At 36.0% G+C, this 576716-nt stretch overlaps 4 protein-coding genes and 1 pseudogene across 16 annotated transcripts in view; 3 read left to right on the forward strand and 2 right to left on the reverse strand.

The window, feature by feature from the left end:
• Positions 1 to 37582: 37582 nt before the first annotated feature.
• Positions 37583 to 60637, forward strand: LOC142353463 (uncharacterized). Its single transcript, XM_075405716.1, has 5 exons — positions 37583 to 37863; positions 54901 to 55008; positions 56233 to 56386; positions 59546 to 59731; positions 60218 to 60637. Exons 1-5 carry the CDS (start codon positions 37669 to 37671, stop codon positions 60541 to 60543), a joined length of 969 nt encoding a protein of 322 aa, XP_075261831.1. The 5' UTR covers positions 37583 to 37668; the 3' UTR covers positions 60544 to 60637.
• Positions 60638 to 74782: 14145 nt separating this feature from the next.
• Positions 74783 to 105523, forward strand: LOC142353502 (uncharacterized). The gene is made up of 5 exons (XM_075405753.1): positions 74783 to 74990; positions 81623 to 81919; positions 88415 to 88711; positions 102866 to 103180; positions 104300 to 105523. The coding sequence occupies exons 1-5, from the start codon at positions 74820 to 74822 to the stop codon at positions 105443 to 105445; spliced, it is 2226 nt and encodes a 741-aa protein (XP_075261868.1). The 5' UTR covers positions 74783 to 74819; the 3' UTR covers positions 105446 to 105523.
• Positions 105524 to 118399: 12876 nt separating this feature from the next.
• LOC142352943 (short-chain dehydrogenase/reductase family 16C member 6 pseudogene) lies at positions 118400 to 123870 on the reverse strand (annotated as a pseudogene).
• A 22771-nt stretch (positions 123871 to 146641) lies between these two features.
• Positions 146642 to 385404, forward strand: LOC142353434 (twitchin-like). 13 transcript variants are annotated; one of them, XM_075405674.1, is made up of 103 exons: positions 146642 to 146787; positions 148858 to 156812; positions 157691 to 158089; positions 167317 to 167601; positions 170337 to 170362; positions 175136 to 175388; positions 178751 to 179047; positions 179570 to 179902; positions 181780 to 181865; positions 184971 to 184997; positions 185980 to 186283; positions 187256 to 187368; positions 194215 to 194386; positions 194804 to 195091; positions 198262 to 198300; positions 198825 to 199189; positions 204159 to 204235; positions 204582 to 204878; positions 218689 to 218873; positions 219842 to 219869; positions 220445 to 220465; positions 222382 to 222539; positions 226510 to 226658; positions 226880 to 227007; positions 231034 to 231217; positions 235056 to 235067; positions 242015 to 242154; positions 243071 to 243198; positions 247622 to 247749; positions 248359 to 248506; positions 249161 to 249309; positions 249998 to 250142; positions 250815 to 251087; positions 251372 to 251540; positions 252078 to 252181; positions 268095 to 268394; positions 268775 to 268938; positions 276193 to 276355; positions 276739 to 276880; positions 279113 to 279273; positions 279831 to 280148; positions 280412 to 280699; positions 281548 to 281953; positions 282621 to 282808; positions 285013 to 285323; positions 285648 to 285770; positions 286356 to 286687; positions 287189 to 287352; positions 288058 to 288264; positions 288763 to 288888; positions 289763 to 290233; positions 290935 to 291033; positions 291627 to 291768; positions 296772 to 296929; positions 297437 to 297591; positions 298318 to 298447; positions 298989 to 299291; positions 299655 to 299842; positions 301994 to 302108; positions 302530 to 302661; positions 303094 to 303255; positions 303757 to 303887; positions 304834 to 304987; positions 305714 to 306115; positions 306439 to 306639; positions 309036 to 309190; positions 313187 to 313316; positions 313927 to 314529; positions 314940 to 315236; positions 316606 to 316893; positions 317508 to 317726; positions 317910 to 318308; positions 318899 to 319965; positions 320378 to 320527; positions 321058 to 321319; positions 321782 to 321943; positions 322701 to 324200; positions 324543 to 324674; positions 324971 to 325256; positions 327156 to 327269; positions 327662 to 327868; positions 328180 to 328316; positions 328803 to 329517; positions 334751 to 334923; positions 357332 to 357616; positions 358210 to 358426; positions 361167 to 361309; positions 363075 to 363192; positions 363694 to 363873; positions 364722 to 364863; positions 366352 to 366551; positions 367264 to 367375; positions 368666 to 368833; positions 370312 to 370426; positions 370921 to 371038; positions 372615 to 372793; positions 373677 to 373704; positions 374078 to 374094; positions 376600 to 376623; positions 377708 to 377895; positions 383386 to 383550; positions 383851 to 384121; positions 384688 to 385404. In XM_075405674.1, exons 2-103 carry the CDS (start codon positions 148880 to 148882, stop codon positions 384702 to 384704), a joined length of 29562 nt encoding a protein of 9853 aa, XP_075261789.1. In that variant the 5' UTR covers positions 146642 to 146787; positions 148858 to 148879; the 3' UTR covers positions 384705 to 385404. The 13 variants fall into 13 exon arrangements, with proteins under 13 accessions (XP_075261789.1, XP_075261785.1, XP_075261782.1 ...); XM_075405670.1 differs by lacking the exon at positions 235056 to 235067 and adding an exon at positions 237845 to 237886 and having other exon boundaries at positions 383851 to 384128; XM_075405667.1 differs by lacking the exon at positions 235056 to 235067 and adding an exon at positions 237845 to 237886.
• Positions 385405 to 434987: 49583 nt separating this feature from the next.
• The window catches only part of LOC142352828 (Golgi reassembly-stacking protein 2-like), a 152563-nt gene continuing 10834 nt past the window's right edge, over positions 434988 to 576716 (reverse strand). Inside the window, exons 2-10 of the mRNA XM_075404973.1 lie at positions 466741 to 466802; positions 466470 to 466550; positions 466208 to 466411; positions 466028 to 466114; positions 455279 to 455409; positions 453810 to 454036; positions 452863 to 453274; positions 438465 to 438636; positions 434988 to 436201 (exon numbers count right to left, since the gene is read on the reverse strand). Coding sequence (XP_075261088.1) covers positions 436040 to 436201; positions 438465 to 438636; positions 452863 to 453274; positions 453810 to 454036; positions 455279 to 455409; positions 466028 to 466114; positions 466208 to 466411; positions 466470 to 466550; positions 466741 to 466797 — 1533 coding nt within the window. The 5' untranslated portion in view covers positions 466798 to 466802 and the 3' untranslated portion in view covers positions 434988 to 436039. The remainder of the gene's footprint in view (positions 436202 to 438464; positions 438637 to 452862; positions 453275 to 453809; positions 454037 to 455278; positions 455410 to 466027; positions 466115 to 466207; positions 466412 to 466469; positions 466551 to 466740; positions 466803 to 576716) is intronic.

Here is a 576716-nt window from a genome sequence, read left to right on the forward strand (position 1 = left end):
CTAATCTATTACTAGGCAATGTAATATAACCTGCTGAAAAGGCAAAAGTTAGATATGAGCGAAGGACAAACAGCTTGAGATATAAATCAGCGGATTTATTGCCCAAAAGAACCAGCCATAACCATCCAGAATCAGCCAATAATAATATTAAAGTCTTCAAGAGTAAACTCCGAAACTTTCTTTCTCTCTTTAAGTAAAGTTTAATATGAACTAACTTTATTAAAATGGTGATTGAAGGCAAACTTTTTGCTAAATTTCCTAAGTAACATAATTTGGACAAAAAAATTCACAAACGTAAGATATGAAGCTATGAGTGGCTGTTTTGCATTGCAAAACGTTCAACTAAAATTCTATTACTAGTTATTTATATGGTAAAAAACGATAAAAATTTATTGTGATTCAACTATTTTAAAATGATTAATGTGCTTCTTCAATTTCGTTTCTCAGAAGAAAGGAACGACTTGACACAGGGGAACAAAAATGAAAATACCTTACTCGAGACAGTATGATGTAAGATTTATTGTCTTAACTATTTTGAAAAACGCTGACCTTATAGCATGTAATCTTCTATCGACTAAATTACACTAGGTGCGTCTTGTCATATATCTCTAAAATTTATCAATGCAAATTTATTCCTCAGTCTTCTATTATTCAAGCCCTTTTCACCCTAAAATATATTCCATGTTTCCTCTTGTTCTAAGACCTCAAAGATTCTTTAGATTTAATTGAACATTTAGTTTTAATATATCATAAATTTGGCTTTTAATTTAACCTGTCTTAATCTAAATATTAATTTCCTTTAGCTCGTTAAAGTATCTATCGTTCAATTCTTTTTGCTAAACCTATTTTTCTTAAAAACTTTTATGTTAACTTAAGTGCGTGGGCAGTTAGTTGTATAGAAAAATTATTTTGTCAGTATAAAAAAATCTGAAGGTCCATTAGTTCCTCAAATTTTCTATGACAATTTTCATAAGATCCGGTAGCGTCACACTTTTATTTTCTGTCTCATAGTTTCCTGATACTTTGCTATAATATCTTGATTTTTCTTTTTAGACAAGCTCAAAATTATTGGTCACTAAAGTATAAACATTGTACAATAGAGCCTCAGTACTTACCTTCGCAATTTGGGCAAAGATGAAATTTTATAATTGGTAAATACTGTATAAAAAATTTATAGTAACGGTTATGCTGAAAAATAATACCCTATTAAGAAAAATTCAAGGTAATGAAACAACGCCAAAAAAAACTAATAATTGAAACATACCAATTTGAAGATCAATAAATTTGTGCGAAGTACAAAAACAGCTTCAAGTAAAAAAAAACGGAATTACCACCCGCCAAAACCAGCTGGAACAATCCAAAATCAATTAATGAAACTCTTGAAAATTTTTATTGTGAACTCGGAAAACTTTTTTTCTTTTGGTTGAAATTAACTTCAACCAGTTTTATGAATTAGGGGATTGAAATAAATTTTTTGCAAATTTTCCTATGAAAGATAATATGGATAAAATGATATTAATTAAAACTTAACAAAATTAAGAGGCAAAGCAATAATTGGGTGTAATTGCATCCGAAAACACTCAATTATTATTCTATTTCTAGCTAATTACAATGTAGTACAAACTCCTGGAATGGCAAAAGTTAGATATGAGCGAAGGACAAACAGCTTGAGATATAAACCAGCGGATTTATTGCCCAAAAGAACCAGCCATAACCATCCGGAATCAGCCAAAAATAATATTAAAGTCTTCAAGTGTAAACTCCGAAACTTTTTTTCTCTCTTTAAGTAAAGTTTACTTTGAACTAACTTTATTAAGGTGGTGATTGAAGGCAAAATTTTGCTAAATTTCCTATGTAAGGAAATTTGGACGAAATATTATAAGTTCACATATAAAAAAGGGTAAGATATGTAGCTATAACTGGCTGTTTTTGCATTGCAAAACGCTCAACCACAATTCTATTACTAGTTTTTTATATGGTAAAAAAGGATAAAAATGCATTGTGAATCAATTATTTTAAGATCAGTATTGTGCTTCTTCAATTGCGTCTCTCAGAAGAAAGGAACGACTTGACACAGGGGAATAAAAATGAAATAACCTCACTCGAGAAAGAGGTATGATGTCAGATTTATGGTCTGAACTGTTTTGGAAAACGCTGACCTTATAGCATATAATCTTCCATCGACTAAATTACACTAGTTGCGTCGTGTCATATGTCTCTAAAGTTTATCAATGCAAATTTATTCCTCAGTCTTCTATTATTCAAGCCCATTTCACCCTAAAATATATTCCATGTTTCCTCTTGTGCTAAGACCTCAAAGATTCTTTAGATTTAATTGAACATTTAGTTATAATAATTCATAGATTTTGCTTTTAACTTAACCTTTCTTAATCTAAAATTTAATTTTGATTATCTCGTTAAAGTATCTTTCACTCAATTCCTTTTGCTCAACCTATTTCTTTAAAAACCAAAACTATTTTAGGCTCCGACAAAACATTTATGTAAACTGAAAAATGTGGGCAGTTAGTTGTACAGAAAATTTATTTTGTCAGTATAAAAAAATGTGAAGGTTCATTATTTCCTCAAATTTTTATTGACAATTTTACTTAAATCTGGTAGCGTCACACTTCTAATTTCTGTCTCCTAGTTTCAGTCTTTCTGTCTTTTCTGTCCTCCTACTTTGCTATCAAATCTTGATTTTTCTTTTTGGACAAGCTCAAAATTAAAGATCTCTAAAATATAAATTTTGTACAATAGAGCCTCAGTACTTACCTTCGCATTTTCGATAACAATGAAATTGTATAATTGGTGAATACTGTAAAAAAAATTCATAGCCGCTGGAGTTTTTATGCTAATAAATTAGGCCCTATTACAAAATTTTCAATGTAGTGAAACAACGCCAAAAAAAACGAATAACTGAAACATACCAATTTGAAGATCAGTAAATTTGTGCGAAGGACAAAAACAACTTCAAGTAAAAAGCGCGGAACTACCACCCACCAAAACCAGCTAGAACAATCCTAAATCAGTTGACAAAAATCTTAAAAATTTTAATTGTGAACTCGGAAAACTTTTTTCTCTTTTGGCTGAAAGTATTCTATTACTAGATAATTACAATGTAGTACAAACTCCTGGAATGGCAAAAGTTAGATATGAGCGAAGGACAAACAGCTTGAGATATTAACCAGCGGATTTATTGCCCAAAAGAACTAGCCATAACCATCCGGAATCAGCCAATAATAATATTAAGGTCTTCAAGTGTAAACTCCGAAACTTTCTTTCTCTCTTTAAGTAAAGTTTACTTTGAACTAACTTTATTAAGGTGGTGATTGAAGGTAAAATTTTGCTAAATTTCCTATGTAAGGAAATTTGGACGAAATATTATAAATTCACATATAACCAAGGGTAAGATATGTAGCTATAACTGGGTGTTTTTGCATTGCAAAACGCTCAACCCAAATTCTATTACTAGTTTTTTATATGGTAAGAAAGGATAAAAATGCATTGTGAATCAATTATTTTAAGATCAGTATTGTGCTTCTTCAATTGCGTCTCTCAGAAGAAAGGAACGACTTGACACAGGGGAATAAAAATGAAATAACCTCACTCGAGACAGAGGTATGATGTCAGATTTATGGTCTGAACTATTTTGGAAAACGCTGACCTTATAGCATATAATCTTCCATCGACTAAATTACACTAGTTGCGTCGTGTCATATGTCTCTAAAGTTTATCAATGCAAATTTATTCCTCAGTCTTCTATTATTCAAGCCCATTTCACCCTAAAATATATTCCATGTTTCCTCTTGTGCTAAGACCTCAAAGATTCTTTAGATTTAATTGAACATTTAGTTATAATAATTCATAGATTTTGCTTTTAACTTAACCTTTCTTAATCTAAAATTTAATTTTGATTATCTCGTTAAAGTATCTTTCACTCAATTCCTTTTGCTCAACCTATTTCTTTAAAAACCAAAACTATTTTAGGCTCCGACAAAACATTTATGTAAACTGAAAAATGTGGGCAGTTAGTTGTACAGAAAATTTATTTTGTCAGTATAAAAAAATGTGAAGGTTCATTATTTCCTCAAATTTTCATTGACAATTTTACTTAAATCTGGTAGCGTCACACTTCTATTTTCTGTCTCCTAGTTTCAGTCTTTCTGTCTTTTCTGTCCTCCTACTTTGCTATCAAATCTTGATTTTTCTTTTTGGACAAGCTCAAAATTAAAGATCTTTAAAGTATAAATTTTGTACAATAGAGCCTCAGTACTTACCTTCGCAATTTCGGTAACGATGAAATTGTATAAATGGTGAATACTGTAAAAAAAATTCATAGTCGCTGGAGTTTTTATGCAAATAAATTATGCCCTAATACAAAATTTTCAATGTAGTGAAACAACGCCAAAAAAAACGAATAAATGAAACATACCAATTTGAAGATCAGTAAATTTGTGCGAAGGACAAAAACAAGTTCAAGTAAAAAGAGCGGAACTATCACCCACCAAAACCAGCTAGAACAACCCAAAATCAGTTGACAAAACTCTTAAACATTTTAATTGTGAACTGGGAAAACTTTTTTCTCTTTTGGCTGAAATTATTCTATGACTAGATAATTACAATGTAGTACAAACTCCTGGAATGGCAAAAGTTAGATATGAGCGAAGGACAAACAGCTTGAGATATTAACCAGCGGATTTATTGCCCAAAAGAACTAGCCATAACCATCCGGAATCAGCCAATAATAATATTAAAGTCTTCAAGTGTAAACTCCGAAACTTTCTTTCTCTCTTTAAGTAAAGTTTACTTTGAACTAACTTTATTAAGGTGGTGATTGAAGGTAAAATTTTGCTAAATTTCCTATGTAAGGAAATTTGGACGAAATATTATAAATTCACATATAAACAAGGGTAAGATATGTAGCTATAACTGGCTGTTTTTGCATTGCAAAACGCTCAACCAAAATTCTATTACTAGTTTTTTATATGGTAAAAAAGGATAAAAATGCATTGTGAATCAATTATTTTAAGATCAGTATTGTGCTTCTTCAATTGCGTCTCTCAGAAGAAAGGAACGACTTGACACAGGGGAATAAAAATGAAATAACCTCACTCGAGACAGAGGTATGATGTCAGATTTATGGTCTGAACTATTTTGGAAAACGCTGACCTTATAGCATATAATCTTCCATCGACTAAATTACACTAGTTGCGTCGTGTCATATGTCTCTAAAGTTTATCAATGCAAATTTATTCCTCAGTCTTCTATTATTCAAGCCCATTTCACCCTAAAATATATTCCATGTTTCTTCTTGTGCTAAGACCTTAAAGATTCTTTAGATTTAATTGAACATTCTGTTGTAATATTTCATAAATTTTGCTTTTAATTTAACCTGTCTTAATCTAAATTTTAAATTTCTTTAGCTCGTTAAAGTATCTATCGTTCGATTCTTATTGCTAAACCTATTTTTTTTTAAAAAAAATTTTTATGTAAATTTAAATGTGAGTGCTGTTTGTTGTATAGTAAATTTGTTTTGTCAGCATAGAAAAATTTGAAAAAATATAAGTTCTTCAAGTTTTCATGGTCAATTTCCATTAAATCCGCTAGCGTCACACTTCTATTTTCTGTCTCATAGTTTCATGAAACTTTGCTATATAATCTTGAGTTTTCTCTAGACTAGATCAAAATTAAAGATAACTAAAACATAAAGTTTGTACGCAAGAGAATCAGTACTTACCTTGGCAATTTCGATAACGATGACCTATAAGGTATTCAAACGACGCCAAAAAAAACTGAAACCAAATTGAGGACCAATAAATATGTGCAAAGGACCAAAACAGCTTCAATTTCAGAAATAGCAGAATTATCACCCGTCAAAACCAGCTAGAACAATCCAAAATGAGTTGATAATACTCTTAAAAACTTTAATTGCAAACTCGGAAAAATTTATGAATTAGTGGATTAAAAAAATTTTTTTTCAAATTTTCCTAGGAAAGATAATATAGACAAATTAATATTAATTCACAACTTAACATAAATTAAAAAACAAATCAATAAGGGGACGCACTTGCATCCAAAGCGCTCAAACAATAATATTTTACTAGATAATTACAATGTAATAAAACTTGCTAAAATTGCATTATGAATCAGCTATTGTGAGATAAGTTTTGTGCAGATTCTATTATGCCTCTCAAAATATTGGAGCGACTTGACACAGGGGATCAAAAATGAACATACCTCTACACTAGAGGAAAGTATGATTTGCGCTTTATAGTCTGAAATAGGTCGAAAAGTGTTAGTCTTGTAGACTACAATCTTTCCTCCATTAAACTGGAGTAGATGCATTTCCCATATATATCAGAAACACATCAATGCACTATATACCAACGTATTCCTCAGTATCCGTTCTGCTAACCGCATTTAGCCATTTTATATATCCCGTGTCTCCTGTGCTAAAACTTTAAAACTTCATCAAATTTATTTAAATATTTTAGTTGTAAAAAATCATCCATTCTGCTCTTAACTTTACATGTCTCAATCTAAGCTCTAACTTCCGCTCAAAGTATGCCTCAATCAAATTCTTAAACTACTTTTATAATGAACCAAAACTTTATTAGGCTCCAACAAAGCATTTATAAAAATATAAATGAGTGCAGGTTGTCGAGGTTTTATAGAAACCTGCGACAAACTATTAATTCCATAAATTTGCAAGGAAAATTTCCTTTAAATCCGGTAGCGTCTTGCTTTTATTTTGTGCCTCATTGTATCGTGATACTTTTTTATTATATCTTAAATTTATTCAAGTCAACCGCTGAATTACAAATTATTAATTAAAAATCTTTTACCCATGAACCTCAATAATTGCTTTCTCAAGTTTGGTATCAAGGAACCTGTATAATTGATAAACACGGTAACGAGCAGTTATCTAGTTGATGAACTAATTATGCTGACAGAGTTTGCCCCAATACGAAAAATTATATGTAGTTAAACGACGTAAGAAAACAAAAAACTGAAACATACCAATTTGGAGATCATTCAATACGTTCGAAGGACTAAAAAAGCTTCAGGTACAAACCAGCAGAATTATCACCTACAAAAAGTAGCTAAAAAAATCCTGAATCGGCTCGTAATAATCATAAAAGCTTCAACTCTAAACACCAAAAGTTGCTTTTTCTCTCTACGTTAATTTTAGTTTGAACTGTTTTTTTAATTAAGGGATTGAAGTAGAACATTTGTTTAATTGCCGGAGTTAGATGATATATACAGAATCATATCAATTCACAACTATACAAATTTGAAGTATTAAGAGTACTTAACAATAAGTGATTGTCCGCTCAAATAACCAAACTTCTGAATTTTTTTTAAAAAAATTTGTTAAAACTGCTTAATCCACAATTTTAAGATGAAAATTACTCTTGTTAAGTACTCTTAATATTAGTCTCAAAATATTAGCATTTATGATAACCACAATACATCCTTGAAAAGTAATGCGTAACAAATGGTCGAATAATCGTGCCAAAGCAAAGGTCTACTCAAAACAGAAAATAAAAAGAAATTGATTGGGTTTGTTGTTTACATCGGTCGGGGAGCAATTTAAAGTAATCATTCAGAAAAAAATTGGTAGAGGATCCGCAAGACCTCTGCACCTCAAAATCTATGGGCTGGAACAAACAGCCTTTTTTTGAGTCTTCTCGATTTCGTGGCTTTCAGTTTTTCCGTCCTTGCGGAGGCTGAGCCCAGACTTGTCAACGATGCATTCCGAAAGTGAGTTGTAACAACTGCACTATTATCACATCCCAAAATACTGTTTAACCGACTTCCATGGTACGAGTGTAAAACCATCCGGTCTCTTACTGTCTTTTTCAGAGATGACCTTAGCACCGAGATTGTGCAACCTGAGGCCAATGATTGCTTAATCAATTAGTTGACGTCAGCGCGTTGAGAGTCCCTGTTCCACCACTCCTAGGACAAGAAAGCCCTGCAACGCGTCTGATTCATTCTGTAAATCATACACGCATTTGTGGGTTTCACGGAACGCGGCTCCCAAACTTAATCGTTTTGAAAATTCGGATTGTTCCATCCTTTAAATTAAACTAGGTGCGTCCTCCCATATATCTCTAAAATTCATCAAAGAAAATTTATTCCTCAGTCTTCTATTCAATAAGCTTATTTCAGCCTAATACATTTTCCATGTTTCTTCGTGTGCTAGGACCTTAAAATTTCTTTAGATTTAATTGAACATTTATTAGTAATTCATAATTTTTTGTTCTTAACTTAACTTGTCTTAATCGAATTTTTGATTTTCTTTAGCTCGGTAAAGTATCTTTCGTTCAATTCCTTTTGCTAAACCTATTTTTTTAAAGACCAAAAATATTTTAGGCTACGACAGAACATTTATGTAAACCTAAATGTGTTTGCAGATTGTTGTATAGAAAAATTGTTATGTCAGTAGCGTCACACTTCTGTTTTCTGTCTTATAGTTTCATGATACTTTGCTATATAATCTTGAGTTATCTTTTTAGACAATCTCAAAATTAAAGATAACTAAAAATAATTTGAACGCAAGAGCCTCAGAACTTACCTTTGCAATTTCGGTAACGATTAATTTTAAGGTGGTGAAACGACGCCAAAAAAAACAAAAAACTGAAACATACCAATTTGAAGATCATTATATATGTGCTAAGGAACAAACCAGCTTTATGTACAGAAGAAGGGGAATAATCACCCGCCAAAACCAGCTAGAACTATCCAAAATAAGTTGATATTACTCTTTAAACTTTTAATTGCAATTTCGAAAAATTTTATGAAATAAGGGATTTAAATATTTTTTTTTTCAAATTTTCCTAAGAAAAATAATATAGATAAAATAAAATTAATTCTCAATTTAACATAAGATAATATACGAAGCAACAAGGGGATGCACTTGCATTCAAAGCGCTCAAATAAAATTCTATAACTAGATAATTACAATGTAACAAAACTTGCTAAAAAATCAATATAAACCAACTATTGTAAGATAAATTTTATGCATATTCTATTGTGTTTTTCAGAATAATGTAGCAACTTGACACAGGAAATCAAAAAGGAACATACCTCTACACTACGGGAATGTTTGATTTGAGCTTTATTGTCTGACTAGTTTGAAAAGTGTTAATCCTATAGCCTGCAATCTTTCATCCATTAAACTTGTTTAGGTGCATTTTCACATATATATCTGAAACATATCAATGCACTAAATGCCCATACGTATGCCTCAATCTCCTTTCTGTTAACCGCATATAACACTTTCATTTATCCTAAGTTTCCTTCTGTGCTGAAAGCTTAAATTTTCTTTAATTTTATTCAAACAATTTAGTTGTAAAATTTCAACCATTTTGCTTTTAACTTTACCTGTCTTAATCTAAACCTTATTTTCCTCTAGCTGCTTAAAGTATCCTTCAATTGAACTCTTTTGCTCAAACTACTTTTTTAATGAACCAAAAGTTGAGTGCAGGTTGTTGATATTTTATAGAAACCAGCGAAAATCAATTAAGTCCAAAAATTTCGGATGGAAAATTTCCTCTAAACCCGGTAGCGCCTTGCTTTTATTTTGCGCCTGATAGTTTCGTGATATTAGTATACCTTAAATTTATTCAAGTCAACCGCAGAATTACAAATTTATAATAAAAAAAGGTTGTTCCCATGAACCTCAATAATTACCATCTCAAGTTTGGTAACAAGGAACCTGTATAAATGATAAATACGGCAAAGAGCAGTTACCTAGTTGATGAAGTGTTTATGCTGATAGAGTATGCCCCAATACGAAAATTTTTTTATGTATTTAAACGACGCAAAAAAATAAAAACCTAAAACATACGAATTTGAAGATCAGTAAATATTTTCTGATTATTAACAGCTTCAGGTACAAACCAGCGGAATTATCACCTACAAAAACTGGCAAAAAAAACAGATTTTGTTGGTAATAATCCTAAAGCCTTCAATTCTAAACTCCGAAAGCTGTTCTTTCTCTTTACGTGAATTTTAATTTGAACTAGTTTTTTAATTAAGGGATTGAAGTAGAACATTTGCTAATTTGCTTAAGTTAGATGATATATACAGAATAATATCAATTCACAACTATACAAATTTGAAATACAAAACAATAAGTGATTGTCCGCTCAATTAAACAAACTTCTTAATTCTATTGTAAAAAAAATGCTAAAATTGCGTCATTAGTCCACTGAATTAAGATGAACTTTTTTCTTGTTAAGTACTCTGAATATTAACACTTATGACAACCACAAGACATCTTTGAAAAGTAGCGAGTGACAACTGGTCGGCTAATCATGCCACAGCAAAGGTCTACTCTGTACAGAAAATAAAAAGTATTTCCAAAAGCAAATGTTTTCAATTTTTTTGCATTTACTGTTCACAACACATACGGCATGATTTGAACCTGGATTGCCGAGACCAGCTCTGTTTAAAAAAGAGACATTGATTGGGTTTGTTGTTTACATCGGGGAGCAATTTAAAGTGATCATTCAGAAAAGAATTGGAAGTGGACCCGCAAGACCCTTGCACCTCAAAATCTATAGGCTGGAACAAAGAGCCTTTCTTTTTGAGTTCTCTTAATTTCGTGATTTTCAGTTTTTCAGTCCTTGCAAAAGCTGTACCCAGCTTTGTCAACGATGCATTCCGAAGGTGAGTTTTAGCAACTGCTCTATTATAACATCTGACAAAAACTGTTTAAACGACTTTCATGGTACGAGTGTAAGACCATCAGGTCTCCTACTGTCTTTTTTAAAGATGACCTTAGCACCGAGATTGTGCAACCTGAGGCCAATGTTTGCTTAATCAATTGGTTGAAGTTAGCGTAATGAGTGTCCTTGTTCTACCGCTACCAGGACAGGAAAGCGCTGCAACCTGTATGATTCATTCTTTAAACCATATACACATTTGCGGGTTTCACAGAACGCGGCTCCCAAACCTAATCGTTTTGCAAATCCGTATTGTTAGTTCAACCTTTTCAAATTTGTTTTTTACAGGGTATTACGTTTAACTATTGGGAGGCAAACCTATTTTGGTAGCAAACTTGAGAATGAGGTCACCAGTGATATATTCTTTCAAGTCTCATGTGCATGTTTGGACTTTGTTTCTCATACCAACTTCCTGAGCCACGTTTGAAAATCGAGTCAAAAACTTTCCAACAGAGAAGTTCAATAAGGTCCCGTGTGCGCCCACTACAAAAGCTAACAAAATAGGAAAAGCAAGTATTCGTGCGGATGAGACAACAAGTCCAACCCTTGAGGAAGACACGATGGATTGGAGAAGCACGTTCTCATCTAGATAAAAGTTCCTTCCCTACTTAACATGAATTTGCATCTTATGTTTCCACAAATTTTGTTCACAGAAACAGGGTTTTTTAAAGAAAGTAGAGGATTATTTGCACGATAAGTCAATTATTCTCAGAAAAAAGCTATAATGCAAGTCTTGTTTACAAGGCATGTTTTCCGTTTTTATAATTTTGCCGAGAACAAAAAACGACTTCTGTTTCTTCCTAAGATTACAAGATCTTCTTTTGCTTGATTTTAAATCCGGATCAAAATTAAGACTTTATCAAAATTCTTCCTCAGAAGTTGTAAACTGCTTCAACTATAGGGTGTTCACATGACGAATTTGACTACTCGAGTGACTTCATGTTTAAAAATGTTTTGATTTTGTCAGTTATACGTTTCTCTAAATCACAATTCTTTGTACTTGGTAACAATTGACTGCAGTTGACAACTAAAAAACAATGCAAAGACATACAGCATTAGAACACAATCAACAAATTGCGAAAAAAAACATTCGAGTCAAACTAGCATCTTCCATTCTTAAACCACAGACCCCATTGAAGCATCAGCAATTTGGCATCGCCTAAGTGTCCTTGAGCTTCGAACGCCGAGAATGGAACTCCTAAGGTGGGCAAAGCTGACTAGTTTCCTTGGATATGATTTGATGTCTATGTAGTTGTCCTATTTTTTACGCCGAGAGCTTCAATGCCAGTTATTTCAGCACTTTCGAAGTTAATGGGCCAGCTCGACCAGTGCTTGCAAAGTCAAGTGAACAAGATGCTGCTTTCTCAACATCAATTACTCTTTACTCATTTTTTAATAGATTCGTGATACTTATGGGGTTCGCCACTGCTTTCAGTGCAACTGTTTGCTGAAAATTTTTTTAAATCAAACTGTCTTTTATTGTACCTGGATTCCCAAATTCTGTGGGCCTTGATTCGTAATCTTGCAATCTCAACAGTTTTTGTTGTTTCAAAAGCAAAGGAAAAAAGTCCCCTTGCAATGGTTGTGAATGAACTGCAATCTCAACATCATGATTGACATCACCTTGTAAACTTGACAGGGGATCACGAAGCTTGTTATGTCTCATGCGCGTGTTTTATCTTTTTGGATATTGAAGGGCATGTGCCACAGTTGATTTTTTATTACATGCGCAGAAAACGGCATCTTTACTGTTTCTCAAAAATAGCGATGGCTAATGCCCACACGAAACTCGCTTTTCGTTAGATCAAAATGATATTTATTCAGTGGCATCGCATTCAACCAGCTTGATGCTTCTTTTTCACTAACTAAGTATAGGGACCGAATTTTGTTCTTATTCATTTTGATCTTAAGGATCTTTATTGGATTTGATTTCGAGCTCTTTTTTTAATGTATGATTTGTTGATGCTGTATTTCGGCTCCCCAGAGAGACAGGGATAAGCGACCTAAAAGTTGAATTGGTCACTGATAGTTTATAATCTTTAAAAAGATCTTCAGGTTTAAGGATGTTCAGGCCACCTTCCCTTATCGGGAACAAAACGATAATCCGGCATTTTCTTAAAATAGATGGATTTTTCTAATGGATCAGGTAATAGCTCATCGTTGATTGTTTTCTAACATTCTTCTAACAGGTCCGCAAAAACAGATTTTGTACAAGCGAAAAAAAAATATACTGAACGGATGAATTGAACGACTTTTAAATTTTTTGAGATGAAACTATTGTATCCCCTAAATGGAATGTATGGCATGCTTGTAAATAGCAAAACAGAAACACTATTCGAAAACTTCACAATTAATATTAGCAACAAAAACAGATTGTAATCAAGAGTAAACTGGATTTTAACAGTATAGCAAAAGCATCCCAAATTATTATCGGAATCATCACGGATTTCGACCTTGACAGGTAACGTCAAGGAATCTTTGTTCTTTACAAGATGCGTCAAGCAGGTAACCTGTTGTCTGAGAGTTTATCTAACAAGGTCACATGCGGGTAAGAATAATAATGAGAAAATCCCAAGACGACTAGAGAAAATGGAAAAATAAACCAAAATAAATTAACCATTGATATGACCACAACCAACCATATTAATAGAAATCTCAACTCATAAATTCAGTTGACGTTTTCAAGCAAAAAATTTCTTATTATTCACCTCTGTAACTACCAATTCATAATTTAATAATCTTTTAGCTTAGTGGGCTTATATCTTTAACGCCCCCGCCCTCGTTGAACTTGCTAGTTTAATAACATAGTAACGTGCTATGTAACAACGTATAAATTGTAACTGTGGGTCAAACAAAACACTGACGGATGGACAGAATAGATCTTAACAGTTAAACTCAATCACGAAGCTTGCTTTCAGTTAGATCCAAATGATATTTCTTCTGTGGCATCGCATTCAACCAGCTTGATGCTTTTTTTTCACTAACTAAGTCTAGGGACCGAATTTTTTTTCTTATTCAGTTCTATTTTAGTGATCTTTTTTCGATTTGAGATCAAGCTCTCTTCTTTTTCATGTATGATTTGTTGATGAATTATTTTGGCTTCTCAGAGAGATAGGGATAAGCGACCTTAATTTGAATTGGTCACTGATAGTTCATATCTTTTAAAACGATCTTCAGGTTTAGGGATATTCAGGCCACCCTCCCATATCGGCAACGAAACCATAATCCGGCATTTTCCTAAAATAGACGGATTTTTCTAATGGATTAGGTAATAGCTCATTGTTGACTGCTTTCTCACATTCTTCTAACAGTTCTTCGAAATTTTATTTTGTGCGAGCTAAGTAAGTAAAAGTATACTGAACGGATCAAAAGAACGACTTAGAAACATTTTGAGATGAAACTATAGTATCCCCTAAATAGAATGTATGACATGCTTGTAAATAGCAAAATAGAAACACCATTCGAAAATTGCACAATTAAAATTAGAAACAGAAACATATTGTAATCAAGAGTGAACTGGATTTTAACAGAATAGCAAAAGCATCCTAAATTTTAATCGGAATCATCACCGATTTCGACCTTGACGAGATACGTCAAATATGTTTGTTTTTGACAAAATTTTTCAAGCAGGTAACCTGTTATCTGAGAATTTAACAAAAAAGGTTCCATGCGAGTGAGAATTACTATCAGAAAATCCCAAAACGATTAGAGAAAATGGTAAAATAAACCAAGATAAATTAACCATTGATATGACCACAACCAACCATCTTAATAGAAACCTCAACTCATAAATTCAGTTGACGTTCTCAAGCAATAAAAATTCTTCTTATTCACTTCTGTAGCAACTCTCTTATAAATTTCTTTTTCAAAATTTAAAATAACTCTGTACCATTTGCTCAATACTTCTAATTTATAATTTAAATAAAGCCTTTAAGCTTAGCGGGCTTATATCTTTTACGCCCCCACCCCCGGCGCACTTGCTAGTTTATTTACATAGTGAAGTGCTATATAACAACTTATAGTTTGTAACTGGGGGTCAAACAAAACTCTGGCGGCGGGACAGAATAGATCTTAAAAGTTAAAAGCCATCACGAATTTGCTTTTCGTTATATACAATTGATATTGCTTCAGTGGCATCGCATTCAACCAGCTTGATGTTTCTTTTGCACCATTTAAGTCAATCGACCGAGTCTTGTTTTTATTCAATTCGATCTCATTGATTTTTTTTATTGATATCAAACTCTCTCTTTTTTCATGTATGATTTGTTGATGCATTATTTCGGCATCCCAGAGAGATAAGGAAAAGCGAGCTAAAAGTTGAATAGATCACTGATAATTCATTTTCTTTAAAACGACCTTCAGTTTTAAGGATTTTCACGCCACCCTCCCATATCGGCAAAGAAAAGATATTTCGGCTTTTTCTTAAAGTAGGTGGGTTTCTCTAATGGATTAGGTAATAGCTCATTGTAGATTGATTTCTTACATTCCTCTAACAGTTCTTCAAAATTAGGCTTGGTAAGAGCTAAGGGAGTATATGTATACTGAACTAATGAGGTAAACGATTTTTAAACTTATTTGAAGTGAACCTATGACATGCTTATATATAGCAAAACACAGAAACCATTCGAAAACTTCACAATTAACATGAGCAAGAGAAACAGATTGTAATCTAGAGTAAACCGGATTTTCACACCATAAAAAAAGCATCATAAATTATAATCAGAATGATCACAGATTTCGACTTTTGCGGGATACGTTACTGAATATTTGCCCTTGCCAAGATTAGTCAAGCAGGTAACCTGTTATCTGATAATTTAACTAACAACATCCCCTTCGGGTAAAAACAACTATGAGAAAATCCCAAACCGATTAGAGAAAATGGTCAAAATAAACAAAGATAAAGTAACCATTGATATGACCAAAACCAACCACCATAAAAAATCCCATCCCATATATTCACTTGCCTTTCTCATGCAAAAAATTTTCTTTTTTTATTCACTTCTGTAACAACTCTCTTATCAATTTCTTCTTCAAACGTTAATTTAACTCAGTACCATTTGTTTATTGTTTCTATTTTATAATTTTAAAAAAATCTTTGGCTTTAACCATTTTCTTTAGCTTACACCCGAGACGTAAACTGCTTTAGAAATCAAAACCGTATCAATTTAAGGGGCACAGATATTATACTGGCAACAGAGATTCAAAATCAACCCAATATTTCAAAGAAAAATTTTTCTTAGGAAGACAAACAAAAAAAACAGTTTTATTCGACAATAGAAAAAAACCCGGGAATCCAAACAGACTTTGAAAGACAAAAAGAGGGTTAACAAATCAGAGTCCAATTCAGCTCTTCATTGTTCTCGCTGACGTAACTTGTACCATATTTCTAAGAATTTCAGTTTCACATCGGAAACATAAGTGAGTTTTTTTCCTGTGGGAGATATCTATTAATTGTTTGTGAAGAAAAAAACTGCAGTGTTGGGAAAGAGTACAACATATCAGTTTCATAGAAATAACAAATTTACGCAGTTGATGTTGTTGTTGATAAACTATAGTACGCACCGTCTCCTGTAGTTTAGTTAGTTTTGGCCGGTTGATTTGTTAAAAATTTTGCGATCTTTTGTACTTGTGAGTTAATGAGTACGAACACCAAAAAGGAGACAACAAAAATGCAGCAAAATTATGATGTAAACGAAAATTAAAGTTGTTTATATCGAACAGAAATTAAAAAACGGAATAACAATAGATGATTAATACACCTAGTTTTGTTCTTTACGTAATTATAGCAAAAAGATAGAATATAAATTTTTAAGAGAAAGAAAAATAGGAGTTTAGTTGAAAGTGCTTCAATATTTATTACAGCCTAGGCGGGACAATCATCAATAATAAGACGGTATATTAAAAATCTCTAAAACTTGAAAATAACTAATTAATTAAATTTGTAAAACCAAAAACAAATTATTTCAAATAATAATTTTTTTTTTATAAAAATAAAAGGTGAGTACATATTTTAGTGAATTTCAACTCCCTAAATATCTTAGAGAAACTAGTCTTTTAAACACCAAAATGTCTTAAAAAGTTAAAAATTCAAATGGCAACGGGCTCGACTTCAAGAAAGCTATTACCGGAAGCTTTCACCGGTTCAAACGACTTGGAGAGCTACGTGACTCACTTAGAGCTTAGCAGAAAATTAAAAGTGGAAAAGAACAGGAGATCCAGCCCGCGTAATTGATGAACGGCCACATTAATTTGCACTTAGGCTACAACAATCTGCCGTGGATTTCTATCGCACTTTACCGCAAGCTACAAGTGAAAACTATGATGAGTGTGTTTAAATTTTTTGAGAACACTATAGCGAAAAACCGCTCGTTTTCCGTGGGCGACTAGCTCTTCGCGTACAGCAACCAGGATAAAAACTGACCGATTTTCTTGGATATTTAAACCAGTTGGCTTTGATAGCTTATCCAACGGAATTGCATGATATAAGAGATCATCTGGTTTTCGGAGTATTCCTTGAAAAAAATAACCATAGTCAGGTGAGGTTAGATCTCAGGAAGCAAATTGGCGACAAGGGTATGAAATCAAAACAGTTTTTGAACAAGCGTTGCATCTGGATGCTGCTACCAGAATAGAAGAGGAAGAGCAAACACCAAACGTTGCGGATATTAGACGGGATGAAACAAAAAATTTAGCGGAGGTCGTCACCAAGCTGGTAAACCAATTGACAATAGATGACAAACAGCATAAAGACCGTCAGAATCAATCGAGGGAACAAAGCGCTTCTCTGAGAAGGTGGCGTGACAACAAACGTGATGGAGGACGACAACAGGATCGCGGTTTTAGCAAGAGGCGGCGTTTTCTGACGCCAGGACTAGCTACAGGATGGATGTTTCGGAAGGCATGAACCAAACGACAGGCAGCGTTTCAAGTGCATAGCCTGTGGACAAAAATGGCACATATCGTGGAACTGTTGAAATGGTTTCCTATGTGGAAGTTCCCAACACTTGGAACCAAAGTGCCTTTTCAAATTGAAAACCACTGAGAACTGTAATGTCAGTAGAGTTTGTTTGACAAATACAATTAATCTCTAAACGCAGAAATCATACTTCATGGGAACAGATGCGTTGGATTAACATACAGTGGAAGTGTTTACCGCTTTCGAGCTGGTCCACATACGAAAAATTGCGAAAACCGGGAATTGTGCAGACATACACAAAACAAGTGTTAGCAGCCAATATCTCAGCTGTGAAAATAATAGGAAGAGTGACGCTGTTGGTGCAGTTACAGCCAAGACAACCGAAGGTTGAACAACAATTTGTGATAAGAAGTTATAGAATGTCTGCGGGGAATTGACTTCCTGAAAATCAATAAATGTGTTTTGAACTTACATGAAGAGAAGTTATATAGCAGTCAGTTTAAATTTTCAATACAGCTGACCACAGAGACAACGCAAGGCGTTCAGGTTGTTGCAGTAGCTGGAGAAAAATTTCATATACAGTGTTATGGAGGAATTCCAGAAGGAACACCAAGGATTGACTTAGTAACCAAAAACTCATTCCCTAGGGATTGTTAACCAAGCATTTGAACCTATTACTATAAACACTTCTAAACTATATGCTACTATTTGAATCATACGTTGTTGTTGCTCATTTATAGTTCAGTTCTTCGGAACATTATGTACTCTTTAGTTAACAGGTATTGACTGGTAACTATATTAAGTTCAGTCTAAACTTCGCCGCTTCATGAAAAGCGCGCGTGACAAGCAAAAAAGAATCAGTTCAAGTTCAGTTGCAAATAAATCGAGAAACCTCAAAATTGAGTATTTAACCGCCACTGTTTTTCCCCAGGGACCATTATAACATACAGAGTAAAAACGAATGTCTGATGAGAATTAGATTAGCTGACGAAAACGGCGAAAAAATTCCGGGAGCGGAAGGATTATAGGAAGCAACAGGGCGCAGTCTCTAAAATCTCCCGTTGGCGTCCCCTTATATCGGGAATCAGGCGCCAAGAGTGGCCGTCATGGCTGTCCACGTCTAAACTGGCAGTCATGGCGAAAGAAAATCTCCATGTTGATCAATTATTAAGACTAAAGCCCACGGCTGCGGACCTCTTTTACCCTACAATCCCCTCGTATGAAGATTTAATCGAAGGAACAAACGAACAAGAAACTCGCAAACGACAAATTAGAAACGAAAGAAGACGAGTAGACTGGGAGAACGAGTGTCGAGCAATCCGCAATCGAGGACCAATGCTAGACCGTTACACCTGGGACGACGCAGATATCAAGGTCAAGAGCCTTGTATATCTATCGCTCGGAACAGAAGCTAGACGAATCTATCACCAGCGTAACCCCCATACATTAATCGACAGATTTTCCACAAATGAGCTCATCTACGAATTAGGGATAACATTCACAAGACCAAGAAACATAACGTTCGATCATTTTCAGTTGATTACAGTAAAACAAAATTCCAATGAAAACTTGGAAACTTTCTTCAGCAGGTTACGCAAACTCGGGTCGAAAGCAGCCCTAGGGAACGTTGACGAAGATCTAATCAAAGACTTCTTCATAGCGAAAATGAACAACTCCGCCATCCAAATGGAGCTGCTTTCCGAGGTTCGCACACCCGCCCAGGTATTAAACTTCGCCCTCTCACGAGAGAGAGGTCAAGAAAACCAGAAGGAGATCCTTCGAGCAAATCCATCCAACTGGAACCAAGTAAACGCAACATCGCAGCAAACAAACCGCACCCAAACGCGGCCACAAACAAGCACACAACGACAACAACAAACACAAGACATACAACCGTGCTGGAGATGTGGAGCACCATTCACACAAGGACATAACATCAACTTTCCAGCCAAAGGAGCACAATATAACATCCGTAAAAAATGGGACATTTTGCAAAACTATCAAATATGCCAGAACGTCCCAGACAGAAACCACCTCAACGAACACTACAACTTTCATATAATTAATCCCCAGGGAACAACCAAACAAGACGTGTTCGACATGTGACGGAACAAAGTCAGGACGTAATTCAAGCAACGACAAAGGACAAGAGTGAATCAATAGACCCAGAAGCAACACTCTATCTAAAAGAACTCACTGAAGACTGGGCAAACATCAACCTGGTAAAACCAAAATCATACCGACCAGTAAGAAATATCATCGTAAACACAAAACTATGAAATATGGATCCAAACAACATGCAACAACTCAGAAAAAATTGAGTGGCTCGCAGATACTGGATCGCCCCGAAGCTTTATTAAACAATCCACGGCAAAGAAACTTATGTCAAACAACCCGAACATCAAAATAGAAAGATACAACGAAAATAAACGATATAGATGTTTCAACAACAAAGAGATAAAAATCAAAGGCGTAATCCATATGGATATCACATCCGGGAATTGGTTCGCAAAGAAATGCCAGATACTCATAGTGGAACAAAATACTACAAACCTGATGGGACAAGACATGCTGCCAAAACTGGGCATCAGCCTCCAACAAACAAAACAACAAGGTAGGCAAAAACACCATATTTCAGATATCCAAACCAAAAAAAACATTACCAAATGGATATTCAAAAAACATCCACACTTATGTACACGTCTAGGCAGATCAAAAAATTACATAGCAAAGTCATTACTCCGGGAGAACCAAAACCCCAATCAACAAGAAGGAAGATGGGTCCCCTTACACCTACTCGAAAAGGCAGAAAGAGAATTAGACAAACTGATAAACGATAAACAAATAATTCGATTAGAAAAATGCCCTGACGACGTCTACATAAGCCCGGTGGTAATTACAGTAAAAAAGGACAAATCCGTAAAATTAGCACTTGACTCAAAGAAACTAAACAAAGCAATACACAAAAACAAATATCAGATGCAAAGCATAAACCATTTAATCGATGCGGTAGCGCTATATGTCTCCGAAAGAAGGAAGTCCCCAGGGACGTACTGGTTTTCCAAAATCGATCTAAAATACGCCTATAACCAAATCCCTCTTGACCAATCTATAGCAAAACACTGCAACTTCAGCATTCTAGGGGGCCGGGCCACAGGCACATACAGGTTCATAAATGGATTTTATAGACTCACGGATATGCCCACCACGTTTCAAAAAACAATCGACAAAACGCTAGAAGGCATAAACTATAAATTTGCATTCCTTGATGACATTCTAGTGATCACCAAGGGATCCCTAAATGAACACGAAAACGAATTTAAAAAAATCCTAGAAAAGCTGGACAAAGAAAAACCTCGCAATAAATCTCCAAAAATGCAAATTCGGCAAAAATACAATAGAATGGTTAGGCTTTAAAATAACTACCCAGGGAATAACCCGTTAATCACAAAAACCGAAGCCATAATGAAACTCGAACACCCCAAAACACTAAAACAACTACGGTCATTTATGGGGAGTATTCACCATCTCATAAAATTCATTCCAAAACTGGCAGATCTAACAGAACCATTAAGACCACTATTAAAGAAAACAGGTAACAAAAACAATCGCTTAAACTGGAATGAAACACACTCCAAGACATTCACCAACATAAAATAAAAGATAAAACAAATTATCGAAAACAAACATTTCGATACAAAAGAAACACGCATCAAATGCGATGCCAGCCACAAAGGCCTGGGGGCAAGTATCGAACAAAAACGCAGCAACGTATGGCTAACAATACCTTTTGCTAGCAGATTCTTGAATAATTATGAATCACGCTACAGTACAAACGAACTAGAACTGTTGGCTGTCGTATGGGCCGTCGAACATTTCAAACATTACTTACATGGACAAAAGTTTAAACTGCTAACTGACCACCAAGCCCTCCTCTCAGCCCTGAAAGAAAACAAAGGCAATAAAACGTACCAAAGTCGATTAACACGGTGGGTAGATAGACTTCTACCATTCAATTTTACAATCGAGCATGTCCCAGGGAAGAATATGGGGTTCGCAGATTATTTTAGCCGAAACCCCTCACAACCCCCCCCCCCCCACCACCATCCACCGACGATACACAATTCATATTAAACACAATCAATAATTTCAAGTACATTATGCTGAACGACACAATCGAAAAATTGAGCACAGACAAATACCAAACACAAAATGACGTCATAAGTAATAAAGCGCACGCGGCACAGAAAACAAACGCTTTTGCCAATCTCGCTACACTAATCAGTCGCTTGCTCTCGCTACAAATTTTACACATTCTAATTCAATCAATTCAATACATTCTTATTCGCCCGCTAATCCAACCTATAAATCTTCTATCAAATCTCTTTAAAAATCATCTATTTCAAATCACCCTATTATTCAAAATCCATTATTTTCAAATTATAACTTCTCGGATAACACATTACAAGCTGTATACAATCCCCCAATTTCAAAATCCCCAATTCAGCATTCAGCCCCTGTTGCAAAAATTAACTATACAATTCCAAATTCTCAAAAAGTACTCGTCACAACTAGACAAAACCCAACAACTGAAACATACCTCCGTTCTATTATCAAACGCAAGAGAGCACCCAACAAATCCAAAATGGAAGACAACAAAAAAACCTTTACCTCAAGCAGTACCCTAACAGAAGGAACATCAAACAAGGGCATGGGTAGAACCCCACTAAGATCAGACCCAAACATATCTATCTACCCCCTAGGGAACCAAGCGAACATGCCAGAGTACAGAAAGCACCTAAGCCAAGTTTTTGGGGAGGAGTTCTTGGCCGAAGCCACGAAAAAAGATAAACAACTCGCACCCTTGATAAAGTTAATTGAAGACCGAGATTGGAACACAATGAAAACAATTAACCCCTACTTTTACTCCCTTAAACGCGACTTATCTGTAACTCCCTCGGGATGTATTCTTTATGACAACCGCGTAATGGTACCAAAATCCTTAAAACAGCTGGTTATCGATTCAATACACCAAACGCATCCCTGACAACTTGGAATTTTGAGACTCGCGGACTTGATATGGTTTCCTCGTATCCAAAGGGATGTGACCTACAAGGCCCAATCATGTTCAGACTGCATTAGAAACGGTAAAAATTTAAAAGCTATCCAAACAAAATCACAATTAGGAACTCTACCAAAACCAAAAGAACCTAACGAAGACATCCAAATGGATTTCGCTGGTCCGCTATCATTTCGCGAACATAAGGACGACTACTACATACTAGTAACGGTTGACCGCCTAACACGCTACCCCCACGCAAAAGTATATAAAAACTTTGATACTGAAACAGCGCTTAAATATCTCGAGGAACTGTAACTTTCATGGCATACCACGCTCTATAAGATGTGATCAAGCGCAAGCTTTCAAAGCGCGGGAATTTGAAGTATACTGTAAAGACAAAAACATTAAACTCATACTCGCACCGGCCGGTGACCATAGGGTCGCAGGAATGGTAGAGCGCCTAATCCAAACGATAAAACGTCGAATTGCAATCATGCAACCAGACCCACTATGGTCCAACGCTGACCTAGCCCAAATTGTAACAAAAATAATTCAATCCATTAGGCTCATCCCCAATTCCGTCACAAAAATTAAACCATTTGAAGCACACTTCGGTCGCCCACCAAATACGGAACTATCAAATATAGTAACTAAATCAAATCAAACAAAGCTAACGTATAACAAAATACGATCCTTTGTTTCAGACAAACAGAAACTGAAACATCCAGCACTCCCCCGGGAAGCAATGTTGGATTTTGACAAAAATTCAGAACCAGAGCCCGATATTCAGTACAAAGAGGATGAAAACTCATCAGTACAAAACTCCGCCCAACGACCAATAACCCCGGACTCCTCAGATTCAGAGAACGCGCCGCTGATTGGCCACACGCGCGTCCCTGGTACGTTCACTCCCTCTAAACTACAAATCACCTTTGGTGATAAAACATCCACGTCACATATAATAAGAAAAATATGGTCAGAAAAACCATTGCACGTAAATCAAACCCAACAACTCGAGGGTCATTAAAACCACAATGGAATATCATTCCAAATGGAACGATTACTAATTACTCCCCACACACCATAACACTCGACACAGACAATAGAAAAAATACGGTAATAAGAAATAACAACTTAGCAATTGTAACACAAACACTCCCCACTCCCCCGGACACGTATACTAATGACAAACCACAACTTATACATATGGTTGCTTGCAAAACGGTTAACGAATACCACAGTAACCAACGTAAACTAAGACGATTTTATTTAGAAGAGCAAGCTGCACGAGCCGCCACGATCCAACCATGCCGCCCGAACCCAGTAAACACTGAACCCCTGGGACACGCTGATGTTGTCAAACTGGCAAGAGCCAATCAAAGAAAACAAGCTCGACCAACACGAGCTAAGCAAAACCACCACTACTAAGAAAACAACTACAGTAATCATCCACAATGAAGAACTTCAATATTCGCGATACTCCCGGGGACCCACTTTTCGCATCACAGCATTTTCAGATGCGAACAGCTTCATGAACTCACCGTCCACCTCTGCAGCAACCCCCGGCCCCAGCCAAGCCCGATCAACTCCACGCGTTGATAGAATCGTCGACAACATCTGGGAAAGAAATTCTCCGAAGCAACAACCAGAGAATGACAAACCTATCGAAGTCGTGTATCTCGACAGCTCGAATTCTTTTGGCAAACAAACACACGACATAATCCATCTGGAAACCATTCCAGACGACGAAAATGACGCACTCCAAAATACATCAAACGAACTAGTGGAAGGCGATCAGTTGGACAATAACGAAACAGAAGAACATGAAGGAGGCCCACCAAGTGCCATTTTCGATATCCACCCAAGAGACTTCTACGACCCAAGCGAGTTTTGATTAAAAAATTTTTTCCTGCGGGGGGATATGTTATGGAGGAATTCCAGAAGGAACACCAAGGATTGACTTAGTAACCAAAACCTCATTCCCTAGAATAAATCGAGAAACCTCGAAATTGAGTATTTAACCGCCACTGTTTTTTCCCAGGATCCAGTATAACATACAGAGTAAAAACGAATGTCTGATGAGAATTAGATTAGCTGACGAAAACGGCGAAAAAATTCCGGGAGCGGAAGGATTATAGGAAGCAATTGAAGTTTTTGAATTGAAGACTGGCTTGCTTTTAGCCGCCTGTATGATATCAAAATAGGATAGTTCTAGTTTAAACCTAACGGACGCACCAGTGACAATGTATAAAAGCATTAAATTGAAAAGCTATAGCAAAAACAAACAGAACTCAGTTGTGATTGAAATTTTCACAAATCAAAACATACAAAACACATTGAAAACACTTCAAATTGGAAAACACGCAAATTTGAAAGATCTAATCTAAAAAACCAGCAGAAAGAGAAGGTACAGGAATTGTTCATGAGGAATCAACATGTTTTCTCCCGAAACTGGGACGACTTAGGATATTGTGTTTAAAATAAACACCAAATTAAACTCAACGAAGATGCACAGCCAATCAGAAAAATTCGTTTCAGTATGAGCTTTGATTAAAAAAAGCAAGGAAAAAAATTGTCGAAGATTTAGAGGTTGCAAAGCTAAAAGAACCAACCCTTTCGTATTGGGCACCAGCATCAATAATAGTGAAAAAAATGGTAGCTACAGATTAGTTGTAGATTATAGAGCTTTGAACATTCATATCGAGAAAACCAGTTTGCTGATACCAAGAATAAATGACGTTATTGAATCTCTAGACGGAAATTGTTACTTTTCCAATCTCCATTTGACATCGGGATATTTTCAGTTAGCTCTGGATGAAGAGTCGCAGAACGTGACAGCCTTTGTAACTCAAATGGAACTCCGCAAGTGGAAGATACTTCCCATGGGCTTAGCCTCAGCCCCAGGAGCTTTCCAAAATTTAATGGAGCTGATCATGGCGGGACTCTCCTATCAAGTGGCTTTAGTACACCTGGACGACGTAATCATCTTCGTTAGGTCCTTTGAGGAGCATCTCAACCGTCTTGATCTCGTACTTGGACAGTTTAAACATGCTGGTTTGAAAATAGAAGGCTAAAAATTTAACGTTTTCCAGGAAAAAATTCATGTTCTGGGACACATTATATCAAATAAAAGCGTAGAAATGGATCCGGAGAGAGTATCGGCTGTCAGTAAAACGAAAAACCTACGTAAAATGAAGGAACTAAATTAGGACTAGTTGGTTTTTACAGAAGATTCATAACAGATTTTGTAAAAATAGCAGAGACGATTCATAAACTATTGAACAAAAAAGAACGTTTTTCTTGCAACAGAGAGTGTGAATCAGCAGTTGAACAACTAAAACATGCACAACAGAAAACACCAATTTTGGGTTACCTCAATGACGCGGATCCCTATACGTTAACAACAATGCCTCCCTGTTTGGCATTGGCGCATTTTTTCCCAAAGACAACATTGATTTGAAACAGTTATTGTTTACGCAAGCAGAACGCTCAACAAAAGTCATTGAAACTGCTCTTCGAAAAATGAGAACTTGTTGCGATAATTTATTTCACACAACACTTCAGAAATTATCTTCTGAAACGAAAGATTTGAATTTTTACCAACCATAGTGGTTAAGTATTTTTAAGGAACCAGACGGATTATTAGCAAGATGGATAGAAAAACTCAAACAGTTTGATTTTGAAATCAAATACGAAACTTGAAAGAAGATTCCTAACTCAGATGGTCTGTTGAGAGTCCCAGAGACTGAAGAAGAAGCCAAAGAGTGCAATCAAGTGAACCAAGTAAAGACGAATGACAAAAATATCTGGTACATTAGACTAGGGAAATCTGTGGAACAACTAGTTGAACATCATCAAAATGCAGCCGAACTGATTATACAGCTAAACTTGGTTGAGAGTGGGAAACGCGCTCAAAGGAAAAATATGGCTGGAAACTATGGACTGATCTCAGAAACTTACAAATAGAAAATGACTTAGTTAATAGGAAACAAATGTATTGACGAATTAAACCACTTAACCCAAATAGTTATTCAAAGATCACATTAGATGAAATTCTACTTTTCCTTCATGACCATTATGGACTTTTCGGTATGGCTAAGACATTCGATTGGGTTCGAGAACGACTCTACTGGCCCGGGATGAGGAAAGATGTTCAGGAGTGGGTAACTTCTTGCGATGTATAATGTCAAAAGGAGTTGCCACATCAAAAACATATACTTAACTTGACAGCTTGAAAAGCAAGTCACCTCTTTTGGTAAGTTGCCTCGGAAATCATGGGACCTTTACCCAAGAGGAAAGAAATACATTCTGTTAATTTGAGATCAGTTTACAAAAAGGTCTGAAGCAAATCCCATGAGCAACCAAGAAGCTTCAACGGTAGCTAAGGCTTTTATGAAACTATGGGTCTCAAGATTTGGTTTTCCGGCAAATCTCCAAAGTAACAAGGGCAGTAATTTTATGTCGGATCTCTTTAAAAACATGTGTAGAAAAACTGGGAAGTAACAAGACATCAGCAACAGTTTATGATCCCCAAGGAAACGCAATGATAGAGCTTATCAATCTCAAAATCAGAGAGAGTCTTGGAAAGTATGTGGATGAAAATCACAGCACCACTATCTTCCGCTAGTAATGATCGTGTATAGATCATCAATTGACTCTATTACCAAATATAGCCCTTTTTGCCTCCTTTTTGGACAATAATGCGCTCATTTGTACAAACAATGCAAACCAAAGTCTATCAGACTTTTAGCGATTATGTTGGTTTCTTGAAAAACTAACTAAAATCGAGCCATGAGCTGGTACGGAAAAGTATGGACATGGAGCAAGAAAGGGAAAAAAACCTTTTATGACCGTAGCATATTTGGACCACAATGTGAAATAGGTGATTTAGTAATGGCGTTCAACCCCACCAGAAAAAATGGCCAGACAAAGAAACTGAAATCTTTTACAGTGGACTGCTAATAATACGTGAATTAATCAACGATCGTAACTCTGTTATAGAAGATGTGAAAACAAAGAAAACAACAACAGGTCCAGTTGATCCATTCAAACGTTTTAACAGCGGAAGTGCTACGACTGCTAAAAAAGAAACTAAAAAGGCAAAGAGTGATACCAAAATAGCACCAAATGACTGTACGGAGGACAACAAATTTGTGGGAACCGAATTAGTCACTCCAAAATTGGATGACACAGAAAGGAGAGAAGTTATTCCTGAAGAGATAATAGTCAATTTAACCCTAGTACTAGACTCACAATGAGACAATCAAGGAAGAATTGTTTGAGACACCAAGGGGTGGCAGTAAATGAGAATCAATAGCTACTAACACAAACAACAAGAGCAGAAGCAACAAAATACCTGAGCTCAAAGTAGCTACACTGCGGAAGCGGGATAGCCTGATGGATACAACCGAAAGAAGTGAAGGCGAATATTTTCTAAAGAGAAGCACGACTTCTACTTCGCAGAATGTAAGCCAACAACGATATCAAAGAAGTGTGTCGGGAATAACAAGACCACGGAACTTGAGAGAGTTTTTTCTATTCAAGGAAAACGATTCAGAGGAAAAATTTGATAATGACTTATTTTTATAAAAAGGTGATACAAAAAAGCAGAGGGCGTGGAAATCACATTGGAAACTGCAATTGAACTGGAAACTTCTCCAATTGGTTAGCACATTAGGGTTCTCTATCCTCAACAATTGTAGGGTATGACTTTGAGAAAATTCTGCAGACGCAAAAATTAGCCTTGTCTGAACGGACCAAATGCGGAACGTCACGTTTCAAGGAGGAGCAGATAAACTAAGGAGGACTCATCTACTGAGGAATAGCATCTGAGAATAGCATGAGTAAAATAGAATACTGCATGTACAGACCTGCATATAGTGTAACTACGCTAAAAAAAGTTGATGGCAATATACATCAACGAGAAAACACAAATAATTCCAACGTTTTACCCTTTAATGTAGTCAGTCTGCCAAAAATTGTGGCAGGGACACAAAATTTGTTACCGGGACTTGTTGACTTTGAATACAGTGGTCCCAAAGAAATACTTAATGGGATGATTTGTGGCGCAAGCGACTCAGAGTTTGTCCAGAAAATAACAAAAACATTCATGAAAGGCGGAGAGGAGAAAGGAGTAAACTATGTCTACCCCGTTGGCTGGATCAAACCAAAAGGTGAAAAACAAGAAAATAACATCATGATAAATGCTGAAATATTCATAGGGCCTTTGTTCATTCAAACAAAGGAAATTTCGTTGTATTTTAGAGACCCTCTGAAACAAGAGCAAATATTGCTATATAAAGGAGAAAAGGTTGAATCAGATTCCGTACAATATATACTTGACCAAAATACAAAACCAAATATGTTTACAATAGTTATTTTTTTGAACTCGACATCAGCAAAGATAGTCAACGCCGTAAAACAATATGTATTTGGTCAACAAGTTAGACGGAAAAATAATTTTAGTAGTTTAGGTAAAAGCAAAACCAAACAGGTAGACGATTTTCAACTTTTTGAAACAAACGACACGAACTTATATTAGGAGGATCAAGGAACGTAATTTTGCATCAACAAATATATCTGAGACAAATCTCAGCGACACAAAGCTTGATGAACTATTTTGTAGGATTTTCGAGTTATGTTCAAAAATTTGAAAAAGTTAGAGCGCATTAAATTGTCATGAAGAAAAAGTGCAGAGCTATGATTCTAACTACACAAATAAATGGAAACTCACACCAAGTTTTCGTAAATCAACAAAACGCTATGGGATTGCACTCCAAAAGAGAGGGAGGAGTAACTTATGTACATAGTGCGCTTAAGTTGTCGTCCGTGACAAAAGAAATTTCTGTTGTACTAAGGAAGTACCAGTTAGTTTGTTCTCTGACAACGGTTCAAAGGAATAAGATACGTGAACCCCAATTCTAAAGTGTTCTATAAAAGTTTTTATAAAAACGAACTGCGACCCTTTGTACCCAACCGCACTTGAGTTGCAGGACGGGTCATGGATTACACACGACCGGTTACTAGAACTGATTGATAAGCCCGATGAGATGCCCAATCAGATTCTAAGCGCCAATTGGTCAAGTACTGCAGCGATGGAAGGGCTTTTCAATTATGATCACCTTGATTTTAGTAAGACAGCCCAAAGGTTAAGACACTCGAGAAAAAAAACAGGACGAGAAGTTTTCCTGGGAAAAGGGGGCTTCCTGAGATCTTAGAGTATTTCAACATGGACTTCCGAAACAAAAACCAGTGGGACGTACTCTTAATTTTTAGTTACTTTGGTGGTAAAGTGAAACAAATCTGGCATGTGGACAAGGAGGTCACCATAAGCTTGATGACTGTCATAAGCTTGATGACTGCAGCCCATTAAATCAATGGGGAAATTAGGTTAGTTTCATTATCTCAAACAACGTTCTAGAGAACAAAATTTGAAACGAAAAAGGACCACAATTGAGCTGTGTGACCGTGACACAAACATTGTAGTTGTAAAAGCAAAAAATAGCTAAATTTGTCCCAAAATTAATCAAAATTGAAATTGATACACTGGACTAATTGTGTTTTGTAATACGTAGGAATGGCTGAATCAAAAGTGGGAGATTAAGGTTTTTACCTACCCGAGCACTGCGAAGTGAAGTCAAACGTCAGGCATCAGGTTTATAGGATTATTATTATGACGTCCATTAAAAGATATGTAGTACTCATAATTCAGCTTCAGTCCCCCAATATTGTAGACAGAGCTCCAATCAGTGTAAGGGAGCTGAATGAGCTGCAAGGGAAAATTGAAGAACAGCAAAGAAAAATAAACAACAGCGAAAGGCTGGGAACTACTAGGGATTGGCTCAAAAAAGAGCTTCGGCAGTTAAAGCTAGAAAGTCAAAATTTACATGAGCAACTCCTAGAGACAAAATGATTACTTGCAAACGCTGAGAGTTAGCGGGAGGCCTACAGGAGGCAGATTGAAATATTGAACAGAGAGTTGGAAAATGCTAAAAGCCGAGCAGAAAGCAAAACAAAGGAAAATGTCACTCCAGTAGATGAGCTGGAGGGTTTATCTCGTGAGCTGGAGATGTCGAGGAAGATATCAGAAAACTTGAAGTAGGGTGACAACGGAGGAGACATAAAGAAAGCTCATTCAGAGTTGGCTGGAGGCTATAAATGCACAAAGCCCTCTCAGTTGACCACGCAATCTATACGAGCCGCTGTTCCTGCCTCAAAGGGCAACAACCACAACAATTCTGAAACACTACAAAGCGTTATCTTTGGTGTGTCATCCGGACAAGAGTCGTCGGGAGGACCTGTTCAATATTATTTTGCAGGCAAAAAATTTTATGGAGGACCAGAAATCCCTAAATATTTATATAAAATACGGATTAGAAAAAGCAGAAATATAAGTGAACTCAAATAAGGACCAATAGAAAAGCTTCTGAGTGATTTCAACACTGATTTTCATTAGAGATTTTTATTTTCAAAAATTTTAGATATATTTTTAGTAACAAAAACAGATTGTAATCAAGAGCAAACCAGCTTTCAACAGAAAAACAAAATCATCATAAATTATGATGGGAATCATCACGAATTTCTACTTTGACGGGATTCGTCAAGAATGTTTCTTCTTGAAAAGATTCGTCAAGCAGGTAACCCGTTGGTAAAAGTAGTGGTAAAAAAAGACTCAATTCTTTGTTAGGGAAGAACATAAAAGCGTACAATAATGCTAAAACAACTTTTACAGATCAGGAGTGTATTAAACTAAGATTAAATCCTGCAAAAAGAGCAAAAGCATTTCACATAAAAAAACATGAGTTTTCCAGGTCAAAGTATTCAATTCGAGTGCGTAAAAACTGGTCAATTGCATTTGTTAACAGACATATAGACATGTCAAAGTCGATAATCTTCAATCGCATCAGATGACTTGCGGCATGTTGAGATTGATTCAAAAAGTGTTCACGTGTCTTAAATTTCCTGTTTTTTGAAATTTCAAAATGTCCAAACTGATGAGTTCTTGATGTCGAGCAGACAAAAGTTGCATTGAAAATCGAATCAATAAAACAATTTAGTTATTCCCATAGAAGGAGTAGGTCTGTTTTTATTAGCTGAAAAGAAACGGGCAAGATGTCCAAGACTTTCAAACTTTCAAGGTAAGACCATTTACAATTCAGAACTCATTTGAGACAGCGGTGTTGAAACTATTCCAATTTTCGCAATGATGAAATTGAAGAATGCCACAGAGGTAAACCGCACTCCAAAATAGACGACACAATCGATTTATATAAAACTTTTCTTCTAGACACATAAACTCCGATTCGAACACTACGTTTCAGAAAAATTAAAAATTTGTAGCCTTTGCAATGCTGAGGTCAACAAGCTTATCCCAAAACAATGAACTTGTCACAGTGATGCTCAAATCCACAATTGAATCCAAGTGTTTCAAGCGCAACCCATTCATAGATAGGTCAGCATTTATGTAGCGTTGACTAAAAGACAAAATTTTACACTTGTCCGGATGAAAGTCCAACTCGATTAAAATTGACCAGGAGGATAAGCTGTCTATATCATTTTGATTTTCGTCGATTGAAGAAACAGAAAACAATTGAGGCTCATCGCAATAAAGAAAACATTCAGAATGTTCTATTGAGTCTGTAATATCGTTTATAAAAATGATAAAGAGAAGTGGACCCAGCACGCTACCTGATGTCAACCCTACTTCACTTGAAAAACATCAATCAATTTTAATAACTTGCTTTCGACCGATGGGTTATGGTTGAGAGAGCATTAGGGGATTGTGATCAAGACCAAATGAAGATAATTTATGTAATAGTAACCCGTGCGAAACTGAGTCAAAAGCTTTTTTCACATCAAAATATACAGTTAAGCAATTGCGAGTTGTATCTTTAGCGGCATTAACTTTGTCCAAGAACGAAATGAGTTGAGTGACTGTGCTACGTTGTTTCATGAACCCGTGTTGTTCACATTTTTTTGCAACAGACTCGTGAGTAAATGAAGTTAAATATTAAACGCTCAAAAACAATTGACAATTTAGATAGGGTGCTGATAGGTCTGTAGTTTGTCACATCGGATGTTGACCCAGATTTGTGACGCGGAGTAACGGTTGACGTTTTCCACTGAGAAGGCCACTGCTGACTTTTAGTAATACGCAAGAAAATCTCGAAGACCATTGGTGACAATTATTGAGCACATTTTCTGAGTACGAAAGACGGAATTGAGTCCGAGTCCATGTCATTGATGAATCGTCGGGAATTCTGCGTAGCAAATTGTCTACATTGTCAATTCCAAGTGGATGCTACCATCCACTTGGATTTCTGGTAAAATGAATGAAATAGCTTTGAAAACCGAACTGAAAAACGTATTGAAAAGCTGAACATTCTCAAAGCTGCTACCAGCTTTGATGCTGCCAAAAAACATCGAGGAAGGATACATCGAATTTAATTTCAGTGACCGCAGCAATCGATAACCATGCTTCGTATTTTTCAAGTTCAGCTGTTCAACCAAAGAGAATCTGTCCAGTTCAATAGAAGTATCAATGTCTTCATTCAGTTATAGCCTCTGAAACTCTAATTTGGTAGAGAACGATTTTGATAGCTTTCTGGTAATTGTGTCACGTTTGTTCAATAGATGTATTGTATGAGAAGAAAACAAAAATGGCACGTCGAGTCTTTTTTTTTCTTAACTTTCAAAGATTTTGACAAAGCCAAATAAAAGTTATCGTACCAAAAATAATAGTAGTCAAGGTGAAGGGACGGATCAGAAGAAAAAAACAATTAAATTGTGTCATTTCTGTGTTGAAATTGAGTGCATTGGAAGACGATTTAGCACAGAACTTTGCACAAGTGCTGCAACTATGTAACGCCACTTGAGAGCAAACAACTTTGAGGCCAGTAAAAGAGGCATCTAAAACCGCATAGGAAAGAGTATCTACTGTGGACAAAACGAGATATAAATTGTTGCCGCGACTGTGTGTTGGCATGTCAATGAACTGGTTTAGACCGCAGTCATTGACGATATCAAGAATTTGTCATTCGCCTGTGCTTTTAGCAGTTAGGTTTGTCCAATCAATTCCCGGAAAATTGTAGTCACCTAGAAAAAAGTAAGAATAGTTTGCTATACTTCTAAAATAAGAAAAAGAAGAAAAAAGATTGTTGTATTGGCTAAAACAATTCGCAATGGTTGATATTTCAATCGAGTACCGCGAGGACGCTGGAGGTATGTAGACATTAACGAAGAATAATAAATTTTTTCACAGATAACTGCACAGCAACAACAAAAAGAAAAAGTTTCAATCGTTATGTCTAGGGCTTCTAAATTGCCGTTTGAACGTGACGCAATCACAACTCCTCCATGTTCTCTAACCTCCCGATCATTACGTGATATTATTTCATAACAGAAACTCAAAAAAAATTCAGAATTTTTCTTTTCTCCCATGAGCCAGGTTTCTGTAAGGAAGACAAAATTTGCATCCCCGGTCAAAGCTAATTTCAAAATATTGTGACGCATCTCAAGGCTTCTGGCTGATTGGCAATTAAAAAGCAAACAATTTAGGTTTTCCAGTCATGAAGCTACCTCCTTGACAGGAACAATATCGCCCTTACAGTACAATTTATGCTTTTTGATTCTGAATTCGGACGAGGAAAGAAATTTCCTGAGATAAACCGGATGTTTGTAGTCCTGCAATATGAAGCTTCGTGCAAAACATCTAGATAAGAAATGGGGACTCTCACAAGTAATTAAGAAAGGTCTACATTTACGAAGTTCACCAATCTATGACATTGATTTGCCCAGCCGTCTAAAACAGACAACATTACCATCGGCTTTAAGTCCAATATGATTCAAAACACCATCTATTTCTGTGAAGTCAATGTCAATCCGAGCCTTATTTGAATCACCACTTTCGGGTACACCATTAACAATAAGTTTCATACTATCGTCTCTATCTTGATGAATGTAGTCATTGCTCTGGTTAACATTTTGCGGTCGCCGGTGTACAACTACAGAATCTGGTTCCTTTTCAGTAACTTTTTCGATGGCCTTGGGTATTGCATTTTCGAGCACAGTTGAAATTTTGTTTTCAAATGATTCAAGAACAGAGGCCTGTTTAGCATCAGTGGTGAAAATATCGCTGCTTATGTATATATCGCGAAGCCAAACACAATTTCATGATGCACCAAGCCAATTCACTTCATCGATTTTTAGAGCAACACAAACTCTGTGATAGGAGTTGCCACACTTTTCACAATAAATGGCCGCCATATCATCATTTTTCAGTGTCTTCTTGCAGGTAGAAATTTTTGGGTTATTTGTCCTCGTCATAGCACTCATTAATATGAAAGTATTTTATCTGAGATATTATCTAACAAGGTCCCATGCGAGTAAGAATAACAATGAGAAAATCCCGAACCGATTAGAGAAAATGGTAAAAACAAACCAAGATAAACTAAACATTGATATGACCACAACCAACCACCATAATAGTAACCTCAACTCATAAATTCAGTTGACGTCCTCAAGCATCAAATTTTCTTAATATTCACTTCAGTAACAACTCTCTTGTAAATTTCTATTTCAAATTTTAAATTTACTCTGTACCAATTGTTAAATATTTCTAACTCAAAATTTAAACCTTGACTTTATACAGTTTCTTTAGCTTACACCCAATGAATAAATTGCTTTAGAAAGCCCCTGTCCAGTACCTTATCAGCATAAAGTGCACAGATATTTAAAAAATGTCAATGAAGCGGTAGCTCTTTTAACAATGATTTCTTCTGTTTAGAGGTCCTTCCATTTTTCTGTATTATCAGAACCGATTTCATTACCAGATACTCTGCAACTGTCAAATATCTCTACTTCATTGTGAACAAAAATCTGCTGTGCTTTTTCAATAATAAGTACTTTTGTAATCACATGGCACTTGCCGAGATGGTAACCGAAAGCTGTACTTTATTTTTCCAAGGAGTCAAAAAGATTTTACTGGTTATCAAGAGAGCCGACGGCAATACCATCATTGGCATACATTTTTTGAGCTAAGAACCAATCGTCAAGAATTTCAATTAAAGTGACTAAGGTAATTAACAGATAATACGACACATCGACATTGCCAGGGGCACATTTGTTTTCCTTACTGAGAGTTTTTTGTTGGTTAATAAACAAATTTTGTTTTACGATTTGAATTAAATGTGTAATGATATATAGAGGGGCATAATTACTCGGTGTTACTTAAGGCATGATCACGTTTGGGACTATTGAAAGCGTTTTTTGGGTTGATAAGCAAGATCGCTTCGGAATTTGTGTTATTTAAAGCAGCTCTCAATGATTGAATGAAATGTTCAATCCCTTCCTTTTGACATTTACCTAGTTGTTGACCACCACCTAATATCTTAATGTCGGTTTTAACACACTTGACAAAAGTTGTAAAAAAAACCAATAAAGGGCCGTGTACACCATTCGGCATCGATGGATGTAGGTCGAAAAATAGGGCATGATGAGTAGCACTTAGTAGCCGGATGCTGCACTCCAAGCTGTTCCCCTCCAGACAGTGTAAAGACGGCCCAGTCACAAAAATAAATAACAAGTGGAGAGGAAAGCACCTATATATATATATATATGTATATAGCACACGTAGGGAACTAGAATGGAAGGATTAAAATAAAAATGGAACATCAAGGAATAAGCAAATGAATAAAGATAAGCAGCCAGACACTCAGTGCAGCCTTCCCTCCTCCACGACGGCGCTAATCGAAGTCTCACTGAGAACACGAGGCTTGAGGGCACGACATCCCATCAAGCAGAGAACTTGGACGAACTTGACAAAAGTTCGTCCAATAATTCGCTTTAGAACTTACACTTCCTATCAATCGTACACCGGGGCATTTATCAAGAGCTATCAACCGACATGATTTATACGGAAGGAAAGTCAAATGAGAAGTTGCTATGCGTATTGCCTGTGTGCTTGCTAAATCTGCGTTGTAACCTCTAAGTTAGTTCTAACCCCTTACTGAACTGATTTATAGATATAAGGGCTGACCCCCCTCTCCCTACTACCCTAAAAGGGGAGGGGTTTTAGCTTAATTTTCGTTTTTACCTATCAAATTAGTTGAAGATTTGGATCTATTTTGTTTCGGCCGCCTAGCTTAATGGGCATACAGCTCTTAAAGTTGGATCTATTCTGTTTCGACCCCAAGCTTAGCGGGCTTGTATCTTTTACGCCCCCCCCCCCCAAGAGCACGTGCTATTTTATTTACATATAGTAACGTGCTATATAACAATATATAATTTGGGGTCTTCCCATTATAATATATAATTTGGGGTCTTCCCATTATAGCCCCCCCCCCCCCGAGCTTAGTGGTCAGATAACCCATAGCCCCCAAAGTCACGGTAATTATACCATAATGGGGGGGGGGGGGCTATTATGGGAAAGACCCATAATTTGTTACTGGGGGTCATAAAAAACACTGAGGGGACAGAGTAGATCTTAAAAGTTAAAGCCGCAGGCGCACTTACTGATTTTTACATGTAGGTGCTATATAATAACACATAATTTGTAACTGGGGGATCATAAGTATTTCGGGGCAACGTTGTTGTGCCCCCCCCCCTCATGAATTGGCCGTTTACCCCCAAGGAAAGGTGCATTGGACGTGTCTTTCACATTATTTTTACAGTAAGGGGACAGGGTGTTATATAATACTATAACGGTAAAGACTGGCGCCTTCTATAGAATTGAACGTGACTTCATGCTTCGGATTTGTTGTTTTTCTTGAATACATTGTTTAGTTTGATTTCGACCAGATTTGTGAGTTTAAAAAACACTCCGAAAGTAACAATATCTATTGTAATCTATTGGTCTTTCTCTCAAAAATCATAAGTTTGGATTGGATAGTTGGGTTTTTAAATGAAGCAAACAATTTTTCTAGCTGCTTGTTCTCTATTCAACCAGTTATTTTTAGATGTTTTTGAAGCATTGTCTGCGGCATAATTCGCGATTACTTCGTATCTGCAAAGCTGCACAATCATCTACCTCAACAATATTTCCAACGGCAGTTCCTACGATGGAGGAAAATTTTAGTCATTTGCCCATTCAGGGAACGCTTAATTATTACAATAGTATGGAACTTACTATAGATGAGAGGCAGCAGATGAAGGCAAGGTTATTTAACTTTAAAATACCTTTTCCATCCCTGTTTTTCATAATTTGGCTTGATATAGATTTGAAAAAGTTAACCTAAAAAGCTATAACTATTCACGATATACATCAACTTTTTCCTGAAAGTTAGAGTGGCACTGTCATCTGAGTATCTTAAACAATTTCCTGTCGAAGCGATGCTTTTTCCACAAGAATTTAAATTCATGAATTAATTTCAATCGTTTCTTTTCAATCGAAACAGATGGGTTGAATATAATCTGATGTTGAAACATCAGCAATTCAAATTGTGAAGTAATGAAATAAAAATAAATGAACGAATTGAAGTTGATGTCAAAAAATTGTGCGAAGTTGTATTCCTCCATGTGCAATCATTGAAAATGTATTTTTTTCATGGAATACATTCTTCGGTGTCTTGAAATATTTGTTCTCGGTATATTAGAAGATGCTTCAACGGTTATGATTTTCCCCAGCTCCTCTTTTGTAGGAGTATTTGTAGGAAAATGAAAAAGGATCAATTGTAATTATCTGTATATATACAGACTTGATCGAACAGAACTGATGAAATAAGTATCTAAATAGAACACATCAGAGTAATTACGCTTGTTTTATTAGTTGATGATGCAAAATGTTTCTATTGAAAAAATGTGTGAAAATTACAAAATAGGCATATATACATACGTAATATGAAGAAAAACATAAAATATTTAGGCTCAAGTATTTGTCCAGTGCAAAGAAAGAATATAGTTAACTACATAACTATCAAAAACTAGTGGGCGACATATTCAAAACTTGAGCGTAAGCTTGAAGAAAAAAAAACATTAGAAACATTTCAGCCGTCCCTCATGAACTATGGCAGAAGTTTCCGTTGTTTTGTTTTTTTTTCGCAACCACCGACTTCCTCTGAGGCAAAGAAAGCAGCTTTGAAGAAGAGCGAAACTGATCTTTTGCCGAATAACGGAAATGACGTCAGCGTACTGTTCCTCGCGCTTTTCGCTGATTTAAGTTGTGGTCTGTTTGAGAGCTCTTCTAGCTGTAGATCACGCGCTGGCAATTGAGGCAAAAACTAGCGGGTTAAATGTTCTATTGTCTACGGAAAGCACGCGTTGTTCGTATATCGCTTTTTTGTAAATAGTATCATGGTAATTTTAAACATTGCGGACAAGATTTTGCCAGCGGGTTGAAGATCTTAACATCGAAAATGTTCGGACTAAGGAGTGTTCCCCTTGACCTGTGGCTTTGATGTCAAGTCTTGCAATATCAACAACAGTGGTTGTATTACTCGAGAAAGTCTCGCCTTTGAGCGGCTGCAGATGAGGCTCGATTTGAACATCGTGGCGTATTTCGTCTAGGAGACTGGCAATATACGCTGTTTTTATGCAAAATTTTTTCTTGAGTTTGTTTTCTAGAATGTTCTTTCGCTCACTGTAGGGAACCGTATGATCATGTAGAAAACCCTAGTTATTGACTCTTTGCACTCTTTTAGAGCCTCAGTAGACTGAATGTCTACGTTTGAATAATAATGGAAAAGCAACAGTTCATAGGCCATTTTAATTTTTGTCTTTTGCTACCCTCACCCGCTTCCTGCCATCTTACCCAGTATGTCTGGCTGCCTTAATGCTAAGCTAAATAATGGATATAAGCCCCAGGGGAATTATGTATCTGTTAAGCTCTCTTATAGTGTTCCTAGGTTCTAAGTGTAAGGTTCATCGAAGCTACCGACGAAGCAGAACTACATAGCATAGGAGAAGCCCCTCTCCACTTTTCTGCCCCTCTTTTGCAAACTACAATCAAAACCAACCTCTTGCCTGTCTCAAGAAAGCAATTCCTCCATAGTTTGTGGTTTATGTTTCGGAATTATTAAGGTTTTTGTGCGTTCTTGCCATCTACTGATTTTTCAAATTTTAAGGCAATTTTTTGTTCTTTTTGTGCAAGCATTTTCTAGTAATATTGATCTGGTTTTATGTCATTCATCATATGGACAGTAAAAGCAAGTTTTTTTTGAAATAGTTTAGATTGGATTATGAAAGTGAAAATGTTTTGAGGTCATTTTTTTTTCAATTTTAATTAGATGCTGAATACAGAAATCAAAAATGACGGAAAAACGCGAATTGCTTCCACCAAACTAGGTGCTTGCTTGAAAGGTTCTAGGTGTATGTTAGAACATAATTCGTTTCCGCCTTATGGATTTAGTGCCATACATTTTTAGTTTTTCTGTCAATACTTGAGAAAAGTTGAAATTTTTTAACACTTCAGATTTGGTAACACAAGTTAGGTTTGCTAACACTTGCTTTCAAAATACTATTTCAATCTTAACTAACAACAGTTCAAGGATATCATATATCTGAGAGATGCTTGGAACATAAAAGTGTACGCTACAATTTTGGCTGGGGTAAAATTTTTTAACTCATGCGCCAAAGCTGATAATGCACATTTGTGTCACAATACTGTCAGAGACACTGTTGCCGGTCTCCTAAATATGCACGACGTTGAAATCAAGAGCCAAATTCAGGTGATCGAAGGCAAGACCTCAAGTAACGCAACCTCTGTGGATAATGATGCAAGACTTGGCATCAAAGCCTCAAGTCTATCGGAGAAACCTTCGTCAGAACATTTTTCTTCATCTTTATCAAGCTCTTCATACCCCGCAAAGACTTGTTCGAAAAGCTTGCAAGATTCATTCAAGTATCACGAGTCTTAAATAATCTTAATACAAATAACCCGTGATAGAATTGGAGCATAGCACATTCAATCGCTATTGATTGCCTGCACCGGTAGCGCCGGACCTACAGCTACAAAAGCTCCCAAACGGATAGCTCCCTAAGGTAAGCGAAAGGTGCAAAGAGCAGTATGCTCTCGTTGTTTCCGTCATTCGGAAACAGATCCGTTTCTTTCTTCTTCGAAGCTGCTTCTCTGCCTCAGAGGGTGTCGCTCAATCCAAAGAGAAACAATTACAAATTCATCATTTACCATTGTTCAAAAAGGCTGAACGGTCTCTACTTTTTCTTAGCTAGTGATCAGGTTTTGAGCGAGAGCTCCACTATGTTACTGCTATGTATTCAGCAGAGATACTATACGTTATCATAGCACCAACCTAATCTTTCTCTGTACAGGAAAAGTACTCATGCATATGTTTTTTATTCCGTGATGTTACGCAGATAAATTTTTTGTCATTAAAAGGTTATCTTCATGAATGCTAATATTGTAATTTACGTTAAATGAGTTTTTGATAGTGCGAGAGAGCAACTATTTGATGCAAAAAACTTCGAGTGGGAGGAAGCACTTTTTGGTTAAAAAGGGCAGCAGAAATTTTAAACAAATGGGAAGTAAAGGTTATTTTTTTACTTTGTACATGTTTTTCCCCTTGCAGTTAATTCTGATAACTGCGATCAAGTTTTTAGCAATTTTTTGTTCCTGCGGTTTTTATGCGATTTATTGCCTTGACCGATTTTTGTCCGACCTTCTCGTTCACAAAAACGAAATTAACAGGTGACACCCAGAGGGCATTGATTTCTTTTTAGAGCCTTCTGGGCTACTAGACTCTATGCATTTCCCCGAAACTGTTTTGGAGACATAAATTAATGGTGTGGGTGTGGTTCTTTGAGTTTCACCCCTCGCCCTCGCTCCTATTTCAACCCCCCCCCCCCCCCCCCCCACTATCCTCCCTAAACCGAAGCTAGCTACCGTCGAAGCCAAGCGTCCAACCGTCCGCCAGAGCAATTCGCCAGGCGTTAGTAGTTATGTCCTTCTTCACTCGTAACTGTTTTTTGCCCTATATTCTCTAATGAGAACAGTGGTCGTGAGTTAAAACTTTGAGATGAGTTTTCGGATCTACGCTCAAATCGTTGTAGCTGTTAAAAATTTTTACTCTCATTTTAACCCCATTCGGATTTGAGCCAGCAATTGTAGCCTTATTCGACCTTCTACGGCTCTTTCAATATATTACAAGAATGTTGCTCGATTCTGACAAGATCGCCGATTTTATGCAAGACTTTTACAAGTTACGCTTTTTCTCTGGTAAGACGTTTTCTCTGGTATGATATTAAATATATAGCATATATTGTGATATAAATTTTAATTTATTTACAATGCCATTACCGCTGAACCTGCTGAGCAGAAGTAATTATCTCTATTTTGTTTGCTTTGTAAGTACTTATCCCAATAATATCATAAATCAGTCAAGAAAAGTTCATGAAAAAAGTTTTTTTTGTAAAACAGTTGTATCTTTATGATGATTCATGCAAAATTTTACAAGACCACGCTTATATTTTAAGATTTGACAAATATTTTAAGGTCTTACAACAGCTGTTAATAGTTATGACGTAGCTCAATCTTAAATCTAAATAAGTCTAAGGCCATCAAGCCAAGAGACTACACTAAAAATTCTTAATTCCTCGGCAAGTCGAACCACTGCTCAACCAACTCAACTACACTACAAAGCTTAAACATTTGAACTTAGAGCACATAAAATGGCACAACCTAACTTTGCCTTAAAACCGTTCAGCGGTACAGATAAAGAAAGTTTTCGAGAGTTTGAGCATCTTTTGAGGAGCATTATAGGAGTTGCAGCAGTAGTAGGAGCCCAACAGGCTAACTTTTTGCAATTGCATCTGAGATATTTCCAGACTTTACCAGAAGCGACACGCAATGGTTTAGCCCTAAGTTTAACGGCGTTAAGAAACCATTTCTGCAACCCACAGTTGCAAGAGTTGCATGTAATCAAGTTAGAAAACGTTCGTTTCGACCCCAAAACTGATTCACCAGAAAACTTTCTTGTGTCCTTGCAAAATATGACTTTGAAAGCTTATCCTGATCCCATACCCGAGGCGTATCCACCCGGAGCGGATCAGGCGGCTCAAGATGCCGTAGATGCTAGAAATGATGAGAATTTACGTTTTGCACAACAAGAGAGACAAAATCAGACGAAGCGCTTTTTCAAAAAATGTATGCCTAGCTGGCTTAGAGCAAAATTGTTGGAACAACCAGACAACACAACAGTTGAGAATTTATGCTTCTTGGATAGAAAGCAATTGACTATACACGACCTATGCAAAAAAGAGGACTATATTGACGGAGCATTTAACGAAGTGAATCCAACAATTTCAGATAATTTGATAAATGCTTTATCAAAACTTAGCCAAACGCAGGAATCTATGGAAAATAAAATGAGCGCTTTGAGTAAGCAAGTCGAGGAGCAAAATAAACGTTTCGATGCAAAATTTTTTACAAAGTCAGATTTTCGGAAATCGGTTCGGGGAAATGGTTTTAGAGGCTCAAACCGTGGACAAAGAGTTTCATATAACAACTCAAACTACCGAAGTCGAGGAAATTTTCGAGGCTATGGCAGATCGAGACGATACAGAGGTTTCAATAACTTCAACGACCAGTTCTCATTCCCTGCTCAAAATAATTTCCAATATACTCCTAATGCTCCACAGTTTGCGCCGACAACGCCGCAAAACTTTCAACTGATCCAAGAACAACAAACAGCAAGTAATGAGCAACGAGTTGTTCAAGTTTTTCAACCAATTGAGGAGTCACATGTTCCTGTTACTCAATATTCCCAAATCATTTGCCATATCTGCGGCTATCCAAATCATTTGGCAACTAATTGCTCAATGCGATCACGTGGACGCAGAGGTGGAACAAATTTTCCGTTCCAACGGTCTTCAAAAAACTAGATAAGCCACAAGTTCCATTAAATACCAGCTCATCAAATCAATCTTTACATGTAAATACTTCACTAGACCCAGACATGCAGATTGAGGATAATATTTGCGCAGTAATCCTTCTAGAAGGAGAAACTCTCTCCTATGTTAGAATAAAATTTGATGATAGTCTTCGCCGAAGAGCTTTAATTGACTCAGGATCTTGCTCAAACGCTATCCCATTATCCTTATTAAATGAGTTCGAGGAAAAGCAAATTTGTTTTGAGGTAGAAACTTCCACTTATAACACTGTTAAGTTAGCTTCAAGTGCCCCAGTTATAGTAAAACAGCAAGTCAAAGTAAAATTTACAATTGGCAATCATCATTTCAGTGATAGTTTTTTAGTACTTCAAACAATGAATACCGTCATTTTAGGAAACCCTATCTTCAAGAAAAATTTTATCGACATTAGTCCGGCTTATAATTTATTAAAACTACCTGAAATGACAATACAACTTAATGAAATCAAGCCAAAAGATAAAAGGAGGCAAACATCTAAAAAACTGAAGAATATTCCCCTATTACTGAGTAAAAAACACGAACTACAGCCCAATTCACATCAATTGCTTGAATGTTACCTCGATAAGAGCTTTCCTAATTTAGAAAATTGCAGTGGAGTAATAATACCTTGCACTCAGTTTGAAAACGAAAAGGAAATAGCTCTAACATCATCCTTGAGCACATTAGATGAAAAAAGTAGTTTTCATTTCAGCACTTAATATCACTGACCACAAAATAACCCTATGTGTTGATTCACAGGTCGCCTTTTTGAAATTTTGAATGAAAAACAAACAGAAAGGCTAGTTAATGTAGACCCCCAGCTTATTGCTTTGGCAAAAATGAAAAGCCATGAAAACTTGGAATCTGAAATTAATCAACTTGTTCAAACAAAAAACTTTCAGCCTCTGAACCAAACCAGACCAAAACCAGAATATGAAAAACTTTGGTTTCCGACCCCTGAAACCTGTGACAATCCCAACAAATTGTCTCCTTTGCAGCGTGATATTTATGATCAAATTCTGCACTTTCAAAATCTTGAAAAAATTGACCCCAAGAATAACGCAAAAGATCGTGACCTTTTTCTTGAAAAGTTCGATTGGCAAAATTCTGTTTTAACCTTTGAGCAAAAATGTCAGGTAGAAAAGTTACTAGTGGAATTTTCTGATATATTTGCTAAGCACCGTTTCGATGTAGGTTATAACACAGAGTTAAAGATCAAACTCACACCTGAGCATAACCTTCGTGTTTATGTTCAAAGTCCACAAACGCCAATACACCTGAGAGATCAGCTCACAGTAGAACTTGCATTGATGCACTACTATTATTTGATCACGATCTTATCACATTCAAAGTACAGTAGTCCAATATTTGCGCAACGCAAAGATTCTGGCAAACTGAGAATTCTTATTGACTTAAGGCGTATCAATCATCTGTTAAGAAATGACTATATAAATAGTAATTTTCCAATCTCAAACAGCGATGCTTCAAATCACTTTGCAGGAAAATCCTTATTTACAAAACTTGATTGTTCGCAGGCATACCGCTGTGTTCAAATGGCGGATGATCTTTCAGTCCAACTTTTAGCCTTTAATTTTTCCTCTCGCACCTATGCATACAAGTGTTTAGCACAAGGTCTAAGCAAGTCCGTAACAGGATTCAGTTCATTTATCAGGCACTATTTAGATTCTTGTCTTGCAGCAAACATCTGCACTCAGTATATGGATGACATAGGAAGCGCAGTAAAAAATTTTGATGAGTTGATTCCAAGTCTCAGAAAAATATTTGAATGCATAAGAACATCAGGTCTTAAACTTTCACCAAATAAGTGTATATTTGCCACGCAAAAAGTCAAGTTTCTTGGAAAAATTATAACACCAGAAGGTATACAACCAGAATCCAAAAGAATCGAAAAGTTTCTCAAAACAATCAAGTTACCCCGAACACCAAAACAGGTAAAGCGTTTAGTTGGTTTTGTCCAGTTTTGGCGTGATTTTATACCCAACTTGGGAGATAAACTCATGCCCTTCTACAAGCTACTGAGAAAAGATATTGAACCTGTCTTAACAGAGGAACACGAAAAACATCTTGAAATAGTCAAAACCGATCTTGTAAAAGCAACCGATTTAACGTTAAGATTAGCTAAACCAGGATTGCAGTATGTTCTACTCTGCGATGCTAGTTATTTTGGCACTGGTTTTGTACTGATGATTGAGGATTATGTTAAAAACAACAAAAATGAGAACAGAAAAACTTATGCGCCAGTGGCGTTTGGTTCAAAACTGTTTAATAACGCTCAGCTTAAATTCTCAGTCTACTATAAGGAATTTCTTGCCTTTTATTTTGCCCTTGAGCATTTTTCTCATTATCTTTGGGGTACGGAAAAAGCTGTAATAGTCCTTACTGACAACAAAAGTTTAACCCAATTTTTCCAAGCAAAAAGTATTCGACCGTCGCTATGGAATTTTCTTGACCGTGTTTTGTCATACAACCTTGTTATCGCTCACATTCCTGGCAGAGCAAATTACGCTGCCGATTTCCTTTCTAGGTCGCAAACTGACCCATCGCAAACAATGAAACTAAAGTTGACGGATAGAATGCCAATTAGAGAGATAGAAATTGAGTCAACAGCCAAAACGCCTGACGTATCACTCAGTTCATTGGCAAATATCGAGTGTTTACTTGAACAAAAAGCAAACGTCAGCATTGAAATGCTTGATAAGTTGAAGCAATCTGAAATACCAGATGGAATTTTAAGACAAATTGAGGAGCAAAGTTCAAAAACCGACGACTATGAAATACAAACTTTGATTCGTTTGAAACCAAAAATTCCAGAACTCAATGCAGTTTTGATGCATGATCCTGGCGATTTTTTGCACGACTTGACTGAACGCTTGAATCCTATCGACCTTAAACATGAGCAATCATTAGATGAAGTTATAAAGCGTGTTATCTTTTGGAAACAAAATAACACTGTTGAGGATATCAAGTACGCATCATTCGCACTCAAAAAATACGCTAAGCAATTCAATAGACTAACAATTGAAAATGATGTACTGTATCGACAGTTTTTTGATGACACTGGCAAAGTTCTGTACAACCAGTACTGCCTGCCTAAACGCCTTTGGAAAGAGGTAATCTATAGATTGCATAATTCGAAAATTGCTGGACACATAGGAGTAGTTGGAACTGCCTTTGAGTTCAGAAAAAGATTTTATTTTCCTGGATTTACAGAATATCTTCTTAATGCTGTCAAAAATTGCTTAACATGTATACAGACAAAACTCATTTCCAATAAAGCGCTAAAAACATTTTTGCAACCCTTATCATCACTACAGTCCTTTCCCGGGACATACTTCAAATCGACCTAGTCGGTCCACTTCGTGGAACTGTTTATAAGTATGCTTTGACTGGTATTGATGTTTTTTCGAAATACCTTTTTGCTGTACCACTCACTAATGTAAGCGCACAAAGAGTAGCACAAGAGCTCACATCAATATTTTTCCAACACAGTTATATACCACATACAATTTTGTCAGACTTAGGCAGTAGTTTCGTATCCGATCTAATGCACGAGTTAGCACAATTGCTTGAAGTAAAGCTTAAACACGCCACACTTAAGCACGCACAATCTGTAGGTGTTGTTGAGAGAGCACACGGAGCGCTGAAAAGAATTCTTAAACTCAATACGAATGAACAATGGTCCAACTGGTACAAATATGTGCCTCTAGCAACCTACATTCATAATACCTCATATTATTCGTCAATATGTTGCACACCCACATCAATTTTTCACGGTCGTGAACCGATTAAGCCCTTGGATGTGAGGTTCAACAATAAAAATTTGAAAAATCTTGATCCAAAATCTGACTTTGTTATCCAATTGCAAGATGCTATGCAGCAAAAATTCTCCGAGAATAAGTCAAAATTAATACACGCTTATCTCAAGTATCGAACATACTATGACGAAAAAGCACTTTCAAGCCCTCTAGCACTTAATTCGTTTTGCCTGCTACTTAACCCAAAGCTCATGAATCAATCTGACTTTGGATATAAATCAATGACTGTTTGGCTGCCGTTGTATCGAATTGAGAGAGTACTCACAAATTCAAACTACCTGATTCGGAAGGTTGGCACTTTGTTCACACAATGTGTACACCGTATAAGACTTAGACCCTATACACCAAACGTGAAGCCATCAGATCTTGATGACATTGATCCGGACAAATTAGTTCCTGATCCTCTTTTGAGAAAAAACAGACAAGAACCAGAATTGTTCGATGAACAAATTCCAAAACTGCTTGAACACCACTTTATTGACGACGTGCCACAAGAAAATCAAGAAGATCAAACAGAGCAACAACCTGCAACAGTCACACTCTCTTTCCCAATAGCCGCAGCAGGAGCACTGCCTGCACCTGCTGTAGCTCCAATATTTCCCCATGTCCCTGCTCAGCCTTTTCAACCGGCAGAAGACGCGGGCAACCTACAAGGAGAGCAGATGGCCAACATTCCAATAGAAGAAAATGACGAAGTCGTAGACAACTTTGTTGAACTTCCATTTTTCCCAGAACTAAATAATGAAAGTGAAACTGAACAATTTGAACAGTTCAACGGCCAAAACGCAGACAGAGAGCCACAGCAAACCACGACAGAGCCTGCCAATACGCAAGAGGAGTCACAGTCCGATGAGTACGAGCAAACAGAAACACCAATAACAATTAAGTGTGAAGCAGGACGCAATTTATTTGAAGACAAAGAAAGACAATCAAAGACTCAATCACGAAAAGTACAATTCAAAAAAGGAACACGTTCTCCACCACCTGCTTCTAAAGATCACCCGCACATGATTCGTACAATAGACGGGAAGATGTTGATTCCACCTTCGCATTTAAAAAACAAAGTAAAATTAAGCAGTCGTATAGAAAAAACATGGAACGTCTATTCAAAAATCCTGATGCAGCTGAATCAAGAGCGACAAAACTTGACATCAAAAGAAGCAAAGAAGTGGAAAATCAACAATTAGGTGAAACTGAAGCACCTGGACCCAGTACTTCGACTCCTAGAACAACGTCATCAAAGGAAGTTTCACCAATAACAAAACTAGCTGTTGGTTGCAGATCTAGTTTCAGAAAAGCCAAAGAACAAACCAATTCCAGTAATATTAGTAATATACAAGCAAGTCGTCTGAGAGTTTTTTATCACAAATCAAGCATTGAACAATTTGATGACACTGTAGTCCAAACTACATCTATTGATAATTTATTAGACAAGTTAAAGCAAATGAATATTAATTTAAACCACAGCAACCTATATCACCTAACAAGTCAGTGTTCAATAGGATCTGTTATTTCTGTTTTTGACAACATCAAAAACCGGACTGTGTTCAATTTGATAACCAAAAATTCAGCATTCGAACGAACAAGTTACCCATCTCTAGCAGCATGTTTATCTACTTTGAAGCTTAAGATAAAAGACAAAAACATTAAAAAACTTGCTATACAGCAATCTGATTATTCTGCAGGACTGCATTGGCCTTATGTTTGCAAAATTATTTTGCAAAAATTGGCTTCCTTACCAATTGAATTACACATTTTCATTAAAAAAAAGTTTTCCATTAGAAAAACAAAGTGCAAAACAGTGCAACACATTCGTTACTTCGATTGGTGCACTTTTCATAGGGACGTCTTGTTTTCTTACTTCAAGAAACTTCGAAAAAATTAAGGTGACCAAACTTGAAAAAAAAATCAAAAATGTCAATTTTCTATTTCAAAAATTGGTTCCAGACCCCTAAAAGGGGGGGGACAAACATCCTTTCTGGTCATATCTGACTTATTGGCAATGCTCTTTTTGCAAACTTTTGACATTTTTTTTCCAAACCTACCCCAGATGGCGGATTTTGCATGAAAATGACAGATAACAATTTTTTTTAAAAAATGACAATATTTGAAATAATTAATATCAGATTTCATAACTACGATCAAACACTACAGTAACCGCAAATTTCCAATGAGTTTCAAACATTTCTTTACTCAACTGCTTGGAAATAAATGAATGCCAACAATGAAATTTTTGTGAGTTTTTAGTCTTTATCGGTCCGCAGCCTTTTTGCAGCTCGAGGACCTATTTCGCCGTTTACTAGGCGAGAATCGAACTCATTGTCAACGCTAAAAACAAAAAAAGAGATAAAAAAACGTTGATTTTCAAAAAAAGATGGAAAAAGATGAATTTTTTACTAACTCAGCATTTGGCACATCAATTAAAGGTTCGCAGTGATACCCTCTCCCTCGTATGTGCTTGTTCACTAGAAGCAAGGCTGAGTGGTTGTTCTGTGAATCTAGACTATGAGGGTATCTGACCCAGACCGAATTATCGTTGCCATAGTCGAAGTAGACGCAGATGTCTACATCCATCAGATATGCCAACGCCAAATACTAAATGAGACCAAGATAAAAAATTAGACCAAGCATTTTTGTGAAAGTTTGAGTTAAACATTTACCCAGTGGTCTCCCACAGGTCCCGTGCCGTTCATTGAATCGTGAATTTCGAACGGATTGAGCTGATAATCAAGCCAATGAAGGCACAATTCTTCGAAAGCCTTGAAATTTTGCATGACTTTGTGCCCACTTGCTTGGCGCAAGCGAAAGCACTTCGCTTTCTTCATTTCTTTACCGTTCGTTTCTAAGAACAAAAAACAGAAGAGATCGATAGGAAGACACAAAGATGTCAAACAATAGCTGAGAGACTGTTCTTACTTGATATCTCGCCAGTTAGCAAATAGTAAACACTGGCAAACATAAATAGGCCGTACTCATCGGCCAGTTTTGTTGTCTTTACACCTAGATCCGGCGTTCCCAGCACAACTGGATCCGTTGTGTGCCCGCTAAGATTTGCCGTCCATTCTAAATCTAGCGCGGTACAAAGGTCTTGTCGCCGACGTGTACTCAAACTCGTCACAAGGAACTTATCGTATCGATGATTATCCTTGTAACAAGTTGGACAAGATCGTTTATACCTACAAACATCAGACACCGCATTTTAGTAATCGCCTAACCTAGTTGCCACTAAAAAGCAAGGGAGCACAACAAACTTACTCTTTTACTGCTTGCTCAAGGCCTCCGGTGTAAGGTGGAAGAAATAGGCCTGCCGCTGTTAAGGCCGTCACCATTGGTTTTATCTGGTCATGGTGAATGCCGTTCTTAACATGTGCAACATCGAGCACTTCCGCAACGCTCTTAACGGTTGCAACTTCTTTCCCGCCACTCTCTAACGCGCCTTCACTGTTTAAATAAGAGCGCTTGAACCGCTTCGCCCAACAATCGCGGTCCACTTGCGAAGTCAAGGCAGCCTCCTTTCCTAACTTCTTGCCATTTTTGATAAAATTTATACTTCTCAACATAAGGGTTCTATCCATTTCGTCTCTGAAATAGATTTTCACCTTTTTGACACTTTGGAAACACTAACCTTGGCAAAAAACTACGACGCATTGAGGCTGACACATAATTTTGCAACAATTGAGCATAAGAAGCAAGTTATTGTACTATCACCGGATAAAAATACAATAGAAAACAATTACACTATCACAATTACAAGTAACGTCCCTCCACCACTCACAACCGAGCAGCGAGGTGTGAACTGTCAAAATTAAGGAGCAAACTAACAAAACAGTTTTTTACACCTAACGCCACAGTCGGCGATACAGATTTAAACTGAGTTTGTTATACTACAAATATACATGACTCTCACCTAAAAGTTCCTAAACCTAATGCCACAGGCGGTACTGTTTACTGAAAATAATGTTTTACAAACATGCGTATATTTGTTCTCATACTAAAACCTGTAACAGTTGCCATAAAACTCCATTCCTGAAACACAAACTCATAATTATTCACATGTTTAGAAAGATGAAGTTTGCCGCGTTGATGCTTAATTTCATCTTATTCTGCATTCGTACAGCTGAAACAGCAGAAGAGCGCAACTTTGATGATTTACTCGAAAAAGGAATTATTTTCAACGAAGAAACGAAAATTCTTCTGGCCGAAAAGTTCGTACCAGTTCAATTCATGGTTCAATTTTCATCGTACAACTTTTCCTTAAAACCAGAGTTGAATACATTACTCAGACGCCTAAATGACATGTGGAAATTACCATCTATCCACTGCCCACTTGATTTCTAATCTAGTTTTAATGTAAATGCCTCATCTTTCAATGTTAATTGGATCATGTCAAAGATAGAGAAAGAAGTCAAAAAGTCGCGTCTGGATGTTCAACTCATTCGAAACGAAACTTCAACCTTTCTCCAAAACAGTGATGAAATCAGAGGAACAAACAACCGAGTTAAACGAGGAGCACATGTCGCAGTCGCTGCTATGGCTGGAATAGGGCTCTTTGGTTCTGGTGTCCTCATGGGAAATGGAGGCGGATGCGGTCTCTCTGGCATTTTTGGATCATGCCAGGACAGAGCTAAAGAGAATGCAGCTAATATTGATCGACTATACAGTTTCACTTCATCACTGACGGACTACGTAATGCAGATAAAAACTGCAACTGATGGAAAGTTTTTCTTAGTTGGGAATGAAATGAAAGAGATTAGAGAGACACAAAAGCAGATCACAGAGACACAGAACAAAAATAGGGCTATTATAGAGGAACAATTTAACGTTTTCGAGGGCAACTTTCACATTCTACGAGACTGCACCCAAATGCTGTTCTCGAACCAACAGCTCAATTTCAACTTCGACACAGCAGCTTCTCTTCTCTCAATGCTCTATGCGGACCTCAAAAACTATAGAACAGCTCTCTGCACGTATCGGATGAATGTCCTAAATGCCATCCCTACGTTACTACAACAACATTTACCAATGTCCTTGGTACACAAGGTACCAAGGAGTCTCTACTTGCTATACTGAAATCTGTCGCTGCTGACCAGTCTTTAGGTGGTAGCAGATTGTCCTTAGCCATACCCCCAACAGATTTATTATCATATTATGACGCAAAACTTCTTCGAGATGTCGTGACTTTGGATGAAGGACTAGTTCTTACACTTGCCATTCCGTTGGCCTCGCGACAAACTGTTTTTTCTACGTGCCAGGCCCAAATAGTTCCGATGCCACAGCCAGAACCTCGTATGGCAATCCGATGGGTCATCGAAGCGCCCTATCTTGCCATATCAGAGGATCAAATGGAATCGGTAACACTTCAAAATATCAGTTTGAGGCATGTCTAGGATCAGCTAGATACCGAATATGCCATGAGACTATCGCTACCCAAACGAATCATCCTTCTTGCCTGGCAACCCTCTTCGTTAGTTCGACCCTAAAAGCAGCGGAGACTTGCGACACGGAAGTATTTTACCTTCCTACGCAAGCGAATGCTGCCAATTTAGGATGCGGCATTTGGCTAATCACTTCGGCTTCAGATTCTTATGAAATGCGTGAGTACCATCATGATTCTGTACATAAGTCATGGAACAGAATAATTCCGGGATGCAAGATATGCATTATAACAGTCGAATGCAACTATCAAATAATTGTTGGAGAAAATTTGAAGATTGAGAGCTCCGACCGAGTTGAAGCGAAACTTATCGACGTTAAGCTACCAGACCCATTGGAGCATTTGATGAGCGAAATTCCACAAATCGATCAGATGCCCTACTTTGAGTCTCGAACAACAGCGGGAGTAGAGCTTCTGAGAAAAGTGAGAGCAGAGCTGATTCGAAGCCCAATAATAAAGTCAAGTGATGACTTAGTTCAGATTGCGAGACCAATCACTGCTGATATGAGAACGTTAAAGCCTACACTGGTGTCTGAATTCAAAGAATACGTCCCATTAAAGATGTCTTTGTCGCTTACAGTTATTGTTTTCATTGGGAACATCATTTTACACATTTTGTTTCTCTATCTTTATCACAGATTTAAGATCATTCGTAAATTTGTTCCTTCATTCCTCAAATCACAAAATGATGACATTGCTGTCAAACCAGTCATAAGTGTGAAGGACAACATTACTGCTGATGCCATTCCACAAAAATGGAAAGAGAACTATCACATCCTGACTGAAGCCACTAGACCGAGAAGTAAATCTGGCTCACGCACATCATTATCTACGTTGAACAAAACCGTAGAATCAAATTCAGACCCATGTCTCTCATAAACTTGTTCTCAACGCATTGAAACTGATCTCTGAATTAGTGCAGTTGTATTGTAAAGTATAATGTGCACTACCAAACTGAAGAAGAATTGGAGTACCCTTGCAGCAGACCAATAGTTCCTCCTATACTGCGACAGATCACTTTTTCATTAACTATTATTCGGTTGGAGTGGAGCAATTTCTTCTGATCTTATCATATGCTACTATTGTTGGACGATCATTTATTCTTTTCTACTCGCATTTATTCTTTCTAACTGGTATGGAACTGTGGCAAGCTTCTACTCTTTTACGGATTTGAGCTTCGTCGCTGAATGATGGATACCGAAATTTTTCGAGCCCGGAAGTCTCCCTGAGGAGGGGAGTATGACGTAGCTTAAACCCAAGTTCAAACTTGACCTTTTACTGTTATTTAACTAACTCTTATTATGCCATCATTTTGTTCACTTTATTACATAATTGAACTTTACTACTGAATTCCAATCAACTTTGGAAAAATCTGTTTAATATTTGCCTATATTTGAATGTAAATAACAAGATATTAAAATTGTAACAGACAAAATAGTTGCTCTCTAATAAACAGTTGTATTACTGAAATAAAGTTTTTACCAGAGGAGATCTTCAGTTGTCGAAAGTGATTTTCGACTCACCCATTCGAAGATCAAAACCGCTAAAGCTATCCAATAGTGAATAATAAAAAAACAGCAAAATCGTTAAATTGTAATAGGTGCTCAGCACAATTTCGTTCGCTAAAATGTTGAAGCTGTAATGCTGTGAACAACCATCGTTAATTCAGCAACGTATTCGTTCTTGCTAGAAAAGTTGTTATTTGAAAGAGTTTACCCGAGTAAACAAATCAATTTGATCAATTAGAATTGCTTTCAACCAAAATGAACAACCACTAGCGAATACATATTATTTGAGCACATGATAATAGTTAATCCTGGATATATAATACCCAGGGAGTACACCGATCCAGATTTTTTTGTTCATTTTGTTTAAAGCAACTGAAAGCGTTTTCTGCTTTGGAAACGTGCTTTCGTTGTCCCGCCACTCCTTTCTAATACACTATTTTTTTTCTTAAAGATGCGTTAATTCTTTTTCAACAACCCATGATTTTATATAACCTTGAGTGTTCTGATTTCTTAATAATTGTTAATCAACAGTAATCTGATTGTCTGTTTCAGGCGGCTGCTTCGTTGATTGCATCAAAGGACGCTGTTGGTTTAACAGAGGCTCTCAAACACTGTTTACAAGAGTACCCGAAGCATAAAATAGAAGGAGTCTGGCTCAAGGTGAGAGCATCCATCAAAAATTGATTAATCAGGTCTCGTTACTATGTAGGCTCTGTGGAAAGTGATTGTCTATAATCAATTGCAATGTGGTGTAATTTATGCAACTATAATAATAGCAAAGAGTTCATTGAAGACATTACCACACGGTTTTTATTCCCCTTCGCCTCTAGGTTAATAAATTCTCGATGACCATAACAACCGTGTGGTATTGTTCATTAATTGCTCTCAAACGAAGTTTGTAGCAATTATGCGAGGTCCTTTGGCCTTCGTGAAAGTTCAGGCCTAGTCAATTTTTCATCTGACCATCTGATTTTTAGTCCTCAGTTGATGCAGCTCTCTTAGACTCTAAGTGCGCAATTAATCAAAACAACCCAGAAGATACAAAATCATAGTGCAAAATTCAGTTTTGGTGGTTTGAAAGCTCCCCCCGGTCCCGCTTAACTCCGCCCTCACTACCATTGCCCCCCACTCTTATTGCACCCTACTGCTTGCCACAGCTAAACCCAATCTGGCTATTACCAAAGCTAGCCGCTTGCGGGTTGTTTGGGAGCATTTCGCACGACGTTAGTCCGCTGTTTGTTCTTTGAATACATGTGTTATTGAATAAGGGAAGAAGGGGGTTAATTAGATCTTATTATTTCGGAACGGTTTTGATTAATTATGTAATTCAGTTTTGTTTTGTTTCGCTTGATTTTGTTGCTACAGTTTTTTGGAAGTCAGCTACTTCCGTCCAGTTTGATGATTATGATTGTTATAATGCCGGGCTTTGTTAACGAGAAGTCACAGTGTCCTTGAAAACATGTCCTTGAAAAAACCCGATTTCTCCACAAAAAACTTAACATAATCGCAAGACGACATAAACGTCTTTATGTCGTCTTGCGATTATGACGACATAAAGAACCCAGGCGTTTATGGTAAAGATGCGAATTTTCAGCAAGCTGATGAAACGGTTTTTATTGCAATAAGCAAATATTCTTTGCAGAAATATTTTGTAAACGCTGAAAAGGGCCTGTATGCAATATTATTGAAGTCAACAGAGAGAAGACTGAAGTTTGTTCGACCTTTCTGAAAAGTGACCTTTCTCTATATGAACACACTTGAGTTTCTATTAAGTAATGCACTCCTTTATATCTGCCTCATATATTATATTCCTCAAATGCTATTTTATTTCGTAGATTTTAATCATTTCCATGAGATGTTTGCGTCATCAATACTGACTTATAGATTCCGAAAAGCTTCGCGTGGGCAGTGGAGAGCGGAGTTCAGGCGGGTTTCGAGTTCCACCATGCACAGAAGGGCTATGTCATGATGAGCAAGTGGATCAACTCCAAAAGAGAGGACTGCCACCCCGTCTATGCCCATCACATCCTAGGAGTCGGTTAGCTAAGCTTACGAGTACCTCTTGAAGTGTGAAAATGTCAAGTGTCTTCATATTTGTCTTGAAATACGCTGTTGTCAATTTCTCTCTAGAGCTTGAGAATTTTACATTTTACTGCTTTCTCAATTTTACATTTGTAAGTTCTGTCGTGGCCTTGTTATTTAAATTGTTTTAATCATATTTGTATGTTGTCACGGGAGCCCACAAGCTAAGGTCGTGCTGATTGCAAAGACCTTGTTAAAATTTGGTTCCAGATTTTCGAAAGCAACTTCTGTAGACTGTCTGAAGAGGTGTTGTTTGTCTAAGCTCGTCGTCAAATTGAAAGTTAACATGCCAGCGAAATGAAGATGGGATTCTATTAATGAGATCTTCTGTTTGTCCCCCCCCCCCCTCCCAGCGCAGTGGGTGCATATTATTTGCACCCCCCCCCCCTTAGACGCATGTGTCATATTTTTTCAAAGTGATTATTTATGTAATAGTACGTGCTCTTTAACTAGGGGAGCGGGGCACAAACTGAAAAGATCCTATTCATGATCGATTAGTAATCTTGAAGAATCAAAGAGTAGTGTAGTAGAAGTACAGACTTAAGGGATTTATACCCATCATCGGTTTGCACCCAAGAACATAATTACGAATTTAGCAACGTCAGTTTGCCGGTATCATTGCTTTTGCCATAGGGTCAGATGAGTCTCCTCAAACAAATGTCAGTTTCTCAGTAGTTGGCGAAAAAATGGCAAACTAACGGTGTTAAATAGTTTTGTTGGGGTGTATTTAAAACAGGCAATGCCGCACGTGGCAATTTAATGTTTGGGTCAGATTGCTGAATTTGAAGAATAGATAAAGAGTAATATGTCCATGCCGATTTTTTGAGAGAGCAGAAAATTAGCTGTGGAAAATTTTGCTTTTCGAGATTTGTTTGCTATGTTTTAGCTGATTTTTGCAAACCAAAAAGATTTCAATAGCCTGCAAAATAAATTCACATGGTATTTTCTAGACGTTTCGAGCTTTTCAAGTATGGATGTATTCCGTTTGCCCCCCCCCCCCCCGCACCCCAAGGTTATAGCGCACGTGCCATTACATAGCAGCTCATTATGTCAAAACTTCGCACGTGCGTCTGGTGTGTGCAAATAATATGTATCCACTTAGCGGGGGGGGGGGGGGGTCGGCAAACGGAAAAGACCTTCAGGTGTTTTGTAGACATCTTTGATAATTTTGTTTCCCTCCAGTTTTGCTTTTGCCGTTTTTGGTTTTACGCATTTTTAATTCCTCTTAAATGAAGTTTGTAACAGTTATATTAGTCCTATGGTCTTTTTTAATGCATTTTTTCCGATTTTTCACTGATTTTTGTTCGAGGGTTTTAATTTTTCATCCTCAAGAACGGGATATATAGGTAAATGCGGATGGTATTGAGTGGCTGAGCAGCTGTCGTCTAGCCGTGCGCCTTAGTAGTTTCTACGTATGCAGTCCACAAAAATGGTTTTGTGGAGACAGTTTTGTGGTGTGAAGGGTGGTTTAACCTCAGTTACTCACCCCCATTTACGCTCAAAAATTCATTTGTAAGTGTTTAAATGTTTTGTTACAAAGACCTCTCTGATGGTTCTTGGTAACTTCTGTTTTTCTCAGATTTGGAGTTTTTTCTTGAAGATTTTTCAACTTTTTTGTGTTTTTTAGGTTTAAAGTTTTTGATTTAAAGATAGGAAAATCTTTTGATATCTCTTCTTGATTTTAAAAACACGTTTCTTAAGGATTTGTTTTGTTTGCTATTAAGTGTCTTGTTCAGGTCTTCTTTTTGGGAACAATGTTCCTGGATCAGCGTTGGCATCTGCTGGGGGTATTTTGTTGGATATGTTGAAAGGAAGTTCATTTTGATTCTGACTAACTTTTTGAGGGTTTCTAAATAATTCGCATTGGCACCCCGTATCCAGATAGCTGCTGTTGTGCACTTTTGAGATAAAAGCGTCTTTTCCGCACTCCTGAGATAAAAAATTTATTGTTGTCTAATGATTTTTCAGCTATCTTTTCTACAATTGCGCTCAGAAACCCTTTCGGGCAATGAATACAAATTTCTGAGCAATTTGAGTGGAAGAAAGTACAGCACCAAATTGACATTAGAAAATAGAAGATTGTGTCAAAATGTTACAAATATTGTATAATTCTGAACTGACAATTCAAAAATTGATTTGAATAAGGAGTTCTATTTTTTTGGATTTCCTCTTTTCTGTGATAGAAACGACTGTGATAGATTTCATGCTATATGCTGAAGCTTGTTCAAGTTGGTTTTGTCAGTTATTGTGGTCAGTCTCCTGCTCAGGTGGTTTACGGAATTCTTTAGGCTTTGTTTTACATTTCAAATAATTTGAACTGTATTGGGTCCTTGTCTTTTTGTAAGGTCTGTTCACAAAATCAAGTCGAATTGGAGACGTGATTTTGATCACGCCGAAACAGGAAGTGGAGTGTACAAGCAAGTGGTTTCGCCGCTTGAATTTATTTCTAATTTTGAAACTAAGTGAGAAGACGCTGTTTGAACGAAAACTTACTTTTTGGATTGTTGTTCACATGCGGCAATTTGAATTTTTTTAATTTCATTTTTTGATGGGAATTTTTAAGTGTTTTCCCAATGCTTTTTTGTCCATTCTATGTCTAGTTTTTTAATCAGTGATTTTTTTTTTATTGTAGGCCAGGAGTGGTCCTGTCCTTCTTGTGTATCATTTTTATCGCTAGCAGTGGCTCATGAGGGAAATGATTTGAAAGTATGCTGGGTTTCTTTTTAATTCAACGAAGTAATGCTAAGTAAAAATACTTAACATTGAAGTCTTGTTTATTGCATTTCATTTGTCGAAAAAGTTTAGATTAAAAACGTATTTCTGCAAGTCAACATTTGAGACATCTCAAATCTTTAAGCGCATAGCATTTCGTGTGTCAGTATTTGATCGTTTGGTGTGCAGCCTTTCCACGCCTATTAATATCACCCTCTCTCATTTCACCCCGATTTTGATTTTTATTTAGTTAGCGCAGTTAACAATCATAATTAGGAATACATAGGCTTTGGGGTGAAAAGTTTGCGGGGCTGAAATGGCGTTAGACTGTGAGAAGATAAATTAGAATAAGGCAGTTAATTTAATCGGTGTGAAACGAAAAATAACCGTTCGTTTTGCTTAGGTGGCTTGGTGGTTAACGAGAAAGGGGAGATTCTTTGCATCCGTGAGAAATACCTGGGCGATCTGTCTAATGTCTACTCCAAGTACTGGAAACTGCCAGGTGGTCATGTGGATCCGAAAGAAAACATCTCCACAGCTGTAGAGAGGGAGGTTAAAGAGGAAACGGGCATCTCTGCTACTTTCAAAGGTCACCTTGAAGCTTCTCAGTTTTATTCATGAACGAGAATTTTAATAAGTTCTGTATACAAGCTATTGTGGACGATTTTGGTTGAAAACGCTTGTACTAATTTGGAATATATTAAGTTCTAAGAGTTCTAGAAAAATAGATTTGATATGATTGCTTTGATTTGATAGAAGTTATTGTTCTCGTAAGTACCTACATAAGTAATTTAAAAAAACTTATGTAAATTGTCTATTTTTCAACGCTACGACAAGGTTATACAATCACAAGACTGCATTTTGGGAAGACCCCGAGTGCTGTAGTGGCTTGAGAAATGTACTTATTCTAAGTCGATTAATAATTTGAAGTTAGTAATTGACCTTAATTTGAGCTCCCTTGATTTTCGATAGCAGCGTAACCTGCCCGCGCAGCCATAGGTTTTAAGTTAGACACTTCACCATTTTGGCTGAAATATGCACTGGGAATAATTTGAGATGAGATTTTATATTTCAGGTATCTTAGCATTCCGTCACATGCACGAGTTCCGCTGGGGTTGTTCGGACATCTACATCTGTTGTCTCTTAACGGCCACAGACACAGACAACCAGCCAATCACGGCATCCGAATACGAGGTGCACGAGTGCAAATGGGTACCAGAAGCCGATTATGAAAATCTCCAGTTGAGCGAAATGAACAGACTGTTCTTCAAACAGTACTTGTTGTACAAAGAAACGGGAGTGTTTGTCAACTTTAAGTTGAATCAGAATATACGACGCGAGAAGAAAGACTTAGTCTATTTCTGCGAACCAGGGAAGAAAGCTCCTACGAATTGCGATTGAATAATTTTTATGATTCCTGATTTTCACTGTATATATATTTATCCATTTCCTTGTAGTTTAGAAATTCTCAATCAAACAATTGTTTTCATCCGATAATTTAGGGCTTGGATAAAGAAGCTACGAGGTGCAAAAAAGTCGTGCTTTGAACCGTATTTAGGATTTTTAAAGTTATTTTGGTCGTAATTAGCCGCCGTCAGCCTCTCAACGGCTAATATTTAGGCGCTCTCCTTTACAATTCACAGAATTTGAATTGTATTGGGCGCAGTCTTTTTTTCACACAGCGCCCGATCTGTTCACACATTTTCATGATTTTTGAAGTCAAATAGGAGTAGTGATTTTGGTCACGCAGAAGCAGGAAGTGGAGCGGAAAGCGAGTGGTTTTGCGGCGTGAAATTTGATTTTCAGTTTTTTTTTCAAATTTCTTTGATTTTTTTTAAAAATGGTTTTCCCAATTCACTCATAGTCCGTTCTAGGTCTAGTTTTTGTTTAGTCAATGAAAATTCTTTGAATTGTACGTCAGGACTTGTCCTGCTATGTTTTCTAATTCGCTTTACCTTTTGATCACGTTTTTCGTTTTACATAAGGCACGATTTTCATGTTTGACTTCCGACTTACTTCACTCACTGGTTCAACTAAATAAATTTTAAATTCATTCACGCATTCAATAAAGCAATCTAGTGAATACGGTCAAAGTGAAAAGAGCAAAATCAAAAGCGACGGGATAAATCGATAAAGCGCGGTCATTAAGTCATTGAGAATTAAGTTATCAAAGTTCATTAAAGTGTTTGCTAACTGATATCGGTAATAAGTTTATTAGTGATCAGTTTGGAAGCTGAATTAATTTTGGTTTTAGAATCTAACTGAAACTGCACGCCAAATTACAACACCTTTTTACGGTGAGAAAAAACCAAAAATCGGTCAATTTGTCTCGTCCTTTTTTTTGTTTCAGTCTCGATGCGCATCAATCGCGTCAACGGCGGCTCTTTTCGGGCAATCTGCCGGCTATGTTCGGTGGGTAATCTAAGCGGGATTTCATCTGGTTGTTATGAATTGATCCTGTTGTCTAATTTTAAATATAAAAAGCAATAAAGATATCAAATTTTTTTCCTATAAGTGTCTGCAACGAGGCGATCGTTCTGCATAAAGAGTGCGGTAGTAGGTTATTAATATTCCCAAGTTAAGAGGATCAGGGGTGAACTTATCAATATTTGGGGAAAGGGTAGGGAGCGCGGTTATATCGGTGCAGGGAGGTTGTGTTGCGCTGATAGTATTATGTCCAGAGAGTTTCCTATTTCTACTGGTCTCCAGCAGGCCAGTGATGATATGGTATACCTCAGGTGAATCTTCGTAGCATTTCGGACAGCAGCTCTTAATTTTGAAAACACTCGAGTTGGGAAACCTTCAGTTCGTTCTCCGACATCTTTTGTTCTGGCAGTTTTAGTACTTAACTATCCTGCTTCAATTGTTCATGGACTGTATTTTGGCAGGTTTTTGAGCGCTTGTCTTTATTAATTACGATGGTCCCGAAAGTTTTGCTTTGAGTTAGTATTTGAGTGCGGGAATTGCTGCGCCTGTTTTTAAACCCTCATTTGATCTGATGGTGTTCTGCAAAACTTCAGTTCGTTCCAATTTCTTCTGCCGCCCATTTTGAGGCACTGGGTGTCTGATAAGCGACGTCAACCGCAGTCGGCAAGTTTGTTTCGATTTGAAGCTGTTTTTAATTTTTTGTTGTGCTCTCCATTGTTTAACATTCTCCCATGAACGACACCCAGGATAATAACTCTGCGTGATTGCTACCATCAAGCAAAAACGAAGACAATGAAGCCTCATCTTCCGAATTGTGAATCCAGAGATTTACAAGAGATAGCCAGTTCATTGAAGAGTTTATTCAACTTGGACACATGGCAGAAGCTCTCTGAAAGAACCTCCATTTGCATTCACAAACAGCTTCTATTTGCCTCCTCATCGTGATATCAAAAACGCCAGAACCCCAACTATACTCAGAGTCGTATTTAATGCCTCAGCTAAGTTAGCTAATGGAGTCCTGCTAAACGATGGTCTGATGGTTGGACCTCAACTTCAATTGAGCTCTTCAGAATTCTCATTCGATTACGATTTCATCAAGTACAACTGTCAGCCGACACTGTCAAGATGTACCTACAATTTCAACTCGACGGTGAAAATTCAACCTCTCAAAGCCTTAGCTGACAATTTTAGCAACAGCAACCTTCACCTTGCCATCGCTATCGACATGTATGTGGGCGACTTGTTAACAGGAGTGCTGATGTAGTGCACGCCACTCAATTGCCAGACGAAATCTTTGCAACACTGAAAACAACTTTTTTTGGATATACGAAAATCGACATCAAGTGTCTTTTTTGTATGCCCTCCAATTCTCCCGAGAAGTGAGACGAAATGGTCACTAACAGCGATGACTACACAATCAAAACCCTTGGAATACAGTGGAGCCTTGTTCTCGACCATTTCAACGGGGATTGACCCACGGGGATGGTTGTCACCAACAACCATTCATTTGAAAGCATTCATGAAACTTTGCATGGACAAAATGAGCAGGGACGAAACTCTCTTCAAACATTCAGGAACAGTACGCAAGATTTTGTCATCAGCTCAAGCAGCCTAAGATTAAACTTGAAAGACGAATAATTGAGGCGCTTTTTTCCTCATCCCTGCATTTTCGGGTATACTGTGACGTCTTGACTACAGCAAATGCAGCAGATGCTTACGTGCGACAGCAAATGAATGACCGATTGCACACTCAAATGGTAACAGCATAGACGTGTCGCTGAAATCAAAATTTTGTGCGTTCCACGTTTAGAACTCTATGCAGCACTTTTAGGATCACACTAATCTCAAGCAGGAACTGAAGCCTTTAATGACAGCCGATATCGTAAGCGAACTGTCTTTGCATGAACAGATTCACAAGCGACCTTTGCTTAGGTTAAGGGTTGTCCGATATAATGAAAGACTTTCGTTGCCAACCCAGTGGCCAATTTTCAGAAATATGGAAGTTTTTTTACCCAGAGAAGAAAATCATGCTGACTGTTCATCGCGGGGAATTTTAGCCCACAGTTGTTTGAATCACCAATTTTGGTTAAGGGACCCAAATAGTTGTGTCAATTGGTCCTCATGGGAAGCTACATCTCTCTACACGACCTCAACTGAAGTTTTAGCCGAATTAATTTCATCAGCTCAATTATCTTACTGATACAGTATCAACAAGAAAACGGGATACTGGAACTGATCACCGAACACTCATCAATGCATCCACTTGTAAGATTTTTTGCCTGTGTCAATTTATTAATTCAATGAATATGAGACCAATTGAGATAGATTAAACATCAACCACAGTCACCTGCAGCTTAAAGCTGACAACTCAGTTCAATCTCAAAAACTAAAGATAAGAGAGTTTACGGTAACATACAGCCTGGAGCAACAAAACCTCAAGGAACATATCCAAACAGTTTGACTGAGGTGTTTTCACTGACAAATCGGAGGGATAGCCTCTCAAGCCCCAGGTTTTGCCAACGATATTCAGCACCCATCTCAACACTGCAACGAATGTCAGATAAGTTTTTCGGGAAAGACGATTCCGTACGGCCACAGACCCTTCACAGCAGCATGAAGATCGGTCCTTACAGTCAACATTCTATCTCCGCAGCATGAACCAAAGCCTTTCCAACAGCAGTCACTTCTCAATCAAATACAGCCATCGAAAAATCATCTACACAACGTGCCCATCAAAATTAGCAAATCAAGGAAAGCCAGGCAACAGCAACAAATTTGTTTCTGCCATCAAGAAATTATCTTTCAGCACAAGATGAGCACCATCAAATGTAAAGCCATTGTAGGCCAGAGCAATAATATTAATTTGCCAATAAACAAAACCTCGAGGGTATCAATAAACTTAATTTAATGGGAAAGAAGACGAAACAGTTCATTACAAATAACAAACCGGACGTTTTTCTACAGTTTTGTCCGTTAGATTCTGTTCATCTAAATTAGAACTTTATAGCATTATACATTTCTGCCGTGTGCTTTTATGGAGGACTAGAGAGCGTGAAGAAAGTTTCAAGCCTAGCATACTATTCGACGCCCGCTTGAGCCAGCCATTAAGGGGTGATATGCGCATAGTAGTGTAGTTGAATCGTTCGCCTTCCAGTTCAAAGGCATAGATTACTGTGGTCTCTTGTATACCCAGGATCACAGCAGCTACAGAAATAACACGCCGCCATATTCTTGTTTAAACCACAGTGGCATTGCTCTTGGAGCCTGTGCAAAATCTAATTAAATACTGCAAAAGACCAGATATTCCCCAAGCAGTCACATTTACAAAACGACAACTTCCATAGAAGCCCAAGGAGAACTCGATTTCAGATAAATTCTTCGAGATGAGTCCAAGGGCTAAATCATTAAATTTGACAGTCAAAATCACATTGATTGGTTTACGATACCACCTAGGACACCACATTTTGGAGGACTTTGGGAAGCGGCAGTGGAGTCTATAAGGCGCCATCTTTACAGAACAGTTGGATCGACCAAATTATCAAACAGTGCCTTCAAAACTCTCCTTACTCAAAATGAGGCAATCCTCATTTTTCTCCCTCTAACAGGACCATCAATAGACATCAGTGATCCCCTCGCGTTAACCCCTGGACACTTCATCGTAAGACACTTCGTCACAGCAATATCCGAGCCATCATCTCAAAAGACCAACGCTTTTACCCATTTTAAGCAATCGACAAAATGATACGCCAGTTGTTTTGAATATTTGTCATCACTGCAGCAGTGACAAAAATGGACGACAGGAAAGGAAATGAACCAGCATTGGACGACTGTGTGATCATCAAAGTAGACAATACTCCCCTAACGTGTTGGCCACTTGCTTTTATAACACAGACTTTAGATGGTAATGACAATATCATTCGTTTTGTGCAATTGAAAACACAAACTGGAGTGTGTATTAGGCCAGTAAGCCCGCTCATTTTCTGCCCTCTCATAGAAAAACTCAAAAATTCTTGACCAAATTAAATGATGTAACATTGAGAAAGCCTATTAATTCTCCTTCATTGGGTGTGTGAAATCTCGTCTCGAAGTTTGTCTCCCTGTGGGTTCAAAGATGGCAAAGTTTTCCTGCCTGAACAGCATATATTGTGAATGCTTTTGGCGGTGATTTATGTTGTTTTGTTAGATTCTGAAGACTATTGGCGACAGCACACCACCCTCAGGAAAACCGTCATTTTTTTCTTCGGTTTGTTGTTCTTGGCCAGGTTTACCCGCCTTTCAATTATGAGGTTACCCAAGTTCTCAAAGTATTTGGTACGGGGCGTGGACTATGTTACGTAGTAGGTTGCGATGTGGATGCCCTGTGCACTCTATATTGAGCAACTGGTGCTTTATCATTTTCATGAACCAAAAAGTTGACTTTGGAATTGATAATGCCCCATTTGGAATGATTTCACCATAATTTCATCATGATTCACCAGTATTTGTTTTCTACGCTTGTTACGAGCCAAGGTGAATATACGAACCAGAGGATAGCTATGTTGATCTTTTGTTTCGTTAGGACTCGAAGAGGCTTTACGGATGTTGTTATAAGTGAGCGAGCGAAGGACTAAATTAAGTTTACGGAATGAATTTAGTTTTAAATAGTTGTTTCGGTAAACAAGTTCGAAGAGAGAACAAGGGGGGTTAATTGTTCTGCTTTTGAAGCAGCTAGAAATGGTGGCATAAAAACATGATCGCGAAGCGAGTGATTTGTGTTCGCGCTCGGCTTTTTCAAGTTATTTTTGAATCTCAAATTTTTGTCTAAAAGGTGATAGTATTATTTTGTAATTTTTGGGTTTTTTGATAGCGTTTTAAAGCTTTCTGGTAATTAATGGTAGTTTTACTCTAATTTGAAGGATTTAAGCTATTTTGCTGATCTATAGTTTTTTTTCAATTTCTTAACTCAAATAAAGCTGAAGGCTCCTTTGCATTTTATATTTCGAGTTGAATAATGTTTCTGAGTAGTTTTTGCATTGAAGTTATGAAAAAAATGATATATCTAGCAAAAAGAATGATATGAAAAATGAATTTCATATCTTTTCTCAATTTCCTACAGTTTTTGTTTTTCAAACTTTCTTTGGTTATTGCTTTCTTTGTCGCGAATTATGACTCGCTTACTTTTGTGGGACCATTTTTATGGTCTCAATTGTAGATACTTTACTCAAGATTGTTTTTTCTCTGCTTTGACTTGTTCTGTCAGCAGAAAGGAATTTTTCGGGAGCCTAGTTTTTGGTGGAGACCTTTTCGATTAAATAAAATGTAAGTGTCAGTGAAATAGAATGTCTAAGGCAAAACTGCATTTGACAAGAATAGAAGTCAAAAACGAAGCTGCTGAATAGAAGTCAAAAGCAGAAAAGGCGATGAGAAAAAGAGAGGGTTTCGATGTTTTTATGAGCATAATTCGGAGAGCGCGAGAAAAGCATGGTGAAAAAAAATTCTCTGAGCGAACGAGCGATAAACTTTGATAACGCGTGGCTTTTTAAAGCAGTTTTTTAGTGTCTTTTTATTTTTAAAACTTCTAATGAGAATCAAGCTACTTAGCTTCAAATTTCTCTGCTCAAAATCAATAATTTTGTTGATATTTGATATAAGAGCGTCTGATCAATTTACTTTGTCCAAAATGCACATTTTAATCATCAAATGGCGTGCGGTTTTGACAACCTTTGCAACAGTGTCCTTTTCTTACTAAATTCACAGTGTCATATGCTCTAAATACAGATAACGCTGTTCCTAATGAAGCTATAGCTCATCGCAATCAATTGAATCTCAGTTACCAACTAAGGAGCGGGGCGTGATCATCATCTTTCAGCAGAATTTTAAGTATTGTTCTTGGTTCTTTTAGTCGATTAAGTAATCACTTTTTGTGTCGTTTTTATATTTGGCTCAGAATTGCGGATTGAAACTCCTTTTCTATGCACGGTCGGAACTCCGGTAATTTATATTATTACAGCGTCACGCGGGATCGTTATTATTATATGACAGTCAATTTGGTCTAAATTTTTTGGCTAATGAATTTTTGTAAAAGCTGAAGGTCAGTGCATTCTGTGCTTGCTTTTCTTACTCAATGTTTGGTCTCTGATAGTGAAAATTCATGATCTCTTCTCTTTAAAATTTGGTTCAAATTTACCACAGGTAGCTAGTCTTAAAGTTTTTCAATTTAGAAGTGCTGTTTTCGAAATTGGGGTCAAATTGGTAACAGAAAGCTGGTCTTCCTAATTTTGTTCAAATATTTGACAGTGGGCTAAGCTAATTGTCAAATTTTGGTTTAATTTTTTAAACAGCTGACTCGTCTTAATAATTTAGTTGAAATTTATAGCCGAAAGCTAATCTTCAAAGATTGGTTCAATTTTTGACAGAAAGCTAGTCTTCAAAATTTGATATCATAATGATTATTAACATAATGATTATTAACATTATGAGAATTTTATATCATAATGATTATTAACAAAACAAACCTTGATCATTGGCACGCGTTCTCTATTTCTTTAATTTGGTTAAAATTTATTTCCAGGTATCAATAACATACTGATTGTTAAGATAGGCGCAAAATTTAATTAATGTATATGAAGCAGCGCCCCCCACCCCCATCAAATAAAACGGACAATTTGGCCCATTTTACCTCTTTAATTCCACAAAACGTATTTTATTACATGTAATATGTGTGTAATAACGTGTGTAATATGGCGACAAAGGAACAGCTATACTAATTGGTATATACTTTTAAACAGTATATAGTAAATTATGCTAAAATAATAAAAAAATTAGAATTGATATCATACTTAACCAAGTCTTTGTCTAAAAAATTGCACAAAATAGCGCAATAGTAATCAAAATCTTGTTTCTGAGAATAATGAGAATAAGAAGCTGGCGTTTAATATTGAACTGAATATTGTCTCATTTTCAGATTTTGTTTGTTATGGCCGCAGGAAACATTCCTGTTATTTATATCAAGAAAAACAGTAAAGTTAAACAGATCTCTGAACAAGTTACGAAACTGTTGAATGATGAAGAAAAAAGTAAGGTTAAATTAGTGTCCACGGATTGCCAGCTCACCAAAACAGTTGCTTGTACCGAGATCATCAAAAACAAATTTCCAGAAATTTTTCAGCAGAATTTTCTCTCCAACGCCAGTGATGGGAAAGAAACCAGCGGGGGAAAAACTTCAAAAATGCCGTGCCTTACGGTTATTCTTTCAAATAAAAAGTTCAACAAAGCGCCAATTGGTTATCAACGTAATGAACCATTCGCACAGTATTGGGAACGAGAAGTAATGAAAAGAACTAGTAGAGCTATTGAAGACAGCAAAGACCAAAGCTTAATTAAAGTATTTAAACATGATTGAATATTTGTTTTTTTTGACATGTTAATTTAGACTTTCAAAAGTATTCCTTTTTAAAGCTGTCAGGTGAAAAAAATCAAAGAAATTTTCTGCGTGTGAACACCATTCGTGAAATTTTTAAGTCAAGTAACTCCTCTGTAGAGAAGAACTTTGCCAACCTTGACACTCATTAACAAATGCGAAATATCTAATGCTGTTGTACTCGTGCATAATAGAGTATGTGCTTTTGCCTTAATTTTGAACTTGCCTCTCATTTAAAGAGTTACCTGAGTATTAAAACAGAAAGGCTTAACCAGAAGGAACGGAACCTTTATGACGTAACGCTTGCACCTTCCCAATTTTTACAAAAAATTATTTCGTTTGAGATACTGTTAGCTGAATGGAGATCTTCACTGCAGAGCTTTAATTTAAAAAGTTGAGTCAGTTTTGTCTCAATAATGGGTGCTCACCAATGAAGTGTCATTGCTCGAGCTTACCGCCAAGAGTATTTCAGTACTGAATCTGACTATTTCAATGTTAACTTGTAAAACCAGTACTGAAACAGCTTATTTACATTAAAAAAGTTGGTCATTGTGCCCATATAAAAAAACAGAACAACTATTCAAACTGTTCATAGTAATTACATAGTAAAAACAGTGCTGAGACCAGGTGAATTAAAAAGGAAAGGTGTACAAAATGTTTCTACTCGTTTTTATTGAACGGTTTGTTGAAGTAGGTTGTTCTGGTATTGGGACAATTTATGCAACGCCTAAATGCAATGTGCTAAAAAATACTTTGAATTTAACCTGATAATAATAAAGAAAGAAAGAATTAATTTCGTTGTTGAATAATAAACAAGCAACGTGGACAAATAACGAGATCAGAGCGATCTTCTTTTTCAATTTGCCCAATAAATTACTGACAACAATGACTTGATAAACCTTCGTTCAATACATGCAAAATATAGCACAAATTAACAAATTATTCAGATAGCACATCAATTCAACAAACTAGAGTAGCACATGTTCAACATTGTTGTTCGCTTCAGTTAAAAACGAATCTAATTAGCTCGTAGTTTGACACCAGATATGAATTTTTCAATTTATGACAGAAATTTGTCACTTCAGCTTGGCTACCATTCTCTAAATTAGCGGGAATTATCTGCATTATCTTTAATTTGTTATATAGTTTAGCGCCTCTAAAACGTATTGAATTGCGCTCTAACTTCTTTTCACAAAATGGTTCCTTTAGCAAGTTAAGAATCCCACTTCTGGTTTTCCGGTCGTTCGATTTAAATTGAAACAAATTATTGCAGAAATATTGCTGGTGTAGACCATTGATTGATTTCAGAACAAATTTAATTAATTCGTATATGTGTAACTCGTAGATACACATATAAAAATATCGTCGCAGTGATCGCCTTTTTTTCTAAAATATATTACTTTTAAAATTTTTTTTCTGCAATAGGTAGATCGGTAGAAGCGCTGAGTAGGTACAGCAACCATAAACCAAGGCACCATATTGAATTAGTGGTGTCACATTCGAATTGTAGTAAGAAATTAGTTGATTCCGAGGAACATAATGTCTGAGTTTTTCTAGTATACCACATTGTTTACTTAGCTTACTTTGCACATGATCTATATGATCCCGAAAGGAGAACTTATCTATTTTTACCCCAAGATATTTACAGTAATGCTCAACTTTGATGTCAGTTTTGTTCAATTGGAAACTAAGATTTTCCGGGCCTTTTTTCAAGTGAAGTTGAATTGTTTTACTAAGATTAAGGACAAGCTTGGTACTCTCAAGCCAGAAGTTTATGCTATCTAAATCTGACTTTATATTTTCAACAGAGCACCCAACTGCTTCTATGTTAGTGTCGTCAGCAAAAAGTAAAACTTCAACATTTTTACAGACTAAAGGAAGGTCGTTTATATATATTAAAAACAGAAGAGGGCCCAAAATCGATCCTTGAGGAACACCGTTTTTGATTTCGCACCAATCAGAAGAAGTATCATTAATTACAACTTGCTGCATTCTATTACTCAGATAAGAGTTAAACCAGTTCCAGCAGTTGCCTCTAATTCCATATCTCTCTAGTTTTTCCAAAAGAAATGTATGATTGATAGTATCAAACGCCTTTTTTAAATCCAAAACGAAACTAACTATGGTCGAATGTTGTTGTCTCATGCAAACAGTTTCGGTTAGCTCAACTAGTGCATCAATTGTACTATGTTTAGATCTAAAACCCAGCTGCTTCTTATAAAATAAAGAGAATTTCCCTAAATATTGGTACACGCGATTGTACATAGCTCTTTCAAAAATTTTACTGAAAACTACAAGAAGTGAAATTGGCCTATAATTATTTTGGTCAAGTTTAGACCCCTCTTTGTGCAGTGGAAGAACTCTTGCTCGAGCCAGTTCTTTAGGAAAAATACCTTTGTCAAATGAAAAATTTATCAGAAAAACTAGGTAGGGGTTGATGACATCTGAAGATAGTTTGATTAGTATGTTACTTATATCATCAACACCTGAGGATGACTTGTTGTCAAGATTAGTTAAGATATCCCCCACCTCTCTCGCAGTAGTTTTGTAAAGATACATGGAGCATTGGTGTCTAGGAAAAGAAGGTTGGAAACTTTTATTTAGGTGCCTACTGACTTGATGTCCGATTGAAGCAAAAAAATTGTTGAACTCGTTTGCATTATTTTTATCCGAAGGCTCATCAAACTTCTGATAACAGCTGCTTAGGATTGGAAAATTCTGTGATTTATATGATTTGCCTTTAAGCTCATTGAGTAGTTTGAAAGTCTGTCTAGAGTTTCCTAAACATTTTTGGAAAGAATTTAGATAGAATTGTTTCTTGCGCAATTTTAATTGCTTTTCCAGCCTTATTCTACACTCTTTAAATTTCTTCAGCAGGTCATTGTTATTTTTGTTTTCTTTATATTTATAATAAGCATGGTTTCTTTTTTGACGTAAATTTTTTAACCTATTATCAAACCACTTCGGAACTTTTTTTTATTATCGACACTTTTTAAAGGAGCAAAGTCTTCTGTCGCTTTAAGAAACAGTTGGTTAAATGTGGAAAAAGCGTTGCAAGGATCGACACTTTTGTAAATAATGTCACTGTTTTTGTTGAGATGTGCTTCCAATGCCATTTTATAACGGCTCACAGCATCCTGATTTTTTACAAAGCTGGTATCTCGGAACATTAAATCATTTTTATTTATATCTTCACTTGTTCGCCATGTCAGAATAACGGGATTATGATCGGTAAAATTTTGATGTTCTAGGACTTCTACAGAAACATGCTTACCCAAATTTTGATAAATGAAATGGTCTAAGCAAGAACTGTACTCATTAGTTGAACGTGTTGGTTCGGGAGAGGAAATACAGAAACCATTTGCTGTAATGCTGTTCAATTAATTTCTGCTCAGCAAATTATTTTTCATAGTATCCAAATTCATATCGCCACAAATAATGACTGACCTGTTGCTCGAACTTAGATTTTCTAACAACTTATCCATCATATTGACAAATTCAACTTTGTTCGAGCGTGGTTGGTTATATACAACTATAGTTTTAAACGTTTGATTATTTTTGCAAATATCTACACAAAGAGCTTCCTGAAAGTCGATCTTGCTTTCCGTTGTAATATTGCAAAATTTGTTACATTGCAACATGACTCCACCCCCTTTAGAATCCCTATTCATGGCTACAAAACCATTGTATCCAGTAACAAGATAGTTGGAAATTTCATCTGTTTCAGAAAGCCAGGTTTCAGTTTAACAAATTACATCAGGTTGTTCATCCAGACTATAAATAAAAGCTTCTAGGTTTAACAAATTTTTTCTAAGAGATCTAACATTTACATTGAGGATAGTCTTAGTTTTTGTGTTGCTTTTATGTATAGAAGCTTCAGTATTGGGGACGAAAAAAAGATCTTTGTCCGGATTTTTGGTCCCGAAATCTGAAATTTGGACAATTTGAGGGCTTCGCTGAAACATGTTGGGTTTGCTGTTTGTCATGTGACAAATTTGGCTGGCGAAAATTTTGATTATTGATATCTGCGCGTGGTGGTGGAATAAAGGAATTGAAACAATTTAGTACACTTTCAATGCTGTAATTGAGATCAATTCCACCTTCGTACGAACCATGAATTTTGTAGGCTAAATTGTCGTATTTCCACTCATAAAATAAAGTGCCCTCCCTTGACCATACTGAATTAATTCTATCATCTGCCTTCATCAAGTTGATAAAATTAACTCTCGCTTTACTCAAGTCTTCAAATACTTTGACGTTTTTGTAATTTTCCGATTGCGCCAAGTTTCTGTTCTTTTTCATGAAGTCAAATTTTGTTACCCTGCGCACAAATTTAGCTATAATAGGTTTTCTTTCGGAATTGGACGGCAGACGGTGCGCAATTGAGATGTCCTCCTCCTTCAAATTCATACCGATGTCCGCTGCAACATCAACAACTAACTTCGATGTCTGCTGGTAATTTTCTTTACCATCAGTAGAACATGGAGATAACCCAAGCACTTTGATATTATCTCTTCTGTTATAAGTTTCCAAGAGCTCAGATTCAGACAGAGTTTTTAGTTTAGATTTGGTAGCTTCCAAGTTGACTTTGCCATCGAGTTCATTTCTTAGATCACTTATTTTGGCATCGACAATCTCGCTGATAGTATTGCGCAGTTCGGTCCTAATCGTTTCAAGTATACACGGAACTAAGTTATCAATTGATCTTTTAATGCTTGATTCTACTGTCTTCTCTAAATTCACATCTGGATGTGCCTCTTCCACCGGACTAAGAACAGCACAGCTCCTTTTAACACTTTTTGCAACGGGAGTATCAAGGTCTTTACCATTTCTATTTGGTGTTTCTCCATGAAATCTGAGTTCGGGCATTGCTTCAGAAATTTTGCGCAATTTTGCCTTCCAGGACTGTCGCGTTGATTCCGCTCCCATCCATTTGAACTTCATTTCCAACAGAATTTGTAGCTTCTGACATCATTAGAGGAATTCTAGTCGACTACCGAAGTTAAAATTTAAGGACAGATTACATAAATTTACAAATCAAAGAACAAAACAAAAAAAATGTATGCAGAATAAACACGAACAGTAAGCAGAATAGTAGAATTTAGTATTTACACTTCAGTCGAATAGAATGTAAACTTCATTGCCTTTAGCAGCTTTAAGATATCTAAAATTCAAAAACTGCCTGTGTTGATTAAGCAAAATATCAGATTACTAAGGAAGCATTCACTATTGTTGAGCGTTTCACAAAAAAATTTAAGTTTAATAACTTTGAATGCCAAATAATTCCGATGGGTGAAGTGTTCAATGAGAAAAAAATATTGATTTAGTTTGAGTTCTCAAAAATTGATATGTATGGACCTCTGTTTATATGAGTAATCTAGTCGAGTTCGAAACAATCAAGCATTTGAGAATGTCACCTGATAGATTCTAGGAAAATATCCCAATAGTTCTATACCTCAGAAAGGTCATTCATTCAGCAGAAGTATGCGCAATGCTTATCAGATTTGAGCTTATGACCATTTTTTGCAACACAAAGATTTTCAGTTTGTTCAGTATATTGATTGTATATGAAATACATTTTTAAAAAAAAAACGAAGTTCCTATGAAACCCAATGAATTTTCTAGTTCAGAGTTTTGATTTTTATCTCAATCGGTGAATTTTTGATGTCAAATCTTTTGTTTACTTGCCTTTTGTTTACTTTCAAATTATTAGCTGACTCGAATGCCAGCTGACGACCGAAATCAACATTTTTTAAAGAAATTAATTTTTGTTTCTATTTTTTTTTGCTCCGAATCCAGTTTCAAATTCTGAGGTTGCCTTAGTAGACTGAGCTTATTTAAGAGTATTGAAATGGAAGGCAATCAGGCTAATGATGATCGTGATAATGAACAAATGCCGCCTCCTCCTCCTCCTCCTCCGAGTGATCGGGAATCTCAATCGGAAGTGAAAGTTAACGGCAACAGTGCAGAAAAACTGCCGCAGAAAAGGTTCACCGCCTGGTCCATGTTTATGGTGCAGAAGGTTGGTCAATAAAAAACTTGTCGATTGTACTGAGTGCGTGTTGTAACGACAAGGTAAGATGTACAACTCTGATGAGCTCAGTTGCGACGGCTCAGTATCCAAAACTTCAAATCATATCGAACTGGAATTTTTGTGAATGAGGTTATGTTAGTTAAGAAACGTTATTAGGTCATATATAATTTCGTTGCTCCGACCCCACTTCGTTATAATTAAGTGTTGGTAATAATTGCGTGACCAAATAGCGAGGATGTTAGCAGTATCATTGTGATTTTTACAATTGAAAGGATTTGGATTATATTGGGGAGCCATCTTTCGAGATCTTCACTTCTGAGTTCCTTCCAGGCATGAAATTCTTTCAAGCTGGTCTTAAAGTGAAGAGAGATTTCTGAATAACTTGGTGTTAGAGACAATTGTCTAAGTGCAGCTATTTAACTGCTGTTTCTTTTGATTTTCTGCAAATGCTTTCAAAGCTGAAATATACGCTCGGTTAGTGCTTAGATTTTATTACTCGGATTGACCAATAGCGAGTGAATTTCATGGCTTTGACTATGTATCTTCTGAAAAATATATTTGTGAATATTTTAGTTTTATTTTTACCAATTTGTAATTTCTGTGTTGTCACTTAGTTTCATTAACGAAAGGTAGCAAAAAAGGCGGTTCAAAAAGGCATAAATGAACTTTTCCACGGATTAATAGTCCTAATCGTTTTTCTATTCTAATTTTATGGTGTATCTATATACAACTGGGCTCTCTCCGAAGTGATTTTTCTGGTCAATTATTTGTTTTTTTAATAATTTTTAGTATTTGGGTTTTGCCTGTATTAGTTGGATAATATAACTGAGGCATAATTGATTTATATTTTGTTTAAACTTAATGCCGCTGTGGTTTATCAAAGCTATATCACAATATCTCACTAATGACAGAAGTGTTGGGCTTTTTAAGGAAGCATCAATTATTTTTCAGCTGAAAATTTTAGTTTTGTATCACGTTTAAAATTGTTTGCAGTCGAAAATATTGTATGGTTTTAGCAATTTGACTCTTGTTTATCGTTTTTTCCCGATTTGTGTATTAGTCTCATTACTGGCAGCTCCGATTAGCTTTCTGCTGAAACCAAGTAAATCTGATTTAAAATTGTTTTTGTTTTTATTTAATCTACAGATTTTGACTTCGTTAATGCTTTTCTACAACAATGCCTTTTGGCGTTTTGCTAGTTTGTTTTTCTTGTTTTGTCAATAATGTTAGGTTTCATCAGATTTCTTGTGTAGTTTTGGTGGCTTTGTGATTTTAATTTGCTAGCTTAATTTCTGACGAGGACTTTGAAGAGAGATTTCTGAATAACTTGGTGTTAGAGACAATTGTCTAAGTGCAGCTATTTAACTGCTGTTTCTTTTGATTTTCTGCAAATGCTTTCAAAGCTGAAATATACGCTCGGTTAGTGCTTAGATTTTATTACTCGGATTGACCAATAGCGAGTGAATTTCATGGCTTTGACTATGTATCTTCTCAAAAATATATTTGTGAATATTTTAGTTTTATTTTTACCAATTTGTAATTTCTGTGTTGTCACTTAGTTTCATTAACGAAAGGTAGCAAAAAAGGCGGTTCAAAAAGGCATAAATGAACTTTTCCACGGATTAATAGTCCTAATCGTTTTTCTATTCTAATTTTATGGTGTATTTATATACAACTGGGCTCTCTCCGAAGTGATTTTTCTGGTCAATTATTTATTTTTTTAATACTTTTTAGTATTTGGGTTTTGCCTGTATTAGTTGGATAATATAACTGAGGCATAATTGATTTATATTTTGTTTAAACTTAATGACGCTGTGGTTTATCAAAGCTATCTCACAATATCTCACTAATGACAGAAATATTGGGCTTTTTAAGGAAGCATCAATTATTTTTCAGCTGAAAATATTAGTTTTGTATCACGTTTAAAATTGTTTGCAGTCGAAAATATTGTATGGTTTTAGCAATTTGACTCTTGTTTATCGTTTTTTCCCGATTTGTGTATTAGTCTCATTACTGGCAGCTCCGATTAGCTTTCTGCTGAAACCAAGTAAATCTGATTTAAAATTGTTTTTGTTTTTATTTAATCTACAGATTTTGACTTCGTTAATGCTTTTCTACAACAATGCCTTTTGGCGTTTTGCTAGTTTGTTTTTCTTGTTTTGTCAATAATATTAGGTTTCATCAGATTTCTTGTGTAGTTTTGGTGGCTTTGTGATTTTAATTTGCTAGCTTAATTTCTGACGAGGACTTTATTTTAGACAATTTAGTTCATATGACGTCACAACTACATCAAATCTGGTTTTTGTTCACTCGTTCATGCAATTTCAACTTAAGTGCGTGCGTGACGTCATTTTCCGCTCTTAGTTGAGCGAGTCCTTTTTATCCATTCGCGTGATTAAATTTTTGATCACATTTGACTTGCCTCACTCTCAAAAATGACTTCATCACTTTGAAATTGACGTTTATTTACTTTAATTCAATGAGATAAGGTCAAATGGGTGTGTGTGTCACTCTAAATGAAGGTTATTTGAGAGCAGCTATTAAAGGCAGCAAAATCTTATACAGATTTTTAATCAAAATGTAACATATCAGTCTTCAATGAAAAGACCAATTATTTCAGTCTGTCTATTTTTACTGCTTTTTAGACTGCAGATCTACAAAGATTTTGCATCGGTTTTTTGGCAATTTGCCAGCTATGTTTATTTTTCTCATTTTCTCGCTAATTGCAACTGAGAAACTATATTTCCGCTTTTGAATTTATGAATGTTATGAAGTGATTACTGAATTTAAACTGCGGTGTTTTAATATGAGGTCAAGTGCCTTCTTTCAAACTTTGGCTGCACTAATTTTAAAAACTTTCAAAAGTTATAAAAATGTCCAGCTTTATCTTTTTCGTTATTTTTTCTAGATGTTTCCTCAAAATTGGTTTTAGTCATTAATAGTTTCAATTTGTTCAACATACGATTTTTTGGATAATTTTAGCATAAATTTTCAACGAATTTGGAGTTCTCCATTATCTAGATTTTTTTGCTTCTCTTTGCGTTTGTTTTTGGCTCATATGTTTTTTGTTCACTATCAAAGGCTGAGAATACCGTAAAAATGTTGAAAGTTATGTAGTTAGCTTCTTTTTGATGTAGTTAGCTATATCACAATATCTCACTAATGACAGAAGTATTGGGCTTTTTAAGGAAGCATCAATCATTTTTCAGCTGAAAATATTAGTTTTGTATCACGTTTAAAATTGTTTGCAGTCGAAAATATTGTATGGTTTTAGCAATTTGACTCTTGTTTATCGTTTTTTTCCCGATTTGTGTATTAGTCTCATTACTGGCAGCTCCGATTAGCTTTCTGCTGAAACCAAGTAAATCTGATTTAAAATTGTTTTTGTTTTTATTTAATGTACAGATTTTGACTTCGTTAATGCTTTTCTACAACAATGCCTTTTGGCGTTTTGCTAGTTTGTTTTTCTTGTTTTGTCAATAATATTAGGTTTCATCAGATTTCTTGTGTAGTTTTGGTGGCTTTGTGATTTTAATTTGCTAGCTTAATTTCTGACGAGGACTTTATTTTAGACAATTTAGTTCATATGACGTCACAACTACATCAAATCTGCTTTTTGTTCACTCGTTCATGCAATTTCAACTTAAGTGCGTGCGTGACGTCATTTTCCGCTCTTAGTTGAGCGAGTCCTTTTTATCCATTCGCGTGATTAAATTTTTGATCACATTTGACTTGCCTCATTCTCAAAAATGATTTCATCACTTTGAAATTGACGTTTATTTACTTTAATTCAATGAGATAAGGTCAAATGGGTGTGTGTGTCACTCTAAATGAAGGTTATTTGAGAGCAGCTATTAAAGGCAGCAAAATCTTATACAGATTTTTAATCAAAATGTAACATATCAGTCTTCAATGAAAAGACCAATTATTTCAGTCTGTCTATTTTTACTGTTTTTTTAGACTGCAGATCTACAAAGATATTGCATCGGTTTTTTGGCAATTTGCCAGCTATGTTTATTTTTCTCATTTTCTCGCTAATTGCAACTGAGAAACTATATTTCCGCTTTTGAATTTATGAATGTTATGAAGTGATTACTGAATTTAAACTGCGGTGTTTTAATATGAGGTCAAGTGCCTTCTTTCAAACTTTGGCTGCACTAATTTTAAAAACTTTCAAAAGTTAGAAAAATGTCCAGTTTTATCTTTTTCGTTATTTTTTCTAGATGTTTCCTCAAAATTGGTTTTAGTCATTAATAGTTTCAATTTGTTCAACATACGATTTTTTGGATAATTTTAGCATAAATTTTCAACAAATTTGGAGTTCTCCATTATCTAGATTTTTTGCTTCTCTTTGCGTTTGTTTTTGGCTCATATGTTTTTTGTTCACTATCAAAGGCTGAGGTTACCGTAAAAATGTTGAAAGTTATGTGGTTAGCTTCTTTTTGATGTAGTTAGCTATATCACAATATCTCACTAATGACAGAAGTATTGGGCTTTTTAAGGAAGCATCAATTATTTTTCAGCTGAAAATATTAGTTTTGTATCACGTTTAAAATTGTTTGCAGTCGAAAATATTGTATGGTTTTAGCAATTTGACTCTTGTTTATCGTTTTTTCCCGATTTGTGTATTAGTCTCATTACTGGCAGCTCCGATTAGCTTTCTGCTGAAACCAAGTAAATCTGATTTAAAATTGTTTTTGTTTTTATTTAATCTACAGATTTTGACTTCGTTAATGCTTTTCTACAACAATGCCTTTTGGCGTTTTGCTAGTTTGTTTTTCTTGTTTTGTCAATAATATTAGGTTTCATCAGATTTCTTGTGTAGTTTTGGTGGCTTTGTGATTTTAATTTGCTAGCTTAATTTCTGACGAGGACTTTATTTTAGACAATTTAGTTCATATGACGTCACAACTACATCAAATCTGCTTTTTGTTCACTCGTTCATGCAATTTCAACTTAAGTGCGTGCGTGACGTCATTTTCCGCTCTTAGTTGAGCGAGTCCTTTTTATCCATTCGCGTGATTAAATTTTTGATCACATTTGACTTGCCTCACTCTCAAAAATGACTTCATCACTTTGAAATTGACGTTTATTTACTTTAATTCAATGAGATAAGGTCAAATGGGTGTGTGTGTCACTCTAAATGAAGGTTATTTGAGAGCAGCTAATAAAGGCAGCGAAATCTTATACAGATTTTTAATCAAAATGTAACATATCAGTCTTCAATGAAAAGACCAATTATTTCAGTCTGTCTATTTTTACTGTTTTTTTAGACTGCAGATCTACAAAGATATTGCATCGGTTTTTTGGCAATTTGCCAGCTATGTTTATTTTTCTCATTTTCTCGCTAATTGCAACTGAGAAACTATATTTCCGCTTTTGAATTTATGAATGTTATGAAGTGATTACTGAATTTAAACTGCGGTGTTTTAATATGAGGTCAAGTGCCTTCTTTCAAACTTTGGCTGCACTAATTTTAAAAACTTTCAAAAGTTAGAAAAATGTCCAGTTTTATCTTTTTCGTTATTTTTTCTAGATGTTTCCTCAAAATTGGTTTTAGTCATTAATAGTTTCAATTTGTTCAACATACGATTTTTTGGATAAATTTAGCATAAAGTTTCGACGAATTTGGAGTTCTCCATTATCTAGATTTTGTTGCTTCTTTGCGGTTGTTTTTGCCTCATATGTTTTGTTCAATATCAATGACTGAGGTTACCGTAAAATCTTGAAAGTTATGTAGTTAGCTTCTTTTTGGATTTTTATTTTAAAACCTTTAAAAGTTAGCAAAATGTCAATTTTTGTCTTTTTCGTTATTTGTTCTAGATGTTTCCTCAAAATTGGTTTTAGTCATTAATAGTTTCAATTTGTTCAACATGTGATTTTTTGGATAAATTTAGCATAAGTTTCGACGAATTTGGAATTCTGCATTGTCTACATTTTGTTGCTTCTTTTTGTGTTTGTTATTGCCTCATATGTGTTGCTCACTATCAGAGACTGAGGCTACCAGAAAAATGTTGCAAGTGGTGTAGTTAGCTTCTTTTTGGATTTTAATTTGGCGGCTGTGCTCTCATCTTTTTAAACCAATTTTCTTCCTCTATTTTAGTTGTAAGTTTTGTATATTTCGTGTCATCTTTGAAAACGTGCGCAAATTTCAGGAGATTATGCTAATTATGTTCTGAAGCATAATCCAAAAAAGTTTGCTCAGAATTTTGTGATCTTTCTTCCTTAAAACCTCTGATCCTAATGTTTTTTTGAATGAGAGGGTTTCATGGTTTGCTGTAATCAGTTTTCACAAAGCTTAACTTCGATATTTTCTTGAGATTTCTATAGTACGTTAAAATCTCATTTTTTAATATGCAAACTTTGAGTTGTAAAAGTACTCGGCGACTTAAGAGGTGATGAAGGCTATTAACGAAAAAGTAATATAAAAAGCAGTGTTAAATGCCAAAGCGTTTTTGTTGTTCGAGGAGTTAGAATCGGAGATAGAATCTGTTTAGTCGTTCCTTATTTTGTGAACACGTTTGTTGCCGAGCTTTCTTGTACATTTTATATCAAGTACCCATATGAACTCTGAAATTTTCTTTGGCATTGCAGTGGCTTATTTCATTTCACTGTTTCAGCGGAAGGAGGGCATACTGAAAGTTCACGATATGAGAATTCACTACCAGAAGTTGACAGCTGAAGATAAAGCGAGATTATCACAGGAAGCGAAGAATTATGTTGCCAATGAGCTCAACAGTGCTAGTAGCAAAAATGAGCTATCGGCTTGTTCGACTGAAAAAAGATCGATTCAGGATCAAAAAGGACTTGAGATCGGAGACAGTTCTGAAGTTTCTAGAGTTGCACCCGATGCCACTGTTGAGTCGGGAGGAGCTGCTTTAATAAAAGCGATTCGAGTCGCTCCAAATTCAGTCAAGGTATGAAATTATATTCATTCAGACTTCAGTTCTGTTTTTGTTGAGTGAAATGCGGAAATTACGTAAGACGTTCGATTAATTATCTGTAACTGTGCTCCTTTTGTGCTCTCCAGTGTATAATATCAACTTCATGTAATATTCTGGCGTTTGGTGTCGCAACTTGTGGTTAAAATGCGATAACTAAGTTCAAATGCTGCTGTGGGGTGGCTCAAATAGGGCGTTTAGATAATGAGGCAGATATTGAAAGTTGCTATCTATCAGTGATTAAACATTGCAAAGGCAGTTTAATTGTGAGAGTTTTACAAATTCAATAAAAAAGTTAAAGTACTTTTTCGTTTGCTTAGGAGCTTCTTTTTTCATATGATTAAAGATGTCACGCCAGTTTGTCAATAAGATGTTTCTCGCTGCAGTTAACTTTCTTTTTTCATATGATTAAAGATGTCACGCCAGTTTGTCAATAAGATGTTTCTCGCTGCAGTTAACTTTCTTTTTTCATATGATTAAAGATGTCACGCCAGTTTGTCAATAAGATGTTTCTCGCTGCAGTTAACTTTCTTTTTTCATATGATTAAAGATGTCACGCCAGTTTGTCAATAAGATGTTTCTCGCTGCAGTTAACTTGTTGCATTAAAGTACTAAGTGCCAACAGGTTTAGAGTTCTTAGTCACAGAGCTACAGATTGGTGGATCAGAAGTTTTTTAAGCCATATATCTGAATTGTCAACAGTAAGGTTGAATGGAAGGCGATAACACCGCCGTTGAGGTAGGAGCTTGTATATGTTCCATTTGTTCATGCAGACGCGGAAAAGCTTTTGTTGGCTTCAATAATTGCTGTTGTTGGCTTGTATTTTGTTCTGTTTGCAGTTTTTGTGAATTAGTCAACGCCTATTTTGCCGAGAAGAGCATAAATGTAATCCCCGATTACTTTATCGAATGCTTTGGAGATATTACATTGCAATTGCTGTTAATCATTTAATTATGGGCCTTCAATGCTTTTTAATTTATCGGTTTAAGTAGGCGTATTGAAGTTGACTTATTACTTCTTTGATGTTTCAAAACAAACTGCTAGCTGAGTTGGGAGGAGCTGCTTCATTAAAAGCAATTCCTGTTGCCCCAAATTTGATTAAGGTATGAAATTGTATTTACTCAGACTTCAGGTCTTTTGTTAAGTGAAATGCGGAAATTACGTAAAACGTTGGATTAAATATCTGTAACTGTGCTTTTTTTGTGCTTTCCTGTTTTTATAATGTCAACTTTATGTAAAATTCCGACGTTTGGTGTCGCAACTAGAGTGGTAAAAATGCGATAACTAAGTTGATATTCAGAAGCTGCTGTGGGGTGGCTCAAGTACAACGTTTAAATAATGAGGCAGATATTGAAAGTTGCTATCTATCAATAATTAAACATTGCAAAGGCAGTTTATTTGTGAGAGTTTTACAAATGCAATGGAAAAGTTATAGTAGTTTTTCGTTTGCTCAGTAAATTCGTGTCATGTTCCGTTTAAAACGCAGTAAAACCAAGGGTTTCTTTTTCATATGATTAAAGATGTCACGCCAGTTTGTCACTAGTGAGATGTTTCTGGCTTCAGTTAATTTGTTGCCTTAAAATACTAAGTGCTAACAGGTTTCGAGTTCTTAGATGTGTCTGGTTTCCATGCCGTGATATTGCCTGAGCGAAGAGAGGATTCCCTGTTCTTTTTGAATAGAATTAAAACGTTTTCGTTTTGAACAACTATCAGCTTGAATGGCCTAGTTGAATTCTCGCCAGATAAATTATTTTTATCAAAGTATTTAGCAGAAATTTTCGCTGAAATAATGTTTCGTAGAGAGATCCCGCCTATAGGAGCTGATTGGTATAAAACGTTGCCTGTAATTTTCCTATTCGGACCGACTTACAAAAGGCTGTTGACGAGGGAGGCTCTACATTGTTTCCAAACTTTTCTGATCAAGTCTTTGTGTGGTGCGTAGTAAAAGATCTCTGGAAGAATGAAAGTAACTCGATAATTTGTTTATTGGTTTTCAATGTTTTAACGCGAGAATTAAAAATACTATAGATGGTTGTTTTTGTTTTCAAGAGATCATGTAGATTTGCCTGTATTTTGTTGGCGTGAAACTTGACATCAAAAGTTTTTGTTGATCGTACGGTCTGATAAAAGGGAACATTAATCTTTGATATGATTTCGCTCTTTTTCACAGTATCAAAGAGCACTTGTTGATTTATGATCTACGCATGTAATGACTGCGTAGTCAACATTTTCTGTATGCTCGAAAGCTGTAATATGGGAGCAATAGAGGAATGTAATGTTCCAGTAGGAGGCATAAATGACAGAGCTTAAAGAGGACATCCTTGCCTGACTCCAGGTTTGAGTATAATTGTCTGAAAGGTAGGCGTTGAACTCAATAATTGCTTTTGTTTTCTTGTATTTCGTTCTGTTCGCAGTTTTTGTGAAATAGTCAACGCCTATTTTGTTGAAGAGCAAAAATATTATCCTTGATTACTTTATCAAATGCTTTAAAATGCTTTAGAGAATTCACATTGTATTTGCTCTTAATCATTTGATTATGGTCTTTCAATGCTTTTTTAATTGATTTGTTTAAATAGGCGTATTGATGTTGACTTATTACTTCTTCGGTATTTCAAATTAAACTGCTAGCTGAGTTGGGAGGAGCTGCTTTAAAAAAAGCAATTCGAATTGCCCCAAATTTAATTAATGTATGAAATTATATTGACTCAGACTTCAGGTTTGTTTTTGTTGAGCTTCTCGATAATATCTGAGGTAAAGATTTTAGCGATTATATACCTGTAGATTGTCTGGTTTGCAAGCGATTATATTGCCTGAGCGAGGAAAGGATTCTGTTGTTTTTGAATAGAAGTAAAACATTTTCGTTTTGAACAACTTTCAGCTTGAATGTCCTAATTTAAATGAGACAAGTCTCTCTTAAAGGTAATTCAGTTCTCGCCAGATAAATTAATTTCATCAAAGTATTTGGCGGAAATTTTTGCTGAAATAAAATTTGATGAGAGATCCCGCCTATTGTAGCTGATTGGTATAAAACTTGGCTTCTAATTTCATTTTTCGGACCAATTTACAAAGGGCTGTTGATGAGGGAGGCTCTGCATTTTTTCCAAACTTTTATTATCAAATCTGTGTGTGATGCGTACTGAAGGAACTCTGGAGGAATGAAAGTAACTCGATAATTTGTTTATTGGTTTTCAATGTTTTAACGCGAGAATTAAAAATACTATAGATGGTTGTTTTTGTTTTCAAGAGATCATGTAGATTTGCCTGTATTTTGTTGGCGTGAAACTTGACATCAAAAGTTTTTGTTGATCGTACGGTCTGATAAAAGGGAACATTAATCTTTGATATGATTTCGCTCTTTTTCACAGTATCAAAGAGCACTTGTTGATTTATGATCTACGCATGTAATGACTGCGTAGTCAACATTTTCTGTATGCTCGAAAGCTGTAATATGGGAGCAATAGAGGAATGTAATGTTCCAGTAGGAGGCATAAAGTACAGAGCTTAAAGAGGACATCCTTGCCTGACTCCAGGTTTGAGTATAATTGTCTGAAAGGTAGGCGTTGAACTCAATAATTGCTTTTGTTTTCTTGTATTTCGTTCTGTTCACAGTTTTTGTGAAATAGTCAACGCCTATTTTGTTGAAGAGCAAAAATATTATCCTTGATTACTTTATCAAATGCTTTAGAGAATTCACATTGTATTTGCTCTTAATCATTCGATTATGGTCTTTCAATGCTTTTTTAAATGATTTGTTTAAATAGGCGTATTGATGTTGACTTCTTACTTCTTCGGTGTTTCAAATCAAACTGCTAGCTGAGTTGGGAGGAGCTGCTTTAAAAAAAGCAATTCGAATTGCCCCAAATTTGATTAAGGTATGAAATTATATTGACTCAGACTTCAGGTTTGTTTTTGTTGAGCTTCTCGATAATATCTGAGGTAAAGATTTTAGCGATTATATACCTGTAGATTGTCTGGTTTGCAGGCGATTATATTGCCTGAGCGAGGAAAGGATTCTGTTGTTTTTGAATAGGAGTAAAACATTTTCGTTTTGAACAACTTTCAGCTTGAATGTCCTAATTTAAATGAGACCAGTCTCTCTTAAAGGTAATTCAGTTCTCGCCAGATAATTTAATTTCATCAAAGTATTTGGCGGAAATTTTCGCTGAAATAAAATTTGATGAGAGATCCCGCCTATTGTAGCTGATTGGTATAAAACTTGGCTTCTAATTTCATTTTTCGGACCAATTTACAAAGGGCTGTTGATGAGGGAGGCTCTGCATTTTTTCCAAACTTTTATTATCAAATCTGTGTGTGATGCGTACTGAAGGAACTCTGGAGGAATGAAAGGAACTCGATAATTTAATTGTAGTTTTGAATGTTTAACCGCGAGAAATAAAACGACTATAGATGGTTATTTATGTTTTCAGGAAATCTTGTAGATTTGCCTGTAATTTGTTAGCGTGAATTATGACACCAAGAATTTTTGTTGATCGTACGGTCTGATAAAAGGGAATATCAATCTTTGATAGGATTTTGCTCTTTCACAGTATCAAAGAGCACTTCCTTTGTTGAATTATGAACTGCGCAATGTCCGCTTAGTCATTTTTTTGTATGGTCGAAACTTTTAATATGGGAGCAATAGAGGAACGTAATGGTTCAATAGAAAAATTAAATGGCAGAGCTAAAATAATACATCCTTGCCTAACTCCACGTTTGAGTATAATTGTCTGAGAGGTAGGCGTTAATCTCAGTAATTGCTTTTGTTTTCTTGTATATTGTTTTGTTCGCAATTTCTGTGATTTGGTCAACGCCAATTTCGCCGAGAAAAGCAACTGTAATCCCTGATTACTTTATTGATTGCTTTGGAGAATTTACAATTGATTAATTTATCCGTTTAAATAGGCGTATTGATGTTGACCTATTACTTTTTCGAGTTTTCAAAATAAACTTTCAGCTGAAACATGTGACAGAATTTTCTGGTCGGTATTCAGCAGGCTTGTTGGTCTTAATGTATCTTCTGTTTTTGGGTTTTGCTGTTTCAAAGAAGCTTCAAGATTGCGATTTTTTGGTTTTCTGGAAATTTTTGTTCATACAATGTTCATGAAAACAGCTTTAAGTATTTGAGCAGTTTCTCGCCTAAATCGTTTGAAAACTTAGGGGTGATACCATCTGATTCAGGCAAACTATCTGTATTTCGTTTGTATACAGCTTTTTTTCACTTGCGTTAATGTGATGTTTTGTGGTCATTTTGTTTTCTTTTTTCTGCAATTGATCGAGCAAGCTTCGATAAGCTGCTCTCTTATCTTTTTAAGCTTTGAGAAATGGTGTTTGAATTAATGTTTAAATAATCTCGTCTTGATTTACTGTCAAAATTTCACCGACTTTCAATGAAGTAATACTATATTGAAGTAATACTTCCAAGAAGTAATACTATATTAAAGTAATATTTTCAATGAAGTAATACTTGTGCTGTGTTTTTTTTTTATTTGAGCTTGTCTTGAGATCTCTGGCTTTTTCAAGTACATCAATTTTTATTTTGTTTCCAATTCTGTTGTTGTTTGCTGTTCTGGTGCTCATTAGTTTGAGATACTATTTCCTTACGTCGGTGTAAATTTGTTCGATCTGGGTTACTTTGCTAATTTCTCTCTGAGTTCCTTTTCTTCAATCGAGCTGTTCTTTTCTAAGCTTGAAAGTCTCGATTTGTTTGCAGCTAGTGCCTGCAATCATAGCGTATGTGACACACCAACTCTTCATTGTTCTTGTTTACCAAAAGAACAGTATCAAATTAATTTAGTTCTGCCCTAATATTATTTTTTTTCTACCAATACATTGTCAGTCTTTTTTCAAAAGCTTTGACTGCGTTATTTTTCGCTTTTGTTGCTTAGCTTCAAAAAGCACGGTATCTGAGAGGTTGTTTTTGTATTTTAAAATCATTATGATTGAGTTGGTTTGTAAAAAGGAAATATTCTAGGCGTAAAAAAAGATGTTCCCTTATCGTAATGTGTGAAAAATCTTTGACGTCTAATTCAGTTGCTATGCCAAAAAGGGTTGTAGCCTAGCGAATGGCTTCATTCTGTCGTCTTCACTTCTAAGAGTAGTTGAGGTGTTTCTTGAATCATGATGTATGCATTGGAGCTGCGTTCAAAACTATCAATTGCCCAGGTTCGGTTCTGGCGATGATTGAATTTAATTGCCTTAGTTTTCCTGTGTAATCGTTTGGATTTATATCTGCAAAAACAAATATTTTTTCTGGAAATGTTATTGCCGTATTATATGTTGGTTGAAATCGTGATTGTTTGTTGGATTTGTATTCCTTGCTCTAAATTGTAATTGAAACTCGCGCCATGAATTCACAAACACCAATAGTTTGAAAGTTCAAATCGATACGTCACTTCTGTGTACTCAGTTTCGCATTTAGCTCCCATTTAATTCACATACGTGGGTCTTAAGATCACATATTAGGGTGTTTAGTTCACGTGTGCGGGCGGCTCCGCTTGTGGCGAGTTGTTCGACTCCAGGTACCATGCAACTGTCCATTCGCGACACTGTAAACTGAACACAAACAGACAGATGTCCAAGTGTCCAGTTTGCCTTCAGAGCTACTCGAGTGAACTCAACCTCAAGTCTCACATGCGGCAAATACACAAGGCCATTTTCGCATCTAAATCCCCTCTTCATCTGCTGGCAAGGAAACTGGGGGCAAACAGGGAGGGTAAAATTGGAGAACCCAATGATGACGGCAAGACCTCGCAGAAGCCTAGTCTGTTGGTAAACACACCTTTTTATGTTCTGGAGTATTCTGGAATTCAAGCTGCTGGCTTATGAGGGCAACGAGCCATTTGGTTGCGTGATTTGATTTTGAATTGAGATTCGTGGACTTTGCTATCACTTGATTTGAGATCTTCAAAGCTTCTTGCGATGAAAAAAAAACATAGCATGACAAGACCTGAACTACCATCCAAAGAATTGGATGAAAAACTTGAGCAGCTGTACCTGATCAGTTGAACAACGCCAGCCAAAAAGAAGAACAATCTCAAAAGTTGAGAAACAAAAATGAGACAAAAACAATCATTGCTAAAATTCTTGAGGCTTTTACCCTGAAAAAAATTACCCTGGGTAAATTTGATCCAATTAAATATACCTACTAACCCAACCCCAAGCCTTGAAAGAGCTTTATTGGGCTATAAAAATAGCAAACAACGAGAAATATGAAAATTGGAAAAAGAAGTTTCTTAATTTCGCATTATTCAAAAGTTCGAAACCACTTGTTTTCTCATAAATCTGTCCAGTAACCTACCTGCAAAACCTAAAAAACTTTCATTGGACCGTAGCTATTGATAAACTTGAAAATGACTAAAATTACAGAAAATTTGAAAATTTTGGCAAATTTTAATCAAATTTTGCTTAAAATTTTTTGATATTAGCTTCTTCAGAACCATTTCATTGTCTCCAGAGGCTATCCATTAACATAAATTGAAGCCTTAAAAACTGCATTGGCTCATAAAAATCGATAAGCCAGGCATAAAGATATTAAAAATTCGTGATATTAGAACGTTGAATAGCATTCCATTGCCCATAGCATTTATGCAGTAACGTACTAGCAACGCCTACAGGAGGTTTCCTGGCCACTGAGACCGAAAAAAGTGAACAGAAGACAAATATTTTTAAAAAAATTGCAAATTTTATCAAAAAAATTCCTAAAGTTCTTGATTTTAAAATGTTGAAAAGAACTTCACTGCCTCTAAACATGACATGCCAAATTACCACTCTGCATAAACCTATTAAATGGCAAAAAAAACCCAAAAGTCAAAAACGGTCAAAAAACGCAAGGTCAATGAACTCAAAAAATGACAAAAAAATTTTGGAAAAAAGTAAAAAAAAAATTAAATTTTTTTTTAAGTTGCTAAAATTAGTGACATTAAAATGTAGAAGAGCGTTCCATTGCCATTAGAGACTATGCATCAACCTATTTTCAATCCGTTGAGGAGGTTTTATGGCACTTGGGGCTGGAAAAACTCAAAGTCTGAAGAAACTTCAAAAAATGCAAAAATTAGTATCATTTTTTGTGATTGTTTTCATTATCCAAACATATAACTCTTAAAATGGCCATAGGGAGTATTTTTTTGTAAAAGACCTTCATCAACTGTGACAAACGTTAATTCAAGACTAATCAAACAGAAAACTCGAAAAACGATTTTCAGAAAAATGTGAAAAATTGCACCATTTTGGCCTCAGAAACTCATAAAAATGATTATAACCTTGAATTAAGGTTTTCCCAGCAGCTGCATCACTCTAAGCACTTTAAGGACTGCTAACGCTAACTGTACGCCTCTAATGAAACTTAATGCTTTCTTGGTCTTACCTGTTTATCCCGTTTTGAAAAATCAGAGGCATTGAAAAATGTGTTAAAACATCATGAAAACAAAATGTGAAAACGAAATCGTGAAAACAAAATGTGTGTCAAAAAAGACAGAGCACCAATACAATCGAATTCTTGGATTACGGTTTTTTGAGTTTTTAGTATGCAAATGATCATTATTTCTGCGCTGAGAGAAAGAGGCGTGAAATTTTTTCTTTAGACGAGAACAGTCTTGAGCTTTTAAGCTAATATTTAAGCTTTTGATGACAGTTTCCTTGAGCTAATTTGGAGCTTTTTCATTGCTGTGTTTCTTTAAGTGCTTTTTAAAAAACTTTCAGTCTATTTTTTTGTTTTTTTTTCAATCAAATTGGGCCAGCTTTTACTTGGATGTTGTAACCAATCAATATAATTGTTGTTCAGTTGAATTAAGTTTGAAAATTGACAGAAATTGAAAATGTTTCAATATCTAGTTCCCGTTTTTGCTCGTTTTTTTCATCATTTTCACGTTTTTCAATCTGTTTTCTCTAGTTTTTTTTCTGGTTTCTTTCGCACTTTTTCCATGTTTTTCTTTTTAATTTTTTTTCTCCTTTTTTACGTGATTTTGTTCCTTTTATTTTCCTATGCCGTTCGCAATATTCATATACATCAGACAATCATACGTTTTGACAGCTGTTTTTATACGGGAAATAGTCGAATTCTTTTCTAATTTCCTTGTTTTTTGGACGACCAGTTGCTACTTTTACGCATTTACTGCTTCTTTGGATATTTTGAGTTGAATTTTGTCGTTGAGTTTTCAGTTTTTTCTACACCAATAATTCCTTTAATGTGTGAATTTGGACGTAATTCACTACCTGTTTTTCTGAATGTGGGTTGATAGTGCTATCAATAAAAACCACAATGTAATGAAAACTGTTTAAGGAACAAGAGCCAAAATAAAGGAATGCAAATTTATTTCGAAGTGCTTTTATTGTTTATTAGTTCAATTCAGCATAATCGTCTAATTTGATTTAAAAAAATAGTAAACGAGGGTACTTCTTTTATAAAAAACAAAAGCTGTCTTTTTATTTTTATTCAATTTCAATCGCGCAGATTAGGTCAGCCTGCGTCTATTTTCCAGATGCGGGTTTCTGGCTATGATTTTTTATGAATTGGTTTTCTGCTCTGGATGATCATTTATTTGATATTAGAGATGGTCATTTGATGCGTTTTTTTATTTTTTCTTCTTATAGCTGCGAAGCTGTTAGCTGAACGGAGCTATTTTGCCGTGCTCTTGGTTTTTTACAATTCAAAGACTTTGAATTGTATTGGGGCGCTGTCTTTTTTTAAGATCTTTTCACACATTTTCATAATTTTTAAAGTCAAATTGGAGTAGTCATTTTGTTCACGATGAAACAGGAAGTGGAGCGAAAACGCGAGTGGTTTTTCGGCGTGAAACTTTTTCGCTCTAATTTTAAAGTACAGTGAGAAAACGGTGTTTGAGCAAAAATTTGATTTCTTGCTAGTGGTTTTTTGTTCACATGTGGCAATTTCACTTTGATTTTTGCTGTCATTTCAATTTTTTCATCGGAGTTCTTTCTAAATGGTTTTCCCAATCCAGTCATGGGTAATTCTAGGCCTAGTTCTTTGTTAGAATCAATTTTACATTTCTTGCTAGTTGTTTTTTTGTTCTCGCTAGCGGCATTTTGACATAGATTTTCTGATTTTTTTTTGTTTTTTCGATCTGAATTTTGTAGAAATGGTTTACCCAATTCACTCATAGTCCGTTCTACGTCCAGTAACATACCTGCAGGACCTAAAAAAGTTCCATTGGACTATAAATATTGATAAACTTGAAAATGACTCAAATTACAGAAAGTTTGATAATGGCAAATTTTAATAAAATTTTGCTTAAAATCTTTTGATAATGTTTCTTGTGGACCTGTTCATTGTCTCCAGAGGCCATCCATTAACCCAAATTGAATAAAATAACTGCATTGGCTCATAAAAATCGATAAACCAGGCATAATGATATTAAAATTTCGTGATGTTAAAAAGTTGAATAGCATTCCATTGCCCATAGCATTTATGCAGTAATGTACTGGCAAAGCCTAGAGGACGTTTCCTGACCACTGAGACTAAAAGTGTACAGAAGACAAATTTTTTCAAAAAAATTGCAAATTTTATCAAAAAATTCCTAAATTTCGTGGTATTATAATGTTGAGAAGAACTTCACTGCCTCTAAGAATGACATGCCAAATTACCACTCTGCATAAACTTTTTATCAGACCCTAGAGGAGGTTTTCTGGCCCTTGGGGCTGGAAAAACTAAAAGGCTGAAAAAACTTCAAAAAATGCAATATTAGTATCATTTTTTGTGATTATGTTTGCCTTATCATAACATATAACTCTTAAAATGGCCATAGCAAGTAATTATATTTTGCAAAAGACCTTTATCAAGTGTGACAAACGTTAATTAAAGAATAATAAAAAAAACTCTAAAAACGTTTTTAAAAAAACGTAAAAAATTGCACCATTTTGTGCTCAGAAACTCATAAAAATGACTATAACCTTGAATTAAGGCTTTTCAGCAGCTGCATTACTCTAAGCACTTTAAGGACTGCTAAAGCTAACTTTACGCCTCTAATGAAACTTAATGCCTTCTTGGTCTTACCTGTTTATCCCGTTTTGAAAAATCAGAGGCTTTGAAAAATGTGTTAAAACATCCTGAAAACAAAATGTGAAAACGAAATCGTGAAAACAAAATGTGTGTCAAAAAAAAAGACAGAGCACCAATGCAATCGCATTCTTGGATTACGGTTTTTTGAGTTTTTTGTATGCAAATGATCATTATTTCTGCGCTGAGAGAAAGAGGCGTGACATTTTTCTGTTTAGACGAGAACAGTCTTGAGCTTTAAGCTTTTAAGCAAATATTTGAGCTTTTGATGACAGATTCTTTGTGTTAATTTGGAGCTTTATCATTGCTGCGTGCCTTTGAGTGCTTTTTTAAAAAAAAGTTACGCCCATTTTATTGGTTTTTTTCAATCAAATTGGGCCAGCTTTGTGACAAAGCTGTAACCAAATGTAACCAATCAATATAATTGTTGTTCAGTAGAGTTAAGTTTGAAAATTGACAGAAACTCAAAACATTTCAATATCTAGTTACTCTTCCTTTTAATCTTTTTTCTCCTTTTTGACGTGATTTTGTTCCGTTTATTTTCCTCTGCCGTTCGGAATATTCATAAATCAGACAATCATACGTTTCGACAGCTGTAAAAAATCGGGTAAAAAGTCGAATTCTTTTTTTAATTTCCATGTGTTTTGGACGGCCAGTTGCTACTTTAATGGATTTGCTGTTTCTTTGGATATTTTGAGCTCAATTTTCTGTCGTTGAGTTTTCAGTTTTTTCTACACAAATAATTCCTTTAATGTGTGAATTTTGACGTAATTCACTACCTGTTTTTTCTGAATGTGGGTTGATAGTGCTATCAATAAAAACCACAATGTAATGAAGACTGTCTGAAGAACAAGAGCCAAATCAAAGGAATGCAAATTTATTTCGAAGTGCTTTTATTGTTTATTTGTTCAATTCAGCATAATCGTCTAATTTGATAAAAACTAGTAAATGAGGGTACATCTTTTTTAAAAAACAAAAGCTGTCTTTTTATTGTAATTCAATTTCAATAACGATTTAGGTTAGGTCAGCCTGCGTCTATTTTCCAGATGCGGGTTTCTGGCTATGATTTTTTATGAATTGGTTTTCTGCTCTGGATCATCATTTATTTGATGTTAGAGATGGACTTTTGATGCGTTTTTAATTTTTTCTTGTTATAGCTGCGAAGTTGTTAGCTGTGCGAAGCTTTATTGCGGTGCTCTTGGTTTCCTACAATTCAAAGAATTTGAATTGTATTGGGGCGCTGTATTTTTTTAAGATCTGTTCACACATTTTCATGATTTTTGAATTCAAATTGGAGTAGTGATTTTGGTGAAACAGAAAGTGGAGCGAAAAAGCGACTGGTTTTGCGGCGTGAAATTTTTTTGCTCTATTTTTGAAGTAGAGTGAGAAAACGGAGTTCGAACAAAAATTTGATTTCTCGCTAGCGGTTTTTTGTTCACATGCGGCTTTCAATTATTTGGATGTTTTCAATTATCAGGATGTTTTCAATTATTTGGATCGGATTATTTTCTAAATGGTTTTCCCAATCCATTCATAGTTAATTCTAGGCCTAGTTTTTTGTTAGAATCAAATTTACGTTTCTTGCTAGTGGTTTTTTGTTCTCGCTAGCGGCATTTTGACATCGTTTTTTTTGTCTGTTTTTGTTTAGAAATGGTTTTCCCATGTCACTCGTAGTCCGATCTAGGTCTATGTTTTTGTTTAGTCAATGAAAATTCGCGGAATTGTACTTCACGACTTGTCATGCTATGTTTTTTTGTTTCGTCGTCTGACGCTCTTTTTCGTTTTGCTTTTGTTCACACACCGAAGCTGAAAAAGTAAATTTTTCTGAATGACTTCTTCCTCTCACTAATGGCATTTGCGCGCGTGACGTCATTTGTCATTTGCTCTCTAGCAAAGGTTTTAAGACCATTTGCGTGATTAGATTTTGATCATTCGTGACTTAAACTCACTCAATAAAATGACCTTTGCACTTTAAAACTCAAGTTTAATTTGAATTAGTTTAAGGTTAAGGGAACTTATATGTGCAGTTGTGGTCCCTAATAAAAGGTTTATGTGGAATGAATGTTAACAAGCTTTGTTAGTTTATGGCTGAATGTTTTTTTACTTACCTTTTGAGCGGAGCCAATAGCTTTTCCAACTTATATCTATGTCTGTTTCTGTTTATATTATATGGGACGCAAGTCTATTTCGCAGCTATTCCGGTAATCTGACACCTATTTTCTCAAATTAACTGATTTTTTCTGGATTATGCAACGTTTCTTTGTGCCAGTTTATCCAATTATTTTTTAATCTTTTCTGAGAGCCCAATTAATGTCGTAATCTTTGTCTCTGATACTTGTTTTTGACAATTGTTTCAACTGCTTGATGATCAATTATGTAAATGGAAATCAGAGGCAACATTGTTGTTTCTATCTGTGTTGCACTCATTTGGCAAATGTTTGGTTCATATTTCAAATTACTTTTTTCCTGCTGTAAAGATAACCTGTAGCTGCTATTCTTTGCCATGTCTACTGTTATCTCTCAAGGTTTGTGCGAAAAGAAAGCCCCCCCCCCCCCTGCGAATAGATGTGGAGCGGTCTAATGAATTGGTATACAACTTTGTTTAATTATTTTGATTTTGGAGTGTACAAAGTGATTTTGTACAGAGTGATTTTGGTGCTGAACAAAAGTGAAGAGCGGAGCGAAAAGAGAGTGGTTTTTGTTCATACCGCTGTTTTTGAGAGAGCGAGAAATTGATGTGTGAAAAAATTTTCTCTAAGCGAGCGAAATTTTTTGTTCAAGTGCGGCATTTTAAAGCAGTTTTTTTCATTTTTTTGGTTAAGAGGTTTGGTTATGATTTTGTTTTAATTTTAGGCTGGTTTCAGTAGTGGTTTGAAGGTTTCTGGAAATTCATATGAGTTTTATGATAATTCGGAGGTTTTTAATGTATTTTGCTGATTTTCGGGCTAATTTTTGCGTTCTTTTTGACGATTATTTTGTTTTACTGGCTCAAATGGGTATTGAAGAAACCCCATCTACTTGAGAAAATTTCTGATAACAATTGGTTGCAGTTTTGTGGCTAAGAATCATTTTTTTGTTGAGAAATATGACAAAAAAAATGGCGAAAATTGGAACTATTTTTCTTAATTTTTTGCAGTTTTTAGTTTTTTTCCTGTTTTTAGCTAAGTTTCATTGCCTTTTATGACTTGCCTATTGTTTTGCAAGCATCTGGATACCTCATTGGCTGAAGGGAATTTTTCTTTGGATTTATATGTTTTTTGAAATATTAAAAAAAATTAGTAATTTTTTCCAGTTTTTCAGTAAAAGTTGTTCTTAAGAGCTTTTTTTCATAATTTAGCCTAAAGTATTTTTTTTCAAAATTCATAAAGTGGTTTTTAAGTACTAGTTGTTTTGATGAATTATTTTGGCAGAGATCGTTTTTTCGGGATCTCAATTTATAACAAAATTTGATCAGATTTTTTATCATATTTTAACAGATTTGATTTTATTGTTTTTTCTTTTTTGTTTCATGACTTTGTTTCAAGATAATCATAAATTTTTGAAGGCACGTTTTGTTTGATGAGTAGATGGATGGCGTTTAAATGGATTTTCACTTCGAGGTGTTTCCGGAATTCTTCCGGCTGTGTTTTTTTTAAGATCTGTTCACACATTTTCATGATTTTTGAAGTCAAATTGGAGTAGTGATTTTGGTCACGCCGAAACAGGAAGTGGAGCGAAAGCGAGTGGTTTTGCGGCGTGAAATTTTTTTGCTCTAATTTTAAAGTAGAGTGAGAAACGGTGTTTGAACAAAAATTGGGTTTCTCGCTAGTGGCTTTTTGTCCACATGCGGCAGTTTCACTTTAATTCTTTTGTTTTTTCGTTTTTTTGGATCGGATTTTTTTTCGAAATGTTCCAAATCCATTCAAAAATTATTCTATGCCTAGTTCTTTGTTTGAACCAAATTTCTTTTCTCGCTAGTGGCTTTTTTTGTTCACATGCGGCATTTTGACATTAATTTTCAGTTTTTTTAAATTTTTTTATCTGATTTTTTTTAGAAATGGTTTTCCCAATTCAGTGCTAGTCCGTTCTAGGTCTAGTTTATTGTTTAATTGATGAAAATTCTTTGAATTGTACGTCAGGACTTGTCCTGCTGTGTTTTTTCAATTCGCTTCACCTTTTGATCACGTTTTTCGTTTTACATAAAAACAATTTTCACGCTTGACTTCTGACTTACCTCACTCACTGTTTCAGCTATATGGGTTTTAAATTTATTCACGCAATGTAGTGAATACGTTCAAAGTCAAAAGAGTAAAATCAAAAGAAATGGGATAAACCTATAAAACGCTGTCATTAAATCATAATGCGTTAGGTTATCAAAGTTCATCAAAGCGATTGCTAGCTGACATTAGTATTACGCTTAATGCCTTTTAGTTTAGAAGCTGAATAAAGTATAGTTTATGATTATAACTGAAACTGCAATCCAAATTAGAACCTTTTTTGACACTGAAAAAAACAGAAAATTTTTCGGTCAATTTCTATCTCCTTTGTTCTTTTTCTGTTTCAAATCCGACGTGCATCAAGCGCGTCAACGGTGGCTATTTTCCTGCAATTTGCCGGCTATTTTTAATAGCCCCGAAGCGATAGCGGCTATTTTTGAGGGCATCGTGGTTTTTTTTACAATTCAAAGAGTTTGAATTGTATTGGGGCGCTGTCTTTTCTGTTCATACAATTTAATGATTTTAAAGTCAAAGTGGAGTAGTGATTTTGGTCACGCCTAAACAGGTAGTGAAGCGAAAAAGCGAATAGTTTTGAGGTTAGGAATTTTTTCCCTCTAATTTTAAAGTAGAGTGAGAAAACGGTGTTTGAACAAAAATTCGCTTTCTCTCTAGTAGATTTTTGTTCAGATATCTCAATTTCACTTTGATTTTTACTGCTTTTTCAATTTTTTGGATCAATTTTTTTTCTAAATGGTTTTCTTAATCCATTCATAGTTCATTCTAGGCCTAGTTTTTTGTTTCAACCAAATTTCATTTTCTCGCTAATGGTTTTTTTGTTCACATGCGGCATTTTGACATTGATTTTCTGTTTTTTTTTAAAATGTTTTTGATCTGATTTTTTTGGGAATGGTTTTTTTAATTCATTCATTGTCCGTTCTAGTTCTAGTTTTTGTTTTGTCAATGAAAATACTTTTAATTGTACGTCAGGACTTGTCCTGCTATGTTTTTTCAATTCGTCTCCATCGATGATTCATTTTTTTTATGATTATTTACTAGTTAAAGATCCATTGTGTGAATCCAAGCAGTGCCAAACATATATGCTCTAGTTCTTGAGTATTAGAGTCTTGATTTTTTGTTTCAAATTTTAGTTTTGAAAAAGCTCTATTTGGGTTTTTCCTTATAAAGCGTATGTGTCTCATAAAAATGACAGTCTGAATCAAACCCCAATAGTCTATTAGAGGACTGGTGGTCAATCTGTCTATCTTATTTCATTAGTTGTTTTAATTCCATGGAAGGCCACAAGCGCCTAGCGCGGCTGCTTTCCGGCAATCTGTTTGCTGTGTTCTTATGTTTTAAAGCTTCGATTGTGAAGGAGTTGAAGGTGTTTCATGTTATCTTGTCAGATGTAAATTACTTAAGAATTCCAGTTAACATCAATTTTGAGTACAGACAATAATATAGGCACCATGTGCCAACCAGGGACCAGCAACGGACATTTTCTCTTATCGACTGGCCAATCTCAATTAATCGTAGCCTTATGGTAAAAAAATGTTTCTTTAACTACAGAACAAAAAAACGTTCTTTAGATTTTTAACACTGTTGATAGTTATGGCGAAAAACGTCAAAGCTTCGTTAAGTTAGGCAAATTAAGTTGTTGAAGGGAGTTAGTTAGTTATTTAGTTGAGAGTTCAGAGTTCAAATACTGATAACGAGAGAAAAGTGAGTTTTCGGCTTTGTTTTTGAAGTGTCGAAAAAAGAATGGTAGAACAAATATTTTTGACAATCGAAAACCGTAATTCAATTTTGTTCAATATCTAGCAATTTTATCCATTTTTGGAGTTTAATATTAATGGCTTATGATATGATTTTTTTCAAAAAGGCGCTTTTTATGAGGAATTTTTGGTGATTTACATTTATTTTTCCCTAGATAATTTTTGGACCATTGGCAACATTAATTTTTGGACTCTTTTTTGTTTCAAATTTTAGTTTTGAAAAAGCTCTATTTGGGTTTTTTTCCTTATAGAGCGTGTGTCTCATAAAATGACAGTCCGAATCAAACCCCAAAAGTCTATTAGAGGACTGGTGGTCAGTCTGTCTATCTTATTTGATTAGTTGTTTTAATTCATGGAAGGCCACAAGCGCCTAGCGCGGCTGCTTTCCGGCAATCTGTTTGCTGTGTTCTTATGTTTTAAAGCTTCGATTGTGAAGGAGTTGAGGGTGTTTCATGTTATCTTGTCAGATGTAAATTACTTAAGAATTCCAGTTAACATCAATTTTGAGTACAGACAATAATATAGGCACAATGTGCCAACCAGGGACCAGCAACGGACATTTTCTCTTATCGGCTGGCCAATCTCAATTAATCGTAGCCTTATGGTAAAAAAATGTTTCTTTAACTACAGAACAAAAAAACGTTCTTTAGATTTTTAACACTGTTGATAGTTATGGCGAAAAACGTCAAAGCTTCGTTAAGTTAGGCAAATTAAGTTGTTGAAGGGAGTTAGTTAGTTAGTTATTTAGTTGAGAGTTCAGAGTTCAAATACTGATAACGAGAGAAAAGTGAGTTTTCGGCTTTGTTTTTGAAGTGTCGAAAAAAGAATGGTAGAACAAATATTTTTGACAATCGAAAACCGTAATTCAATTTTGTTCAATATCTAGCAATTTTTTCCATTTTTGGAGTTTAATATTAATGGCTTATGATATGATTTTTTTCAAAAAGGCGCTTTTTATGAGGAATTTTTGGTGATTTACATTTATTTTTCCCTAGATAATTTTTGGACCATTGGCAACATTAATTTTTGGACTCTTTTTTGTTTCAAATTTTAGTTTTGAAAAAGCTCTATTTGGGTTTTTTCCTTATAGAGCGTATGTGTCTCATAAAAATGACAATCCGAATCAAACCCCAAAAGTCTATTAGAGGACTGGTGGTCAGTCTGTCTATCTTATTTCATTAGTTGTTTTAATTCCATGGAAGGCCACAAGCGCCTAGCGCGGCTGCTTTCCGGCAATCTGTTTGCTGTGTTCTTATGTTTTAAAGCTTCGATTGTGAAGGAGTTGAAGGTGTTTCATGTTATCTTGTCAGATGTAAATTACTTAAGAATTCCAGTTAACATCAATTTTGAGTACAGACAATAATATAGGCACAATGTGCCAACCAGGGACCAGCAACGGACATTTTCTCTTATCGGCTGGCCAATCTCAATTAATCGTAGCCTTATGGTAAAAAAAATGTTTCTTTAACTACAGAACAAAAAAACGTTCTTTAGATTTTTAACACTGTTGATAGTTATGGCGAAAAACGTCAAAGCTTCGTTAAGTTAGGCAAATTAAGTTGTTGAAGGGAGTTAGTTAGTTAGTTATTTAGTTGAGAGTTCAGAGTTCAAATACTGATAACGAGAGAAAAGTGAGTTTTCGGCTTTGTTTTTGAAGTGTCGAAAAAAGAATGGTAGAACAAATATTTTTGACAATCGAAAACCGTAATTCAATTTTGTTCAATATCTAGCAATTTTTTCCATTTTTGGAGTTTAATATTAATGGCTTATGATATGATTTTTTTCAAAAAGGCGCTTTTTATGAGGAATTTTTGGTGATTTACATTTATTTTTCCCTAGATAATTTTTGGACCATTGGCAACATTAATTTTTGGACTCTTTTTTGTTTCAAATTTTAGTTTTGAAAAAGCTCTATTTGGGTTTTTTTCCTTATAGAGCGTATGTGTCTCATAAAAATGACAATCCGAATCAAACCCCAAAAGTCTATTAGAGGACTGGTGGTCAGTCTGTCTATCTTATTTCATTAGTTGTTTTAATTCCATGGAAGGCCACAAGCGACTAGCGCGGCTGCTTTCCGGCAATCTGTTTGCTGTGTTCTTGTGTTTTAAAGCTTCGATTGTGAAGGAGTTGAAGGTGTTTCATGTTATCTTGTCAGATGTAAATTACTTAAGAATTCCAGTTAACATCAATTTTGAGTACAGACAATAATATAGGCACAATGTGCCAACCAGGGACCAGCAACGGACATTTTCTCTTATCGGCTGGCCAATCTCAATTAATCGTAGCCTTATGGTAAAAAAATGTTTCTTTAACTACAGAACAAAAAAAACGTTCTTTAGATTTTTAACACTTTTGATAGTTATGGCGAAAAACGTCAAAGCTTCGTTAAGTTAGGCAAATTAAGTTGTTGAAGGGAGTTAGTTAGTTAGTTATTTAGTTGAGAGTTCAGAGTTCAAATACTGATAACGAGAGAAAGGTGAGTTTTCGGCTTTGTTTTTGAAGTGTCGAAAAAAGAATGGTAGAACAAATATTTTTGACAATCGAAAACTGTAATTCAATTTTGTTCAATATCTAGCAATTTTTTTTCCATTTTTGGAGTATAATATTAATGGCTTACGATATGATTTTTTTCAAAAGGCGCTATTTATGAGGAATTTTTGGTGATTTACTTTTATTTTTCCCTAGATAATTTTTGGACCATTGGCAACATTAATTTTTGGACTCTTTTTTGTTTCAAATTTTAGTTTTGAAAAAGCTCTATTTGGGTTTTTTCCTTATAGAGCGTATGTGTCTCATAAAAATGACAATCCGAATCAAACCCCAAAAGTCTATTAGAGGACTGGTGGTCAGTCTGTCTATCTTATTTCATTAGTTGTTTTAATTCCATGGAAGGCCACAAGCGCCTAGCGCGGCTGCTTTCCGGCAATCTGTTTGCTGTGTTCTTATGTTTTAAAGCTTCGATTGTGAAGGAGTTGAAGGTGTTTCATGTTATCTTGTCAGATGTAAATTACTTAAGAATTCCAGTTAACATCAATTTTGAGTACAGACAATAATATAGGCACAATGTGCCAACCAGGGACCAGCAACGGACATTTTCTCTTATCGGCTGGCCAATCTCAATTAATCGTAGCCTTATGGTAAAAAATGTTTCTTTAACTACAGAACAAAAAAAAACGTTCTTTAGATTTTTAACACTTTTGATAGTTATGGCGAAAAACGTCAAAGCTTCGTTAAGTTAGGCAAATTAAGTTGTTGAAGGGAGTTAGTTAGTTAGTTATTTAGTTGAGAGTTCAGAGTTCAAATACTGATAACGAGAGAAAGGTGAGTTTTCGGCTTTGTTTTTGAAGTGTCGAAAAAAGAATGGTAGAACAAATATTTTTGACAATCGAAAACCGTAATTCAATTTTGTTCAATATCTAGCAATTTTTTTTCCATTTTTGGAGTATAATATTCATGGCTTACGATATGATTTTTTTCAAAAGGCGCTATTTATGAGGAATTTTTGGTGATTTACTTTTATTTTTCCCTAGATAATTTTTGGACCATTGGCAACATTAATTTTTGGACTCTTAGCGACATTAATTTTTGGACCATTAGCAATTGTACTTTTTGGACCGTTGGCAACACTAATTTGTGAATCATTGGCAACCACGCTCGGCGTTAAATCACACTGTGTTGTGATTTGATGTTGCCATTCTAGTTTTATCTGCAATGGTGAATTAACCGTTATTGTCTCTGAAATGTAACTATTTAAGCCAAGTCCGAGAAAATTTCAAATTGATTCCTTTTGTGACGCCGTTTTTTTTCTGAACAAGTAAATTACTTTTATAACCAGCTGGTTAAAGATTACATGTGGAAAATAATAGTTATATTCTAATTTTTTTGTACAATATTTCAAAATTAAAATCAGTATTTCAATCAAGTTTTGCGATAAAAATTTCAGCAGAGGAAGCGGCCTGCCTACCAGATTATCACAGACGAGGAAACCCTGAACGAGATGTTCCCAGACACCCCTGTGAGGGAAGAGGCAATCACTACCAACGACTCCACTCTCAAATCCAAACAATCGAGCCAGAAAAGTGCTCTGACCAAATTGCAGTGCTTCAAGTGCAAGAGGAACTTTAAGACTGTGATAAATCTGGACAAGCACAAGAACTTCTGTCAAGGAGTGGGGTCTAATTTGTGGGAGTGTGATATTTGTGGGGAAAGTTTTGGGACTGGAAAAGAGAGGAAAGCGCATATTGCTTTACAGCATCAGGTACAAGTGATCGTTAATTGTTTCCAACGTTGTATGTATCGCTTGCCGTTGTCACAGCGAATTGCCACCTGTAATGATATCGGAATTTGGTTATCTAAATAGCTTCCCTTTATCTAATCGGCTTAATCCCGATCCCGCTCGGATTTTCCTTACATAATACATACGAGTAACCCTCCCATTTCAAAATTGTGACGTGTCTCAGAACTATTGGCAGCAATGCGTGTTGTTTTTACGTCTGATTGAGCCCAGAACCCTTAAGATGTCATTAACAATGTGGCGTGATAGCCGAGACATAAGGCGTGGGTGACAAAAAATGCCAATAATTGATGGTTCAATCCCCTTCCTCTGTGAAGAAGTCTAAGTTAGGGTGACATCTCACCTAGCCATATAGGAAGGTTGATTACGTGAAATTTTTAAATTCTAAAAAGTGGCCAAAGTCACTAAAAATTAGTTATCTTGATCGTGAAAAGTTTGAAGTTAGGGTGAGATCTCACCTAGCCATATAGGAAGGTTGATTACGTGAAATTTTTAAATTCTAAAAAGGGGCCAAAGTCACTAAAAATTAGTTATCTTGATCGTGAAACGTTTGAATTCAGCTGTGATTAAGATTCTGCTAATGCAATGCAGATTGAAACGCCTAGTGCTGTTATGCTGCGATTGCCATGAATCAGAAACAATAATATTACTATATATTTGATTGCAATGTTTTCGACTGGCAAAGTTCAACTCTCATGTTAAACTCTTGAAGTTCAGAAAAAAAAATGTGAGAAGTGTGGCTCGAAATTGAACTCGGAAATAAATTAGTAGGAAATAGGCACCGTTTTTGTTCAGTTTTAGTTTTTACACTAAGTCAGAGCCCCAATGAGAGGTACTGACTTCAAGTGCAAAAAATAAAAGTGAACAAAACAGTGCCAAAATTCTGGCCAAATTATTTCCGAGTTCAAATCCAGCCAGCCAAAATTGTTTTGAAAAGATAAGTCCCCAGATGTGGCAAGTTGCCAATGGGGTTTTAAATAGCTTTCATTGGTTGTCTTTTTGCTTTGTTTTATATTGTTTTCAGCTTGAGTGGTGTTTATACTGAATCTACCCAATTTAAAAAACAGCTTTTTTCAATTGCAGGAATCAAATATGGAGGAAACGCCGACGGAATCCAGTGGAAATCTGGAGAATAATCTGGCCGACCAGTCACAACAGATCGATCCTCTAGACGCATACACAGACGGAAGTTTCGGAATATTCAAATGCGAGGACTGCGGGACAGTCGTCAAGTCAATTGGTGCTATTAAGCGACATTACAAAGCTAATCACAACAAGAACCTAGAAGTCGAAGAACTGCTGGAACTGCAAATTGACGATACAAGGAACCAAGTTGAAGATGAAGGTTCTAAGACTGTCAGTGACGTCAGCGATGGCCGAAGTAGAAACCACGGTGAAATTTACTGCCCGATCTGTGGCAAAATATACGTGGCCCGTGGTAACTATGGAATTTTGAGAACCCATATTGAAAAATTCCACAAAGGTGAAATTTCAGAAGATGCCTTGGATAAGTTTCTGGGCATTAAAAGGCGCAAAATTAGGGCATTATACCAAGAAAAGTGTATTTTGTGCACTAAAAAATTCAGAACGAAAGTGGCTCTTTTGAATCATTATCATCATGTTCACCGAATTCATTCCACATCTTTGCATCAAACTGGAAAAGTCTTAGAAGAAATTGAAAGCTTGCATGACAAAGTATCTTCTAATAAACCTCAAAAATCTACGCCCAATTTAAATGGAGACCAAGACACTTTGCAAGATCAGTTCGGATCCTCTGAAGAAAACAGAAACAGCTCTAGCAATGATAAAGGTCAACTTAAAAATCTCGAACCAGTTGTACTAGATAATAATTTCGTCGAAGATGAAATTGAAATCTCGACATCTGTTGAGTCTCCGAAAGGATTTCTCAACAACAGTAACGTTGAAAGGTTCCTGCAAGGCAATTTGACCTCAAATCGGGTGCCAACCCGAAACGTGAACGAGGCATTAGTTTCCAGAAGTGTTCCTGGGTTCACTACCGCAGCTGTTACTGACGTCAATGCTCCTAATTATTCCATAAATGGACTTGATGATCTTTTAACCTTTGACGGTGTTGCAGCTTCAGAGACTCCTAGGAGTTCAGGTCACTCAGTGTGTAAAATTTGTTTTGAATCTTTTACTCAGTGGCCTTTTTTGCAGACCCATTATGCACGTGTTCATAAACTGAATGTACTAAATCACGTCAGCTGATTTATAGAGTAATAATAATTTCATGAGTAATTATTTAAGTTTAAATTGTTGATTTGATAATTGATTTTTTGTTGCTGATTTTTTTTTTCTGGAAAACCTCAGCTGGCTGTTATGGAGCAGAAGTCTACCTTTCTCTTTACCAACTATAGAAAGCTATTGTTTGTTTGAACAATATAAAACTCGAACGAACTTGAAGTAATTAAAAGAGGTGATAGCGATAGAAGTGTGCAGCGATCGAAAATGCGAGGAAAAAGCATTGTATTCAAATATACATTAACCAGCATTAATAGTTTTTTTTTGAGATTTTGTATTGAAGCTTGTTATCCTCTATAAAAGCATGGAATAATGTCCATTTGCTGTGCCCTTGTATTTGGATCATTTATTCCCAATTTAGCACCCGCAACAACGTTGAAATAATTTGCCACTATTGTTAATTGCTCTCAAACAGTTTGTCGCAGTAATATTAGTCCTGTGGTTTTTATGCGATTTTTCATCTGACCCATTTGACTTTTGTTCTCAAAAACGGGATAAACAGGTAGCGCTCAGAGGACATTGAGTGGCCGAGCAGCTCTCTTAGAGCCTCATTGGTCTCCAGGTATGCGATTCACCGAAACTATCGAGGAGACAATTTCAAGGTGTGAAGGGCGGTTCTCAGTTTTAAAGTTCGACCCGCCTCTGCCCCCCCCCACCCTCAGTCAACCCCAGACCATCCTTCCAACCTCCTCCAAGCCGGCAATTTGAACCCCCTAACTCCTTTTCCACCTCATTGCATCCTAGCTCTGCACGTTCGACGCGCCCTCGCACACCGCCGCCACCCCGTTTCATTCCGCCCCTAACCCTTCATGCTTGGCCCTCGCTCCAAGCCCTCTATCTATCAAGCTCCCTCCCTAATGCGTCCGTTTTCCACACCTTCCCTCTCTCTCAGGCTTAAACTAGGCTCTCGGGGCTCCAGCTAATTATCGTCGAAGCCAGCCCCTCGCAAGTTGTTTGAGATCGAATTGCGCGAGATTTTTTAATGAAACTTTTGAAAATTAGAATGAGTTGCAGCGAATACGCAGGAAATGTTTTTTATGCTCATGGTGATTGACGGAGCGATTGGGGTTTTTCGCTGCAGCAATTTTTTGTCCATACAAGCCTTTAGGAATTTAAATGACTTTCCTACATTTTGTTAAACGAGTGCCTTTGTTCTGTGTTGTTTACCTTACGAAATTTTGTAATTTGCGTTATTTCATTTGTTTAATAGCCGCACAGCGATAGCTAGGGCTATTATTGGCCTTCTCTTGGTTTTTTACAATTCAAAGAATTTGAATTGTATTGGTGCGCTGTCTTTACGACTCGAACAGGAGTATTGAGATTCTACAGGTTTTTTTAGCAGAAAGCAAGTTTGTTCGTGACTTGAATTTTGACTTCTTTCTATCCGAGCTTTTACCTCTGCTTTTGATTGTTGACTTCTGTTTTCCAACATTGGACTTTAACAATAGCTTAGTTTGTACTAAATAGCAATTGGTAACAGTCTGTAATTCAAGGTGAAGAGGTCAATTTGAGAAAACTTGATCCCCCGCTTATAAACTACCCCCCCCCGCGTACCTAACCCCCCACGTATCTAACCCCCCCCCCCCAACGTACCTACCCCCCCCCCCCCCCCCCCCCCACGTACCTACCCCCCTAATTTAAGGTTAAAGGGTCATTTTTAGGAGTTTTTGGGCTCAAAATGCTGCAATTTTTCATGTTTTTTGTATTTTTTTCTTAGGTGAAGCTTTTAAAAGTTGATGAAGGCCTTTTGCGACACAAAATTGCTTCTTATGACCATTTTATGACCTATATGTTTTGGTACTACAAACATAAACACGCAAAATGATAATAATTTTTGCTATATTTTTTTTTAGGTTTTTTGACAATTTTTGTCATTTTTTGAGTTTTTTTTAGCCCTAGGTGTCAAGAAAACTCCTCTGGAGTTTGATAAAGGGTTTGATGATAGATTAGTGCATAGTTTCTAGTGGTAATGGAATGGTTTTCAACTTTTTGCCATCATGATTTTTAGCATTTTTTGACAAAACTTGCCTTTTTTTCATATTTTTTTGACATTTTTTGTCAATAATCAAGTTGTTTGAGTCCCGGGGGCCAGAAAACCTCATCAGAGATTGGATAATAAGTTACTGAAAAATTTTGAGTTGCCATGGAATAGGTTTCAACTTTTGAATATCACAAATTTTTTGCAATTTTTTTGACAGAATTCGCATTATTTTCAGGTTTTTGAAAGTTTTCGTCGTTTTTTCAGTTTTTCCAGCTTTAGAGGCCAGGCAACCTTTTTGAGGTTTGCAAATAGGGCACTGCATAGTTTTTAGTAATAATGGAATGGTTTTTAACATTTTAATGTCTCGAATTTTAGCATTTTTTTGATAAAATCTGCAATTTTTTTAAGGCTTCCTAAAGTTTTTTTGAGTTTTTGATATTCTTCCATTCTCAAGTGGGAGAAAACAAATTCCACGTTCTTATGAAAAGTTACTGCATTGTTTTTAGTTTCAATGGATTTGTTTTCAACAATTTAACTTTTCGACTTTCAGAAGTTTTTTGATTAAATTTGCAATTTTTTTCACCTTTTTTCAAAATATTTGTATTTTATTTATTTTTTTCTGTCCTCAGTAGCCAGGTAACTTCATCCAGGGTTTGATATTAAGTTATTAGTTTCTAGGGGGCAATTGAATGGCGTTCGACATTTTAATAGAACGAATTTTATTTTTTGAAGTTTGAAATTTTTTCTAAAAATTTTTGCCTATCGATCCATGAGCCAATGAGTGTTTGTAAAGCTTGGAATTGGGTTACTGGATAGCCTCTATAGACACAGAAAATATTCTGAAGATATTTAAATCACAATTTTTAGTTTTTATTTTTCGCCATTGATTTTTTTTTCTAAATTTTTCGTTCGTTTTCGAGTTAATCGATCTTTAAGGACCAATGAATTTTTTTCAGGTCTTGCAGATATAGTACTGGACCGATTTCAGAAACAAAAATTGGTTTTGAACATATTTTTGAATTAGTTTTTAAAGGGAAAAATATTGCCTTAGGTTTAAAAGCTTCAAGAGTTTTAGCAATGAGTATATTTTTGTTTAGTTTTGATTCTTTTAATTTCTCAATTTTTGGAGATGACTTTGTTTGTGTTCTGGCAGGCATTGTTCAATTGATCTGGTTGTCAGAGGTAGAGTACGTCTGAACTTTTCATTTAATTCTTTGAATTGTATTTCGGGACTTGTCCTGCTATGTTCTATCGTCGTCATGATTTTTGTTCGTCGTCATGATTTTTGTTACGATCATATGACGTCACAGCCACTTTTTGTTCATTCGTTCATGCAATTTGAACTGAATTGCATGTGTGACGTCATTTTTCCTTCTTAGTGGAGCGAGTTTTTTGTTCATGCGCGTGATTAAATTTTGGTCACACTTGATTTACCTCACTCTCAAAAATGAGTTCCTCACTTTGAAATTGACTTTTATTTATTTTAATTCAAAGAGATAAGGTCAAATGGGTGTGTGTCACTCTAAATGAAGGTTATTTGAGATCAGCTAATACAGGCAGCAATAACTTATACAGATTTTTAATCAAAATATAGCAGATCAGCCTTCAATGAAAAGACGAATTTTTTTGGTCTGTCTTTTTTACAGTTTTTTTAGACTTCCCATCTACGAATCTATTGCGGCTATTTTCTGGCAATCTGCCAGCTATGTTTTTAATTGAGTTAGTAGTAATTTAAGGGCTGCTTTCTATTTTTTGTTGCCCTTGTATTAATAATTTTGTGTCATGCTGAATTCATTTGAGTGAAAATTAGTTGCTGAAGATTATTGGCCCAAATTAATTGGTGGTTTGATAGCTTTCTGTCCTAATTGGCTTCAAGTAAACTTAAATTTGCAAGCCGCTTTTCTGATTGAGATTGGTCATCACAATCGTTATTGATAATTCAATTATAAGTTTCGTATTAACACTTTCAAGTTTTAAACGTTTGCAGCATTTAAAAATCTTTTGAACTAATCGTTTTAAAGAGGTTATATTGCGATAACAGAAGTTGCATCATTTATCGATGAAACGAATTGTTTTTTCTGGAGGAATCTTCCGCCCTTAACTGGAGAAATCTCATTAGGTTGCTGAATCTAGTGGCGCATATTATTCAGTCCGAAGAAGATCGAAACAGAAAAATGGTGGAAATGAATTGTTTGGTATAAAATTCTGTTAAGACCTGTTTAATACTTGCATCTTAAAAAATGACTGCTTTTCGATAGATTTGTTTCCAGGTTGTCTTTCATGTGAGCTGATATTTTTTCTTTGTGTCATGATTAAAGTTATATTTTTATGTCAACGTCTAGAGTCAAAATTTCGGAATGGTTAGAAATTGTTGGATCTACTGTTTCGCCCCCCCCAGCTTGGTGGGCATAAATCTTTTATGACCCCCAGGCGCACGTGCCATTTTCTTACATAGTAATTTGCTATATAACAACAAATAAATTGTAACTAGGGGTCATAAAAAACACTGTGGGGCCGAAACAGAATAGATCCAAATTGTTTTATAGCGATAGCAGAGTGGGCCAATTATTGTTGGCCTTCTCTTAGTTTTTTTCGTCGTCGACTCTTTTGCTACAACATGTGAAGCCATGTTTACTTCAATTCAACTTTTCGTTCTCATGCATGCAATTTATTTTAATTTGCGTGCGTGACCTCATTTTTCTCAATTATGGGAGCGAATTTTTGGATCTTTCGCGGGAATAATTTTTCGGTCATTTGTGACTAACCTGACTCTCAAAATGAATTTTCAATGGCTTTTAATTTTGCTTTTACTTATTGTAGTGGGATTATTTGAAGCTAAATAAGTTCCGTTTTCCAATATAAGAATATTTGAGGGCAGCTTTGCATTATAAAGGTCCAAATTAATCAAACATTTCAAATAATTGCCCTTGGTGTGCAAAAATGGAAAAATAGAAACTTTGAAAACGCTGAGACGTTCTTAGTTAGTCGGTATGTTATATGTTTTCGTAGTAAGCCTTACTTTGTTTGGGTTGTATGCAGCACATTTAACGCAAATTGCTCAAAATGAAATCAGCCTTTGCTTTTCTTCGTTTCTATGGCTAATAAGATCGTTGTACCGAGAAATCTCCGTTGTCTTTGCATTTTGTTTCCTAGTTTTTCTTTTTAATTGCTCTTGAACGAAGTTCATAGCAATTATTGTAAACGTATGTGTCTTTCTTTATGCAAATTTTTCGCTTGACAGTTTTGCGCTTTTCTTTTAGAACATTCTTTGATTTCTCAGGTGACTTTTTCACGCTATTGTTCATCATTTTTGAGTGATCTCTAGTGCTCCGAAGTTGCTAATATAAAATCGGTTGCAGCATGGCAAAATCGGTTGCAGCATGGCAAAAATTTTTTCACTTTTTTCAAAATATTTGTATTTTTTTATTTATTTTTTTCTTGCCTCAGTAGCCAGGTAACTTCATCCAGGGTGTGATATTAAGTTATTAGATAGTTTCTAGGGGGCAATTGAATGGCGTTCGAGATTTTAATAGAACGAATTTTATTTTTTGAAGTTTGAAATTTTTTCTAAAATTTATTGCCTATCGATCTATGAGCCAATGAGTGTTTGTAAAGCTTTGAAATGGGTTACTGGATAGCCTCTATAGACACAGAAAATATTCTGAAGATATTTATATCACAAATTTTAGCAAATTTTTTAAATTTTTTGCCATTGTTTTTTCTTCTAAATTTTTCGTTCATTTTCGAGTTAATCGATCTTTAAGGACCAATGAATTTTTTTCAGGTCTTGCAGATATAGTACTGGACCGATTTCAGAAACAAAAATTGGTTTGAACATATTTTTGAATTAGTTTTTTAAAGGGAAAAATATTGCCTTAGGTTTAAACGCTTGAAGAGTTTTAGCAATGAGTATATTTTTGTTTAGTTTTTATTCTTTTAATTTCTCAATTTTTGGAGATGACTTTGTTGTGTTCTGGCTGGCATTTTTCAATTGATCTGGTGATCAGGTAGAGTACGTCTGAACTTTTCTTTTAATTCTGAGTTGTATTTCAGGAGTTTTCCTGCTATGTTCTTTTATTTCGTCGTCATGATTTTTGTTACGACCATATGACGTCACAGCCACTTTTTGTTCATTCGTTCATGCAATTTCAACTGAATTGCATGTGTGACGTCATTTTTAGCATGCTTTTAGCATTGATTTTCTTCGTTTCTATGGCTAATAAGGTCGTTGTACCGAGAAATCTCCGTTTTCTTTGCATTTTGTTTCCTAGTTTTTCTTTTTAATTGCTCTTGAACGAAGTTCATAGCAATTATTGTAAACGTGTGTGTCTTTTTTTATGCAAATTTTTCGCTTGACAATTTTGCGCTTTTCTTTTAGAACATTCTTTGACTTCTCAGGTGACTTTTTCACGCTTTTGTTCATCATTTTTGAGTGATCTCTAGTGCTACGAAGTTGCTAATATAAAATCGGTTGCAGCATGGCAAAATCGGTTGCAGCATGGCAAAATTTTTTTCACTTTTTTCAAAATATTTGTATTTTTTTATTTATTTTTTTCTTGCCTCAGTAGCCAGGTAACTTCATCCAGGGTGTGATATTAAGTTATTAGATAGTTTCTAGGGGGCAATTGAATGGCGTTCGAGATTTTAATAGAACAAATTTTATTTTTTGAAGTTTGAAATTTTTTCTAAAATTTATTGCCTATCGATCTATGAGCCAATGAGTGTTTGTAAAGCTTTGAATTGGGTTACTGGATAGCCTCTATAGAAACAGAAAATATTCTGAAGATATTTATATCACAATTTTTAGCAAATTTTTTAAAATTTTTTGCCATTGCTTTTTTTCTAAATTTTTCGTTCATTTTCGAGTTAATCGATCTTTAAGGACCAATGAATTTTTTTCAGGTCTTGCAGATATAGTACTGGACCGATTTCAGAAACAAAAATTAGTGTGAACATATTTTTGAATTAGTTTTTTAAAGGGAAAAATATTGCCTTAGGTTTAAACGCTTGAAGAGTTTTAGCAATGAGTATATTTTTGTTTAGTTTTGATTCTTTTAATTTCTCAATTTTTGGAGATGACTTTGTTGTTTTCTGGCTGGCATTGTTCAATTGATCTGGTGATCAGTTAGAGTACGTCTGAACTTTTCTTTTAATTCTTTGAGTTGTATTTCAGGACTTGTCCTGCTATGTTCTTTTATTTCGTCGTCATGATTTTTGTTACGACCATATGACGTCTCAGCCACTTTTTGTTCATTCGTTCATGCAATTTCAACTGAATTGCATGTGTGACGTCATTTTTCCTTCTTAGTGGAGCGAATTTTTTGTTCATGCGCGTGATTAAATTTTGGTCACACTTGATTTACCTCACTCTCAAAAATGAGTTCCTCACTTTGAAATTGACTTTTATTTATTTTAATTCAAAGAGATAAGGCCAAATGGGTGTGTGTCACTCTAAATGAAGGTTATTTGAGATCAGCTAATACAGGCAGCAATAACTTATACAGATTTTTAATCAAAATATAGCAGATCAGCCTTCAATGAAAAGACGAATTTTTTTGGTCTCTCTTTTTTACTGTTTTTTTAGACTGCCGATCTACGAATCTATTGCGGCTATTTTCTGGCAATCTGCCAGCTATGTTTTTAATTGAGTTAGTAGTAATTTAAGGGCTGCTTTCTATTTTTTGTTGCCCTTGTATTAATAATTTTGTGTCATGCTGAATTCATTTGAGTGAAAATTAGTTGCTGAAGATTATTGGCCCAAATTAATTGGTGGTTTGATAGCTTTCTGTCCTAATTGGCTTCAAGTAAACTTAAATTTGCAAGCCGCTTTTCTGATTGAGATTGGTCATCACAATCGTTATTGATAATTCAATTATAAGTTTCGTATTAACACTTTCAAGTTTTAAACGTTTGCAGCATTTAAAAATCTTTTGAACTAATCGTTTTAAAGAGGTTATATTGCGATAACAGAAGTTGCATCATTTTTCGATGAAACGAATTGTTTTTTCTGGAGGAATCTTCCGCCCTTAACTGGAGAAATCTCATTAGATTGCTGAATCTAGTGGCGCATATTATTCAGTCCGAAGAAGATCGAAACAGAAAAATGGTGGAAATGAATTGTTTGGTATAAAATTCTGTTAAAACCTGTTTAATACTTGCATCTTAAAAAATGACTGCTTTTCGATAGATTTGTTTCCAGGTTGTCTTTCATGTGAGCTGATATTTTTTCTTTGTGTCATGATTAAAGTTATATTTTTATGTCAACGTCTAGAGTCAAAATTTCGGAATGGTTAGAAATTGTTGGATCTACTGTTTCGCCCCCCCCCCCCCAGCTTGGTGGGCATAAATCTTTTATGACCCCCACGCGCACGTGCCATTTTCTTACATAGTAATTTGCTATATAACAACAAATAAATTGTAACTAGGGGTCATAAAAAACACTGTGGGGCCGAAACAGAATAGATCCAAATTGTTTTATAGCGATAGCAGAGTGGGCCAATTATTGTTGGCCTTCTCTTAGTTTTGTTTCGTCGGCGACTCTTTTTCTACATGTGAAGCCATGCTTACTTCAATTCAGCTTTTCGTTCTCATGCATGCAATTTATTTTAATTTGCGTGCGTGACCTCATTTTTCTCAATTATGGGAGCGAATTTTTGGATCTTTCGCGGGAATAATTTTTCGGTCATTTGTGACTTACCTGACCCTCAAAATGATTTTTCCGTGGCTTTTAATTTTGCTTTTACTTATTATAGTGGGATTATTTGAAGCTAATTAAGTTCCGTTTTCCGATATAAGAATATTTGAGGGCAGCTTTGCATTATAAAGGTCCAAATTAATCAAAGACTTCAAATAATAATTGCCCTTGGTGTGCAAAAAATGGGAAAATAGAAACTGTGAAAAAGTTGAGACGTTCTTAGGTAGTCGGTATGTTATATGTTTTCGTAGTAAGCCTTACTTTGTTTGGGTTGTATGCAGCACATTTAACGCAAATTGCTCAAAATGAAATCAGCCTTTGCTTTTAGCATTGATTTTCTTCGTTTCTATGGCTAATAAGATCGTTGTACCGAGAAATCTCCGTTTTCTTTGCATTTTGTTTCCTAGTTTTTCTTTTTAATTGCTCTTGAACGAAGTTCATAGCAATTATTGTAAACGTGTGTGTCTTTTTTTATGCAAATTTTTCGCTTGACAATTTTGCGCTTTTCTTTTAGAACATTCTTTGACTTCTCAGGTGACTTTTTCACGCTTTTGTTCATCATTTTTGAGTGATCTCTAGTGCTCCGAAGTTGCTAATATAAAGTCGGTTGCAGCATGGCAAAATTAAGTCACTCGTAGTGCAGTGGTTAGTGCGGGTGGAAATGGATCGAGAGGTCAGGGGTTCGAATGCCGGTGGGGTCAAAGTTTTTTGCACCCATAAAGAAAAATTGATCTAGACTTGAGACCATGAATTAAATTGCCTCGCCTATCCTTCAAAGCAATTCTTCTGACATTTGTCAATTTATGTTTTAAAAAATTGGGGTTATCATCTCAATTGTTATAAAACTACGATATATGGGTTTCTGTACTTTCGCTTTTTGTAGACTTTTGTCTTAATTGAGTGAGAGATACTATAACTCAAGCAGTGTTTCGTTATAAGTATTTCTAAAAACAAGCAATGTAAATATTGAAGTTTTCAGAATCCTTCCATTGATTAGAGAAGAAAAAGTCGACAGTTTCAGGTAAACACGTATAGCCAAAGGCATTTGCAGTCACATGTTGAGCTTGCCTCTCGGCGTGCTATCTTCACTATGAAACCAAAGGTAGGTGAATATTAGTTAAATAAAACAGAAGATTTGCAGATCAGTGAAAATCTTGGTGAGTCAGATTTAACTGTTCAGCTACGGTCACAAGTTAGCGCCGGACCTTATTTTATGTAAGAAAAATTAATTAAATGACTCATTCAAAAAGGGACTATTGAACCCAAAAACTAAACAGTATAAAATGGAAAAACAAGAAACATTAGGAAAAACAAAAAGAAATGACGTCGAATAGAAAATTCTGAACTTTCGGAAATTTTAGAAGGGCCTTATCTTAAAAGAACTGAAAATAAGTATGACATGCGTTTGCTATTAGAAGTTAAAATTCGTAGAACGATAATGCTCTGGATTTTTAATGTCAGAAGCTAATAGGCGCCAATAAAAAGGCTTCTAAATTTTTTCGAAAACATTTTGATGCTCAATTTTTTTCAGAGGGAAAACTGATGTATTGAATGATTTTTTGCCTTCTGAAGGAAAGCATTTTGTTAAAAAGTTAGCAAAGTTATTTTCCTCATATAAACATACCCGGCAGATTGCCGGAAAATAGCCGCCGTTGATTCCAATAAGCATGACTGGGATTGAAATAACAGAAGATATTGAAAAAAAAAGATTTTCGTACAAAAACATTTTTTTAAGTCCGATTTATTTTGATGGCATTTCGTAGTTGAACATACTTCTGTTTCTTAGAGAGAGGCTACAGGGGCTACTATCAATAACAATCAGCATTAGAGAGAGGTAACTAATACTTATAGGACCGACGTTCAAATAGCGGGCATCTAAAATTGGGCTTTATGGGTTTATCCCGTTTCTATTTCTGACTTCAATTTTTTATACTGACTGTTCATTTTGAATTGCTTTGCTGAGCAACTGATGTTCAAAATCCCTTTTAGCAGAATGAGAGAAGAGAGAAACTAGCCTAGAGAAGTCAAAAAGATTTCACGCAAAATGTTGAAAAGGCGGCAAAATGAGGTAAAGCGAAACATTTTTTTATTCGACGAAGTAAAAAAAAAAATAGGAGCGCTATAATAGCCGGCTGAGAAGATGAGGGCGGCTATTAAAAAGAACAGTACTTTAAATGTGTTTTAATTCTGTTTTCCAAGCAGATTTAAAAGATCTACCAGCTGTTATAGTCAAAGAATAATTCAACTTTGATTGAAGACAGCCACAGTTCTCTTCAAAATAGCCGAAATTGGCGACGACATTATTTTGAAAAGCTGGAATTCTTAAAATTTTTTGGATGGTCATTCTAAAGTGAGAGAGCTTAAATTTGATGCACACAAACTGAAATTGTGATCGGTGCCCTCAGAAAAGTGAAAGCTATTTAACTAAGATACTTCACCTTATATTTTGAGTTGCCCGCAATTTCTCTGATTGTCGGTTTCTGTTTTTAATGGCGGCCCTCGTCTTCTCAGAGGCTATTATTGAGCTCCTATTTTTATTACTTTGCTAGACAAAATCATGTTTCGCCTTACCTATTTTTTCCGACCTTCTTTGCGGCTTTTCCGACCTTCTGCGTTTCTGCCGCTCTAATCAGATGTTCAAATTATAAGGTTTAGGTGTTAAAAAATTTTTCATATTCAAAACGCATGGTCTGGTCTTGCAATTGTTTAATACCTTTTTGTTTAATTATTGCCCTCATCTTTTAAGCCGGCTATTTTTGCGCTCCTTTTTTTAGTTTTTACTTCGTCGAATAAAAATTTGTTTCGCTTTATCTCAATTTGCCGCCTTTTCGACATCTTGCTTAAAAGTTTGAGAAAAGTTTGAGAGATTGAACTTTGACTGAAAGAAGTGAAAGTCAATTTTTCTGTCCTAATTTTGTGTCCCATAGGACACTAACTCTAGGACAAAGAAGTAGACTTTCACATCTTTAAATCTAAGTTGAATCTTTCAAACTGAGCTTACTGCCTCGAAGTTTAGTGACAGATGAAATCGTAATGCTTATTGCTATTGCTGATTGCTAATGCTTATTGCTATTGATATTTAGAAGTATGCCTAGCTATGAAATCCAGTCAAAATAACACGCAATTAAGAAAAAAGTGTAAATCAATCATTTTTTCTTGCAATCGCGGTTACGTATTTGTAGAATAGATAAAACATACAGAGGTGCCATCAATTTGATGAGAATTGACGTAGAACTCGGCGTGGAGCTCCGAACAAATTTACAAACTTTATCTGAATTTTCTCTGCGCGTATTCGCTCAATTTTTTTTAAAATGGTCTAAGAGTTTTCTAATGATTATTCGATCAATCATTTTAAACAAACTGCCAAAGGTTAGCTGACAGAAATATGCTTAAAACCGGAGTCTTAACCCCGCAAATGTTCATTTTTGGTGTTGAATTTTGTCAAAATGCCAAACCTTAAGTTTTCTTTTTTATGCTGTTAGATTTTGTGAACTAATTTCTAGAGCTAGACTTTAAGTTGTTATTTTTCTTGGAGCTTTAATAAGTCTTCAGTAACTTACATCTAATCTTTTTGGTTCATAAAAAGTTATTTCGACAGATCGAGTTAGTTCTGTAAATATAGATATTTATTTTAATTAGCCTCCGCATCATTTGGATTACATTGTTTCATGTTGATATCTTGCTTGAGTACACTATATCGTTTTTCGGGGAAGTAGATCTTGGTCACTCAATTGTTCACGCTCTCCGTCCTTTGAATAATACGATAAGACTAATTTGTCCAGTAGTAATATACAGATGCCTTAATCAGTGTTCTATAATGATTTACAAAGTTAAAATAGTAATAGTTATATACTTGATGAAAGTGTATATCGTATGTATCTGCAAAATTTCGTATGCACCTGGTCGCTCTTGTTTAGCAACCCTTGACCTCATTTGATTGGAAAGTTGGATCTATTCTGTTTCGGCCCCGCAGTGTTTTTTGTGACCCCCAGTTACAATTTATATGTTGTTATATAGCAGGTTACTATGCAAGAAAATAGGGGTCTTTCCCATTATAGCCCCCCCAGCTTAGCAGCTTAGTGGTCAGATAAACTACAGCCCCCCCATCATGGCAAATATACCATAATGGGGGGCTATATTTTCATGGGGGGCTATAATGGGAAAGACCCGAAAATAGGACGTGCGCCTGGGGGTCATAAAAAATTTATGCTCACTAAGCTGGGGGGGGGGGGGGGGGGGGGGGGAACAGAATAGATCCGGAAAATTCGTTCATTCATATTTGCAGGTTTCTTTCGACTGATGTAAGTTTATTGTTGGTGTTCGTTTTCGTTGATCATTTTTGACTTCTGTTTATCTAAGATTTGAAAATATTCGATGGATTCCGAACACATTGATGCCTCTTGTCCATGTTTGCCAGGGAACCACCATTTTCAAAGCCGACACAAATGAGCCGAATTTGGGCAGAACACACTTGGCATCCTTGTATGTAAACTGTTTACTCCCCGCCCCTGTAGATTATGGTTTTCGTGAGATGATTCTCCCCCCCCCCCCCCCTCCACCCCGACCTCTGCAGATTATGGTTCTTCTGAATTAATACTTTTACCCTCCTCCCCCCCCCCCCGACCTCTGCAGATTATGGTTCTTCTGAATTAATGCTTTTACCCCCCACCCCGACCGCTGTAGATTATGGTTCTCCTGAATTGATATTTTTACCCCCTATCAGCACCCCCGTTTGAGTATAGCCTTCAATGATTAACATTTGCGCATTTATAATGTTATTATCAAATGCAATGGCTAGTCCCACCTCTTATCAGGCTGTACAAACCACTATCAATGACCAAACAGGCATTGCTTCGTTCACACCTGTTATATGATTTGAAAAACTTTTATTCACAGTAGGAGCAAAGGAGGATACAGTTGCCTTGTATGCAATTGCTTCGACTATCTTCTCAACAGCATAATTTATGTCCAGAATTGGCATCGCTAAGTGTACTCTATTCTTAGTAGTTCCAGTGAATAGATCTGTTCTGATGACGTACGGACATACTAAGGTCGTGTGGATTTTGTCTTCAAAACCTCCTCCTCTTAATTGAGAATTTCACGAGGAAACTGTTTTTAAATGCTGCTCTTATTCTACTCATAATTCTTTTAAAATATTTGCTCATACAAAAAACATCAAACATGGGAATGGTACTGTAAAAACTCCTCAAAAACTGATACTTTAACATGTGGAATTGCGATTTACACGTTTAAGTTTGTTAACTAGTGTAGAAAGTTGGAGCAATTAAAACATAAGCGACTAACGTCGGGCGAATTGCTCTCAAACGAGCGGTTGGCGTCAGCCTTGTTAGTAATTAATTCATATAGAAAAAAAACTGAAAAGTGCAAAATTTAAATAACAAATTTCCAGATTTTGCAGTGAAAAAAAATGTCTCTGGAAAAAAAACCATGTCTCTGGAGTTCTGTCGTGTAACCCATCTGCAAGATTTAAAAAGTTTTGTTGGCCAGTAATGATTTTTAAACTCCTAAAAGGAAAAAGTATACACAAAAAACTTGGAAACAATTGCATTTTTAAAATTCCTGATATTAATATCTTCAGAACCATTTCCTTGTCTTCAGAGAGCATTCATTATCTCTATTTCAAGCTTTAAACATGATAATTGGTTTTACAGAAAATTTGAAAATTTTTAGTTTTATCAAAAAATTGCTCAAACTCGAGTCATTAAAATATTGATAACATTTCCATTAACTCTGGCAACTATTATCAGACCTTGAAGGAGGTCTCTGGGCCCCTGGTGCCGGAAAATGAACAAAAATCGAAAATTTTCAGAAAACTTTAAAAAAATTGTCAATTTTTATTAAAAAATTGCTTAAATTCGTAGTACTTAAATCTATTATCAAACCCTAGAGGAGGTTCGTTGGATTTTGAGGCTAGAGAAACCCAAAAATGACGAAACTTCAAACTTGAAAAAAATCGCAAGTTTTTTTTAAAAAATTGCTAAAATTTGTGATAATAAAATTTGAAAACTAATCCTTGGCCGATAAAAAATTTTCCACTGACTTATTATCTGAATAAAAAAACCTAAATAATGACAATAAATGTAAAAAAAATTGGAAAAAAAATTGCAAGTTTTGTCCAAAAACGCTGAAATTCCTGATGTTAAAATGTTGAAAACCATTCCATTACCACCAGAAACTATGCAGTAGCCTATTATCAAACACAAACGGAGGTTCCTGGACACCTAGGGCTGAAAAAACTCAACTAATGACAAACATTTTCAAAAAGCTTGGAAAAAATTGTGAAAATGAGTATAATTTTGGTTGTTTTTGTTTGGATTACCAAAATATATAGCTCTTAAAATGGTCATAAAAAGTACCTATGTCCTGCAAAAGACATTTAACAACTTTAAGCAGCCTCAATTTTAGAACAGTCCAACAAAAAATTCAAAAAAGGTCGAAAAATTGCAACATTTTGGGCTCAAAAACTCCTAAAAATGACCTTTTTACCTTAATCTAGGGCCTTCCCAGTAGCTTCACCTCACTAAGCACTTGAAGGACTACTAAACGTGGCTAATGGCCTCTAATGAAACTTAATGCTCGCTGGGCGCTACCTGTTTATCGCGTTTTTAAGGACGAAAAGTCAAACGGGTCAGACGAAAAATCGGTCAAGCGAAAAATCGCATTGAAAAAGACCAACAGGACTAATATAATTGCTGCAGACTTTGTTTGAGAGCAATTAATTAGAAGCATAGTATGCAAGAATTATGGAATTATTCTAAAAATTTGTCAACAAAAAGAAAAATTTCTGTCAACAATATGCAAAATTAACAAAAAGAAGTTCATTTTCGCAACTACCAATAAAAGATTTGCTCAAATACTCTTGAAACAAGCCAACGAATTCTTTTTCCCTGGGAATGCCTGCCTTCTAATTGAATTGTAGCCGAATTCTGTGTTGAGGTCAAGTTTTTGTGACATTTATTTTAAAATACCACCGAGAAGGCTTCGCAGGCAAAGAATGTTGACCTGTTCACATTCAAACGGATTTATTGGTTTCGAAATAGTTTGCCGTGATAAATGGTCACTTTTTTGAGATGCAACAGGCGTATTTTTTCTCGCGCACGACCTGGAATATCTAGCTAATTACCAATATTAATACATTTCATTACAAATGTAAGAACATAATTAGCTTTGTTTGCATAATTAATTTTAGAACTCCAAAAATGCAAATCTTGCCTCTGTTTACTAAAATAACTGGACCACGTATATGCAAGGTTTGTCAGTACTCTACCAGAGTAGTTCAGAGCTCTAATTACTTTACTGCCCTATGAAAGGAGGAGAAGAGTTTTAAAAAGATAGAAAATTTACATCAAAAATTCAGTTAAGATCAAGATCGCTACTTTAATTATGGTTTAAATTCTTGATTATATGGACTTCAGAATGAAGACTGAAGTTCTCAATTTTGCGCTTCTTCGTTTAATTTTTTGACGGACTTTTCGAGAGAAATCAAATCATCCACTCTATCTGAATAATTCCGCGGTTTTTTTTTTTAAATTCCGCGTTTTTTAAAAAAAAAATTCCGCGACTGCAATTTTTTTTAAATAGCTTGAATCATTGTATATTTCTTGCGGCAGAATTGTTTTTCCTTATCAAGGAGCTAAGAAGTGAATTTTTAATTATCAGCTGGAACGTGGAATCAGTACAATAATCTCGCTTCCTTTGAATCATTATTTTATGCCTTAATAGATAGCAATTTTGAAACATAGCTGGCAGATTGCCAGAAAATAGCCGCAATAGCTTCGTAGATCTGCAGTCTCAAAAAAACAGTAACATAGCTGGCAGATTGCCAGAAAATAGCCGCAATAGATTCGTAGATCGGCAGTCTAAAAAAAAACAGTAAAAAAGACAGACCAAAAAAATTTGTCTTTTCATTGAAGGCTGATCTGTTATATCTTGATTAAAAATCTGTATAAGTTATTGCTGCATCTATTAGCTGATCTCAAATAACCTTCATTTAGAGTGATACACACCCATTTGACCTTATCTCTTTGAATTAAAGTAAATAAAAGTCAAATTCAAAGTGAGGAAGTCATTTTTGAGAGTGAGGTAAGTCAAGTGTGACCAAAAATTTAATCACGCGCATGAACAAAAAAACTCGCTCCACTAAGAGCGAAAAATGACGTCACACATGCAATTCAGTTGAAATTGCGTGAACGAATGAACAAAAAATGGCTGTGACGTCATTGGTCGTAACAAAAATCATGACGACGAAATAAAAAAAAAACCAAGAGAAGGCCAATAATAGCCTCAGCTATCGCTGTGCGGCTATTAAAAAAAAGACAGACCAAAAAAATTCGTCTTTTCATTGAAGGCTGATTTGTTATATATTTTGATTAAAAATCTGTATAAGTTTTTGCTGCCTCTATTAGCTGCTGTCAAATAACCTTCATTTAGAGTGATACACACCCATTTGACCTTATCTCTTTGAATTAAAGTAAATAAAAATTTCAAAGTGAGGAAGTCATTTTTGAGAGTGAGGTAAGTCAAGTGTGACCAAAAATTTTATCACGTGAATTAACGAAAAAAACTCGCTCCACTAAGAGCGAAAAATGACGTCACACATGCACTTCAGTTGAAATTGCATGAACGAATGAACAAAAAGCAGATTTGAAGTGGTTGTGACGTCATATGGTCGTAACAAAAATCGCGACGACGAAATTTAAAAAAAAAACCAAGAGAAGGCCAATAATAGCCCCAGCTATCCTATCGCTGTGCGGCTATTAATAATAAATTTGGAAATAATAGACCTCATGCCACTCTAGTGTGGGCACATTTTAAATCCAACCGACTAACGCCGGATTCATTGCTCTTAATTTACGGGTGTAGCTAAGAATTTTTTTTATGTGTGCAAAAACTCCAACCTCATAGGGTTTCGAACCTGCGACTTTCAGGATAGCCATGTCAAGTTATAACCATTAAATTACAACTGCTTTTATCTTTAACCGCTCTCAATCGCTTTCATATTAGCAACAAATAATGAAGCAATTGAGATCACTCAAAAATAAAGAAGTGAATCGTGAAGAAGTCACTCAAGAAGTCAAAGAATGTTCTAAAGCAAATGCGCAAAAACTTTCCAGCGAAAGTTTGGCATGACCAAAACGTTTACAATAGTTGCTTCAAGCTTCATTCGAGAGCAATTAAAATTAGTTTTATAAAAATCTTTGTTTCTCGCTTTTTTGGTTTTTTGTATGTAAATTTTTCTTCGAATTTAAAGATAATTAAAGTAATCTGAGCTCGAGTAATTTTGTCAAATTTTGAAAAGCGAAATTGTGAAAACAAATGGATGAAAACACCTTCCAAGCAGGTAGTTAACGGTCGATTAATTTTGGTAACTAGTGACAGTCAACTACTTGCTCAGTAAGGGTCCCATGAATGTAATTATATCATGAAAACGAATTTTTTTATATGAATTAAACAGATTCCTTGCCTCAGTTCTAAATCCATTGCTTCATGTAGTCCGATAACTGCAAATTTGCTAGCCGAGTAATCGGCCAGTCCAGGCGTTCCAATCATGCCTGCCACACTTGCCATCGTAACTATGTGTCCTGTCTTCCGTTCAATCATTCGTGGTAGAAACGCCTTCAATGTCCAGAAATTCGAAAAGACATTAACATTGAACGTATTAGTTATCTCCTTGTCGCTTTTTAGGATCTTTTTCATTATTACCCCAAATACATAGCAAGAGTTTTTCCTTATAATTTTTTGTTTGAAAAATGGATCCCATCTTCCGTGGTTGAGGTTTCAACGCAGAATGCTTTTCAAAAATGCGGGGGATTGCGGTGAAAATATTATTTTCAACACAAAAATTTTGCTTTTAAAATGACGAATGCAGTGAATTTTGCGGTCTTTATCTTCTGGTATCATTTAAGACGAAATCGTAAATAGTAAATTTTTGTCTTAAAACTGCTATTTTAGCTGTGAAGCTTTTTTTGTTGGCTCTGAAAACCGCAAGTCAACCGCCATTGTTAATTTTTCAGCGGCTTTACCATTAACACCTCGACCCAGTTTGTGAAAGTTAAGGAATTTAGGTGAAGCCGGATCGTTATCATTTAGCCTCACAAGTTGTCGGAGATGTCATAGAGCTCATAATGCAACCCATATCTTACACGTCTCATACAGGTTACTGTTACTGAAATAAACCACATCCACTCTCTCCTCGGCTAGATTATAACCATCTTACTTAATATTATGGGGTTTTCTCATTAAAGGCCCCAGCTTAGTGAGCAGATAGCGTATAGCGCGCCATCGCCGTAAAATAAAAACTAGAATCCCAGTTTTGCATGATGAACTGCTTGCTTTTGAGCTTTTTGCTTGTTTTGTATAAATCAATCATGTTTTTCAGCCTTTTCGGTGCCGACCCAATTGCTGCTTGTTTTGAATTTTAGACTTGTTAACGAAAACCCAGTTTTCTGTTTAAATCAAAATGATCGAGGCTTGAAATAATGCTGATTACGGAAAACTGGCAATCTTCTATCTGGATTTTTCATAAATCTTTAAGTCATTTTTCTTGAAATTAGAGTTATTAAATTGCTGTTTCTTGCGCCTTGATTCGTTTGACAACTAAGAAAAATTGTTTAAAAAATTGTAAAAAAACGGCTTGAATATAGATAGTTTAGTATGTAAAACAGTGATTTAAACGTTTGTTGTTGTTAACGGATGTATTTGAAAAGACTGTCGTTGGATAAAACTTACACTTCTTTTATTTGTATGAAGATGCCAGTAGTATCTATGAAGAAAATCCAGATTGAAGTTTGTCAATTATCCTTGAGAATTCGATACATCAGTCCTACTTGATATGTGGTCTATTTGATCATGCCTACACTTGTTGACAAAAGTAAATGCACAGAATGCAGATGTACATGTTAAAATGCCATCTTTTGAAGTCAATTTGATTTTTGTATCAATCGAACTTAAATATATATAAATTCAGTTAAACTGAAAAGCTAATTTACGGGAAAATCCATATATACTGAACGCACCGGCAAAAGTAAGTTAGCACCCCCTATCTTCACGAAGTAAAAATGCAATTTTTGAGCAATATTACTCCAACTTAGAAACAAATTTCGAAAACATTTGTTACCCCATGGATCCCCTACACTAGTCCTCTCGTCTACTTATGCAATTCAGATGAAACACGACGTTCACTTACCAGAAATCCCAATGTAAATTTGATGAGCTGCATCCGTGTTTCACAGTAAAAAAAAAGTTATCGCAATATTACAATTTACATCTTTTCTCTCTTGTATTAAACACAAATGCAAACTTAGCTTTATTTGAACAAACCGGAAAACATATCACAACTTGTGACAACTTTCTTCTTCTTACTTTGAAGGCAGGATGCAGCTCGTCAGCTTTACATTGGGGTTTTTGGTAAGTTAACGTTGCGTTTTATCTGAATGCTGTTAAATCAATTTTCGAAATTTGTTTCTAAGTTGGAGTAATACGGCCTCAAAAATTGCATTTTTAATTCGTGATAATAGGCGTGCTAACTTGCTTTTGACGTTCAGTATAGATGGTGGACAGTTTTCGGTACGTAGCACTAAATTGAGTTGCACGTCAGTTCTGTTAACTTGTTAAAAAGTTTGTTAGGTTTACAATGAAAAATATTGCCGAAAAATGCTAGATGCTCTCGGTAAACTTGATTTTCAGTTGAACTGAATTTAAACACATTTAAGTTCTTCTGATTATAGATCAATTGATTTAAAAATCAAAAGAAACCGCCGAATGTAATTTGCCTTAAATTAACTTTGAAGGCAGGCACTTTTTCATGTAAAGTTGCAATTTGTGCGTTAACTTTTGTCAACTAGGAAAACTAATTCAGATGAAACACATCATATCAAGCAAGTTTTTGCGTTGTGCAGTCAAAATTTCTATATAAAATTGGGGATCTGTTCTGTCCCTCTCAGTGTTTTCTATAACCTCCAGTTACAAATTATGTGATATAGCACGTTAGCACGTTACTATGTAAAATATGTAAAATGCACGTGGGCCTGGGGGTCATAAATTATATATTCCCACTAAGCTGGGGGGGGGGGGGGACAGATTTAATCCGAAATTGAAAAGGTATCACATGCAACTCCGCTTACCCCTGCTAGCAGATAACTCAGAGTTTCTCTGTAAGTAGATTTGACAGTTTTTCCTGAATTTAGATCTATTATTATTCTGATGAATATTTTCCGATTTACATAAAAATTAGAAACTCCTAACGTTCTGTTCTGCTGACAAAAGTTTTCCTAGTTATGACTGTGTTCATCAACTTTACATTGAGTTGTCTGGTAAGTTACCGTTGCGTATTACCTATTTCATAAGTAGGCCGTGGTACGTTGTAAAAAATTTTCTCGAAATTTGGCCCCCAAGTTGAAATAAAAGTATTATGGCGTCAAGAAATCAGTTTTTACGTTAGAAAACTAGGGGGCGCAAACTTCCAAAGAACGCGCAACACATGCAATAATTAATACTAATTTGGGAGAGGGGGGCATTTACTAGAAAAAAATCCCTTTTTTCTTGTATTGGTCGTTTGCTTGTTCTAATTCCGGCGTTGTTTATTAAAATATCAACCGGGGTTTTGATTCTATTCACTGTTTCGTAGACAGAACTGCTATCGGAAACATCAACAATATTGTAAGTAAAATTTGTATTAACATCTCCATCGCCTTGTAATGATGCATTGTTTGGAATTTCTCGAATTTTCCGGGCAGTTTCTTCTAAACCATCTTTACTGATGTCCCAACCAATAACTTCAGCTCCCAATTTTACAAAATCAATTGATAATTGTTGCCCTAAACCACTTCCCGCGCCCGTAATGAGAACTGTTTTTCCTCGAAATTGGTAATCCTTTTTTCTCGGGAAGATTAACCTGAACAGAAAGAAAGTATACTCGTATGCCGTATAAAGCGTTAGATATACGAGCTCGAAAAAGAGCAGCATTATACTCTGATAAGTTGAACAAAAATTTTAGTATTAACTGACGTGAAAAATTGATTAAAACGTGAACAGAGTAAAAACGTGGCCAGAATGAGTTGAAGTACATAACAATTATCTGCCAATGTGTGGTACGGCCGTTTAAAAAATTTACAATCATAATTGCTGGGACTGTAAATAGTGGTTTAAGGTATTCAAACTTACAAAACTATAATAGACAAATTGATGGTACAAAAATTCATCCTTCATCGTTTTCTTCAAAAGTATATGTTCTTAGATTACGTTTGAAGGAGCTGACTTAGATAAAGCAGACGGTACAAAGCTCTGACGCATGGCCAAGTTGCACTTATTTTCCGCAAATTTTTAGTTAACTACCGCAAATGGTACTTGGTTGGGATATTTTTTGAATCGCATATTTCATAACAGCCGCTTATGCATGGCGGAGTTGCTCTTTCAGTTTCTTTTTCTTAGTAAATAATGCAATTTTATTGCTCAAATTTTGGTTATGAATGGTGGAAATTTTTGCTGTAATTTTTTTCCGACCCCTCTTGAGGCGGGGGGGGGACTATATACTCAACTGTTTTTTTGTTCAGGCAATTTTGACCGATCGATATATTCATCGTAGAGGGTTGTGAGTGGTATTACTAATAAGCCCGTCCAGCGTAGAATATGGAATTAAAAAGATTTTTTTTGAATTTCGTTTTCTAGAGCGAGTTATCGTGGTTTAAACTTTTGTGAATGTTAGACCGATTTGCGTTATTTTTATTCACATTTTCGGGAGTTTTTGCCTAAAATTCGTCAATTTTGCTAGATTATGTAAAAATTGAAATCAATAGTACTGTTGATTTTATTTTCAAAGACAATAAAGTATTGTTTAATAATTTGATTTAATTTTTTAGGCCAAATTTTTGGCTAAATATTTCAAAATTCATTCTTTATCAAAAATATGCCCCAAATATATCTTTAGTCAACTTTGATTAAATTTGCTGGAAGTACACACCCAAAAACAACTAACACAATCTTTGTAAACTGCAAAGGAGCTAGCCCTACTTCCACTTCCATTGAGAGTATTCTGGAATTAAAACTTGGCCGTTTTTTGCTAACTTTACTCTATGATTATCAAAAACGCAGCCTTTATTTTTGATCTTTCAACTAACGAATTATCAATATCCATAACATTCGAAACAATTGAGTGTTCATATTGGATGAACAGCAAAAAAAGGGTGGTTTTGGTCCAATCTTGGACTGTTACAATCCAGAAACAATTCGGATTCTAAACAGTCGGTCTTTTTTAAAAGAATTTTGGTCTTCTCTATGTTAATTGAAAAAGGAACAACTCAAATCAAAGCTTAGTGTTGATAGATCCAACTGGCCTAATAAGCCGTTCCAAGTTTTTTAATAAAAATTAGAAATAGTTTTTTACTGGAAAAATTTTGGGTCGTTTTGACTTTTAAAATTGTTTGATTTTTAAATAAACAATGGCTTATTGAACTTTGCTACTTTATTTGCCTAATTTGGTCCCTTGTAGCTTAGTGTCAGCGAAGAAAGAACGCCTCGTCTTCCTTTTCTTTCTACCGAATTAAAAGTTTATCTATTTTGCTCGTTAAGTTATGGTTTCTGGCTTTGATACTGCTAGATCTCACAATTTTTAAAAATTTTTAGGCATTGACCCATTTTTGAGTGTTTTTTTCTCGTTTTGCCGCATTATTAAGTTTTTGAATGTTCACATATAACATTATTGGCGTTCAACATAAGGCACATTTGAACGCATGAAAACCTTTTAAAGGCATGTTTTTTTATTTTAGTCGTATGGAATTTACTGAATTTTGACAGGTCTCATTGGCTTTTTATGGAGGATTAGTAGAGTATAAAAACTGGTTTCAGTAGATAGCTGATGGCTTTCATGACTTTGAAAACAATTTTTTTCAAAAATAAAAACATATTTTCACTTTTTTCTTTTTTGTCTTTTTGCTACCTAGTCTTGTTTATTACAGATTAGCAATGACATTATTGTTGCCAAGGGAAGATAAACATGTAGAAATTTTAATTTTTTAAAAGATTTCGTTATGAATATACCGGCTTCGACACAGGTTTTTCGCAAAAAAATAAACTTTTGATTTTAGTATTAAATTGACGCTCTTTTCGTAGTCGTAAGACATTTTCTGAATAATTACAGGTCTCAAGCGCTTCTTTTGGAAGAATAAACAATCTTATTTCTCTTAATTAATTCTCTTTGTAGCTAATGACTTCTTGACTTTGAAAATAATTGTTTTCGAAAAATACGAAAATATTACTTAATTTTACCCTTTTTTCTTTTTTTGTCTATTTATTACCTATTCTCATTAGAGCGAGCTCGTATACCACCCTATTGGCGTTCGAGGAAGGCTCAATTAAACATATTTTGAGGGGCAAAATATGGCTTTATGGCTTCAACAAGTTTTATTTGAATTTTTGGTTGTTTTCTATTTATTGTTCTTTTTGCAACCGCATAAAAAGCTGAATAATGACAGCCCTAATGCTCTCCTTTAGAGGCGTCTGTGATCCTAAACATGTTGGATGTTTTCAATTGCTATCTTATGGTTTTCATTACTTTGAAACTATTTGTTTTTAAATATTAAAGCCAATTTTTGAACTTTTCTGTTTTTTGTTCTTTTTGTCTAATTGTTACCGAGCCTTATTATAGATTGGTTCCTTATCTTTTCGAGTGAACTACAAGTTATTTTGTTAGTTTCATTTTCTCTGAAAATACTTTGACCTTGCTAATAATTTTTTTTTAAAAAAATGAACATGTAATTAATGTTTGTTGTTATTGTTGTTTGATTTTGTTCTTGGTCTTGACTTGGGTTCTTAATAATGACTGATTTCATCAATCTAATGCGGCATTTTTTACTCCACTGTTATCTGCGTGAGAGGCGATCTTTTTTTTCATACACATTTTTTCGAAAAACACTTGAATTTTTGGGGGTTTTCTATCTGTTCCTCATTTGGTAGAAATTGTATCAACATATAAATCTCAACAACGTTTGTAATGACTTTTGATTTATTCTTTAAGGCCGATCTTCATTCAGTTGTGCCAACACACGCATAGTTTCCCGCATGAAAAATCAGTCATTTTGTTAAGCTGCTAATTCCTTTTGATTCAAAAGCCATTCAAATCAGTATTTAATTCACTTCTTTATTCAAAAAGTAAACAGCTATCGCGAGCGTGCATTATTCTGGTCCGCTGACAAAGTGAGCCACGTTCCAATAAGAGGCGTGCCAACTCACGACAGCTCAACAAGATCTTTGGTGAATTGGATAGACTTGGCGAGCCATTTAACGAAGACGATCTCAGATTGACCCTCTCCGAAGCTACTGAATGCGTCAAAATTCAACAGCGACTAGACAAATCCTATTTGGATACAGTTCAGTGTGATCAGTACCCTACAAAATTCGATCTGATTCAAGACAACTACACAGTAGTCCGGAGGAAGCTATTTCAAATGGGAAAAGCCGTAGACGAAGTTGAGCTGGAAAAGGTGGCCGAAAACGTGACTATAAATACGTCTTTCGGAGATGCAACACAGCACCAGCCGCAAGTTGCAAAGCTACCACAGATACAGCTACCCAAATTCGACGGCAATTTCACTGTATGGATAGCCTTTATCGATGATTTCGAAACAGTCGTGCACCTCAACACGAAAGTGTCAAACAGCCAGCGACTTGTCTATTAAAAAAGTTGCCTATCAGGTCCCCCTAAAAAAGTAATAAAAAGCCTATCATCAACTGAAAGCAACTAAGAGAAGACAAGAAATGTTCTCGAGCAGCGATATTAAAACGATCGCCTAACTCTACGCACATTGCAAGCAAGGGCAGATGACTTCAAGCCTGTGAGAGGAGAAAGCAAGAACCAGCTCCGTCTGCTACACAGTTATTTCAATGAAGTATTTCAGTCGATTCACTCACGTGGCCGACAAATTGATAACGACTTGTCGCACTACCTTCTTTTCACAAACTTGGATATTGAATCTCAGAAGGCATGGAAACTGAAACATGAACTAACCGAATATCTTAAAATTGACGAACTGATGACCTTTGTAGACAACAGAGTAAGATCGATGGAAATAATGCTAAACGATCCCATGACCCCCAAACAACTGCAGGTCACTGGAAGGCTTGAGCGATCAAAGCACGGCTTCAAAGATCCCTGTGTCGTGACTCAATTCAAGGAAAGCCATGCTCCGTGGGCTTAATCAAAATTCACAGACCTTTCTGTAAAATATAAGCAGTCTGCCATAGCCGCCAGTGAGTGCTCTAAAAATTGCTTGAGATTCAATCACGAAAGTGATGAAAGTTAGTCACAATCTAGATGCAAAACATATCAGGGTAAGCGTCATACTTTTTTACATGAGGCTTTCAATGCTACATCAGACACACATACCTTAACTGCTCGCGTTCAAGTAATTGTTAGAAACAAACAAATACACAATCTAAGAACTTTGTTAGATACATGAGCTCATATCAAGGCAGTTACAGCAGAAGCCTGCAAAACACTGGGATAAGAACCTAAACCTTCAAATGAGAGATACGTAGGGTTCAATCAGAAAGACTCCATGCCAGTCGACGGTTCACTCAAACTTGAAACTATTCCCAAAACAGGGGAAAATTTTACTCTCTACGCTTGTACTGCGTAGTACTGAAGACAATTACAGCTAGCGAAAAACCAAATTAGCCCGGTTCAGAGACTGAGTACGCAGACTTAGTCATGTGCAATTTGGCTGATGATCAATTCTGGCAAACAGGCGAAATAGACATACTACTCGGTATTTCTGCATACACCGAAATAATTAAAAGACAGATACTGAAACAAGGTTTTTATACCTTACAGAAACTACGCTAGACTGGAAAGTTTGAGTATTAGCTAACCAAGAATCAGCAAATAAACGTAATGCAAATTCGAATGCAATTTGCCTCCTTGTCAACGAAATCAAGACTTGCCAACTTTTGGGAAATCGAAGACGTTTCAGCACTTCCTTCAGCCATGTTCACTCCCAACGAACTGGCGTGCATTAGTCACTCTGATACGACAACAACATATGGTCAAAATGGAAGTCCTCAAATTCTACCAATTGACCAACATGAAGCCATTTATGATCCAGACGGTCAGAAATGGTTGCCCGACATTGGAGAATGATCTCGGAAAGACCTCAGACAATTTTTGGGCAATGAAAACAAGCCTTCCAGATGCCCAAACTCGATACAGAGTACTTTCAAGAGATGATGGGACAGGACATTTAGAATCAGTGCCTGAAAGCGACCATAATCTGCCACCCGAGAAACACTTTGTGCTGCCAACTCACGCAGTATAGAAATCAAGCTCTGCGACTACAAAATACAGAGCAGTTTTCAACGCATGAGCAAAAATAACTAACGGAAAAAGTCGCAACGATTGTCTCCTGGTTGGTACAAAACAACAGCCTGACTTTTTTGCGATGCTAATTTATTTTCGTCTTCATCGCATTGTTTTATCATGTGATATCACAAAGATGTACCGTCAAATCGAGCTAAACGAAACGGACCGTAAATTTTACCAGAAGTTTTGGCGATGTATTCAGAAACAACCAATAAAGAAGTGCCGTATGGCACAAGTTATATGCGGCGTTTCTTCTAAATCATACCACGCCATCAGGACACTACGTGATACAACAAAAGATTCTCCATCAATCCAATGCAAAAATTCATTACTCAACTTGTTTTATGTTGACGACCTTCTTGGTGGCAGTGACACACACGAGCAAGTCATTTGCCTGTTCAAGGACATTATAGCTACTCTAGAACTCATTGAAATGTCTATTTGCAGGTGGGCAAGCAACTCACATGAGGTTATGGAAGCCATTTCCCCGGAACTAAAAGAGAACAAAGATCGTTTCATCGGTGAACATGGCCACTTCATCAAAACCCTTGGTCTCAACTGATTGCTCAAAACAGAAACTTTCTACTTCCATAGACCCCAAAGTCATTGCAACGTAATTACTTTGAGTCTGCCGGAACACGAAGAAACAGTTATTGAGTGTTCATCAGTTGGAATTGACGAGTCAAAAATCGGATTTTCCACAATTAGTGGTCACCCTTGACTGTGAAAAACTGGATGAAATCCAGTTACTGGACTACTATTTTTGTAACCATGCCACTCCCTATGTTTGAGCAATTAAATCAATGCAATTTTGAACAGGGTTTAACCAAGAAAAAAACTGAAAACTCAAAATATCAAAAAATCACGCAAAAAGAGAAAAACCGATCAAAACTGATGTTGAAAAACATATGCAAAAAACGCCCATTGGCGTCATCCGAGGTGTTTTCTCAGTCATTGATAGCTGCCCGAAGCCATCCAAGTTTTCAGAACCTGAAAATAATTACTCAAACATAGAGAACCAAAAATCAGAAAAACAAAAGTTAGCGGTCAAATTTGAGGACAAAATTTTCACAAAAAATGAAAAATTTGGTGTTAAAAAACCACACCATTCGAAAATTGAACCATGCCCTATAATTTTGGGTCAAAACAATTTGAGGTCGATTAAATATATGTTCTACGAAAGTACGCCGAAAACACATCCGAACCCAAAGTCTTTTCAAAATGAAGAAGCTAAAAAACAACTTCTACTTCATCTAACAAAAATTTGTTGATAGATTCACTTAACAGCAACTTCTCCCATCCTGAAAATGTACATATAATCACCAGAAGAGCAATATCTAGCAATGTGGTTAAGGTTTTTGACCCTATCGATCTAACATAAGTAACGCTTCAATGCAAAATTTTTTTCCAAATCACTTGGGAACAATAAATTGGATAGAATGATGATGTTGGGGCAACCATAACCGAACAATTTAAAATCTAGATGAGCGGATTACCACATCTATCTGAGCTACGTATACCATGCTTTGTGGGCAACTTCGCTATTGAGGTAATACGAGCTCACTTATCTTGCGACGCTTCTGAAAAGGCGTACGGAGCTGCTATATATGCCCGATCACTGGGAGCATGTGAGACCAAGTTTACCTTGCCATGCTCCAAGTCCAGATTGGTGCCCAGAAAAACACTTAGCATACCGAAACTAGAAACGTGCTCAATGGTTCTTGGAACGCAGATGACACAAACAGTTCAGATAACGGTAAACCAAAATGGATTTACAACTGAAATATATGCATGGAACGATTCAACAGTTGCACTAGCTTGGATCAATCCTGCCCCTAGTAGATTCGCAACATTAATAGCTAACCGTGTGACCAGAGTCCAACACATAACTCAACCAGAAAAATGGAAAAACGTGCCAACGGAAGAGAATCCAGCCGATCGTACTACCCGCCCGGTGCCAGGAAAACAGCTTTCATCCCTTAAAATGTGGTGGGAAAGCCCACAATGGCTCTCTGATGGAAATTTGAATCTCCCAAAACAACCAGAATCAACAGAAATAAAGAAGGAACTGAGGATGAGCGAAATTTTAACACTAGATTGGAGCACTATTCCCGAACCTTTGGGGGGAGGAAAACGACCCGCTCGATGATGAAAACACTGAGCAGCCTAATCACCAAATTGACCAATTATTCCCTATTGAACGTTATGGATCACCAAAGCGAACAAAGCAATGAGAGTAGCAAAGTGGGTTCCAAAGCTTGCTTACATTTTGCTTAAAAAGCTGATCGAGAGAAAAGATTCAAGCGACAAGCATTAAATATGCTTGTTAGAGATGTGCAGAAGCGAAATTATAATGACAAAATAGATAATTTAAAGAAAAGCCAAAACATAAGTCGAAAATCGAGAATCCTTCAAATTTACCCCTTCATAGATGAAGACAGAGTTTTAAAGGTTGGTAGACGTCTAGTAGTAGCGGATTGCTTGAATGATTATGTCAAAGCTCAATCAGTTTTGCTTTACAAAAATCATCTTTCGATGTTAACAGTACTTGACAGTCATCAGCGAGTGTTACATTCAGGCGTAAACGCACAGTTGTTCGTACGCGTCTTAAGTTCTGGATAATCCGAGTGAAAACGTTGACAAGTTCTATAGTTGGAAACTGCTTCACATGTTTTCGGTTTAACGGCCTTAACCTTTCTCAACTTTTAGGCAACCTAGCACAAGAGCGATTCAACCCTGCTCCACTATTCAGTAACGTGGTCATAGACTTCGCCGGTCCATTGCATTTCGGATGTGACAAGACTGAAGCCAAATGTTATTTGGTAGTTTCAGTTTGCTTCGTTACAAAAGCCATTCATTTGGATGTCACTGAAGCTTTGGATTAACAGGAATGCATGAACCAAGCAGACGATTTATTTCCCGACGAGGATGCCCAGCGCACATATTTTCGGACAAACTTACAAATTTTCCAGGATCATTGAATGACCTCAAAAATCTCAAAAGGATGCTGAAAGAAATACGGAACTGAGTGTTTACCTCAAGCTGTGCTAGACCTAGGCATTAACTGGTCAACAACTCCAACCAGAGCTTCATTTTTTGGTGGACTATGAGAAGCAGGAGTCAAATCGATCATGCTACTGCTGTTCAAAACAATCGGAACAACAGCTAACGTATATTTGGATGAAGTATATACAATCCTATGCCAAGTCGAATCTATACTTAACTCGACACCCCTCAGTTGTCTCAGATTATGCAAAGGACAGTCATCCCTTAAACCCTGCTATCTTTTTAACCGGCTTTCAAAAACATCAATTGCCTTTGGTTGATCCCACAGTCTCAAAAACAAAAGATTAGGAAGATCCAAAAAAGCGCTTCCAATACTTGCAAAATATCTTAACAGAATTTTGGAAGAAATGGGCAACTGATTATTTATCCCAGTTGCATACCAAGTTAAAGAACGTGGCCGAAAAGCAGAACCTGACAAAAGCAGATTTAGAGTACATCACAGATGACAACAGTCCTCCCTTGTCTTGGCCTCTGGGAATTGTGCCTGAAATATATTCAGGAAATGACAATTTGGTCAGAGTAGCCAAAATCAAAACTGGAAATGGCAAATTCTCAAACAGACCAATAGTAAAACTCAGAAAGATACCAATCAACACAAGCTAACCTCAATCCAGAAGCTCTGGAATATGATCCTGCAGAAAGGAGCCAACTCGATCCCGCCTGCTGTCCTTTCCACGAGCACACATTCGATACCTGTGTACCCGGAAACGAGAAGCCTTGGCCACTGGCAGTTGGACTCTCATAAACCGCACTCCGCAAGGACTGAAATTGGTCCAAATTTGATTTTTCTGATGTTACAGGATTGAATATTGCTATCAAAAAATTACATATGATCTGAAGTAATTTTTATTGATATTTTTTGATGCCATACATCAACAGGGGCGGCAATGTATAGACATAATTGCTCAACAACGCACTATCAGTGAAATCGAGTTCAGAGATTGCTTGAAACTGTTTTGTTCTGTTGATTTAAGCTGCTGATATTTTGCCTAGAAATAAGTTGATGTTACTTTTAACAAACAGGAGCATTTGGCAGCGACTTTTTAATTTGTTTTCAGTTTTGGCTTGTGCTAAGAAAACTGTGGCATAAAATTATTCATGCTTCTGAAGCATGGCCTAATGGTTTTACGTCAAACATGTTCAACAAATTGTTCCGACGGCAAAAAATTGGGCATATAAGTAGTTTCAGAAAGAACTTTAATTCGAAGCTGCAGCATATTTTTATGTTACCGTCGTACATATTGAACGGTTTCTGAACGGCGCCTCTAGAAGTAAATTCTTAAAAGTGTCAATAGCGAGATTTGGCTGGTTGCTCTCATCTTCTGTTCGCATTTTAATATTAGGTAATTTTACTGATTTATAATTAATAGATTGCATTCTCATAAGCGTTAGTGGTAGGGTTATTTTTCTTCAGCGGTGGTGGGTGAAAAAATGACTTGCTGGTTGAATAATGAATTTCGGTTGCATTTTTTTCAGGAAATGTTACAAGTTTTTTTTGCATTATCTGCGGGTAGAACTGATGACATTATATCCAGCTAGTTTGTTTTCCGTCTGCTGTTTTTTCTGGAGTTCTTTTTTAAAGTTATATGGTGATTGTTCAATTGAACGTGCGATATCAAATTAATATCAATTTACTCAATCCTAAATACGGCCCCCTGGACATAAAATTGAAAAACACTGCCATGTTTTGTGTTGAAAATCAGTCACCCAGATTTAGTCTCAGGTTATTTCTTTTCTACTCAGAAATTTTATATACAAAACGTTTACCCGTCTGGCTATCACTAGTAGAACTGGGAGGAATAGTCTGTGATAAAATTAATAATAGGAATTGTTTACTTTTTCAGTAAATGTCTCAGGTCACTTTCCATTACTAAAGGAAGTTAAATTGTTTGAAATCTCACGCAACAAGACTGTCCATTATCATGCTATCATCGCACGCTATAAATTGTTTTACCTTGCTACCTAACTTTGACCAGAAACAACGCTTGAATTTATTTTTAAAGACTTCAGAGTTTTTCTGAATTCGACTGTTGTTTTTAAAGTTCTCCATTCAACCGCGGCCTTGTGAAACGCCAAACTGGCTCCACTTGTTTTCAGGGCATAAAGTGACATAACCGTCTGGAGCCTTGGTCAGTTTCAGATCGCTCACTATTTGGAGTAAAAAGGCAGCAAAACGGACAGTGTTTGTTTGATCTTGCTTCTGAAATCCGCTTCACCGAATCTTTGGATTGTTGTTAGATCTAGAAGTTTTTTTTCCACTCGTAACTCTAGTTCTGAAAGGCGTACATCAAGAGTGTACTGCGGGTGAGAGGCGTCAATCAACTGAATAATGCTTGAACTCAAGTTAAATTGGAGTGATCAAACTCAATGGGAATTCTGATCACGTCAAAGTAGTAAAGAGAATCAAAAATTGATAAGTTTAACGCATGAAACTTTCATTCTGATTTTCAATTAGCGATGAAATGCTTTGAACGAGTTTTTTTTTTGCTTTTCAAGGGCCAGTTTCCCAGTTTCCTGTTCACGTGCGGCACTTTGACTTCTCTTTCGCTACTTTTTCTTTTCAGTGTTTCTAGAATCCTACTTACGTTTACATGTTTTTTCAGTGGATAGTTTCAATTACTCGATAAGCAACTAATCGTTTTCATGCCTTCGATACTATTTGTATTGTAGAATGTTGGGTATTTTTAAATTTTGCCTCTCTTTGTTGTCTTTTTGATGTCCTGTCGCCTAATATCACGACTGAAAGCTTTTCCATACGTTTTTGTTGCATCTTTTGTTAACCTGTGTAATTATCTAAAATTATAATATCTGTTCTTATAATTATCTAAATTATTATATCTGTTTTTAAATTATTATATCTGTTTTTAATTATTATATCTTTATATATTATATCTGTTTTTATAATTATCTAAATTATTATATCTGTTTTTAAATTATTATATCTTTTTAATTATATCTTTACATATTATAATATCTGTTTTTATCTTTACCGGCGTTTATTTTTGTTAAATATTGATGATATTTTTAGATTTTCACGTATTTGTTCTTTTTTGTTGACTTCCCGCTTAGTCATTAGCAGCTCGCTTCGGCTTTTAGTGATGAAGCCTTAGTTTAATTTGATAAATGTTTTCATTTGATTGTTTCTAGTTATTATAACTGACACTTTGTATTCTCATGAATTTCACTTGGGTTTTTACCAGTTTTTGTTATTGACTCAGTCTCCTTAATGAAACTTTCCATTGGCGTAAATCTTTTCAGCTAAAATTTACTGTTGATGGCTTAGGGTTCCAGCAACTTTTCCCTTGTTTTCTCATAAAATATTTGTGGGTTTCTTTTACATTTTCGAGATTCCTACTTTTTTATGGCTTGGCATCAGTATTGACAGCTTCTAATGGTTTTCTGCGAAGTTGTAAGGCCAATTTTTGTTTTAATTCAAATTGTTCAAAGGTTTTTTAATTGATTTGTTTTTGAAACGATTTTTCTGATTTTTGTTGTCTTGGCGAATTTCTTACAAATGACAGATTTTATGGACTTTTGATAATCATAGTTGAACTTAGTTCGTGGCATTAGCTGTTAGTTATAGTTTCGTTGACTTCGATCCCATTTGTTTTCAATAATTATCAGTTGATTATTTTTGTGCTCATAAGATTTATTTACAGTATTCTCACCAGAAGGAAAAATTGCAATCAAATTTGACGAAAAGGTCGCTCTATTTTTTGTCGGATGTTTTCACAGTATGCATGGTTTTTCAGTGAAGTTGACCAAAACAAGAGGCAATTAAACAGCAAAATAGCTTTTAATGACTTTATTTGTCTCAATCGAGAGATCAGAAATTTAAAAACAAATTTCCCTGCAGCTAAAATTCCGAAAGTGAATTGGAGACAATTTTAGCGGCCGGCACAACTAGTTATCTTTCTGGACGACGTGAACGTTGAAGTTTGATCGAATGCCTTTTATACTGTAAAAAAATTGAATCGAAAATGAAGTGCGCAAAGTTTTACAGTGAAATTGCAATAATGTCGCTGGAAAATATGTCACTTGTTTCTGTTAAAGGCGTGAAGGTGATTGACCGTGAAGGTGTTTAAAGCATTTCTGGCCTTGTAACTAAAACTGCTCGGACGTGCGTTGACATGCTGACAGGAGTGATTTTTGGCTGATTTGGTGTAATAATTTTTAAAATTTGAATTAAATTAATTTTGCTTTAACTTGGGGAAAGACTCTATTAAAAACCAAAGAATTTTGGCAATGGCTCACGTTCAACCATTTCTAAACCTCACGACATTCTCCGGGGACGAGGAAGATAATTTCATCCAATTTGAACGACAACTACGCAGCTGCATTGAACTCGCAGGTATTGGGGCCGATAATCAACACATGTATCTACACCTTCATCTTACATGAAGCAAATGCCTAACAAATGTAGCAAATGAAGTTGTTTTGATAAATGATCTGCTTACAGCATCTATGCTTTCAGTGAAATTTCAGAAACTAACGGATTCTAATAAACGCTGTAATCTTTGCATGGGAAATTGCAAAACCGGTGGGAGGATTTGGCGACCCTCGACAGCTGGGATTCTTGTTACCCACTATCATATGTGTTGACAACAGAGCAACTGGTTGTCCTAGACTTGAAACTGGACAAAAACGAAAGCAATTTCATTGAAGAAAAATTGCAATCAATTTTGACTAAAAGGTCGCTCTATTTTTTGTTGGATGTTTTCACAGTATGCATTTTTTTTCAGTGAAGTTGACCAAAACTAAAGGAAACTAAACAGCAAAATAGCTTTTAGTGACTTTATTTGCCTCAATCGAGAGATCAGAAATTTAAAAACAAATTTCCCTGCAGCTAAAATTCCGAAAGTGAATTTTAGCGGCCAGCACAACTAGTTATTTTTCTGGACGACGTGAACGTTGAAGTTTGATCGAATGCCTTTTATACTGTAAAAAATTGAATCGAAAATAAAGTGCTCAAAGTTGTTCCCATAGAAAGAGAGTAAGATTATACTATGTACTTTACACGACCTCTTCTCGTTTTACAGTGAAATCGCAATGAAGTCGCTGGAAAAATTACCTCTTGTTTCTGTTAAAGGCGTGAATGTGATTGGCCGTCGGTACGCGGACGATATGGTGTTTATTGCGACGAGCGATGACGGTCTAAAGCAACTTGTCACACAACTAAAATCGGAAAGTAAGCAATAGAGACCGGAGATTAACAGAAAGTATACTAAAATTATAGCATTTTCGTCGATGAACTTGATTTTTTAAATGCAAAAAACTCCACAAAAGTCTATTTCATACTTGAGACGATTAATATCATTAGGTTTTAGAGATGTGGTAGAACTAAAATACCGAATGAGGCACGCCAAAAATAAAGTAGCAAATCTGAGAAACATCCGCCTCATAACAAATACTTGTCTTTCGAGTGCAGTCGTTGAGTCATGAAAGGATACGTTTATCCTATCTCTTTTTACTGCTCGAAAACATGAACCATATGAAATAGCAAGGAAAAGCAGGATAGAAGCCATCGAAATGTGTTTTGGACGCAAGAATGATCTGTCGTGGAAAGTTGGGTGCAAGTTGAATGCACAACTGTATTTTCTTAGTCATGTCCTAAAAATTGAGAAATCTGGAGCGAGAAAATTTTCACTCAAAAGTGTTAAACTGAAACATAGATTCACTTACCTGCTGATTTCATGCCCTCCTGCGAATAGCAAAAAAAAATCGTTTATATTCGTGAAACTTTGAGGGAATTCTCTAAAGTGGCAGTGTAATCTTTTTCGTTTTCAATCGAAATTTCAATCAAAAGAGTTTGGTTTATAAATATTTAGGTACTAACTGCTCGATCGATTTTCCATATCTTGTTTTTTATGTTAATTTTCTTTTGTCGAAACATTTAATTGCTTGTGACCTTTTAAAAATTTGCGATAACTTCGTGAAGCATTGGTTCTTTGCCAAAGCGACTCATCAACTAGATAGCAAAATAGAGTTTCACCTTGACACTGTTGAGTTTGATATTATGAATGACGACTCTGTCCAAATAGTTTCTGAGAGGATAATTTCATCTTTTTAATCAATTTTTCAAGCTGCGGGGAAACTACATGGTTTTATCCATAGTTAAATTGATGATTGAAAAGGTTGAATTTTGAACGAAAATGATGAAAACCAGTTCTTAAACAATGAGCACGCCACCTCACATAGATAAAAAAATCAGACCTGAAAGTTGACTTAAAATTTCATCTCTTTATACATAATTACTTTTTTAAGAATTCTAATGTTTTCATTTCTTTCTTGATAAAAAGTTCCAAGAATCATTTCTTTTTACATTGGAACTTGTTTTGACAAGCTCTGAAAGGTTTTAGTTTTGATTTTTTTAAAACATTTAAGAACGATGGGCAGCATTGAGGTGATTTCTAGAACCCAGTTTTGCTTATCTTTTCTATAACAATACAGCAGGTAGAAGAATTTTTATGATAAATTAGATTCTATTTCTCTTTAGCACAGAGAGACCATCAGTCAGAATCATGTGATTCACCTAAAGCTGTCCAATGAACAGGCAACTGACGATCATTGTGAAACTGATTGTACTACAATTTCAATCGACTTAATTTTAAATAACGATTTACTCCCAATCTCACTCAAAACTGAAGAATAACAATAAAAATCCAAATGCATGGATCTTAAAAAATATCAATACTTCCTTATGGGTTATCTATTCGAGCTACACTTCTGTTGAAAATTCTCAAGCAGTGTTGCTCACACTTTACTCTTCAAGTTCTGACTTAAAGGATCAAAGCCAACTGCTGACAGATTATTGTCAAGATTTGGAAAACCGATTAACTTTGTAACGTTGACAGACTTTCTCCCCCCGCCGACGAACGACCTGCACGCACCACTTCTGTGGCCCAGATTTCTTGGAAGTTCGTTAGGAGGAAGTCTGAGTGATAAATTGATTCCATTATGCAAATTAGTATTCAGTTAAATAGATATTACCTAAAGTATGTAGATCCTTAATTTTATGGAAAACTCCTGGACAATTTGCAGTAGTTATCTCAGCAGAGTTTTCAATAAAACCATTTTCAAGCAGTTAACCGGCAATTTTTTTGTCAAGTCTTGCTTTCTAAAATACCTTGGGGAATTTCGACGACTGCTATGTTGTGTCTTATCAACTCTTATATGCCTTAACCGGAATAGAAAATGTCCTTCTGCACTTGGAGCTGGACAAATATCAATAGGAATATCTTCTAAATCTTCCGATAAATTTATCTCAATTTCGTTTCGCGGCTCTTAAATTTCGTTGATCTTAGATTTCTGACACGTTGTGTCAGCCCTCTCGAAACTTTTTCATCAAAGGAACATAATAATCTGTCATTAATACTTTTCGAACCAATGTAATGGTATACTAGTTGTAATGGGCAGTCCTGTTCTGCTCGTTAACAGGTTTTGTAAACGGTTGTCGAGATAAATGAGAGAGAGAGAGAGAGAGAGTTCATTCCTCAGAGTATAAATGAACATCAACACTATAATTTTACATAACATCAGAAAGCTTCAAATTATCATAGAGCTATACAGAAAATTGCAAAACACTCAGGGAGGGCAATTAACGGATCCAACAGGATCACTGGACAGAGATGTAAAAATGCAAAAAAAAAACAAAAAAATTGCAAAGAATCATAAGTTAAAATCCAAAACGCTTTAGTTTGCGTGGGGCCGCACAGTTTACGAAAAGACAATTTTTGTTCACGGCAGAGCGAGTTGTCTATACTGTAAATCCTTTGACTTACCGTTCTAATCTGAAATGAGTAGAACGTTCTATGCCAGCGAAACCTGTCCGTCCTGTCCTTTAATTTCACAATGTCTATTTTCCTAAACCACTGGTAATAATTCTTCTTTACTTTTTATAGCGCATAAGAGATATTTTCGTGTTTAATGTGATATGTTCGTGTTTAATACTAAGTTTTGTGTTTTTTAGTCATTCTTATATTCTAATTGTGCGCTACGTTGTTCATTTTTTGATCTGTTCATAATTCTTTCATCAAAAAATTAAATGTTTGCGATAATTATTTTTAATTGTCAAACAGTTTCGCGTGAGAACTGAGGCGGTGAAGCTAAAGTTTTGCTGACACTATTCCTATTCTGCGGTCGCGATTAAATTGGAACAGAGCCCTTATTGCGGAAATAAAAGCGATTTTTTCCTCATAGAAATTAATTCAAATTTGTTCATTTTCAACGCCGGGAAACCTTTTTTTGTTGTAATAGTATAGGATAATTGATAAAAATCAAAACAACAGTTGTAAAACACCCCTAACTTTTTAAGCCAATTTGCATTTTCCCGCACAATCGGTTAACAATTGATTTTCTACTAATATCACAAAGGCCTACCGTCGGGGGCCAGTTTTTTTGTTAGCAAAGGTAAAATAACAGAAAAATACGTTTTCCAAGGAAAATAATCTAGGGTGTTCCTATAATTAGCTCGAAGAGGAACACATACCTGACAAATTTTAATCACTTTAGCCCCCAAAGATTAGTTAGATTCACTTTTTTGAAAGGAGAGCCAACTTAACACAGTATATTCTTAAAACTTGTACCTTCAAATGGTTGTTTTTCCCAATTGTTATAACAAACCATTGCAGACCATGACTAACGCAGCTTGCCATGAACAGTCACAGTATTATATCAATTCAATGCTTAAGACTACCGCAGCCTTCCAGGTTTATCTCAGATTCAATTTTGTTAGAAGGTTGCAGGAGAACAACCTTATTTAAATAGTACATACGATAAGCTTGACATTACCGGGTTTTCCCGGTAATCATACAAGGATCATAAACGATGTCATACAAATCATAAAGTATTTCCTAGTACTATCTTTGTACGGAATCTAGGAAATCATACAAAATCCTAGTACGACTTTTAGGATCAGGGAAATCATATATGACTTTGTGTGATTACGGAGATCGTGTATGACCTTGTATGTAATCAAAGAAGAAAGTTGTGTGACGGGCAACGCGTGTTGTTTAATAAGAAGCTCTACTTGTTTAATGTATACTTGGCTAGAGAAACGAAACCTTGAGGAACTAGAGAGAACGGGTTATATGAGATGCTTAAGTTCGAGAACTTTGGACCAATTGGTGTCATGGTTAGCACTCTAGGCTTGCGTGTATGAGGAGCTTGTTTGAATAATACTGGCCCATCTTCACAGTAGTTGCGCGTCTTCACAGGAGACAGACCCCTATCAAATTTCTTTATTTTAAATTTAAATTTTTCATTTTCCCCTTTCTAAGATACTCTGATGAAATTCACGCGTTTTCTCAGGTAGTAAAAAAGCGAGCAGTTTTCCGATTGTGTCTGCATAATTGTGTCTCTTTTATCAAGGCAATGAGTGCAAAAACGGGATTTTGGTTAATTTATCTAAATTCTAATTTTTAAATTGTTTTGTGAGATCAAATATGCATTTCTCGTATTTGTCTCTAGCTTTGGAAACTATTTTATCACTATTCAAAAATTTGGCTATCACAGTTTTTCAATTTTTTAGTCTTTTCAACTCATTTTAGAGAAAATTTAATAACCATCCCCCATTTATGAGTTCCATAAGTGCTGCTGGTTAGGCAATTATCGAGCTATTTAGTATTAAGTTCACATAAGTATAGTCGTTAAAAAACAAGATTTAAAAAGACTTTTCTACACTCCTTTTTTCTTCTAAAAATCAAATACTTCAGGCATATGTTAGCTAAATTTAGATTCGAAATTTGGAGAGTATCAATTTTATTTTTCAGTTTTGTTTTACTCGGGGTCACTATCAGTGTTTTTTTTTAAATCTGATAAAATAATATGACATTTATTTAGTTCGATTTTATCAAAAGGTTTTAGTATACGTAGCTAGTTATGGCTGAGGTAATAAATCATAATAGTATCTCAAGTAGGTTTTTGGGCTCAAATTATTAATAAAATTTTAATGGCATGGAATTATTATACATATTGCATTGATTTCCTGCAACAGTTGCACGTTTTGTGTGGCCTTATCAGTCCCTCGAGTGGGCGAAGATTAAGTGCGAGTGAACACTCGTTGTTTGGGCAAAGTGTGGATTTGTACAGAGTTTGGCTGTTTTCAAGTGGGGGTAAAGCAGAGACATTTGCCGGTTATCCCCCGGGAGAGAGGGCGAACTTAGAGAAGACTTGTTTGTCAGATTTTGTTCTGCGCAGGATAAACTAAATGTGCAACTTATATGGCTTAATGTTTTCCGACATGTCTGTGATTGCGCTATACATGCAAACACAAACCCACGTATAGTCTCGTCCGCTCTTGAAAATGGGCGTTTTGCTGGTTTGGGTAAATTTGGGAACATTTGTACATAAAATTTGTATGTGTGGGTGAAGGAACTATTTTGGGTTTGTAGGTTAGTGCTGTTATCTATGGTAAAAGTGGGTTTTGCAATTCGTAAGCTATGCGTCAATGCGCAGCAGGTTAGTTTGTTCAACTTAAACATAGCGAAAGTTGTTATATCCCAACCCAATTTATTGCCATAATTCCCACACGGTTTAAACAGTAACTCTCTTCCCAATCTGAGCGTTCCAAGTAGGGGTCAACAAACAAGGACAAAGTGGGGGGAATGGCTTCCATTCCCAATTTCAGGAAAGAGTTGAAGGAATTTATGGCGAGTTTTCCTCAATATGACAGCAACGTTGGTTGTTGAACGTAGAAGCTGCTAAATTTAGAAGGTAAATAGCCAAGGCTAAGTTGGGTTTTTGCCCGGGTTTAAGCCCAGAAGTGAAGCTGTCTGGCTGTACTTTAATGGCACCAGAGGGGCTTGGACTGTTTGAAGTGCGGGAACAGATCCAAAATCTCCCGCTGTTTAATCTAGTCAGCCGAAAATTTGTCAAATATAGTTTTATCCATCCAAATCTTAAACGGTTAAGGATAAGGTTCGGTTAGTAGAATTTTATAACTTGTAGTTATAACTACTTTAATCGCATTGCAAACTATAGTACAATTTTGGAGCGGCGGATTCGAGAACGTCAATGTTTAGTTGAAGGGATTGTAGTTGGGTCTGTTTTGTTGGGGCGCCAGTGGTATTTAGAGCAAGTTCTAGTGTGTAGCCACGCTTTACTAATTGTGGATAATTAAAGCTTGGAGTGAGAGAGGATATTTCTTAGCTTGTAGTTCCTGGCCAGTCTAATCTAGTATCAACTTCACTCTCAGCTGGGTAAGTGGTCTATTCCCTTGCTTTTCCTTCAAATTCCCAATCATACCTGGTTGTAACCAACAAAAACACAATAATTGTTGTCCCTAGTTAGCGGAAATGAACTAACTGTGTTGAGGAAAACGTACGACCATAAATGTGACACACTTTTTGAGAAAGGTGTTAAGAATTTTTATGACTACTGGGTCGGAATAAATAAATAACCCCACTCTGCGGTAATTGACCTAAGGTAAGTCGGTTAATCAACTTCCCACTCACTTCACCCACAGTTTCGCCCACGAATTTCGCTGTTTGTTGACAAATTCTTCTAAATTTTGTGTAACAAGGTTAGTATTTTTCTTAAATTTTCAATTCATTCTTTGAAACTCGATGTTTTTGTTCATAAATTTAGTTAGCGTTCAAGTTAAACTGATTCTTGAGTCAATAAATGCTATTTTCTTATAGATATTCGGATAACTTTTGAGGTTTACAATAAAGATATCCTCACTTTGATAAGGAATTTTATGAATGAGCGGATTTTGATCTAAATCTAATTTTTATAACTTTTCTGCTTTTTGTTAAGATGTGATGGTAATAAGTTATCGTATTAGAACATAAAATTTTCTAATCCATGATCAGTTCAAATGTCAACCTGGTATTTAATGGTAATTAGTGGGTCCTAATATTGGCCCGAATATTTTTTAACTTCAAAAACTGCCTCTAAATATACCCTGACCTTAAAATATGACACCTAAAATTAACGTTTTCAGATATTTCAAAAACATTTCCGAGAAACACTCCGAAATAATTTCAGAAATGTTTGTAAACAAATGAGTGAAACCCAAAATTTTGTTCACGATTACGGGTTAAGAGACGGGCGCCCTATTAAACTTCACGTTAAACAGAAAAAATTTAGATCCCAATTGACTGTTTAATTTCAAATCGCCCTCGTTTCTGAAATTATTTTTATCGTTTGTTTTTTCTTCATTGATGCCTAAGGTTAAATTTCATAAACATAAAAGTGCTAAGCTTCACTAATATTACTGTTACAATTTCTCATTACTTCCAGAAATGTTCTCAGATTTGGCGAATTTCTAAGTTCTGAGAAAACAAGACAAACAGTTAACAAACAGTTATAACTCGATCAATAATCTAAATGTGGTTCGGAAATTAAAGTTCGAAGTCTGTTTTAAATCCTGCGCTGTTTGTGGTCGTCTTGTCAAGTCAGTCTTGTTCAGGAAACAATTTGTCAGTGAAAACGAAGTAAGTACTTAATGTTTAGGATTGTGGCACCAGAACTAATCAAGGTTTCTAATATGGCCCAATTCTGGGTCAGCTTCGACGAATTTAACAAAATTATATGAAATATTTCACTAACTTCATTCATATTGTATTGAGCTGATTTGAAAAATATTTGAAGGAATTTTTTTATCGAGAATCGTAATTATTCTCGATGGGTTCGCTTTGTGTAGAAACATTAGAAAACATATATTTAATAACAAGGTTAAGAATTATTGTGCTCGAAGCTTTTGATAAACTTGACTTTTATTTTTCTGAATAAACTTAATGAACTCTTTGACAAAAATTGATGCAGTTTTTTTAATTAAAAAAATTTTTATGTCCAGTTATTAACTTATTAAATTTTATCACAATTTTCAGAACTATTGTGCTCTAATGTTGAACTAGAGTTTCATTTATCTGAATTAATTTACCGAACACTTTGGCAAAATCGAAGCAGTTAATTTTTTAAAAAGTATCAAATTATTAACCGCCTAAAATTATCGTAATATTTTAAGTGACTTTATTTTCGAATGATTGTTCGGTTTGAAATTTTAAGGCGCTCGTATTAAGAAAATATATTTGCAAAATGATTTGCCCAAACTTTATTTTGATTTGGAAGATTTTAGCAAAGCCTGCACTCTGGCAAGATTAAGTCGAAATGCAGTTTGCAATTTTAAATGTATCCGTTCTGAGAAAATTTAAATTTAAAAATGTAACAATTTGAATTTTAAAATGAGACAGTAATTATTCAGTAATTGAACTGCTGGAGTTTAGATTCTTAAAGTGTAACATGTTGTCACATTTTTTGTTCAGGTTTTGACGCCGTTTTGCAAGAATGGCGTTCACAAAACCCGTGTTCGAGAAAACCCTTGCGGGCAAAATCGACGCGGGCACAGCTGTCTTCTCAGCTATTATCAGTGGAAACCCGTGGCCCGATATCAAGTGGTCTGTGAACGACGAATTAATCGACCCGAGCAGCGAACGATTCAAGATACAACAGAATGCAGAAACGGGCGAAATCTCAATGACTGTTGAAAAAGTGGCCGAGATTGGGAGTGCAAGTTATATGTGTGAATTATCGAACAGATTGGGTTCAGTTAGTAAGAAGATCAACATCAACCTGGGCGGAAGTACCCCAAGTGGACCTAAGAAGACGGCAAGTGGGGAGGACATAATTCCGCCGACGTTTGAGATCCCACTGAAACCCAAAATTGAGAAGACGACTGGGACTTTCAGTTGCAAGGTTGCAGGGTACCCACGACCTACAGTTAAGTGGTTCATTGACAACGAGGAGGCTGAGGATGACGAAATTCATCAGATTTCTTACCTGGAAGATGGGACTGCAACGATGATAGTTCCAGACTTGACTGATATCGGAACAGCCAGCTACAGATGCGAAATCTCAAACGAGGGTGGAACTGTTAAAAGCGGAAAATTTGACTTGAAGGTACCCAAAAAAGACGATAACCAGAAGCCGAAATTTCTTCAACAAATCAAGCCACAGGTCTTCGACCAACATGCAATTTTCGAAGCTAAGGTCACTGGAAAACCGATGCCTAAGATTCAGTGGTTTGTAAACGAGGAAGAAATAACAGAAAACACGGACAATTTCACCATGGAAACGGATGAAGCTACAGGAATCACAAAACTTGATATTGCCAATATTTCGAAAGTTGGACCTGCAAAATACGTGTGCAAAATTAGCAACGCCAGCGGTACTGCATCGAGTATCGTCACAATCGGAGGAGAAAGTCAACCGAAAAGCGATGCGAATGAAAATGACAAGCCAAAGTTCATTGAACAGATGAAGCACAGCGTGCAGAAAACAGACTTGTTGCTCACGGCTAAGATAAGCGGCAATCCGTTGCCTTTTGTAGAGTGGTACGTCAACGGACAACTGGCAGTCGACGATGGGGGTGAAAACTTCACTCTAAGTTACAACGAAGATGGAAACATTTCAGTACTTGTGATCAACTTCAGAAAATACGGAAATACAGAATACAAATGCGTCATTTTCAACAAACGGGGCAGTGCCAAGAATCGTTTGGAGATCACTTTGAATCCCAATGATCCACCGGCACCCAAGACAGCGGACCCAGATTTCAGTTCCAAGAGGCCCAAATTTATCGAGCCATTGACACCTTTGATCACGGACCGTTCAGTTCAGGTTCAAGGTCGCGTGACTGGACAGCCGTTGCCCAACCTTTCTTGGACGGTTAACGAAGAAGAGATCACGTATGATGATGACAGATTCAGTTTGGAGTACCAGTCGGATGGTTCCATTGTCTTCCTGTTCCGGAATCCATCTCTATATTCTGGATCGAAGGTTGCGATTGTTTGTGTGGCTTTCAACGACAAAGGCGAGACAACCAGTCGAGTTCAGATTGATCTGACCAATTTCAAAGGAGGTCCTCAAGACCCGAAGTCTGAAGAGAAACCCAACTTACTCAGTAAACCCATATCAAGTGGGTTGAAGAACGGACGCCAGTATTTCGACTTCCAGGTCAAATCCAAGCCAATGACAGTCGAATTCTTCGTGGACGATCAACCGTATTCGACCGAGCATCGAGAATTCTTCAAGCTGGATTTTGTGGTCGAGACTTTGACGGCATACGGCGAATGTATCAAACAGCCCAGAAATTGTACACAAGTTGTAATCAAAGTCGTAGTTACTATCCGAGGAGTATGTCAAGAATGTAGTCACACGTTCAAGTTCACACCTCTTCCTGAAAAAGACGAAGAACCGAAAGTTGAGAAGGCTCGTTTCACGTCACAGTTGACCGTGATCGAACGCAGACCAAAGCGGTGCGTAATGACAGCAACTTTTGTTGCTTCACCCAAACCGGAGGTGTTAATGTACATTGATTCTAAACCGGTAACTGACATCAGGTACGAGGTCACTACCACTCAAATCACAATCTACATTGAGTTGATCAAGTACCGACGCAAGGTCCTCGTAATCGAACTGGTAAATCCGGGGGGCAAAGGTCGAAGCGAATGCCCAATTGAGTTCGAAGAGGAACCGGAAGATGAACCAGTCGAAGATGAGGTCCAGCCTGAAGAAGAGAAGCCACGACTTCAGAAACGGAAGCTGCCTGATGGAGCTGCAAAGGTAGCGGAACCAATGAAACTGGCGCTCCCTGATGATGACGTCATTGAATTTGTGATCGAATTCGAGGGCACTAGGCCGACGTCCAAGTGGACGATAGATGGGAAGAGCCCGAGCTTAAATCGAGACGCGACCGTGACGACAAAAGAAAATACTGCTATTCTCAAACTGAAAAATAAAGACAAATACATCAATTCTGAAATCAATTTCATTGTCGAAAACAATCTAGCGACCGCAAATAATACCTTTGCAATTAAAAACAACAGACCCGTAGTGTCCGAAAGTGTGCTTGATAAAACAATCAAGAAAAAGAGTCCGCTCGATGAGGCGCCCAAAATCGTGTCCAAGTTCACTATTCGAAGAGTTAAAACGGTGTCAATAATTGAGGGCAAAATTGGCGGAAGACCAACGCCAACATTCACATGGTATAACAACAAGCGACCAATTGATCCTAAGGATCCGGACTTCAAACAGACGAGCAAACCCGATGGAACTGTCTCGATTGAGATCCCGGACAAAGAAACTGACAAAGGTTTGGACTTGATACTCGTTGCTGAGAACTATCTTGGAGCAATTGAGGTGTCTTTTGTTCTGCTGTCCGATTCTCCAACGGATCTCAGCTTTCTGGATCCGACACAATTGTTGATGTTGTTCTTGTCTGATCCGAATTTAAGAGAGCTTTTGGAAGAGCTCGTCGCTCCCTATACTCGCAGACCGAAAAAGCCAGTAACTGGCAAACCGCAACCAGAAGATGAGGAAGTTGATGAAGATGAAACGCCAGCCGAAGAGGCAAAGGTACACGAGAGTGCGCGACCAGACGACAAGAAGAAACCAAAAGATGAAAAGAAACCGGAAGAAAAACCAATAACTGATGAAGACCAGAAACCTGAAGAGTCGAAACCTAAATACACCAGGAGACCCAAACCTAAACCTGTGGTACCAAAAGAAGGCGTGGAAATTGCGCGACCAATCGAACCAGTTACGACAGATGACAACACTGTGACTTTTGTGGTTGAGTTTGAAGGGCCGAACCCGAAGACAACTTGGACAATTGATGGCAAGAATCCCAGGTTGAATCGAGATGCCACTGTTGACGTTAAAGACAACAAAGCTACCCTCACTCTTAAAAATAAAGACAAGTATCTCAAGTCCGATATCAAATTTACAGTTGAAAATGACAAATCTCAGGCAAACAACACTTTTACTGTCAAACAAAACAGGCCCATTGTCTCAGATGCTTTTCTTGATAAAACAACCAAAAAGAAAAGCCCTTTAGACGAAGCTCCTAAAATACTGACACCCTTCACTATTAAAAGAGTGCGAACAACTTCGGTCATTGAAGGCAAGATTGGGGGAAGACCAACACCTACTATCACCTGGTTTGTCCATGGACAGCCTTTAGATCCAAAAGATCCAGTATTCAAACAGAATAAGAAACCTGACGGAACTATAACCCTCGAGGTTCCCGACAGTGAAACAGAAAATGGGTTGGAAATCATTGTGATCGCCGAAAACTATCTTGGAACTCTTGACTACTCGTTTGTGCTGATGGCCGACAAACCAAAAAGCCTGGATTTAGAGTCAGTTTTGGAAGCATTGCTTTTACTTGCCGATCCGGAGCTTATCAAGAATTTAGTGTCATCACCGAAACCGGTTGAAGAGTACCCCGTTGATGAGGAGCCCGATGAAGCCAAAGAGAAACCAGAGGATCAAAAAAGTCAACCAAAAGATAAAAAAGAACCCGAGCCATCTAAAAAGCCCATTGAGGAGGAGCCTGAGAAGCCGAAAGACAAAGATGAGGACAAAAAACCTAAACTTGACAGCAAAAAGCCGCAAGAAGAAAAGAAGCCAGAAACTAAAAAGCCATCAGATAGTGGCAAAGACGACAAAGATAAGCCGAAAGAACCAGGGAAGTTAGAGCAGAAACCTGCAGATGAGGATACAGACAAACCAAAACCCAGATTCCCTCTCAAGAAAAAGCCGGTTGAGAAAAAGCCTGACGATAAAGACAAAGAATCAACTCAGCTTTTTGATACGCCAGGGTCAGTTAAGTTGAAACCGGCTAAGAAGAAGGTTGTTGACGAACCTGAGGAACCAGAGGAAACTAATCTAAAGCCATTTCGTCGTGGAAGCAAAGCTCAACCAAGCGATAAGGACAAGGAGCCTGAAGGTCGAAGACCTTCAATACAGAAAAAAGATCCTCTTGACAAAAAACCGGATGACAGTCAGAAACCATTGGGCCGAAAACCGACTGATAGTGACGAAGAAATTGTGGATGATGATCTTGAGAAGAGCGAATTGAAAAAACAGGAGACTGCGCCTTCCTTAAGAAAAGATCTGCCTGTTGATAAGTCAGATAAACCTAAGGGCACTCCTAAGGATGACAAAGAAGCGCCGAAGGAGCCAGGTAAATTGGAAAAGAAGCAACCTGTTGAAGAGGAACCAGACAAATCAAAACCGCGATTTCCGCTTAAGAAAAAGCCTGTCGAGAAGAAACCTGATGAGAAAGAGTCGACACAACTCTATGATACACCAGGGTCAGTGAAGTTGAAACCGGCAAAGAAAAGAGTCGATGAACCCGAGGAACCGGAGGAAACCACTCTTAAGCCTCTCCGTCGTGGAAGTAAAGCTCAACCGAGTGACAAGGAACCCACAGATCGGAAACCTTCGGTACCGAAGAAAGAGCCTATTGGCAAAATGCCGGATGACGGCCGCAAACCCTTGAACCGAAAACCAACGGATAGCGATGACGAGATTGTTGACGATGATGAACTTGAGATGACCGAGGTAAAAACTATAGAAAGCGCCAGAATGTTTGCTGATGAGTTTCCGGAGGAACCCTCTGACAAGCAGAAGGAACCAGGGGTCAAGAAACCTAAAGAGACACAACCACGACAAGCTAAACCATCAGAAAAGAAACCGACGGAGCCTAAATTGAAAAAACCAGACGATCCAGGAAAATCGCGGCCTATTGATAGACAAGAGGTGCCCAAGGGTGGCGCAGTTATCACAAAGCCAATTGAGCCTGTCGTAACCAGTGACGATAAAATCGTTCTCAAAGTAGCATTTGACGGTGATAAACCGAAAACTCTTTGGACGGTTGACGGTAAAAACCCGAAAATGATCAAGGATGCGGTCGAAGATGTGAAAGACAATATTGCCACTTTAACCTTGAAAGGCAAGGACAAATATATTAAAAGTGACATAAAATTTACAGTTGAAAATGACACAGCCCAGTCGAACAACACTTTTACCGTTAAAGAGAAGCGACCTGTTGTCTCTGATACGTTTGTTGACAAAACAGTCAAGAAGAAGAGCCCAACGGACGAAGAACCCAAAATTGTAACCCCGTTCACAATCAAACGTGTCAAAAATACGTCTGTGATTGAAGGAAAGGTTGGGGGTCGTCCCACGCCTACGATAACGTGGAAAGTACGCGACGAGCCAGTTGACCCCAAAAGTCCAGTTTTCAAGCAGACCAAAAAGCCAGATGGTACTGTGGTCTTTGAGGTTCCAGACAAAGAGACAGAAAACGGCCTTGAAATAGTTTTCGTGGCTGAGAATTATGTGGGCTCGGTCGACTTCCATTTTGTTTTGATGGCTGATAAACCTAAAGATTTGCAAGTAGATTCCTCAACTCTGTCTATGCTGCTTGTGGCTGACCCTGAGCTGAAAGATACACTGGATAATTTTGAGCTGGACGAATCTCCGAAAGAACCATTTTATGAAGAAGAAGTAGATGAAGACGAAACTATGCAGCTTGAAGTGAAAGAGATTGAAAGTTCTGTACCATTTTTGGACCCCGACAAAGTTGCGGAAGCCAAGAAACCTGAAGACAAACCAAAGCCTGGAAAGAAGCCAGAGAAAAAGCCCGAAGAGAAGAAACCCGACGACAAAAAGCCGAAGAAAGACGAGCCGGATGATTCTAAACCGTCCAAAGAGAAACCTAAAGAACCGGAGGAACCGACGAAAGGGCGACCGATTGACAGAAAAGATGTTCCAGAGGGAGCCGCGGTCATTACAAAACCATTGGAACCGGAGGTCACAAAAGACGACACTGTTGTTTTCAAAGTCGAATTTGACGGCGATAAACCAAAAACATTGTGGACAGTTGACGGCAAGAACCCAAAATTGAACAGAGATGCTACTGTGGATGTCAAGGACAAGGTCGCAACTTTGACCTTGAAGAACAAAGACAAGTACATTAATAGCGACATTAAGTTCACTGTTGAAAATGATACTGCACAATCTGATAATATTTTCAGCGTTAAGCAGAACAGACCTGTTCTTGCCGATACTTTTGTTGACAAAAGTGTCAAAAAGAAGAGCCCCTTAGATGAATCTCCTAAGATCATAACTCCATTTACAATTAAGCGGATCCGAAATGTATCCGTGATTGAAGGAAAAATTGGGGGGCGCCCCACACCCACAATCACATGGATTGTACGAGGTGAGCCAGTTGACCCCAAAGATCCGGTTTTTAAACAGTCAAAGAAGCCAGATGGAACTGTTGTCTTAGAGGTTCCGGACAATGAAACTGAAAATGGACTGGAAATTATTTTTACAGCCGAGAACTATGTGGGTGCCGTCGACTACACGTTTGTACTCACTGCCGATAAACCTCAAAGTCTTGATCTTGATTCGACCCTTGAAGCCCTGCTGTTGCTCGCTGATCCGGAGCTCCTCAAAACTTTGCTGGTCTCTAAACCAAAAGAAGAGACGGTCGCTTATGATTCTCCTGAGGAAGTCGACGAAGAGTTCAAGCCTGAAGAGGAACCAGAAGCTCAGTCAAAGCCAAAGGACAAAACCAAAAAACCGAAACCGACTGATGATACAAAAGATGAACCCGCTGGCGAAGAACCAGAGGAACCCAAGGACGTTGAAGAAACCCAGGCTCCTCGCAAGCCGAAAAAGCCAGAAACAAGTAAAGCCCCCGATGAGCCAGAGGAAACGGATGAACCAATAGAGGAAGCAAAACAGAAAGATTTGAAAACTCCACAGAAACCCAAAGAACCTGAAAAACCCAAGGATTCTAAGAAACCGACTAAACCCGGCAAAGGGTCCGATGAACCAGAGGAGGAAGATGAGCCCATTGAGGAATCGAAACAAAAAGGCTTGGAAAAACCAAGAGACCAAAGTAAACCCAAAGAACCCGGAAAGACCAAAGAACCTGCGCAACCTGGCAAACCCAAGGAGGTCAGCAAAGGAAAAGCACCCGAAACGGACAAAGACACCACGGAGAAAACGACCGAAGGTAAGAAACCTGAAGATGCAGAAGCAAATAAACCTAAATTCCCTCTGAAAAAGAAACCACCTCCTAAACCGGACGAGAAGGATTCCCAAAAGAAAGAGCTCTTCGACTCACCCGGAGCTGTAAAACTGAAACCACCAAAAAGGAGACCCTCTCAAACAGATGACCCCAATAAAGTTGAGCTGAAGCCTTTCGATAAGAGAAAAGGCAGCATCGCTGAAGATGATTCTACTCGACGTGCATCTATTGACAAAAGACGACCTTCAGATGTCTCCAAAACAGAAGCGCCGAAACGCCCATCGACTGCTGGTGACATACCTGAAGATGAGGATGAAGAAGTCGAGGAGGAAGTTGCTCCAACGAGTGAGAAGGTCGCTCATTCTGCGCCAAAGCAAGAACCTGAGAAAAGTAAGTTTAATTTTATCTCAAGCATGTCAGTTTTCATAGGTTTGCAAGGTCGTGCATTTTAGTTAGTTCAGTCTTGGTCGGCGTGTGTTTTTTTTTCAAAATACTTGAAAACTTATAAATTGGAAGAGTTCAGAAACATTCTCTGGGCATAAAAACTTTTCATTCAAAGACAGGATGAATTGCGAGCATTCCAAATATTTTTTGTCAATTTCGACAATTTTGTGGATCCTCAAAATCATTTGCGTAGATGCTTGTTGTTTTCCAACCCTTAAAATGTTTGCTGATCATTGATTCTGGGGACAAGATCCCAAACTTAAGAACGAATCTTTTCTGCTCAGATGGAATTAGACCACCAATCATTTTTCAATGAGTGCTCGGTCGTCCTTTATAAACATTGCTTTCATTGAACTGACGTCTGACTGCGTGAATAATTTTTCTCTAATTATTCTAAAATTAATCGAGCAGATTTTTTTTGTTTTTGACCCTTATGATTGGTGCACGGTAATTGAATGAGGGAGACACCATCAAGAAATTCTCATAAATGAATACTTCCGCGTTTGATCTAACAATCATTTTTTAATGGGATTTCGACGTTTCATTATAGTTTTTGCTGTGTTATTGGCATGATCTGGCTCCATAAAGCGGAGAAAGTAATCTGGATTTTAAAAACTGTTTCTTTTTCTACCTTAAATGTTTTTCGAGAACACTTAATTAGGGCGATACCATTTTTGAACGGCAACCATCTGTTTCTAGTGGAGTTCGATTTTCCCAATTTTTTGTGGTTGCATTGCAAATAGTACTACAGTATTTGGCGTTTTCTTCTTTTCCGTGCTAAGAAGCTTCAATGGTTTCCCTTTTGTTGTTGCATTATTCTGTAGAGTCTCCTGAAGTTTCCAAAAAGTCAACAGAACCAAAACCGGCTCCCAAAAAGAAACCACAACCGGACGAGAAAGATACCCAAAAGAAAGAGCTCTTCGACTCACCCGGAGCTGTAAAACTGAAACCACCAAAAAGAAGACCCTCTCAAACAGATGACCCATCTAAAGTTGAGCTGAAGCCTTTTGATAAGAAAAGAGGCAGCATTACCGGAGATGACCCGGATCAGCGTCCATCGATTGACAAACGTCGACCTTCAGACGTTTCCAAGAGAGACTTAACACGACGCCCTTCTACAACTCACGAGAGACCTGAAGATGAGGACGAAGAATTCGAAGAGGAGGTTGCTCCAACCAGCGAAAAGGTTGCTCATTCTGCGCCTAAGAAAGAACCGATGAACAGTAAGTCTATCTTTTGTTAAGAGAAGTTAAGTTTCTGGGTTCCTTTGAACCTTTAAATACTGTTAGTTGGGATTCCAAGCGTGTCGAAATTAACTGTCCTCGAAACTAACGTTGTTCTGTAGCTGTAATTATGTCAAATTAAATAAGCGAATGCAGTTTTTTTTCAGCTTGATGGTTTTAAAAAGGGACTGCCTCAAATTAAGATTGAGGTACTGGGATTAAATTGATGCAATCTATGTTTGTTTGTCTTATTTTTAGTTGAGCTTTTAATTAGTGCTTTTTGGATGCAATTCTTGCTCTCAAATTTGATAAATGAAATTTTTTTGGTCACCAATAAATCTGAACTATTAGTATTTCTCTGATTTTAACCCAGTACCATTGTAAAAAGAATGAACGCTTTATACAAGAAAGTGTTCCCAATTCATGCGTTTTTCCGCAACTCTCAAAGAATTTTTTCTAGATTATTTTTAATCTAACAGAACACACTGACAACAAACGAGTAAATGCGATTTTCAGTACTCTCAAAAGGTGCAGGATTTGTGCGCTTTCTGCTTAATTATTTTCGAGAGAACATGGATAATAGAAAATTAGGAATTCCTTTTTTGTTTTGGTTGTACAATATTTCTGAGAAAATCGTTTTTGCGAACTAGGTTTCCTTTAGAAGGGCACTTCTTGATTCTTTTAATACTCTTCATTTTTTAAGGAAGGATATTTTTCTGTTTCCATAAAATATTTTTTACAATTTGAAAAAAGCGTACCTGTCAATTCACTTTTTAATTAAATTTTGGCATTTTTATCGGTTATCAAGAATGTTTCGTCACTTATAATCATAGTTACTTGTGTATCTGTGTGGTGCAGTATTGAAGTGAAAATTGTGCTTGAAAATGGGTTTCTGTTGTTTGTTGTTGCGTTGAAATGTGATATTTTAAAGGGTCTCGACTGAAAATCAGAAAGAAATCTACAACATTGAAAATGTCTTGGATATCACTTTCTTAACTTTTTATGTTGTGCTTTCTTCATTTTTTGTTAATACAATAATCAAACAAACAGAATACAGATTTCAAATAAGTTGCGTTAAAAACTTTGATCAGTTTTGAAGTATAATATTGTTCTGGACTTTAATTTTAATTGCTTATTTGCGAAAATATTTGTTGAATTTGAGTTAATACAATTTTGGGCACAAAACTTTTTTCCCAGGCATTAAATTCCTGGGCATTAAAACTTTTTATTCAATGACATAATGCATTGCAAGTAATTCGAAAATCTTCTATGAATTTCAAAAACAGGTTTGCACATCCTCAAAATGAGTTGCGTTGATGCTTGCTGTTTTTTTCGGACCCTTAAAATGTTTGCTGACAATTGATTCTGCGGAAAAGATTCCAAATTTAAGAACGATTGTTTTTGGCTTAGATGGAACTATACCACCAATCGTTTTTAAATGAGTGTTCTATCGTCCTTTATAAGCCTTGCTTTCATTGAATTGACGTCTGACAGCGTGAATAATTTTTCTCTAATTATTCTAAAATTAATAGAGCAGATTTTGTTTTTGACCATTATGATTGGTGCAAGGTAATTGAATAAGGGAGACACCATCATGAAATTCTCATAAATGAAGACTTCCGCGTTTGATCTAACAATCTATTTTTTAATGAGATTTCGACGTTTCATTACAGTTTTTGCTGTGTTTTTGGCTTGATCTGGCTCCATAAAGCGGAGATAGTAATCTAGGTTCCAAATATTGTTTCTTTTTCTACCTTAAATATGTTTTTACCTTAAATATGTTTTTACCTTAAAATGTGTTTAGAACACTTAATAAAGGTGATATCATTTGTTTGATGAATAGCAATCGTGTATTTCTAATGGAGTTCAATTTTCCCAATTTTTTGTGGTTGCATTGCAAATAGTACTACAGTATTTGGCGTTTTCTTTTTTTCCGTGCTATGAAGCCTCAATTGTTTCTCTTTTGTTGTTGCATTATTCTGTAGTGTCTCTTGAAGGTTCTAAAAATTCAATAGAACCTAAAATAGGTAAATTGTACCGGACATTGTTCCCTAGGTAATTGAAATTCTACCTAGCCTTGTTCATTTTTGCGCACAATTTTTGTCGGGTGCGATATAAGTTGGACGTTTTCCGTATGTAACCCCCCAATTAAATTACTCACCCAAGAGTTGCACACTGAACCCCCATTTCATAGTCAATAATTATGTAAAAATATAGCACGTGCGTCGGTGGGGGGGGGGGGTGGAAATAAGGACCACCGTGCTTGAGGGGGGAACGGAAAAGATCTCTTCAAATTATCTGTTCGTATGCTGTTTGGCACTATGTTCTTAATTTTCATGTAAGTTTTTAGTTTTAAGAAAAGATTCCAAATTTAAGAACGATTGTTTTTGGCTTAGATGGAACTATACCACCAATCGTTTTTAAATGAGTGTTCTATCGTCCTTTATAAGCCTTGCTTTCATTGAATTGACGTCTGACAGCGTGAATAATTTTTCTCTAATTATTCTAAAATTAATAGAGCAGATTTTGTTTTTGACCATTATGATTGGTGCAAGGTAATTGAATAAGGGAGACACCATCATGAAATTCTCATAAATGAAGACTTCCGCGTTTGATCTAACAATCTATTTTTTAATGAGATTTCGACGTTTCATTATAGTTTTTGCTGTGTTTTTGGCTTGATCTGGCTCCATAAAGCGGAGATAGTAATCTAGGTTCCAAATATTGTTTCTTTTTCTACCTTAAATATGTTTTTACCTTAAATATGTTTTTACCTTAAAATGTGTTTAGAACACTTAATAAAGGTGATATCATTTGTTTGATGAATAGCAATCGTGTATTTCTAATGGAGTTCAATTTTCCCAATTTTTTGTGGTTGCATTGCAAATAGTACTACAGTATTTGGCGTTTTCTTTTTTTCCGTGCTATGAAGCCTCAATTGTTTCTCTTTTGTTGTTGCATTATTCTGTAGTGTCTCTTGAAGGTTCTAAAAATTCAATAGAACCTAAAATAGGTAAATTGTACCGGACATTGTTCCCTAGGTAATTGAAATTCTACCTAGCCTTGTTCATTTTTGCGCACAATTTTTGTCGGGTGCGATATAAGTTGGACGTTTTCCGTATGTAACCCCCCAATTAAATTACTCACCCAAGAGTTGCACACTGAACCCCCATTTCATAGTCAATAATTATGTAAAAATATAGCACGTGCGTCGGTGGGGGGGGGGGGGGTGGAAATAAGGACCACCGTGCTTGAGGGGGGAACGGAAAAGATCTCTTCAAATTATCTGTTCGTATGCTGTTTGGCACTATGTTCTTAATTTTCATGTAAGTTTTTAGTTTTAAGAAAAGTTGTAATTTTTTCTGCTTGTGAAGAATTTTACTTCGTCTTTATTTCGACAATTCTCCGGTCATTTGTTATTTTTTTATTTCATTTCTGTAGAAGACATCGTCTTTCGTCGTAGTCATTGCTTACATTGGATGGTCTTTTTTCAATCAACTTGAATGAAACTTTTGTTTGTATTGCCGGCCGCTTTGACACGAACGCCAGTTTTGTTGTAGCTTTAAATGAGGACAATGTTTCCTTCGTATTATGTCGATTTATTTTTTGTCGTACTTGCATATAGAGCTGTGGCGATTACTTGTTTATTCGATTTTTTCGATAAAACTTTTATCAGAATCTTAATTGTTAGCTAGAACAATAAACACAGTGGCTGTGCAAGACAACCTAATGGGGATATTTTTTGCAATAAGCGTTTATTTTCCAAACTAATCAGAAGGCGAAATTATTTGAAAAAAGGGCTCATTAACTTGACTCCAAAAATAAGTTTTATTTTTTTGATCTGACGAATGCTATTGTTCTTTTATATAATTGATTATGAATAGTTCAGGATATTATTTAAAGGACGGAAATTGTTCTTATATTTTCTAGCAAGCTTGATGACTGTTGTGACATCTTAGAAGTGAACAAATTTGCATTGCTTGCGTGATTGTGTTTGTGGCAGGACACTTCTTTTTAAATTCGCCAATAATGGCTTTATAGTTTGCTCGAAAATGTTTTTATCATTTTTCAATGTTTCTGTTTATCATTTTTTGAGTTTCCGTTTCAATTTTTATTGTGAGCAAACTAATACTCGTTTCTGTATTGATAATGGTTAATATAGTTGAATAAGGGGCGAGGCTAGCCCATAAAAAGGACATATAATATTATAAGGATTATAAGGATATAAAAATTAATTAAATATGGTTACATTATATTTTAAGGGAAACGAAAAGTTAACAGTTACTATGCTTTGATATAGGAAAAAAATTTCCGAAGACTTAACTTGAAAAAGTTAATTGAATTTCAACTGTTAAGATTTCAATTGAAATTATTTTGGAATTAGTTCAAATTATAGCTCCTGACCTCTTGATTGTCTTTCTCAGCCTTTATGCATGCTGTAAAGTTGAAGGAAACCGAGCGGGTGGGAGGGAGTAGTTGTTGGGAAAGCGGGGTACAGGGGTAGGGAATAGGGGGAATAGGAGGAGAAGGGGGATGGGAGGTGGAAGGTGGAATGTGGAAGTGGAAGAGGCGGTTTATGAGCCGATACGGGGAGAGGGTATATGGGCATTGAATTAAATTTCTCTGATTATTTCTCCTACTCTGTTTTGAAAAGATAAATATCCTTTTTCAGCCGCTTGAAAGACAGGGTCCGTTAATGTCTTCGGGTTAATAATAATCAAATTAATTGGGTGCTATCAATGGGTGCATTTATTATAGTCCTTGACATAGCACGTTCAATGTATGTTAAAGAATATGAAATACCTCAACGACAGTTCATAACAATATTTAATTTTTATTGTAAGATCTTTCAAGAATCTCGGAAGATTCTTTTCAAGATACTACAAGCAAGATAATTAGGATCTATTCTGTTTCGCCCCCAGTGTTTTTTACGTCCTCAGTTACAAGTTATATGTTGTTATATAGCACGTTACTATGTAAAAAAGCACGTGCGCCTGGGGGCGTAAAAAAATGAGCCCACTAAGCTGGGGGGGGGGGGGGGGGCAAAACAAAATAGATCCGATAATTATTTCGAGAATCCCGTTATATTTTGTGGGGGCTGGTTCTTGGTCTTTACTATGGAATCTTATCGGTCATGTTTTCTAGCATTTAACATCAACGAAATGGTGATTTTTAATTTACATGTTTCAGATTTCAAAAAAATTCATTCATAATTAGCTAATTTTATCTTCAAACTACTGTTTATTCAATGAATATCAATGTCAAAGTATTTGCAATATGAAAATTTATTGCAAATTAAAACTAAATATAATCCAAATTACATTAACATTTCTTCTCTGCGGGACTAAATAGTGGCGCATTTGGTCAAATTTCGCCTATTTTTTCAGAGTACGGCTATATAACTGTGTTTTGTTTACTTTGACGCTTTTCCGTTGTTTTCTTAATCTCTAATAAGGGAATCCTCGTGTTCTGCTATGTTTATTTCTCATGCCAAATATGGGAACTTTCTCTTAAATGGTTGCGTCTGAAATTGCTGTTCAAAAGTTTGATTGGTCAAAATTTATCAGGTCGACATTAGACCATTTATTAGTAATACTGTCTGTATGTTAATATGTATTACCTCTTAGCTGTTCAAATAGATTAGAAGTTTGGAAGGGCGGTTGAACAAATGTCTCCAGGAGCGAAAACAGGTGAGACTTTAAACACGTTGTTCGTCTCTGTATATAATCCGAAAACGTAATAAAAATGAGGCAGTTTTACTTACCATATTTTTTTCCGACTTTTCTGTCGAATAATTTTTGTCCAATGACGTTTTAAGACTCAACTTAATAGCATTCAAACTTATACTGTAATTTTTACGAAATGCGATATCCATTCCTATCACTGAAATGTCTAGTTAATCGTGGGCGTTTTTTCCACTTTGCTTAATTTCTATTGCTGTACATTAACTGTTTGTAATTTATTGAGTTTTTCTTCTCTTTAAGATCAACTCAAAATAGGAAAAATTTACTCAAAATGTGAATCACGAACTCGAAATATGAAATTCAACTCAAAAAATGAACGGTGAATAGTCGATCTTTTGTAACATGACTAACTTGATGACGATTTTGTCACATTTGAAAAGGGGGTATCTTTTGGAAAACACTTCAGTTTTTGAAACCTTTGTTTATTTCCAAAATCGGGACTGTAGATAGTAACGTCGAATCCTTTGTTTGTTGACAATGACATGTTGTTTGTGGTGTTCTTCTTTTTAAAAAACTTTAGAGGTTTGATGGTTTGTTGAGTTAATGCCTATTATCATGCACTGTTGACCTCTAAGAGCGTTTTATGAGTGAAATAGATAAAATAAAATATAGTATTGTAAACACTTTAAACATTTATGCCATTTAAAAGTGGACTGCCTCAAATTAAGGTTAAAGTTCTAATAATAAATTAATGTAATCTATATTTTTTAGCCATAGTTGAGCCATTTAGTTTTTGTTGAGCCAATATATACAGCTTTTGCACACAACTCTGGCTCTCAAATTTGAGCATACAAGTATTTTTGGCCGCCAATAAATCTGAATTAGTAATCTTTCTCTAACTTGAACCTTCGGCCACTGTAAAAAAGAATGAACTTAAATACATGAAAGTGTTCCCAATTCATTCACATTTTTGCACAACTTTTTGAGAAAATTTTATCTCTAGTTAAATTTTAGTCTTTGGAACATGGTCAATAAATGGGTGATTGCGTTTATTTTTTCGGAAGGAATATTGTTTTTTCATTTGTTGCCGACCTTGTTGATGTTCGAACAGAAGACAACCATTTCATAATTATGATAGCTATTATTTTTAGATACGTATCAGCTATTTTATATCCCTAAACGGCGTTACAGTCCTTTCAAAATGTTCTTCCAAGAATATTAGAGGTTTTAACCGTCGGCTAAATTATTTAAATGAAAACATGAACCAAAAAATAAAATTGTTTAGAAAATATTTTGTCATCTTTTAAATTCTGAAAGTATATAATTCTGAGTAATTTTAATTTTGGTTTAGTTAATTTCTCTCAGTTCAATTTTATGATGTTGTTTTTTGGTGTTGTTGTAGGGTTTATCTCTTAGAGTAGGACTTATCTAATATTAACAAATAACATCAATTCTCCAAAAAATCATTGGGCCCCTAATAATTTTAAGGTAATATAAAGAGGGTTTGATTGTTACTCTATATTCACAAGCATTTGTTTCAAATTTTGGACAGATGTTACCGTGGAAGAAAGTTTTGAGCCTCGATTAGTATATTTTGTTATCCTGTTTTACAATGCCATTTGATGATGCTATTTTTATTTTCCTGTTTGTTGATAAAAACTTTCACTGAAACCAAAAGTTTTCCATTTTACTTTTGCATATTCGATCTATGCCATAGATAGATTCTTGAATAGCATAATTAAGAAAATTAATTTAGCTGTTCGACTATCCCTCCAATATGAAATTCAATCAAATTTGAAATTGCGTCATAGGAAATGCTCACTTGCTAGATCGCAATGAAAGCATTTTTAGGAAGCTATACACTGATAATAAAATCGCTCTATACAAAAAGGAACAAGCAAACAAAATCGTCTACCTTTGAATGCAGTTGGGTGCGGGCAGTTGTCTCCTGTTTCGATTGTTTGGAATCTGACAAAATCCAACATTAAAAGACACCATATGTGAACTAAAGATAAGAATAGTAAGTTAGGTAATTTAAGAGAAATGAGAGCGTTGATGCACGGTGATTTCAGATCGAGGTTATATAAAAAGGTAATAAAAGTTATATAATGTGCTAATCAAAAGCATAAACCGACTAGTGCCGGAACAAATGCTCTCGAACGACAGGGGTGGAAAAACATTTCGCCACGCCGGGATTCGAACCACTGACCTCACGATCCATAACCACATTCACTGACCACTCGGCTATCATGCCATTCTTTTTGCTATGCTACAACCTACTTTATATTTGCAACAAGCTTTACTAAGGAGTGAGAGCATTAGAGATCACTCAAAAATGAAGAACGAAAGCGTGAAAAAGTCACTTGAGAAGTCAAAGAAAGTTAAAGAAAAGCGCAAATTGGTTAAGCGCAAACTTTGCTTTAAAAAGACCAACATGTTCACAATAATTACTATGAACTTCGCTCAAGAGCAATTAATGACATTATAGTGCTTAACTTATTTAAATAACTTGGAATATGCGACTGATGCAAATCATGTATGCGGTCACACTTTCGATTGCCTTGAACATTGACGGGTCCAACTTGTAATCAAATCTGATGAAAGCTGCTTGATGTTTTTACTGTTTAATTCGTTGTAATTCAATGCTTTTCAACAAAATGTTGGCGATAGCTCTAAGTATCCTTGTTCGAATTCGAATTATGCACCACAAGTTTTCATTGCAAAATGTTTGACTTCTAATTTTCATGTTCCTGAGATACTGGTCGCCTATATATTTTTGTTAGTGTCTGATCATTTAAATCTTTTGTGTTAATTTATGAAACTATTTTTCCTCCCTTCCGCTTTCATAAATATCAGTGAGCCAGCTTTTAGGCTTTTTCCGCAATTATTTGCAATTATCAACTGATAGTGTAAAAGAATTGATGGCATTCAAAAAAGAAACTGCTTTGTTTGTTTTTTTGACAGATTCTTGATATTATTTGAATTCTTGATATATTTGAACATAAATGAAAGTGGTTTCTTTCTTTTTTTCTTACTTTTCTTTCTTTCTTTCTTTCTTTCTTTCTTTATAACGATGCATTTATGTCATGTATTTTTTTTATCCCACTGATGGGGAAAAAGAAGATGGGATCTTTTCCGTTTGTGCCACCCAGCTTAGTTGGCGCATATTATTTGCCCCCCCCCCCAGACGCACGTCCAATATTTTTACATGATGATTTACTATGTAATGACACGAGCTCTGTAACTGGTGGGCGCATAACGTACTCGGGGGCACAAAGATCTAAAAAATGTAAATTTCCAAACTAGGCTTTGAAATGCAAAAGTTGCCGGAATAAAGACAATTTGTTAATTTAACCCAATGTTCAATTCAAAATCTAATATTATCAATAGTAATTACTGTAAATCAAATAATAGCATATTAGATGCAAAAGTTAAAAGTTGGGGGGGGGGGGGGTGGGGAGGGGTGAGTTCCATCAAAAAATCTGGAAACTGTTCAGTTAGTTGTTCGGGGGTAAAATGTGCATCTGATTTCTTTTTTTTCAGAAGAGAAGCCCAAATTCACACGTGCACCGGTCTCTTCAATTGCGGAGCCAGGCAAGCCAGTGACTCTGAGCGCCCAAATTGAGAATGCAGATGAAGTCAAATGGCTCAAGAACGAGAAAGAGATCCGATCATCCAGAGACGTGAAGATCGAGAAAGACAAAGAAGATAAAACTCTCCACCTGCTCAAGATCCCCAACTTCTCCCCTGATCATGTGGGTTTGTACACCTGTCAGGCTTTGAACGACACTGGGGTGATGAAGGGTTCTGCCTTCTTGGGAGAAAAAGGTTTGCATTTGCTCTTTTCGCTAGTTGAGATAACCTTACAAAAAATGCAACAAAGGTTCTTTGCCGTTGGTTTTAAACAACAGAAACCTTACATTAAAAAGCGAAAAAAATTCTGGACATCTTAGAATTTTTTTAAAAAGTAATACAGCATTTTTAATTGTTAAATAACAAACACAACGGCAATAGCGATAGTGAAAACATAGGCAGTATTTAAAAGTAAAGCACTGAAATTCCAGCTAAGGAAAATAATGATAAGGACAACAATAAATGTCAAAACAAATATTTTAAGAAACTGCAAGCTGAGAAACAGAATATGAGAAAAAAAGGACTAGTTCGTTCTTTGTAATTGTTAAAAAAACATTCAAAACATTCGAATTTTTAGACAAAACCTTCTCTTCGATAAATTTGAGCCTAAAAGTGCTTATGCAAAAATGAAAATTATACAATAATTGCGTTTAAGGAAAAATGTTTGGAGCAAAAATTTGTAGGGAAAAACTCCAATATATTTTGAGTTGCAATCTTTGGATAATCAATCAATTGCTCCAAAGGAAGCGACTGCTGTTTGTTCATATATTTTTTTCTGAAATCAATTTTTTCTGTAAAATCAACAAGCGTGGCCTTGGAGTATTGTTGATTTGTTTTTCATCGTGAAATTTTAAAGCAAAGGTCAACAAAAAACACAAGATGTTATCGATTGCAGCTTTACTGAAACGTTATTTGAAACTGCACGACATTAGAGATAGCTTTGCAAAATAAAGAATCACATGCTGTTTGACTTTATTGATCTTATTGCGGGTACTTATTTGATGCTTGAATTTCCGAAAATGACTGGTATATTTTTTGCAAAAAAAGTTTTTTTTTCTTTTTCTATCTGGTCCGGGATACGCGCGGGAATCAAAACCAAAACGTGGTCACATAAAATTACTAATATTTCTTAACTGTGAAATTCATTAAATTTCCGGATCTTTACCGTTTGTCCCCCCCCCCCCCCCAGCTTAGTGGGTTCATATTATTTGCAACCCCAGACGTATGTGCGATGTTTTTTATATAATGACTTACTATGTAATGTCACGTTCTCTGTAACTGGGGGTGCATAACGTACTGGGGGGCACAAACGGAAAAAACCCAAATTTGGTTTTAATTTTTTGAATCGGTATTGAATAAAAAAATATCGAAGATAGTGTAAACTTTGAAAAAAAATAACTCTAAATGACATTAACTGCAAGTTCCAATTTTTTCTTCTGTCGCAGAGTTTTACTACCTGAAAAGCCTAGCACAATTAATGAAAACTATATATATCTTGTATCTTGACTTAGATTAGTTTTTAATCATTACCAACTCCTTATTATTGGCAAGTGTAAAATTACACAAATTTAGCTGACAGTTATCGGCATTTTTCTAGATTTTTTCTTTCAAATTAATTATGTGACAGAAAATTAAACACCAACAGGCCTACAGAAACATCTTATTTCCTTGTGTTCCTCTCACTGAATTTTTGAGCAAGGGTCTCAATAATCTCAAAAGTTAAAAATATGCTCAATATTCAAAAAATTTAAGGAATATTGGTAACTTTGTAAATGGAGTTTGGTAGCACTAATTTTTCCTACCTTCTTGCAAGTCAATTGTTTCCTAAAATGGTATAAAAAATTAGCGTGATATTTTTAGCTTTTTATAAAAATATGTGAAAAGATTTCGAACGTTAATTTCATGTGGTAAACATAATCAATCGGATAAAAGTGATTGAGTAAAGCGAACCATGTGGTTTATACAGTTCGTCTCTAACTAAATAACTGCTACTTTTCAGTATCAGTCCTTGTTAATTTAATCAATTTCTTACCAACATACAGGTAAAAAAAGTTAGAAGTTACTAAAAGTATGCCGATGGCTGTCTTCCGAATTCTTTGCTTTAAAAATGTCAGCTCAAAACATTTGATTAAATTGTGGCCAGATCTTTTTCATTGTAATTTTTTGAAAAAATTTGATTATTTTGTGAGGCTGAGAACTCTTCTTACCCTTTTAGTATGTTTTCTTGGTTGATATTAAGCAGTACGCCTCTTACAAGTTCTTGGAACTGTTATTAAGATTAAGTAATTGTTGCCAGATTAATATTTCTCAGAACTGTTTTATTGTCGAGTCTGACAGACAACAGATAAACTCTACATTTCAGAAAATGTTACTCTTTATACAGTTTTTTCTCGCTTTTATGTCAAACTTAATTGAAGCTTGTTTACACTCATATGGCTCCATCTACCTTTCAATTTTGTCTTGAAAGACGCCGTCATAATTTGTCACTCAGCAATTCTGGGAATCATGCCCACCCGAAGTTACTGGGAAACATTGGCAAGCCACAGTTATGTTGGGCTGTTCATTGTGTATATCTGGCCGGTGCCATGCGGAATTTAATTGCTCTGTTGTGTGTTAGGGAGAAATAGGTCTATAAATAGCCCCCCTCATAAATATGTTCGTCTAGGATCTGCAGAGGGTCTGGTTTTGACAGGTGGCTAAAACAAAGCGATAATTTACACCTGATCAATTTATAGTCTTGAATCTAATAAACCTACTGCTGTTCAGTCATGCTTTATTAACTAGCTCTCGAAGCTTAACCCGTGAAACCCTAAACTGAACCCTACTATTTTTCTTCTCTTTCTCGCATTTCGAAAGTGGAACGGGTTTTTACATTAGGACATTGTCGAAGGGTTTTGTGTTTGACAAAATAATAATTGACTTGATTTTAGACCCTAAAGACAAACCCTCGCGAAAGGTAAGACGCAAAAAAACTAACGATTTACTAACTAAGTTATTACCAATATTCAACTGATTACGGAAAACAGCAAGGTTCAAAGATAGTGCAATAAGGGCTTTTACTTATAGTAGTGGAAATTTCTTTCTCAAAGCCTTAAATTGAAACGGATTTGAGTTTTATTAGCTGTGGCTATCTTGTATTATTTAATGAAATTTGAGTTCTAAGATCAATTAGAATATTTCTCAAAAGCTTTTCTGGGCTTTAATTTTGTTTTAACTCTTAACTTTAACCACATTTTCGGCTGAAAATGACTAACGTCTAACATAAACAGCTATGACCTGAATATTAATACTAACTTTAAGTTAAACATAAATTGAATGCCTAACTAGATTTCATTATAAATAATAATACAGAATATTGTGTCTTTTTATCTACCTTTGAGTCGGGAGAGAACAGGGTAATTGTTCCAATTTGTAAGTGTGTGAACTAAAATTGCTTCCTTAAGAATCCTGGTCTGCCCGCTTTAAGTTATTCACAAGAGGGCTTGTCTCACATTGTTGACCAATAACCCTAAGGTTCATTAATCCTAATCATAATTAAGATGCTGAATCACGGGAAGATTTTCAATGATTGATCAATTTGGTCGGCTAAGTGGACTATCGGACGTGTGATCAACAACACCCTGTCAAATTGTACCCCATCGGTCACACGGATATTTTGAGAGCTCCTGGGCGCGCTCTCTCTCTCTCTCTCTCGTTTGTTGCTCTAGCTTTTCGATGGCTAAAACAGACAGTTCCAAAATTAGTAACAGAGTATCCAGCGTTTATGGCAGGGGTAGCAGTCCCTTTAACATACATAGGCTAGCCAGTTGTAACTTTCTTGGAAGTTTTTGGGGGCTTGTACCAGTTGTTAGCCTTCAAGTGACCAATACGACATTGTAAATATTACTGCTACTATAATTTTGCCCAAAAGCCACAATTTTGTTTGCTTTGCTTATTGATAAAGGCGCCTCAAAGTTAGCCACGATTGTTAGGCGCCCTCGATTTAACAGTCAATCAGCGTCAGGTATGTAGAAATACATACTTCAGTCTGTCGAGCACAAAAACTTTTCCCTAGGGCGAATTTAATATTTTATGTTCAACTGGTGTTTTTTTTTGTTTTTTTTTTTTGTACATTTGATCATTTTAGAACTTAATTTTTTTAAATCTATGCCACTATATGCCATGTCACCAGACGAAAAACAAATTTTTTAGTTAAATTTAATGGGGGCTTAATTTTTTCACCGGAAGTCCACTGACTCAACCGAAGCATCAAGTTGTATGATTTGTTTTTCTTCGCAGCAAATTTTATTTTATACACAGCGTCGGAAAGGGACTAACTTTTTGTTATATTTTTTGTCTCAAAAGATCTATGATTTTTGCAAGGCTTACAATGTTCCCACATTTGTGTTTGATATCATACAAAGAATCTTATAATAAAGCTAGTACGGAAACGTTTGAATGCGTACAAAATTTTTTCTTTAAGCAGAGCCTTCATGGTAGAGAGCCTTCATGGTAGAGAAAAAAGACTCAGCTGATATCTTTGGCCAAAGTTGGTTTTAAAAAATGGAAAACGATGGGACGATGTGAAAAACTTTATATATATAAGAAAAAATTTTAGATATATCAGAAATATGCATAGATCTGAAAAATTTTCAGATATAAGTAAAGTGAATTCATGCTCAAACAATGGTACTCTTTCATTCGAGTTTGATATCTACTCCTGCTTTATACCGCGAGGATTTAAGGATCGATTTTACTTTTGATATGCAACAATCCGATAATTTTTTTAAAAAACTTATGGATGTTGTTGATCTTGCTACATCATTTTTATACTGTATTTGTTTTTCATTTTGGCAGGCGTTGAAAAATGGGACATGTTGCTTCTCTAACGAAAATTACTTTTTGAGGCATTCTAAAATACCGGAAAGTCCTTATTTTTGTGGCTGATTTTGTCTAAGAATTGTGCAACTAGAAATAACTATGACAACACATTCTGTAGAAAATTGATTCTCAATTGTCAAAATATCAATATTTTTTATCAGTAACTTATCTGAGTTCTGCTCCTTCAAAACCAAATTGTGAATGATAACAAAAGTCAAAATAACAAACAAGATTCACGAGCTTTTAATCTTTGGTGACAAAACACAAGTGACAAAACAACGGGAGCTTTGCAAAACTTTAATTGAGAGCAATTGAAAAAAGGAAATTAGATGAAAAAAGAACGCCTCGTGAAGAATATACTCGTTTCTCAACTTCGAGAGTTACCCGCTCAAAAGCTAAGTTCAATTATCAAGTGTTAACCTAGAATATATGTGCAGCTTTTGTTCATGCAATTGGTGTCGTTTAGTTTTGGTGTTGCCAAAATCAAATCCGCTGGGAAATTTTTCAAAACCTTGTTAGATTTTACGTTAGAATACGTTAGATTTAGTTTTGAGTCAAAAAATGATAACAATTTTAACAAACATTTGTTAGATGAGATTGAAAGACACCTATGAAAATATGTTGTTGCTGTTGTTGTTATTGCAAACAACTGTAGTTTTTGCAAAATTTTGTAAAGCGGAAAAGCGGAAGTATTGAAAAAAAATGTTCAAAAGACGTTGCAACTCATTTGTAGCGATTTTTTATGCTGCCAACCTGGTTTATTTCTGTTTTTGGCAGATCAAGGGAAGAATTCTTTTTTCAGCTTTCAAGTTGAAACCTTATAGAAAAATAAATTCGATAAATTTTTCCGTCATTTTCGCATTAAGAACATCAACTATTCTGAAAGTGAATTTTAGTAGTTTATAAGAAAATCCAAAAAAATCGCTGTATGTGCATGAATCTGAAAAATTAGTTTTTTGCTAGATTGGGTATTATAGGGTTAGGTAGTTTGTCTTGTCAGCCAATTTTAGGCATAGTAGAAGTGCTAAATTCTTCTTGTTTTTCTTGTCAGTGTCATCAGATTTGGTTTAGATGTCGGACTTTATAGGAGGAGGGGGCGTATTATAAAGCGCCCTTCTAATATAAGATAAATATAATCTACTGTAATTAATATAGCATAAATATGATCTAAAATCTAAATTTATATAACTGAATGATTGGAATGATTGTCACACGAATTTCAGTTAGGTCACATAAAAAAGCATATAGTTAAAATGTTGATTATACTTGGAGGGTGGAAAAGTTATACTGTGGAATTCAGTAGATCCCGTAGTACCGGTAGTACCTCGCCAACATCACAAATTAGTTATAACATCTTAGTGTTATAGTGCAAAATTCTCATTGACAGTGCATTGTAACTGAATTTGTGATGTAGCGGGTATACTACCGATGCCGCGGGAACTATTAACTTCCACAGCATAACTTTTCCGCTTTCCAAGCGTTCTGTGGTACAAAAGGACTCACATTTCACTTTTGTTATCTTACGCGTGAGCTAACCACAGGATCAGTTTTGTTTGACAATAATTGCATACCATAGATCACGTTTATTTCATCAAACATAGTTCGCAGATAAAATTTGAATTAAGGAGTTGTTCATCAGCAGCAAAGTTCTCAAAAATTGAACAAGCTAAGTAATTATGAAACTTAATCTGTCGGCAAAAAGTGAAATTTTTAGTAGCCACTGTCAGCCCCTCGACCGCAAAGTAGAGTGGGAAAACGGTGTATGAAAAATTCGGTTTCTCGATTGGTTTTTTTGTTCATATGCGGCAATTTTACTTTGATTTTGGAAATTTTAATTTTTCGATAGGATTTTTCCCATCTATTTATTGTACAATCTAGATATAGTCTTTTGTATAGTCAATCAAAATGCTTTAAATTATGTCAGCGCTTGTCCTGCTGTGTTTTTAAATTCGCTCTACCTTTTGATCACGTTTTTCGTTTTACATTACATAAGTCACGATTTGACTCGTGACTTACGTCACTCACTGTTTTAACTGAATGAATTTTAATTTGTTTCTCTCATTGATTTACGCAATGTAGTGAATAGTGTAATAGTGTCTCTGTCAAAGAGAAAATCAAAAGAAACGGGATAAAGCCTGGTCATAGTGCTTTAGGTTATCAAAGTGCATTGGAGCCATTGCTAGCTGACATAAGTATTAAGCTTAATAGCTTTCAGCTTAGAAGCCGAATTAAGTATAGTTTTCGAATCTAACTGAAACTGCACAGTTTTTTACACTTATGTCGTTTTCTGTCAGGATATTCTGTCATGTTCTCTCTTGTTTTGTTTCTGTTTCAATCCCGATGTGCGTCCATCGAGTCAACGGCGGCTATTTTTTGACAATTTGTCGGCTATGTTTTAGATTTGTTTTTGGTTTTATTTGTTTTATTTGCTTTTTACGCAATGAGTAATTTGTGGTGACGTTAGATTTTTGTCTATTCTTTTTTCCTTCTGACAAAATTTTTTGTAATCGATGCTGAGCAGGTTTCAGATTTTTATTCAATAAACTTTTCATGACACTAGGTTTTCTCCATGAAACGTTCTTTATCTTTTGTTTCGGTAATATACAGTCGTGACAGTAAGTTCTGTTGTTTGCTTCTGATGGAATGTACATGGAACTTACTATAAGCCTAATTTATCCCATATGAGTTTATCAGTTTTTGTGACCGGTAACAAATTTTTGAATTAAAAAGTTGATTTAATACTAAAATTAAATTGTGATCAAGATTCCGAATGCTCAGTCGAAGAAGAAATGGTACTTGGTATTTTAGTCTATTGATGTTTCAATATTTGTGAGTAAATAATGTATAATTTAGCAATTGATGGTTTCAGATTTCACCCTCTGAGAAGGTCTACTGTGCTCACAAGAGTGTAGAACCCAAGTCAGGTGACTACCTCCCAGTGACAGAAGGCCAGCAACTCGTGTTCCTCTCCAAGAAGAGTCCGGATCTGTGGAACTGTGAGAACCTGTCTGGACAGCAAGGCCTGGTTCCCTCGGACTGTCTGACTGAGAAGGATCTGTACACGTTGCAGGTCCAGAAAGAGATTGCAAAGCATATTATGGACTACGATCTACCTGCCGACAGTAAGTGCGCTACTATATTATAATGCGAATTAACTCTACATGGGGGAACTGTTTCCTCTCTCAAGAGGGGAAGGGGGTTCACTTTTCAAGAGGTGAACAAAAAGTAGAATAAATGAAATGCGTAATTCATTTGCTCTGTAGTTTAAATTCTACTTGAAAGAACACAACTAGTTAAAAAACAGTTTCCTATCTGTCGAATTTTTTTAGAATTTTTTTCTAGAATCAAATTTGATTTTAGTGAAGATCAGGAGTTCCAGTTATAAAATGATGTGTTCGGACCACAAAGTTTTTGCCAAGTTTCATTTATCAGTTTATGCAAGAAACCTCGTATTTTAAATACACAACTCGCGTGGCAAGGTTTTGATGCTTAATCAAAATTCCGATCAAACTTACAGTTTGGTTCAATTAACAGTATTTTGTGGCCGTTTTTTGGGTCGGGATAAAAGGATTTTTTCTAATTCTTCTGAACTCACTTAGGAGGTGGGGGGACTATATGATCGTCTGTGCTTTTTTATTCAGTCATTTTTGCCCCGCCGATAAATTTGACGCAAAAAGAATTAACGGTATTATCAGAAAACTTGTGGAGCGTGTAATTTTTATAAGGATTTTTCAAATCGACTTTTTAGAGAAGTTATTGAGGTTTAAAGTTTTGTGAACATTTCGCGGCTTTTCCTTATTATTAGATAAATTATGCTAATGTATGTTATAATTGTTTACGATAATGATATTGATTTTACCTCTTAAGACAGAAACGGGTTGCTGAATTGTGTTTCCCCTTTTTTGCCGAAAATTGCTAGCTGAATAGCCGTTTTTAAATTGAAAATGGTGCCAAAGAGATCAAAAGAAGAATCAAAAGAGCTTCGGACACATAATTCGTCAACCCAAAGTGCCTTTTTTACTCGAGTTTTACAACACGGTCTCCAGGAATTATTATTTAGCCGGTTTTTTTGTTACTTCGTATCGATATTTTTAATTTGTTAATTATTTTTTTTCTGAATTGAGTAATTTATTCGTCTGTTTGGCCCCTGATAATCACTGATAATCAGCTAAGTTGCAGATGAAATCAAGTTTCAAGGTTTTTCATCCGATTTGTTGGATTGTCTTTCAGGACCTGTCCTGTTATATTTTAAAGATCTAATCATATTTTTTTGGACATTTGATCTCAATGATAAGTGAAATTGGTACTAATTTTTCTTTACGCTGAGGTGGAAAGGGGAACAAAAGCAAGCTTCGTAAAAGTTTTTCAGACTGATTTATATGCGAAGTGAGTCATCAGCGTTTAACAGGTTTGCAATTTTTTCACATGCTGAAATTTGACTTCTGTTTTCAATATTTTTTTCCCTCATTTTGTTTCTAGATTTATTATTTGAAGCGAAACGTGTGGTTTGATATGGCACAGTTGCAGTTTTAAAAATAATCAATTTAGAGCAAATTATTTATTTTCATAAAGTTTTTTTAACAATTTGTAGTGAATTCTACCCGTTTTGTAATTCTTTTTGTTGTCCTACCATGAAGACTCATTAATGGCAGATCTCATTGCCTCTCTATGAAGACAAAAAAGAAGCTTTTTGATTATTTGTTTGGAAATCTAAAATTTATAACGTCTTGGACATTACCTGTTTTCAAGAAACGTTTAGGTGATTTTAGTTTGCACTTTCCGGTTCATGTAGTTTTGTTGTCGTATCTTTTAACTTTTTCTGTTAATTCTTATTGTCTTTTTTGTTATCTTATCACTCAGTATCGGAAAAAGCAGTTTGGCCCCTATAGAATGACCGAAATGATCACATCACGTTCTTGTTTCAGTTGAGATCTAATATTATGTATTCAAAATTAATTGCTCTAAAAATTTTTAATGAAAATTTGATTTATGCTCCTTTTTTGTTGTGCTTTTAACGATCGTAAACTTAGTGCCAATAATTAAAATTCCCATCTCATTCCGATTGAAATATAAGTGAATCATTTTCTATCTTCAGTTTTTATCTAATATATTTTTAGGTACTGTTTTTTCTTGGAATTGGGTGGATTTTGATAGTAATTATTAATTTTTTCTGCTTTTTTTGTCTCCTATCCTGAATAAAGTCCAAGTTCATCGAGCTTTCAGTGCAACATTTAGTAGTTGTTTGAGTTATTGCAGTTTACACTTGAAATTAATGACTGAATGGCCATTGTTTTTCAAACAGTTTCCGTGAGTTTTTCCTTCATTTTTGTTATTCATTTGCCCTCTTTTGACGTTTTACTAATTTGCCGTTTAGATACGATAGAAAAACATGTTAATGGTTTCTATCGTTGGTTGCATAAGAATTTTATTATATGTTTTAATGTTTTGTTAACTTGGATGGTACGGATTTTAAATAGTGATATTTGCTTAATGTTTTTTTGCCTTCTCTTTTCTTTTTATTTCGCATTATTTTATGACAAAGTTGACAAATTCATTCAAATACAAATAATAGGAGTTTATTTAACGCTTTGTAATTGGTTGAGATGACTTTAATTCCACTATTTTGTGGAAAAAAACAGAACCTTCCTTTTTTTCAGATTATTCTCTGTGGCTCTTTGTTCTGTCTTGGTGCATGCCGAATATTATTTATTGTTGGCTATTCAAGGCGGTTTTTACGGTACAAAAGGGTATAATCAACTTATAAGGGTTTTAGTTGAGGACTGTCTTGATATAAATTGTTAATTCATCGGCTACCTCGATATGAACATCTGATCGCGCGCCAAGGTCTGAATGACTTTCCCCTCAGAAGCTGAATTTTTGCGCAGGAAGCCTTTGTTACTAATTTTTGTACGAGTTGTAAGGTCAATCGCGTGATACGTTTTTGGGCATACGACTTAATGCTCATACGACTTAGTTCACTCAATAAAATAACCTCTATACTCAAATATTAACTCTGGCATGAAAATGCAAAATCTAATTGAAACTACATATGAAACTACGCAGCTTGAAAGACATTAATGTCTGAAACTTGCGTTGGAATTAGAATGGAATTTGAATTCGGAAAATTAGACGCTTACTGATAAAGTTTTCGTTATCCGATGAAGTTTTCGTTATTCAAAGATTTTTTTTAGACTTGAATTGAGTTTTATGAACAATTCTTTTCTCAGTTCAAACTCTAACGAAAGAAAAACAATTAATTTCGCTGGCATTGGCATCGTTGGCATAAACGATAGTCCTTCTTTAAGAATCCATCAGGTTTTAAATTACAAAGCAGGAACCACTCTTCGTTAATTTGAAAGTTCCCTATCTCTCTGCTTCGTTTGGTCAACAATTACTCCGATTAACGAGGTCGAAAAATTGTGCGCGAACAAACCTTATTAATCTCCTTGTTATCTAATCATATAAACTTTGAAATAATTTTTAGTGAAAAACGACGATAGTGCCGAGAGCCCCAAATTCCTGTCACCCCTGCCTCAAGTGACACTGAAGGAGGGCCAGACGGCCGAGTTCTCAGTCCAGGTGATCGGCAAGCCAGACATCACGTGGTTCCGGGAAAAGACCAGAATCGAGCCTAACGGGGATGATTTCCAGTGCACGTTTGATGGGAATGTGGCAACATTGAAGATCAAAGACACCAATATCCAAGACTCAGGCGTGATCACGTGTGTGGCCAGGAATGCTGCTGGAACTTGCTCTTCTAGTGCTGAGCTGCAAGTCAGGCGTAAGTACCACCAATCTTTGTATTCGACCATTTTTTTAGTTTCAAGCTCTGAGAATTTTCTCCAACGAACAAGGTCATCTGTTGAACATTTTATTTTTAAAACAATATTGTCGATAGAATTTTACAGGAATAAATATATCACTGCAATAAAATGTGCGCATGAAAATGCTATGCTAGTGTAGACTGTACAGCCCACTCGAAAAAAAAACAAAAAAAAATAACGACAAAAGTGATTCTTAACCCACCTTCGGGTACAAGAAGCCTTTATTACTATCACTGCTTAAACTAATCCCCCGGCTTAATGAGCATATAACTTTTATGCCCCCATAGGCACGTGCTACTTTTGACGCTGTAAGTTGCTATCCAACAACACGTGAATTGTAATTGGGGAGCTTAGAAAGCACTGGAGGGGGGGGGGGGTAGATCAAATTTTTACACCATTTTACCATGGTAAGGTAATTTTAGTGTTTTTGCAAATAGTTGTTTATGTTCTTTCATATTGTAGACCTTGTCTTGTTTCAGCTAAACGAGATGCGTCTCCAAAACCAGAACCGAAAGAAGAAGGCATCGTTCCATCACTTCAGAAACCTCTCGAGGACAAATCAGTCACTGAGGGAAGCCCTCTCAAACTAGAGTCCAAAATTATAGCCAAACCTCAGCCTCATTTCACGTGGACAAAGAACGACAAGCTGGTTAAGGAGAGCAATAGAGTGAAAGTGACGTCACAGAGTGATGTTAATATGCACGTGGCCACACTTGAGATTCCTAAGATCACAGTTGAGGACTGGGGAGAGTACAAGTTGGTGGCCAAGAACACTGAGGGAGAGGTCACATCAAAGGCCAAGGTCACTGTAGGTCAGTATGTGAAGAATTTATTTCTCCAAATAAAGCAAAAATATGTAAATCACATGCACTAACAAAGAAAAAAATGTAGAAGAAAAATTTACACTGAGAATGTGGCAATATGGAGAGGGAAAAAAATGGAACCACTGTGTTCCTCAAGCGTTTTCCCTGGCATAAATGAATGAATTATATTTTTGCAAAAATTCGGGAAAAGTGTTTCTGGTATCATGGGCCAAAAAACGTCTATCTCGAATTCTAGAAGGCTTCAGACGCTCTTATTTTGCATGAAAAAAGCCAGCAAAACAAGGTGGTATAGACCCCTAGGGACCGACACCAGAATAACACTATTTTTCAAATATAAAATTCACTAGCTGATGGTTATCCAAAATGTAGAAGTATTTATAACTTGTTGTGATGCGCTGGTTAAGTCATCAGGAATAATGCCTTGACGTTTAAGGATGTGCAGTCGGATTGTTCTATACGACAAAGAGTGTCTTTTGATTTTTGTTTTATAGAAAGGCTCTTTTAGAAGGTGCATATTTACGGATCGCGTTACACGAGATGGTTTTTCAAAACAAAGCAGATCGTTGAGGTAATTTTCAGAGTGTAGATTGTTTATTGTCCTCAGGGCAAATTTCAAGAGATCGTCTATGTGCATTTCATGTACCGCAATTAATTGATTATTGAGGGAAAATTCCGACGACGAATCGTGCCGTTTTCTGAAAAAAGTCAGTTTAATTTTTTTTCTGAAGTGTATGAATTCACTTCAAGGAATAAAAACTGCAGCAGCTGTACACCAGGATACCATACTGTATAATTGAGCTGATGGTGATGCGATAGTAGTTAAGCAGCTGCTTTCGAGGAACTTAATATCTTATTTTTGAAACATTGCCACACTGATTTCTAAGTATAGTTCGTAGAATAATGTTGAAGCGCTAGAGAGCGTTACAAAGGTCAAAGTTCAAATTTAAACACAAAAATATTGTAATATTGATGTTCATATGCATGCCTAAATTTTTTCGAACGTTCAGTTGCGTTTCGACGTGCTGAAACTAAATAAAATTGCAGTAATACCTATGCGTTAATTAAAGAAGGAAGTTTTTACTACTACTTCATTCATTACCGTAAATATACCTTGATGGGGGCTACAATGGGACAGACCCCCAATTCGTTATACATTGAGAAAAGTAAATTGTTGCCGTGACGTGACCAGAATTTGGTGTCCGACGCCATATGTCAATCTGTTCGTTTTAAGTTTATCGTAAGACTTATTGTCTATCCGTATATTGTGCTCAAATAACCTGCAAAATATATGAGCTGGCGCTTTTCCAAAAATATAATGAATTATGTGTTGATCTGATTTGTTTTTATGACCTAATATCAAATAATTGTTCAATAAATTTATGTCTGTCAAAACGCTTGTACAGGTTAAGTAACTCAGCTTGAAGTCACTGAGAACTTCTGTCGTTTAGTGAGAACCGCACTTCTATATTCGAGATGGGATCTTTTCCGTTTGTGCCCGCCCCCCTCCCAGCTTAGTCGGCGCATATTATTTGCACCCCCCAGAGGCACGTCCATACTTTTACATAATGATTTACTATGTAATGGCACGTGCTCTGTAACTGGGGGCGCATATCGTACTGGGGGGGAGCAGAAACGGAAACGATCCTCGAGATGTTAAGCCAGAATTTGGAAACGACTTTGCGGAGTCACTTAAGTTGTTCAAGGCACGCTTGCAAGTTTGAAAATGCTGAAAGATTATCGGAGCCAAAAGCTGAAAGTTTATGCAAGTCAAAAATGTAGATAGAATTATCTGGCACTGGAGACATTTGGGTATTCCGAACGCGCACGTGCGTGTTTTAAGCATTAGATTGTAAATGTCTGTTTAGAACCGAAAGAGCCAGAAGAGAAAGAAATTGACGAAGGTCAAGAGAAACCCAAAGAACAGGAAGTCAAGGAAGAGGCACCCCCACTGGTAACCTTTTCCAATTTTATGCTTTTAAAAAACGGTACTAAGTTTGATTTTGTGGTGATAATATTTTTGGAACTATTCTGTTTTGGCCCCCAGTGTTTTTACGCCCGCAGTTACAAATTATATGTTGTTATAGCACGTTACTATGTAACAAAAAATTACACGTGCGCCTGGGGGGGGGCGTAAACTATAAGCCCACTAAGCTGAGAGGGGGCAAAACAGAATAGATCTTTTTTATTTTTGGGGGGAGGGGGGCTATAATGGGAAAGACCCAATTAATCAATGACTTTGTTGGAGTGAAACAGGAAATTCCAAACGTGATAATTTTGAATTAAGAGGTGATGGCTGCTTTTTTGTTCCGACCCCTCTTGAAGGGGGAGGAACTATATACTCAAATGGGTTTTTTTTGTTCAGTCAATTTTCGCCGATCGATATATTCATCGTAGAGAGTTGAGACTGGTATCATTAGAAAGCTCGTCCATCGCAGAATATGGAATTAAAAAGATTTTTTAAATTCTCGTTTTCTACAGGGAGTTATCGAGGTTTAAACTTCTGAGAAAAGTAGAGTTAATTCACCTTGTTTTTATTCACATTTTCCAAAATGTTTGCCTAAATTTTTGTCAATTTTGCTAAAATTTGTAAAAATTTTAAGAAGTGTCGTTGATTTTATTTTTAAAGACAAACAAGCATTGTTGATTATTTTGATTTAAATTTTTGGTCAAAAATTCTGGCTAAATATTTCAAAATTCAGCCTTTTTCATCAAAAACAGCATGAAATAAGCTACTTTAGCCCACTTTGATAAAATTTGTCGGCAGTAAAGCCCTAAACAACACTAATACAATCTCTGTAGACTCAGTAGGGGGCTAATCTACTTCAACTTCCTCTGAGAGTGCTCTGTAATAAAAATTTTGCCGTTTTTTGCTATTTGTTTGCTATTATTCGTAGGTTATCAAAAATGCAGAATTTATTTTTGAGTTTTCAACTAGAAATTATCTATATCTACAACATTCGAAAAATCAGTTGCTCCTAATGGACAATAAGCATTAGCAGGGCTAGTTTTGGGCCAATCTTGGACTGTAACAATCCAAAAAGAATTCGGATTGTAATCAGTCGGTCTTTTTTTTGAAAAAAAGACCTTTTTATTAATAAAGAACAGAACTTATCAAATCAAAGCTCAGGAGTGATAGATCAATTGGCTTCCTAAGCAGCTCTAAGCTAATGCGTTTAGTTTTTTACTTGAAAGTTCATGGTCGTTTCGACTTTTAAAATTAATTCATTTTAAAATAAATAATGGCTTAATGAAAAATAATGGCATGTTTTCTGGTTTTGATACTACTAGATTTCAGATTTGTTTGTATTTAGATATTTGCCAGTTTTTCACGTTTTCTCGTTTTGTCAGATTATCACATTATTGAGAGTTCTCATATCGCTTTATTAGCGTTCAAAATCAAACAAAACTGAACATGTTTTAATCCTGAAAGATATAGATTATCGTTTACGGCCTCCACACTTCTTTCTTGAAGAAAATAATTAATTTTTTTAAATTTGTTTTTAACTGTCATTTTTACTTTGTCGTTTCGGTCGTATGAACTTTCCTGTATAGTGATTAGTTTCATTGACTTTTCATGGAAAAATAGATGGCCGATATTCTGATATTAGTAGATAGCTGATGGCGTTCATGACTTTGAAAACAATCGTTTTCCAAAACTAAAAAAACTTTTTAACTTCGCAATTTTGTTCTCTTTATTTTTCTTTTTGTTACCTAATCTCGTCAATTAAAAGTGAAATATGACATTATGGGTGTCAAGTGTGTGCCACAATCTATTTTTAAAGAATTCGTTATGACCTTAATGGCTTCGACACCGGTTTTTCACAAAGAAAAGTAAATATTTTTGTTATATTTGACGTTCTTTTGTAGACGCAAGACATATTCTGGATAATTGCAGGTCTCAAGGGCTTCCTCTGGATTAATAAACGACGTTTAAGGTTGTAATTAATGCCTTTCATGACTTTGGATGTAATTTTGTTTCGAAAAAAAAAATCAAATTTATATGCAGGTCTCAAGGGCTTCCTCTGGATTAATAAACGACGTTTAATTTTGTAATTAATGTCTTTCATGACTTTGGATGTAATTTTGTTTCGAAAAAAAATCAAATTAATTTCAAACTTTTGCCCTTTTCTCTTTTTTCTCTACTTTTTACTTAGTCTCACTAATGAATGGCCACGTACTGCATTATTGGTGTTTGGAGAAGGCGCAATCGAATATATTTTGAGGGCCAAAATATGGCTTGACGGTTTTGACAGCGTTTTCTGGCAAGTTTCAATTGAATATTTGTTTGTTGATTTTTTGTTGTTCTTTTTAGCCGGTTAAAAAAATTGAATAAGGACAGGTCCTAATGCCCTTCTATAGAAGCATTAGTAATCGTACCCCTTTGAGATATTTTACTTGATTTCAATGGTTTTCATTGCTTTGAAGTTAATTGTTTAAAAAAAATAAGCAAATTTTTTTAACTTTACTGTTTTTGTTCTTTTTTGCTAATTATTACCAAACCTTTTTATGTACTGGTCCCATATCTTTTTTGGTGATTTATAGGTTATTTTGTTTAGTTTTAGGTTTATTTGACTTTATGTTGACTTTGTTATTAAGTTTTGTTTTTTAAAACGGACATAAAGTTTTTGATGTGATTAATGTTTGTTGTTGTTGTTTGATTTTGCTGTTCGTCTTGTCTTGCTTTCTTAATATTGGCATATCACAGCAGTCTAATGCATCAATTTTTACTCCACTGAGTTCTTTGTTTTGGAGGCTATGTTATCGCTCATACACAATTTTTTTAAAAAATACTTTGGCTTTTTTGGGATTTTTTGGGATTCCCAAAAAATAACTTTTGGGTTTTTCTATCTGTTCCTCATTTGGTTGACAATTATGCCACAATGATGAGCGGGGTCGGAACCTTATGTGCCATCGCACATCACCGAGCCTCCTTGTTTTGTTTAAAGGTACGAAAGATCTATATATACCTTTAAAGTCATTTTTCATAACAGCGTAAAGGTTAAATCCGGATCCCGATCCGATAAGAAATTACGAGCTAGCTGCTTTTTTTTATCAGGTGACAGTTAGCTCTAAAAGAAGCTCGGTGAGTTTACATTTCCTAAAATTTATTTGTTCTCTGTGACAAGTTTATCATATAAGCACTGTGCAACATACCCCAAGCAAAGAATTATTGTGGCGATCTATACAATGACAAGATCTTGCGACAATCATTTCACGCTTTGATCCTCCACTCGCTCTTGCTTCTCAATGAAAATCTTTTTGACCCAAAATTTCATTACCTCCCTACCCTACTGCCCTTTATCCGCCCTGGAAGGGTTTTTGATCAGCTCACTTTTTTCACACAAGTATTTTGCCAGAAAGTTCTCATTTTAGATTTTGTGAAATCATAAAACCTATTTTTGATTTCTGTTGATACAAAATTTTTGATGAAACTGTTTACACAACTTTTCCAACTTATGATTTTTCATTTTCTAAAGTCACAACAGGTTTTAACAGCAAATAATTTGCTGAACATGTAAGATATCATTAATGAGATGTTTCATAGCAACGGCAAAAGATGATATAAATACAACTTCTATGACACGAAACAGAAATTTTAAACAAATTTAAGTAGTTTTTTCATAAACAGAGTTTTCATAAGAATATATTCATTATTTATCCCTGTTAAAATTTAGCCGAAGACACGGTTTGCTGTTCGTTTAAATAGTATGTTTGGTATAATTCATCAAGTATTTCCCGTGGGAAAGAGTTAGGCTTTATCGGAATTAAAATCGGTCTCAATTTATGTGTTCATAATTGTTGCATTGGCCGCATAGGGATTGCTCAGAAAATATTTTTTGTTTATTTGAATTAAAAAGATACAAGCGTTTAAGATAAATAAATCAGTTCTTTGATGTTCAAAAAAAATCGACTGTTTTTTTGATACTTTCGATTTGTCACTTTTTTCTCTTAAACATTGAAGGTCTGTATCGGGCTGATATCCATAATAATAATGCATAGATGTTCTCTAATGAATCGGGCGTCAATTATGTACTGATGACAATAATTTTTCCCTTAACTTTCAGCCCAAGTGTGCTGCGGGTCCTCCAAAATTCCTCAAGAAACTGAAAGACATAGAAGCAGTGCGTGACAGCACAGTTAAGCTGGAAGCGGTGGTCCAGGGAGAACCCCAGCCGACTGTCAAGTGGATGAAAGAGGGCAGACCAGTATTCCCAGGCAGGAATCTCGTGATCGAACATGATCCAAGGACTGGAACTTGTTCGCTCATGATCCCGCAGTCCATGCCCAGAGATGCGGGCAAGTACAAAGTGGAGGCGAAGAACAAAAACGGAGTTGATGAGTGCGAGGCGGAACTCAAAGTGGTCGAAGGCAAGTTGACGAGACGAATTGTTTTTTTTTAATTTGAAATCAAATCATTGCAAAGTTTTTGCCCTATGATTAGAGCAGCCCTTTTTAGAAGGTTGAGAGAAAACAACGTAAAGTAAATTGTTCATACGATAAGCTTCATTTAGCTTGGCAAGAAGCTCTACTTGTTCAACGTTTACTTGGCTAGAGAACTGAAGCCTTGAAGAACAAGAACGGACGTGAGAACGGGTTATAAGAGATGCCCAAGTTCGAGAGCGCAAGAGCATTTGGTGTAATGGATAGCACACTAGGCTTGCAAGTAAGAGATGCTGGTTCGAAACCAGTACTGGTCCATTTTCACAGTAGTCGCACCTGCATAGACCACCTAACATAAGTCGACTAGAAGAAATATTTTTCAAATTTTTATAAAGGGCACAGCATTGTAGGGCAAGAAATTGCCTGTTTTGTGCCCTCTATTTTGAGTTTTTTTTATATCTTTTGTTGTATTTAACATTGGAGAAGAAATAAATTATTACTATTACTATTAAATTAGGTTTGATTTTCAATTTTTCATTGTAGTTTCTCTCAGTACTACACATCAAGCGCTTCCAATTTTGCCAAATTTCTGTAGTCTTTCTAAACTTTCGCTGCAGAATTTTGATAAATTTGCTTTCAAGTTTTTAAAAAGTGCAGCAAAGATTAAAAAAACGGTCTGATTTCTGCTAAGTTGAATTCTAAGTTTTTTGCATTGCAAACCAAGTGAATAGAGTCTCCTCTGAATTAAATTGCCCCGCCTGTCGCTCAAGATTAATTTGCCCGTCGCTAGTCAGTTTATGTTTATTTCTAATTTTTTTTGCTTCCGACGTTTTTCGGCGTTGGTTTAGTTATCTATCCTTATCAAGTCGTATATCAATTAAACTTTCTAATGTACTTGAGTTCATACATCATATTGAAGTTATCAGGAACCCTACTTACTTCGATTTTGCTCATTTACAGCGCCTGCCAAGATTCTGGACTGTCCTGACAACGTAGTGGCCAAGAAGGGAGAGGTGGTCGTGATCAAGTGCAAGATTTCAGGCAACCCTACCCCTACTATCACTTGGGTCCAAGTAAGCACTAAAAAAACAGTCAGCTACTGAAATTTGACCGATTTTATTATTTATTTTGCTTAGGTATTAATAATCAGACAACCTTCTTATGATTAATATTTAAAGATAACAAGGATGAAGGTCAGCAAATTAATTCTTAATACTTAGGAAAGACAAAAGTTTTGAAATTACTTCGAGGAATGCACTTTCATCATATTAACTACACAATTTGCGCACAATAATGTATAATCAATCACGTGTAGCATAATGTCTTGTAGCAGATAACTTTATTCTGATTTCTAATTTTCAATTTGTCATGACCCTTTTCAGGTTGGTAAATTGTTTACATTTTGCTGCACTGGTTGAAAGACCTAATAATTCTTAGTTTTTGAAAACTGTTAAAGATAAAAATGGAAGACGCTTCTAGCCAGCTTATTTTTCGGGCCTTAAGTTTCGACAACATCAAGTGATAACACAGTAATCGTTTCAAACTTTGTCGCAGTTTGAAATATGAAAGAGTAAAAAAGTAAAATTTTCTCATGCTTTTTCATTTTGTTAATTTTTTTCATTCGTTGAAATCGTGACTTGAAATAACACAAATTAGGTCGTTTTTATTTATTGTTTTAATTTAGTCTTTAACCTGGTTCCGCTAAAATTTTATGTTTTTTGACTGACTCCCTTTTTTGTCGTTGAACGCTTTTTGCTTAAATTTGTTTTTCGCTTTTCTTTCTATATTTTTTTATCCCATTTTGTGTTATTGCGTGACTGAAACCTAGTTAACTGTGCTGCAAGCGATGCCAGAATCTCATCAAAGGTCGTGAATTGGATTAGCAATTTTCTCACTGCCAATGACGCGAAATTTTTTGAACTACAACAATTGACCTTTTATCTTGACAAGAGTTCTTTTGCATGTTTAATTGTTTTCGAAGTTTATTTTTTATTAACTTAAAAGTGCTCGATGAAAAATTTGTTAAGTCTTGCTTCAAAATATCCCAGCGTCGCAAGCTTACCGTCGCAAAGATTACCGTCTCAAGCTTAATTTCTTTTTAGTTGATTTGCTCTAAATTGTTTAAGTTTTAGTCTGGTTCTGTTTTAATTTTTGTGAAAAAGATAATATTTGACGTTACGAAGTTCAAGTTTCTCGTTTAATTTTAGATTTGTAAATTTCTGACATTCTGAAACTGTTTGTATTGTGTCAACTGGTGTAACAGGGACAATGGCTGGTGCTACTCACCTTTTTGTTTTTTGGTGTTATCAGTTTCCTAATCTCTACATCATTTTCAACATGCGCTGAGAATTTTTTGTTGTGATAAATTTTTCAAAAGTATTCTAAAATAGTTTGTTTAATTGTCACTAATTATTTTAACTCACTGATTGTAAAATGGTGTATTGGTGTGTGATGATTCCTATGATTATATACTCCACTAAATCAACAATTTTATAAAGAGTCGAAATAAATATCTCTGAAGAAATTAGATGAGTTTTTGCCGTTAATTCATTTTGCACTTCGATCAGTTTTTTTCATTGCGGCATAAATTGGATTTTATTTGTCGCAAGAATAAACGTGTCCTCCGTTTTTGTTCTTTCGCTAAACTTTGCAAAAAAAATTGTACAATGAAAAAATTGGAAATTCTCTAGGAGTTTCACTTTCTCTCCTATAAATAAAACATCCGAAAGCCACAAAATTAATATTATACACTTGATTGAATTTTTGTTATAAGATGCAGATTGACCCGCGCTTATGCTTTTTGGATGCTAATACGGTTTATACTTTTTATAAAATAAAATTTTGTAGTGTAAAATGAGAGCAGATCATTATTTTTCTTGATTTTAAACAAATCGGACGGTCAGTTATGTCCTTTTCCAACTCGCTCAGGTTGGCTGGATGATTCTTGAACGAATGATAAAAATCCATTGGAAGAAACTTACAATCTTTTTTCAAAAAAATTGGTCCATCGTTTTGATTCATTACTGAAGTTTTGTTTTCGCAATTTATCTTTTTTCAGTGTGATTAATAGCCGCCGTCAGCATCTCAAACGGCTACTATTTAGGCGCTCTCCTTTTTTCAAATTCGCTTCACCCTTTGATCACGTTTTTCGTTTTACATAAGTCACAATTTTCACGTTTGACTTCTGACTTAATTCACTCACTGTTTCAACTGAATCGATTTAAAATTCTTTCAAGCATTGATTTGCGTGATTTAGTTAACACGGTCAATGTCAAAAGAGCAAAATTAAAAGAACCGGGATAAACTGATAAAGCCCGATCAATAAATCTTTTTGAATTAGGTTATCAAAGTTCATTAGAGCTATTGCTAGCTTATATTAGTATAAAGCCTAATACCCTTCAGTTTAGAAGCTGAAGTAAGCATAGGTTTAGAATCTAAGTGAAACTGCACACTGAATTAGAACAATGTTTTAAACTTAGGAAAAAATGTTGTGAATTTCTATCTCTTCTTTTTTCTTTATCTGTTTCAATCCCAATGTGCGTCTTGCGCGTCAACGGCGGCTATTTTCTGGCAATCTGCCCGCTATGTCAACATTTTGATTACTTTTTTAAAACAAAAATTGAAGGTGACCGGCTTTATTTCTGCTGAAGTTTTAACTTTTTATTAGTTTTTTGCGTGCAAATGTACTTCGTTTTTTCTCGGAAAAGTTTTTAAATCTTGCGAGTTGATAATCAGAGAATGGGACTAATTGTTTGGGAGCTGTTTTTTTTTCTTACATCTGTATTGATTCGCATTTGAGGGCTTTTTTGGAATAATTCGACATATGCAATAATTAAAAAATTTTAAAAATGTTAATATGATCATAAACAGTGGTTGCGGCTGATGTCAGCAGGATAATAAAAGAATCAACATCATAAATTCCAAAACTTGTACTGTCTCGGATCTATGAGTTTGATTTGTAACTGATAATTTTAGCATATTTTGGTGTGGTTATCATCCATCCAAATATGGAAATGTTTTGCTTGTCTTATGTTACAGGGCTTACACATGGTGAAGTATTTACTGTTACACTGACAATTATCTTCTGTGATATTCTCACATTCTGAACGGATATTTCTGACTGTCACTTTTATATGTGATGTCCTTACGTGTCATAATACGTTCCGCCTTGTTTGACTATCTTTTTCATATTTTGAATAGTTGAAAGTTGTATCGAGTGATAGAAGCAGACTTAGTTAAAGCTTTCGAATTTTTAGATTAATTTTGGGAACTGTCCTTCCAAGTCCCCCCATGCAAAATATTAATGTTCATTTACATTTGCGAACAAACTGATGCTTGTTGTAAAATTGATGATGAGTTATTTTTAAATCTATTACGAGAGGTGAGATTAGCCGTTTAAATATAACTTGCAATTAATACCATTAAAAATGTGCTCAACTTTTAGTTGAATAGGGTTATAACTTTTCGGGGGGGGGAGACAGTTCCTAAAGGTTATAATGTAGTATCCCTGCTTGTAACAACTCCTTTTCTGAGAACGCTAACTGTGAAAGTCGGGTCTTTCCCATTTTAAACCCACCTCAACTTTATTGCCATAGACTCCATGGACTTCATAACCCCTTTTACTACAAATATTCCATAACAGTGGTCTATAATCGGAAAGATCCGAAAAGTCGATTGAGCCCTAGATATCAAAGATGCAAAATTTTTAGCATAGCAAAAGGACTTGAATGTTGTGTCAGTGTGCCTTTGAGGAGTGTCAATCTTATTATTAAACTATTCAACTGCCCAATAAGAATATACTTTGCCGTATACTTTGACATAGAGTCAAGGTAACAGATATAATTGTCATTAATCTTAGCATAAAATGTTCCTTTCCATAAATTTAAATGAAAATTTAACAGACATAAGTAACCTTAAATCTTGTACATTATTTTTCATATTCCTGATCTAGTATTTAATCTAACCCATACCTGCGTCAATTTTTCGAGTGATTATTGTTCAAGCCTTACTTCGGATAAACTTACCATGGTTTTATATTCTAAGAGGGTACATTTTTAAATCAATTTTTCAATCAATTTCTGATCATTATTTTTATACTAGCTTGAATTACTTCAATTCGAGAATTTTGAACTTCCACTCTATAGTGGAGTTAGAGTTTTAATTTTGGTATCTTCACTCCTTTTTGACATCATTTTACACAAACAGCTGCTACAGTTTACCACTAGTAGTTTAGATACGATCAATTTTAGATTGGGTTGCTTCTTTTTGCACACCATAATGCTATTATTCCACTTATTTGCATGTTATCCACTTCATAGAAAAAATCGAGAACTTTGGGATGCTCATCTGTTCTTAGCAGTTACTTCCAATGATGTAAAGTTTGAGCCTATTTGCACTGGAATTTTGCTCAATATTGATGTTGCTTTTAAACTTGTACGAGTGATTTTTCTTCAAATAATGATGTTTAAAGTTTCGTTTTGAGTAAATGTATTAACCGATAATTTAACAGACGGTCATGGAAGAGTACTCTCTAGAGAGAACTAATCAGGGGAGCAAAATCTCAGCAAATGTTTTTATATATATATATATATATATATATATATATATGTATATATATATATATATATATATATATATATATAAATAAAGAAATTGTAACGTTATTTAATGTATCAAAAGATTTTGTTCTAGTAAATTAAGTTTAATGATTTCTGAAACATGCTCTATACTTAGGTTTTTTTGAAGCACTTTGCATTGTAAACAAAAATTATGCTGCTTTTTAAATTATCAGCAGTGAAAACTTTCATCTCTTGTGAGTTGTAAAAATTTTGTTCGTTTGACGATGTTTATTTATTTGTTGCTTAAAGATGTGAATGCGATAATTGTGCAAATTTTTAGGTGCACTTTTCCAGTGGCTTTTTTTTGGAAGAAGTTTTTTTTTGGATTATGAAAAGCCATCCAGGATTCTTTTTGAAGTTTTTTGCAGAGTATGTGATCGAATAGGTGTAGACCTTTTCCTCATAACTTCCTTACGTTTAAATTTCATGGTTTTCAGTATTGATAGTATTCTAAAATTTTTTCTAATGAAATTAGGTGATTTAAGATGTCAGATCTTTATTCGTCTTCGTTTATTACCAATCAAAGAGAAGTACTATTATTCTACAGGTTTCTATTCTAGGTGGAACAATTTTGATCATGACTTGAATTTTGACTTGGTTTTTTGAACACTGTCTTCAGTTTCAGAACGTTGACTTGTTTTTTTTTGAACTTTGCACTTTCACACGAGCTTTTTTCTTAATATAAAAGATATAGGAACTGCTGGTAATGAAAAAGGTCGAAAAGTCATTTTGAGGACTTTTCTTACCAAACAGTCCATCCCCTGTTCAAACTACAGAATCCTTTCCAACATCCACCCTGCCTACCTACCCCCTTCCACCGTCCCCTCGCGTCATTTACCCATAATGTCCCCCCGCCCTACCACATCATACTGCTAAAATCTAAATAATGTGGCCGCAGAATTTATAACACTTTAGTTTTCTTTTATTTTATTAGGAAATTAGTTTATTAGTTGATTCTCCTTTTTCCTTGACATTTGTGATTTAGGTAGGGGTGGTTTAGAGATTATATTGGACTACTCATTCTACCGGCTATATTTTTTCTGATGCCTGGTCTGAAGTATCTTAATTCTCTCGCAATCTCTTCTATGTATCTATTCGTCTTATTTTGTCTTCTTAATGTTGCGATGAGGTGGAAACTTCTTGTTGACTTGTTTTGTTCATAACTTTTTTCCTACCGCATTCATGATTAACAGTTCTGCTGAAAACGACCTTAGCCAAAAATGTAATGAGGCTGTTTTTCAACTTCTAAATCGTACTTGAGCTTAAATGAATTTGTATATTTTGTGCTAAAGTTGTTCGGATCTATTCGTTTCCAGCGTGGTGGGCGTATAATTTTTGCACCAACCAGGCCAACCGTTTTTTTACATGGTAACACGAAATATAAAAACACAACTTGTAAGAGGCGAAACAAAATAGAACCACTCGTTCTTGCTTAAGGGTCACGTTTTTAGTTTCTGTTTTCGTTGATAACAAAAAAGTGGTAAAAAACTCAAATATCTGAGATGTACGGTTCACATATTAAAAGGACTTAACTATTAGACTTATATTTCAGTTCATTGGAATCCTAGATCCGCTTTTAGATTAAATGCTTTTTTTCCACATGCTTTAATTAGCTGTGAGATTGTAGAGTTGCTGTTGTTTAGCTTTGTTTGAATATGATTTAGATGCTTGGGATCCTTGTGCCCAGTTTGTGCCCTCCCCCCAAAGTTTAGTGGGCGCATTTTTTGCACAACCAAGAGCACGTATCATATTTATACATAATGAGGATCTATTCATCTTTGCCCCCCCCCCCCCCGCTTAGCGGGAATATATGTTTTATGACCCAAGCGCACGTGCATTATTTTTACATAGTAACGCGCTATATAATAACGCATAATTTGTTGCACATAATTTGGGGGGGGGGGGGGGTGTGCATAAAGTACTTTGGGGGAGGGGGTACAAACAGAAAGTATCCGCTTCTTGATACAGGCTGTGTTTCCTTTTGCGAATTCGCAATATAGTTTGCTATTAGTTGTTACTAAGATTTTATAAGTAATTTAGTGCCTTTCCTGTTATTGTTGTATCGTCCATAAAAATATAGCCCCTCATTATGGTTTAGCCCCTTCATTTCTATTTTTTTACCCCCCTTCCTTTATCGTATAGCTCCCCTTTATTATATACACCCACCTCTTTATGCTATAGCTCCCCGATATGGTAAAATTACGGTGATTTTTGGGGTTAGCTGGGGATCTAGGGCCGTCAAGCTAATGGGGCTATAAGAAAAAAAACCACATTGTTCATCAAATCATTTATTATTTGTAGGGTGCCAAAGATTTGGCGAAAGCGGGAGGTGAGAAATTCTCAGTGGAGAACACAGACACTACAACTACACTCAAAATACACGCTGTTGAGCCAAAAGATGCTGGACAGTACAAATTAAACGTGAAGAACTCTTCGGGCAGAGACAACAAAATGGTCACTCTGGCTGTCGCAGGTATGAACTTGTCATCTATTTTTATTCTTTCTAGAATTTGACGGACTTCAACTGGGAAACTGCAGTGTTTAATTTTAGCGCAATCTCTCTTTCTCTCTCTCATTCTCTCTCTCTCTCTCTCGCGGGCATTTTTGTACTGATTTTAGCAAACTGATTAATGTTGGCAAATTTTACAAGTCATAGATGGTTGCAAAACTGTTTGGCTTAAATATTTCAACCAAAATTTTTGCTAATTGATATACTAATCTTCTGAAATCTTTGAAATAATTTTCTAAATTAGCTGTGGCTGTTTTTTTTAAGCTGGCTTCAAATCAACCATTTTTTATTCTACATCGACCCCTACACTTAACCCGTTGCTGTCTAATGTCTTGGATATAGTTTTCCCAAATTATCCACTAATTAATTCTGGATGTTCAGATGTTCCGGATATGCCTGGCAAACCACAAGTATCTGCAGTGACGTTCCAGAACTTGAAACTGACCTGGCAGGCGCCCAGGAAAGACGGAGGTAGCCCAGTGACGAAGTATCTTGTCCAGAAGAAATCGGCCAAGGACCCGACATGGGTGACAGTGAACTCTGCCGTCACTACCACATTCTGTGTCGTCGAGGAGCTGGAAAGCGAGACACAGTATACTTTCAGAGTTTATGCTGAGAATGATGTTGGGTACGGACCCACTAGTCAAGAGGTGTCCGCAAAAACTATTGGTTAGATACCATCTCTTTTCCCTTTTTTCTGATTATCTTTGATTCTTCAATAATATTCGGTAATAGAAAATTAGTCTGACGTCAGTTTTTTTATCCTAGAAACTATCAAAATTTTTTTAAGCTCATCGTTAGTATGACTATATACTATTTATTATACCTCTATCATTTTATCTCAGGGTTTTGGGTGTTTCAATTGAATTCGACTGGGCGTTCAATTGTTGTTTTAAATGGAGGTTTAGTTTTGGAAATCACAATTGAAAAACTATATTTCAAATTTCCTTTACTTATCAAATCCTTGAATAATTTTGTAATTCAAATTGTTCAGATATGTTTGTGTTCAGGTTTTCAAGGTGAGAAATATTTTGAATTCATTATCTTTTCATGCTTATCCTGTTCATAGCTGCATAGTCATATAAATTATTGTCATATGCGAAATTACTATAGATAATCCCACATTTTTTGAAAGAAAATAGGAGAAAGTTATGGCATCCACTTTTTTGACATTTTTAGTATCCCAGTTACATCAGTTTAGTCCCAGGTAGCTGAAAAGGGGTTCTACGTCTTTTAACTTTTTCCACATCCAGTGTCTAATAATCAAAACTGTTTTAATTTTAAAATTGTCCCCCTCAATACTAATTGCGGATTAGGAGGACAATTAGCAGTTTTGCATATACCCATATCACATTTCACATGAGCAATTAAGTCTTTCAATTTGGTCTCAAATAATAACTAAAAAATTTCGGGCAATAGAGTTTTAGGCTAATTACATACTCAAAATCTCGGAATTGGGTTAATTTTTGACGCCCAGAATCAATAAAATCATTTTTCCTTGGAAAATTTTTGCTATTGTTTTTTTATTGCGACACTTTCAGCCCAACAGGGGTGCTAAAATCACAAAAATTACACAGACCAATAATTGCAGGTGATTATTGCATAGTTTCTTTTCATATTTGAAGACATAAAATTAAAGGCCTACCGGTTTGTGACGTTTAGAGGTACAATTAATCTGTTAAAGAATTACCTTCAAATATCCAATTACTTCTTTTGTTGTTTTTTCCTCAAAAAACTGTTCGTTAATAGATGCAAATCTTGATTTTATTCTGATTGTAATCTGATGCGCAGGTTTTCTTAAATTCTTTTTACATCACTGTCTTGTCAGATATTGTGTCATTTTGACAAATAATTTTTCACAAAAAACTGAAGGTTAATTTGCTTTGTTTGTTAATTTGCTGTTTGCCACGCTGTTGCGATTGGTAATGTCCGAGTTTGATAGTCAAAAAACAAGACCAACTCAGCTTAAAATTAAGATCTGGTACACAGTTTGCATACAAACTACAGCATAAGTGTAGGCAGTTCGGGGCGTCTATAGCGAAGGAATTGTTCGAGTTGTTTGGAGAAATGGAACGAGTTTTCTTGACAACCTTTTGAGTTTGCACAAGCAGTAAATTATCTCGTGAGGTACAATACATGAGATGAGTGGTCACGGTTTTTTAGATGATAAAAAAGCTAAGGGTTTTAGTTCACTTGGAAAAATTATGAAAAAAAAACTGACTTTCAAAACCTTATTTTTCAACAAAATGATGCTTCTGTGCACAAAGCAAAGTTTGTCAGCAAATTCTTCAAAGAAGAGGAGCTGAATCGAAGTCCCGATCTGAATCGAATTGAAAATTTATGAGGAATTGCGAAGCAAGAATTACGGAAACAGAGAGCACTTTAGGAAAAATTGGAAGAAAATTTGTCGAGAACTTGAGTCAGATTTCCTTAGAAAAATTGTCTGAAAACTTCGCAAACAGTCTGCCATATATTAGAAAAAGTAAAAGCGTAACTTCTCGTTACTAGAGAACTGATTTGAGCTCAACTGATTTGAGCGTTATTATTTGACATTTGTGGCGCTTTTAAAAAATCTCTTTGTGTACGTAGCTTTTTGGAACTATAGTTTCGTTCTAAAATGAAACGATATCATTAAGAAATTTTATTCAAATGTTCGCGTTTCAATTGCAGCTAGAATTTGAATAACGTTCTCATAAAGAATTGTGGAAACTCGGCTCGCTATGTCGTCTGTGCATCCGTCCGGACGCACAAATATTAACTAGACAAATAAGACTTCACGCAGAGCTTAATTATGCTCTCAGAATGCAGAACTTTAAAATAAGTTTTTCTACTATTGGGTTACTTGTATAGGTGTGTGAGGTAACAGAAATTTTTTTCTTCGTTGCTATCGTTATTTCCTCTGTTGTTTCCAATTTTGAATAGAAACGCTACCTGAAACGTTGATGAAAAATGCTGTATTTTTCAAATAGAAACCTTTAACAACCTTCTTCCTGTGGTCAAGTTTCTTTTCTTAACGTTTTGAAGAAAAGCATTTTTTGAAGACCCCACTCCCAACAAAGATCGTATATGAGATTCGAATTCATTGTTTTAAGACGATAACGAGCCTCTAGGGGGTGCTTTTTCTACTTTTTCAATTTTCGTCATGTTGATTTTAGATTTTGAATGAAACACTTTTATCGTTTCATATCTTAAGTTTTGGAAAACGCGAAATGAAAGACGGGCTCAATGATGAAGCACATCAAAAAACATCAGAAGCTAATTATTTTAAATACTTTGTAAGATTGTGGCATCAGATAATAAAACGAACCTTAAACTGTATCTACGAAGAATGAAAGTAAAATTGGGCCTAGACATCGCATTAGATCAAATCTTTTCATTTCGGTGTCATTTTGTCTTATTTGTGCTAATGAGAACTTTGATGCGTTACTCTCCCTGCTTTTTTTCCAATGTATGTAATCAGTGATGTGGGAAAAATATGTGCCTCGCCAGATCCTTCTTGTTGTGATACTTCTTGTTGAATTTAGGCCCAAACTTTTTGAGAACGAGCCATGCAAAAAATTTTGATGTTAAGATCTTTACATTTCTTTGAGGTATAGAACAGATAACTTGCTTTTCGCTTATCCAGCTTTAAGAGACCAAAATAATTTAACCATATTTGAAGTTTTGTAAATTTTTGACGGTTGTAAGTGGTTCGGAATGTCATTTTATGTTGGAAAGCAGCTGAATTTCAAATGAACTTCGCTGGTTGCTTTGAATTTTTGTGAAAAAATTTATATTGTGTATCAAAATGTTTTAAAATGTTATTTCATAGCATTAATATCTGTATTGTTCTGTTTCAGTTGCACCCAAAGTGTCAAAGGTGTCGGTGGTTGGTAACGGTGAGTACTCATTTCAATTGTCAACGATTAATTCTTTAATTTTTCCAAACACCAGCTGGGCATAATGTTTAGAACATAACAACGAATTATTATACAAATAAATCTTGCCAGTGTTCGTTAATAATATCGTCGTTTCTTTCAAATTTGGAAATGTTTTCTCGTGGTCTGATGGAACATTTTGGGGTGATTTTTCAAATAGATGGTGTGAAAACCTTCTCACGCGAGAAAACATTAAACCTCTTCTTCCCGCTGAAAATTTTATTGCGAAAAAAATTACGGTTTCTGTAACTTACGTCTGTGATATAAAGCGTAGAAATTCATGAGCAGTATGTACATTGAAATTACGGAATCAAATAATATGGTTTTAATAAATTGGTTTTTGTAGTTTTGATAAGTTAGAACCTTGCAATAGAAATTTGGGGCTAATATGTGCCTGAATTGTTACCTAAACAATTGAAAGCTGTTTCTAAAAATTTTTTCAAAAAAATGACTTGATTTTTGAAAAATATGAATTCTGTTTTCAGCTCCTGTGATCATCGAGCCTTTCGTTGACGCACAAGCTATCGAACACGGCAGTGCCCAGTTTGTAGCTGTTGTATCTGGACAACCAACACCCAAACTCCACATTCTCCTCGACGGAGTTCCATACGAGCCAGACTGGCGGGTGAAATTTGACGAGAAAATTGACGAAAACGGTTCTGTCAAACTGGTATTCAACAAGATCAACTTTGACGACGAGGGTGAATATACTTTGGTGGCTTCTAACGCGGCGGGCAAAGCTAGATGCAAGGCTATGCTGACAGTCTCACAAGGGGGGACCAAACAGGCGAAACCAGCACACGAGCAGGAGGGAATTCCGCCCGTCATTTCAGAGAAACTTCAAGACACAGTGAGTGTTTTTGAACTAATTGTCGATCTCATTTTCTTGCAGAGAGCGAATTGCAGCCTTGGTGTATGAACTCTAAGCATTGTCTAACCAGAAATCTAAATATACTATGGTACCAAAAAGCTACGTACCCCTGAAGATTTGCGAATGGAAATACGTAAGAAACAAAATAAATGATATTTTGAGATTGAATCAGTTCTCTAGCAATGCGTTACTATGCTTTTAGTATTTTAAACGTCTAATAGATGTTTGTAAATTTTTATACACGTTTTCATTCCAAATTTCCGGCACTTTTTACATTTTCGCCAAAATTGTCTGGTTTTTTTAATCGCTACTTCAGCAGCACCCATAAATTTTAATTGGATTCGAATCAGGACTATATTCTGGCCGCTCCAATCCCTCTCAATCCTTTTTTGAAAGAAATCGCTGACAATTTTGATTAATGCGTAGGAACATTATCTTTTGGGAAAATATGGTCTCAAAAATGCAGACCACATTTTTTCTTCTTCATTTCTCAAAATTTCCGAAAAACTTAAAGATTTCAGCTTGTTTGGACACCTATAGAGCAATTTGCGTCCATCAGATTAATTCACCCCCAAAACATTAGTGATAGCTTTTCCAAGCTCAATTTGATGTGTTATTTTGAATATCTTGTTCCATGTCTACGAAAAACTCCAACGATCCCATCGATGGAGATGCGCTCTCTAGTCTCATTAATGACAAGAACGAAGAAAAAGTTTTTTTTCAGCATTTAAGACACCATTCTGATCGAAAACACTTGATTTTTGTCTTCAGATTAATTTCGGAGGCGTTTTTGTCAGAAAACTTGAAAAAACGTTGAGAGATCATTTGACTTTACTTCTGACATTATATTGTAGCAGGAGAAAGAATTATTAGCCACTTTGATCTGTTTCAATGAGTCTTTCTGATTGTCTTAAACACGGTTTACCAACTTTTTGGATTTTTTCGACAATTTTTAGTGTCTTCCTCCCAATTGTTTGGTCTCGAAAGGTTTTTTAATTAGGTAACATTTGTATGCATGATTTGCTCTTGATTTTTGCTGCTGAAAAATGGATATTTGTTGCTTAACATATTGGCAAACAGTAAAGTAAGAAAGCGGTTTAATCATCTTTTCTGTTTAAGCGCAAAAAAATAGAATTTTATAACTGTTAAATCGTCGAAAATCAACGTCTTTGTCACGCTTTAGCGCATGTCATGCTTGCTGACCACGAATCATGCTTAAAAAGCAAAACTTATGCTGTACGTAGCTTTTTGTTTACATAGTGTAGCAAAACTTTTAACGAGGTTCTTAACAAAACGCCTTTGTTATATCAGAAATAAACGTAGAAATCCAGAAAAACTTTCTTTGAGAGCTCTCCGAGTCAGAACAATCATACGTTTCTGCTGCTCGAATCAGATGTTCAAATTATGAAATTTAGCAGTTGAAAATTTCTCATTGATTAGTTATAAATTAGGTTCTTGCCTATAGTTTAATAGAATTTTTGTATATAGCTTCGTACTAGGGACGAATAATAGACCAAAACATTTCAGGTGTTTCACTTCGAAATTACTTTCAAATTTGGGGTTAATTTTGACCTGATGTGCACCTAACTTACTATTCCTTATTTCAGATGGTAAGCTCTCTGTTACATTAGTGGTGAATGAACAAATACACCCTACAGTAGTTAGTTGACTGTTTGTTGCTACCCTAAGTTTTTGTATTTTCGCTCTTATTCTAGACAAAATGACGCAATCAATTGAGTTATGTTTGGTTACTTGAATGTGTGCTAGAATATACATTTATACATTCTGTGCATTTTGCCGCATTCTAAGACTGTGTTTGTTAACCCAGTTCATAAAATATTTTAGTATTGTTTTTCCAGGTTTTCCCATTTGCTGCTATTAAAATGAAAGCTCATATGCGTTTCTGAGGAATTGCTCTCAAACCTCAATCATATCAGAATTATTTCGTTTTCATGTTTGGGTTCGTTCCCATTATGACCCTACCATTTCTTAGGAGCATATATCGTGTAGCCATGCAGCACCCTCCCCGAATACGATAAATTTGCCATATTGTGTAATATTATGGGAACGAACCAATATTTCAGCAGACTTTTCTCGTAAAAATTTTGCTTTCATGTAAATAAAGAAAACTTTCTTCCTCAAAATTGAAACAAAAGAGAAATAATTGAAGCGTAGTGATATAGATGTTTATTATCAATCGCTTCTATGGAAGTAAAATTGTGGGCTTTTATGCCATATATTGTCTGACCTATTTGTTCATTTGGACGATTTAAGTTCTAATCGAGGGACTTCATTTCAGGTGTGAAATTTAAAGTTTTGCATGACCTGAATGACTCTCATTAGATACTGAATCGCATCGATCATGTATCTCAGTCGAACCTCAATTTTGTTATTAACACTTAATTGTCTGCCGATAACTGATGAACTCTCAAAATTTTGCAAGATTATTATCTTTTATAAGCTTTCTTTCAAATTTTTAAAAAGTTTTTTTGAATTTAATTTGTAGGGATTTCGCACATTCAAAATTAGCAAAGAAAACAATTTTTTGTTTTTTTTTACGTTCAATAACTTCAAATAACATCCTAGGTACGACAATTTTACTCCTCCTCTTATTCAACTTAAGAAGCCATTAATGTTTTCTCCATAAATTTTTACAGATTTCACAATGTTGCGTCTATCGAACCCATCGCAATTTTTTTTATCGTTGTCATATCAGCCGGTGAGAGTCTGGCACAAGAAATGATCATTGATCTTTATTTAAAATTGATAAAGATAATTGATGTTTATTTATGTCAAAAATTGAAAATTCCTCCAACTAAACTGAGAATTTCATCTAATATCTTTCAATAGAGAAAAATAATTTCTTTTGAATAGACATATCCAATTGTAAAAAAATTAAGGGCAGTGCTCAGTGATCCAGTCGGATCCGTAAACTGTCCTTTCTGAGTGTGCAATGGTTTTATTTGTAATGCAAAGGTAACTTGACGCTTTCTGTTCTAAAAAAGTAGAAGTTTTTGTTATGTGTTATATTTTGATGTTTATTTATACTCAGAGGAATTAACTCTCTCTCTCTCTCTCTCTCTCTCTCTCTCTCTCTCTCTTTTTGATGATGATAATTGATGTTTATTTAAATTTGATAATGGTAATTAGATTTTTCAACAGGATTTTCATGTTTGCCCGTTGCTCTATTTGGTTGTCAGAAGAATTGAGTGATAGTAATTCATTAATCATATTTTTTTGATGCCTTAATTTTTGCGTTAATTATTTCCTGGTTTTTGACATTTTCATGATGAGAAAGAACATGTATTGACTGACCTGCGCTTCGCTTCGATTTGAAAATTTCTAGCCCCGTTTGTTCCGTATTTTTTTCCCTTTATTTTTAACTTTTCATTTATTAACTTTTTTGTAGAACAGTTTTTTCTGTTTGAGATTATTTTTAACTGTCAATTGCATAAACATTTTTTTCCATTGTTGCATTCACAACTCAATTATTACACGAGCTTGAGGTTTCACTGTCCTTCACTTTCTTCAATTGTCATCTCCCGTGATTTTTTCATGTGAATTTTACAGGTGTATATTTTGCAGCGCGTTGACCTCGGTTACTGGTTTAATACTTTACGTCAGCACGCGAGGTTGACGCGTCAAAAAATTTACACCTGGGCAGTCCAGAGGAAAAAATTGGAAAATATTTGAATGTTTATGCAAAAGTTAAGATGTGTTGAGATAATAACCTCTAGCAGCCTTTCTAGTGAACTGTCGTGAGATTTTCTATTTTTGTTATTTGCTTGTTGTATTTTGTTTACTGTAGATTGCTAATTGATGTCCGCTGCACCTCAAATTGAAATTGCTGGTTACTTCTTAATGAAATACATTTCACTGAAACCATATCTTATTTTTTTTCATAATTTTTGAAAATCTTTAATTTCAGTCTTACATTCACAATTTTACATTCACAAGCCCTACGCACTAAGCTGGGGTTTGGGCTGCACTGTTTTTCGCGAGTTCGAGCGTCATTTTATTTACTTTTTGTCAGCATTTTATTGTTGTTTTTTGTAACGTATGTATTGTGCCGAATCCGCTGTCTTTCGAACATACGTTGATGGGAATTGTCTGTCATAGACGCTGAAAAGACCTAATTCCTAATTTTGTCACCTTTTTTCTGTTTCTTTTTACGGGATAAAAGGTTAAAATTGTAAATGCGAGCAATACATTTTTCTCTCCTACTACTTTCTTAAATGGTTTTTTGGAATGGCTCATGGGATCGGGTCGGTCACACATTTTAATTATAATAAATTATAATAAAAATATATTTAATTATGTAGTTTGTCCAGGGTAATTGAGTCCCATTTTTAATTTCTTGCAGCCACGTGAAGCGATCACAATTGTTTGAGAGCAATTTCCTTGAAACGAGCCCTGAGGGTTTCGAGATCTTTAAATATGTTTAACAAATAAAATTGTAACTTTTAACCACTCAAGCAATAATTTGTCTTCTTGTTTCATTTTTTGTACATAACTTTCTTTAACTAGAACGGGCTATAGATCTTAATTGATAACCATAACATTAACGTAATAGCACAGAAATAATGCAATAATTCTATTATAATGCACTATTTTTTCAAGCTTTCTGTAATTTTGTGCAGAAATTGTGTATGCTGAGATTGAATAAATTTGATTTTCGAAAGTTCGGTTTATTTTATTTTAGGGATTTTTTTTAACAAGCGTCAGGTGGTGAAATTTGTTCTGTTCGTTAGAAACTGACGTTTTTTTCACTAGTTTTGGTGAACGAACGTGAACAAGCACGATAAATTGACACATTTGTTGAACCTGTTCACAGTTTCTGATTTGATCTAAAGAGTGAATTGACTGCTCTTTTGACTGACTACTTAATGGATTAAGCGATGACGTAACTTTGTTCATATCTCGATTGTTTACTTGTTTGTTTGTTTAGAAAGTGGATTGTGGATTCCCTGCAACTTTGACTGCCAGAGTGATTGGAATGCCAGAACCCGTTATCACCTGGTATAGGTAAGTTTAGCCTCTTTCTTTTTTTTAAATTTTAGCCTTACTGCAGAACACTTTATCATTTTATCATTAAAAACCACATTTTGTTTTTTTTCATGAAACATTTTTGATATCCAGAAGGTTCTTGACGATGCTGTACTTAAGAAATATTGCTAAGCAATAGATGTTATATCTCTAAATTATTTTCCGAAACGTTTCGCAATGAAAATTTTCAAAAAGATTTAAAAAAATACGAAAGAACAAAATAATTTCTCCAAAATTAGTTACATAAAATTAACTATCTCGGACAGAAATACAGAGTCTAATTGACGGCATCTGCCTTTTAACAAATTCTTTACTTTTTTTACAGAGACGATGTGGAAGTGCCTCTTAGCAAGTACTACAGACAAGCTAAAGAGATTGACCTGTTCACCCTGGACATCTTTGAGGCATACATGCCAGATGAGGGAGTGTACAAGGTAACAGCTGTCAATGCCAGTGGAAGGGCGGAGTCCACTTGTAAACTGACCGTGGTGCCACGGAAGACAGTTCCGGAGAAAGAGAGGCCGACGTTTGTTAAGAAACCGAGCAATGTCTATTTCGTGAATGGAGACATGTTTAAGATCGAGGCGCTTGTTCAGGGCACTCAGCCCATTGAAGTTACATGGTTAGTTATTGTTCTGTTTCTCCTTATTTGTTTTTATTAATCTGTTCATACGAATAAAACATTTTACCGGAAATTTCTAAAATGGGAGTATTTGTTTTCTACACATTTTTCTACACTTTCAAAGTTATAATGATTCGTTCCATTTTTAATAGTCGCAAAACAAAGGCTGATTCTAGCTTTGACGTCTTCGTTGTTTTTGCTCAAGTTTTTGTATGTATCATTTTTCTGTTGCGGCCATTTGATCACGCCTCCGGCAGTCAAACAGCATTTTTTTTCAATGATTGGTGACCGCGCATCAGCTGGATGTGTGTGTGACGGCATTTATTACTCCCTGCTTAATTTTGAGGCAAATTCTTAAGCTTTTGTTTATCAAACATTATTGGCATCACCCTAAAAATGACTTTTGGGTTCATTAATTTAAATTTAAATTCAAAATATAAACTCCACCTGAAATTCAGTGAAGTCAACCAAAAAAGAGCATTTTATGAGGTTGTGTTTCTTGAATTGTCCGACAAATTGTCCGACTAACAGCCGGCTATACTATTGCCGTGTCTATGCAAAAATCTTTCAAATGAGATTGTTTTTGGGTATTTTTTTCCTACTATTTTTAGGGAACATTTGGAGTCGGCCTGACTTATGAGAGCTGTTTATGCCACACTTATAATATTTTATTGTTTTCATGTTCTGGCTTTTTTGAAAATAGTTCTGGATTGATATGCTCCCTTGGTTCATCAATGCTTTCCCGTTGGCTAATTATAGGTGAAAACACTCTATCGTAATCTATATTCAAGATATAGCGCGTCTATATGTATACAACGTAACTGTATAAGATCAACGTTCAAAGGCAAAAAAACACTTCAGAATGCCTCGGCAAATCTAGTTAACTTTGTTAGCAGGTCTTAGTCTAGGTCACCAATTCAAACTAATCCGTTCAAAAAACCGAATTTGTTAGGCTAAGCGATCAGTTTTGAGCCATTTTGGAAGTTATTCTTAGTGGGAAATCGGCCTTTGTATTTCTCAGAAATAATACGTATGTTGCATTTAGAACGGAAAATCTAAGCGAAAGTTTTGATATAATACGCACAAAAATTCTCTATCTAGTGATATAATTTATTCAATTCAATTTACTCGGTAACATCCTCCGGCCCGGAAGAAAATGTTGGGAGGATTGGTACAAGCTTAACGAGTGGGCGGACGAGCGATCCGGATGACGTGCGCAAGACGGCGGAGCGGGCGACGCTGTCGGAGCCGTACCGAAGTTCTTCAATCCGAGCAGCTGGATAGTAACCCCTAGGGTTGCTTTCTTCAACGATCCAAACTAAATCACCGACCTTCAGGTGCTGCTCGGCAGGCGTCTGCCACTTAGATCTACAATTCAGCGTAGGTACATACTCCTTGAGCCAACGTGCCCAAATTGCATTGGCGTATGACTGTGCACGGGCGTACCGCTTACGATGATCAAACTCGTCGACGCCAACGATGGACGGAATTCTGTTTGCTTGGTTACCGAGTAGAAAATGGTTAGGTGTTATTGCGCCTAGGTCGGACGGGTCGGCGCTTACGGGCGTTAAGGGACGTGAGTTTAGTGCGTATTCGACCAGACAAAAAGTAGTGTTCAACACCTCATCTGTGAGGCGACGCGTACAAAGGATAGTGTACAGTACTCTTTTAAAACTACGAACTAACCTCTCCCAGATGCCACCTTGGTGTGGCGCACTGGGTGGATTGAACCTCCACTTAATGCCCTTATTGGCAAGTTCGGCAGCGATGTTAAGCGTATTCCATTTTTCCACACATTCACGGAGCTCTTTCTCCGCTCCAATGAAGTTCGTACCATTATCCGACCAAATCATAGCAGGAGTACCCCGACGGGAGACGAACCGCTCCACTCCCATTACACAGGAACTAGTGTCCATGGACGGGACAACTTCAACATGGACAGCACGAGTAGTGAGACAAGTGAAAAGAAATCCCCACCTCTTCTCGGTAGTCCGACGAACTGTGACGTAGAATGGGCCGAAGTAATCAACCCCGGTGTTGGTAAAGGGAGGAGACTGGTATGCGAGTCTCCTTTGGGAGTATCCTTTGGGAGGTCTGCCATGATAGGTTGAATGGTTGCTGCACGGAACTTTCTACACAAGACGCAGTTTGATTTGATGGAACGCAGTGTGGAACGTAGTTTTAGGATGGCATAACGTTCTTGTACCTTTGACCTTAAGTAATCGATTCGATGCCCTGATGATGGTTCTTCAAATGAGTATGCCGCAGAAACAGTTTAACAAAAGTATGACGCGCATCCAGAACGATAGGATGCTTAGTGTCAAAGTCAATTTCCACTAGCCGTCTGAGTCGACCAGAAGAACGGATGAGACCATGAGGCCCAATAAACGGAGTAAACTGAGCAATGCGGCTGCTCTTCTTAACGGATTTGATGTCAAGAAGATCCTTTCTTTCAGTATTAAAGGACTCTCTTTGAACCAAGTACTGGAGATGACGCTCGGCTTCGTCAAGCTCAACAGGGTCGGCTATGCTGCCGTCTACGGTACGGTAACTTTTATGAGATGGTAAAAGACGGAGCAAATATGCGGTGACACGAAGTAATTTTTGATAAGAACTGAACTTATCAAACGGGATCAGATTAATGCTTTGTTCCTTTGGGGAATTGGTTACAGATGCGGCTAAAGATGAGATGGAGTCATCATCTTGTTCCTTGGTTTCAACGCCGAGCTTGATGTTATCAACGACGACAGTATTTGGTACAAAAGGGAATTGCTTCGTTCTCAAGAAGTCAGGACCCCTCACCCAGCTACTTGATTGCAAAACTTCAGCGGACATACCACGCGTGCCAGCATCTGCCGGATTATCACAAGTGGCGACGTGGTTCCATTGGTCAACGCTGTTGTTCTCCAGGATTTCACTAACCCGATTTGCAATGAAGATGGGGTGTTTGTTTGTAGAGTTTATCCACTGCAAGACGATTGTACTATCTGTCCACATAAAGACTTTGTCGACAGTAACCGTTAATGCTCGACAGATTTCCCTTTTTAAACGGGCAGCGAGGAGAGCGGCTTGTAATTCCAACTTAGGAACTGTCATTACCTTCATAGGTGCAACACGGGCCTTGCCCAAGACAAACGCCAGCCCTGTTATAATCTCCCCGGAGGGGCAAGTTACTTGAGCCCTAAGAAAACCTACTGCACTGAATACGTCTTGCGAGCTATCACCAAACATGTGGAGTTCAAGATGTTGGAATGGTCCTGAAAAGTAACTTCTCGGTATAGTGATCTCAGCTAACCGCGGCAGTTCAATACACCAGGCAAGGAATCTGTCAACTGTGTCCTTAGGTAACTCGTCATCCCAACTTTGTCCATTGACACGCCAAATGTCTTTCAAGATTAACCGAGCACCAACAGTGAACGGTGCGACAAGACCAATTGGGTCGTAGACCTTTGACACAAGACTTAGGACCAAGCGCTGTGTTAAACTTTTCGTGATGGTGCTGTTAGTACCCCTGCTCACAACCAGAGTATCGTTGTTGTGATCCCACTTAAGCCCAAGCACGTGCATTGATTCCTCCTTGGATGAAACGATGACCTTCGGTTCAGTGGATTGAGCAGACCCATCAATTCGGTCAGCCAGATCTGGTACATTGCTTACAAACTTAGTAAGCTTGAACCCACCTAGATGGAGAAGATGTACCAATTCCTTCGACCTAATGAGGGCCCTCTCGGGGGATTCCACAGAGTCCAAGTAATCGTCCATGTAGAAGTTCTCAAGGACGGCTTTCGCAGCTTCTGGGTACTCCTTAGCATTATCGCGTGCCGTGCGCTGAAGTGCGTAGTTGGCGCAGGTGGGCGAATCTTTTGCCCCAAAGATGTGGCGCGTATACTGGTGTACCACAACATTTGATGTGGGGTCCTCCCGCCACAAAAAGCGCAATGATGGTTGATCACATGGCAACACACCAACTTGGAGGAACATTCCCTCGATGTCGGCGGATACGGCAAATGGATGTTGTCTGAACCGTAGGAGTACATAGATTAGGTTTTGCAGTAGGTCAGGTCCGGTGAGTAATGACTTATTAAGAGATGCGCCATGGAATTTTGCTGCTCCGTTTAGTACCCTACGAACCTTGCCCGGCTTGTTCGGGTTAACAACCGGATGGTGTGGTAGGTACCACTCTCGTTCCGAGCGACTCTCCACCTTATGAGCATCTTTGACCCTTACTACGTAGCCTTTGTCTAAGTCCTCTTTGATGGTACTCGAGTAATTTTCCCTTAATGTCTGATCTTTCGTGAGCCGCTTTTCCAAAGACTTTAATTGAACAAGCGCTGAGAAATAATTGTTGGGCAGTTCGATGTTATCTTCAGCCCATAGCATTCCTACATCGTACCTTTTTCCATTATGCACGGTGGTGTTTTCAAGAATTTCATGCGCACGCGCATCCGAGGCGGATCGTGGGTCTACTTGATTAAGTGCGCCGTACGACTCCATGTCGTACCAAGATTTTACCTGACTAGCGAGTTCAAAATCCTGCTCCATATTAGCTTTGAAACAAGTCGAGACTAAACCTGAAGACGACGGTAGAGGGCCGCTTAGAACCCAACCTATGGGCAAGCGAACAGCGAAGGGCGAGGACTTCTCGTCAGCAGCGAAGTACTCTAAAGGGCGGATGGCATGATACACATCCTGTCCAAGTATCATCTCGATGTTTCCATAGCAATATGTAACTGGGTCTAGAACTGCCAGGTGCGGGTATGTTTCCTGAAGTGCTTTAATGTTAATGACATCGGCGCCTACATTCAAATTTTCCTTTACGTAAGGGCTGACTTTAAATGGCTCAAATGCTTGGTTGTCGCGTGGTGTTACAATTAGTTCAACTAACTTAGTGTCTACAACCTCCTCGGTATTTATACCCTTGACTGTTAATTTCAATGCTGTACCGTGCAAACCAAGTCTATTTGCAAGATCATTGGACACCCAAGAGTTACTGCAAGCGGTATCACACAAAACTAAAGCCGTGGTATCTTTACCGGAGGAGCTCTTCAACTGTAATTCAGTCACCTGAAGGAGGCCTTTCACATTACTCACAAATGACAAAGTAGTGGTCTTACTCGATGATTGGACACTAGAAAGTTTACTTTGATTTGCGCCGGCATTAGAATTACTATTATTATTGTTTGAAGGGGATTTTGATGGATAAACCCTCTCAGCTCCATGGAGAAGTGTATTATGGGAGCTGTTACATCCATCTTTCCTGCATTTCCTGGGATTTGGGCATTGCCTAAACATATGCTTTTCTCTCAAACATGAGAAACACAGTTTTGCTTCCGCCACTACCTTTGCTCGCTGAGTGGGAGACTTTTCTTTAAATACCCTACACTCCCAGATGCGATGATTGCCTTTACACACGATGCAGCGAGGGGTTGCAGGCGTTGCCGATGTTGAGGCTGGTCTCTGAGTGCCCTTAGTTTGTGTATTAGCAGCAAAAGTTCTTGAGGCAAATTTGGTCTTTACTACTGAGATGGTGTTATCCTCAGTTCTTGCCTTCGATGAAGTTTGTTTCATTAAATCGTGTGCCTCGGCCTTCTCCTTCAACCAATCGTTGAAGTCAAGGAGTGTTGGCTTTACCCAATGTTTCTTCACTGTGAAGAGTGACCAAGACTCTTTTAGATTGGGCGGCAATTTTTGCACAGCCGTGTTGAGAAGTGAGGCGCTCTTAAGGTCTGAGTCGTATGAGAGTGATTTAAAGACCCCTACAAGACTTGAAATTGTTGCAGAATAGTTTATGATGTTATCACTATTGTGCATCTTAAGTGGAGGAAAAGAGCTGAGTTTGTCTAAGTGTGCACTGACTACTGCCTGTGGTTGGCCAAATTTACGTTCGAGTGTCTTAAGTGCGTCCTTATACATTACACCACAGTATGCGAACTCAGCGATGGCGCTTTTAGCTTTTCCAGTAACAAGAGTCTTTAAGTATGTTAACTTGACATCATCAGTCAAGGACTCTGCGTCTATGGCGCTTTTAAATTGTCCGAACCATTCGTGCCACTGCAGTGGATCACCATTGTACTGTGACAACTTCCACTCGGGCAGTGGATCGTTCTTCTTACAAGTAATTGCCTCCGCCAACTGCTTTATCAAATCCGCAGAGTCCAAAGAAGGAGCCGAAGGTGTGGGATGCGGCGGGCCACCCCAACACAACGGGTTCGGAACGGTAGCTCCATATGTTGGCGGAATGATCGGAGTGACAAAGGTGGGGGCGGTACCTGTGGAAGAACTAAATGGATTCGCTTGCATGAAGTCTGATGTTACGTAATTTTGAGCGCCTGCTGCTGCTTGTACATGAGAGGAGCGGTGCGATGTAGATATATGAGGGTTGATTGACGGAGCCGGTTGTACGTTGTATAAGTTTGCGGATGTTCGTACAAGTGGTACTGCATTAGATGGGACTGCTGCTGGAAAACGCCAGACATTTGGATCTGGAGGAGCAGGAGGTGCGTGGGTTATAGGGACAAAAGTTTGGGGCTGAAAGCTCTTTTGTGGGGATGGTGGATGAATTAATTGAGGTACAAAAACGTTTGCGGAGGAAACAAATGGTGCAGGCGGAGAATGGGGTAACAGATTGACATTATTCGCCACGGGGTTAGTGGCTTGTAGTGGTAGTGCTTGTGGCGGCGAAGGAGGAAAGCGGAATGCTGGTGGGATTAACGGGAAAGCCGGTGGTGCGAGGTTTAGAACGGGGGATGGTGGGGCTGGTACATTTATGTGTGCTTGTGGCGGATTAGGTGCTAGAGGAGCATTAACGATTGTATTAAAAGGTGGTGAATGCGGAGGGCTGACTATATTCAACTGTCCCGGCATGCTCGATCTGCGAGGGAATTGATGATCTAACTGCAAACCATCGAAGTGCATTGTTGCTTGAGACAGTTGTCGGGCTGTGTTTGGGGCGTTTAGTTGAGTTGGCATACCAAAGTTTATTGGTGATGGAGGCGTATATTGAGGCTGTTGCTGCTCTTGCATGATGTTATTTGCAACATGTGCATCATTGGTTACATTGGTTCTACTACTTGGTTCTTGGACAGGGAGGTTGATGTTGGCCTCAACTTGACTATGTGTATTGAGATTGAAGTGTGAGTTCGGAAGTTGAGCTGAAGAAGGTCGTTGGACAATTGCTTGGTTGGATTGGGCGATGGAACCAGAAAAGTGCAAACTCGGTTCGTTTGCAACATCTGCAATGTTCCCGGCCGGTGACGAATTAATCCAATCTTGAACAAGTTTCTTGCTCTTGACTGAACTTCTCTCCGTAAAGAGCCCACTCATTTTGCCTGTACCAGACCCGTCTGCTGATGATTTTGTCATCAACTCAATTTCCTCAAGTGCTGCAGCAGCTACTTCCTTGCGATGATCCTCCTCAAGCTGCTCAATTTCCAATTCCCGCAATTTTGTTTGTTTTTCAATTTCGAGACGCTGTCTAGCAATGCGAAGCTTTGCTTCATGTTGTTTCTGAATTTCCTCCCTTTTGAGTCTTGATAGTTCTAAGTCTCGTTGACGCTGACTTGATCTTTTTGAGGAAGTCATATGTGAACTTGATTTTGAATGGTGAGAGGGATACTGCTCTCCTGTCTCTTTGTCATGGACCGAATTGATATACCCTCGAGCAGCAGCAATGAACTCATCAGTTTTCTTTGTTACAGTCTCTAACCATTTTTCAAGGTTCTTACAAGCAGCATCTGGATTTTCAGTCTTTTGTGCCAGATCAAAGAGCTCTTCATTTTTATCAACTACTCTAATAAAAGCGTCTTTGCACTTCACAAGCAGACGTTCGATCTTAACTTTCCTATCTTGCTTATCCACAGCATTGTTCATTTCACCATAGATGTTGTTAAGTTCAGCCTCTAATTTTGCCCTCGCACTATAAAGTTTGTTGAATTTGTCCTGCAAAGTTTTCATGATCTTAAGAAAAACAGGAACCACAAGTTTAATTTGGTACTAATATAAAGTACACACACATGCAACAGCACAACACAAAGGGGTTATAGCGAACCCTAGTGTGACGGTTTGGCTAGCAAACCGCCAAAGAGCAAAGATGTTCGTCGAGTACAATAGTACCCGGCGAAAGAAAGAAAGAACGGTGCGCAGGAAGCGCGAAAAGGGGCAGAACGGGAGACGGGACGGACGTGAAGAGACGCCGAACGAGTAACGCACGACGCAACGGGAAACCGGACGTACAAACGGGAGCGTCGGGCGAAAAGCGCGCGACGAAGCGGGAAAATGGCACGGGCGGGGCGGAAACGTCGGGCGGATGGCGCGCGACGAAACGGGAAAACGGCACGGAAGGGGCGGAAACCACAAGCGAGGAGGCGGGAAGATCGATGCTAACAGACCACAGCAACAAACTCAACCAAACAAGCTAGCCCTAACTCCAGAATAAACTTAAGTCACACCCTAGAAAGAAGGAGAGGAGCTACTGCCAGGTAAACTAGCACAAAACATTATGGGGGCTTTATCAACGGCATCAAAACATCAAACATGAAATAATTTACGGCAACAGTGTAGTATAACCATAAGTCGAAAAGGTCAGGAACTTTACTAGCCGTAACTCCAGAACAAACTTAAGTCACACCCTAGCAAACCACCATACCCAGACAACAAAAATGCATACTACAAAAATTAATAAAGCTATAACACATTGCTAGCAAACAAGTGTGGTGAAAGTCACAAAACAAACCAGCCGTAACTCCAGAATGAACTTAAGTCACACCCTAGCAAGGAACGAGACTAAACAACAAACCAGCATACTAGCAGAAAGAAATTTTACTACAGGAAAACTCAACATACTACATCATACAACAAATAAACGAGGGATAGAAGGAAGCAAAGTGACACGGAAACAAAAGGACGGAAGCGGAAAATGAAACCAGATAACCTGCGGAAAACGGACGGTAGTGGAAAACTTGAAGAATGGGGAGAGCGAAACGTTTAGTATAGCGCTATCGGAGAGAACCAACCAAAAACTAACCCGTAACTCGTGAGTTAACTAAGTCACACCGCCAGTCAGCGGGTAGACTCCCACAACAGCGCAAGACTAAGTGACATTCAGGTTATCAAAGGCTTGTGCGAGTTCCGCTTCCTCGAACGCATGACGGGTGCGAAGCGTTTTACGACGGCGCTTTGAAAGTTTCTTCGGTCGGGAGCGTGTTATCAAGGACCGGAGGTTGTTCTTATGAGCTAAGACTATAGTGAGTGTTTTCAGCTCAAGCGCAGGCCTTTGGTGTAATGCTCTGTACTCTTTAAGTAAACTAAGATCTTTCTGTTTACGTTTAGACACAATGTCTTTCACTAAATGGATGGTAACTAGAGTACTACGCTTGAGCTGATTGTAAATATCAGGAGTTCCGTCTCTGTGGCAATACACTATAGCTTCTATGCGCTCCTGATACTTTTCAAGCACTTCAATAAGCTGCGAAGGTGTTAAAGGCTTATTGTTGTTACTGCGATGACGGGACAATGAATTGTTCACCACATCATGCCAAATAACGAGCCTCTTTTTATCACGGAAGAAGTGACTTAATTGAAATTGCGCGGTTTTTCGGACTTTCAAAGCGTTAGGATTAAAACTCAGACCCGGTAATGCGTAAATTCCTTTTTTATAATGGTCTTGTAACGCTTGAGGCAAGGTTTTTATGGCGTGATGCAGTGAACTTGCAGCTAATATAAAAACCATATAATGTTTTTTACAACATAATTGACTTGAGCTTTGCTCAAACTCCGAACCTTGATGTTAAAGACACGATTTTCACGAGTTACCAAGAATAAGCGCTTATTTGAGAGAAAAAAATCAGTTCCCTGATTCTTTTTTTTTCAAAATTTAAAAATTTTGACCAAACTCTAAATTCTACCCTTTTTTTATACAAGTCTTCTATCTGCCATCTATCAACGCTTTATATAAATTTTTTGCAAAATTTTATCAAGTTTGGTCAATTTTTTGGTCAAAAACACCGCAATTTGATTATCTCTGGATTTTGACAAAAGTTTGTCAAAATTGTATTTTTTTCATTAAAAAAATTCTAATGGGTGGGTTTTTGGTGACCGGTGAACTGAAAAAATTTGCTATATGCGATAGGAAATGGGTTCTGGGAGGCTAGGTTTGCCGGTTAAGTAATATTAATTTACTGCAAAGTTACCACGAGAAATAGAAATGATGGGTGGAAAAATTTAAACCGTATTACTCTTACAGTTTTCTGTTTGTCTGAACTACTCCTCAGTACAAGAAAAGTTTACTCCAAAAGGTTTCAAGCTATATTTCCATCGTAGCACTGGAATTCGTCATTTTTGCAGTGAGTAGTTTCGACATCTGGCACTGCCGGGCACCACGGTCCATCGTCCAAAAATTCTGCACAATCGTACTTGTCATCGTTGCATCCGAGAAAAATCCACACAATTATCACCACCATCACATGTGAGTTCCGTATCTGGATTGCACTTCTCCAGATTTCCTGGTCCAACGGGTGGAGGGGTCACCGTCTCTTGTGTTTTTTAAGGAATGAAAATCGGTACCACACGTTGAAACGATGTTATGGTATGGTAAGCTATGTGGTGTTTAAGTTTACTCTTACAGTAATCAATAATTTTGTTCTATACTAGTTGTAAACCGGGACAAATGACGCTGTGCAAGTTTCCGGACTAAATAACAAATTATGCACCATCCAGTTAAAGCCGTTTGAACATTGTTGACATGTTTCACGTTTCACACTAAGTTTAGCTGAAAGTTAAAGCGCTGATTCATTCAATGCTTTGCTATGTTAGATATTGTGGGGCGCCAAAATAAAGGCGGCACCAAAAATATAGGTGAAAACACTCTATCGTAATCTATATTCAAGATATAGCGCGTCTATATGTATACAACGTAACTGTATAAGATCAACGTTCAAAGGCAAAAAACACTTCAGAATGCCTCGGCAAATCTAGTTAACTTTGTTAGCAGGTCTTAGTCTAGGTCACCAATTCAAACTAATCCGGTCAAAAAACCGAATTTGTTAGGCTAAGCGATCAGTTTTGAGCCATTTTGGAAGTTATTCTTAGTGGAAAATCGGCCTTTGTATTTCTCAGAAATAATACGTATGTTGCATTTAGAACGGAAAATCTAAGCGAAAGTTTTGATATAATACGCACAAAAATTCTCTATCTAGTGATATAATTTATTCAATTCAATTTACTCGGTAACACTAATTATGGTGCATCATATCTGTTTGGAAGAGGTCTCTTCATTATGCAATTTTTCCCCCAAAAAAATTTAGTTTGCTGTTCTTGTGCGTCGAGAGAAACAGTACGTTTTTCTTTATTTTAAAGCGAAATTCCCTATTTTGTAAATTTGGTTTTGCATTGTGCGAATATTTTTAAGTGTTATGCAGATTCTCAATGACGCTAGATAACCATTTGTAAATAATTTTCAACTAATTGACAGTATAGTACTTTTATCACAAATTGTACAAGTTTTGACTGCAGAGTTTGAGAGCAAATTAAAGATGCGAGAAATAAAGATTTCAAAATTATTGGGTTACAAGTGCAAATGGCTAGATAACCATTTGTAAATAATTTTCAACTAATTGACAGTATAGTACTTTTATAACAAATTGTACATGTTTTGACTGCAAAGTTTGAGAGCAAATTAAAGATGCGAGAAATAAAGATTTCAAAATTATTGGTTTTGGACTTAGAAGAAATTTGTACAAATGTTGTTCGAAGATTAGTTAATAGTTGAAATGTTCGCCTTTTTAATAGCCGCGAAGCTATAGTGAGCCTTTTATTGATCTCATCGTAATTTTTTATTGCGTCGTTTCCATCGAAGATTCCTTCGACTATTTCATTACTCAATCACTTCTACCGTTTTGCAACTGAATTTATCTGCATGAAATCGTGTTCGCTCTGTTTTTAAGGCTATAGTGTGATTGTTTTGACTTTCTTTCTCAAAAAATGACGTTTATACGGTTGATATTTAAAAAATTAAGTTAGCAACTGTACTTGATGGTCAATAGCGTACACCAACACAAAGCTTTTTTGTTCAGGAGTTTTCTATAACGTGATCGAAATTTTACAAAATAAGTTGTCAGATGAGAAAATGGCCAAAATTCTCTTCGTTCTTTCTCTTACGTGCTGTAAACTTCGTGCTTTATCATTTTTCTGTTGTTACAGCCGGTCTCAACGACCTATTTCCAGCTTTTGCTGACAATATATTGGCGATGTTATTTTATCAAATGCGGTTCATTATTTTTCATGTAATTTTTATGTGATTTGGAGACTTATTGTTGGGGTTTGGTGCTAAACTCTGTCAAGAACAACAGCTATAAACAAACCATTTTCCAAACGCAACCAAAACCAAAGACTTGAAAATGTTACATCAATAGCTGGTAAAACATGTTCCGACTTTCTTTTGGAGATCTAAGTTCAATCTTTCTATATCAAAATACGATAACAAAAAGTATAACTAGTATAACTCTGTCAATAGTAAGAAACTTAATATGAAATACGATTTGAAAATAGAAAATATTTTTATTTCTCAAAAGCTGTGCTTGCTGAGTGCCCAAACTGCATAGAGATAGTGGGAAAACATTTTCTTTAAATTTGATGTCAGATACCACAATTTGAAGGGATTAATGATTACAATTAGAGTTTCAATGATTACTATTGAGTTTAATTTTATTTGACCAGCTGTTAAAACTGGCTGCTAAAATTAAACTCAATAAAAATCATTAAAACTCTAATTGTAATCATACATCCCTTCAAATTGTGGTAACTGATATCAAAAAAAATATTTTTCCACTATCTCTATGCATTTTGGGCAATCAGCAATCAGCAATATGAAATACGAATCGAAAATATATTTATTTCTCAAACGCCGCAATTGCTGATTGCCCAAAATGCATAGAGATAGTGGAAAAATATTTTTTTTTGATATCAGTTACCACAATTTGAAGGGATGTATGATTACAATTAGAGTTTTAATGATTTTTATTGAGTTTAATTTTAGCAGCCAGTTTTAACAGCTGGTTAAATAAAATTAAACTCAATAGTAATCATTGAAACTCTAATTGTAATCATTAATCCCTTCAAATTGTGGTATCTGACATCAAATTTAAAGAAAATGTTTTCCCACTATCTCTATGCAGTTTGGGCACTCAGCAAGCACAGCTTTTGAGAAATAAAAATATTTTCTATTTTCAACTCGTATTTCATATTAAGTTTCTTACTATTGACAGAGTTATACTAGTTATACTTTTTGTTATCGTATTTTGATATAGAAAGATTGAACTTAGATCTCCAAAAGAAAGTCGGAACATGTTTTACCAGCTATTGATGTAAAATTTTCAAGTCTTTGGTTTTGGTTGCTTCTGGAAAATGGTTTGTTTATAGCTGTTGTTACCAACATCACTTTGAAAATTGAACTGCCGCAACAGCTCAAAAAGTTTATAATCAAAATGAAATTTGTACAGGTCATCGTTGCGCTTCCATTCGATAGCTCTTATCTAAATGTACCTTATAGTTTTTACTCTTTTTTCTCGAACTGACCACTGGGCTTCGGTATTGTCTTTGCTAGTATAGCTGCCATTTGGATTTGATACTTTTCATTAATAGTTTGCTATTAAAATTTTTGCTAGCGATGTCGAAGGATTCTCATCAGAGACGAAAAATTCCCGCGCCTCTTCAAATCTCTACAGCAGTTTGGGGACGTGTGATTGTTTCTTTTCATATCAAAAGAAAACAAAAATTCCAATTTCTCTTAGATTTTTATTTTTTCGTTAAATTTTAGGTCGAAGGACGGTACAATGATTGACATGGAAAAAGACACCAACTTCAGTGCTGTTTATGACGAGGAAGATGGATTCCTGGAATTGACTTGTCTCAGTGGGAATGAATCTCTTGCTGGGAAGTACAAGTGCATGGCTAAGAATTCAACTGGCAAAACGACAGTGGAGACTGACGTCATTATGGGAGGTCAGCCAGATAAGTCACTTTTTCCTCATTAGTTCTTGGGAAAAGATTATAAAAAAAAACAATTTTAATGAAGTTTTTTTGGATAATTTTTTTAAGATTTTGAAGAAAATCTATCTTGGTGTTTCATAATTTTGTCACTTTAACTTTTGCTTGTACACAATATGGTTTTGATTCTGTGTTACCGATCAAAAATATTGCATCATAAATCCTGCGAAAAATTAATAGTCATAACTGAACATATCTAAGGTTTACCGAACACTTCATTTTACTATTTATATTATGTCCTATATATAATGTAAGCATTGCAAAGAACCCGGAAAAAATTTCTATTTGAGATTTTTTGTATTATTGATCTTGTGTTTGCTATAACTATTTTTTTTATTTTAACGATACTCTAAAATATTTTTTCGTAATAATAACATCGTCATATAGTCTGAGCCAAAAGATTATTTTTCTGGAAATCTACTTCAGCCCAGTTTGGTATTACTAAATTTTAAGTGAATAAATGAATTTTTAAGTGAATAATTAAATTTTGCTATCAAATTTTTCAAACCTATTTTGTTCTGCCTAATAAAAATAGTAAATTTCTCCTAGAATTGTTTATTTTAACAGGAGAAGATTAAGCTAACTTGTTTCGACAATCTAGAAAACCAACTGGTCTGTGAATTTATCAGATAGATGGGTTATTTATTACCCAAGCTATCTGGATTTTATATAAGCCCATTTATTGCCATGCTATTAATCATTTCTGGTTGTCAGATATTGTCGTGTTTGCCCATGCTTTCAACTCCCTTCAATAAATTGCTTATTTTTTACTTCTTGCTGTTGTTTATTGGCGGTATAAAATGTTAATTTTGTTTCTCGATGTAAATTCTCGAGACATTATACCCAAAATTATTTGCGCCATAATTTGAAATAAATTGTTGTTATGAAACGGAGTTTTGTATCAAAATTTTATGTTGTTTCAGACAAGCCAACTGCAGCAGAACGTATGAAGTAAGTTATCTTTTTGTTGTGCTTCTAAGTTATTATAAGCCAAATAATGCGAGCTGTTTCTTTTCCATCGGTTGAAAAAATTGATCAGGGATTATTTTACTTCCTTCTTATACATTTGTGGCACTGCTAGCGGTTATAATAAAGTATAATAATTATGAATTGCGCGTTGGTCATCTAATTAATTTTGACTACAATCACAAACAATAAGATTAAAACCTGAATTATTATTTTTTCATATTGGAAAGGAAACAGTAATGATCGAAAATTACGCGACATTGTGAGATATAATTCCTTCGTATAAATCCATGCACCAAACTTTAGTTCGCAGAAATTACTTAAAATGTAATGAAACTGTAAAGAAAAGTTGCAATTTTGAAATCATTCATATCTCGATTGAGTGCTCAATAATTTCATCGATTTAAAGCTTATCAATTTTTTCAATTGACATCTGTAATGCTGATATGAAATAAAGTGAATAATTTGTGGCAACTGATCTGTCAATAATGATAAAAAAGATTTTTGAAACTCTAATAAGTACTGATTGAATAATATTTGATTAAATTTTCTTTTTCTAGCTTGATGGAAGCCAGGCCCAGGTTACTATATACATGTGTATTTGTTGGCAAACTCACTTAGTATAGTAGAATCAGTCTTGTGCTTGTGATAAACTAGATAGATTCGTGTCTCTGTTCAGGCGTATTTGTTTTCTCATTTGTAATTTTTTGGACTAAATATTGGGAAAGATGAGGGAAACAAATTTTGATTGTAGCTCAATTGGTTTCATTTAATTGTGGCTCAATTGTTCAAGCATTACGTGTGATTAATTGCTTTGGGACAAATTTGAACCAATTCTTGTAAACGTGTGTGTATTTTTGATGCAAAAAGTTTGCTTTACCCTTTTCCAGAAGTCAAACGTGCTCCAACAGAATTGATTTTATTATAGCAGGTCATAAGTGAATATTTTCTGCACCCATAAAGAAAAGTTTTTGCTACAGCCGCCTCTGAATTAAAGGCCCCGCTTCTCGTTCGAGAGAATTTCGTCCGACATTAGTTGGTTTATGTTTTTAATCGCTGTTTAGTGACAGACTTAAGCAGACTTAAGGCTGGTTGAATTCGAGTCAGAACGGTTTTATTAGTTGGGCTAAGTAATTTTACTAGCCGAATACGGGTTACTGTAAGAAAAACCTTGCTTTGCTAAAACTTGTAGAGCCCGAAAAAAAAGCATGCCTATTCGATGAATGTGACGATTCCGCTAACCGATGGCATAACGTTAATTAAGGAATGAAATGAGACGTTCAAAATTTTACATTGTAAAAGGCAGCAGAGTACAAATAGCCGAATAACTAAAAAAATTTAAAAAATTTATTTCGTCTACCACGCAAGTATATTGATGAATTCACTTAGTTTTTAAATCTGTTGATAGATTTTCACATAATTTTAAAATAGAAGTAATCATTTCCTGCCACAAAAGGTTAAAACAATCAAAATTCTCAAATTTGCTTGTTTTATAGTTCACTATTCTGTATAGTGAAAATCGTCAAAAAATTGTTTACTCTGATGAGTACCGAAGCTACCAATAGATTAACGATAACTGTTTATTCTGCTTTTGATGACAGCTCATCGTTTTTGCACAAAGACTCCAAATTGTGGACTAGGCGTTTTATTGTTGATTAATCTTCTATTTTTGATAATTACTCTTTTTTAATCCTCTCTGCGAAATTTTTGTTCTGATTGCCCCTTAATTGGAAAAAATATTTTTTTGTATTTCGTATTGAGCGCTATTGGTCAACTACAGTTTGCAATAGAGAACACTGTTCTGCTATTTCTTTTTTCAAATAAATACAAAAGATCTTGCGAAATGTTTCGATCATCCGCATTGATCAGCATTGCGCAAGATTTTTTTATCGACAGTGAAACAGTTAGAAAACAAATACGCCTGAACTTTATTTCAAAGCGTTTTTCTGTTTTGGTTAACTCATCAATTAGTTGCCTCAACGGAATTGTGTTGCAAGTTACCTGTAATTGATCCGTGCTTTGTTCAGTAGAATCATTCACTAGCCCCTAAATGAATGTTTGTGGTAGAATTTTTAGATTTTATAATTGATTTTGTAAGTTATCTAGTTGGTTCTCTTACCATCTAATATAGAAAGATAGATGTATGTGTATATGTGGTTTCCCTTTTTTGTTTGCATGTTTACCTCATTCTCTAGTTATATTTGTTAGTCCTTAGTTATAATAAACAGCATTTTTTTTAAATGTTCCGAGTCCTTCATAAAATTGAAATGATCAAAGTTAGCAAAACGTGAAACACTTCAAATTTCAGCAGTTACATCAATTTTCTTCAACTAAGTGTTGAATATTTTCGGTTATCTATCTATAACTGTAACTTGAAGAGTTTGAGACGTGGTTCTTCCATATTTTTTGATCATTTCAAGTTATGTGACGAATGACATATAAAAATGTTTTTCTGTTTGTATTTGTCAAGTTTTGCTAACATGATTGATATTTTCAGCGCTCAACCCGCAGTCACAATAATGCTAGATGGAGACCAAGCTGCTAAGGTGCCAGGCGAGACTGCCCAGAGACAAAAGAACCCAAGATTGGAAAATCCGGAAGAGCCCACAGCTCCGAAGTTTGTCAAAGTTCCCGCAGACAAAAAAGTCCAAGAAGGTTTGTTCTTGTATCTAAATTTTAAGCAAAAGATACAAACTAAACGGATGCTCAAACTTGACTAGCAAAAAAACCTGTTTAGTTAAATTATTGATAACTTCTCTATTGTTAAGTTCTTTTTGTGCGAAATTTAGGTTTCATTAACATGGTTGTGTCGGTTTCCGCAGGCAATTTTTTTAAATTTATTTTGAAAATATGAGAACTAGCGGATGCTGTTCAAGGCAAGTGCATGAAACAATATTTTTTTCATCAATCCGCGCTTTCGTATCAAATTGATGGTTAAATTGATAAGATGACAGATTTATTATCAAATATTATTGCGATCGCCCATAATATTTGCAGGCAATAAATTGTTATCGCCATTCCCTTCTCAACTATATCAACGATAAACTGAAATAAAAAATCACGTTCATGCTGACCTGTTTTGGGTTATATTTTTTTGGATTTGGAATGCAGCGTAAATCAATTGTAATAATAACCTATAGTCAGAGAACGTTGCGGTAAAGGAGTTCAGCAAATAAGATTATTTTAGAAACAAAATATTGAAGCTAAAACTGCGTTACTAAGTCAACCTAAATGATATTGAAAGCAGACTGCTAGTACGAGACTGTTCTTAGCACAGTTTTTGTTCTGAGAGGAAAAGCTCTTTTGACAGTCAGTTTGGCAAAACTTTAAGAGGAAACACTTTTGGTGCAACCGTGATTGCAACTTTCTTCAACGTGAAAACTGAACAATTTACAATCCATTTTCATATAATTTTAACAGATCTTGAATTACTTGCAATGTCAATTTGTTTTGCATTGTAGAGCAGCGCCTCAGAAAATTGAGGTTTAGCGTGAGTAATCAGAAGCAAACAAAATTTATCTTTAACAGTCACAGGCAACAGTTAGTTAAAAAAGTGAACCGATCAATTTACGAAAAAGGATTGTTTTTTACTCATCAAGTTTTTATTTTGTATAAAATATGCCCCACTGATCAATTTTCTACCAAATAGTTAGACAAAATCCACTTGCAGATTTTTGTGGAAAAATGTCAAAACCGATTATCAGAAATTACATTTGTTTATGTTAGGTTTCGTTTTTTTGGTAAGAACCCTGTATAAAGTTATTTCGATTCATTTTTCTTATGTTTGGAAAATTTCAAAATTTAGATCAAACCAAACAACAAATATTTCTGTTCAATAATTACGTGACAAATCAAGGAATAAGTTAAAAATCAGAGTTTTTCTTACATTTGTGTCCTGAAACACTAAATTTTTTGATTGTTGATTACCTGATTTGAGTTGGTTGTGTATTTCGAAGACTCAATCAATTTTGAGTCAACTGAAGAAACTAGGTTGTAATGTCGAACAAGCGAAAGTTAATAGAACGGTTGCAATGTTGGCAAATAAAATATTCTTTGTTCCTTCCTTAATTGACTACTTTTTTCTGTTCTTCTTGATACATTTCCCATAATTGATAATTTTGGTTAACCATAGTTGTATAAAACTCTTAACTAACTGGTTGATTCAATTGTGGGCAGTATAATACAGCATTTTAGAAGAAAAAACGTTTTCTATCTCAATAAAAAGTTTACTTTTTTTTGATACGCAGTGAGATCATATCAAAAGCCTCTGAAAAATTTTAATCAATCGGACTGCTATTTGAAACAAAACCATAGGAGCAGTGCAGAAGTCAAAATCAATTTCAGACATCAAAGTCATTTTTCACTTATCTTACTTTTCCTGCTATGTTTTGGAATGCCCTTCAAGAACCAAAGCTGATATGTTGTTTTGCTGTCGTATAAAGCAATGGAGGGTTTCAATGTGGAACGTTTACAATTCACACAATCAATCTTCGAAAATGTTAACACGAAAAATATTATTTTCTACTTTTTCAAAAGTTTTCTAATATAGAAATTACAAAGTAAGTTATTTCTTTAAAAAATAAAAACTTTCGATTTTTTTCTCAAGTTTTATAATGTTCCCATACATCTGCCGTTGAATCAAGGAGTCTTTTTAATAATAGGCAAATAGAAGCCCTATTTTCAACGCAAAATAGTTTATTTGGGATGACAAAGAAGCTGCCAAAAAGTTTTTTTTTAATTATTCTGTTTTTTTCTTTTTCTCCTAGAATTTTTTCTCTTTTGGAAGAATTTATCATCTATTTTTGATTCTTGTATCATAAAAAGTTTTCAGTTTGGTTGAATCAAAAATCGTCCGATATACAAAAAAGTGAAAGCGTAAAGTGGGTACCAGGAAGAATAGAGAGAGTGAAGGAGCTTGCGAATAGTTAATAAATTATTTTTTGTTTATTAACTTTTGAATACTTAGTTTTTTCTTCTCTGTGTTTTGTTTTCAAACATAATTGTATAATCGAATATAACTATACGTTATAATTTCATTACAATTTTTCGTCAATTTCGTCAATTATATTGCTATAATTTTATAATTTTATAATATTGCTATACTTTTTATACTACTTATCCTACTAAACGCCCAAACCCCCTCCCAAAAGAACCTTTTCATTTGTTTTTCTCCTTACCTTTTTTATAAACAGCTCCCCTTTTCTAACCTGCAAAAAAGTTTCTAGTTGTTTAATTTAAAAAAAAATAGCCTCTAAGGGCTACAATTTTTTTTCTCTACAACGCGTAAACAAAAAGTGAAAATTTGACTGGAGAAGAAAGGCCGGCCTCTTATATATAATTCACCATTTAAAAAAAATGTTGGAACCTTAAAAGCGCCATCTTCAATATTTTTTGAGTTTTCCTTGGGCTGATTGGAACGTTTTTTAGTTTGTAATTTAATATGAAGTTGACCAAAAAATTGCACTGAGTTGAGTTATGCCTTCGGACTTATTTTGATGACACTATTTTTATGCATTTTATACCTTTATATTATATTGAATGCATCATCCAAAATCAGAATAAGTTCTGTTGATTTGTTTTGTCAGTGTTTGTAAATATATATAATTTTTGCAAATTTATTTTCAAGTTTTTTTTCCGTGAAGATGGCAAGGATTATGTATCTATTAGTAAAAATACTTCCTTTTTAAGCGGTGCTAATGGTAATTTATTTGGAGTTTTTACGCTATCGTCAATGTGATGAAAAGTTGTCTTATTTCAGGGGTGGTGAAAAATGTCGATTATATATTTCGTAGAACCTACGAATATTTTTAACTGGAGTATGTCATATAAAATGGAACCTCCTTTTTATCGTAGTGACAACTTATTCAACTCAATTAGCTTGGTGTGTGTGGACGGTGTCAAAATGGCATTGGGTAAAATAGAATTGGGTAAAATGTCATGTAACCGTGTGAACATACTGTAAGTGAAATCAGCTACCGCAAAAGCATTTGAGAGTGTTTTGAAGTTGCTATATGACTCTGCTTAATATGACAAAAATTTTGAGCTTTTCACATATTTTTGTATTATTTGTTCTTATGTATCAATCAGCATTTTGTTATCTATTCAGGCGCTCCAGGTGAGATTATTGTCAACAATTTTATATGTCAAATCACGCTTTAAATCAAAAGCAGATAATTTTCCTTTTCCCCAGAGGTAGATCCCCCCTCCCCCCAATTTCCGATTCTCCATTTATATAATCATATGTTTAATTTCTAGTGGGTAGTCCTACCTATTAAAGCTCAATGCGAATTATCATCAGTGAAAAACACTAATGAGTTTGTTCACATTTAAAAATTTGTTCACGGGGAAAAGGAAACAGCTCTCAAACTTCTTTGTTTCTCTACCCAAGTCACCCAATTCCCAAAAATTCACTTCCAAGACCAAAATTCGCCCCCTTTCTGGTCGCTGTTACTATGAAGATTATTTCATTTGGTCACTTTTTAGATCACATTTTGGTGAAGATGAAAGTTTAGCCAATTTTTTTATACCCATTTGCTTCACAAAACTTAAATGACAGTGATAACAACTGTTTTAGAGATGTAATATGGCGCATAAGTACTGAATTCAATATTGGTGATGTTTGTAGAGAAGATGTTGGTGGCCGAGGCGATCATAACTGCGAACCCGGATCCGAAGGTCACGTGGTACAAGGGTGCCACTGCCATCAAAGACACTTCAGAAAATGAGTTCAGTTACGACGCAGCCACAAAATCATACAGACTTATTATTTACAAGGTATGCTTTTTTTTACTTTTTTTAATCGGACACAGCAGAAACTGGATTTGTTCTGCATTCTTTTATTTTTTAACATTGATATTAATAATATTAATCTTAATTATTTTTTTGATGTGCTGTCGTAGGCTCACATGTGCTATACTAGACTTTTTAATGTTTGAACGTTTTAATTAATATTTTTAATTATGATTATTATTTAGTTTTTCACTGTGTTGTCGTAGGCTGACATGAAAGACGCCGGCAAGTACAAGTGTAAGGCCGAGAATTCAGAGGGCACAGTGACAAAGACCTTCGAGGTCAAGGTCGAAGAGGCACCCGCACAGCTATCGGTCAACACCAAACTCAAACGGTAATCATGACACTGCACACATACATCCATACATTTTATAGTAGTTTGCGAAAGAGAACTTCTGCAAAAAAATAAACAAATTCGGCAAAAATAATAATTAAAATTGGCAAAATATGATGATTTGACTTTGGCAAAAAATAACTCCTGGAAGAAATCTACAAAAAACGGCCTATCAAGAATAATTTTTCTGATATTTGATGGATTATTTTTTTAAAACAACAACTCGTAGAATTCAGTGAAATGAAGCTTGAGATTTCTTGATAAAAGCTTGCTTAGAATCGTGTTAAGAAACATGATAAGTACGAACATGCAAGATTATTGCATGTGCGTTATGCGTCGACATCTACAAAGATCTTGTTAAGAGTTATCAAGAAAAATTGGCTAGCACGATCTTGATCTTGCTAAGGTATTTATAAGCTTTGTTTAAGAAATCAAGATCTGGCATGTCTTGGAATGATGCATCAAATTTCGCTCCACTGAGAATGGTTCGGCAAAACTTACTTCTGCAAAATATAATTTCTGCAAAAATAGTTCCCCGGATATTTGAGGGAATATTGTTTTCAAGTAATATTGATGTGTTTCCGCATAATAGTGCTCACAAAAATATAACCCCTATAATGGAGAAATTACAGAAATTGGAGGGGGTGTTTAGGCGGTACCCCCCCCCCCCCCCTCTGATACTATTCTAATGGGAAGTAGCCGAAAATTAATGCTTTTAAAGCTTCATGGAATGTTGATGTCACTTGGAAGGATCGAAAACATCCATTTTACAGCTATGTGTTTAAAAGCCAATTCGACAGAGTAACCTCCCCATTGATAATAAGACACCTTAGTTCTAGCTCGAGGTGAGAAGGTTAACCGCAAATATTCTTGTAAATTTTTAGCGTACCCAGGCAAGTTGATCAGTCAAGCAACTTTTCGAAATATCCGCTTTTTCATATCCTCCATCTTCGCTTTTTTCCATTATATCCTTTTCTTTGATGCCGAATAACAGTTCATAGTTAATTAATAATTTTGGTTCCTGCATAATTGCAGCGGAACAGCATTAGGCGACTTCGGCCTGTTCTCAGCTGCACTTTTTCTCATAACTCCCCACATTTCAAACTGTTCTTTTATTGACGCAGACAATTTTATGATGATCCAGATTTTTGCGAGTACCCAAAACTGACGGTGAAAGCTACTTTAATTAAAATTTCGAGCCAATCCTTAGGATTTCCATTAAGCTACTGAATACTTTCATCGTGAGCTATAAGTAAAAAAAATCCTTCATTGTAGAAGGAGTGAATGCTCTAATCGCAAAATTAGATTTTAAACTGCCTCTTTTTGAAGAAGAATTTTTAGAACTACGCACATTTACGCTTTTATTTATATGAATCGACCGAAAATAGCTGATTTTTAGTTGCTTCTAATCCGAGAAGTTCCCTATAGAAATTTGCTCAACATAATCATCTTTCAAGATCGTTTTTGCAATCTTAAATTCAAGTGCTCTTAATTAATTTGAACAGATTTAACGTGGGACTCCATTTTTTGCTGCTTAAGGAATGCTGGCAAAATTATGTCTGGTTTTTATTCGCTTGTGCTCGACGCATTTTTTTTAGAACTTAAAGTTGTCAATTCACGCAAAAATGAATGAAACTGAACTGAGAATGGTATTAAAATGGTCTTTGAAAACAGGCTGTCTATCATAGAATTTTGCCATTTTAATGTTTACCTTTTAATGAGTATGTTATGAATGGATGGCTTGATCGCCAAAGTTCTATTGATTTTTGAAAAATGCGAATAATCATTTAGAACTCTGCAGTATCTAAATAATAGCTATCAGATTATACGAACGTTATTTTTAGCAGTAATTTCACTTCAGTTATTCTATATTTTTCCGAGAATTGATCAGGTTTTTTCAACTGATAAACGATAGTTGATCATTTTTGAAAATTTTGTACAACTTTTTTTATTTCATCTGAAGTGTTTCAAAGTAAAATTTTCATTTCAGAAATATTTGAGATGTAGTTACTTAAAAAAATTGAGCATATATACGTTGGTTGTTCCTCTTTGAATGCCATTTTTTTATCTCATCAAGGTTGTTTTTGTATCTTGTCCAATTTCTTGTGAACTTTGAACACTTATCTCTTGTCAAATTTTTTGACTGGACAAAGTATTTTTTATGCACACGGCTTTTATTTTTCGTTTTCATTTATCTGAAACTTTTGCTTTTAAACGGAAATCGATAGCTGGATAAATATTCCAGTACGATATTATAGGAAGCATAATGGCGTTTTGATAGGGTTTTTGCGCCTTTACTGAGAAACATGCATTCTAAGTTAATCTTCAGTTTTGTTTTTCCAAATAATGTTGACATGGGAAAGTCGAAATTTTCAAGTTTCTTCCGTTTTGTCATAAATTAGTGAATAAATTGCTTGCTTAATCACACGTTATTTACACGACCTTTTTACAATTTGTGATAATGAAACAGATTCTCATAAAAAATTTGTGAAAATTTTTCAGTTTGAAACCAAAAATTGTACATTTTTGGTGTAGTCAATTATAAGTTTGCTTACTAGAAGATTGCGTAAAACACTGGTTGTTGCTACATTCTGCTTTCACACTGATATTCTTAGCGTCTGTCCATTTTTCGTTAAAGCTGTTATATGATTTTAGAGGCAAAAAATCACAAGTAAAACAACCAAATGAAATCGATTCTGTAGTACTTCGGTAAGTCTCAAGAAAAAAAAATTTCATAGCCCAGCTTTCAACATGCTCAAAGTTATCATCACTGTCGCTTTCTGGATCAAAAATTTATTCCAATTTTTATGTGCTGGTATAAATTGAAATTCGTGCTCTATCCCAAGATTAAATTAAGTAGCTTTAGATTAATTTTTTCGGATCTTTTCCGTTTGTGCCCCCCAATACATTATGCACCCCAAGGTACAGAGCAGGTGCGATTCCTTATTTCAATAATATGCACCCACTAAGCTGGGGGGGGGCACAAACGGAAAAGATCCCTTATATCGATCTTAGTTCCTGAATATTATAAAAGAAAGGGAACTGTTTTCCCCTTCCATGTGAGCAAATTGGATCTTCAATTTTGATATGATATCTGAATGAAGAACTGAGGCAAAAATTATGTTCATGATAAGGATGACCAAGTTGCAGAAATAATAAAGATTATCGGAAATTCGGATTTTTTTCGTTATTGACCTCCAATGCGCTGTGCGGCCATTACATAACAAACTTGTATGCATGATTATATTATGTGAGCTTTTCAGGTTTTAAAAATTGTCAACCATTAAGATGGCAAGCTGGGGGCTCGCAAACGGTAAAGATCCGGAAATCAATTTTTGGCACCGGGTAAAATGCGTTATAACAACCTCTATTTAAGTATGGACAATGCGGTTCTTCAGCTAAAAAAAGTGGCTAAAATTAGTGTGCAAGACATACAAGAAACCCAATTTTGTTCTTCGATTATTAGTTGATGTAATAGTTATGACTGTTTGCCTGCAAGTAAGAAATGCTGGTTCTAATCCAGCTGAAGTTTTTTTTTCACAGCAGTTTCACCAGCTTAGGTGTCCCCACATCAAATTACGTCCTCACACGCCCGCACAGTCAGTTAGACCAGTCGAGATTCTGTAAGAGAGCCGTAATCTAGCTAAATTAGATATATTTTGCCATAAATTTTTTAAACCCCGAGAATTCTTTAAATCTTGATACGATTTTAGTAAGATCTTTCTTTAAAACTTCTTTAAAGCAGTCGAAATGTTTTAATTAAGCTTGATAAAATTTCATCTATTAAAATTTTTTGTCAACTCGTGTCATGTTATAAAACGTGAAGACTTTTATACTTTAAAGTACAATTATTTCAATTAATTGCGTCATTTCAATAGTTTCTATGAGCTCAGAAGTTCTTAACACTTAATCATATGTCATATATGTGGACTATCGTATCGTAAGCGGTATTTGGCGAGGATTTAACAGGCAAATTTGCACCAACTAACACTTTGGAAATATATTTGCAGTGTAATGTGATTTTAGACGTCGTTCGTCGCAAGTCCCTCAGGAGAAGCTGTCATTGGAACAGTTGGTGGAAGTGATGAAAAACATGTCGCGTGAGGAGATGGAGGCATTCGCATTCAAACATGGGGTCACTGACCTCAGAGCAATTCTCAAACTCATCAACCAAAAGAAGAAGGAAGAACAACAGGGCAACGTAGAGACGGTCAGTGTTGTTGATGTTGTTGTTGTTGATGATGATGTTGTTGACGATGTTGATGTTGTTGTTGTTGTTGATGATGATGATGTTGATGGTGTTAATGATGATCTGTTCGACCACTCTTTCTGTCTTTAGAAGTGGTTAAAACGCCTGAAAAAATTGATAAAGTATTGAATTTCATTTTGAAGCCTTTTAGATCGAAGCATCATTTACTGTGAGTTGGTAAAAACCTTCGACAAATTACATGAAATGTCCTTGTATACCTGAAATTGTGCCCAGGTGAAAACTTGCCTGAACTTTGATTTATGTGAAATTCAGGTGCAGTTAGTTGCACTGATATCAGTCATCTTTACCTCAACTTTTTAGAGTGTGGAATCAATATCAATAATTCATCATTAAATATTGAAGTCCTCGCTGAAGGCGTCTTCTTAGTGTATTTACTAGTGTCGGTTATGCACAGTCTTGCTGATAGCAAATTTCTAAGAAATTTTGAAAATTTTGGTCAAAGAGGCCATCAAGTTCATACCATCATGGGTGACCTGTCGTGGCGACCAAAAGAATCTTTTATGTTTCCTACAGGCCATATAGAAAGTTCCTGCAATCTTGCCCGGTTGCCGATTTTTCAATAGGCAGCGTTCAATTTTTCACTTGAGCTTCTGGAACCTATTTACTCAATAAGTATTATATATAAATTGAATACCACGTTCGAAATATCAACTCTTTCATCTGTTAGTCTTATTGAGAAGAATTGGGTTATCAGCTTTCACACTTGTATTCAAATGTTCAACAAATATGCTAAATATTTCAGCAGTTATATCCAATTTTTTCGAGAGAAAGTAAGTTTCTTTGGCGAAAGAATTTACTTCCTCGGGTTTACATGTCTTGCATAGCATCATGAATTTGTTCATGAGAGAATTTGATTGTTGAAATTTGCGGTATGAATGTATAAATATAAGTGTCCGGACAAAACAGTCCCAGACAATATAGTCCCAAAATTTTATGGATTGTGACTCAACGCATTATTTATCGAAAGTTTATCTGACAATTAAGCTCAACCGAATCAAATTATCAAAGCATTAAAAGTGGACACAAAACTAGTTGTTAAATTTAATGCCAGGTTTTGTTTTAATTGGCAAGCATTTAAAAGAGTACCTAACGATGTTTGACGGCGTAATTTTGACGCAAATTGTTATATGGAATTTTTCCAGACAAACAAAAAATTGACAAACAAATGGCTATGGCTATATTAGGCACCGACAATTTACTGATGGTGCATCTTGTTGGCGCCGCTGTATTACAAAATGCAACGACAGAGTTAGACTACGCAATTAACAAATCAAAGTTATCACGGTTTATAGCCATTTACTTGATCCAGCAGATATTGGAAAGAAAGAATTCCGATCGGCGTTGAATAAGAGAGCAGCTATGGCTGGCTGACGAGGCTCCTCGCCAAACAATATTTGCTACCCAAAAGAACATAGTGGAGAAACAAGGACCATTGTTCCAGGTTACAACTCAAACCAAAGAACAGCTAACAGAACGCGGCATCAAAATCGTTCACAATTGAGTAAGCCCTTGTGGCTGAAAGGATTTGGATTCCAGAGATCTTACAAACGGCACATCGTGGTTCATGTATTATGATTCAGGGCCCCGAGATGAAAAAAAGTATTATTTTTTTGCTACTATGACAGCCATTGACTCGCTCGTGCAATCAGATCACTGGCTCTGCGATAGGAAATTCTCAACAGCTCCAAACAGCTTCTATCATCTTTTTTGCACAATTCACACTTCGGTTGAAGGTGTTGACGGTTTCTGATCTGATTTACCCTCAATTTCGGATTTTTTTGTGAAAATCAATTTGACCACTCGGGTTCGAACCAACGGTCTCCGAATGTGCTTCCAGGGCACTAACTACTGCGCCACAGTGATTTTGTTTTTTCGACTTTAAAGCGTTCTTTCAAGATACATGTTGCACTTTCTTTTTGATCTGTCTAAAACGAGAGCTTTCACCGTGACTGTTTTGTCTGGGACTGTATTGTCTGGGACTATCTCACAATTTAGGACTGTTTTGTCTGTTCACCATAAACATATCCCAAGATGTATCTTTTTTTTTACACTCAAACTGCACATTTCAACCATTCTGATTTTCTCATGAATAGATTTATGATAGATAATCACATTCAGGAACTATACAATGGGTCTATGCAGATCATGAAGAAAGTCGCTTACATGATTTCTTTGTGGTTGTTGTTGTTGTTTGTATTTTTGATATGGACATCGTAGCGACAGGAAATTTTTGTGGTTGGCTAATCCAGTAAATAGAACGTTTATGTGGCCAGTGCAACATTTTACAACATTCCGTTGCAGAATCTTAAACACAGACCTCAAATAGTAGGTCTTCGTGTATTTTAGCTGTCATTTTCAGAAATTAGTTTGTAGATTAACTCAGTATTAAATACATATTATTTTATGCAACATCTCACCTTAGTCAATAATAATAATAATGATGGTAAATTTTGATTGGAATGCTGTGTTTCAGAATAAAGTCGTATTTGTAGTTTGTAGTTCGTTAATTAACGATAGATGCGCCGTGCTCGGATTAAAAGCGTGAATGAACTCTATAGAAGTTTTGAAAAATTTTGATCCCATTTTGTTACATGACAATCAAGATAGCAACCTGTAGTTTTTAGAAACTAATCGCTTCATTATTAGAAACTAATTACTATTTTTGTAATTAATGTTAATTACAAACTGTGCATAATTTTTCCCAGCTGGCTCATATTGAATGCATTTTTTTGTACATCGCAATACATATATTCAAAAAATGCTAAATATTTTTAGCTCAAAGATAATAATTAGTTTCTAAATAATGTCGGTTACTTAGACTAAAGCATTCACTTAACCTTGTTGAATCGTCTCAGCATGCCTATCCAAGAATTGTACATGTTTACATACAATGTGTTCAGAAATTTAGCTCTATGATTTTGTTGGTATTATTTAAAAAATGTAATCGAATTCCAGTCACAGATATCGGCTAAAATGTCAAAGGCAGTCTAACGTTAGAATCTTTTGTAATAAAATTTAGAAAATCTTACATATAAGTTTCTGAATTCAGTTTATGGAATCATGTATGATTCTCGAATATGGCTTTCTAAACGATTGGCGAGTGATTTTGATGTCCGAGGCACTATCTTTGACCATTACAACTATTTTTTGTAAATTTGACAATTTATTTTACCTTATTTCATTACAGAATAATAAACAAAAATCTCAACGAGTAGGTCTTTGTGTATTTCTGCTCTTATTTTGTAGATTAACTTAGTTTGCAGAATAACTCAATGCCTTAGTCGAGGCCTCGACTTAATTTTTTTTTTTTAAAAAAAGGGGAATTTCGCTCCACTAAGTTTGAAGAAAAGTGATAAATTCCAGCCTTCCAGATTATTTTCATACCAAATTTTGACCGCGGATAGCCTTTTCATAAGTCGAGACCTCAACTAGGATATTAACAACGCGCAATTTTAAGTAACGTTTTCTTTAAAAAGGAAAAATTTTAATTTTGAGGGATAATTTTAATTAATTTATTGCTTGTGTGTTTCAGCATTAATAATCGTAGTTTGTAGTTTGTTGACTAACGACAGAAAATGTCGAATCCGGATTGTATTACAGAATTCATAAACTGAAGGAATCTGTCCATTGAATCATTCATCGTGTTTTAGCATTTAGTGAGTGTATAGCTATCGTATAGCGTATAGCTGATTAGTTTTTGATTTCAGCATTTTCTGTCGTTTTATTGTTTAATTACTTTGATTTTTTTAACCAAAGTTAGTAATGATTTATTTTATAGGGCCCTCTTGTGGTAATGAACAGAAGATATATTAGTATTATATGTGAACAAATCACCCTTGGCTTTAAAAGCTGGCTAGCTTCACTAAACTTTCCTTCATGTTGCCTTCTTTCACATTTCAAATAGGCGTAGTATATGATAGTGTTGTAGAATAGATAATGGGGTGGGGGGGGGGGGGGGGGTCTCAACCAAATCTAAATTGACGGTCACCCACCCCCGTAGATACTGCATAACACTCTTGTATACTACTAATCGACCTGTTGCTTGCTTCCACTAAAGAGCTTTGCCACAATTAATCATGGCCAATTTTTTTTGTAAGGTCGAGATACCTTGAAGATATAAATAAGGGTACACTTAGAGTAAAAGGACCAGATGACGGCCCCATTCAGAGCCACTGTGAGCGACTGAAACCCCCAGAGCGCAGACCTTTGTGGGTTTCATCAGACCTGGCGTGGATCGCGCATTTCAACCTGGATTCTCATTTTTGATATGCTAATAGAATGAACTGAGGCTTTTAGCTCCAGTGAAACCTTTAATATCTAATTTCGAATTGAAAACCTAATAAACCTTATACTGCAAGAATACCTGATTGTTTTAGATATTCATAAAGGGATTGATTACTTAATTATTAGAAAGTATTTACAAAATTTTTTCTCAAAGGATTGCATTAACTATTTGTTTCAACATTTACGTACATCTGTTTTCAGCTCATTTAGTTACATCGCACAAGTCAACAAATCAAGAAAAATATTTTTTTTTTGTAATTGATCAGTCGTAATGGGCTCAGCAGCTTACATGTCTGGTACAGTTTCGAGTTTCAAAACCATGTGTGGCAGGAAGCAAAATCTTGGGCTACACGCCAAAAAAGTAATTTATAAAATTTTGAAATCAAAAGGATTTTTTTTTTCAAATTGTAGTTTTATATATATGATTCATTCATTTCTTCGCAATCATGCAATCAAATTCTACATTTCGCTTAAATTGATTATACCTTTGAGCTTTCTGCTTCAAAATTTTTGTAAAGATCACAATAAAAGTTGTTGGTAATTGATTTCGAAATTAGACTGAAAAGGTATATTCTTTGCTGCATTCTTTTGCATAGTGTTGTCTTTGCCCCCTGATTCAGTTTATTGTCATTTTAGTCTGATTGGAATTTTGGTAGTTATTTGCGGAGCGATAATAGTTTGCCAGAATATGAAATGTCATCCTGTTAGATTTCTTGGTAAAGCTTTCAAAGAAACGTTTTCGTAGAAATTCTGTTTTTGACAAAAGAAGGATTAGGCTAAACGGTATTGTCAAACAAAGACCGTTTTTCTGCAAAATAGTATAGGTAATATATGGTTTAGCATGACATCAATGGCAAAATTAGTTTTAATTTTAAACATGACTTAAGAGAGGTTTTGAAAGTAGTTCAGTATTTTTACGATTTTAACTATGTAAGGTCTTATATTTTTTCGTCAAATGTGGCAGTTTTTGTTTGAGATGTTTGAATTCTTCCTGAAATTGATTTTGTTACCTCAATTTATTGTAATTAAATTTTAAAAACGTTTTCGGAAAATACGTGGAGACAAATTGGTGGAACGGTAAACATCGCAAAACGGGAAAATTAAATAAAAGTGGAAAAACAAAAAACAGAAACATAATGTATGAATCCTGAATGGGCAGCTGCCAATGTGTGTGCTATGGAATCTATACCTATCCTGTTGAACAAGAAGTTAATTTTTTTATAGCTGGCAATCTGTTTTGATAATTGCCCATCATAACTTTACTTTAATTTTTTTTAACTTTAACTTTTTTTTTACTTCGGGACCTGTCATAAGCAAAAACTGAACTTTAAGCATATTAATATTTTTTTTACGTGAACAATTGGAAAACTATTCTCATTTGAGTTTGGAAGACAAATAGAATGAAAACGATAATACTTTTCAGCAAAATCTTTAAAAAGTTTTACCTTTTACATTGTTTTACCTGGAAATGATAATCCATAGATCCTGGACTTTTATTATATTAGATCTCTTAGTTATGCATACTCAATAGGAAAAACTTTTATTTATCAATATGTGAAATGAATTGTGTTCCATAATTTTTTTGAAATTTCTTGATTAAATTGGCTGAAGGTAAAAAGATGTGTGTTTTTAGTATTAAAGCTGTGACAGCTTTTGCAGCTGATTTAGTGAAGAAACAAGTTTGCGTCTAATTTTGCTTGTGGTTTGTACAGGGATGAGACCCATATTTTTGGTCCAAGTGATAAAAGTAACTGCTTTGCCTTTTGGCATTACTATATTTGAAGAAAACTGATCTCCACCAAATTTGGAAGCAACTCAATTATATTGTCTGCGTCTGAATTTTTTTTCCTGAATCAGTTTTCTATTGTGAATATAATGTCAGGTCATTTGGAATTTCTTTGAAAAGCATTTTTTCCAAGCATATATTGTGTTGTAGGAACTTTAAATTTTAGAGCTTTTGGCTGTTAGAACAAAGTCGTCGTATTTAGTGAAATCGACATAAGGCATTTCTCACTGTGTTTGATTTGTGCCGATGGATTGAAACTAACCAAACAAAGATTTATCTTCTCCTATTGTATGGTTTTGATTTATCTATGGCCCTATTGATCACCGATAAACCCAAAACTCTGACTGTTAAATTGAATCTTTTTCAGGTCGTATGCGCCATCTGTCATGTTAAAGAACTCTTGTTTTCTATATCGTGTATACTCATTTTTTTGCTGAAATGATATGTACTTATGTGGTATTACTCACTTTTTATTTATTAACGGAAGCGGTTTTTAGGACGGTGATAAGGGCTCCGATGGATGGGATCGTAAGCCAATGGTAAACAAAAACAAACAAATATCATAAACAGAGCAATCAAATCATTGTACAGCTCGTAAATCATCTCTATGTTATATATTTTTCTCTTTTCATCATGGATATGACGCACATGTTTTGTTTTTGTAACGGCCATGAATTTTTATTTCAAATAGTGGGTCGTTGTTCGTTAGGCTCACATGTTGCTCCGACTGCTTATAGTTATAGCCATTGAGAAATTATTCAACTCCGAGGCTAAGCCGAGTTGTTAAATAACTTCGAAAGGGTGATATCGATAATAACTGCGTGGTATTTTCATAAGCTCAACTATAGTTGTTATAACGGTTCTACTTTTTTTCACCCCGATTCAATTAACCAGGCATATCTTAACACCGTATCATTTCACCCCTCTCTCATTTCACCCAGCAAATTATCAACGGGCATTACAAGCATGTTTTCGTAAAAACACTGATAATTTAACTCTTTTTCGGTGGTGATACTTTTGTGTAAAGTCCCACGGGACGCTGAGGTATGGCAATTGCACGGGAGGCTTTGTAATATCGGGTGAAGTGATAGATTGGTGAAATAATCGGGGTGAAATGATATGGGGTGAATTAATTAGGGGTGAAAAAGAACAGAAGACCGTAATAGCTGTTCAATATCAACAAAGCTTGTTGCAACGCTCTTTTTTGTTTCGAGTACAAAATTCTGCGACGCTTCAAGAAGAAACATCACAACCGGAAAGAAAAAAGTGGCAGAATTTCGTATTCTAATCACAAGCGCAGTTTCAGGCCTGTTTTTTTTGCAATTTCTCTAGTTTTAACAGTTTAGAAAGATTTAAAACGATTCGACCAATTTTAGTGTACTTTTTGGTGTTAATATCGATACAAATGTTATCGGAACGATAAATACGTGATTTTTTTTGCGATAACATACTACCGAATGTATTCTTCATCATCATGTTATATCACTTGCTTGTGGTCGGGGCGACCTTATTGCGCAACATAGAGCTATACCTGCTTATAACTGGCTGTTTTTATGTTTAAATGTATGCATACATACACAACCATTTTACATGTTGATTTTTTTCCGTACTGCACAATAAATCGATTAAGAGTTTGAGAAATACTTATGAATGCGCTTTTTGTTCATTTTACAACGATTTTATGTAAATCTTTTCCTGTAAATCACTTGAATTGACTGCAAAATTAGTTAGAATATATGGGTGTTTTTATGCCCCAACCCCCAGTTATCAATTATGTGTTGTTATATAGCACGTTACTATGCAAAAATTATGGCATGTCCGATTGGGAACGTAAAATTATATTCCCCCTAAGCGCGGGGGGTCGATATACATGGTCGATTCTTGTGTAGACCTCATTTTGGTCGAAACGAGAGATTAGGCTGAACAGAAAACGACATTCAAAGTACTTCTCCATCTTCTCAGACCACGCAAGCATATGCATAGATTCTTACTCAAAATGGACCTTATAAAATTTTACACTGTGGATAAAAATTACTTCAGATTTCTTAACAAATCAAAATAACGATAACAAGGGGTCTTGGTAATGTGCGATTGCACATCATTTTCCGAACCCGCCCATCCAGATTTTTGGCATAATTGTCTACCAAATGAGGAACAGATAGAAAACCCCCCAAAAATTCAAGTGTTTTTTGAAAAGAATTGGTGTATGAACAAAAAGATTGCCTCCAATGCAAACCACTCAGTGGATTAAAAAATACCGAACTGGATTGATGAGATCTGCAACCATTAAGAAAGCGACTCAAGACGAACAGAAATCAAAAAACAACAATAAACATTTATTGCATCCAAAACTGTATGTTCATTTTAAATGGCGTCATATAAAACTGAAAGTAAACAAAATAAATTAAACTTCACTAGAAAAAACATGGGACCAGTCCATAATATAGGTCGGTAACAATTGGAGAAAAAAAGAACAAAAAAAACGCAAATATAAAAATTTCGCTTATAGTTTTAAGAACAATTTGTTTAAAAGTAATGAAAACCGTTACATACCAACTGAGATCATCCAACAGATTTATGATTACCTATGCTTTTATAGGAGGGCATCAAGAAGTTTAGTTTTTCATTTTTTTTATGCGGCCACAAAAAGAACAACAAATAGAGACAACAAACAAAAATTCAATTAAAAATTGCGAGAAAACGCTGTCGAAGCCGTAAGTCCATATTTTGCCCTTTAAAATATGCTCTTTTGCGCCTGCTCTAAACGCCAATAACGTGGTATGTGTTCTTTTTTAAATGAGACTATGTGACAAGTAGATAAAAAAGAAAAAAAGTCAAAATTAAGAAATAATTTTGTATATTTCGAAAAAAAAAAATCCTTTTCAAAGTCATGAAAGCCAACAGCTACCAATTGAAAAAATTAAATAGGTTTGCTTATTTGTCCAAAGGAAGCCCTTGAGTCCTGTAATTATTCTGAATTTGTCTAACGTCGACAAAGAAAACGTCAAATATGACAAAAATCAAAAATATACTTTTTTTTGCGAACCTCGTGTCGAAGCTGGTAAAGTCATAACGAACACTTTTAAAAAATGATTCTGTGCACTTGCGTCTTATCGTGACGCCAATAATGTCATACATGATCTGTAATTAACGAGATTAGGTAACAAATAGACAATAAAAAGAATAAAAATGCGAAGTTTAAAAAAAAACTTTATTTTTGAACTTTTTTTCAAAGTCATGAAAGCCATCAGCTATTTACTAAAATCAGAATATCGGCTCATCTATTCTTCCATAAAGACCAGTGAGACCTGTCAAAATCCAAGAATTTTTATACAGCTAAAAAACAAAGTAACGACAGTGAAAGACAAAAAGAAAAAATAATTCATTTAATTTCTTCGAAAAAGTAGTGTTGAAGCCGTTAGAATTATAATCAATAGCTTCACAGATTTTGATATGTTCAAATGTGTTGTATTTTGAACGCCAATAATGTGATATGTACACTGTAAATAATGTGATAGTGTGACAAAGCGAGAAAAAATAGTGAAAAATTGGCAAATGCCTAAAAGTTAAATAAAAAATTGTGAAATCTAGTTGTATCGAAACCAGAAACCATAACTTAACGCGTGAAGCCGCAATAAAGGTTGAACTTTTATTCAAAAGAACGAAAAGTCAGTGTTTCTAGCTGACACTAAGCTACAAGTTTACTAAATAAATAAAAAATCAGCAAAGTTCAATAAGCCATTGTTTATTTAAAAAATGAAATGTTTTTAAAGTCAAAACGACCAGGGCTTTCGAGTAAAAAACTAGATACACTAATCGATTTTTTTAAAAAAACAATTACCGACTGATTACAATCCGAATTATTTTTGGATTGTAACAGTCCAAGATTTGACCAAAATCAGCCTTGCTATTGCTGTTTGTCAATTAAGAACAGTTTGTTTTTTCAGATATTATAGCTATAGATAATTTTGTTGGTTATAAAATCAAAAATAAATGCTGCGTTTATGATAGTCATCGAGTAAATTTCGCAAAAAAACGGCAAAACTTCAATTACAGAGCACTCTCAATGAAAGTGAAATTAGGACTAGCCCTTTGGAGATAACAAGGATTGTTTTTGTGATTTTTGGGTGTGTACTTTCAGTAAAATTTAGTCAAAGTGGACCAAAGAACTTTACATCGTGCTATTTTTGATAGAAAAAGTTGAATTGAAGTTTTTACCAAAAAATTAAATCAAAATAGTCAACAATACTTTTTGTCTTTAACAAGGAAATGCACAGTACTATTGTTAGCAATTTTTGCATATTTTAGCGAAATTGACGAAATTTTAGGTAAAAAATCCGGAAAATGTGAATAAAAATAACGCGAATCCATCTAATGTTCACAAAAATTTAAACCACGATAACTCGCTCTAGAAAAAGAAATTCAAAAAATATTTTTACTTCCATATTTTACGCTGGACGGGCTTTCTAATGATACCGCTCACAACTCTCCGATGAATATAAACTGTTGAAATGAAACTTTTTAAAATTTATCCAGTTAGAGGCGTTGATACAGCCGAGTAGAGTGATAGGAATCTATGCATACTCAGTGTGGTCTAATTTTAATTAATTAAATAAATATTTCTAAATATTTTTAAAAAATTTTTTAACTATAGTCTGTAATTGCAGGTAAACGTGGATAAGGCTCTGATGGACCATAGAGGGAAGCTGAAGAAACCAGCCAAGTTGAAAGTGACCCTGGCGGGTGGAAGCCCAAAACAAGTGAAATGGTTCAAAAACGGAGAAGAAATCGAAAATAAAGACTTCAGGTATATACAAATATCCCTTTTTATATAATGTTGACTGCGAATGCTTGTCAACATGCGTGCAATGTCGACTGAAAACATTCTTATAATGTTGACTGCTAATTTGCGCGGTGTGATGTGGTGAAAGATGGGTGAAACGATAGAGGGTGCGCACTCGCTTAATTTCATCAAAAAAATTGGTGCCGTTAATTATCTTTAATCTCCAGTTAATCTTTAATCTCCAGTTGAAATATTACCATCTTGTTGTGTTCTGATTCAAATAGTTTGCTCATAAACGTTTATCAAGAAAAAAAATAGTTATCACAGAGAAAAATAAATTTCATAACATTTTAATTTAAAATAAAACCCGTCAGCAGTACAGAATCTACTCGAAGTTCTAACCAGGTTATCATATTCTTTTAATTAAAGTTTTTGTACCCTTGGTTAAAGGTTGACAAAAAACGTTGACAATCAAAAGGTACAACTTGTTAACAGTGAATGTGAATATATTTTTAAGATTTCTCTAATAAAGCGTGTCCCTTAAAGTTGAAATTAGCGAATGTTCCAATGGACAGATTTCAAAGGTCAAAGTTCAAATTTAAAACATAGAAAAAATTTATGAATAGAAACCTAATGGAAAAAAAACGTTGACAATCAAATGGCCAACTTGATGCTCAATTCCCTGTTTTTGACGTTTTCGAACGTTCGCTTATTTCAACTTTATGGGACAGACCATATAATTATATTGGGAAACGGTTTAAACATGATTTTTCTGAAACTAAAACGAGCGTCCTGCGTCGATCGTCAGTTTGAGTGAAAATTGATTTGCAATTGAATAATTATCCAAAATTATTTTTAAAAATGTCTTCAGCTAATTCTAATAAAATCAACCAGTTCTAATAAATGAGTGCTCTAACTTTGTCATATTTTTTTACCACAGGTTCAAATTCTCAAGCCAGATGCCGACGTTCTCATTCGAGATCCCGGAGTTGATCATGGATGATGCAGCAGAATACTCGTGTGAAATGGATGGCGTAGAGGTCGGAAGGGGTCACATTGTAATCGATGGTATGAGCTTATACCTTTTTATCATATTTTTCCATTTATTAGTTGCAACAAAACTGTAGCGAGATTATTATTGATTTCATCTTGGGTCTTAAGAACTCGATTTATTGTTGTTTTTGAAGTATTGTTTTTAAAATATTTTTTCGATCGTTTGGTCTCAAAAGCGAAAGATGTTACATATTTAGTTTATTTTAGTTTAACAGAATAGTTTACATGCGTAGCGCATTATTAGGACCAAATTGGCCATTTATGATTCAACAAAATTTACTAAAATTAGCAAGAGGATTTCGTTTTGCAATCTTCTTACAGGGAAAGAGCATTACGAATTGGGTTTCGCTTACGCTTTTGTTTTTGCCGCCTTAAAGAAATTATGGCGCCGTTTGGAAAAAAGAGAATGTTGCTCGTATGTGTTTTGTGTTGTCAAGACAAAACACCCAAATCCAAAATACCTAGCGTGAAAAAAAAATATCCAAAGTATCCTAGCGTGAAAAAAATATCCAAAAATATCCAAAAGGCCATTTACAAAATTTTAAATGTAAGACTTGTTAATTCGACCATGCCTCGCAGAGCCTGGAATGGTCTCTGCAGCCCATGGGACTTGATATGAATGATTCACATCCAAACATTAGACGAATTTTCCCGCTTTAGTAGGATGAAACATGCATGGTATACCAACTGCTGTTAATCGGAGTACTGAACGAAATATCAGAGGGAATTAAATGGTTATTATGGCATTGGTTGGTTATTTGGGTACATTGGGGGTATTTGGTATTCTCTATTCTGTCATGTGAACGTGTTATGGAAGTGAAATTTGAGCGATATGAGATGTTTCAATTTAAAAGGCAGAAGTTTCTCACAAATTAAGAGAAAAAAGTATTGAGCCTAACGCCAAAAATTATCCAAAAAATTAAATTCTTACAACTTTATCTAGCTCCTACTGTTTTTTTACTCTTTTTGTTCCGACCCACTTTAGTGGGGGAGGAACTATTTACTCAAATGGGTTTTTTTTTGTTCAGACAATTTTGGCCGATCGATATAATCATCGTAGAGAGTTGTGGGTTGTATCATTAAAAAGCCCGTCCAACGAAGAATATGGAATTGAAAAGATTTTTTTCAATTTTCGCTTTTTTAAGGGAGTTATCGAGGTTTAAAGATTTGTGAATATTAGACGTATTTCAGCTGTTTTTATTCACAATTTTTCCGTATATTTGACCTAATTTTCGTTAATTTTGCTAAATTTTGTTCAAATTGAGATTTGTAGTGTTATTGATTTAATCTCTAAAGATAGAGGAGAGTTGCTGAGTTGTTCGATTTGGGTTTTTTGGCTAGAATTTATTCTAAATGTTTTCAAAATTCGACTTTTTTCGGGACCAAATATGGGAGCAAATTTGCATTTTTAGCCGAGTTGCTTTAAATTTGCTGGACGTAGATACCTTAAAACTGCGGCCATATTCTTTTTAAGCTGAAAAACAAGCTAGTTGTACACCCACTGGCTTTGAGAGTCTTCTGGAATTTTGATTTTGCCAGTTTTTTGCAAATTTAAACTCGATAATTATACAAAATGCACTTTTATTTTTGGCAAACTGAAAAATTTTGTTAAAAAATGGATCTATTTCGGAACCATTTGAATAAACGAGTGTTTTGTTAAACGTGCAGCAACATCTGGGCTGATCTTGATCTGGCCATGGATCCTTACGATAAATTTTTTTTTTACATTTTATTGGGAGCGACTTTTTTTCAAAATGTTTCTGCTATGTAAATGCTTTTGAACTTTTTTACCTACAAGAATTTCAAATCAAGGCTCAGTTAATGACAATTTACAAAAAACGAGGCCCGACGAGATTTTATTACGGTTTCAGTGTTAAGCTCTTTGAATATGACTAATTATATTTGTTTTAAGAAATTATCGGTTAATTTTTGAGCTATGCCACTTTTTTTTCTTATTTTTCTCAATTTTGGGTGCAGTCTCAGTAAAAAGCAGACGCCGATTTCCATTGTGTTATAAATAATCACCGTAACGGTTTTTTGTTCAACTAATGGTCTATTTGTTTTGATACTACGCCGTTTCATTTTTTTGAGTTCATTTTTGAGTTCATTTTGTTTCCTTGTAAAATTATCACATTATTGACAAGTCCCATCGAAGGAAGGCATAGTAGGGAAAACGCACAGCGTTGGAAAAAGGCATATCTGAATATGTCAATTGGTTTTGTTTTATAGTTTATGCTTTTTTGGCTGAGGCACAGTTATCTGGCAAAAATTTATGGATTTTTTTTGTTTTTGCCTATGTTTTTTTCGTTTTGTTGTTATACGCCATATTCCTGATAAGGATAGGTCTCAATTGCTTGCCCAGGACTTGAAGATTTCAGTTTATAGCTGTTTGTTTTTATGACTTTAAACTTGAAATAAATAATTTTTTCTACTGTATCCTTTTGCTTTCATTTTCGTACGCATATAACTCAATCGCACTAATTAGAAATCTGAATTACTTTTGTTGATTCAAATTTTTATTTTCGAGCTTGGTTATTCGTTGTGACTGATTGCTTCGACTATTGATTTCATTAAAAGTTTTCGAACTTTATATACTGCTCAATTTCTGGGTTTCTTTTTTGTTGTCATGTCTACGTAGTCTTTTTATAAGGAAAATTCTGTGATGTTAATATGAAGAGAAAGTGCCAATTTACAGTTCTTGCAGGCAACATCTTAAAATTAGATTGCCTTTAACAGTATGATCTCGTAAAATCGTTTGAGGTTTTGGTTTCTTTATATATTTGTTGTTATTTCGTGGGGTCGTGACTTAATCTCCTATTAACAGGTCCAATTGGCTTCCTCAGTTAATTCAACTTAATTCATAGCTGTTTGTTGAAATTTTAAGTCTTTTTAAATAAATTTTCGGTCGATCTGTAGCTAAGTCTCTGTAAACACAGGCCACAACCCGTTTCCAGTGAACTATAATTTTTTCTCTATAAAGGTTTTAGTTTCTCGGCTTTGATGCTACTGTTAGTACGAGATTTCATAAAATATTTCTTTTTTTATATTGTGCATTTTATAGACTTTTTGTTTTCTTTTTAATTTATAACAATAATCGTAGGTCCTATTGGCCTTGAAATTTTGCGTAATTGAACATTGGATAATGACAGGTCTCAGTTGCTTCCTATGGAGATATAAATGAACGTTTTAGGAATTTCAATTAAATTAATTTTTTTTAATAAAACAGGAGCGTATTGTTGAACTTTCCACCTCTTTGCTCTCTTTTGTCGACCTGTTAACCAGTCGCATTGAGGACAGCTCCCATATTTTTTCTAATGAATTATAGGTTAAATTGTTTCGTCTAGGTTTTATCTGATGTGAGTTTGATTTTGTTTTTTTTATTATATAAATCGAGTTTTGGTCGTAAATAATGTTTGTTGTTTGATATTTATCGTTGTCCTTTCTAGTGGTCATATTATCAGCTACGTTCATCGGCCCTCTAGGTTGGCATTATTGTATTCCATTCGTTGTTTATGGAACGATATGTATGTTTTTGAAAGTTTTCTATCGCTTCTTCATATGGCAGCAAGGGAAGAATTTGGATGAGCGGGGTCGGAACCTTATGTGCGTACGCACTTTACCGAGCCTCCTTGTTAGCTGTTAAAAATCAATAACTGTTTTTCTTTGTTAGTAGTCTTTGGAGTTTTCTCTATAGAAATTGTTTGGCTGAACTAGAGACCTAATTTTGTTTCAATTTAATTCGGTTCTTTGTTTTTTGTGTCCGTTTCCATTGTTTTGTCAACTTCATTCATTTTTGTTTGGAGGGACTTTGGAATGCGTTTTTATTGTAAGTTCTTGCGTGTTGCAAAGTTGTTTCAGGACTTGTTAAGATGTGTTTTGGTTATGACGTCACGATTTTGATACGATGTCATGGCCACTGCAAATCATATTTTAGTCATTCAAGCAATTGTTTTTGCTGAGTTCTTCGCATGACCTTAGTTCTTTTTAGTTCTTTTTAAGATCTTATTCATGATTCAGTTTAGTTGTTTTTGGTAAAACTTGGCTTTAATCTTTTTTCCTCTCAGTTTTTAAGCTTTGTAAATAATCGATGCTTGGGACTACATGTTACATGTTTACAAAAAAATCTCAGATTTTTTTTTATCTACCAGCTATATATTAAACAAAAAATATATATTTTTTAATTCATTAACTGCTAGGTACGCTTCATGATTTAACGTACAGCCTCAAACTGCTGTAAATATACCTTATCGGGGGACTCTAATTTTGTGACGAGGGGGCTATAATGGGAAAAACCCTTTCTTAAGATGACCTTCTAGTAAACAGGTTACTTTGTTTCAAATTAAAAAGTGCGCTTGGTTTTTCATTTGGATTGCACCCAGGAAGTTTTGGGCACCAACATAATCAATCTGAAAATAGTTCACATGTTGATATGTTACAGTGCCCAAGATAGTGAAGCCGCTACAGGATATAACAGTGAATGAGAAGCAACCAGCTGTGTTCGAATGTCAACTGGATGATGACCAGGTGTTGGACGTTGAGTGGAGCCGCAACGGAGAACGAATCATTGTTAGCAGTTTGATCACAGAATCATTGTTTTTTTAGTTAATATGCAAACATGCACGAATTTTGTTCAATTTTATGATAGTTTTTTGTTCAATTTTTTAGTTAATATGCAAACATGCACGAATTTTGTTCAATTTTATGATAGAAGTGTCTTTAAGTACGTTTATGGTGAAAACACATGAATGATTAAGATACTAAAAGGACGACCGAAACAAAATTTATGGGACAAAATATTTATTCTGCTCAGTTCAGCCTAGAACTTGATGAATTTACTCTGTCCCCCCCCCCCCCACCAGCTTAGTGGGCAGAATTTTTTTTACGCCCTCATGACCTTTTATTCTGTTCTATGATTTCTGACATTTTTTTAAAAAAAATCTCTAATCCCAAGCAATTGTAGCAATTTATTCATTGTAACAGGACTGCCCTAGAGTGTATTAAATTTTTATGTGACAGTTTACTATAAATTTATTTGGCTAGCTCGACCAAGAACCAACAAGAACAAAATAAAGACATATGAGGCCCTAATTTTGTTTTTTTTTTAATCTAAATTCTTGCCAGCTGATGGCACCATAAGATGACTAGTTACTAGAATTTACAAACTGTTGAATTTAGGACAAAGCGTCAGAAGCTATAACGAAAGTGAGACAGAAGCCTGGCTGTCTGCTCAAACTGGCTATCTCCAAAACAACCCCGGAACACAACGGGGAGATCACTGTCAAGTACCAGGGCGGAGTATCCACAGCAAAACTCACTGTCGTCTGTTAGTGTTTTTAACCAGAAGATTAATATTAACTAGTCAAAAGTAATATTTACGTCACCGAAGTTCGGGGTTCCGCGTTATTTCATATTGACCTATTTAATCTATGTTAAAGTAAAATGACCAACTAAGTTAAAGTTAACTAAGTTAAAGTTTAAACTATGAAAATTTTGTATTAAATTCTTTATAGTTAATCCAGCTTATTGTGATATTTTTGCGAATTAGATTGGAACCTAATACCTTTCCCCAATTTAGCTCAATTATCGCCATCTTGTTTATTGGCACATATATCAGGTGGAGGTCGCCGGAAGAGCAGAAAACGCAAAGCGGAGCACCATAAAATGAGATATAATCGATCTTAAACCCATTACTTTAAGAAAAATTTTTTTGTGAAAATTTCAAAATAGTGTAACGAAGGTCTATACGTGGCCTCATTCGGCTCTGTGCCCGTTTGACTGTGATTCCTAGCTCCTTATAAGGGTATATGAGTACACTGTAATATTTAGTCCTACCTGATCTCGAACTAAAAAAATTACAATCAAAACACGTTTTAGTTTTGTTCACAGAGGGCCATAAAATTGCATATTTTCTTCACGGTTAGGAAAGCAAAACAGAACCGTCTGGTAGTTAGCATTGACCATTATTTATGAATTTCAGCGCCACCCAAATTCGTGGTTGAGTTTGACCCGAACAGCAAAGCGATCAGAGGGAAGGACGGAGTGCTAAAGGCACAGCTGAGCACACCTGACTATGACATTAAGAAGATCAAAGTGTACAAGGACAACAAAGTCCTCAACATCGCAAAGGTCAGTGACCTAAAAGCAACTTTTAACTTTATATGACTTATTGCTGATATCTAGAACCATTCGACCAGCTAGGGAATGATTCTCATTTGTAGAGAATTTTTGTAGAAAAATTTGTAGAGAAATTCGTATTAGAAATTCTCTAAGAGAAAAGCCATAGGAACATTCTGACGAACAGAACGTTTCTACGGTTTTTTTAATCAAAAACAGTAGGGCTGTTTTGATGACCTAGCATGTGTGCTGTGTTCTTTTGTACCTTTGTTAAATACAGTATTACTCATAATCCACTTGAAAACAATTTATATTTTCATGTCAAACTGGTTTTTTTATTATATCTTGCAACTGTGGTATATCTACAACGAATACGTGAAAATCAATAAATGGCCACAGAAGAAGAATTTCGGTATTTATTTTACTGTGAATTTAGAATCAGATCTAAGAACCATTTGTATGTTTTTGTTCCCTTCCTAAGAATGGGATCTTTTCCGTTTGTGCCCCCCCCCCCAGCTTAGTGGGTGCATATTATTTGCACCCCCCCCCCCCCGACGTGCCATATTTTTACATGATGATTTACTATGTAATGGCACGTGTTCTGTAAGGGGGGGCTCATAACGTACTGGGGGGGGGGGCACAAACGGAAAAGATCCTAAGAATGAAAGTATACTCGTGACCTGCTTATAATGTTGCATAGGATCCTGAGAAGTACTCGTTTGTGGCTGATGAAAATGACCCCACATGGGTGTACTTCACCGTGAACAAGACAGTAAACGAGGACAAGGGACGATACAAGCTACTACTGGGCGAACAGAAAACAGAGGGAGGATTAATCATAGTCGGTAAGTACCTCCTCGATTCCTCGTAACTCCATCAAATTTGGGATCAATTCTGTTTCCCCCCGCTTAGTGGGCTTATATTTTTACGTCCCAGGCGCACGTGCTGTTTTTTTACAAAGTAACGTAACGTGCTCTATAACAACATATAATTTGTAAGCGGGGGCGTAAAAAACAATGATGGGGGGAGGTGGGGGTTGCAAACAGAATAGATCCCAAATTTGCGATACGGCTTTTGTTTAACAAATGAGTATTTTTGGGTCTGGTTTACTGAAGAAAATTAAAAACAAAAATGAAAAGAGCGTAACTTAGTTCTTGAAATCTTACAAATTTTACTGTTAAAGTCACCTGCCGGTACGTACTGTTGCCTAACCCCCCCCCCCTCCCCCCACCGTCTCAGTAGATTATGACCGAGCATTATTGATGTTTTTACAACTCACCTTTAAAGTGGTGAATGCAATTTGTAATTGATGGTTCCGCTTCTTATTGGGCTATAATGACATTATCGGTGCGGAAACAGGTGTTCAATTGTTCACTTGTTAACGGAAACAAAAAATTGTGTGCAAATGAGTGGAGTGGGGGGGGGGGGGGGCAGCGGCTCCTGTCAAGTGTGAGGTATCCGGTAAATGCAGACCTATTCGATTCAGTTTCTGGATGTTACGTAAGCATGTTTATTAGAACCCCCCGTTGACATCAACAGCAATTTTGGCGACAAAGAAGGTGTCGAATTTGACACGATCAAACTTGAAGTGGCCATTAGTCGGGATGATAAGAAAACACCTGTTGAGTGGTTTTTCAACGACGAGCCAATCAAGAAGGCAGGAAGGTTCTCAAGCCAGGACACTGGCAAGGTCAGGTCTCTCACCATCAAGGATCTCCACTTGGAGGACGAGGGGGTGTACAAATTTGTCATGGGAATGGCAGAATGCAGTGGCAGCCTCACCATAAAGGGTTCGCTACCATTTTTCTTAACTTTATTTTGTCAATTTTATCACCCCAGACCCTCGTATATTACTATATCACTTATTATGCATAAACCGGTAACCAGTTGATGCCTGCAAAACGAGGATTTATTTTGAAATTTAGTTTTTTTTGTAAAAAAAAATGTGAATTTGTTTTTGTGATATTTATGAGTTAACTGTTAGTTATGATGATCAATTTCCGGGAAAGAACTCTTTCGTATGCATTGTTGAGGCTGTTTTTACTATCTGATCGAAAATGAGTGTGTGCTATAGAAAAACCGATCGGGTTCCCGCAGCCCTTGACAGACATGAAGTCAGCGTGCGGATTCTTCGTCACTTTCGCATGTGAACATGATCACCCCAGAGCTGAGGCCTACTGGACCAGAGATGGGGAAGAGATCGAGAAAAGCGACAAGTTTGAAATGTCCCAGGATGGCAACAAGTAAGATTGATGGATCTAAAATCTCCGGATCGATATTGGCGACGTTCAAGTCCTATTTTCTTAACCCCCTGGCTTAGTGGTTAGTTAACGTATAGTGTAGTGTCACCCTCCCCCTTGATTATCGGACATAATGCCACACTAGGGGGGGGGGGGTCTATGGTGGAGAAAGAACCATAAACGTGATGTCTTCATCGCCAAATATAAGCTTGAACACCAGCTGATTTTTTTTAAAACCAATAACTAACTAATTGTTTTGTTTTCTTAACCTTCGTTACTCTGTTCGACCATGACTAGGAGACCAATTCGAGAATCAACTATATCAATTCTCTGTCTCTTTTATGGTAATTTCTTCGCTATGTCTGATTTTCTATTCAAATTTGTGTTGAAGATAATTTCTCGATTTGGGGTTCTTACCTGACTTGAAAAAAGAGATGATTAATATTAGTCGAATAATCAAGCGCAGTGTTTGGTTTTGTTATAACTCTTCTTTTTACACTTCCGATTCGAAATTATTTCAACTATTTTCTGACATTTCAGGCACAAACTGATAGTGAACGACTGCACCCCAGAGGATATTGCCAAATATTCACTCGTGGTGGGAAAGAGCAAAACTGAGACATCCGGAAAACTGTCTGTCGAAAGTAAGTTTTTATGCCAAATGACCTATCTAATAGAAAGCAAGCAACTCTCCGAATTATTAAACAGAAATTAAGAAAATGGCAGTAACCAATGAAACTTTGAAACTTTGACGACTTGATTTTTGGCCCTTGAAAAATTGGGGTCTTCCCAATTATAGCCCCCCCCCCACACTCACACACACACACACACACACACACACACACGAAAGTATGCTACCCCCATTATGGTATGATATGATTGTGGGGGGTATAGGTTATATGGCCAATAAGTTGGTGTCGGGGGTTGGTAGGTTGCATAAAGCTTAGGTCGGACTTTCAAACCAATCTGTTTCAGTTTTCAAATAAGAGTTCTCGGAGAAAGCGACTGGTCATTTACTTGAACAGTCTGTTTTGGTTTTTAGGGATTTTCAATTGGTCTTTCTGGGTCTGGGAAAATTTTTGAACAGGTCTTAATCAAAAATAGGAATGTGTAACGTCCCTAAACAGTCCGTTATATATTTATATTCATATCTAGTGCTATAATTTTCTTTTAAGTCTATATCTTTCCATATATGAAACTCTTATATTACCATATTTATTACCATATTTGGACCGAGAAGTTTGTCATCATCATATATATATTTGCCTAAACTACCATATTTGGACCAGGAAGTTTGTTACCATCATAAATATTTGTTACTTGCATAAAACCAACAACCAAACCAGAAGAAACCGGATACAAGTTGATGTAGCTTTGATCATGATCTATATAACAACCTCTTTAAACAATGCCTTAGTTGGAATTTCTTGTATATTTGCTAAAATATGTTTATCAAAATGTAAAACCAGATTTAGAGGAACGAATTACTACTCTGAAATTAAGTCAGTTTTTTCTTATGCATTCTTTTCAACCTTTCGAGAGTGAGTTTTAGATTGTCGGCCCTGCTCCGGAGGAAAACCTTGGCCTATAAAATCGTAAATTCATATTCAAGCTTAGTTTAAAAAGCATTTGAAAAACCAACTAGATCAAGGAATTTTAAATATCACCTCACATGGTGACAGGAGTGGAGACAATCACTCACTCAATTCCTACAATTTTCACTTATCTTCAATTTTATTCTTAACTTTATATTTTTCTTCACTATGCCTCTAATTAACTATGACTTCCCCTACGTACAACCCAACTCACTACGATGCAATTTATAACTACTGCCAGGACTCAGTACTCTTCTACACTCTCCCAAATGAGCCGGATATTGTTGTTTTCGGAAATCCAAACCACTACGGGACGTCAATAGGCCCTGAACTTATTTATTTTTGATATTTTATTTACGCTATTTGTTTTTGGTAGATTACACGACAATTCAAGAATTCTAGTAATTGTCCAGTATTCAGGACCAACCGATTATTTTCATGAACAATTCGAAATCGAACACAACGCATATATTAGTCTAACAGGCAACGTTGTTTTTGTACTCCACGGGTAAAATTCTATTTGTCTTTCTTTACTTTATTCACTTTCTTAATTATTTTACTATTTACTTCTTCAGCATGCAGATCTCTTATAAGATTTTTCAGAAACTCCTTAACACAGAGGTATACACTAGATTGCCTATGACCACGAGACTAGTATCATTTTTTGATTCGTCCTGCAAAGAAACGTCCATAGAGGTGAAGAAATTTTTTGTTCATAAAAACGATACCGAAATTTACCTTCAAGGCGTTTTTCTAAATGGTAACGTCGCCATTGTACATGTAAGTTTTGATAATTCATTGATTATTGCCAACAACAGATATGACTTCAATAACTTCGTTAATTTGTGTTACCAACACGCGCCAATTCAAATCGGTAATCAGGCCGACGTAACTATTTACCCGTGCATCTAAATGTTTTTCTCGTAAGCCACTTTAACCTCTTACCTTTAATTACTTTGTTTCTATATTTCCCTTTCTCTAAATCTCTTCAATTTTAAGCATTGACTTACCTTACTGATTTATAATTACTTTATTTATACAAAAATTGAAAATGTCTCTCAATATCTGTCAGAGAATAGACAATTTCCTCGAAAGTCGTGATTTTCTTTATCTGGTCATTATTATCCTTTCCAGCATAATTGCTATTTACCCTCTCGCTCTTTATATCCTCTGCTATAAGTATACAGCAGTTGTACTTCGGTTTTGAGTGGACAGTGCTGAACAAAGTTATTGAATAGCGAAACCTATTAGCCAGTTAGAGTGGTTATTAGGGTCACACTTTAAAAACCACCTTTTTTAAAAAAAACACCGGTCCGATTACTGTGAAAATTGGCACACGGCCAGCTTATTGTCTTACTTAAAGATTGTATAGAATCGAATTGTGAAATTCGATATAGTTATTGAGCAAATTGGATTTAAACGAATCAAACTGACACACTGCCACACTCCCGAGAAGTGACACACCAAGAGGAAACTACAAACAAACTAGTAGGTTGTTCTCTTTAGATTGTTTTAAGCATATTTTAACATGGCTGCCAACGCTCAAATAACGGTCGAGCCGTACAGTGGCTCCGAGAAAGAGAGCTTTCGACAATTCGAACAACTTTTTTGCGGTTTTATCGGAGTTGCCGGAATCGCCGCAGGCCAACAAGCCAACTTCCTTCAGTTACATCTAAGAGATGCCGCTCTTAGATACTTCCAAACGCTTCCGGCCCTAACACGCGCAGACGTAGACCTCAGCCTGACAGCGTTACGAGACCACTTTTGCAACCAAGACCTCCAGGAGGTCCATGTTCTAAAATTAGAACAACTCAGATTCGATCCAAAGAAGGACACGCCTGAGAATTTCTTAGTTAATTTGCAAACGAAAGCGCAGCGGGCATACCCAACACCAGTCTTGCCAGCAGTTGCACCCTTAGCACTCCCAGGAGATGGAGGAGCCAGAGACGCGGCGGAACAAACTAGGTTTGACGGAGAAACCGCAGCCCGCGCCGCTCGCCTCCAAGCAGCCGAGGCTAACAAAAACGAGCAAGTAAAGAGGATCTTTATAAAGGCAATGCCTGGCTGGCTAAGGTCCAAACTAATGGAACAATTACCAGCAACGCCAGTGGAGGATCTTTGCACACTTGCCCGAAGACAAATGACAATAAGGGATATGTGCCGGAAGGAAGATTATCCTGAGGATGGCTTTAATGAAATAAGTGATACAGTACAGGATAACCTTATCAATGCGCTCAGCAAAATTAATCAGAACCAGGACGCTCTTGAGAAGAAGATTGAGCAACTCGACAACAAGATAACTGTAACTGAGGCAGCAAAAGAACCTCAGACATCCAGCTATGGGTACCAAAGAGCCCAAGTCCCAGCAACTCCCGACTACCACCAAATCGCCCAAAACCCAGCGAAATTTGCATCAGCATTCCACAACCCTGCAAATTTCAACGAGTACCGAAAATTTCGAAGCTTTTCGGAAAACACACGAGGCCGATTCTACGCGAACCGAGGAAATCCAAATATGAGACCACGATTTACAAATCCAAACCCTCAACCATTCTACCCAAGAGGAGGATACCAACCTAGAATGCCAAGAGGACCATATATGCCTGTTACCCGAGCTAGTGGAACTTTTTGTTACACTTGTGGATATCCAAACCACAAATCAAGTCAATGCTCCCAACAAAGAGGACGCCCAAATAACAGAGGAGCGCAATTTCCTTTCACCCGCTTTCCAAAAAACTAAATAAGCCACCCTTGAGTACCCAAAGTCGTAAAACACCCTCAGAGCCAAAAACGCAGCAAAAAAATATCTTCCAACTCAATTCGATTTCCAAAGAGCCAAAACAAACCGCTTTGTCTTATGTCAAAGTTAAATTTAACAACAAATTTACACGCCGAGCACTCATCGACACTGGAGCATGCTCAAATGTCATAAATAAAAAATTCTTCGAGGAAATTTGTCAAATCTCCCCAGAGCCAATTGAATACGAAACACCCAACTTCAATTTAGTCAAGATGGCTAGTGGACAGCTAGTTAAAATTGACAAACAAGCCAAAATCACCTTTCAACTTGCCCACAGGAAATTTACAGAAAGTTTTTTAGTCCTAAACTCAACAAACCCAGTTATTTTGGGAAACCCCTTCTTTATCAAACATGACATTTCGATTAGCCCAAAGCGAGGAACGATCCAGTTTCCTGACCTAACAGTCCAAATTAATGAAATAAAGCCAGTAGACGAAAAACGACGAACTTTTCGACATAAGAAAATCTCGATCTACACAAATAAAAAACAGACAATTCAACCCTACGAACAGGTACTTTTGGAGTGCTCGCTTCATAAGGATGCCCCTGACTGTGCCAACCAAAGTGGAGTAGTCATTCCCAACGAAATTTTGGAAAAAGATACCGAAATTGCCCTAACCTCTTCCCTTAGTACAATTGACAAAGACAACATTTTGTACATCTCTGCCCTTAATATCACGGAACCCCCAATCACCGTAAATGGTCAGACAGAGGTTGGAAAATTCTCAACCTTGTCTACCGAGCAGGCAGAAAAACTTACACAAATAGACCCCCAACTTATCCCTTTGGCAAAATCAAGAAACAAGGAAGACTTTTTTGGAGAAATCAATCAGTTAATTCAAACTGAATCGGAGTCAAATTTCGGTCAAAATACCCGTCCAGAGCCGGAATACAAAAATCTGTGGTTCCCAACACCCGAAACTTGCGAGAATCCAAGCAATCTACCACCATTGCAGCAGGAGATTTACGACCAAATCCTGAAATTCCAAAAACTCGAAAAAGCTGATCCGAAGACAAACGAGGAAGATTGAGCTTTTTTCTTGAAAAAATTCACCTGGGAAAATTCACCCCTTTCTTTAGCAGAACGCGACGAATGCGAAAAACTTTTGGTTGAATATAGTGACATATTTGCTAAGCACCGTTTTGACGTCGGATACAACACAGAACTAAAAATTAAATTGACACCAGAACACGAGCTACCAGTATATGTCCAAGGTCCGCCTACACCAATCCATCTGCGTGATGAGCTTCATGTCGAACTAGCCTTGATGCACTACTACGGTCTAATTACCACCTTATCGCAATCTAAGTACAGCAGTCCACTTTTTGCCCATAGAAAAGAATCTGGAAAACTGAGAATTCTGATTGACTTACGACGAGTTAATCATCTTTTGAAGACTGATTATCAAAATGCAAACTTTCCAATCTCTAATATGACAGACGCTACGAGTCATTTTGCAGGAAAAACGCTCTTTACAAAGCTGGATTGTTCGCAAGCGTACCATTGCGTTCAAATGGCAGATGAGACTTCAGTCCAACTTTTAGCTTTCAATTTCGCCTCAAGAACATACGCCTACAAATGTTTGGCTCAGGGACTCAGTAAATCAGTAACCGGCTTCAGTGCGTTTGTCCGCCACTACCTTGATCCATGTCTAGCAGCCGGATTATGTACTCAATTCATGGACGACATTGGTAGTGCAGTAGCAGATTTCTCGGATCTAATTCCATCCTTGAGAAAGATATTTGACTGTGTGAGAAAATCTGGACTCAAGCTCTCACCAGAAAAATGCGAAATTGCAGCCAGTTCAATCAAATTTTTGGGCAACACAATCACAAAAGAAGGAATTTCACCAAAATCGGAAAAATAGAAAAATTTCTGAAGAAAATTTCAATGCCGAGGACAACGAAACAAGTGAAGAGACTGATCGGTTTTGTTCAATTTTTCAGAAACTTCATCCCAAATTTGAACGAAAAATTACTCCCGTTTTACCAATTACTCAGAAAAGGAGTCGAATTTGAAACAACACAAGACCAAATTAAAGCTCTAGATACTTTGAAGAAAGACTTACTCGATGCCACTGAGATGACGCTAAGGTTACCAAAACCAGATCTTCAGTACGTACTTTTATGTGATGCAAGTTATTATGGAGCCGGATTTGTGCTCATGGTTGAAGACTACGTAAAAGGAAACAAGAACAAAGAGAAAATTTACGCGCCAGTTGCATTTGGATCTCAGTTGTTTAACACCGCACAATTGAAATTTTCAACATATTACAAAGAATTCCTCGGACTGTACTATGCATTAGACGAATTTTCGCATTACATTTGGAGTTCAACACAACCAGTTATAGTTCTGACGGATAATATCAGTCTCACATACTTCTTTCAATCAAAAACAATTCCGCCTTCAATTTGGAACTTTTTGGATCGAGTTCTGTCATTTAACATAGTAATTGCACATATACCTGGAAAAGCTAATTATGCAGCCGATTTTTTGTCAAGAGTACAAACGGAAAAGTCAGCAAGTTTAACTCTTAAGCACGTTAATCAAATACCAGTTAAAGAGATTCAAGTTGAAAGCGAAGCAAAATCTCCCGATGTAATGATTACAAACATCAACGCTTTAAGTGAAGATTTACCTTCTGAGACCGACAATACATATATGGTTTCGAAATTAGAAGCCTTGGGTCTCTACGAAACCTATTTGGAACGCAAACAGAGGAATCAGAACGATATAAACGAACTTACCGAGTTCAGAACTTACCGGGTTTTAAAAGTCCAATTACCGAGTTCAGAAGATGTTCTGAGTGATTTGCTCCAGAAACAAGATAGTTTGGATCTTACAAGAGAGCAATCGCGCGACGAAGATATTTCCCAAGTCATTGAATGGAAAAACAGCGGATTACCAAGCGATTTGAAGTATGCCTCAACTCGATTGAAGAAATATGCAAAACAATTCGACAGATTGAAACTAGAAAACAATGTTTTGTATAGACTGTTTTACGATGATACTGGAAAAATCCTCCACCAACAAATTTGCCTTCCAAAGCACCTTTGGAAAGAAGTAATCTACAGGCTACATAATTCACCAACCGCCGGACATCTGGGAATACTTCGCACAATCCAAGAATTTCGAAAACGTTTCTACTACCCAGGATTTACTGAACATTTCATCGATTTTATCAAAAATTGCATGACGTGCCTACAACTAAAACGCTATCCAAATAAGCAACTTAGACCACCACTTCAGCCAGTTTCTTCGCTGCAGTCTTATCCAGGAGAAATGATGCAAATTGATCTTGTGCAACAAAATGGACCCATTTTCAAATATGTTCTAAGTGGAATTGATGTGTTTACAAAGTACCTATTCGCAGCGCCACTTACAAATGGAAGTGCAGATACAGTAGCCAGAGAGCTCGTCAAAATTTTCTTTCAACACAGCTACCTTCCAAAAACACTTCTTAGCGACTTAGGAACAACTTTCACATCGTCACTCATGGCCGAACTTGCGAGACTTTTAGAAGTCAAGTTAAAACATGCAACGTTAAAACACCCACAAACAATCGGTGTAGTAGAACGCTCGCATGATCCACTGAAAAGAAGTCTGAAGCTTAACACCAGTGAACAGTGGAACGATTGGCACAAATATGTTCCTTTAGCAACTTTCATCCACAACACGTCATACCACTCTTCAATTAATTGTTGTCCAACAACTCTGTTTCACGGACGTGAACCCGTAAAACCACTTGACCTCCGATTTTCCCGAAAAGGAATGGAAGCCTGTGAAGTCAACTCTGATTACGTACTAGCACTACAGGACGCTTTGTTACAAAAGTTTGGAGAAAACAAACAAAAACTCCTGGATTCTTATCAACGATATAGGAATTATTACGATCACAAGTCAGCAGCTCAACCACTCAGAAAACACACACATTGTCTACTTCTTAATCCTAGATTGACATCACAAAGGGACTTCACCCAGAAATCAGTTCAAACCTGGCTACCTCTTTACAGAGTAGAACAAGTCCTTACAAATTCAAACTATATCATTCGTAGAGTCGGAACAAATTATACTCAGTGCGTTCACAGAATACGCCTACGTCCACTAAAATTGGAAAACCCACCCGAAGATTTGGAGAACGTTAACCCAGAAAACTTCGAAGCCGATCCATCACGACGAACAACACGAAATGAACCAGAATTGTTCGATGACTACATCCCAAACTTGATTGAAGATAATCAAAGAGCAGCGTTCTTAGCACAAAATCAGAAGCCACCTGCCATGGTAAATCTCTCAGTAGTCCCAGTAGCAGCCCCTGTGCCAATTGCAGCACCCCCAGCTGTCCATGCACCCCCACCAGCACCAATAATCCCTCCAAGACCAGGAATTCTTCCTCCACCGATAATTATCCTTCACCTCAAAACTCGCCCCACAACACTCCGAGTTCTAGTGAACAAAACAGTCCAGTCGATTTAAACGCACCACAACAATTTAATCTCCCACCTAGCCCCCCAGAACCCGCCGAAGCGCACCAATCACAGTCACAAAACGAATTACAGCCTGAAAGCGAACCTGGCCCAAGTGAACGCCGTCAAAAGAAAATAAATTTTTCGCACACCCGAAAAATACGTACCTACGAAACTTGGCATCCACCTGCTCGATTGACCGATATGTTCAAAGACCCACCATTGCCTGAATCACCATCTCAGCCATCAATCTTAACGAGGGCAGAAAAGCGACAAATTTTTACTGAAGCAGCACAGAGATTAAGAAGAGACCGAACATCATCACGAGAAACAAAACTTGACCAAGTACGAGCTAGCATTCAACGCTATCAACAATCAACCCCAGAACCCCCAGCTCGAAACACAAGAAGCCAAACAAAACAGAGAAACAGCGGAAAACCTGGAAGTTTAAATTCTTTGCTACTACGAATCACAGCTCAATTTATCAAACTTCGAGGGAATATTCTTCATTCGTACAACTCGATAGTGAACTGCGTGTCCTCCGATATGCTAATGAGTAAAGGTCTAGCAAAAATGATTGCTCAAATGTACCCCTCTATGCGAGAAATCGGAAAAAACCACCCAAAATTCCCAGTGGGAACAGTTATCCCTTATTTCGATTCCTATACAAATCGTTACATTTTCAATATAGTAACCAAGGAGCAGGAAAACGATCACCCATCGTATTACGCTATCAACAAAGCCCTAACAACTCTGAGAGAGGCAGTCCAAGCATGCGGCATACGAACGATAAGTTTGCCAAAATTAGAGTTCTCCAATAATCAACTCGAAAAATCAAGCATTTTGCGTCAACTTTATGAGATTTTCGGACCACTGAACATGAAAATCCACCTTTACAATTACTGAAAGTTTTGCTCACATTCCCTACAACGACAATTTGACCCCTAGAAAGCCCCAAAATACCTACAAGTCACCGTCGGAGCGGACTAAAGTTTTAGAACGATTCCAGAATTCAGCTCTCGCTTTGCGCAAAAAGCAAGTGTCCCGCACCCATTGACCCGATTTGTCTAAAAATTGGCCAATACAGTCCCCACAAACAGTGCTTCAAAATGAACTAATCTCGTCCCTACTCAAAAATGCATAGTTTCGAAGATAATGACACAAAAGGTCGAAAAATGCTGAAAATTCCGAGTTTTGACGGCACCGATCCGCGCCTCCGTGATTGGAACCTCCAAACCAAAAACTGTCGACGTTTAACTAGGCACACCAAGTCTTTGTACCCAGAACTGAATCTTAGGATGCTCAGAACAAGCCTAGTACGCGAAGTGCCCGAGATCTGACTACCCGAAGTCACGAAAAATCGACCTCGAAAAATAGCCAAATTTTGGCATATTTGCCACCAAAAGTCGAACTTAACGAACCGACTGTCAAAAATTAGCTCCACCATGTTTGATGATGACCTATGGTGATACTTTTGAAGCATTGAAACCAACCCTAGCGAGATGGCAAGACCCAGAAAAATTAACGAGAAGCTCAAAAATTTTTAAGCACCGAAAACACGAAAATCTTTAAAAACCACCTTTTTATGAACGGGGCATCGGAGCGACTCAAAAATTGGTTCAAATCGTCGATATGAATGTTAGTAACAACTTGTATAGAATGGATTTTTCAATATCGGTCTCATTCCGACGATATGACTTTTCAAACAAAAAAGGCGATATTGAACAAAAAAAAGGCCAAAATGAACATGCTTCTTTAACTAAGTCAGGCAACCGATACACTTGCATTTATTGGCCTCTAAACGTTCTACAGCATGCGTACATAAGCCTTACATAAACAATTCATGCTGTTCACAGTATGGTTAATGTCTGTCATTTTTCAATCAAAGAGAACTTTTTTGAATGAAAACACGAAAATATGAGTTCAACTTACTTGTCAACTAAATTCGGCCTTTCGTCTGGCAAACTGATTGAAGAACTCGGTAACTTCCTTGGGCCACACTTGAAGCTCGTCTTCCGACACATCACGTAAAACGGTACTGTACACCTCATCGCTTTTCCCAAGTTTCGCTTGTATCTTCTCCTTCTTCGACAAGGGTCTCTTAGGTGCTTCTAGACTTTTTGCTAAATCGTAACCATATGTTACGAAAGTTTTGACATGTGTTGTTATGTCGGCCTCCTTGACGGTCACTGGGAACACGGACTGACACTCTTTGACTGATCTTCGGTAATCGCGAACGAGGAGAAGTCTTAAAAAATAATCCAATCCATGAAGTCGAATTTCCTTCGCCGCCAATCCTTTGTTGAATCCATAACACAATCTGTTGATCACATGCCTCCCTCGATCTGCATCAAATATCGTTCCAATCGCCTCGTAACCTGACACTATCGACCATACCAGCTCGTTCTTTCTATTACGTTTCGCCTCTGTCAACACCGCATGAACTGCACAACTTGGCTGCACGATTACGTCCTCAGGTTCAGCGAGGTGGTAGAAGTACCGGACTTTGGATTTTCGTTTTGTACCACTCGAACAAGCCGCATCACTAGTGACCCCATCAAGGATGAAGTCACGCAGTTTCGTCAATCTATCTTGTTTAAACAGCTCTACCCCTGCTTCGATCTTGTTACAAATTATCCACATCTGGGACCCTCCAATGACCTTAGCAATTGACTCGCCACCTCCCCACTCGATGTGGCCCACAGTCACCCATTCTCCCAGCTTTGCAATGCTACCACGGCTAGTGATCTTAAGGTTCGGATGCTCAGGAAACACAATGTCTTTCGAATCCTCAGCAAATGAGAATGACAACGTTCGAGATCCTGGAAATCCAAAATCGTCTCCATTGTTCGTCATCAGTCCGTCACATTTCAGCTTCGTTACCAAATCTTCAATCACGCAATCGCCATCGTTGTACAACTCCATGGCTTTTGGGCTCCACCGGTACACAACATTTGCGGCTACTCCGCGCAGAAAGAAGCTTTCCCTTGGAAACTCCTGATTGAACACCCACTCATTTCGTTGGGGTAACGGCGCAAACCCCAATTTTTCCAGCTCCTTTTTACGTGCCATTTCCAGGATGTCAGCAGGTCGATACAAACTATAGTCTTTAGAACTCATTATCGCTCTGAAAAAGTTCATGCTGAAGACATTAATCAAGCGAAAAACACACATGCTGAAATATAACTACACATGCACTAAAAGAACACAAGACAAACAGAAATGAATAACTCCATTTTGAGACATCATGCAGCTTAACGGTCGTCTCAATTGTTCTAAATAAACATGAAGAAAGCAAAACAGAGCAGAAGCACGTGTTAAATTAGCCTCTTAAACGAAACAATAACTTATCATCAACAAGCAACTCTAAAATCTACATCACATTATAAATAACCTTGTCTCTGCTAGACAATTCAATTGTCTCAACTGAATTGACTGACTTGTATACGCGCTTTTGACATCTACGAAAGTCTACGATCTTCTAAAGACTCGAAAAACGGATTCAAAACTGAGACGTGACCTGAACTTCAAAAATTGAATCTCCTAATCTAAACTGAACTGCAAATATAAAATCCTTGATTTCCCTTCGACATTGACAATTATCGATTTTGTCGTACACTTCGATTGTACAAAGCAACCCACATGCACAACAAAACGAACAGGAACAAAATCGGTAACATCATTATGATGCCCCCATCCGAATCTGACACCTCTTCTGAGGTTGAGATATCCAACTCATTCTCAACACCGCAAAGCCGGGAACGTTGTGCTGACCAAACGTTTGTCCCGACAACAGTAGAACCACTTGGGCAACACATTATCACTGCCCTTGCGAAAGCAACGCTGAAACACATTTGGACCTGAAAAACTCGAATAATATCAGACCGAGTTGAGTTTTTCTGCCATTTGGAGTTTGAACTTTCTAAAACGACGAAAAGGACAATTAACATTACACAGCCTCCATATTGGGACACCTACTTCACAAGCTTCAAAACGGTATTCGATATCACAAAATTGATAGTCAACAAGAATCTTATACCAAAATTAGCGAATGACAAATATATATATATTTATATATTTACCAAGTTAACAAAATTCCAAAACAACTTTTAAATCTTCACTTTCGTTATTTCAAACTTGGAGTTCAGGTCATCTTATTAAATCAGTATGATTCTTTTGCCTCGACTAAACAGCTTATTTCTTCTTTACTCGTTTACCTCCCTTTTCGAGACAACAGAATATGATGCTTTGAATAAAGGAATCTTATTTCACAAAGAATCCAAAATTCTGCTTGCCGAAAAATTCGTCAATGTACAATTTCTCGTTCCTTTTCCGAAGTATAACTTTACAATGAAGACTCAAGTAGAGGATATGCTAGCTAAATTGGCCGAAATGTGGAGCCAGCCATCAGCCGAATGCCCGCTAGATTTTTCTCAACCTTTCAATTCTTCACATAAACCGTTCAATCTAAATTGGATGCTGGCCAAAACTCAGAATGAAACAAATGCAGCACAACAAGAAGTCGAACATATGCGAAACATAACAGCAAAATTCCTTTCGAACGATGAAAACGACGAAAAACGGAACCAAAAATCGCAACAACAATCGACCGAAATCAACAACCGCGAGAAACGAGGTGCACCAGTAGTAGCAGCAGCTGCAGTAGCTGGAATAGCATTGTTCGGAGCCAGCGGAATAATTATGGGAGGATCAAGTGAATGCGGTTTCCTTGGAGTTTTTGGAAATTGTCAAAATACAGGACGGAAAAACGCAGAAGATATAGAAAAACTTAGCGAATACGCAAATCAGCTCACTGACTACGTCTTAGAAATTGAACAATCGAGCAATGAAAAATTCTTTTTAATTTCCAACGAAATAGCTGAAATAGCGAAAATTCAAAAGGAAATGCAAGAAAATCAAAACAAAAACTGGAAAATCGTTCAGCAGCAATTTGAAATCTTTCAAAACAACTTTCATGTTTTACGAGATTGTACTCAAATGCTGTTCTCGAACCAACAACTCAATTTTAACTTTGACACAGCCGCTTCTTTGTTGAATATTTTGTATGCAGACGTCAAAAGTTACCGTTCAGCTTTATACGCCTGTAGCATAAATTTACTCAACTCAATTCCAATTTTGTTAGATAAAAGACTCCCAATGTCTCTAGTACCTCGCGAATCATTAATTGCAGTTCTCGATTCAGTACATGACGCGCAAAAATATTCAACTGATAAACTATCGTTAGCGATACCGATGAAAGACCTGATGTCCTATTACGATGCGAGATTACTCATCGAAATCTCAACAGTAAAACAAGGACTTCTCCTAACTTTAGCAATCCCATTAGCGTCACGAACAACAACATTTACAGTCTACAGTGCACATCTAGTCCCAATGCCACAACTGGATCCCTCTGAAGCTTTAGAATGGGTCATCGAAGGCTCATACCTAGCAATTTCACAGGATTCAATGGAAACTACAACACTCACACAGACACAACTAGACAATTGCATTGGATCATCAACGTACCGAATATGCCACGAAACAATGGAAACCCATTTGTCACAGTCCTCGTGTCTCGCAACACTCTACTACCAAGACCCAATAGTTGCATTAGCCGTATGCGAACAAAGAAAAATCCTTCTCCCGATCCCAGAAAAGGCAACCAATCTCGGATTTGGAATTTGGCTAATTACAAGCGCAAGACATTTTAAGTGGAGACAACATATAATCAGTGGAACAGAAAGCACAGCAAAAGAGAATAAAGATGGATGTAAGATATGCCTTATAACTCTCCAATGCGGAGAACAACTTATAAACAAGCATATCAAAATACGTTCCGACTTGTCCAGTTGTTCAACAATACCAGCAGTTCAAATCGATGTGAAACTAGATGATCCACTTCAGAAGTTAATCTCGACTGTGCCAGATTTAGATCAATTACCTTACTATAAATCAAAAGCTGACGCAAATATAGCCCTCTTCCAACAAATGAAGCTCGAGTTAACAATGATGTCTGTCCACAACCTTCGACAAGAAGACTACGACAAAATCGCCGAACCAATTGTCCACAAAATGCAACTGCTAAAACCAACGCTTATTGAGAAACTTGACTCATATGTTCCGATAAAAGTTTCACTATCACTAACCGTCTTTGTCTTTATCGGAAATCTCCTCCTCCACATTCTAGTTATGTACCTCTATCATAAATTTCAATTTATACGGAATCTGACACCGAAATTTCTCAAATCCCCTGAGAGCAAAATTCCTATCAAACAAGTTCTGTCAGTAGCTAAGGATCAATTCCCACTGGTACAATCAATGGACCACAAGCTAAAGAACAAAATGACGTTCATAAATGAATCTACAACGGACGAAGAAACAATTCCCAACATAGACCGGCGATTAACCAAAGTTGAATCTTTGGTTTACTCTCATCAACTCCTACTGATCGAACAAGAGAAGCAAAAAGACACCACAGACCAAAAAGCGATCATCCTATCTCAATCACAGTTTTCCCTCAACACCAATGATAATCCTAACGATAACCAACATTCAATTTATGGCTCTACCCCGAATCTTCAGCAACAACAACCTCCACATACCAATGCGACAACAACACAAATTCCAACCAACACTTCAAAAACAACTTAAGGGTGGCTCCTTACAATAGATAGGAAAACAAGAAAATCCAAGGAAAACTGAAAAAAAAACCTATTAATCTCGTTTAAATTTATATACATAAATTTTATCCAAAGGAGGGTAGTGTAACGTCCCTAAACAGTCCGTTATATATTTATATTCATATCTAGTGCTATAATTTTCTTTTAAGTCTATATCTTTCCATATATGAAACTCTTATATTACCATATTTATTACCATATTTGGACCGAGAAGTTTGTCATCATCATATATATATTTGCCTAAACTACCATATTTGGACCAGGAAGTTTGTTACCATCATAAATATTTGTTACTTGCATAAAACCAACAACCAAACCAGAAGAAACCGGATACAAGTTGATGTAGCTTTGATCATGATCTATATAACAACCTCTTTAAACAATGCCTTAGTTGGAATTTCTTGTATATTTGCTAAAATATGTTTATCAAAATGTAAAACCAGATTTAGAGGAACGAATTACTACTCTGAAATTAAGTCAGTTTTTTCTTATGCATTCTTTTCAACCTTTCGAGAGTGAGTTTTAGATTGTCGGCCCTGCTCCGGAGGAAAACCTTGGCCTATAAAATCGTAAATTCATATTCAAGCTTAGTTTAAAAAGCATTTGAAAAACCAACTAGATCAAGGAATTTTAAATAGCACCTCACAGAATGTCAGCTTTATAAAAAACGGTCCTGATTATACTGCATACAGCAACAGCTTCACTTTTCGTAGCATGTAATTAAGTGTTGGTTTATTAGGCTCGTTTTTTCCAATTTAATAAGAGTTTTATATTGATATGAAGTGTAATATAAAGACCTAGTTTTTTTTAAAAAAAAATAGACATTACCGTTTTTGATTAAGAACTGTTCAAAAATTGTCCTAGATCTAAAAAGAGACTATAAAAATCCCTAAAAACGAAAACAGAACTTGAAAAGATTTTATGTTTCCGATTGATTTTTTCTTGTTTTTATTCTTTCTACTTTCTTTAGTTTTAGTTTTAGCGTGTGTTCACGTTTTTATTTTTATTTCAGACGTGCCGAAAATGATCGGCAAGCTCAAGAACGTCGAAGTGAACGCTGGCGAACCTATCATACTCTTCGCTGAGTTCCTCGGATCCCCATACCCAACTGCCAAGTGGTTCAAAACTGTCATGGTTCCTGCCAGGAAGACAACTGAGTTGGAATCGGAGAAGAGGATCACGATCCAGTCGACCAATAAGAATTCAGAACTGGTGATCGATCCCTCGGTCAGACCCGATAAGGGCAACTACACCATCCAGTTGACGAACTTTTTGAAAACAGTCGAAATTGAGTGCACTGTTGAAGTGTTAGGTTAGCTCATCTCTCTGATAATTGCATTTATGAGGGTGAGGGGGGGGGGTCAAAACAGGAGCAACTTCTGCGAAACTGGGCCAGTACTGGGTTCGAACCAGCATCTCTGACTTGCAACCCTAATTTGCTATTCATTACACCAACTGGTCTTAAGATTTCGAACTTGGGCATCTCATATAACCTACCTACCTACCAATAATCCCAGCCAATTTTGTCGTTATCTGGTTCAAAATTATTTAAAAGCTTTTTACGGTATATCTATGATGGAAATCCAAATGAAATTTTGATTATCTTAAATGTTTTTTTAATATAATGATTCAGAAATGAGGTCCAACTCCAATGGATACTTTGCTAATGAAATTCTCTTGTGTACTGTTTAGACAGACCAGGTGTGTTGGAGAATGTGAAGATAGCCCAAGTGAGGAAAGACAGGATGACAATCAAGTGGGATTCCCCCACCGACACAGGTGGAAGGCCAATCAAGTTCTTCAAAGTGGACATGAAGGACCTCACTGTCAACGGAGATTGGGTCGTTTATGATCAGGTGAGGACAGTCGGGAGGTCACTGGTTCAAATCCCGGCGTGGTCAAATGTTTTTCCACCCACCTGATGTTTGAGAGCAATTCTTCCGGCATTAGTCGGTTTATGTTTTAAACTTTGAATTGGATTCAAGTCGACAAAACAGTGAAAAGATGCAAGTTTTCTGAAGTAGATTTTGTCCAATTTTCTAACATCATTTTTGTTTGCATTTATGAAATACGTGAATGAGGAAAAAAAACTTAATTAGTTGCTCTAGAGCGAAGTATGTAGTAGTTTTTTTGGGTCCTGTTGTTTTTTTATGCCATCATTCTGTTGATCGATTTTTCATCTCATCATTTGATTTTTTGATTGAGTTTTTCACGTTTGAGTTAATTGATTTCTGCGTGATATAAGTTGCTCTGAATCTGAATTTTAAACACGTGATCTGGATCGGCGGCAGTATACTACAAGAAATGAGATGAAATTGAGCCCAAACTGGTTACATATTTTCACTTAAAATCGTAACAGGAATCGCTTTTATAATACCCTCTGCAATCGCTTTTATAATACCTGTAGTTCGCAACCCAGTAACTCGGCTCGGGGATTTTCAGTTAATGTTTTTGTTGTTGCGGCATCAATTGTGAGAGGAAGGATCTATATGCTCAACTGGGCTTTTATGTTCAGTCAATTTTGGACGACCGATATTTTTTTTATCGTAGAGCGATGTCAGTGGAATCGCTAAAAACCCGTCCAGCATAAAGTGCGAAATTCATTTTCTTTTCGAAATTCCGTCTTTTTTGGAGGAGTTATCAGGATTAAAAATTTTTGTGACCATTTCACTTTTCACACTGTTTTGTTCTAATTTTTTGACTTATATTTTTTTTTTTAATTTTTAATCAATTAGTTCAACATTTTCAACATTTTTGGTATTTAGTAACACTAAAGCAATATATAGGTCACTTTCTGTCTCATTGTGGTTTTTTAGATTAAAATAGGTTTGGACTGGGATCTAGATTTTTCTGTTTTTAGAGCAACTTTTGTTTTTACTTGTTCTGGTTATCAAAAACTTTGGATATCAAATGGTTTTGTCATTTAAATTCTTTTTTTGCTCTTAACTTTCGGGTGAAATATAATAAAAGCAAAGCTACTGTTTTAATGGTCAATATATGCTCTTGTCTGAATTGGCCTGCTGCAACTGATGATGTTATTGACTTTGACACTAAAATTTGTCCTGAAAACAAATTTTATTAAATATGTTTTTTTGACTGACAGGTGCCAATGAAGTGCTTCTGAATTCTAAATGAACCTAAATAATGTTTAAAGTTGAATGCGTTCTTTACATTGAAATTATTTGTTTTAGTAAGAGTTTTTGGGTTATGATTATTTATGTTTTTTCTGTAGTTGTCCCTTTTTGAATAATAAAAGGTCTCATTGACTTCCGCAGTAACATAATGCGTACTTATCAATGGGTGTAACTTTCATAGCTTGTAGATTTTGTGACTGGATACCAAAGGTTTTCAAAAATATGAGTGAATTTTGAGTTCCTACCGTATTTGTTTTTTTTGTTTTGCCTTTGAGTTTTATTTATTTCAGTCTTCATAAATAAAAACCTATAAGCTAGATTTCTTTTTTAATTGATACCTGATTATACTTCAAATTGGCGACCTTGCGTTTTGTAAAAAGTTTTGGAGTTTCGTCGATATTTGGTTTTTCATTCATTTTATATTTGGGTCAAACTTTGTTGTTTTCAATTGGACCTATCAAGTATTTTGGCTGCTTACTGACCAATTGTTTTCCAATAGAAACACAATTGAATTTGCAAAATGTGTTCAATAACAGAAAAGGGTTTTAAAATTAGTTAAAATGTTTTTCAAAAACAATAACAGACTACGGGAAAAATGTATTTGTTGACCCCTCATTATTGTTTTGTCGACTAATAAATTCTCTCATTAACAAAAGGTTTTGACTGCTTCAATATCAAACGTGTTTGGTTGTTTCTAGTGAATTAAATTTGTGAGAATTTTTTTGAGTTTGGTTTTGGTTTTCAAATTTTAACACCATTTTTTTTTTACAAATTGGAGTTTCACTATTTGTTTGCTGTTTGAACTTTAGTTTATTTTTGGATCTCATTTTTTGTTGTTTTGATGCTTCTTGTTTTGATGTTTTGGCTTTTTTGTAGCTTTGTTACAGTATGAATAATGAAACATCTCATTCATCTCATTGATTGCAGCAGTTTGCATAAGAAAAGTTTATAAATGGCGGACACCATTGGTTTCTGGTCTTTACTACTTACTGTTTTTTTCAAAGATCAAAGGAAATTTTATTTAATCTGGTTTATTAAAATTTTGTAATTCAAAAATGAGCGTTTTTGAATTTAAATTTCCCCTTCAATTGGCTGTTTATTGATGATAAACAGCCAAATGAATGGTAAATTTAAATTCAAATAGGCTCTGTTTTGACTTACGATTTAAAATCGATTTTGTAAAAATTCGGAGAATTTTTGACTTTTTTCTATATTTAGTGTTTTCATTTTTTTAAAATGCATTTTGGTTCTGCATAGTTAACACTTCTCAATTGTTTTGATTGCTGTCAAGTTTTATTGATTTTTGAGGGGACGTAGTTTAAGTTTTTGATCTTTTGTAACCTTTCTCTTATTTTGATCTGAATTTGCGTTCTCATTTTTGAAATTGTGTTAATTCTTGTGAAATAAAACACTTTTTGTCTCACTGGTATCTAGCCCCTTTTTGAACAGATTTCTGCTTTTAATCTGTGTGTCTGTGTTAAGATAATTTCCAAGTTTAAATATAATTTGAACTACTGCTCTAGACGCGTTCTATCTCTGTTTCAATTGGCAGACAATTGAAACACTATTGTGGATGAGCGGGGTCGGGAAATGATATCCCATCCCACATTAGCGCGCCTCCTTGTTAATCTAAGTGTTTATTTCATATATTTTTTCTTATCTTATTGAATTCTACTAATTATTCCTAGGTGCTATTTGATTCAGTGATAATATCAAATAGTTTTTTGATTGGTTAATTTTTCATTTTGGTAATTGCTTGCTTTTTCTTAAAACAGAAATGGTTTTTCTTGCCCCCTATTTTTGAGTGTCAAAGCGTTCAAATTTTTTGATGCATCCCGAGGTGGTAGTTATAATACAGTTGATCGGCTGACTGATTTAAAGCGGGCTCTCAACGGGGTTCAAATAGCCACTCCATTTCACAGACCTAATTAAATTTTCAGTTTGAAGTTGTACTTTGATTGTCTCTTTTTTGGTTCTGTTTACTTTTGGTTTTGATGTAACAAATAGCTCCTGAACAAAGTTTAGGGCAGTTTTTGTTATTATATGTGTCTTTTTCATGCAAATTGTGTTGCCTGGCTGCTTTGATCTGGAACGTTCTTTCAATTTCACTTCACAAGTCACCTTTTCAAGCTTTACTTCTTGATTTTCGGGTTACCAAAATTGCCATCGTTAAGACATGAAGTCTGTTGTTACAACAAAAACGATTGTAAGATTAGTTATTGCGAGAACCTGGATGTCTTGGGCTCGAACCCATCATTGGTCTAAGATAGCACAAGATTCGATCATTTTCTAACTGGGTTTTAAGAATTTTTTGGAAATTTTATAACTAACAATTGATGGCATAACTCGGACTTGCTTATCAGTTGTCCACCGAAGAACCCGAAGAAATTCATGTACAACCCTTAATGATTAAGTTTATTACAACAGCAGTTTCAAGAGTTTTTGGGTTTGAGTTCGGGACATTATCTCTAAACTGTACACTGTTACTGGGGTACGAAGCCATTTTTAACACGTTGGAGGGTTTTTACTGGCTTTTCTTGATTGCGAATACTTGTCGTTGAGTACTTCTTCTGGCTAGCCGCGTTTGCAGTTGTTATTGGACATTGTTAGGCAGGAAGGTAAGTTTTGTCAGGGAGGGGAAGAAAGAAAGAATAAGTAAGTAAAAGAGAAAGAGAAAAAAAGAAATTGAAAAAGAAAGCTAAAACTAGAAGAAGGGCTGAGCATCAATCAGCTGTGTCTGGTTACTCGAGACAGCTGCGGCGCTTTGGGAGATCGAAATCCCGCTGTGTTTTCCATTTCGTATACTAATTTGTTGCGCCAATATACACACGTTTCTCCTGGAGAATTGCCTTTACGGTACAATTCCTGTTCATTTTTCGTGGCTGATGAATTTGTCTCAAGTTTTGAATTGATTTTGTTCTACATAATTGAGATTCTCTAGAATCATTTATCCGAAAATTGCCGGTTTCGACTTGCCGGAGTTTTTGCGCTTGAGAAGAATGACAAAATGTCTGTACGCATTACTGAGAGACCTCCTTATTCGGGAGTCCTCCTCCAGGGGAGAAGTTTCCTCACGGTATGATTCGGGTGATTCCTCTCAAAAGCTTCGGCGACGGAGCCAGGGATCCCCGGAAGATTGACCGCAAGAAGCTTCCTCTGTTTGAGGGGTTGTTACCGAATGGACTGTCAGGGGCTTATATAGCTTGGAAGCGTCAGAAGCGTGGACTTGCATATCAGTTGTCTAATTTATTTGTTCGACAGGTACTACACCTACAAATGTAATGATCAATTATTTTGAATCAAAAGCGTGCAGTTCTTTGAGAGCTCATTAGTTCTGACAAACCAAACGGATGAAGTTATGAAAAACTTTTAATGACATTTAGCAAATCTTGGAAAGTTTATCTCACAAAAATGTTAATTTTGTTGAAGTTTTTTTTTGGGAAATTGAAGTGCTTATAAATCTGTACAAAGCTTTGACTTGTTTATGAATATTGTTTGCTGCTAGAAAGGCGTGTGCTGGAGACAATGAATTTTACTCTCCTTGCAATAGCTCTTCGGTTTATTTTTCCTATTTAATAGATCCTCACTTTTTTTTCCTTGTTAAAAGCATTTTGTGAACCTCAATTGAAGAAAGGTGAACTTATTTTTTTAAAGAAAAACTTGTAATTTTCTTACCAATAAGATGCTGTTGAAATGCCTATTATGAATTAAAGGAAGAGATGGCTCGGAGACGAAAAAGGAAATATCGTATGTGTTTCCTATTTTGCGGGTCTTTTTTGGTGAGTCAAAATTGTAAAACGTTCAATTATTCAGCGTGCCAAACCAAAGCACCGCAGTCACTTTCTCGACATTTCCTCTTGACAGCTCATTCTGCTTGCAGCACTAATGTCGAAGGTACCCGGCAGAGAAGTGACCTGATTAGCTTGATTCTCTGACGTCCGATCGCAGCACCACCACCATCACAAATATAAATTTTATTGGAATTTTTTTTACTAATGATGAACGGATTCAGAATTTTGCAATGTATGAATCTCGGAGAACAAATGAACGTGATCTCTATCGCTATAAAAGTTATGTTTGGAACGTTCAAAAGACGGTAATAGGTTTCACACTTTTAAATGAAAAAAATGGATGGATTGGGATTGAACATCTTGCAAGTTTCTTATGATTTTCTGAATTCATTACAGATCTATACCAGATGCATAATCGCTCCGAGACCTTCGCTGCCTTTTTAGCTTTTGCATTCATTGTTGCAGTTCCCTTCGTCACGTGATGTTTTTGATTCAAATGCACGTAAAACCAATTTGGTTACCATGACACACTCTCTAAGATTAATTAAAATTTGATTACCGTAAACTTTTTCTACGATCCGATACTCTTGCTGATGAAACGTGAAAACCTTTTCTACGATCCGATACTCTTGATGATGAAACGTGAAAACCTTTTCTACGATCCGATACTCTTGCTGATGAAACGTGAAAACCTTTTCTACGATCCGATACTCTTGCTGATGAAACGTGAAAACTTTTTCTACGATCCGATACTCTTGCTGATGAAACGTGAAAACCTTTTCTACGATCCGATACTCTTGCTGATGAAACGTGAAAACCTTTTCTACGATCCGATACTCTTGATGATGAAACGTGAAAACCTTTTCTACGATCCGATACTCTTGCTGATGAAACGCGAAAACTTTTTCTACGATCCGATACTCTTGATGATGAAACGTGAAAACCTTTTCTACGATCCGATACTCTTGATGATGAAACGTGAAAACCTTTTCTACGATCCGATACTCTTGCGGATGAAACGTGAAAACCTTTTCTACGATCCGATACTCTTGCTGATGAAACGTGAAAACTTTTTCTACGATCCGATACTCTTGCTGATGAAACGTGAAAACCTTTTCTACGATCCGATACTCTTGCTGATGAAACGTGAAAACCTTTTCTACGATTCGATACTCTTGATGATGAAACGTGAAAACTTTTTCTATGATCCGATACTCTTGATGATGAAACGTGAAAACCTTTTCTACGATCCGATACTCTTGATGATGAAACGTGAAAACCTTTTCTACGATCCGATACTCTTGCTGATGAAACGTGAAAACCTTTTCTACGATCCGATACTCTTGCTGATGAAACGTGAAAATTTTTTCTACGATCCGATACTCTTGCTGATGAAACGTGAAAACATTTTCTACGATCCGATACTCTTGCTGATGAAACGTGAAAACCTTTTCTACGATCCTATACTCTTGATGGTGAAACGTGAAAACCTTTTCTACGATCCGATACTCTTGATGATGAAACGTGAAAACCTTTTCTACGATCCGATACTCTTGATGATGAAACGTGAAAACCTTTTCTACGATCCGATACTCTTGCTGATGAAACGTGAAAACCTTTTCTACGATCCGATACTCTTGATGATGAAACGTGAAAACCTTTTCTACGATCCAATACTCTTGCTGATGAAACGTGAAAACCTTTTCTACGATCCGATACTCTTGCTGATGAAACGTGAAAACCTTTTCTACGATCCGATACTCTTGCTGATGAAACGTGAAAACCTTTTCTACGATCCGATGCTCTTGATGATGAAACGTGAAAACCTTTTCTACGATCCGATACTCTTGCTGATGAAACGTGAAAACCTTTTCTACGATCCGATACTCTTGCTGATGAAACGTGAAAACCTTTTCTACGATCCGATACTCTTGATGATGAAACGTGAAAAATTACGTCTTTATTGACGGCGCCTTTTAGGTATAAATTGACATCGCCGGGAAAATGACATTATGTTTCTCAAACAGTTGGTAGAAATTATAAATTCGAACTCTGAAGGTTTTTTTCACTAATGGAATTTTTTGCAATTTTTTGTTTACAATTTGAGCCGTTTTCATTTTCTATATTCCTGACCTGTGAATAAATTAATCAACTGTTTATGTTATATTACTCTGCGTCAACGTAGGAAGTGGGTAAGAACTGGAAGGGTCTGGAGAACGAGAACCTCTGTGAGATAGGGCACGGGATCAGAAGTGAACACCAGTACCAGTTCAGAGTATCTGCTGTCAACGAGATAGGCCAGAGTGACTGGGCTGAGTCTGGGGTGGAGAAGGCCGAGGACAGATTCAGTTAGTCTTAACTCTCAGTTTGAACGATTTCAGAAGGACCCAATGGGTACCGTTGCAAACAATTGTGGCATTGTTTCTTGGAAAACCTTGGTTTTAGTAAAAGTTTTTGATCCGTTTGTGCCCCCCCCCCACAATTTACTAAGTGCATACTATTTGCACCCCCCGCCCCAACCAAACTCAGGTGTCATATTGTCAAAATTGAAAATCTTTTAAGATCTGAAAAGATTTGTCCTCAAGTTTATATCTTCTAAGATCTTCAAAGATCAGATCAAATCTTACAAGATTTTGTAACAAGCAAAAGTACCACCCGAAAATTTATCAATTTTGGATCAATCGTTTGTGATCTGTGGATTGATGTGGTAATGACTGATGGTTTTGTTCAGCTGTTCCGGATGCACCCAAGATGCCAGAGGTGAGAGAGGTGGGAGCGGACTTTGTGGCTCTGCACTGGAAGGCGCCCGAGAATGATGGAGGTGCCCCGATCACGGGTTACATCATCGAGAGATGCGAGAAGGGAAAGGACAGGTAATAAGTTATAATATGTAATAAGTATTAATAATAGTAAGCAGTAATAATATGTAATAATTGAAATTATAATGAGCAGTAATAATATGTTGATTATATGTAATAATATCAACATATTATTAACAATAATATATATCAGCAATAATATGGAATAAGTAATAATAGTAAGCAGGAATATTATGTATTAACTGAACATAATGAGCAGTAATAATATCTTAATAATATGTAATAATACCAACATTTTATTACTAATAATATGTATCAGTAATAATATGTAATAAGTAATGATATTGGTGAGCGTGAGCAGTAATATTATGTAATAACTGAACATATAAGAGCAGTAATAACATGCTGATAATTTGTAATAATATCAAAATATTATTTCAAATAATATGTATCAGTAATGAAAATTAATAAGTTTCAATAATAGTACGCAGTAAAAATATGTTATAATTGAATATATAATGAGCAGTAATAATATGTTGATTATATGTAATAATATCAACATATTATTAACAATAATATGGAATAAGTAATAATAGTAAGCAGTAATATTATGTCATAACTGAACATATAAGGGCAGTGATAGCATGTTGATAATATGTAATAATATCCACATATTATTACTAATAATGTATCATTAATGAAGTGTAATAAGTAATAATAATAGGAGGCAGTAATAATATGTAATAGTTGAACATATAATGAGCAGTAATAATATGTTGATAATATGTAATAATATCAACAAATATTTGCTAATAATATATACCAGTAATAATTTGTAATAAGTAATAATAATAAGCAGTAATAATATGCAATAATTGAACATAAAATGAGCAGCAAAAATATGTTGATAATATGTTAACATCAAATTGTGAGTAATAAATGTATCAGTAATAATATTTAATAAGTAATATTAATAGTAAGCAGTAATAATATGTAATAACGTAACATATAATGAGCTTTCAATAGTAATATGATAATTTTCCAAGCGTACAATTCGGTGAGAACGTTCTGTTTTCTCCACACAGGTTTTTATACAAGTTCTGTAAAAACAACTAAATTGCAGCCTGAGAGGATAAAATAGCCAATATATTATATCAGAGATATACTGTAAGTATTTGGTTACATGACAATATGCCCATTGCCAAAATACCCAATATGCCATTATACCCAATCTATTCCTTTTGATCTTTCCGCTCAATATATCCGTTTCAATTTATCACTATCTTTTGGAAGTATGTTGTATCATACATACGTGGATAATGCAATATCATGATCATTTCTTGTCAGGCCCCACGGGCCGTTGAAGCATGGCCATGGCCGTTGAGACATGGCGAAATACTCTAGCTAAATTTTATGCTAAGTAATCGTTCGTGTACTTTCAAATTTAGGATGGAAGATTATGTATATTTTGAATACTTGTATTTGTCATGTTGGGTATATTGGCATTGGGTATATTGTCCTTACACCAAATAATTTTGCAAGACATTTTTAAGCGATCAACTTTTAGCATTTTTAAAGAAGACTTGATAGCGTGATCGAAATGATCACGCAACTTCCCCCTTGCTACTGGGTCATCTAATCAAAGATTCCGTTTTCAAATCAAGCTAACTATTTCACCGAGATTTTACTGAAAAAAACAACCTAGATTTGCAACTCATTGTGTTCCCTCAGAATTCAAAAACTGTGTGCTGAAAAAGGGAAGTGTGATTGTGACAATGTTGATCCAGGAACAGGCGTATGTTTGTACCCCCCCCCAACCTCCGGCTTACCCCCTAACCTGTGCTGTTGTGATTAATTGCTCTCGAACGAAGTTTTTTCTAATTATTGTAAATGTGTGTGTCTTTTTTTGGTGCAAAATTTTGCTTGACCGTTTTTGCGCGGTTGTTCTCGAACATTCTGTGACTTAACAACTGACTTTGTCACGCTTCACTTCTTCATTTTTGAGTGATATCAATCGCTCTCATTGTTTGTTGCTAATATAAAAGCTATTGTGAGCGGTTGAGGATCAAAGCCGTTGTAGCCTAGTGGTTAATATGGTAGACTGCTATCCTTGAGGTCGCGGTTTCGAACCCTAAGAGGTCGGAATTTTTGCACCCATAAGAATTTCTAAGCTAAATTAAATTGCCCCCCCCCCCTCCCCCGCCTATCGTTCGAGAACAATTTGTCCGACGTTAGTCGGTTTATTTTCTTAATTGCAAAGTATGTTATTGTTGTGATTTTGTTTAGATGGATCCGGGCGAACAAGCGTCCGGTGAGTGGGACAGACTTCACCTGTGACAATCTGGTGGAGATGAAAGAGTACATGTTCAGAGTAAGCGCAGAGAATGAGGCGGGCCCAGGAGACCACAGTCCACCCACCGAACCCATCCTTGTCAGGGAACCCATCTGTTAGTCAACAGTCTGTTTACTTCTATTCCAATCCCCGGAAACCAACCACTTTTGATGAGAAAAGAACAACAACTGTCACTCTTATTCACTTGCGATAAATACTAGTACATTTAACGTTGAACTAATTTAGTTATCATTGTCAAGGTCAATAATAGCAAACAAATAAGTTTAAGCCATCATCTAGAAAAAGGTTATAACAGAGGAAAATGCTAGCAATCTTGCAAACTCATTTTTTCATGTCTTGAGTGCTAGACCTTTTGATTAAAAAAAAGTTTGACAGAGCCTCGTTTACTTACTCAATCTGGCCAATATATAAAAGGATCGGGATCTTTTCCGTTTGTGCCCCCCCCCCCCCAGCTTAGTGGGTGCATATTATTTGCAACCCCAGACGTACGTGCCATATTTTTACATAATAGTTATCATGTAATGGCACGTGCTCTGTAATTGGGGTGCATAACGTAATGCGGGGGGGGGGGGGGGGGCACAAACGGAAAAGATACAAGGATCGAAATGACACCACATTGATACATTTTAATAAGAGGTCTGTTGTTTTCAGACGTTGCTGACGCACCCACTGCCCCTGTGTGCGATGACATAACAGACACTTCTGTCCATCTGGTGTGGAAGCCTCCCGACTTCGATGGAGGTTCCAACATCACCAACTACGTTGTCCAGAAGCGACCCGCAAAGCCAGATGAAGACGAAGAGGTTGACGAGGACTGGGAGGATGTTTTTGAGACTCCCGAATGTCAGTGCTCCTTGTTCGATCTGGAAACTGGAAAGGAGTTCGAGTTCAGGATCCGGGCTGTCAACGAAATGGGTCCCGGAGATCCCAGTGACTCGTCTGGAAAGACTTTGATTGAGCTTCCCAAAAGTAAGTACCAGCATGTTGTGAAGCCTCAAAGCTCTTCACGTGCTGTTGTGAAGCCCTAAAGTTGTTGTGAAGCCCCAAAAGCTCTTTTTTTTGCTGTTGTGAAGCCCCAAAGCTCTTCACGTATTTGACCTATTTCAACATTTTTAGGACTGAATACGCAATGGTGTAAAATATCATTGTTTTTTATTGCAGTTAGTACCTCATAACAATTGGGTCAATTAATTCCCATGCTTTATATGAAAAAAAGAGACATTTGTGTTTAGTTCCTCCGAGCATAAATTTGGAAGACATGAAAGACATTAAAGTGAAGGCAGGTCAGCCGATAGACTTCAAAGTGCCAATCAACGGAAGCCCTCCCCCAACCGCCGAGTGGTTCCTAGACGATGAGCCCCTGGAACCAACAGAGGACGAGGAGCTGATGACTCCTATGACCAACAAGGAAGCACAATTAGCTGTGAAACACGCGGACAAGAAGCATAGAGGGAATTTGAAACTGGTGCTTAAGAACGATCATGGAACCTTCGAAGGAACTTGTAATCTGGTTGTATTTGGTACGTTTTGCCTGGTTCTTGCATCTCAACCATTTTCTGTGTCGCTCTTATGTTATCCTCAGTTAATCCTAAAGACGCTATGTACTGGTAGTAAATTGTAGGATCTTTTCCGTTTGCGCCCCCAGCTTCGTGGGTGCTTTCTACTCCAAGGCCACGTGTTATGCTGTCTCATAATAACTTACAATGTAATGTTACGTGTTGTATAACGGGGCGGGGGGCACGCCGTATTGGGTGAGGGAAATCCAAATTGTAATAAGTTTTAATTCTTGATAGACAAACCATTGTGGGGGGCTAAGATTTCGTTAGCTGTTAAAATTTTGAGGATATATAATCTTTTTTGATCATCTTACTTATTGCTTCATCTTGAAAGTGATTTCTTGATCTCCACGCAACGATAACCGGCTTCATGACAATTTTCTCTGGGCCAAAATATCCAATAAAGAGGAAATTGGTTGCTTGATCTTTTCGCTCAGTAGTCCGATCAGAAATTAGCAGTTAGTATTACAAGCATGTTCGGCACATTGGGTATTTTGTCCTATCGCCATTTTAACCAATTTTGTACTGGTCAAAATAAAAATGCAAACAAACAAGATTTATTCAAAAATTTATTATTCAAAAAAGAATTTTAATATAGATAAATATTAGCATGCTCTCAGATAAATTAATGGTTTTTATATTCAATAAACTTAATTGATATAATACTTAAGAAAAATTGAACCAGAATAGCAAAATCAAGCTTTTTATTATAGAGTTAGATGTTTTCCATTATATCAGATTGCATTTGGCAGAAAATCCATTAATCCAATCAATTGTTCCAATTTCTCCATTGTTTACCTGGTTGATTTTAGACAAACCCGGTCCCATCGACCCTCCGATTGTCTGTCCTGAAACCACCAAAGACTCTATCACACTTCAATGGAGCCCCCCGAAAGACGATGGTCAAAGCGAGATCATCGGGTACAACCTCGAAAGGCGTGACGTCACTCGTCAATCTTGGGTCCGAGTCGGCAAGTTGCACCCGAACAACGAATTCGTCTGCAGCAAGCTATCGGAGGGATCCAAATACGTGTTCAGAATTTCGGCTGAGAACCAGTTCGGAGAAGGTCCGGCAACCGAAAGTGAGCCGATCGAAGCCAAAAACATGTTTGGCGCACCTGGAGCGCCAGGAAAACCAACAGTTGATAAGGTCGATACGAAAGAAATGACTTTGAAATGGGACAAACCCAATCAAGATGGTGGTCGACCAATCGAAGGGTACGTTTTTGGTTCACTAGGAATGTGTACTGTCCTTCATATAAAGACACATGGGAACTGACCCCCATGAACAAATTTTTCTTTTTCATTTTAATATGTGAACAATCTAATGCTTTTCTAATGTTTTTGTATTGATTTGGTTTGTAAAGTCTAATTAGAGGTACAACTTCTCCTTAGAAGGGGGTCCAAACATTTAAAAATTCTGACTGTCGATTATAGTTCCTTCCAAATAGCTTTATACCATACGGCTCTCAGGTGAACGAACAGAACAGCTCCAGGCTGTTGTCTGGCTTGTCTTCTGTATTTCTGGCCTGTTTTGAATGTTCTAATGGGTCTACGAGAGTTTTGTCAGCAACAATTTTTTCTTTTCTCCCTATACGGGTTTGTGCCATAGTTTAGACAATTGAGGTTGAAAATAAAAGAGGAATCATTTTAATGATGAGATAGAATATGATATGGCTTTATATAAAAGCGTCACGTCGCCCCCCCCCCCCCCCCCCCCAGCTTAGTGGGTATATAACTTTTACGCCCCTCAGGTGCACGTGATATTTTACAAAGTAGCGTGGTATATAACAACACATAAATTAAAATTGGAGGGCATGGGGCATAAAAAACACGGAAGGGGGGCAGCTTAGATCCAAAAAAGTTAATGACTCCGTTTTTATAGGTACATTCTTGAAAAGTACGACCCGGAGACTGACAAATGGAGCAAAGCTAGCCCGAAAATGATCAAAGAAGAGCAGTTTACTCTCACTGACATGAGACCATACAAGCCTCTCAAGTTCAGAGTGAGTGCTGTTAATGAGGCTGGAACTGGAATGCCATCTCTGGGAACGGACGAATTCGAACTGAATTGTTAGTTGTATTGATTAGCTTTCTTGTTATTCAAACTATGTTTCTGGTTGTGAAAGTTATGTTTCTGGACCTCGCGCGTCAGTTTTGTCAAAAAATTGTCCATTATTGAATAACTGAAGTGCATTATATAGAGGAATTGCTTGCATTAATATTGTATATAATTTTCAGCTGATTGTTAGAAATGTGAAACATTTTGTAATGAATGTTTATTTTTTAAAAATTTTTTGCACATCAATTAATCCTACACACTTTTCTAGTATTCAATTTTGAAAATTGGTACCTCTTCAGATGACTCGAAGAAAGTCTCAAGAAAACAACCATATAAGCAATGAAAATCGGAGAAAAATAATCCTAACAGAAAAGGAATAAAATGCGGAAAATTTTCTTCGATTGGATTGAATTTTGTAACTTTCAAAAAATATTCTCAATCGATCCGATGCGTGAATTTAAGCTATATCAGAAAACGATATAATTACCAAAAAGCGTTGAAACTGGAAAACGTTTTCAAAAATCAGCCTTATTTGTATAAAAGATAAAAAATTTCGAAGAAGTTCATTTTTGAGCCTTTCGTCGAAAACGTAAGTTATTGCTTTTACACTTTAATAAAAATCACGCTTAACTGGGATATTTTTGTCGAAAACTAGTGGCATAACTGAAACCTTGTTTAAATACTTTGTATAAAGTTTTTAGTAAAGAGAAAGAGGTTGAGAGTTCTTTGTCAAAGATGTTATAAAACACTTTTGACGGGTTTCAAAGCAGAGCAATTATTTCTTTGGACTAGCATCAGGAGATTGTTGTAACAACACGTTGGAACCTCAGATATGGAGGATACATTTGTCTTTTAAAGAATAATTTTCACGGAGGAACAAATGTTCGAGGACATTATCCGTGAAAATGACAGAAAAGGGGAAAAATTTAAAGTGTTAGTGATTGCTTTTTGAGAATTAACATCACATCGGTAATTGATTTATTGATATAACAACTCTCTAGTTTTTTGTGCCTTTTTTAACTATTCAAAGGTGTTTTAAATTTTTCACTGTCACTTGTAAAAAATTTTGCATTTAAAACTTTTAATTTTCTCAATCATAAAAGTTTTTTTTTGATTTTTGGAAATATAAAACGCTAAAATGAAAACCAAATAAAGTTATGACTTTTCTATTAGTCTGCTTATGACTTTTCAAGTAGTCACCGTGTTTTCAAAAGCTTTTCAAGGATATCATTGTTCTATATCCGTAAAAACAGGGATCTGAAGACTCAAGCTCACATAATGTTCCTACCTCACTCGTTACTCACTATCTTTTTTTCATACAACTTTACTTGATATTTGAAAAATACGGCATCTCTTTTTCTATCTGAAACCTAAATTTTTGTCTAAAAATTAGCAATTACTTTCTTGAGTTCTTTTAAAAACTAAAAAGTAAGTTCTTGGCAAATCCTTGTTGAGCTTGGTTAGTAATTTAAATCAATTTTAGGGTTGCCACAGTATTTATGTCTTTCATTGTCTGCAAAAACTTTGCTGAAAAAAAAATTTTCGATCGATAAACAAAGAAGATTATTTCAGTTTTTTGGGCACATTTTTTTCAATTATTTCATATCTTGAATTTACTGGATATGTTTTATATTATTTGAGCCACTTCTAAACGATTTAATGTTTCTAGATTTCTATTAAACATTTGTATTGTATTTGAAATTTAGAAATTTAGGTTTGTATTGTATTTGAAAGGTGCAAAACTCCTCAAAAGCGAAAAAAATTGAAAGAAAATTGAAAATTATGCTACTCTTGTTTCTCTCCGCAAAAGATATCTATTGGCCAAAATTGCTTCGCAAAAAAGTAAGGCTGATATAATTTTCGAAACCCCCAAATAAGTTTGGAGGATTAGAACAAAAGCAACTTTTGTTTGAAACATTGCACCCTATGGGAGGGGACACCCACTTGCAATTTGTTTCTTTGCTGCCCCCCCCCAACGATCGGGGAGCATAAACAGTCCCTTACATGATTGTAATCTTAGGTCTAATTGAAGACGAATTAATAAAGATCAGGAAATGGATTCGTTTATGCTGTAGCTCAAAAATGAGGCTGTTTATGATGTGAACAGACAAAGTGATGATTACGATAAATTATTTAACTTTCTATTTCTTAGAATTTAATTTTCAGAAAAAGAGCAATAATGGACAATGCAACTTACACATGATAATTTTTTCAGCAAAGCCCAAATTCGATCTATCGAGATTCCGAAACATGAACGTCAGAGCCGGTCAGCCAGTCAAACTGGATATCCCCTACTCTGGCCACCCGAAACCGACATTCAAACTCCTCAAAGACGGGGTTCCTCTTGAGAACTCAGATCGAGTCAAGATCGTGGACGAGGATGGTGTTCTCAAACTTGAGATTCCCCAATCTGAGAGGGGAGACAGCGGGGAAATAGATCTGGTTATGGAGAACGAAATTGGACTGCAGGAAGCGAAGATGAATTTGAACGTCCAGGACAAACCGGAGCCTCCGGAGAATCTTAAGGTTTGCATCAAATGCACGAAATGCGTCGTCAAAAATTTACGATTAAAATTTGATTCATAACTTTTTTTGGCTTTCTGTTTCAAGGCGAAGGGCTAAAAATCAAGGGGCGGGAAATCGTTCTAATTTCCATGGGGGATCTGGCTAAGATCGCCACTCTTCAACCAAGTTCACTTCTCTCAAACATCAGACACTATGAAATGGTGGGGGGGGGGGGTGAAAATATGTGCCCACTAAACTGAGAGATAGGGGTGAAACAGAAAAAGTTCAAATATTCATATACATTTAATCATCAAGAATGTTTTGCGATTGTTTTTACTTTTACAGGTGGAAGACATAACAGAAGACGGATGTACTCTGAAATGGGATCCACCAAAAGAGATGGGTGGATCCCCTCTCATGAACTACATTGTGGAAAAGATGGAAGACGGAACTGGGAAGTGGGAAAAGGTATCTGCCACCATTAAAAATCCACTTTCAACTATCGCACACTATAAAATTTCATATAAAATTTGCAAGTTTTTAGTCAAGAAGTTTAGAATTAGATAGGAGTTTACGTTGTTCGTAAACTGATAAGCATCTTAGAGTTTATATCGGTTTTGATTGACAGTTTCTATCATAAGATGATCTATTTCTCTGAAGACTATTTCGAACAGACTAACGGAAGACTATCTTAAATGAATTTCGAAGCACGGCTGAAAAAAACTTGGAAAAATGTGGGAAGTAATCTATCTATGGAAAATGTGGCTATTAGATTTTTCGATAACGATTCTAAAAATTTTCTCGAATTTACTGAAAAGCAACGTTGAAAATTAGATTTTATTGCATTATAAACCCACAAATAAGAGCGTATTAATTTATTCAAAAAAATTTATTCGAAACACATATAGTGATTTAAAATTTAAACCTCAAAATAAATTCCTGCAACAGAAGACACGTCCGAAGAATCTAGATTGATCTACACCCTGCTCATAATACATTACACTCGGATCCTTTTCTATTTCTAGCGTTCCTCAATTTCTTTTCCTTTTCCAGGTCATGTCCTGTCCGCCTGACAAGACAGAACTTGCTCTCGCCAACCTGAAAGAGAAACAGAACTACCACTTCCGAGTGGCTGCCGAGACCATGATCGGAACCAGCGACCCACTCCAGACAGACAAACCAGTCTGCATCCGACTACCGTACGACCCTCCGAGTGCACCAGGGGTTCCGATTCCTACTAAGACGACAGATAACAGCATCACGGTGGCATATGAGAAGCCAGAAAGCGATGGTGGATCGCCAATCGTTGGTTACATCATTGAGAGAAGCGAGGTTACTCAGAGACCTACTGCCAGACGTGCCAGTTCTGCGTCTGGTACTAACAGGTACAGATTTAGTAGCTGTTTCCTCCACCCCCCCCCCCACCCACCTAGATTATAATTGATATTTTGCCCATTGCGAAGGCATCGCAAGATTCCAAGTTTTGTCACGAAAACAGACAGAATTTTTTTTAGAAAATTGGTTGATGTTTATATTTTTGCTTGAATTATCTGAATTATTCTTTGTTTCAAGTATATTTAACCATATGGTTATATTTTTAATTTACTTGCTGGTTTAGTTATAATTAAATGCAAATCCAATGACATATTATCGCACAAACTTTAAAATATTATTTAGATTTGGCAAGCCTTCACTAGACTTGATAAGCCTAGTCAAGCGATGCCTTGTAGCAGTTTTGAAGTTATTAATAAGCTACGTTCAAGCTTTCTGTTTCATTCAGATTTTATTTTAAAAAGCACATACTTCGCGGAGAAGGTGTTGGTGAGGGAGGTGTTTGAAGTTTTGTCATTGATATCAGGAGGTTGCATATGAGAGTATGATTTTAGGGCCTGGATCAAGGCTAACAAGACTCCAGTAGACGAGCTGGAATTCAAATGCACTGGATTAATGCACAAATCGGAGTATGTGTTCCGAGTGTTCGCTGTGAATGCCGCTGGACCAGGAGAGCCCAGTGAGGAGAGTGAACGGGCAGTTGCGAGAGAACCCATTTGTAAGTTTGTTGATGTTCAATAGAAATTATTGTTTTTCACTCAATGTGGACACACGAGTTGGAAATGATAGACTATTTCTTGATGTCACAAGTTTCTTAAGAATATTAACACAATTCTTCTTTTAATAACACGAAAAGGTGCTGGGAAAATTAGCCGACAAGGAAAAATTTCGAAATTTAGCCGACAGTTTTATCATTATTGGTCAAAAAAGTCTCATTGGTCCATAAATCAGTAGTTCGGTGGACCATTATCTTTGGTGTTCAGTCAGGTGGCGCTCCACTCGGCCTCTCCGTGGCCGCTACCCCCTGACGGGGAAGGAGGAGGTTAATGCACGTGCCTTGGAAACTTCGAGAAAATAAAGGATTATAATAATGAAGGATTAGAAACTAATCACCCAAAGCACGCCCACATCTCATGATCAATTTAATTATTTATAGACCCGATAAAGTTGATATTAAGAGTACATTTTAAGTATTTCATCCCTAATGTCAACTCCTTACTTTTTAAGTTCTGTTTCTTCTCAGGTCACGTGCTGTATTTTTAAAAATTACGTCATTTGTCTATGATGCTCATTGTTTCTCGTCTTTTTAATTTTGATCATATTTTCAATGTTTGCCAAACTTTAAAATGATAGTGTCTCGAAACTGCCAGCGAGTCAAATCTGGCAAAAAAGCATTTGTGTGCAAGGTTCCTTGTTTTTTCAGATCTCGCTGGATCTCCTGGGAAACCAGAGGTGGAGGAGGTGACCAATTCCTCCGTGAAACTCAAATGGAATGCACCTGAGAACGACGGAGGGTCCAAGGTGTCCCATTACGTCATTGAGAGGAAACCCAAAAAGAAGCCAGAAGATGATGAAGAAGTGGACGAAGATGAAGAGGAGCCAGAGTATGACGAAGTTATGGAGTGCCAGAGTAAGGAATCAATTTCACAATCTGTCCTCAATTAATTAACTTTTCAAACTTTGTATCAGATTCAATCGTCAATATATCTGATGATATTTTGCATTATTCTCTCGTATGGTTCATATTTTATTGAGGTAAATTTATTGAGGTATAAATTGAGTAAAATGAGCGGGTTGTCTATGTCGATTTTTCAAAAGCGGAGAATGGAAATTTTGATCAACGTTTTCTATTTATGTTAAATTAGTTCACATTATATTAACACTTTCTTTTTGCCCCCCCCCCCCTCCCGTGTTTTTTATGCCCCCACTATTAAATTATGTATTTTTTATAGCATGCTACTATGTAAAAAATAGCCAGTGCTCGCTCGCTCCTTGAGGGCTTAAAAGTTATGTGCCCAGCAAGCTGGAGGGCTGAAACAGACTAGATCCAAAACTACTGTCTGACTTAGTAATACTAAAGAAATGAAGTGTTTGATTAATAATACTACTAATTTGTGATTCATTTCAGCTACTGACTGTCTGTTGAGAGATCAGCCGTTTGATGAGGTGTTCGACTACAGAGTAAGGGCTGTGAACGAGGCAGGCGAGGGACCTCCCAGCAAAGAGACCCAAGTCCGGATACACGAACCAGAAGGTAAAAGAACCTGCGAGATCTTGGCATTCCTGGCAGAATTTGAAATATTAAAACCGCCCCCCCCCCCCCAATGTCACGTAGAACATGGCCCTTGTTGTACTTGCCTTTTTTGTTTGCCCTTATTTTTGAACTTGCGTCTTTAATGATTGCTTAAGCTCACACTCATAAAATTAAATTTAAGCTCAACTTTTGAAACAACTGAAATTTGCTCAACTGAAAAACTGTTCTCTGAACCGAATCCTATTACGTTAAGGCCATACCAGCTGTTAAGATTTAAATTAAATGTATGAACAATGATTTTTAATTGCTCTTGAACGAAGTTTATAGCAATTATTGTAAACGTGTGTGTCTTTTTTATGCAAAATTTTCGCTTGACAATTTTGACTTTTCGAGTGACTTTTACGCCCTTGACTTTTTGCGTTTCTCGTGATCTAAAATTCTCTCGCAATCACAATTTCAAGCAGCTGAATTCAATTGGCGGCAATTTAATATTAAAAGTCAAATGAAAAGTGTGCCGAAACTGGTGTCATTTTTACTTTAAATCTTAATAGTGGTATATGTTAACCTCTAATGTGGTTATTTGAAGCCCACTATTAAACTTATTAGTCCCATTTAGTCCCTCCGACGTTTAGTCGGTTATGTTTTTGTACTTGTTTTCGGAATTTTGGGTTTCAATAATCGTCTCTTCATCTCGTATAGTCAACTTTTAATATATTGCTGCATTATTTTAAGTAGATTTCAATCAAATATTTTTTTTAAAAAATTTAAAATTCAAACAAGAAATTTTCCGTGGTCGATTCAGCACAAACTATCGTGATTAAATCTGATCAGATTATATGACCTCATTCTTGATTCTTCGTTTTTTATGTTTCAGTTGCTCCCGAGCTTCCCGAAGAAGTTGATGACATCGTTGGAGAAGCCCACAAACCTCTCGAGTTCCGAGTTCCTTACGCGGGAGGCAAGCCCAAACCGACTGCCGAACTCAAAAAGGACGACGAACCCTGTGACGACTACGATATTGAGGTGTTAGATGACGAAGTCGTGTTCCGACTCAAAGACCCGAACATGAACCATTCGGGCGATTTCACTGTCAAGTTGAAGAACCCGTTCGGTGAAGCAGAGACCAAAGCTAAAGTCAAAGTTCTCGACAGACCCCTCCCTCCTGAGGAGTTTGAACTCACTGAAGTTTATAAAGAGGCTGCGACCATGCAATGGAAACCTCCCAAAGACAATGGGGGGTCTCCGGTTACAGGGTACAACATTGAAAGGATTGATCACAAGCGAGGCAACTGGGTTCCAATCGAGACCAATCATCCTGCCGAGAAGTACAATGCTAAGAAATTAGGTAAATACCCACTACAATTGTTTTTTTTAAAGATGACTAAATTAGTAACGTGTGTTTACAAACATGTCAGAGACAAAAAGATCCAGTGAGAGTGCGCGAAACAGTCCAAGACAACATAAGCTGTAATAATCGCCAGATTAAAAGCTGACCGTATCAGTTAGTAAACAAAATTTAAGAATTATGCTTCTGATTAAAATTGTGCGTAATTTCGGCTAATTGTCAACAAATCAGCGTATTTTATCCGGGACTGTTTTGACAGGGACTATTTTACGAGAACAGTTTTGTCTGTTCAACCATTAGTACGATAGATATCTGCTTAGATATTGCTTGTAGGTACATCATTATGTAGGCAGGTCAAACTTTGATCAGCCTGCATTAAAAAAGATTTTTTTCATTTTTCTAAGTCCTCATAAGATTTCTATGACTGGAATGAATTCTTTTTGAACCCGTTTGGTAAAGGCCTTCTGTCCACAAGATATCATGGACTGAAGAGTTTTATGACCTCTTCCGACCAGTTTAAGGACCTATGATTAGTTTTTAGGAAATACTTTGTTAGTGTAAGCCATTTAATTTTCTTAAGCAGAAATTAGTAATAACTGGCCTAATTAGTTTGTTGAAGCTTCAAATAAATCTTCATAAAATGAAATTCTAAAACCGCTTCAATTTTTTTCAATTTCCTACCTGATGTGTTGTTGATTTAGTTGAGGGTAACGAGTACACGTTCCGAGTGTTTGCCGTGAACAAGTACGGAGCTAGTGACCCGGCAGAGACGAAGAGATTCACCGCCAAAGATCCATACGGTATGTTTATTTCTAAATGAATAAACCTATTCTGTATAATGTGTCTCATATTTTCTGAGACCTAAAATTTTCGAAAGCTCCACCCTCACATTTGTACATGTAGTTGTGAAAAATTTTTTTGCCATCAATATGAGTCAGAGTAGAGTATGAAATTGACAGTTGTATTTGTTTTCTCGGACACCCTAAACTTGCAGCTGAAAATAATGCTGAAAAAAATATAACTACATGATAAAATGTATATTCATGTACTTATTAATTGCCGCAGTATCACATCCAAACCCAAAAAGTAATTATTTTTTAATCTTTTTGTTTGATTGGAGATAACTCACTTTTTCCAACTGTTAGATATAGGTAGATTTATAAGATGAGTTCCCTGTGAATCGAAACTTGATATATCTTGATTAGAAACATGCTAAAACTTGACAAATCTTGATAAAATCTTACCAAGATCTTGTCAAGATTTACCATGAAATGTTGGAATTTCAAGTTCTTGGCAAAATGATTCAAGTTTTGCGAGAAATTTCAAGATCATGCATGTCTTATCAAATTGTATCAAGTTTCGATATACTGGGTATGTAAGCGTATTGTTGCAGAGGTGAGCGAGGCGCCTGAGAATCTGAAGGTGGCTGAAGTGAGTAAGAACCATGCTAAGCTCAAATGGGATCCACCCGTGGAGGACGGAGGGTCTCCAATTACCGGATACTTCGTGGAACGACAGATTGGAAACACTAACAGGTTAAACACTTTCTGAACTTAAGGGGGGGTTCGTCTAATTTTGGCCGATTCGATAAAATTTAGAAGAGATTTAAGTAATGGTTACGTGACTCTGCTTGAAGTCACTGAGAACTTCTGGCGGCTATCCAGAACCGCGAAGCGAATCGAGATACTAAGTCAGAATTTTGAAGTGACTTCTGCGGAGTCACGTAACCATTGCTTAAAACACGAAACGCGCACGCTTTTAAATGACAAAAGTCTAGGGAAGTCAACTTCTGGCTACGTAAGAACTGGCATTTTAACTTCTGGCATTGCAGACTTTCAGCCTTTTAAAATATACATGTGAGTGTTTTAAGAGATTTTTTTATGTAGAGGCACTGGAAAGTCGTTTCAATCTTACAACTAGTCATTGGGTTGGGTTGTTAGGCTATAGGCTGCCAAAAATGAATCTCCCTGTTGATGGAAATATCGTGCAGTTTAATTCACATTTTTCCGCAATATTGGGATCTTTTCTGCTAGCGCCCCCCCCCGCTTAGTTAGGCACCCCCATTTATAAATGTGTAAACATATTGTTAAAACTACGTAATCTTATACGTGAACATATATGAGCAATATGCATTTACTAAAAGCTAGCACAGCTATGGTTTGAAAGAATTACGTATTCAACCAAAATTTGTTGCATATAACGTAAGCATCAATAAAAATTTCTGTATTTGATCATTTTTGGTGTTTTGGCTACAATAAGGGCTTGATTTTTTAAAACTTCTTAAGGAAACTATTCTAAAAGTGCCTTCAATCTATCTAGACACTCTTGCACTCTTGTTTCAATGAAATGCAAATATCGCTGTCACAATTCGCGAAAACTTAGATTTTGGGGGGTGCAAATTTAACGGCTATATAAGGCTGGGGGGACGCTAGCAGAAAGATCCCAATTTTGTTTAACATTTTTGCGCGTGTTTTGCATGAAAAATTGTTCATTATCTAGATACGAAAGTATTCAAATGTAAATAAGAAAAAGCGTTTTTAATAGCCGCAAAGTGATAGCTGGGACTATTATTGATCTTCTTTTAGTTTTTACGACTTGAAGAGGAATTTTGGTTTTCTTGAGGTTTGCTACCGGAAGTACTATTCGTTTAGACAAGTTCTTGGCCTAAAAGCGGAAGCGAGCAAAATTGACTTGTGAACTAATTTTTTCGGAGCGAGAAAATTTTTTGATTGAGCGCTGCGTTTAGTGAATGACTTTTTGACTTTGAAAAGTGTTTTTGACAGAATGGTGCAAATAGATAACCATTTTAAACAGTTTTTAATTGCTCTCAAACGAAGTTTGTAGCAATTATAGTCCTGTCGGTCTTTTTTATGCAATTTTTCGCTTGACTGATTTTTCGTCTGACACTTCCTTTTCGTCATCAAAAACGTGATAAGAAGGTAGCGCACAGCGGGCTCTAAGTGCTCTTGGAGTTTTTCAGCTCTGTTTTGGAGACTTATACTTATGGTGCAAAGGGCGGTTCTTAGAGGTTGAAGACACCCCCACTATTGCCCCACCCCCACCCACCGCGCGGTTGCCTCCCACCCCACTGTTGCTCACCCCTTCCCTCCCTTCACATTAGCCCACCGGTGCCCTTCCCCCCCCCCCACGTGGCTCCTGATGAGCAACCGATCGCTAAAAACCCGCAATTTTATACTAATTTTCACAATTTTTTTCAAGCTTTTTGAAAATTTTTGTCATTTTTGAGTTCTTCCAGCTCTAGGTTTTAAGAAATCTCCTCTAGGTTTTATAATAGGTTACTGCATGGTTTCTAGTTGTATTGGAATGGTTTCAACAATTTAGCATCACGAATTTTTTAATTTTTTTGACAAAAAATGCAAATTTTTTCAATTTTTTAACATTTATTTTTCATTATTCACGTATTTCGAGATACAGGAGCCAGAAAACATCCTTTTGGGTTTGATTATAAGCTACTGAAAGATTTTTTGCCAGGGAATAGCTTTTAAATTTTTAATATGACAAATTTTAGCAATTTTTGCAAGGGATTTGCTTTTTGCAATTTTTTTCAAATTTTTGTTTTTTATTGTCATCATTGAGGTTTTTCAGCCTAACAGAAAATTTCCGTTGGGTTTTGATAATAAGTTGGTGAAAATTTTTTTTGGCCGTGGATTAGTTTTCAACTTTTATCTCCAATTTTAGAAGTTTTTTTTTGCTATTTTAACTTGCTATTAGTTGCTGCAAGTTTTTTTGAAATTTTTTGTCAGTTTTTAGGTTTCTCCAGGCTCAAGAGCCGCATATCCTCCTTTAGGTTTTGATAATAGGTTGCTGCATAGTTTCTATTTGTAAAGGAATGTTTTGCAAGGTTTTAATATCAGTAGTTTCTTAAAAGATTTACATTTTTTCAAGTTTTTTTTGACTTTTTAAAATTTGTTAATCGTTTTTTCCGGCACCTGGGTCTTAGAGACCTTCTCCAAGGTTTGATGATAAGCTGTCGCATATTTTTTAGAGTTAATGGAGTGATTATAAATATTTTATTGACCCCACCTTAAGCGATTTTTGATAAAATTTAGTTTCTTTTTTAAATTTTCGGAAAATTGTTATTAAGTTCCAAGTTTATGGATCTTTATGAGCCACTGAAACTATTTAGAGCTAGAATTAGGGATACTGGATAGTTCCGTGGGACAATGAAATGGTTTTTAAGATTTTAATATCTTGATTTGTAGCAAGATTTTGTTGAAGTTCGCAATTGTTTTCAAAATTGTTTTCAAATTTTTTTTTGTCCTTTTCGAGTTTATCGACCGTTACACCGTTACTGACCAACCAAGCTTTTCAAGTCTTGCAGAGTGGTTGCTTGACATAATTCCAGAGACGAAAAAAGTTTTGAACATTTTCACTGCGGAATCTGAAAGCTTTTCTTTTCAATTTTGCAATATTTTGCAAATTTTCAAAAAATCAGTTTCTTTTAAATTTACTAACAAGGCTGGAAAACTAAAAGTTCCGGAGTCGAATCAAGTTGAAATTAGCCTCACTTAAACGTGGCTAGCTACTGACAAAGCCAACTGCTTGTCGGTCGTTTGAGAGCCTTTCGCCCAACGTTAGTTGGTTATGTTTTGTCTAATTAACCCAGTTTTTTATTTGCTTTTTGTGGAAATAATTTTTAGTCGGTGCTCTATAGTATGTAGCCCTCTGAAAATGATACCACAGTACTTTTTGAGTGCCTTACAATGCCTTCCAAGTTTAAAATGGGCACGTTCATCTCATTTTTTGTGAATTTGTCGGTAGGTTCCATTTGGTCACTTTTGGATCTTTAGGCCGACTTTGTTTTCGGAAGTTAGCGCAAATGGACAATTCTTTTTGATAATTTATGCGTTGAAAGCTTCTTTTTGACGCGAGATAACTTTGTTTTATAAAATTGTACACATTCTATTCCGGTTTTGGGAGCTTTTGTCCCATTGTTATCAGTTTTTTTGTTCGTTTTCGGTTTTATGTTCTAGAAAAAATCTTCTTATACACTGTCAGTGATCCTAATTTAGTTTCTTTAGGTAATTGAGCTGTTTTCTAAAGATAAGTTTTGGAATTCTAGTGTGCCTCCATTTTGAAAATTTTTTTTGACATTTTTTTTGGAAAATATGGCGATGTTTGGAATCTTTCAATTCTGTTTTTAATATTTTGATCTATAGAGAAGGATTTCTTTAAACTTTAAGAACCTCGAGAATTGAATATTGTCTGTTTTTCTCTGCTTTTTACGATATGTTGACATTTTTTTCGTTGTGGCACGTATTGTTCTACCATGTTCCTAAAATCTATATTTTTATTTGCTTTGCTTTTTGTCATTTGCTAAAAAAAATAAAAAGTTTTTAGAGTTTTTCTAGATTTTTTTTTATTTTTGTCTGCAATTGGTTTCTTTTAAAATGATGCAGCGTTGAGATTTCGAGAAAATTCTCATAAAAGTGTTGACTGAATATTATCTGCGAATAGTCTTTCTGTTTCGGTTTTGGTATTCAACCCATTTTTTGGCCTCTGATTATTCTTCTGTTTCTTCTGTCTTTCTCATGGTTAACTTAATTTTGCGGAAATTTGAACCCAGATGTCTATAATATCTGCAACAGAGGAGAAGTCCTACTCCTATGACTCCAGATTGAAAATATCTTCGTTTTATTGAGTCCTAATGTTTTGAATTCTTGATTTTGAAAAAGTTTAGTTTTGTTTCCTAGAATATTATCTGCCTCATGCTTTAACAAGGAGTATTTTGGGTGGTAGAGTTGATTGTTTAGGTCTAGTTTCCAAGGTAATGGTTAGACTGTAAGTACGGATTTTTGTGGAATTCGGACGCTTCGAGTGGTTTCTGGAATTCTTCCTGCTAAATTTTATGTTCCGTCGTCAAAATTTTTGCTACGACCATATGATGTAATATTTCCTATGACGTCACATTCACTTCAAATCCGCTTTTTGTTCGTGTGTTCAAGCAATTTGAACTGAATTGCGTGCGTGGCGTCTTTTTTCACTCCTAGTTGAGCCACTTTTTTGTTAATTCGCGGGAATAAATTTTTGGTCACACATGACCTAACTCACTCTCAAAAATGACTTCCTCACTCTGAATGTGACCTTTCTTGACTTTTATTCAAATATATTAGGTCAAGTGAATGTGTGTCACTCCAATTGAAGGTTATTTGAGCTCAGCTAATAGAAGCAGCAATAAGTTAAATAGATCCTTAATAAAAATGTAACGTCTCAGCTTTTAATAAAAAAAGAAATATCTTTTTGGCCTGTTTCTTTTATCATGTTTTTGAGACTGCACATCTACGAAGCTATTGCGGCCATTTTCTGGCAATTTGCCAGCTATGTTTTTTATATAGACGAAAACTCGATAGAAGAAGGCAGTTAAAACTTGAAGTATTAATTTTCATCGTTTATCGGCCGTCTGATTTAACGTTTAAACTTATCGGATTGATGTTAGTAGGAGTATGGTAAACGTAAAGTAATAGTTTCTTATGTGTAAAAAGTATTCACAACAGTAAATGCATGTTTGGGGTTGTAGGTGGCAACGTGTGAACAAACAGCCTGTGAAGGACTGTGAGCTTGACATTGATGACTTGGTCGAAGGCCAAGAGTACAAGTTCAGAGTATGTGCAGAGACAGCAGCTGGACCAGGAAAACCAGCCACCACAGATGAAATTGTGGCTAAGGATCCGTTCGGTAAGACCTCATTTGACCTAAAAGGCAATGATCAAAATATAATACCAAATTCATACCCTAAGTGTACTGAAATTTTGAAAAGGAATCCCATATATAACGAAAAAATTGTTTTTACTATTTTTTAGTTAACTGAAATTTGCTCAAATAGCTATAGCTAATACCCACAATCTAATACGGACCTGATACCAACATCTGTGCTTTAGTTTTGAAAAATGCCATATTTGTTTAAAAAAAGATTTATTTTGAACGATGCCGTTGATATAAAATTGCTGTAAAAGTGTGAGGAGAGCTTCGCTCAAGGGAACAAAAATCCACGTCTTAATTTATTTCAATCATTTTAGGTGAACAAATTTTCTGAACAAATAAAATCATAACTGCTGTGATTGAAACATCCTCAATTATGCTAAAATAAGAAAGCTTCCGAAATAAAGTAGTTCTCCTAGTTTTGCATTTCCAAGTTTGAAATGTCAAAGTACTTCAAATTGTGTATTGTTTACTTGTTTACAGTGAAGCCCTCGATCAAGACAGACTTCCTCCGTGACCAGACTGTGAAGGTGGGTCAGACACTCAAGGCCACAATCCCCTTCAATGCCGACCCACCTCCCACTGTCCAGTTCAAACTGCCAGACGGAACCCTTCTAAATGACAAGCCAGATGCAAAGGTATAATAATAATTTTTGAAAAACTTAATTGTTTTTGGTAACCCTAATATTAATTGTTACCCGTTAAAAGCGTTACCATTATTACAAAGTTATTGCAAACCAACGGTTAAAAGTTCCCTGGTTTATTATGTAGAAATTTTGAAAATTTAATCAGAAAAAAAAACTCAGTTTCTGTGGAACAATTCCAAAAATCGGATAATTATTAGAAAGTTGTTTCAAATAATCAAAAAGAATAAGCCATTCTCGATTAATTTTAGATTGAGTTTGAGTACCCAAACGTGACTGTCGATAATCAGGTTTGAAATTTTGTAATCCCAATCATGTTGTACCAAAAACTTAGAAAACTTTAATGACTGTACCGATATTTTCTAGAAGAACAGTTTTGAACAATTAAGATCACAACGCTAGCTTATTCAAATATTTTTTAATCAAACCTTTTTTGATTGTTCTAACTCTAGTCACCTGTCATATCCAGATATTTTAATTTTAGCTCTATTCATCTGTCATATCCTTTTTTTTACTCTAGAAATTTATCAAAAGATATATTTTTTGAAAGCGCAGAAGAACCAGATCCAAACGTTTTTCTAACTAGTAGTTTCGACTTCAAAACGAACAACTATTTAAATATCATTTTGAAGTGCAAAATTGCACTGACAGCTGTTGTTGTTGAAGTCGCGGTTTTGTTATTCATGATAGGTGCCATAATCACGTGACTTTTTTGTACAGGTTGACGTCGCGAATGGTCAAGCTGTGTTGACAGTGCCAAACTGTCTCCGAGACTGGAGCGGGCCAGTGGAAGTAATCGTCAAGAATGACTTCGGAGAGGACAAGGCTCAGTTCAACCTGAACGTCAATGGTGGGTAGTCCAATCGGCGCATTTTGACCTTAAATAGATAATTATGCTGGGGATTGCACATCATAAGTTCTCTTATGACCTAGGTCTTCCAGATTTGGATCTCGAAGATTGGAAACTCCTGTCTGCAGGGTTCGAGGTCTTGTTTGGAAAGTCAAAAAGTGGTCGGATATCAATAGTTTCACCGACTGTCTTCTTTAAGCAACCGAATCGGAGAAATGTTTTAAACAGTTATAATTACAAAATAAGTTTTTCCAATTAGGTATCAAACAGTCAACTTAAAGGTCATAAATAGGTGAATTCATTCACAATTATGCATTTGAGGAGACAATGAAAATAGCTAACAAACCTGTTAAAGTGAGGTCTCCTGTTAGTCAGAAATAGTTAAGGTTCTGATTATTACTTAACTCACCAATTTCATAAAATGCTGGCGCTTGACTTCATACTCTTACAATAACTTTCGACTCAGTATATAAAGTTTCCCGTGAAAATTGAGAATAGATCTATTTCAAAGTCATTCACATCTAAAATCATGATTGCTCAGGTCCTCCGAGCAAACCCGAGGAACCGATTGAAGTCGAGAACGTCTCAAATGAAAAGATCAAAATGAAATGGAATGCTCCCAAGGATAACGGCGGGGCTCCTCTACTGAGTTACGTGGTCGAGAAAATGGACGAGGAACGTGGCACTTGGGTCCGAGTGGGTTCCACGAACGAATACACGACCGAGTTTGTAGTACCCAACTTGAACGAGAAACAGTCGTATAAGTTTAGAGTGACAGCCGAGAATGTACATGGACCGAGCGTACCTGCCGAGTCTAAGTCAATTGTTTGCAAGAATCCTTTCGGTTAGAGTTCGAAACAAATTTCACAACGTGATTAATGATCTTTTCTTTTCATTGATTAATTTTCTGTTTTTTTTTTCATTGACAGAAATTTTAAGGAGCGTCTTCACAAAATTTGACTATTTTGTTTAATGTGTACTTTATCAAGTAAACGCAGTGATAAAATGTGTCTTTTCGATGTTTTTTTCAAGCTGTATTAAACTAAATTGTTTTGGATTACAATTATTTTTTTAATCGTTTTTACAAAAAATTATTTGATTTGTGGAGAGTTTTATAGGTTAAGTCACCATCAAAACAATGAGAAAGTTTTATCCACGAAAATGTTTATCAAACATTAGATCCATCAAGGTTAACATCTAAATGCAGATCCTCCGAGCAAACCGGGCAAGCCAGAACCCACCAACACAACAAAAAGCTCCATCTCGCTCAAGTGGGCAGAACCAGAGTCAGATGGAGGGGCCCCAATCAAGGGGTATATTGTGGAGAAGAGAGAGAAGGGAGACACCCGGTGGTCAAAGGTCAACCGAGAACCAGAACCAGACTGCACTATTAAAGTCAGTGTTGCTAGATTCTATCAAATTTGACTTTTCAAACGTTTTAGAAATTGCACAATGCAAAAGTATATACAGGGCTTTAGTGATATTAAGTTAGATCAGTAACTGTCGAGGGATGTCTCTTCACACGAAAATAGAACAAAATCGGAAAAACCTATGTGAGAAAAAAAATCTATAGTCCGACCAAAACTGATCAGAAAAAAAATCAGTTCTGGTAGGATTAAGAACGACGAGATCACTTTATCTATTTCCATGTGCACTATTGTACCAAGAAGCTAAGTACAGCAAAAATGTTCGCTCTTTAAATATTAATTATTTTCGCTAAAACGTCCGATTTGTGCAAAGTTATAAAATTTCGAAGTTTTACGATTTTTTTGTTTAGTTGTACAATATGAGTTGACTAAAAATAGCTTGATATAACGATTTAGTATACAGCGTGCATACAAACTTTGCCGAAAAATGAAAAATAACAGGATCAAGGCATCTCCATTGAAAGAAATGTGCAAGTTATTCGAAGAAACGGAACAAGATATCTTGATTAAAAAACACTTCGGACATGCGCTGACTTTTTTCCTCTGCTTAAATCCATAATAATGAGCTTTTTGCAAATAATAGGATTCGGAGGTGCTGGAATGGTCACCAAATTGTCCCAATCTCAATCTAATTGGAGAATATTGATCGACATTTTTAATGCAACAATTACGAAAAAAGACAGTTCTGTGGCAAATTTTGGAATAAAAATTTTCAGAATAAAAGTTACTCATGACTCTTTCCGATGTCATTGGAAACTTGTCTGAAAACTATAGAAACCGTCTGCAGATCTTAAAAAGCTAAAGCTGCAATGACTCGTTTCAGGAGAACATATTTGAACTCAGTTTTTGAGTGCTTACACTTAACACTGTTAGACTCTTAAAGCATTTTGTTGCTTGTTTTAAAAAAACTTAAGGTTTACGTGACTTTGTGGTATCATAGGGTATCTTCAAATTTTGTTAGATTTTTTCAGAATTTTTCCTCGAAACATTGACTTGAGCTTTTGGAGTATAACAGTGATTTTGCATACTTATGTTTATGATAGGTTTGTGACATTTGGAAATTCAATGAATTCAAATATTTTTTTTGCAAAGGTTCTTTCAAGTTGTTTTCTATTCCATCACTAGAGTAAAAAAAATGAAATTGAATTTTTGTTGCTCATATTAGGATGAAAATTGAAAACTGAACCGTACCATTTGTTTTTTCTGTATAGTTAACGTGACTAGGTGAAGTCACAGAAATCGGAACATAATTTTGCTTATTTTAAATCCGGCATTAACTAAATAGCAATAACTGGCATTGTAGAATCTGGCACTGCTGAGATCTGGAATTTCGAAAACTTGCGAGTGCAGTTTTTATTTCACTATAGGTAGTAATGAACTACATAAATTCTTTTTTCAAATTTGGGTTGCTACCATTCTGAGGGGTAAATAATAATAAACAATTTCTTGTAGCCTTCTTGGTTTCTTTCTAGGCCGAGGAAATAATGGTATGTATCTTTATCAACTGCTATCACGTTGCTTTTTCAACGCTTTAGATGCAGTAAAATACGCCTTTTCACCCTAATTGATTCATTTTGAGCCTTGCTCAAAACCTTTATTCTGATTTTTAAAAAATGGAAACATGAAAAAGTTAACTTTGGAAATCTCTCCTTTGCTCTGATCTGTTGTAATTTCTGATTCGGGATATTTGATCTTGCTTCCGCACCGCTGCGACATTTTTTTCTTCAACCACTTTGCCGAGGATTCCCTGTATTGTGGACTAAAAAAAGGAATCTTTTTTATCTTTTTTATTAGACCTCGCACAACCCCAGTACGCTAAGCCCCCCCCACAGTTATGGAACAGGTGGCATTACATAGTAAATCAATTTTGGGTAGCATAGAAGGTGTCCTTGGGCGCTTGGTGGGTGCAAATAAAGTGCACCAATAAGCTGGGGACATCACCAGCAAGATCCAAAATAGTCCAAGATGGTTGGAAATAGATTCCAAGTTCGTATTTGTTTCCAAATCCGACTTTGATTCCAAGTCCAACTTTGTTAGATTCCAAGTCCGACTTTGTTTCCAAGTCCGTATTTTGGTTTTGCAGTACCATTACAGTCAACTGAAGTTCCTGTAATTATAGGTGCCTGGATTGAACCACATGACAGAATACGAGTTCAGAGTGCTGGCAGTGAATGCTGCAGGACCAGGAGAGCCCAGTTCCAACAGCAACCCAATCATTGCCAGGGATGCCATAAGTAAGTGGGAAACAACGTACTCAGCATGCATATCGTCTAATCATACTATGGGCGGGTTTTACAGACTAGACTTTCTCTGTACAATTGCATATTTTGAGGACTTTTTAAGCTGAAATGGCCCATCACTATTAACAATTAACGTTCCCATAGATAACCTATAGCCCCCCCCCCATCATATTAATTATACCATAATGGGGCTATAATTTCATGGGGGCTATAATGGGAAAGACCAAACAAGTCTTCAAAACAGCTATTTTTTTATTCCTGAAGTCTAATCATATCACATAACGTTTCTGTTCAGCCCGAGGTTTAATTTTGTTCTTCTGTGTCCTACAATGAAGTGACATGTATAAAATTATGACTAGAAGTATACTTGGACTCACTTTGTAATGATGCAAATATTATATTGTAACTTTTTCAGGCAAATCTGAACCACCGGATGACTTGCAGCTGGACAAGGTGACAAATGACTCAGTGACCCTGTCTTGGAACCCCCCTCTCTTCACTGGCAACTGTCCAGTCAACAAATACATTGTTGAGAAGAAAGGAAAAGGTCAGCTACTGATCACCCTCTCTACTACCATGAACAAATATTTTTTATAGTTCTGGCTAGAATTTTTCAGTTATCGATGTTATCTGAACTGGTAAACCCAACAATGATATTGGAAAGACTAAGATTTGCAAGAATCTGCAACATTTCCATTTAAAATGACAATAAAATTTGGATCTATTTTTCTGTTTCGGCCGACAATTTTTTTTATAGCCCCACATACAAATTCTGTGGTGTGTATATAGCACGTTACTATGTAAAAATTTCAATTGCGCCTAGTGGGCATAAAAGTTATACGCCCAATGAGCTAAAGAGGGGTGCAGAATAGATCCAAAAACTTTACAGTGTGACTTGGCAACTGCGTGATAATGCGAACTTTGGGCAATCTGAAAACTAGAATACTCTTTGATGTATGTATGTGTTTGTGTTTTGTAGGAGACAAGGCATTCAAGCCTTGCAAGGAGACAGACAAGCCCAGTGCCACAATTGATGACCTTGAAGAGGACGAGGAAATTGAGTTCAGAGTGGCAGCTGTCAACGAGGCAGGTCGCAGTATGCCCAGTCCTCCACTCAAGGTCAAGGTCAAAGAACCAGAATGTTAGTATTTTTCGTGCAATTTGGTTTGAGCAAATTTTCAACATCTAATTATGAAAAAAATATTTCAATTTTTTTTATTCAGAGCAAACTTTTTGCATTCAATTTTACCATCATTCGCAGCAGACGAATACCCTCTTGAAAATACCCCCCCCCCCCCCGCGGAAAAAAATGTACTAACATTGATAAAAGATATTCAGACAATATTACTCTTTAATAGTCAGCTGGGGGGTCCTTCCGTTTTTAATATCAGCTGGGGGGTCCTTCCGTTTTTAATATCTAAAATATCTAAAATTGGATTGGTTTTTTTCTGAAATCGCTTGAAAACATAGGCCTGTCATTATGAATTGAAAAGTTCAAAATCTGTGTTGTCGTAATTTTAGAAAGACATATATCTTAAAATCATCTGAACTGTCGGCACCTGTCCTTTTAAACCTGTATTTGAAGTGTGAACTCGAATGGTAACCTTTTCCAACCTGGATTTGAGATGAGAATGATTTTCAGCTCCTCCCAAGATATCGTCCTCAATTGGAATGAGAGACCAGAAACTGCAAGCTGGCCAGATGCTGAAGTTGTTTGTTGAGTTCTCTGGCTGTCCTGCGCCCACTCCCTCGTGGCATTGCAATGGAAAAGAGGTACACATTTTGAAATAAAAAATAAACAAAAAAAACTTCGTTGAAAATTTTGTGTCTATGCGAGGATATTTTGGTTCAACTACTGATTTCGTTTACCAAGTTTACGGTGAGATATTAAGCTTCGCTGTTGTGATAACATTACCAAACGCTGAAACATTTTAGAGTGAAACTGGGGTCTCATTGGGACAATACGGGAGTTGATTACTTAGTTTCCGAAATCTCTCGCTCTCTGAATGGCTATTTAGCTGAGGTTCAACAAGCAGAACTAAGCACGATGGATCGTTTCCATCTCCTGCAAAACAGGAGTGCTCGTCAGCATGGAAGTTTTAAATCTAGCATCACAATGAGACCACAGTTTCACTCTAACTCTAAAATATTTCAGCATTTTGTAATGTTATCACAACAGCGAGGCTTAATATCTCACAGCAAACTAAAAGAAGATAAATCTATAGTTGAGCCAAAAGGTCCTTGAAGTCTGCAACAAACAAATTATGTATCTATTTTTTCCAGAAATCTCAGGAATTAAACGTTAACTGCTTGATTATTGTGAAGCAGTAATGTTGAAATTGAGGTTGAGGGGGAAAACGTTAAAATTCAGATAACCATAATGATGCTCAGTTGAATGTTCTTACGGGTTTCGAACGTTCGCTTGTTTCAACTTTATCGAACAGATTATATAGGATATACTAAAGTGCAACTAGTTTTTGAACCTTCAGATACGGAACGAAAAAATTGACGAAGAAAAAACGACTTGACGAATAAGTTTAAATAAAAAATTGAATGAATGTCTAATTGTTTTTGCGGCTCAGGAGAAAGCACGTTGCCCTTTCTGTATTTTTTCAAACTTATAGTGGGAAAGTCAGTGTCTTTGTAATTGCCGCGTCATCTTCACAACCGGCTAATATTGCTCTCCTTGTTTGATTTTATTATTTGCATGATGTTGCAGGTGAAACCGAGTGACCGAGTTTTGATGGAAACTAAAAACGGAGTGGCTTCCCTAACAGTGCCTTCAGTTAGTAAACTGGAGAGGGGTCCATGGCAGGTCCAACTCAGAAATGAAGGAGGAATGGCTGAGGCCAAATGCAACATCATTGTCCTAGGTAGGCATATCAAAATATTTTTGGCCTAAAATTGAAAGGTTTTTCAAAATATTTTAGGCTTAAAATTGAAAGTTCTTTCAAAATATTTTTGGCCTAAATTTGAAAGGTTGTTCGGAGTATTTTTGGTCTAAATTTGAAAGATTGTTTGGAATATTTTTGGCCTAAATTTGAAAGGTATTTCAAACAATTTGTGGCCTAAAATTGAAAGGTCTTTCAAAATATGGCTGACATAAAATTGAATAAATGGAAATATCTATAGTATTGTGTTCTTAATGATAAAAGTGTTCTTAAACTTCTTTAAAAAATACCCAATGGTGAAGCATAGACGTGAAATATTAACGCTATTTTCACATTATTACTACTACTCTTTGTATTATCATTTAGATCATCAAAATTATACGCTCCTTCAAAAATTGAAATTCTAATGCAACGTTATTATTACTGATTTTGTGTTTATTCAGTTATATGATATCTTGTCATAATTCCGGTTTAATTGCATATTAATTGTTTAATTGCTCTCAAGCATATTGTCCAAAAATATATGTTTGGTCAAACTTTTGTGATTTTAGATGTCTAATTCTGTACTTCCTTTTTCTAGATATTTTAACTGCTGAAATCTTTGGAGCGCCCCATTGGAGCGCCAATAAAAAAACGAAAGACCCCCTCCCCCTAAAGAAAATTCTTATAGTTCTCATTAGATTCCTTGATCGAACTCTTTTTTTGCAGACACTCCAGGCCCTCCCGGACCAATCGAGTACCCAGAATATAGCAATGAGAAGATCACACTCAAGTGGACTCCCCCCACAGACGACGGTGGATCTGTGATCACAAACTACGTCGTAGCCAAACGGGAGACCAGCAAGACTTCATGGAACACTGTGACGTCATCAATATCCAGAACCACATACACCGTCCAGGGTCTCCTAGAAAAGGCAGAGTATGAGTTCAAAGTGTGTGCTGAAAACATTTATGGAACTGGTGAGCCATCAATTGGGGCACCTATTGTGGCCAAGAACCCATTTGACCCCCCAGATGCACCCAAAGCGTGCAAGGTCAAAGAAGTGTCGAAGAGTGGGGTGAAGTTGGAGTGGGAAAAACCCAACAAGGATGGTGGAAAACCTATCAAAGGTACAAATTTTATGCAAATTATTGTTTTCGAGGCAACATTAGACAAAATTTCCAAGAATTGAATTTGTACACGGTTTAAAAAAAGAGTTGTTGAAAGAAATTTTCATACAAGACTCTCTATCAGGCGAAAAGTAAAAAAAAACTGAAAAAACGTCAGTCGTTCTACAATGTTTCTCTTTTTCTTCACTATGTTTCAATGCTTAATATAAAGTAAATCCCGTCACTTGATCAATGATTTTGCTATTACGAACATTTTGCTGTTATCTAATATTTTGTTAATGAGCATTTTGTTTATCTAATCAACTTATTTTGTTATTATTAAGGATATGTCATTGAGAAACGCAACGTGCTGGACAATACCTGGAGCAGAGTGAACAGGGTTCCGATTCCGGATACCTCAGCTGCAGTTGATGACTTGATCGAAGACGAGGTGTTCGAGTTCAGAGTCATGGCCGTCAATGAGGCTGGACTGAGCAAACCTAGTGACTGTACAAGTCCTGCCGTCAAAATCGAAGATCCTCCAAGTAAGATTTGAGCTTAAGCTATCTATGTTTAAGTTATTACTGGTATGACAGAATTTTACAGCAATACTCCATTTAAATTGCGATCAAATATATTGGCCTCATTTTTTTAAATTCTTGTCTATAAAGGTGGTCCGCAATAATTAAACAATGGCAAATTTTGTTGACGTGGGTGAAATCAGCGTAGAATTTTAAAAACATCATTATTTTCCTTCACATTACCGTAACGTGGACTAGAAAACAAGCATAATTTTTACTTTTAAAACTTATTAAATTCCTTTTATAGTTGAAGCCTTCTATTCATCTTCTAAATTTTTGTTCCTGTGACGTTTCTGTTGCTATCATTTGCATAATAACGTCATATATTTCTTCTTACACAGAAAAACCAGGTATGTTTGAGTTTTATTTCTTGGTGCATATATAATTGTTTTAGTATAGTTTATTTGTATCATGTTGTCGTGAGAGATTCCCTTTAAATTCTCTAGCATGCTTTGATTGTATCATCTGTTGTTTGCATTGTTTTTTTATTTTGATCTCCAATTGTTTAGAATTTGCACCCGATGACAGTGAAGTATATTTATTACAATTTTTCTGATATATGCATTAAATCATATTTTGGGAGATAATTAATGGTAATATTTTCTCTCAGAAACCAGTAACTTGAAGCACACAATATTCAATGCTACTGATCTGCTTGTTAGCAAATGTAGGAGTCTTATGTAACGAGGAAATGAAATCTATGCTTGCTTCCAAAATTATTCATGGAAGAAAGAGATCAGTGGCATTTTTTGAAAGACCTTGTTTAGTACAGTTTTTGAGCAAAGTAGTTTTTGAATATGCTTGGGAGATTGGGTTTTACAAATAGAATTTCACTTTTAAGAAAAATAGTAAAAAACATAACATTAGCGGTATAAAATTAGAGTCGTTCAATTTCAATTGAAAACGGCGACAAATGGGCCTTTTCGATCTGATTTTTTAAAAAAAACCAATCAAAGTTAAGATGTTGCAACTTCTCTGCATTCTTGGAAAGAGAATTTTAGATTGTATTGAAGAGTTGCTTCTGAATTTTGAAAAAAATGATTGAAAACTCAAATTATTTCAAAAAGAAAGATGTTTCTGATCACATCCAATTTTCTATATTTTTCTTATAATACGAAAAAGTTGGCTAAGCATTGTTATACTCACCCCTCTCCTTTGGTGCTCATTGTTAAATCAAATCAATCTCAGGCTGAAACTTTTTGAAAAACTTAAAAGCTTTACATATTTGAACCATTACTTCTCTTTTTAATGGTCTTATTATACCAAAATACTTTGTCCGAGAATTTGAAGAAAACAATATCTACTTTGATGAATTTTTTACATGTGATCTCAGATGATATAAGTACTTCTCATTCAATCTGCCTTCGTTATTTCTTCTGGAACTTCTTTTTTCAACTATATGTCGGTAAAATATCTTGAATGTCAAAAACTTTGAATATATAATTTAAGCGCAATTATTGCTATTGGAACTTAACTAGCGGAAAGCAGTTTTCGTGGTTCTGGTTTATCCTGGAAAGAATTGTCTTAAAATTAGAAATTTTGTCTTTCATTGAACTTTTTTGCAACAAATAATTCCATAATCAACATTAGAGTTAACAGTTATATTATTAGTTTCATTAGTATCATGAGCCACGAAGCGGCTCGTAGATTATTAAAAGTTATTAATTGCTCTCAAATGATGTTTAAGGCACTTATTGTAAACGTGTGTCTTTCTTTATGCAAAATTTTGACTGTTTTTGCGATTTTTATGTCACGTTTTCACGCTCCACTTTTTCATTTTTGACTCATCTCAATTTCTCTCATTGTATGTTGGTAATATAGAACCGATTGTGAGCGGGTGCGGATTATTGCCGTTGTAGCCTAGTGGGTAAGAGTGCTATCCTGAAGGTCGAGCGTGCGAAGCACTATGAGTTCGGATTTATTGTACCCATAAAAAATTTTCTGAGCTACATCACAAAATTAAATGTCCCCCGCTGGTCGCTCAAGAGCATTTCATTCGACATTAGTTGGTTTATTTGCGTAAAAGAAAATTGTTCTGGGAATTAACATTTTGCAGTTATAAAATATATTTATTTAGACAACTTTTGATTTCAAGCATTTTAAGTATTGACTCAAGTTTTAGCAGCATTTGAATGTTAAGTTAAGAAACCAATTTTTATTATGAGCAGAAAAATTAATGGTTTTGTTGAGGCGATTTATTCTAAATTTGATTTGAGTGTTAGAATTATTATTTAAATTTTTGTCATTTTAGCGTTTTAACATGATTTGATGTTCCGTTGTGTACTCCCTTTCAACTTATTGCACCAAATAGATTATATCTTCGGAATTACTTATATTACTAATATTTTCCTCTATTTCAGTGATTCCTAGCCCTGACAAGGATGGTCTGAAGGATGTGACAGTGAGGGCTGGCACCTCGTTCCGTCTCACCCTCCGCTACCAAGCGAACCCAGTCCCAAATGTACAGTGGTACGCAAACAGCCGAGAAATCCTGCCATCCACCGATAATTTCAAGGTATCATTTTTGAAGCATGCTTTTTACACTATGTACTCGACTCTCAAGAGAGCACATTATAGCCCCCAGGTTAGTGGTTCTATAGCCAACTATAGTCCCCCATAACTACCTTAACTGTACCTTAAAAAGGGGCAATAATGAGAAAGCCCCCCCCCCCCCCCCCCACACACACACACACACACACACACACACACACACACACACTTTTGAACCCAATTGTACTGGTCTATTAGAACGCTTCGTGAAACCCGATTGTGTGTGTGTGTGTGTGTGTGTGTGTGTGTGTGTGTGTGTGCGTGAGTGTGTGTGTGTGTGTGTGTGTGTGTGTGTGTGTGTGTGTGTGTGTTGTTTATGTATGTGTGTGTGATTGTGTGTGTGTGTTTGTTTGTGTGTGTGTATGTTTGTATGCGTGTTCCCTTACCGAAAGCTGTATTTCAAGCAACTTTGACAGTTAAATGATAATTGACTGAACAAACTTTTATTAAAGTCAACATATTTTTTGTGAACATTTATTGTTGAAATGAAGTTACCTCGGCAAGAACTGTAGTTTCTTTGTGCTTTGCATTTCTGACCCTGACATTGAAAAAATGATCGTCTTGAAATTTTGGCTGTTCGCTTAGCAACCGAATTCGTCCAATGATTTGCCTCAAAATAAGCCAAGTAATCCCAAAAATGACTTTATGGTGTTAGTTATATTCGTTGCATTATGTAATGCAAGGCACTATTTTTTCCTATGTTGCTTTTTGTCTGGTATTGTAGTGTCTGAACGGAATAAATTTTGAAAAAAAAATTTGGATTACAGTTTTTGTAAAATTTTTGAAGTAGAATATTTTTGGCTGTTTTCGTTTAATTTCAAATAAAAGGCAATTTCGTGATATAATAGAAACAAGTATTGGTTGTTTTTTTTTCAAATTTGGACCAATTGCTCTTTTTGCTAAATGAATTGCCGAGCTTTGATTAAATGGTTTATAAGTTCAAGGTTTCCGGTATTTTTTTCCGCTTATCTTGAACACTTATTTATTGTCTTCAAATAAAAGGTGGTTTATATTGGTCTGAAAACTCTGAATGCAAATGTTTTCGTTGAGAACGCAGTTTTAATATTTTTAGCGATTTTTTTATTAGTGTGCTTCGGTACGAATGACCAACAACAATTATGTACGTCTTATACACAACTGGAAACTTAAGGTTAGAATTCGAGCGTTGAAAACGAAGTTCAATTTAGACAAAATACGAAGTGAACATCTAGGAGATCTTAATTTAAGCGCACCTGCATTTTATTACAAAACAAAATTTTTTGATTTTACTGGAATATTGTGCTATTAACAATGTGTGTGAATAAAAATTTTAGTTATTTTCGTTCTTGCGGTATGTTTCGTGGATGATGGCATCCTTATTGGTACCCACCAACAACTTTGCACAGCATTGAATTTGTTGACAAATTTGGGTGAGGGATGCGGTTTAGAGCTCAGAATAGAAAAATGTGAGCTTTGGTCACCTGTTGATCTGAACGCTATAGATAACAGAGTTAAGAGAAATAGCAAAGAAGGACTTGAGATCTTCGGTGCCGCCATCGGCAATCCCAGCTTTTGTTGCTGCATCTTTGAGAAAAAGAGTCAACAAAATATAAAAACGGCTCGACAACCTGGCGTGTCTAGACGACCCACATTGTGCGCTTGGAATTCTTCGAAACTGTCTTGGTGCACCAAAGAAGGTATATTCCCTGCGATGTAAGAATCCATCTGACGAATCCTCTGTTATTCTGCAGGATTTTGACAACCTTCAGAGAACAGCATTTGAGAATATGTTAGGCAGCGTTTTAAGTGATAACGCTTGGAAGCAGGCTTGTCTACCAATAATAAAACTGGCGTTGGTATTAGACAAGCAGTTGACCAATTGAAAGCGGTGTTTGTTGGGTCAGTATCGCAAGCAGACGCTTTAGTAGAACAAATAACCGGTGAGAAAATTACAGACAACCAAATTTTCAAAGACACCGTGGAAGAACTGAAGAATCTAGAAATTAGCCAATATACACAACACAAGATTCAGGAGGCACTTGACGATGCTGCTTTTTCTGACCTCCTTGGTAACCAGATTTCAAATCGGGAGAAAGCTTGTCTGCTCTCACTAACGTTGCCTCAATCTGGTGCCTGGCTTTCCGCACCTCCAATCCCTAGTCTGGGCCTTCAACTTCAGCCAAATGAATTCAGAGCCGCATTGAAGTATCGGATTGGTGTTCCGTTATACATTGAGGAACGAATATGCCCTTACTGTCAAAACGGCAGACTGGACAATCTAGGTGATCACGCTTTAAGCTGTCATGGTCGGGGGATATGATATTGCGGCACGATAGAGTGAGGGATAGAATATTTGCTGCTTGCTCGACCGAAAACTTATCACCCGTCTGCGAACAGAAAAATTTGATTCCAGATAATAACTCAAGGCCAGGAGACATATACTTGCCCAGCTGGTCAGCGGGACAACCATCTGCGTTAGACGTAACCACAACTTCCCCACTGCAGCCCAGTCTAATTTCAGATGCGGCGAGGAGGTGTGGTTTTGCGCTGACAAATGCTGAAGATAGGAAATATGAACAATATGCCCAAAAATGTGCCGAAATAGGTATACAGTTTGTACCACTCGCGTTTGAATCTTTCGGGGGCTTCTCAGATTTGGTTCGAAAAACTTTGAAACGTATAGCCTTGCTTGCCGATAACCGAAACTTTCAACCAGCTGGTTTATCAATTGCCTACAATCGGTTATCTCAAGGAGTCTCAGTGATTTTAAAGAGAGGTTTAGCCACAATGCTGATCGCCAGAGATCCACTGTTATGAGACTCATTCCTGCGACAACGCCCTCAGCCCCACAATGGTTGATTTACAGTCTTTGCTCACCCAATTTTAATTGCCCATTTGTTGCTGTGCGCGAGTTTGTTAGTCACCCAATGAGTGGGGACAATGCTCATTTCTTCTTCCGTTCAACCCGATTGTGTGGGTTGATGATGACGAAATTTTGAAGACGCGATTGTGACGGTTTCTGTGAATAAATAAAAGGCAAATACTCAATTGCGTGGGCACCATGGTGATTTGTGGGGAGAAGGCTGATCGCAAGAAAACTTTTTGAGAATCGACTGAACTTAGAAATGATTTCAACCATGATTTCCCCAACCAAGCATATCTTAAATTAATATTTTCAATTTCTGTAAAAAAAATGGTTCAAGAACACGTCAGTCAAAATTTTTGACTTTTCTTAATATATCAGAGGTTGCTCACTCTTGCAATGACTTTTGCAATGACTTCTTGATAGAATTTGTTTATCATAGCTGCGAAGCAGTTAGATGAGCGCAGCTATGTTACAATACTCAGTTTTTCGTCTGATGCCCATTTTTTGTTTCACATTTTTTCACGCTGCAAGCCTCAAGAAGTTGATTTTGTTCACATGTTCATGCAACTCTTCAGCGGCTTTTGCGTACGTGATGTCATTTTTTGCACCCATTAGCAGTTACGTTTTTCTGAGCTGGATGATATTTTCGTCATAAATAGATTACATCACTGTTTAAATGCCTTTCAGCACCAGTTTCAAAATGACCTCTGGTTACTTCAAAGCTTTTCAAGGTCAATATCACACTCTTCTATAATGAGGGCTGTTGCTAATAAAGCAACGTGACTAAACTTTGTAGTGATAAAAACTGCTTTTTTTCGGATAATTTTGCATCTTTTTTCAAAATTCTCCATTTCTATCTTTTGTCCATTTCAAAATGTCCATTTCTATCTTTTGTCTCGGGTTACATTACATTCCTTTCACGGTTTTTTATGGTTTTTTAAGTCATTGAGATCAGTTTTTCCCATGAATGCTAAAAGAAAAGTTGATTAGATTTTTAGCTGCAAAAATTATTCTGCAATACTTAGACTGAGCGAAAAGAACATTTTCATTAGCCTGGTTTGTATCAATGCAGCCTCTTTTAATTTGGTTTATAATAATTCTGATTGATGTTTACAGATTGAGAAGACACCACGTGACACAGTGTTGATGTGCATGAATGCGACACGTGACAACCTCGGAGTATACATTGTAGATCTGAGCAACATCGCTGGATCCACTCAATCTTCATGCAGAGTCACCGTCCTAGGTATGACGTCACTGATTTTAAAGGTATCAAGTTCCCTTATACTAGCCACCCCCAACTCCCAACCGTCCTAAATCAGTTTAACTATTTTGCCCAGAAGTCTGAAAATCATTGGTTAGGCTCACTTTTTGTTATTTTCTTTGTCTCTTGTTGTTCAAGAACACAGCCGAATTGCATACTTATTCCATGTTGTTTTGTCATCTGAAATTTGTTATCCGTCCACTGAGCAATTGTTCCGAATTTTTTCTGCGTACTATACAAAGTTAAGGTAATTTCAACCTGAAAAGTATTTTTTACATACCTCAACTGTCGAATTAAATCTGTCTTTTCCTTATTTTACCTTAACTTAAGCTAATGTTAATTTTACCTTAACAGTTAAGGCCTCCTTACCTTAACAAAAACCGTAGCTTCACCCCAATTTACCTAAAATTTACCCTAACTTTCCACCTTAAAGCCGCATGTTTGATTAGTTAAAGGCCCATTTCCTTTTCATGATGTTGTGACCAAAAACGTTCACTATTCGAAATTTTTTAATTCAGTTCTGTTTCAAAACTTAGTTCCTCATATTTTGATGACCAGGGTTTCTTTCAATTAATGTATCAATTTTGTTCAGACGTTCCCGGCGCGCCAATTCCACCAGTTGTGGTCAAAGAAGTGTCTCGAAACTCAGTCACACTACAATACTATCCTCCCGAGGATGACGGCGGAAGTCCAGTCACTGGATACGTCATCGAGAAACGTGAAGACAAAAGCAACGTCTGGACCATCGCCGCCAACTCGCCTCATCTCACTTGCGAAGTGCCAGGACTAATTGAGGGTTCGCCTTATAAATTCCGAGTTGCGGCCGAGAACAAGCAAGGAACCGGACCCTTCACTGAGTACGGAGTTTCAGTTGTTCCTAAGAGTCCGTTCAGAGCGCCAGACGCTCCGCCGGCTCCGAAGGTTCTCGCGACGACTCCGTCAAGTGTCACATTTGGCTGGGATCCCCCCATTGACGACGGCGGTGCTCCAGTTTCGGGGTACCTGCTTGAGGTCAGGGACAACATCAGTGGAAGATGGAAACCTTTGAACACGACCCCTATTGATGATACGAGGTTCAAGGCCGACAAATTAGTCGAGAATTCTCAAGTTGAGTTCCGAGTGTCGGCTGTTAACAATGTTGGACAGAGTAAATTCAGCAAACCATCGCCAATGGCTGTGGTCAGAGATCCGATTGGTAATTAATTCTGTTTAATAACTAATTCTGTTTGACATTTGAAGTTAAAATAGAAGCACTGCCTTCGTACAATTATGATTGTTCCCTGTTTTTATTATGGCAGAGAACAAAAAGTGCAAAATTTGTCCGATTTAAGTCAGTCCTCTTTAGAATTATTTCACGCTATCTTGTATCCACTCCAATTTCAAAAAATGCACAAACTGACCAAATTGTTGAAATTTTGCTACGAAATTCAACACAGCTAATGAAAAAGTTATCAAAGAGAAAAATCTCAGTTAATCCTTTTGAGTAAAAAGTGGGAATGTTATCAATTTTAAGCGCTACTTTTTCACCTCTGAGAGATAAGGAACGGGAGACATTTTTTTTGGATGAAAACCCTGTTTTTGTCTTCTACTTTTTAATCCATTTAGATTCGCCTTCAACTCCTGGCAAGCCAGAAGCAGAAAAAATCACAGACGACTCGGTCACCCTCACCTGGGCCGCACCTGTCCAATCAGGGGGAAGTCCAGTGTCTGGATACCAAGTGCAAAAACGCAAAAAGGGCAGTCCGACATGGGAGGACTGCATGTACACACCCAACAACAAAGTCCAGATCAAGGGTCTGGATAAGGATGATGAAATCGAGTTCAGAATTGTGGCTGAGAATGAAGCCGGCCAGAGTGCTCCTAGTCAATCGTCGGGAGTCCTCAAGATCAGGGAACCGCCAAGTATGTTTTCTTTTCTTTCGAAACTTTCAATTTCAAAATATAATAAAAAAGAATAATTACTTTGTTATAAAATGCATACATCTCACTCGAATTAATTTGCATTGTTACTTGTGAATTTGGCTGTTTGTCGCTGTTCGTATAAATAGGACACCAAATAGGATTAAAGTGGTCCCGTGCGTCTATGTTCTCATGCCGATTTAGTTCTGAAAGTTTTTTTGTACTTGGAAATTGTGCAAAAAAAGTCTATTGTACTTGGAAAAAAGTTTATTTTTTGCGCTACAAGTGGTGCTATCCAAACACATGCTTGTATTTTTAGTATGTTATGTTTGAACTCATTCTCTTATTTGTATCTTATATCTAGTGGCTGCATTTATAATCCGCCACCCTAGTTTTTTTGAAAAAAAAACAAATTGAGTGATTTTCAAAACTGAACAAACGCGAGCGACCTTTGTTGGGTATTATCTTGTAATTATGTTTGGTTTTTGGTCTGCTAAAACCATATCTGCTCTTAATTTGCATCAGCATCTGATATTGTTTGTCCAGGTACCCCTGGTAAGATCAAGAACTAAGATCACACCCCATGTCTGCTGTTTTCCATACCCATGCTTCCCTATCACCTGTGCATATGAACTTAAAAGAACATAAATCTCAGAATATAATTAAAAACATTAAATTATTTTTTTTCAGTTTACTTTTTTTACCTTTACTTGAGTCTTTTTTACTTTACTTGAAAATTTGCTGCGTGAAGTATTGAAGTATTGCGTAAATAAATGTCGTTTTTAAACAGATGGTTTGAATACAGCTGAAGACCAAAAAATGAGCACCATTCTCAAAGGCTTGGTGCCACTTAATATAGTGTCGGAATCTTTCGACGGAATCTTTCGACGAACTTAACTCTCGCCCGACGAAAGGCGAGAGTTAAGTTAGTCCACAAGACTTAGAAAAAAATCTGCGTTCTACTTTACGACAAGTAACGTTTTCAGCTCCTTGCCTTTTTATGTTATCACACCCAAAGGGCGGTGATTTTGAAAGTTTGTAATGACAAGTTAAATATTTTCATGCAAAGAAAGGGATAAATTAGTTGAAGTAGATTACTTTTTATTAATCTAATGAATGGCTTTTATTGCTGATGAAGTCAAATTTAACTATAACGAATGCATTTGTAACAAAATATGAAAAAAAACTACGAAATGTTGCCGAAGAAATATAATTTCATAACAACGCGTAGTTTAAAATTCACATTTTTCAAAATTTTTAAATTTGAAAAAAAAAACGAAATTCTTTGGTCTTTAAAATAGGGTGTTGTCAACATCCCTCCGCTTCCATTTGGATTATACTTTTTTGTGATTGTAATTCTCTTTCATTAAAGGTGCTCCTGAAATTGACCTTCAAACATGGCCTAAAGAAGTCACAGTGGTCGCTGGTCGACCATTCGAGATCAAAGCCAACGTAACTGGCAATCCTTCGCCCGACTTCACCTGGCTGGACCAGAAAGGTCAAAGGGTCAGACCAGACGATCGTATGCGAACAGACAAGTTGCCGACTGCTGTCATTTTGAAGTGTGTTGAGTCACAGAGAAGTGATAGTGGTAACTTCACTCTGAAACTGACCAATGAGAATGGATCCACAGATGCTGTATGCAAAGTCAACGTACTTGGTAAGTCTCAAAATTCTAACTTCTGATTGGTTGATAAATTTTTGAAAAAAAAATCAACTAAAATGTTTCATTCATTAAAATTTCATAACTTCTGTTCTGTTATTATTGCCACTACTCAACTATTTAATTTTATAAAGCTAAATTTGTAAGTCCTTTGACTTTAGTCTCTTTCATTGGAATTAAAGTTTTTTTTAACTTTTCATGGTAATCTGCGGTGAACACAAGCAGAAAAATTAGTAGTTCTAACTGCCCGGGTTTGCAAGAAATGGTTATGATGAACTAAAGTACCCCAAAACTGTTGTGCGTACTGGGAAAATCGTGAAATGGAAAAGTTTCCTTTCTGAAATATTTCTAGGAAATCAAGCTACTTCCCAACAAAAATGTTTACATATTTTAACTTCTCTTGGTCTGGACGGGAAGTCCAAGAATTAATATACGGGTTAATCCTCGATGCCTTAATATAGATCGTGTTGATTTTCGAGCCATTGAAACAATAATTAAAAACGAAATTACTGAAAATTCTTGGCTGGAGGATCCGATTATAATTGGTTCAAATATCAATTCTCTTCGTTTTCCGATTTCTTCACATAATCTATTCTTCGTGTTTTCTACAGATCGACCAGGAAAACCCGGAGAACCTCTCGAGGTCACTGACGTCACAAAGACCTCCTGCAGTCTGTCGTGGGAGAAGCCTCGTGACCTTGGAGGTCTGGAGAACACTCCTGATGACGTCACATATGCAGTTGAGAAATGTGAGGCGAAGAAGGGCACGTGGGTACCTGTGGCCTCGAATCTCAAGGGCACACAGTTTGACGTCAGCAAACTTGTCGAAGGTTTGATTTTTGAAAAGTCCTGCGAATTGTCCTAGTTTTTTAGTGGGTGGGAGCCCCTTCTCCTTCGTCCGCACCTATGCTCATCTTTGAAAAGCGTTGAGAACTATCCTAGCTATCTTGCACATTTATTTGTGAAGTTTGACAATCCAACTTATAGTTTTTGAAAGTATTTCAAATTTTCAGGCTGCAATTACAAATTCCGAGTTGTGGCTGAGAACAAATACGGAACCTCAGAACCCCTCGAGTCCAAAATGATCACGCCTAGTGCACAGTTTGGAGTTCCAGACGCCCCTGGCAAAATCGAAGCTCTGGATGCCGACTTCGCTTTCATTGAGATTGGGTGGGAAAAACCGATCCGGGATGGAGGAAACAAAATCCAAGGATACGTCGTGGAGCAGAAGGAGATCCCGGCCGGGAAGTGGGTTAACTTGACGAGAAGTCAGTTGGCGTTTGAGAGACGGTTCAAGAGTAGCAAAGTTGAGCCTAGAAAGAACTACCTGTTCCGAGTGAGAGCCGTGAATGCAGCTGGAGAAGGAGACACTAATGTGTCTGATAAACCCATCACTGCCAAGCCCCTCAGAGGTATGTGGTCTTATTCTTAACTTCATCAAATTTTTAACCTCAAACCCATTCTGACATCATTTATTCTTGTAAATCAACGCATTTCATATACGAAAAGGTTGTTTATTCACGCTTGATAAGTCTGATAGCTCAAAAATTGCGTTTGGTAATCAATTCAGGCCTTTTCTGTCAACAGCATTACTGTTTTTTGGTCATTTTAATGCGTCTGGAATTTTCACGTTATGACTGTCAATTTTTATTTTAGACAAACTATGTCTAAACTACGACAAACATAGTTTGTCTAAAATAAAAATTGATAGCCGTAACGTGAAACTTCCTGATGCATTGAAGTGGCCATAATCACCAAAAAGAGCTTTGCTGCTGACAAAAAGGATGCCTGACTTGATAACCAACCGCAGTTTCTGAACTATCAGACTTGTTATCATGCGTGAATAAATGAACTTTTCGTATTTGAAATGCATTGATATACAAGAATAAACGATTTCAGAATGGATTTGATAAAGCTTAATTGTGGGATTAATACTCTCAGAATTATTCTATTCAATTAATAGAGTTTTTTTTATAAATTACGCGCTTGATTTATTTTTCAGCGCCGCCTACCTACGAGATCGACCCGAAGGCTAAGAACATAGTTGTGAAAGCCGGCCACTCATTCAGGGTTCCACTCTTTATCGACGGATCTCCGCAGCCAGAAGTGAAGTGGTCCAAGAACGGAGAAGAAATTATTCCGGACTTGAACACCAAATTTGAAAACTCTGAATATACCACTGCCATGAGCGTAGCCAGCGCTTATAGAGATATGTCTGGAACTTACAACGTCAAGCTGGAAAATGAATATGGACAATGCGAAGCCGATGCAAAGGTGACAGTCCTGGACGTTCCAGGAGTCCCGCAAGGTCCGATCACTTTTGACAACATTACCAAGGATGGTCTGAAACTTCATTGGAAAGCTCCGGTTGATGACGGTGGAAGTGAAATCATTGGTTATACTGTTGAGAAGTGCAGACATCGACAACATACCTGGAAACCTGTAACAGCCAGCGCTAAGAACCCAGAGCATCAGGTTCAGTACTTGAAAGAGGGAATCCAGTATAACTTCAGGGTTTGCGCCTTGAACTTGTACGGATCCAGCGAACCCTTAGTCACTGAGCGTCCAGTTTTGATTCGCGACCAGTTTGATCCTCCGCAAGCTCCCAGAGGAATCTCTGCGGAATCGCACGATCTGGGATGTCTGAACGTTACATGGAAAGCTCCAGAGCTTGACGGTGGAAGTCCACTGCTTGGTTACGTAGTCGAAAAGAAGGAACAAGGGTCGGCAAAATGGACCAGATGCAACCGACATCCACTCAAGGATCTCAAATACCAATTGACAGATCTGATACCTGAAAACCTGTATCAAGTGCGAGTCTTGGCCGTGAACTCTGCAGGAGAAAGTGAGCCTTGTGTCTTGGAAGACAGCTTGACCGCTCAGCCCGCTTTAGGAGCTGTAAAATCTCCCAAGAACGTCGCGATTACAGATGTTACAGATAGCTCAGTGTCCTTGTCCTGGGACAGGCCTGTAACGAGTGACAGAATGAAAGTGTTGGGTTATATCGTCGAGAAGAAACCGAAGGATTCCGATAACTGGATCGCTGTCTCCAAGATGCCGAGATCTCCGGTAAGAGGTATAATCGGCTCGGAGTTTCAGTTGTCATCAGCTTGAAATAACTGGGCTATTATACAACCCTACACCTGAACTGCATAACCCTCGCAATTATTGAGGTTTTATTGAGATATATATAAAACTTGGCTTATGTTGTTTTGTCACTGTTGTTGTTATTCGTCAGGTTAATCAAATTGAAACCCATTAAAGAAATTGCTAGAAAGTTTTATTGAGCACTAAGGCTTTGATAAGAAAATTCGGAGAATTAACGGACCTATTCTATCCCCCTCAAGCATAGTGAGCATATTAGCCCCCAGGCGGACGTGCTATTTTTTATTCAGTATTGTGCTATATAATAGTATAAGGGGGGACAGAATAGATCCGAACTAACTAGTTATAATAGAGTCATGGTTTATTGTTTGTTCAGAGTGCAAGCAGAAGGCCCAGTGTGATGCCCTCGATGGCAACCACCCCTGTCACTCCGGACGGCTACAGACCCAGTCTCAGCTTCGGATCCAACCAAACCATCAACCTGCTCGGCAGCAACTTGAATTTGTCTGGCTCTGCTCCTAAGAATGTGAGCTTTCACTCTGACTTTTATCCTCACAGTTAAATCATGAATATTCTTTTTAATATCAAAATAATTGTTTCAGAATATCATAACCAATTTTGATTTATCCATCTGTTCATAGCGTCCTCCCTCGACCATTTCAGAAACCATATCCAAAACCATACATGGTTTACAATTTTTCAGTATGATCGTGTTCTAGTACCCAGGGAACTCTAGAAGATCTTAGATATCGTTTCAAAGACTAAATGTTTTCATATGTTTTCATCGTGCATGAGAACATGAGAAATGTTCTCGTCAACAAGCGAACAAGCGGCACACGGCGGTTCTTGTCAGTTTTACATGATAATGTTATGTAGTAAATACAGGGGGCGGGGAGGGGACGCTCCGGTTGGTTAAGGGCGAAATTTCGTTCGCGTTAACTAAGAAATCATTATCAGAAGTTAAGCGACGTAACGATTTAAATTGCGTCAGACATTGAATAAAATCTCGACATTGACTATTCTAATCATCCCCTGGAATTGTTTCTGGTTTTCCAGTTCATAACCGGAACCCGGGCGACAATTGACGACCTGGACGTTGAGGAGGAACTTGAGTTCCGAGTTGCAGCAGTTGTAGAGTCTATGGGTGTCGGGGAGTTCAGTGCCCCCACCGCACCTGTGAAAGTGAGGTACCCACCCTGCATGCCCCAGTTGATAACATACAGCAGGAAGACTATCACTGTGAAGGCAGGCGATGAACTGAAGATCCCGGTGACCTTCAAGGCCAGTCCCACTCCGACTGCCGTATGGACCCACAAGGGTTAGAGTCAAATGAAATTTTACAATACAGAGTTTGTTGAGATTCAAAAAATTTGAAGTGTATTGGGGCGCTATTTTTTTTTGAAAATATCTATTCACACTTTTGTCGACACTCATGTCAATAAGAAGTTAAACTGTAGTAGTAATATTAAAACCAAGATACATCTGTTACCCAATTCGGGTATTTCCCATTACAGCCCCCCACCCCCCAGCTTAGTGGTCAGATGACCTATAGCCCCCCCCCCCCCCCTAAACATGGTAATTATAACATAATGGGGGAATGGGGGGCTATAATGTGAAATACCCCCAACCATTCTTCATGCAATAGTTGGGACACTTGAAAACGGATCGCTTGTGTATCCAAAAGTGTTCTCTCCTTCTAATGTTTTGTGATTTGACATATATAAACAATATGTTGATATAATTTAAAAGGGAAGCAAATTATTATTGTTGTTTATTCCAGGCAAGCAAGTGAAAGAAACTGACGAATTGCTTTTGGATTGTACACACAACAAGGCTGTTCTGTCCATTGCCTTTGCAAACAGAGAACATGCCGGACCCTACATCCTAACTCTGGAAAATGACAAGGGCATGATTGATGTCCAGATCACCACCAATGTTCTGGGTAAGTTAAAAAAAAATTAATCCCTTGGTTGTTTACACGTAGAATATTATTAACAAATACTTATTTAACCAACACCGATACAGGTCATCACTTAAAAGAACTCTGTGTTTCTTTTAATATCTGTAAAATTTCAGTTATAGCAAAAGTTTACAGAGATAGGCAGTGTAGAAAGTTGAATAATTGTAATCAAAGAAAAAAGTAATACACTTGACTAGGACCCCTGGGACCTATTGATGACATGTCGAATACGTTTCATATTATGCTACATGATTCATACCATTTGAGTTGCAAACAATTGTACATTCTAATCGAAAACAATTTGTTTTTATTATTTAAAATAATTAAGTGTAAATAACAAGAGGACAAGGAACGGGATCATATAGATCCTCTCTGTCATCTTGTCTGTTTGATTGTAATTCAGATTCTGATGGTATTTGTTTTATGAATGCTTGAAATTATGTTCTTCTTCCCTTTAGTAGGCGAAACAACAAATTATGACGCTTTAGGCAAAAGTCTTATTACTAACCAAAATCAAGGTTTATAACTAAAGCCTTATTACTAACAAAAAAGTTTCTAGATTTGATCTATACGAAATATTACCAATTTAGTTTTTGTTTGACGCAGAGAAGTTTTAATGCTGCTCGCACATTCTTTGGCCTGGCGTGCTTACGAAGTTGGTCAAATCCAAAATTTGTCAAAATATGTTTTTTTTTTTAAATTCTGACTCCGTCTTTGTGACGCGATGTGATTGTTTCAGATGTTCCCGGGAAACCGCAAGAACCTTTAGTCTACAAGACGATCACTACAAGTGAGATCACAATGGGCTGGGAGGAACCCCTGGACTACGGAGGATACCCGGATGTCAGCTATACCGTTGAAAGACGCCAGACTCGCGGTGGAGATGAAGACTGGATGGAGGTTGCAAGTGCCAGCTACAAACGCAACTACAAGTCCATGCGATTGATGGAAAACAAGGAGTACCAGTACAGAGTTTGGGCAGAAAACGAATGTGGACGATCTAAGGAACCCTTGCTGGGAAAACCAGTTATTGCCAAGAATCAGTTTACGGTTCCAGGCCAGCCAACTAATGTGTGTCCGGATGATATAACAAGGAGCTCAGTTTCTCTAGTCTGGAACGCGCCCAAATCTGATGGCGGTAGACCTATCACTGGCTATGTAGTTGAAAAACAAGCGGCTGATAGTGTAAAGTGGGTGAAGGCTTCAAGGTCAAACATAGTCGCCACCAAATGCGTAGTTGAGAACCTGCTGGAAGGCGATTCCTATCGGTTCCGAGTTTATGCTGTCAACGACGCTGGACCGGGTGAACCCTGCCAGGCGCCCAAGATGTACAGAATCAAACCCATGCGCGCCAAGCCAACCATTGAGCTTGGTGGACGTTTGAATAACGTTCAAATTAAAGTTGGAGAGAGGATTAACTTAGATTTGCATTACGAAGCTTCGCCATTGCCGACTGTTGAGTGGCGAAAGAACGGAGAGAAACTAGTTAAGAGCGTACGAGATGACATCCTAGAACAGGATTACAGAACTCGACTCGCGATTGATGACGCCGTTCGCTCCGATTCTGGAGTTTACGAGTGTCTCTTGACGAATGAGTTCGGTCAAGAAACATACCGCGCATCTGTTACGGTCATGGACACTCCATCGCAACCTCGCGGTCCATTGGAGGTCTCGGAGATCACAAACGAGTCTGTGGTTCTCAACTGGAAGGTTCCAGAAGATGACGGTGGAAACGAGATCTCAAGCTACATCATTGAGCGTCAAGATCTTGAGAAAATGGTCTGGGCTAAAGCTGGAACTGTGTTCTCAAAGCCGACGTTCCAAGCTACAAAACTGATTGAAAATCATAAATACGCTTTCAGAGTTTTCGCTGAAAATACATGTGGGTTGAGCAAACCTCTGGTAGGCGAACCGATTGAAGCCAAGAACCCTTACGATGCACCTACACAACCTCAGAACCTGTCAATCTATAACCTAACGCCGTCAAGTTTGACCCTGAAATGGGACAAACCCCGCAATGATGGAGGCAGCAAGGTCAATGGGTACATCGTAGAATACAAAGAGATCAATTCCACCCGATGGATCCGAGCGTCGAGGTCTCTCGTTGGAGATACTCAGTTTACAGTCAATGAGTTGCTTGAGGGCGAGTCTTATGAATTCAGGGTGTCAGCCGAGAACTTTGCTGGACCCGGAAAACCATGCGAGGCTACAGAGCCAGTCGTTATGCGATCGCCTTACGGTTAGTACCTAAAACACCTTAGTTTCTCGAATCCAAAAACATTGCATTCTAGTGGAACAGGCGAGTTTGTGTATATTTAAACGGACAGAATTGCAAATTCACCAGAAAGATAGGGTATTTGTAGCGCACTGGCTATTTGTAGTGCCTATAAAGCTTTGACTATAGTCTAATATTAATTTGAATAATTATCCTTCTACGATAATAATCGTTTTTGCATACATAGACGTTTCTGTAGCCTCCGAACTAAAATACATCGACCCCACAGTCGTTCGAAAGAAATTCGTCCACCATTAGTCAGTTTATGTTTATTTTTCCGGCTATGCAACTGAATAATGTTTGCAGATCTGCCCGGAGCTCCTGGTTCTGTCCGTGTTGTTGACGTCACTCCAGTAGCTGTCAGTTTGGGCTGGGACGAACCCATGTTCGATGGTGGCACCCCCATCCTCGGATACCACGTGGAGTGCAAACAAGCTGGTTAGTCACGTTCATTACAAAACCTAAATAGGGCTAATCTTTAATAAGGGTCACTGGACGTTTCCGTTTGTTCCCCCAGTACGATTTGCACCCCCCCCCCCCCCGGTTACAGAGCACGTGTAAGTCCATAATAAAGAGAACGTGCGTCTGGTAGTGCAAATAATATGCACACACTAAGCTGCTAAACTGGGATGACACCAAACGGAAAAGATTCACTCGGTTCGGGGTTCATCTAAATGCGAGTTTGACCACCCAAAATAACATTCGAGCTTTAGTCGATTCTTTTGGTTGTACAGGTACTTCTAAGTGGACCCGGCTGACGTCGTCAAGCATGACAACTGTGAATTCTCTCACGACCAGCAACATCCTTGGAGGACATGAGTACTGCTTCAGAGCTTACGCAACTAACAGAGCGGGTAGTGGACCCTACAGTGAACTGATCGACCCCATTTTGATCAAGGAGCAAAATGTCCAGAAAGCACCTGTCATTTCCTCCTTTTTGGGTGACCTCAAGGGTAAATTGGGAGAAGAGGCTTCTTTGGTGGTCGAGTACTCTTCGGCAACCAGAGCTGACGTCAAATGGTTAGTCAGTCATTTTTTGAAACGCTTGTTACTAGCAAAAAAATTTGCATTTTTTTCGTGCCAGTTGATGTGGCCATTCTGCGATAGCAAATTGCTATCTAACCAAGTTTGAAGCAGTAAGTGTTAAATGATCTCAAACGGATATTGTAGCAATTATATTAGTCCTGTTGCTCTTTTTTTTAATGCGATCGTGGCTTGACCAATTTTTCATCTGGCCCAGCTGACTTTTCGTCCTCAAAACCCGGATAAACAGGCAGCGCCCAGAGGGCATTAAGTTCTCTTAGAGCATTTCAGCTCATTATTCGCCAAGTATGCGATTCACAGAAAATGTTTTGGCGACAAAAACTTATTGTGCGAAGGGCGATTCTTAGAAATTCAACCGCTCGCCGTTCGTTTGAGAGCAATTCACCCGAAGTTAGTCGCTTATGTTTGTGTCTTTTATATGCAAAATTTTTAGTTGACAAATTTGACTTTCGATTGACTTGTTTGTTCTTGAATTTTTTATCGACCTAGATTGCTCTACCATTCCCAATTTCGCGCCACTGAGCTTAATCGGTGTCAATTCAATTTTAAAAGTCAAATTATTAGTGCTCTTTGGTTGGCTTCATTTTTGAAATTTAAGTAATAGTTAGCGAACTATTTTCCCTGTACGACTTACTTAGTGTACCCGGAAGAAATAAGACGAGGTGAAATCGAGGCGAAACGAAGCCTAATACAAATCAATGAGGCATTAAAAGTAGCTCTCTAATTGTTTTTGACAAACTAAAGTAATTTTAATCGGAGAGACTTCTCAAAATCCATCTTCTTTGCAACTGCTTTGGAAAATGAGGATTTAACAAAATTGTTATTTTACAAAATTCAACCAAATCGAGATTTAAAAGGATTTTCAAAGGAAAATCAATAAAGGAAACTCAAAACACTTGAGTTGATGCAGAAATTTTTATTCTAACAGAAGGCAGAATCAAATGATACTTAAATTAATTTAAAATGTTTTGAAACACTGAACTTTCTCAGGAGCATTGAAGAATTGCTTTAAAGCCCGCTTTTTCACAATATGATAAAATTCCCAAGTTGCTTTTAACAAATGAAAAAGACCTAAAAATAATGCTGGATTTTTAAAAAAAAAAATTGGATCTAACCTCTCTCCATTCTCAAATTGAGCTTGAGATGCAAGACTAAAATTTAGTTTTTGTCAGTTCTCTACTATGTATAAAATGTGGTATCTTATATGCAATCTCATTGCCTGGTAGGTTGATTTTAGCAGCACAGTAAATGTGAACAATTTAACCTTTCAAAAATTTGAAAATTTTGACCAATTTATGTAAAATTTGTATTTGTCAGAAAATTTATCGAATTTTTCAGTCATCACAGATTTAGAACTCCCACATTGATATTATAATTGATATTATAGAGACAAAGAGTTTTTGAGCGAATGACTTTTAGAAAATGTCATTGAACAGCCCAAATTGATAATTTTTTGGCAAATTTTGGCCAAATTGACGCTGCCAACAATTTTATTCCCTTATTCAAATGATCAAGTTCTTCAATTTTTAATGATGGAAATTGTATGTTGTTGGCCTAAATCATTGCCGTGGCCTTTAATAAGCATATCACAACATATTCGCATAATTTGTAGCTCCTTAAAGAAGGAAGCAAAAATTAGTGCTCATGGACAATCGAAAAAACCATCAGTTGTAATTAAAGAATACAAAATGACGCACGCTTGTAAAAAAACATATTAGACTACTACTGTTATCCATCCCATTGACTTATATTAATGGTTTTTACCTTGCTGCCTACCGACTTGTTTTCATTGCCTCGATTAAGATTTGCTCAAAATTGTAACCATTTTGGGTTAAATTTTCGCAAAAAAAGATTATAAACTTGTGTATTATGTAGGATAAAAGATGGCAAGCAGATCTACTCTGGAAGGAGAGCTGAGATCAAGGACGATGTTGGAAGGACAAGTCTTCATTTCCTATCCCTCGCTGAGATTGACGAGGCAACTTATAGGTAACTTTCTTGGTAGTCTAAAGATATGCGGATATATCTATCCTGTTCAACTTAAAGGCATTGCAACCTTTTACCAACACCCCCCCCCCCTCCTCTCCTTCAAGGCGAAAGTGCTAACTTTTTCAATTTTTCAACATAGTAACGTGCTAAATAACAACACATCATTTGTAGGTGGGGTTAATATAAAACAGTTGAAAAAGAAAGAAATTTTGCGCTCAGATTTTTGTGAGAATGAAATTGTTATGGGGATATTTCGTGGGATATTTTTTCAAGTATTGTTTTTGATTAAGGCGTGTTTTAGTTTTATACTGGTTGTTGGAGTAAATGAGTTATGGAAAAAATAAAGAGCACTACAGTTATCAAATTGTTATGAATTTTTCATTCAATTGAAGGTGTGAGATCTCAAATACAGCTGGCCGAGCGAAGACTGAGGCAACTGTGCGTGTGTTGGTGGAACCAGTGGTGGAAGTGGATTCCAGGAAACAGAGGATGGTGGTGAGAGAGGGAGACAGTTTCAAGATCAGAATGGGATTCTCTGGACTTCCCAAGCCCAAACTCACCTGGCTACTCAACTCACAACCCTGTGTCGATGACGAAATGTAAATAAATGAATTTAATCTTGTTTTTGTTTATAGTTGCTTCAGTTGTTCAAGTTCTGTTCAAAAATTTCAAGATCCGTTCAAAAATTTCGAAACGCTTTCAGCGTTTTTCGTTCGGCAACAGTATATGCTGACTATATGTTTAGTTGTAGACGAAAATTTACCAAGAGACTGTAAAATCAATTTTGTTGTGAATAATTGCAAATGATAAGTCAATTCCAAAACGATATTTTTATTTTTATCAAATGAAAGATAACAATCTTGTTGAAAAAGGTCAATGAAGGTCAATACCATTTGACTGTGTTTGAAAGGTTCTTCGACACAGTGCAAGAGGGCCTGGCCATTCTGACAATCAAGAGTATAAACAAGAAAGCGGAAGGCACTTACCAGTTGAGAGCCAAGAACGAGGCTGGAACTTCAACCGGACAAGTCCAAGTCATTGTGCATTGTAAGTATTACAACTCTTCTCAGCTGTCGTATTACCACTATTACTAACGATGTAAACTATATATGTATTGAAGGAGATCAACCCCACCCCCCCCCCCCCCAGTTAGTAGTTACTGGAATTCTCTCGCCAAATTCAAGATATACGGTTTCCTTAGTTTATAATAACCTAAATTGAAGGAACTGAATTTTTGTTAGTTCTATGACATATTAATATGACTCGGGCCCAAAATTTGCAAATGTATTTCTGCTTATATGTCGCGTGTTCTGTGAATTTTATTCTGAAAAACGTGTTCGGTAAAACTTATGATAGTTTTCTGCTGCAAATAGTTTTTCGATACGATTTGAACGCGATCAGGGCAACCAAACAACCGGTTAGAGCCTCTTTTCTCTCGAAAAATCAACAAGTTATTGATGAATTCGGAAAGATGTAAATAGGATTTTAGATCAAAGTTGAACAATACAAATATTTTGTTTTGTTATGTTTCAGCTAAACCGTTGTCGCCTACCGGACCAGTCATGATTTCGGACATCGAAGCCACATCGTGCAAGATCTCGTGGAAAGCGAGCAAGAACACCTCGGGGGTTCCTCTAATTGGTTACACGATTGAAAAACGAGAACTGGGGCTGTCAAAAATGTGGAGCAGAGTTTGTAGTCAAGTCACAGAGTCCAGTTTCCACATCGAGAATCTGCGAACTGGAATCGAGTACGAGTTCCGAATCTTCGCCGAGAACGAGATTGGACTCGGGGATCCGTTGATTGTGAGCGAGACTGTGGTCGCAAAGCCCCCGTTTGACCCGCCCGGAGCGCCTATGATGCCAGAGGTCGGCAACATTACGACGTCCAGTGTTGATATCTCCTGGAAAGCGCCCTCGGTGGATGGTGGAAGCCCAATTACTGGATACATCGTTGAGAAACGCGAGGGTCCATTTGCGAGATGGACATTGGTTAAGAATCTGGGCCGAAGCACGACTTCATGCGTCGTTAGCAACTTGATCGAGAACCAAGAGTACGAATTCCGAGTGATAGCCGAGAACAAGTCGGGTCCTGGTAAACCCAGTCCGCCCGTTGAGGGTGTTATCCCTAGGGATACTGAAGTATGGGAGATTCCTATTATGGAGGAGGCTGTGAAAACTGTTCAAGCACAGGAAGACCACAATGCTACATTCACCTGTAGCATCAAAAATTGTGCTGAAGTTAAATGGTAAGGAGTGTATTAACTTGGTTTAAGCTCACAGTTAAATTTTACGAAATAGGACTCAAACGAAGGTATAACTACCACTCAACTCGCATTGGAATCTGTCATTGGAATTCAACCCAGGTTGAGGTGCCAGACCGAAAGTTGATATGTCCAGACCGAAATGAACGCACAAGGTGGCGTCGTGCGTTCAAAATTACACGGTCTGGAAAAAAAAATGAACGCACGATAGTCTGGACATATGCAATTTTGAACGCACGATAGTCTGGACATATGCAATTTTGAACGCACGATAGTCTGGACATATGCAATTTTGAACGCACGATAGTCTGGACATATGCAATTTTGAACGCACGATAGTCTGGACATATGCAACTTGGAACGCACGATAGTCTGATCATAGGTAACTTTGAACGCACGATAGTCTGGACATATGCAACTTTGAACGCACGATAGTCTGGACATAGGCCCTTTTGAACGCACGATAGTCTGATCATGAACGCACGAAAACATTTTCGTGCGTTCATGATCAGACTATCGTGCGTTCAAAAAGGCCTATGTCCAGACTTTTGTGCGTTCAAAGTTGCATATGTCCAGACTAAAAAAACTAACCTTTTATGCTTGTAGATGCCCACTGAAGATGAAGACGCCAGGGTTCCACGAGTCCACAAATCCACATATAAAGTCTTTTTTTACGTGAGGTACATGAACATCTTTATACTAATAGTAGACATCCTTTTTTGCTGGCGTGAGCAAAATTCTAGGGATGTCTATCTATCAATATTAAGAATAAAATGAACCTCTAATAAGACTTTTTTTTAATAAGACTTTTTTTTGACACTCATTCAAGAAAGCTGAAACATATATCATACATCATAAACACACATCATAGACTCAAACCAAAAGACCGAAGCGAGAGACGAGCGAGACAACGCGAGAGACGAGCGAGAAAACGCGAGAAAACGCGAGAAAACGCGAGACGATCGAGAAAACGCGAGACGAGCGAGAAAACGCGAGACAAGCGAGAGAACGCGAGAGACGAAAACAGAGGCGAGAGAACGAGGGGAGAGGGGGAGAGAGAGCACCGAAAAATCTTGACGCCCGAAAGGCGTCCCACCCGTTTTTTGATTTTTTTTCAAAAAAAACCGTACGCAAAACTAACTTTTTTCCTACGCAAGCTATCGCAAAAATTCTTTCTGTTTTAGACTCTACCTACAAAGGGGATACTCCATACCAACTTTGGTTTGATTTGAACAACTCCTTGACCTAATGAAATAGACCTAATTTTGAAAATTGTTTAAAATTACTTATTTGAAATAATAGCAAATTTCCGTACGAAAAACTAACTTTTTTCCTGGGCAAGCTTTACCAAAAATTCTTTTTGTTTTACTATCTAGTTACCCATGGGATACTCGATAACAAGTTTGGTTCACTTTGAACAACTCCTTGATCCGATAAAATTTCTATATTTTTAAAAATAAAATAAGCGAATAAGTCGAAATTTCCGTATGAAAAACTAACTTTTTTCCTAGGCAAGCTATACCAAAAATTCTTTTTGTGTTACAATCTAGTTACCCATGGGATACTCGATAACAAATTTGGTTCACTTTGAACAACTCCTTGATCCGATAAAATTTCTATATTTTTAAAAATAAAATAAGCGAATAAGTCGAAATTTCCGTATGAAAAACTAACTTTTTTCTTAGGCAAGCTATACCAAAAACTCTTTTTGTTTTAGACTCTACCTAGCATGGGGATACTCCATACCGATTTTGGTTAGATTTGGACAACTCCTTGACCCGAAGAAATAGACCTATTTTTAAAATTAACTATTTGAAATAATCGCAAATTTCCATACGAAAAACTAACTTTTCTCAGAGGCAAGCTATACCAAAAATTCTTTTTGTCTCAGATTCTACCTACCATGGAGATACTCCATACCGATTTTGGTTAGATTTGGACAACTCCTTGACCCAATGAAATAGACCTATTTTTAAAATTAACTATTTGAAATAATCGCAAATTTCCATACGAAAAACTAACTTTTCTCAGAGACAAGCTATACCAAAATTTCTTTTTGTCTCAGAGTCTACCTACCATGGGGATACTCCATGCCAATTTTCGTTCGAATTGAACAACTCCTTGACCCGATAAAAAAGACCTATTTTTAAAATTCAATAATCTTTACCTATTCGAATTAATCGCAAATTTCCATACGAAAAACTAACTTTTTTGCTAGGCAAGCAATACCAAAAATTCTTTTTGTTTGAGACTCTAGCTACACAGGGGATACTCTATACCAGGTTTGGTTCCATTTCAAGAAGTTTTTGACCATAAGAAAAAGACCTATTTTTAAAATTATCTATTTGAAATAATCGCAAATTTCCGTATGAAAAACTTACTTTTTTGCTAGGCAACCAATACCAAAAATTCTTTTTGTTTTAGACTCTAGCTACACAGGGGATACTCCATACCAAGTTTGGTTCGATTTGAACAACTCCTTGACCTAATGAAAGAGACCTAATTTTGAAAATTGTTTAAAATTACTTATTTGAAATAATAGCAAATTTCCGTACGAAAAACTAACTTTTTTGCTAGGCAACCAATACCAAAAATTCTTTTTGTTTTAGACTCTAGCTACACAGGGGATACTGCATACCCAGTTTGGTTTGATTTGGACAACTCCTTGACCCGATGAAAAAGACCTATTTTTAAAATTATCTATATGAAATAATCGCAAATTTCCGTATAGAAAGCTAACTTTTTTCCTAGGCAAGCTATACCAAAAACTCTTTATGTTTTAGACTCTAGCTACACAGGGGGTACTCTATACCAGGTTTGGTTCCATTTCAAGAAGTTTTTGACCATACGAAAGAGCCATAATTGGGGATAAAATAAAAAAAAATGGACTCAGGGAACCATTTTCGTTAAGTTTTCAATTATTTCCAAAAAAGTATCCGCGCTCGATGAGGCTTAACTTTTTCGATCACCGAATATTGTTTTGGACACCAAATCATCAATTTTAGTACAATAGTGCTCATTTTTGATGGGTATGCTCTACTTTAGCCATAATTGGTGATAAAATTAAAAAAATGGACTGACCAAACCATTTTGAACAAGTTCTTATCTATTTCCAAAAAAAATTATCTTAAATTTTTCGATCACCGATCATTGTTTTGGTGACCAAATCGTCAATTTTAGTCCAATTGTGCTCATTTTTGGTGGGCAGGCTCCACTTTAGCCATAATTGGGGATAAAATAAAAAAAAATGGACTCAGGGAACCATTTTCGTTAAGTTTTCAATTATTTCCAAAAAAGTATCCGCGCTCGATGAGGCTTAACTTTTTCGATCACCGAATATTGTTTTGGACACCAAATCATCAATTTTAGTACAATAGTGCTCATTTTTGATGGGTATGCTCTACTTTAGCCATAATTGGTGATAAAATTAAAAAAATGGACTGACCAAACCATTTTGAACAAGTTCTTATCTATTTCCAAAAAAAATTATCTTAAATTTTTCGATCACCGATCATTGTTTTGGTGACCAAATCGTCAATTTTAGTCCAATTGTGCTCATTTTTGGTGGGCAGGCTCCACTTTAGCCATAATTGGGGATAAAATAAAAAAATGGACTCAGGGAACCGTTTTCGTTAAGTTTTCAATTATTTCCAAAAAAGTATCCGCGCTCGATGAGGCTTAACTTTTTCGATCACCGAACATTGTTTTGGACACCAAATCGTCAATTTTAGTACAATAGTGCTCATTTTTGATGGGTATGCTCTACTTTACCCATAATTGGCGATGAAATTAAAAAATTGGACTGACCGGACCGTTTTGGACAAGTTTTTACCTATTTCCAAAAAAGTACCTGAACTTTTTCGATCACCGAACATTGTTTTGGTAACCAAATTGTCAATTTTAGTGCAATTGTGCTCAATTTAGGTGGGTATGCTCAACTTTAGCCATAATTAGTGATGAGTTTAAAAAATTGGACTGACCGAACCATTTTGGACTAGTTTCTTTTGGACTGATCAAATCGTCAAATTTAGTACACATCGTCAATTTTTGAACATACAAAAAGTCCGGACATAGGCATTTTTGGACGCTCGAAAGTCTGGACATAAGGCCTTCTGAACGCACGATAGTCTGGACATCAACGCACAAATTATTAAATTTGGAGCGCACGAATTTTCTTTTGGAACGCACGAAAGTCAGGACATAGGCATTTTTGAACGCACGAAAGTCTGGACATAGGCATTTTTGAACGCACGAAAGTCTGGACATGAACGCACAAATTATTATTTTTGGAGCGCACGAATTTTCTTTTGGAACGCACGAAAGTCTGGACATAGGCATTTTTGAACGCACGAAAGTCTGGACATGAACGCACAAATTATTATTTTTGGAGCGCACGAATTTTCTTTTGGAACGCACGAAAGTCTGGACATAGGCATTTTTGAACGCACGAAAGTCTGGACATAAGGCCTTTTGAACGCACGATAGTCTGGAAATGAACGCACAAATTATTAAATTTGGAACGCACGAATTTTCTTTTGGAACGCACGAAAGTCTGGACATAGGCAATTTTGAACGCACGAAAGTCTGGACATGAGGACTTTTGAACGCACGATGAACGCACGAAAAATTTTGAACGCACGAAAGTCTGGACATAGGCACTTTCCGTCTGGGAGGGTCTGGACATAGACACTTTCCGTCTGGGACGGTCTGGACATATCGACTTTCGGTCTGGCACCTCAACCTGGGAAGTGTTTGTTTCTTTAAAAGGAACAGGACCATTTTTGTTCAATTCAAACTCTTCACTGGCACTTAGATGCATAATTTAGAATGTCAACGGGACCATTTCATTTCGTGATTTTATGACCTAGATGTGCTAGATGTTTTTTTTTCTGGGAATACATTTTTTTTGCAATTTATGAACTTCACTCAAGAGGGAGTTTTTGGTATATTGAGTTTTTCAGAAATATTTAATTCTGAAACAATTTGGTCAGAAATATTTAACGCTATCACGAGAATTGTTAAATTCGAGAAGTACCAATGCTTTGAAAAGTGTTAAAGGCAAAAATAGCTTTGAATCAGTAGGACGGAATTGCAGATATTTTCATCATAGGAGAAAAAATTCAAAACAATAAGAAACTGAATTTAACATGGCAAAAATTCTTACAAAAAGTCGCCATAAATATTTATGATAGCACCTCGTAGAAATATTTTTTCACAGGTGGAAGGGATCTCGTCCGTTGGTTTCTAATGAGAAGTACCGCATGTCGAGTGATGGCAGCCGACACTCCCTCGTGATCAAAAATGTCTATGGGGAGGACGAAGACGACTACTCCTGCCAGGGAAAGAACAAGTCTGGTTTCGTATCATCAACCGCACGACTCATCATCAAGTGTTAGTGCATAATGAGTCTTGTTACGATGAAGATTATTTGACATATCATGTAAATTGAGTTTATATTTTATTTCATCGAAAACACTTAATGAATTATTAGTTTAATTAGTTTGATTTAAACAATAGCTATAAAATTATGGGCAGAATAAAATACGAAATATGGCTAATCTTGTAATTTTTCCTAGTTTTTTATTGAAGTATTTCACAATAAGGAAACTAAATCTTTATTGTTCCGACTCCTCTTGAGGGGGAAGGAACTATATACTCAACTGGGTTTTTTTTGTTCAGTCAATTTTCACCGATCGATATATTCATCGTAGAGAGTTGTGAGTGGTATCATTAAAAAGCCCGTCCAGCGTAGAATATGGAATTAAAAAGATTTTTTGAATTTCGTTTTCTACAGAGAGTTATCGAGACTTGAAGTTTTGTGGATAGTAGACGGAAATCCGTTGTTTTTATTCACATTTTCCGGATTTTTGACCAAATTCTCATCAATTTTGCTAAAATTTGTTATTTTTTATAAAGACAATGTTGTTGGGTTTACTTTTCAAAATAGCGGAGGCTTGCCGATTGGTTTTATCCGAGTCTTTTGGTTATCGTGGTTTCAATTTTTGTGAATATTAGACCGTTTGCGTTATTTTTACTCAAATTTTCCGGAACTTTTGCCTAAAATTTTGTCAATTTTGCTAAAATATGTAAAAATTGTTAACAATAACACTTTTGAATTTGTTTTTAGAGACAAAAAGTCTTGTTCACTATTTTGATTTGATTTTTTTGGCGAATTTTTGGGTAAATATTTCAAAATTCAGCCTTTTTGATCAAAAATTGCCCGAAATAAGCTTCTTTAGTCCGCTTAGACAAAATATGCCGGAAGTTCACACCCAAAACAACTAACACAATCCTTTCAACCTACAAAATGAAACTAGTCCTACTTTCACTTCTATTTAGAGTAGTCTGGAATTAAAATGTTGCCGTTTTGCTAACTTTTTACTCTAGTATTATCAAAAAACAGCATTTATTTCTGATCTTTTAACTAATAAATTATCTAGATCTAACACATTTGAAACAATTGTGTGTTCTCAATGAAAGAACAGCAATAACAGGGCAGGTTTTGGTCCAATCTTGGACTGTTACAGTCCAAATATAATTCAGATTGTAATAGGTCGGTTTTTTTTTAAATTCGATCTTTTTTATGTTAATTAAAGAACAGAACAATTCAAATCAAAGCTTACCTTTAATAGCCACAGTTGACTTCCTAGTTGGTTCAATTAATGTATTTAGTCTTTTTAATGTATTGACTTCCTAGTTGGCTCAATTAATATATTTAGTCTTTTTAATGGAAAGATTATGGTCGTTTTGACTTTTAAAGATTTTTGATTTTTAAATAAACAATGGCTTCTAGAACAGTCCCACTCTTTCTTTTAATTTGGTCATTTCGTAGCTTGCTGTCTGCAAAGAACGAATGCTTTTGCAGCTTTTTCGCTCTACGGAACTAAGATTTATTATGTTTCGCGGTTTTACGCGTTAAGTTTTGGTTTTCTGGAGCTGATACTACGAGATTTCACAGTTTGTTTTCGATTTTAAGGCATTGGCCCCTTTTTCACGTTTTTATTTCGTTTTGTCACATTATCAAATAATGACAGTTCTCTTATTACAATATTGGCGTTCAAAAAAGCAAACATTTGAACATAGAAAGGTCATTGATTATGGTTTTAATGGCTTCAACACCCCTTTCTCGAAGAATTTAATTGAATTTTTCACATTTGGCTTTAACTGTAGACTTTACTTTGCCTTTTTAGTCGTATGAAATTCCTGCATAATGAGAGGTTTGCTTGACTTTTTACGGTCGAAAAATTGAGCCGATATTCTGATTTGAGTAGATAGCTGATGGTTTTCATGACTTTGAAAACAATTGTTTTCAAAAAATGAAAAAAAACGACTTTTTAACTTCGCGTTTTGGCTCTCTTTTGTCAATTTGTCACTTAGTCTCGTTAATTACACGTAACATATAACATTAATATCCTTGGGGGAAGTTGCAAGTGTACAAAATTTAAAGTTTCTGAAAAAATTGTTATGAATTTATTCGCTTCGACACGGGTTTTCGGAAAAAAAGTAAACTAAATTTTGATTTTTGTCTATATTTGACGTTTTTTTGTAGATGTAAGTTATATGCTAAAAAAATCCAGGTCTCGACGCGCTTCTTTTGGACGAACAAAAAGACCTATTTAAATCTTTCTTTTTGTACCTGATGGCTTTCATGACTTTAAAAATAATTGTTTTCGAATAACAAAAGTATTACTTAGTTTCGTTGTTTCTCTTTTTTTGTTTACTTGTTTCAGATTCTCATTAATGAGTTAATAAGAGGTTGCATACCACGTTATTGGCCTTCGAGGAAGGCTCAATTGAATTAATCTTGTGGCCAAAATCTGACTTTACGGCTTCGACAGCATTTTCTCGCAAAGTTTAATTGAATTTTTGTTTGTTGTCTCCATTAGTTGTTCTTTTTGTAACCGCATAAAAAATTGGTTGATAACAGTTCTTTCTGCCCTCCTATAAAACCGTATGTGATCATAAACATCTTGTATGTATTCAATTGCTATCTAATGGTTTTCATTACTCAGAAATTAATTGTTTTTAAAAATATAAGCCAACTTTTTATTGCTGCTTTTTTTTCTTTTTTGTCTAATTGGTACTGAGCCTTATTATGGAGTGTTGGTCCCATATCTTTTCTAGTGAGTACAAGTTATTTTGGTTAAGTTTCAGTTTTATCTGAAACTATTTTTTTGCTTTGTTATTAAGTTTTTCTTTGTAAAAAAAATGGACACAAAATTTTGGATGTAATTAATGTTGTTACTGTTGTTTGATTTTGTGTTCGTCTTCACTTGTTTTCTTAATAATGGTTGATCTCATCAATCTTATGTAACATTTTTTTACTACACTCAGTTAGTTGCGTTGCAGGCGATTTTTTTGTTCAGACATATTTCTTGAAAAAAACTGTTCCTCATTTGGTAGACATTTATGCCAAAAATGTGGATGAGCGGGGTCGGAACTTTATGTGCGAACGCACATTACCGAGCCTCCTTGATTCTTATAGGCTAATATTAGGTTCTTTCACATTTTGTATATTTTTAAAACTGGATATTTTAATTCCGATGAATATTTAAGCCTTGATACTTTAGTGAGTAGTAATAGGGTGAGCAAGTCACCCCCGGGGGGGGGGGGGGGGGGGGGGTGTAGACCCCATGTATTAAGATAGGGTATAGGAGTAATTTTTGAGAGAGGGTCTACACTAATGTATTAAGATAGGGTATAGGCGGCGTACATGTTTTAAGATTAGTAATAGCGGCCGCCACGTATTAAGATTAGTAATAGCGGCCGCCACGTATTAAGATTAGTAATAGCGGCCGCCACGTATTAAGATTAGTTATAGCGGCCGCCACGTATTAAGATTAGGAATATCCTCCGCAATGTATTAAGATTGGGGATAAATCTAGGGGTGTTCCAGGGGGTGAGTAGTAAGGTGGGAGCAGATCAGGGTGATTTTTCGGAGCCACTTGTCACGTGATTTTAGAGGTCATTTAGGGATTAGCAGGGAATTATACATGCAGCGCGCAGGGAATTGTACAGTCAGCGCGTACGTACAGGCGGGGAATTGTACAGGCAGCGCGCATTAACGGATAATTTCCCTCGCAGTAAACTTCAACATTTTTTGGTTTAACCACAGCAATGTATTAAGATTAGGTATAGCCGCCGCAATGTATTAAGATTAGGTATAGCCGCCGCAATGTATTAAGATTAGGTATAGCCGCCGCAATGTATTAAGATTAGGTATAGCCGCCGCAATGTATTAAGATTAGGTATAGCCGCCGCAACGTATTAAGATTAGGAATAGCCGCCGCAACGTATTAAGATTAGGAATAGCCGCCGCAACGTATTAAGATTAGGTATAGCCGCCGCAATGTATTAAGATTAGGTATAGCCGCCGCAATGTATTAAGATTAGGTATAGCCGCCGCAATGTATTAAGATTAGGTATAGCCGCCGCAATGTATTAAGATTAGGTATAGCCGCCGCAATGTATTAAGATTAGGTATAGCCGCCGCAATGTATTAAGATTAGGTATAGCCGACCCTAAATAGCAAGATGGCGCAGCGGAAGCGTGCTGGGCTCATAACCCAGAGGTCGGTAGATCGAAACTACCTCTTGCTGATCTGGCATTGTCACAGTACTAGTGGACTTTTACGCGCTCATAACATGGAAAAAAGTTAAATAAAAGAAAAAAAATTGAACTAATAAGTACAAAATAACAGACACAGTACAAATTAAGCACATGCAAATACAAATTTAATCAAACGTTTACATGATGATAGTACAAAAGAAAAGAGTATTAAAGTACATTTAGCCGAGTAGTTAATAAAGTCGACAACAAAAATTTGAGTAACTAACGAAGAATTAAGGAATTTAGAAAAAAATTACTGTCGACTTTATTACACTTCGACGTATTTTACATTAAATTTATCTAATTCACATATAATTACTTATAAAGTTTAAAACATGAACGTCATGAACCTTGTTCAGTTTTGTTTTGAAATAATTTAAATAGTTGAAATGCTGCAAATATTGTGTAAAATCCACACAAATTATCAGTTTTCTGAACTGGTTGTTGTATCATTTTCTGATACTTTTTATTCAAAAATTTGTATTTTGTGATTGGACGAGCCAAAGAATCAGCATAGTAATAAGTTCGATTGAGTCGAGCAATCATTATCCAATGCTCTCCAGCTTCACTGCTCGGAGAAGTGTTGATGATAGCAAAACTGAATGTGGGTAGCCTTGGAACACAATCTCCTGGAAACGATCCAATATATAGCGGTATTTGAGTTCTGGGATTCGTTCAATAATCTGTATCAGGGAAGTGTTATCCATGACAAACAATTTTTCTCTGCTTCATTTCGCAAGTACCATTAACACACGGATTTCTAACTGTACAGTCAAGCTGAAAAGACTCATTCTCTTCATAAAAGCAACAATCATTGGACTTTTTTTCTTGCTCTAATAAAAGGTTGCTTGACTTTTTAATTTTGTCAACAGAATTGTTATGGGATTTGGGGTAGAATAAAATAATTATAAAAAGAAGTACCAGAAAAATTAGGAGAGGAACGTAAACAAAATGTTCGAATTAGTTCGCCCCCAGTTAACGTCCATTTTAAGAAATTATTTGGTGAAGAGAATGGCAACTGGGTGACGATAATATATAACCCAAAAATGTTCCAATGCAGAAAGCAATGATGTAAAACCCATAAAAAACTGAAAAAAATATGAAAAAATTTTCGTTAACGCAAAAATCTTCAGACATTTTTAGCAACCGTTCCGAACTGATCAATTTTAACAGTGGACATCCTTTCTCCTAGAACAATTAATTCTGTCACGCTTCTTAGCGGGCGGTCGAAAAACATTTCTAATCGGATACTTTCACCGCTGAGCTCAGGATAATGAATACTTTCTCCAGCATCTTGAAGTGAAGTGAGATCAAATACAAGCACGTAATGGTTCTGAAATAGATTATGTGGTAACGCGGGAATCTCTTCGTTAAAATTCATTGCTTTCATTGTTGTTACATATGCCCTACAGTCATTGGTTGTATCAACAGATACTATAGCTCTTCCTCCTCGAACAATTCTTAGTTCTCGTAAACCAAATTTCTGATAATGGAAAGGATTTTCTTGAAAATGTCCTGTGAATGCTGAATTTGTGTTCATCGCAATAGCTACTCTTCTGATTGGAGCATTGTTAAAAACATTTTCCTGAATAAACTGGTTCTGTCCTGAAGGAATAATAAATGTGCGTGCGATTGTTTCCATAAAGTTGTAACAAGCAGGTTGATGAGTTAATTGATATTTGATAGTCTGGTGATACACTTCGTTAACAACAACACGTCTTGTAAACAGGGAACAGTCAAGAACTTTAAGGGAGACGTGAGGATTGTAGGAGATCATGTAAAAATTGGGTCTTGCACGAATCAATTTCAGTCTAACTTTTGTATTTGGAAGCAGTAACTTTTCACATTGGAACAAATCATTTGCTAATTTACCGTAATAAGTAGTTCCATTTTTCAGCAAAAGTTCTTCCTCTCGATCTATAAAAGGGCTTTTCTCAAAATCGCTGGGTTCTTTTTCAAATTCATATCCATGACAAGCCAAAATACCTTAATTATTTCTTGTGGAAGCGTTAAATTCATTGGAATTTATAGCTTTGTGTCCATAGAGACCATTTGAGTTGTAAACCTGTTGATTGTTCAGATACACCTCACAGTTGGAAAAGAGCGAGTGCAATAAATTGTTGACGTGAGTTAGATAATGTAAATCATCATCTGTGAAAGACATTCCCATATCTGCTTTTCCATGCTCGTCTTTTTTCATAGAGTCATCAAACAATCTTCCCTTTTGTAATCCAACTTTGATTTGAAGGTGGATATCTCTCATATCAAGATATATGCTTCTATCTGTTTCAAACTCGAACTCAATGCTGCTTTCATCCAATGAAGTACTGGGATAAACTTCTTGAACGTGAGAAGATTCAATTGGTTCCAAAATAGGAATTTTGTCAAAAATCTCCAAGCAAGAGTTCGTAAAGTGACCATAACGAAAGTTGCTATCGTTTGTTGATCTAGTATTCATTTTAGCTTAGAAAAAATATCTCTTCTAGTTCGACGACGTCGACTGGTTTTTGGGGTAATTCTTCGAATTATGCGCCGTTTCCTAATTTTTCCACCACCTAGCTGTTTACGTAATGTTTTCTTTCCAACATCTGCAGCCACAGATTTGAATTTTTTCTTTCCAGTTAGAACATTTCCAATTTCTGGTGCAGCTATATCAAGCAAATCAGCACCAACTCTTTTTGCTGCTGGGACAACATATCTCCTCAAGAATGGAATAGCTGTCCTCCCAATTGTTTGTGCTAACGCTCCGAATCCTCTTCCCCTCTGTCTTGAATTACCACGAAAATACGGTAAATCACTATCAGCAACCATTTTCTACAACTTTAAATCTAAAAATGATTGTCAGAAGTTTTTCTAAACATTAGTACCGCTCTTGTCACACCAACAGAGTTGAAAGGAACTTTTTCACCATAAGAGTCCCGGAGCTCGAGTTTTATGCTGTGGAATGAGTTTTTTAGAATTTTTTTAAATTGTAAGTTTGGAAAATTTTGATAATTCATGTATTGTCCCGTTGAGATGATATCTCCATTCTTAACTTTTGATATAAACGGAATGCATCGTAAAAGAGCAGCTTTTGTATCACCCACAATATTGTATTCAACAATATCACTATATATCATTAAGGTGTGTATTCGTACAATGTCATAAGGAAACTTGGGAAAATGTGGACCACCACCACTTATGAAAACACCCATACCATAAACAGCTTCTTCGCATCCAAAGACATGACAAAGATCGGCACTAAAAATGACAAGTAAAGAGTTCTGATTTGGAAGACTCAAAGAAATTCGCTGTGTAATTTTGTTAACGTGTAACTTGATGGGCGTTTTTTCATATTTTTTACGTTCCTGAATTTTTCTATTCATTTCATTGACAATATCAGAGATCGAGGGGTATAGACCTGGATCAAGTGTGTAATAATCCGATGGTTTTGTATCTGGTGTTGCTTCATCTAGATAGAAGAATTTACCCTCTGTTATGTTTTGGTACAAGGAAGGATACGACAGTTCTGTTATCGCTACCTCCCATTCTCCATCAAGATTAATTTGTTCAGGTAGAAAATTCGTGAAAGAACTTAGTGTATTGTTTGGGTAACAATCAAACGACGCATTGGAAACCAACTCAACAGTGAAAGAACTCATCTTTAAATGATACACTTTGAAAGCTCTTGTTCATAAAATTTACCTAGAATTTCATCACCTTGTTCTCCACAAAGGTTATAGGTTGGCGGTTTAAAAGTAGCAACTTTAACAATTTTGAATATTTCATTTGTGAACTGTGATTTATAACCTTTTCTGAATGGAATATCTTTTTTTGATATACGAACATTTTCACCAACTTTAAAACGTGGTCGTTTATATTGGTTAATTGGGTTTCTGTAAAAAATTGACAAAAAGTCTTTGTTTGTTACATTTTTTGGAGCTTTACCTGTTGAGCGATTAACTCTTGTGTTCATAGTTTTGACAAAGGAATCCATTTTTCTCATGTATTTGTCACCATTTTCTTCCATATAGCGATAAATAATGTTTTTCAGGGATTTAATGGCTCGTTCTGCTACAGCAGCTTTCGTTTCACTTCTAGTAGAGTAAATTTTAATTTTCTTGTCCATACAAAACTTTCGAAACTCACCACTAAACTCTGTTCCCTGGTCAACCCACACTTTCGCGGGCATACTTTTTTTACGCAACATTTTTTTGAAAGCTACAACTGCATCGGTAGAGTACTTTGACTTCATTGGTTGCACACGAACAAAGCGAGAAAAGACGTCAACACATACTAATAAATACTTCACTCCATTATTAGTATCCGATAATTTATCCATAAAAGCTAGATCGAGACACCAGATCTCATTGATTCGCTTAGCAAATGCTGGTAATCTTTTGAAATGTCGTGTTGCATGACGATACTTTGTGTAGGAATCTTTACTGTGTAGAAAGTAGGCAACTTTCTTTTTGGATAACCCACTTGCCTTTTGTAGATTTTTAATTGATCCATATGCGGCTTTTCCATCTCTATACAGCCTTTGTAGCTTGGCTTTTTCAGATTTTGAAAGGAATCCAGCTCCCTCTGTCTTTGCTTTTGGCATCTTTGTTTATTACTTTTTGCGGATTTATTCCGGTGGCATCAAGTATTGTGTAATATATGTCGGGAAAATCAACGTTCTTTCTTTTTAATGCAAAAATAAAATCTGCAAAAGCTGCTTCTGTATCTCTTCCATCTAATAAAATTGTGTCGTTGAGAGATAGCTTGACTCGCGGTGAATTCAAAATTTGATCTACAATTGATTCGTTCTTTAAAGATCTGGTTTTGTTGCTGGATTCCTTGTAATTAGAGTTCAAATGTGTTGGGACAGAAACTGGTTTCTGCTCAAAAGTGTCCAACTTTTTAACTTCTAATTTGAATTTTTGTTCGTAAAGGTGTTGAGGAATCAAAACAAACTGTTCCAATTCAAGAAAATCGATTAATGATAGATGGTGTCAAAATTGATATGAGCTCTATTCCTTTTCGTGAACTTAAAATTGCTCTTCTTTTATTTATTCCGGTTCTTTTTAGCACGAGTTGATGAATTTCGTCTCTGTATTTTATTACGTCTTGTTTTTGTATTTCCTGTAGTTGTCCCCCGAGAAGGTTTACTATGCATTCGTTTAGAAACTGAATGAAATCTTTTGGACAATTTCTTAGGAACAATTTCTTGAAGTTCTGGGAATACGTTTGGAACGTTATCAGCGTAGAGAGATGTTGTGTGTTCATCGTTCAAAAAAGTAATCTCTTGTTTCGTTTTAGGGAGAAAAAAAATAGTGGGAATAGAACCACTGTTTCTGCAAAATCTAAGAGAGTCGACTGTTTTCGGAGTTAAATCAATGAGTAAGTGACCATACGGGATTGAAGTAGCTTTTGTATACCAATCTTTTAATTGTGATCCTAACCCGAGCTGTTGACTAAGAGTGTTAATCTGGAGAACATCTCTAGGAGACTTGAATAAAACTATATGAGTATTTTGTAACTCAATATCTCTTCCCAACCTACTCTGATGAAAAAGATTATGCTTTATATATATTGTACTAAGACCTTTGTGTCTTCCAGCTGTCGCGATTTTAACAAATTCTTTCGAGCTTGAGATTTCTTCACAAGAATCATCAAAAATCAGCAAATACTTTGTTCCATTATTGGGTAGACTCTGAATGAACTCAAAGTCAACTCCTTGAATAAATTGAATGTTTTTAATGTTTTTGGACATTAGACCGTAAAGTGATTGATAATGTTGATAAAAATAGTAAATTTTATCAAAATCGGGTTGAAAAGTTCCAATAATTAGCCAATCATGGATAAGATGAGATTTTCCAGACCCGCTTGGTCCCACCAATGAAATAAAAATGCGTTCCTTAGTAGAGATTATTTTGTTCATAGTTTAGAAGGTAAAATATAACCGACTGTACTAGATAAGATAGCAATCCAAACTGTTGTTTCTTCACAGGTTTCGGCAAGAGTTATTCTTACTATACAGCACGCTAATATTAACAGAATAACAAAAAATTGGGACAAAAAAACCACCAGAGATCTATTACAAGTCTGTCCAAAACGTTTCCACGATTGTCGTTCCTGGTTATTATCATCAAAGACAAAATTACCTAAATTTAAACCGTTATCTGTATGCTCGGTCATTTATACCTTATTTTTAAGGGAAAATCAATTTTTTGAACTGGGAATGCAACTTCTCTCTGATTTCAAAAGTAGTAAAATAAAAATAATAAATTACAAAACGATCACAAATACAAATAAAAATTACAAATAGAAATTACAAATATTATACGTTATCAAAAAAATCCAGAGTCCAAGTTCCGTAAGCATAAGCTTTCTTCTCTGCACAGTGAAATGTCTTTTTGTGTCGATACGGATAATTGCGACAATCCCAGTCAGGATCCGAGTTATTGAGAAGTTTGGAAACTTTTGGACAACCAAGATCATCTAGATTCTCCACATCTTTACAGAAGTAATTTGAGAGAAGATTACACTTCTCTAACCCTTTTGCAAAGTATTCTGTTGTAGGTGAACAATGTTGGTGAATGATTGATGACAACTCAGTGTATTCCAGTTTTCCATTGTTCCAATTAATCCCATGTAAATTTTTAGTGTTCCATTTTGCTTGAAAAGTAGGTTTATAGTCTTTGGGTGGGAGGAAACTGTATCCCAATACAATTCCATCCTTGAAAACACCCAACTCCTTGACAATTTTCCCTTCCAAGCACTCAATATCAAACACAACGAGAGACATTCTTTTTTCTAGGTTGAATTATTACAAAAATGATTAGCAGTCTAGCATTTTGAAAATTTGAGGATGATAAAATTTAATAAAGACACAAAAGATTAACCCAGTTAAATGTCCCAAGAAACATGAGCTTGGAAAATTTGGTAACATGTAACAGTATCTTGGTCCCTTGTTTGTAGTTGCTTTAACCGCTCCAGCAGAATCGTGTAGTATAGCATGTAATCGAATAACTTTCAATCTAGCAAAGAAAAAATCTAAAAAGGAATTTCCATAACCAATAAGTCCTCCATGAGGAAATTTTTGGTTAATTTCCTCCAAATTTATATTCTCGTCCCAAATTTTACAGGCCGCTAAAAAACAGTTTTTGCGTTTTTCATTTTCGGGAAACATTGAAAGGATGCTTCCGTAGCAATTGAATATGTTGACAAGAATGACAATATCCATCAACTTTGCGTTCCTTCATCCATGTCAATGCAAGTTTTCTTAAACTTTTCAATATAAGATAAAAGTGTAGGGAGATGCTCTAGTAAGTTCTCGTACTCTTCTTTTTTTAATTCAATATTTGTCAGAAAACTCCACTGATATCCGTTCCAACGATGTTGTGAAATGGTAACTTGTTGTTTATCTGAACGATATATAAGACTTGTTCTGCGTAATCCGTTGTGAATAACCCACTTAAATTCTGAAATTTGGGACTCTATGTCCAAATTTTCTAATTTGGGAAAATTTTGAGCTTCAAGAACAGTATAGGAATATCTTTTAAGTTCGTAATGAAGTCTAACGTGAAAAACCTTTGACTTGTCTCTGAGACTCAAAAAAATGTTTATTGAGCAGCCAATATCCCAACTCATTCTCAGATCAAAGATTTTTAAAATGAAAAATTTATTGTAGAGAAGACAAAGACATATTACAAAATCACACAACAATTATTATTGAAATGTACATTGTTCAATGTTAGAAAAGTCATTCAAATTTTGAATCAGTTCCTTGAACTCGTCCAAAGTGTAGCTGACATAAGTCACCTGCTTGAACTCATTGTTTTCCTTGCGACAAAAGAGCCGAATCTGCACATAAATGGAGGCTGGATTCTCCTGAACGTATTGAATGAAAGTCACATATATTCGTCGATTTCGACCTATGCTGACCTCTCTGACTTTGTGACATCGTTGCAGCACATCCTCCATACATGGGTTCTTATCAAATTGAGTCGGGTGCTCACTCAGTTCCAACTCCCCATCCAGGATATTGTTCTTGAGGAAACAGAATTTCTTGAATTCGTAATCTCCTATTCGAAGTTGTTGGTACTTCTCAAATGTTCCAGAATTATCTTTTTTGAAGACTTGGAAAGTTGGTTCGGAATAATTTTGTCCGTTTTTAAAAATCTGGGACACAGTAAATCTCCCAAATCTTTTTGGGTTAGAACCAAAGTCTATATAAAATGGAACCGAATCAGTTCCAGTTTTAGGTTGAGAATCGGTAAACATAGACGGAGCACTCGAGTAAAACGGAGAGACTTGAGAGAGAGACATTTTATCAACTTAATGTGACAGAGAGAAATTAATTGAATGATTTGACTTGCAATTTTACTTCCTCTATTGTTTCCGATCACCTTTATTTGGTAATGATGTCATTATCTTTCTTTCATTTCCAAATATGGAAAGTTCAATTGCGTCATTTTGCAAAAATTCCTTATAAGGAAACTTAGTCAGAAATTTTAAGTTGAGCAAACATTTGAACTAGAGCAGCATATTTATCTTGATGTTTAGCACGTCTGTGTTGCATTAGCGAGTAATAGTGTTTGAAATATTTAGAACAAGTAAAACAACGGATTTTTCTGAGTTGCTGTCTCTTGAACTGTGTCATTTTTCAAATGAAATTTTCGCTGCGTTTGAACTGAATTGCGTTATTTCCTTATACGGTAGTTTAAAAGAATCACTCCAAAATCACTTTGGTTACAGAATGGCAGCAGTTATGTGTCAAGTTTTACCTGACTTTTATAAAAAATTTTGTGAGAAATCCTTGTTCATTTGCGTATCAGTTAAGGATTATAAACCTTACTTGCTTACTAGTGAATACTCTGTTGCGTCTCACAATTACACTTTTTGTCCTCTGAAAAATTGTTCTTATCACATAATTCTCATTTCATCTTCCATTAATGAATTACTCCAAAAATTGGATGATTTATCTTTTCAATATCAGACAGTGGACTGCTTATACACCTTATATAAACATCAGTTTTTTGGTCGCACAAACGAAGAAGCAGGACTTGTTTTCACCCAAGTGAAGAGAGCGGTACAACATAATTCGGAAAACAAATTTGTTGAAAAACTACCCAGCGTGTCTAAGAAGAGATTGAGTAGAAAAAAGTTCAAGAGACATCTACTGAGAGCTGAGCAAAGAAATGCAAGCACACAAACATTGAGATCATCCTTCTTCGACCGAATTCAGTCTCTTAAGAACTCAAAGTATGAGAGTGAATTAATAAAAATTGTTGATTGTTTACTAGATGGTCATGGAATAATTGATAACCCCATGTTGTACTTTGAAGTTAGAAAGTAATAAAGTGTTTGTACTAAAAAGTTTTATTATTAGTGTATATTCTAAAAGTCGAAATTTGAAGTCGATTTGTTTGTTAAATGTCGAATTTTCACACAACATTTTTTGTTAAAAGTCAAAAATAGAACCTCAGATTTTTCATTAAAAATCAAAAATGTTACCAAACTGTGCGTGCAAAATGTGCACTTTTTTCTCATTTTTCTTAGTTTTACGGTATGATTTTAAGCAAAAAACATAAATTTTAATAATTTTTAAAATGACAAGTTTTGAATCTGTTCTTGCAGCTTAAAAATCGGATTTGTAACAGTAATTTTTTCTTAAAAATCGAATTTTTTCTCGACATTTTTTGTTAAATATCGAAAATAAATTCGACAATTTTCTTAAATATCAAAATTAAATTCGGTATTTTTCTTAATTGTCGAAAAACAAATTTTCAATAATAACCAAGTACCTAAATTATCAAGTAACCTTTCGTGTTAATCTTTTATTCTGGAAAACTATAAAAAAATTATAAAATTGAAAATGTAAATTTAATACGAAACACCCAAAAGGTATTCAGAAACTTTATTATTTTTACGAACAAATACAAAATATTTTACAAAATTGAACATAGAAATCATTCAAAAAGAGTTTCAATAACATATTCTGGTAAGTTCTGAATTTCATTGCCGAAACCTCTTTGTCGCTCAATTCTACCAGGTAGTTGAGTTGGTTGAACAGTGACTGGGGTATTAGGTACATCACTCAAAAAGATAGGGTTGTGAGCTGTTCCTTCCTCAATCGATGGGGTTGTCATCGAGGGTGTAGTTGACATGTCAGTAGATCCATAGTACTGCGCTGGATCAAAGTTTTCCAGATCGTTAAATGACGTGGTGGTACTAGTATCAATACTCAACTCGCTATGTTCTCTTCTATGAGCTCTTGAAGCTATTTGGAGAAGACTATTTTCCACCTCCGGGCCTGATACCGCACCTACATCCGGTGTAGTGAACCAACTGTTCGGAATTTGCCCTTCCTCCCAAGGAAATGTGTACTGAATATTTCCAGCTACGTAGTTGGCAGGAAAATCAGATCCATTAACGTGAGGATAGTGGTGTCCACTGACAACAGCAACTTCGTGTCCCATCGCGTGAGTTCCGAGTTGATTCTCTGTGATTGGGACCTGTCCCTGATGATATGTATCAAACTGTTGTCGCTGGTGCTCAATAATGTGCCACACAGTAATGGGTAAAGTGATCAGAGACTCATACAGTCCGTTTGATAAATCTCGAACTCCTATCCGAGCAATATCCTCAGTAAAAGAAAATGAGTACAGAAGGTTATTATTTTGAACGGTGAACTCCATTTTGGAATAAATGATAGAAGAGGTTTTTGTTAGAAAGTGATGAGAATAGATGAAAAGATTCTTGTCGAGAACGTGATAAAAGCAATCAGTGGAGAGAAAGTTATAAAGCAGCAAATTTCCTTTTTAGGAAGGGAACAGGATATATAAATTAGATTTAAACAAAAGTTAGAACTAAAGTAAGTATTTTTAAACAAAAAGAAAGTGAATGTTGGAGCTCGATAGCAGGATAAAATGTTGAGGAGTAGTTAGTATAATGTGAGAAAGTAGTGATGATGTTTTCAGAGAAGTTGGATCAAATGATAATGTCAAAATCAACAACCTCTATATATAGTGTGCTCTGTCCAATCAGACAACAGTAACCAAAGATGGAAGATTTTATGAGAAAAAGTGACGTTTAGCTTGAAATTTCTGGACGAACTGAAATTCAAATCCAAATTTGGGTAAAATTTTCTAACAAGGTAGGAAGTGAAGGATACATACAGGTTTCCGACTATGCTTTTACCTAAAATGGTCTATTTAAGTTGAAATGAAATGACATAATTTACCAAAAAAGTCAAGCTTTGATAAATTTTTTCCAATTCGTCAAATTTCAGATCAATCTCGGAAAATGTTCCATTTTTGGAATCAAATTTCTGTATATATACGTTAGGTAAACGAATTCCGAACCTGATCAGTACTCCCACTGCATTGTAGTTGTTGTAATAATGGAAGTACAAAGCACTCTGTAGTGAAGAAGTTATTGTTATTGGTTCTGGGAGAGGAACAAAGTTTGTTTGTGAAATATTTCTGTACTGTTTCAATATATCGGGGAGGGAGTTCAAAATGAATAACAATTCGTATTTGCTTACATGCAATTCTGAGGATAAATCGAAAGACTGTTTCGCAATAAACTCCTCATATTCAAATTTTTTAATAGAGAACGTTGCATACTCAAGTCCTTTACTAAATCGGATTATTCTGTTGGATTTTGTGAAAATGTCCAAAAAATTGTAAAAAAAAGTATGAATCTACATCGATTTCGTCAATTTTGTATGAATCAGGTATACCTTCTTTTCTCTTGTAAATCTTCTCCAATATTTGTAAGTGGTTTTTGATCAACATGTTTCACAAATGAGTAAAATTTCACGTATTAATCTATTAAAATAAAAAAATGTTAAAAGAGAGAATGAGATAAGCAAAACGATATCATTAACTTTTACAACAAGTTTCTTAATACTAAAATTTGATTGGTTTGTAGTTTGTAATATAATCACGTTAACGTCAATTGTATATAAGTTATCTTCAATTGAAGTAGGAGTTTTCTTCTCTAATGTTTTAATATTATTGTAAAAACACATTTAGTGTTTTATCGATGAAATTACAAAATTAGTTTGTTTACATTAATATTTGTATTCTCTAAGTGAGCAAGCATCTGACAGATAGATTTTGTTAAGAAGTCTGTTTTGGGATGAATAGTATTGTTTTGTAAAAAAGTAACACAAATCAGCAATATGACAAATAAATATAACTTAAGATTTCCGATTTTCCTCCAAGGAATAAGGTTACACATTTTTGATGTTTTCTGGATTTAAATACAATGTATAATGTAACACTGAGACTGCTTCGTAGGAAGTTCTTGAACTTTCGTATTGCGTAATGTTACTAAAAATAGAAATTACGTCATTTCCTTATATGGAAATAATTAGTCATAAAAGTTATTGTAACTAAAAAATTAAAAAATTGTATTCATTCTCACTTTGTTATCAGATACAGTTGCTCGGCAATTTACTTAAAACTTATTCAATTTATTTTAGATCACAACAATACAATGCCTTCTCTTGATAGAAATCTACCTGTCAAATGCTCAAAGTGCGAGAAAATGGTTGTCAAGCAGCAAATGGCTCGACACAAAAAATCGTGTGATAGTGGGACTTTAAAATGTCCAAAGTGTCCACATTTCTACACAAAGAGGAAAGAGGACTTGAACTACCACCTTGCTAAGCATCACGCTCCTCAAGAAAAGAAGCTTAGTACAGTGTGCACTATATGCTTGGAGGAATTTCCAAGTTTTTATTCTCTTCAACAACATAAGAGACGGAAACACGGAACATCGACCAAAGTTGGAACCAAATCCAGCGAAAACTTGAAAGAAGTACTAGAATCGGAAGAATTGGATAGGAACAACGAACAGTTACAGCAGGAACTTAGTGCCTGTCAACACTTCTTTGACAATACTGAGATGAAGAATGGGAGACATAGAGTATTCAATTTTAAATTGTCGAGACTTGATCCCAGCGAAATTAATGAAAAACTGAAGGAAGTGTTTGAAAAGCTTAACTGTGCTGCAAAAATAAATTTATCCCTGGGATTTATTTTACGAAATGTTGACACAGACGAATACCGATACTTTTATGCTCATGAGAACAACACCTTCTTTGAGAAGTCTCATTTACTTTGTTCTAAAGGAGACTTAGTCTCACTTCAGGATAGAGTAGAGAAATTGGATTTGATTGAGACTTGTGCTCAAGAAAGGGCAAACACAAAATGGCGGTATGCACTAACTACGAATGTAACAGTTTTCTGTGCTCTTCTCAACAATATCCCAATGGGATGTTTAGATGCTGTTATACCTGAACAGTTGTTGAAGAGAAACGATGTAAATTGTCTTGTTACGAATGGATACGGAGAAACCTACAAGGACTACCTTTGCTTGTTTAGAGCTGTGGCTGTTCACTTGTATGGATCAGCTGAGCTGGAAACAAACGCAGCTAAGTTGTTCAGTGACTTTCTCCACGAGTCTGGTCATGACGCAATTAACTTTAGAGGAGTGTCAATGGATCACCTTGTGTTTGTTGAAAATGCTATAAAACACAACATTTTCATTTATGACATTGACATTGAGGACGGGGATTTTGTAGGTGAACTTGCCAGAAGAATTATTGAGATGTACGAGAACAACATTAATCTACTGCGCTACAACAACCACATTTGCTATGTTGATGATATCAACACGTTTTTCAAACGATTCCGCTGTCCTAATTGTGATACCTTTATTAAGCGTGCTGGTAATTTCCACCGTCACGTGAAATCTTGTAAAGATAGGATACAGCACATTTATCCGAAGAGTGTTTACACTTTGAGAGAAACTTTGTTCGATAAACTTGACGGTTTTGGAATTGGATATGAGGAAGAACAAAAACTGTTCAAAAACTTGGCTGTATTTGACTTCGAATCAATCTGCGTTCCATCTAATGAACTAAAAGATACCAATACAACCACTTGGATAGGAAAACATGAACCAATATCTGTGTCAATTTCCTCTAATTTATTACAAGAACCTATTTTCCTTTGCAACAGAGACCCCAAGACACTGATTGTATCTTTTGTTGAAGCATTAGAAGAACTAGCTAGCAGAAGTAAAGCAGAAATGTTGCAAAAATTTTCCTCAATTGAAAATGCAATTAAAAACAGAGTAAGTTCTATTTTCGAGAAGCTAAATGGAAGGAAAGATGAGAGTACTCCAATGTTTGAATTTCAATATATCGAAGAAGAAGAAATTGATATGTCGACTCAATTCCTCCAAATTCAGAAAAATCAACTTCTCGAACTACAACAACATTTTGAACGTTATGTCAGCATTTTACCTGTATTTGGATTCAACAGCGGGAAATATGATCTGAATCTTATCAAGTCTTATTTACTACCCTACCTCATTCACGAGCGCGATATTCAACCAACGGTTATTAAAAAAGCTAATCATTTTGTATCCTTTAAATTTGGCGATGTTCAGTTTCTCGATATTCTAAACTTTCTTGGTGGAGCAACATCACTAGATTCGTTCCTCAAAGCTTACAAGACAAATGAGACCAAAGGGTTTTTCCCTTATGAATGGTTCGACTCACCAAACAAATTGGATGTAACTTTCCTACCCCCTTACGAATGTTTCTTTAGTAAGTTGAGAGATCACAATCCCTTGGAAAAAGAATTTACGGATTTCACAAAATTGTTGAATAGTGGACTTTCCCAGCAGGAAGCTCTGAAAAAACTTAGGTTGAAGGTAGTGCCCCCCTCGGGATTCGACAACTACAATTACCTGGAAAGTGTGTGGGAGCACGAACAAATGACAACTTTTCAAGACTTTGTCAGGTGGTATAATAACAAAGATGTTGTCCCGACACTAGAAGCGATGCAGAAAATGATGGAATTCTATCATAACAAAGGGATTGATATGTTAAAACTGGGTTGCACACTACCTAATTTAGCAAATATTTGTCTACACAAATCAACTAATAGTAAATTCTATCCTTTCGTTGAAGCAGACAAAGATTTACATGATAAAATACGCGAAGATATGACCGGTGGTCCCTCTATTGTGTTTACTAGAAAAGCAATTGTGGATCAAACCTACATTCGAAACACAGAAAACATTTGCAAATCAATTGTGGGTATAGACGCCAGTCAACTTTACCCCTTCTCAATGTGTCAAGAAATGCCCACTGGGCTTTACACTAGATGGGAGTTTGATTCAGACTCTCAGAAGTTTAAAGCTAGACAAAATAAATCGAGGAAATTTGAGAACATGGTTATGTCGTACCTACAATCTCAACGTCCTAACTGCACTATTGAAAGCTACTACACAACTGGAACTCAGAAAAAGATTGATTGTTTTAATGTAGACGGATTTTGTGCTCACTGTAAAACTATTTTTGAAGCAATGGGTTGTTACTTTCACTTTTGTGCATGTCAGGAAGCAAGAGCAAGCATGTCAGAGGAAGAGACTCAGAAAGGATTAAAGAAACGGGAATATGATGAACTAAGACGATACTATTTGCGAAACAAAGGATATAAAGTTGTTGAGATATGGGAATGTAACTGGTGGGAAACTGTCAAAGGTGATGAATCTGTAAAAATTCACGTGAGAAACAATTTCCCATTCAAGCTACCTCTGACTCAAGAATCTCTACTTACAAAGATAAGAGAAGATAAACTATTTGGTTACGTTCAGTGTGATCTCGAAGTTCCAGATGGGTTGAAATACAAATTCTCGAACTTTCCACCAATCTTTAAAAACTATAATGTTAGTCGAGCAGATATTGGTGATTATATGAGGGATTATGCAATTGATAACGATTTACTCAAGCAACCGCAACGCATGTTAATTTCAAGCTTCAAGTTGGAGAATGGAACAGCCATAACACCATTACTCAATTTTTACCTTAGTCTTGGGCTAAAATGCACCGAAATTTATTGCTTCGTTCAGTACACACCCAAAAAATGCTTCAACAATTTTGTCCAATCGGTTGTTGATGCTAGAAGAGTTGGAGATGAAAATCCTGAATCAAGCGTTGTAGCAGAAACAATGAAATTGTTAGGGAATAGTTCCTATGGTTACCAAATCATGGACAGAAGCAGACATACAGAGACAAAATACTTGAACGATGAAAAGACACACAAAGCTATCAACGGGAAATTGTTTAAGAGACTTAACAGTGTGTCAAAAGAACTATACGAAGTTGAACTTGTAAAATCAAAAATTGAGCACCGTGAACCGATAATAGTCGGCTTTTTTATACTTCAGTACGCAAATTTACGTATGTTGGAGCTTTATTACAATTTTTTTTAAAAATTTTGCGATGTCGACACGTTCGAAGAGTTAGAAATGGACACTGACTCCTTATACTTAGCTCTAGCGCACGATAATTTGTACGATTGCATTCGTCCATCTAAAAAAGCAGATTGGGAAACTCTGAGGGAACACGATTGTGATGATTCTTTCAAAGCTGATGCTGTACAAAATTTCTTCCCTAGAACTTGTTGTGATAAAGTTAAAAAGTACGATAAGCGTGAACCAGGTCTGTTCAGGGAAGAATTTAGATGTACTGAAATGATTTGTCTCTGTAGCAAAACATATTGTTGCTACGATGCCAAATCGGATAAGTACAAATTCAGCAGCAAAGGACTGAACAAACGAACATTGGAAGAGACCGGAGATGGACCATTGGAAAAACATCGGCGAGTGATGGAAGAAATCATCAATTTAACATCTACAAATAGAGGATTTCGGACAATCAACCACTGCGTCGCTACCTATGAACAAACAAAGAAAGGACTCTCATATTTTTATCCTAAACGAAAAGTGTTATCTGATGGAATTCATACTGTACCCCTGAACTTGTAATTTATTGAATCAATTTTTGTATTGTGAGCGCTCTCTGTTGTGTTTAAAATTACTTATAATGTACTTGATTAATACTGTGTCTGTCTTTTTGTACCTTCATAATTCATTCTTTTAAAAATTTTCAATTTTCTCATTTTTAGTGGATATAACTGACCTTAATACATTGCGGCGGCTATACCTTATCTTAATACATTGCGGCGGCTATACCTAATCTTAATACATTGCGGCGGCTATACCTTATCTTAATACATTGCGGCGGCTATACCTAATCTTAATACATTGCGGCGGCTATACCTAATCTTAATACATTGCGGCGGCTATACCTAATCTTAATACATTGCGGCGGCTATACCTAATCTTAATACATTGCGGCGGCTATACCTAATCTTAATACATTGCGGCGGCTATACCTAATCTTAATACATTGCGGCGGCTATACCTAATCTTAATACGTTGCGGCGGCTATTCCTAATCTTAATACGTTGCGGCGGCTATTCCTAATCTTAATACGTTGCGGCGGCTATACCTAATCTTAATACATTGCGGCGGCTATACCTAATCTTAATACATTGCGGCGGCTATACCTAATCTTAATACATTGCGGCGGCTATACCTAATCTTAATACATTGCTGTGGTTAAACCAAAAAATGTTGAAGTTTACTGCGAGGGAAATTATCCGTTAATGCGCGCTGCCTGTACAATTCCCCGCCTGTACGTACGCGCTGACTGTACAATTCCCTGCGCGCTGCATGTATAATTCCCCGCCTGTACGTACGCGCTGACTGTACAATTCCCTGCGCGCTGCATGTATAATTCCCTGCTAATCCCTAAATGACCTCTAAAATCACGTGACAAGTGGCTCCGAAAAATCACCCTGATCTGCTCCCACCTTACTGCTCACCCCCTGGAACACCCCTAGATTTATCCCCAATCTTAATACATTGCGGAGGATATTCCTAATCTTAATACGTGGCGGCCGCTATAACTAATCTTAATACGTGGCGGCCGCTATTACTAATCTTAATACGTGGCGGCCGCTATTACTAATCTTAATACGTGGCGGCCGCTATTACTAATCTTAAAACATGTACGCCGCCTATACCCTATCTTAATACATTAGTGTAGACCCTCTCTCAAAAATTACTCCTATACCCTATCTTAATACATGGGGTCTACACCCCCCCCCCCGCCGGGGTGACTTGCTCACCCTATTACTACTTTAGTGTTTATGTTTCTTATTTTTAAGAACTTGTTTATATGAAATAGGCCAATAGACCTGTCTGATTATCGTCCCATGAACAAAAGTTACAGTATATTATTATCTTGAGTCATTATTATGATGACTATCACAACTTTCTGTTCTAGTGGCACCTAAGATCAAACTGCCCAACCGTCTGTTGACCACAAACGTATTTACCCGAAATGACCGTCTCAACCTCAAGATCCCGATTATTGGCAACCCTCGACCCACCGTGACAGTTACAAAGAGCGAATCCTCTGCTCCGGGATCCAACATGTTCCTGGACATTGATTCGCGGTGTGCAATTATTGAGATCAACCACCTGACTAGAAAAGATGCTGGAACATACTACGTGAAGGCTGAGAATGATTTGGGCTCGGACCAGACACAGTTTACAATTGAAGTCAACGGTAGGCCAAGCTTTTTTTGAAGATTTAGAGATTTAGTGGTCTTTTTACAGTCTTGTAATTTTCCATTGGGGGGGGGCAATATTTGACAGCTTGCATTTGGTAGAAAGTTCAATCAACTAATTTTGCAATAACTGTTTCATATACATAATTAATTTTACAATCATCTAATTTTAGTTAATTTGTATGGGAAATTGGTTTTTATAGAAAATTGGTTATTAATAGTTATTATATGGAGAATTGGTTATTTTGACCTTCGTCAAAAATAAATGTAGAGGTTAGGTCACTCTGATGAAGTCACTAAAAATCAGTCACTCATTGAGATCCGCGCAGCGGTTCGAGTTAAATATCAGATTACTCACGTAACCGGAGTAACCAATGTAACGTAACCGTGCTTGAAACGCGCAATTTACAAGTTTTAAAATCTAGCACTGCAGAGATCTGGCATTTCAAAACTTGCGCGTGAGTTTCTAAGCCAATATGAAAAAAAAAACGTTTCCAGCATCGCATATTTCTCACTAATAATATGCAAGACAGTCGGTGAATATTGCTTACAAGGCTTAGCTTTTTTGATCATGCTGAATTTGTTTGCTCAGACCGACCCGACCCAGTGAGTGACGTGAAAGTGAGCAGCGTGTCACCCCAGTCTGTGGACCTGAGCTGGTCTATGCCGAGGAATGACGGAGGAAGTCCCATCTCATCCTACATAGTTGAGAAGAGAGAGGAAACAGGAATGGGCAACTGGATCAGGGTTGCAAATACACATGTCTGTGCAGCAACTATCCCTTATCTCAGTCCCAATGTGCAGTATAGGTAAGTAGAATACTATATTAAAACCTAATTGTAAAATATATTCACATTTTTTATTGTCCTTCCATGCCAAAAATATTTTATTAAAAAGCTAAAGTATCTCAATTATTTAAAAAACCGTCCCAATAAACAATATTGGTAACTAGAAATGTTTTTATCACATTAAAAAATATAGTTAATCCGACCCACTTGTGGTGGGAGGAACTATATACTCGGGGTTTTATTTTTTGCTCAGTCAATTTTGGCCGGTCGATATATTCATCGTAGAGAAATGAAACTGGTATCATTAGAAAGCCCGTGCAGCGTAGAATATGGAATTAAAATATTTCTTAAACTTTGTTTTTTTACTGTGAGTTATCGAAGTATAAAGTTTTGTGAAAACCAGATGGAATTCCGTTGTTTTTCACATTTTCCGTATTTTTGACTAATTTTTCGCCAATTTTACTAAAATTTATTGAAACTGATAACAACAATGTTATTGGTGTTACTCTTAGTGATTTCTATTGTTTTGCTTTCATCTGTCATTCTTTTTGCAACCTCATGATTTCGTCGCATTAATTAGTGATCAAACTGTGTTCTTTAAGAGCTGTAGGTGAAGCTATACAATGCTTTCAGTTGTTATCCAATGCCTCTTATGACTTTAAACAAATTTCAATATATAAAATATCAGCGAAGTTTAGAAACTTGCCAATTTTTTGTATTATTTTTTTCCATGCATATCTTAATCTCAATATATACAGTCCAAAATTTATTCGAAAGAGAATTAAAGAAGACTCCATAGGGTTTTTTTAACTAATGGTTTCTGGGCTTTCTTACGACGACGTTTCATTAAAGTTTTGTAATTTTTGCATTTTCTCCTGATTTGAGGTTTTCATTGGTTCCCTTTTCGAATAATCACATTAAAGATAGATCCGATTTGCATTGAAAGAATGTCCAAAATAACTTTTTTAAAGATTTCCGTGAAGGGCTTATAGTCTTAACGGCTGCGAAGCCGGTCTCTTACAAAACGTAACGTTTTTTTTTTTGTTTTTGCCTCTAATTGTGGTTCTTTTGGTTTTCTTACGGCCTATTTCTGACAATCAAAAGCCTTAATTGATTCTATGTATGTTTAATTGGATCTATTTACTGATTTCAGTTTATAGCTAACGGTTTTAATGACTTTCAAAAAAATTTTTTAATTAAAAAATTTTTGTCAACTTTCTGCTGCTCTAACATTGTTTTGCTGTTGGTTATGCTTTGACTGGCGTCTTTAGAGCTTTGAAATGAGTTTTCATAAGATTTTTGTGAGTTTTCGAGTTTTCATTGCTGTTCAATATTTGTGGTTCTTTTTGTCTTTTTTTACAAAACCTTTACAAAGAAAACCCTTTTGACCTCAATCTAAAATAATAATTTATAGAATTCATTTTGCGTGGAATTGTGAGTCTTTTTGAGAGGTCATTTTAGAACATAGTTTGAGTGGCAAAATTTGGCGTTACGACTTCGACAGCGTTTTCTGGCAAATTTTAATTGAATCTTTGTTTGTTGTCTCTTTTTATTGTCCTTTTTGTAACCGCATAAAAAATAAATAATGACCCGTCCTAATGCTCTACTATAGATAATCATAAATTTGTTGGATGCTTTCAGTTGATATCTAATGAATTTCATTACTTTGAAATAAAATATTTTTTAAAAAATAAGCAACTTTTTTAACTTTGCTGTTTTTGTTCTTTTTTTGTTTAACTGTTACCGAGCCTTACTATGGTCTGGTCCCATATCTTTTCTATTGAGGTACAAGTTATTTTGTTTAGTTTCAGTTTTATCTAACGTTATTTTACGTTATGTTTGTTTGTTGTTGCTGTTTGATTTGTTGGTGTTGACTCGCTTTTTTAATAGTGGCAGATTTCATCAGTCGAATGCGGTTTTTTTTACTCCACTGAGTTGTTTGCTTTGGAGGCGAACTTTTTTGTTCATTCGCCATTTTTTTTTTGAAAATTACTTGACTTTTTGGGGGTTTTATATCTGTTCCTCATTTGGTAGACAATTGTGCCAAAAATGTGGATGAGCGGGGTGGAAACATGTGCGATAGCACATTTCCGAGCCTCCTTGTTGTTCTTTGGTTTCACATGTTTACGAATTCTGAACTTTATTTTTATACTCTTTACTAACGTTTTTTTTTTCATTTGAAGTCATTCGAATTGATTGCGGCTATTTTACTTAACTCAGTAGAGCAAAACCGCTAATGGACTAGATTATTTTTCCGCCAGATTTTACTATATGAAGAGTGGCGGAAATCAACTGTACATTAGCCTAATATATGTAACTGTTGTAATTGCAATGAGACTTGATTAAGAAACATTACCGCAAAGTTGTGAATGCCCATTCAAAGTTACTCCAAGACTCGGCTCTTCCTCGGAGTCTGATGACGTCTTTATGATGCTAACAAGCAATAGGTAGGTAATATTCATTAACTCAATTTGAGTCTATCATTCGATATAACTTTCAGTCATTCAAAGTTTGAAAGTGACAGGGTGCTTTTAAGGCATGTATTGACAGCACAAACAAAAAATAACACTTAGAAATATCTGAACAGAATATAAGAGTATCACAGTAATAAGTTTGTCTCTCGAACATTAATTTTATCTTTTCCACTAAATATATCGAGGGCACGAAATTGGGTAAACGGAAGGGTTATGCATCTGTCCTTTAATTCTATCCTCTTTTCATATGTGAACGATTCACTAAGTTGTGTTCTCATTTGGTGTAGGTTCCGGGTGTCGGCAGAGAACGTGTTCGGGGCGAGTGATGCGTGTGAACTGACTTATATTGTGACTACACACAAGGAGCCAGATAGAGAAAAGGAGATGGAACTGCAGGAAGCTAAGCGTAGGAGGCTCAAACAGTTGGATGGTGCGGATTTTTTTTATTATCGACCGAAAGCGAAGAATTCGTCAAGTGTTTTTTGGATCCCCCTCCGAACAAAATGAACAGCTGAATAGTTTTGTAAAACATGTGATCATGTTAAACCAAACGATTCTTTTCTTGGTTTTGTTTTAGTTTTTATTATCGATAGAAAACCAAGTTAAACACACAAAAAAGGATGAGTTAATTTTACCTGAAAAACTCCTTATCTTAACTGAAGCGTTAGGCTAATTTTGTGTTGCCTGAAGTTCACCCTAAAACTATTTAAAAAGTTCAGGGGTACTGCCATAAGGTTTACACTAAACTTTACCTTTACATGAGTTTATTTCAACTTTGTTGAAGTAAATTTATGTAAACTTTTCATTGTGTGCATGTTCCTAGCCGGGAACCATTGTTAATCTTGCCAGAATTATTTCTAAGGATATAATAATCTCGTAAGATCATGCACATTAACATCTCGGGTCTCGGTTGGGGTTGCATGAAATGTTATCCTTGGTTCTGCTAAAATAGAGAAATTAATTAATGATTAGATTTAAAAACATTGGAATTAAAACTGAATTAACGGAAAATTATAGATCAAGAGTCTAGTGAAGTCAGCAGCAAGTAATTGTAGTTTTTTATTTTAAGAATTTAAAAAAATTTAGATCATCTTTGTTTGGTTTGATTGTGGCGAATGCGCCAGTTTTGATGATGATAATGTAGTTAGCTTTAACGATCTCGCAAATATAATCCAGTACAGTTCATTATTGCCTCACAAACTCATAACCTCTGGTCCAGGTTTTAGGGTTTCTCACCGCAAAAAAATTTGCCAGAAAGGCGATGAATTCTGTAGAAAACAAACAATTTACCTCATTTTAGTGCTGATCTTTTGTAAATTTACTGCTTACTTTTAGCAGTGACCCTGCTTAAAATTCACCACATTCGCCTCGACAATTTTGTAAGATTGTTGAGGTGATGTTGGTATCTTTCACACGGTGCCGTCAATATTAGCCGAAAGGAAAATTAGCCGAATGGAACATTAGCCGAACAGGAGTCATTATCCAATCAGATTTGCGAACTCACAAGTGTAAATGCAAGAATAATATGCTCGTTCGTGATATTTTGTTTGGTTGTGATAGATTCATATCAAGTCCCATAGGCCGCTGAGGCATGGCCAAAAGCGTAAATTTCACGTTGAGCGAGTTAGATAATTGCGCGTTCTACTTATGTTTGCTTACCTTATTATCTCATGCAATTAGTTCTGCTAATTTTCCTACTTTTGACTTTTCCGGCTAATTTTCACGTCGGCTAATATTCCGGACACACTTTCACACAACTAGTTCCTACGGTGGCCGCCGTATTGGGCGACAGGGCGTTTAGCCGACAACCAAAAAATGAGAAATTTAACCGACAATTTAAGTAAAATGAGCAATAACATTTATTCCGAAGCTGTGATTGGCCAATTTAAAACACTATTTTGTAGGCGGACAGATATACCGCAGCTTTTTCAACTCGTGTAACGAAGGTCTATCCGTGGTCGGACCGTATTTTACCACATCTGGCCATGCCTCGCGGGCCATGGCCATGCCTCAGCGGCCCGTGGGACTTGATATGAATCTATCACAACCGAACTACTGATTTATGGACCAACTATGGACTTTTATTACCAATTATGATGAAACTGTCGGCTAAATTTCTCATTTTTTCCTTTTGGGCTAAACGCCCTGTCGGCCAAATTTCCTAGCACCAGTTCCTGCATCAAATATATTTGCAGATTCGTTGAGCAAGAAGTACATCCCGAAGAGCAGTTTGATGCTGAAGCAGAGGAGATTCGCTGACCTCTATGAACTGAAAGAGGAAATCGGAAGAGGCGCATTCGGTGTGGTACACAGGTGGGTCCTGTTCAAATACTGAGCCAGTCTTTTTTTCAAAAAATTCTTTAAAAATTTTCTATAAAATATTCAATAATGTTTTGATGATTATTTTGATATTTTGAGTAATATTTGAATAATGTTTCTACGTTTTGCGTATTTTTGCTCAAATGCTACAAAAATTACAGATACCAACCAAAACTTTTTAGTTTTGGTTGTTCTCTAAACCTGCAAAAAGAGGCTCAGGTGTAAAATAGGATGCACTTAATTTTAAATCAGCGCCAAATTGCAATCAAAGTCGATTCTCTTGTGCTGATAAAAACCTAATTTGTTTTTTTGGCCCTTCCCATCATAGTTCCCCAGCTTAGTGGTCATACAACGTATAGCCCCCCTCCCTCTCGCTTCCTTCTCACAAGCAAACATACCATAAGGGGGCTAAATTTTTGTTGGGGTGAGGGTGGGGGCTATGATAAGAAAGACACTTTTTTTAAGTAGCGTATTGACCTTTGACCCCCTGTTCAGGTGCGTGGAAAAGTCGAGTGGGCGTCAATTTGCAGCCAAGTTTGTTGATGTGGGAAACAACGAGGAAGAGATGAGCGTGATGAAGGAAATTGAGATCATGAAGGAATTGACACATGCGAAGTTACTGCAGCTTCAGGATGCGTTCCAAACAGATACTGAAATCATTATGGTCATGGAATTGTAAGTTATCACAGTCTTATTTTGCCTGTAAATTTATAAATACCCTCGAAGAAGTCTGAAGCAATTATTGTTAACGTGTTGGTCTTTCTTTAGAAGCAAAATTTTCGACTGACTTTTTCGTTAAAAAACAGTTAAATAAAAACTGCAACAAAATCGTTGTATTTTTCACTTAGTGATTATGATTGTATATAATATAAGTTTGGTTCTAATTAAAAAATTAAGCAATCCTGAAACGAGAAAAAAATATTATACAAAAGTCTTATTTTCCTTGTATTTCTTTCAAAGCAAGTATTTTTGTTCTAACCAACCAAAAGGTTAAACATACTTAAAGAAAAATATTACACTAATCATCCAAGCATTAATTACTATTATTTTAAAAATGTTAAATATATATAAAAAAGTAGAAACAGAATCATTCCTTTTACAGAAATGTAGGAACTGTTTTTTGGCTTTTCTGTGAATAGTTTTTTTTCATACGACTGTGTGAACAAACTAGCTTAATAAAAGATGGAATTAGCCATTACATTTAGTGTGTACTAAGCTATCAGGTTGTAAAATGTCAATTATAGATGGCCATACTTCGAGATTTTGTTATATACGAAAAACAGAAAAACCACCAAAATATCTATTGATATCAGAATTCCGTAATAAACCATAATCAGTATGCTTAAAAATTAGCATAAACTTGACAATTTTGATAAAAACTTATAGACTTTTTGACACTTCATGAGTTTTGTCACAGTCACAATTAGACATTCTAGGATTTTTGTCTAGTATCGTGATCAATAGTGCAAAATACAGACGGCCATGAGCGTTTGTTTACTTGTTTGTTTGTCTTTGTTGTGTAGTTTGTCGGGCGGAGAGGTGTTTGAGAAGATCATAGACGACAACTACGAGTTGACAGAGAGGGAGGTTGTGGGCTACATACAACAAGTGTGCCAGGGTCTCAAGTTCATGCACAACAAGTCCATCATACACCTCGACATCAAGGTAATACTAACTTACTCCAATACAGCACTTAAAACACTCACGTGCACATTTAAAAATGCCGAAAGTCTGCAGTGCCAGAAGCCAAAATGCCAGAAGTTGCTACTTAGCCAGAAGTTGAATTTCGTTGACTTTCGTCATTTTAAAACGTGCGCGTTTCGTGTTTTAAGCATGGTTAATTGACTCTGCAGAAGTCAGTTCGAAATTCTGACTTAATATCTTGAACAGCTTCGCTGTTCTCGATAAACGCCAGAGGTTCTCAGTGACTTCAAGCAGAGTCACTTAACCGTTACTTAAAACACGAAACGCGCACGTTTTAAAATGACAAGTCAACGAAGTTCAACTTCTGGCTAAGCAGCAACTTCTAGCATTTTGACTTCTGACACTGCAGACTTTCGTCATTTTAAAACGTGCGCGTTCCGTGTTTTAAGCATGGTTAAGTGACTCTGTAGAAGTCACTTCGTAATTCTGACTGAATATCTCGAGTCGCTTCGCGGTTCTCGATAAACGCCAGAAGTTCTCAGTGACTTCAAGCAGAGTCACTTAACCATTACTTAAAGCACTCACGTGCACATTTAAAAATGCCAAAAGTGTGCAGTGCCAGAAGTCAAAATGCCAGAAGTTTCTTTATACTCAGCCAAAAGTTGACTTCCATGACTCTGCAGAAGTTACTTTGAAATTCTGACTTGATATATGTTGTTGGTGTAGCTGTCACACTGAGCTGCAATTCGCAGGTAATTTTGACGGGATACTGGCGCTTATTTCCGTTTTTAAGTGGTACCCTAGTTGTATTTTTTATCATAATAATAGGTATATTAGTAGTAGTGTGCGACTGCCTATCCACAACTTGCTTGTGATGCGGCGACCTTGCTGCATCTACGCCATGGTGAATAAATATGGTGAATATATGCTGGTGAGTAAATAATGGCGAATAAATGCTGACTTAATATATCGTTTCGCGGCTCTCGATAAACGCCAGAAATTCTCACTGACGACTTCAAGCAGAGTCACGTAACCTTTACTTAAGTTCCACAGGCATGTGTTTTCGCATCGGCTGGAGCAGCACTCCTAAGAGCAGAACTATCGATACTCCAAATAGCCCATCGAGAAAAAAATTTATTTGGATCGAGTGTCGACTAGGATCGTTATTAATGGTTGCATTCGCTGACCTACCTGTCACATTTTATTCCATTCTTACCTCAAAACGTCGAAAAGTGATGGGCTAATATACACTATTTCATATAACAATTTTCAAAAGCTTTTGTTAGATCAACGATCCGATGGAATGGATAATTGAAATGTTCAATTTCTAATAGAGTAAAAAATTTTGAAAATTCACTGGTGAACTGGAATACATTACAAATTGCAACTTCTATGCGCAGTCTCCATTGTAATGGTTAACAATGTATCATTTCTGAAAGATTACAAAACTTTCGGCTTGCTTTCACTTCGGCTTATTTTGCGCTCACTGAAAATATAATGTTGTTTCAGCCGGAGAACATGATGTTTGTGATTCCGGAGGCAACTGACGTGAAGGTGATAGACTTCGGCCTGGCCACCCGTTTGGACCCCAAGGACAAAGTCAAGGTCATGTTCGGCACTCCTGAGTTTGTGAGTCCAGAGGTGGTCCTGGGAGAACCAGTCGGATTCCACTCCGACATGTGGAGTGTGGGAGTGCTCACTTACACACTGTTAGTAGAAGAAAATGGGTCTAGGAAATAAACCCCCCCCCCCCCCGGAAAAAAACCCACGGAAATAAACCCCCATTTTAAAATTGAATTTCGATTGTGATAGTTTCATATCAAGTCCCACGTGCCGCTAAGGCATTTCTATGGCCCTAGAGGCATTGCCTAGCACGCCAAATGCGCAGCTCTTTAATAGTAGAGTGGGGGTTTCTTTCCGTGGGGGTTTATTTCCTATCTAAAATGAAGTGAATTTTTTTCCGCAACCGAAAGAAAATTCTTCTCATGTAAATTTAATTAATTGTAAGGGGGCGTGGTCGTTTTGTATAATTAGCTGACCAGTAATTTCTACTTAATGATTCTAGATAGTCTTAATTCTATTGCATGAGCCCATTTTTGAGATTTAAAATAATGAAATGATTTATTTTGTCTCAATGCAAGATGACATCCGCGACCCAACACAGGTATGGGCTAGACGGACATAGATCGCGGACAGGGGGTCGTTCCGTGTGGCCCATACCTAAGTTGGACCTGTTCGGTCTGCCCCCCCCCCCCCCCCGACAAACTGTTCTGATTAACCCACTCGTTTTAAATTTTCATCGGGTTTCGGTTCTCATAATGACTTTAAAAGCAGGCAAACTTAATCAAGGTAACTCATTGTACAAGTTTAGGCATTACTCATAATTGTGAGTGAGAATGTACCTCACCTGTGTGTTTGTAGGTTGACAGGTCTGTCTCCATTTATGGGAGACAATGACAAGGAGACCCTGCTCAACATCGCCAAGTGCAACTGGGATTTCAACGACCCATCTTTTGATCACATCTCACAAGAGGTCAGCAACTTCCCTATCAATGATTATAAAAAGGACCGTGTACACCATCCGGCAACGATGGATGTAGGTCGGAACATAAGGGATGATGAGTAGCACTTAGCCATATGCTGCACTCCAAGCTGTTCCCCTCCAGGCATTGCCTAGCGCGCCAAATGCGCAGCTCTTTAATAGTAGAGTGGGGGTATATTTCCTATCTAAAATGAAGTGGGGTTTTTTCCGCAACCGGAAGAAAATTCTTATGTAAATTTAATTAGATATAAGGGGGCTTGGTTGTTTTGTATAATTAACTGACTATAGTTAATTCAAAATTGAACTAGAAAAAATCACTATCAATGATATTATGGGTTGTTTTTATTGTATGGGTTTCATTATCCCAATTGAAAACCTGATTGTCTGGGTTTTACTTTTCCAACTGAAAACACGATTGATTTAACAAATTTAATTAATTATGGGTTTTTATTCTTACCTGACCAAAGTGGGGAGAATAGAAACATATATTTCATATCTGGAAAACTAACATGAACTGTTGAAAATGTATTTATTAAACTGGTGATCTGTTGTTTTATAAACTTAGTCATGGTAACCAAGTTAATTGTTAATTCAAAATTGAACTAAAAAAATCAATACACTTCTGTTTTGTGAACCTCTTGTCATACCAACAATGATATGCCACGCTACGTGGACGTTACGAGGGGTGTTTTTCAGTCTTTGTGTTTTTTTTCGTGTTCTGAAAACAATTTATAACCATCATTAAATACAGAACACATGGCCGCTAGCCCTTTAGCACTAACAGATACATATTTATACTTATCACGGGTCTGGGAAATTACCTCCCCCCGCCGCATGGAAATAAACGCTCATATTAACATTGAACATAGTTCGAGATAATTTCGGATGTGATAGTTTGATATCAAACTGTACGGGCCGCTAAGGCATGACAGTGTCCCACGAGGCATGGCCAAATGCTCTAAGTAAGCAGCTCTTTAACAGTCAGTTGGGGTTTTATTTCCGTGGGGGCTTTTTTTCCTTGGGTTTTATTTCCTATCTAAAATTGGGCGGGTGTTATTTGCCTTAATTTTTTTTCCGAAACCGATTATTTATCAGATCTATTCTGTTTCGCCCCCCCCCCCCCTTAGTGAGCTTATATTTTTTGCGCCCCTCAGGAGCACGTACTATATTTTTACATAGTAACGTGCTATGTAACAACATATAATTTGTACCTGGGGGCGTAAAAAACTCTGGGGGGGGGACAGAATAGATCCAATTTATCTTATTTCATTTTTTTTCTAGGCTAAGAACTTCATCACACTGTTGCTGAAGAAGGACGTTTCTCAGAGGATGACAGTAGAAGAGGCCCTGGAACACCCCTGGCTGAACCAGAGCACAGTCAGGATGCCACAGGACTACAGACTGGCAACCGCCAAACACAGAATATTCTGGAACAACCGACCACTCAGGGTAAGAGGAGTGAAATGAAACCAACCCGTGACAGAACTTACTAGTGTACTATATTTTAAGATTCCTCAAAACTCTTTGTTCGCAATTGTATACATTAGAACATACTGAAGCTGGTGATCGCCTAATTGGCCTACGGGGAGTTTAGCCGACAACCAAAAATAAGAATTTACTCCGAAAACCCGATCACAAACCAATTATAATGTTTAGTTTAACTGGTGATATTTTGTCCAATCAGATTTCTCGACCAATCGGAATTGAGCTGATCGGAAAGTTAAAAAATTTCCGACCAATCGGAATCGACCAATCGGAATCGGAAAGTTAAAAATTTAGAATCACAATTAATCGAAAATATTCAAAAGTAGAGTTTTTTCAATTTTGCGAATTGAAAAGACGAGTTATGAATGAATCGGTTATATAGACACTCACACATGTTAGATATGATCTTTTAAAGGAGCGAATTTTAATCTAAGTTTGAATTGAATTTTACCCTGTTCCACTTTCAGGCTTGCAAGGTAATAACAGGCATCAGAACCCTTTGACTGCTAGATAGAGTATTAATACCGCATTGCTATCAATTATTTCCAAACATAATTCCTAGTAGTTTGTAGGTTTGGGCAAATGATAATGACTTGAACACTCCCCTAAATGCCTGAATTAATTTTTCCTCATTTATTCGAGGAAATGAAACATTGTTTTCCCGTTTTCCATCATCCAATTATCGTATAGTTCAACAATTTTTACCTGTTTTTGTACCCCAAAATATTGCCGCACCCTTCAAAACAACCCAGCACATATTAACTTCCCATTTTTATTCAGCAGCATTTTAAATACGTACCCTTGCCCTTTAAATTTGCTCATCAATTTTGTTAGATTATAATGCTTTTTCGTGAACGTCCTGAAACTTAAAGGTTGAATCCATTCATTTTCCCAACCAAGAATAAAGCATTAAAAATCACATGACAGCATTCGCAGAGTAATCTGATTTGAATTATTGACAAATTTGAACAACTCTTCATTTTTTTTACAATTTCATGTGAACGAAATTTTCTGATTATGATGATGGGTTTATTGTTAAACTAAAATGGACTGTCCCGATTTTTTTTGCCGATTCCATTTAAGCGTCACACGAGATAGCCTAATTATGTTTATGATCAAAGACAGTCTTAAATAATTGAATAGTTTCGCGAGCTGAACTGCAATCGAGTGATTCATATACTCATTTAGTGAGCAACAATAACCATAATTTTTGAATTTTTGTAACCAGGTAGTTGAAAAATCTTGGTAAATTTGCAGCAAATCGTTTTAAAAATTTTCCTAAATATTCAAAAGTTTATGGGCTGGAAGTCATGAATTGTTCTGAACGTTACAATTTTGGTGTGCATTTGCACGGTCACGCTAGATCTTGGTGAAGGTTACATTGACGATGATGGCGAGTTAATTATGATTAAATTAATCGTTTGTTGTTGTTGATATTTTAGGAGATTCGGGATATCCTTGTGGCAATGGGCAAACTGTCCTGGTATGGGTCTCTGAGGAAAGTGAGAGGATATGTTGGATATTCCTTCCAAGAAAACGAAAGAGTGTGCGCCATGGGTAAGTATTCATCATTATGCTTCATAAGTTTTATTATTAAGTGCTCTAGAAACAAAGTTTGTATTTTTTTTTTTTTGGGGGGGGGGGGGGGGGGGGGGTTAGTAATATGAGTTACCTAGGCTTCTATGCAAATTTTTGATTTTCTCGCCTATTCATGTAATGCCCGAGGGTTTTTGTCGCTTTTCACCACTTTTAAAGCTTTAATAGTTAAATCGTTCAGCGGATAAAAGAATGAAGTTAAAATCATCTAAATGTACGGTGCCTCCAAATATGTCGAGAATCTACAATTGCATAAGATTAAGATTATTCTTCGAACTCTTGGAGCTTGCTGCGCATTTTCAAAGCAGTTTTCTCATTAAACGTAAGCTGGCAATTTTTCGACTTTAATTTATTAAAGTTGTCTGAAGTTCTATTAAATCTATTTATATCCTTCCATAGTTGATGATGATGATGATGATGATGATGATGATGATGATGTATTTGTTTGTTTGTAGATTTCCGTGATGCAGCCCCTAGATTTGTGAGGAAGCCTAAGCAACAGGAGGTTGTCACTGACCAGGCTGCTAGATTCGAGTGCAAAATTGTAGGCCTGTCTGTCCCTCTTGTCACTTGGTAGGCATTCATTTTATATTCATAAATGGTAGACCGATAGACAGAATTAATGGACCTTTGACGTAGTCTTCATTTTATTGAATAGTCTTTCGGGACCCTTTACTTATTGGACAGCTTTCATATATTAATGAATGCATCTGTTGTTAACTATTGTTATTAATAGCCGCACAGCGATCGCTGGGGCTAATATTGGCTTTGTTTTGGGTTTTTACAATGCAAAGAATTCGAATTGTATTGGGGCGCTGTCTTTTTTTCAAGATCTGTTCACACATTTTCATGATTTTTGAAGTCAAATTGGAGTAGTGATTTTGGTCACGCCGAAAGAGGAAGTGGAGCGAAAAAGCGAGTGGTTTTGCGGCGTGAATTTTTTTTGCTCTAATTTAAAGTAGAGTGAGAAAACGGTGTTTCAACAAAAATTCGCTTTCTCGCTAGTGGTTTTTTGACTGTTTAATTTTAACTGTTTTTTTGATTTTTTTGGATCGGATTTTTTTCAGAGTTCATTCGAGGCCTAGTTTTCTGTTAGAACCAGATTTCTCTTTCTGGCTAGTGATTTTTTGTTCACATGCGGCATTTTGACATAGATTTTCAGTTTTTTTAAATTCTTTTGATCTGATTTTTTTGGAAATGGTTTTCCCAATTCACTCAAAGTGCGTTCTAGGTCTAGTTTTCCTTTAGTCAATGAAAATTCGTCGAAATGTACGTCAGGACTTGTACTGCTATGTTTTTTTTTATTTCGTCGTCTAGATTTTTGTTGCGACCATATGAGGTCATGATCACTTTAAATCTGCTTTTTTGTTCAATCGCTCATGCAATTGCGACTGAATTGCTTGCGTGACGTCATTTTTCAATCTTATCCGAGCGAGTTTTTTTGTTCATTTGCGTGATTAAGTTTTCGGTCACGCATGACTTACCTCACTCTCAAAAATGACTTCCTGGCTCGGAAATTGACTTTCTTTACTTTAATTTGAAGAGATGAGGTCAAGTGAGTGCGTGTCGCTCTAAATGAAGGTTATTGGAGAGCAGCTGGTAGAAGCAGCATTCACTTATACGGATTCGTAATGAAAATATAACATCTCAGAATTTAACAAAAAGAAATTTCTCTTTGGTCTGTTTCTGTTACTATCTTTTTGAGACTGCAGCTCTACGAAGCTATTGCGGCTATTTTCTGGCAATCTGCCAGCTATGTTTTTTTTTTATTTCTACTCTTATTTTGCTGTTCACTACTGGTATGTCAAACCTCCACCCCATTTTCTCCTTCCCCGCCAATTTAAACCACCCCCCCCCCCCCCCTCCACTCACACACAAACACTACCTCATTCTACACCTAAGCTCACCCCATCCACCCTCTCAATTAAGCTAAAACTAGCCTCCTCAAGCCGCAGCTACCTACTGACAAAATCAACCGCTCGCCAGTCCTTGGAGGGCAATTCGCCCGACCCTAGTCAGTTATGTTTTGGTTTGTATCATATATCTGCTGATATATTGTTGATGATTACCACTTGTATATTGTTGTTGTTTACTTCTGGTATATTGTTGTTGTTGTTTACTTTTGGTATATTGTTATTGTTGTCTATAGGCACCACAGGCAGCAGGAACTGAGACAGGGTCTGAAGCACAGGATCATCTACAATGGCAACTACTATGGTCTCGTAATCTCCCACTGTGGTCCACAGGACGAGGGAGAGTACATCTGTCACGCACAGAACTCATACGGAGAGAGAATGGCAGTCGCAACTGTCAAAGTTGCACTAGCCAGTTAGTACTCAATTCGGCTCTACCTGTTTTCACCCCCATTCATTTACCCCCCCCCCCCACCCCCACCCGCTATATTTTATCATCATATCCTTTCACCGTACCCCACAAACTTTTAACTCTCAACCACGCAAACTTCTAACTCAGAATCCTTTTCCCCAAAACATACTTATTCCTAATTTTGAATGAAATTTGTTCCACTTATATAAGGATATAAAATCGTGTTGAAATTGAAATATCGCTCCTCAACTGATCAGCAAAGATACTTATGAAGAAGAAAACTGAATCTTTGTTGGAGAATAAAAACCGCGAGGAACAGCTATTGTCCTTAATCATATTAGTTGCAACTGTTTAGACGTTTCCCAAAGTCATTTATGTGACATCAGATTATCACCCAAAATTTTAAAATAACTTTTGAAATTTTCAATATAATTCATGATATATTTATGAACATTAAAGGGAACGAAAAAAATTGTATACATACTAAATTCTGAAACAAAATTGACTAGGGTTACATTCTGCAGTTACTGCTAGATCAAAAAACTCTCAAGTTACTATGATTCAGTAATGCATCTCATGGCATCTCTATGGTAGTTTCATGAATCAGTACTGATATACCCCATGACAGCCTGCAATGTAATGCCCGGGCTGACGACCCAGAGTATTTCAGAACTGAACCAGTGTAAATGCAGAACTGTATATAGACATTTTTACACATGTTCATGTCAAAATATAAACTGATCAGTCTTTTTTCAGAGTAAAAATTATAACTACTAATTTGAACCTGATTTTGAATGCTCCATTAGTATTATCATACAATTATCAGCCTAGACAACTTTATTGTATAATAACTTTGTTTTTGTTATGACGTATTTTTGTCTTTCAGGTGCTGACGGGTCGGGATTCAAATCAAGGTGAGTCAGAAATTTCTACATTCTTATTTCTTCTGCTTCATGACTTTAGACAATTGCTGCGCAATTAATACAAGGCAGTCAATATATCTCGGTTTTTGTTCATGAAACTATTACGCAAGAGCCATTTTTCAGATATTTTAAAGCTCAAATTTAGTTTCATAAGAATAAACGGTTTCAATAGAACAGAAATCGCTAGAATTGAAAGAAATATTTGATACAAATTGATCTCAGAATAGATGTTAAATAGAATATGTTATTAACTTAATTTCTCAATTTAAAACCACTTGTTTAATTTCTAAGTGTTTTTTTTAATAAAAAACCTTGAATATTGTTATTGTTTGTTACCGATTTTCAATTTCTGTCTTTTCTACAGAGACGCAATTGCTGGTGGTAAGTGGTGTTGCTAACTTATTTCAGCATTTTATCACGCCGTGTTCGTCACTTACTTAACAAAGAACTCATAACTTTTTCTTAACTCAGCTTAACAAGTTTACTGCTAGAAATTCCTGGTGTAAAATTAATAACTATTTTTTGTTAACCCCTATAACTGTTGTTTGCTACAATTTGTGGCAAATATGTTGAGCTATATCATTTTTTACTTCAAATTTCTTTATACTTAATTTACGTATCTAAACAGTAGCGAAGAATGCTTCAGTTATTGAGGAAAAGGTATGGCTTCACCACAAAATCTGGTTAGTAAATTTCATGAAGTAGTTTTCCTAGGGGCTACAAATTATATATGCTTCAGTTTCATAAGTTGCACACTAAATGTCTTTTAAGCTTAAGAAAATTTTTTAATATTTTTTGTAGGAAGGGTTGCTTCAAATTGTTGAAACCCTTCATAATAAGCTTTGATGATAATGGTTTCAATTGATTAAAACGCAAAAATGAGAAAAGGCCTACTATGCGGACTTTGTGATTAATCTAGGGATTTTTTAAACCTTTTTTCAGTTGAAAAAATTGTTTCCATCTTTTCCAATTTAAATTTAGATCTAATCTGCTTTCACCCGCATTCGCAATTCAATGTGATATATTCTTTTACACATACTGGATTTCGATTGAACGCAAAATATGGGGGTCTGGTACCGCCCTAAGTGGGGTACACAACTATAAATGAAACCCTATTTCTACTTTTCCTATTTTTGTTTCCCTGTTTTTAATTTTCAAAAAAACTTGGTTCCTTGTCATAAAAATCAAGGATAACTGCTATGGAAAATTTGTGAAGACCATTTTGGTGCGCGCCGCAATTAAACATGATAGTCAAGCTTCAGAATTTTTTTCGACTTTTGTGAGCAACGCAGTGCCGCGAAACGAACAAGAAAACAAATTTTGCTAAATTTTTTGGGGGTTTTTCACGGTCCATGTTTCAAGATTAGAGTTCTAAGCTAGCGTGGAAAACAGTGACAGTAAGACGAATTTAGTTATAATTTGAGAAACCATTCTCCACGATTTGCGTTTTCGAGCTATCTTTTAACGACAACTGGTAACAAGGTGCCAATTAAGCAGAAATCAAAGAAAATCTAACCAATTTTTATTTAGACAAAATTCTTCATATTAATAATTGCAGATTTAAAAAGGCACATGTCTCAGATCATTCTTAATAAAATTGAGAAATTGAGATATAGGCTAAGTAAATGCAAAACGACCATGGAAAGTAGTGACTTAAATCGTGGACAAATAGCTTTTTGGAAGATGCCAGAGGTATTTTGGTTGTGTTTGACTCCTAATACTACTATAATGGGGCTACTAAATCATACATTTCTTTGAAAATTTATTTCCTCTCAATAAGGGAGTGTTTTTTAACGAAGGTTAAGTTTTTGGATGGTGATACGTTTCTTTTTTCACTTTATTTTGTTGCTACTTAATTTCAAATTTTGTCGAGACTTTATTCAGTTCAAAACTACTATAATTTTGTTTAGTGGCTTTTTTTATTCTCACAATGAAGCAAGAAGTCTCGAAGGGACAATTTTTGTTATCATCATGTAAGCAGATTCATGGTATCTTTCTGTTACAAATAAAAGATCATCTCATCGAATAAAGAAGTTCCGAAGATGGAAATTACTTCAATTTTTTGACAATGATCAATTTGATAAGTTTATCAACAAATTTTGTTTTCTCAATTTTCACAGAGGTTGGGACAGGGGAAAAAGTTGGTTTATTGTTTCTTCAACCTTCCATGGCAGGCAGATACTAGGAGTTCATTATTTTTGCGGATAGAAATTGATTCGGTATAACTGAAAAGCTATGAAAAACTGAATTTTGTTTCCTCAACTCTCCCTTCGCCAATAATATATAAAATTTGCTCACGGTTTTATAAAAGGGAAAATTTTGTAATGACATTGGTTTAAATTTGATTTGTTTCTTTACGGTTTCGAAATATGGATGAAAGAAATGCGAAAAAGTGTATAATCGGTAATTGAATACCTTCAAGCCTAACACTATCTGTATAGATAAGTTGCGTTAGTATATATTTTCTCATTATTTTCAGCTCTTACCAATTTTTTTTACTTCAATTGAAAAATTTACTGAAAACTCAGAATTATTTTAAAGCATTAGTTTAACACTTCTTCATTTCTTCTCAAATGAAAGAAAAAAAATACGTTTTCGACAAATATAAGACTTTGACTATCCCAATTTTTTTGGAGTGAATTTAGAGTGAATGGCGAACTGCTTTTTGGCTGCATTATCATGCAAAAAGCAATATATAATATATTTTACATTATGCACTTTAATCTGAAATTGCTCGATTTACCGTTCTTCGTTTTCATAATCAAAGTTTTTTTAATCAAATGAGTTCAGAGATTTTTTTAAAAAATAGTGCACCATTTTGACATAAAATTTATTTCGTTCACACCATTCAGTATAATCAGTTCCAATTAACTTGTGATTTTTCAGCTTACACAACACAAATCGGCCGTGGTTCGTATCATTTTGCAAAATATTTGTTACGAGCTAATAATTTATTATTGGATGCTGTTGCTTTGAATGTTTATTTAATTTCAGGCAGTTGTTCCAACCTAACATAATATTATTGAACGTATCAACTGTTTAATTTCTAACACAATCTTAGCATAAATAAAATTTTAACTTATTAGAGATATAGATTAGCACCCACTGAAACGAAGCTTGAAACAATTAAATCTTAATTAAATCTGAAATCTTGATGAAATTGACGATAGGAAAAAGTCTTTGAAGATCTTTGAGTGTGTTCGATGAATTTATGTCTTTGCCGATTTTGTATATTATACTTTTTATTAATTATTAAATTTTTTTCTTTACATGTGCATTTGAAAAGTTTCGTTTCAGAGGATTAATGGATAGATATTAATTAGGCTGACATTCTATCGTTTACCAAGAAACCGAAATCAGTTATAGTTTAATGTCTAAGATTACTCAAATAAAAAATTTGTTGTCATCTAGGAAATTTTGATAAATATGGCTTTAGATGGCGAAAAAATTGTTGATATCATAAAAATTCTAAATTTTCATTTATTTCGCCATAGAAGACTTAGGGGCAGTTGATATTTTAATGGTAATTTACTGGTAATATTAGCGTATAGCTTTGACCAAATATGATATTATTTTATTCGATGCATATTGATAGAATATTGCGTGCGTCAATTTTTAACAATCGGGTCATGTCACCGTAATATCTCATAAGAAGGAATCATTATCACGTAATATCTCCTATGGAAACCTTTTTCGTGTAAAATTGACCTTTTAGATACGATAATATGCAGGCCATTAATGGCCAAGAGTCTAAGAATTTCGTCAGAATTTTCTCAGATCTTGCAGAGTAAAAAATTTGTCAAAAATTTTGTAATAATGTTATAAATACGGGTTCCTTTTGGATTAGGGCTTAGTTTAGACAGCTTAATAATATAACTGATGTAACTGAACTAGATTGACTTTAGCACGTGTAGAGGTCATTTGAATGCCATTGATGACAATGATGACGTAATTTACGTTAAAATGTCGGTGACATTATTGCTGTTTTGTTTAGACTTTATGAAGCCGTCGTTTGTGACGCAGCCGAAGGATAAGGACGTTGTGGCTGGATCCACCGCCCTGTTCGAGCTGAAAATCTTTGGGAAGCCTTTCCCGGAGGTGTGCTGGTTCCACAACAATGTACAACTATCGCAAGGAGGCAGAGTGCAGATGACTAGTTCCGAGGGGCCCCAGGGGGGCGAGGTCTGTCAACATTGTCAACACTAGTTTTCCCCGTTTTCAAATTAAGGAACGAATTCCACCATTCTTGAAATCTTTTATAAGCTTTTAGTGTGCTTTGAGATGTAAGTTTTTTCAAAGAAATACATGTTTAATCACATTGAAACCCTATAAGACACTTCAGGAATAATGAATTTCGTTCCTTAAAATGAAAAAAAGGATAATAGCAAAAACTCTCCTTTAATGAAAGGCTTGAAGTATTTGCGACTAACTTTGGTCTAGGTTCAGCAACAGATAACGTAGTTCATCCAATGACGTTATCTATTGCTGACCTTAGCCCAAAGTTAGTTATGAAAGGGGAGTTTTTGTTCCGACCCCCACTTTTAGTGGGGATGGAGGAACTATATACTCAAATGGGTTTCTTTTATTCAGACAATTTTGGCAAATCGATATATTCATCGCAGAGAGTTGTGAGCGGTATCATTAAAAATCACGTACATCCTTGAATTTGGAATTAGAAAGATTTTTTTTTCGAATTTGGTTTTTTACAGGAAGTTATCGAGTTTTAAATTTCTGTGAATATTCGAAAGTTTTTATTCACATTTTCCGTAATTTTTGCTAAAATTTTGCACAAATTTGCTAATATGGTTTAAACAAATCAAAAATGATAACGGTAGAGTGTTATTGTTACAGTTAGAGATAGAAGAGCATTGCTGAATTATTTGATTGGCGTTTCTTTGGCTAAAAATTGTGATAAAAGTTTCAAAATTCAGACTTTTCGTCAAAAATTACACAAAATATGCTTTATTGGCTCACTTTGTTTTTGAGTTTGACGAAAGTGCAGACCTAGACACCGCTGAAACAATCTCTTTAAACTCCAAAAAGGGGCTGGTTGAAAGTCGGCACCCTATAAAAGTCTTCGGGAATTAAAATTTTGCCGTTTATTGAAAATTCAACTCGATAATTATACAAATTCATCATTGTTTTTTAATATGTAAAGTATTTCGCGCAACAATTGGTCGCGCGGCAAAATCAGGCATAGGTTTGATGTTGTTGTGGATTCTTACAATCGGGAACTTTGCTAAAATATTTTGCGTGTTCTTCTAATATTATTACTGACAGAAGTTTTTGTTCACGGCTCCATTAATTACAGTTCCTATTTACGTAAAATTTAGGCAGAAATTAGATATATCTTGTTTTCAGAGAACATTATTTTTTTGTGGCTTTGAAGAAGAGTTTTTGTAAAATATAACTGAATTATTGTGTTTTGCGTTCAGATGTTATTGTTTCTGCAGCCTGAGTAGTAAGTTTACCATTCAAAGTCCCAAATGGATTCTTCGTTAGATATAAGTGAACCTGTACCATGCAATCAGTTTGTTACCAAATGTCTCCTATGTCATTGAATGTATTCGTTTTAAAGAAATTTCAGTGATTTTTTGATTTTCTGTTATAATATTTCTGTCAACTTTTAGCTTCTGCTCAAATTGTACAGGTCAAGCATTCTTTCTTATAGAATCCAAAAAACTAATTTTGTGGTGGATTGTTTGAAAAGAAGATTCTCTCGGTTTTGGTACTACGAGCTTTCATGCAAAACTGAGTGCATAATTGCCCATTTTTGCTGTTGTTTTTGTTTCTTTGGTAAATTGTCCCAATACTTAACAATTTAAATGAGAAAAACTTCGGAACTGAAAATACTTATTGTCTGTATAACATATGGTTTTAAGGGCTGCGACACCGTTCTCTGGCAGAGTACAACTATGGGTACATAAATAAATTTAATAACTGATATCGGTTTGTTGCTTATTGTTTTATTAACTTTCAAGTTCATTTTTTTTTCAAAAAAAAAAGCAAAGTATTCTTCAACTTGTACCTTTTTGTTCTGGTTTGCGTTTTGTATTTCACAATGTTGTATCATTTTTGAAATTTAGCCTCATTATGAGAGATCTCTTTGTTGAACCAAACTATTATTTTTCTGTTCGTTAAACGTTTTTACTGCTGTCTTCAGGGCTTAGACAATTTGTTTCAGGCAATAGTGATTTAATTTTCTTGCGGTTAATATTTTGTAAATTGAATGGCTTCAACACTGTTTTTGTAAAACTGTTTGAAATTTTTTAGTTCAGCTTGTATTTATTGTTATTTTATAGTCTGATGACTTAGTCTCACTAATTACAGGGCAACTGTCTACTCTACAAATTGAAAGCTTATGCTGGCTCTGAATTTTGAAAAAATTTGTTTTTTAAAAAAAAAGACAGCGGATTCCTGAGATCTGTTTATCTTATTTCTGTTATTTTTTCAGCTTAGCGTCTATATTTGCGAGTCACATCCCCTATCTATTGAACTACAATTTGCTCCTAACAATCGCTTTATTTTCCTTAAATAGTCTTTGCCCATGGTACAACCGGTTTTCATAAAATATTCATGATTTTTGCCTAATTGCCCATTTTTGTAGGTTTTAGTTTTCTTTTCACAGTATCACAATTATGGGTGGTCATCCTGCCAATTGAATAAAACCCACTCAAAATTTTTTGATGTTTTTGTGAACAGCTTAATGTTTAATTGGCTGGGACATCGTTTTCCTTCAAATTTTCGTGCAAATTTTCGTGCAATTTTTTTTTCTATTTGCCTATTTTTGTTGTCGTATGACATATCCTGGATAAAGAAAGTTCTAGATTGCTCTCTATGGAGGTATAAAAAAAATCTTTCAATTATTTCATTTGATGCATAATGTTTCTAATCAGTTTGATATTAGTTCTTTTCAAAAAAGCAGTGTTTTTTTAAATTTTGCCTTTTTGCTCATTTCTTGTCGACTTGTTACCAAGGCGCATTGAGAAAACGTCCCAATTTTTTTCTAATGAAGTAGAGGTTAATCTTCTTGAGTATAAATTTTATCTGATGCCATTTTGATTTGGTTAATAATGGTTTTCAAAAAAATGGACAACCAGTTTTGGTCGTAACTAATAATCGTAATCGTTTGATTTTTATTGCCGTCTGTTCTGGTCTTCATATTATGGTAGTCACAGTTCTCATTGGCCCTCTGAAGTAGACTGTTTTATTCATTTATTAGTCTGTTGAACGATATGTTGATATGTTAATTTTTTTCATCTCTTCCTCATTTGGTAGACGATCAAGTGAAAATTGTAGATGAGCGGGGTCGGAACATTATTTGCAAACGCTCATTACCGAGCCTCCTTGTTGGTATTATACTCAATAAACATAAGAAGACCATGACTAGATAACTTGTTGCAGTTTCTGTTCTTTCGAGAAAGAAATCACACGTTTCGTTTCTTCTCTGATGAATGAACCCACAATTTTTCGTGTGAAAATTGCAATCGGTGTTCACACAAAAAACCCCGATGTTACGTACGATAAGATTGTGTAAATTTGCAGGATTTCTAGTTGTAAATGGGCTTTTTATTGTGTCTTGGTATTTACATCAATTTGGTTAATATTACTCAATTTTTTTGTGATTCCCGCCCTCCTAGAAATTTATGCATTCAGCTTTTTTGTGTATCTATCTGTATGATCAATTTTTATGTGTAATAGCCGGGAAGTGATAGCGGCTATTATTGGCGACATCGTGATTTTTTACAATTCAAGGAATTTGAATTGAATCGGTGCGCTGTCGCTGTCTTTTTTAAGATCTGTTCATGCTTTTTTCGGCTTTTCCACGTCATAGAGAAGTCAAATTAGAGTGGTGATTTTGGTCGCACTGACATATTAAAGAGAGCGAAAAATCGAGCAGGTTTGAGGTTGATTTTTTCAATATACTTTTAAAGTGGTGTGAGAAATTGGTGTTTGAACAATTTGGCGGTTTTTGAGATGCATTTTTTCAGGTGCGTCAATTTGACATCTGTTTTCAGAGTTTCTTCTCCTTCAGTGCATTTCAGACGTTTCATATGTGTTCTAATTGTGCATATTTGCCTGTGCTTTAAAACTTTTTATGACTTTGCCACTATTTGTTGTCATAAAATTTTTGTGATTTTTAGATTTTTGCCTTTTTTTCTAAATTATTTGTTGTCCTATCACTTAGTTTCATCAATGACAGGTCTGATTGGTTGTTAATTAGGCGTAGAGGAACCTGAATAATGGCTTCAGTTTTTAGCTAGTGGTTATCATGACTTTGACACTATTTTTTTTTCAAAAATTTTTAGTTTGTGAGTTCTGCAAGTATTTATTGTACTTTTTGATGTCTTTTCACTTAATGTCATTAGGGACAGGTCTCTGATGGTGCTAATAGAGGTTAAGTTATCGACTTAATCAAAACTACCTCTTTCTATGATTGTGTCACTAATTGTTTTCAATAATAATTATCGAATTTTGCGAGTTGCGAGTTTTTTTTAAACTTTGTCATCTGAACTCTTAGTCTCAGTGTTGACAAATCTCATTGTTTGCTGAAAACGCATTGATTAAAACAACTTTTTTCAGTGCATAGCTATTGATTTTTCTGGCTAATACGATTGTTCGTTTAAAAAAATCTTAGCGATTTTTTTTGGTGTTGCTAGTATTTGTTGTACTTATTGCTGTCTTATCACTTAATCTCATTGATGACAGGTCTCAACTGTGGCCATTGAGGACTCAATTAATTGCCATAAATGCATCCTTCAGTACCTCTTCCATTCTGTGAATTTTATACTAAGTGTTTTCAAATAGTTTCAGCGAGTTTTATTGCGAATTTTGGTTATTTTTGACTTGTCGTTTAATATTAGTTAGAGGACTCATCGACATTTAATGACAGGTTCCTATTGACAAATAGAGGAATATAGTTGCATAACAGTTGTTTTGATGTTGATTCTGTTTTTTCAAAGAATAAAAGTTGATTTTTTATTCTTGCTTGTTTTTATTGTTCTTGCGTTGTTTTATTGCTTACTTACAGCTCTCATTTGCCTTTTAAAGCGGAGCAGAAGATTGTCAGGTCATAAATTTATACAATTCTTCGAATTGTTTTTCAGGATTTGTCCTGCTATGTTTTTTAAATTCGTCGTCTCCATCGATGATTCTTACGACCTGACTTCTTGGAATTGACTTTTTCTATGATTTCAGTGATTTCTACTGTTTTGCAGTTAAAATTTGTGATGTGCGTGACGTCATTTCTGCTTTTAGGTCAATTGCGTGACTTAACTCACTCGGAACTCACTTATGGAACTTGAAGTTTTATGAACATTTACTAGTTAAAGATCAATAGTGTGCATCTAAGTTGTGCCAAACTTATATGCCGTAATTCTTGAGTATGTCTTGAGTTTTTGATTTCGAATAGCAATTTTGAAAAAAACTGTTTTAGGGCTTTTTCCTTATAGACCCTATGTGTCAGGATCTAACCCAACAGTCCGAAATCAACAGTCCGAATCTAACCCAAAAAGTCTAGTGGTCTGTTAAAGGACTGGTGGTCGATCTGTCTATCTAATCTTTTTAGTTGTTTCAATTCATGGAAGGCCAGAAGCGTCTATCGCGGCTATTTTCCGGCAATCTGCCAGCTATGTTTATCATTGTTTGTTTTGATTGTTTGTTTGTGTTTAGATCTTGCTTAGGATAAGTCCCGTACTGGACACCGATGCAGGGAGCTATGCATGCATTTTAAATAGCCCCGCCGGTCAATCTAGAACAAACACGTGTCAGCTCAGGGTACAGCCCAGGGATTGTCCAGACCTAAACGGGTACTTAATGACGCGCTCACCGCCTCAGGTAAACATATTCTTCAAACTTGATCATTTTTGACAATTATGAACGAAAAAAAAAGAAACACCCGAATTCCGAGGATATATTTAAGTTTCAATGGAACACTTTTGTGTATTTTAATAGAAGGAGCGCCTATAAACAAAGTAATTAACTTTGATCTCTGATTGCGATAAGTTGATATAACGCAGTAGAAGTTAATTTCCTTCAAGGACAACTCATAAATTGAACACTTAAACTAAAACTCTTACCAGAGTCGGTGAAAAAAATAGGATTTGATATATTTCTCAAAAAATGAATGAAATTTAGGTAGTTGTGGCTTGTAAGGATTTGGAACTGACGGAGGGTGCCTCGGCACTCTTCACCGCCATCTTCGAAGGCAACCCAGGAGTCACAGTCCATTGGGAGTTCAACGGTCTCCTCATCAAGGACGACTCGGAGGGACTCCTGATGACATTCGATGGTCGTCAAGCACAGCTGTCCATCCCGGAGACCATGGTGGAGGATGAGGGAACCTACAGCTGTTATGCTACAAATGCGTTAGGACAAGTTGTCACCTCTGCCCGTCTCTTCATCAATGGTTAGTGGTCAGTGCTTATAATTAATATAATCTTACAAATAATTAAAAGGGATCTTTTCCGTTTGTGCACCCCCCCCCCCCCCCAGTACGTTATGCTCCTGCAGTTGCAGAGCACGTGCCATTACATAGTAAATCATCATGTTAAAGTATGGTACGCGCGTCTGGGGGTGCAAATAATATGAACCCACTAAGGGGGGGGGGGGGGCGCAAACGGAAAACATCCCTTAAAATATATCTTTTGAAAAGTTCGATGCCTGGCTGGTGATTTCAGAAAAAAGGCACGCGATGTTTTTTCATTTTTCTGATGATGTTTTATTAAAAAAAACATCAAAATTATTACTTTAAATTAATCTACTTTATCTTTTCTGACAATTTCAGCACTTCAAAGCTACCTTCCCGAATCAGTTTTTGTTGTGAAAAATTGTGAGAGAAAATTTAAGTCCAATTTTTTTAATACTTGAACGTTCTAGAAAAACCATCAATGGTGCGTTAGTTAACCGTAAGATATCATTACACATAATTTCAGCAAAGTGTTCAGGACTTATTCAGCTATATTTATGTTTCAGAGATATCACAGGAGTGAACAACCTGTAATTTCATCAGAACTTCAGCCTTAGTCAATTCTAGAAAACTCTGAACAAATATCTCGTTTCTCCGTCAAAAAGAACAACAGCTGCGGAGAAACAAACATACAAACTCAATCGTGCTCTTAAACCGCCGTAGTGGTTGCAAAACATTAATTGTATGGTTTGAGTGTGTGTTATACTATATAGAAACCCACACTCAACTCTTAACAAGGTTATCTAGTTAACCTCAGTTATAATTGTACATAGCTTATTCATAAATAATCAACAAAACTCAATTACTCTCTCTCTCTCACCTGGTTGTGTGAGTATAAATAAACAAATCAATATGTGCTTTGCTTTATCTCATATTCATTTATCCCTGTTTGAAGTTGTTGCAGTGATTGATTTAAAGACAGACAAATAAACAAACAGCTCTGCTGTGTTTGGTGATCTAATTTATTAATCTTCCTAGTGCGTGCAGTGATAAGCAGCAACTGAAAGTTATGAAAAATAATGTTTAGATGATTTATGGAGAGTTAGTCTGTGCTACTTTCTCAAATTGTTTGTTCTGGCCAAGATTAAAGCCAGATAAACAGCAGGTGTATTGTTGTGGCGATGAGAAAATGATGATACACTATACCAACTGTACATAATTCTAAAAGTATTAACAAAAAACTTTTTTTACTGTGACGTAACTTGAGATATAGAAGTTCTAAATTGCTCTCGAACGAAGTTGGAAGCAGTTATTGTAGTCGTGTGTATCTTTTTTTTTGTGAAACGAAATGGCTGACCTATTTGACTTTTGGATTAACTTTAGTCACGCCTGACCATTTGATTTTCACATGTTAAACTCTTCTCTCATTCAGCATTTTTAGCACTGCAAGGTTGTTTAGTGTAATTTTGTTCACTGTAAGTCAAGTAAAAACGCACCAAAAATGGTTTCATTTTTAATAGCCGCCCTCATCTTCTCAGCTGGCTATTATAGCGCTCCTATTTTTTTTACTTCGTCGAACCTTTTTTGGCTTTACCCATTTTGCCGCTTTTTCGACATTTTGCGTGAAGTCTTTTTGACTTCTCTAGGCTAGTTTCACTCTTCTGTCATTCTGCTCAAAGTCCTTTTAAACAGCAGCTGCTCAGCAAAGCAATTCAAAATGAACAGAATCAGTATAAAAAAAATCAGAGTCAGAAATAGAAACGGGATAAACCCATAAAGCCCATTTTTAGATGACCGGTACTTGAACTTTGTTCTCATAAGTTTTAGTTACTATCTATAATGCTAATTGGTATTGATACTAGACGCTGTAGCCTCTAACTGAGAGACAGGAGTATGTTCAATTGCGAAATGACATCAAAATAAATTGCACTTAAAAGTGTTTTATGCAAAAATAAATTTTTGTTGATATTTTCTTTTCTTTCAATCCCAATAGTTATGGGAATCAATGGCGGCTTTTTTCCGGCAATCTGCCGGGTATGTTTTTAGTTTAAATTTTCCTAGAGGCCTATATAAGTTCTAAATAACAAAAAAAAAATTTTTGATCAGATTTTTAGGAAATGGTTTTCCCATTTCACTCATAGTCCGTTCTAGGTCTAGTTTTCTGTTTAGTCAATAAAAATTCTTTGAATTGTATGTCAGGACTTGTCCTGCTATGTTTTTTTAATTCGCTTTACCTTTTGATCACGTTTTTCGTTTGAACGAAATTTGCAATTTTCACGCTTGACTTCCGACATACATCACTCACTGTTTCAACTGAATGGATTTTAAATTCTTTCACGTATTGAATTACGTAATGTAGTGAATAGATCAAAGTGAAAAAAGCAAAATTAAAAGAAACTGGATAAACATTTGAAGCTCTGTCATTAAGTTAAAATGCATTGTTATCAAAGTTCATTAAAGCAATTGCTAGCTGGTATTAGTTTTATGCCTAATAGACTTCAGTTTAGAAGCTGAAATAAGTGTTTTTTTAGAACTCAACGGAACATGCTGAACATACACACCAAATAAGATCACTTTGACACTTAGAAAAATTCCGTCAATTTCCATCTCTTATTTTTTTTCTTTTTTTCTGTTTCAATCGCAATGTGCGTCAAGCGGGTCAACGCCGGCTATTTTCCGACAATTTGCCGGCAATGTTTCGGATTCCGTGCATTCAGAAATTAAATCTGTTGCAAAAATAAAACCGATTGTGAGAGGTGACCGTACATAGGTCTTTTTGCGTGGGAGTTAGTAACATACTCTTATCCAAGATGTTGGGATTTCTCCGTAGTCGGAAGTTTTTGCACTATAACAAATTAAAAGTTTTTCTAACCTATGCGGCCTTCTAAATTATTTGCATCGCCAATTGTTCGAGAGGAATTCCTCCAAAGTTAGTCTGTTTATGTTTGAAAATTGCATATTGTTTTGAAAACGAAAAGTGAAAGACAAAAAATCAGTATAACTACAATATTTCAGTGTAATCAGCCTCTACAATTAATCTGTATGATATCAAACTTTAAAGATGACGCGAGAATAGAAATTAAATTGTTGTAATACAGCTCAATAGTAGTTCGGGCAAATTTTTTGCTAACTGATCGTCAATTTACGTAACTTATATTTAAATTGCTCACAGCTATACAACTTTAATATCTGAATGCTAGTTTCTAGATAACAAGCAGCCCTTTTTCAAACAAAATATAATTTTTTGCACGGTTTTTGCAAATTTTGAAATCTTGGAGCCGAGACTATGTTGAACGGGAGCGGCGGAACGCCTACTAAGCGAAATTGAGAATCTCAACTGAGAGCTAAAATTTGGTTAGTCAAGCAATCTGATTGGTTCAAATTCAAGAACTATAATTTTGGCGCTAGTGAAAATGGCAGACGTACCAAAATATAGAAATTTTACTGCTGGCCAATCCCAACTGAGGAAATAAGAATATTGTTTTCTGATTGGCTGATTGCTCAACACTTTCTCTATATTTTAAAATAGGGTATGCGTGCTAACGTAAAGTTGCTCAGAAATCGCGATAAGCCGAAATAGAACAATTATACATTTTTGGGGGAAACTGGTCTCACGTTCGGTTGTGATAGATTCATATCAAGTCCCACGGGCCGCTGAGGCATGGCCATGGCCCGCGAGGCATGGCCAGATGCGGTAAAAATTATAATCTAACATTAGGCTATGTCCAATTTAGGCTAATTGAACGCATAAAGGTACAGTGTTTTAAATTTCTCAACCAATCACATTCTTTGAAATTTCTACATTTTGGTACGTCTATTTGTTAAGACGTCACCTATAATTTTAATCATTCAAAGTAAATCAGATCTGGTTGCCTGATTGTCTATGGTGTGCGAGTGGGTGCCTGCCACCCATTAGCGGACAGTGGAGGGGGATAAATAGTGGCTGCACGGATAGCCTTTCGTAAAACGTGTGTAAACATTTTTAAAAAGCCTCCAAATTATTTTTTTTAAACTGACCCGTGAGAGCTCAAGAAATATTGGCTTTTATCCTTAGTCTTAGAATTCTGCTCAACGCTTGTTCGGATCTAGTGGTGTCTTCGCAACGTCTGAGCACAGCCGTCATCAGTCGAGAAGGCGAGTGTACATATATTACACGAAAGACATGAATTTACCATTTCCCAGAAATAATTAACGCTTGGAGTTTGCTACAGGTTCCATTTAAATTTGGCTACATGGGATATTTTCTAGTAAAACCAACATCTTTAAGCAACCGCAGTTCCTTGTTGTCCTTTTTTATCCAGTAAAAATTGCTTGTGAACTGAAGTTTATTTGGAGTGACTTTGATAAATAAACAGGGAAAATTCGCTGGGGAAGATTTTTAGTTGAATTTGAGAATCACTGTCAGCTACACCAGTAGATTTTGATTGCTATGTTTTAAGATCTAGCTAGGATCCTGCAAGATCTTGCAAGATGATGTATTGTAATGCAAAATCTTGCAAGACAAACATTGTCCTGCAAAAATATTTGCAAGAATCTTTTAAGATAACCAAAAACTCCTTCAATTTCATCTAGGGTAGTATGAGTAGGAAAAGACAGCAAAATAGAGAAAAAACTATTATAATTTTACCTAATCAGTTTCTTGTAGTCCTTTTTTGCAGCAGATTTTCTTTGCTAATTTCTTGGCAGGTTTTCTGTAGTTTTTCAAGACCACCAGCAGAATGTAAGGGCTAAAAAAAGAAGTGAAGCAGCCAATCAGAGCAAAGACTTGACTTGCCAAAATGTTCACCGCCAAAGGATGTTTGTATAATTCACTGAAAGAACGAGTCGTGTAAACTGTAAACATGTAAATATCGTGCCATATTTTCATGCTAAAAGTGCATATTTTCTGCTAAAACCCCGAACCCCCACCCCACCCCCCCCCCCCCGAGTAGCTCTATATAGCCTTAATTTTTGCAACCCCCAAAATCTAAGTTTTGACGAATTGTGAAAGCGATATTTGCACTTCATTTCAACAACTGTCTAGGTAGATTGAAGACACTTTTAGAATATTTTCCCGAAAACAAATTTTCACTCTCGTTGAATTAGGCAATACCTCCAAACGATAGCTGCGCTAATAGCTTTTAATAAATGCGTTTTGTTCATAAACTTTTACGAATAAATGTTTAAATTTTCACAGTATGTTTAAACAACATGTGCAAAGGGAGGATGCAAAATTAAGCTGGGGTTGTGGTGGTGGGGGGGGGGGGGGTGTTGGGCTAGCAGAAAAGATACCTAGAAGTAATAGCCCAAATCGTACAACTGGAGGTGAAAGCCAACACCAAGTTCAAGTTGCGACCCATTTTTTTGCCTCGCGATAAAAGAACCCTGGCAATTGAGAAGTAGTAACGTACGCATATCATGCAAGGAATTACAGAGAATAAGATGGAGCTTATAACGGAAGGAAGCATTAATCCAGTTCGGTAAGAGGGAAATAAATGCCAGCCCGGGGCTCTGTTGCATATAGCTTCTTCACGGTAGTATCTGTAGCATGAATCGGTCAGAAACAGACCAAGTAATACTGATGTCAAAAGTGAGTAGATTTTGATTCTTCGACTGGGTGACAGGATGTCGTCCTATATAGGGATCCTTTCTGTTACACCATCCCAGACCCCTAAGCACCCCAACCCCATGCACAAACGTAGTAACAAACACACAAAGCAAAAACAACCAAACACACACAGAGACATACACAAGCTCAAGACCACATGTACACATACTGATATATATTGTATCTGTACACAAAAACGCAAACACTCAAAAAACACTCACAAACATACACACAAACACTCGCACCACACAAAAACAGATACTCAAACACAAACACACACACACAAACATATATATATATATATATAGATATATATATATATATATATATATAAATATATATATATATATATATATATATATATATATATGTATATGTATATACAAATACACAAACTGACACACACAATGACACACTAACACGAATACGAACACACACACACACATGCATGCACACAGGCACAACACGCATAGACCAACACGCAAAAACACACACAAACAAATACATGATAACAAATACACACAAAAAACGATCAAACAAACACACATGCGTACACAAAAATTCACAAATAGACCCACACACTAAAATACACAAAAAACATTAACAAACAATCAAATCAAAAGACACACAAGAACACATACAACAACCACAAACACACACACGTATAATAATGAAAACAGACACAAAAACGAGCACACACAAAAACACATACGCTCAAACAATCATACAAATACCCACACACACACACACAAACACACACGTAAACCAACACACGCAAAAACCAGCCAACATATTCACGCACAAACATGCATACAGACACTCGGAGACTCACAAACACGCAAACGCAAAGCGACCGGTACAAAAAACACAAACATACATACACAAAACCACACGCGCACAAACAAACACAAATACAACCGTTTGAACAAACACTTTTACACGGAACATGCGCAAAATCGGCCACACACTTGAATACAAACACCAACACAAACACTAAAACACACACAAAAATAATAAAAATAAAAAAACACAAACACGTGCACGTTAGCCACACACAGAAACACAAACAACTGACAACAAACATACGCACACACACACACAAACTCATTAACACACGACGACGCTCAAACGAACACACTTACATACACATACACACAAACAGACACGAAGAGAAATACTTACACAAAAAACCGCCTGATCACAAATATACGCACAAATACAAAACACAAAAACACAAAAATGCACACACGTGCACAAACGCACTAAAACACACACGCAAACGGACATGTAAACAAACACACCCACATACAGAAAACTACACATACAAAAACAAACAAACGCACTTAAACAAACACATACACACCTGACGGCTCTGAAACAAACACACACACGCACACACAAAGACAAACACACACAAAACTACACGCAAAAACAAAAAACGCACAAAAACAAGCAAGCGCACAAACGCACACAAGCTCACTCAAAACCACGCACACAGAAACAAACAGACAAAGCACACACAAACAAGCACACACACGCACAAGCACACTCACAAAAAAACACGCTGAAACAAAAGAAACAACAAAATCGCACAGGAACATACACACAAACACACACACACACACACAAAACGCTCGAAAACTTAAACATACACACTCGCACAAACACACACATAACCTTGAACACAGATGCACAATCACTCACACACAAATACACACCACACGCACTCGAACATAGGATCTATCAGAGAGACATACAAACGTACATACAAACGAGCACACACACGCACGAACACTCACAACAATAGCACGTACAAGCACACAAAAAAGTACACACACGCTGAAGAACACACACGCACACACAAATACAGACGCCCACCACCGGCAGCACACACACACACAAACACCCACACACATGCAAACAGTTTCGCTTACACAAACAAACGCGCAAACATACAAATGCAAACGCACACAAACACAAACTTACACGAATACACACAATTATGGATACACACACAAACACATACACTCAAAAACATACAGACACACACATGCAAACACACAGAAACACCCACAAATATGCAAACAGATTCTTTTACACAGACAAACACAAAAACAAACATACGCAAATACACACAAACACACATACACACAAACACACACAGACACGAACACGCACGCTTAGGAACACGAAAAATCACGTTAACATATACCAACACAAAAAGAACGTGACAAACACAAATAACAATTGCATGCAAACAAACTCATACACATACGACGACGCTCAAACGAACACACACGCACAAACGAAGATAACACACACACACATACAAAAAAATACACTCAAAAACCAAAAATGCAAAATATAAACAAGCAAACCGACGAGCACGTGATCACACAAACAATTAATCACAAAAACACGCCAACAGACATACAAAAATAAGGAAACTCAAACAAACCAACATACAAAAAAGCACACATGTGAACAAGCACACACATACCCAAACAGACAAGCACAAACCAGACGCGCGCACACACATATACGCAAACGTAAGAACACGCAGATGCACACACACACACACTCAAACTCTCAAACATACACAACAATAACTTACATAACACAGAGACACAAACAGAGACTTATAACAGACACACAAAGAAGCACACACACAATCCCTCAAACAAAGAGACACAACAGGTACAAACACACAGATATCATCATCATCATCGGGCTTTTCAGTCGGGGTCGACTACTACGCGCCACAACTGTCACGGATAAGAGCTCTCCATTGCGGCTGGCGCACAGCGGTTTCTTTGGCAATAGTGAACCACTCTTCATTCCTCTTTTTGTGAGACATCCCTTGGGGTTTGAGATGTTGTTTCAGTTCCTCGCACACGATGTTTCTCCAGATGGTTTTTACACCACCAGGTGGCCGCTTCCAAGAGGGCCCCTTGACAAACTCAAGGGTGGCGTTGGGGAGACAGTCCTCGCGCATCCTAAGACGTGACCAAGCCACCCCAAGCGTATACTTTTGATGGAGAAGACGTCGAGGTTGTTCGTAACTGTGGGGTCTCCAAGAGTTCTTAGCCGACACCTCTTGTCGAATCCCATCAGTCTTTTGAGCTCTGAGGCGCGGAGCGGCCAGGTTTCACAGGAGTAGAGAAGCACACTGGTGATACAAGCGTTGTAGACTTTGATCTTCAGGGAGCCCGGGATGTTTTTCATGCACCAGAACTTATCGAGGTTCTTGTATCTCTGGGCGGCTCTGCCTATGCGGGACTTCACTTCTTGGGCTATATCGCCGTTTAGTTGGATCGAGCTCCCCAGATATGTGAAATGTTCAACCAGATTGAGTTGGATGCCGTTGCAGGAGAGGAGGGCGTCTTCTTGGTTGCTGCACAATTCAGTCTTCTTTACGTTAATTTTTAGGCCCCAGGACTTGGCTTTAATATTAGGGGCATCAAGAAGTCTTTGGATGTCATAAATGTTGTCATCGACTAATGCGATATCACCAGCGTTGTCAAGATCTGCCACGGCGGTGTCGTCCAGGCTGACATCAAACTCACCAGTTCGAATCGCGGAGATCATGATATGGTCGAAGAATAAGTTGAACAGGAAAGGGGCCAGAATAGAGCCTTGACGAACACCGGATTTGATGTCAAAGGATTGCGATGTCGCGTTTTACACTCTAACTTGGCTCCGGCTCTCTGTGTACATCGCACGTAGCACACATATCACTTTGTTGGGAAGGCCAAGGCTTGCAGCAATCTTCCATATGCAATCACGGTTAACGCTGTCGAAGGCTGCTTTGAAAACGACAAACGCCACAGATGTGAGGCGGTGAAACTGGTTTCTCTGCTCAAGAATTTGTCTAAGGGAGAAAATTTGGTCTCTGCAACCAACGCCGCGTTTGAAGCTTGCCTGATTCTTGCGCGCAAGGGGGGCATAGGTTGGTTCAATTCTCTTGCGCATAACTGTTTCAAGTACCTTGAACGCAATGTCCATGAGAGAAATGCCCGATAGTTGGAGCAGAGGGTCTAGTCTCCCTTTGGAGCACAGGGACAATAATGGCATCTTTCCAATCACAGGGGTTGTCTGTACCTTTCCATATCTTCCCGAATAGAGCCGAGACAGGTAGTGCGAGCTCGTCGGCTGCAAATTCAAAAAACTCGGGAGGCAGCTGGTCGGTGCCAGCAGCTTTGCCTGTTTTCAGTGCTTTGAGCGCAAGGGTAACCTCTGCAATACTTGGGGCGGAATCAGCGGCTTTGGCAAGGGCATCAGAGACTCGCCTCGCAGGTTGATATCTGCTGAGTCATTGACAGGATTATTGAGGAGTGACTCAAAATAGGCTGCCCATGCTTCGATCTTGTCATTGCTGTCAGCGATGGGTTGGCCGTTGACTCGTGTGATAGCCTGGGCTTATGGGCGGGTCCCTTCTTTGGTAGGGATCTCGTTGCAGCTGCTGACATCGCATTGCGGATTGAGGACCACGCCGTCTCGATGTCATCCAGAGATGCTGGGAGAAGCGAGCCGAGAGAGTCCCTGTAGCCGTCAAGGACAGCTGGGATCTGAAGGGAAGACACGTCGAGGTTGCTCTGGCGGACCTTCTTGGTTTTGGCTTTCAGCTTGAAATGGATCTTGGCCAAGAGCATCTTATGATCTGAGTCGTCTGCCACCCAGAGTGAAATCTCCGATGGCTGCTTTCTCAGTCAGTGGGGGGGGGGGTGCTTAGCTTGGCGTTCCAGACACCGGCTAGCAGCAGAAAGTCTTTTTTTGGGATCGAGTCTAAGAGATCATTGAGATGCATATGGAAGGTCTCCTTGACGTATGGGTCAGCGTCTTCCGTGGGGCTGCAGGCAGAAATAAGAAAGATGGGAAATGGTTTTGCAGAGAGTCTCAAATGGCACAGGCGGGGACCAAAGGGGCGCCAGGACATCACACAGTTGGCTAGTTTCAGCTGAATTGCAATGCCGACACCGTGAAGGCCATATTTTTCTTCACCTGAAGCGAAGAGTCTGTATGAGGGCATACCGTTTGAGTCTTGTATGACGCATGCATTGTCTCCCGGTAAACGGGTTTCCTGGAGGCATGCCACTGTCTTAGCGCGGTTACAGAGGCTGTCAGTGAGCAAGGGTTTGCTTTCAGGCCGCAAAAGAGTGTGAACATTCCAACTTGCGAGTGTGATTTTCTTTTTCTCAGGCGCTGGCGTGAAGGGTGAGTTCGCTGTCTTTACTTGTCTACGCACTGCAGCGGACGTGGGCATCCCAGTTCCCGCTGGGCACGTACTTTTAATGGAGTAATCTTTTTTCGTGTGCGCATTGTGGTTTCTTGGCTGCTTTGACAGGAGTCGCCACTTCCAAACTGAGCTTTGGCACAAGCTCGGGCCGCGGCAAAGGCACTTCGTCAACCAGCTGGCTGCAGGGCGTCCAGGGGGCACCACGTGGAGATATGCATCCATCCACCCACAAAGACGCACAAGAACACACACGCACACATAAACACGGACGCATGCAAGCACACACGCACACACAAAGACACACAGAAACTAACATGCACGTACAAAACACACGCACACACAATAATACACGCACAAAAACGCTCATGCAATCACAAACTCAGAGACACGCACATTGACATAGACGCACACAAACACACACAAACACAAACACGCTGGCACACAAAAGCACACACAGAAACGCATACACATACACACACACACACACACACAGAGAGAGAGAGAGAGAGAGAGAGAGAGAGAGAGAGAGAGACGCACAGAGATAAACACACACACACACACACACACACACACACACACACACACGCACGCACGCACACATACACACAAAACACACACGCACACTCACACACATCCTCTCTCTGTCACGAAACACACACACCCTCAAACAAAAAAAACTCGCACACACACAACCGCAGACACACACCCTCTCACACACAAAAATTACACACCCTCACATACACACACACCCTCTATCACACACACACACACACACGGGCGCGCACACACGCACACATGTTTTCTCTCACATACACACACAAACACACACACATACACACTCGCACACACGCACGCACACACACACCCCCTCACACACGCACACACACACACACACACACACACACACACACGCACACACACACACACACACACACACACACACACACACTCGCACACACGATCTATCTCTCAAGCTGTACGTTTTCTCAGCATTATATTCCGATGGATATCTTGAATGCGTTGAAGAATGCAAAACCGACGCTATGAGTTTCAGAATTGATCTTACATAATTTGAACACTAACCGCATTTAACGCTTTAAATGTTACTTAATTTTTTAATGATTGTTACTGTTCATATTTAATCTTTTTGAAGACCCCCCCCCCCCGTTGCTCTTGAACCAAAGAGAGATGCTATGGTACCAGAGACAAAGGAGAGTTGACAAGGAATGGATATGGGAAAAGATCCCTTTTTAGTGGGAAAACAAATGAGAACATATCGCTCGTATGCCAGCACAATAGAACACAATCCCGTGCCATACTCGTTGAGCCTTTGAGCCAATAATTCGGGCCAACAACGGAACCAGAATGGACTAATCAAGAGAATCTTTTCCTGTTTTTACCCAACTCTGTGAAGTTTTACAGCTTTTGATGAAAGATTTTTGTTCCTCACTTAGTGGGCGGAGGAACTATATGCTCAACTGGTTTTTGTGTTATTCAATTTTGGACGATCAATATATTCGTCGTAGTGAGGTGTGAGGAAATCCCGTTTTTTATATTTTGTTTTTTTTTGAAGAGTTGGAATTTAACGTTTTAGTGAATATTGGCCAATTTTCACTATTTTGGTCATTTTTTTCTAAGATTTCCACAAACTTTGTTTTATATGGTCAAAAATCTGATCAAACTTTGTTTTATATGGTCAAAAATTTGCTCAAATTTTGTTTTATATGGTCAAAAATTTGCTGAAAGTTTGTTTTATAAGGTCAAAAATTTACTCAAACTTTGCTTTATATGGCTAAATTAATTTTAGAAGCTCTGAATGACAATAATGCGTTCTTTTTTAAAATGAGACATGGATGTTAAGTCTTTCGTTTGAGCTGATGTTTTTGCGAAATTTTGACTGCTATTTTCCTGATAATCTGTCATTTTTTTTCCAAAAATAATAAACCAACAATCAGGTTTTTAGCTAAAATTGATAACGATTCCCTACCCTAAAAGCACTATCCTAATAAAAGTTCAAACAATCTGCCTAGGCTGACAAAAGGGCTAAGTGAACTTATAATAACGAGCAAAAAATAAGGAACAGCAGTTTTGACAGTTTTGCTAAATTAATTCGACCTATCGCAATGTCGTTCTTTTTACTCGATATTTTCGATCTATTGTGGAGTCTCTGTTAATCTTTGGTACAATTAGGTTTTTGTAACACCCACATAACGTTAGTGGCCGTGTTTTTGATCTCAAGCTGTCTTTCTACAAACCAAAAAAATTTGGATTTACATTGGTGCTATCTAATTTTAGGAAGAGTTAAAATTTTTCTTCAACTTAATAAGCAATTTTTCAACTTATGAAAATAAGCAGTAATATAAATAACACCGGAATATAAATTGCAGCGAAAAATCACCTCTAAAATTTACACTTGAAAACTTCTGAAGTGGAGCAATAAACTTGTGTTTTAAAAAGTTTTTTGGTTTTGTTATATTATTTCCCTTCCCGCAATGTAAATTGTTTTTGCTGTTTTTTTGTGATGCTCTATGCAAAATATGCGTATAGCACTAAAATTGTTAGATGATGAATATATGCAATAATCGGAATCGATCAATAAGTAGCCATTATTTTTGATGTCCTCGACACAACCTTTCATAAAAAAAAACATTTAGAAATCTTTGAATGGTTTTCGTGGTTTTCGTCGTGTTACCATTAATATCAAAATTAGCAGCTCTACGAAAATTTTCAGTAGTTTTGGGTAATTTTGCCCATGGGATGTGTCTAATGTTTCCAGATAATGGCCTATAGTGCTCATTGCGTAGACACTAAGCTCAATGCTAGCAGATTTCATTGGTTTAAAAAAGGCTTAACTTAGTTCATATAAGAACATTAGTTCATATTAAGTTTTCTATATGATTTCAATTTTGCTTGCTTTCAGAAACAAATGAAATTTCGTGTTCCGCACTTATTTATCTTTCTCATTGTGGTTTCTTGACTTAGTATCATAACTAACAGCTTCATTTTGAAATGCTTTATACCAAAGTAAAAATGAGTAGTTTTAGTGGTTTTATTCTTATCGGAAAACTGTGAACTATTAGCTTTGTCGTAATTGTTCGTTATTTGTTGTCTAGAAAAGGTTTAAATGTTAATTTTAATCAATTGCATCTGTCCCATCATGACAAAAAATTAAAAAAAATTATTGTTCTCAGTTCAGAACGAATGTTATTTTTGTAAGAGATCTGTTTTGTTTATCGTATTTAATATTTTTTAACATTGCTTTCACTTGTTTTTTGTCTTTTTTCTGCCTTAAATTTGTTTGGCAACTTGTCTATAAGTGTAATTAAAAAAACTGCCGAGTGCTCTCTTATAAAAAAGAAAGACTTACGATCTCCTTAACAGTTTTTATAGACGGTTCAATTTCTGTACATAAATTTCTCTAATTTTCGAAAAGATTTGATGAATGTCTATTTATTTTTTGATTTTCATTGTTTCCTGTTTCTGTGCCATACAGCAAATTTGATATGTTATTTTCATGCGACGCCAATCATAAATTTTTAAAACAATTTTTAGAAAGATTTTTTCTTTTTTGTTGTTTTTTCGTTTATCGCTTTCATAGCGTCTTGTTCAAAGTCTGAGGTTGTCGTTATAATTTCCGTAGTTAAGTCAATAGATTTTTCGCTACTTTGGTTGCTTTGTCTTTGAGGACCTGTCAAACGTTTTTTGTTTCGTTTCTGAATACAATCATCTGCAAAAAATCAAACAGCCACTTTATTCCTGTTATATCACTCAGTATTTAAATTTTAGCGCTTTAGGTAATTTTTCGCCGTTTGTTAATAAAGATTATTGGTAAATTGTAAGATAAATTTTTTGGGCATTCGTGATTTACCTCACTCTTTGAGACATCTCCATCCAATTTTTCAATCTAAATTGAGAATTAAATTTTTGGTCGACATGCCAGTTTTTGAATATATTCTGTGCGCTTAGTTTTTGTCCTACGGACTTTTAATCTTTTGACTTTGACTTGTTATTGAAAAATAGTTAATTTTGGAGTTTTTCAGTAATTGTTTGTTTTTTTCTTTCTCAAAAAAACTTGTATCAAATTGATTAGTATCAGACCTCGTCGGTCCCATCCTTTTCCAATATGCTTAGGGTTCAAAGTTTGTAGTTTTTGTTGTTTACAGCCTAACCTTTTAATTAAGAACAATTTGTTTTTTTTTTGTGAATCTTTTTTCCTTCTGTTGTTCATATTCATTGATGTGGTTTGGCTTTTGGTCAATTGTTAACACAAAAACAATATGAGCCGCGTTTTAACATTAATTAGCTTGAAGTGTTCCAAATTTTAGAATTATATTTGGGTATTTTTGTAACTTTGATGGCAGTAATTTAAAAAAAGGAGTTTTGCTTATGACCGTTTTTGCGGTTTTCGTTTCTTTTTTCTCAATTTTTTCCTCGCAAATTTGGTGTAACTTGTTCTGAGAAATATTGTGCAGTTTATTGACAAGTTTTTTATTGGTATTTGATGATTTCAACAAGAGTTCTTTAAACGTGTAAAAACAAAAGAAGATTCCTGATATGGTTCGCAACAAGTGGAGCAAAAACCTCTCGGATGTGCCTTCGCAGCTGCATGTAGTAAAATAGACCCGTCTCCGCCGACAACGCGTTCTCCACTTTGCTACCGTAGCTTGAAAAATGAAGTCGAAAAAATTCTTTGGAAATCATGTTTCCCAAGAATCCAAATCCGCATGCGAAGAAGTCGATGAGAGTTGTTAAAAATATCGGATAGTTCTGTAGTTCTCTAAGTTCGGCATCAATCAAGAAACACAGGACAAAATAGAGGTTAAGTATAGCCGACACAAATGCAATTATGCACTGAAATACAATATCAAATCTGTTTTTTGAAACTGAATTTGGGTCAACTTTTTAGCCCCAAAAGAGGTAGGATGAGATTTTTTGATTAATTTAATGAAAACTTGTTTCGCAACCGATCTTTGCTGTTATTATCAGTTCAATTATTATTGCCCAGTTCAGTTCAGTTAGAATATGAATTAAATCACCCTCGCTACCTTCTATAAAATCATTTTGAGGTATTCCTCCCGTTCCCGCTAACAAATTTATCTCGCCAATGATTTACGGCCTATACGATGGGACCAAAAGCGCTTCACACTAATCAGCGTCAGACATCAAAAACTCATGACCACTAATTATGCCAGCCCATGACCCAGGTTGAGGTCCAGACCCAAATTGGTTTATGATCAGACCCAGTCGAGCGCACACCCGTGTGTTCCCAAACCGAAATTACAGGGTCTGGACGGAAGTTCGAGCGCTCTACAGTCTGGACGTTGGTGTGCAGATGGTCTGATCAGAACTCCTTCGGTCTGGAAAGTCTGGACCATGGTCTGGAGATGGTCTGTTCAGAGGCTAATTTGGTCTGAAAAGTCTGATCATAGGCGGATTCCAGCGCACTTGTGTCTGACCAGAAGCGAATCCGAGCGCAATTGGGTCTGATCATAATCTCTTCGAGCGCAATTGGTCAGAACATAACCTCTTCGAGCGCACTTGGGTCTGATCAGAAGCCACTTCGAGCGCAATTGGGTCTGATAATAACCTCTCCGAGCGCTATTGGGTCTGATCCGAGTCGAGATCGAGCGCAATTTGCTCTGATCCTACCCTCTTCGAGCGCACTTGGATCTGATCAGAGGCAACATCGATCCCAATTTGGTCTGATCATTACCTCTTGGAGCGCATTTGGGTCTAATCAGGAGCGCTTTGAACGCACTATAGTCAGATCATGGCCATTTCGATCGCAGTTGAGTTTCTCATCATAGACGGACTTGAGCGCACTTAAGTCTGATCATAACCTCTTCGAATGCACGATAATCACAGAATGCAATTAGTCTAAAGTTTCATTCCGTCAAGCTACTTTAAAATCTCATTAGAAATCAGGGCCCGTCAACACTCAAAAGATCAAAAACTACGAAAACAACAATTTTTCTTTACAAATTAAGAGCAAGAAACAAGAGGTGAAAGTGGCTCCTCTTTTAACTGCATTTTGAAGCTAAAAGAAATGAAAAGAATTTGTTAATAATAAATACATCTAGAAACCAAGGAGACAATCGAATGGAACGTTCTTGATCTCTAGTTGAATAGATTTCACGTAACTTAATCTAGTAATGCTCAAAGAAATCTCTTTAATCAGGAAATTCCCCTCCCAATCATTTTGGTTGATCTGAGACCCTCTCAGCACTACTTCGTCAAAAAGCATGTTGCAATGTTCAAATTTATTGTTGAAATGAAAATATTAAAACATTATCAGCTGAGAAAAATGTAAAAAAAGACAGACAGCACTAGAACACAAACAATATTAATGGCGCAATTAGATGTGTCAAACTACCATCCTCCCCTAATCAACATTTGCTGCAATTGAATAATCAACAATTTTGTGTCGCCTAAGTGTCCTGGAGCCTTAAATGCACAGAGAGTTGATGCCTGCTTTCGGCACCTTCAACGCTGGCGGTCCAGCTCTACCAGATCATGCAACAACCAGTTGACAAGATATTGCTTTCTCAACAACAATTACACTTTGTTCGTATTTGCTCTTTTTAATAGATTCAAGATTCTTCAGCTTTCGCTACAATTTTCAGGGCAACTTTTTGCTAGAGGGTCGAAAACATTTAACAACAAAATATGTTTTGCAGAAGAAGCAATTGTCTGTTAACATATAGATTGGTTTGAAAAACGAACGTTTTCGAATACTGCGTTCATCGTCAGTTTTAACAATCAAATAAAACCATTTAATAAGTATTTAAACTTTTGTTTGACACTATCTATTCAGTTCTGAGAAATCAATATAAATAACAAGGAGTTTTTGAATTTGTTTACAGTTAAAATCACATATACATCAATTTATTTATTTTTTTAAAATCGAAATTAATTCAATCTTTACTCCGGAATCCCGAAAATCCCGGTTGTATAGTTTTCCTTTTCTGAAAAAAGTTTCTAATTTTACTCCTACTTGTTGTTATTTTTTGAAGGGGTTGATATAATTTCGAATTAACATGTACCAGAATAATTGTTAAATTTCAAAAGCCAAATTATGGTATTTGGAATATAGCCATGGTATTTGGACTCGTCGGTTGCGGTTTCAGCTTTTTGGTGTAGATCGCTTCTATTTTCATTAGTTTTTCAACCCCGTGACATACATCTAGAATCTCCCAGGCAACATTATCTGCTGTACCAGAACATTCAACGAGGTGTTGTCCCACAGGTAATCTTTCTTTTGATGGAGTATATTTCAACAAAAAGTGTGTTTTTTTAAACTGGATTAACAAAGTCCGTTGACATTGATATCTAATCAGTGATTTGGGGGCAAAGATTTCCTCTTGCTGAAGATGAGTTTCGATCTCGACATCATGACAGACCCCATTCAACAAAATCCCAAAGGAATCGCGAACTTTTTTATTTATCATGTTGGTGTATCCGTCTTTTGGACAGTGACGTGCATGTGTGCTACAGTGATTAAAGAGGGAGAGAGAGAGAGAGAGAGAGAGAGAGAGAGAGAGAGAACAAAGCACTTGGTTTCCATTCTAAGTAAAAATCAATGCGTTATCCAAAACTGAAGGAGCAGTAACTTTAAAGGGAAAAAATGTTTTTAACTGATATTAAAAAACACAGCGGCCGAAGAAAAGAAAGATACAGCAAGTGAAACGGGAATGGCTGACAGTCTCTTGGCCTTGCCGTAATAAAATTCTGAAAAGCAATTTTTGGATCTTTTCCCTTTAAGCCCTAAGCCTACTGGGTTCATGTTGTTTGTATCAGCTGAAAGATGTACCATTTTTTACATAATGATTTACTATGTAATGACATTTACTCTGTAGCTAGAGGTGTATATGTACTGTGATGCTTTAGTCTGCCTAAAGTTTCTCATTGCGCCTGGTAAGGAGTTTCACTTCATGGAAGTTTGTTGAATAATGAGTTTCTTAGGAAGGCCGATGATCAGAGGTCTTGAAACATGGTTTGATTAGTTGTATTAATTATGTGACAATTAGCACTGGGGAGACTAGCCCATTACTCGATTGCTTGTTACATTTGATGGAGTCAAAACCATAGTGCAAACATTTTTGCGGGAAGCCTTGCTCGATGCTCTAATAGCTTTTTTGAGAGAAGCAATTGAGACGATGTCTTTTTAAATGCGTTGAAGATACAGTTTTTGGATCCCGATTCATCAACTTTTCCAGAGGAACTAACAAGCTTTTACATATAAGAATGAAGATAAGGCTAAGGTAGTCAGGATGTGAAAGAACATCTAATGGCATCTAATGAAGCTTTTAGAGAGTTTGTAGGTAGCTGATTCTGATATGTTTTGGTTGTTAGAGTGTGAGTGTGCGTGTGTGTGTGTGTGTGTGTTGACGCTGGGATTCAAGCGAGGGGGTTAGGGTTGTCGATTGAATAGAAGGCTAAATGAAAGGGGAGTTCAACCTGACAGGGAAAGAAAGTTAGAAAATGTGTGTTGAGGGTAATGGGTGGTAGGACTGATGATGGCCATTTGGACAGTTTTTCATCAGAGTGGTCAGCTGGGGAGATGGTCTCGACTAAGTCTGATCAGAGGCTACTTGCGTCTGAAATATGGTCTGATCATAGTCGGATTAATGTCTAGACAATGGTCTAAATTTGAGTCTGGACCATGGTCTGGAGATGGTCTGATCAGAACTCCTTCGGTCTGGAAAGTCTGATCAGAGATAACCTCTGTCTGGAAAGTCTGATCAGAAGAAAATTTGGGTCTGGACCTCAAACTGGGTAGTTAACACAATTTTTAACGAGAACTCCCCCGCTTAAGGGTTCTGGAGTTTCCAAGGTGCCTACAAACCTGCGTCTCTTGCTATCAGAATTTTCGCGGACCTGTGAATGGCTGTAATTGAGTTAACCCAACAGGATGAAAAATTTTGCTATCAGACAGAATGAAAAAACTTTATATCGACACAAGTTGAAAAATTTTGATTTATTTGAAATAAAATAATAAGCAAGCCGTACAAAAGAAGTACACAGAGAAGAAGGGTTTAAATTGTAATAGATAGCTGAAAACACTTGGCGAAGCAAAAAAAATGATTCAAATGTAAATTATTAAAAATTTTTTTCAGGGCCTATCAATGCTCTTATTTTAAGTGCAGTTCGAATCAACAACGGAAATACTCTCCTTTCGACCAAAAGAAACATCTTTGAAAAATTTGTAGGCGCCATCCTCCTGTTGTAATTCCTCGGCAGTGATTTTTCGCCGGTGATTTTTCGCCAGTGATTTACGGCCCATACAAGGAGATATAGACTTTTGACATCCCACTATTTCGTTGTGACATCAAAAATTTATCAATTCTGTTTTCCCCGCTCATTGATTGACATAATTTTCAAAAGGACTGAGCATTTAAACATAGCGATAAAGATTTAAAAATTTCCTCGGGTTCAATAAGTACCTGTAACTTAGCCTCTTTGGCAGTCAGCATGATTGCGGACCCAGGAAGGGCCTTAACGAAGACTGATTGAGATAGCAAGCTGAAATCTAAATATAACCCAGAAAGCTGCAAATGTTTTCTAACAGCCAAAATGTTGATTAATTTCTGGGTCCTTTAAAATGTCTATTGAAATCCCCAATACTGATCAATTGCCTGGAAAATGATTTGACTTCCGACTGAAGCAGAAGTAATGCTAATTTATAATGTTTCTGGCGGAACGGTTATCCATACGGCTATATATAAGGAGATATAGCCCGGCCTGGATTTGTTGAGGGGTTGTAAACTGTTTTGTGAAAAACAGTTATTGCATTGTTTATTAACCAGCAATTAAACAGCGATACAGCCCATGACATTTTGCTTCCCAGATCAACAAAATGGATTTTTTCCTTTTTGTACAATCTGAGACATTTAAATGCAACACAAAACCTATTCGAACTTTATATTAGCCTCATAGCTGCAATAGAAACTACGGACAGCCTGGTTGCTGATTGTGAAAAAAGAACATATAGCAAGCAAATTTTTCACCAGTGAAATGTTGCAACAATTTAACATAAGTTGCGCTATCGTAACATTTCTCAAGTTCTCTTTGGGGGTCTACGTTGAGGCCTTTTAACCTAATTAATACTAATATATGTTCAAAAATGAAAAGTTTAAGGTTGGATTGTTGTCAGCTGGTGCCTACTTGATCTGAGGATGGGAAAACAGAACCAATATTTGCTTCTTGAAAAGTATGCCTAATCCCATGAAGTATAACTCTCATATATTATTTCCTGAAGTCCTTTTATACGTTGTCCAGTGAAGCTATTCTCAGCTTTTTGCAGGGTTTTTCTCTCGTCTAAAATTAATTCCATCGGAATGTTTGAAAGTTTTGAGGGCATCAAAACAAAAAGGAAAATTACTAGGATTGCATTGTTGATTGTTCACATTTAGAGCTTATTTAGAGCTTTTCAGTATCGAAGAGATGCCATCAATTTTTTCACGTTGTTCTTTTTATCAGATTAGCCATTTTTCCTTCCATATATCCAAACCTAGTTTGTTCCTGAAACGGTTAACGTTTTTAACACTTTCTCCAATTTGATTTTGTTACCTGCAAAAAGCCATCATCAAAACACCTAAAATGTTGGTTTGACAATTTGACTTAAATTTCAGTTATAGGAGAACTTGTGACGTAAATTTGACCAAGTTGCAGACCTCCAAAGCAATCGAATTTTACTTGAATTTAAAGTTGAAATAATTCTGCAGTAAGTACAATACAAATGGCTTTTATTTGATATCACGAAATTCTTCATTACGAAACCAACAAAAACTTTGTTCTCGCACGCGGGTTTTTTTTTCGTATATGGTCTCAAGAGTAGCAATTGAGTAAGCTGGCTAAACATTAATTTCAATGTTCGATGGGTCAACACTTGAAACTACTCAAATTAGAGCATAAAATATGATTCAAAGTAGATAGCAATTCGATACATCGAACTAAAAAAGATAAATAAAAATAAACACTCTGGCAAATTGAACAACCAGAGTAGAAATTTCGAAGGTAACCATTTTAGGTGTTTTTCTTTAAAATAAAATTTCAAGGCGACTTAAAACCCAGAGTTAAAATGGCTCAAGAAATTAAAACAAAATAAGTAACACGCGATCACATCTTAGGTTTGTTGTCAGATACCTGGTCTTAGAAAACCATCTTGTTCGGATTGGGATTAAAAACAAAATACTCGTGACGTAAATTTGACGGAGTTGCAGACCTCAAGTGCAATCGGAAGTTACTTGAAATCAAAGTTAAACTAATTTTAATGTAAAAATGATACAAATGGCTTTTTATTTAATAACACGAAATTTTTCTTTACGAAACCAACAAGTACTTTGTTCTGGCAGGCCGGAATTAGCTCACTCAAAAGGCAAAATTAAAAATTAGTAGCTTATTATTAAAAAATGGAACACTATCCAAATGAAAGTGAGAGCGCAAAAGTCAACAAAGCGTTCTTTTTGGTCAGAAAAATTGATTTGTTTTCAATCTTTCAAAAAATTGTACGTTTCAGTATCACTAATTTTTAAAGTAACCTGTTGGTTATGACGTGACCGTTATTTTAAAAACAGTTGTAATTTTTTCTGATAATCGGGTTGACGCAAAATATGTAAAGATTAAAGTTTTTTAAGATTAAAGTAAACACTCTGGCAAACTGAACACCCATAGTTGAAATTTAGGAGGTAACTATATTAGGTGATCGTCTTGGAAGTAAGATTCCACAGCAACTTAAAACCCAAAGTTAAAAATGGCTAATGAAAATAAAACAAAAATTGCAACACGCAATCACATCTTAGGTTTGTTCTCAGAGACCTGGTGTTAAGTCATCTTGACTACTCTGCCCATGGTATTTCATAAAGCAAAAATCTAATTTTCCTGGAAAACCAGCTTAATCCAGTTGGTTTAAAAAATACTTGTGACCTAAATTTGACCAAATTGCAGACCTCAAGTACAATCGAAATTTACCTTTAATTAATGTTATATTAAAGTTATATTAAATCTGCTGTAATTATAAAACAAATAGCTTTTTTTTAATAACACGGAAATCTTCTTTAGGAAACAAACAAAAAAATTGTTCTGACAGGCTGATATCAGCACACTCAAAAGGCCAAACTAGAAATTATTCGTTCATTTTTTGAAGAATGGAATACTTTGCGAATAAAAGTGAGAGCGAAAAGCCTACAAATCTTTCCATGTGGTCAGAAAAAATGCTTTTTCCCGCGTTTCAATAACATGTACAATTTAGTATCAGTAATTGTTAAAATAACCTGTTTGTTATGGCCTGACCGTATTTTAAAAAACAGTTGAATCTTTTTCTGATAGTCGGGTTGGCGATAAATAAGTTTATTTTTTGTTGAAGAAAGTATTTTAAAGTTTTCTAATTTTTAACCGTTGACGCTTAACAAAAATATGGAAGCTGTTTTTGATAATTGAACAGTTTAATGTTTAAACAGCTCAATGTTTGACTCCAGCTCAGAGCTTCAGGTTCCATCTTATAGATAGACATCCGTAGAAAACTTTTTTAAGCTTAATTTTCAAAACAATTTTTAATTTTGATCCAGAACTCACCAAAGACGACATTAAATTTTTTCTACGCCAAAAAAATTATTTCAAAAGAAAATTGTAGGGGATAGAAAAAATTGATGAGAACCAAAAACAAAAGTTTCAAAAAACACTTGTCTGTTGCTAACTATAGTCTTGAGGCTCAGAGCTTCAGGTTCTATCTTTTAAAAAAAACATCCGTAGAAACTTGACTTGTCAGCAGAAGATAAATCATCGGATCTCAGAGCAAGGTTATCATTTGAAATTTCTTTTGATTTAGAAGTGGGTTGCTTCGGTGAAAAATAGATTTTTGACTTTTTTTTAAAATTGAGATAACAAGACGACTTGCCTCGTTCTCTGCAAAGCGAAGGAAAAACAAAAACTTTAAAGAAAAATTGATAATTTTTATCAATGTTCGTCAGAATTAATGCCACGAGAGAAATTAAACGTCGAGGCATTTCAAAATAAATAGTTTGTATCAAAAGTAATGAACAAAAAACTTTCAAACGTATTTGCTTACTGCTTATCAAGAGAACGACACAGAAAAAAAACCTAAATTTATCGCCCCATTTCAATTAATCACTGCTTTTCAAGAACTATTCTAAGTGCCAATATAAATATTAACTCAAAATCTCAAAGACAACAAATAAGTCAGTATATGCCAATAAACGTCAGTACAACCCATTAAACCACTGATGCCACAACATGTTGTACTGAATACTTCAAAGCAAAAATGATCAAAAGAATTTTGACGGTGTCGTTTTTCTATAGATTTCAAAAGTAGCTAATTCATTTTTTAACGCAACTTTGCACATTTAAAGATTTGGTCTAAATGATAAAAGAAGTTCAAAACATTAAAAAAAATTAACTTCAAGTAACAAATGTTGTCTAAAGAGACTGCAACGTGCAATTATCACTTAAATAGAGGGGTACCACAAGGCATTTTACCAATGCCACTGTAGTTTTTTTCATATATGGTCTCAGAGTAGCAGTTGAGTATGATGGCTAAACATTAATTCCAATTTTTGATGGGTCATCACTTGAAACTGATCAAATTAGAGCATAAAATTACATTCAAAGTAGATAGAAACTGAAACAACGAACTAAAAACATTAAATAAAAGTAAACACTCTGGCAGACTGAACACCCACAGTTGAAATTTCAGAGGTAACAATTTTAGTTGTTTGTCTTGAAAACAAGTTTCCACGGCGACTTAAAACCCATAATTAAAAATGGCTTAAGAAATTCAAACCAATTTTGCAGCACGCAGTCACATCTTAAGTTTGTTTTACGTCATCTTGACTACTCAGCCCTATGGTATTTCTTAAAAAAATCTAATTTTTTTTGGAAAATCAGCTTGTTGGGGTTAAAAAAATACTTGTGAACTTAATTTGACCAAGTGTCAGACGTCAAGCGGAATCGAAAATTACTTTAGGTTAAATTAATTCTGCTGTAACTGTAAAACAAATAGCTTTTATTTAATAACACGAAAATCTTTTTTACGAAACCAAAAAAATGCTCTGGCAGGCTGATATCACCTCGCTCAAAAGGTGAAACTAGTGATTTTTCGTTATTAATTGAAGAATGGAATATTTTGCAAATAAAAGTGAGAGCAAAAATATCTACAAAAGCTTCTATGTGGCCAGAAAAACTGGTTTTGTTTTAAACGTTTCAATAATATGTACGTTTCAGTATAAATAATTGTGAAAGTAACTTGTTTGCTAGAACAGATTTTTTATTCCGGCTCAGAGCTTAAGGTTCCATCGTTTAGATAGACGTCCGTAGAAGAATTGAAGTATTGACTAATCATCAGAAGATACAATATTGGATTGAAGGGCAAGTTTTTATTTGAAATTTACTTTGACTTTGAACTGGGTGTTTTGGCAAAAATTAACTTTGAAATTTTTTGAAATCAAGATAACAAGACGACCTGCCTCGTTCTGTGCAAAGGCAAATGAAAAACAAAAAGTTGAAGGAAAAAACGATAATTTCTACTACTTTTTTTCTTTAGCTTTTCTAAATACCATTGTAACTTAATAGCTCAAAATCTCAAAGACAAATAATAAGTCCGGATATGTGAGTAAACGTCATTAAAACCCATTCAGCCATTGTTGCCATAACTTTTGCGATGAATTTATCAGAAGCAAAAATGATCAAACAAATTTTGATGGTGTTGCTTATTTTATACATTTCAAAGGCATCTAATTCATTTTTAAATAAAACTTTGCGCTTAAAACCATTTTGTCTAGGTGACAACAAAAGTTCAAACGAATGAATAGATTAAGTTCAAGTAACAAATGTTGTCTACAGAGACAGCATCGCTCAATTATCCGAGGGGTACCGCAGGGTACTTTATAAATGCCACTGTAGTTTATTTCGTATATGATCTCAAGAGTAGCAGTTGAGTATGATGGATAAACAATAATGTCAATTTTTGATGGATCATCACTTGAAAATAGTCAAAAGAGAGTGTAAAATATCAATCAAAGTAGATAAAAATGATACATCGAACTAAAAAAGTTAATTAAAAGTAAACTCTCTGGCAAATTCAACACCTATAGTAAAAAAAATTCGAAGGTAACAATTTTCGGTGTTTGTCTTGAAAGTAAGATTCCACGGCGACTGAAAACCCGTAGTTAAAAATGATATGTCATCTTGACTATTCAGACCTATAGAATTTCGTAAAGTAAAAATCTAAATTTCTTGGAAACCAGCTCGTTTGCATTAAAAACAAAAAACTTGTGACCTAAATTTGACCGAGTTGCAGATCTCAAATGGAATCGAAATTTACTTAAAAATAAAGTTAAATAATTCTGCTGTTGGCATAATACAAATAGCTTTTTTATAACACGAAAGTCTTCTTTACGAATCCAACAAAAAATCAATTGGCAGGCTGATATCAGCCCACTCAAGAGGCAAAACTAGAGATTATTCGCCTATTGTTTGAACAATAAATTGCTTTCACAAAAAGAAGTGAGAGCGAAAAAGTCTCTTAAGGTTTCTATGTGGTCAGAAAAATGGTTTTTGTTTTCAACGTTTCAATGATTCTATTTGTACGTTTCAGTAAAACTAATTACGAAAGTAACCTGTTTGTCATGGCGTGACTGCAATTTAAAGAACAGCTGTAATATTTTTTATAGTCAAGTTGACGCTATGTATCTTTATTTTTTTTTAAAAAGTATTTTAAAATTTTTGAACTTTTAACCGTTGACGCTCAACAAAAAAATGAAAGCTGTTTTTAAAGTTCTAACACTTCAAAGTTAGAACAGATTTTTTTTATTCCGGCTCAGAGTTTCAGGTTCCATCTTTTAGATAGACATCCGTAGAAGACTTGAAGATATTACTAATCATCAGAAGACACAATATCGGATAGCAGAGCAAATTTTTTATTTGAAAATTGATTTGATTTCGAACTGTGTTGTTTTGGTTAAAAGTAATTTTTAACATTTTTGGAAACTGAGATAAAAAGACGAATATTCTTGTTCTGTGCAAAATCAAACTAAAAACAAAAATTGGAAGGGAAAAACCATAATATTTATCAACTATTTTCTGAATTCATACGTAGACAGAAACTGAACGGAGAGGTTACCACAAGCAAATAGTTTTTTTTATCAAAAGTAATGAACAAAAACATGCGAAAATAATTGCTGACTGCATGTCAATAGAACGACAAAGAAAACAAACAACCATCGCCCGGTTTCAATTAACCATTGCTTTTCAAGAGCTTTTCTAAATACCATTGTAACTTAATAGCTCAAAATCTCAAAGACAAATAATAAGTCCGGATATGTGAGTAAACGTCATTAAAACCCATTCAGCCATTGTTGCCATAACTTTTGCGATGAATTTATCAGAAGCAAAAATGATCAAACAAATTTTGATGGTGTTGCTTATTTTATACATTTCAAAGGCATCTAATTCATTTTTAAATAAAACTTTGCGCTTAAAACCATTTTGTCTAGGTGACAACAAAAGTTCAAACGAATGAATAGATTGAGTTCAAGTAAAAAATGTTGTCTACAGAGACAGCATCGCTCAATTATCCGAGGGGTACCGCAGGGTACTTTATAAATGCCACTGTAGTTTATTTCGTATATGATCTCAAGAGTAGCAGTCGAGTATGATGGATAAACAATAATGTCAATTTTTGATGGATCATCACTTGAAAATAGTCAAAAGAGAGTGTAAAATATCAATCAAAGTAGATAAAAATGATACATCGAACTAAAAAAGTTAATTAAAAGTAAACTCTCTGGCAAATTCAACACCTATAGTAAAAAAAATTCGAAGGTAACAATTTTCGGTGTTTGTCTTGAAAGTAAAATTCCACGGCGACTGAAAACCCGTAGTTAAAAATGATATGTCATCTTGACTATTCAGACCTATAGAATTTCGTAAAGTAAAAATCTAAATTTCTTGGAAACCAGCTCGTTTGCGTTAAAAACAAAAAACTTGTGACCTAAATTTGACCGAGTTACAGATCTCAAATGGAATCGAAATTTACTTAAAAATAAAGTTACAATAATTCTGCTGTTGGCATAATACAAATAGCTTTTTTATAACACGAAAGTCTTCCTTACGAAACCAACAAGAAATCAATTGGCAGGCTGATATCAGCCCACTCAAGAGGCAAAACTAGAGATTATTCGCCTATTGTTTGAACAATAAATTGCTTTCACAAAAAGAAGTGAGAGCGAAAAAGTCTCTTAAGGTTTCTATGTGGTCAGAAAAATTGTTTTTGTTTTCAACGTTTCAATGATTCTATTTGTACGTTTCAGTAAAACTAATTACGAAAATAACCTGTTTGTCATGGCATGACTGCAATTTAAAGAACAGCTGTAATATTTTTTATAGTCAAGTTGACGCTATGTATCTTTATTTTTTTTTTAAATTATTTTAAAATTTTTGAACTTTTAACCGTTGACGCTCAACAAAAAAATGAAAGCTGTTTTTAAAGTTCTAACACTTCAAAGTTAGAACAGATTTTTTTTATTCCGGCTCATAGTTGAAAAAATTAAGTCATCTTGACTATTCAGACCTATAGTATTTCGTAAAGTAAAAATCTAAATTTCTTGGAAACCAGCTTAATCTGGTTGGTTTACAAAAAATACTTGTGACCTAAATTTGACAAAGTTGCAGACCTTAAGTACAATCGAAAATTACCTTTAATTGAAGTTAAATTAATGCTGCTGTAAGTATAAAACAAATAGCTTTTACTTAATAGCACGAAAATCTTCTTTAGGAAACCAAAAAAAAAATTTGTTCAGACAGGCTGATATCAGCTCACTCAAAAGGCCAAACTAGAGATTATTTTTTTATTTTTGAAGAATGGAATATTTTGCAAATAAAAGTGAGAGCAAAAAGCCTACAAATCTTTCGATGTGATCAGAAAAATTGTTCGGATTAAAAACAAAAGACTTGTGACCTAAATTTGACCGAGTTGCAAACCTGCAATGGAATCGAAATCTACTTAAAAATAAAGTTACATTATTTCTGCTGTAAGCACAATACAAATAGCTTTTATTTTATGCCACGAATTTTTTCTTTACGCAACCAACAAAAATTTCGATTGGCAGGCTGATATCAGCTCAATCAAAGGGAAAAACTAGAGATTATTCGCTTATTGTTTGAACAATAGAATACTTTCACAAAAATAAGTGAGAGCGAAAAAGACTACACAGTTTTTTATATGGTCAGAAAAACAGTTTTTGTTTTCAACGTTTCAATAATAAGTACGCTTAAGTGAAACTAAGTATTTTGAAGTTTTCGAACTTTTAGTCGTTGACGCTTAACAAAAAAATGAAAGCTGTTTTTAATGTTCTAACACTTCAATGCTAGAACAAATTTTTTATCCCGGCTCAGAGCTTAAAGTTCCATCTTTTAGATAGACGTCCGTAGACGAATTGAAGATTTGACTAATCATCAGAAGATACAATATCGGATCGCAGAGCAAGTTTTTTATTTGAAATTTAATTTGATTTTGAATTGGGTTGTTTTGGTTAAAACTAATTTTAACATTTTTGGAAGTTAAGTTAACAAGACGACTTCCCTGGCCTGTGAAACGGCAAAGGAAAGATAAAAATAAGAAGGAAAAAACGATAACTTCTATCAATTTTTTTTTTCTGAATTCATACCGAGACAGAAATGGAACGGAAAGGCAAACAGAAGCAAATAGTTTGAATCAAAAGTAATGAACAAAAAACATGCGAACAGAATTGCTTACTGCGCACCAATAGAGGACACAGAAAAAAACAACCATCGCCCGGTCTCAATTAGTTGCAGCTTTTCAAGAGCTTTTCTAAATATCATTGCAACCAACTCATTATCTCAAAGACAACATATACGTAAGGATATCTCAGTAACGTCATTAAAACCCATTCAACCATTTTTGCGATAATTTTTTTACTAAATATACCAGAGGCAAAAATGATCAAAAAATTTTGGACGGTGTTGCTTATTTCGTACATTTCAAAGCCATCTAATTCATCTAATGTCTACAGAGACAACATCGTGCAATTATCACTTAACCGAGGGGTACCCCAAGGTAGTTCATTAATGCCACTGTAGTTTGTTTCGTATATGGTCTCAAGAGTAGAAATTGAGTAAGCTGGCTAAACATTAATTTCAATTCTTGATGGGTCATCACTTGAAACTACTCAAATTCGGGCATAAAATATGATTCAAAGTAGATAGCAATTCGATACATCTAACTAAAAAAGTTAATTAAAAATAAACACTCTGGCAAATTGAACACACAGAGTAGAAATTTCGAAGGTAAAAATTTTAGGTGTTTTTCTAAAAAATAAACTTTCAAGGCGACTTAAAACCCAGAGTTAAAATGGCTCAAGAAATAAAAACAAAATAAGTAACACAAGAAAACATCTTAGGTTTGTTGTCAGATACCTGGTATTAGAAAACCTGCTTGTTCGGATTGGAATTAAAAACAAAATACTTGTGACGTAAATTCGACGGAGCTGCAGACCTCAAGTGCAATCGGAAATTACTTGAAATTAAAAATAAACTAATATTAATGTAAAAATGATACAAATGGCTTTTTATTTAATAACATGAAATTTTTCTTTATGAAACCAACAAGTACTTTGTTCTGGCACGCTGAAATCAGCTCACTCAAAAGGCAAAATTACAAATTAATCGCTTATTATTTATTAAGTGGAATGATATGCAAATGAAAATGAGAGCGAAAAAGTCTACAAATCTTTTGTGGTCAAAAGAAATTTTTTTCAACGTTTCGATAATATGTACGTTTCCTTATAAATAATTATAAAAGTAACTGTTTGTTATAGCCTGATTATAAAAAAAAGCAGTTGTATTCTTTTCTGATAGTCGGGTTGACGCTAATTATGTTTAGTTTTTGTTGAAAAAGTATTCTCAAACTTATTTGTTGGCGCTTAACAAAAAAATGAAAACTCTTTTTAATGTTTTAACAGTTTAATGTTTTAACAGCTTAATGTTTGATTCCGGCTCAGAGCTTTAGTTTGCATCTTTTAGATAGACATCTGTAGAAAACTTGACTTGTCATCAGAAGATACAATATCGGATCTCCGAGCAAGGCTTTATTTGAAATTTAAATTGAATTTGAACTCTGATGTTTTGACAAAAAGTATTTTTGTAACAGTTTTTGAAATTGAGATTACAAGACCATTTTCCTCGTTCTGTGTAAACAGTGCAAAGGCAAAAAAAGCAAAAACTTGAATGGAAAAAAAGATAATTTGTATCAATTGTTTTTCTGAATTCATACCAAGACATAAGTTGAACGGAGAGTTAATCAGAAGCAAATAGTTTGTATTAAAACTAATGAATAAAACACATGCGAATATAGTTGCTTACAGCAACTAAGTTTGATTTTAAAACGATTTTTAACTTTGATCCGAAACTAATCTACGATGACTTGAAATATTTCTACTCGAATATTGTAGAGGGTAGAAATTTTTTATGAGAACAGTAAAAAGTGAAATTTAAAAAAAAAAACTTTGTCTGTTGCTAATCATAATCAGCATGCGTGACTTTCTTCGTACTTTTTTTGACTGTCCAACACCTAAACTTTGTGCTTTATTTTGCACCTATCAAAGAGCTACAAGTTTGAGACGATACGATTTTTCAGAAAATTTTAAATTTATTAATTTAATCATTAAAATGGTAAGAAATCTCAATTTTACGTTTCGAAAGATCCTGTATGTATGCACAAGAGAACAGAAATTGCAACTGGGGAATCTGTTTTTTTGGACAACTGCAAGTAAACCAGAAAACAGATCAAAAGTATCGAAAAATCAATTTTGTCAAAATAGCGCTTTTCACAAAGGTTTTGATTTTCAGATGGAAAGAAAATACCGAAAACCTTTTTTTAATATAGTACACTTCTCATATTTCTGGATATTTTGGAAATTAAGATAACAAGACGACTTGCCTCGTCCTGTGCAACGGCAAAGGAAAAACAAAAATAAGAAGGAAAAACGAGAAATTCTATCAATTTTTTTTTAATTCATACCGAGACAGAAATGGAACGGAAAGGCAAACATATGCAAGTAGTTTGAATCAAAAGTAATGAACAAAAACATGCGAACAGAATTGCTTACTGCTCACCAATAGACGACACAAAAAAAATCAACCATCGCCCGGTCTCAATTAGTCGCAGCTTTTCAAGAGCTTTTCTAAATAGCATTGCAACCAACTCATTATCTCAAAGACAACATATAAGTAAGGATATGTCAGTAACGTCATTAAAACCCAGTCAACCATTTTTGCGATAATTTTTTTTACTAAATATATCAGAGGCCAAAATGATCAAAAAAGTTTGGACGGTGTTGCTTATTTCGTACATTTCAAAGCCATCAAATTCATTTTTAAATAAAATTTTGCGCTTAAAATAATTTGATCTAGTTGACAACAAAAGAATAAACAAATTGATTTCAAGTAACAAATGTCCACAGAGAAAACATCGTGCAATTATCACTTAACCGAAGGGTTCCCCAAGGTAGTTCATTAATGCCACTGTAGTTTGTTTCCTATATGTTCTCAAGAGTAGCAATTGAGTAAGCTGGCTAAACATTAATTTCAATTCATGATGGGCCATCACTTGAAACTACTCAATTTCGGGCATAAAATATGATTCAAAGTAGATAGCATTTCGATACATCTAACTAAGAAAGTTAATTAAAAATAAACACTCTGGCAAATTGAACACACAGAGTAGAAATTTCGAAGGTAAAAATTTTAGGTGTTTTTCTTAAAAATAAACTTTCAAGGCGACTTAAAACCCAGAGTTAAAAATGGCTCAAGAAATAAAAAACAAAATAAGTAACACAAGAAAACATCTTAGGTTTGTTGTCAGATACCTGGTATTAGAAAACCAGCTTGTTCGGATTGGGATTAAAAACAGAATACTTGTGACGTAAATTTGACGGAGCTGCAGACCTCAAGTGCAATCGGAATTTACTTGAAATTAAATTGTATTTTCAAACTTTTATTTGTTGACGCTTAACAAAAAAATGAAAACTCTTTTTAATGTTTTAACAGTTTAATGTTTTAACAGCTTAATGTTTGATTCCGGCTCAGAGCTTTAGTTTGCATCTTTTAGATAGACATCTGTAGAAAACTTGACTTGTCATCAGAAGATACAATATCGGATCTCCGAGCAAGGCTCTATTTGAAATTTAAATTGAATTTGAACTCTGATGTTTTGACAAAAGTATTTTTGTAACAGTTTTTGAAATTAAGATAACAAGACGACTTGCCTCGTCCTGTGCAACGGCAAAGGAAAAACAAAAATAAGAAGGAAAAACGATAAATTCTATCAATTTTTTTAAATTCATACCGAGACAGAAATGGAACGGAAAGGCAAACATATGCAAATAGTTTGAATCAAAAGTAATGAACAAAAAACATGCGAACAGAATTGCTTACTGCTCACCAATAGAGGACACAAAAAAAAATCAACCATCGCCCGGTCTCAATTAGTCGCAGCTTTTCAAGAGCTTTTCTAAATACCATTGCAACCAACTCATTATCTCAAAGACAACATATAAGTAAGGATATGTCAGTAACGTCATTAAAACCCAGTCAACCATTTTTGCGATAATTTTTTTTACTAAATATATCAGAGGCCAAAATGATCAAAAAAGTTTGGACGGTGTTGCTTATTTCGTACATTTCAAAGCCATCAAGTTCATTTTTAAATAAAATTTTGCGCTTAAAATAATTTGATCTAGTTGACAATAAAAGAATAAACAAATTGATTTCAAGTAACAAATGTCCACAGAGAAAACATCGTGCAATTATCACTTAACCGAGGGGTTCCCCAAGGTAGTTCATTAATGCCACTGTAGTTTGTTTCCTATATGTTCTCAAGAGTAGCAATTGAGTAAGCTGGCCAAACATTAATTTCAATTCTTGATGGGCCATCACTTGAAACTACTCAAATTCGGGCATAAAATATGATTCAAAGTAGATAGCAATTCGATACATCTAACTAAAAAAGTTAATTAAAAATAAACACTCTGGCAAATTGAACACACAGAGTAGAAATTTCGAAGGTAAAAATTTTAGGTGTTTTTCTTAAAAATAAACTTTCAAGGCGACTTAAAACCCAGAGTTAAAAATGGCTCAAGAAATAAAAAACAAAATAAGTAACACAAGAAAACATCTTAGGTTTGTTGTCAGATACCTGGTATTAGAAAACCAGCTTGTTCGGATTGGGATTAAAAACAGAATACTTGTGACGTAAATTTGACGGAGCTGCAGACCTCAAGTGCAATCGGAAATTACTTGAAATTAAATTGTATTTTCAAACTTTTATTTGTTGACGCTTAACAAAAAAATGAAAACTCTTTTTAATGTTTTAACAGTTTAATGTTTTAACAGCTTAATGTTTGATTCCGGCTCAGAGCTTTAGTTTGCATCTTTTAGATAGACATCTGTAGAAAACTTGACTTGTCATCAGAAGATACAATATCGGATCTCCGAGCAAGGCTTTATTTGAAATTTAAATTGAATTTGAACTCTGATGTTTTGACAAAAAGTATTTTTGTAACAGTTTTTGAAATTGAGATTACAAGACCATTTTCCTCGTTCTGTGTAAACAGTGCAAAGGCAAAAAAAGCAAAAACTTGAATGGAAAAAAAAGATAATTTGTATCAATTGTTTTTCTGAATTCATACCAAGACATAAGTTGAACGGAGAGTTAATCAGAAGCAAATAGTTTGTATTAAAACTAATGAATAAAACACATGCGAATATAGTTGCTTACAGCAACTAAGTTTGATTTTAAAACGATTTTTAACTTTGATCCGAAACTAATCTACGATGACTTGAAATATTTCTACTCGAATATTGTAGAGGGTAGAAATTTTTTATGAGAACAGTAAAAAGTGAAATTTAAAAAAAAACTTTGTCTGTTGCTAATCATAATCAGCATGCGTGACTTTCTTCGTACTTTTTTTGACTGTCCAACACCTAAACTTTGTGCTTTATTTTGCACCTATCAAAGAGCTACAAGTTTGAGACGATACGATTTTTCAGAAAATTTTAAATTTATTAATTTAATCATTAAAATGGTAAGAAATCTCAATTTTACGTTTCGAAAGATCCTGTATGTATGCACAAGAGAACAGAAATTGGAACTGGGGGAAGCTGCTTTTTTGGACAACTGCAAGTAAACCAGAAAACAGATCAAAAGTATCGAAAAATCAATTTTGTCAAAATAGCGCTTTTCACAAAGGTTTTGATTTTCAGATGGAAAGAAAATACCGAAAACCTCTTCAATATAGTACACTCCTCATATTTCTGTAGGACGTTTGGAACAAGATCAATATTGGTATTAAGTAAAGAAAGGAAGCCTTGCGTAAACAATCCGCTATTCCAAAATAAATTTTGGAACAACAGGTTGTGCAACAACGCTAATTTAATTACAATTTTAGAATTCAGAATCTATATTTCGTAGCAAATTGTAAAATAATTTATCGGCATGATAACATATCAATAAAAATTTTCGCGTCAAAATGTTTTTTTTGCACTAAGTTCTTGAAATTGCACATTGAATATGACTCCATGATCTCTATCAATACGTATCATCTGAGTTACTTCCATATTTCATAAGTAACAGAACCTCCGTAACATCTACGAAAGATTGATTAAAGGTTCAAGGAAAATTCATGGCTTTTGACTTGTCAGTGATTTTTATTGAAACCCCAATTCAAAAAATAATCAGGTTGAATCTTGTTTTGTTTCTTTTTCTACAAAGAACACAAATGTTTTTTTTTAAAATTGTATAAATTGTACTCAACATCTTTTTTGATCTTTTATAGTGACAATTTTACGTATTCTTCACACACTTATTTATTCCGTTCCAAAGTTATAAATGTCAATCTACGTTGTTTTTTCTGCAAACAAAGTATTCACCGAAACAAAGAGACGCAGTAAATGCACTTGCACTTAATGTTTCGACAATGCTCATCCACATTTTTGGCTTGAAAATCTACCAAATCAAGAAGAGATTTAAAAAAGTTATATCTTGCCTTGCAAATTAAAAACTGAAGTATTCAAAATTTAGGACAAAGCAGTGAAATTTTTACTGTTGTGGTTTTACTATCACTAGGTTGAACAAAAATTGAACTGAGTGAAGTAGTTCACATTTAGTTTAAAAAAGAAATCAATCTATAAAAAAATCTTGATTTAGTGAAGCAAGAATCTGGTCAGGTATAAACCTCATTCCGCCAGACTACAAAAATGACATTCTCAAATAATATTTTAGGTAACCCCTTTATAATTTATTTAGATTTGTATTCACAATTAAGTTTTAGAAGCGCAAACAAAAAATATCAGACCATAGATCGGCCAGAAAACCGAGCAAAATTTCATACCAAACTTTCTCCAGAAAACAAATTCAGCAGGTGAGAGTTCAGATTCATTTAAAAATTGGTCTTTGGCTTGTGGTCGCATCATTCGATGATATGAAACAGAAAGAAAAATAGAGGAGAGCATCTAGAAAAAGACACAAAAACAGATTGTCAAAAAATCGAATTCAAAGAAAAGGTAAGCACAAAGTCGACTTTCAATTTGTTCACGGCAATATCAGGGTGAGCAGAACATATGAGCCAGAAATACACAAAATCAGCTGAAAAAGTCAGAAAAAATGGTACACGATTTTCCTCAAAATTTATTCACGCTATACTTATCCCAACAAAACATATTTTTGGACCAAAATCACCGTTTTTATCACCAATCAAATTTTAATGCGGAAAACCTAAAACCGGGAAAAAATAACCGGATAAAAAAATAGACACTTGAAAACTCAAAAAAATTTTGAAAATTAGTGCAGATAAATTATAAAACACTTAATGCTACTTAAATAATCAAAATAGTTTTAATTAGGAATTGAAAACAAAAACCATTGTTTCTTAACTTCAGTTAGCGACAAAATACAGAAAACAAAATGCAATTGAACACCTAGAAAAACAAGCAAAACTGGAATTTTCACTAAAAGTTTTTAAAAGTAAATGCTTTCAACCCAATTTTCATAAGTTTCATCTACAAAATGAGGCCGTTGTATTGGTATTACGAATCTGATAAGACCTGGTTTGATTGAGAACAACAGACAGGATAACAAAAAAAACAGAAGTAAAAGATTCAAAAGACCATTTTTTTTTTGAAAAAGAAAAACGGTATCAAAAAAATTATTGAAAACTGACATTACAAAACAGATTCACAATAAAGCAGTTCAGAGCTGTTATTGTTGAAACTAATACACAAGTCAAAAGAGAGACAAGAAGAGAATATCCAAGAATTAATTAAAGGCCAAACTCGTAAAATCACTAAAATAATCACGCATGCGAATAACGTCAAAGCCATGAAAGACAGAAAGCAATAGCTAAAAACTCTAACTTCACCTTAGGTCTCTTTAGAGGACCAAAGTTTCTTCTGGTTAATCCAGTTTCATAATCAAACCTCAAAAAGAAAAAAATACATGCACAATTAAAAAATTAACCAAATTTTTACGAAAACCGAATGTGGGAATCATAAAAATTAAGCTGTTCAAAAAAATTATTGCATAAGTCAACGAGTGTCCTTTAAATGTGTCAAAATGACCTTTTGTGAATGATACTAGGCTACAAAACAAGCAAAAATAACAAAAAAACAATTAAAACTAAAACAAACTACAAATATTTGATGAAAACTTAGTTGCATGAAAACTCGTTTTAACTTACAAGTCTTAGCTCGTTGAGCTTTGAAATGATTTCGCCCATGTGTTTCTATGTCAAAAATATCGGTATTTCAAAACTCAGTAAACAAGCAACAAAAAAACAGCTGAGCGCGTAGTCCCCCCTCCCCTCCACTAAGTGAAATCGGAATAACGAAGCACTTGTTTCCATCTTTAACAATTTCTTATCTCTTTCTATATTGAAAATTTCACTGTTTCATGTCAGGCTTCACTTATATTTCTTCACTGGTTTTATATTTTAAATTATTTCCAGTAAGTTATCTTTGAAGTTTCAGATAATTTTAGTTTCATTAAAACAATTAAAAAGCGGCGTCTTTTTCAGCGCAAAATTGTCTCAACAACAATCGTCGACTAACTGGCCAACAGTTCATTTATTTCGAACACAGCCCTTTGTTTAAGCAAAAATTTATGTTCAGATTAATGAATTATTTGGGCGAATTAGAAGGCAATTTGGGTCAAACATGGTCTTTTATTATCAATTTTCGGTCAAGCATGGTATTTTCAAAATTGAGTTCTAAAACAAGGGAAAACTGTTGACCCCATATCAAGCTCCTTTCTTAGATGAAAACAATAAAAACTCATTTTCCAATGGTATATGAATAATGTTGGTTTTAGATTCACATTTTTTTACTAACCAAAACGAACATAACAATCAAATCGATGGCCAATTCTGTGGTGCCAGTTTTCATTGTTATGAGGAGGGCAATGAAGGTCTCTCTTTCCTCTGCTCTGTCTAATAGACTGATGTTGTTGTCTCCCAGAACGGTAAAAACATCACCAAAATAGTCACTAAGAAACTTGGAATTCGCATCAAAATCATATCCACTGTAAAATGTCATGACAGGTCGATTAATATACCCCACAGCGAATTATTTTGCTGCGAAATATTTTTTAATATGATTTTTGGGATCTTTTCCGTTTGTGCCCCCCCCCCCCCCTCAGTAAGTTATGCGCCCCACTTACAGAGCACGTGTCATTACATGGGTAATCATTATGTAAAAACATGGCACGCGCTTCTGGGGGATGCAAATAATATGCGCCTACTGAGCTGGGGGGGGGGGGGGGGGCGCAAACGGAAAAGATCCGATTTTTGACTTAACTCTAACTGTATTGTCGAAAATTAATATATTTTCCTGGATCTGTTCTGTTTGTAACTTGGGTCTTCAAATAGTATGCAGCACTTACTAGATGTATGTGGGGACAGCACAAACATGAAGGAGCCGTTTGCTCACAAAAGCTTAGGAGAATGTTGTCGGGGAGAAAAAGGAAACAATTGCCCCTTTTTTGTAATCTCGGATCTTTTCCGTTGCCCCCCCCCCCCCCCCCCCCCACAATACGTTATGCACCCCCCAGTTACAGAGCACGTGTCATTACATAGTAAAGCATTATGCAAAAATATGGCCGCGTGCGTCTTGGGATACAAAAATATGCACGCACTAAGCTTGGGGGGAGGGGGTTGGGGGTGGGGTGGTCACACAAACGAAAAAGATCTGTTTTATTAATATTATTATTATTAGTTTTGTTCTTGCAATAATTAACTTGAACGAAGATCTGAGTTAAAATATAAAGTGACATAAGTCTCTCAATTAATTCTTCGTTCGACTTCGTTATTTCGAGATGTGTTAAATTTGGTAATATATTACAGTTAGAGTTAAATTACAATGAGGACAGTTTTTTTCTGGTTATTTTTAGTTTCTTATCTTTCAATAAGAACGGCGTTGAAAAGCCGATTGTGAAAAGTCTGCAAAACTTTGAAATAGATTTAAAAACAAAATCAGCTAACGAGCTTGGACGTTTAAATAGTTGAAATTTCACATCAATTAAAAATGATAAAACTGAAGAAAAAGCTGTTCAATTTAATTTAATTAGCTTCTCAATTTTGATGTACTTCAAGCTAACGCTTTTTGGAATCGTCAATGGTCATCAAGTTTGCGTTCAGTTGCCTCAAAAATGGATCAAAATGTTCCTCTCCCTCTATTGACGAAATTTCATTACAATTAAAATGCGGGTGTTTTCCTTATAGCCCCTACAGAATTGTAGCCCCCTTATTGTATATGTAACTAATGGAGCTATAAGTCATATGCTCACAGCGCAACAAATATTTAAAAAGTCCACTGGATCAGTAAAAAAGGATTGCTCACACAGATTACCAACAAATAACTTGAAAAATAGAGCCAGTCGTATCTCATTCCAAATAAGAATCCCTTTTCATTCGACGAGAAAGAACTTATAGACCCCTCGACCAATTCATGTAATTATAGAACATTGGCAGTATTTTATGACTGATTTATCGATAATTTGTTATTAACATTTGGATCCGTATGAACAGCCACTTCACGGATAAAGAATGTATCGAATTTCTGCGCAAATGCAAAACATTACAATAAGGCAAACATACTATGACAGAAAGTACCCCGCGATGCCCAGCATAATGGAAATAGACATATTTAAACTAGATGAGACTTAAATTAGAGGTTAACTTCAGAAGGGGTTGGAGTTTATGTTCTTCTCAGAAAGATAAACATTGGTAATATAATGATAATAATGTAATACGATTTCAAAAGGAACCAAAATTACTAAAGAAAAATCCAAAAATTATAAAAATTATGAAAACTCCTGCACCGAAGTCAAAAAAACCAATAGCTAGAGGACAAAACCGCTAACTAGACAAATTTTTGCTGATGTAGAAAAAAGCGGTTCTGTCATTACCGAGACTGACTTACAATGCACGAAAATAAGCTTAAGATTGATTTATGTTCAAAAAAACATTAAAAAAAATATTTTTAAAGTCTTAACAGCCAATAAACTCAAAATTTTTCATAGGAATTCAATGAATGCGCTCAGCTATGCAACTATGTGAATACAAGGGTGTTTATGATGCCTAGGTAATCAATAAGACATCACAATATGTCTTATGACTATGAAAAAAACAACAAATACAGGCAAAAACCAAAATTTCTTTAGAAAAATGGGAGAAGAAAGTGGTGAAGCCATTTAAACCATATTTTTTTTCTCAGAAAATTTTATCTATGATCCTTTGGACGTCTTCACTAAAGGAAGATGTAGCCATCAATATTAGGATGACGTGATAAGATTTCAAAATGAACCAATAAAACGAAATGTCCAAAAAATTTTTTTAAAAATTTGAAATCTTGTGGCATTGAAGACGTATAACCAATAGTTGTTTGATAAAGCCGCCAATGAGAATAACTTGTGTTGCAGTGGTATGAAGGAGTTCAATCCTGTTTTACTGAGACGAACTTACAGTTCAAAAAAATAAGTTTATGATTTACTAATTTTAAAAAACTTTCGGAAATTTATTTTCAAAGTCTTAACAGCCATTAGCTGTCCACTCACAGCAATAGATAGGTTCACTTAATGCTCATTAGCAACTCTATTGCACCTTTAGTCAACAAGTTTTTGCCATAGGATTATAAAACTTTAGCAAAAACCTCAAAAAATAAATCAAAATTTCATTTGAAATTACGAAATTTGAGATACGAGTCCAAAAAAAACATGAGTGATCCCTTCGAAACAAATTTTTTGTTCATTGGGCTTCATTTGATCGTAAAAGAGGTTTGTCATTAAAGTAACTTCGATATTAAAAGTGTCTAGTAGTCTCTAGGTGACTTGAAAAAACAAAAAAAAATGCAAAATTTTCTAAAAAAAAAGAGCTCCCAAACCTAATTCGAAATTTTTTATATATTAAACTTCCCTCTAAGACTAGAACTAGTCTTTATTATCTCCTTTTGTCTATTAAAAACCTAAATTTGATTTACTTTTTGGCGTGAAATCTAGTTTTGAATTTGTGAGCTGTTTGCTCACAAAAGCTTAGGAGAATGTTGTCGGGGAGAAAAAGGAAACAATTGCCCTTTTTTCTAATCTTTGAGCTTCCACCCCCACAATACGTTATGCACCCCCCAGTTACAGAGCACGTGTCATTACATAGTAAAGCATTATGCAAAAATATGGCCGCGTGCGTCTTGGGATACAAAAATATGCACGCACTAAGCTTGGGGGGGTGGTCACACAAACGGAAAAGATCTGTTTTATTAATGTTATTATTATTAGTTTTGATCTTGCAATAATTAACTTGAACGAAGATTTGAGTTAAAATATAAAGTGACATAAGTCTCTCAATTAGTTCTTCGTTCGACTTCGTTATTTCGAGATGTGTTAAATTTGGTAATTTAATACAGTTAGAGTTAAATTACAATGAGGACAGTTTTTTACTGGTTATTTTTAGTGTCTTATCTTTCAATAAGAACGGCGTTGAAAAGCCGATTGTGAAAAGTCTGCAAAACTTTGAAATAGATTTAAAAACAAAATCAACTAACGAGTTTGGACAATTAAATAGTTGAAATTTCAGATCAATTAAAAATGATAAAACTGAAGAAAAAGCTGTTCAAATTAATTTAATTAGCTTCTCAAATTTGATGTACTTCAAGCTAACGCTTTTTGGAATCGTTAATGATCATCATGTTTGCGTTCATTTGCCTCAAAAATGGATCAAAATGTTCCTCTCCCTCTATTGACGAAATTTCATTACAATTAAAATGCGGGTGTTTTCCTTATAGCCCCCTACAGAATTGTAGCCCCCTTATTGTATATGTAACTAATGGAGCTATAAGTCATATGCTCACAGCGCAACAAATATTTAAAAAAGTCCACTGGATCAGTAAAAAAGGATTGCTCACACAGATTACAAAAAAATTACCTTGAAAAATAGAGCCAGTCTTAACTCATTCCAAATAGGAATCCCTTTTCATTCGGAGAGAAAAAACTTAGAGTACCCACCTCCACCAATTACTATAATTATAGAATATTGTTTGTAAATTGTACTGTAATATGTCAACAAAAATTGTTATTAACTTTTGGATTTGAATCATTTCAGAAATAAAGATTAAATCGAATTTCTTCACAGAATAAAAAATCCAATTCTAGCTGATAAAGTTTGGGGAAAAAGGAGAAAAAATCGTTCAAAATCTCCAGTGACATAAGATAACTGATGATAATGCTGATGATCAGCATATTGACCATAGACATATTTAAATTAAATACGAGATTTAAGGTAGAGGTTTAACATAGATCCTTTTAAAGTATATGCTCCTTTCAGAAAGATCAACCTTGGTATTATTTGATAGCCAGAAATATTATAGGCTTTGGTTTTTGTAAACCGACAAAGAGGAAGAAAATATATTCGGAAGCTTTGGAAAAACACAGCGGATGCTAGATCACCCGAAGCTAACAAAAACGAGCTTCAGAACCCAAAAGCAGTGTTGTACCTATGGTCACCTGATATAAGACGACCACCATTGTAAACTCGAGCAGCGGCTCTGAGACTTCCAAAAAACTCCTACAGTTGAAATTCGGCGTTGCTTGCTGCAGCGACAGTAGCTTTGAAAGCGACAGTCAAGCACCAAATATACCGAGCAGTTCAACATGCAAGAACAAATCACCGCGCTGCACCGAATTATCGACATCCAAGAATGATCGTTCAACTGGGACGATAAGCTCTGAAGTACATACTGCAGATGTTCAATGAGTCTTGGAGGAATATGAGAACAACGCAGAACTGAAAACTTGCAGATATAAGACCGATACATAAGAAGAAGGCAAACCGTTAAACTGTGAGCAGTTGCAGACCAATAACCCTATCATCTGTCATCCAACGACCGATAGACTTTGGCACTTCCTATAAACCAAGCATCTGTTGAACCAAGTACAAGCCCGATTTAGAGCAAGAAGAAGCACCGAAGACAGGTTTTTTAACGTTTCCCAAATAATTAGCGATTGGTTCCACCCGAATCCAATGCAAGGAACCCTCGTTACACTGATCGATTACAGTCAGGCCTTTGACACCGTGTGGCGAGACAACAAAATGGTAGAACTGAAGATCCCAAAACATATTTATTTTGCGATGGACACAGAACTGGATCAGTAACGGGCTTGCATTCGTGACAGTGAACGGGAACAAAACAATAAAAGGAACCCCATGGAGCAATGTGTTCCCCAAGGGAAGGTTTTAAATAAACTGCTATTTTTTGTATACATCTGGAAACAAGTACCTATGCCAGCCTATTCGCTGATGATGTCGCTCTGTATACAGCAAAACCATCGCTTGAATAGGCCCAGAAGGAGACGTAGAAATTGTTGAAAAGTGTTGACGAGGGAGCTCGGAGGAAAAATTGAAGATATCAGTAGAGAAGGCAACCACCAGCTTCTTCACAACTGTAACCAAGGAAGCAACACGGAAACCAAGAACTCTACTAAGAAAACAATTTAAAAAGAGCGACGAGAATCCAAAATTCCTGGGCATCACCTATGACAGACAGCTTTCAGTCACAACAAAACAACGCAGCTCACAGATAACAGTAAAACAAAGACATAGGGCACTGATTGAGCTCGATAACACGTCGTGGGGTTACCAAAGATAGCATCTAAGACAACGCAGCTCACAGATAACAGTCAAACAAAGATGTAGGGCACTGAATGAACTCGAAAACACGTCGTGGGGATACCAAAGATAGCAACTAAGACAAACTTACATAGCAACTCGGTTGTAAAGTACGCTAGCGCAGCTTGGCACCCCTAGCTAAGTAGGACAAACAAAGAGAAGAAATAGAATCAACCCAGCCTTTTGCCGGTAGAGTGATCACCGGCAGCCTGAACAAGACACCAAACGAAGCTATTCTCTTCGAGAGTAACCTGCCACCACTTGCAACAAGAGTCTGTCAGAATGCATTATTAGCATACGAACGAGTTATACGACTTCAAGATGACAACCGAAGAATAAAGACAGCCAAGAAGACAGAACAGAGACAAAGAAGAAAAAAATGACTGGGGGAATAAAATAAAAGAAATGTGGAGCCAAGTATTTGTCCAAAACTTAATAAGAACCTTTCTCAAACTACCGCCGCCATGGTAAAAGATAAACAATCTCCATTTTACCAAAACCAATGTGACCAAGACAGAAGACAGAAGACAAAATAATCAATCAACGAGGTGGAACAAAGATCTTCACAGATGGATCAGCCAAGGACAGAACACCAGTGGAGGGGCGGCAAATGTTATCCCAAGTTGCAACCAATTACCGAAAAAGCACTAATTCCCAGCTGGCCTTGGATATAGCCGTTTCAAGCGAGACCCAAGCAATGAGTAAAGCAGTTGAAACGGCGACCAACATAGAAGAGACCCCATTTGACATCACGGATTGCATGTCCCTTTTCTACCAAGAAAGCAAACGCTAAAATTTGAGCAACACGCCGAAGAACCAAGCAGGAGGAATTTTCGGGAATCTCCACGACAACCCTGACGTCAATATTTCAGGTTTCTGTTTTCCTAGCCGTTTTGGGGTACAGGGAAACGAAGAAGCTGACGACGCAGCGAATACTAGAAGCAACATGGAACAAAATGTAAGCCAGACTTTTGAAGCAGCAAAAGCTGTAATCAGAAGTCAATTCCGCCTCTCTTTCCCTCCCTCTCTCTCTCTTTCTCTCTCTCTCTCTCTCTCTCTCTCTCCCTGTAGTGCAACATCCCTTACTAAAGAAAATTGTCGAACCGATGGAGGAACCAGCATGAACAATGATTCCACGCTTACATGGGATTAACAGACATGTATCAGCTGGAAATGTAGTGGGCACCATCCTGAGTTAAGATACTGGCAGCATAAAAATAGGGACCAGCGAAGATGATAGCTTCAGTCTCTGTAGAACGGCCTAGGAAACTTCCCAATACATCTATGTGGATTGCCCCTCAATGACTGATGCAAGAGACAGAGGATGATGGACACTCAATACTCTCATAAAGGAGCAAAAAAAACTTTACAATACTGGGGAACCTGGCAAACACTGGTGGCCCGCTGCTGACGGCTGTTGACTGGAAGCAAACAAGCAGAGGCCGTTGTCAACATGAAAACAACCAACCCAATGGGGACGAAATCAACGCGGCATATCACCAGCAGGTCGAACTTGAGGTACATCAAAGGAATCAGCATTCTCAAACTGGAACTTGAAGCAGCATCTCGTGCAGCTCAATTGGCGGGTTTCTACGAGAGTGGGATGATCAAGTGAGAGAGCAAAACCTTATCGACTGAGCACGGCAGTGCTTGGGTATAACGGATCCAAAGCCTGGCAAAAAAGTTCATGGAATCTCAGAAAATTAGTTGCTGAAAAGTCAGAAAAAACGACTGGCACCACATTCTGGGAATGATGAATCTAGGAGCTGTCCACGGAATTATAGGATTTGCACGATCTGACCCTCAACAATTTGCGGTGAAGGCGATCTCGTTCTTGAGTGAGCCATACGGCAAGGGAGAACTTTCTCTGGTTTCAATACACAGACATGCATTATTTGCACACTACACTTACTGGAACAAAAAAATTATTGGCCCAAATCGAGCAACCTGAAAAAAACACTGGAATAGTACAATTTTCTTTTTGCATTTATTGAGCTATCTGGTAGACTAAAATATTGAAATTATCTCAATGACTGAAAATTTTTGCATTATATCTGTGATCAGCGGTAACTTTTAACCGCATTTCTATCATACTTTCGTCTTATTATCCACTTTCTAAGCAATAGTAAATAGTTTGCTTCCTTGTACCAGTAAAGAATTCTACAAATAATATTCCACATATGATGAGAAACTTAAAAACTGCTTGTTTCTATCAAAAATTCCATAAGATTTATAACTAACAATATTATGTAATTGCTTTAATAACAATTCGTTTTTGCGTAATTGCAGTCCAACATCATACAAGGTGTTTCCATCAGTAGTTTATAATCAAAAGCTTGTTCGTCTTTAGTATTTCCAAAATTTCAATTAGTTGTCTGCTGAAATGTGGATTACAATACAAAAATTGAGATGATGTAAAAGGTATAATTAAATCAGCATAAAAACACCTACAATAATCACTCCATAATTGGAGCTTCATTAAAAAAACAATTCACCCTTCTCTTTATTCGCGTTATTTTACGCCAAGGGTTCCCATGGAAGTCTGTAACTTCTCGCTTGCAAAAAGCTGGGTGGTAATTAAGGAATACCAATAAGCATTAGAGATTGTAACTAAGACTTTTAAGAACAAATTGCAAGTAGCAGTTATCTAAAACTGGGCTTCCCCTTTTCCATTTTCGACTCCATGTTTTGATACTGATTCTGTTTATTTTTCATTGCTCTACTCAGCAACTATTGCTTAAAAGCACTTGGAGCAGAATGAGCAAGCAATGAAACAAGCTAAGAAAAATCACGCAATGACTTCACGCAAAATGTCAAAAAGTGGCAAAATCAGGTAAAGGGAAAAATATTTTGTTCGAGGAAGTAAAAAAACATAGCAGGATAAGTCGTGAACTACAATTCAAAGAATTTTCATTGACTGAACTAAAAACTAGACCTTGAATGGACTGCGACTGGATTAAGAACAGCCCGTTTCGAAGTGACCAAATCATCGCTTCAATTTGACTTCAGAAATTGCGAAAATGTGTGAAGGGGTCTTGAACACATAGCCGGAAGAATTCCAGAAAAGACTCAAAGATACCTTTGCCAAAAAGCAGCCTGTAGTATTTCTAGTTTCTGCTCGCAGTGAACATTAAAGAAGAGAGAAGACTATTTTTTAATTGATTAAAGAAAACAATTTTAGCTAAAAGTACTTGAAATCAAAAAAAGAACAAAAATTCAATTGAATTTTTGGATCTTTTACGTTTGTGTCCCCCCAGTAGGTCATGCGCCCCCAGTTACAGAGCACGTGCCATTACATAGTAAATCATTGTAAAAATTGGCAAGTGCGTCTGGGGGCGCAAAGAATATGCGCTCATTAAGCTGAGGGGAGAGGGGGGATGGAAAAGACCCAAATTTTCAATATGTACAAGTACAATTACAAAGTGAAAAATGTTTCAAGTAATCGAGACAATATTATTGCTTTCACAAATTCGGACAAATCCTAAAAAGCACGAAAAGGTCTCTATTTTTGAAAAAACGAAAACCTAGAAAATTTGAAAAATTAGAATTTCTTGCAATTCTTTGCTAAAACTCAAACACTTCGCTTAGAAACAAAGAACTGACAATTGATGTACAATAGGAACTGTCCACGAGCAATAAACTAACATTCAGTGACAAGTATAAGCAATACAATAAACCGGAAATTGCTATGATAGCCTTAAAACCGGTGAATTAGTTATAAAAATATTCGAATAGCGTACAACTCCCTTTAATAGCCAAAAACCTTCAAAACGCTATCGAAACAACCTTAAAGTTTCAACTTCAGTCTGAAAAACATCTACAACTGAACGAGGAGTTTTTTGTATGGTTAGATTTTGTCTTTTGGAACACCCGAGCAAAGTGGTTTTGGAGGCCACAACGGTTGCTGGTCTTGACTTTTGCAATGTATTTGTCTCTGTTTTTGATAGACCAAGGGAGACCGCAGTTTAGACAGAGTTGATTTGTATATCGAGTTTGTGGTTTAAAATTTTGTCGTGGATTTGGGTTGCGAAATTAACGTTGTAGTAGAAGAGCGTTTACTTGGAGTGGATTGGCTATGAGAGACTTGAAGTTGGTTTTGGTGACCGAGTTTCATATTGATTGGCAAAAGTAATGCCTGACCAGGATCAACTGTTTCTTTTAACAGTTTTTTCTGAATTTCTGAGTCTTGCATGTTTGCTATAAAAGGAGCTTTACAAACTCAAGGAGATTGATTCGCTAGTTCAAATGCCTACTTTTATCTTGATGGCTAAACTTAAAGATGAAGACGACTCGCAGAATTAATGAATTAAATTGAGCAACTATACATTAGCAGCAAAAGTAAGAGATAAATGCAAAAAATCTAAAATAAGTTAAAAACTAACAAAATATTGCTTCCGAAAAGCCGCAAGTGATCGAAATATTTCTCTTGCTTAGCAAAAAAACTTTCAAACCTTTCTCGCTCTCTCAAAAACACAGCATAAACAGAAAATCACTTTCTGCTCTTCAATTGGTTCAGCCGTTTTACTTAATTACTTAGTTTTTACGTGCGGCATTGACGTTTACAATCTTGTTTTAAATACACTCCAAAAACTATCGATAACAACACTCGGAAGAGTTCCCCAAACAACTTGGAGTACAAAATTGACAACCCTAACTAACATTATGAGCCTCACAACTAATTATGCTGATATAAATGAAACAATAACAGGCGAATTATTCAAGAAAAAAACTGACAGCAAAAATTGATAAACTAATCGAAAAAATTCGAGAATTGCTGCCCCAAAACAACGAACTGCAAAAACCATACATCACAGTTAGTTGCCAATCAATAAATGACTGCCGACTGCGAGAAAAAGCGACAGAGCAGTTCTTATAGAGAAAAGCAAGGAAAAGAAAAGGATAAGGAAAAGCAAGGAAAAGGAAAAATCTTTTTCCGACAAAAAATTTGAAAACATCTACAATAAACGCTAAGATGCTATTTCCCATCAATTATTTGGCAAATAATTTTTATTACTGCTTTTGTTTAGGCACTTGCCCAACCATTACCTGGTATAAACTTATTAAACAAAAAATGCAAAGAGCGAGAAAAGGCTTTCAAAAAAATTTACGTATTTGTATTTATTTCAGTGGAAGGTACCCTGACCTTATAACATAGTTCCAAATTTGAGATCGAATGTGGAAAACTTTAGCGGGAAGCTTAAACTGAGCAAATAATTATAAAAAATAAAGACAAAGATCGACCAAAATTTGCTTAAACTAACTGAACTATATTTATAATAACAATTCAAAATCAAACATTAAACATTTAGCTTTGGTCTCTGCTTCACCGAACGGGTTCTTCAACTTGACAGTGAAATCGCCCGAATGGTTCATGTTCGGGTCTTTGAGTCGGAACACGACTTCGTCATCTAACACCTCAATATCGTAGTCGTCACAGGGTTCGTCGTCCTTTTTGAGTTCGGCAGTCGGTTTGGGCTTGCCTCCCGCGTAAGGAACTCGGAACTCGAGAGGTTTGTGGGCTTCTCCAACGATGTCATCAACTTCTTCGGGAAGCTCGGGAGCAACTGAAACATAAAAAAACGAGGAATCAAGAACGAGGTCATATAGTCTGATCAGATTTAATCACGATAGTTTGTGCTGAATCGACCACGGAAAATTTCTTTTTTGAATTTTAAATTCTGATACGTTTAACGCCAGAAAATATTTGATTGAAATCGACTTAAAATAATGCAGCAATATATTAAAAGTTGACTATACGAGATTAAGAGACGATTATTGAAACCCAAAACTCCGAAAAGAAGTACAAAAACATAACCAACTAAACATCGGAAGAATTGCTTTCGAACGACTAGTTGGAGCTCTAATCAATTGCAGCCTGCTTCAGTCGGGGGGGGGGGGGGGGGGGGTGGGGTGGGGTGGGGTGGGGTGGGGCTAAATGGCACAAAGAACTTCAATAGTGGGCTTCAAATAACCACATTAGAGGTTAACATATACCACTATTAAGATTTAAAGTTGAAAATTGCACCAGTTTCGGCGCACTTTTCATTTGAATATTAGTATTAAATTGCCGCCAATTGAATTCAGCTGCTTGAAATTGTGACTGAGAGAGAATTTTAGATCACGCGAAACGCAAAAAGTCAAGGGCGTAAAAGTCACTCGAAAAGTCAAAATTGTCAAGCAAAAATTTTGCATAAAAAACATACGTTTACAATAATTGCTATGAACTTCGTTCAAGAGCAATTAATAACAATTAGATCGAAAGCCAACCGGAACCACACAACATCTGATTTGAACCACAGATCTCCCCAAATGCTATAAAAATCTAAAAACAATACAAAAACCTCTAAAAAACGTAAAACATGGAGTTTATGCTAAAAAGCTGCTTTGAAAATGCCTCACATGATCAAAAAAAATTTGCTCGCTATACGAAATTTTTTCACATCTACTTTTCTTGCTCTCTCAAAAACATAGCATGGACAGAACACCACTCTATCTCTCTGATCTTCAGCGATTTGACCTATGCACTTTGTTTTTACGCAATTCATTTCTTGTTTCAAATACATTAACGAATTACCGATCAAAAAAGACGTTTTTTTCTTGAGTAAAAGTACTCGAATTTGACGATAACCGTTTACACTACAGCCGTTAACCTATCATTTAGAGATAAATGCTTGCACCAGTTTGTAAGCAATCAACAAAGGTATTCGAGAATTAAATTTAAGGCTAATTGAAGCGTTTGTCACTTGTACACAAAAGTGAACTTCGAGACAGAAAAAGATTCTTTCTAATTTCTGCAACTGAGAAAAATTAGGCTTTGAAAATTAACTTGCAAACTCCCGAAAGGATAATGATATAATAACAACAACAAGATCATACCAACAGTTGAGACATAGTATAATTTACAATTTAAAGTGTAATTTATTAAAAGCATAAATTCTTCAAATACATAATAGGTCAACTGTATTTACACCGCGTTCTGATAATATATAATCTCAAAGAAGATATGCCTAGAGATGGTATTGTACATTCATTTATTATTGGACATCACGTCAAATATACCCCCTTTCGGAAGAGAAAAAAGCCTCTATGCACACGCCTTCTTAAGCCACCAGCTCAGACACGCTTTTCCGATTCCCAATACTAGTATCGACTTTGCGTTCCGAATTTAGCAAAATTTCTGAAGTAAAGTCCTTTTCTATTTCAGGATTGAATCTTAATTGTCCTCATCAATTACAAAAAATCAAATGCCAAGTTTACCGATTTTAAGGAGGATCAAATTGAATCAAGAATACCAGCAATTAAAAATTGAGTACCAGTTGTAGCCAGAAATCTGTTTCTCACTACGTGTCAATTTACTAATGAATGGCAGATAAACAGATCAATTGATGGCTTCCAGTCCAAACTATGATGATTTATATCTTGTTCACAATTTACTATTATTCGAGTCAAGGTTTTTCAACTACGGGCATGAATAGCCATTAATACTTCCCCGTCCCAAAAAAGTTGACAGCTCAATTCATAAAATTTTTAAATACGCACTTTCATACAGTTTTCACAAGTTTTTTTTTCATTGTACAATTTGGCCATGAATGGAACGTATATTGATCTTGATCTTTTTCTCTCCAGACATTTGCAGACTTCCCTTCAGAGATTGCGAATGAACAAACAATCAAATATTCATTCACTACAAAATATTTACTACCGGAGGTGCCTAATCAGATGAGAGGGTTTCCGCTGAGAGAAAAAGATGCAATTACAATTCGTTCAGTTATTTCCAAGATCAATCCAAGTTCCCGAATTTAATATCTTGCAGCTGATACCTCAACATAGCCTGTTTGTCAGATGTTGATTGTGTTTGTTCACTGTGTGGTGGTAAGAGAGGGTGCTGGATATGCCTGGAGAGGGGGAGGGACCATGGGCATGCCTACTGACGTCATCATTGCTGGATGTGGGGCAATACCGGGAGCTGAAGAGGTTGAAGAAGAGGACGGAGGAGGAATCGGAGCAAATATTCCACTCATCTGAAACAACATGACATTAAAATCAAGAACATTCTATAAAAATTAACCAGTAATCCCGTCTCAGGTGCCCGACAGACTACAAAATGACACCATTTTCCAAGCTTAAGCCTGTAGGAATTAAGCCTCTGTAGGATTTAATCTTGTATTGGCGCAATTTTCATTATTAACGTGCCGCCAATTGAGTTCAGCTCCTTTAAATAGTGAATGAGAGAGGAGTTTAAATTCCGCTAAAGAACTTAAAGCATAAAAAACTGAAATTGTTTCAAACATAATTTTGCATAAAAGACACTTCGTTTGAGACACCACGTCTTAACAAGTAAAAACAAAATATCTTTTTATATATAACTATATCAACAGTTATCAACTGACCTAAACTTCTCAAAAACTTAGATTATCCTTACTGACACTCAACTAACGCAAGTAAAGACAAGCTAATAATAGCGTGCAAATTGCAGGAAAATAGCCACCTTTGACGCACATCGGGACTGAAACAGAAAAAGAAAGGAGATAGAAAATGAAATAAATTTTTTCCCAAGTTTCGAAAAATTTTCTAATTTGGTGTGTGGATTCATTTAAATTCTAAAACTATAATTAATTCAGCTTCTAAACTGAAAGCTATTAAGTTCAATACTAATGTCAGCTAACAATCGCTCTACAGAACTTTGATAGCTTAATGCACTTTGACTTAAAGACCGGGCATTATGAGTTTATCCTGTTTCTTTTGATTATGAGCGTATTCACTACATTTCTTAATTCAATGCGTGAAATTTAGATCCATGAATGAAACAGTGAGTGAGGTAAATCACGGGTCAAACGTGAAAAACATGACTTATGTAAAAAAGAAAAACGTGATCAAAAGGTAAAGTGAATTAAAAGCAGAGAGCCTAAGCGATAGTCGTTGACAGGCTGACGGTGGTTATAAATTAAACATAACCGACTAACAAATTCTATTTTTTATGCAAAATCAAACAAAATTGGAGCGCGAAAAACCAAAAAAGTAAACATAAAAAGTATAAATAGGCTAATGTTAACAACAATGTGAACCACAAAAAAACTCGAAAAATGCGAAATTTGAAAACCTCAGATTGAAAAACTTCAACGCTTGACGAGCTATCTAATGATGCCACTATTAGCTTTCTACGCAAAATACATCGTGAATATATCAATTGACTGAGAAACATAAACCTACTAACGCCCGACAAATTGCTCTGGAACGGCAAGCCGGACAATGTAATTCAGAGGGGGCTGTAGAATAGATAACTTAAAAAATCCCCCCCAACGAGGATTTCAAACCACCAATATCTGGCGTACTAGCATGACACATTAACCACTTGGCTAGCAGGGCCTTGCAGAACCTAATCATACACCCACTTGAGCTTTAGCAACAGACCTAATTTCTGAATTAGAGCAATTTAGGTCACGCAAAAATCAAGAAGTTAAGCGTGAAAAGGAACTCAAAAAGTAAAATTGAATGAACGTTCTAGAACCAAAACGGTCAAGCCAAAAGTCTGCATAAAAAGACACAATTTTACAAAAATTGCATCATATTTTGTTCGAGAACAATTAAAAAAACCCAGTTGAGCATATATTCCTCCCCTCAAAAGTGGGGTCAAAATAATAAAGCCAATTTTATTACCACACCTCGGCTAACTGCCCTCGGGCTCCGTTTACCTTATTCTCGTTTATTCAAATTATGGCGAGCTGAGCAGATATTTCAAAAACAGAACATCCAACTCTTAGATCGTAGAAAGAGGAGCTCAACGATGACCAACTTAACTACCGACGCAGTTATTTAACATTTAGACAAAGAGAAAGTGAGAAAGACACGTATAAAGGCAATATCGCAGTTATTGTATAAAAATATAAAAAATTGCAGTTATATCTTTTATAGAAAAAAAATGTTTACAATAATTTAGGAAAAAAAGGCAATTGGCTAAGATTAGCGTCAAAATTAAGTGAAATTTAGATATTTTGAAACTGAAAATCAAAATCTCCAATCTGAATACTCTCTACTTAGTGAGCTTTTACACTAAATCGACTACTGGAAATTTTCAAAAACCGGCCAGTGAAAAAACAAATTAACGAAAAATCGACTTCTGCATATAGCGCTTGCTCTTTCCGCCGATGTGAGATTGGAAGAAACTTTGAATTTCCAACAACTTTTTTAAGAAAAGACCTTTTTATACAAAAAATTGATGGCAAAAAAATCAAAAATTTTGAAAAAGACTTTATTTTATGAACTGTAAGGATGATAAAGACTCACGGGAGGTGCTCCACCCATGAAGTAAGGAGGCTGTTGCATCTGATGAGACTGAGTGACGTCAGAAGCTGTGGGCATGACGACTCCTCCACTGCTCGCAGGAATGTTGAGGGGTGGGAAACCAGGAAGCTGGGGAGGGACCGCCATGAAATTGGGCATAGGCGGCTGTTTCATGCTGTGAACAAAAAGAATTACACAAAAATGTTACCGATTTTTTGCTCAAACTATCCAAATGCAGCTCTAAAATATGTCCATCAATTTAACTACAACTATTGGCCTCGCTCCGACAAACACAATAGCCAACAGATTAACGAAACATACCCGGCAGATTGCCGGAAAATAGCCGCCGTTGAGTCCAATAAGCATGACTGGGATTGAAATAACAGAAGATATTGAAAAAAAAAGATTTTCGTACAAAAACATTTTTTTAAGTCCGATTTATTTTGATGGCATTTCGTAGTTGAACATACTTCTGTTTCTTAGAGAGAGGCTACAGGGGCTACTATCAATAACAATAAGCATTAGAGAGAGGTAACTAATACTTATAGGACCGACGTTCAAATAGCGGGCATCTAAAATTGGGCTTTATGGGTTTATCCCGTTTCTATTTCTGACTTCAATTTTTTATACTGACTGTTCATTTTGAATTGCTTTGCTGAGCAACTGATGTTCAAAATCACTTTTAGCAGAATAAGAGAAGAGAGAAACTAGCCTAGAGAAGTCAACAAGATTTCACGCAAAATGTTGAAAAGGCGGCAAAATGAGGTAAAGCGAAACATTTTTTATTCGACGAAGTAAAAAAACATAGCAGGACAAGTCCTCATGTACAATTCAAAGAAATTTCATTGACTAAACAGAAAAACTAGACCTAGAATGGTTTATGAGTGAATTCAGAAAACCATTTTTTAAAAAAAATGAGATCAAAAAATAAGAAAAAAACAGAAAATCAATATCAAAATGCAGCATGTGAACAGAAAAACCCCCAGCGAGAAATGAAAATTTAATTCAAATAAAAAACTAGGCCTAAAATGAGCTGTGAATGGATTGGGAAAACCATTTAGAAAAAAATCCAATCCAAAAAATCGAAAAAACAGTAAAAATCAGAGTGAAATTGCCGCATGTGAACAAAAAACCACTACCGAGAAACCGAATTTTTGTTCAAACACCGTTTTCTCACTCTACTTTAAAATTAGAGCGAAAAAAATTCACGCCGCAAAACCGCTCGCTTTTTCGCTCCATTTCATGTTTCGGCGTGACCAAAATCACTACTCCAATTTGACTTCAAAAATCATGAAAATGTGTGAACAGATCTTAAAAAAGACAGCGCCCCAATACAATTCAAATTCTTTGAATTGTAAAAAAATAGGAGCGCTATAATAGCCGGCTGAGAAGATGAGGGCGGCTATTAATAATATAATAAATATAAAAATCTGTAAAAAGCAGATCAATGATAGCGATGTGAAAGAATTCAAACATAACAGAGTGTTAATCAGTCAAAATCCGATATTTATATACAATACTTGGTGTACTTTAACAGAAAGAAGGAATTAATTTCTCCAAATAAGCATAATATGGGATTATGAGTAATATAAGCATTACGATGGAGGGGGATAGCCAACGAGGATATTCACACCTTTTCAGACTGCCCTTGAGTCAAAAACATTTATCAGAACTGTTTACATCATTGCTATACCTCATTTTTGTAATCTTATTCGGTAATGCGACAGTGAATATGTACCCCAGACCGTAATAATCAGCGTTACAAAGAAACATAAACTAGACTTCAAAAATACACCTTGCAAATTGGTGGTTACACACCAGGTTCAGAAACTTTTACATTGACAAAAATTTGAATCTTCTTGAAATCTCTAGAGAGTTTAATACAGAGAGAAATGATTGAATAACGTTCTATTTTTCGTTTGCACAATGAAAACTTCAGTTAATTAGCTGCTTTTTGAATTATTTCTTGTTCTGCGATGTACGGATCGAAGAGTTCATTGTAAAAGCTCTCACTATTAATATTACTCTAAAACATTAAGACAAATTGTAGATATGCATATCGTAAAATGATCGAAGCGTTTTTATGAAGAATGTCTTCACAAGTGTCGACCTTTTTATAAAATGAATGAATTCTAAAATTTTCATTTGCAAAAGATATATAGAAGTGGAAGAATAGCTGCAGCAAGCCTAAACTAAAATTCCATATTGAGGAATAGGATTGACATTTGAATTATAATAGTACTAATCGTCTCCTTGGCACAAAATGTCTTAATTTTGCAACTATACCACAATGATTGCTCAGTCTTATCCAACTTTCTTCAATATGCCTAGCGAAACATAACTGAGTTGACACAAAACACCGAGGTAATTGAACTGACTGTTTTTTGATTGTCATGGAATTTAAAACAGTGTATTGTCGTTCACCGAGTTAGTTGAACGACAATTAGAGTTAGCTGATCAACGATTTAGTTGACAAACCGGCTGACAAACGAGTTAGTTGACGTTCATCTACACTATTTTACTTACATTAACACCCAATCTATTAGAGCTTAGCCACTAATCGTTTTAACAGATCTTGTTCAACATCAGCTGTCTGCACTCCTGCAGCTGTCAAATTGTTATCATCAGCAAATATAATGACATCAAGATTTTTGCAGGCTAAAGGTTAATCATTTATATGGAGTTAAAAAAGGACAAATAACTGATCCCTGAGGAACACCACTTTTTACTTGCTCCCAATTTCAGAACATACCATAAAAACAAATACGTGTCATCCTGTTTTGAAAAAGGATACGAACCATTTTAAAGCATTTCCTCTAAATCCACAGCACTCTAACTTTCGAAGTATCAAACCATGATCAATTGGGTGACAAGATTTCTTTAGATCTAAAAAGTGTATACAGTACTTTTATTGTTTTGGCTTCCCAATTTTTCAGTGAATTCAACAAGTGCATCAACTTTTTTTGTTTACTTTGAAAACCAAACTGTCTGTTAAAGAAAAGAGTAAATTTTTCAAAGTAAGCATAAACACGGTTAAACATTGCCCTTTAGCTCCATACGACAAATAGATAAATGAGCCTGTTGTTATTTTTCATCCACATTTGTGAAGTGGAAAAACTCTTGCTCTCGCTAAATGCGCAGGAAATATACCATCATCGAATGAATAATTGATTAAAACAGTTAGATAATCGATAGTTTATGGTGCCGATAATTTATCTAAAATGGGACTCATAGTTTTCATCAGTGGACAATTTATTACCAATACTACTTATTTTCTTATAATCCTTGTTTGTGGTTCGGTGTTTAAAAATTTAGTGGTGACCACTATTAAGAATAGGCGCATTTTTAACTGCCAGGTGCTTGCTTATGTCAAAACCAACGTTGGGAAAAAACTTATTGAATGCCATTGCAGTCTCTAGGGCAGTTGGCTGACTCTCTTTTGCAAGTCTTTCAAATATTGGCAATTGTGAAGTATCCAGTACCCTGACACTCAAATCATTTAACAATTTATAAAACTGCCCTTTCTTACCAATACAAGATCTGAATTTGATAAGATAAGTTTTTTGGCTTTACGCTATTCTAATTTGAAACCTTTTCAAAAATTTGAACCTTTTCTAGCATAGAATTATTGTCCGTGTTCTTTTTCCACTTCCGATTTTGCATGTTTCTTTTTCTTCTTAGGTTGTTCCACCATTCTGGTCCTGTCAAAATCACTTTTTTGTGCTTGTCTTATAGAAGCAAAGCTATTAGTTACTCTCAAAAATGAGCCTTTAAAGATGTCAAAAGCAAGAGACGGGTTAAGCGAACGCACTCTTTTCTCTCAAATTATGAAAACACTTATGAAAATTTTTTTGATACTCAAGGCTTGTTATATATGACGCTAATGAAAAACTTTGAGCCGCGGTCAATCACTTCGCCGACAAGTGCTTCACTAAAAATATTATCACGTATTTTGATCACATCGCAGTCTGATCGGAATTGAATTATAACACCGCCTCCTTTAATTTTTCTGTTTGAGGTTGCATACAGTATACCTTGCTACAAGCATAGTCTTTATCATTACGATTGCTTAACCAGGATCCACAGAGACATAAAACCCAGGGAAGTTCTTCAAGAGCAAGCACTGAAGCTTCTAAAACGCCAGAATGTTTTCTTAAGTATCTATCATTCAGATGAAAAACATTAATACAAATTTCTGGTTTACATATGGCTTTTACACATCTCGCTATTAAAATGTCATTTTTCCGTCCCCTCAGAAAACACTTATTTCACTCAGAAATGGTTCATTCTTACGGCTCAACTGAGGATGCATTTCAAACTTTCAGGTCTATAATCAAATTTGACTCCGCCTTGGTAGAGATTGTTGATCTTGCAAGTCAAGCCATCTGGTTTCCATTCACAGAAATTGCACTAATCCCTGTCAAGGCAGAAATTATTTGCATATCACTTTTTGTCAATCGGAAGAAACTCAAACGTGCTTTGGTAATATCATCAACAATTCGGCATTATTTTGGGTTTTTGTTTTGTAACCATACAATTTTCTTTACTCTCCGCGTAAATTTAACAATTAAAGGTTTAGATGGCGCACTATTCTTTGATGGCAGCCGATGAGCCATTGATTACTTTTCTCATCCAATTTTAACCCCATTTCGTTAGCTAACTTTAAACCAGCAGTTGTTTGTCGGTAAGACTCCTTCTGACCACTTTCGTTAATTTCTGGTAGGTTTCAAAATTTGACGTCATACTTTGATATAACTTTCAAGCAGTTATGCTTCAGAGGGCCAATAATTCAACCTTTCGATTCTCAAAAACAAAATGAGACTCCAAATCTTCCATTAGTTTATCGTCCACTATTTCACCTATCGTTGTTCTTAGTTCAGACCGTAGGCTACAAATACAAGTTGGATACTAATAATAGCTCAATCCAAATCGCCGATCGTATTTTCTGCAGGCCTCAGAACATTGCATGAACGCTTGTTGTTCGGGTTAACAACCGGTGTTACACTGCTATTTCAAAGTTGGAACGACATCTTGGTTTTTATTATTCTCAACCGTAAACGCTTCCAAACCATTGTGGATTTCTGCTTCTTCAATACTCATTGTCGCAAACATAAGGGAATGTACAAAGCAAAATTAAACAGACTATATAAATATAGGACAACAAAACAAAGGTATTTAAACTTGAGGGAAGAGTTGTAACTAGAAAATGACACTGATTGTTTCTCTGAAAAAAAAACGAAGCCTCGAGATTCGCCCTCAAGATCGCAGTAAGACACCAAAGTCTAAAATGCTACCTAAGAGACAAGCTCATAAAGGGTCAAAAAAGCACCTCAGTCTGCACGTATTGAGTTTCTTGTCTTCCCTCTGTTTCATATTAAGTTTAGTCTTTAAGTTTTCGATTTTCTTTTCCACGAATTCGAGCGTTAAATTCTTCAATTTTTTTTTGCGTTTAGGGATAACAGAAACATGATTTAGTCCAAATTATCTTTTTTTTCGACTGGAAGGCAAGTGTTTTTTTCAACGAAATTAAGCACATTCGTAATTCGCAGTCTTTCAAAAAAATCAGGAGTTCCAATTCTCCTGTTATAAACAATTGCCTTGAAGTGATGTTGAAACCTCTACCACCTTGCAAGGAGTTCGTCGATACTTTGCGAGTATTATTGTTGCTACGGTGGCTAGTAATTGATTTGTTCAGAACGTCATGCCATATAATTAAATCATGTTTCTGTTGATTTTTTTAAGGTTCTTGTGTGGAGATTTACCAGACGGTTTGAAACAGGCCTGGTCTTGCAAAAATTGTTTTACTTATCTGCTTCAATGGAAAAAGAAAAATCCCAGTCGCTTTATGCAAACAGTTGGCTCCAACGATAAAAGCAAATTAACATCAGCCGGATACATTCAAAACTCGTTTTTATCTCACTGACAAACAGTGAAAACTCACTGACAACATCAACGAAATCAATTTTCCGCTGGAAACCAAAATCCCCTATAATGCGGCTAACCAATCAAAAATCCTTCCTCTTTCATTGTGTAATAGTCCAACCTAGAGCTGAAATACAAATAAATAGCCTCCCGGATGCAATTGGAGACAATTTAACAAGTTTATCACAACAATTAGGCCATTCCAGAGTTTTGCATTCCGAGTGAGAACCTACCGAGTTGGGAATGACTTTTTAGTCTGATTTAACTTCATTTCATTAAACCTATTTCAACACGTGTAAGAATATCTGTGGCACTGAGTCGCGCCTGACCTAGGAACGATTTTGCTCTTTTGTAAAACAATTTCGCAAATCGGAATTTTCGAAGATAATAGAAAAATCGAATATTCTCAAAAGACTATCTGAGAAATTTGAAAGTTTTCTATCTCAAATGCCAAAGGTTAATTAATAAATAAGTTAAGCTGAATTATCTTATCAACGATATTGGTACCAATTGCATTTACGGCTTCACATACATAATTGAATATTTTTTCAAATCTTTCTGGGATCGTTTCCGTTTATGCCCTCCAGTAGTTTTGCACCCCTCTAACAGAGCACGTGCCATTACATCACTATCTAAAATATTGACGTGTTTTTGGGGGGTGCAAATATTATGCACCAACTAGCGGAGAGCACATACGGAAAAGATCATTCTTCTCAATAGAAAAAACCGTATTAATTTGTTTCGCGAATTGTGGTACTAAAAGTGGAGGTCGTCTGATGTTATTACTAAATTTACCTAATAAAAAAACTCATCAGCAATTACTCAACATCAAAAAAATTGTCCAGTTGAACGACATATGAATGGATCCAGATTTCACAAAGAGGGGGCACTCAAGCAAACCATTCATTTTGATTTTGATAGATTCGCTGACTTGTTAGTAAAAATGTGAGCAGACATAATCACCCCAATTTAGGAAAACACTAAATGAACCTAATTATACAAACCAATGTAGAAAAATTAGTGTCAAGTGCTCACTCTAAAGTTCATATGCACGTGAAAAAATCTGATTAACGCATAATACAAGGGACTAACAGCTAGCGGGGGCTCAATTTTTATTAAAACCTGGTTGGACTGAGGGCAATTATGAGCAACTTATATCACGCAGAACAGTGAATGATGTAGAAGTTAATCGAAAAGTCAAGAACGGCCAGCAAACACTTTACATAACTATTACAAACAAGACTACAAAATTCGGTTCTAACTTTGTTGGGATATTATTAAAAAAAACCCATAACAACTTAACATAACGAAGTCCTTAACTAATAAATTTCAAGGCTATATTTAGTTCCAGTTCTATCTAAGACCCTAGCCCCAAAAATTTTCATATGTGTCCAAATAGCCGGATGAAGAATTACTGTCCACCATTTTTTCAAAATGGGGGAATATACAAGAGAGGTCGGCTTTTTTTTCTTCAGCCAATTTTTCACTTTTTGCTTCCGCATCGTAGAGAAAAAAGAATACTTCAGAAAACAATTTTCTAGAAATATATAAAACACATGAGATGAACAGTTCGTTTAACTGTTCGGGGTAATTTCTCTGGCCTCTCAAAAAACTAATTGTTGTTCAAGTTAGGACTTCTATATCATCGAACATCTGATGCAACGACAAACGTATAGAATCATACTTCTTCAAAAGATCAAAAATTTTATTAAATTTAATTTTGTCCAGTTCTGCAGGTGGTTAAAACAACATACCAAATTTCTTTTTAACCTAAATTCGTTTCACCAAAAATTCCCGAATATGAGAAAGTTGATACGAGAAAAACAATTTGGCAAGACAGAAGCATTTTTTACTTCTGCTGCTTGTTCCTAATGATTCAAATGAATTTAAAAACTGAGCTCTCAGTTGGTCTCCGGTTGATCAAAAACTACGGTTATTTTGAAAAGTGACAAGCCGTGAAAAAATCAGTACTATAATTTCGCTTAAAAACCAAGAAAAATGCTAAGAAAAATCACATTTATCTTGCATAGTTTTGCGCTTAATTAATACTGTGCATTCTAGCCCTCCTCAATGTAATCTGCCGCCAATTTAATAAATAATATGATAAAATCACAGAACTGGTGTTTTAAATGACATTCAGAAACATATCGGCTGGAACGGGAACTACAGAAAGAACAAAAAAGTTCTTAATTTTCAACCTCCTCAATTTGACTTGACTTAACTGAGATGTTTGCGATATTTAGTTGGTCCTATTAAGATAAGCAGTCCGATTAAATAGAAACAATAACAGTCCTCTATATTTTCTTACTTCAAATAATAAAACAGGGAGTTTTTTTGAGGTACTAAAGTTTTCTCAAAATTGCTGCAAAATACCAACCAAAAGCAAATCTTCTGATTAATTTAGGCTCCTATCTAACTATGAGTAGTCAAATTGTTCCTTGGGGTAACAATAACCGTAAAAATCAGCCAGTTGAAAAAACAAAAAATCTTTGTCAACACTGCAACAGTCAATTTAGGCTGGGTTGACTTTAAACCATACATTCTCCAGTTGAGTCAAAATTGACCGACTAATCAAAAAAGACTTATCAACACAACTGTGTGATTTAATTAATATCAGAAAATATCAGCCATCCAAATACAAAACATAGAAAAAAGCGAGAAAATTCCATAAGTTTTCAACGAATTATCACGTCAAAATTGAAAAACAATTTTTGGTTAAGATTGATGCACATAATTCGAATCTAAAGATTTTCCCAGTAAAGGACAAATGAGCTGAAAATCATTTCAAACAGAAATCTTAATAAAAAGAAAAAACGACATAATTAACAACTCTGAATTTTTGATGAGTTCTTGATATTTGGTTACATTTTTTCGGAGATCTCCAGTCTAACTAGTTGGTAAAGATTTCATCAATTTGACAGTTTCTTGTGACTAAATAATGAGATGAAAAAGATCGGTCACTTATGTGTTTGCTATTTCTAGAGTATAAATTGATCGCTGCAATTTTGCAAATTACAGTCTGTGTTTGTTGAAGATAATTTTTTGGGACTGAGTGCTCTTAAAAAATCAACTTTCAATATCATTTCAAAATGAGCGCTGAGAATTATTTCAGTTACCATAGTAAAAAACATAGCCGGCAGATTGCCGGAATAGCTGCGAAAGAATAGACCTGCGTGCCATATAATAGAGATAGAAACAGATACAGATCTAAATTGAAAAAAAAATCGACGCCGCTCAAAAAAACTAGGTGAAAAACATTCAGCGATAAATTAATAAAGCTTGTTAAAATTCATTTCGCAGAAGCCTCTTATTAGGGACCTTTACTGCACAAATGAGTTCCTTTGACCTTAAACAAATTCAAATTAAACTTAAGTTTTAAAGTGTAAAAGTCATTTTATTGAGTGAGGTAAGTCACGTATGATCAAAATCTAATCACGCAAATAACCTAAAAACTTCTGCTAAAGCAAGTGAGAAATGACGTCACGCGCGCAAATGCCGTTAGTGAGAGGAAGAAGTCATTCAGAAAATTTGACTTTTCCAGCTTTGCCGTGTGAACAAATGTAAAACGAAAAAAGAGCGTCAGACGACGAAACAAAAAACAAAAACATAGCCGGAAGACTTCCGGAAGCGACTCGAAGCGTCAGAACTTCACTAACAAAACCGTAATTGCAACAGAAGCCACTACCTTTTGTATTAAACCATTAACTCACTACCTCCCCAGGCCTGCTCTAAAAATTGGTGAAACTTAAACCACTGTCAACAAGAGAAACAAAATGCAGCAAAATTTTATATCATTGAAAACGTTTGGTAACGTTAAAAAATCCAAAATAAATGAAGTGGTCAAAAACCTGATAGTCTGAAAAAGCTGACAAGGTTATCAATAGCCCTCTAATAATTCATGATTCTAATCTGAAAAAGATCGCGAAAGCAAACGGCAGATAATAATCTTAAAAACTAAGTTAAATCTTTTCAAGAAAGAAAGCTCAAATTTAAGAATAAGAAAACACCTATAATTACATTTCTCATCACTGCGATGAACACAAAAAACAACTTTCATTGTTCAGCATTCAAGACATAGAAAAGATAACTAGTCAGCCGATACAAAGATTTATTCTCCTGAAGAGAACAAAAAATGGGAAAAAGCAGAATTCATAAATACGAAACATTGTAACATTTTGCAAAAATAATGGTCAAAGAACTTTTTTGTCCAAAGAAAGTTAAGACTGCATTTATGAAAAAGTTTTAACTGTTTTTTCAAAACTTAACGCCAAAAAATTAATGAATTTTTACTGAAACGAAATTAAAGTCCCTCATGCTGCACAAAAAAACTATTTGTAGCAATTACAACCAAAAGACAAACGAAAAACTGACGAAAATCGGAAAAAACTACCAAAATCGGATTAGCATATGTACAATTTTATGAAACAAAATTACATCGAGGTAAAAAGAGGCATTGAGTATATGAATTGTCAACGGGAAGTTGTCATATTGACTGATTTTTGACAAAAAGACGGCTAAAAGATCCAAAAATGAAGAAAATAATAAGAAAAAAGCCAAAAAATAATTAAAAAATCTAGAAATTTATGCCAATTTTGAACTTGAAACGCGTTTTCAGGCTCTGCAAAACACTGTGCTATTAATTTGCAAGGTTTACATTTCAATATAGCATCGAATAAAAATCATTTCTACAAAAAACCAAATTACAAGCAAAAAAATGGGCCACTTAGACGAAAAAACGGCTAAAAACGGTCATCTATATGTGCAATTCAGTCAAAAACTACTTTTCAAAGTCAAAAAGTCATTCACTAAACGCAGCGCATGATCAAAAAACTTCTCTCGCTTAGCGAAAATCTGTTCACCAAGACAGCTTTTCTCACTTTCGCTTTTAGGTCAAAATGCCGCGTGAACAAATCTACTTCCTGTAAAAAAAAAGACCGAGAGAAAACCAATACTCCTCTTCGAGTCGTAAAAATACCAAGAGCACCGCAATATAGCTTCGCTCAGCTTACAGCTTCGCAGCTATAAAAAGTAATTAAAGTTGCTCCTAAGTTTGCTGCAAATTGAGCATTGCAAAACCAATAGTCAAGAGTTTTTCCTCTGAACAAAGAAAATTCCTCTGAACAGACTGAACAAACTTGAGACGTATGTTGGAACATTCTGTGCTACTCACAGTCTCGCACGAGCCATCTTCTTAAAAAAAACACAGTATATACCTTTAAGTGCTTGAAAAGTTTTCTGATTATGAACGTGTACAATTGGTCAATACTCTACGAAGTGAAGTACGTGCTGACGTAAATATACTACAAAGCAGGTGTGAATGTTATTTGCGTATGGATTTAATCAACACCAAGAATATGCGAAACTGACGCTTAATAATATGCGAGAATATACGAAAAAATAGGCAAACACCAAATATAGAACATAGGATCTAGCTAATAAAACTATCTTTCTTCTTGTTCTTTATTGAGATGAGAACTTATTTGATTCTTTGTTTAACGTAACATTTAAAAAATAAAACCGACTAACGTCGCCGCCGCCCAGAAGAATAATAATTCAATGATTTGATAGCTAATGAAACCTCCCATAAAACTGCAAAAAAAATTAAAGTCAAATAATTAAAAAAACAGCCCTTAAACTCGACTAATAAATGAGAAAAGCAATAATTTCATATAAAACAAGAATACCTAAACATAGCTGGCAGATTGCCAGAAAATAGCCGCAATAGATTCGTAGATCGGCAGTCTAAAAAAACAGTAAAAAAGACAGACCAAAAGAATTCGTCTTTTCATTGAAGGCTGATCTGTTATATTTTGATTAACAATATATATGTTTTTGCTGCCTCTATTAGCTGATCTCAAATAACCTTCATTTAGAGTGACACACACCCATTTGACCTTATCTCTTTGAATTAAAGTAAATAAAAGTCAATTTCAAATTGAGGAAGTCATTTTTGAGAGTGAGGTAAGTCAAGGGTGACCAAAAATTTAATCACGCGCATGAACAAAACTCGCTCCACTAAGTGCGAAAAATGACGTCACACATGCAATTCAGTTGAAATTGCATGAACGAATGAACAAAAAGTGGCGTCATATGGTCGTAACAAAAATCATGACGACGAAATAAAAAACAAAGCCGGAAGAATTCCGGAAGCGACTCGAAGCGTAAAGACTTGACAAAAACCCTAATTGCAGCTGAAACCATTAACTTTTTTAATAAATCATTCACTAATTAACCCCCGTGCAAAATAAATAGGATAGTCAAAACACTGCTAGTCTCAAAAAGCTGACAGGGCTATCCACTGCCCTCAAATAATTCATAATTCTAATCCCAAAAAGATCGCTAAAGCAAACGGCAGATAATAATAACTTAATTAAACTAAATTAAATTTTTCAAAAAATAATGCTCAAAGTTAAGAATCAGAAAACTACTACAGTTAGAATTTCTCATCACTGCAATTAAGACAAAAACAACATATACTTTTTTCGTCTTGTATATATGCTAGACAACATGATTTCAAACTAATTCAAAAATTAAAATAATCATGTAAAAGCAACAGAGTAAAATTTAAAGGCAAAAAAATGTTTAAGAACAATACCAAGGTCGGAAAAACACAACTAAAAAAATAAAAAGTGGAAATTCTTGAAAAGGCTTTCTAGTAAACTCTTAGTGCTGCCTTATGTTGAATGAAATCAATTGCAACCCAAAGAAATGACGAAAATCTAAGAAAAAGCCGAAATCATTCAATTTGTTAATAACTAAAAAAATCAATATAACCAGTATAAATGTAGGTGTCAGGACAGAGCTAGAATGATACAAGCTAAAATGTGAACAATACGGACACAATGTAAGGAACACCGTAACAAAGACTAATTCTTGATTTTTGAAAGTTCAAATCAAAGTTTAAATTTTTGAAAGTTTAAAAATCAAATTTAAAAAAAAGAAAAACTAACACCATTTCATTTTTCAGCATTCGAGACATAGAAAAGACAACGATTAATCCGAGACAAAAATCTATCCTCCTGAACCGATCAAAAAAAGAAAAAGCAGAAATCAAACATACGAAACATTGAAACATTTTGCAAAAAAAGGTCAAAAAAATTTTAGGAATGCATTTATAAAAAAATTTAACTGTTTTTCAAAAATTTAACGCTAATAAAATATTGACGTTTTTATTGAAACGAAATTAAAGCCCCTCATGTTGCACAAAAAGAATATTTCTAGTAATTAAACCAAAATACAGACAAAAAACTGAGAAAAATAGGAAAAAAACTAACAAAATGGGAGTAGCATATGTACAATTTTTTAAAACAAAATTACATCGAGGTAAAAAGAGGCATTGAGTATATAAATTGTCAACGGGAAAATGTCATATTGATTGATTTTTGACAAAAAGACGGCTAAAAGATCCAAAAATGAAGAAAATAATAGGAAAAAAGCCAAAAATTAATTAAAAAATATAGAAATTTATGCCAATTTTGAACTTGAAACGCGTTTTCAGGCTCTGCAAAACACTGTGCTATTAATTTTCAAGGTTTACATTTCAATATAGCATCGAATAAAAATCATTTCTACAAAAAACCAAATTACAAGCAAAAAAATGGGCCACTCAGACGAAAAAACGGCTAAAAACGGTTATCTATATGTGCCATTCAGTCAAAAACTACTTTTCAAAGTCAAAAAGTCATTCACTAAACGCAGCGCATGATCAAAAAACTTCTCTCGCTCAGAAAAAATTAGTTCACACGGCAATTTTTCTCACTTTCGCTTTTAGGTCAAAACAGCGTCTGAAACGAATAGTACTTCCGGTAAAAAAAACCTTAAGAAAACCAATACTCCTCTTCGAGTCGTAAAAAAACCAAGAGAAGGCCAATAATAGCCCCAGCTATCGCTGTGCGGCTATTAAAAACAAACGTGTTTCTTCTTTGCGTTTGAAAAGATTGAAATTCTCTATTTTGAAGAATTCACTATTTTGGAAGAAAAATGGACAAACTACATGAAATTGATTGATCGAAAGGGTTACTCAAACTCCTGTCAAATTTCTCAACAAAAATTGTTTAATACGAACAAACTGCAATCAATTGGTACCTAAAAATTGCTTCGATCAACAGGCGTAAATTAATTAAATTTGGGTAAAAATTTGAACACAGTCAATTAAATTGGGCATATGGATGTCTCATTGCCCTCGACCGAACAAAGAAACAGACGCTCAGAAAAGAACACTTCGTTTCGCAGACTTAATTCGGTTCTTAGAAAAAACCTAAAAAATCAATACGATGAAACCATTAATAATTCTCGCTTTGCTTTGGCTATGCTGCCGCTAATCAAACACGAATTGATGGTGGAAAAAGTCACTGCAAAAGAGGTCAGGCCAAAAAGAGGAAAATGCGTACAAGCCTGACAGTACCAGAATAACTGTTAAACTTCGCTTGAGAGCAGTGAAACAGATGCTAGGTCGAAGCAATTCAACTACTGCTCTTACTTTGCAGACGCTGGGTTGCCCAAGTTAGGCATTCCCGGAGCAGGATTCATCGCAAACATAGGCGGCGGGTTCATTCCAGGGGGAAAATTGAGCGGGGGCAGTTTTGAGAAATCAATCGTGGGCGGCATCATAGGAGCTGCAGCTGGAACTGTCGTTTCTTGTTTTGCTTGTGTACTGTTGACTTGTGATGACGGATCCAGAGCCTGGCTTGTCATTGGCTGGCTAGCTGAGACGGGTTCTGACTTGGGTGGCTCAGAAGCAGCCAAAGGTTGTTGTGGATGTGTAGGCATAGCAGGCACTGATGCTGGTATGTTGGGGAAGCCAGTGAGCAGTTGTGGGTTTAGCACTGGGGGTGTTGGGAAGGGAGGAATTGCGGGTAACTGCGAGAGTAGCGGGGGCGGTTGAGCTAGTCCTGAAATCAGGTAAATGCATACTTCACATTCACGTCATGTTTCACAAAATACAGAATTGCCGAGAATGTGGATAATGATGAGAGCAAAATATTGAAATTATTTGGGCAAAAACAATTAATTCCAATTACTGCGAAGTGAAAAATATTGCTATTACACCAGGAAATAGAAGCAAACTCAGGCTTTGATAACGACCAATTTTTAAGAAAATGCATTCACTTTATTATTCCTTTTTGGAGAAAAATAAGCGACATACTTTGCGCTCTTCCAATGGGCAAATAGCACAAGTATCCATTGGTTATAACTGAGGGCTTATTAAAACGAAACGAATACTCTACTCGCCGGAAGTAGAAAATGCCTTTATAAAGGTGCAAAAAGAAGGACGCGTTAATATCTGTCAGAAATGGTCGATAAGATTTTAATATTTATAATTTTTTTTACTATATAATATCCTGATTTTTTACTATCCTGATTTTTTTACTATTTAAAAAATATATACACCTTTCTGCTATTTGACGAAAAAACAGTATCACTTGCCATCATTGAGAGGAACATTTTGATATCCATTCATCTCAACTGTAGCTGCATTAGCACCATCACCACTTGCAGGCTGTGGGGGGACCAGGGACCCTGCCTCTGGGTAACTCTCACCACTCATAGTCTGATTGCTAGCCGAACCAGGGTCAGCAATATGCACCGTCTTTGGGAATTGCCTGTTGAGGGGAATCCGGTGCAGGTAGCCATGTGCAAGGCCACAACCAAGCCTGAAAACATATTTTAAATCTTCGTCTGAAATTGTATCATTTATCTCCGTTAGAATGGGACACTCTCTTAGAAAGTATATATCAATATATTATACAACTAATTATTTAGTGCATTTAGTTCAATCACGATCTTGTCTTTTAAACACTCTATTACAACTAGAACGTCATCTACTGTCATCTCAAACTAAACGATTTTCAATTTACACCAAGATTAGCTTGTTAGAATGGACAAAATGTACGATTTGGTGTTTTTAATGAAATTAGGAAAATTTAAGACCAATTTTTTTAACTACGTATTTGTTATGAGAAACGAACATAACCAAGTAACGTCGAACGGGTTGCTCTACAACGACTAGCCGGACGCGATTCTATAACAGCCTACTTCACTCCCGGGGGGGGGGGGGGTTGGGGGTTAACGAGAAAATCAAGAAGTCATGTCTAGGAGAAACTTGATGGATAAAACTCTGCAATCGATTTTGCATTAAAGAGACACGGCTACAAGCTTAGCTCGAGAGCAAATAAAAATAACATTATAAACTGGAAAATAAATTAGATAGCTCATGATTTTTATTACCACAATCGTGGCATCTTTTTAGCTGTAAATAAAATCATAATCGACGTCCTTCAACAGAATTGCTCTCGAAGAAGTGGCGGGGTCTCAAATTAATTGTGGCAATGCTTCAAGAGCAATTAATATATTCATCCAAAAATTTATTTCAGTGCTTGCTCCAATCTCCAATGTCACTCGCTCAGTTCAGCAAATTGGTATAGAGATGAAACCCACCCACTATACTCGCTGAGTTTTATCAAACATAACCGACTAAACAACGAAAGAATTGCTATCGAACGAATAGTGAGAGCTCTAATCAATTGCAGACTGCTTCAGGCGGGGGGGGGGGGGGGAGGAGCCTAAATGGGACTAATAAGTTTAATAGTGGGCTTCAAATAACCACATTAGAGGTTAAAATATATCACTATTGAGATTTAAAGTAAAAAATGGCACCAGTGTCGGCGCACTTTTCATTTGACTTTTAGTATTAAATTGCCGCCAATTGAATTCAGCTGCTTGAAATTGTGATTGAGAGAGTATTTTAGATCACACATAACGCAAAAAGTCAAGGGCGTAAAAGTCACTCGAAAAGTCAAAATGGTCAAGCGAAAATTTTGCATAAAAAAGACACACGTTTACAATAATTGCTTCTCTACGAGAGCAGTTAATTAATAAAGATGGTGCTAACTAACATTCCCTCTCCTCCCCAGGCACTGTTGGGAGTGATGGTGATCTCTCTGCACGCATCACTCTCTGAGTTGTACACGAAGAAGTTCAGAGACTTCCTGTCACTCGACTCAATCAATGTGTACATGTCATCCGGCTAGAAACAGATAATACATGAAATATAATAAAAAAACAAGGCCCTATGTTCTACTCAGTGTTAACATAAGACGTTGAAATTCAAAATGCACTATTAGCCTTGACGATGTAAAATTGAAATGTGCAACTTCCGTCTAATAACTATTAGTAAATGATTTAAGTCAAACTTTTGCTTAGATTCAGTCGAACTATATGCCATATTCCTACTCATAGCTTCAAAACAGACCAGCATTGGTTTATGAAGTCATCAGTAGGTTCTGAATTCTAAATCTTAATGCAAATCCGCCTCATTTCAAAAGAAAAACAATTCAGACAATCAAGTAATAAAGAATCACCGGATTTAGTTAATCTATATCTATAATGGGCGAAGATCCTTCAGTTTTGCTGTTCCTTTCGAATGGAATAAGTTGCCTTTTGAGATGAAACTAATACCCCATGAATTGGATTATCGCAAAAAACTGAAAACTTTTTTATTTAAATTTTGATTTTGAAAGCACTTTTGAGTTTATAAATGGTGCGTAAACCTATTATAAACATACCCGGCAGATTGCCGGAAAATAGCCGCCGTTGATTCCAATAAGCATGACTGGGATTGAAATAACAGAAGATATTGAAAAAAAAAGATTTTCGTACAAAAACATTTTTTTAAGTCCGATTTATTTTGATGGCATTTCGTAGTTGAGCATACTTCTGTTTCTTAGAGAGAGGCTACAGGGGCTACTATCAATAACAATAAGCATTAGAGAGAGGTAACTAATACTTATAGGACCGACGTTCAAATAGGGGGCATCTAAAATTGGGCTTTATGGGTTTATCCCGTTTCTATTTCTGACTTCAATTTTTTATACTGACTGTTCATTTTGAATTGCTTTGCTGAGCAACTGATGTTCAAAATCACTTTTAGCAGAATGAGAGAAGAGAGAAACTAGCCCAGAGAAGTCAAAAAGATTTCACGCAAAATGTTGAAAAGGCGGCAAAATGAGGTAAAGCGAAACATTTTTTTATTCGACGAAGTAAAAAACATAGCAGGACAAGTCCTGAAATACAATCCAAAGAATTGAATGAAAAGCAGCCCTAATGTACCTCACCAGCAGATCATTTGAACAATCCCAGCCAAAAAGATAAAATCTCAAAAGTTGGGAACCTAAGAGAATCAAACGAAAAACCAATAATTGCTAAAACTGTTGCAAAATTTAACCTGAAGGCCACAAATGACAATTCAAAATGATCATTTGTTCACGAATAAGCTTTGAAAGAGATTATTTTACCGCTAAAGGTAGAAACACTCGTGAGATATGACAAAGGCTTCAAAAAAACTTAGAGAAGCAAAGTTGAAAGAAGTATCGATGGAAACAATTTTTTAGTCTCTGGAGTTCTGCCATGTGACCCATCGGCAAGACTTAGAAAAGCTTCGTGGGCCGGTCAGGTCGTTAAACTCAGAAAATGACAAAAAAATTCAAAACATTTGAAAACAATCAAAACATTTGAAAACAATCGAAAACAACAAAATCTTGCTAAAATTGTGATATTATTATCTTCAGAACTCTTTCATTGTTTCCAGAGAGCATCCACTATCCCGATTGCAAGGCTTGAATAGTTTCACTGGCTCATAATGATCCACAAACTTGTAACATGATAATAATTTTCAGAAAATTTAGAAACATTTTAAATTTTATCAAGATATTGCTGAAAATCGTGTCATTAATGTATTGAGAACCATTCCATTACATATAGCAACCATGCAGTAACTTATAATCAAACTCTGGAGGAGGTTCTTGGGCCCCTGGTGCAGGAAAAACACAAAAATTTTGAAAACGTAAAAAAACCTGCAAATACTTGATATTAAAAAATTGACAACCATTTTATTGTAGCTAGAAAAAATGCAGTAACATACTTGCAGACCGTGAAGGAGGATCCCTGGTCAGTGAAGAAAAAATATTAAATTTACAGAAATTTTAAAAAAAGCATTTTTCTTTTAAGAAATCGTTATATTCAAAATAGCAAAATTTTGAAACACATTCCCCATTACCAATAAAACTATGCAGAAAACTATTATCAAAACTTTGAGGATATTCTTTGGGCTTTGAGGTTAGAGAAACCTAAAAATTGACAAATTTCCAAAAACTTAAAATTGCAATTTTTATCAAAAAATTGCTAAAAGTTATGATGTTAAAATGTTGAAAACCATTCCATTACCACTAGAAATTGTGCAATAACCTATTATTAAACCATGGAGGAGGCTTCTTGACACCAGGGGCTGAAAAACCTCAAAAAATGACAAAAATTTTCAAAAATATTGATAAATTTGTTAAAAATTTGCATAAATTTGCGTGTTTATGTTTGGTGTACCAAAACATCTAGCTCTTAAAATGGCCATAAAACGTAATAACCTCATACCAAACACCATTATCAAACTTCACAAAGCTCAATTTTGAGACTGGTCCAACAAAAATTTGGAAAAATGGCAAAAAATGCTAAAATTTGCAACATTTTGGGCCCAAAAACGCCTGAATGACCTTTTAAACTTGAATTACGGCCTTCCCAGTAGCTTCACCACTCTAAACACTTGAGAGACTGCTAAAAACGCGGTTAAGGGCCTCTAATGAAATTTGATGCCCGCTGAGCTTTACCTGTTTATCCCGTTTTGAAAGTCATAAAAAGGTGTGAAAACATCTTACAAAAATAAAACAAAAAGACAGAGCACCAATACAATCCAATTCTTGGATTGTAAAAAAAAATAGGAGCGCTATAATAGCCGGCTGAGAAGATGAGGGCGGCTATTAATAATAATAATATATTCCGGTGACCTTCAGTCAATAGACTCAATGAATCTAAGTAAATCAGTTACATTTTTTGGAAAAAACTAAAAACGCTTACAAAGTTATCATTAAGATCACACAAAAGATTGACCAACGAATACACATATTTTAAGAAAGCCTGAGCCACTACGTACAGGAACGAATGAATGGCAAAACGTATTATCAGAACAACAGCAATGTGAAAAAAATGAAAACTACAAAATTAAACATAGCCGGCAGATTAGCAGACTATAGCTTCATAGATCTGTAGGACTCAAAATACCCAGAAAAGAAGGTGATCCGAAAACACCAGAACAAAATTGTTTCCACTAATTGTTGTGATTTGATAGAGAGGAAAAGTCATTTCGAGAGCTAGATACGTCAGGAGCAAGTTAAAGAATTTATTCATGTGAATGACAAAAAACTCGCTCCAACAAGAGAGAAATATGATGTCAATTCAGATAAAAATTGCACAAATGAATGAACGAAAAGCTGACTTGAAGTTAGCGAGACCCAAGTAACAAAAAAGTCAAAGACAAAAAATAAAAAACAACAAGTCCTGAATAACAGTTCAAAGACATTCAATTGACTAAACAAAAAACAAGACCTAGAAATGGCTAGGTCTGAATTTCGATATCCCTTTTCTCGCAGTTCTCTGAAAACGAGTTAAAACGAAAAAAACCTTAGAAAAGGAGAACATGTCTACATAAGACACACTTGAAATAACAGCCGTTTCAGCGTATTGTTAAAAAAAACCGTCGAATTAACCAAATTTCTTCCGATGTCAAAAGTTTTCAAAAAAAAAACAAGCAGATAATGAATGTCATTAAAACGTTTCAATAATAAGCAAACACTAATGAAGGCCTCTTTTCACACCTTTTCACAGAGAGTTCAAGTGAGTACATAGAAACGAGTAAGCAACCACAAAAACACTTGATGACAAAAACTAGCATTAATTTGCTTCTATTTCATTAACAATGATGAAGAATATCAAAAACAAAGCCTGGTACCGTATTCATAGACTGATGCAATGCATGTTGAAACATTAAAGATTGCTGTCTTTGTTTGATACGAGAATTTGAACAGAAAATTTTTAAAAATGCGAAAAATTATTTTGAAAATGTACGTAAGCAAAAGACATAGAACTCACTTCCCCCATGAAGAAGCAAACATAGTCAGCAAACTACCAAAAAATATCCGTGGCTGACCCCCTTGACTGACATCGGGATGGATACAGTAAAGGAACAAAGAAGAGAGAAATTGACAGAATCAAAAAGTCTTCTAATTTGGCACGAAGTGTAAGTTAGATTCTAAAAAATTCGGCAACAAAACGAAATCTTTTAATCTTAATTAATGCCAGCTAGCAACCGCTCGAATGAACTTCGATAACCTAATGCGCTATAACTTAATGACCCGGATGTATCAGTTTATTCCGTTTCTTTTGATTATACTTTTTTGACCTTGCCCACATTCACTACATAGCGCAATTCAACGAGTGAAAAAAATACAATCCTTTTAATTGAAACAGTGAGTGAGGTCAGTCAGGGTCTACGCCTAAAAATTCTAATTTAACGTGATCAAAACGTAAAGCGAATTAAATAGGAAAGCGCTTCAAAAATAGCCGTTGAGAGGCTGATGGCGGCTATTAATAAACATCAGAATATTTTTTTGTACGTTTTCGTATTTCTGAATTTCAATAGAAGCAAAATAGAAGTTAGACAAAAACAAGCAAACAAGAAAAAAATCATAAACAAATTGTACTCAATAGCTTGTACTTTTTCTAAGAAAAATTCTCTGGTTAAAAACCGGCATTTTTGCAATAATCTTCAGCGCAAAGTTAAAGGGTTGTCAATTAAATTGGGGCGGCAAGTCAACCTCAAATACATGTTTAAATCCAGACAGCAGTCAAACATCAACGATAGTACCATACACAAAATAAAGATATCTCAAGACGACGGTACGCCGGAGCATTGACCCTGCGCCCTGGAGGCAGGGCCAGGGTCTTCGCAAAAGCGAACAGCTAACTCTTTTCCGTTGTATCAATCTCATCAATTCTTGCAGCCAACATCTGGACATTTTTGAGACGTTGAAGGACCATCTCTAGTAAACAAGAACAACGGACAGCAGGTGGCTTTCTCGACCTCAATTATTCTTCGTACGTAATTTTTTATGGTCTCGGTAAAATTTATATGAATCCAAAACAGAGCTAGTGCCAATATAGTCCTAGTAAAAATACTGCAACGAGAGTCAAAAAGCCCAGTTTCTTTGATAACAAATCTAGCATCGTCATCAATTGCGGCAATTCGATTTGCGAAGTCCGCAGACAGGGCTGTACATCAGATACTTCACAGAGTAGGCTGACAAAAAGTACCGTACATATTTGTACACGTGGGATAGGATAGCCACATTCTGAACAATGTAGAGCATGAGCTACATTCCCCACATGCAAATGTTGATGGTAATTTTACAACTGTATCTGAGGGCAATGTCATCTCCAAACTCAAGTGATTAAAGAAAAACTGTATCGTTTCAAAGAAGCTCATGCTACCGGCACGATTTTCTTCTTTTACATGCAAGGTCCAGAAAAAAAAATTTTTTCATCGATGAGATCAGTTAATAGCATATTCAGGCGTAAAAAAATAAGAAAGAGCTTCAACCGACGAAAAAAAAAAACATAGCAGGACAAGTCCTGAAAAACAATTCAAAGAATTCAATGAAAAACTTAGAACTACTGTATCTGACCAGCAGATCAATTGAACAATGCCAGCCAAAACACAAACAAAATCATCTAAAAAAATTGAGAAACAAACAATCAAACAAACTAGCTTTTGCAGCTTTTACCCCTAACGCAGAAACTGATCCCTTTAAATATATCTATATCAAAAATATGTTCAAAACCGATTTTTGTTTCTGCAATCGGTGCAGTATTAAATCTGCAAGATCTGAAAAAAAAATCATTTGCACTTGAAGCTGGATTAACTCGAAAATGACCGTAAAATTAAAAAAAAATATAATATCAATTGCAAATTTTAGTGAAGTGTTGCTAAAAATTGTGGTATTAATATCTTCAGAATTATTTCTAACTCTAGAAGCTATCCAGTAACCCAATTCCAAGCCTTAAAAAATTCAATCGCTCAAAAATGGATAGGCAATAATTTTTAGAAATTTCAAATTTCAAAAAGTAGAAATTCGTTCTATTAAAATGTAGAAAACCATTCAATTGCCCACTAGCAACTATTTAATAACATACTATCAAACCCTGGATGAGGTTACCTGGCTACTGAGGCAAGAAAAACTGAATAAAAGACAAATGTTTCGAAAAAACTTGAAAAAAATGCAAATTTTATCAAAATTCGAAAGGTTAAATTATTAAAAACAAATCCATTGAAACTAACAACCATGCAGTAACTTTGTACCAGACCGTGGAATAAGTTTTCTGGCACTTGCGAAAGGAAAAATATCAAAATTGACAAAAACTTTAGGATACCATGCAGTGCCCTATTATCAAACCTTAAAGGAGATTCCCTGGCCCCTGAATATGGAAAAACTCACAAATGACAAAAACTTTCAAAAAACTTGAAAAAAATTGCAAATATTAGAATCACTTTGCGTGTTTGTAGTTTCAAAACATAAAGATCATAAAATCGTCATAACATGTAATTTTGTCTCACAAAAGGCCTTCATCAATTTTTAAAAACTTCATTCTAAGACTATTCAAAAAACTCAAAAAAATCACAAAAAAACATGAAAAATTGCAACATTTTAAGCCCCAAAACTCCTAAAAATAACCGTTTAACCTTAAATTAAGGCCATCCCAGAAGCTGCACCACTCTAAGCACTTGAAGGACTACTAAAGCCCACTTTGGGCCTCTAATGAAACTTAATGCCCGCTGGGCTTTACCTGTTTATCCCGTTTTGATAGATCAAAGTCATTGAAAAATGTGTGAACACATCTTAAAAAACACAGCGCCCCAATACAATAAAATGTGTGAACACATCACACAGCGCCCCAATACAATTCAAATTCTTTGAATTGTAAAAAACCTAAAATACGCCAATATGTCAACGCTCAGATTATAGCTTCAAAAACTCAAGACGATGCTTCACTGTTGTCACCGGAGAGCCCACGCAAATAATTAGCTATCGAGAAAATTTTAGCTACAACTAATTTCGTTTTATGAAAGCCGTGTTGATTATAATTAAAGTATTGAGTCGCTACTTTATAGAAATCACTGAAGATCATTTGTTCTTGTACCGAGAGATCGCATGAAGGAATAAACAAAAGACAATTAGAAGGGCGTGACGTCATATAGCGCTGACAAACACCTTGACAACGTAACAAACATAGCTGAAGAATCTCGAACCGCATCGAAATTAAACTTGATTTAACCTAGGCACCCAACAAAAAATTGTTAATTTTAATATTCAACAAAAACTGGCGAAAAAAATGAGAAGAGCAAAAAATCTGCTATCACTTTTCAGTGCTCAAAAATTGTGACTCCAGCACAAATATATTAAATTGACTTGGTACCCGCGATACGGGAATCACTTTGTTAATTAGTTACACAAACAGGACCAATTTACAGGATACTGACAGTACTTTAAGTTAACAGCCTTTAATTTCAAAAGAGTTCAGCTGTTTCCCAAAAAAATGCTGTTGGACATGTCCAGTCAAAAGTTGAGATGTCATTTCGTTGGGTGAGAACATTTGCATATTTTACAAATCTCAAAACAAAATACTCTTCCAATTTGACCGATTTCGCCCAATTAAAAATTGTCCTCAAAAATTGTTTTGCTGCAGAACGGTTACCACGCGGTCCCTTGAAAACTTTCCAATAATCATCAAACTTGAGGGCAGTATCACAGTTGTAAATTTTGTTCAGCAAAAGGAGATCATTTTGAACCAAAAGAAAACTGATTGGCAACAGCGGTAAATCAGGCTCTGATTGTAGTCACTATCGGTAAAAAACTTTTTATACAAAGCCCACTTGATCGCTCGTCTTTGCATCTTTTCTAGTTTTCTGCAATTTGGCCAATTCGAGAACAACATTTGACGCGTAAAGGAGAACCTGATAAAAGGTAACTTTTGTATGAACTTAATTTTACTCTCGTATTTATAGAAAAGGGAACGTTTCTCTTCAAGAAAAGCTTTTGTTGTGCCTTCATCAGCCGCTGACTGATATGACTATCCCAATTCAACTTATTAGTAAAAAAAATATACCAAGATCATTCACCGAATATTTGCATGTTATTTCTGTATCGTATACATACAAATGGACACTACACTGATCTAATTTTTTCACATCAAAACATATAGCTTCAAACTTTGCCATGTTGAATTCAAATCTGTTTTATTTCGACCATTTTCTAGCTTTGTTTACATCATTTTGTAGCGAAAATTAATTCATTTGAATTCCAATAATTTTTGTGTCATCAGCAAACAGATATTGCTGCTCTCCATTAGAGATGGAAGGTCGTTAATGTACACAGCGAACATAAAAACCGCGAACACTGAACCCCGTGGAAAACCACTCGTAACAGTTAACTGTGATGAATACTCATCTTTAATATATACGCACTGCGTTCTATTTGATGAATAATCTGCAAAAAACTTGAGAAACAAGTTATCAAATCCAAAACGCATAAGCTTCAGCAAAATTGCATTGTGATTTATTCTATCGAACGCCTTTACAATATCGAGATAAATGCTTAATGCTTAGCATTTAAATAAAGATGAACTTTTCCACAGTATTTGTGTGATTGTGTATTTGTGAACTTTTGAGTGATTGTAGAATGCTTGGGCCTAAAACCATGCTGGCGTTTGTCTAAATTCTTCAATAAACGATCCCCAAATTTTCTATACAATTACTTCTAAAAAATTAGGAGTACGCAAAACATTGACACTGTTCTGTAATTCTTTATGTCGATTCTCGACTCTTTTTTATGCAGAGGTTTAATTATTGCTTTCTTCCAGCTCTTTGGAAACTCTTGCTCATCTATAGTTTTGTTAAATATCTCAGAAACAACTGGGACAATGGCAGCTGAAAAAGTTTTCAATAAAATTGGCTGCAAATTATCGTATGACGCAGAACCCGAATAACAACTTAGAATCATCGACTTAATTTCCTTTTTGGTTAAATACATGTCTTATTGACAAATAGTGGGGTCTGCGGAAGCAAGTGGCGCTATCAAAAAATATTTCATTTGTATCATCAAAAATTGTCCAATGAACCAATCAAGCCTTCATTCCTCTTAATAACAGCACCACTAGAATAGCTCTCAATAAACAAATGCAAAAGAAAAACAGTATCAGAGAACAGAATGACACAGAAAAGCAGAGAAAAATGAGAAAAACTTCAAAAATCGTTGAAAATAAGGTCAAAAACTGACTGAAATTAATGCATTTTCTGATTAGAAACAACTGAAAATTATAAAAAAAATGAAACCACAACAAACTGTAATTTCAACCGACTAATTTTCCTTTAAGCAAATGAAAAAACCTGAAAACATGAAAAAATAGCTCTTACTTTCATTTTGAGTCTAATATTAGCTTCAAATGGTCAAAACTGCTGCCAAAAGTACATTTACTTATTGTTATCGCGAGAAATGCCATTTTAGCTGAGGGAATTACGAAACAAAAATGGTGTGAAAAAAACGAACAGGACAAAATTGTTGATCCCTTGGGAACAATTTTTCACATCTGGCATCTTTCAAAAACTGGCATGAACAGAAACACTACTATCTCTTCTCTTCAATTTTGTTCAACAGCAGAAGAATAGCAGTAATTTTTTACGTGCGGTTTTAACATTTACATCATGTTCTACATCTCCACCGATTAAAAACATAGAACATAACCGACTAACGTCGGGCGAATTGCTCTCAAACGACCGGTGCGCGGTTGGCATCGGTAGTAGCCAGCCGGGGCTTAGGAATGCTAGTATTAGGGATGTTGGTGGGGGTAATGGAGTGGGCTGACGGGGGGGGGGGGGGGGAGGGGGTGTTGACTGAGGGGGGTCAAACTAATTAGATTAAGAGTTTTGGTGAATCGCATTCATAGAGTATAGCAGGGCTTAGCGCTCTAAGAGAACTTAATGCCCTCCGAGCGCTACCTGTTTATCCCATTTTTGAGGTCGAAAAGTCAAATGGGTCAGACGAAAAATCGGTCAAGCAAAAAATCGCATAAAAAAGACCACAGGACTATTATAATTGCTACAAACTTCGTTTGGGAGCAATTAGTTACCATGACCCATCTTCCTTCGAGTCGTAAAACCGAGAGCAGTCAAGTTACAGCTCGCTGTTATCGATTACAGCTATTTGAAACGATCAGGAGTAGAGCATTTCTATTATTTTCAACATTTCACAAGATGTACGGCTGTGAAGGCCTCGTATATTGTGACAGATTCCTTAAGTTTTTTGTTTAAACAATAGTTTATATAAACTGGCGTCTGAGCTAAATAAAGCTCGTAGATATATTTCACAAAATAATTTGTTGCTTATTAACAAGTTTATATAACAAAACAATTTGTTACATAAACTATCGTTTAGAAAAATGCATCAGGAAAAAACCATCAGGAGTAAAGCATTTCTAATATTTTCCACTTTTCACAAGATAGACGGCTGTAAAGGCCTCGGATATGCAAAAAAGTCAAGATTCCTTATGCATAAGGAATCTTGACTTTTTTGCATATCCGAGGCCTTTACAGCCGTCTATCTTGTGAAAAGTGGAAAATATTAGAAATGCTTTACTCCTCCAAATACCTGCAACAACATAATTTGCTCAGCATTGAATCTTTTAGTCGAACAAAAAGCGATATCATTTACTTCATGTAGTAGAGTGTCTGATCCAATAATGAAATCCGTATCTGATTGCAGTCCAGCTAATTGTGCAGGTGAACTAGGTTTCACATCCTAAAAAAAACAAAAAGCATAATTCTATGTTGCATATATAATAGTAGATGATGCAATTGTAACATCATTGTTTATATCTGTCATTGAACTTACCACAACATGCCAAACGTTTTCATTGGCATTTTCAAAGGAGCAAAATCTGATGCTAACTCCTAGCAGTCCTTGGCCGCCCCAAAGAGCACTTGGAGTGATTGTTATCTCTCGCATATCTTGTGTTTTGCTGCTATATACACCCATGGACACAGGATGTTCGGCATGATTACGGAGAATTTCTTTCAAATTCTCATTATCTCGATTCTTAAAACCAGGAAAGTTAGCCCAGTGAAATCCATTTTCAAACCTAATTTCTACTTACCAATCTATTATTACCGATAGTAACAATGAAGTCAAAGAAGGCTTCCAAGCCCGCTTTTGAAGCAGGAGAGTTCGGTTGCACCTAAACAGGTTCCAACAGATATAGGTATAATAATAATAATAATAAATCAGTATTTAGGGTCAAGTCCAGGGGAGTTTTAAGTCGCTAAGCAGTTTCAGTCAAAAATCGAGTCTTTTAGTATTAATGCAGCTGGAACATCCACAGATAATTCTCCAGGTATGAAATTAAAACATAGCTATAAAATACGTACACGTAATATGTGATATCCAACAACGCGACCTCCAGTTGTGCTCTGCTCACCACCCATTTATCTCAAAAACAGTTCAGCAATAACCCCGATATACGAATATGTGAACTGGCTAATTTGGCCTTCGGTTTACATTACGTGTTCATTTGGACCTTCTCCGTTTGTGCCCCCAGTACGTTATCCACTACGTCACAGGGTACGTGCCATTAGATAGTAAATAACTTTGTTAAAGTATATCACGTGCTGTTGCGGGTTCAAATATGTTGTTGTGACTTTTCGGCATCAAGCCGAGGGGATTGCTCCCATAGAAGTTTTGGTCTTGATTCCACTACTTTCTGCAATTGGAGCAATCACAGAAAACGGTCCATGTACACACTACTCTTTCGTTGAAGTTCAACATCAGACGGTCCTACATGAATGACAGAATACGTCTCTTGAGTCCCAAAGGCTGGGAAAAGTCTATCTCTTCAGGCATATTGTTGGCAACTTTGGCAGTTCGAAAGTAAAAAGTTCTCTCTGAATTTCTCGGTTCTCAGTTTTGGAATTTTGAATAATCTGCTAACTCTACCATATTGGTGTTCATAGGTTTCTAACAATGGAAGTGCGTTTTCTTTATCATGATACAGTTTAGACAATAGAAGTAAATCATTGAGTTGCAAAAACATAGGAAGCGGAAGTAATCTTAGGGATACCATGTTTTCAAAGTACTACGCATTCCTATAGCCCGTTATCCACTTCAACGCACGTTTTTGAAAGCATTCCATTAGTCTCATACTTCCACGCGATGGGTGCCAAGTGCTTGAAGCAAAAGTAATCAAGGGTGGAATTAGAGATTTGTAAGAACAAATTTTCACTCACGTTTCCATATTCTTCGATAAATTTCTCTTCAGAAAACAAAAAGTTCGATTAGCTTTCGCAAGCCAAGACTCGAGGTGCTTTGCCGCTTTCGGGGTACCTGTAAGCTGCACTCCAAAGTCAGTCACCTTCGTGGATTGCTCTAATGTAGTGTTATTCATCGTAAGGCTGAGGGACTGTCCCTTAAATGCTATTTAACAACATTTTTCAGCAGCAAGTGATATTCTGTTCCTGGATACCCAAAGTGAGATTCTGTCAACTTCTTTTTGAATTTCTTGGTTACTTTTGTCAATAAATAAGAACTTTGCGTCATCCGCATACAGATATGGGGTGCTGGATGTCGAGGAAGTTAGCAAATCATTTAAGAAGAGGCAGAAGAGTAAGGGGCCCAAAATGGACCCCTGCGAAACACCACTTGATACTTGTAGAAGGTCCGACCTGACACCATCACATCATGACTTGTTTACGGTTACATAAATAGTCCTTGAGAAGACTAAGTGCACACCCGCCCAGTCCAGTTCTCCCTACTTTGATCAAAAATTCGGCATGTGGGACCTTATCGAATGCTTTTGAGAAGTCGGTGTATAAGGAATACACCGAATTTGGGTTTCATTCCAAAGCAACTTGAACGTCGTTGAAAAAACAGAGCATGTTCGACACAACGGATCGTTTTTTCACAAATCCATGTTGACAAATGATCCGAGAAATGCTTTTCGACCGGATCACACATACATCGTTCGAGTACTTTCGAAACTATAGACAGCAATGCCACAGGTCTGTAATTTTTGACACTTGCTCTGCAGCCCTTCAATGGAAGGGCGACAGAGCACCAATTTTCCAACAGTTCCGGATTTTTCCCAATCTTTTGATGTTCCTAAAGGCTGCGCTCAAGAATAGACTGAGTGGTTCAGCCTGTTGCTTCAATAAAAAGGCGGGAATTTTATATGGAACTCGAGTTTTTGAGACATCAATGTTTGTTAAGATTGCTCTTATTCTTTTTAAGCTGATATTAAAACTCATTAGGGTTGGGTCCAGAAGGTCATCGGCTACTGTGTTTTTGGTTTTCTCAGAAAGTACAGACTGAAAATACCTATTTAGCAGGTCTACTTTCTGTTGAGTGGAATCGGCAGTCTCTTCCTCTAGAAAAATTATTTTGGGTAGAGTTACTGTTTTTCTAAGGCTCTTTAAGTGCTTGAAGATCACTGTCGTATCACGAGTAGTCACAAGCTTCTGTTGATACTGACACCTATCTTCTTCTTCAAGCTCCAGTAACATATTTTCTAGTTTCAAAATTTTTTCCGATAGCACTAAGCTGTTTGGTTTCTTGCGTGGGGCTCGCCAAGTAGTGCTCAGCATCTTCATAGTATGAGAGGTCTCCCTAGAAAACCAGGGAGGCACAAGCTGTCTATGTTGAGTACGTTTGGGACAATGTTTCTCTATTAAGGATTTAATGTAATGATAAAACTCTTCAATCATGCGATCGATGTTAGTGAAGCATGTAGCCTCGAAAGAGAACAAAGTCATTTCTCGGATCGTAATTGGCGTCGCAAAAGCTGAAACAATTGGAGAAAGAGGTTTTGCGTTCTTCTATGTGTTCTTTAATTGATATTAACATCGGTTCGTCATCTGAAACGTCAAACAGTTGTCTGAAGACAAGAACAATCTTGGCAGTCGTATTTTCCACTTTACGTTCAAACACAAGATCTGGTGTGTTCATTCCACAAGTACTAAAATCCACTATTTGGTGAAAGTTATATCTTTCAAACATTTCAATCACCGATTGCTCGTACTCATCTGCACTGTGATTTAGGCTCCAGTTGACCTTTGAAGTCTCCGCAAATCAAACATGCGTATTGCTTGAAACCTTCAATAACTCTGAGTACATGTTCAAAGTCAGCTAAAGTGTATCCAAGGTGAAAGCAAGATTGCAAACGGAAAAGACTTGGGGTCTTCGCATTTGTAGTACCCAATGAAAATAAAGACTCTCATTACTAGAGCCAATCTTATCCAATGTTGTATATGACCTAGGTATATGTATATGCAGGTAAAGTAAATTAAGAAAAAAAGAAGCATCAGAACTTAACAGAAATCAAGTGTTTGATCATAGCAAAGTCAAACAGATGGTAAACACAATGGATTTATAGCAAAAGTCATTAACCTAAGCTGAATCAAATAGCTCCTTTTAGCATTGTCTGGTAAAATTAGTTCGGAGGTAGTCAAGTATATTAAGAAAACCAAGAATTAGAGGCGAGTGAATTATGAACCGTGCAGCCTTTCCTCTTCAACAATTGCAGACATAGAATAATCGGCGAGCGTGTAAGACTTCTTGAGGGCTCTACATCCCCTGAGACATAAGAGACAGCTTCGCATGAGTGCGAAACTTAACTTGGATCGGATTAAGTTGATGGTATCTAAGTATCGTTCGTTTTTCTTTCCGGCCACTTTGGTGGCAGAGGGGCCAGCACCACCAGTGCAGGCAGAAACTAGAGGATTGAGGGAACTGTTTTCAACCTCGATATTGCGGGTCTCGTATTTTAGTTTTTAGGCTGATTGCAATATGATTAGGTATCATTGATGGTTTTGGACATGAAGATGCGAGGGGGTTGAAAACTTCCTAGAGAATCGAAAAAAGTCCTAGAGAGTCAAGTTTCCCAGAGTCAATTCGCTTTGATGTCCAGTCAGGTGTCGTCATCAGTGCTTCTGCTTTTGTGTGGCTTCTTCTCGAGGCGACTGAAGATTTGGCTCTATTTCAACATTATAAAAAACCCCGTTCATCAAACTTGCGAACGTGTCCCTGGTTTCGTTATGGCGACTGTGAGTACACCCGCCTTTTGTTTAAAGGAGGGCAGGCGTTCTTCTGCAATTTTCATCACATGGACCTGTACTTGGCGTTTTTGTTAACTCGCGGCCACATGGTACGGCTTTCTATCTCGGAAATTTAACTTTGTTCGGCAGAAATTGTACTTTTTGAGTGGCAGATTGTTCAGCCAGCTAGCGGCGCCCTTTCGTGAAGTGAGTTCCAGAAAGTACTTTGTCTGTTTATTCATTGCTTCTTTCAGAATATCTTGCTTGGTTTTCTCTTCCTTAATTCAGGCCATTTTTATGTCCTGTTCCCTGCAATTTTGTTTGAGCTCAGTACGGATAGGGTTATGGTTGTTTGGGGTGCTAGTAGATCAATCGAGTCGAAGTATTAACGTGTACTTGCAGTAGGGATAGCAATATTCAACCCACCCAAGCTCATCGGTAAGGCGTAAATACGTCGGCCTCTTCCATTCAGGATTCAAGACCGGTTATGGCTGGTACAAGTTTCTCATTCAGAGTTGTTTCCATGGATTTCAGGGCGTTGGTTATGGCGTCGTTGTTTTGTCGAGGTAGGCAAATTTCTGATCAACGCCTTTGGTTAAGGTGTTGTTTTTCTGCTGCGATGTTTGCGCTATTAATGAGAGTTTCTACTAAAAACTTTTAAGCAATGAAGCAAGGGCAAAATTAGCACGCGATGGGCTATCACCAGTCACGGAGCCTAAAATGTGTACTTCTGGTAATTTCGAAATCAGTATGGGAAAGATTAATCTCGTCTATTCGACTAATTGACATTTAGGTCTTCAACAGATAGCCGTAAGGGTTACCACTGAGAGAAAGGCAATAAAAATTGTGCAATTTCGTTAGTTTGCCTGCAGCAGAGCCTTCTTCTCAACACTACGTCTGTTTTATTTCAACAGAACTAATTAACGGTAACATGGCTATGTTGTACATTGACATAGCAAGGGGATTGCCCTAAGTTTTCCCTTCTTGAGACAAAATTACGTTTTTCTGAACAAACAGCTTAGATGATGCTTGATTAGATTTATTCACAAACTTTGCAAGTGAAGGATACAGCTTGGAGATGTTGAGAATTGCAAACTTTCTATTGAATTGGTTGAAAGCATGTTTAGAATCAATTAGTATTAGTGCGTCGTCATTGCCTTCATTAAAACAAGATCTCAGTGTGTGAGTGCGTTATCTATGTCGCATTTTACCCAAGACACAGCCGGGTATGGCCTCCTAAAATTTGCAGATCTTGTTTGACGCACGCTGCAATACAACACCTAATTATTTTCCGCAAAACTTGTCCTATTCCTATAGGTCTGACGCCAGAGTTTTTTTGTCGAGCGACTTGGGGTCTTTGCATTTGTAGTACCCAATGAAAATAAAGACTCTCAATACTAGAGCCAATCTTATCCAATGTTGTATATGACCTAGGTATATGTATATGCAGGTAAAGTAAATTAAGAAAAAAAGAAGCATCAGAACTTAACAGAAATCAAGTGTTTGATCATAGCAAAGTCAAACAGATGGTAAACACAATGGATTTATAGCAAAAGTCATTAACCTAAGCTGAATCAAATAGCTCCTTTTAGCATTGTCTGGTAAAATTAGTTCGGAGGTAGTCAAGTATATTAAGAAAACCAAGAATTAGAGGCGAGTGAATTATGAACCGTGCAGCTTTTCCTCTTCAACAATTGCAGACATAGAATAATCGGCGAGCGTGTAAGACTTCTTGAGGGCTCTACATCCCCTGAGACATAAGAGACAGCTTCGCATGAGTGCGAAACTTAACTTGGATCGGATTAAGTTGATGGTATCTAAGTATCGTTCGTTTTTCTTTCCGGCCACTTTGGTGGCAGAGGGGCCAGCACCACCAGTGCAGGCAGAAACTAGAGGATTGAGGGAACTGTTTTCAACCTCGATATTGCGGGTCTCGTATTTTAGTTTTTAGGCTGATTGCAATATGATTAGGTATCATTGATGGTTTTGGACATGAAGATGCGAGGGGGTTGAAAACTTCCTAGAGAATCGAAAAAAGTCCTAGAGAGTCAAGTTTCCCAGAGTCAATTCGCTTTGATGTCCAGTCAGGTGTCGTCATCAGTGCTTCTGCTTTTGTGTGGCTTCTTCTCGAGGCGACTGAAGATTTGGCTCTATTTCAACATTATAAAAAACCCCGTTCATCAAACTTGCGAACGTGTCCCTGGTTTCGTTATGGCGACTGTGAGTACACCCGCCTTTTGTTTAAAGGAGGGCAGGCGTTCTTCTGCAATTTTCATCACATGGACCTGTACTTGGCGTTTTTGTTAACTCGCGGCCACATGGTACGGCTTTCTATCTCGGAAATTTAACTTTGTTCGGCAGAAATTGTACTTTTTGAGTGGCAGATTGTTCAGCCAGCTAGCGGCGCCCTTTCGTGAAGTGAGTTCCAGAAAGTACTTTGTCTGTTTATTCATTGCTTCTTTCAGAATATCTTGCTTGGTTTTCTCTTCCTTAATTCAGGCCATTTTTATGTCCTGTTCCCTGCAATTTTGTTTGAGCTCAGTACGGATAGGGTTATGGTTGTTTGGGGTGCTAGTAGATCAATCGAGTCGAAGTATTAACGTGTACTTGCAGTAGGGATAGCAATATTCAACCCACCCAAGCTCATCGGTAAGGCGTAAATACGTCGGCCTCTTCCATTCAGGATTCAAGACCGGTTATGGCTGGTACAAGTTTCTCATTCAGAGTTGTTTCCATGGATTTCAGGGCGTTGGTTATGGCGTCGTTGTTTTGTCGAGGTAGGCAAATTTCTGATCAACGCCTTTGGTTAAGGTGTTGTTTTTCTGCTGCGATGTTTGCGCTATTAATGAGAGTTTCTACTAAAAACTTTTAAGCAATGAAGCAAGGGCAAAATTAGCACGCGATGGGCTATCACCAGTCACGGAGCCTAAAATGTGTACTTCTGGTAATTTCGAAATCAGTATGGGAAAGATTAATCTCGTCTATTCGACTAATTGACATTTAGGTCTTCAACAGATAGCCGTAAGGGTTACCACTGAGAGAAAGGCAATAAAAATTGTGCAATTTCGTTAGTTTGCCTGCAGCAGAGCCTTCTTCTCAACACTACGTCTGTTTTATTTCAACAGAACTAATTAACGGTAACATGGCTATGTTGTACATTGACATAGCAAGGGGATTGCCCTAAGTTTTCCCTTCTTGAGACAAAATTACGTTTTTCTGAACAAACAGCTTAGATGATGCTTGATTAGATTTATTCACAAAACTTTGCAAGTGAAGGATACAGCTTGGAGATGTTGAGAATTGCAAACTTTCTATTGAATTGGTTGAAAGCATGTTTAGAATCAATTAGTATTAGTGCGTCGTCATTGCCTTCATTAAAACAAGATCTCAGTGTGTGAGTGCGTTATCTATGTCGCATTTTACCCAAGACACAGCCGGGTATGGCCTCCTAAAATTTGCAGATCTTGTTTGACGCACGCTGCAATACAACACCTAATTATTTTCCGCAAAACTTGTCCTATTCCTATAGGTCTGACGCCAGAGTTTTTTTGTCGAGCGACTTGGGGTCTTTGCATTTGTAGTACCCAATGAAAATAAAGACTCTCATTACTAGAGCCAATCTTATCCAATGTTGTATATGACCTAGGTATATGTATATGCAGGTAAAGTAAATTAAGAAAAAAAGAAGCATCAGAACTTAACAGAAATCAAGTGTTTGATCATAGCAAAGTCAAACAGATGGTAAACACAATGGATTTATAGCAAAAGTCATTAACCTAAGCTGAATCAAATAGCTCCTTTTAGCATTGTCTGGTAAAATTAGTTCGGAGGTAGTCAAGTATATTAAGAAAACCAAGAATTAGAGGCGAGTGAATTATGAACCGTGCAGCCTTTCCTCTTCAACAATTGCAGACATAGAATAATCGGCGAGCGTGTAAGACTTCTTGAGGGCTCTACATCCCCTGAAACATAAGAGACAGCTTCGCATGAGTGCGAAACTTAACTTGGATCGGATTAAGTTGATGGTATCTAAGTATCGTTCGTTTTTCTTTCCGGCCACTTTGGTGGCAGAGGGGCCAGCACCACCAGTGCAGGCAGAAACTAGAGGATTGAGGGAACTGTTTTCAACCTCGATATTGCGGGTCTCGTATTTTAGTTTTTAGGCTGATTGCAATATGATTAGGTATCATTGATGGTTTTGGACATGAAGATGCGAGGGGGTTGAAAACTTCCTAGAGAATCGAAAAAAGTCCTAGAGAGTCAAGTTTCCCAGAGTCAATTCGCTTTGATGTCCAGTCAGGTGTCGTCATCAGTACTTCTGCTTTTGTGTGGCTTCTTCTCGAGGCGACTGAAGATTTGGCTCTATTTCAACATTATAAAAAACCCCGTTCATCAAACTTGCGAACGTGTCCCTGGTTTCGTTATGGCGACTGTGAGTACACCCGCCTTTTGTTTAAAGGAGGGCAGGCGTTCTTCTGCAATTTTCATCACATGGACCTGTACTTGGCGTTTTTGTTAACTCGCGGCCACATGGTACGGCTTTCTATCTCGGAAATTTAACTTTGTTCGGCAGAAATTGTACTTTTTGAGTGGCAGATTGTTCAGCCAGCTAGCGGCGCCCTTTCGTGAAGTGAGTTCCAGAAAGTACTTTGTCTGTTTATTCATTGCTTCTTTCAGAATATCTTGCTTGGTTTTCTCTTCCTTAATTCAGGCCATTTTTATGTCCTGTTCCCTGCAATTTTGTTTGAGCTCAGTACGGATAGGGTTATGGTTGTTTGGGGTGCTAGTAGATCAATCGAGTCGAAGTATTAACGTGTACTTGCAGTAGGGATAGCAATATTCAATTAAAATATACGTAGTAAATACGTCGGCCTCTTCCATTCAGGATTCAAGACCGGTTATGGCTGGTACAAGTTTCTCATTCAGAGTTGTTTCCATGGATTTCAGGGCGTTGGTTATGGCGTCGTTGTTTTGTCGAGGTAGGCAAATTTCTGATCAACGCCTTTGGTTAAGGTGTTGTTTTTCTGTTGCGATGTTTGCGCTATTGATGAGAGTTTCTACTAAAAACTTTTAAGCAATGAAGCAAGGGCAAAATTAGCACGCGATGGGCTATCACCAGTCACGGAGCCTAAAATGTGTACTTCTGGTAATTTCGAAATCAGTATGGGAAAGATTAATCTCGTCTATTCGACTAATTGACATTTAGGTCTTCAACAGATAGCCGTAAGGGTTACCACTGAGAGAAAGGCAATAAAAATTGTGCAATTTCGTTAGTTTGCCTGCAGCAGAGCCATCTTCTCAACACTACGTCTGTTTTATTTCAACAGAACTAATTAACGGTAACATGGCTATGTTGTACATTGACATAGCAAGGGGGATTGCCCTAAGTTTTCCCTTCTTGAGACAAAGTTACGTTTTTCTGAACAAACAGCTTAGATGATGCTTGATTAGATTTATTCACAAACTTTGCAAGTGAAGGATACAGCTTGGAGATGTTGAGAATTGCAAACTTTCTATTGAATTGGTTGAAAGCATGTTTAGAATCAATTAGTATTAGTGTGTAGTCATTGCCTTCATTAAAACAAGATCTCAGTGTGTGAGTGCCTTATCTATGTTGCATTTTACCCAAGACACAGCCGGGTATGGCCTCCTAAAATTTGCAGATCTTGTTTGACGCACGCTGCAATACAACACCTAATTATTTTCCGCAAAACTTGTCCTATTCCTATAGGTCTGACGCCAGAGTTTTTTTGTCGAGCGTAATTAGAAGACATGCATTGTAAGCGGCTAACTGATGCGGATTTTAAGTTTTGGTAGCTTTTCGGTACGCTAGTTTTTTTTAGTAGTTTTGCATAGGTTGGCTGAGGATGTGACAAGTGTAGTAAGTAGACAACACCATTCGTCAACATTAAAGCATGAGTGTCAGAGGCTACCATAGGTTTTTAAAGCAGTTTTTTTAACCTTTATTCGACTCTATTCGACTAATTGACATTTAGGTCTTCAACAGATAGCCGTAAGGGTTACCACTGAGAGAAAGGCAATAAAAATTGTGCAATTTCGTTAGTTTGCCTGCAGCAGAGCCATCTTCTCAACACTACGTCTGTTTTATTTCAACAGAACTAATTAACGGTAACATGGCTATGTTGTACATTGACATAGCAAGGGGGATTGCCCTAAGTTTTCCCTTCTTGAGACAAAGTTACGTTTTTCTGAACAAACAGCTTAGATGATGCTTGATTAGATTTATTCACAAACTTTGCAAGTGAAGGATACAGCTTGGAGATGTTGAGAATTGCAAACTTTCTATTGAATTGGTTGAAAGCATGTTTAGAATCAATTAGTATTAGTGCGTCGTCATTGCCTTCATTAAAACAAGATCTCAGTGTGTGAGTGCGTTATCTATGTCGCATTTTACCCAAGACACAGCCGGGTATGGCCTCCTAAAATTTGCAGATCTTGTTTGACGCACGCTGCAATACAACACCTAATTATTTTCCGCAAAACTTGTCCTATTCCTATAGGTCTGACGCCAGAGTTTTTTTGTCGAGCGTAATTAGAAGACATGCATTGTAAGCGGCTAACTGATGCGGATTTTAAGTTTTGGTAGCTTTTCGGTACGCTAGTTTTTTTTAGTAGTTTTGCATAGGTTGGCTGAGGATGTGACAAGTGTAGTAAGTAGACAACACCATTCGTCAACATTAAAGCATGAGTGTCAGAGGCTACCATAGGTTTTTAAAGCAGTTTTTTTAACCTTTTCTGCGCTTATGTTTTCATAGACTGATGGATAATCAGTAAGATTGGGGTTTTCGTTATCGAGTTTTAGTGCTTGGTCTGGCTCGCCTGCAGCTTTTTCTTTTCTTTGAGAACAGCCAGAACAGCGGACTACCCTATTGACTGACTGAGAGATAGAATTTCGCCTTCATCATCTGAGTCTAGCTGACGGATAGTGCTTGAGATTTTACCTTGATGCAGGGGGCGGTTGAAGTGGCGCATTTTATTATGCTTGTTGTTTTAAGTTTTTGGTAGTCGGAGCTGAAGAGTTTTACTTTCAGAAAAAAGCTCATCTAATTGTCTTTGATTCCACATCTCGATTCGTTTACTAATGGTTTAACTGACAATACAGCCGTTGCTCTGCTTGTTGCGGTGCAATATATCAAATTGAAAAAACATGGTCGCGTAACGAGCCAACTCCGAGTGTTGCTTTTTTGGCTATTGGTTAGAGTAGCTAATTCAGGTTATCAACAATCTTATAAATTGTTTTTTTTCCAGTGCAAAAGATAAATTTTTGTTCTCCAGTGGTCTGCGTTGTTGTTGTACTTTTGGATACTGTCCTGGAAAACGTTGTTGGGACTTTGCCATGAAAATTCTACAGTGAAGGGAGTGGGTCGTATAGTTAAGAGGATGTCAGGACCTGCACAGTCAGCGGCGGATGAGGGTGAACAGTTGATAAATTAGCGGCATCTTGTTTGGCGGTGCAGTGTTGATATTCCATCAAAATACTCATGGCCAGGTCCAAAACTACAACAACTAATGGGATTGTAACCACAGGAAACGCTCTAGATAACAACGCCTCTGATGCGATCATGATATTCACGTTTTTGAAATTAATTGGAATTCAACGTTTTTTCTTGTGTTCTGACGGGTTTTGATGGTAATGGCGGGGAATTAGGTTTTTCTAGAGTTGCTTTGATATAATTTATTTGATTTTAGACAGAAGTGGAATGAACCATGTGAAAGTTCAGACGTGAAAAGTGGCCATAGTCACCAAAGAGAACAATGCTGCTCATTAAATGAACAGTATCAAATATAGAGAATAATAAAAAAGGGCAGCTGATATCAGGCCACTGTGGCCTAACGCTGTTTCGCTCTGATTACGCAGAAGCCACAACTATTTTAATTCCCGTTGTTGTTGACCTCAATTTGTGCCTCGATGTTTTCAATTCCACTTTTTAATCTATTGATGTTTTCTTTTTGCTCTCCGTTACACATAATTGGTCAACAATGCAGTATTTGGTCATCAAAACTTACAAAAAGCATGGGTTGAGCACTCTTACACGTACAGATGCGGTTCGTTTGCAATTGTACTGACATACAGGACTTTGTGTTTCTAAATGGGTCTCGAATATGACCCGAGTTAAACCTTTAGATGAACGTTATAATTATTGGAAACACAGCATCTGCTAAGCCATGATGTTCCCGCCCTGCACTTCGGGAGTATTCTTGTCTTTTCCTGATTGTTGTAAAATTTTGTTGCTATTCATGATCCGCAAATTTTTGTTTCTGAACTTTTCTAGTTGTTTACGGGTAGAGGGGGGACGTCAGGAGATACTTAATATGTTCACAGTTGCAGAAAACCACTATTTGCTAAATTACAGACATCATCTGTTTTCTATTGAGGTGACTTATCTGAGATGTAGTCTTAAAACTCTGTCGTGCACATTTCAAAACGCCGAAAGTCTGCAATGCCTGAAGTCAAAATGCCAGAAGTTGCTGCTTAGCCACGAGTTGACTTCCCTTTACTTTCCTCATTTTAAAACGTGCGCGTTTTGTGTTTTAAACATGGTTAAATGACTCTGCAGAAATCACTTCGAAATTCTGACTTATTATCTCGAACCGCTCCGCGGTTCTCGATAAATGCCAGAATTCTCAGTGACTTCAAGCAGAGTCACTTAACCATTACTTTGTCGTACAGATAGGTCGTTTCCACCAATCAGCAATGCAAGACCAACACAACAACACTCGGTCTACTGGACCAGGTTATGTTGCTTGCACAGAAACACAGGGTTTATACAGTTTTCTTCGATTGAGGAGTACTTCTGTGTCAGTTCTACGTCCCATTTTGTTCTCTGACTCAATTAATTTCTTTCTGGCATTCTAGTTTTCACAGATCCCCATTTATTCACTAACAGGAAGATATTGGCTTTTGATAGAACCTATTCAGAAACGCAAGACCGTTTTATTTCCGTAACATAGTGATTGTCAAGAAAACACAAGAATTTAGACAGCATGTAAAATTTATTTTTTGTTCAGATTCATTTGTTTTTAGCAACCACTTTTCTGTGGTTTTAGTATCTTCGTGTAAGTTGTTTGGTCAGTTGTCACTGGCTTAAAATCTGTTTCATTCCATTGTTTTCTTATTTTTGAAGCAATTTATTTTCATTATTTCGTTCTTCAGATTTGAATTTTTTACTTGTTAAGACTGGTTTTTAGTAGTATTTCCGATTTCTTAACAATAATTTGATCAGTCGTTTGGCTTAGTCGTTGTATAGTTTTACTATAAACGTACGCTTATTGCTTTCGGTAAATATTTGCAGTCGCTTAAGGTCGTTGACCGTGCACGTCACAAGTAAATGCTTAACTTCTTTTTTACTTAATTTCGATCTGTTTAAAATATTTCTCTGTGTTTTTTGGATTATACATCAGATAATTGTCTAAACCTGATGCCATCATCATATTCACGTTTTTGAAATTATTTGGAATTCAATGTTTTTTTTTGTGTTCTGATGGAGTTTGATGGTGACGGCGTGGAATTAGGCTTTTCTAGAGTTGCTTTGATTTCATTTATTTGATTTTAGACGGAAGTGAAAGGTACCAAGTGAAAGTTTCAGACGCAAAAAAAGTGGCCATAATCACCCAAAAAGAGCAATGCTGATAAAAAAAAGAGCAGTCTGAAAAGTAGAGAATAATTAGGAAAAGACTAGCTGAGAACAGGCTGCCGCCCGGGTCTAGTTTTGGCGGTGATTTTTTGTAAGAAATGCGGTGAAATGTGGTGGAAAAAATAATTCTCACCGCGTATTTCTTGCATCTTTTTGCGATGAATGCGACGAATTGCGGTGAATTAGTTTTTTAGCCGCGTTATCAGCATTCTTACAAAAAAGAGTATTCCTTACATGGTTTTGATCCTCTGACCTCCTGCATACCTTCAACTGCTTATTCCACTGCACCAACTGTCACTGACGTCTTTGATTTTTCTTGTGAATTTAAACTAGATTGAGTAAACATTGGAAAGCAAATGCGGTGAGTTTTTATTAGAAATGTGGTGAATATTGCGGTGGTTTTTTGTAAGAAATGCAGTGAATTATTTTTTTTCACCCCATTCACCGTTTTCACCGCAATTCACCCAAACACCTCGAATCGGTTGTTGCCTGCTGCTGTTCCACTGCGGTTACGCAGAAACAACAATTTATATTATTTCTATTGTTGTTGACCTCAATTTCTGCCTCGATGTTTTCACTTCCACTTTTAATCTATTGATGTATTCATTTTGCTCACCGTTACAAATATTTGGTCAACAATGCAGTATTTGGCCATCCAAACTGACATCAAGCATGGGTTGAGCACTCGTACACATTCACATGCGGTTCGTTTGCAATTGTGTCTGTCAACTTAGTTTTTCTTAATGGGCCTTGGATAAGATATGGCTTAAACCTTTAGATGAACGTTATCATTATCGGACACACAGCGTCTGCTAAGCCATGATATTGACACCCTAGGCTTCGGGAGTTTGCTTGTCTTTTCTTGTTGTAAAGTTTTGTTGCATTTCCTGGTCAGCAATTTTTGTTTTTGAACTTTTCTAGTTGTTTTTGGGGAGAGGGGGGGGGGCGTGTGGGGATACATATTATGTTCAAGGTTGCAGATATATGAAAACTACTATTTGCGAAATTACAGATATTGTCTGTTTTCTCCTGAGGTGATTTATCTGATTTATCTCTATCGGCAATATGTACGCTTATTATAGATGAACTAAAAACCTAACCGGCTTTTGGTTTCAGGAAAACGTCCACGCAATACTGATACTGATTTCTTGTAGAGAGATAGATATTTTGCAACTAAAGATTATCAAGAACAAAAAAGTCTGCAAATTGAGCCTCGAGCAAATACTTAATAAATCCTAGAAATAAAACTCGAGAAACAATTTTGAAAATAGGTAAATCCTTGAACGTTGTTTGCGTAATGCCTAATTGTTTGCGTAGTGGCAAAATTAATGATTTTATTGAATGCTGTCACCAATTAACGCATTGTACCCTAAAAGGTAAGAACCCAAAAACAATAAGTCCTAAATGTAAATAGAAACCTCTTGTAAAAAATAAGGTACCGAATGAAGAATTACAACTTTACTTCGCGAGACCGATACTCGATGATCAGAACCAAGAAGTCTATATACTAGTTGAAATTGACAGATTCAGTAATTTAGCAACGGCAAAGGTATAATCGGATACGTCAAGCGATTAAATAATACTTTTCGTCGAAGAGTGCATATATAATATGAAGGTAGAAGCTTAAACGGAACATATATTAGAACATTCTGCAATAAAACAACATAAACTTAATTGAAGCCCAGGTAAACAACCATCAAGCTGTAATGTTTGTCGAAAGAATGATCCAGACTATCAAACGTAGATACGCTGGTATCAAACGTCAAAATAATTTGAAAAATAACCCCACTCACTTCACAAAAGCGTTAACAAATACAGTTTATCATCTTTGAATTTGGAAGAGAAAAACATTTAATATATCTCAGTTCAAAGCAAATTACTGTCAACTCCCAAAAAGTCCGTTAAGAAACACTAAAAATCTCTTGTGTAAAGTTACACAATTTTTTCTCGTGTGATGAAAAATCACACAAGTTTTTGTGTGAAAAATGCGTCTCGTGTGATTTCACACGAGAAAATTTTCTTCGTGTGATGAAATATTACTTGATTTTTCAATTGAATGAATGTATGACGAAATGAAGCAATTTTTATAGAAAAAACAAATTTTTCCCGGACCCAGTTTCCTTAGAAGAAAAAGCTTATCTATCAATGATAATTTCATGGTACATTGGGATCGTTTTAGTGATTAAAACCAAAAAATAATACTTTAAATTAAAAAAATGGGGTGAGGTACATTTTTTCTTTGTTTTTGTCATTTAAAAAGAGAGTCTGGTGAGCTCAAAGAACTATACGTTAGTTGTATGGATTGGAAATTTATGCCGTGGTTGATAAACACCCAAAAAAGCCGTTCTAGCTGCGAACCATCATGTTTCGTTCAGTCCTGTGTGGCACATGCGTCTTTTCTGATCATGATGCATATTTCGGGTTGAGAACAATAACTTACTTTGTTCAGTCTGTTAGTCTGGCCCACCCCAGTAATTTAGACTGTCCCATAACATACCGGTTTTTCCAAGATTCTTGTACGTCTTGCTGAAGGACTCGGTCAGTTCAGTCTAGTCCATCATCTGAGTTGTAGCCATTTGGTTTGACGCAAGTTGACAAAATTTAATACCAGAGAAAGTCTTTCAGATTGACCTAAGTATTACTTTCACTCTTCTTGATCGTGCCTATAAATGGTTTTTGATCTGTTCAAAGCAAAACCCCTTATCCCACATTCCACCTCACATGACAAATTAGCGTCCATGAACTCATCGTGGGAGTGGGGCCACTACAAAAAATCTTGAGCAACAGTGAAGATCTGTCTTTTCTGTCTGCGATATTACAAGGGTTTTCTTCGCACATTGCGTATCCGTTTCCGCATGAGAAATCGCGTAAAAATACAAGATTTTTTGTGTAATTCACACGAGAAAATTTTAGCGTGTCAAACAATCAATTGATGTTTTTACACCGGGTACAATGAAAAAGTCTACAGCAACCACATCAAAGATATGTGAACGTCGAATACCCGCGGTTAGCCTTCGTTACTGCGACTTAGCCAAGTTTGGCGTGAAGGGAGAAATGTCAACGTTGACATTTCTCCCTTCGCGCCAAACTTGGCTAAGTCGCAGTACGTTACTGGTTGTATACTCAGACCGAAGACCGCAGCAACAGACGAAAAAGTCAACAGTGGAGAAACTCGTTTCCCACGAAGCCAAACTCAAAGAGCGATTTAAAGGGGAAACACTTCTAACAAAAACAGAAAACAGAAAACAGAAAACAAACAGAAAACAAAAAGGTCAAACGTCCGATGCACCCTTCAGATGCGAATACCTAAACTAAAGAGACGATAATGGTATTCATGTGATATAGCTATTTCGACGAAGAGACGGAACAAGAACATTAAGCAAGCGCAATAAGAGAATCTGCTGGTCACGGGAGACAGAATCTCCAGTCAAACTCAAAATTTGCAACAGAAAGCAAATCGGGAAATAGGTGTCGTAGAACTAGAAATCTAGGAGATATGTGCGAAGAAAAGCCTTGGAATATCGGACAGAAAAGCGAGCTCTTCACTTTTTGTTGCTCAAGATTGTTTGTAGTGCCCCCACCCCACGATGAGTTCATCGACGCTAAACTTCTTTGTATTAGGCGTAATATGGGATGAGGGAGTTTGTTTTGAAAAGATCAAAAACTATTTACAGGCACGATCAAAAGGAGTGAAAGTAATTTTTAGGCCAAACTGAAAGACTTTTTCTGGTATTAAATTTTGTCAACTTGGGTCAAACCAAACCCTTGTCAAATTGGGACGGTTATCTGCTAAGATCTTGCAAGACTCTTGCAAGACTCTTGTATGATTATGCGTCATCTTGTAAGGGCTCTTACAAGACTCTTACCAGATAACCGTTATTCTTGCAAGATTTTTAGCAGATAACCGTCGACTTTGTAAGACTCTTGCCAGGCATCCGTCGCTCCAGAAAGGTTCCAGACAGAAAACCAATGCTCTTGCAAGACCAACATAGCTATAAAAAGCTTTCAAAAACGTAAAAAATGACCCCCAAACTTAAAAACGCCCATAAGGGGCTTGAACAACATATAACACATAAAACATTGTCTCAGCAAGCAAGGTTCGTGAGCTCAGTAACTATGTGTACCAATTAGAAACCTATAAATCGATTTCGAGATTTTTTATAGGATTTCTAAAAAGGTACCAATTTTTTTTGGCTCTTTTTTCTAACAAAAACCTGAGACAAAACTACACATCAACATACATCATAAAGAAGCTAAAACAATGACAAAATAAAGCACCTTGATTGAATGAGTCGCAAGAAAGGATAAAATAATATAATATATAATAATAATATAATAATAATATAATATAATAAGCGAAAAAGTCGATTTTTCCGATTGAAATAAGAACTTTTTTTCTATGAAAGTTAGGCGGACCCATCTTTTTGCATTACAACCTAAATAGTACTGGTAGTCTGGGATATCAATTTGGTTCACCTTAAACAACTCTAAGATCCGATAAAATTTAACCAATTTTTAAAATACAATAAGCGAAAAAGTCGATATTTCCGATTGAAATACGAACTTTTTTCTATGAAAGTTAGGCGGACCAATTTTTTTTGCATTACGACCTAAATAGTACTGGTAGTCTGGGATATCAATTTGGTTCACTTTTAACAACTCTAAGATCCGAAAAAATTTAACTGTTTTTTAAAATATAATAAGCGAAAAAGTCGATATTTCCGATTGAAATACGAACTTTTTTCCTAGGCAAGCTATACCAAAATTTTTTTTTGTTGTTCACTCTAGGTACACAAGAGATACTACATGCCAAGTTTGGTTCAATTTGGATAACTCCTTGACCCGACGAAATAGACCTATTTTTAAAATTCAATAATTGCAATTTAAACGAAATAATAGCAAATTTCCGTATGAAAGACTAACTTCTTTTCTAGGAAAGTTAGGGGGACCTTTCTTTTTGCATTACAACCTAAATAGTACTGGTAGTCTGGGATATCAATTTGGTTCACCTTAAACAACTCTAAGATCCGATAAAATTTAACCAATTTTTAAAATACAATAAGCGAAAAAGTCGATATTTCCGATTGAAATACGAACTTTTTTCTATGAAAGTTAGGCGGACCAATTTTTTTTGCATTACGACCTAAATAGTACTGGTAGTCTGGGATATCAATTTGGTTCACTTTGAACAACTCTAAGATCCGAAAAAATTTAACTGTTTTTTAAAATATAATAAGCGAAAAAGTCGATATTTCCGATTGAAATCCAAACTTTTTTCCTAGGCAAGCTATACCAAAAATTCTTTTGAATTTTTCACTCTAGGTACACAAGAGATACTACATGCCAAGTTTGGTTCAATTTGGACAACTCCTTGACCCGACGAAATAGACCTATTGTTAAAATTCAATAATTGCAATTTAAACGAAATAATAGCAATTTTCCGTATGAAAATTTAACCTTTTTTCTAAGAAAGTTAGGCGGACCATTCTTTTTGCATTACAACCTAAATTTTACTGGTAGTCTGGGATATCAATTTGGTTTACTTTGAACAACTCCTTGATCCGATAAAATTTCTATATTTTTGAAAATAGAATAAGCGAATAACTCGATATTTCCGATTGAAAAACGAACTTTTTTTTTATGAAAGTTAGGCGGACCAATATTTTTGCATTACAACCTAAATAGTACTGGTAGTCTGGGATATGAATTTGGTTCACTTTGAACAACTACTTGACCCGATGAAAAAGACCTATTTTTAAAATTTTTTATTTGAAATAATAGCAAATTTCCGTATGAAAAACCAACTTTTTTCTAGGAAAGTTAGGCCAACCATTCTTTTTGCATTACAACCTAAATAGTACTGGTAGTCTGGGATATCAATTTGGTTTACTTTGAACAACTCCTTGATGCGATAAAATTTCTATATTTTTGAAAATAGAATAAGCGAATAACTCGATATTTCCGATTGAAAAACGAACTTTTTTTTATGAAAGTTAGGCGGACCAATATTTTTGCATTACAACCTAAATAGTACTGGTAGTCTGGGATATCAATTTGGCTCACTTTGAACAACTCCTTGATCCGATAAAATTTCTATTTTTTTGAAAATAGAATAAGCGAATAACTCGATATTTCCGATTGAAATACGAACTTTTTTCCTAGGCAAGCTATACCAAAAATTCTTTTTGTTTTTCACTCTAGGTACACATGGAATACTCCATACCGAGTTTGGTTCGATTTGACCCGATGAAAAAGACCTATTTTTAAAATTATTTATTTGAAATAATAGCAAATCTCCGTATGAAAAACTAACTTTCTTCCTAGGCAAGCTTTACCAAAAATTCTTTCTGTTTTAGACTCTAAGCACCATGGTATACTCAATACCCAGTTTGGTTCACTTTGGACAACTCCTTGACCCGACGAAAAAGACCTATTTTTAAAACTCAATAATCTCAAGTTATTCGAAAAAATCGCACATTTCCGTATGAAATACTAACTTTTTTCCTAAGCAAGTTATATCAAAAATTCCTTTTGTTTTAGACACTATATACACAGGGGATAATACATACCCGAGTTTGGTTCGATTTGAATAACTTCTTGACCCGATAAAAAAGACCTATTTTGAAAAATACTTATTTGAAATAATAGCAAATTTCCGTATGAAAAACTAACTTTTTTCCTAGAGAAGCTATAGCAAAAATTCTTTTTGCATTATACTCTAGGCACACATGGGATACTCCATACCGAGTTTGGTTCGATTTGGACAAGTCCTTGACCCGATGAAAAAGACCTATTTTTAAAATTCAATAATCTCAAGTTATTCGAAAAAAATCGCACATTTCCGTATGAAAAACTAACTTTTTTCCTAGGCAAGCTATAGCAAAAATTCTTGTTGTTTTAGACACTATATATACAGGGCATAATACATACCGAGTTTGGTTCGATTTGAATAACTTCTTGAACCGATAAAAAAGACCTATTTTGAAAAATACTTATTTGAAATAATAGCAAATTTCCGTACGAAAAACTAACTTTTTTCTATGAAAGATAGGCGGACCAATCTTTTTGCATTACAACCTAAATCGTACTGGAAATCTGGGATATCAATTTGGTTCACTTTGAACAACTCCATGACCCGATAAAATTTCTATATTTTTGAAAATAGAATAAGCGAATAACTCGATATTTCCGATTGAAAAACGAACTTTTTTCCTAGGCAAGTTATATCAAAAATTCCTTTTGTTTTAGACACTATATAAACAGGGGATAATACATACCGAGTTTGGTTCGATTTGAATAACTTCTTGACCCGATAAAAAAGACCTATTTTGAAAAATACTTATTTGAAATAATAGCAAATTTCCGTATGAAAAACTAACTTTTTTCCTAGAGAAGCTATAGCAAAAATTCTTCTTGCATTATACTCTAGGCACACATGGGATACTCTATACCGAGTTTGGTTCGATTTGGACAAGTCCTTGACCCGATGAAAAAGACCTATTTTTAAAATTCAATAATCTCAAGTTATTCGAAAAAAATCGCACATTTCCGTATGAAAAACTAACTTTTTTTCCTAGGCAAGCTATAGCAAAAATTCTTGTTGTTTTAGACACTATATATACAGGGGATAATACATACCGAGTTTGGTTCGATTTGAATAACTTCTTGAACCGATAAAAAAGACCTATTTTGAAAAATACTTATTTGAAATAATAGCAAATTTCCGTACGAAAAACTAACTTTTTTTCTAAGAAAGATAGGCGGACCAATCTTTTTGCATTACAACCTAAATAGTACTGGAAATCTGGGATATCAATTTGGTTCACTTTGAACAACTCCATGACCCGATAAAATTTCTATATTTTTGAAAATAGAATAAGCGAATAACTCGGTATTTCCGATTGAAATACGAACTTTTTTCCTAGGCAAGCTATACCAAAAATTCTTTCTGTTTCAGACTCTAAGCACCCATGGTATACTCAATACCCAGTTTGGTTCACTTTGGACAACACCTTGACCCGACGAAAAAGACCTATTTTTAAAATTCAATAATCTCAAGTTATTCGAAAAAATCGCACATTTCCGTATGAAATACTAACTTTTTTCCTAGGCAAGCAATATCAAAAATTCCTTTTGTTTTAGACACTATATACACAGGGGATAATACATACCGAGTTTGATTCGATTTGAATAACTTCTTGACCCGATAAAAAAGACCTATTTTTAAAATTATTTATTTGAAAAAATAGCAAATCTCCGTATGAAAAACTAACTTTCTTCCTAGGCAAGCTTTACCAAAAATTCTTTCTGTTTTAGACTCTAAGCACCCATGGTATACTCAATACCCAGTTTGGTTCACTTTGGACAACTCCTTGACCCGACGAAAAAGACCTATTTTTAAAATTCAATAATCTCAAGTTATTCGAAAAAATCGCACAATTCCGTATGAAATACTAACTTTTTTCCTAGGCAAGTTATATCAAAAATTCCTTTTGTTTTAGACAATATATACACAGGGGATAATACATACCGAGTTTGGTTCGATTTGAATAACTTCTTGACCCGATAAAAAAGACCTATTTTGAAAAATACTTATTTGAAATAATAGCAAATTTCCGTATGAAAAACTAACTTTTTACCTAGAGAAGCTATAGCAAAAATTCTTTTTGCATTATACTCTAGGCACACATGGGATACTCCATACCGAGTTTGGTTCGATTTGGACAAGTCCTTGACCCGATGAAAAAGACCTATTTTTAAAATTCAATAATCTCAAGTTATTCGAAAAAAATCGCACATTTCCGTATGAAAAACTAACTTTTTTCCTAGGCAAGCTATAGCAAAAATTCTTGTTGTTTTAGACACTATATATACAGGGGATAATACATACCGAGTTTGGTTCGATTTGAATAACTTCTTGAACCGATAAAAAAGACCTATTTTGAGAAATACTTATTTGAAATAATAGCAAATTTCCGTACGAAAAACTAACTTTTTTCGATGAAAGATAGGCGGATCAATCTTTTTGCATTACAACCTAAATAGTACTGGAAATCTGGGATATCAATTTGGTTCACTTTGAACAACTCCATGACCCGATAAAATTTCTATATTTTTGAAAATAGAATAAGCGAATAACTCGATATTTCCGATTGAAATACGAACTTTTTTCCTAGGCAAGCTATACCAAAAATTCTTTCTGTTTTAGACTCTAAGCACCCATGGTATACTCAATACCCAGTTTGGTTCACTTTGGACAACTCCTTGACCCGACCAAAAAGACCTATTTTTAAAATTCAATAATCTCAAGTTATTCGAAAAAATCGCACATTTCCGTATGAAATAATAAATTTTTTCCTAGGCAAGCTATATCAAAAATTTCTTTTGTTTTAGACACTATATACACAGGGGATAATACATACCGAGTTTGGTTCGATTTGAATAACTTCTTGACCCGATAAAAAGACCTATTTTGAAAAATACTTATTTGAAATAATAGCAAATTTCCGTATGAAAAACTAACTTTTTTCCTAGAGAAGCTATAGCAAAAATTCTTTTTGCATTATAGTCTAGGCACACATGGGATACTCCATACCGAGTTTGGTTTGATTTGGACAAGTCCTTGACCCGATGACTCTAAGCACCCATGGTATATTCAATACCCAGTTTGGTTCACCTCGGACAACTCCTTGACCCGACGAAAAAGACCTATTTTTAAAATTCAATAATCTCAAGTTATTCGAAAAAATCGCACAATTCCGTATGAAATACTAACTTTTTTCCTAGGCAAGTTATATCAAAAATTCCTTTTGTTTTAGACACTATATACACAGGGGATAATACATACCGAGTTTGGTTCGATTTGAATAACTTCTTGACCCGATAAAAAAGACCTATTTTGAAAAATACTTATTTGAAATAATAGCAAATTTCCGTATGAAAAACTAACTTTTTACCTAGAGAAGCTATAGCAAAAATTCTTTTTGCATTATACTCTAGGCACACATGGGATACTCCATACCGAGTTTGGTTCGATTTGGACAGGTCCTTGACCCGATGAAAAAGACCTATTTTTAAAATTCAATAATCTCAAGTTATTCGAAAAAAATCGCACATTTCCGTATGAAAAACTAACTTTTTTCCTAGGCAAGCTATAGCAAAAATTCTTGTTGTTTTAGACACTATATATACAGGGGATAATACATACCGAGTTTGGTTCGATTTGAATAACTTCTTGAACCGATAAAAAAGACCTATTTTGAAAAATACTTATTTGAAATAATAGCAAATTTCCGTACGAAAAACTAACTTTTTTCGATGAAAGATAGGCGGATCAATCTTTTTGCATTACAACCTAAATAGTACTGGAAATCTGGGATACCGATTTGGTTCACTTTGAACAACTCCATGACCCGATAAAATTTCTATATTTTTGAAAATAGAATAAGCGAATAACTCGATATTTCCGATTGAAATACGAACTTTTTTCCTAGGCAAGCTATACCAAAAATTCTTTCTGTTTTAGACTCTAAGCACCCATGGTATACTCAATACCCAGTTTGGTTCGCTTTGGACAACTCCTTGACCCGACCAAAAAGACCTATTTTTAAAATTCAATAATCTCAAGTTATTCGAAAAAATCGCACATTTCCGTATGAAATAATAAATTTTTTCCTAGGCAAGCTATATCAAAAATTTCTTTTGTTTTAGACACTATATACACAGGGGATAATACACACCGAGTTTGGTTCGATTTGAATAACTTCTTGACCCGATAAAAAAGACCTATTTTGAAAAATACTTATTTGAAATAATAGCAAATTTCCGTATGAAAAACTAACTTTTTTCCTAGAGAAGCTATAGCAAAAATTCTTTTTGCATTATACTCTAGGCACACATGGGATACTCCATACCGAGTTTGGTTTGATTTGGACAAGTCCTTGACCCGATGAAAAAGACCTATTTTTAAAATTCAATAATCTCAAGTTATTCGAAAAAAATCGCACATTTCCGTATGAAAAACTAACTTTTTTCCTAGGCAAGCTATAGCAAAAATTTTTGTTGTTTTAGACACTATATATACAGGGGATATTACATACCGAGTTTGGTTCGATTTGAATAACTTCTTGAACCGATAAAAAAGACCTATTTTGAAAAATACTCATTTGAAATAATAGCAAATTTCCGTACGAAAAACTAACTTTTTTCTATGAAAGATAGGCGGATCAATCTTTTTGCATTACAACCTAAATAGTACTGGAAATCTGGGATATCAATTTGGTTCACTTTGAACAACTCCATGACCCGATAAAATTTCTATATTTTTGAAAATAGAATAAGCGAATAACTCGATATTTCCGATTGAAATACGAATTTTTTTCCTAGGCAAGCTATAGCAAAAATTTTTGTTGTTTTAGACACTATATACACAGGGGATAATACACACCGAGTTTGGTTCGATTTGAATAACTTCTTGACCCGATAAAAAAGACCTATTTTGAAAAATACTTATTTGAAATAATAGAAAATTTCCGTATGAAAAACTAACTTTTTTCCTAGAGAAGCTATAGCAAAAATTCTTTTTGCATTATACTCTAGGCACACATGGGATACTCCATACCGAGTTTGGTTTGATTTGGACAAGTCCTTGACCCGATGAAAAAGACCTATTTATAAAATTCAATAATCTCAAGTTATTCGAAAAAAATCGCACATTTCCGTATGAAAAACTAACTTTTTTCCTAGGCAAGCTATAGCAAAAATTTTTGTTGTTTTAGACACTATATATACAGGGGATATTACATACCGAGTTTGGTTCGATTTGAATAACTTCTTGAACCGATAAAAAAGACCTATTTTGAAAAATACTTATTTGAAATAATAGCAAATTTCCGTACGAAAAACTAACTTTTTTCTATGAAAGATAGGCGGATCAATCTTTTTGCATTACAACCTAAATAGTACTGGAAATCTGGGATATCAATTTGGTTCACTTTGAACAACTCCATGACCCGATAAAATTTCTATATTTTTGAAAATAGAATAAGCGAATAACTCGATATTTCCGATTGAAATACGAATTTTTTTCCTAGGCAAGCTATACCAAAAATTCTTTCTGTTTTAGACTCTAAGCACCCATGGTATACTCAATACCCAGTTTGGTTCACTTTGGACAACTCCTTGACCCGACGAAAAAGACCTATTTTTAAAATTCAATAATCTCAAGTTATTCGAAAAAATCGCACATTTCCGTATGAAATACTAACTTTTTTCCTAGGCAAGCTATATCAAAAATTCCTTTTGTTTTAGACACTATATACACAGGGGATAATACATACCGAGTTTGGTTCGATTTGAATAACTTCTTGACCCGATAAAAAAGACCTATTTTGAAAAATACTTATTTGAAATAATAGCAAATTTCCGTATGAAAAACTAACTTTTTTCCTAGAGAAGCTATAGCAAAAATTCTTTTTGCATTATACTCTAGGCACACATGGGATACTCCATACCGAGTTTGGTTCGATTTGGACAAGTCCTTGACCCGATGAAAAAGACCTATTTTTAAAATTCAATAATCTCAAGTTATTCGAAAAAAATCGCACATTTCCGTATGAAAAACTAACTTTTTTCCTAGGCAAGCTATAGCAAAAATTCTTGTTGTTTTAGACACTATATATACAGGGGATAATACATACCGAGTTTGGTTCGATTTGAATAACTTCTTGAACCGATAAAAAAGACCTATTTTGAAAAATACTTATTTGAAATAATAGCAAATTTCCGTACGAAAAACTAACTTTTTTTCTATGAAAGATAGGCGGACCAATCTTTTTGCATTACAACCTAAATAGTACTGGAAATCTGGGATATCAATTTGGTTCACTTTGAACAACTCCATGACCCGATAAAAAAGACCAATTTTTAAAATTCGCTAATCGCGAAATTCCTAGGCAAGCTATAGCAAAAAATCTTTTTGTTTCAGACTCTATATATACAGGGGATACTCCATACCAAGTTTGGTTCGATTTGAACAACTCCTTGATCCGACGAAATAGAACTATTTTCAAAATTCAATAATCTTAATCTATTTGAAATAACCGCAAATTTCCGTATGAAAAACTAACTTTTTTCCTAGGCAAGTTTTACCAAAAATTCCTTTTTTTCTATACTCTACCTACCCTGGGGGTACTCCATACCAAGTTCGGTTTGATTTGGACAATTCGTTGACACGATGAAAGAGACCTATTTTTAAAATTCGCCAATCGCGAAATTCGCAAATTTCCGTATGCAAAACCAACTTTTTTCCTAGGCAAGCTATAGCAAAAAATATTTTTGTTTCAGACTCTATATATACAGGGGATACTCCACACCAAGTTTGGTTTGATTTGGACAGCTCCTTGACCCGATGAAAAAGACCTTTTTTTAAAATTCGCTAATCGCGAAATTCGCAAATTTCCGTATGCAAAACTAACTTTTTTCCTAGGCAAGCTATAGCAAAAAAACCTTTTTGTTTCAGACTCTATATATACAGAGGATACTCCATACCAAGCTTGGTTCGATTTCGACAACTGCTTGACCCGACGAAAAAGACCTATTTTTAAAATTCAATAATTGCAATTTAAACGAAATGATAGCAAATTTCCGTATGAAAAACTAACTTTTTTCCAGGAAAGTTAGGCGGACCATTGTTTTTGCATTACAACCTAAATATTACTGGTAGTCAGGGATATCAATTTGGTTCACTTTGAACAACTCCTTGAACCGATGAAAAAGACCTATTTTTAAAATTCTCTAATCGCGAAATTCGCAATTTTCCGTATGCAAAACTAACTTTTTTCCTAGGCAAGCTATAGCAAAAAATTTTTTTGTTTCAGACTCTATATATACAGGGGATATTACATACCGAGTTTGGTTCGATTTGAATAACTTCTTGAACCGATAAAAAAGACCTATTTTGAAAAATACTTATTTGAAATAATAGCAAATTTCCGTACGAAAAACTAACTTTTTTCTATGAAAGATAGGCGGATCAATCTTTTTGCATTACAACCTAAATAGTACTGGAAATCTGGGATATCAATTTGGTTCACTTTGAACAACTCCATGACCCGATAAAATTTCTATATTTTTGAAAATAGAATAAGCGAATAACTCGATATTTCCGATTGAAATACGAATTTTTTTCCTAGGCAAGCTATACCAAAAATTCTTTCTGTTTTAGACTCTAAGCACCCATGGTATACTCAATACCCAGTTTGGTTCACTTTGGACAACTCCTTGACCCGACGAAAAAGACCTATTTTTAAAATTCAATAATCTCAAGTTATTCGAAAAAATCGCACATTTCCGTATGAAATACTAACTTTTTTCCTAGGCAAGCTATATCAAAAATTCCTTTTGTTTTAGACACTATATACACAGGGGATAATACATACCGAGTTTGGTTCGATTTGAATAACTTCTTGACCCGATAAAAAAGACCTATTTTGAAAAATACTTATTTGAAATAATAGCAAATTTCCGTATGAAAAACTAACTTTTTTCCTAGAGAAGCTATAGCAAAAATTCTTTTTGCATTATACTCTAGGCACACATGGGATACTCCATACCGAGTTTGGTTCGATTTGGACAAGTCCTTGACCCGATGAAAAAGACCTATTTTTAAAATTCAATAATCTCAAGTTATTCGAAAAAAATCGCACATTTCCGTATGAAAAACTAACTTTTTTCCTAGGCAAGCTATAGCAAAAATTCTTGTTGTTTTAGACACTATATATACAGGGGATAATACATACCGAGTTTGGTTCGATTTGAATAACTTCTTGAACCGATAAAAAAGACCTATTTTGAAAAATACTTATTTGAAATAATAGCAAATTTCCGTACGAAAAACTAACTTTTTTTCTATGAAAGATAGGCGGACCAATCTTTTTGCATTACAACCTAAATAGTACTGGAAATCTGGGATATCAATTTGGTTCACTTTGAACAACTCCATGACCCGATAAAAAAGACCAATTTTTAAAATTCGCTAATCGCGAAATTCCTAGGCAAGCTATAGCAAAAAATCTTTTTGTTTCAGACTCTATATATACAGGGGATACTCCATACCAAGTTTGGTTCGATTTGAACAACTCCTTGATCCGACGAAATAGAACTATTTTCAAAATTCAATAATCTTAATCTATTTGAAATAACCGCAAATTTCCGTATGAAAAACTAACTTTTTTCCTAGGCAAGTTTTACCAAAAATTCCTTTTTTTCTATACTCTACCTACCCTGGGGGTACTCCATACCAAGTTCGGTTTGATTTGGACAATTCGTTGACACGATGAAAGAGACCTATTTTTAAAATTCGCCAATCGCGAAATTCGCAAATTTCCGTATGCAAAACCAACTTTTTTCCTAGGCAAGCTATAGCAAAAAATATTTTTGTTTCAGACTCTATATATACAGGGGATACTCCACACCAAGTTTGGTTTGATTTGGACAGCTCCTTGACCCGATGAAAAAGACCTTTTTTTAAAATTCGCTAATCGCGAAATTCGCAAATTTCCGTATGCAAAACTAACTTTTTTCCTAGGCAAGCTATAGCAAAAAAACCTTTTTGTTTCAGACTCTATATATACAGAGGATACTCCATACCAAGCTTGGTTCGATTTCGACAACTGCTTGACCCGACGAAAAAGACCTATTTTTAAAATTCAATAATTGCAATTTAAACGAAATGATAGCAAATTTCCGTATGAAAAACTAACTTTTTTCCAGGAAAGTTAGGCGGACCATTGTTTTTGCACTACAACCTAAATATTACTGGTAGTCAGGGATATCAATTTGGTTCACTTTGAACAACTCCTTGAACCGATGAAAAAGACCTATTTTTAAAATTCTCTAATCGCGAAATTCGCAATTTTCCGTATGCAAAACTAACTTTTTTCCTAGGCAAGCTATAGCAAAAAATTTTTTTGTTTCAGACTCTATATATACAGAGGATACTCCATACAGAGTTTGGTTCAATTTGGACAACTCCTTGACCCGACGAAAAAGACCTATTTTTAAAATTCAATAATTGCAATTTAAACGAAATAATAGCAAATTTCCGTATGAAAAACTAACTTTTTTCTAGGAAAGTTAGGCGGACCATTCTTTTTGCATTACAACCTAAATATTACTGGTAGTCAGGGATATCAATTTGGTTCACTTTGAACAACTCCTTGAACCGATGAAAAAGACCTATTTTTAAAATTCGCTAATCGCGAAATTCGCAATTTTCCGTATGCAAAACTAACTTTTTTCCTAGGCAATCTATAGCAAAAAATTTTTTTGTTTCAGACTCTATATATACAGAGGATACTCCATACAGAGTTTGGTTCAATTTGGACAACTCCTTGACCCGACGAAAAAGACCTATTTTTAAAATTCAATAATTGCAATTTAAACGAAATAATAGCAAATTTCCGTATGAAAAACTAACTTTTTTCTAGGAAATTTAGGCGGACCATTCTTTTTGCATTACAACCTAAATATTACTGGTAGTCAGGGATATCGATTTGGTTCACTTTGAACAACTCCTTGACCCGATGAAAAAGACCTACTTTTAAAATTCGCTAATCGCGAAATTCGCAAATTTCCGTATGCGAAACTAACTTTATTCCTAGGCAAGCTATAGCAAAAAATTTTTTTGTTTCAGACTCTATATATACAGAGGATACTCCATACAGAGTTTGGTTTGATTTGGACAACTCCTTGACCCGACGAAAAAGACCTATTTTTAAAATTCAATAATTGCAATTTAAACGAAATAATAGCAAATTTCCGTATGAAAAACTAACTTTTTTTCTAGGAAACTTAGGCGGACCATTCTTTTTGCATTACAGCCTAAATAAAACTGGTAGTCTGGGATATCAATGTGGTTCACTTTGAACAACTCCTTAATCCGATAAAATTTAACTTTTTTTAAAAATATAATAAGCGAAAAAGTCGATATTGCCGATTGAAAAACGAACTTTTTTCTATGAAAGTTAGGCGGACTAATATTTTTGCATTACAACCTAAATAGTACTGGTAGTCTGGGATATCAATTCGGTTCGCTTTAAACAACTCTAAGATCCGATAAAATTCAATTGTTTTATAAAAAAATAATAAGCGAAAAAGCCGATATTTCCGATTGAAATACGAACTTTTTTACTATGGAAGTTAGGCTGACCATTCGTTTTGCATTACAACCTAAATAATACTGGTAGTCTGGGATATCAATTTATTTCGGTTTGAACAACTCCTTGACTCGATTGAAGACAACTACTTTTTTAAAAACTGTTTTAGTTTTGGCGATTTGAGAACGCAAAAATCAGTGCTCAGATTTTAAAAAATCATCTAGGCACATCTCTGTATTTATTAAAGAAAAATCATTGAATCAGGGAATAATCATCAAAACAGTCAAAATGATAAATTAAATCTGTTCAGAAAAAAACACAGCAAAAATCAATGAAAAGTAACAAAAGGAACAAAGAAATCATTCAAATTGTGACGCGCTCAGAACATTTATTAAACTGCAAATAGTTAATAAATAAAAACAAACAAAAGTACTCAATCATGCAACAATTCACTTAACAAAACAAAAAGACAAACGAGATCGAAACAAAAAAAATCAGCTAATGATTTGCACAATTCAAGCGTAGCATAAGAAAATTAAAACAAGGAGCAAACTACTCATTGCAGACCAGTAGAAAGCTCGGGAAACAAGACTCAAAACATCGGAACATTGATGACGCGCTCAGAACAAAACAGAAGGTTTCAGCAATAGAGCATCCAATAGAAAACGCTTCAGAACAAACGAAAGAAAACACGAAACCAAAGCAACAAACCAAATAATTGAAGGTCAGATACGGAAGAAGTACAAGAATGACAACATCAGACCAAGACTAAAACTAAAAAACAAAGAGATTATAACACCAGCAGAAAGCAAAACAAACGATAAAGAAACCATTGATTTTCAACCAAACCAAATCAAACGAAAAAAAAAGGTGAAACAACAAATCAGAAATAGAAAAAAAGTTAGCGAAACACAATGTTAAAAGCTCGCAGCAAAAGCAAATAAAAACAAACAAATAAGTACTCACTCAAGCAACAATTCAATTAAGAAAACAGAAAGACAAACGAGATCGAAACAAAAAAATGAGCTAATGAATTGCACAATTCAAGCGTAGCATAAGAAAATTAAAACAAGGAGCAAACTACTCATTGCAGACCAGTAGAAAGCTCGAGAAACACGACTCAAAACATCGGAACATTGATGACAAGCTCAGAACAAAACTGAAGGTTTCAGCAATAGAGCATCCAATAGAAAACGCTTCAGAACAAACGAAAGAAAACACGAAACCAAAACAACAAACCAAAAAATTGAAGGACAGATACGGAAGAAGTACAAGCATGACAACATCAGACCAAGACTAAAACTAAAGAACAAAGAGATTATAACACCAGCAGAAAGCAAAACAAACGATAAAGAAACCATTGATTTTCAACCAAACCAAATCCAACGAAAATAAAACAGTTGAAATAACAAATCAGAACGAGGAAAAAAAGTTAGCGAAACAAAATGTTGAAAGCTCGCAGCAACAGCAAACTGAACAAACCTCGATAAAGGAAACCACTCAATAGATTGTGACGAACAAGATTTCAACAAATCAGTGAAAAACAAGACGAAGTTCAACTATTATTATAAGGAAAATTGACAAAAACGAAGAGGAAATTTGAGAGGATTGTTCAACACAGCGCGTCACAGATAATTACAGAAAAACAAAATTAAAACACAATTAACGAATGTTAATTTATATAGAACTAAAAGGCCAATTAGGAGGAAGAAAGAAGCTCATGCACAATTATCAAGTAATCATCAGATTTAAAACAACAAATTATGACAAAAGAAACTTCATCAAACTATCAAAATACATCACTCAAAAATAAACGCCCAAAAAAAGAAACCAAACGAAAAGAACCTTTAGAAATTTTCAACACGGCTTAGCATAAACAACGAAAAGAGCATAGTTGAAGCATCACACACTAAACTTCAATAATTCTACAAATTTCACAATACTAGAAAAGACAAAAAACAGGATGTTTTCAAGACTTGTTCATCACAGCGCGTCAGAGACATTTACAGAAAAAGTAAACAAACTCAAGCAACCATTGTTATGTTATTTAATATCATAGAAAAATTTAGAAGAAACAAACTGCAGCACAATTATAATGTAACCATAAGAATTGGAGCAAAAAATATGAAAAAAAACTCATCAAACAATCAAAATATATCACTCAAAAATAATAAATCAAAACAAACGCACCAAACTGGAAAAGAGAATTTAGACCTTTTTGTCACAGCCCGCAATAAAGAAATCAATTACAGCAGGGGTGAGGAGCTATCTCTACAGATTGCTCAAAATCAGCGTTTGAAAAACATTGAGACAAAAGCTCCAGAAAAAGAAGCTATTTAGTGAACATGGTTCAGATTGGAGCATAAAACTATAACTATTAAATCGATTTATCAATTTAAACAATACTACAACAATTTTAACAAACATTAGAAAGACAAAAGCCAACAGGAATTTTTCAACTTGTTCATCACAGCGCGTCATAGATAATTATAAAAAAAACGAAAATAGAACACAAGTAACCAACAAAGTTTCATATAGAGCTACAAGGCCAAATAGGAGGAACAAACAAGCTCATGAATAATTATCAAGCAATCATCAGAATTGGAGCAACAAATTATGACAAAAAGAAGCCTCATCAATCTAACAAAACTCATCACTCAACAATAAACGCTCAAAACAAAGAAATCAAACTGGAGAAAAGCCTTTAGACATTTTCGTCACAGCGCCTCAAAAATAATTAATAACAGCAGAGAAAATGAGCTATCTCTACAGATAGCTTAAAAAAGCATTTCAAACAAATCAGGACAGAAGCTCCAGAAAAAAGTCATTCAGCACAATGCGTGGAGCAAAACAGTATATCAATTTATCGAACAACGGTGAGGTATCTCTACTGATAGCTCAAAACTAGAACATGAAAACTGAAGTAGAAAATGCAACAAGTTAAAACTCAATTGAACTTAGAAAGCAAACATCAATGACAAACAAAAGTCAATGTTATCAAAGCCCAAAACGTTTTTTAATTACTCTTAGAAGCATAGCCCGGAAATCACGGGCGCCGTTGAAATTGAAATGAACGTCATCATTCTCTAGCATATGTTTGAGTCTCAGTTTACATGGTATATACCGGTCTCCAAGAAAATTGTAAAAGAGAGAGTTCGTTTCATGTACTATTCTAGGATCAATATCACCACGACGAGCCATACCGACGACAGCGCACTCAACATTTTTTGACTTGAGCACATTAGCAAAGGCAGACAAGTTAGTACACACATCAGAGAGAGTAGCTGCAGGCCTATTGTGGAATGCAGTGAGATCATTGTTGCCGCACACTACTATTACATATTCATATTGAGCGGCTGCCAAGCTGAACATGGGACCAAGTTCGTTTGACCGCAAGCCGCCAAACGCAAAAAATGTGATGTCGAAAAAACCCAGTACCGGATCGTTCACGATGTCATCACGGAGACGTCTCACGTTCGAATCGCCGATGATAAGAATTGAGCTAAACAGTTATTAAGCAATTACTTTTACGAAAGCAGTCATAACTCAAATTTGGTAGCAAAAAAACCAGACAGAACATTTCTTTCGAAAGGCAAGGTTTGATTTTTTACATTTAAATGAAAATATTTTGATTTTATGAACCCTGATTAGTTTTTCCTGATGCATGAAGGTATTCTCTCTTTCTTTCTCTGAGCTGCAGGATTACACCTAATAAAAAATCTAAGAAAATTGTAAAAGAGAGAGTTCGTTTCATGTACTATTCTAGGATCAATATCACCACGACGAGCCATACCGACGACAGTGCACTCAACATTTTTTGACTTGAGCACATTAGCAAAGGCAGACAAGTTAGTACACACATCAGAGAGAGTAGCTGCAGGCCTATTGTGGAATGCAGTGAGATCATTGTTGCCGCACGCTATTATTACATATTCATATTGAGCGGCTGCCAAGCTGAACATGGGACCAAGTTCGTTTGACCGCAAGCCGCCAAACGCAAAAAATGTGATGTCGAAAAAACCCAGTACCGGATCGTTCACGATGTCATCACGGAGACGTCTCACGTTCGAATCGCCGATGATAAGAATTGAGCTAAACAGTTATTAAGCAATTACTTTTACGAAAGCAGTCATAACTCAAATTTGGTAGCAAAAAAACCAGACAGAACATTTCTTTCGAAAGGCAAGGTTTGATTTTTTACATTTAAATGAAAATATTTTGATTTTATGAACCCTGATTAGTTTTTCCTGATGCATGAAGGTATTCTCTCTTTCTTTCTCTGAGCTGCAGGATTACACCTAATAAAAAATCTAAACAGTATCATCATTTCCGTATGCAAAACTAACTTTTTCCTAGTCAAGCTATAGCCAAAAATCTTTTTGTTTTAGACTCTATATATACAGAGGATACTCCATGCAGAGTTTGGTTCGATTTGGACAACTCCTTGACCCGACGAAAAAGACCTATTTTTAAAATTCAATAATTGCAATTTAAACGAAATAGTAGCAAATTTCCGTATGAAAAACTAACTTTTTTCTAGGAAAGTTAGGCGGACCATTCTTTTTGCATTACAACCTAAATATTACTGGTAGTCAGGGATATCAATTTGGTTCACTTTGAAAAACTTCTTGACCCGATTAAAAAGACCTATTTTTAAAATTATTTATTTGAAATAATAGCAAATTTCCGTATGAAAAACTAACTTTTTTTCTATGAAAGTTAGGCGGACTAATATTTTCGCATTACAACCTAAATAGTACTGGTAGTCTGGGATATCAATTTGGTTCGCTTTAAACAACTCTAAGATCCGATAAAATTTAATTGTTTTTTAAAAAATAATAAGCGAAAAAGCCGATATTTCCGATTGAAATACGAACTTTTTTACTATGGAAGTTAGGCTGACCATTCGCTTTGCATTACAACCTAAATAATACTGGTAGTCTGGGATATCAATTTATTTCGATTTGAACAACTCCTTGACCCGATTGAAGACAACTATTTTTTTAAAAACTGTTTTAGTTTTGGCGATTTGAGAACGCAAAAATCAGTGCTCAGATTTTAAAAAATCATCTAGGCACATCTCTGTATTTATTCAAGAAAAATCATTGAATCAGGGAATAATCATCAAAACAGTCAAAAAGACAAATTAAATCTGTTCAGAAAAAAACACAGCAAAAATCAATGAAAAGTAACAAAAGGAACAAAGAAATCATTCAAATTGTGACGCGCTCAGAACATTTATTAAACTGCAAATAGTTAATAAATAAAAACAAACAAAAGTACTCAATCATGCAACAATTCACTTAAGAAAACAAAAAGGCAAACGAGATCGAAACAAAAAAAATCAGCTAATGATTTGCACAATTCAAGCGTAGCATAAGAAAATTAAAACAAGGAGCAAACTACTCATTGCAGACCAGTAGAAAGCTCGAGAAACACGACTCAAAACATCGGAACATTGATGACGCGCTCAGAACAAAACAGAAGGTTTCAGCAATAGAGCATCCAATAGAAAACGCTTCAGAACAAACGAAAGAAAACACGAAACCAAAGCAACAAACCAAAAAATTGAAGGACAGATACGGAAGAAGTACAAGAATGACAACATCAGACCAAGACTAAAACTAAAGAACAAAGAGATTATAACACCAGCAGAAAGCAAAACAAACGATAAAGAAACCATTGATTTTCAACCAAACCAAATCAAACGAAAAAAAAGGTGAAACATCAAATCAGAAATAGAAAAAAAGTTAGCGAAACACAATGTTAAAAGCTCGCAGCAAAAGCAAAAAAAAACAAACAAAAAAGTACTCACTCAAGCAACAATTAAATTAAGAAAACAGAAAGACAAACGAGATCGAAACAAAAAAAATGAGCTAATGAATTGCACAATTCAAGCGTAGCATAAGAAAATCAAAACAAGGAGCAAACTACTCATTGCAGACCAGTAGAAAGCTCGAGAAACACGACTCAAAACATCGGAACATTGATGACGCTTACAGAACAAAACTGAAGGTTTCAGCAATAGAGCATCCAATAGAAAACGCTTCAGAACAAACGAAAGAAAACACGAAACCAAAACCACAAACCAAAAAATTGAAGGACAGATACGGAAGAAGTACAAGCATGACAACATCAGACCAAGACTAAAACTAAAGAACAAAGAGATTATAACACCAGCAGAAAGCAAAACAAACGATAAAGAAACCATTGATTTTCAACCAAACCAAATCCAACGAAAATAAAACAGTTGAAATAACAAATCAGAACGAGGAAAACAAGTTAGCGAAACAAAATGTTGAAAGCTCGCAGCAACAGCAAACTGAACAAACCTCGATAAAGGAAACCACTCAATGGATTGTGACAAACAAGATTTCAACAAATCAGTGAAAAACAAGACGAAGTTCAACTATTATTATAAGGAAAATTGACAAAAACGAAGAGGAAATTTGAGAGGATTGTTCATCACAGCGCGTCACAGATAATTACAGAAAAACAAAATTGAAACACAATTAACGAATGTTAATTTATATAGAACTAAAAGGCCAATTAGGAGGAAGAAAGAAGCTCATGCACAATTATCAAGTAATCATCAGATTTAAAACAACAAATTATGACAAAAGAAACTTCATCAAACTATCAAAATACATCACTCAAATATAAACGCCCAAAAAAAGAAACCAAACGAAAAGAACCTTTAGAAGTTTTCAACACGGCTCAGCATAAACAACGAAAAGAGCATAGTTGAAGCATCACACACTAAACTTCAATAATTCTACAAATTTCACAATACTAGAAAAGACAAAAAACAGGATGTTTTCAAGACTTGTTCATCACAGCGCGTCAGAGACATTTACAGAAAAAGTAAACAAACTCAAGCAACCATTGTTATGATATTTAATATCATAGAAAAATTTAGAAGAAACAAACTGCAGCACAATTATAATGTAACCATAAGAATTGGAGCAAAAAATATGAAAAAAAAAACTCATCAAACAATCAAAATATTTCACTCAAAAATAATAAATCAAAACAAACGCACCAAACTGGAAAAGAGAATTTAGACCTTTTTGTCACAGCCCGCAATAAAGAAATCAATTACAGCAGAGGTGAGGAGCTATCTCTACAGATTGCTCAAAATCAGCGTTTGAAAAACATTGAGACAAAAGCTCCAGAAAAAGAAGCTATTTAGTGAACATGGTTCAGATTGGAGCATAAAACTATAACTATTAAATCGATTTATCAATTTAAACAATACTACAACAATTTTAACAAATATTAGAAAGACAAAAGCCAACAGGAATTTTTCAACTTGTTCATCACAGCGCGTCATAGATAATTATAGAAAAAACGAAAATAGAACACAAGTAACCAACAAAGTTTCATATAGAGCTACAAGGCCAAATAGGAGGAACAAACAAGCTCATGAATAATTATCAAGCAATCATCAGAAATGGAGCAACAAATTATGACAAAAAGAAACCTCATCAATCTAACAAAACTCATCACTCAACAATAAACGCTCAAAACAAAGAAATCAAACTGGAGAAAAGCCTTTAGACATTTTCGTCACAGCGCCTCAAAAATAATTAATAACAGCAGAGAAAATGAGCTATCTCTACAGATAGCTTAAAAAAGCATTGCAAACAAATCAGGACAGAAGCTCCAGAAAAAAGTCATTCAGCACAATGCGTGGAGCAAAACAGTATATCAATTTATCGAACAACGGTGAGGTATCTCTACTGATAGCTCAAAACTAGAACATGAAAACTGAAGTAGAAAATGCAACAAGTTAAAACTCAATTTAACTTAGAAAGCAAACATCAATGACAAACAAAAGTTAATGTTATCAAAGCCCAAAACGTTTTTTAATTACTCTTAGAAGCATAGCCCGGAAATCACGGGCGCCGTTGAAATTGAAATGAACATCACCATTCTCTAGCATATGTTTGATTCTCAGTTTACATGGTATATACCGGTCTCCAAGAAAATTGTGAAAGAGGGAGTTCGTTTCATGTACTATTCTAGGATCAATATCACCACGACGAGCCATACCGACGACAGCGCACTCAACATTTTTTGAATTGAGCACATTAGCAAAGGCAGACAAGTTAGTACACACATCAGAGAGAGTAGCTGCAGGCCTATTGTGGAATGCAGTGAGATCATTGTTGCCGCACGCTACTATGACATATTCATATTGAGCGGCTGCCAAGCTGAACATGGGACCAAGTTCGTTTGACCGCAAGCCGCCAAACGCAAAAAATGTGATGTCGAAAAAGCCCAGTTCCGGATCGTTCACGATGTCATCACGGAGACGTCTCACGTTCGAATCGCCGATGATAAGAATTGAGCTAAACAGTTATTAAGCAATTACTTTTACGAAAGCAGTCATAACTCAAATTTGATAGCAAAAAAAACCAGACAGAACATTTCTTTCGAAAGGCAAGGTTTGATTTTTTACATTTAAATGAAAATATTTTGATTTTATGAACCCTGATTAGTTTTTCCTGATGCATGAAGGTATTCTCTCTTTCTTTCTCTGAGCTGCAGGATTACACCTAATAAAAAATCTAAACAATTCTCAAAACGCGCTTTTAATCTAAAAAACTTTCACGAAGCAAAAAAAAAGTTGACTATCAAAACTAATTGTGCCCGAAACCTTCTTTCAAAACACTTACAAGATACGTTGATCCCTCAGGTAGAACAATTGTTTTGCATTGCAATTCATCAACGCTTATCATAATTAGATTCCCAGCCTCTTCTAACTTGAATGCATATGAAAATGATAAAACAATTGCCTGTAAACCAAAGTCTATTTCCTCGGCTCGTTTAAAAAATAGACAAATTGGATAGGAACTCTCCAGTTTTCTAGCAAAACATTCAAGCAAGACAAAATTACCATTTTTTAACATGATAATGCATTCGCCTAAATTGTCATTCAGACGTGAATAGGAAAGTGATGAAAATTTTTTATTGCCTACGTACCTGCTGACGACAAGTTCAACTTTCTGTTCGTCGCAAAATTTTTTGACTAGGTCGGTTATTTTAGTGAAATTTGTTAGACATGCTATTTTACTTGATTTTTCTGCTTGCGGAAACTCATCGTAAGAAGCTTGATGCTTAAAAAATCTGTCAACCATTTTTTCGGGATTTTTCATTGTACCTGAGAGCGCGGAGAGGAGATGATGATTTGCTGACTCAAAACAGAAAGCAGAGAACAGCCAAAGCGGGCCATTCCTTCTCACCTGTTCTATAACGTTTCTCATTGTATGGAAATTAAAAGATTGTGAGTCTTTGCCGTAAAGTTCCAAAAAAGTAGAAAAAAAACGAATCTATTAGCGCATTGGTTTTTTCCAGATTTTCCTCTTTATAGTACAAGTCTGAGAGCAATCGTATAGCTATGCTCAGCCGGCAGAAACTTACATAGTGCAAATCGGAAATGCCTAAGCGGTAAAAAACTAAGAGGCCTGTATGAAAAAAAAATAACTTGAAATCATGCGCCTTCCAAAATTTTACTTCGCTTAATTTTTTTGGTCGATGAAGAAAATCGAAGGGTACCCTACAGTTTGAAATTTTTCCCTGCAACAAAGTCGTAAGTTTTCCTTTCACAAGAGATATTATTATTTTAGACAACACTTTACCAGTACCAAGAAAAACTTGGTGCATCGGATCAACGGGGCAATTCCATGGTAGGCTGAGAAAACTATTTAACGGCGTCGACGATTTTACTCCCGACACAACCTGTTTTAGTTTGTCGGCTAGAATACCACACTTTTTAAAACTGTCATTTTCTCGGAGAATAAACGCCTTATTGACTTTAAACAACATCCGCTTGTCTTTGTGATAACGTTTAATGAAGCGATGGGGCAGCTATTATATCCCATGTGCTGTTTCATGCACAAAACGTACGCAGTGGCGGGCATATCACAGATAATCGATCTCACCCTTAACTTAATCCGACCAAGCTTTTGATGCTCTATAGTTGAATTGCAGAGATTGTTTAGCTTTAAGGAGACATACGAAAGCAGTTGATTAAAATCTGGTTTCGAAGTACCGTACCATAATCCTAATAGTGTCAGATTAGACAAACTTGATCTTAGAACAGGTGGTAAGTTGAAAACATGAACCCAAATAGGCCATATGGAGATTTTTCGGGATTTAAAAACTGGAGCTCCATCTGTGTTTAAAACTAACTGAAGTTCACCTTCTGAAAACAAGGTCAGTAAAAAACTCCCATGAGCAGGAAGCAGACCAGGATTTCTTAACATAACAAGCGTTTCTGTTTACAATTCTTTCAATCTGTGCAAGTAGGTCAACAAAACCATACGTATAATCAGATGACTTTTTGATTGTTACCAGTGGCATATTGATTATGGGCAATTCAGCAAAAATTTTGTTAGGGCGGGGCAATGTGCTAGCAAACATCTTCAAAACATCATTTCGTGCCGATTGAGAAAACTTATGCTGATTACAGACCGATTCCAATTTTTTCATGAATTTGTCATAACCAATATCCACTCCTTCGTACAATTCTATGTCTAAAGATTCCTCTGTTTGCACCGCTTCACAGGAATCATCATTTGCCTCAAAACTTTTTAATTGAGCAGGAGAAGAATATCTATTGGCTTCTAGAACGTTGGGAGAATCAGTAAGAAAGAACTGTTTGGTCAGTTTCGGAACTTTCCGGAGCCGTGGGCTCTACAGCACACGGTTCTACATCAAGCGGCTCGGGAACTAAATTAGCGCTTAGGGTACATGTGGTGGCGTCGGCAGACTCAGACATATCAAGTGAGCAAAAGACCGCCTCATATGTAAGGAAACTATCTTTTATTTCTTCCTCAAAAAATTCGGAGAAGACAATTCTAGCCCTGCAAGGTAACCCCTGTTCCGAAAATCTTGTTTGAAAATCAGCAACTTCATTTGACTGTTCGTTAGGCTTTCTCCGTTTTCTAGGAATTTCCGGAAAAGGGTTACCATGCACAATTCTATGTGGACACAAACACTCGATGTTATTAATGCCAAAATAATGGTTTCCATAAAACACCGTGAGCTCCTCACCGGCTTTTATATCTCTAAGTGGTACACATACCATTAATTTACGCACTTTAACCTAAGCAACGTTTGGTTTACAGGATGCATTTATGAAGGATATGGGACCTAGCATCTTCCACTCAATACCTATCCTTTAACTTGTGATAATGGAGAAATCATTGAAGCCTTCAATCACCTCGTCTGGCATTACTTCTAACAAAAAACCTATGATTCCAGAAACTTCTTCACGATGTGTGATATCAGATTTTGCAAACAAGCCTAATGGGGTATAAAAAACTGTTTTCAAGGTAATTTACTCTATTAAAGCTAACTGACCGGAGACTTTTGCCGTGTTCTGAATCGAGGAAGCTTTCCACGTCTCTCCCATGATCATTTTCTTGTATTGTATCAAGGCGGACACTCTGTGCTACAATGTTGTCAAAGTTCACCCACTTTTCTGTTAATCGCTTGTCTATTGAAGCGACATCTTGCCACAAGAGAGGAAAATTATCAAACTGTTTAGCAACAGAAAAGTACTTTCTGAATTTGCTGGGATCAAGAACCGACATGTTTTTCTCTGAAAACAAGTCCTGGATGAGGAAAAGCAGTTTCAAAATGAGGAATCAAGTTAAAGTAATGAAAAAAGCTGAGACAGAGAAAACTAAATTTCTCGATGGAACAAGAGTTATTGTTTCAAATTTTTCCGATTACGCTCATGTCGGCCTAAGGAGTTTGCCGCATCCTTTGCTCTTCGCAGTGCATATAAACTATCACCACATAAATGCTGGACAGCTTCTAAAACAAATCAATTATTTTTTACTGGAAAACCTATTTCAAATATTCAACAACAAACCTTTGAAATAGTATTCATCTTCTTTAGAGGCGATCTCACGTCCCTCGTGCATCTCGTTCGATCGTTGACCGAACCAGCATGTTTTGATCCTTTGCTCTTTGCTGAGCATTTTGCGCGAAATAAAACGACCAACAGCACCATAATTGTTCGTCCTTTATAATCAAGAAGGTTGATACCTTCGTAGACAAGTTTTGCGTCACGATTCCCTCTTACAGCTTTTGCTCTATCGTCGTTCTAAAAAATTAAAAACCGGCGTTTCGCTTTCACTTATAACAAAAAATTGGAAGGCATTGCGGCAAAAAAAATTGATTGAACTTACCAACTTCGAAAGGCGCTCCGAGACCTCAAGCAGCCGGTTATATGATTCGATTTCGCCAATATTGCTTTTTCTCAAGCTCCTCTCCAGGTTTTCAAAGGACAAAACAATTCGCTCAAAGTTTTCAATGAGACTCTCCATTATGACCTGAAGTATATTTTTTGCAAAAAAATCTTGAACTATATCGGAAAATACTAAGAAAATTGCCGATAACGCTGCGAAAGACTGGCTAATCGGTCTCTATATGCAGCACGCAAAAAATATAATTTCTGAAAAAAATAGACGTTAAATAACTTTCGACAATTCGATTTTTTTTGCAATTTTTTAATCTAGAACCAGTCAGCCGCGGCCTCAATTGCACAAGTTTTCTACACTTAAATAAAATAGTTAAGAGCGTTTTTAAACGAGCTTTTTGTTGAGAGACAGCAATAAAGCAACGCTCAGCCAATCCTTTGCAGTTATAAACAAAAAAAAACAACATTAGACGTTTCAACCGTTAAATTAGGAACAAAGCAACTTAAAAAATCAAGTGACAAAACTGCAACTTTAAAGAATAATTTACTGCTACTCAGCATTCCTAATCTTTTCCGGGAAACATATCAAGCAGAAGCTACCTTCGGCTGCACACGTTTCTCACAAAATCTCTGATTTACCAAACGCAAAGTCTTATTATAGAGTTTTTCTGAGAAGTTGTCAGCAAAAACCATTTCTACTGCTTGACGATACAACTTCGCCCTCTCCTCGTCAGACGCCTCCCTATCGAAATTCTGACTCAATGCTCGTTTCGGATCAATACACACCTTGATTCTTTCCTCAGCAGACCAAAGAGCTTTCGCTATGTTGTGAGCTTGATCAACTGGAGTTGCTCCACCCTGGTCCAGCAAGTTGATTTCACCGTACAACAACTCAGGCTTATTTTGCTCTTCATTAGCCTCGTCTAAGTATTCGCTTCTCCTCTTTAGGGGAACCGTATTTTCAGAGGGTCGGTAGATCTCATCTAAAGCTCTTCTCGCAAATTTTGTCTCCTCATCGAGCAATTTATCGTTTCTATCAAGTCTCGCCTCAATTCTTTCCATAACTCTTTCAAAGCGACTAACAAGCACGTCGTAAAAACATATAAAATTCGCTGTTAATTCAGTTGCTACCAACTGATTTCTTAACCGGAGAGTTATGAAAAATCATGAACGCAATTTAAAGACCATCATAATCGAATGTAACTTTTTGAGAAACGGTAAAAATCTGAGCTTGAGTTACGACAAAATTTATTAACCAGTGTTGTAGAGGTCAACCCAGGCACATCTTTTGCCACACCTGCATCTTGGGTGTTGGCATTAGGAAAAACGGGTTCATCGGGGTTGTCGTCGTTATCTGATTCGTCCGATTCGTCATTGGGTTCGAGTTCATCGGTTTCTTGCTCATTATTGTTAACTAAGATCGATTTGGCAGCATTTTCTCGCACCTTTTTCGAATTTTGTGTCGACGGCAAAGTATTTCCTTTCTCATCCTCTAACTCCTTATAGACGCGTTGAAAGACAGCGGTCAAGTTCATATCCTCTGGCTGAATTCCAAAGTCTATTTGTAGATTCGTGTGATCGCCAACCCGTTCGATATCTTTTTCAGGACCGTTAGTAATTACTTTTCCGGTGTCGGATGTACCCGGTTTCTCAGCGCTTTTAAATTCAACGTCAGTGTAATGCATTGACAGCTTATCAGAGCTACGAAGATGAACTGGCCAGCTACTGTGATTAGGCTCAACAAGAGAGAACTTGCCGTCACACTCAAAGTAGACAAGGAAGGCGTGATTGGCCGGAAATTCGATCGGATCGACTTTACTAGCTTGTCGTATCGACTTCGGTCTGACAACGTTGAATTTTTTGTTATTGCTATTGTTCTTTGAAAGTTGAGAGCTCATTCTAAACAATTTCAAAGAAATAAAAAAAATACAATAGAAATGTTTTAATAAAAGCGCAAAAATGATAAAAGGCCAGTTGCGAAACATAGCTGGCAGATTGCCAGAAAATAGCCGTAATAGCGTCGTAGATCTGCAGTCTCAAAAGAAAACAGTAAAAAAACAGAACAAAAAAATTAGTCTTTTCATTGAAGGCTGAGATGTTAATATTTGATTAAGAATCTGTATAAGTTATTGCTGCCTCTATGAGTTGCTCTCAAATAACCTTCATTTAGAGTGACACACACCAATTTGACCTTCTCTATTTGAATTAAAGTAAATAAAAGACAATTTCAAAAAGAGGAAGTCATTTTTGAGAGTGAGGTAAGTCGTGTGACAAAAATTTAATCACGCGAATGAATAAAAAATTGATCCAATAAGAGCGAAAAATGACGTCACGCACGCACTTCAGTTGAAATTGCATGAACGAATGAACAAAAAGAGATGTTCAAACAGATTTGAAGCGATTGTGACGTCATATGGTCGTAACAAAAATCGCGACGACGAAATAAAAAACCAAGAGAAGGCCAATAATAGCCCCCAGCTATCGCTGTGCGGCTATTAATAACAGATTTAAAAATTATTTATTTTGCCGATGGCAATTTAATTAACGTTGAAAAATCTAGATAAACAGGTTAAAAAAAGTTCAAAAAATAACACGATGAGATCAACATAGCTTACCTTTCAAGAAGCCACTTCCCTTTTTTTATATTCTGTCTGGTTTTTGTTATTGCTACCAATAACATTTGATATACATTTCATACCTCATTTTGAAGAGCTAAAGCACAACAGAGAAATTATAAAAACCATATAAGCACAATAAACGTTTCCCGCGCTACCGCGGGAACACAAGAAAAACTTAAAAGAAATTAGCTCATTGCACTTCCATGGAACATGTCAAAAAACAGGAAATCTATCATTTGTTCCGTTGGAAGTTGGAAACTCAAGGAGTTAATTTCTTTCAAAACAAGCATCAGCGTATTATAAATATTATTGTCTAATTGTGAAGAGATGTAACTCACTTGATTTTATTGAAGAGTCAGGCGACCAGATGATTCAGTCAAAGTTGCTTCAGAGGATAAAATACAAAGCAAACCTGAAAGATAAACCAATTTCAAAGTTTGGAGGAAATCAGAGAACATCTAGAATAAATAAAATTGAAAGACTGTTGAGAACATTTTAAATTTTAGACAACATTTTAAATTTTAGAGAACATTTTAATTTGCCAGAAGTCAAGAGTTATTGACAAATCACCCGAAGTCAGATGAAAAATAGCTAACTAATCGACTGGACAGCATTGATACTTTTCACGAGCAAAGCAATTCCTGCACGTGCAGAGACAACAGTTTTCACAAACAAAATTGACTAAAGACCTGTTCATTAACCTTACACAATTAACGCTTGTAAACTGCGTTTCATGGTAGCTTTTTCCTTTCTTAACAAACATTTTCAAACTAATGAGTCTATTGAGAAATGAGAGCATCCAGTCCATCGCAGCTGTCTGGTTTTTTTTCCAACTAATTGGCATTTTGACGTTCATATTTCCAACAAAAGTAAATATCTTCTTGCGTAACTGTGAAAACGTGCTTGAGTGAAATGTAAGAGCCTTGAAAATAGTTCTTTGCTGATAATCGGTTAGGGATGAAGGTCGACCGACTTTAATTAACGCGTAACTCTCAACATTAGTTTTCAGTGTTCTTCTTAGCGTTGAATAAGGTACGTTAAAATTTCTCGAGGCCAGCCTTATTGATGATCCAGCTTTGATCCATTGAATAGCAAAATCAAATCTGTAGCCCTGGAAAGGCTTAGAAATTTTGGGCTGATAATTGCGAGTCATGTTAAGCGGCAGGAAGACCAGAGCAAATCATGAAAAAGAATATTCGATTGTTTTGGGAAACAAGTCCTTTACCCAATTGAAAAGGACATAGAAATTCGCAAAAATTGGAAAGGAACGCCTCAAAACCTTAATTTTTTTCCAATGCATCCTATATAAAGTCTTCTTGTTTTCTAACAACCCACCTATAGTGAAATGAAGCCTACGTTTCATTTCAATTCAACAACACCTTGACCAACGTTAAAGTCAAATTTGCTAAAATTAGGAAATTCAAATTCTCGGATATCTCGGAACATTAACGCACAAAAACCTTTTTTTTTCAAAGCAGTCTAGATCAAAAACTCAGATCTTTTTTGGAAACTACTTGGACTATTACACTCCTACGTGGGCCCTCAATTCATTCAAACAAATCCTTGGCTAAATTGAAAATCACTTTTTTATAAAACTGAACAAGAATATTTTTTGAGCATGAATTTTGACAACGTAACAAGTACTTTTTTCGTAGACCAGCCAAAACAAAACTCAACTCTTTTTTAGGAACTACTAGGACTATTAAAGTCCTACGTGGGCCCTCAATTCATTCAAACAATTCCTTGACTAAATTGAAAATCACTTTTTTATAAAACTGAACAAGAATATTTTTTGAGCGCGAAATTTGACAACGCAACAATTACTTTTTTCGTAGACCAGCCAAAACAAAATTCAGCTCTTTTTAGCAACTACTTGAACTATTAAACTCCTATGTGGGCCCTCAATTCATTCAAACAATTCCTCGACTAAATTGGAAATCACTTTTTTATAAAACTGAACAAGCATATTTTTTGAGCCCGAAATTTAACAACGTAACAATTACTTTTTTCGTAGACCAGCAAAAACAAAACTCAGCTCTTTTCTAGGAACTACTTGGACTATTACACTCCTACATGGGCCCTCAATTCATTCAAACAGGTCCTCGACTAAATTGGAAATCACTTTTTTATAAAACTGAACAAGCATATTTTTTGAGCCCGAAATTTAACAACGTAACAATTACTTTTTTCGTAGACCAGCAAAAACAAAACTCAGCTCTTTTCTAGGAACTACTTGGACTATTACACTCCTACATGGGCCCTCACTTCATTCAAACAAGTCCTTGACTAAATTGAAAATAACTTTTTTATAAAACTGAACAAGAATAATTTTTGAGCGCGAAATTTGACAACGTAACAAGTACTTTTTTGGTAGACCAGCCAATACAAAATTCAAATCTTTTTTAGCAAATACTTGGACTATTACACTCCTACGTGGGCCCTCAATTCATTCAAACAAGTCCTTGAATAAATTGAAAATCACTTTTTTATAAAACTGAACAAGCATATTTTTTGAGCCCGAATTTTAACAACGTAACAATTACTTTTTTCGTAGACCAGCAAAAACAAAACTCAGCTCTTTTCTAGGAACTACTCGGACTATTACACTCCTACGGGGGCCCTCAATTCATTCAAACAAGTCCCTGACTAAATTGAAAATCACTTTTTTATAAAACTGAACAAGCATATTTTTTGAGCCCGAATTTTAACAACGTAACAATTACTTTTTTCGTAGACCAGCAAAAACAAAACCCAGCTCTTTTCTAGGAACTACTCGGACTATTACACTCCTACGGGGGCCCTCAATTCATTCAAACAAGTCCCTGACTAAATTGAAAATCACTTTTTTATAAAACTGAACAAGCATATTTTTTGAGCACGAAATTTAACAACGTATCTAGTACTTTTTTCGTAGACCAGCCAAAACAAAACTCAGCTCTTTTCTAGGAACTACTTGGGCTATTAAACTCCTACGTGGGCCCTCAATTCATTCAAACAAGTCCTTGACTAAATTGAAAATAACTTTTTTATAAAACTGAACAAGAATACTTTTTGAGCGCGAAATTTGACAACGTAACAAGTACTTTTTTGGTAGACCAGCCAATACAAAATTCAAATCTTTTTTAGCAAAATACTTGGACTATTACACTCCTACGTGGGCCCTCAATTCATTCAAACAAGTCCTTGAATAAATTGAAAATCACTTTTTTATAAAACTGAACAAGCATATTTTTTGAGCCCGAATTTTAACAACGTAACAATTACTATTTTCGTAGACCAGCAAAAACAAAACCCAGCTCTTTTCTAGGAACTACTCGGACTATTACACTCCTACGGGGGCCCTCAATTCATTCAAACAAGTCCCTGACTAAATTGAAAATCACTTTTTTATAAAACTGAACAAGCATATTTTTTGAGCCCGAAATTTAACAACGTATCTAGTACTTTTTTCGTAGACCAGCCAAAACAAAACTCAGCTCTTTTCTAGGAACTACTTGGGCTATTAAACTCCTACGTGGGCCCTCAATTCATTCAAACAAGTCCTTGACTAAATTGAAAATAACTTTTTTATAAAACTGAACAAGAATACTTTTTGAGCGCGAAATTTGACAACGTAACAAGTACTTTTTTGGTAGACCAGCCAATACAAAATTCAAGTCTTTTTTAGCAAATACTTGAACTATTACACTCCTACGTGGGCCCCCAATTCATTCAAACAAGTCCTTGAATAAATTGAAAATCACTTTTTTATAAAACTGAACAAGCATATTTTTTGAGCCCGAATTTTAACAACGTAACAATTACTTTTTTCGTAGACCAGCAAAAACAAAACTCAGCTCTTTTCTAGGAACTACTCGGACTATTACACTCCTACGGGGGCCCTCAATTCATTCAAACAAGTCCTTGACTAAATTGAAAATCACTTTTTTATAAAACTGAACAAGCATATTTTTTGAGCCCGAAATTTAACAACGTATCTAGTACTTTTTTCGTAGACCAGCCAAAACAAAACTCAGCTCTTTTCTAGGAACTACTTGGGCTATTAAACTCCTACGTGGGCCCTCAATTCATTCAAACAAGTCCTTGACTAAATTGAAAATAACTTTTTTATAAAACTGAACAAGAATACTTTTTGAGCGCGAAATTTGACAACGTAACAAGTACTTTTTTGGTAGACCAGCCAATACAAAATTCAAGTCTTTTTTAACAACTACTTGGACTATTACACTCCTACGTCGGCCCCCAATTCATTCAAACAAGTCCTTGAATAAATTGAAAATCACTTTTTTATAAAACTGAACAAGCATTTTTTTTGAGCCCGAAATTTAACAACGTATCCAGTACTTTTTTCTTAGACCAGCCAAAACAAAACTCAGCTCTTTTCTAGGAACTACTTGGACTATTACACTCCTACGTGGGCCCTCAATTCATTCAAACAAGTCCTTGACTAAATTGAAAATCACTTCTTTTATAAAACTGCGCAACCATATTTTTCCAGCGCGAAATTTGACAACGTATCTAGTACTTTTTTCGTAGACCAGCCAAAACAAAACTCAGCTCTTTTTTAGAAACTACTTGGACTATTAGACTCCTAAGTGGGCCCTCAATTCATTCAAACAAGTCCTTGACTAAACTGAAATTAACTTTTTTTTTATAAAACTGAACAAGAATATTTTTCGAGCGCGAAATTTGACAACATATTAAATACTTTTTGGGTAGACCAGCCAAAACAAAATTTAGGCCATTGAAGCAACTACTTGGACTATTACACTCCTACGTGGCCCTCAATTCATTCAAACAAGTCCTTGACCAAAATGAAAATCACTTTTTTATAAATCTGCACAAGCACATTTTTTCAGCGCGAAATTTGACAACGTATCAAGTACTTTTTTCATAGACCAGCCAAAACAAAGCTTAGCTCTTTTTTAGGAACTACTGGGACTATTACACTCCTACGAGGGCCCTCAATTCAATCAACAAGTCCTTGACTAAACTTTACAAGTAGAAACTTGAATCACACCGGTCAACAAAAATGGGAAAATAGCGGTATGTTTCCGGGCCAATTTCTCAAAAACAGCCGACAAAAAGAAAACGCCACTTATATGGATTAAAGTAGGGCTTACGCTGAGTTCAAATCAAAAAACAGATCTAAAATCGCTTTACCCTAGGATGAGAAATTAGCAAAACTAAGTACGGTACCAAAGTCCAAATATGGCCTAAAGCGACTAACGTTTCGCTAAAATACACACTTATTTCTCAATAACGCCTGAATGAAACTAAACCAAATCTACAGTGATTAAAGTACGGCTTACGGTGAGTTCAAATCATCAAACAAATTCAAAATCGGTTCACTCTACAAGGAGATATTTCAAAATTAAGGTACCGTACCTGTCATACATCATAAATTAATTCAGTGCAGTAAATTTATTATACGATGTACTTAATTTATTTTAGTGTACTTATTCCTGAAGGGCATGTGTACAAGTCAATGTTATTTCACATGCTAGTCTGTTGTTCCCATCTCCCATAGCGTGAAATTATTGTTCATGTTTGTTATGACTTCTGTAATACCAGTTGCCTTAATTCTCACTCTTTTAGTTTTGCACTTCGCGTACAGTTGCTCAATTTAACTTTTTCTTCATTAACTGTCTTTACTAATCAAGTAAAGTAGACAAATAATTACCAAGCGATTCGCTAAGCGGATTCATTTAGAAATTGTGTAAAGCGCACTCGCCGCGCAAGTTAGGACATAAAACATAATCGCCACTCGCGACTCAAGATCAAGTACGCAATCTCATTTGTGTACGACATGGCGCAGTCAGCAACTCAGAAGTGGACCCCACTTGGCATTGAGCCATTTTGGGATAAACCTAGTGCCGACCCTCCGTTGAAATGGGAAAAGTGGCAGATGCAGGCCAAGTTAGCTCTTCTTGCGAAGGAAAATATTACACTAGACACTTTATTGGAACCCAAACCCGAAACAGTACAACTACCACTTGAACTTATCTATGAGGATACGATAACAGGATCATCTGCACAATCGGAGAGGGAAGATTGGCGAGGAACGCTCAATCAAATATGAACTGGGAAAATCGGTGTCAGAGACAACTGGAGATAGGAATAATGTGTGGAGATAAACCATGGGCACAGGCCGATCGATAGACTGTGTCAATGCTATATCTCAGTTTGGGCACCGAAGGACGTCGAATTGTTTGTAGCCAAAACCCACACCTCAAGATGGACAGTCTAACAACAGCAGAACTTTGGACAATCATGGAAGCAGCTTTTATTCGTCAGCGCAATATCACATTTGATAGCTACGTACTTCTCACCACAAAACAGACAAGAGGAGAGTCTATCGAACATCTCTTTGGAAAATTGAATGAACTTTCTGAAAACTGTGAGCTCGGGAGTCAAGAAGATACTCTTATCAGAAATTTATTTATTGCAAATTTGTTAGATCCGGAAATTCAACGGGAATTGTTGCGAGAAACTCTAGAACCAGCCCAAGCAATACGTTTGGCCATAAATATGGAATTAGGTCAAAAAATCAACTAAAATTTACAAACTCGCAATCTGCTCCGCAGGTTAATGCAGTAATTCCTCAACGATCTTTTCGACCACCGAGTCAACGGCCGACTACATCTAGTTTTACTCGACCACCAAATCAACTCTGCAGAAACTGTGGTTTAACTTGGTCAGCTAATCATAAAGTCAAGTGTATTGCGAGAGGCAAGACTTGCAATAACTGTGGTCTACAAAACCATTTTTTGCGAGTGTGCAGGAAACCGAAGTCATCATCAAATAAACCAATCCGATCTAATGTTAACTCTGTTGAAGAAACTCCAACTGACCAAACGGTAAACGCCATACAAAATATGATTTATAACCCGCAATGCAAATCAGACTACGATAGCTCAGATGACAATATGGTCGCCAGCATCGCAAGTAACGCAATACAGATTGAACCAAAGAACACCATCTTGCAAATTGGAAGTACCCAAGTTGGACTTCTCATTGAATAGCAAAATCAAATCTGTAGCCCTGGAAAGGCTTAGAAATTTTGGGCTGATAATTGCGAGTCATGTTAAGCGGCAGGAAGACCAGAGCAAATCATGAAAAAGAATATTCGATTGTTTTGGGAAACAAGTCCTTTACCCAATTGAAAAGGACATAGAAATTCGCAAAAATTGGAAAGGAACGCCTCAAAACCTTAATTTTTTTCCAATGCATCCTATATAAAGTCTTCTTGTTTTCTAACAACCCACCTATAGTGAAATGAAGCCTACGTTTCATTTCAATTCAACAACACCTTGACCAACGTTAAAGTCAAATTTGCTAAAATTAGGAAATTCAAATTCTCGGATATCTCGGAACATTAACGCACAAAAACCTTTTTTTTTTCAAAGCAGTCTAGATCAAAAACTCAGATCTTTTTTGGAAACTACTTGGACTATTACACTCCTACGTGGGCCCTCAATTCATTCAAACAAATCCTTGGCTAAATTGAAAATCACTTTTTTATAAAACTGAACAAGAATATTTTTTGAGCATGAATTTTGACAACGTAACAAGTACTTTTTTCGTAGACCAGCCAAAACAAAACTCAACTCTTTTTTAGGAACTACTAGGACTATTAAAGTCCTACGTGGGCGCTCAATTCATTCAAACAATTCCTTGACCAAATTGAAAATCACTTTTTTTTTATAAAACTGAACAAGAATATTTTTTGAGCGCGAAATTTGACAACGCAACAATTACTTTTTTCGTAGACCAGCCAAAACGAAATTCAGCTCTTTTTAGCAACTACTTGAACTACTAAACTCCTATGTGGGCCCGCAATTCATTCAAACAATTCCTCGACTAAATTGGAAATCACTTTTTTATAAAACTGAACAAGCATATTTTTTGAGCCCGAAATTTAACAACGTAACAATTACTTTTTTCGTAGACCAGCAAAAACAAAACTCAGCTCTTTTCTAGGAACTACTTGGACTATTACACTCCTACATGGGCCCTCAATTCATTCAAACAAGTCCTCGACTAAATTGGAAATCACTTTTTTATAAAACTGAACAAGCATATTTTTTGAGCCCGAAATTTAACAACGTAACAATTACTTTTTTCGTAGACCAGCAAAAACAAAACTCAGCTCTTTTCTAGGAACTACTTGGACTATTACACTCCTACATGTGCCCTCAATTCATTCAAACAAGTCCTTGACTAAATTGAAAATAACTTTTTTATAAAACTGAACAAGAATAATTTTTGAGCGCGAAATTTGACAACGTAACAAGTACTTTTTTGGTAGACCAGCCAATACAAAATTCAAATCTTTTTTAGCAAATACTTGGACTATTACACTCCTACGTGGGCCCTCAATTCATTCAAACAAGTCCTTGAATAAATTGAAAATCACTTTTTTATAAAACTGAACAAGCATATTTTTTGAGCCCGAATTTTAACAACGTAACAATTACTTTTTTCGTAGACCAGCAAAAACAAAACTCAGCTCTTTTCTAGGAACTACTCGGACTATTACACTCCTACGGGGGCCCTCAATTCATTCAAACAAGTCCCTGACTAAATTGAAAATCACTTTTTTATAAAACTGAACAAGCATATTTTTTGAGCCCGAAATTTAACAACGTAACAATTACTTTTTTCGTAGACCAGCCAAAACAAAACTCAGCTCTTTTCTAGGAACTACTTGGGCTATTAAACTCCTACGTGGGCCCTCAATTCATTCAAACAAGTCCTTGACTAAATTGAAAATAACTTTTTTATAAAACTGAACAAGAATACTTTTTGAGCGCGAAATTTGACAACGTAACAAGTACTTTTTTGGTAGACCAGCCAATACAAAATTCAAATCTTTTTTAGCAAATACTTGGACTATTACACTCCTACGTGGGCCCTCAATTCATTCAAACAAGTCCTTGAATAAATTGAAAATCACTTTTTTATAAAACTGAACAAGCATATTTTTTGAGCCCGAATTTTAACAACGTAACAATTACTTTTTTCGTAGACCAGCCAAAACAAAACTCAGCTCTTTTCTAGGAACTACTTGGGCTATTAAACTCCTACGTGGGCCCTCAATTCATTCAAACAAGTCCTTGACTAAATTGAAAATAACTTTTTTATAAAACTGAACAAGAATACTTTTTGAGCGCGAAATTTGACAACGTAACAAGTACTTTTTTGGTAGACCAGCCAATACAAAATTCAAGTCTTTTTTAGCAAATACTTGGACTATTACACTCCTACGTGGGCCCCCAATTCATTCAAACAAGTCCTTGAATAAATTGAAAACCACTTTTTTATAAAACTGAACAAGCATATTTTTTGAGCCCGAAATTTAACAACGTATCTAGTACTTTTTCGTAGACCAGCCAAAACAAAACTCAGCTCTTCTCTAGGAACTACTTGGACTATTACACTCCTACGTGGGCCCTCAATTCATTCAAACAAGTCCTTGACTAAATTGAAAATAACTTTTTTATAAAACTGAACAAGAATAATTTTTGAGCGCGAAATTTGACAACGTAACAAGTACTTTTTTGGTAGACCAGCCAATACAAAATTCAAATCTTTTTTAGCAAAATACTTGGACTATTACACTCCTACGTGGGCCCTCAATTCATTCAAACAAGTCCTTGAATAAATTGAAAATCACTTTTTTATAAAACTGAACAAGCATATTTTTTGAGCCCGAATTTTAACAACGTAACAATTACTTTTTTCGTAGACCAGCAAAAACAAAACTCAGCTCTTTTCTAGGAACTACTCGGACTATTACACTCCTACGGGGGCCCTCAATTCATTCAAACAAGTCCCTGACTAAATTGAAAATCACTTTTTTATAAAACTGAACAAGCATATTTTTTGAGCCCGAAATTTAACAACGTATCTAGTACTTTTTTCGTAGACCAGCCAAAACAAAACTCAGCTCTTTTCTAGGAACTACTTGGGCTATTAAACTCCTACGTGGGCCCTCAATTCATTCAAACAAGTCCTTGACTAAATTGAAAATAACTTTTTTATAAAACTGAACAAGAATACTTTTTGAGCGCGAAATTTGACAACGTAACAAGTACTTTTTTGGTAGACCAGCCAATACAAAATTCAAGTCTTTTTTAGCAAATACTTGGACTATTACACTCCTACGTGGGCCCCCAATTCATTCAAACAAGTCCTTGAATAAATTGAAAATCACTTTTTTATAAAACTGAACAAGCATATTTTTTGAGCCCGAATTTTAACAACGTAACAATTACTTTTTTCGTAGACCAGCAAAAACAAAACTCAGCTCTTTTCTAGGAACTACTCGGACTATTACACTCCTACGGGGGCCCTCAATTCATTCAAACAAGTCCTTGAGTAAATTGAAAATCACTTTTTTATAAAACTGAACAAGCATATTTTTTGAGCCCGAAATTTAACAACGTATCTAGTACTTTTTTCGTAGACCAGCCAAAACAAAACTGAGCTCTTTTCTAGGAACTACTTGGGCTATTAAACTCCTACGTGGGCCCTCAATTCATTCAAACAAGTCCTTGACTAAATTGAAAATAACTTTTTTATAAAACTGAACAAGAATACTTTTTGAGCGCGAAATTTGACAACGTAACAAGTACTTTTTTGGTAGACCAGCCAATACAAAATTCAAGTCTTTTTTAACAACTACTTGGACTATTACACTCCTACGTCGGCCCCCAATTCATTCAAACAAGTCCTTGAATAAATTGAAAATCACTTTTTTATAAAACTGAACAAGCATATTTTTTGAGCCCGAAATTTAACAACGTATCCAGTACTTTTTTCTTAGACCAGCCAAACCAAAACTCAGCTCTTTTCTGGGAACTACTTGGACTATTACACTCCTACGTGGGCCCTCAATTCATTCAAACATGTCCTTGACTAAATTGAAAATCACTTCTTTTATAAAACTGCGCAACCATATTTTTTCAGCGCGAAATTTGACAACGTATCTAGTACTTTTTTCGTAGACCAGCCAAAACAAAACTCAGCTCTTTTTTAGAAACTACTTGGAATATTACACTCCTACGAGGGCCCTCAATTCAATCAACAAGTCCTTGACTAAACTTTACAAGTAGAAACGTGAATCACACCGGTCACCAAAATGGGAAAATAGCGGTATGTTTCCGGGCCAATTTCTCAAAAACAGCCGACAAAAAGAAAACGCCACTTATATGGATTAAAGTAGGGCTTATGCTGAGTTCAAATCAAAAAACAGATCTAAAATCGCTTTACCCTAGGATGAGAAATTAGCAAAACTAAGTACGGTACCAAAGTCCAAATATGGCCTAAAGCGACTAACGTTTCGCTAAAATACACACTTATTTCTCAATAACGCCTGAATGAAACTAAACCAAATTTACAGTGATTAAAGTACGGCTTACGGTGAGTTCAAATCATCAAACAAATTCAAAATCGGTTCACTCTACAAGGAGATATTTCAAAATTAAGGTACCGTACCTGTCATACATCATAAATTAATTCAGTGCAGTAAATTTATTATACGATGTACTTAATTTATTTTAGTGTACTTATTCCTGAAGGGCATGTGTACAAGTCAATGTTATTTCACATGCTAGTCTGTTGTTCCCATCTCCCATAGCGTGAAATTATTGTTCATGTTTGTTATGACTTCTGTAATACCAGTTGCCTTAATTCTCACTCTTTTAGTTTTGCACTTCGCGTACAGTTGCTCAATTTAACTTTTTCTTCATTAACTGTCTTTACTAATCAAGTAAAGTAGACAAATAATTACCAAGCGATTCGCTAAGCGGATTCATTTAGAAATTGTGTAAAGCGCACTCGCCGCGCAAGTTAGGACATAAAACATAATCGCCACTCGCGACTCAAGATCAAGTACGCAATCTCATTTGTGTACGACATGGCGCAGTCAGCAACTCAGAAGTGGACCCCACTTGGCATTGAGCCATTTTGGGATAAACCTAGTGCCGACCCTCCGTTGAAATGGGAAAAGTGGCAGATGCAGGCCAAGTTAGCTCTTCTTGCGAAGGAAAATATTACACTAGACACTTTATTGGAACCAAAACCCGAAACAGTACAACTACCACTTGAACTTATCTATGAGGATACGATAACAGGATCATCTGCACAATCGGAGAGGGAAGATTGGCGAGGAACGCTCAATCAAATATGAACTGGGAAAATCGGTGTCAGAGACAACTGGAGATAGGAATAATGTGTGGAGATAAACCATGGGCACAGGCCGATCGATAGACTGTGTCAATGCTATATCTCAGTTTGGGCACCGAAGGACGTCGAATTTTTTTGTAGCCAAAACCCACACCTCAAGATGGACAGTCTAACAACAGCAGAACTTTGGACAATCATGGAAGCAGCTTTTATTCGTCAGCGCAATATCACATTTGATAGCTACGTACTTCTCACCACAAAACAGACAAGAGGAGAGTCTATCGAACATCTCTTTGGAAAATTGAATGAACTTTCTGAAAACTGTGAGCTCGGGAGTCAAGAAGATGCTCTTATCAGAAATTTATTTATTGCAAATTTGTTAGATCCGGAAATTCAACGGGAATTGTTGCGAGAAACTCTAGAACCAGCCCAAGCAATACGTTTGGCCATAAATATGGAATTAGGTCAAAAAATTAACTACAATTTACAAACTCGCAATCTGCTCCGCAGGTTAATGCAGTAATTCCTCAACGATCTTTTCGACCACCGAGTCAACGGCCGACTACATCTAGTTTTACTCGACCACCAAATCAACTCTGCAGAAACTGTGGTTTAACTTGGTCAGCTAATCATAAAGTCAAGTGTATTGCGAGAGGCAAGACTTGCAATAACTGTGGTCTACAAAACCATTTTTTGCGAGTGTGCAGGAAACCGAAGTCATCATCAAATAAACCAATCCGATCTAATGTTAACTCTGTTGAAGAAACTCCAACTGACCAAACGGTAAACGCCATACAAAATATGATTTATAACCCGCAATGCAAATCAGACTACGATAGCTCAGATGAAAATATGATCGCCAGCATCGCAAGTAACGCAATACAGATTGAACCAAAGAACACCATCTTGCAAATTGGAAGTACCCAAGTTGGACTTCTCATTGATTCAGGCAGTGTATGCAGTATTTTACCCGAGTCTCTAGCTTCGGAGATAGTGGAAAATTCTCCTCTTGCTCGTTGGCTGATGATAGCGCCTCCCCAGGAACTCAAAACATTTTCAAACGAACCCATAAACGTGATGGGTATGATACAGGCACCAATTGCGAGCAATGGATGGCGACTTGAAGAAGCTGAATTTGTGGTAGACCGTGACGGGCTAAAAACACTAGTGGGTAGAGACCTATTTGACGCTCTCGGAATCCCAAAAATGAAGGTAGTATGGTCAACACTATCACATCCCAATGTCCATTTAAAACACGTATTGCAAAACAATTTCCTATACTTATTACACGTATTGGTCCCTCAAAAGCTAAAATTTGACATGAAATTGTGTCAAACAAATTACAAATAATAGCTAGAAAGCTTTGTCATTATATAAGTAGGCTAACGAACCAATAAACAAGCTTTAAATCGACTTATGACAGAGCTTCAAGTTGGTGACGCATGGTGTCAACCGCTTCAGGTGCTAAAACCGAGGGTAAGTTTACTGGACAATTTTTCTAAAACGGCTGCACAATTATAAACCCCCTTAGTACAGTTTGTAGCACTGCTTGAGATACGCATCATATTAAAAAATGAGCCCAATCGGTGCATTCTTCGAGGAGTTATAGCAATTATAAGGTACCGTACCAAATGACCAAAAAGCGAGGTGACTTGACTTCAGAGCTAAAGTTGAACATCTAAACCTCTGAAAACGCTATATAAAGTATACATATTCGGAATCTACGTTAGACGGGCTATTCAAAACACTAATTTTTCAAAACACAGTTCAAAGCTTCAAGGTGTCAACGGTGTCAACGGTGTCACCCGCTGGTGTCAACCTCTTCTGGGGCTAAAACGAGGGCAAGTTTACTGGCCAATTTCTCTAAAACGGCTGAACAAACATAAACCCCCTTAGTACAGTTTGTAGCACTGCTTGAGATACGCATCATTTTAAAAAATGGGCCGTACCAACTGACCCCAGAAGAGAGATACGCCACTTTCAGAGCTAAAATTGACCTTCCGAAATACGGAAAACGCACTATAAAACATATATGAGGAGAATCCTCACTATCAGGGGAGTCTAAAAAACCAATTCGCGGGGCTAAATTCGTCTTTTTTGTTGGTCTAACATGTACATACCCGAAATGTACCCGGACACGAATAGGTCAAAATGGAGGTATGTGTCCTGGCCAATTTCTCGAAAAGGGCTGAAAGAAACAAAACGCCATTTACAGGGATTCAAGTACGGCTCAAAATGAGTTCATATCAACAAACAGATCAAAATCGGTCCCCTCTACGAGGATATATTCCAACATAAAGGTACCGTACCAAATGGCTAAATAGGACAAGTACGGCGCAGGTTTCGCTAAAATTGACCACCTGGACTACGTAAAACTACATACAAAATATATATGGGGAGACTCCCCAATAACTGGGGATTCTAAATCACTAACACTTGTTGGGTAAATCGCGTGTTTTGTTGTACCGAAATTTGGGTCACCCAGTATAGCCCGAAAATTCGACTTTTTTCAAATTTAATCATTAATAACTTTTTGATTAGGACGATTTGAGAAACCAACCAGACACTGCAACCAAGAGGGGTTCAGTGTCAACAGAATAAGACAATGCCCGTCCACTTTGGTTTAGTGGTTTTCGAGAAATCGCCAAGCACATGAAGTGTACCCCAATTTTTGGGCTATTATTACGGCCCAAATTCTCGTAAATTCTTACAAAACGACTGAAATGTGCGTCTCGGACGTAATTCTGGACGAAATCGACGGCCACTGGCTAGTTACTGGACACCCAAGACCTCTGCCGCGAAGTGAGAAAATATTTCCCTCTTCGCCGTAAAGGCCAGGGTGTTTTGTGTTTTGACAAAAAAAACACTATCAACAAAATTTCATGATTTCACAAAAAAAGAAAAATTGTTGTACCGTACCTGTCATACATCATAAATTAATTCAGTGCAGTAAATTTATTATACGATGTACTTAATTTATTTTAGTGTACTTATTCCTGAAGGGCATGTGTACAAGTCAATGTTATTTCACATGCTAGTCTGTTGTTCCCATCTCCCATAGCGTGAAATTATTGTTCATGTTTGTTATGACTTCTGTAATACCAGTTGCCTTAATTCTCACTGTTTTAGTTTTGCACTTCGCGTACAGTTGCTCAATTTAACTTTTTCTTCATTAACTGTCTTTACTAATCAAGTAAAGTAGACAAATAATTACCAAGCGATTCGCTAAGCGGATTCATTTAGAAATTGTGTAAAGCGCACTCGCCGCGCAAGTTAGGACATAAAACATAATCGCCACTGGCGACTCAAGATCAAGTACGCAATCTCATTTGTGTACGACATGGCGCAGTCAGCAACTCAGAAGCGGACCCCACTTGGCATTGAGCCATTTTGGGATAAACCTAGTGCAGACCCTCCGTTGAAATGGGAAAAGTGGCAGATGCAGGCCAAGTTAGCTCTTCTTGCGAAGGAAAATATTACACTAGACACTTTATTGGAACCAAAACCCGAAACAGTGCAACTACCACTTGAACTTATCTATGAGGATACGATAACAGGACCATCGGCACAATCGGAGAGGGAAGATTGGCGCGGAACGCTCAATCAAATATGAACTGGGAAAATCGGTGTCAGAGACAACTGGAGATAGGAATAATGTGTGGAGATAAACCATGGGCACAGGCCGATCGATAGACTGTGTCAATGCTATATCTCAGTTTGGGCATCGAAGGACGTCGAATTGTTTGTAGCCAAAACCCACACCTCAAGATGGACAGTCTAACAACAGCAGAACTTTGGACAATCATGGAAGCAGCTTTTATTCGTCAGCGCAATATCACATTTGATAGCTACGTACTTCTCACCACAAAACAGACAAGAGGAGAGTCTATCGAACATCTCTTTGGAAAATTGAATGAACTTTCTGAAAACTGTGAGCTCGGGAGTCAAGAAGATACTCTTATCAGAAATTTATTTATTGCAAATTTGTTAGATCCGGAAATTCAACGGGAATTGTTGCGAGAAACTCTAGAACCAGCCCAAGCAATACGTTTGGCCATAAATATGGAATTAGGTCAAAAAATCAACTAAAATTTACAAACTCGCAATCTGCTCCGCAGGTTAATGCAGTAATTCCTCAACGATCTTTTCGACCACCGAGTCAACGGCCGACTACATCTAGTTTTACTCGACCACCAAATCAACTCTGCAGAAACTGTGGTTTAACTTGGTCAGCTAATCATAAAGTCAAGTGTATTGCGAGAGGCAAGACTTGCAATAACTGTGGTCTACAAAACCATTCTTTGCGAGTGTGCAGGAAACCGAAGTCATCATCAAATAAACCAATCCGATCTAATGTTAACTCTGTTGAAGAAACTCCAACTGACCAAACGGTAAACGCCATACAAAATATGATTTATAACCCGCAATGCAAATCAGACTACGATAGCTCAGATGACAATATGGTCGCCAGCATCGCAAGTAACGCAATACAGATTGAACCAAAGAACACCAACTTGCAAATTGGTAGTACCCAAGTTGGACTTCTCATTGATTCAGGCAGTGTATGCAGTATTTTACCCGAGTCTCTAGCTTCGGAGATAGTGGAAAATTCTCCTCTTGCTCGTTGGCTGATGATAGCGCCTCCCCAGGAACTCAAAACATTTTCAAACGAACCCATAAACGTGATGGGTATGATACAGGCACCAATTGCGAGCAATGGATGGCGACTTGAAGAAGCTGAATTTGTGGTAGACCGTGACGGGCTAAAAACACTAGTGGGTAGAGACCTATTTGACGCTCTCGGAATCCCAAAAAATGAAGGTAGTATGGTCAACACTATCACATCCCAATGTCCATTTAAAACACGTATTGCAAAACAATTTCCTATACTTATTACACGTATTGGTCGCTCAAAAGCTAAAATCTGACATGAAATTGTGTCAAACAAATTACAAATAATAGCTAGAAAGCTTTGTCATTATATAAGTAGGCTAACGAACCAATAAACAAGCTTTAAATCGACTTCTGACAGAGCTTCAAGTTGGTGACGCATGGTGTCAACCGCTTCAGGTGATAAAACCGAGGGTAAGTTTACTGGACAATTTTTCTAAAACGGCTGCACAATTATAAACCCCCTTAGTACAGTTTGTAGCACTGCTTGAGATACGCATCATATTAAAAAATGAGCCCAATCGGTGCATTCTTCGAGGAGTTATAGCAATTATAAGGTACCGTACCAAATGACCAAAAAGCGAGGTGACTTGACTTCAGAGCTAAAGTTGAACATCTAAACCTCTGAAAACGCTATATAAAGTATACATATTCGGAATCTACGTTAGACGGGCTATTCAAAACACTAATTTTTCAAAACACAGTTCAAAGCTTCAAGGTGTCAACGGTGTCAACGGTGTCACCCGCTGGTGTCAACCTCTTCTGGGGCTAAAACGAGGGCAAGTTTACTGGCCAATTTCTCTAAAACGGCTGAACAAACATAAACCCCCTTAGTACAGATTGTAGCACTGCTTGAGATACGCATCATTTTAAAAAATGGGCCGTACCAACTGACCCCAGAAGAGAGATACGCCACTTTCAGAGCTAAAATTGACCTTCCGAAATATGGAACGCACTATAAAACATATATGAGGAGAATCCTCACTATCAGGGGAGTCTAAAAAACCAATTCGCGGGGCTAAATTCGTCTTTTTTGTTGGTCTAACATGTACATACCCGAAATGTACCCGGACACGAATAGGTCAAAATGGAGGTATGTGTCCTGGCCAATTTCTCGAAAAGGGCTGAAAGAAACAAAACGCCATTTACAGGGATTCAAGTACGGCTCAAAATGAGTTCATATCAACAAACAGATCAAAATCGGTCCCCTCTACGAGGATATATTCCAACATAAAGGTACCGTACCAAATGGCTAAATAGGACAAGTACGGCGCAGGTTTCGCTAAAATTGACCACCTGGACTACGTAAAACTACATACAAAATATATATGGGGAGACTCCCCAATAACTGGGGATTCTAAATCACTAACACTTGTTGGGTAAATCGCGTGTTTTGTTGTACCGAAATTTGGGTCACCCAGTATAGCCCGAAAATTCGACTTTTTTCAAATTTAATCATTAATAACTTTTTGATTAGGACGATTTGAGAAACCAACCAGACACTGCAACCAAGAGGGGTTCAGTGTCAACAGAATAAGACAATGCCCGTCCACTTTGGTTTAGTGGTTTTCGAGAAATCGCCAAGCACATGAAGTGTACCCCAATTTTTGGGCTATTATTACGGCCCAAATTCTCGTAAATTCTTACAAAACGACTGAAATGTGCGTCTCGGACGTAATTCTGGACGAAATCGACGGCCACTGGCTAGTTACTGGACACCCAAGACCTCTGCCGCGAAGTGAGAAAATATTTCCCTCTTCGCCGTAAAGGCCAGGGTGTTTTGTGTTTTGACAAAAAAAAAACACTATCAACAAAATTTCATGATTTCACAAAAAAAGAAAAATTGTTGAATCGCTGAAAACTAATGTTCTAAATAGCTTCAGTGACCCAAGCAACGCGCGAAAAACATAATTTGCAGGTAACCACGACGCTTAATACAAGAAAAACTATATCAGCTCAGAAAAACCAACGAAAATTTAATCTTTCTCAATTTTACACGTTGATCAATTCCTGCTGATGCCAATTCGCAAACTTCGCTATCAATAACAAGCTAGATGGTCTCAGTACAAACAAAATAAAGTCTCATTTATGATATTTGGTTGAGTACTCCAGAAGATATGAATGAAACCGTAAATTGTAGCCAAAATTTTGCTCTATTAGTTGAGTAATTTTTCTTGAAAAACGATGCAAAATGTCCTTTCAAACCACCTTATAGACCTGTGTGTGATCGGAAAATCAAATTGCAAGTTAGAATACATAAAGGAAATGTATTAAAAACCTACCTTTTGATAAAAACTATTCATCTTTGGTTCAAATTCAGAAAAAACATCATGCTCCTGAATTTCTTTTATTATTGCAACAAATGATATTTTGTTCAGAAAACAACTAAACACTGAGCGCAAAAGTTGTTCAGTGATTGACAAATTCAACTAGGCCCGTTAAAATTGGTAATCTGAGTTTTGGAGAATCCATCAAACACATGATGTGTAACACAAATTTTCGATAACTTCCATAATGATCATTTTCGAGAAAAAATAAAAAAGTAATAAATGATAACAGAGGTCATTATTTAGCATCCACTTTTTTGGTAAGTATAGTAATGAAAACTTTTGGTAACCATGCTTAATGTATTTGGAGTTGATAGCAACTCTGGGCAACAAAAAAAATTGTTTGCATGATTTTTTGAAAAAAAAGCTGGAAATATCATTTTTACACTACAATGAAAAATCAGTCCAAATTTTTTAAATTTCAGTCTTACTCTTTTGTCTCTTTTGTACCCCCTTGATTGGGACCAAGAATGTTGTTTTTTGTGTTAGTGCGGTGTCTAGGTAGCAAAATGAAAATTTTTTTGTGTGATTGGCTTAAATGCAACTTGAAATCCTATTTGTACAACCCAATAAAAAAGTCAGTCTATTTCTTCTATTTTGAAGTGACCCACTTATGTCTCTGATGCACGGCAAACACTGTTCACTACTCTTAACTATAATTAAAACCGTTAAAAAGGATTGGTAACACAAAAAGTGATGCCTTTTGCTATTCAATTGACTTTTTTGTGCAAAGGTGCAGTTTCTGTTCTTATTCTTAGAGGTTAATAAATGATACAAATAAAAAGAGTGACACAATACCAAATTCCTGACAACACATTATCAACGGGTTAATTGTCTGATTGTTAGAAAGTTCAATAAGTAGGAAAAAATGATTACCAGTAGTGTTGAACAAATAAAAAAATTGTCTACATTATACTTCATTTGATAGACACCTTTCCGCAGTATGTTTGTATCGTTCTGTACCTTGACGTCGCTTAAGATGACATGGATAAACCTTTTCTCAGAACACTAGTTTGCGATGAGTGCAAATTCATACTTCAACTAGCTCATTTCATGGCACCACTCGGAATTGATCCACATTACCCCAAAAAGCAAAAATCTGTAGCCATACTGTGCGGGTTGTCATGAAGGCACAACTGCTTGTTTGGTAAGTATATTGGGACAAATTGTCTTTACGGTGACCGCAAGTGTTGTCTTGTGTGATAGCAGGCTGTCTAGGTATCAAAAAAAATTCTTTGTATGATTGGTTTAAATACAACTGGAAATCCTATTTTTTGTACTACCACAACAAAAAGTCAGTCTATATCTTTTGTTTCGAATTATCAATTTTGTGTTTCTGGTGAACGGCAAACACTGTTCATTGTTTTAAGTTGTAAGTAAAAAAACAGTTCTAAGGGCTTGTTAACACATCTGTGATGCTTTTTGCTACTCTTTTGACTTTTTTGTGCAAAGGTGAAGTTTTTGTGCTAAGTTTTTGGGCAACAGAGGATACAAATAAAAAGAGCAACCTGATACCTGATTCATGCCAAAAAACCACCAATAAGTAAGTTGCTTGATGATTAGAAAGTTCAATCAGCTGGAAAAACATGATTGTCAGTAGCATTGAACAGATCAAAAAGCTTTCTACATAATATTTCTTTGATAGATCCAGTTCTTCAGTTTGTGTGTTTCGTTGGGTACCTTGACATCGCACAAACTGGCATGGAAAACTTTTTACAGAAACCTAGTTTGTGATGAGTACAAATTCCTACTTCAACTAACGTATTTGATAGCATCAGATCATATTGATCCACATTACCCCAAAAAAGCAAAAATCGGCAGCTTTTTTTTGAGGATGTCATGAAATCACATCTGTTTGTTTGGTAAGTATATTAGGAACAAAAAATTGTCTTCAAGATGACCGCAAATGTTGTTTGACGTGTTCATAGGCTACCTAGTTAGCGAAACAAAAATCTTTTGTTTGATTGATTGAAATACAACTGGAAATCCTATTTGTACTACCACAAAAAAGTAAGTCTTTTTCTTTTATTTGGAATTACTCCATATGTGTTTCTCGCGCTCAGCAAACACTGTTCACTGTTTTAAATTGTAATTAAAACAATTTTACGGCATTGTTAACACAATTGCGATGCTTTTTGTTACACATTCGAATTTTTTGTGCAAAGGTGCAGTTTTTGTGCTAAATTTAGAGGGCAACAAATAATAAAAAAGAGCAACCTGATACCTGATTCATGACAACAAACCACCACTAAGTAAATTGTTTGATGATTAGAAAGTTCAATCAGCTGGAAAAACATGATTGTCAGTAGCATTGAACAGATCAAAAGTTTTCTACATAAAATTTCTTTTGATAGACCCAATTCTTCAGTATGTGTGTTTCGTTGGGTACCTTGACATCGCACAAACTGGCATGGAAAACTTTTTACAGAAACCTAGTTTGTGATGAGTACAAATTCCTACTTCAACTAACGTATTTGATAGCATCAGATCAAATTGATCCACATTACCCCAAAAAAGCAAAAATCGGCAGCTTTTTTTTGAGGATGTCATGAAATCACATCTGTTTGTTTGGTAAGTATATTAGGAACAAAAAATTGTCTTCAAGATGACCGCAAATGTTGTTTGACGTGTTCATAGCCTACCTAGTTGGCGAAACAAAAATCTTTTGTTTGATTGATTGAAATACAACCGGAAATCCTATTTCTACTACCACAAAAAAAGTCAATCTATATCTTTTATGTGGAAGTACCCCATTTGTGTTTCTGGCGCATAGCAAACACTGTTCACTGTTTTAAATTGTAATTAAAACAGTTTTACGGGATTGTTAACACATTTGTGATGCTTTTTGTTACTCATTCGACTTTTTTGTGCAAAGGTGCAGTTTTTGTGCTAATTTTAGGGGGCAACAAATGATAAAAACAAAAAGAGCGAACTGATACCTGATTCATGACAACAAACCACCACCAAGTAAATTGCTTGATGATTAGAAAGTTCAATCAGCTGGAAAAACATGAATTTCAGTAGCATTGAACAGATCAGAAGTTTTCTACATAAAATTTCTTTTGATAGACACAATTCTTCAGTATGTGTGTTTCGTTAGGTACCTTAACATCGCACAAAAATGTATGAAAAAATTTTTTAAAGAAACCTAGTTTGCGATGAGTACAAATTCCTACTTTAACTAACTTATTTGATTGCATCAGATCAAATTGATCCACATTACCCCAAAAAAGCAAAAATCTGCAGCTTTTTTGTGAGGATGTCATGAAGTCACATCTGTTTGTTTGTTAAGGATATTAAGAAAAATTGTCTTCAAGGTGACCACAAACGTTGTTTGATGTGTTCATAGGCTACCTAGTTAGCGAAACAAAAATCTTTTGTTTGATTGATTGAAATACAACTGGAAATCCTATTTGTACTACCACAAAAAAAGTCAGTCTATATCTTTTATTTGGAAGTTCCCCATTTGTGTTTCTGGCGCACAGCAAACACTGTTCACTGTTTTAAATTGTAATTAAAACAGTTTTACGTGATTGTTGACAAATTTGTGATGCTTTTTGTTACTCATTCGACTTTTTTGTGCAAAGGTGCAGTTTTTGTGCTAATTTTAGGGGGCAACAAATGATAAAAACAAAAAGAGCGACCTGTTACCTGATTCATGACAACAAACCACCACTAGATAAAGTGCTTGATGATTAGAAAGTTCAATCAGCTGGAAAAACATGATTTTCAGTAGCATTGAACAGATCAGAAGTTTTCTACATAAAATTTCTTTTGATAGACACAATTCTTCAGTATGTGTGTTTCGTTAGGTACCTTAACATCGCACAAAAATGTATGAAAAAATTTTTTACAGAAACCTAGTTTGCGATGAGTACAAATTCCTACTTTAACTAACTTATTTGATTGCATCAGATCAAATTGATCCACATTACCCCAAAAAAGCAAAAATCTGCAGCTTTTTTGTGAGGATGTCATGAAGTCACATCTGTTTGTTTGGTAAGGATATTAAGAAAAATTGTCTTCAAGGTGACCACAAACGTTGTTTGACGTGTTCATAGGCTACCTAGTTAGCGAAACAAAAATCTTTTGCTTGATTGATTGAAATACAACTGGAAATCCTATTTCTACTACCACAAAAAAAGTCAGTCTATATCTTTTATGTGGAAGTACCCCATTTGTGTTTCTGGCGCATAGCAAACACTGTTCACTGTTTTAAATTGTAATTAAAACAGTTTTACGGGATTGTTAACACATTTGTGATGCTTTTTGTTACTCATTCGACTTTTTTGTGCAAAGGTGCAGTTTTTGTGCTAATTTTAGGGGGCAACAAATGATAAAAACAAAAAGAGCGAACTGATACCTGATTCATGACAACAAACCACCACCAAGTAAATTGCTTGATGATTAGAAAGTTCAATCAGCTGGAAAAACATGATTTTCAGTAGCATTGAACAGATCAGAAGTTTTCTACATAAAATTTCTTTTGATAGACACAATTCTTCAGTATGTGTGTTTCGTTAGGTACCTTAACATCGCACAAAAATGTATGAAAAATTTTTTTACAGAAACCTAGTTTGCGATGAGTACAAATTCCTACTTTAACTAACTTATTTGATTGCATCAGATCAAATTGATCCACATTACCCCAAAAAAGCAAAAATCTGCAGCTTTTTTGTGAGGATGTCATGAAGTCACATCTGTTTGTTTGGTAAGGATATTACGAAAAATTGTCTTCAAGGTGACCACAAACGTTGTTTGACGTGTTCATAGGCTACCTAGTTAGCGAAACAAAAATCTTTTGTTTGATTGATTGAAATACAACTGGAAATCCTATTTGTACTACCACAAAAAAAGTCAGTCTATATCTTTTATTTGGAAGTTCCCCATTTGTGTTTCTGGCGCACAGCAAACACTTTTCACTGTTTTAAATTGTAATTAAAACAGTTTTACGTGATTGTTGACAAATTTGTGATGCTTTTTCTTACTCATTCGACTTTTTTGTGCAAAGGTGCAATTTTTGTGCTAATTTTAGAGGGCAACAAATGATAAAAACAAAAAGAGCGACCTGTTACCTGATTCATGACAACAAACCACCACTAGATAAAGTGCTTGATGATTAGAAAGTTCAATCAGCTGGAAAAACATGATTGTCAGTAGCATTGAACAGATCAAAACTTTTCTACAGAAAATTTCTTTTGATAGACCAAATTCTTCAGTATGTGTGTTTCGTTAGGTACCTTGACATCGCACAAAATGGTGTGAAAAACATTTTAAAGAAATCTAGTTTGCGATGAGTACAAATTCTTACTTTAACTAATGTATTTGATTGCATCAGATCAAATTGATCCACATTACCCCAAAAAAGCAAAAATCTGCAGCTTTTTTGTGAGGATGTCATGAAGTCACATCTGTTTGTTTGGTAAGGATATTAAGAAAAATTGTCTTCAAGGTGACCACAAACGTTGTTTGACGTGTTCATAGGCTACCTAGTTAGCGAAACAAAAATCTTTTGTTTGATTGATTGAAATACAACTGGAAATCCTATTTGTACTACCACAAAAAAAGTCAGTCTATATCTTTTATGTGGAAGTACCCCATTTGTGTTTCTGGCGCATAGCAAACACTGTTCACTGTTTTAAATTGTAATTAAAACAGTTTTACGGGATTGTTAACACATTTGTGATGCTTTTTGTTACTCATTCGACTTTTTTGTGCAAAGGTGCAGTTTTTGTGCTAATTTTAGAGGGCAACAAATGATAAAAACAAAAAGAGCGACCTGTTACCTGATTCATGACAACAAACCACCACTAGATAAAGTGCTTGATGATTAGAAAGTTCAATCAGCTGGAAAAACATGATTGTCAGTAGCATTGAACAGATCAAAAGTTTTCTACAGAAAATTTCTTTTGATAGACCAAATTCTTCAGTATGTGTGTTTCGTTAGGTACCTTGACATCGCACAAAATGGTGTGAAAAACTTTTTTACAGAAATCTAGTTTGCGATGAGTACAAATTCTTACTTTAACTAATGTATTTGATTGCATCAGATCAAATTGATCCACATTACCCCAAAAAAGCAAAAATCTGCAGCTTTTTTGTGAGGATGTCATGAAGTCACATCTGTTTGTTTGGTAAGGATATTAAGAAAAATTGTCTTCAAGGTGACCACAAACGTTGTTTGACGTGTTCATAGGCTACCTAGTTAGCGAAACAAAAATCTTTTGTTTGATTGATTGAAATACAACTGGAAATCCTATTTGTACTACCACAAAAAAAGTCAGTCTATATCTTTTATTTGGAAGTTCCCCATTTGTGTTTCTGGCGCACAGCAAACACTGTTCACTGTTTTAAATTGTAATTAAAACAGTTTTACGTGATTGTTGACAAATTTGTGATGCTTTTTGTTACTCATTCGACTTTTTTGTGCAAAGGTGCAGTTTTTGTGCTAATTTTAGGGGGCAACAAATGATAAAAACAAAAAGAGCGAACTGATACCTGATTCATGACAACAAACCACCACCAAGTAAATTGCTTGATGATTAGAAAGTTCAATCAGCTGGAAAAACATGATTTTCAGTAGCATTGAACAGATCAGAAGTTTTCTACATAAAATTTCTTTTGATAGACACAATTCTTCAGTATGTGTGTTTCGTTAGGTACCTTAACATCGCACAAAAATGTATGAAAAAATTTTTTACAGAAACCTAGTTTGCGATGAGTACAAATTCCTACTTTAACTAACTTATTTGATTGCATCAGATCAAATTGATCCACATTACCCCAAAAAAGCAAAAATCTGCAGCTTTTTTGTGAGGATGTCATGAAGTCACATCTGTTTGTTTGGTAAGGATATTAAGAAAAATTGTCTTCAAGGTGACCACAAACGTTGTTTGACGTGTTCATAGGCTACCTAGTTAGCGAAACAAAAATCTTTTGTTTGATTGATTGAAATACAACTGGAAATCCTATTTCTACTACCACAAAAAAAGTCAGTCTATATCTTTTATGTGGAAGTACCCCATTTGTGTTTCTGGCGCATAGCAAACACTGTTCACTGTTTTAAATTGTAATTAAAACAGTTTTACGGGATTGTTAACACATTTGTGATGCTTTTTGTTACTCATTCGACTTTTTTGTGCAAAGGTGCAGTTTTTGTGCTAATTTTTTGGGGGCAACAAATGATAAAAACAAAAAGAGCGAACTGATACCTGATTCATGACAACAAACCACCACCAAGTAAATTGCTTGATGATTAGAAAGTTCAATCAGCTGGAAAAACATGATTTTCAGTAGCATTGAACAGATCAGAAGTTTTCTACATAAAATTTCTTTTGATAGACACAATTCTTCAGTATGTGTGTTTCGTTAGGTACCTTAACATCGCACAAAAATGTATGAAAAAATTTTTTACAGAAACCTAGTTTGCGATGAGTACAAATTCCTACTTTAACTAACTTATTTGATTGCATCAGATCAAATTGATCCACATTACCCCAAAAAAGCAAAAATCTGCAGCTTTTTTGTGAGGATGTCATGAAGTCACATCTGTTTGTTTGGTAAGGATATTAAGAAAAATTGTCTTCAAGGTGACCACAAACGTTGTTTGACGTGTTCATAGGCTACCTAGTTAGCGAAACAAAAATCTTTTGCTTGATTGATTGAAATACAACTGGAAATCCTATTTCTACTACCACAAAAAAAGTCAGTCTATATCTTTTATGTGGAAGTACCCCATTTGTGTTTCTGGCGCATAGCAAACACTGTTCACTGTTTTAAATTGTAATTAAAACAGTTTTACGGGATTGTTAACACATTTGTGATGCTTTTTGTTACTCATTCGACTTTTTTGTGCAAAGGTGCAGTTTTTGTGCTAATTTTAGGGGGCAACAAATGATAAAAACAAAAAGAGCGAACTGATACCTGATTCATGACAACAAACCACCACCAAGTAAATTGCTTGATGATTAGAAAGTTCAATCAGCTGGAAAAACATGATTTTCAGTAGCATTGAACAGATCAGAAGTTTTCTACATAAAATTTCTTTTGATAGACACAATTCTTCAGTATGTGTGTTTCGTTAGGTACCTTAACATCGCACAAAAATGTATGAAAAAATTTTTTACAGAAACCTAGTTTGCGATGAGTACAAATTCCTACTTTAACTAACTTATTTGATTGCATCAGATCAAATTGATCCACATTACCCCAAAAAAGCAAAAATCTGCAGCTTTTTTGTGAGGATGTCATGAAGTCACATCTGTTTGTTTGGTAAGGATATTAAGAAAAATTGTCTTCAAGGTGACCACAAACGTTGTTTGACGTGTTCATAGGCTACCTAGTTAGCGAAACAAAAATCTTTTGTTTGATTGATTGAAATACAACTGGAAATCCTATTTGTACTACCACAAAAAAAGTCAGTCTATATCTTTTATTTGGAAGTTCCCCATTTGTGTTTCTGGCGCACAGCAAACACTTTTCACTGTTTTAAATTGTAATTAAAACAGTTTTACGTGATTGTTGACAAATTTGTGATGCTTTTTGTTACTCATTCGACTTTTTTGTGCAAAGGTGCAATTTTTGTGCTAATTTTAGAGGGCAACAAATGATAAAAACAAAAAGAGCGACCTGTTACCTGATTCATGACAACAAACCACCACTAGATAAAGTGCTTGATGATTAGAAAGTTCAATCAGCTGGAAAAACATGATTGTCAGTAGCATTGAACAGATCAGAAGTTTTCTACAGAAAATTTCTTTTGATAGACCAAATTCTTCAGTATGTGTGTTTCGTTAGGTACCTTGACATCGCACAAAATGGTATGAAAAACTTTTTTACAGAAATCTAGTTTGCGATGAGTACAAATTCTTACTTTAACTAAAGTATTTGATTGCATCAGATCAAATTGATCCACATTACCCCAAAAAAGCAAAAAACTGCAGCTTTTTTGTGAGGATGTCATGAAGTCACATCTGTTTGTTTGGTAAGGATATTAAGAAAATTTGTCTTCAAGGTGACCACAAACGTTGTTTGACGTGTTCATAGGATACATAGTTAGCGAAACAAAAATCTTTTGTTTGATTGATTGAAATACAACTGGAAATCCTATTTGTACTACCACAAAAAAAGTCAGTCTATATCTTTTATTTGGAAGTTCCCCATTTGTGTTTCTGGCGCACAGCAAACACTGTTCACTGTTTTAAATTGTAATTAAAACAGTTTTACGGGATTGTTGACACATTTGTGATGCTTTTTGTTACTCATTCGACTTTTTTGTGCAAAGGTGCAATTTTTGTGCTAATTTTAGAGGGCAACAAATGATTAAAACAAAAAGAGCGACCTGTTACCTGATTCATGACAACAAACGACCACTAGATAAAGTGCTTGATGATTAGAAAGTTCAATCAGCTGGAAAAACATGATTGTCAGTAGCATTGAACGGATCAAATGTTTTCTACAGAAAATTTCTTTTGATAGACCAAATTCTTCAGTATGTGTGTTTCGTTAGGTACCTTGACATCGCACAAAATGGTATGAAAAAATTTTTTACAGAAACCTAGTTTGCGATGAGTAAAAATTCTTACTTTAACAAATGTATTTGATTGCATCAGATCAAATTGATCCACATTACCCCAAAAAAGCAAAAATCTGCAGCTCTTTTGTGAGGATGTCATGAAGTCACATCTGTTTCTTTGGTAGGTATATTAAGAAAAATTGTCTTCAAGGTGACCACAAATGTCGTTTGATGTGTTCATAGGCTACTTAGTTGGCGAAACAAAAATCTTTTGTTTGATTGATTGAAATACAACTGGAAACCTATTTGTACTACCACAAAAAAGTCCGTCTATATCTTTTATTTGGAAGTTCCCCATTTGTGTTTCTGGCGCACAGCAAACACTGTTCATTGTTTAAAATTGTAATTAAAACAATTTTACGGGATTGTTAACACATTTGTGATGCTTTTTGTTACTCATTCGACTTTTTTGTGCAAAGGTGCAGTTTTTGTGCTAATTTTAGAGGGCAACAAATGATAAAAACAAAAAGAGCGAACTGATACCTGATTCATGACAAGAAAACACCACTAAGTAAATTGCTTGATGATTAGAAAGTTCAATCAGCTGGAAAAACATGATTGTCAGTAGCATTGAACAGATCAAAAGTTTTCTACTTGAAATTTCTTTTGATAGATCCAATTCTTCAGTATGTGTGTTTCGTTAGGTACCTTGACTTCGCACAAAATGCTATCAAAAACTTTTTTTTACAGAAACCTAGTTTGCGATGAGTACAAATTCCTACTTTAACTAACGTATTTGATTGCATCAGATCAAATTGATCCACATTACCCCAAAAAAGCAAAAATCTGCAGCTTTTTTGTGAGGATGTCATGAAATTGCATGTGCTTGTTTGGTAAGTATATTAGGAAAGAATGTCTTTAAGGTGACCACAAATAACCGGGGATTTTTTAAATTGAGAGGCAGAAAAATTTTGAATGTTGGCCTTGCTGACAAACAGCAATACTTTTTATGTAGCTCATTTCGTGTTTTAAATTTTTTTGCGGTGAAACCTCTCTTTCTGTTGTGTTTTTCGATAGGGTGGAAAACACAGGCTTTTTTGGGTGCTTTAACCAAAAAAAGATGAAACGCGTATCTGGTAAGGATCTTGCAAGTGTCTTACCAGATAACCGTTGCAATCTTGCGTCTTAGCAGATAACCGTTATTTGCAAGACTCTTACAAGATCTTAGCAGATAACCGTTTTTCGCAAGAATCTTGCAAGATCTTAGCAGATAACCGTCCCAGTTCGTCTAGTGAATGGCTACAAGTCAGATGATGGACTAGACTGGACCGACCGAGTCCTTCAGCCAGACGGAACAGAATCATGGAAAGACCGTGATCCGACCGAACGGACTCTAAATAGACAGGACATACTCAAATGCCGACCAAACCCGAACTTGGTTTATACCGATTGGACGTCTCTCACCCTAAGCCAGACCAAACATACTCAATGCAGACCCAGGGCAAACCAATTTAAACAAACTGAAGAACTTTAATAAATATTTTTCGGCCAGACCTGATATTACACCCAAAAGTTTTTTTTGAGCCAGTTGCCCCAGAAAACGGTATGAGCCAGACTGAAGAGACGGAAACATGGACAAGATCGAACAGATCCACACAGACCAAATGTTATGGGAGAGCCTAAAATACTGGGGTGGACCAGACTGAACAGAGTAAATTATTGTTATCAACCCGGACTATGCATGGGTCAGACCATGATCAGACGCAGGGGCCACACAGAACTGAACGAAATATGGTGGTTCGCAGTTAGAACGGCATGAGTCAAAAAAGACATGCCTCTGACTGATCAGACTAAATTATGAGTATGGGCTAGAACGAATAAGTCATTAAAAGGTATGATCAAGAACGATTGGTTACTGGCGTGACCAAATAGATCAAACTCAGACAAGTGCCACGAGCGAAATTTTTTATAGCCTTACTGTGATCTCGTATGATACCTTATTATGATGCCTGTTTTGGGTCGAGGAAATCGTCTTGATTATGAAGAGTAAATCATACAGGGAGTAAGCAGAGAGTAGAGCGTCAAATTTTGGAGTAGACCGTGCAAAACACTTATTCTTGGACCCTATTCTCATAGCACTTCAGTACTGATTCATTATCAGTCTCGAAACTAAGTGATGAAACCAGACCACAATAATATCGCAAAAGTTATTTCAAGTTCAAATCGGGCAGATATAAATCACACTCCTTAGTAATCCTTGACATTGTCAATCCCATTTAAACGTATATCACGCTCTTAAACTCTTGTGTATACTGTTGAAAAACTTTATATTTTAAACGAAAAAAACTTATAGATTTTATCTTTTCCCGTACCCAACTTCAAGTGCATTTCAGTGCTGAGCCAGAATAAATGCAATTCCTCATCATTAGTGAAACATAACCGACTAAACGTCGGAAGAATTGCTCTCGAACGACTAGTGGGAGCTCTAACCAATTGCAGCCTGCTTCAGTCGGTCGGGGGAGGAAGGAGGGACGGGGAGCCTAAATGGGACTAAGAAGTTCAATAGTGGGTTTCAAATAACCACATTAGAGCTAAACATCTAAACATATACCACTATTAAGATTTAAAGTAGAAAATGGCTCCAGTTTCGACGCACTTTTCATCTGACTTTTAGTTTTAAGTTGCCGCCAATTGAGTTCATCTGCTTGAAATTGTGATTCAGAGAGAATTTTAGATCACACGAAACGCAAAAAGCCAAGGGCGCAAGAGTAACTCGACAATTCAAAATTGTCAAGCAAAAATTTTGCATAAAAAAGACACACACGTTTACAATAATTGCTATGAACTTCGTTCAAGAGCAATTAATCCTAGACTGATTCAAGTCACTTTTTCTTACTTGTCAGACTTGCGTTCAGTCTGATTTTACAATGGTCGGACTTGGGCCGAGTGCAAAATCAAAGTTCCGTACGGGGATCAAACCCATGATCTCGCGCTCGTTAGACGTTTGTTTTCCTTTCTCTCGCACCATGACTGTTGACAGTTTGTCTTTTGCGCTGTTAATTTACGCTTGAAAGAAGCAAATTTCAAGCGAGAGAGTGAGCAAAATATATTAATTGGGACACTTTTTTTTGCAATTGTCCATACTGAATTATACACTTGGAGTTCTGCACTGGTTAGTTCTCGATTTTTCGATTGTTTTTCCCACAAAAAAAATTAAGGCGGTCAGAGTTTTTTTCCCAACGTGTCTCCTTAGGTCATAAGAGCATCAACTTGATGAGCTTTGCAGTTCTTTTGACGTCCATGGTGTCTAGTGTTTTACAGTTTTGTATATACTTACAGCAGAATTAGTTTAACATTTACTAAACTTGTTTTTAAAACTCAATTCCTGAAATAAACATTAATGAATTATGAGTCCCCGTCAAAACTTTTCTTTTCATGATGTTGTTATTTGATGATATCGAAAACGATCAACAAACAAACTGATGATCTACGTATAAAAGTTAAATGATTTCGTCACAGGTGTTTATTGTGTAGGATAATTGTAGCAACTGCCCATACGAAGTGGATCTAAAAACAGTACTGAAGACAGAGGAACAACCTGCTGAGCCCTATTTCTTGCCTAATGGATTGAAAAACAAAAATAGGAAGAACCACTTATTCAAAACGTTTGTATATAAGAAGATAGATGCTGCCATTAAAGAGAGAAACAAACAAGGTTTGGTCTCGTTTGTCACTGACCAAAATTTTCAACAACTCCAATAGTAGTAGTAGTAGTAGTAGTAGTAGTAGTAGTAGTAGTAGTAGTAGTAGTAGTAGTAGTAGTAGTAGTAGTAGTAGCCTTTTCTGAATTTGGGCAATTTCTTCGACCATTTTCAGAATAGCCGTGAAAAACATTTTACCCAAATTAAGAAGACCATTTTACGAAAAACTTCCGCCTCCCAAATTCAGAAGAGGGTTGCCCAAATTCAGAAATGGATTTTTTGACCAATTTCGGAATTGGCCCGGTGCCCATTTTCCTACTCCACTCCTACTACTCCTTGGAATTTGGGTAAGTGTTATGGGGATGATGGCCGAATCAGAAATTGGGCTAAAAAGGGTTGTGAAACTACGACAAAAGAAAGACAATTCTCATTTTCAAGACTTTCAAAAGTTTAATGATTAAAATGCAAAAATTTGGCGATTTGTAAAGTTACTCTTTTCACAAAAGTTTTCGAAAAACTTTTCGTTGAGATCCTTTTTTGAAGAACTGTTTGCACTATGTCACTGTTTTATCTCAAACATTTTGGCTTTCCAGGAAAACAAAAAGACTTGCGAAAATATTTGCCAACCGCCAGTTTCCTCCAAATGTCAAATTTTTGCACCGAAACTCAGTTTCACTTGATAAATTGCCTACTTTTAGAAAAAAATGATTTGCAAAAAACATTAAAAAAATCCCCAGTGGGCGATTTGGCCCACTGGGGATTTTTTTTTGACCCCTCATCCCAAACCTCTTTTGCGTGCGTCATTTTGCGCTAATAAAAAGTTCCAGGCGTATTACTGAAAGACAGCCGTATTTCGTTTTGACGTGGAGAGCCGTGAAAAAAAATTTTGTTCCTATTCAAAAAAAAAACGTTTTTTGCGTTGTTTTAGAAGTTTTGGCTGCAATTGGATTAGTCTGGTATTTGTGAGTTTCAAGTGTTTCGTTACCTTAGCGTTTCGTGTATTTGGCGATTTATAAATTTACTCTTTTCACAAAAGTTTTTGAAAAAAATAGCAATGAGATCCTTTTTTGAAGAACTGTTTGCACTAAATCACTGTTTTATCTCAAACTTTTTGGCTTTCCAGGAAAACAAATGGCCTTGAGAGAAGATCTGCTAACCGCCGGTTTCCTCCAAATGTCAAATTTTTATACCGAAACTCAGTTTCACTTGATAAATTGCCTATTTTTAGAAAAAAATTATTTGCAAAAAAACATTAAAAAAAAATCCCCAGTGGGCCATTTGGCCCACTGGGGATTTTTTTTGACCCCCCATTCCAAAGCTCTTTTGCGTGCGTCATTTTGCGCTAATAAAAAATTCCAGGCGTATTACGGAAAGACAGCCGTATTTCGTTTTGACGTGGAGAGCCGTGAAAAAAAAACATTGTTCCTATTCAAATAAAACAACGTTTTTTGCGTTGTTTTGGAAGTTCCGGCTGCAATTGGATTTGTCTGGTATTTGTGAGTATGAGGTGTTTTGTTACATTAGCGTTTCATGCATTTGGCGATTTGTAAAGTTACTCTTTTCACAAAAGTTTTCGAAAAACTTTTCGTTGAGATCCTTTTTTGAAGAACTGTTTGCACTATGTCACTGTTTTATCTCAAACATTTTGGCTTTCCAGGAAAACAAATAGACTTGCGAAAATATTTGCCAACCGCCAGTTTCCTCCAAATGTCAAATTTTTGCACCGAAACTCAGTTTCACTTGATAAATTGCCTACTTTTAGAAAAAAATGATTTGCAAAAAACATTAAAAAAATCCCCAGTGGGCGATTTGGCCCACTGGGGATTTTTTTTTGACCCCTCATCCCAAACCTCTTTTGCGTGCGTCATTTTGCGCTAATAAAAAGTTCCAGGCGTATTACTGAAAGACAGCCGTATTTCGTTTTGACGTGGAGAGCCGTGAAAAAAAATTTTGTTCCTATTAAAAAAAAAAACGTTTTTTGCGTTGTTTTAGAAGTTTTGGCTGCAATTGGATTAGTCTGGTATTTGTGAGTTTCAAGTGTTTCGTTACCTTAGCGTTTCGTGTATTTGGCGATTTATAAATTTACTCTTTTCACAAAAGTTTTTGAAAAAAATAGCAATGAGATCCTTTTTTGAAGAACTGTTTGCACTAAATCACTGTTTTATCTCAAACTTTTTGGCTTTCCAGGAAAACAAATGGCCTTGAGAGAAGATCTGCTAACCGCCGGTTTCCTCCAAATGTCAAATTTTTATACCGAAACTCAGTTTCACTTGATAAATTGCCTATTTTTAGAAAAAAATTATTTGCAAAAAAACATTAAAAAAAAATCCCCAGTGGGCCATTTGGCCCACTGGGGATTTTTTTTGACCCCCCATTCCAAAGCTCTTTTGCGTGCGTCATTTTGCGCTAATAAAAAATTCCAGGCGTATTACGGAAAGACAGCCGTATTTCGTTTTGACGTGGAGAGCCGTGAAAAAAAAACATTGTTCCTATTCAAATAAAACAACGTTTTTTGCGTTGTTTTGGAAGTTCCGGCTGCAATTGGATTTGTCTGGTATTTGTGAGTATGAGGTGTTTTGTTACATTAGCGTTTCATGCATTTGGCGATTTGTAAAGTTACTCTTTTCACAAAAGTTTTCGAAAAACTTTTCGTTGAGATCCTTTTTTGAAGAACTGTTTGCACTATGTCACTGTTTTATCTCAAACATTTTGGCTTTCCAGGAAAACAAATAGACTTGCGAAAATATTTGCCAACCGCCAGTTTCCTCCAAATGTCAAATTTTTGCACCGAAACTCAGTTTCACTTGATAAATTGCCTACTTTTAGAAAAAAATGATTTGCAAAAAACATTAAAAAAATCCCCAGTGGGCGATTTGGCCCACTGGGGATTTTTTTTTGACCCCTCATCCCAAACCTCTTTTGCGTGCGTCATTTTGCGCTAATAAAAAGTTCCAGGCGTATTACTGAAAGACAGCCGTATTTCGTTTTGACGTGGAGAGCCGTGAAAAAAAATTTTGTTCCTATTCAAAAAAAAACGTTTTTTGCGTTGTTTTAGAAGTTTTGGCTGCAATTGGATTAGTCTGGTATTTGTGAGTTTCAAGTGTTTCGTTACCTTAGCGTTTCGTGTATTTGGCGATTTATAAATTTACTCTTTTCACAAAAGTTTTTGAAAAAAATAGCAATGAGATCCTTTTTTGAAGAACTGTTTGCACTAAATCACTGTTTTATCTCAAACTTTTTGGCTTTCCAGGAAAACAAATGGCCTTGAGAGAAGATCTGCTAACCGCCGGTTTCCTCCAAATGTCAAATTTTTATACCGAAACTCAGTTTCACTTGATAAATTGCCTATTTTTAGAAAAAAATTATTTGCAAAAAAACATTAAAAAAAAATCCCCAGTGGGCCATTTGGCCCACTGGGGATTTTTTTTGACCCCCCATTCCAAAGCTCTTTTGCGTGCGTCATTTTGCGCTAATAAAAAATTCCAGGCGTATTACGGAAAGACAGCCGTATTTCGTTTTGACGTGGAGAGCCGTGAAAAAAGCATTGTTCCTATTCAAATAAAACAACGTTTTTTTGCGTTGTTTTGGAAGTTCCGGCTGCAATTGGATTTGTCTGGTATTTGTGAGTTTCAAGTGTTTTATTACATTAGCGTTTCATGCATTTGGCGATTTGTAAAGTTACTCTTTTCACAAAAGTTTTCGAAAAATTTTTCGATGAGATCCTTTTTTGAAGAACTGTTTGCACTATATCACTGTTTTATCTCAAACATTTTGGCTTTCCAGGAAAACGAATGGCCTTGAGAGAAGATCAGCTAACCGCCAGTTTCCTCCAAATGTCAATTTTTTGCACCGAAACTCAGTTTCACTTGATAAATTGCCTACTTTTAGAAAAAAATGATTTGCAAAAAACATTAAAAAAATCCCCAGTGGGCCATTTGGCCCACTGGGGTTTTTTTTGACCCCTCATCCCAAACCTCTTTTGCGTGCGTCATTTTGCGCTAATAAAAAATTCCAGGCGTATTACGGAAAGACAGCCGTATTTCGTTTTGACGTGGAGAGCCGTGAAAAAAAATATTGTTCCTAATAAAAAAACAACTAAAAAAACAACTTTTTTTGCCTTTTTTGGAAGTTCTGGCCGCAATTGGATTAGTCTTTTATTTGTGAGTTTCAAGTGTTTTGTTACATTACCGTTTCATGCATTTGGCGATTTGTAAAGTTACTCTTTTCACAAAAGTTTTCGAAAAATTTTTCGATGAGATCCTTTTTTGAAGAACTGTTTGCAATATATCACTGTTTTATCTCAAACATTTTGGCTTTCCAGGAAAAGAAATGGCCTTGAGAGAAGATGTGCTAACCGCCAGTTTCCTCCAAATGTCAAATTTTTGCACCGAAACTCAGTTTCACTTGATAAATTGCCTACTTTTAGAAAAAAAATTATTTCCAAAAAACATAAAAAAAATCCCCAGTGGGCCATTTGGCCCACTGGGGATTTTTTTTGACCCCTCATCCCAAACCTCTTTTGCGTGCGTCATTTTGCGCTAATAAAAAATTCCAGGCGTATTACGGAAAGACAGCCGTATTTCGTTTTGACGTGGAGAGCCGTGAAAAAAGCATTGTTCCTATTCAAATAAAACAACGTTTTTTTGCGTTGTTTTGGAAGTTCCGGCTGCAATTGGATTTGTCTGGTATTTGTGAGTTTCAAGTGTTTTATTACATTAGCGTTTCATGCATTTGGCGATTTGTAAAGTTACTCTTTTCACAAAAGTTTTCGAAAAATTTTTCGATGAGATCCTTTTTTGAAGAACTGTTTGCACTATATCACTGTTTTATCTCAAACATTTTGGCTTTCCAGGAAAACGAATGGCCTTGAGAGAAGATCAGCTAACCGCCAGTTTCCTCCAAATGTCAATTTTTTGCACCGAAACTCAGTTTCACTTGATAAATTGCCTACTTTTAGAAAAAAATGATTTGCAAAAAACATTAAAAAAATCCCCAGTGGGCCATTTGGCCCACTGGGGTTTTTTTTGACCCCTCATCCCAAACCTCTTTTGCGTGCGTCATTTTGCGCTAATAAAAAATTCCAGGCGTATTACGGAAAGACAGCCGTATTTCGTTTTGACGTGGAGAGCCGTGAAAAAAAATATTGTTCCTAATAAAAAAACAACTAAAAAAACAACTTTTTTTGCCTTTTTTGGAAGTTCTGGCCGCAATTGGATTAGTCTTTTATTTGTGAGTTTCAAGTGTTTTGTTACATTACCGTTTCATGCATTTGGCGATTTGTAAAGTTACTCTTTTCACAAAAGTTTTCGAAAAATTTTTCGATGAGATCCTTTTTTGAAGAACTGTTTGCAATATATCACTGTTTTATCTCAAACATTTTGGCTTTCCAGGAAAAGAAATGGCCTTGAGAGAAGATGTGCTAACCGCCAGTTTCCTCCAAATGTCAAATTTTTGCACCGAAACTCAGTTTCACTTGATAAATTGCCTACTTTTAGAAAAAAAATTATTTCCAAAAAACATAAAAAAAATCCCCTGTGGGCCATTTGGCCCACTGGGGATTTTTTTTGACCCCTCATCCCAAACCTCTTTTGCGTGCGTCATTTTGCGCTAATAAAAAATTCCAGGCGTATTACTGAAAGACAGCCGTATTTCGTTTTGACGTGGAGAGCCGTGAAAAAAAAGTATTGTTCCTAATAAAAAAACAACTAAAAAAACAACGTTTTTTGCGTTTTTTTGGAAGTTCTGGTCGCAATTGGATTAGTCTTTTATTTGTGAGTTTCAAGTGTTTTGTTACATTAGCGTTTCATGCATTTGGCGATTTGTAAAGTTACTCTTTTCACAAAAGTTTTCGAAAAATTTTTCGATGAGATCCTTTTTTGAAGAACTGTTTGCACTATATCACTGTTTTATCTCAAACATTTTGGCTTTCCAGGAAAAGAAATGGCCTTGAGAGAAGATGTCCTAACCACCAGTTTCCTCCAAATGTCAATTTTTTGCACCGAAACTCAGTTTCACTTGATAAATTGCCTACTTTTAGAAAAAAATGATTTGCAAAAAACATTAAAAAAATCCCCAGTGGGCCAAATGGGTTTTTTTTGACCCCTCATCCCAAACCTCTTTTGCGTGCGTCATTTTGCGCTAATAAAAAATTCCAGGCGTATTACGGAAAGACAGCCGTATTTCGTTCTGACGTGGAGAGCCGTGAAAAAAAATATTGTTCCTATTAAAAAAAAACAATGTTTTTTGCGTTGTTTTGGAAGTTCTGGCTGCAATTGGACTAGTCTGTTATTTGTGAGTTTCAAGTGTTTTGATACATTAGCGTTTCATGCATTTGGCGATTTGTAAAGTTACTCTTTTCACAAAAGTTTTCGAAAAATTTTTCAATGAGATCCTTTTTTGAAGAACTGTTTGCACGATATCACTGTTTTATCTCAAACATTTTGGCTTTCCAGGAAAAGAAATGGCCTTGAGAGAAGATGTGCTAACCGCCAGTTTCCTCCAAATGTCAAATTTTTGCACCGAAACTCAGTTTCACTTGATAAATTGCCTACTTTTAGAAAAAAAATTATTTGCAAAAAACATTAAAAAAATCCCCAGTGGGCGATTTGGCCCACTGGGGATTTTTTTTTGACCCCTCATCCCAAACCTCTTTTGCGTGCGTCATTTTGCGCTAATAAAAAATTCCAGGCGTATTACGGAAAGACGGCCGTATTTCGTTTTGACGTGGAGAGCCGTGAAAAAAATATTGTTCCTATTAAAAAAACAACTAAAAAACAACGTTTTTTGCGTTTTTTGGAAGTTCCGGCTGCAATTGGATTAGTCTGTTATTTGTGAGTTTCAAGTGTTTTGTTACATTAGCGTTTCATGCATTTGGCGATTTGTAAAAACACTCTTTTCACAAAAGTTTTCGAAAAATTTTTCAATGAGATCCTTTTTTGAAGAACTGTTTGCACGATATCACTGTTTTATCTCAAACATTTTGGCTTTCCAGGAAAACAAATTGCCTTGCAAAAATATTTGCTAACCACCAATTTCCTTCAAGTGTCAAATTTTAGCACCGAAACTCAGTTTCAATTGATAAATTGCCTATTTTTAGAAAAAAATTATTTGCAAAAAACATAAAAAAAAATCCCCAGTGGGCAATTTGGCCCACTGGGGATCTTTTTTTGACCCCTCATCCCAAACCTCTTTTGCGTGCGTCATTTTGCGCTAATAAAAAATTCCAGGCGTATTACGGAAAGACAGCCGTATTTCGTTTTGACGTGGAGAGCCGTGAAAAAAATATTGTTCCTATTAAAAAAACAACTAAAAAACAACGTTTTTTGCGTTTTTTTGGAAGTTCCGGCTGCAATTGGATTAGTCTGTTATTTGTGAGTTTCAAGTGTTTTGTTACATTAGCGTTTCATGCATTTGGCGATGTGTAAAAACACTCTTTTCACAAAAGTTTTCGAAAAATTTTTCAATGAGATCCTTTTTTGAAGAACTGTTTGCACGATATCACTGTTTTATCTCAAACATTTTGGCTTTCCAGGAAAAGAAATGGCCTTGAGAGAAGATGTGCTAACCGCCAGTTTCCTCCAAATGTCAAATTTTTGCACCGAAACTCAGTTTCACTTGATAAATTGCCTACTTTTAGAAAAAAAATTATTTGCAAAAAACATAAAAAAAATCCCCAGTGGGCCATTTGGCCCACTGGGGATTTTTTTTTTGACCCCTCATCACAAACCTCTTTTGCGTGAGTCATTTTGCGCTAATAAAAAATTCCAGGCTTTTTGCGGAAAAACATTGCTTTAGGGAGAAAAATACCTGGAGAAACGAATTTCAAGGATTCTATGTATTCTGTCATCCTGTGGTGTATAAATAGGCGTCCAATGAGTTAAAAATTGTATTTTTGAACTTCTTCAATGTGGGAGATTATATTAAAACAATAAATTTGCACTTTCTTTCTCTAAACTTTTGCTCTAGGAAGCAAAAATACCTGGAGAAACGAAATATTTTCAAGTTTTCTATCTATTCTGTCATCCTGAGGGTATTTTTGACCAATTTTAAGATCGACATTATTGCAGTATATAAATTTTTGAAGTTTTTTTGTATTGAAAATTGGGCGAAGATAATAAAACAGGCATTTTTTGGCCGCTTTGAACATGAAACGCCTCTTTGAACGCTTAGGTCCAAAAAAGGCAAGATAGAACTAGTGATTGTTTTTTTTGAAAAGGTAACAAATATTGTTTTACATTGCTTCATATATAGCTCATTTTAAAGCTCATAAAATAGGACTTGCAGCCATTTTTTTTACTTTTATGAATAAAAGCCTCAAGGGTACCTAAATTGGCATCAAACATAAAATAAAATTCGAGTCGTTTATGACTTGGTAAATATTGGCTAAGTCTACCCATTTTTTTTAATAGTTCAATAGCTCTATATAAAGTTTCGAAAAGATCTTGTTTCAAAATTGCGCGATGATAATATAACATGCGTTTTTTGACCGCTTTGACCATGAAACGACCCTTTGAACGCTTAGGCCCAAAATAGACAAGATTCGATGTTTGTTTGTTTTACTCAGAACGTAACAAATATTAGCTCAATTTGCGTTCTTTATAGCTCATTTTAATGCATTTTAGATAGGCTTTGCAGTCGTATGTTTTATTTTTTGTAAACGATTGCTTCAAGGGTACCTAAAGTGGCTTCAAAGATAAAAGAAAAATCGAAGCTATTATGAAATAGTGGCTGAGTCCGCCCACTTTTAAGACTGGTACAATGACCCTATATAAAGTTTTGAAAAGCTCTTGTGTAGACAATTGCGCAAGGAAAAAGAAACGGGCACTTTTTGACCGTTTAGGTGCGTTTATGTCTCCTAGAAGCACTGGTCAGCGAGTTGAAATTTCGATTTGTATATGATGTAAAATTTCTCAACGAATAATCACTCAAGTGAATTGATATATAGTCCACTTTGAAGACAAGAATCCCTTTGTTGCAGCCATTAGCTAATTGGGATCGTAAGAGGGCTGTAAGTATCACTTTTTTTCAAAACTGTCATTTTTCGTGCTGATTTCTAAAAATTTTTGTAAAAAGTAAAGATATTGGATGTTAATTGAATAACTAACCAAATGAAACACATATCGTTGCAAAGCTCCTACATTGTAGTTGACGTGGACATATTTGTTTGTGTCCAATTTTTGCGTAGAGGATCTCAAGTACAGGATTGATTAGAGAAAAGCAAATTGAAATATTTTTGATTTATAGATTTGCAGTAAATGCGAATACTTATATAAAAGCAGAACCATTGGTTCATGTTTTTTTTTCAATGCCATTTGCAGACAAATCTGCTAAGATTATAAAAATTGCGCTTTTGGACCATTTAGGTACGTTTAGAGTACCTAGAGTATTTTTATATAAGCGGATTGGAATTGGAATAATTTTCCATACCCAAATTCAGAAAAATTTCGCTGATGCAATCAAAAGCTCTAAATATCACCAAAAACGTTTTTTACAGATTTTTTTTACTTTAGCCTCATCCCGGTAAAACTAAATACCTGATCGCTGCAAAAAAACGAGGCGTAGAACGAATTAAGTCAGTGTCAGTGATCATTCAAAAATGAAAAATTCTAGGACTTCATTGCAGAAAAATTGTTTCAATTTGCCCCCTTCTGGAACTTGTAGGTCTGTTTTTTTAAGGAGACCATCACTGCATTACAGCAGCAATCAAAGGCAGCTTTTTTTAAAAGTTAAATAACTATTGCTTTGAAATGGCCTCAAGTTTTCTGATGAACGGTCTGATTTCGAAATTGACATCAACACAACTTCTTAAAAAAAAAACTGTCACTGGCATTTTTTTTATGGCCGCATTTGTCTCCGGCATGTGCCTAAAATCTCGACTTTCAAATGAGTTGTTTTAGTGGCAAATTCTCATGGGTTCAGGAGAAATGCTGAAGTGGCCAGACTAAGGGAAACTTCCGCCTCCCAAATTAAGAACGCTTTTTTTTCAACCTTTTTTTCTCAAAATCAATAAGATCATTTGTTTCAAAACTTTGCATATGAGTTTGTTGTACTAAAGGGAAGGCACATGCAAAATTTCAGGTTTCTATGATGATTTTTGCCAAATCACTTATTTTTGGATCCTTGGGTTTTGCAGGTGAGGTCTACTAGTACAAACCTGAATCAAAAGCTGAAAAAACGGTCGTTTCTAAAAAGACTACGCACTATCTTGCACATACCAAATATGCTTTAAAGTACTCCGACAGGTCACATATCAAAAAATTTTTGCAAAAGAACGTGTATTTGCGGAGAAAATGCATTTTCTGGATTTCGCAGTTTTTGTGGTGTTTGGCCGCTTTTGGTACCCTACTCCGCTCGGTTCATAAATCCTCGAATATTCAATTTAAAACCATCAATCAATTTGCTACGGATTGTGCGTGAGCCGTACTTTATTCAGAATGCAATTTTTTTGGAAAAATTGTGAGAAAAAGTCTAAAAAAATACCAAAATTTGCAAAAAAAAAAATTTGAAAAATTTTCGATCAACTTAAAAATGGTCCTATGAACTGTTTTTTCGGGGCTTTTTTCGATTTTTGAGCTACAAATACGTTGACCTATCACGTTATGGCATGTGTTTTGGACCCGGAACGCGTTTTCATTGTTCGCGGGGGTATGCTAAATCCGTGGATTTGGTGGTCCAAATTCAGAAATGCCGTAGTAGTAGTAGTAGTAGTAGTAGTAGTAGTAGTAGTAGTAGTAGTAGTAGTAGTAGTAGTAGTAGTAGTAGTAGTAGTAGTAGTAGTAGTAGTAGTAGTAGTAGTAGTAGTAGTAGTAGTAGTAGTAGCCTTTTCTGAATTTGGGCAATTTCTTCGACCATTTTCAGAATAGCCGTGAAAAACATTTTACCCAAATTAAGAAGACCATTTTACGAAAAACTTCCGCCTCCCAAATTCAGAAGAGGGTTGCCCAAATTCAGAAATGGATTTTTTGACCAATTTCGGAATTGGCCCGGTGCCCATTTTCCTACTCCACTCCTACTACTCCTTGAAATTTGGGTAAGTGTTATGGGGATGATGGCCGAATCAGAAATTGGGCTAAAAAGGGTTGTGAAACTACGACAAAAGAAAGACACTTGCGTTGTTTTGGAAGTTCCGGCTGCAATTGGATTTGTCTGGTATTTGTGAGTTTCAGGTGTTTCGTTACATTAGCGTTTCATGCATTTGGCGATTTGTAAAGTTACTCTTTTCACAAAAGTTTTCGAAAAATTTTTCGATGAGATCCTTTTTTGAAGAACTGTTTGCACTATATCACTGTTTTATCTCAAACATTTTGGCTTTCCAGGAAAACAAATAGACTTGCGAAAATATTTGCTAACCGCCAGTTTCCTCCAAATGTCAAATTTTTGCCTCGAAACTCAGTTTCCCTTGATAAATTGCCTATTTTTAGAAAAAATTATTTGCAACAAACATAAAAAAAATCCCCAGTGGGCCATTTGGCCCACTGGGGATTTTTTTTGACCCCTCATCCCAAACCTGTTTTGCGTGCGTCATTTTGCGCTAATAAAAAATTCCAGGCGTATTACGGAAAGACAGCCGTATTTCGTTTTGACGTGGAGAGCCGTGAAAAAAAATATTGTTCCTATTAAAAAAAAAACGTTTTTTGCGTTGTTTTAGAAGTTTTGGCTGCAATTGGATTAGTCTGGTATTTGTGAGTTTCAAGTGTTTCGTTACCTTAGCGTTTCGTGTATTTGGCGATTTATAAATTTACTCTTTTCACAAAAGTTTTTGAAAAAAATAGCAATGAGATCCTTTTTTGAAGAACTGTTTGCACTAAATCACTGTTTTATCTCAAACATTTTGGCTTTCCAGGAAAACAAATGGCCTTGAGAGAAGATCTGCTAACCGCCGGTTTCCTCCAAATGTCAAATTTTTATACCGAAACTCAGTTTCACTTGATAAATTGCGTATTTTTAGAAAAAAATTATTTGCAAAAAACATAAAAAAAATCCCCAGTGGGCCATTTGGCCCACTGGGGATTTTTTTTGACCCCTCATCCCAAACCTCTTTTGCGTGCGTCATTTTGCGCTAATAAAAAATTCCAGGCGTATTACGGAAAGACAGCCGTATTTCGTTTTGACGTGGAGAGCCGTGAAAAAAACATTGTTCCTATTCAAATAAAACAAAGTTTTTTGCGTTGTTTTGGAAGTTCCGGCTGCAATTGGATTTGTCTGGTATTTGTGAGTATGAGGTGTTTCGTTACATTAGCGTTTCATGCATTTGGCGATTTGTAAAGTTACTCTTTTCACAAAAGTTTTCGAAAAACTTTTCGTTGAGATCCTTTTTTGAAGAACTGTTTGCACGATATCACTGTTTTATCTCAAACATTTTGGCTTTCCAGGAAAAGAAATGGCCTTGAGAGAAGATGTGCCAACCGCCAGTTTCCTCCAAATGTCAAATTTTTGCACCGAAACTCAGTTTCACTTGATAAATTGCCTACTTTTAGAAAAAAAATTATTTGCAAAAAACATAAAAAAAAATCCCCAGTGGGCCATTTGGCCCACTGGGGATTTTTTTTGACCCCTCATCCCAAACCTGTTTTGCGTGCGTCATTTTGCGCTAATAAAAAATTCCAGGCGTATTACGGAAAGACAGCCGTATTTCGTTTTGACGTGGAGAGCCGTGAAAAAAAATATTGTTCCTATTAAAAAAAAAAACGTTTTTTGCGTTGTTTTAGAAGTTTTGGCTGCAATTGGATTAGTCTGGTATTTGTGAGTTTCAAGTGTTTCGTTACCTTAGCGTTTCGTGTATTTGGCGATTTATAAATTTACTCTTTTCACAAAAGTTTTTGAAAAAAATAGCAATGAGATCCTTTTTTGAAGAACTGTTTGCACTAAATCACTGTTTTATCTCAAACATTTTGGCTTTCCAGGAAAACAAATGGCCTTGAGAGAAGATCTGCTAACCGCCGGTTTCCTCCAAATGTCAAATTTTTATACCGAAACTCAGTTTCACTTGATAAATTGCGTATTTTTAGAAAAAAATTATTTGCAAAAAACATAAAAAAAATCCCCAGTGGGCCATTTGGCCCACTGGGGATTTTTTTTTGACCCCTCATCCCAAACCTCTTTTGCGTGCGTCATTTTGCGCTAATAAAAAATTCCAGGCGTATTACGGAAAGACAGCCGTATTTCGTTTTGACGTGGAGAGCCGTGAAAAAAACATTGTTCCTATTCAAATAAAACAAAGTTTTTTGCGTTGTTTTGGAAGTTCCGGCTGCAATTGGATTTGTCTGGTATTTGTGAGTATGAGGTGTTTCGTTACATTAGCGTTTCATGCATTTGGCGATTTGTAAAGTTACTCTTTTCACAAAAGTTTTCGAAAAACTTTTCGTTGAGATCCTTTTTTGAAGAACTGTTTGCAAGATATCACTGTTTTATCTCAAACATTTTGGCTTTCCAGGAAAAGAAATGGCCTTGAGAGAAGATGTGCCAACCGCCAGTTTCCTCCAAATGTCAAATTTTTGCACCGAAACTCAGTTTCACTTGATAAATTGCCTACTTTTAGAAAAAAAATTATTTGCAAAAAACATAAAAAAAAATCCCCAGTGGGCCATTTGGCCCACTGGGGATTTTTTTTGACCCCTCATCCCAAACCTGTTTTGCGTGCGTCATTTTGCGCTAATAAAAAATTCCAGGCGTATTACGGAAAGACAGCCGTATTTCGTTTTGACGTGGAGAGCCGTGAAAAAAAATATTGTTCCTATTAAAAAAAAAACGTTTTTTGCGTTGTTTTAGAAGTTTTGGCTGCAATTGGATTAGTCTGGTATTTGTGAGTTTCAAGTGTTTCGTTACCTTAGCGTTTCGTGTATTTGGCGATTTATAAATTTACTCTTTTCACAAAAGTTTTTGAAAAAAATAGCAATGAGATCCTTTTTTGAAGAACTGTTTGCACTAAATCACTGTTTTATCTCAAACATTTTGGCTTTCCAGGAAAACAAATGGCCTTGAGAGAAGATCTGCTAACCGCCGGTTTCCTCCAAATGTCAAATTTTTATACCGAAACTCAGTTTCACTTGATAAATTGCGTATTTTTAGAAAAAAATTATTTGCAAAAAACATAAAAAAAATCCCCAGTGGGCCATTTGGCCCACTGGGGATTTTTTTTTGACCCCTCATCCCAAACCTCTTTTGCGTGCGTCATTTTGCGCTAATAAAAAATTCCAGGCGTATTACGGAAAGACAGCCGTATTTCGTTTTGACGTGGAGAGCCGTGAAAAAAACATTGTTCCTATTCAAATAAAACAAAGTTTTTTGCGTTGTTTTGGAAGTTCCGGCTGCAATTGGATTTGTCTGGTATTTGTGAGTATGAGGTGTTTCGTTACATTAGCGTTTCATGCATTTGGCGATTTGTAAAGTTACTCTTTTCACAAAAGTTTTCGAAAAACTTTTCGTTGAGATCCTTTTTTGAGGAACTGTTTGCACTATGTCACTGTTTTATCTCAAACATTTTGGCTTTCCAGGAAAACAAATAGACTTGCAAAAATATTTGCTAACCGCCAGTTTCCTCCAAATGTCAAATTTTTGCTTCGAAACTCAGTTTCCCTTGATAAATTGCCTATTTTTAGAACAAATTATTTGCAAAAAACATTAAAAAAAATCCCCAGTGGGCCATTTGGCCCAATGGGGATTTTTTTTGACCCCTCATCGCAAACCTCTTTTGCGTGCATCATTTTGCGCTAATAAAAAATTCCAGCCGTATTACGGAAAGACAGCCGTATTTCGTTTTGACGTGGAGAGCCGTGAAAAAAAATATTGTTCCTAATAAAAAAACAACTAAAAAAACAACGTTTTTTGCGCTTTTTTGGAAGTTCTGGCCGCAATTGGATTAGTCTTTTATTTGTGAGTTTCAAGTGTTTTGTTACATTACCGTTTCATGCATTTGGCGATTTGTAAAGTTACTCTTTTCACAAAAGTTTTCGAAAAATTTTTCGATGAGATCCTTTTTTGAAGAACTGTTTACACTATATCACTGTTTTACTGTTTTATCTCAAACATTTTGGCTTTCCAGGAAAAGAAATGGCCTTGAGAGAAGATGTGCTAACCGCCAGTTTCCTCCAAATGTCAAATTTTTGCACTGAAACTCAGTTTCACTTGATAAATTGCCTACTTTTAGAAAAAAATGATTTGCAAAAAACATTAAAAAAATCCCCAGTGGGCAATTTGGCCCACTGGGGATCTTTTTTTGACCCCTCATCCCAAACGTCTTTTGCGTGCGTCATTTTCCGCTAATAAAAAATTCCAGGCGTATTACGGAAAGACAGCCGTATTTCGTTCTGACGTGGAGAGCCGTGAAAAAAAATATTGTTCCTATTAAAAAAAAACAATGTTTTTTGCGTTGTTTTGGAAGTTCTGGCTGCAATTGGACTAGTCTGTTATTTGTGAGTTTCAAGTGTTTTGTTACATTAGCGTTTCATGCATTTGGCGATTTGTAAAGTTACTCTTTTCACAAAAGTTTTCGAAAAATTTTTCAATGAGATCCTTTTTTGAAGAACTGTTTGCACGATATCACTGTTTTATCTCAAACATTTTGGCTTTCCAGGAAAAGAAATGGCCTTGAGAGAAGATGTGCCAACCGCCAGTTTCCTCCAAATGTCAAATTTTTGCACCGAAACTCAGTTTCACTTGATAAATTGCCTACTTTTAGAAAAAAAATTATTTGCAAAAAACATAAAAAAAAATCCCCAGTGGGCCATTTGGCCCACTGGGGATTTTTTTTGACCCCTCATCCCAAACCTCTTTTGCGTGCGTCATTTTGCGCTAATAAAAAATTCCAGGCGTATTACGGAAAGACAGCCGTATTTCGTTTTGACGTGGAGAGCCGTGAAAAAAAATATTGTTCCTATTAAAAAAACAACTAAAAAACAACGTTTTTTGCGTTTTTTTGGAAGTTCCGGCTGCAATTGGATTAGTCTGTTATTTGTGAGTTTCAAGTGTTTTGTTACATTAGCGTTTCATGCATTTGGCGATTTGTAAAAACACTCTTTTCACAAAAGTTTTCGAAAAATTTTTCAATGAGATCCTTTTTTGAAGAACTGTTTGCACGATATCACTGTTTTATCTCAAACATTTTGGCTTTCCAGGAAAAGAAATGGCCTTGAGAGAAGATCGGCTAACCACCAGTTTCCTCCAAATGTCAAATTTTTGCACCGAAACTCAGTTTCACTTGATAAATTGCCTACTTTTAGAAAAAAATGATTTGCAAAAAAACATTAAAAAAATCCCCAGTGGGCCATTTGGGCCACTGGGGATTTTTTTTGACCCCTCATCCCAAACCTCTTTTGCGTGCGTCATTTTGCGCTAATAAAAAATTCCGGGCGTATTACGGAAAGACAGCCGTATTTCGTTTTGACGTGGAGAGCCGTGAAAAAAAATATTGTTCCTAATAAAAAAACAACTACAAAAACGACGTTTTTTTGCGTTTTTTTGGAAGTTCTGGCCGCAATTGGATTAGTCTTTTATTTGTGAGTTTCAAGTGTTTTGTTACATTAGCGTTTCATGCATTTGGCGATTTGTAAAGTTACTCTTTTCACAAAAGTTTTCGAAAAATTTTTCGATGAGATCCTTTTCTGAAGAACTGTTTGCACTATATCACTGTTTTATCTCAAACATTTTGGCTTTCCAGGAAAACGAATGGCCTTGAGAGAAGATCGGCTAACCGCCAGTTTCCTCCAAATGTCAAATTTTTGCACCGAAACTCAGTTTCACTTGATAAATTGCCTACTTTTAGAAAAAAATGATTTGCAAAAAACATTAAAAAAATCCCCAGTGGGCAATTTGGCCCACTGGGGATCTTTTTTTGACCCCTCATCCCAAACCTCTTTTGCGTGCGTCATTTTGCGCTAATAAAAAATTCCAGGCGTATTACGGAAAGACAGCCGTATTTCGTTCTGACGTGGAGAGCCGTGAAAAAAAATATTGTTCCTATTAAAAAAAACAATGTTTTTTGCGTTGTTTTGGAAGTTCTGGCTGCAATTGGACTAGTCTGTTATTTGTGAGTTTCAAGTGTTTTGTTACATTAGCGTTTCATGCATTTGGCGATTTGTAAAGTTACTCTTTTCACAAAAGTTTTCGAAAAATTTTTCAATGAGATCCTTTTTTGAAGAACTGTTTGCACGATATCACTGTTTTATCTCAAACATTTTGGCTTTCCAGGAAAAGAAATGGCCTTTAGAGAAGATGTGCTAACCGCCAGTTTCCTCCAAATGTCAAATTTTTGCACCGAAACTCAGTTTCACTTGATAAATTGCCTACTTTTAGAAAAAAATGATTTGCAAAAAACATTAAAAAAATCCCCAGTGGGCAATTTGGCCCACTGGGGATCTTTTTTTGACCCCTCATCCCAAACCTCTTTTGCGTGCGTCATTTTGCGCTAATAAAAAATTCCAGGCGTATTACGGAAAGACAGCCGTATTTCGTTTTGACGTGGAGAGCCGTGAAAAAAATATTGTTCCTATTAAAAAAACAACTAAAAAACAACGTTTTTTGCGTTTTTTTGGAAGTTCCGGCTGCAATTGGATTAGTCTGTTATTTGTGAGTTTCAAGTGTTTTGTTACATTAGCGTTTCATGCATATGGCGATTTGTAAAAACACTCTTTTCACAAAAGTTTTCGAAAAATTTTTCAATGAGATCCTTTTTTGAAGAACTGTTTGCACGATATCACTGTTTTATCTCAAACATTTGGGCTTTGCAGGAAAACAAATTGCCTTGCAAAAATATTTGCTAACCACCAATTTCCTTCAAGTGTCAAATTTTTGCACCGAAACTCAGTATCAATTGATAAATTGCCTATTTTTAGAAAAAAATTATTTGCAAAAAACATAAAAAAAATCCCCAGTGGGCCATTTGGCCCACTGGGGATTTTTTTTGACCCCTCATCACAAACCTTTTTTGCGTGCGTCATTTTGCGCTAATAAAAAATTCCAGGCTTTTTGCGGAAAAACATTGCTTTAGGGAGAAAAATACCTGGAGAAACGAATTTCAAGGATTCTATGTATTCTGTCATCCTGTGGTGTATAAATAGGCGTCCAATGAGTTAAAAATTGTATTTTTGAACTTCTTCAATGTGGGAGATTATATTAAAACAATAATTTTGCACTTTCTTTCTCTAAAACGAAATATTTTCAAGTTTTCTATCTATTCTGTCATCCTGAGGGTATTTTTGACCAATTTTAAGATCGACATTATTGCAGTATATAAATTTTTGAAGTTTTTTTTTGTATTGAAAATTGGGCGAAGATAATAAAACAGGCATTTTTTGGCCGCTTTGAACATGAAACGCCTCTTTGAACGCTTAGGTCCAAAAAAGGCAAGATAGAACTAGTGATTGTTTTTCTTGAAAAGGTAACAAATACTGTTTTACATTGCTTCATATATAGCTCATTTTAAAGCTCATAAAATAGGACTTGCAGCCATTTTTTTTACTTTTATGAATAAAAGCCTCAAGGGTACCTAAATTGGCATCAAACATAAAAGAAAAATCGAGTCGTTTATGACTTGGTAAATATTGGCTAAGTCTACCCATTTTTTTTAATAGTACAATAGCTCTATATAAAGTTGCGAAAAGATCTTGTTTACAAAATTGCGCGATGATAATATAACATGCGTTTTTTGACCGCTTTGACCATGAAACGACCCTTTGAACGCTTAGGCCCAAAATAGACAAGATTCGATGTTTGTTTGTTTTACTCAGAACGTAACAAATTTTAGCTCAATTTGCGTTCTTTATAGCTCATTTTAATGCATTTTAGATAGGCTTTGCAGTCGTATGTTTTATTTTTTGTAAACGATTGCTTCAAGGGTACCTAAAGTGGCTTCAAAGATAAAAGAAAAATCGAAGCTATTATGAAATAGTGGCTGAGTCCGCCCACTTTTAAGACTGGTACAATGACCCTATATAAAGTTTTGAAAAGCTCTTGTGTAGACAATTGCGCAAGGAAAAAGAAACGGGCACTTTTTGACCGTTTAGGTGCGTTTATGTCTCCTAGAAGCACTGGTCAGCGAGTTGAAATTTCGATTTGTATATGATGTAAAATTTCTCAACGAATAATCACTCAAGTGAATTGATATATAGTCCACTTTGAAGACAAGAATCCCTTTGTTGCAGCCATTAGCTAATTGGGATCGTAAGAGGGCTGTAAGTATCACTTTTTTTCAAAACTGTCATTTTTCGTGCTGATTTCTAAAAATTTTTGTAAAAAGTAAAGATATTGGATGTTAATTGAATAACTAACCAAATGAAACACATATCGTTGCAAAGCTCCTACATTGTAGTTGACGTGGACATATTTGTTTGTGTCCAATTTTTGCGTAGAAGATCTCAAGTACAGGATTGATTAGAGAAAAGCAAATTGAAATATTTTTGATTTATAGATTTGCAGTAAATGCGAATACTTATATAAAAGCAGAACCATTGGTTCATGTTTTTTTTTCAATGCCATTTGCAGACAAATCTGCTAAGATTATAAAAATTGCGCTTTTGGACCATTTAGGTACGTTTAGAGTACCTAGAGTATTTTTATATAAGCGGATTGGAATTGGAATAATTTTCCATACCCAAATTCAGAAAAATTTCGCTGATGCAATCAAAAGCTCTAAATATCACCAAAAACGTTTTTTACAGATTTTTTTTACTTTAGCCTCATCCCGGTAAAAATAAATACCTGATCGCTGCAAAAAAACGAGGCGTAGAACGAATTAAGTCAGTGTCAGTGATCATTCAAAAATGAAAAATTCTAGGACTTCCTTGCAGAAAAATTGTTTCAATTTGCCCCCTTCTAGAACTTGTAGGTCTGTTTTTTTAAGGAGACCATCACTGCACTACAGCAGCATTCAAAGGCAGCTTTTTTTAAAAGTTAAATAACTATTGCTTTGAAATGGCCTCAAGTTTTCTGATGAACGGTCTGATTTCGAAATTGACATCAACACAAATTCTTAAAAAAAAAAACTGTCACTGGTATTTTTTTTATGGCCGCATTTGTCTCCGGCATGTGCCTAAAATCTCGACTTTCAAATGAGTTAATGTTTTAGTGGCAAATTCTCATGGGTTCAGGAGAAATGCTGAAGTGGCCAGACTAAGGGAAACTTCCGCCTCCCAAATTAAGAACGCTTTTTTTTCAACCCTTTTTTCTCAAAATCAATAAGATCATTTGGTTCAAAACTTTGCATATGAGTTTGTTGTACTAAAGGGAAGGCACATGCAAAATTTCAGGTTTCTATGATGATTTTTGCCAAATCACTTATTTTTGGATCCTTGGGTTTTGCAGGTGAGGTCTACTAGTACAAACCTGAATCAAAAGCTGAAAAAACGGTCGTTTCTAAAAAGACTACGCACTATCTTGCAAATACCAAATATGCTTTAAAGTACTCCGACAGGACACATATCAAAAAATTTTTGCAAAAGAACGTGTATTTGCGGAGAAAATGCATTTTCAGGATTACGCAGTTTTTGTGGTGTTTGGCCGCTTTTGGTACCCTACTCCGCTCGGTTCATAAATCCTCGAATATTCAATTTAAAACCATCAATCAATTTGCTACGGATTGTGCGTGAGCCGTACTTTATTCAGAATGCAATTTTTTTGGAAAAATTGTGAGAAAAAGTCTAAAAAAATACCAAAATTTGCAAAAAAAAAAATTTGAAAAATTTTCGATCAACTTAAAAATGGTCCTATGAACTGTTTTTTCGGGGCTTTTTTCGATTTTTGAGCTACAAATACGTTGACCTATCACGTTATGGCATGTGTTTTGGACCCGGAACGCGTTTTCATTGTTCGCGGGGGTATGCTAAATCCGTGGATTTGGTGGTCCAAATTCAGAAATGCCGTAGTAGTAGTAGTAGTGGGGGACAAAATCCAACCTCACCTCCACGTGGTGTCCCCTGGGGGTAGGTCATGTGCTGCGGCTTTCCGCTCACATGGTCGAGCTAACGAGGCACTCGTCTTCTAGTTTGTGGCGCAACTAGTCGTATCTCAGCCTTCAAACACCAAAGCAATGAGTACATTCAACCATGGCCCCGAGTCCCGGGTAAGGGGTGCTAAGAATCTCCCGAGGAACCAACTCAGAATTGCAACTTTAAACGTCAGAACACTGACCCAAGCCGGATCTTTAGAGGCTTTGAAAATGGATCTGGCGCAATACAAGTTGGATATTCTGGGAGTGCAGGAGACGAGATTGCAAGAGCAAGAAATTGATCTCGGAGACCACAAGCTCTACCTGTCTGACTCGTGGTTGTCTGGTGTAAAGTCGAGACAAGGAGGAGTGGGCGTTGCTGTAAAGAAGTCATTGATAAACAGCATCGTAGAACAAGTGGCTCTAAGTGAACGTATTTGCTACGTCAAGTTCGCGGCTCGGAGGAGAGCCAATCTAGCTGTTGTTGTCTGCTACGCACCTACGAATGAAGCTAGTCTCCAAGAGAAGGATTTGTTTTGGAGTCAACTTTCAGACCTAGTTTCCAGCTTCAAACATAGGGAGCGTATTTGTGTCATCGGTGACCTCAATGCAGAGCCTGGACACCAGTTGAATGACAACATGAGCTGCAGAGGCCCGTTTGGAATGGGTGAAGAAAATGAAAACTCGGAAAAGTTGTTATCATTTTGCACTTCACACAAATTGCTCGTAGGTGGTACATGGTTCCAGCATCGACAAGTGCATCGGTACACCTACAACCCTCCCAATCCGAGTTGTCGAAAAAAGATGCTGGATCACATTCTGTTTGCAGAGAGATACAGAGGATGTCTGACGAATGTGAGGACCAGAAGAGGGAAAACCACAATTACCGATCATGAACTGGTCATTGCGGAAGTATCTATGAAACTTTTGTCTGAAAAGCCATGTTTCACGCCCGGAATCAGTTCTGCAAAGCTGCAAGATGAAACAACGCGTGACTTATTCACGCAGGAGGTCAAGTTACATCTTGATATGAGCGGCGACTTCGAGAATACAGGCAGTCTTGGGACAATTTTCGAAAAGCCCTGAACGAAGCAGCAGTGAAATGCCTCCTTCCGGACAAGCGAGTGAACAAACCTTGGATTTCTCCAGATTCTCTGGAACTTATCCGGAAACGAGCTGATCTACAGTTGAAGAAACACAGCAGCGCGGTGGCGTTGTTAGAGTTCACAAACTGCTGTTAGGAAGTCAGAAAAGCTCTACGTGCAGACAAACGGGCATGGCTTGAACGCAAAGGCCAAGAAGTGCAGAGCTTTGCGGACAGAGGCAACTTGAAGGAGGTTTTTGGGGCATCACAGCAGATTTGCTGAAACTGGAGTCCCCAGTTGACCAAATTAGTTTCAAGCACTGGCGTCAACTTACGGACGAAAGAGGAACGACTTGAACGCTGGACGGAACATTTTAGTCAACTCCTGAATCCCTCAACATCCAGTTGCAGTACGAGATTGGATCCCGAAGAAGCAGCTGAAAGCTTGTCGATTGACCTGAGCCCAATTCGATTTGAAGAAGTGCTTGAAGCTGTCCGCAGGTTGAAGAATGGCAAGGCAAGTGGACCCGATAACATTTCCTGTGAGATGTTGAAAGCACACAAGGGTATTGTCGTGTGGCTCTGGGACATCATAGATAAGTGTTGGTCGACGGAAGTTCTGCCCGATGACTGGAAGGTAGCAGAAATTGTCCCATTATACAAGAGTAAAGGAAAGAGGTCAGAGTGTTCGAACCACCGAGGGATCTCTCTATTGTCAGTACCAGGCAAAGTGTTCGCTTCCGTTATTCTCAATCGATGCAAAGATTCAGTGGATCGCGTCTTAAGGGAAGAGCAGTGCGGCTTCAGAAAAAGCAGAGGATGCGCCGATCAACTCTTTGCCCTGCGCCAAATAATAGAAAAGTCAATGGCGTTTCAATTGGATATTAGCTTTTGTTTCATAGACTTTCGAGCGGCATTCGATTCTGTCGATCGTGAGCAGATGTACCAGATAATGAAACACTATGGTCTTCCGCAAAAAGTGATAAACATCATAAGAAACAGCTATGATGGATTCAAATGTCGAGTCAAAGCCGAAGGTGAGAAAGGACGCTTATTTGATGTCAGAACGGGCGTTAGGCAGGGTGATGTGTGGTCCCCAATCCTATTCGGCCTTGTCATCAACTACATTTTGGCTAACTCGGTGCATGGAGGATTAGACATTGGGAGATTGGTGGCTGACTTAGATTTTGCTGATGATGTTGCTCTCGTGGGGGTCTCAGACAGTGAGGTGCAAGAAAACCTACATCGAATCGAGGCCCTTGCGGAAGCCGCTGGTCTGAAGATTAATGTGGCCAAAACAAAGAATATGGGCGTAAAATTCACAACAACAATCTGCGGTAGCAGATTCAGAGTCGCTAGAAAATGAGAGTCGGTCAGTGGTGGCTGACCAAGAGTCTTTAAGATGTCAGAATTGTCAGCGGCAATTCAGTACAGTTACCGGACGCAAAGTGCACCAAACAAGATTCTGCAAAGCCGGTTTGTCAAAGAATGTCGTCGACAAGTCAAAGTTCGAGCAACTAGAGGCGAGCCTTACCTGTGACAAGTGTGAAAGAAAGTTCAAAACAGTCAATGGCCGAAAAGTTCACCAATCGAGATACTGTGGCAAACCTAAAGCAGTTGCCACACGCGTGTTTTCCTGCAAAGTACACGATGTTCTCGGAAACGAGTTTGAAAACATAGAAGCGTTCAAGTATCTCGGATCATATGTCAGCCTCAAGCATGGAGACCTGCAGGAAGTCAATTGCAAACTTGCAGAAGGTAGACAACGGTTTGCTAACTTCCAAAATCTCTGGAAGAGCAAGCAGCTCAGCGTGCACCTCAAGTGCAATTTGTACAAAGCACTCGTTTTATCAGCCGTGCTGTACAGCTCAGAGACTTGGACTCTTTCGAAATTAATGGAGAGAAAACTTGAGAGTTTCCACTGTGGTTGTCTTCGGAGAATTCTACGTGTGTCATATCTGGAGAAAGCAACGAACGAAGAAATTATGTCAAGATCACGAATGCCCCAACTATCCACGATGATCATGCTCAAACGGATAAAATGGTACGGACACATCCAGAGAATGGAACCGGGAAGATTAGCCCGCAGTGCCTTCGATTGGGACCCGCCCGATCAATACGTCCATGCTAGACGCGCTCCTGGGGGGCAACGGAAAACGTGGATGAGTCAAATCGAAGGAGACTGTGTACGAAACAAAGTATCGTTCACCAGATTGCAGGAGAAAGCAGCAACCGGGTCAAAGAATGCCTTCAACAATTTCGTCGTACAGCACTTCACAGAATAACCAAACAACTAACTCTTCTTGTTTTGTTTGTATTTGTTGCCAACCGTGCCTTTATTTCATATTTGGAATTAAAGTGTTGAAACAGTAGTAGTGGTAGTAGTAGTAGTAGTAGTAGTAGTAGTAGTAGTAGTAGTAGTAGTAGTAGTAGTAGTAGTAGTAGTAGTAGTAGTAGTAGTAGTAGTAGTAGTAGTAGTAGTAGTAGTAGTAGTAGTAGTAGTAGTAGTAGTAGTAGTAGTAGTAGTAGTAGTAGTAGTAGTAGTAGTAGTAGTAGTAGTAGTAGTAGTAGTAGTAGTAGTAGTAGTAGTAGTAGTAGTAGTAGTAGTAGTAGTAGTAGTAGTAGTAGTAGTAGTAGTAGTAGTAGTAGTAGTAGTAGTAGTAGTAGTAGTAGTAGTAGTAGTAGTAGTAGTAGTAGTAGTAGTAGTAGTAGTAGTAGTAGTAGTAGTAGTAGTAGTAGTAGTAGTAGTAGTAGTAGTAGTAGTAGTAGTAGTAGTAGTAGTAGTAGTAGTAGTAGTAGTAGTAGTAGTAGTAGTAGTAGTAGTAGTAGTAGTAGTAGTAGTAGTAGTAGTAGTAGTAGTAGTAGTAGTAGTAGTAGTAGTAGTAGTAGTAGTAGTAGTAGTAGTAGTAGTAGTAGTAGCTGTAGCAGGAGTGTAATATGGACCATTTTTCACCCATATTACACTTTGGCCACAGAATGTGCCCTTACCCATATTAAGACGACCAAATTAAGTTTTGAAATAGGTACCCATATTAAGATCCGAGGGTGCCCATATTACGCTTTCATTTTTTCGACCATTTTAAGTTTTCGCCCGATACCCATTTTCACTCACAGTCATATGACTTATTTGACTAGAGTAAAATTTGGGTAGTATTTTGTATTTTTGCGGCAAGTCACTAAACAATGGCCGATAATAAGTCTAGGTAAAGTAATTATTGAGGAAAAAGTTGAAAAATGTGTCGTTACTCCTGAATTGTGTTTTTTTGCTTTGCAAAAAAGTTTTTTGGTGAGTTGTCTTTTCGTTTCATTCGCGTAAGAACAGTGCTCAGCTTCTTATTTTTTGCTGAAAGTTAGAGAAAATTTACAAAAGCGAACTTCAGAAGACAAAATTTATTTGATTCCGAACTCACAGATAATTGAGTGCTTTTTACAGAAGAAGCGTAGACAATTTCAGTCAAATTCCATCTGTCTGTTTGAAATGTGATGTCACATTTTTACAACAAAAGGCAGGTTTTACATTTTATAATCAGGCTCATTTACAGCGTAATTAACCTTGTGGGTTGCTCGTTCATCGCAAAACTTGCTGGCATTTCGGACTACGAATCAATTTTATGGAATTCAAAAAAGGGAATTGGAGAAAAACGTTAAAAATCATCTTGATTGTTGCAGTTTGTTGTGTTTCTCACCATACGTTTTTCCGTTCTCTCAGTAACGCTGTAATCTATGCTGCAGAAATTGTTGCCCGCTTTACCATAGTTTTATCAGTATGTCAGTAAGGTGTTAGTAAATTCAACTTCTCTTTTCGATATATAGAATTGTTCATCAACAGCTAAACGGCCACCTCTTCTGAATTTCCTGCATTTTGTCTTCTTTACGTTAATTTTCAACTAGTTCCTGCTAAAATACGTGTTCAGATTATTCAAACTTTGTTGTAGTTGGCCTTGGCTATAGCTCCCAAGTAATAAGTCATCAGCGTAAAATATAACATCTAGAGCCTTGCATTTCAGCTCAAAATACAAATGAGCTATGAATAAACTAAACAAGAGTGGTGAGAATTTGTCTCCTTGTGCTACTCCTGTTTTCTGTTCAATCTCGTTTGACAAGAAATCTTCATCAAGGATCTGCTGGAAGTTGCATTTTAGCACTGATTGTGTTCTGTGTATAATGGTCCCATGCATCCCCACTTTTATCACTTTTTCGTAGTCAATGAAGCAGGCTTAGTATTTGCCACTGCAGCTGATGTTATGCTTGATTGCTCTTGTCAAGTGCGAAACTGCGTCGATTGTTGACAGTTTGTGTCTGAAATCATATTGGCTTGGTGGTAAAATTTGATTTTTCTCGACCTATATTCGCAAAGGCTGGTAAATGATACCCGTGAACAATTTGTTCATGCAACATAACAGGCTAATGCCTCTGTAGGAACTTGGTAAACTTTCAAAAACTCCTATTTGTGTTCGTCATTTTGAGCCTATTTCAGAATCCAGAGACTCCTCCAGCATAAATTGTGACTTGTTTTAGCTTTTGTCCTGATAAAACTTTGCTCAACTGTAAACGTTAAGGTTGGTTAAGCTAAAGCTTATGTTGCAAGCTTTAATCTTTTGTAAGCGTCAAGGGCTCCGTATTTATAGTGAAGTTATCACTGTGTGTGTTTTTGATCCATTTTAGAATTGTTGGCCTAGGTCTCTTGCGATAAGGTCCATCTTTTGTATCCAAAAATTATTTTTCTTGTTCTCTTTTGCCCATTTTTATTTAAGTATGCTGCAGAAATTGTTGCCCGCTTTACCATAGTTTTATCAGTATGTCAGTAAGGTGTTAGTAAATTCAACTTCTCTTTTCGATATATAGAATTGTTCATCAACAGCTAAACGGCCACCTCTTCTGAATTTCCTGCATTTTGTCTTCTTTACGTTAATTTTCAACTAGTTCCTGCTAAAATACGTGTTCAGATTATTCAAACTTTGTTGTAGTTGGCCTTGGCTATAGCTCCCAAGTAATAAGTCATCAGCGTAAAATATAACATCTAGAGCCTTGCATTTCAGCTCAAAATACAAATGAGCTATGAATAAACTAAACAAGAGTGGTGAGAATTTGTCTCCTTGTGCTACTCCTGTTTTCTGTTCAATCTCGTTTGACAAGAAATCTTCATCAAGGATCTGCTGGAAGTTCCATTTTAGCACTGATTGTGTTCTGTGTATAATGGTCCCATGCATCCCCACTTTCATCAGTTTTGTAAGCAGCATGTTCCTGTTCGCTTTTTCGTAGTCAATGAAGCAGGCTTAGTATTTGCCACTGCAGCTGATGTTATGCTTGATTGCTCTTGTCAAGTGCGAAACTGCGTCGATTGTTGACAGTTTGTGTCTGAAATCATATTGGCTTGGTGGTAAAATTTGATTTTTCTCGACCTATATTCGCAAAGGCTGGTAAATGATACCCGTGAACAATTTGTTCATGCAACATAACAGGCTAATGCCTCTGTAGGAACTTGGTAAACTTTCAAAAACTCCTATTTGTGTTCGTCATTTTGAGCCTATTTCAGAATCCAGAGACTCCTCCAGCATAAATTGTGACTTGTTTTAGCTTTTGTCCTGATAAAACTTTGCTCAACTGTAAACGTTAAGGTTGGTTAAGCTAAAGCTTATGTTGCAAGCTTTAATCTTTTGTAAGCGTCAAGGGCTCCGTATTTATAGTGAAGTTATCACTGTGTGTGTTTTTGATCCATTTTAGAATTGTTGGCCTAGGTCTCTTGCGATAAGGTCCATCTTTTGTATCCAAAAATTATTTTTCTTGTTCTCTTTTGCCCATTTTTATTTAAGTATGCTGCAGAAATTGTTGCCCGCTTTACCATAGTTTTATCAGTATGTCAGTAAGGTGTTAGTAAATTCAACTTCTCTTTTCGATATATAGAATTGTTCATCAACAGCTAAACGGCCACCTCTTCTGAATTTCCTGCATTTTGTCTTCTTTACGTTAATTTTCAACTAGTTCCTGCTAAAATACGTGTTCAGATTATTCAAACTTTGTTGTAGTTGGCCTTGGCTATAGCTCCCACGTAATAAGTCATCAGCGTAAAATATAACATCTAGAGCCTTGCATTTCAGCTCAAAATACAAATGAGCTATGAATAAACTAAACAAGAGTGGTGAGAATTTGTCTCCTTGTGCTACTCCTGTTTTCTGTTCAATCTCGTTTGACAAGAAATCTTCATCAAGGATCTGCTGGAAGTTCCATTTTAGCACTGATTGTGTTCTGTGTATAATGGTCCCATGCATCCCCACTTTCATCAGTTTTGTAAGCAGCATGTTCCTGTTCGCTTTTTCGTAGTCAATGAAGCAGGCTTAGTATTTGCCACTGCAGCTGATGTTATGCTTGATTGCTCTTGTCAAGTGCGAAACTGCGTCGATTGTTGACAGTTTGTGTCTGAAATCATATTGGCTTGGTGGTAAAATTTGATTTTTCTCGACCTATATTCGCAAAGGCTGGTAAATGATACCCGTGAACAATTTGTTCATGCAACATAACAGGCTAATGCCTCTGTAGGAACTTGGTAAACTTTCAAAAACTCCTATTTGTGTTCGTCATTTTGAGCCTATTTCAGAATCCAGAGACTCCTCCAGCATAAATTGTGACTTGTTCTAGCTTTTCTCCTGATAAAACTTTGCTCAACTGTAAACGTTAAGGTTGGTTAAGCTAAAGCTTATGTTGCAAGCTTTAATCTTTTGTAAGCGTCAAGGGCTCCGTATTTATAGTGAAGTTATCACTGTGTGTGTTTTTGATCCATTTTAGAATTGTTGGCCTAGGTCTCTTGCGATAAGGTCCATCTTTTGTATCCAAAAATTATTTTTCTTGTTCTCTTTTGCCCATTTTTATTTAAGTTTTGCAGCAAAGTGTAAAAATCATTTCTTGGGTTAGTAATAATAATTTCAAATTTGTGTTTAGGCAACAGTGTGCTTGTTATTGGCAAAAAATTTGGGTTTACTTGAAAAACTTCAAAAAAGAAGAAAAAAATTTCAAAAAAAATGGGGGACCGCCGGAATTGGAGGCTTGGCCTCCAAATAGGGATGGTCCCCCATTTTCTTTGGCCGCCATAAAAACTGCTATTTGTGTTTGTCATTTTATGCCTATTTCCAGCAACCAGAGACTCCTCCAGTATAAATTGTGACTTGTTTTAGCTTTTGTACTGATAAAACTTTGCCCAACTGTAAACGTTAAGGCTGGTTAAGGCAAAGCTTATGTTGCAAGCTTTAATCTTTTGAAAACGTCAATGGCTCCGTATTTATAGTGAAGTTATCACTGTGTGTGTTTTTGATCCATTTTAGAATTGTTGGCCTAGGTCTCTTGCGATAAGGTCCATCTTTTGTATCCAAAAATTATTTTTCTTGTTCTCTTTTGCCCATTTTTATTTAAGTATGCTGCAGAAATTGTTGCCCGCTTTACCATAGTTTTATCAGTATGTCAGTAAGGTGTTAGTAAATTCAACTTCTCTTTTCGATATATAGAATTGTTCATCAACAGCTAAACGGCCACCTCTTCTGAATTTCCTGCATTTTGTCTTGGGTTACTAATAATAATTTCAATTTGTGTGTGGGCAACAGTGTGCTTGTTATTGACAAAAAAAGTTGGGTTTTACTTGAAAAACTTGAAAAAAGAAGAAAAAAATTTCAAAAAAAAAATGGGGGACCGCCGGAATTGGAGGCTTGGCCTCCAATTTGGGATGGTCCCCCATTTTCTTTGGCCGCCATAAAAACTGCTATTTGTGTTTGTCATTTTATGCCTATTTCCAGAAACCAGAGACTCCTCCAGTTGAAATTGTAACTTGTTTTAGCTTTTGTACTGATAAAACTTTGCCCAACTGTAAACGTTAAGGCTGGTTAAGGCAAAGCTTATGTTGCAAGCTTTAATCTTATGAAAACGTCAATGGCTCCGTATTTATAGTGAAGTTATCACTGTGTGTGTTTTTGATCCATTTTAGAATTGTTGGCCTAGGTCTCTTTCGATAAGGTCCATCTTTTGTATCCAAAATTTATTTTTCTTGTTCTCTTTTGCCCATTTTTATTTAAGTTTTGCAGCAAAGTTTAAAAATCATTTCTTGGGTTACTAATTATAATTTCAAATTTGTGTTTGGGCAACAGTGTGCTTGTTATTGACAAAAAAGTTGGGTTTTACTTGAAAAACTTGAAAAAAGAAGAAAAAAATTTCAAAAAAAAAATGGGGGACCGCCGGAATTGGAGGCTCGGCCTCCAATTTTGGATGGTCCCCCATTTTTTTTGGCCGCCATAAAAACTGCTATTTGTGTTTGTCATTTTATGCCTATTTCCAGAAACCAGAGACTCCTCCAGTAAAAATTGTGACTTGTTTATATTTTGTACTGATAAAACTTTGCCCAACTGTAAACGTTAAGGCTGGTTAAGGCAAAACTTATGTTGCAAGCTTTAATCTTTTGAAAACGTCAATGGCTCCGTATTTATAGTGAAGTTATCACTGTGTGTGTTTTTGATCCATTTTAGAATTGTTGGCCTAGGTCTCTTGCGATAAGGTCCATCTTTTGTATCCAAAATTTATTTTTCTTGTTCTCTTTTGCCCATTTTTATTTAAGTTTTGCAGCAAAGTGTAAAAATCATTTCTTGGGTTAGTAATAATAGTTTCAAATTTGTGTTTAGGCAACAGTGTGCTTGCTTTGGCAAAAAAAAGTTGGGTTTACTTGAAAAGCTTGAAAAAAGAAGAAAAAAATTTCAAAAAAAATGGGGGACCGCCGGAATTGGAGGCTTGGCCTCCAATTTGGGATGGTGCCCCATTTTCTTTGGCCGCCATAAAAACTGCTATTTGTGTTTGTCATTTTATGCCTATTTCCAGAAACCAGAGACTCCTCCAGTATAAATTGTGACTTGTTTTAGCTTTTGTACTGATAAAACTTTGCCCAACTGTAAACGTTAAGGCTGGTTAAGGCAAAGCTTATGTTGCAAGCTTTAATCTTTTGAAAACGTCAATGGCTCCGTATTTATAGTGAAGTTATCACTCTGTGTGTTTTCGATCCATTTTAGAATTGTTGGCCTAGGTCTCTTGCGATAAGGTCCATCTTTTGTATCCAAAAATTATTTTTCTTCTTCTCTTTTGCCCATTTTTATTTAAGTTTTGCAGCAAAGTGTAAAAATCATTTCTTGGGTTACTAATAATAATTTCAAATTTGTGTGTGGGCAACAGTGTGCTTGTTATTGACAAAAAAAAGTTGGGTTTTACTTGAAAAACTTGAAAAAAGAAGAAAAAAATTTCAAAGAAAAATGGGGGACCGCCGGAATTGGAGGCTTGGCCTTCAATTTGGGATGGTCCCCCATTTTCTTTGGCCGCCATAAAAGCTGCTATTTGTCTTTGTCATTTTATGCCTATTTTCAGAAACCAGAGACTCCTCCAGTATAAATTGTGACTTGTTTTAGCTTTTGTACTGATAAAACTTTGCCCAACTGTAAACGTTAAGGCTGGTTAAGGCAAAGCTCATGTTGCAAGCTTTAATCTTTTGAAAACGTCAATGGCTCCGTATTTATAGTGAAGTTATTACTGTGTGTGTTTTTGATCCATTTTAGGATTGTTGGCCTAGGTCTTTTGCGATAAGGTCCATCTTTTGTATCAAAAATTTATTTTTCTTGTTCTCTTTTGCCCATTTTTATTTAAGTTTTGCAACAAAGTGTAAAAATCATTTCTTGGTTTACTAATAATAATTTCAAATTTGTGTGTGGGCAACAGTGTGCTTGTTATTGACAAAAAAAGTTGGGTTTTACTTGAAAAACTTGAAAAAAGAAGAAAAAAATTTCAAAGAAAAATGGGGGACCGCCGGAATTGGAGGCTTGGCCTTCAATTTGGGATGGTCCCCCATTTTCTTTGGCCGCCATAAAAGCTGCTATTTGTCTTTGTCATTTTATGCCTATTTTCAGAAACCAGAGACTCCTCCAGTATAAATTGTGACTTGTTTTAGCTTTTGTACTGATAAAACTTTGCCCAACTGTAAACGTTAAGGCTGGTTAAGGCAAAGCTCATGTTGCAAGCTTTAATCTTTTGAAAACGTCAATGGCTCCGTATTTATAGTGAAGTTATTACTGTGTGTGTTTTTGATCCATTTTAGGATTGTTGGCCTAGGTCTTTTGCGATAAGGTCCATCTTTTGTATCAAAAATTTATTTTTCTTGTTCTCTTTTGCCCATTTTTATTTAAGTTTTGCAACAAAGTGTAAAAATCATTTCTTGGTTTACTAATAATAATTTCAAATTTGTGTGTGGGC

The sequence above is a fragment of the Convolutriloba macropyga genome, chromosome 14 (genome assembly GCF_964194025.1).
Source record: "Convolutriloba macropyga chromosome 14, txConMacr16.3, whole genome shotgun sequence".
Lineage (NCBI taxonomy): Eukaryota > Metazoa > Xenacoelomorpha > Acoela > Convolutidae > Convolutriloba > Convolutriloba macropyga.

Bases quoted from the DNA above. Each gene is read 5' to 3' on its own strand.
- LOC142353463 (XM_075405716.1), top strand. From the start codon at position 37,669: ATGTTTTTGAAGCATTGTCTGCGGCATAATTCGCGATTACTTCGTATC. The intron at 37,864-54,900 runs GCAAGGTTATTT...TGTCTGTTTCAG, and splicing joins ATGAGAGGCAGCAGATGAAG to GCGGCTGCTTCGTTGATTGC. The intron at 55,009-56,232 runs GTGAGAGCATCC...ACTGACTTATAG, and splicing joins TAGAAGGAGTCTGGCTCAAG to ATTCCGAAAAGCTTCGCGTG.
- LOC142353502 (XM_075405753.1), top strand. From the start codon at position 74,820: ATGGAAGGCAATCAGGCTAATGATGATCGTGATAATGAACAAATGCCG. The intron at 81,920-88,414 runs GTATGAAATTAT...TAGGGTGTTTAG, and splicing joins TCGCTCCAAATTCAGTCAAG to TTCACGTGTGCGGGCGGCTC. The intron at 88,712-102,865 runs GTAAACACACCT...TAAAAATTTCAG, and splicing joins CGCAGAAGCCTAGTCTGTTG to CAGAGGAAGCGGCCTGCCTA.
- LOC142353434 (XM_075405667.1), top strand. From the start codon at position 148,880: ATGGCGTTCACAAAACCCGTGTTCGAGAAAACCCTTGCGGGCAAAATC. The intron at 281,954-282,620 runs GTACGTTTTTGG...CCGTTTTTATAG, and splicing joins GGTGGTCGACCAATCGAAGG to GTACATTCTTGAAAAGTACG. The intron at 286,688-287,188 runs GTACAGATTTAG...GTATGATTTTAG, and splicing joins TCTGCGTCTGGTACTAACAG to GGCCTGGATCAAGGCTAACA.